This window comes from Sminthopsis crassicaudata, chromosome X, assembly GCF_048593235.1.
Source record: "Sminthopsis crassicaudata isolate SCR6 chromosome X, ASM4859323v1, whole genome shotgun sequence".
Lineage (NCBI taxonomy): Eukaryota > Metazoa > Chordata > Mammalia > Dasyuromorphia > Dasyuridae > Sminthopsis > Sminthopsis crassicaudata.
In genome coordinates, this window is record NC_133623.1 from 47223627 (window position 1) to 47773605 (window position 549979).

General features: G+C 42.2%; 3 protein-coding genes, 1 long non-coding RNA gene and 2 pseudogenes across 21 annotated transcripts; 3 read left to right on the forward strand and 3 right to left on the reverse strand.

The window, feature by feature from the left end:
* Positions 1–91879: 91879 nt before the first annotated feature.
* LOC141549117 (uncharacterized) lies at positions 91880–108904 on the reverse strand. The gene is made up of 4 exons (XR_012484227.1): positions 108497–108904; positions 107693–107790; positions 92394–92549; positions 91880–92024 (listed from the first exon to the last, which is right to left on the reverse strand). It is a non-coding gene; the product is annotated as an uncharacterized LOC141549117 (long non-coding RNA).
* A 59301-nt stretch (positions 108905–168205) lies between these two features.
* On the forward strand, positions 168206–441565 carry ENOX2 (ecto-NOX disulfide-thiol exchanger 2). 18 transcript variants are annotated; one of them, XM_074278306.1, is made up of 18 exons: positions 168351–168465; positions 249626–249725; positions 315343–315405; positions 337768–337914; positions 377740–377835; positions 385180–385314; positions 390292–390447; positions 400125–400331; positions 401476–401709; positions 406099–406311; positions 407155–407261; positions 418997–419111; positions 425380–425561; positions 427175–427282; positions 428979–429023; positions 429706–429811; positions 436846–436931; positions 439881–441565. In XM_074278306.1, exons 6-18 carry the CDS (start codon positions 385218–385220, stop codon positions 440010–440012), a joined length of 1788 nt encoding a protein of 595 aa, XP_074134407.1. In that variant the 5' UTR covers positions 168351–168465; positions 249626–249725; positions 315343–315405; positions 337768–337914; positions 377740–377835; positions 385180–385217; the 3' UTR covers positions 440013–441565. The 18 variants fall into 18 exon arrangements, with proteins under 18 accessions (XP_074134392.1, XP_074134396.1, XP_074134395.1 ...); XM_074278291.1 differs by lacking the exon at positions 249626–249725 and having other exon boundaries at positions 168206–168465; XM_074278297.1 differs by lacking the exons at positions 168351–168465; positions 249626–249725 and adding an exon at positions 304062–304246.
* Positions 236344–238518, forward strand: LOC141548753 (E3 ubiquitin-protein ligase Hakai pseudogene; annotated as a pseudogene).
* A 37850-nt stretch (positions 441566–479415) lies between the features above and the next one.
* On the forward strand, positions 479416–479817 carry LOC141549022 (dynein light chain Tctex-type 3 pseudogene; annotated as a pseudogene).
* Positions 479818–525048: 45231 nt separating this feature from the next.
* On the reverse strand, positions 525049–526278 carry LOC141548815 (DDB1- and CUL4-associated factor 10-like). The gene has a single exon (XM_074278020.1). The coding sequence runs from the start codon at positions 526276–526278 to the stop codon at positions 525049–525051; it is 1230 nt and encodes a 409-aa protein (XP_074134121.1).
* Positions 526279–530865: 4587 nt separating this feature from the next.
* On the reverse strand, positions 530866–533314 carry LOC141549023 (DDB1- and CUL4-associated factor 10-like). The gene is given in 3 exon segments (XM_074278381.1): positions 530866–532482; positions 532484–532646; positions 533211–533314. Coding segments are annotated over 3 exon segments (1884 nt in total).
* Positions 533315–549979: the final 16665 nt, after the last annotated feature.

Sequence of the window (549979 nt, forward strand, 5' to 3'; positions counted from 1 at the left end):
TCCTTTTAGCAAGGGAACAAAGTAAATATTGTTTATGGAGATTTTCAGAAAGGTATCGGAAAACCCTGTAAGTCATTCCCATGAAGAATATGGAGATATGTGGGCTAGATGATAATCCAATGTAGTTAGGAAGATGTGGAAGTGCTTGAATATTGGTGAAAAGTCCATAATGGGAAGCCATAGGGCTTTGGCCTTGACCCTGATCCAAGCAATCATTATCTGCCGATTTGCATGAAGCTGCAGCAAAGAGATTCTCACCAGTTTGGAAGACAACATGAAGTTGGAGGGATTAAGCTAGTGTGCTGAACGACAGAGTGGATCAAAATGGAAAAAAATCTCACTAGGCTGGGATAATGGACTTGGTCTAAGAAGGTGAAATCTAATGACGATGGAAAATAAGTTTTATATTCAGATAAAAATAAATCAATTGCTAGGGCACAGAGTGAGGAAAGCGAGGCTGGCTAGAATTCATGTTGAAAAGAAGCCAAATCCCAGGTTTTAGTGGACTGTAAGCTCAAAATACGTTGAAGATGGCACTCCCCAAAAGTAAACCAAGGCTTCATTATGACCCGAATTCAGAAGGCAGATAGCCCCGAGGTAGCCTGCGGGCTCATGAAGTACTTCTGGAGTCTTGTGCTCAGTTCTAAGCAATACTTCCTAGAAGGGCTGCCTTTAGATAGGAGTGAACAGAATGCTCAATGGAAGGGATTGGGGCTCTCTACCTTGGAGAAGAAAAGGCTAGGAGCTTGAAGAGGGATAGATTCCAGCCCAATGTAAGGAAAGACCCCTTGCTAATCTGAGCAATATCAAAATAAATTGGGCTGCTTTTGGATATGGTGAGTTCCCTGGCACTGGAAGTATTCAAGCAGAGTCTAAATGAGCTTTGTTGTTTTGGGGTTTTTTGGTTTGTTGGGTTTCTTGGTTTTTTTGGTTTTGGTGAGGCAATTGGGGTTAAGTGACTTGCCTAGGGTCACCTAGCTAGGAAGTGTTTGAGGTTAGATTTGGGCTCAGGTCCTCCTATCTCCAGGGCTGGTGCTCCATCCACTGCAGCACCACCTAGCGCTGCCCCACCAATGATGCTGAAGAAGGGATTCCTAGTCAGGTAGTGACTGAATCCCTTCCAATCCCAAGAATCTGTGGGTCTGTGTTAGCTACCATTTTCATTATTACTTACTCCTCGGTGTATGTGTGTGGGAAGAATAACCTCCCTTGGCGCTGGCTTGCCTAGAATCTCTGCCGGCCAGTGAAGCCAGAGAAAGGACCCTTGGGATCTGATCTGCAGACTCAGAACTCTGCCTGTCTGGGATCTGAGAGCTTGCTCGCTTTGCCCATTCTTCCCTCGAAAGCAGATAAGTCTTTTTTGTTGCTGTTGAGTCCTCCCCTAACAGAATCTGCTCTGGCCCTCAGATCTAGGCCAGACCCGAATGAGAATCTTCTCCACAACGTGGAGAAGTGGGCACCTGCCCTCAGCATGCAGCCTGACACAGTGGACAGAGGGTTGTAATTAGAATCAAGGGATCTGAGTGCGAATCTTGACTCTCCCACTTACTGCTATGTGTGACCTTTGGCAAGTCTGCCAACTTATCCCGCCCTCATTTTCCTCATCTGTAAAGCAAGAAGGGTGGCCCTAGGCTATCCAAGTCACTCCCTTTCAGCTCTGGACCTGGGAACAATGATCTTCCAAGTAGGGGAAAAAACCTCTTGGGTGCTTGGAGAAGAAAGAAAGGGGAACAGCCCCATTAAGGTTATGGAGGAACTAGAAGTCTCCACTGTGGATGGGGGAAGGAAGGGGGAGAAGTGAAGTGTTCCATATTTTCAGCTTCCCACATTACCAGGGCTGAAGAGGAAATGAGGCTAGAAGAGGGTGCAAGTCTCTATGGGGGTCTGGAAAGGCAGAAGCAAAGAAATCAGAATGGTGCTCCCTAATTTCCAGATCCACAAACTGCCAGGGGGTTAAAAAAAAGTCACTGATTGGCATTGATCAGTACTTACTGAGGGACCGACCTCAAGCATTGTGGGAATGTAGATGAAGAAGAATTTAGGCTTATGCTACCAGGGAGCTTCTGGTCTGCTGAGGAAAAAGCTCCATCTGTCCTTTGTGGATGGGCCTGGGCAGCTTAACAATCTACTGCCACTGCTGGCACGTGTCTTACCTGGAGAACTGTGGCAAATCATGGGTTGAGACAGCCTTTTGACTAATTACTCTGTGTGATCTTGGGCAAGTCACTTCACCCCAACTGCCTTACCAAAAAAGCCCAACAAGTGATTACAGAGGCTTTTCCTCTAGGAGAATTCAGTCTGTGATAGTCACCAAGGGCCAAACTAAGAGAAAAGTTAGAGAAAGACAACAGTCTTCAGGGGGACTGTAGGAGGGGGGGATGGAGCACCTTTTGTGGCTCTGGGGTGGTACTGCAGCTCTACCCTATGTTCTGCTTTGGAGGCAAGTCTAAAACAAAGGAAAGCTCTGGAAGGTCCTAGCCACTGGAAAGCCCTAAGACGGGTCTCCTTGTCATCCCAAAAGACCACGGATATTCTTATTAAAGTTCATCGTGGTAGATTCCCAAATTACTCTAGCCTGTGATCTGGAAGCGATCTAACAACAGGAGAGAAGTCTGTAGAGAAGGGCCCCGGGGTTTGATCTTGATCCCATGCCAGCCAATCATCATTTGGATGAAGCTGTCTAGAGGGTGTTCTCACCAGGTTTACGGATGATCTGAAGCTGGACGGAGGGGAGAACTCACACGCTGGCTGACAGAATCGGGACCTAAAAACCAGGTCTTAGCCTAGTTAAATCGGGAGGGGATCCACTAAACTGGGTGGGCCACAAGGGTGATGATGAAGGGTCTCAGTAACTCTCAAAAATGTCATCATCATCACCATAACTAACACTTATGTGGCACTTACTATGTACCAGGCAAGTGTGCTAAGCACTTTATAAATACAATCTCTTTTGAACTCACACTAATCTCTGGAAGAAAGTGCTATTTTTATCCCCATTTTACAGGTGAGGAAACTGAGGTAAACATCATTTGAGTGACTTGCCAAAGGTTAAACATCTAGTAAGTGTCTAAGGTCACATTTGAAGTCAGGGCTTCCTGACTTCACACTCTAGGAAAAGGGTGCAATCTACAGCTGTCAAGGAATGTTGCTCCCCTGTTCCCCTCACTACTGTGATTCCAGATTCTTGAAGTATAGTAGTAAATACCAGCTAGCACTGACTGGCAAGTGGGGTGCCCATTAGAATGTCCCAGCTAGGGGGACCTCAGAGCTAAAGAAGTCCAATTTCCTCCTTTTACAGAGGAAGAAACTGAGGTTAAGAGGAATGAAATGACTTGCCCAAAGTCATGCTGCCTTATCTCCTTTTCCTTCTCCACTGAATCACATCTCATGGAAGTACGGGTAAGGCTAGGGTAGGAAGATGGGGCAGGTATCTCCAAAGCACAATACCCATAGTAGGCTCCATGTTGGAGGCAATATAGCTTTTGTGGATAGGGCGCTGGACTCAGAGACAAAAAGACCTGAGTTCAAGTCTAGCCTCAGACACTTCCTAGCTATGTGGCACTGGGTAAATAACAATCTCCCTGTGCCTCCATTTCCTCATCTGTAAAATGTAGGAGATTGGATTCAATGACCTCTAAGGTCCCCTGTAGCTCTAAGCCTATGGTTCTGGGAGCCCTAGCCCCAAGGACTCTGGGTAGAAAATAAAGGTCACTTTGTCTTGGAGCAATCTCAATCAATTTATGAACTAACCCTTCTTCCTTGGTCAATGTCCTCTGCCATCCATTCCTGGGATACAGATGAGCTGCTGCTGTCAAATTTCTACCACTCTAAATCATCCCTCTGCCAAGCACTGACAACAACTTACCTGAGTCGGAAAATCACGACGAGGGGAGGGAATGTCAGATCCTACGGTGTGGGACCTGAACTGAAAAAGACCTGAATTCAAATCTGCCCTCAGATACTTCCCAGCTGTGTGACCCTCCTCAGGTCACTGAATTTTGGTCTGCTTCTGTTTTCTCCTCTGTTAAATGAGACAATAACACCTGCTTCCCAGAGTTATTGTGAGAATTAAATGAGATGATAACTGTCAAGCACTTAGCACAATATCTGGCACATAGTGTTATGTGACTGTTAGTTGGTAGTTTGCTTTGGAAGCCTTAAGGAGCTATAAAAATGCTATTAGGGCTGATAGTTGGTGCTGGAGTGGATAGAGCACTGGGCCTGCAGTCAGGAAAACTTGAGTTCAAATCCAACCTCAGATGACTGAGGCCAGTTCCAATGATCTTGTGATGAAGAGAGCATCTGCACCCAGAGAGAGGCCTGGGGGAACTGAGTGTGGTTCACAACATAGTATTTTCATTATTTTTGATGTTGTTCGCTTGCATTTTGTTTTCTTACTCATTTACTTTCCTTTCTGATCTGATTTTTCTTGTGCAGCAAGAGAATTGGATAAATGTTTCTACATATTGGATTTAACTTAGATTTTAACATGTAGAACATATATTGGATTGCTTGCCATCTAGGGGAGGGGGCGAGAAGGAGGAGAAAATCTGAAACACAAAGCTAGGCAAGGGTCAATGTTGAAAAATTATCTGTGCATGTTTTGAAAATAAAAAGCTTTAATAAAAAAAAATCCAGGCCTCAGACACTTGCTAGATGTGTAACCTTCAGCAAGTTATTTAACCTGTCTGCCTCAGTTTCCTCATCTGTAAAATGTGAATAATAATGGCACCTACCTCCTAGGGTTGTTGTGAGGTTCAAAAGAGAGGACACTTCTGCTATAGCCACTTCTCAGCCTCAGCTCTTGCCCATCTTTCAGGCAGAGCCAGCCTGTGAGGAAGCATGCTATCTTGTGGGGTTGGAAAATTGCAGAAGCTCCCTGCTGATCAAAAACTCTCCCCTACTAGCCTGTCCCCACTCTGGAGATTCCCACCATTAAAGTCACTTCTCAGGGGGAAAGATATTGAAGACTCCAATTAAAATGTTGGGCTGCATTATCTTAGAGACTTAGCTCCTGAATGCAGCAATGCTACTCCAGTTACCTAGCAGAGGCTAAGGCCTAGAAAAGATGGGAGCTGGGAAATTGCATCCTATGTATCTTCATCCGAAAGCTCCCCCCGCCTTAGGTAACCAAGGCCATCCTCCACTCCCTCTGCAACACCTCCCTCCAAATCTGCTCTCAGGAAAGGATTATAAAAACGTATATTCACATAGAAAAGCTAAAGACTGATAACGGCTTACTGTGGTGCCCATCAGAAACGAATCCATATTTTAACAGGGGATAAAGCCAAAAGCTGAAGGGATGAGTCACAGACTCTTAGAACTGGAAGATTGAAAGGGACCTTAGAAGACCTCGAGTCCAACCTTTCTCTCAATTCAGGGACCTCCCCCCCAATCCAACCCTCCTTCAGTGTCTCTGATAGACAATTACCCAGAATGACACAATTGCATAATTGGAAGGCATCCCAGAGGGCATCTGATCCAAACAGTCCCTAAACAGAATTCGAAAGCATCCGGGATGTGTTTATCCGGCCTCCTCTTGGAGACCTCCGTTGATGGGGAGCCCATGAGTAGCCCCCAATTTGGGGTCTTTTCCTAACACTGGCCTGATATCTGCCTTGATGGAACTTCCCCTTTTTGCTCTTCACGCTGCCATCTGGGGCCAAAGAGAGCGGGGATGACCCCTCCCGAATGACAGCCCTTCAGACAATCGGAGACTGCTACCATACTCTCCCGGCTTTTCTTCTCTAACCTCAATGTCACTAGTTCCTTCAACCCTCATGTAGCATGAACTGAACTTCCCCTTCCCCTCGCTGGCTGCCTCTTTCTGGATGCTCTCCAGCTTGGCTCAGCCTCTCTAAGATGTGGCAGCAAGAGCTGGATGTGCTGCTCCAGCTGTAGTCCAAGTGGGATAGAGGAAGAGGACGGGACTCCCAGAGCCCTAGTCCCGGCAACTGTATATCCAGCCTCCAACTTAGAGGCCTATGCTTCGAAATAGTCCAGTTGGCCATTCCCTGTCAGAATCCCTGCCCACAGCCACTCTTCTGGGGGCCATGGCAAAAACACTTACAGTTTTCAGTTTGAAGAAAATCTGGGGGTTCATAGGCACAGGAAGAGAAGGGGTTAGAAAAAACTGGTGAAAATCAAGCTTGGGGCAGACCCCAGTCAGGGAGCAATGGGTAATGGGACTAAGGAAATCGTAAATAACTCATAAATTCCTGAAATTCTCTGGGCAATGATGACAAAGACATTCCACTTGATTTCAGGAAAGGCTTCTCAACAATCAGAGCTGCCCCCAAAGCGGAATGTGCTGGAAGTGAGTGGCCCATCCCCTGACGCTATTCAATTTTCTAGGGATTCTTTAGAGGGGACTTCTCTTTAGGTTCTGTTTGGACTAGAGTGAACCTTTGTGTCCTGCTCCCCTTTTAGCAATCTGCTGCCAAAGCCTGGGCTCCTTCTCTCAGAGTAGTGTTTTTAAATAAAATGCATAGGGCTCCAAAAGAAACCAATTCTGTTTTTGTTTCTTTGTTTGTTTTTAAAGTTCTAAAATAATTTTTAAAACAAGCTCATTATCCTTCCGTTAAAAAGCACTGGACGAGATTCTCTCTGTATATGTAGTGACAGCAAATATCTTCCCCTACAGTGTCTGAAATTTCTCATTTCATGTTGTCATGCTGGTAACTTCGGGAGGGATTCTAGGGCTAGGTGGGCCTTGAATTTACTCTTCACTCAATAGATATACAGATGAAGTATAGATTTTATTGAAAGATCATTAGGACAACTTTAATGGTTTGTTTGCAAATCACTAGAAGTTTTGAAGTAGATAATTTAATCCTTCCAATTACATTTTAGATTTGATTTCTATATTCCTTTATCTAATCAATATTCATTGAGTACTTCCTAGAAGAGGCCTTGTATATTAAGGAGAGGGGTATAAAAGCAAATAAAACGAGGTAGAAGGGGCTTTGGGGTAAACCACCTGGGAACCACTCTGCCATATTTCTAAGTATTTCTATTTGAAAATATCTTCCTGCTCCCAGACACCGGGCCAGAATCCTAAGACACAGGCCATCGCAATAGCAGCCTTGGAACTGGAAATGGCCCTCAAGATAACCAAGTCCAAACCTCTCAGATTCCAGAGGAGGAAACTGAGATCCAGACAGAGGAGGGGGCTCCTCGAGTTAACAAACAGCCAGATCTTCTGCCTCCAAAGCCAGTGGGCAAAAAGCACTTTGCAAATGGTGAAGCAGTCTATCAACTGCAGGCTACCCAGACCGTAGCTTCAGATCGCATCAGCTTTGCCAGCGGCTCGCTCACAGAGCGGTATGCTCCCAGAAAGCTTAGTGATTCCAACAGCAACCTCTTAGGCATCAGCCAGTGGCCAGGGGCTGATTAGAGCTGGGGAGGTGAGGAGGGACGGGAGGCTTTAGTACCAGAACTTTTCTGATGCTTTTGAAATTGCATCCCGCCTATGCAAGTCTGGGGAAGGAGAGAACAGGGCCTTGGCTGGGTGGGGGGAGAAGAACTGAGGACAGTGCAGGAGCTTGGGGTACCTGGAAGAAGGGGAGCTCTGAAAGGAAGGAAGAAGCCTTCTAGGTTTTGCCAGCTCCCCATTTTTGCCAAGGGCCGGCCCTGTTCTCTCCACTCCGATGAATACCATCAAGTCTGAGAGGAGCAGGCTTTGGGGTACTGAGTGGGCAGGGTGATGAGATTTGGGGGGCATTTTAAGTCAGGAAGGCCAATTATTAAGGCATGAGCGGCTGTAATCTATGTTGGTGGAGTGTCCATCCACACTAGAGAAACCCCAACTCTTTTCAAGTATTCATAGTATTGGATAAATATGATCATTCGTCCTAATGATAACAAGCTACCATAGGGGGACAAAACTCCTGATCTACTGTCAGTGGGCCTTGGGATTCGAGTGAGTCCAAGACCAGAACTGGCTTGGTACTAAGCCAGTCATCCCTTCTCACCCTTGCCTTTGGAATCAAGGATATTTGGCTCAACTGGACAGTCTGGAGGGCCAGCCTGGGGTCAGGGTTAGCGCCCAGTCTGGGGCCTGGGGTGGGGGTCATTTTCATTGTTCTGAGTATAGACCCTGTAGGAATGGCAGTTGGGCTGTTGGGTCTGCACTACGAATAAGCTGTGCCCATCAAAAATAGCTACTTAGTTCCTACTGGGACGTGGCTTTGAGCTTTGGGCTGCTTTGGGCAGTGGGATTACATACTGTAATGTAATTATCTGCTTAAAGAATTTCCTTCTTAACAGCTATCTACCCTTCCTCCCCACTTCAACTCCTGTATGTATGACTGGGGGTGGGGGGGCTTACCCAGGGCCACAGGCTTAAATCACCAGCTATGATCTGTTTCTGGGAGATTGGGATTTCCTTGTGAAGTCCCATCTCATCTGTTCATAGTGTTACCATAGATAAACTGAGTTTATACCCTGACCTAAAGGTCCTGGGTAACAAAAATAGAAGGCTTCCCATCATTCTGTGGTCAAGGTCAAGAGATCACTTTGAAGCTAAAAGATCCTTGTGAAGAAATATTCCTTCCACTAAATTACTGCAAATTATATTGTAGACCCCCCAGTTTCATATCTATCTATCTATCTATCTATCTATCTATCTATCTATATATATCTATATATATATATATATATATAGATATATATAGATATAGATATAGATATAGATATATAAAGGTTATTGGATATAAAAGTGGGCTTCAGAAATGAGACTTTGGAAGCAGCTAGGTGGCAAAATGGATAGAGTGTCAACTCTGGAGTCTGTAGGACCTGAGTTCAAAGTTTTGAAGTAGTAGGTAACAGCCTCAGATACTTACTGTGACTCTGAACTTAACCCCTGATTAACTCTTTAAATTAAGAAAAGGAAATGAGACTTTGAGAGGTGACTCCATTTAATTAATGACTTCTCTGACATTCAGGGCAAGCTGGCAACCAGCTCTGAGAGAAGGGTTACAGAAGAAAGAGAGCTGTTGAAAGAGATTGGCAACAGAAAACATTGGTTTGAAGATGGAAGGTGTTCAGTGAAGACATAGAAATGAGTACATGAACTGAGTGGAAGGAGATGAACTCAAGACCTTGAGAGAATAGTTGGAGTGGACCTGGTGAAGATATGTTGAGAGGAAGAGAGAACTTTCAGATTAGAATTCAAGGGGATTAGTAGAGATCAGTTTGAACCTGACAAAGGGATTACAACTCAAGCCAAGCAAGAAAAGATGAAGGAAGCATGTTTTAGGGTTTGAGGGAGAAGGAGTTAGCAGTTAGTCAGCCTCAGGGAGAAATGGGGCGGGGGTGACTGTTAAATCAGAGCAGGCTGCATTAAAAAGATTACTGTATACCTTCTTATATACAGTTTACACATTGGTATCCCTTCAGCCTGGAGTTAGTTAATTTGAACATGAATAGACGGGAGGGGTTCCAGAAAGAAGGAAGAAGCAAACACCTTTTAACTCCTGCTATCCACAAAGCAATATGAAGAGAACTTACCTCTGTCACCAGCTGGGGTCACCGCCTCTTCCATCCATGTCTGGCCTGGGCAAGCTGACTGCTTTTTAGGTAAAGATACAGAAAGGAGATCCGGAGAGAATGGCCTTAGCTTTCCTCAGCTCCCTCCTCACTAGTCAGTTTTGTTTTCCTCCAGTACTTATTTTATGTGTAGCTCATGCTAAATGAATCTCCAGTGGCCTATCTCAGGTGGGCAGAAAGCCTTAATAGGGGTAAGATGCACACTCGTTTACACAAAAAAGCTAGCTGGAGGATGTGGTCAGACCCATCCTTGGAGGAGCCGGTCCAACAAAGAAATTCCATCTAGAAGATATGGCTGAGGCAGGGTCAGGGATTCCAGGTCAGCACCTCGAGAGGGAAAGAGTCAGGCTTTTAGTGCTTAGGAAAGTCGGGAAAAACCACTCTATACACTGAGGTCTTGGATCCTGGGCAGCTCCGAGCTTCTAGCCTGAACCAAACAAATTGAGGCCCAGAGAAAGGACGGGACTTGTCAAAGTCCATACCAGTAGCTAGTAACGGAACTGGGATTGGAACTCAGGTCTTCTGGCTCAAAAGCTATTTTTTTTTTTTAACCATATTGTGGGTCAGATAGATTCCTATGAAAAGGAAGTGACCAATTTTTCCTGAGATGGCTTTGTACAGCATCAGGCTGAGACTGGGTGGCTTCAAAATGTAAGGCAAGAGTATGGCTAGAGGGGGTCTCTCTTCTATCATATGTGTATGTGTGTGTATTTGCGTGTGTATGTGTATTCCAGTTTGGGGAGAGAAAATGAATCCATTTGTTGGATAAACTTGGGATGCTTTTGATAAGGCAAGGGTTAAACCAAGCAAAGTTCAGGCACTAATACAGCAGTTGCTGGTTGAACTGTCTGGCAGTCTGTAAATGTTCTAGGTTACAGTGATCAGCATAGATCAGCCTGAGTGCGGGGCCCCTGATGTCAGTGTTCCAGTGACGTCTTTAGAGTTAACTGTTGTTGTTTTTCTTAGATTCTGCAGCTGTTCATTCTTGGGGGGGGGGGGACAGGAAGTACAGGGGAGCGGGCCTCCCAGGTCAGTATCATATGCTACCTGATGACAATGCAGAAATTTCAATCGTGATGTCTAGCTTGAAGGGGTGCGGTCAGTGTACCTGAGGGCTGGGCCCCTGGTGCTTGAATGTCTTAAAGGCTTTTTGACGAAAGAATGGCCACTGAAAAAAAAGGGTACTACTAATAAGTTACAATAATATTAATATAGTAATAATAATATTATAGCAATATTATTCTTATTAATAAATTAATTGTATTGATGTTAATATTATAATAATATTAATATAAAAGTATTACAATAGATAATAATAAGTTATGTAAAGAAATAATATAGAGTACTGAAGGGTGAAAATGACAATCTCTGGGAAAATTCCAAAAATCCTTGAATGTCTGATTATTTGGATGGACTGAGGGGATGGGGCTAGCTCATGATGTGTGTGTGTGTGTGTGTGTGTGTGTGTGTGTGTGTGTGTGTTGGGGAGGAGGCCCAGTAGCAGAATACTTTAAGTTAGACCAATATTAGCAAGTCTAGTGGGCCCAGCAGTAGCCATGAAATGGAGGGTGGGGTAGTAGTAGTCAGGCTAGTTGTGTGTACAGGACACAGGATGAGGTTGATGGAGCCCATCGGTAACACAGAAGATTTTGGCAGTTCAGCTTACAGGACATCTCTGTCCGAGCTAGGATACTTTTAGGGGAGGGTACGAGTTGCACCATCTCCGTGCTCAGCTCTATAGACATTATTGTGACTCCCTCCTCCACCTGTTAATCTTAGTCCTGTCCTAGGGGCCCAAGCAGACAGGAGATGCCAATCCAAGGTGGCCCCAACTTATTGAAGGCCCATCTTCATTTCCTGTGGGAAAGGATGATAAGGGGTTAATCCAAGAATTCTGCATAGAATTTGCTAGCTTCACCAATAGTTAGAATTAAGTTCTCCCGGTGTTCCCAAAGGCACAGGCCAGATGTAGGCTTTCTTAAGAGTGAGATCTCAAGGGATGCTGTGGGGGTGGCAAATCGAGATATAGCCTAAGTTGGTAATGACATATCATTATAAGAGATCTCAGAAGACATCACTCATAAAAGGCTAAATTATTGAAGGGATGTTAGAGGCTGAAAGGCATAACAACTTTTTTAATGCCACAGAAACATTCGTTCAGTGACGGAATCACAAAATTGTTTAATTTGGAAAGCATCTACCCTATACATGAGTTCCTTACACACACACACACACACACACACACACACACACACACACACACATGGTCATCCTCCCTCTGTTTAAAAATATCTGTTAACTTTGAAAGTAGTGAAGAATCTGCCTTTAAAAGTCCCTTCCTTCTTTAAATTCTCTGAAACTCTTAGGGCAGCTCATTCTACTTCTAAATAGCTTTAATTGTTAGAAAGTATGGCTTTCCACCCATTATTCTGGTTTTGTCTTCTGGGGGTATGCAAAACAAGTCTCATCCTTCCACAGGACAGATTTTCTAATCTTGCCCCTAAGACATCTATACATTAGGCTAAATACCCTCAGTTCTTTAAACAGACCAGATCTCTTATGTTCACCCTCTTCTGGCTACTCTCTACTTTGTCAATGTCCATTCTAAAATGTTAGTCAGACCTAAACATTATCCTCCAGACAGAATCTGACTGAGACAAAGAAAAGGACACTGCCATCTCCCTGTAACAATTTAGCCTAAGATACCTTAGCTTTTTTTGGCCAACAAGTTACATTGTTGATGCCTGTTGACTTTGAATTCGCATCTTTCTTTAATTTGAACTATATTATAAACTATCCTTCTCCAAGGATACAATGTCTGGTTACCCAGAGTTGATCTAATAAATTGAGGATCTACAGAATGAAGTACTGGTTATAGAAAGTGGTTACATTAAAGGCAGCCAATGCTACTTTTGGATTTTCTTCACAAATATCGTGGGTTCATCAGAGGGAAGTTGGATGATTTGGTTAACCTCTACTTCAGGGCTCATAAGATCCTAACTCTAGAGCTGGATTGTGCCTCAGAGGCCATCTAGTCCAAACCTTTCATTTTTTAGGTGACTAAACTGAGGTTCAGGAAAGTAAAATGGCAACTAAGGCTTCACAGATAGTAATCATCAAAAGATTTGAATAGGGCTCTTCTGATTCCAGAGAAAGTGTTCTATTGTGCCATGCTGGTGTTTATCTATGAAATCATCCCAGAAGGACATCATTTATTTCAAGAGTCTATGCAGGGAGGCATGTTTGTAAAAAAAAAAAAAAGACCCTAATTATAATAACACTAATATCTCCTATTTCTATTTCACTTTAAAATGTACAAATCACTTTTCTCACAACTTAGGAGGTAGGAGATGCAAGTATTATCATCTCCATTTTACAGATGAAGAAACAGGCCCCCAAAGAGAAAGTGATTTGTTCACCATCACCCAGTTAGGAAGTATCAGAGCAGAGACTCAAATCTAGATCTCCTGACCCCCAGTCAAGACCACTTTCAGCTACCCAGCACACTTCAATTCCTAACAATCAAAGCTATGTAAGAATGTCTTGAGTAGTGGTGACTTCTCCATCATGGAGGTCTTCAAGGTGAAACCTGATGGCCACTTATTGGGAGGTGGCACAAAAGAGATTCCTGTTCTGGTGGGGGTTGAATTAGATGTTCTCTGAGGTCCCTTTCAAACCTCAGCTGCAATGATTCATGCTCCTCATATAGGGGAGGTGGGGGGTCCTAGAATTAGATCTAAAGTAAACTCACAAAATCAGTGGGGATAACATGGTGTCCACACATGTGCAACTAAAACCAGCTTGGCACAATTGCCGTACTTGAGGTTAAGGTTAGCCCCTAGGCACCATACATAGATCATGAAACTTGGAGTTCAAGGGGTCTGTAGAAAATATCTAGTCCAATGTTATCATTTTAGTAGATGAGGAAACCTTGGGTAAGTAATGTATAGCTTCAGAAATTTCCTCACTTAACAGCATCCTCAAATCCAACCTCAGGCAGCTGCCCTGAACCACCAAAAATAGTTTCAACTGCTTTTCCTGAGCCTTGGGGCCATGCCCAGTGCTTGTCCTGAAGACTGAGAATTAATTATCTGCTGTGTCAGTCCCTGGAAGCCAAAAGACCTATAGAAGAATCACTCTACCTTTGCTTAAAGAATTGTAAGACACTCAGCCAATGAATTCTAATCCTGTTATTATGTTTTCGGCCTTGGCCCAAACCCTGAGCCCAAGAGACTTGTAAACTGAGTTGTTTAATGATTATGTGGATGAGGCTCCCTGGGGCCAATAAGATAGACCCTTTGAGGACATAAGTGCCAGTGGAGGTCAAAAGATATAATCCTCTCATCTGATACACTGTGCCTTGCACATAGTAGGTGCTTGATGTTTGTTGAATTGAGCTGAAAGACTTTCAAGTCTTGTAGGGAGGAGTCCCTAGTTGCCAATTTAGGAACACACAAGTGAAGTCCCATTAATCCAAGTTCTACTTTGTCAAAAGAAAAACAGCTCCCGGGGAGCTCTCCATGGTCCTACCCTGTCTCCTGCAGCTCTTTTCTCAGTAAATGACCAGAACTGATTGTTTCGTTTTCCCATCTCTCTTGTTCTCTCTCCTCAATCCTTCTCTGTCTCTTCATCTACTTTGGCTTTTAAAAAGCCTCTTTCTTTACATATGCCTCCATCTTTTTTATATAAAATAAAGGAGTTGTCCTAGATGAACACTAAGGTTTCTTCCAGCAGTAATTCCTGCCTTAAAGCTCGCCTTTGAGCTATTCCTGATCTCAGCTACCTCTGCTCCCTGCCTCCTGACAGATAATTTCCAGTAAACTATGTGCCCTGATCTGGGTCTAACCTGATCTCCTCTACTTTCTTTCTCTACAATCTGCCTTAGCCATGCCCCCTGACCAGTCTAGTTCTGCAGGCTGATTCCTGACAGCTTTCTAAGGAAGCTAGAATGCTCTGAGTCCACCTCATCAAGTGGAGAAAAAAGAACATATCCCAGCCCAGGAACCTGCTTTCCCTGAAAGGCTGCCCGAAGGTAGCACTTGGTGATAAGAAATATGGAAATATTAGTTTGGATCTCATACTTGTAAAGTACCAAGAATTCAAATTCACTTTAGAATAGGTTAATGTAGAAATCAGGGCCTCTTGTGAACACTCTCCCCATGGAGCAACTATTGCTTCCTGAAGGGCAGCTCTAACACCGGACTTGATATCTGCAATACTGTGTTAAAGACACCAAGTCAAGCAAGGACAGGGCCAAACTGAAATGTATCCAGAAGAGTGACTAGAATAATGAGAGGCTGTGTTACATAAGGCTCAGTTGAAGGACCTGGGACTGGTTAGCCTGAAGAAGAGAAGACCGGGAGGGAACACAATAGCCATTTTCAGGTATTCAAGTGGCCATCACATGGGAAAAGAATTCAATTTGTTTTGTTCAGTTCCATTAGTCAGAAGTAGCAGCAGTTGGTAGAAGGGGCCCAGATTTTGGTTTGCTGCACAGAAAAGCTTCCTGATAATTAAAACTGTCCCAAAATGGAGTAGGAAGTCTTGGGCTACAGTGGGTTCTCCCTCACTGGCAATCTTCTACGTAGAAGGAATGTTGTAAGGCAGAGGTGTCAAACTTAAAGCCTGGACTGGGCAAAACTCTGCCAGATTAAGCCAGATTAAAATGTAATTGGGAAATGTATAGCAAAATAAAAATATAGTGCAATAAAGACAGTATTAATGTGTGATTTTTCTAAATTAATATATGGCCCACAGGGCCTCTGTTTGTATTGGGGCTTGACTCCACTTTGGTAAAAGAAATTCCTATTCAGTATTTCAGAGATTAGAGGGCCAAGAAGTCCCTTCCAATTCAGAGATTCTGGGATTTTGTAAAAAAAAAAAAAAATTGCAACAATCAGGCTCATTGAAGGTTTAGCATCACCCTAGAGAGTTAACAATTCAATCAACAGACATTTATTAAGCATTTAATAAGAACCAGTCACTGTGCTAAGCACAGTGCCCAGCTTCAAAGGGCTTACATTCCAATTCAACCAAGTAGCTATTTATTAAGCCCTTAGGCTCTAAACTGGGTGCTGAAGATTAAAAGACAAATTGGAAACTATCTATCCTCAAGCAGCTTCCATTCTACTGAAGAGCCAGCGCTCCCCACTCAATCCCACACTCTTCACTTGGCATAGTGTCTGGCCTATCCTAGGTGCTTAATAAATACTGATCGATTGCTCTTCCAACTGAGTTTCCAAAAGCATCTACAGCATCTCATAATTCAGGGGCTGGCTCAGCACTAATCCTGGCACCTCCTGTCCCATTTCCTGAACTGCCACCAGAGTCTTCTTTTCAGTCTATTTGGGATTTTCTTGGCAAAGATATTGGAGTGGTTCACCATTTCCTTTTCCAGCTCATTTTACAGATGAGGAAACTGAGGCAAACAGAGTTCAGTGACCTGAGGGTAGTAAGTGTCTGAGGCTGGATTTAAACTCAGGCTCATCGCTCTGTGCATTATGGAGCCACCTAGAGGAAGTTTCCACCCTGGGTAATTATCCATGCTGATAGAATCATAGATCTAGACCACCACCACAATATCCAAACCCCACTCTCATTCCCATGCCCGGGCAATACAAAACAAGTTAAAGAAAGTGCTTTGAGATAAAAATATTAGTAGCTGCCAAAAGTATGTTCAATTCTATAAACATGGTGATGGCCATATGAAGACCAGGTAAGGAACAGAGGATGGTTAGCCAAAAGAAGGAAAGAGTCAGGAATTGGGGCAGGCGGAGAATGATAGCTATCTTCCATTTCTACAAGAACTGTTGTGTGGAAGAGACATTTGACTTGTTCTGCTTGGCCCCAGAGGGCAGAACCAGCTCCAACCAAGGGAAGTTACTTGCAGGGAGACAGATTTCAGCTTGAAATAAGGAAAATGTGATCAAACGTAGAAGTAGGGCATGAATGAAACTTCCCCAGGAAGTCTAGGCATAGATGGCTTGAGATGCACATCATTAGAAGGAATAGCCTCATCAATGACATGCTGGGGTATCTATGCGGTGGGTCTTGGACAAATTAATTAACATCTCTGGACTTCAGTTTCCTCCTCCATAAATTGAGGGGGTGTTTGCATTAGATGGCCTCTGAAGTTGTTTCCAGTTCTGTGTATGAGCCTGAGTCTCTCAGTATTGGAGCTACAGGGCACAAGAAAGCTTCCCCCAAATTACAGTTGGAGTCTAATATCCCAAAGTGGAATGGACTGCCTCTCGGAGTACTGAGCTTTCTATCACCAAAAGTAGTTAGGTGAAGGCTGAGTGATTTCTTACCAATGAGAAAAGTATCAAAATAAGGATACTGTAGAAAGGCTCAATCCAGAATGGCCCATCGGGTCCTTCTCGGATCAGAGATTCTGTACCCTGTGGTGATGAGAAGGCAGACTGCATCTTGTCCCAGTCCCTATGTTCCCAAGCTCGATGCTAGGGGAGTAACTACTCCAGGGATTAAACTTGCATCTTATCGGCCCCTGGTTCTGTTAGTCTGACTGGTGCAGACAGTCCTTTATCTTTTAAAAGATTGAACCTGGCTGGCATAGTAACTGCCACCAGTCCCACAAATTGCTGTGAAGCAGATAACACTGCACCTCTCTCTTGTGAAGAGAGCCGAACAGGATACAGCAAATCCATCTTCACTAATAAATAGCCTGGTGAGAACAACACCACCACAAAATCCCCTGTGTTCTTTTGCATTAATAATAGGAAGTAATTCCAGCTCCAAATTTGTTCCAGGGCCCTTTCTAAGTCTCCTGCTAAGTCAAACTTTGCCTATTTCTGTGAATTGTTCTACCATTCTCCCTGTCCCCCAGGCTCAGAACATAGGGGCCCTCTTTCATCCTCCTCCTCCATTTCCCCCCTATTTGCAAAGAGTCACTGAATCCTACAGATTCTCTCTCTTCCTATCTAGATGCTTCCTTTGCCACTGTGATGGCCTTGGTTTAGCTCCCCCCTCCATCTCCTCTTGCCTAGATGACAGCAATAACCTCCTAACTGGTCTCCCCACCTTCAGTTGCTCCCCACACCAATCCATCTTAGACTGTCAGCATAATGTTTCCTAATGCATAACTCTGAGCACGTCATCCCCTTGCTCAAAATCCTTCAATGCTTCTGCATTGCCTATCAAATAAAGTTCATACTCTTTAGACTGGCATTTAAGGCCCTCCACAATCTGATTCCCACTGGTCTCTTCTCCCACTGCCCCCTCCCTCACATACCCTTTCCTCCAGCCAAAGTACTCTTCCCAGTTCCACGCATCTATATCTCTTCAGTGTCTACATGCTGAAATCCTCCCCATCCTCAAGGCTTAGTTCAAGTGCCACCTTCTCCAAGAAGCCTTTCTTGATTCCCTCACCTCTACCATCCTACTCAGCTTTGGTTAATAGTATTTTCTTCCTTTGGAAATAGTACCGGATTCTAGATTTGGGGACCTTAGAGAGCACAGATTCTGCCCCCCTCCTTATTTTAAAGATGAGGAGACTGACATCTGGAAAAGGGAAAATGCCTTCCCCCAAGTTACTTGTACCACTCAGTCCCCTTTCTAATAATATTCATATGTGGAAGCACATGTAGAGGAGGTGAATTTAGACCCGATGTGAGGGGAAAATGTTCTGATAGTTGTTTCAAAATGGAATTGGCCACTTGCATGCAGTGGCTTCCTCCAGTAACTTGGGGATATTGTGGAAGGTTCTTTTCCAGGTACAGATCTACATGATCCTTAGGGCCTTTCTAACATAGAACTTCTGGAATTTGGGGTTTTTTTTCTGTCACTGCTCCAGTCTCTGGGTGATAGTGATTGTTCTTGGTGAGAAGTTTGATGGTATATAGCTTATTCTGTCCAATGACTCTTATTAGTCAGTTTTGTATAACTCTTCTCAGAGAATTCACTTTGTGCATTTTTGGTGGAGATGGGTCAAAACAAAATTTGTTTGCAAAATTACTCATTTTGTTGATATTTGAAATTTAATGTTTCAGAAAGGGTGCTGGATTTAGAATAGAAGAGTCTGGGTTCAAATCCTAGCTCTGCCCACTTGCTCAGCTGAGTCTGTAATTAGAGTGATAAATGGGACTTTGTCCAGTGAGCAACATCTGGAGGGAGCTGCATAGAGACGACCAAGCTTAGCACCTAGCTAGCAATTAAAAAATTGAAATAGGAAACTTCTAGTTGGGGCTTTGCTTCCTCCCTTCTTCTTCCCAAGGCTGCACTCTAGATGAGCTCATTCCCCAGACTGCGGGGACACCCTTCCCAATAGGAAGGGAGGGTATGTTTCATATTGCTTTTCCTCGGGTGCAATAGTTAGACTCTGAACTTAGAATATCTCACTTTCCTCCTCAGTAAAATGAGAATGTTAGATTAGATAGACAACTCAAAATATAGTTATCTCTTTTTTAGTGTAATTTCTAATTGAATTACTTGATTGGGTGATATCTCACCTTTTTATTTATTCTTGGGATGTAAGCCGGCCAACCTTTGAGTCAGAAACATTGAGGAGTTCCTTCTTCAGTCAAGGCTGGGGAGAAAAGCAAAGTAGTCAGTCTAGTGCTGAAGTGTTGATGATGAGCTCTGTACTTTTTTGCAGTAAAATTGGTTGTGGGGGATAATTGAATAGGGTGAAGAGAGCGGAGGAGACCAACATGAAGACCGGAATGGAGAGACCAAAATGGCTCTTCAGCTATTCCCAAGTCAGGCCTTCCCTGGGCACCTCAAGTATTTCATTTGCAATGAATTCCCGTAATGAATTTCCATTATCTAGTCAAAAAGGAGCACGACCTCCTGGTCTAAATTATGGGATGAGAGGTGAGAGAACACTAGAAAGGGCCTCAAGGGCCATCAAATCCAACCTCCACATTTTATACACTTGAAAACTGAAACCCAGAGAAACAAAATGATTTGCCCCAAGTTATGTAAAAAGTAAACTTGGGGGGGATTTGAACCAACATCCTCTGCTTCAAAAGTCATTGATCTTTCTACTGTACCCAGTGATTATTGATGATTTCTAAATATTCTCTCATTTTGTGATGTGTTCATCACTGCCTTGCTGATTGAAGGTGAACTTGGTTAAGATGGCCCATCATTCCGGATGGCACATTAGAAAAAGCACTATTATAAAAATCCTATTTTTGAATCCTGGGTCCAAGCTTGGACAAAGGAAGCATCACCTGTGTGACCTTGGGCAAGGCAGGTTCCCATTCCGTGTCTTAGTTTCCCCTTCTGTAAATGAAGATAATGCCTTCCTCCCAGAGATGTCGTAAGGGTGAGGGCAGGGGACGCTTAACAAAACTTAAGATGTTATATAAATATGAGATATTTTAATTGTCATTACAACCAGGTTCAATTATGGAATAAAAACTTAAATAGTCTGGGGATTCTTAACTTGGGGTACATAGACCATCAAATGGTCTATGGATAGATTCCATGGAATTTGCAAAATTGGATGGGAAAAATACATTTTTATTGTCACTAATCTGTAACGGAAATTTATCATTCCCTTCCATTAAAAAACAGCAACATTATTATAAGAGGGTATCTACGGCCTTTACCAGACTGCCAAAGAGGGGCTGTGACACAAAATAAAGGTTAATAACATCTGAAATAATCAATTCTGTTTTTCAGAAAACACTTCGTTGGGGGCAGGGGATTTGTTCAGCAAAGGCACAACCGAATACAGCTGGAGTCTTTGCCTCATGGCCCAGCCCTCAGGGAATTAGCCTGGCCGGCTTGGGGAGACCCAAGGGGTCTTATTAAATGCTGATGAGTCATTTTCCAGACTTTTCAAGGAGGGGGGAATTAAGATGCATAATAAACTGCTCTGCCCATTCCCAGCTCTTTCAGTTGGCTCTGGTTGGCTTCCTTTACATTGAGATGCAAGACAGCAAAGGAAAACAGCTTTGCCCAGCACAGTCTGCAGTAAGAAAACAGGACTTGGAAAAAGGATGGGAAGATAGTGAACTGGAAAAGAATGTCGCCAGTGAAAGTAGATCATAACCTCAAATGCCTGAATTCAGGTATTTAGACAAGAAGGAAAGGAAATTCCTACTAAAATCTGAAGTCATTTAGAAGGAAACCTGGGCACCCCCCCCCAACACACACACAAAATTAAAGAGCCAATACAATATGGGAACCTGACCACTATATCTGGAAGAAGAGAACCTGAGTTCAAAGCTCAGTTATGGGACCTTGGGCAAATTACTTCCTTTTGCAGGAATCCGTTTCCTCCTTTCTAAAATGAATGGATTGGTAGGAAGCTTGTCACTTTAAAAGTTGAGTGAAAGCATCAACTTCCCTTGGTTGTAAAGGTGGGGGACTAAAGGGGCCAGTGTTTGTTCATTTTGTTAACCAGGTTTTTCCCTCTTTTTCACAGTGCCTGGGATATAGCAGATGCGTGATAATTGCTTGTTTATTAATTTATCAGTTGATTACAAGGGATGGTGTTCTGGGGAGAAATATTCAGAAATTAAGTTGATGCAGAAACAAGATATAGCAATAAACATTCTGAAAAATAAATCAAATGGGCAGGTTGTATTAGATTGGCCTGTGAACTTTTCAAAATATTTTGGTAACTACATTTCAATAGAATTGGTTTCCTTTGTAATCCTCTATAATTTATTTTATATATTTAAAAATGATTCTGAGAAGGGGCCCCTTGATCAGACTGCCAGAGAAGGGGGAAGATCCATGACCCAAAGAAGGCTGAGAACTCCTAGAATAAGATGATTTCTGAGGTCCTCTTAAATCCCAGGTCCATGATCCTGCTCTTCCCCTTCTAGAATGCCTTCCTCCCACATATAAAATCACAGGACTGCAGAGCTGGAAGGGCCCTCAGAAGCTTTTCTAATCCAATCGATACCTCACTGAAGATCACAATATTCCCCCAAAGTAGTCATTCACAGCCTTTGTTTGAAGAGCTCAGTGAAGAGAAACTGGCAAATACTAAGGCAACCCATTTCACATTTCCACAACTCTTGAGATTAGAAAGTTCCTCCTTATATTAAGTCAAAATCTGGTTTTGTCCATCCACTTCTAACTTGCTCTGCCCTTGTCAAGCAAAACAAACCTAATATTTCCTCCACATGACAACTGTCAAAATGACTGAAAACGCAGAACTTGTCCACCCTGAGTCTTCTCTTCTCTGGCTTAAGAATTCTCCATTCTTTCAGATGAACCTATTTCTAGGCCCCTCACTATCTTGGGGATATTCCCCTGTCCATGCTCCACATTATCAACACCCTTTCCAAACTAAATAAAATGGTCCAAATGAGTTTTGACCAGAGTATAGTACAATGAAACTATCACTTTCCTTGATCTGGACACTATGTTTCTCTTCTTTAATGGAGTAGGAGAATGTATTAGTTTTATTAGTTGCCACATTATGTTGATTTAGAATGAGGCTTCAATCCACTAAAAAATAAACAAACAAAAAGACCCAGTGTCTTGGGGCAGCTGGTGCAGTGGATAGAGCCTCCTTGAGGCCCTGAAGTCAGGGGAATCTGAGTTCAAATCTGGCCTTATATATGTTACACTTCCTAGCTGTGTGACCCTGGGCAAGTCACTTAACCCCAATTGCCTCAGCAAAACAAAAAACCAAAACAAAACAAAACAAAAAACCCATATCTTTTTTTAGAACTGCTCTTTAGCCAAGTCTCCTTTATTTTGTATTTATCAATGAACTTTTGTATTTCATCTTATTAGGCTAAATCCAAGGTTCTAGCCTGTGGATCTTAGCCAAATCTCCTCTGTTTTGTATGTATCAATTAATTTTCTAACCAAAATGTTTAACCAAATGTTCTATTTATACCTTTCTTATCAGACTATACCCAAGGTTCTAGCCAGTGGATCTTAGCCAAGTCTCCTTTGTTTTCTATTTGTCCATTAACTTTCTAACCAAAGTGTAAGACTTTATTTATACTTTTATATTTCATCTTATTAGGCTAAACCCAAGGTTCTAGCCTGTGGATCTTAGCCAAGCCTCCTCTATTTTCTAATTATTTATTAACTTTCTATAGACCAATCTATATTTCTAACCAAAATGTTAAGACTCTATTTATATCTTTCATATTTCATCTCATTAGGCCCAAGGTTCTAGCCTGAGGATCTTTTTTTTCTATCCAAGCCCTGCAATACAATGTTAACTATCCCTCCCAGCTTCCTGTTAACAGCAAACTTACTAATAAATATGCTATCTTTATCTATGTTACTGATAAAAATGTTAACAGCACACAGAGGAGTACAGATCCCTTCCACACTGTAGACTTCCTCCAAGTTGACATTAGTCCATAAATGATTATTTTATAGCTTTGGTCATTCAACTAGTTCCATGTCCACCTAGCTGCACTGTCATCTAACCTGTGTCTTTCCATTTGATCTATAAGGGAAAAATGCTTAGACAAAAATGCTTAGACAAAATCTAGGTAAACTATATCTATCGCATTCTCCTGATTTAGTACATCTGCCAAAAAAAAAAATAAAATGAAGCTAGTTTGGCATTATCTGGTCTTGATGAAGCCATGCTAGTTCTTTGTGATGACTCCTTCCTTTTCTAGGTGTTCATTAGTCACCTCTTTGATAATAAATTCTAGAATGCTTCTACTTCTGTTTCAGATTAAAATCCTTTTGATTAAATTTCAAGACCCCAGGAAAATGCCTTTGTACCAGCCCCTTTAAAGGCATGCTCCATCTCTGGCCAGGAGACTATCATTCCCCTATTTCGAGCCATGATGCACCCAAATCTCATTCTCAAACACCCTCTTAACTATCTATTCTTTTTCTTCTTCTGCTGCTGAAGTCCTCTTCTTCCTCTTTGAGTCCTTTCTCATTTCCTTCATATGCTTCTCCTTTCCCTCAAGGCTTCCCTGTTTTGCTCTTCCAAAGTCTTTGACCTTCCTGACAATTCCAAAACTCGCTCACACACACGCACGCTGTCTCTCTGTCTCTGTGTCTATCTCTGCCTCTCTCCCTCTCCTTCTCCCTCTCTGTCTGTCTCTGTCTCTCTCCTAGCTAGCTTTTTTAGTACTACTGATATGAATATAAAATATCCAAAATCATTGTAGACAGCAAAATTGATATCTCACAAATCACAAAATTTGAGTCTAAATCTCATTCTTCACAATTTTCTCTCTTCAGTTCAAGCCCAATTACAGCATCTACTTCCATTCAACCTTCTTTTGCCAAAGCCAGAGGCCCTCAGTTCTCCAAAGTTCTTGCTGGAAACCCTTGTAGTCAAAATGAACACCTGTGGCAAATTATTCCTCCCTGTCTACCTTCTCAAAGATATATGTCTTTCAAGATCCACATCAAGGCTTTCATCTATGAAGTCTTCCTTGACTTTTCCAGCCCCCAGTTCTCTTTGTGAAGCAGCTAGGAAAGTACAAAACAATCAAGGGATAAATGAAGACTTTTGAAGAGGAGGGAGATGTCAATGACAATAATAACGATCACTGAATCACTTATAATGATGGCTAAGTCATCACGTATTACAATGACAATGCTCTCACATGTAAAATGGAACTCTGGGGAATTGCTGAGCCATGAATCAAACTCTGTTTTACATGAGCAAACACGAAGTAAGTCTAGCATCTATTCACCAGAGAAGCAGAGTTAGAATTAGACACTGTGCTAATAACAGTTCCAATTTGGGAAACACTTTAGGGTTTTAAAAAACATCATTTTTGCAATGATCCACTGAGGGAAGCAATCATTGGGCCCCCCTTTATAAAACCCAGGAAACTAAGGTTCAGACGAGGCAGTAGCTTGCCCCTGACCACACAATTGAACCAATGGATTTAGAGTCAGAGGATGTGGGTTCAGATCGTAGCCCCATGGATTTTAACTCTGTGATGCTAACCAATTCACTTTGCTTTAGGCAGCCTCATCTTTCTTAGATATAAAATTTAAAAAGCTAATTCATGAAAAGAACAGTGGATTTTTGTTAAAATACCTGTAAAATAATAATACAGAATTGTTAAAAAACAACAACAACAACAACAACAACAATTTTGTTAAAATAAAATATTCCTGTTAAAATACCAGGAATTGAGTTCAAATCCTGACTACTACTTACTAGCTGTCTAATCTTGAACTGGTCACCTCTGTAGACATCAGATTTCTGGTCTATAAAATGAAGAGATTGGACTTGATGAATTGTGATAAAGGAGGAAGAGGAGGAAAAAGACCTAGATTGTGGGATTCTGTCAAGAAAGAGCAGGCCTTGTTAATATGTCAGGGTGCAAGTTTGGGGCCATAAGAAAATACTGGACACCCACTGGATACAGAGGGAGAAGTGGGTGGAAGGAGGGATAATGATGTACTTTGCCAATTTCCCAGTTTCCCAAGGGTCATTACCCTTCTGTATACAATCCCACACAGCTATAATTTTCTCCAACATTCAGCTGACATTTATCAAGCAATGACTATGTCCAATTGTTTTTGCATTTTCTTTTTCAGGTGTATGAGTCCTGAATTTCTGATGGACTGATGGCTCCCTCAGCTGCCTTATTACTTCTTTGCTTAACACTGCAGAACTCATCCTTTGGGGATGACCCTTCAACCCTGGAAAAATTGAACCTTATATCCAATTCTCACCCTGCTATTTCTCCTGGCAGTGCTAATGAGACCTGGGTGCAGGCTTAATCCACCACACAAAGAATTAGCAAATTTATTCCTGGCCCCAAATGGGGAAAGAGGGACTAGAAGGGGGGATGATTCATCCCCCTCCCCAGCTGATTCCACAGTGGAAACAGGACTCAGAATGTATCCTTCCCTTTCTCACCTCTCAGAAAGTAAACTGTACCCCACCCGAGCCTTCCACATCAATGTTCTCCCATTATCCACTAGAACAACTCTCTGCTGTCTACAGATATGGAAAGGAAAATAGGACCAATCACTTGAAATATGACAATATTAGCAAAAACTGGATCTTAATTAGATGGGTGGAGGGAGATACCTTAAAGATCATTTAGCCTCCAGTAGAGACAGAAGATCTGGTTTCAAATCTCTCAGAATGCTTGAGGATAAGGATTGTTTATTTTCATCTCTGTCTCCTAAATCCACTGCATAGTGTCTAGCAGCACACAGCAGGCACTCAATCGATGCCTATTGAACAGAACTGAATCTAGTCCAATCCTTTTATTTGATAGAGGAAATTGGGACCTAGAGAGTCACACAGGCAGTTAGAATTCAAACCTAGCTCTTCTGACTATCAATCCAGCACTCTTTGCTCTCTATAATTCTCTCTCCTAGACTCTAACTTTATCTTCCTAGGTTCTCCCCCCACCCCTTCAAGCACAATCCTCCCTCACATTCTACATATCAATTCCTAAGTGAAGCAAAGCTTGGAGCAGTCAGCACTGTTTAATAACTCCCACTTCACTACATATCAAGGTTTAACAATGATTTCCGCATAGCAACCCTGTGAAAGAAGTAATAAAAGATTATACTCATCTTATGTTCTAAATCATTACTGATGAGAGAAATGCAAATTAAAGTAACTATGGTATCACCTCATACCTAGTGAGTCGCTAACATGACAGAAAAGGAAAATGTCAAATGTGAAGAAATTGGGACATTAATGTGCTGTTGGTGGAGCTGTGAACTGATTCAACTATTCTGGAGAACAATTTGGAACTCCGCCCAAAGGGCTATCAAACTGTGCATATCCTTTTGACCCAGAAATACCACTACTAGATCTTTATCCAAAGAGGTCAAAGGAAAAGGACCTATCTGTACAAAAAATTTCATAGCTACTATTTCTGGTAACAAAAAAATGGAAACTGGGGAGATGTCCATCCTTTGGAGAATGGCTGAACAGGCTGTGATATATGATTGTGATGGAATTGTATTGTGCTTTAAGAATAATACGGGGTTTCACAGGCTAATTGTACACTATTTCAAAGTCCGATTCTTTTTGTACAGCAAAATAACTATTTGGACATGTATACATATATTATATTTAATTTATACTTTAATTTACGTAACATGTATTGGTCAACCTGCCATGTGGGGGAGAAGGGTGAGGGGAAGGAGGGGAAAAATTGGAACAAAAGGCTTGGCAATTGTTAGTGCTGTAAAATTACCTATGCATCTATATCTGGTAAATAAAAAGCTATAATAATAAAAAAAAAAGAATTTCCAAAAAAAAGAATAATAAGGGGCTTCTCATTACCACCATTACTATTCAATATTGTATTAAAAATGTTAGCTTTGGCAATAAAAGAAGAAAAAGAAAAAGAGAAGAAAAAGGAATTAGAGCAGATAATGAGGAAACCATCTTTGCAGATGATATGATGGTATTCTTACAGAGCCCTAGAGAATCAACTAAAAACCTACTAGAAACAATTCACAACTTTAGCAAAAAAAAAAATCCACATACTTCATCAGCATTTTTAATATATTACCAACAAAGTCCAACAGTGAGAGACACAAAGAGAAATTTCATTTAAAATAACTGTCAATACTAGGAAATATTTGGCAGTCTACCTGCCAAGGCAAAGTCAAGAACTACATGAGCACAACTACAAAACACATTCCACACAAATAAAGTCAGATCTAATCAATTGGAAAAATATCAAGTGCTCATGGGTAGACTGAGTGAATATGATAAAAAGACAATACTACCTAAATTAATCTACTTATTCAGTGCCATACCAATCAAACTCCCAATAAATTATTCTACAGAGCTAGAAAAAATAATAACAGAGTTCAACTGGAAGAACAAAAGATTAAGAATTTCAAGGGGATTAATGAAAAAATGCCAATGAAGATGGCCTAGTTGTGCCACACCTAAAATATATTGTAAAGCAGCGGTCATCAAAACCATTTGGTACTAGCTATGAAAGAGTAGTCAATCAGTGGAATAGGTTAGGTTCATAGAACACAATAGTCAATGATTTTAGTAATCTAGTGTTTGACAAACTCACTATTTGACAAAAACTGCTGGGAAAATTGGAAACTAGTATGGCAGAAACTAGGATTGACCCACAACTAATACTGTATACCAAGATAAGGTCCAAATGGGTTCATGATTTAGATATAAAGAGTGATATTAATAAGCAAATTAGAAGAACATAGAATAGTTTACCTCTCAGATCTGTGGAGGAGGCAGGAATTTGAGGCCAAAGAAGAACGGGAGTTCATTATTGAACACAAAATAGATAATTCTGATTATATTAAGTTAAAAAGTTTTCAAACAAACACAACTAATACAGACAAGATTAGAAGGGAAGCAACAAACTAGGAAAAAATTTGACATTCAAGGGTTCTGATAAAGACCTCATTTCTAAATATATAGAGAATTGACTCAAATTTATAAGAATTCAAGCTATTCTCCAATTAATAAATGGTCAAAGGATATGAACAGAACAATTTTCGGATGAAGAAATTAAAAATGTTTCTAGTCATATGAAAAGGTGCTCTAAAACAATATTGATCAGAGAAATGCAAATTAAGACAACTCTGAGGTACTACTATATACCTCTCAGATTGGCTAAATTGACAGGAAAAGATAATGATGAATACTGGAGGGCATGTGGGAAAACTGGGACACTAATACATTGTTGGTGGAGTTATGAACTGATCCAACCATTCTGGAGAGCAATCTGGAACTATGCTCAAAAAGCCATCAAACTATGCATACGCGTCAACTTAGCAGTGTTACTACTGGGCTTATACCACAAAGAGATCTTAAAGGAAGGAAAGGACCTACATGTGCAAAAATGTTTGTGGCAGCCCTTTTTGTAGTGTCAAGAAACTGGAAACTACTGGATGTCCGTCAGTTAGAGAATAGCTGAATAAGTTATATATGTATAAGAATGTTATAGAATATTATAGAATATTGTTGCTCTAGTTCTTAAATGAACAGCAGGAGGATTTTAAAGAGGCCTGGAGAGACTGACATGAACTAATGCTGAGTGAAATGAGCAGGACCAGGAGGTCATTGTACACGGCAACAAGAAGAATATATGATGATCAATTCTTTTTTTTTTCTTTTTTTTTCTTATAGCTTTTTATTTACCCGATATATGCATGGATAATTTTTCAGCATTGACAATTGCAAAACCTTTTGTTCCAATTTTCCCTTCCTTCCCCCACTCCCTCCCCTAGATGGCAGGTTGGCCAATATATGTTAAATATGTTAAAGTATAAGTTAAATACAATATATGTATACATGTCTATACAGTTATTTTGCTGTACAAAAAGAATCGGACTTTGAAACAATGTACAATTAGCCTGTGAAGGAAATCAAAAATGCAGGCGGACAAAAACAGAGGGATTGGGAATTCTACGTAGAGGTTCATAGTCATCTCCCAGAGTTCTTTCACTGGGTGTAGCTGGTTCAGTTCATTACTGCTCTATTGGAACTGATTTGGTTCATCTCATTATTAAAAAGAGCCACATCCATCAGAATTGATCATGTGGCTCTTTTTAACAATGATGTGATTCAGGCCAGTTCCAGTGATCTTTTTTTTCCCAGTGATCTTGTGATGAAGAGAGCTATCGACACCCAGAGAGAGGATTATGGGAACTGAATGTGGACCACAGCATAGCACTTTCACTTTTTTTGTTGTTGTTTGCTTGCATTTTATTTTTTTCCTCATTTTTCCAGGTTTGATTTGATTTTACTTGCGCAGCAAAATAATTGTTTAAATATGTGTGCACATATTGGATTTAACATATAGTTTACTATGTTTAACATATATTGTTAAATTCCCTTCTAGGGGAGGAATTACAGGGATGGAGGGAAAAAATGGAACACAAGGTTTTGCAAGGGTCAATGTAGAAAAATTATCCATGCATATGTTTTAAAAATAAAAAGCTTTGATAAAAAATAAATGAATAATAAGGGGAATAGTTTCAGAAAAACATGGAAAGATCTATATGAACTAATGCAAAATAAAGTGAGCAGAACCCAGGAGAACATTGTACACAGTTACAGCAATATTGTAATGATGATCAACTATGAATGGCTTAGCTTTTCTTTTTTTAATAGTAGTTTATTTTTTCAAATACATGCAAAGATAGTTTTCAACATTCATCTTTGCAAAACCTTATATCCTAAATTTTTCTCCCTCTTTCCTTCCCTCCCCTCCATATATCAAACAATCCAATATAGGTTAAACATGTGCAATTCTTTTAAACATATTTTCATATTCATCAAGCCGCACAAGAAAAATTAGATCAAAAGGGGGAAAATGAGAAAGAAAAAAAACAAACAAATAACAACAACCAAAAAAGGTAAAAAAAAATACTATTCTTTGATGCACATTCAGTCTTCATAGTTCTCTCTCTGGGTGTAGATGGTACTTTCCATCACAAGTTAATTGGAACTGCCTTGTTGAGAAGAGCCAAGTTTATCATAGTTGATCATCGCATAATCTTGTTACTGTGTACAATATTCACTTGGTTCTGCTCACTTTACTCAGCATCAGTTCATGTAAGACTTTTCAGGCTTTTCTGAAATCAGCCTGCTCATCACTGCTTATAGAATAAAAATATCCTATTATCTTCATATAGCATAACTTGTTCAGCCATTCCCCACCTGATGGGCATCCCCCCAGTTTCCAGTTCCTTGCCACTACAAAAAGGGTTTCATAAACATTTTGGCACGTGTGGGTCCTTTTCTCTTTTTTATGATCTCTTTGGGATACAGACTCAGTAGAGACATTGTTGAGTCAAAGGATATGCACAGCTTGACAGCCCTTTGGGCATAGTTCCAAATTGCTCTCCAGAATAGTTGGTTCATTTCACAACTCTACCACCAATACATCAGTGTCCCCATTTTCCCATATTCCCTCCGACAATTATCATTATCTTTTCCTGTCATCTTAACCAAGCTGAGAGATGGGAAGTGGTACCTCAGAGTTCTGACTTCGCTATTCTTAGCAATAATAATGATCCAAGACATCTCTGAAGGACTCACAATGAAAAATGCTATACCTATTCAAAGAAAGAATTGATAGAATCTGAATGCAGATCAAAGCACATTATTTTTCACTTTCTTTACTTTTTTCACCTTTTTTCTCTCTGGGTCTATGTCTTCCTTCCTAACATTACTAATACAGAAATATCTTTTGCATTACTGTACTATATCAAAGTTCTTCTCATCTCAGGGAGGGGGGAGGTGTGAGAGGAAGGGAGAAAATTTGGAACTCAAAATTTAAAAAGGGAATGTTAAAACTTGTCTTTACATATGATTGAGAAAAATAAAATGTTATTTCTAAAAAGGTCTTATGGATGAAGAAACTAAGACTCAAAGAAATAAAGTGATGGCCTTGTGTCTGGGCTGGGAGTCAAACCCAGTTTTTTCAACACCAAGTTCAGCACTTATCACTACACTATCCTCTCTCTAAACATTGGAAGCTTCGGGAAAAAAGTGGAAGAGATCTCAGAGGGGAAAAAGGGCAAAAACCACAGCAAAGCATAGAATGAAAGGCCATGGAATACATAATAGTCTGATGTCCCAAAAAGATTGGGGAGGGAGCTATTTCACATTAGCAATACCCCCTTTAGAGATCAGGGCCCTTACCGACCACTGCTCAATCAGCTCCCCTCTAGAAATAAAATGGAACACTAGCATAGCAGGATGACATAAGGGAGAGATCTTGGTACTCAGAGTCAAGATCAGGGTTTGAGCCTTAATTCAGACACTAATTTGCTTTGTGATTTGGGGAAGACTATTCCCTTATCATCCAGCTTTCAGATTCTGATTTTAGGTAAGAGATACTTCAAAAGCCTTCCATCAGCTTGGGAGGGATGCAGAGGCAGAAGTAAGGAAGCTGGAAGCCTGACCCCCCAAAACTGATGAAGGCATTGGACACTTTGGGCACCCACCTCCGGCCTCCATTTCCAGTGTCCATCCAGTTCACTAAGAATTAGTCATGCCTCATTTCCTTTTTTTGTTTGTTGGCTTGTTTTGAGAGGCCATTGGGATTGGGATTTGCCCAGGGTCACACAGCTAGAAGTGTTAAATGTCTGAGGCCACATTTGAACTCAGGTCTTCCTGACTCCAGGGCTGGGGCTTTCTATCCCCTGCATCATCTAGATGCCATGTTCCCTTTAAAAAAAAAGATTAGACTAATAGATTAGGGCAATACTGTAGATATGATCATTTGAATTTCTCCCAACGAATTTAACAAAAACTCTTGCCATTACCTTCTGTAGAAGATGGAGGAATATGGACTGGGCAAAAGCACAATTTATTAGATACAGCTGCCCCCAAGGTATTGGTTATATATTAATATCAGAGGTAAAGGTGGTGGAAAGAACAATGGATTATTCATCAAAGGACCTGGGTTGCATTCCCACACCTGCTATTTATTACTTTTGTAATCTCAAATAAATCATTTCCCTTTTCTGAGCCTCAGTTTCCTCATTTATAAAAATGAAGGAGCTGTCCTAAATGATCTTTAATGTCCCTTCCAGTTCTAGGAGACTATAACCTTGGAAGGAATCTCTAGTGGAGTGCCACCTGGCTCTGTCTTCAGCCCTGGCTTGTTCACCATTTTAATCATTGACTTGGATGAAGAGACCGAAACCATACTTATTAAAATTATGAACAACACAAAACTGAGAGGACAAAGCTAACGTGATAAATTATAGAAACAGGATTCAGAAAGATCTTGGCAGGCCGAACCTATGGGCCAGATCTAACAAGGTGACACTTAATGAGGACAAACGTAAAGTGTTTAAGTTCCAAAATCAAGCTCACAAGTACGGGAGAGGGGAGATTATGTAAGGGAAAACCTGGGACTCCAACTGTACAATAAGCCAAGACTATGACATGGCAGTACAAAAAACCCTAATTGGGATCTTAGCTGCATTGACTGAATATCAGTTTGTTCATCATAAAGTGAAGGTAACAATGCCTTTACTGCCTACCTCGTGAGATCACTTTGACAATCAAAGGAGGAAATGTATGTAAAGAACTTGGTACACCTTAAAGCACTTTATTGATGTTTTATATATATACACATCATCATTGCATTATTATTGTCAGAAGTAGAGTCTAGAACAAGAGATGCAATAGTCGCACCAAATTCTGTCCTGATCCAACCCCATCTAGAAAAGCTGAAGGGAAAGCACAGGGGGTGGGAGCTGTCTTCAACCTTGTTCGGCTTGGTCCCAGTAGGCAGCACCAGGAGCAACAGGGAAAGTTTCAGAAGGGTGAATTTGTGCTCAATATGGGGACAAACATTTCCCAAACTCAAGCTGTCAAGCAATAGAGGAGGCTGCCTCATGAAGTAGTGAACTCCCCATTACTAGAAGCATTCAAGCAAAGGCTAGGTGACCATCTGTCAGTGGTGTGGTGGCCGGCACTCCTATTTCAGCTGATAGTGGGATTAGACTGGCTGCTCTCCAAGGTCCTTTCCAGCATGAGACGTTCTGGTTTGGTCTCCTTTAGCCTACCTCAATACTCAGTACAGTGACATGGACTTATCTGGTACACCATAATCATTTGTAAAATAAAACAATTAAGTGACCTTTCATCCCAGCTGTTCCTGCCTCAAGCAACCAGAGCTCTCTGTCCCACAGTGGATCAAGAACTAGCCTGATAGTCATTTGCACTTTCTTGTTGATGAGTTTTAGAACAGCTGTTCCATCAATGGAGCCCTGATCCCCTAAGCTGCAGAGACCCAGAAAGGGCGAGTAGCTGAAATGTTAGAAGGCTTCTCTTCTACACATTTTGATTACAAATGTGCAGTATTTCTGGTGCCTGGAAGATTAACTAGTAATTGTGAAAGTCAGTGCAGTGTAATAGTAGAAAGGGCCCTGGACTCTTGGTTTTAAGTCACCATGGTGAAAAAACATAACCTTGGACAAACTCAAGGACAAGGCCTCCAGTCCTGGCTCAATTATTTACTACTTCTGTGATCTGGGGGGAGTTCCTTAGCTTCTTGGGGCCTCAGTTTCCTCAAGAGGATCAGACTAACTGACCTCAAACCCTTCCAACTCTAAAGCTAGGATTCTATGATCTTGATTCCGTAGTTTACCGTGTGTGAGATCTTTAAGTCTCTTTCTGCTCCCTGGCCCTCAATTTTTTCTGCTGGAAAAATGGGAGCAATAGTATGCACACTTCTAGGAGTCAGAAGATCTGAGTTTGAGAGGTAGCTAACTGGCAATGAGTCTGGAGTCAGAAGATCTGATTTTAAATCCAATTTCAGACACTTACCAGTTATGTGACCCTGGGTGAGTATTTAACTCTCTGCCTTAGTTTCCTCAACTTTAAAATGGGGGTCACAACAAGGTGCCTTCGCCATAATGGGTCCTTAATAAATACTTTTTCCCCTTCCTTCTAGTCCTAGAACTGCTACTTATTAACTGTAGGTTCCTTCCTTTCCTAGGGTTGTGTAAAAGGAGAGGGTTAGACTAGTTTCAGGAGTTTTAAACTAGGGGTCCATTTGTTTTTTAAATATTTTGATAATTCCATTTCAATAGAATTAGTTTCATTTATAATCTTATGTATTTTATTTTATGCATTTAAAAGCATGATCCCAAAAAGGGGGCCATGGCTTCATGACACTGTCCAAGGAGTGGGAGGGGTCCAGGGTACCAAAAAGGTTAAGAATCTTGGATTGCAGATGATCTCCCAACTCTGATGACCCCACACAGGGTCTGGGGAAGCCTATAGACCACTCCCATAATAATATTTTTAAATGCACAAAAGATTACAAAACAAGCAAATTATATTAAAATATTTTCAAAATATATATTTTTTTAAATTTCAAAAACTCTAGTGTAAGAAATCGGATCTAGTCAAATTCTCTCATTTTACTCAGGAGGAAACTCAATTGTAGGGATTGTGCAAGGTCCCTTGGGCAAGGTTATAAGCAGCAAAGCTGGAATTCCAGGTCCTCCAGTGATCAAATCCAGCGCTTGCCACTAAATATTAGCAAATGATAACGAAGTCTCCGAATTTCAGTACCCTGTTTGGGGGTAAGGGAATGTTGGAAATCTTAGAAACCTAGACCTAGAAAGGTCCTTAGAGACTCCCCTCCAGAATGCAAACTCCTTGAGAGGAAACCTTTTTTGCCTAAGTATCTTCAGTACCTGGGATAGTTCCTGGTACATAGTGGATATTTAATAATTGTTTATAAATGACAAATCAATGATGATGATGACATTAACTAATATTTATATAGTGATTTAAGGTTTAAAAATCACTTTACATATATCTCAGTTGATCCTCATAACAATCCTGTAACAGATGTGCTATTATTATCCCCGTATAACAGATGAGATAACCGAGGCAGAAAACTGAGAAGTGCCTCATCCAACCAATTCGGTTCCCAATTCCAAATCCAGGGTTCCTGCCACTTCATCAGGCCATCTCTTAAACTAGAGCTCTGAGGTGTTAAATGACTTGCCCAGGGTCATACAGCCTCTCTGTTACACACACTCTTCACTCTCTAATGTCACAGGTGGGAGTGGGAAGCCAGGCCAGATGAATAAAGAAGATGAAGGTGACAGGATCTGAGGGGAAGGGCACCTCCATGTTGGATTGGCATCTGTCTTGAGTATCTGTAGCAGAAATATATGTATGGAGAAACCTGAGCAAACATATCACCATCCCTAAGTCCATTCTCTGGTCATAGTTCACGATTAAGCTGGACCATTGGCTGGATTGCACAGGTTCAAGTTTTCATTCTGTCCCCAATTTTATTTCCTGAAGGCATGGACAAGGGAATCAGAAGACATGGAGCCAAATCCACATTTGATGCTAGTGTGACATTAGGTAAGTCACTTCCCTTGGACTACATGACCTCACATCTAGCTCTAGATCTAAGATCTGTTTCCACTTTAGTAAACTGAGATAGTTGAACTACGGTGGGTTCTGGGGTGCTATCCAACTCTCAAGAGATAAACCTATGGATTTCTCCAGGCCTTGATTTATTGACCATGTCTTCCACTAACTAGCTGTGGGACCTTGTTCTAAGTAATTGCCATTATTAGTAGCTGTTGGAAGAAAGAGTGATCCCCCTCTCTGAGGCTCAGCTCTCTAAGAGTCCATCGAGTTCTACCGATGAATGAAAACACAACCAATCTTTGTGAAGCGTCTGCCATATGAGCCGAGTGCTAGGGCAGAGAGAAAGACCAGGAAATATACAGTTCCTGCCTTCAAGAATCTTGCAGTCTAATGAGGGCACACACTGGACAAGGTTCTAATTTTCAGCACCTGTTTGACTTGAAGACTGTGATATAATGTGGAAAAAGTACTGATAGGATTTTTCATGTCCCTTTGCCAAGTAGAAGTTTTACAGAGTAAACAGAGAGATTTAGGCTCAAAAAATTTTCAAATGAGGAGAGTGATCTCTAAGTAGGACAGGCTGTCTTGGAAAGAAATGGGTTTTCCCTCACAAAAGTCTGAGCAAAAGCTGGATAACCACTTATCATAGATGTTGTAGAAAGGATCAGTGGTTATCTGAGGTCCTTCCAACTCTACTAGGCTGTAATTCCCTTCTCTTGGCCTCAGTTTCCCCATTAGTAAAATTTTGTTAGCTGGACTTTGCTCAACTCTGACCTTTTCAGTTGCATGCCCTAAGGCAGAAGTAGCAACACTCCCATGTGTGCCCTGAACCAATTAAGATGTAATTGGGAAATAGTGAACCAAAGAAAGAAAGGCCCAATAAAACCTAGACAACATTACATTTGGATCCTGAGCCAATATGCCACCATCCGGGATCCTTCCGTTCAGATTTAGCCACCAAAGTTCCTCTCTGAGTTTTCTGCCGCTGCTAAGAGGTCCCTCCCACTCTCTATTTTACATTTTCTGCTCTTCCTTCTTAGGACCTTCTGCTGAGGTCTCTGCCAATGCTGACACATTCTCTTCACTGTGGGGTCCCTACTGATGCTGATATATGCCATTTTCTGTCATGATATGCCCTTGCTAATTTTTCTATTCCCCTCTCTGGGCCTCAATTTCCCATTCTGAAAAATGAATCGATTGGCCTCTTTGGAATTCTAACATCCTCTTCCCTATGTTCTAAGGTCTCTCCAAGCTCAGCAGGCTGTGCTGCAGATTGATCTGCCCTGGCCCAGAAACTGCTTCATCCCGGCAGATCACTTGGGCCCTGGAACTCATACCTTGGAAGTCCCCTCTCTCCCTCCAAATAGTTGACTCTTAAAGTCAAGGTCACCTAGTCTAGTCATGTCTTCGTTTGTCTCCAGACTTATCGACCATACCCCTGCCTTAGATCCCTTCATCCCCTCCACATCACTTTTATGTATCACCTTCCCCCATTAGAATATAAGCTCCTTGCAAGAAGAGACTGTCTTTCTGCAGTATTCCCAGCAAAGTACAATGCCTGGCACACAGTAAGCACTTAATAAAAGCTTCTTGATTGACTGACTCTCACTTCTGACCTTTTTTCTTCTCTATCTAAGGTCCCTCTCAGTTCTAACGTTGTGTTCTATGGTCTAAGTTCCTCCCCAGCTCTGGTGTTCTACAATATGAGTCAATGACACATATCCCAACCCTTCTCTTTCTGGATGTCTTTGCTCAAGAACGTCCACTGTTGGCTGTTGACTCTGGAAGAAAGGAAAAGAGGAAAGAAAGGGAATGAGCATTTATATAGTGCCTACTAAATATCAGGCATGGTGCTAAGAGAGACATCCTTCTGATTTCCATTCTAGATGAATGCAGTTCAGGGCATGGTATAAATAGATTTTAATTGCCATTTATATGCCAATTAATTGGTATTTATATGCCAATTAGTAGGCATAGCTTTGAGACCAGACCCCTGTAAGCTAGAGTCTCCTTCCCAAACCAAGGAGCCTCAGCCACAATTCCTCACTCCTGCCCTTATTCATCAATCCTGCTGCCCAAAACGACTTCTAAAATCCTATAAAATAATTTTTATCCATTTCCCATAACAAGGAGGTGATTTGTAGGCTATACTCTCTGCTGTGGAGGTAACTGTCCAAGTCAGAGTGGAGGAGAGAGCAGAAAGACGGGGAGGGCCCAAAGACAGACACAGAATGACAGAAAGACAGACAGAGAGAGTTAGAGAGAGACACAGAGACAGGGAGTATTAGAGAGAGGAGAGGGAGAGAGAGAATGAGAGAGACAGAGACAGAGACAGAGAGACAGAAAAGCAGACAGAGAGAAAAGAGAGAGTTAGAGAGACAGAGAGAGGGTAACAGAAAGACAGAAAGAGAAAGAGAGAAAGAAGGAGAGGGAGAGAGACAGTTAAAAAGAGAAAAACAGAGAAGAATTAGAGAGAGAGAGAGAGACAGAGACAGAGACAGAGAGAGAGAGAGAGAGAAAGAGAGGAGAGGGAGAAAGAGAGAAGAAGAGACAGACAGAGAGACAGATATATATACAGAGAGAGAGAGAGAGGGAGAGGGGGGGAGAGGGAGGGAAGGAGGGAGGGAGGGAGGGACAGAGAGAGAGACAGAGACACTGACTGGGGGGAGGAGAGAGAATATGAATAAGAGAGATAAAAAGTGGGAAAAATGTGACAAGAGTAGATGCCTCCTCCCTGATGGCAGGCACAAAATGGCCAGTCTATTCCTAGTTCTTGATGAACAGTCTGCTTTGCCCAGAAAAATGCCCACATGGGGCTGCCTTGTTGTTGAGCTCCACCAAAGTGGGTGAGAGCCCCCAGGAAAGTGGGGTCAGTTCTTGCCATAGCAATTACTGGGCAGTTGCTTTTCTAGGTAATAAGAAGAATCCAAGGAGGCAGAGTCATAATTCTGATTGGAGAACCTGGAGTACCTGTCTAGGTGACCATTTGAGCCAAATAAGAGGAAATGTACTCCCCCAAAAATTATCCAGTGCTGGAAACTATCTTTGCATGTATTTTGAAAAATAAAAAAACTATTATTTAATATATATTTAAAATGAATAGCAAGTTGTACATAATAAATGTACAGTTTTATGTGCCAAAATAAACCACCCATGGGAGAAGGGAGTAGAATGTACTCTGACATCAGCTTGTAGAATGCCCTGAGAGGTCCCTGCCACCCCTGAGGTACCAAGGAGGCAAGGTGGGCCAGCCTGGGAGGGTGTGTCTTCCTGATAAGCTTCCGGAAGGAAAGAGACAAGAAGAGAGGGAGCCATATGACAGCTCCCTAGTTTCACCCATTCCTGTTAACTAGTTTCTACACTGCAGGAGGAGTGAAAATCCTATCAAAACATCAATAGAATGAGTCTTAACACCACCCAGTCTTCTAAAAGTATTAGTTAAAGATTTTCCCGCCCTGGAAATTCTAGAAGTCTCTCCTGGCTTGAATCCAGCTCCTTTCAAGGAGGGAAACTCTGAGGGTCCCAGGCAGCTCCCATGGTCTACTGGGGTCACAGTGCCTATCCCTCCAGAAAAGTCCTCATCTGATGGGAGAGATCTCCAAAGCAAAGACACAGGAGTTAAGCCCCAAGATACACAGCAAGGCTAACACAAGTGGGAGAAAAAAAGGAAATAAGAAACCTTTGATCCTAAGGGGGAAGGAAAATTGACCATGAGGAGGTGGGATGCTCAAGGAAGGGTTCCCAGATGAGGTACCTTTGCAGACAAAATCCTTGCTTTCCTCGGCTCTCTGGGGCTGTCTTTTCTTCCATGTGCAAATGGAACTCTCTGAGTGGGCTGGTGAGGAGGCATATATTAAGATGAAAAGCTTCTGCAGCTCGGAAGCCGGGCCCTAGTGAAGGAGAAGTTCCAATCACAGGGGCCTTCCAGGATTACATTTATGTTTACTCACCTAACGGGTGAGATTCGCATGAACGTGTAGGGATGACGAGGAACGTGCAAAATATACTAGAGTTTGCCAGGCGACTCGTAGCCAAAATGTAGCTTTAGTCATAGTTGAGAGGGCTGCCAGTCACTATGTTTGTTTTCGGAGAAGTGTGGGCTCTGCCTTTTGTACAGATTTCTGAACCATCACCAAAATTTCCCCGTCATTCTCAAGTTTCATTAGGAGCAAAGCGCTCAGCAGAGCCCCATGACTCGAACATTCTGTGAAGTCACAGAGAGTCATAGATGTCAGAAACTGAGGCCAACCTAGGTCAATCCAACTTAATTTTGGACCTCATGCAATCACAGATTCAGAAGCGGAAGGAATCACAGAAGTCACCTATGTCCAGCTTGTTCATTTTACAAAACAGGAAACTGAGGAAACTTAGCTCCTACAGGGGAAGTGACTTACCCAAAACCATACAAGTGAGATTTGAACCCAGGTCCTCTGACCCCACATCCAGTGCCCCTTACAGTCCCCAGTGCCTCCCTCACCTACTGTGTGATGCCAAAACCAAAAATATCCTATCCTCAATAATCTGATAATATCCTGGAACAGAGAGTGGTAGGCACATACCCAGATGGACTCAGGTCAAGAAGACCAGAATCCCAAATTCCTTTACCCCAAACTTGGAGTCAGAAAGTCTTGGGTTCAAACTTCCCTCGGATGCCAGGTACATGATCTCCAATGATTCAATCTAACCTCCCTGGTCTTGAGGTGCCTTATGTGTAAAATGGACTCAGTGAAGCCTAAGGCCCCCTCTAGCTCTGAACCGAGGTGCCTATGATCTCTAGTCACAGTTCCCTGCTATGGCCAAGTCAGTCTGCTCACCATCTTGCTCATTCACACCTTTTTTTATAACTTTTTATTGACAGTACATATGCCTGGGTAATTTTTTACAACATTATCGTTTGCACTCACTTCTGTTGCAACTTTTGCCTTCCCTCCCTCCACCTCCTTCCCTAGATGGCAGGCAATCTTATACATGTTAACTATATTATAGTATATCCTAGATACAATGTATGTATGCAGAACCAAACAGTTGTCTTGTTGCACAGGAAGAATTGGATTCAGAAGGTAAAAATAACCTGGGAAGAAAAACAAAAATGCCAACAGTTCACACTCATTCCCCAGTGTTCCTTCTCTGGGTATGGCTGATTCCAGCCCTCATTGATCAATTGGAACTGAATTAGATCTTGTCTTTGTTGAAAATATCCACGTCCATCAGAATTGGTCATCATACAGTATTGTTGTTGAAGTGTATAATGTTCTCTTGGTTCTACTCACTTCCCTCAGCATCAGTTCATGTAAGTCTCTCTGGGCTTCTCTGAAATCACCTGTTGGTCATTTCTTACAGAACAATAATATTCCCTAACATTCATATACCATAATTTACCCACCCATTCTCCAATTGATGGGTATCCATTCATTTTCCAGTTTCTAGTCACTACAAAAAGGGCTGCCACAAACATTTTGGCACATACAGCTCCCTTTCCCTTCTTTAGTATTTCTTTGGAATATAAGCCCAGTAGTAGCACTGCTGGATCAAAGGGTATGCACAGTTTGATAACCTTTTGGGCATAATTCCAGATTGCTCTCCAGAATGGCCGGATTCTTTCACAACTCCACCAACAATGCATCAGTGTCCCAGTTTTCCCACATCCCTGCCAACATTTGTCATTATTTTTTCCTGTCATCTTAGCCAATCTGACAGGTGTCATTCACACCTTCTGTGCTTCTCAGATCGTGCTCTCTTGCCAGCCTGGCCCTCTCTGCCCCTAACCCCCAAAGTTTTCTGTGTAGGAAATAGTAGCAGTGGATGCAGCTTCTATAGCTGTCTATACTTGCATCACTCTCTGACTCCTGTCTTTTAGCTGGCCTGGATTTCAGACTGTTTCCAGGATTTTCAGCTGGTCTCACATACTATTAGCATCAGAGCATGTAGACATCCAGGATGCAGGGATTACACACTCAAAGACTCTCAGCCTCTCTGAGTATGGGGGCCCCTAGAAAATAGATCTAGAGCATGGTTCAAATACTACCTGAGGACGAATGTCCTCGGCAACACCCCTAACCACTGATTGTTCAGCCAAGATTTTCAGTGAGGGGGAGCCCATTACTTCCCAAAGCAGCCTATTGTACCAAGGATAGTTCTAATTCTTAAGAATTGTGTCCTTAATTGTATATGTTTAAACTATATCAGATTGCTTGCCATCTTGAGGAGGACTTAAGTGGGGGAGGGAAGGACAAAACATTTGGAACAAAACATCTTACAGAAATTAATATTGAAAACTATCTTTACATGTATTTGGAAAAAATTAAACACTATCAAGAAGGAAAAAAATCACAATTTTGTCCTTAATGGAAAGCAGAAAACTCCTTTCATGTAACTTCTATCCAGCAACCTTATTTCTAACCTCTGGGGTCAAACAGAGGAAGTCTCATATAACTCCTGCTTCCACATGACAACTTTTTTAAGGAATTAAAGACAGCTGTCAGGGCCTTCCCCTTATTCCCCTAACTTGACACCCTGAGGCTTCTTTTCTCCAGGTAAGGAGTCACTAGTTTCCTCAACTGTTCTTTCTGGGCATCATTTCTTCAGTAAATTTCAACTTGGTAGAAATTTGTTATCAATGCCTTTATCCACGTGATGAAACTGTGTACCCTGCAAAGCATACTGGGAAGATCCCAAATTTGAGAGGCAGGAGAATTGTGTCCTAGTCCAAGTTCTGCTGCAAACTCATTGCAAGACCTTTGACAAATCCCTCCCCTCCTTGCGCCTCAATTTCCTCATCTGTAAAATACAGATCTTGGACAAGATTCATATTTCCCAAAACCATTCCAAGAATCTAAGTGCTATAGGTTGACTCCAATGACATGCTGGTAAATATTTAACAACAGGCTCCCCAGGGGAGGGGGGAAATGAGTGTATGACTTTTTTTAAGTTAAATTTGCATTATCAATATTTCCTCCATTACTTTCTTCAATCTAGACAATGAACAAATCAGTAAACAAGCTCATTTAATTCAACATTTGTTAAGTACTTACTATGTGTGTAGAACTCTGGGTCAGGCACTGCAGTAGAGGGAAAAAATTATGTGAGCTGGGCCTTATAGCATCTACCGATTTCCAAGGTTCACACTGAAAATTTGACAATCAGCTCTCCCAGTCCATTGGAATTATCTCCAGCACACCTGGTGGGAGTCCATGAGAAAATATCAATGCTGGCAATATTGTCCCTTTGAAATATCAAATAGGAAGTTATATCTAGATCAAAAATATTTCTTGAGTGTGATGGTTCTTTGGCATGAAAAATACTTTTTTTCTTCCATTTTGCTCAAAAACATCCCTGACTCTTTCACCCCAGCAAACTCAAGGAAATCAAGCTTATTTTTCAAACAAACATTTTTGTATTTGAGATTTTAGAGAAAATATCACTGTATCTACTTGTCCAAGGTCATGACACTGAGCCTGTGATCTCTCCCTCTTCTCCCCTTCCTGACTATGACAGCAGTAAGAAGAAAAATCATTTTTCCTCTACCTTCAGCTGAGACAAGGTTGCAATTTTTCAAAAGGACTGGCCAAAAGGAAGCACAACAGAAGAGAAATAAATGCATTCAATCCCATTTAATTCAACATTTGTTGGGCACTTACGGTGTGGGTAAATCCCTGGGCTGAGCACTGGCACCAGGAAGAATCATGTCATAAAAGCCTTATTTGCAAGAAACTTAGAACCTAGAAGTCAAGGGTTCTTGGCCTTTTTTTGTGTCCCGGACCCCTTTGGCTACCTGCTAGGGGAAGCCTGTGGGCTCCTTCTGATCTGTGTTGGCAAACACATACAATCAGTTCTGTCGGATGCCAAAGGCAACCCGGTTAAAATGAAATGCAGTTACCAAAATAATTTTAAAAACAAGTTTACAGATCTCTCAGTTTAAGAGCCTTCATTTAAACAAAACAGAGAGAAGTTAAAAAGGGAGGGCCAAGCCAAATGCTATGAGAAACTGAAAGGAGGAGGAGTTCATTTTCATTTGGGGAGGTAGGTAGGGCATGAAACAGGTAACATCTGAATTGGGCTTTGGAGGGGAAAAAGGAACTTCCCCAGATGAAATGGAGCAGGGAAGGAGACAAGAGTGGAAGTCATGCCAAGCCCAGAAGGATAATGTGAGCAAAAGGGTGGGAAAATGTTAAGTGCTGGGAAGACAGTGAACAGCTGAATTTAGATAGAGTGTTAACTGTTTAAAGAAAGTCAAGAAAATGGCTGTCATGTAGTAGAGAGTCTTGGATGCCAGGACCCATAGGTTATTCTTTATGCAGGAAGTAATAGGGAGCCATCACAGGCTTTTGAGTACAAGAAGTTTGTTAGGAAGGTTGCTTGTGCTGCATACCAGGAGAGAGTTTAAACAGGAATAATGCCCCATATTTGCAAAGAAAACAAATTACAGGGCCAAAAACCTAGTTTCTTGCCTAAATCCTACATGCTAAATGAGAAAATACTCAGATTTCAACTCCAAGATAGTTTTGAGTTGGTCCTAGTATAAAGATAATTGTGGGACAATTCTTAATTAATTCAGTATAATGAACATTTGCAAAGCACCTACTAAGTTCAAGATGCTGGAGCATGGGTAGGGGTAGAGTAAGGAGGCAGACAACAATAAATGCTATAGTCTCCTTGCCCTTTCATCACAGTAATAGAGAACAAATTAACCAGAAAAAGCATTGGTTAAGTAGAAAGAATACTCAATTTGGAGTTAGAAAACCTGAATTCAAGTTCTGACTGCCACTTATTAGCTATATGATCACAAGCAAGTCACTCTCTCCTCTCTGAGCCTCAACTTCCTGATCTGTAAACTGGGATTTCAGTTCAATGAAGTAAGTGATCAGTATCTACTATGTGGTAAGCCCTGTGTATAAAAAGCTGGAAAAAAAACCAAAAACTGTCCTGAAACAGTTTATATTCTATGGGGAGGAGATGGGGATAATATGTACCCAAAGAAATAATCAATAAGCATTTATTACATGCTTATTGGGTATTGTGTGCCAGGTGCTGTGCTAAGCACCGATACCATACAAAGAAGAGAAAATAAATACAAAATAAAGGGATTGAAAATTTTTCTTGTGCAACAAGAGAACTGTACAAATATGTACACATATATTGTATTCAAGGTATACTTTAACATGTTTAACATGTATGGGACTGCCTGCCATCTAGGGGAGGAGGTGGAGGGAAGGAAGGAAAAAGGTGGAACAGAAGTGTTTGCAAGGGTCAATGTTGAAAAATTACCCATGCATATGTTCTGTCAATAAAAAGCTATAATAAAAATGGCAAAACCCCCCAAAATTATTGCTAAATAGCGAATGAAATGTCATTACAGAATAAATAATAAAGAGTATGAAGAATTGCAATGAAAAAAAAGGGATTGAAAAATAGGAAGCAATGTGGGGGACAGACAGAAGTGACCACTGGGGAAGTCAGGAAAGGGGTCTTAAAGGAGACGTTACTTGAGCCCAGCCTTAAAAGGAGTTCCAAGGTGAGCAGATAGAACATTCTAGACATGGGGGATGGCCTACATGAAGTCACAGATTGCCCTCTATGGGGAAGATCAAATAAGCAGGCTTGCCTGGAACACAGAGTGTGTGAGGGGGAGTGACATGTAATCAGCCTGGAAAGATAAGTTGGAGACAGATTGCAAAGGATGTTAAATGTCAAATAGAAGAATTTGGTTTTGATCCTAGAGGCCATAGGGAGCCAATGACTCACCTTGAGCCTCTGAGTGCCATGGTCAGACCTGGGCTTTAGGAATATGAATTAGGTAGTCAAGAGAAGGATAGATTAGAGAAGGTGCTTCTGAAGAAAGTATCTTGTAAACTTTGAAGAACCTTCTAAACTGGGTGGTATTGCATTGGTAAACAAGTGATAGCGTATTGTTGGACAGATGCAAAATTATTTAGGACCAAACTGGAAAATCGGATCAAATCTAGTGGGAGTTGGGGGGAAGCTGTCAGAGAAATCTGCATGAGGAAAGTGGCAATTGAGCTGGGTTTGGAAGAATCTGAAAGATTTCAACTGGTGGAGAAGGGTGGGTAGACTGGATGAGGCGAGGGAGAGGAAGAAATATTGTTGTTCTTAAATGACACTGAAATCTGCTTTCCAGAAGCTAACTTCCCTCTATTCTAGGTTCAAAGAATGGAACAAAATCTTCTTCACCATGTGATGGTTTCCCAAAATACTCGGAAACATTGATCTGATGTCATAGGTACACACAGGTTTGGGGGCAAGATATTGAGCAGATCGGAGTGAGCCAAATAAGACAAGCTGTATCTGCAAAGTCTTTCTGGAATGGGTTTTTTGTGAGCTTTAACAGAAGTTAATAGGATTCCCCAATTGATATTTAGTCAAGGCATATGAAAAAAAAACAACGCTTTTCAGAGGAGAAATCCAATCTATCAATAAACATTTAAAAATTCTCTAGATCACCAATAATTAAAGAAATGCACATTAAAACAACATTGAGGTGCCACCTCCCACACTTCAGATCAGCAAAGCTGACAAAAAGAAAAAAGAAAATGGCATGTGATGGAGGGGCTATGGGAAAACAGGCACGTGGATACACTGGTGGTAGATCTAGGAACTACTCTGGCCATTCTGGAAAGCAATTTGGAATAATGCCCCAAAAGCCATTAAACTGAACATATCCTTTGACCCAGAAAACTAACCAAATTAACTTCATTTCCTCTTTTGACAGGATTATTAAACTAGTAGATAAGGGGAATGCTGTGGATGTAGTTTACCTAGGATTTAGCAAAGCTTTTGATAAGATATCTCATATTACTCTTGTGGAACCTGGTTGGATTCAGACCCAAAGAAGAAATGGTTCAAAGGCAATATGCTAGGCCTCTAGTGGAGTACTCCAAGGTATCTGTGCTTGGATATGTGCTGTTTTACATTTTTACTAATGACTTGGAATTCATTGTTCTTATTATTCAGTCATTGCGGTCATGTCTTATTCTTCATGACCCCATCTGGGGTTTTCTTGACAAAGATGCTGGGAATGGGTTGGCATTTCCTTCTCTGGCTCATTTTACAGATGAGGAAACTGAGGCAAACAGGGTGAAGTGATTTGCCCAGGATCACACAGCTAGTAAGTTTCTAAGACTGGATTTGAACTCAACAAGATGAGTTTTCCTGACTTCAGGCATGGCATTCTACCCACTGTACCATGCAGCTGCCTTAAGACTTGTCAAATTTATGGATGATGCAAAGCTGGAAGGGAGAACTAACACAGAGGATGACAGAATCAGGATTTAAGAAGATCTGACAGACTAGAGTATTGAGATGAATCTAAACATATGAAAGCTAATAAGTATCAATGGAAGCTCTTGCACTTAGGTATAAAAAATCAACTTCACACATAATGGAAAACATCTGGGGATTTTAGTGGACTGCTAGGTCAATATAAGTCAGTGGTATGGTGTGGGGGCTGAAAAAGCTCATATGACTTGGGCTGCATTATGAAAAACATGGCTTCCAGGAATAAGGAGGTGATAGTTCATTGTATTTTTCTTCCCTAATGAGGCTTACTCTGAAGTACTAGGTTCAGTTCTGGGCAGTGTTAAAAAATTTTAAAAAGACATTTGATAAACAGGAAGTGTCCAGAGGGAGGCAAACAAGACTGGTGAAGGGTCTTGAATCCACATTCTATGAGAATCAATTGAAGGACTAGTCATGTTTAACCTGAAGAAGACTTGAGAAGTGGAAATGAGAGCTGTCTTCAAATATTTGGAGGGTTGTCATCTGGGAGAAAGATGAAGTTTTGCTGCTCCCAAGCATAATGGGCCACACTTGACAGGTATTGGGAGTATTTTGGGGTTTCATGCAAGGGCTGGACAACCATTTGTCAGGCATCTTATAGGAGGGAATCCTTTCATGCATGAGTTGCCCTAGATGGCTGCCTCTCAAATTCTGTGTCCTAAGCAGGGGAAGGAAAGATTGTCTTGAAGAGCCTTCAGAAATGCATAAGATACATAAGGTACATAAGCATGAGATAATATCCCACTGGACAATGGAAATATCACCCCTTCATCTCAACAAGTCATCGACCCCATTTCCATCCCTAGGATAGTATAGGGGTTGGTTTCAGGGGGTCAATATTTTTTTTAAATATCAAAATCCTGACAATAATTCATCATCTGCTGGCATCTCCACTAATTGACTCCAGAATTGGCTAGAAGAAGGTTTTTTGTGGGGGTGGGTTTTTCCCTTTTTTTTTTTTACAGCAAAAGGAAAACTCACTGCAGTGACCTCATCTAAAACATGAAGCTACTGCTGTCTCACTTAATGTGGCATACATATCCCTGGAAGACGGGCTGTAAATTTAATAAACTTTAGTAGACTGCAAGCTCAATATGAATCAACACAGTGACATGGCAGCCCCCAAAACAAAACCTAGCAATCTTCAACTACATTAAGAGAGGCAAAGTGTCTGTCTGGGCCTGAAGAAGTGATGGATGGTCCCTCTGGACTCTGGCTGGTCTGATCACAGCTGAGGTATTGTGTTCAGGCCAGAGTCCCACATTTTAGGAAGAATATTGACAAGCTGGATTTTGTCTAGGAGAGTGACTGGAATGGTGATAGGGCCCAAGAACACGATAGTCATGGATCAGGTAAAGAATCTTAGAATGTTTAACCAGGAGAAGGAAGAGAAGAGTGGGGGGGTAGAGATGCAAAAAGAAAGACATTAAAGTATTTGAAAGGCTGTCAAATGTCAAAGGAAAGAGGGTCTGGCTCCAGAAAGAAACACCAAGTGTAAGTTAGAGAAAAGCAAATTTAGGCTTGATGTCAAGAAAAGCTTCCTAACCAGGAGAGCTGTCAAAAAGAGGAGTGGAATACTTGGGGAGGAGTGAATTCCTTGTTTACTGGAGGGTGTCAAGTGGATTCATTATAGGTGGTGAAGAGAGAAGGTTTGGGACTGGTTGAGTTAGATGGTCACTGAAGATATTCTGGGATTCCATGGGAACCTCACCTCATTCTAAATACAAAAAATGGAATTGGCTACTTTCAAAAATCAACACTGATGCCTTTCCTAAAATAATTTTGATTCATGTTTTGAGGTGCCTTTTATGTGCATTCTAGTTCTTACATATGGGTTTTGTTACATTTTTAAGTGGGAATCACATATATTGGGTATTTTAGGAGACCCTGGGCAGGGGTTCTTAACCTTTTAAATGCCCAAGACTTCTCTGGTAGTCTGGCAATGCTTATGGATTCCTCCTTTAAATGCATAAAATAAAATACACAGGGTTATAAAGGAAATCAATTCTCCTGAAGTAGTTATCAAAATGTGAAGGAAAAAATAACAGGTTAATGGGCCTCAGGTTAAGATCCCCTGACCTAGGACAGCTTTTGCACCATCATCTCCCTCCAGGAAGCCATGTCAGTTTCCAGGATTTTAAGCCAAAGTCTGGAGTTTCTGGGGTAAAGGAGGGGATTGTCCAAATTAATCACGTGTCACGGCAGCAAAAAACCACTGACACAATCTTAAGCTCCATTAAGAGATTTATATATAGCATCTGGTACTAAGAAGGTGATAGTTCTATTCTAATTTGCCTTTAAGGGAAGAAATATGGTGGACCAGAGAAAAGAATGTTAGTCAGGAATACCAGGGTTAGAAGTCAGTCCCTGCCACATATTCCCTGTGTGACTCTCAGCAACTCACTTAACCTGTCTTAGCTACTTGTTTCCTATACTCTATAAAATGGAGACAATAATACCCATAGAGCCAATGGAGCTCCAGCTGTTTTGTGAGGTTCAAATGAAAAGTATTTTGCAAACTTTAATGACCTATATAAATGACTATTATTGTTATACCATCATCATCATCATTTTTATTATCACTATAGTCCCCACCATCATCAGTACCGCTGTCATCACCACCATCATTATCACCATAATCATCACCACCACCACCATCATCACTACGACTATTATCAATACTATCATCACTATCACCATAATCACCACCATCACCATCATCATTATCACCATAATCACCACCATTATCATCACCATCATCACCACCATCATTATTGCCATAATCATTACCACCACCTTCCCTCATCATCATCACCATCCCTGTGAACATCATCATCATCATCAACATCATCATTCAGATTGGGTATGGGAGGGCACCCCCTTTAAGGAATTTTACCAACCTTCTATGTGCTGTACAGGAAGGACAAGGATGCCCAAAGGAGTTTCCTCCTTTCGATTAACAGGCACACATCAAGCATATATTCTGTGTCAGACTCTGTGCCAGGTGCTGAGAATATAAAGATGGAAATGAAACAGATCTTCTATATGAGGGCTTAGGGAAAAGAACCTTCTTTGTTATGGAATATTATTGCTCTATAAGAAACAACCAGCAGGATGATTTCAGAGAGGCCTGGAGAGACTTACAGGAACTGATACTAAGTGAAATGAGCAGAATCAGGAGATCATTATACATGCAACAACAAGATTATATGATGATCAATTTGATGGACATGGCTTTCTTCAGCAGTGAGATGATTCAAACCATTTCCAATGATCTTATGATGGAGAGAGCCATTTGTCCTCAGAGACAGAACTGTGGAGACTGAATGTGGATCATAACGTAGTATTTTTACTTTTTGGTTGTTGTTTGCTTGTTTATTGTTTTCTTTTTCATTTTTCCCTTTTTGATCTGATTTTTCTTGTGCAGCAAGATATGTATGTATATATATATATATTCTATACATATAAATATGTATAGAAGAACTGCACATGTTTAACATATATATTGAATTACTTGCCATCTAGGGGAGGGGTCGGGGTAGGAAGGGAAAGAATTTGGAACACATGGTTATACAGGGATCAATGTTGAAAAGTATCTATGCATATGTCTTGAAAATAAAAAGCCTTAATAAAAATTTTTTTTAAAAGAAAAGCACCTTCTTTTAGGAAGGGAGAGGGCCACCAATTCAAGAATTATAAGTGAGTGTGGCTCCTGTGTGCTGTGGAGCCAGAGCACTTAATGAAGAGTGGGGTCTAACTTTATTCTTATCCCAAGGAGTCCTCCAATAGCAGAGCTAGCTCAACTTCTCATTTTACAGAGAAGGGAACTCATTTGCCCTAGACCATATGAGGAAATTCATATCAGAATTTGGCCTAGAACCCACAGCTTTCCACTTCTTTCTGGCTGGTTGTCATCCTCTCAGAGCTGTCTGCAAAGATCCTTTAAGAGTGTGCTCGTCAGGACCAGGAAATTATTATCTACTTCAACAACAATACTATATGATGATCAATTCTGATGGATGTGGCCATTTTCAACAATGAGATGAACCAAATCAGTTCCAATTGAGCAGTAATGAACTGAACCAGCTACACCCAGTGAAAGGACTCTGGGAGATGACTATGAACCACTACATAGAATTCCCAATTGCTCTAATTTTGTCCGCCTGCATTTCTGATTTCCTTTACATGCTAATTGTACACTATTTCCAAGTCCGATTCTTTTTGTACAGCAAAACAACTGTTTGGACATGTATACATAGATTGTATTTAATTTATGCTTTAACATATTTAACATGTATTGGTAAACCTGCCATCTTGGGGGGAGAAGGAGGGGAAAAATTAGAACAAAAGGTTTGGCAATTGTCAATGTTATAAAATTACCCATGCATGTAACATATATCTGGTAAATAAAAACTATTAAAAAAAAAAAAAAAGAGTGTGCTTGTGCCCAGGCCCCAGGTAGGCTCAGGGCTCTCATTTGATCACCATGGTTTATCATTCATTGTCCAAACTCAATGTTCCGTTCCCCCCCCCCCACCCTGCACAGCATGGGCAGGTCTGTCTGGACTCCCACTGCTCAGCTCTCTACTTTCTGCAAGACTAATTCTCCCAAAGGATCTTAGAAGGGCTGCTAGCCCCTCCTCCCCCTCCTGTAGCATCCCTGGCAAGTGATCATTCTGCCTGTGCTTGGACACTTCCAGTGACAAGTCTCTTACCAAGGCAACCCATTCCATTTTTAGACAGCACTTTGACCCCTCTCTGATGAATTTCTCTAATGGTATATTTGATTGGAACGGGTGTTTTTTTTTTCTTTATTCCCTCCTAGCCCCCAGCACCCAGGGACTCGGGCTGGTGGAAAGCTCCAGGCTCCGTGACTGCTGAGAAAAATGCTCTTCACACAGTAGGCCCTTAATCAATTTTAGTTGAATGTTACTTAATGAGGAGAGAGGATTTGAAAGCTGGAAGAGACTTCAGAAATGAGGATAATAACAGCAGTTATACCTACCTCACAGGGCTATTGCCAGGCTCAAATGAGATAATGTATGTAAAGTGCTTTGCAAATCTTAAAGTACTCTTAAAGTACACTAGAAGTATAATTAATTAGTACCATCACCTTGTCCACCCCCTTCATTTCACAGAAGCAGAAACTGAGGCCTGGGGGGAGGGGCGGTGAATATCCAAGGCCCCAGAGTTGGCAGGAAGAGCAGGTAGAAAGGAAGGAGGAGAAAAGAGATCAGAAGAAATGGAGATGGGGAGAGACAGGAGAGGGATGGTCAGTGGGGACCTTAGAAAGCAGAGTCCATGTCCACCCTTGTTTAACAGGGAATGGAGCAGAGGCTCAGGATTTGCCCAGTGTCATAGAGTTCTCAGTTCTCTGAGGCAGGATTTCAAGCTGATCCCAGGGCCAGCACCCTCTCCAGCTCAAGTCTGTAGAGCATTCAAAGCATTTTGCACACATTCTATCATCCAGCCCTTCCAACAATCCTGCAAGGGAGGGGTTGTTATTATCCCCATGGGCAAATGGAGACTCAGAGACGTTAAGCGATTTTCTCAGATCACACAGCTGGTGAATGTCCTAGGTGAGATTCAAACCTTGATCTCCCGGAAGTTTTTAGCCACTGTGGTCTCAAAGGAAAGAGGAAGGGAAAGGGATCAATCAGATGATCAGAGTAGACAGGAGGGAAGGGAGGGGGGAAAGAGAAAAGGGAAGGGAGGGAGTCGGGGAATTGACTGCAGTAGAAAAGGCCTCCTCCCTCTGGGGTTTGCCTCCAGAGAGCTGGAAAAACACCTCCTCTCACCCCCACCATCAACTGGGGCCTCTACTCCCTCCTCACCTCAGGAGATTCCCTGCCCCCTCCCCATCCTCCAGGACAACTTCAGCAGCTGGACTCTGCCCAAGGCAGCCCCTCTCAGTTCTGAAAGATGTGGGAGGGAGGAGTTGGGCCTACTGTAACCCAGACAGGGCCCCTTGTTTAGGGCAGTGAGCTCCTGGAGATCTTTATGTTTAAAAGGGAGTCAGAAGAGAAGGGGGAAGGAGAGAAGCTAATTCAGAGCCTCTGTCCTGGAGTGGAGGCTGCTCAATGAGACAAGCTTGGGTCAGAGAATCATGATCTCTGAGCTAGAAGGGACCCCGGAGGCCATTTAATGTAAACCACATCCTGCAGTGGATCCTTCCCACAATGCCTCCCTAGAAGTGGACATCCAATCCCAGGAGAGGGGACGTTTGGAGGCAGAGTATCCAGGTTAAAACTTGAACAGCCATTTAGTTTCTTTGGGATCTTGAACAAGTCTTTTCCCCTCCTCTTCTTTAAAATAAGCAGGTCACCTAGGAGAGCAGAGATGAGACCCCCAATACCACAAAGCATTAACTGCAGCACTTTCAGTGATGGAGTACCGGGAATAGAGCGGGTGCCGGACAATAGAGGTGGGGGTGTTGACTGAATACATTGTGGAACATGGTTCAAATGGCCTAAGATCCGGGGAGGGGGGAATTCAGAGAAACATGGGAAGACTTTATGTAGTGATGTCCAATGAAATAAGCAGAACCGAAAGAACAATATGCACTCCGGAATGTAAATACACACCGAAAGAACAATATACACTTCCAGGATCGCTGAAAGGAAACCCGACTGAGTAATTGAAAAACCAATAATGCTCCCAGGGAGCAGATAATGAAATATGCTCTCAGCGGAGGGTGGTGGGGGCAGGGATGAACATGCTTCAGAAGGTGGTATACTTGGCAAATCTGGCTGCTTGGGCTTTGGGGCAAGGCAAGGTGCTGTTCTAGGGGGCAGTGGGGCAGGGAAATGGCTATGGTGGAAAAAAAACACAATGAGGCTTCTTTTTTAGAACAGAAAAGAAGAGAGGGGGAAATAAAAGGAGGGAGAATTAGAAGGAAGGAGGGAGAAAGGAAGAGAAGGAGTGAGAAAAAGGAGGGAAAGAGGAAGGAAAGGGAGAGACAGAAAAAGGAAGAAGGGGGGAGGAAAAGGAGGAAAGAGGGAGGAAAGGAGGAGGGAAGAAAGGGAAGGAAGAAAATTTGGGAGCTGAAGAGAGAAAAAATGTCTTTCAATTCTGATATTCTCTGCTCTTTAAGCCAATTGAAAATTATTTAGATCCCTGAGATTTATTATACTTTAAAATCCCAACAGGGGCTTACTCTCATTTCTCTTTACTCTGACTCAAGAAAGCTAGAAAAAGAACCCCACATTTTCCATGGAGCTGTCCATTCCGACTTTGAGCAAGTCCTCGCACTGGACATCTAGCCGGCAGTAACCCCCTCCCTTGGCTCAAAAATATGGACTTACCTCCTTGGAGCTCTGGAGGCGGGAGGATCTGCCTAGTGAGCCGCCCTGTCCTTCGATGCAAGGCCACAGACCTTCTGGAACTTTCAGGAGGTAACTCACTTAGCAAGAAGGTTCTTCAAGAACCAACAAAAAGACTTGGCCTGCAGCATTACTGAAGAACCTCTCTGAACTTCAGCAGGCGGGGCCTGGAATGCCGAGCACACAGTGTGTCAGCAGGCTCCTGCTCCAAGCCCTCCCTATTTGGCAGGCCCTGCCCAGCCACAGCCTTCCAGAGCCAGAGGGGTGGCCTTCTCGAGGCTGTGAATCATCAGAGGAGAAAATCTGAACATAATGACACCAATCATTGCTAGCCTTTTTTTTCTGGCTGCACAGATTTGCCTAATTCTTCCCGGCTTTCAATGGCAGGCCTTTACAGTTATTATTGCCAGTCATCTCTTCCCCTGCCCCCATGCCTTCACACACACCCAGAGCTTTGGTTCAGGTGAATAAAAGGAACAAATTCAGTGAAAAAGCCTCAAAGGTGGGGGTAAGTGGTCAGTTCAGTTGGTTCATTAGCATTTCTCTCTTTGAGCCTGAGATGTAAAATAAGAGCATTTCCAGACTCCAAGAGCTGAATATGCTGATTTTTAATTCTGTACAACAATCACAGAGAAATTATTAAAATAAGACATAATTCTTCTCAGAGATTATTATATTCTAATGGGTAAAGATACAGACCCAGGGGCCGTAGGAGATAGATTTCTGGAAGGGGAGAACATGACATCTGTATTTTTCCTAACCTTTAACTGAAATTTTAGCATTTCAATTTTCATAAAGACACTTTATCTTGAGAAAGGGTCCAAAGGCTTTACCCCTTCCTTGATGACCCCCACCAACAAAAAGTTAAGAACCACTAACACTTTCAATTTATAGATGAGGAAACCGGAGTGATTTGTCTAGAGCCACACACATAATCAGTGTCAGAGGCAGATTCTGAACCCAAATCTTCCTGGCTGCAAGTTCAGTACTTTAACCACTATACTACAATGTCTTCCAAAGCCTGCCCGCTTGGAATCAGGTAGTCCCCATTCCTCCAGTGCTAACTCTGTGTGACCTCAGCTAAATCACTTTATTTGGCCTTGATTTCCCCATCTGTAAAAATGAGGGGGTTCCCTAACGTGGCCCCTGAGGCCACTTTGGCTTTAGAATTTTATCAGTCTCTGGCCCTTCAAAGTGGTGTGGTGAAATGGAAAGTTAAGTCCTGTCACTGACTAATGCTGGCTCTTTGACTTAGACAAGTCACAGGGCAGCTAGGTGACGCTGCAGTGGAGCACTGGGCCTGGAATTAGGAAGACTAACCATCTTCATGAATTCAAATCCCATCTCAAACACTTCCTAGCTGTATGACTTAGGGCAAACCACTTCACCCCACTTGCCTCAGTTTCCTCATCTGTAAAATGAGCTGGAGAAAAATATGCCAAGAAAATTCCAAAAGGGATCAGGAATTGTCAGAAACAATTGAACAACAACAGCACATCATGGTGCCTCTAAGTGTGCCCAGGCATTTCTCTAATACTGTAAGTTAGAGATGAGGCAGCCATGTGTAAGGGCAGAAGCTCCATATACATAGCACTTCAGTGATTATTGAACTGAACTGACTAAAGCTTTGGGAACCCAGGGACCTGACCTGTGTAAAGAGTTGCTAACAAACCAGTCCTTTAAAGCCAAAGTTCTTAATCTGGGGTCTATGAATTTCTGTGTGTGTGTGTGTGTGTGTGTGTGTGTGTGTGTGTGTGTGTGTGTGTTTTTAATAATTCCATAACTGCTTCAATAGAATTAATTTCCTTTATAATCCTGTGTGTTTGATTTTATGCATTTAAAAACATGATTCTAAGAAAGGTTCCATAGGTTTCCTCAGACTGAGGGGTCCAGAACACAAAACAAATTCAAAGACCTGCTTTAAATGGAAAAGATAGGAAGGGGTTCAGCAAGAAAGTTGCCTTAACTATTGTCTATAGCAAATACGTATTAAGCATCTCCTGTGAACAGAATGCCCTCTAAAGTCCAGAAACCTAAAGCTGACAGGGACTTTGGCTGCAGTCTGGCCCGACCCCCTCTTTCTCCAGATGAGGAAGCAGAGATCTAGCAAAGTAAGCTAATTTGCCCAATGTCACCCAGCTAAAAAGCAACAAAGTTGGGATGAGAGCTCAGGTTCTGAGACTCTTTCCACCAAATCCTTCCCTCTATACCTCATTGTGGCACAGAGGTGAAGTTGGTTTCCCAAAAGCTACATCAGCAGAATGTAAACTCTGGCTGGTGCTAGCAAGTTGGAAAGGCCTTGAGGACAGCCTGGCAACGGATTCCATGTCTGTGTCCAAGGACCAGCCTAGCAAAGTCTCAGATGCTGGGTACTAGATTGGCCAAAGGGTAATGAATTTTTTGGCCACAGCAGCTTTTGAAGACCCACATAGTCAAAACTACAGGATAGTCCTCAGCATAGCAGTAAAAGTGCTGTGCTAGACACAGGAAGTCTTCCCCTCCCCAACAACCCCCACTCTCCACCATCCCATACTCTCAACATTTAGCCAGGGGCTTGCTCTTGAACCTTGACCTTAGCTCAGCTGCTCTCCTGAGTGCCCACTTGCTCCTCCCATCAGGGCTTTGGGGGGGCCTCTCCACTATGTTCGGCCCCCAGGTTACACTAGCCTCCTTTGGGTGTTGTGACTTCCTGCTTGCCCCCACTTCCTAGTTCTACTAGGTCTTTCCCCCTCCTTGACAATAAACAGCCTGTCAACCACCAAGGTCAGGCAATTCCATTCCGCCCCCTAGTCAAGGTTGACTGCTGAGCTTCCTGCTATCTACTAAGGGGGCCCACCATGGCCCCGTTTGGGTCTTTTTACCCAACAGCAACATTTTATAAAAGCTCTTTTTCCAGTGGGTTTTTAGTCTGTCAATTCAGAACTGGTTCTTAAGTATCTACTTTGTGCCAAGCAATGTGCTCCTGTCTGCTTTTCAATTTATAAATATGGAGATTGAGGTCTCACATATCTAGGGATATCAGAGGCAGAAATCAAAGGTTGCAAGGACCTTTTCATCTCACCACACTGCCTGAATGGCCAAAAGCTGATAAAATTCTAGAGCTAAAGTGGTCTCAGGACCACCTAGGCAACCCCCTCATTTTTACAGATGAGAAAACCAAGGCCAAATAAAATGATTTAGTGAGGTCACACCGAGAGTAAGCACCAGAGGAAATACTTGAACCCAAATTCTCCAGTCACTCTGATTCTGCGCTCTGTCCCCAATACTCTTTCCATCCCAGAAATCTCTTCTTCACTCAACCCACTCACTTGTACCTGGCTGCCAAATTCCTTCCTTAAAACACTTGATAAATGTTGGTTGAATTGAATTGATTTTCCATGAATGTGTATCTTTTCTATCCTGTCAAGATGAGAATCCCCAAAGAGAAGACCTTTATCTTCTTCTCAGACTCCCCCCCTGCCAGCATTAGATCATGTGGCAGTCATCTTCAGGCTGCTGATGGTGATTGAAATAGTATGTTTTCCCTTCTAGATAACAGATTCACATTTTAACAGAGGCCTTTAATGCTTCTCTCTAAAGAAGTTATGGATCTGAGTAGTAAAAAGTCAGTACTTAAGACAGTACCTGGCTCATGCTTAATACATATTTGTTGATTGACTGTCTGACTGAAATGAGCAATGGACTGACAGATGAGCAAGTGACCCAAGTTCTAATTATTGCTCTGCCACTGTCATGTAATTTTGCACAAGTCACTTCTCCTTTGAGCTTCAGCAATATGAACTATAAAATGAGGGAATTGAGTTTTCTATGGTGCCTTTTAGATCTAATAGTGGGCATTTCAGACCCCATGAAAGAAGAGAGGAAATAGTTGTGAGGCAGAGGGCCCTGGACACCCTTATAATCCATTATGTAAGAGATACCCTACTCTGTTTGCACAATGGGCCAGCAGTGCCTCTGGATCAATAGAAACTGCCTAACAATGACCCCCCAGCTGAGCAAGATTTCTTCTCTTGGCCAGTCAAGAGTGGGCCGGTGGAACCAAAGACACAAAAATCTCAAGCTAGAAGCCTGGAATTCTCGATTCTCAATTCTCATGACCCTTACAAAGCATCTCAGACTTTGCAATTACCGTGTGTGGTGGACACTCAGAGAAAGTTAAATTCAAATTCAACAAATATTTATTCACAAAGTTTAGATAAGACCATGTCCCTGCCTAAATGGAGGTATAAGGTATCATGGCATTGGATGCAAGGATAGTGATTCATTTAACACACTGTCTTAATCAGGGCCAAGGAAAGAGAATGCAGGGCAGAAGTTGGCTACAGTGGCAAGATTATTGGATTTGGTGGAATTGTGAATGCATCCAACCATCCTGGAGAGCAGTGTGCAACTATGCTCAAAAAGTTATCAAACTGTGCATACCCTTTGATCCAGCAGTGCTACTGCTGGGCTTATATCCCAAAGAGATCTTAAAGAAGGGAAAGGGGCCTGTATGTGCAAGAATATTTGTGGCAGCCCTCTTTGTGGTGGCCAGAAACTGGAAAATGAGTGGCTGCCCATCAGTTGGAGACTGGTTCGGTAAATTATGGGATATGAATGTTATGGAATATTATTGTTCTGTAAGAAATGACCAGCAGGATGATTTCAGAGAGGCCTGGAGAGACTTACACGAACTGATGCTGAGTGAAATGAGCAGGACCAGGAGATCATTATACACTTAAACAACAAGACTATATGATGATCAATTCTGATGGACGTGGCCCTCTTCAACAATGAGATGAACCAAATCAGTTCCAATAGAGCAGTAATGGACTGAACCAGCTACACCCAGTGAAAGAACTCTGGGAAATGAGTATGAACCACTACATAGCATTTCTACTCCCTCTGTTTTTGCCTGCTTGCATTTTTGATTTCCTTCTCAGGTTATTTTTACCTTATTTCTAAGTCTGATTTTTCTTGTGCAGCAAAATAAATGTATGAATATGTATACATATATTGTATTTAACATATACTTTAATATATCTAATATGTATTGGTCAACCTGCCATCTACCTGGGGGGAAGGAGGAGAAAAAGGGTCAATGCTGAAAAATTACCCATGCATATATCTTGTAAATAAAAAGCTATAATAAAAAATTTAAAATAAAGATTATTGGATTTGGAGCCAGGACACTGAGGTTCAAGTCCTGGTTTCCATTTTTCTAGTTATGTGACTTTGAACAAGTCACTTTTCTCTGAGCCTTAGCTTCCTCATCCGCAAGATGGGGATGATAATAATACCCTCGCACTACATACCTAGGAGATAATACTAATAAAAGTTCTTTGGCATATCATTTTGAGCCTAGGGCATAGAATTTCAAACCAGGACGAGCTCTTAGAGCATGCAACATAGAGTATCAGAGTAAAAAGGAACCTTGGAACAAAAAATTTTGCATATCAGAGCTTGGAGGGACCTTGTAACATAGAATGAACTATGTCAGAACCACAACAGGCCTTGGAACATGAAACGTAGAACATCACAGTAGAAAAGGACCTTGGGGCCGGCACCTTAGAGCACAGAACACTGTTAGCTATCAGGGGCCTTAATGATCATCCAATCCCCTCATTCTACAGATGAGTAAATGGCGTCCCACTGAGGCAAGGGAACCCATCAAAAGTCATAGAGTAAGTTTGTGATGGAGCTCAGTGACCTCTTCCCTACAGTCCACTGCTCTCCTTGGTGATTCCAAAGGACTCAGCCTGCCATGGAGACAGCTCTCTTTAGGCCAGCATGGCACGTTTAGGATTTGCATGTGTCAAACACCAAATTGTGGATGCTGGGAGGCAAGCTAGGTGCCTGGATATGACACCTGTCACATCTCTGTTGAGATGAATGACCTTCACTGCAAACGAGGAAGGCATTGTTGATCTTGGAGGGAGCAGATCTTGGAAGCAGAGCCCCAGAACTATGAAGAATGTCTGAGGTGGCTCGGATTTGTGTCAGACTCATTGGGTTCTAACGTGATTGATTGATTGTTTTCAGAGGGCAGCTGGCCCAGCCTATTGGTTTGCCTTTCATTAAGCACAGGGAAGCTCCCCCGGCTGTCTGCTTACAGAATTGGTTCCTGGGGCAGGTCAGCTAAATGTTCCTGAACCCGGTGGGATTAACGTTCTCTTTGACTGTAAATCATGAGAAATTAGATCAGCACTCGGGAGGGAGGAGATGGAGGAATTCTCTCACGCACCAACTGGCTGCAGCGGCACAGCAGTCTCTGCCTCAGGAGTAGCTGGCATTTTCCATGGCTGTCATTCTCTATTTTAATCACCCACTCTGTTAATTGCCCTTTATAAATGCAAATGAAGTCCTTCCCTATCATAACTCACTTCTGGGGTAGAGGAAGCCTAGAGATTTGGTTGGGACAAGAACTGACCAAGCTGTCTTTCCTCAGCATCCCTCCGGTGGGAGTGTGCTGCCTTTCTCTTCTCTATCTGTTTCAGGATGGAGAGGACCCTTATTCCCTTTCATCTGTTCTACTGATACTGATTAGTTCAGGTGAGTTGGGTCTCAAAAGAATTGTGAAGTGGGAGGAGTTTGCTGTCTTGCATCATTCCCCAGGCCCACTCCCTCACGTTGCCATGTCTTGGCTTTCACTGACTGGTCTAGTGCCATGTAGGGGCCTCTAATTCCCAGTGTACATCAGCCCATCCCCAACGCATGAATCATGAACTAAAACCGTCAAAGTTACAAGAGACTTTCAAGACCATCTCATCCAGTCTCTTCATTTTACAGAAAAGCTAACTGAGGCCTCATAAGGGGAAAGGGGTTTGTTCGAAGCCATTGGTATCCCCTTCTAAAAACTGTACCTTAACACATCAAAAACAGAATTCCTAAAATACCCCCTGCAAATCAATACCATTTCCGCACTTTCCCAGGTGCCAATGACACCATCAGTCTGGACTATTTCAATAACCTCCTCTCTGGTTCCTTTACCTGCAGTCTTTCCCCCTCCAACCCATTTTTCACATGCTGCTGGATTTCACTGTGCCATTCCCCCGCTCCAAAGCCTTCAGTGGCTTCTCACTGCCTACAGAAAAAAGTTCAAAGTCCTTCTCCTTCATGATTAAGCTCCCATTTATCCTTCATTATTGCCCTATAACAGGACTGCTTAACCTGATGATGGACCAGAAGTCTATGGATAAATTTCAGGGGATCTGTGAACTTGGAGGAGTGAAATGACATCTGAAGCTTGCACTAATTTCTAATTGATATGAGCATTTCCTTCAATTACTTAAACATCATTTTGTAAAAGGATGGGCCCAATGGCTTCATCAACTGCAAAATGGAGTCCAGGACACACAAAAAAGTTAATTCTAGTCTCATTCTCCCCTCAGATTAACCCTATAGATTCCCACCTTTAGGCTTTTGTACAATTCCCACCATTCTCAGCAGCACACACATGTGAGCAGTGTGCAAACACACACTCCACTTCTTCTTCTCACTACTTAGCCATATTCTATCCATCCCTCAAGCCCCAGCATGTCTAAGCCTCCCCTGATTACCCCAGATTAAAGAGATCTCCTAGAGCAGAAATGTTCAACTCAAATAGGAACAGAGCCAGTGAGCTGTACAGAAGGTTCCCTTAGAGACCACATATTGATTTCTTTTTAAAATGTCATGTTACCGATATTTTATTGTATTTTTAGTTATTTTCTTAAATATTTCTCAGTTACATTTTAATCTGATTAGGGCCACGCTCAGGAGTGTTGTTATAGCTGTGTATTTGATTCCTCTGTCCTAGCATACTTTATTTGCTCTGTTATTTTGTTAAGCATACATATGAACACACACACACACACACAGTGTGTGTGTGTGTGTGTGTGTGTATGTGTGCTAAAAGTCTTAGAGCAATTGTAAGCTTTCATAGCTTAAAACTATATCATTTGGAACTATAAAAAGAAAGAAAAATGTATATAATATGTATGTATACTATATTTATATATATACACACACATAGAGAAAGATATATATATATATATATACACACATATATACAGAAATATCTACACAAATGTATACATACATAATATATATACATATATACACACATACATATGGAAAATATATATGCATACATTCAGAAAGCTGTATATATATACATACATACTGATATATATATACACACACACACACACACACACACACACACACACATATATATATATATATACACACACACATAGGATGTGTATTTTAAGTAATTAAAGCTTTAAATTTCATTAAGAATTCTGGACTACTGTGTGTGTGTGTGTGTATGTATAACAAAATAACAGAAAAAACATGTACTCTGGGAAATTACTTTGGGCTAGGGTGATCAGGAGAAGCTTCACAGAGGAGGATGGACTAAATATATTTGACTCTCCATATATGGATCTACATATACATACATATACAATGATTGAAATCACACACACATATATGATTGTAATAACAGATCCAGACATATGTATGTATATATACATGAATATATAGATATATACACATAATATATATGTAAACTTGTACTGTATATGCATATATATGTGTATACATATATGTATATGTAATATATTATTTATATATATATATATAGTCTATATACTATATACACAACCCCCACACACATTTATACCTACACTATATTTCCTGGAGAGTTTACAGTGAGGAAATAGCCCCTTGGCAATTAGACTTGGCTACTTCTTTACAAGGGATAATCCCAGAAAGCTGAGTGGGGGCCTTGGAAAGTTAAACAATTCACCCAAAGTCACATGGTGTATCAGAGATGAATCTGAATCTGGATCCAACCTTCTTTTCCATCTAAACAGGCTGCCTCTGGGCATTTATAGTATGCTCTGAATTTCTATGTAGGTTTTCCTATCTTACACTTAATTGGGAACTTCCTGAGGGAGGGCCCTGAAAATCTCCTAGAAGAGAAGCCCTCTCTATTCCCCAGGTTATCAGAAAGAATGAAACCTGTTCCCTTGGTCCTCTCCCATTCCCCACTCCCACAGGATTTTGCATACTACCTTGTACCTAATGGATAGGAGATGAGGGACAATGGAAAGTAGATTGGGATTAGAGTAAAGATCTGACTTCAAGTTCCATCTTTGCCACTGGGCATAGTGGAAAGCACAATAGCCTTGGGGCCGGGACCTCTAGCTTTCTGGTCCATCAAAAAGCATTTATTAAGCTCCTACTATATGCCAGGCACTATACTGCGAGAGCCAGTCCATGCCCTGGTTGGGCCATTAAATGAGTAGGTAACCTCGGACTGGCAAGTTCCTTGCCCCCTTTAGCCTCCATTTCCCCATCTGTAAAATGACCTCACCCTATGTCCTCTGACTTGATGAATCTTTAAGTTCCTTCCCAATGGACCATTCCATATTTCTGTGGTAATGGTTGCCCATACATACTTGTTGCTCGATGATGGCAGCCTCTTGCCAACTGAGATGATAATGAAGTTCAGCTTCTGACAAAGCTCTCTCAGCTCCAAGGGATGTCGTTTATCTCTTTGTGCTTAAGAAATGAAATATTTTCTTTCCAAGGAATTGAAGTCATAAGAACCCAGATTTAATGTCAGAAATGGCATAGGTCATCTAGTTCACCCCCACCAAATCTCTATACTTTTATTTTAAAGGAAGGGAAACTGAGGCTCAGAAAAGAGAAAGGACTTGCTAAGTCATTCAGATTGCAAGTGGCAGAGCCAGGGTTTGAGGCCAAGCCTCTGTGACTCCATATAGAACTCCCCTTCCACTGCGCTAGCACCACTACCACCCTCAGGAAGCCCCCCACTTGCCTACCTCCAGGTAACGATCATTTTCCCAGGAAACTCCAGCCACTGAAATTTGGATTTCAGGGAGGAGGGGACTTCCTCTGACCTCATCTCCAGTTCTGGGAGTGGACAGGGTGGGGGTGGGGGGCTGTGGGGATATGTCTCACCATCAGCACCCAGGGACTGCACTCCATAGAGCTGATTACACGAATTAGCCCAGTCCTCTGTCACAAAAGGCGATGGCTTCCATTTTCCTCCCAAGCGACAGCTAGCTCCCCTTGGGGGAAGCTCTAAAGAAGATGGCCTCAGGAAAGGGAGGTGGCGGTGGCCCCGGAAAAATCTAGGGAGCTCTGCTAGCTGGAACCAGAGCATCTCAGTTGGCTGTGGCCAAGAGAGTAATGCATTTGCAGACTGCACCCTGGGTCCTCCCAATCAGACCACTGCTCCCACCGGCCCTTGGCAGCCAAGAATTGGTTGAGCAGGCGGAGCTCCCAGCCCAACAGAGAGCCTGACTTGCCCCTGTGCTCCACCTTCCCTCTGTCCCCAGCCTTTTCCCCTGGGGAGGAGGGGAGCTGCCTTTTAACAGGACAAAAACAAGCTAGCTTGTCTGGCCAGCCAGACAGTCAGCCAATATTGCTAAGCTTTGGGCAAAGCTGAAGAAGATGGGTGACTCGTGTCTCCAATATGCCCTCTCACCCCAGCTTCCAGGACAGGAGTTTGTTTACAGGTTGGGCTGTGGCAGATATCACCTGCAAGATAGAATTCGGGGTCGTCCCCTCCCCCAGACTGAGTCAATGAAGGATTCAAGTCCAAGACAAGCTTTTTTCTACTCTAATGGGACACAGCCTGGATGTCCCCAGGCCTGAAGAAGGGAGCTAAACTGGGAGGAGTGGGCTTAATTCTACCATTCCTACTGCTACTCTGCAAGCAGCTAGGGTGTTTAAGGAAGTCAAATGGAAGAAATAAAGTTGGGGCATCACTGATCAGACCAATCTGGATGTTGTCAATGATTAGAAAGAAGATTCAGGCAAGAAGTCCCAGCTAAGGCTAGAAAAAGTAATTAGTGATGACATCCCTAGGGTCATCATGAGTAGGGAAACAGTATGGCTCATGGCAAGAAGCACTGGATTTGAATTCAGCCACACACTAGTGGTTTAATCTTGGTCAAGTCACTCCATCTCACTGGGCCACAGTTTCCTCATCTGTAAAAGGAAGGAGCTGGACCACGTTGTCTTAAAAAAAGTAGAATTTACTAAATGAAAAAGGAAGTACAAAGTACAAAAGGAAGTACAAAATCTCTGAGAAGAAAAGTTTTTTAAAAAATTAAAGTGGGACAAATGGAAGCTAATTATTTTATGGGACCTCAAGAAAAAATAACAAATCAAAAGAATGAAAAAGTATAAGAAAATGTGAAATATCTCATTGGAAAAAAAACAACTAACTGACCTAGAAAATAGATCCAAGGGAAATAAGAATTATTGGACTACCTAAAAGTCATGATAAAAAAGAGTCTAGAATATTTCAAGAAATTATCAAGGAAAACTTCCCTGGTATTCTAGAACCAGATGATAAAATAGAAATTGAAAGAATCTATTCATCAATTCCTGAAAGAGATTCTGAAATGAAAACTCCAAATTCCAGACCTCCCAGATCAAGGAGAAAAATTAGCAAACAGCAAAAAAGAAACAATTCCATTATTGTGGAGTCATAGTCAGGATAACACAACTACTCTTGGAATATGATATTCCAGAAGGCAAAATAGCTAGAATTACAACCAAGAATCACCTACCCAGGAAAACTGAGTATAATCCTTCAGGAGAGAAATGGATTGAAGGATTCATGCATTCCTGATTTTAAAAAGACCACAGCTTTCAAATACAAGATGCAAAGGTACAAAAAGGTAATACAGCAGGGGTAGGGAACCTTTTTTTCTGCCAAGGGCCATTTGGATATTTATAGCATCATTTGAGGGCCATACAAAAATATCAACTTATAGAAGTCAAGCAGTGGGAGGTTGTTCTACCTGGCTTTTAGCTCATAATCATTTGGTAAAGCAAATGATTTCGCAGGCCTTATATGGCAATGGGCTGGAGGTTCCCCAACTCTGGTATATTGGAAAGAGAAATCATAAGGGATTCAATGAGGTTAATAGTTTATATTCCCAGATGGAAAATGATATTTATAATTCCTAAAAAAAATTCTCATTATTAGAACAGTTAGAAGGAGTGTATATAGATAGAAAGCAAAAGTGTGATTTTAATGTGATGGTATGATTATCTAAAACAATAAAATTAAGGCATATAAAAGAAGAATGCACTGGGAGAAGGGGAAAGAGAGATGGAATGGATAAATTTTGTGACATTAAGAGACCTGAAAGAGATTTTACCTTGAGGAGTGGGGGAAATGGGGGAAGCAGGGTAGGGAGTACTTAATCCTTAATTCTCATTAGAATTGACTCAAAGAGAGAATAACATACATATTCAATTGGGTATAGAAATTTATATTACCATGCATGAAAGTAGGAATGGAAGGGGATGAGAGAAATTGGGAGATGATAGAAAGGAGGACAGTTTGGGAGAGGTAAAAGTCAGAAGAAAATACTTTAAAATGGACAGGGTAAAAGGACAGAGAGAAAATAAATAGGGGAAATGGAATGGAGGGAAATAGATAGTTGGTGATCATTACTATGAAAAAAAATTTACAGTGAGTTTCTCTGATAAAAGCTTCATTTCTCAAACATATAAAAAACTGAGTCAAACTTGTAGAAATAAGAGCCATTCTTCAATTGATAAATGGTCAAAGGAAATGAACATGTCGTTTTCAGCAAAGGAATAAAAGTATTTATATATGAAAAAAATTCTCTAAATCAATATTGATGAGAAAAATATAACCTTTTTTGGTGAAGCAATCAGGGTTAAATGACTTGCCCAGAGTCACACAATTACTAAGTGTCTGAGGCTGGATTTGAATTCCTGACTCTAGGGTGATTGCTCTTCCTACTGTACAACCTAAATGCTTCAAGAGAAATGCAAATTAAAACAAATCTGAGCTAGTACCTCACACTTATTATATTGACTAATATGGACAGAAAAGGAAAATAACAAATGTTGGAGGAAGTTTGGGGAAAAGAAAATACTAATGTACTATTGGTGAAATTGTATAGTGATTCAATCATTTTGGAGTACAATTTGGAACTATGCTCAAAGGGCTATAAAACCTTTAACAAAGCAATACCATTATATCCCAGGGAGATAGATCTGTATCCCAAAGAAAATTTTAAAAAAGAAAGAAACATGACCCCTGTACAAAATGCTTTTAGTAATAGCAAAGAACTGGAAATCAAGGGGATGTCCATCAACTGGGGAATGACTGAACAGATTGTTGTATATGATTGTGATAAGCAAAACAACTGTTTGTACATGTATACATATATTGTATTTAATTTATACTCTAACATATTTAACATGTATTGGTCGACCTGCCATCTGGGGGGGGAAGGAGGGGAAAAATTGGAACAAAAGGTTTGTCAATTGTCAATGTTGTAAAATTACCCATGCAAATATCTGATAAATAGAATCTATTATAAAAAAAAGAAATGGTGAGCATCAGGGAAAAAATGGGAAAAAACCAAGGGAAAAAAACCAAGGGGAAAAAAAAAACCAAGGAAAAATATGGGGGAAAAAACAGGGGGGAAAAAACCAGGAAAAACAAAAGGAATAGTGAGCAGGATATTACTAGAAAAGTCTAGAAAGATTTACATAAACTGATGCAAAGTGAAATGAGCAGAACTAGAAAAACATTGTACATGGTAACAGTAATATTATATGATGATTCACTATGAATAACTTATTTATTCTCAGCAATAAAATGATCCAAGACATTTCCGATGGACTTATGATAAAAGTTGCTGTCCATGTCCAGAAAAAAAAACTGATAGAGCCTGAATACAGATAAAAGATAATTTTTCTTTATTTTCTTAGGTTTTTTGGTTTGTATTTTCTTTCACAGAATGACTTGCATGAAAATGTGTTTTGCATGACTGTACATGTACAACATGTCAATTTGCTTGCCTTCTGGGGGCAAGAAAGAGAATCTGGAATTGAAAATTTAGGGGAGAAAGGATGTTAAAATTCTTTTTACAAGTAATTGGGGGAAATCAAATATTAAGATTAAAAAAAGAAAATCATTTTGTCAAAGGCGATTTGCCCACTAGCAATGGACCAGCCTAGTGAGAGAGGCCAGATACAAGGAAACCACAATCCTCAGTAAAGAAAATCTCCCACCCTCGCTGATTATTTTGCGCACCAATGCCACCTGAGCAGTAGCCACCTTTAATCAGTACAGTTAATCTACTTTGTACCTCAGCAGGACGTGGACCAGACACAGCACCTGGCATTGATAAGCTGCTGTTAATCTCCTCTTTGGCAATGAACAAGCTCAAGTGTGCTTTAGGAGGCCTCCACTAGGTGAACGGGGGAACTTGTTTCATGACACTGGAGCAAATTAGCTAAATCTGCTGGCATAGGGAGGCAAAGCAAAGAACATCGAATATATTCTTCATGACCTTCAGATTTTCCCATAAGTCAATTTCTTTAGTAAAATATTTCCTAACAATGCTCACACAATTTTTAAAATTATTTTTATTTTTATAAAGCTTTTTATTTTCAAAACATATGCATGGATAATTTTTCAACATTGACCCTTGCCTAGTCTTGTGTTCCAGATTTTCTCCTCCTTCCCCTACCCCCTGCCCTAGATGGCAAGCAATCCAATATGTGTCCTACATGTTAAAATATGTATTAAATCCAATAACCTTTTTTTTTTTTTTTTTTTTTTTTTTTGCTAAGGCAATCGGGTTAAGTGACTTGCCCAGTGTCCCACAGCTAGGAAGTGCAATGACACATTTTTTAAAAAGACAAAGTTGAACAAGATTTGAAGGCATGGGAAATACTTAAGTGGGTGCCTGGCACCTCTTTCAGTTCTAAAAGTAACAGTGTCTTCATGTGGTAACCTAGTTACTCAGACTTTGCCCCCCACCTCAACTCTGCTCTCACCTGATTTCTGGGGTTTATCCTTCTCCTTCCCATTTAGCACAATTTCTCTTTCTTCTATCCCATTCCCTCAAGTCCCTATGCTATGCTAGGTAACTCCTAGCTAATCTAAGAAATGAATTCTTGCTAGGGTGTTAATGGGTGATAATAAACTAATTTTTATCTGCTACAGATATGATAGCATGAGTGGTGGGAATTTCAAGTTCCTTGGAAGAGGCTTCTTATTATTAATATTAATAGGAAGATATAATTTATCTTAATGTATTTATTTGTCTAAAACTTAAATAGTAATAAGAAAAAAAACACAACTACAGGGAGGAGAGTATGAGAGAATATTGGGGGCATCTCTGCCAATGGAGGAATATAGTTTTTGAAAGTTGGGTGCCCCACCAATGACAGTTGCCCCAGCAGTTCGCCAGGAGAAGCGGCTGTAAGAGCTATTAGCAAGAAGGACAGAGGACTGAGACTTCTGCTTAGAGAAAGAATAGGGAGCAAGGAGAGTTTTGCATAGGTCCACATAAAATATGCAAGCTGGTCTCTCCTCCAACCCACTGTCATTGGCTCAAAGTCTCCTTGGTGAAGAAAAAGCTTTCACTCTCTAGGTTATCTGGGAGAATGAAAGTGTTTTTAAACAAATAGAATAGCTCCTTTGTAATGTAGCCTTTGTAAATGGATACAAAGGGTAAGAAAATGTAAGACAGAGGAGAAAGGAAAGAATCATGGAATATTACTGAGGTAAAGTGATAGAGATTAGAGGCAGTCTATTTTTGCCTGTCTACATTTTTGATTTCCTTCACAAGCTAATGGTACACTGTTTCAAGTCTGATTTTTTTTTTTGTGCAGCAAAATAACTGTTTGGACATGTATACATATATTGTATTTAACTTATATTTTAACATATTTAACATGTATCTACCTGCCATCTGGGGGAAGAGGTGGGGGGAAGGAGGGGAAAAGTTCGAACAGAAGATTTTGCAATTGTCAATGCTGAAAAATTACATATGCATAAAATTTTTGTAAAAATTAAATTAATTAATTAAAATAATAAAAAAAGAGATTAGAGGCAGATGGTAGAAGCAGGTGGTTGCACAGTGGTTAGAGCACAGGGTCTGGAATCAAGAAGACCCGTGTTCAAATCTACCCTCAGACACTTTACTATTCTGCCTTAATTTCCTCAACTGTCAAATGGGAATAATACTAGCAACCTATTTCTCAGAGCTGTTGTGAGGATCAAAAGAAATAATATTTAGAAGTGTACTGAGAACACATCTAGTAGGCACAATTTAAATGCTTATTTTCTTCCCTTTTTTATACTTTCTTTCTAAGTCTACTAGGCTTCTTGATGCTCCTCACATACACTGCTCCATCTCCCAATTCAGTATCATTTCACTGACTGGACTCCCCACCTGGCATGCTCTCCCTCCTTGCTTCTACTTTATTTTGTTTATCTTAATGTATTTATTTAAAACTTAAATGCTAATAAGAAAAAAAAACCAAAATTTAAAGAAAAGACAGAAAAAAGAAAACACAATAAAAACCATTGCTATGTGCCCAGCAGAATATCAGGGAGGATTCAAAATACGTAACAATAAATTTCCCTTTCAAGAAAATGTATATAATAATAGAAGATATTGTATTCATAATCTGGCTTCTTTCAAGAATAAAATCAAATTCCACCTTCCCCAGTGCCTTTCCTCTGAGATTATCTCCAATTAGCCCTGATTATATCTTGTATATACATGATTTTTTACATGTTATCTTCCCCATTAAAATTTGAGCTCCTTATAGGAAGACCATAATTTTTCCTTTTTCTGTGTCTCTGTGCATTCCCAGAACTTGGCAAATGCTTAATAAATGTTTGTTGACAACACTGTACAAAGAACAACTCTGAGAGACTCAAGAACTCTGTTCAACACAATGATCAGCCATGATTCCAGAGGACAAATGATGAAAAATGCTGCCTACCCCTTGACAGAGAGGTAATGAACTAGCATGCAGAATGAGACATAAATTTTTAGATATGGCCAATGGAAGAATTTGTTTTGCTTGATTATACATATTTATTACAAGGTTTTTGTTTTTCTTTTATTCCTGGGGGAAGGGAGGGGGAAAATAAATGCTTAAAATGATAAATAAAATCCCATTTTTAAAAATGAAATATGGAAAAAGTGTTTGTTGGTAGACTGGCAGTTAGTGACTTCCCTTTGAAGGATACTGAGGCAGCTATTTGTCAGTCTGATGACAGAAATTGAGATTTCTACTGTCTTCCTAGGGTATAAATCTAGTATATAATGAAGAACTTCCAAGTCTTTTCAAATCTGATAACTACCATCCTCTTAAGGTGATTCATGTGGGCACAAATGATACTGCCAGAAAAAATCTAGAAAACATTGTCGAAGACTAATAAAGTATTGGGCTGAATTTGAATTTGAAGTACAGATGGTGTTTTCATCCCCACTCCTTACCTTTAAGTAGTCACCAAGGCTCTGTCCATGGTCCTCATAATTTTTACCTCTAATCTCATGATGATAGCATTAGTTTCCACAGGTTTCATTATCACCTCTATGAGATGACATATATACATTAATATTATATGTACATATACACATATATACACATATGTCCATAGGGTTTTCTTGGCTAAGACACTGAAGTGGTTTGACATTTCCTTCTCAAATGGATTCAAGTAAATAGGGGTTAAGCTGTCCAAGGTCATACAGTTAGTAAGTATCTGAGGCTGTATTTGATCGCGGGTCTTCCTGACTCCAGTCCCAGTGCTCTGTCCACTGCCCCATTTACATGTATATGTATATATATTATATGTATATATAATGTAAATATATATATATATATATATATATATATATATATATGTGTGTGTGTGTGTACATACTTATGTGTGTATCCCCATCTCTCCTCTGAGCTTCAGTTCCACATCACCAACTGGTTTTAGACATTTAATCAGGATGTCCTGTAAATGTTTTTTTAAATGGTTTTATTGATGTATTTTTTAATATCATCATAGTTTCTGCTAGCATCTCTCCCCCTCTCAGAGAGCTCTGCCATGTAACAAATAATACTTTTAAAAGACAAAAAAGGAAAAATTCAGCACAACTGACCAAGACATTAAAAAAAAGTCTGAAAATATCTGTGATGTGCAATATCTGTGATCCTCCCACCTGTCTAAAAGGGCAAGGCTCTAGTGAATTCTCATGTTTTGTTTTGGAGCCATCCCTCTTCTTTACATTGGTACTTGCTTTTTTTGGCACGTAGTTGTTCTTTCCATTATCTTAATCATTGTATAGATTGTTTATTTTACTCTGCTGACTTCACTCTGTATCTATTCATGTAGATCTTTCCATGCTACTCTGTATACATCATACTCATCATTTCTTACAGTCTGGAATATTTTGTTGCATTTATGAACTACAATGGTTTAATTCTTCCCTTAAGAGATAGAGATATACTTTGTTTCTAGTGCTTTGCTATCATAAAATGTGATGCCATAAATATTTTATTGTATTTGGGAACTATCTTCTTCTCAATGGCCTCCTTGGGCCATCTCTGGATCAAAAGGTAAGAGCAGTGTAGTTATTTGATTTGAATTATTCCAAATTACTTCCAGAGACATTTTAAACTTAATATGTCTAAAACTGAACTCATTATCTTTCCACTTAAATCCTCCCCTTTTCCAAACTACCCTGTTTCTTTTGAAGGGACTACCATCTTCCCAGGGTCCCAGATTCATAACCTCACTTTCCCTTACCCCACATTTCCAGTCAATTCTCAACTCTTTCCCTTCTACCTTTGTAATATCTTCACTCTCACAACTAGCTACAATCTTTGTTCTGGACTCATCACCTTCTTGCCTGAATTTCTGCAATAATTCCTTAAGGTCTCCCTAACTCATGTGGCAAGTCACTCTAGTCCAGGGTTTGTCAAACTATGGCCCGAGGGCTAGATGCGGCCTGCCAGGTCATGGCAAATGGGCTGAGGGGCGGAGACAGTGTGAGCTTTTGTTTTTACTATAGTCCGGCCCTCCAACAGTCTGAGGGACAGTGAATTGGCCTGCTATTGAAAAAGTTTGAGGACCACTGCTCTAGTCCATCCTACATACTGCTGCCAAAGTCATTTTTCTTAAGTGCAGATTTAACCATATGATGCCCTTACTTAATCAACACTAATGACTTCCTATTTCCTCTAAGATAAAATATTATCAGCCCTGTTTAGCTCTGAAAACTTTAAGCAACCTGGCCCCAACCTATCTTTCCAGAGCACTAAATATTACTCATCCTTTCAGCACTCCACCAAACTGGACTTCTCTTTGTTCCTCACTTCATGTTCTGTGCCTGCACCAGTGCATTGCCCATTCCACTTGGATGTTCTGGGATGTTCTCCCTCCTTGTCTCAGTCTCATAGAGCCTCACTCTTTCTTTAAAATACAGCTTAAGTAGCCTCCTCTTTCCCCACATTATTAGTAGCCTCCCACAAAACTACTTTTCATTGAACTCCTTCATATATATTTGTATTTATCCAATTCATATTTATTCTATAAATATTTATATATGTACCTTTTGTCTCTCCTATTAGAAAAAAATTCTAGTAAATATTGTTTCATTTTTTGCATTGTAGAGGGGCTTAATGAACACTTACCAATAGATTGGGTGATCATCTTCTTGTCTTGATGCTCTTTGGGTTTTTGTGGTTCTGCTCTCTCTTAGTTTCCCCCCTTATTCCTTTGACTACTCCTTCTCAGGCTTCATTGCCAGATCTTTTTGGTCACACCTATTGATTATGGGTAAATGCCCCTTAGTCCTCTTCTCTTTTCTATCCAAACTGTCTTATTTGATTATTTCGTTAGCTTTTGTAATGTCCAGACTAGCTCTCTGGAGGATCTCGGTATCAGCCAGAGTCCTTGATCTTAGGAGAAGAGTGAAGGGGAGGGCCCATGTAGCTGGTCAAACATGGAGTCTATTTATTTCAAATTCTCTCAGCCTTATATACCCTAATACACTTACACAACTGTAGCACACTGCACATGTGCTAACTATATATTGTGCATGTGGGACCACATAAACAACTTGCTATTGTGTGTAGATGACTCTTTGCCAATTGCTATAACTCTGCTTTAATTACAACACAGGTTGTCACGCCCCCTGACTTCTCAGGAAGGCTGAGAGCCCTTGTGGATGCTGAACCAGACACATCAACAGGGTTCCTTTTACTGAACTAAAAGGTCTTAGGCCTCACCCAGGGTTCCCCACTATCTGTGACCCTCTACAAGATTCTACAGATTATATTTCATGTCTATATACTGATTATCCAGATTTATGTCCTAGTCTCTCGTCTTAGCTGTAATCTTGTACACACTGGACTATAATAAGACATCTCAAAATCCTCCTATTCAAGATGGGATGAATTACTTTTCCTTAAATTCCTTTCCACCTTTCTCAGTTTTTCTTTTACAGTTGAGGGTATCATCATCTTCCTTGTTATCTAGGCTCATAACCTTGGTGTCATTCTCAATTCTTTGCCCCATATATTTGCTCAGTGGCCAAATCTTATTTTGTTTTCCCATCCTTTCCATTCACCTGGCCACCATCCTAGTTCAGACCCCTGTCATGGCTTACTTGACTATTGGAATAACCTCACTGGAAGAGGTCTCCTCACTCCAAACTACCCTCTTAACCAACAATGTCAAACATAGCCCATGGTCTACATAAAACCCATAACCCTTTCAAGTACAGCCTTCAGTGGATTAAAATTGCACTGAGAAATATTTAACAAAATACATAAAAATACAATAAAGCACAAACGATACTAATGTGTGATTTTTAAGTCAATATGTAACCTGCAGGGATCATTATGTATAGTTTAGTGGCCGCTGTTGCTATTTGAGGTTGACAACACTGCTCTACAAAAACTGCCAAAATGATTTTTCCAGGCTATAGGTCTGCCTGTGTCATCTCTCCCATTCAATAAATTGCAATGACCATCCCCTCATTACCTGCTAATGCCATCCCCTTTAAAGGTATCCTCCATCTCCTACTAATCTTATTTCTAACAATGCAAGTATTGTGTCCCTCATTCAAATGTAAGCTTCTTGAGGCGAAGGATAGTTTTTCCTCTTCTTAGCATCCCCAATGTTGACACAGTATTTGGGAGATTTAGCCTATCAAAGGCAAGGGTCTACAAAGAGCTTCTGTGAAGCAGATTGGGCTAGAAGTCAGGAAAACTTCCTAACAATTAGAGGTTGTGGTTGTTTGTTTCAGTATTCAGAGAGAACCAATGAAATCATAGGGTAATGTCTTGATTTACTCATGAATTGGATTTAATGAGGCAGAGTGGCACAAAGTCATCAGCCTCATTGTCTCTTCCAGAGCCATCAAAGTCAAGTAGCAGGACAGAGGTCAGGGTGACTAGTGATGACCCAGGATGCCATGGATGAACATGGCTCTTTGTTGTCTGACCAAGCTGTGAGAGCTCTACGATGCTTGCTTCAGTTGCCTTCATGATCACAAGAATAAATTATTCCACTCTGCCCATCCTACCAGAAGTCTTTGCATGCTTGTGGTAGACATTTCCCTACCTCACATACTGGTCTGAGGTCTGTCAGTTACCCCATCCAGTTTAATTTTATTTTATGCCTCTAAAAATCTTTTCCCTAGGAATTTATGACCAAAGAAGAACTAGAGAACATTATGAAATGCAAAATGAATAATTCTCTACTGAGTCTGTATCCCAAAGAGAGAAAAGGACTCATGTGTGCAAAAATGTTTGTAGCAGCCTTTTTTGTAATGGCAAGAAATTGGAAACTGAGTGGATGTCCATAAGTTGGGGAATATGAATGTAATGTAATATTATTATTTTATATGAAATGATGACCATACTGATTTCAGAAAAGCTTTATATAAAGTCATAAAAGCCATACAGAAAGACTTACATAAACTGATGCTAAGTGAAGTGAGAACCAAAACAACATTGTACACAGCAACAAGATTATGTGATGATCAACTGTAATGGACATAACTCTTTTCAACAATGAGGTGATTCAGACCAATTCCAATAAACTTATGATGGAGAGAGCCATATGTTTCCAGGGAGAAGACTGAGTATAGATCACAACATAGTATTTTCATCTTTTTGTTGTTGTTGTTTGTTTATTCTTTTCTTTCCCATGTTTTTTTCCCTTTTGATGTGATTTTTCTTGTGCTGAATGATGAATGTGGAAATATTTTTAAAAGAATTGCACATGTTTAACCTATATTGGATTACATGCTGTTTAGGGGGAGGGGAAAAGGGAAGGGAGGGAAAAATTTGAAACATAAGGTTTTCCAAGTGTAAATTTTGAAAACTATCTTTTCATGTATTTTGAAAAATAAAAAGCTATTATTATTATAAAAGAAAAATCTTTTCCAAGAAGGTATCCATAGATTTCACCAGATTGCACAGGGGTCCAGTAAATAAAAAAGGTCAAGAAACCCTGTTCTAGATCCTTCCTGCATTCTACTTTATTGTTATGGATATATTTTGTTTCTATATCACTTTTATTTCCCAAAATATCCCTCCCTCCCTCCTCTTCCAAATATAGAACCATCACTTATAGCAAATAATTTAAAAGAATGAGGGGAAAAACATTTCAGGAAAATTAACTTATACTTGGCATTTGGCAGTCTCACAGTATAAACACTATTACACACCCATAGATCCCCTACCTGCACAAAGAAAGGAGGGAATTGTCAGGAGCATTTTGCTGGAGAGTTTCTAGAGTCCTGATCCTTGACAACCTTGACCTCTGAAACATGGTAATTTTTTCCTACTTTGCTGACTTTCTGGATTTTGGGATGCCTTGGGCCATGGTAACTCAATGGCTCCTTACCAATCTTGGTCTCCTGGTTCCTCGTTTTGAGGCTCGAATGGTGACTGGACATATTTCCAACTTTTGTCAAACTTCTGCTTGATCAGGCAGGCCCTATTGCTTCCCAAGTCTTGATGAGACAGCTTCCTCTTAACAATTCCTATTAGCATTCATTGCCTTTCCTATTACAAACTTGAAAGCATAGGATAATCTTTCTTAGGTTGACACTTGGTACCTCCATCTCTCTTCACACTGTCTTCTAAACTCCCCATCATATAACCTTCAGGATTATTGTTCAACTGAAGCTATTCTCTTCAAACCAAGGGTCCCTAAATTGCCAAATGCAATAACTTTTTTCCATCCCTCATCCTTCTCAACATCATTGGTGCTTTTTACACTGTCAATCGCCCTCTTCTCCTTGATATTCTCTTTGTTCTAGGTATTTGTGGCACTGCTCTCTCCTCATTCTCCTTCTACCTAGCTGACTACTCCTTCTCAGTCTCCTTTGTAGATAATCATCAGCTTACATTCAGTGTCTTTGAATGTCTCCCACAGCTCTGTCCTGGGCCTTTATGTCTTTTTGCTCCATATTATCTCCCTTTGGTGTCCCTTCAGCTTCCATGAGTTCTACTCTCATCCTTTGCAGATGTTTCCTAATTTATAAAGCCTCCTGGACATCTTGACTTTAGATGGCCCAAAGGCATCTCAAACTCAACATGTCCAAAACAAAACTCACTCCTTCCCTTGACCTCAAACCTTCCCTTCCTTCCAACTTCTCTAATACTGTTAGAGGATATCATTGTCTTCCCAACCACTCAGGCTCACAATCCATGTCCTTTTAAACTCCTCACTGGAAGTCAACCCCCATATACAATCTTTTATTTTTATCTTCCCAATATTTTTCATATATATCTTTTCCCTATTCTCATAGCCATGAGCCATTTACACCACTCCTTATCTGGACTATTGCAATGGCTTTTTAATGGTCTCAAATCTATTTCCATTCCAACTCATCTGTCAGAATGATCTTCCTAAAGTATAGGTGTGACCATGTCATTCTCTACTCAATAAACTGCATTGGTTCCCTATTACCTCCAAGACCAAATAGAAAATCCCATTTGATACTTAAAGACCTTCACCACCTTCCTCCAAACTACCTTTCCAGCTTTCTTGTTTTACTTCATTCCATATAACACATGATATAGCAATAATGGCCAACTTATGTTCTTCCCACATAATATTTACCCTCCTGATTTCATGCTTTTTCATTGACTTCCTTCATGCCTGGAATACTCTCCTTCTTTAGCTTCACTTCTGGGATTTTCTGACTTCCTTCAGGACTCAGCTCAGATCTCATCTTCTGCAGGAGGCCTTTCATGATCCACTGTTAATGGCCTCTGAGAATCTGGATGGATAGAAAGATAACATATGTCTATATGGAAAGGTATATAGTATATATACGCAAGAGATAGAGAAATACATAGACAAATAGTATATATTTATATGGATATACATTATGTATATCATGCAAGAGCTAGATAAATATAAAAATAGTAAAAATAGATAGGTATATAATATCTATGCACAAGAGCTTGATAAATATAGAGACAAATAGCATAGATTGATAGATATACTGTATATATATGTATACACACATAAATAAGAGCTAGATCAATAGACAAAAGTATATGACTATATATAAAAGTATTTAGTATATATGCAGAAGAACTATATAAATATATAGACAAATAGCATAGATTGATTTTGAAAGGTATAAATTGATAGATAAACAGTATATATAAATATATAAATAAGAGCTTAAAATATATAGACAAATAGTGTTTTTCTATTCAGATAGGCATATGGGGTATACGAACAAGAGCTAAATATATATATATGTATATATAGACAAATGCAATAGAGCAATATACACACACAAGAGCTAGATAAATACATAAACAATTAGCATAGATTGATAGATAGATATACAGCATATATACATATACAAGAGCAAGATCAATATATAGGCAAATAGTTCATATCTATATAGATATATAATATATATGCAGAAGAGCTAGATAAATATATATAGACAGATAACATAGATTGATAGATATACAGTATATATAAACACACACACAAGAACTAGATGAGTATACATATTACATAGCTATATAAATAAATATTTAGCATATATATACAAGAGATCAAATGCCTTCGACAGGGACAAACATGGTACAAGGTCAACTACCACACTAATAGTAGATTCATCAAATGGAAAAAGGCTATAAGCCAAGACTAAAGTAGAGGGAGTGTTAGTGCTTAATTTTTTGTTTGCCAATGATTGTGTACTCAATGCAGCCTCTGAAGTTGAGAGGCAAAAAAGTAGGGATTGATTCTTTGCTGCTTGTGCTAATTTTGGCCTAATTTTTAACACCAAGAAAACACAGGTGCTTCAGCAGCAGCGCCATGCCATATTTGGAGGCATGGAGCTGTTTTGAATACTGTGGATAAGTTCACTGACCTTGGCAGTATACCTTCCAGGGATGTACACACTGGTAACGAAGGTGATGCACACATTGCCATAACTAGTTTTGCCGTTCCCCAATCGATGGGCAGCCCTTCAGTTTCTAATTCTTTGCCTTTACTCTATAGGCAAAAGCTACTATAAATATTTTTATATAAATGAGTCATTTTAGGAAGATTTTTGAGAGCATCTATTTGGAGGACATATCAGAGAGAGGAGAGATAAAAGGTGGGTGCCAATTATGGTGGTCTTGGTGAAAGGTGATGAGGGCCTGAACTGGGAAGATAGTTATATGAGTGAATAGAAAGAGAGAGTTATATGAGTGAATAGAAAAAGAAAGATAAGAAGTATTGTGGATGTAGAACTGATAATATCTGGCAACTGATAAGATGAAGGGAAGCAAAGAGTCAAGGTGTGAGCCTTGGTGATTATGATTCTCTCAACAGAAATAGGGAAGTCTGGAAGAAGGAAGATTTAGGGTTAAGACAATGAGCTTCATTTTGGACGTGTTGAATTTGAAATGACAATTAGGCATCTGGACAGTAGATAACTGGTGAAGGGGATAGAGCTCAAGAGAGACATGAGGGCTGGGGCTGGGAATCATCAGCAGAGAGATAGCAAACTATAGGCTATGATCAGATCACTAAGAGATCGTGTAGAAAAGGGAAATCAGAATTTTGGAGAAACCCCATTCTTAGGGTGCAGAACCTAGTGAAAGAGACTGAAAAAGAAGAATCAGATGAAGAGGAGCATAACCCAGAGACAGCAAGATCCCAGAAGCCAAGGGGAAAGAGAGGAGCTGGTGGAATGGCTGAATGCTGGCAGTGTTAAGAAAGACAGAGAAGGAGTGGAGAAGTCAAATGTGATACAGACTAATCATGGGTAAGCTTGGAGAAAGCAGTTTAAGTAGAGAGTTCAGGCTGGAAGTCTAACTGTAAGGAGTTTCAGAAGTGAATGGAGAAGGAGCATGGAGAATAAAAATCCTTCTTTGGAGCTTACCAGTTGAAATGAAAATGACTTCAGACAATAACCTAAGTCTACAGGTGTTATAAGTGGAGCTTTAAAAGGGCTGGGGGGGGGGGGGGCGGAGAATGGACCTGGGCAGTAAACAGCAGGGAAGGAGCCAATAGAAAAAAAAAAGAATAGAAGATAATAGAAGATGAGAGAGGGAATGATCAATATGGATAGAATCTCAAAGGAGCTTTCTACCTTCACTTATGACCTATGTAATGTGACCTTGGACAAGGCACTTTTCTTACTTTTCTTCCTCAGCTGCAAAATTAGTCTGCATGGCAGTCTGAGGTCCCTTCAAGCTCCAGATCTATGATCTTATGATCCTAAGCCACTTTTACATCCTGAGCCTCAGTTGCTTTATCTGTAAAATGAGAACATTGGACTAGGTGGTTTCTGAGGTCCCTTCTATTTCTATATTCATGGTTCTCAAATCCTCTAAGTGTCATCTACTGCATCCCAGGCCATCACCAGTGTTGACTGGGCTTTCAATGATTTAGAAGACAGAGTATGGCTGATGATTTTGCTCAATTCTGCCTCACTTAAATCAATTCATGAGCAAGTCAAGATATCACCATTCTGATGTCACTGGTCTTCTTTAAAAAGAAAAGACAAGTAACAAGATGGGAGGGGACAGGATTAAGGGCACAAACAGAGGGGAAGAGATACATCTTCTTCAAAACCTGGAGCAAAGAAGAGAGGATGGGTGAAAATAAAGAGAAATTTTGATGTGAGGAGCAAGAGAGAGGAGGGACCTTATGACAGATGGCCCCCATTTTCTCAGTAAAGTGTGACGCAAGATGTTGAAAGAGTGAGGGTGGGAAGAGCAGACTTGAGCATAAAAGGCTTTAACCAGTTGCTGGGCAGTGGGTCCATCCAAGAAAAAGAGAACAATTGTCTCATATTAATTTTCAGTGGATTCATTGGGGCCTGTTGTGTGGCTCACCAAAACTGCTTTCAGTCAGCAGCATAGGAGGCAGGTAGGGATGGGAATGGGAGGTAACCCAGGAGTGAGGATTAGTAGAACTCAAATGGTGGTAGAACAAGGTGACAAAGGATTCAAGTGTGGAAAGACAATGGATGGTTGAACTCTGAAAGAAGGAAAATGAGGTCAGAGCATGGGTGATGGACTGAGAGAACTAGAAAGGTTTGGTTAAATGAGTGGAGAGGAGCTGGAGATCATAATGAGGATGCAGAATGGGTTTAAGAGGAGGGAAACAGAGGGAGGGAGATTATGCTCTGAAAAGACTTTCAGAATTCAAGCTCTAAGTGATAGTGAAATCCTTGGGATGAACATCCCCCCAGTGGCTGAGATAGATGAACTGGGAAGCTGGGGTGCTAAAAGGGGCAGTGATGTGTCCCTACGATGGAAGTCCTTTATGAAGTCCCTTAAGTATGAGGGCAGGTATCAAAATGAAGAGGACTTTAATCAAGTATCGAACTTAACTCCTTGAAAGGAGCTCTGGAGGCCAATGGCCAAAATCAACAAGGTTCTAAATGATAGGATGTATTGAGTGAACTTTAAAGGAGGAAAGGATGCTAAGAGACAGAAGCTCATAGAAGGTTTAAAGGGATCCAATATCTTCTCCTTACCCAGTGCGGCAGATGATCCAAATCAAGAATGAAGAGACTTCCAGAGGTTTCCATGAGCACTAGAGAATAAAAGGGGTATAAGAGAAAGAGATCTAAAATAAAGGAGACTTTGTTAATGGTGAAGAATGGGGATGAGGTCTTAGAGGGCATTTTGGAAGAGAAGGATAGGAAGTGTAAATGGGGCCAAGCCAAAGTAGGTAGAGATGAAAGTCTGTGGAAAGGTGGCAGAAGGAAAGGATTTTCACCTTGGCAGATGGGACTTGGGATTACAAGGACAGGGAGAACAGGAAGCGGTAGTCGGCCTATCATGGGAGGAGGGTGAGGGAAGAGCAAACTGATTCAGGCCACCAACCTACAGGGTCTTATGATGACTGCATAATGCCTTGGTACGAGAATGACAGCATTAGTTTCCACGGCTTGAAACCCCACACACAATAAGAATCTGGGGTGAAGGTAGCAAAGAGCCCACAGGCCAGATTGAACTCACACAGTTCCAGTTCTGTAACCTTATCCCAAGATGGTAGGTGACCCATATATAGGAGATACCCTAAAGGTGGAGAATGAGCTTAACTCCTGCTCTCTGAAGCCTCTCTACTGTCTCTCCACCTATGGAAGGTCAAGATCTCTGATAGATCTGAGCCTCTGGTGCTTGTAGGTAACCATCATGGTAAATGGGCTCCTTTGGGTTGGGATGAGTTACAAACCAGATGGCCTCATCCTAGTGGGGTCTCTGAGCTCCTTGCCCCTGAGTCCTAGTAGTGCAGGTCCTCAACTACTCCTGATCCCCTGGAGCTTAGGTTTTTCGTATTCAAAATCTTTTACCTAGAACTCAAGGCCCTCTACAAGCTGGCACTTTGCCCAATTCCAGCATTCTTCCATGGATTTACTTATCATCATTGTTAAGAAGATTACCAAACTTATTTATCCCATTCTTGTATCACCAACTGCCAATGTCCAATATAGGTCATGTCAAACTGTATGTTCCAGAAGCATCTCCAATGCAAACATATCCAAAAGAGAACTGGCCCCCACCCTCCTCCTCTCCCCAGACTCCCCATTGCTAGCAAGGGTCCCACCAATCATCTAGGCTTGAACTCTCAATGTCATCTTCAATACTTCTCATATCCAATCTATTGTCGAACTTTATCATCTCTGCCTTTACCATATCTCTCCTACACATCCCTTTCTCGTTATTCACAAAGCGCCCAGTCTTGGACAGGCTCTCATCACTTCAACCGGAACTTCTCCTTGGACTCCCTTGCTCAGCTCTATTTCCATTCCAAACCATCCTCCACACAGGGATTCTCCTATTGCTTGTCTCGCCATATCATTCCCCAAACCAATAAACTCCAGTGCCTTCTTATCACCTCTGGCATCAAATATAAATTTATCTGTTTGGTACCGAAAGCTTTTCATAATTCAGCCTCCACCTGTGACTCTAGCTTTATTAAACATCAGGCCCCTTCACACTCAACCACAGTCCAACCAAATATATACATAGCACTGCACCTCTCGGCCTAGCCCCACTCCCATGCCTGGAACACACCCCTTCCTCACCTCAGCTCTCAGAAGGCCTAACTAGTTTCCTTCTAGACTTGTTAAGAATCATCTTCTATGATTCAGATCAGTTCCAATTGTTTAGTGATGAAAAGAGCCATCTACACCCAGAGAGAGGACTGTGGGAACTGAGTGAGGATCACAACATAGCATTCTCACTTTTTGTTGTTGTTTGCTTGCATTTTATTTTGTTTTTCATCTTGTTTCTGATTTGATTTCTCTTGTGTGGAAAGACAATTATATAAATATGTATGCATAAACTGGGGAGGAAAAGAATCATCTTCTACACGAAACCTTTCCTATTCCCCTGCCCTGGTGAGCAGCCTGCACCTTCTCCTCCAAAATTCACCTTTCATTTATCTTGCTTACATCTGCTTGCTTATAACTTTTCCCATAACTATTTCTAGGGGCCAGACGTGTATGCTTAACTCGCCCCTGTCCTGATCTCCTTCAAAGACAGTAGCCTAGCCAGTCACCCCCCAAAAAAGATAGCAGACTGTCCATCCACCGTCAGTTCTGAAATAATGAATCATGATCGTAGAGTGTGCAACCCACTTCTCTAACGGATCCCCATAATTTTCTGGACCAAAATATCCCTCCTGGGTCACCACTCTCTTATATGTGTTGTTTCTACCATATAGATATATCAATGTAGATATGTGTCTATATATGTACATATAGAGAATCTCTATATTCTCTATATATGATATTATATATGTATAAACTTAGAGAGTTCTCTATATTATATATATGTCCCAACTCACAAGAAACCATATCTATGTGTGTGATACAAGTATATGTATATTCATATATATCATATATGATTCTATATTCTATGTGTGTATATATGTTGTCTTGTACAATAGGATGTGAGTTGCTCACAGGTAGAGGCCGTTTGGTTTTTGTCTTCGAGCCCCGACCTACCTAACATAGGACCCCCTGCACAGCCATGTGAGACATGAGAAGGGAACTCCCATAGAGGAAAACGCCTTCCACAACTACAAATAAGTAAAGAATCTGCAGTGCTTTTGGCCACTGCACTTGGGGGATTCACTCAGGCAGAATCCCCCGCTACTCTGGCACAGGCTGGGATCTTCCTGATTCTAAGCCAAGCATCTAGGCACTGGGCCCTGCTATACATCACCTGGAACAGCTGAATAGAGGCCGGTCCTGGGATTTCAGTGGTGAAGGGAACACCCTCTCCCGGGACAGGCCAGCCCCTTTTCCACAATGGAGAGCCTTGGAGAGTTGCACAGAACATTGAGAAGTTAAGGCATTTGTCCAGGGCCACACAGCCCATTCAATGTCTGAGGTGGGACGTGATATCAGGCCTTTCTGGCTCTGAGAATGGCTCTGCATTCACTGGGACATACCATCTCTCCATCCATTCTCTCATATTACTTCCTCCATATACCTGCTATATCTACCCAACTACAATGCAAAAATAACAACAGTGATAATAAAGATAGAAAACAGACTTCTTGTGGTTTGGTTATGTCATTTCTGGTTCTTTGTGACCCCATTGAGGGTTTTCTTGGCTAAGATACTAAAGGGATTTTGCATTTCCTTCTCCAGCTCACTTTACAGATGAGGAAGGCTAGAAGAACAGTGTTAAGTGACTTGCCCAGGGCCACACATCTAATAAGTGTCTGAGCCTGGATTTGAACTCAAGTCTAGGCCAGCACTATCCACTGTACCACCATTATGCCACACTGTCTCCTATAACAGTTCACTTTTATATAGTGCTTTATGGTTTACAAAATGCTTTCAGTACATCATCTCATTTGAGCTTCAGCATGATGCTGTATGTGCTATTATCATCCCCATTTTACAGATGAGGAGACTGAGGCTGAGACACATTAAGTAATTCACCCAGGGTCCCATAGCTAGTGAGTTCCCGAGGACGCTTTGAACCCAAAGGCCACCACTCTATCTTCTATGACACATTGACTTAACCTCAGTGTCTCCTGTGCCCCCCAGCCCGTGGGCCACTATTCGTCATTTTCTGTATACCCATTCCTGTTCGTTGCCTATGAAATTCCTACCCAAGCTGCACAATTCCACTCAGATGCTAAGTGAAACTTTCCTTGACACCCTCCTCATCATACCCGTGACCTTCTCATTTGTCCTTCATAAAGAGCTTTGTTTAGCATGCCTCCGAAGCATCTATCATTATTATTGCTTATTACAGTCATCTCTGTTGATCTTCCCCTACCCACACCCCCAAACTAGATGGGAGCTCCACAGGGTCAGGAGCTCATCTCTTTGTACACGAAGCTTTTCTGGATCAGCGCCGAGCTGCTACCACCACCCTCCCAGCTCCATTACCTTGCATCCATCTGGGTACATAGCTCCCTAAAGGGCAGAGACCATTACTTTTGTCTCTGTATTCCCAGCACCAAGTACAGTGCCTGGCACATAACAGGAGCTTAACATATATTTGTTGATTTGGGGAATTATTAATTTTGTTGGATATTTCAAGATCTCCATAACCTGGTCCCTTCTTCAGTGCTCTTAAGCTTTTTTATTACTCGCCCCTACAACCTACACTTCCGCCACATATGCTTATTTACTCTTACATCTCCCACCTCCATGTCTTTGAACTAGTTGCCTTCAAAGCCTATAACATGTTCCCTTCTCATTCCTACTTCTTAGAATCCCTGAATTTGGGGGGGTGTTATACAATTCTTTTTTATGCTTTGTTAGAAGGCAGTGGAGTTAAGTGACTTGCCCAGAATCACACAGCTAGTAATATCTGAGGCTGGATTTGAACTTGACTCCAGAGCTGGTACGCTATCTGCTGCTTGTCCTGAATTTCTTTAAAATTTAGCACAAGACTCAGCAAGAGGTCCCTCCTGTCCCCCCTCCTCTCAGTTGCTTGTGCCCTTCCTCTCTAAGACTAGAGGAAGGGGTAAAGGGAAGAAGCATCTCTTAAGAAACTACTACATCAGACCCTGTGCTAAGCACTTTATAAAGAATATCCCATCTGATAATATAACAACAGCTCAAATGTATACAGCACTTACATGTGGCAGGCACTGGGCTGAGCGCTTTACAATTATTATGTCATTTGATCGTCATCCTAGGGAGGTGGATGCTATTACTATTTCCATTTTACAGATGAGGAAACTGAGGAAAACTGGCTTAAATGACTTGCCCAGGGTGTCTCAGCTAGTAAGTTTCTGAGGCAGGGTTTAAACTCAGACCTTCCTGACTCCACTCTGGGTATTTCATCCACTCCATGCAACATATATTGTCTCCCCCAGGAATCCCATGAGGGCAGGGATCTGCTTTTTCTTGGTAATCTCATAGCAAGCACAAAGCTGGGTGTACCAAACAAACATAACCCAAGCTTATTGATCAATGTCTCTGCCCAAGTGCCCAGCAAAGGGCTCTCTGCACACAGTAGGCACTTTGTGGGACCCGTGTCCTCTGGGGTAGCCATTGGGGAGAATTCTCAGTCCCCGGGACGGAAGGCTGCCAAGTGCTGCCTTGGTACAGAGGGAAGCCCTGAAAGCCCTCGGGGGAAGTTCTAGTAGGGCTGGGGACAAGAGGGTCCCCATGGCTAGAATCCCAGAGAGCTGAGTGCTCCTCCTCTAACAAATTGGGTGACGTTCAAGTCCCAGAAGCTGGCTGAGGCTCAGTGTCTTCATTTGTAAAATGGGGCTGATGATTTGTGGGGCTGTGGCGATCTCACAGAAGGGAAGTCATTCTCTTTCCAATTTATAAAAGTGAAAAACACTCTCTCCAAGTAACGTGATGGCTCTTATTAGCTCAGTCTCCTCCTCTTCCCCCTCCTCCTCCAGAGATCTAGTAATCAGTACCCAGGCCCAGCTTTCTCCGACATTCAATGCCCACCCCAGTTGTCTGGGCTGGTAGAGAGCAATCCTTTAGCCAGGAGGTGGCATTTTCAAAAATAAATAGTTAGCCTTGGTGTGGAAGCTGCTGAATCTCCCCTGCGCCTGGGGGGCCATTTCTCTGTCCAAGAGGAGTAGGGAATCTGATCCGTGTCCAGGATTGGCAATGGGAGGGCTGCAGATACCAAGGGGCAGGAAAGGGAAAGAGGAGGAGACAGAGAGAGAGGGAGGGAGGGAGAGACACAGAGACAGACAGAGAAACAGAGAAGGGGAGACAGAGGGAGGGAGGGAGAAAGGGGAGAGACACAGAGACAGACAGTGAGAGGGAGGGAGGGAGGGAGGGAGGGAGAGAGAGAGAGAGAGAGAGAGAGAGAGAGAGAGAGAGAGAGAGAGAGAGAGAGAGAGAGAGAGAGAGAGAGAGAGAGGGAGAGGGAGGAGAAAAAGAAGAAGAAGAAGAAGAAGAAGAAGGAGGAGGAGGAAGAGGAGGAGGAGGAGGAGGAGGAGGAGGAGGAGGAGGAGAAAGAAGTAGGGGAGAGGAAAAGGAAAGAGAAGAGAGAGGAAGGAGGTTTTCGGGGTAATTCAGCTAGGCAGGAAGGCCAAGCAGAAAATCAATTCCTTTCCTTTGTATTTATTAGGGGGTGGTCAGGTGTGCCCTTCAATCAATCAATCAAAAAGCATTGATTAAATGCCTACTATGTGCCAGGCGCTGTGGCTGTACAAAGCCGGAAAAGTCCCTAGATCGGTGGTGCTTTAACGTTTTCCAACACACACACACACACACACACACACACACACACACACACACACACATGGATTGGCCAAAGCTCTCGGAGGAGCAACAAGAGCCTGGGCCAGGCTTTCTCCCCAGGATGAATGTCTTTAGGACCAAGGAGGAAACGGGGGGAAGGGAGGGAGGGGGGAGGAGAGAGAGTGTGAGGCTGAGGGGAAGGGGGAGTGACAGTCTGAGTAGAGGCGATAATGTGCAAGAAAGACAGGAATGGAAAGAGGGGTCAGGATGAAGAGGAGCTGGGACGCTTGAGGAAGTTTGCAAAACAGCTCAAACCAACTGATTCTGAGCAGGTTTGACCCAGCAGAAGAAGGAGAAAGTGTGCTTCCCTCTTTTCTCTGTAAAGAGGGGGACTATGGGGGTGGAAGACTATATATACTAGCAGTTGATCTGTTGTTTAGAATTACTAATTTGCTTTTCCTCTCTTTTATTATTCTTTGTTTTTAAGGGAAAAACTCTCCGGTGAGGGGAGAGATAGGAGATAGATTTGGAAATAAAGGTTTTGTAGGAACAGTAAGGGGGCAGATGGTGCAGTGGCTACAGTGTCAGACTTTAAGTCAGGAAGATTCCTATTCCTGGGTTCAAATGTGGCCTCAGAACCTTACCAGCTGTGTGTGACCCTGGGCAAGTCACTTCACCCTGTCTGCCTCTGTTTCCTCATCTGTAAAACAAACTGGAGAATGAAATGGTAAATCTCTCCAGTATCTTTGCCAAGAAAACCTTGAATAGAGTCACAAATAGATAGACATGACTGAAAATAACTAGATAATCACAGAAACAAAAGATAGCAATAAAAATGTTTTTAAAAGAAAGAAGGGACAGCTAAATGACACAGTGGATACTGTACGGGACTTGAAATTAGGAGGACCTGAGTTTAAATTTGGCCTCAGACACTTAACAGTGATTAGCTGTATGACCCTGGGCAAGTCACTTAACCCCAACTGCCTCAAAAGAAAAAAAAGGAAGAGGTTTATTTCCTTGTTGTTTGAGGTAGAGTAGAACAGAAAGAACAATTGTCTTTACTTCAGATCTTCAGTTGAAGTCCCACTTCTGACAAGGGCAGTGAGATCGTGGCTTCAAATCTTATCTTAGAAATTTACTATCTTTGGGACCTAAGACAAGTCATGTTACTTCCCTGGGCTGCCTCAGTTTCCTTCTCGGTAAAACCAGGGGATTGGAGTTGGTGGTCGCTGAGGTTCTTTCCAGCTCTTGAGCTGGTTTGCTATGAATTGCCAAGTAGAATCTGTGCAAAATACTTTTCCTTCTCAGGGTTACTGTTTCCTCACATCCATAAAAAGTAAAGACCATTAAAATCCCTGAATTGAATTATCCACCTGAGAGTTGCAGCAGAGAAAGCATTTTTTAAAATCTCTGAAGCCTTCTTGAAATGGGAATTGTTGTTGTTATTGATGCTGTTATTATTACTGAATGAGTCTTTTCTCAGAAGCCAGCAAGTCTCAGACTGTCATCGCATAATTCCAGGGCCAGCCTGATAATTGGGCAGCCTCTGCTCAAGTTCCTCTCTGCTAGCCTCCCCAAACTTCTTTCTCCCATCCATCCCACATGGGAGACTCAAGTTTCACCTTTGGGTGCCTCTTGGGGAAAGAAAGACTCAATTGCCTTTATTAAATAGGGAATTATTTGGAAAGGGGGATGCAGAGATCTATGTATCAGGGAGCAGGGTCCCGAAGGGATGGGAACCAGGACAGAACAATTTTGATTGGGGGAGAGGGAAAGATTTGGATCCTGGGGTCTAGACACTGGCCACATACAGAGATAGGAACAGAGAGAGACAGCTAGAAACAAGTGGAAAGTACAGGAAAATAGGGACAAAATAGATCCAGGTTTCCAGGTAGATAGAGGGACAAGCAGACTGCCCCTGCAGTCAGGCTAACATAGAAATCATTTTGTTCCTGAGTGAAGAAGTAGTGAATTTCAAGCCTGGCCAAGGATCTTATCCAGCTTCTAATGAAGAATTTCTTTCTTTGCATAAGAAACTTAGGAGTTCTGCTCTCTGCTACATGACAGTAAGCAAAGGGGGCTTTAATCAGATAAACCAATGCCCTGGAATACAATTACTACCTAATATGCCCTGTCCTGGGTTAATATAATATGTGGTTAACTTAGCAACTTAGTGAAAAAGAACATGTCAGTGTTTTTAGCAGCCCTTTTCGTAATGGCAAGGAACTAGAAACTGAGTGGATGCCCGTCAGTTGGGTAATGGCTGAATAAGTTATGGTATATAGATGCAATGGAATATTATTGTTCTGTAAGAAACAATTAGCAGGAACCCCAGAGATTCTACTAAAAAGCTATTAGAAATAATTCACAACTTTAGCAAAGTTGCCGGATACAAAATAAATCCACAGAAATCATCAGCATTTTTACACATCACTAACAAAATACAGCAAGAGATACAAAGAGAAATTCTATTTAAAAGAACTGTCGATAGTATAAAATATTTGGGAACCTATCTGCCAAGGGAAAGTCAGGAACTATATGGGCAAAACTACAAAATACTTTCCACACAAATAAAGTCAGATATAAACAATTAGAAAAATATTAAGTGCTCCTGGATGGCTCGAGCACATATAATAAAGATGACAATACTACCTAAACTATTTATTTAGTGTTATACCAATCAAACTCCGAAGAAACTATTTTAATAGCCTAGAAAAAATAACAACAAAATTCATCTGGAAGAACAAAAGTTCAAGAATTTCAAGGGAACTCATGAAAAAAAAAATCAAATGAAGGTGGCCTAGCTGTATCTGCTCTAGAACTATATTATAAAGCAGCAGTCACCAAAACCATTTGGTATTGGCTAAGAAAGAGACTAGTTGATCAGTGGAATAGATTAGGTTCACAGGACAAAATAGTCAAGAACTATAACAACCTAAGATGTTTGACAAACCCAAAGACCTCAGTCTTTGGGATAAGAATTCATTATTTGACAAAAATTGCTGGGAAAATTGGAAATTAGTATGACAGAAACTAGGCATGGACCCACACTTAACACCATACATCAAGATAAGATCAAAATGGGTTCACGATCTAGGCATAAAGAATGAGATTATAAATAAATTAGAAGAACATAGGATCATTTGCCTCTCAGACCTGTGGTGGAGGAAGGAATTTGTGACCAAAGAAGAGCTAGAGGTCATTATTAATCACAAAATAGAAAATTTCAATTATATTAAGTTAAAAAAGCTTTTGTACAAATAAAACTAATGCAGACAGAATTAGAAGGGAAGCAATAAACTGGGAAAACATTTTTACAGCTAAGGTTCTGAGAAAGGTCTCATTTCCAAAATATAGAGAATTGACTCTAATTTATAAGAAGTCAAGCCATTCTCCAATTGATAAATGGTCAAAGGATATGAACAGACAATTTTCAGATTAAGAAATTAAAACTATTTCTAATCATATGAAAGAGTGTTCCAAATCATTGTTGATCAGAGAAATGCAAATTAAGACAACTTTGAAATACCACTACACAGCAGCCAAATTGGTTAAGATAACAGGAAAAGATAATGATGAATGTTGGAGGAGATGTGGGAGAACTGGGACACTGATGCATTGTTGGTGGAGTTGTGAACGGATCCAGCCATTCTGGAGAGCAATTTGGAACTACACTCAAAAAATTATCAAACTGTGCATACCCTTTGACCCAGCAGTGTTGCTACTGGGCTCATACCCCAAAGAGATCTTAAAGAAGGGAAAGGGACACACATGTGCAAGAATGTTTGTGGCAGCCCTTTTTGTAGTGGCCAGAAACTGGAAATTGAAGGGATGCTCACCAATTGGAAAATGGATGCGTAAATTATGGTATATGAATGTTATGGAGTATTATTGTTCTATAAGAAATGACCAGCAGCATGATTTCAGAGAGGCCTGGAGAGACTTACATGAATGATGCTGATGAAATGAGCAGAACCAGGAGATCATTATACACGGCAACAACAATACTACATGATGATCAACTCTGATGGACATGGCTTTCTTCAATAGTGAGAGGATCCAAATCAGTTCCAATTAATCTGTAATGAACATAACCAGCTACACCTAGAGAAAGAACACTGGGAAATGAGTATGGACCACAGTATAACATTTCTACTCTTTCTGTTACTGTTTGCTTACATTTTTGTTTTTTTTCTTCTCAGGTTATTTTTACCTTCTTTCTAAATCCAATCTTTCCTGTGCAACAAGATAACTATAAATATGTATACATATATTGTATGGGACTACCTGCCATCTAGGGGAGGAGGTGCGGGGAAGGAGGGGAAAAGTTGGAACAGAAGGTTTTACAAGGGTCAATGATGAAAAATTACCCATGCATATGTTTTGTATATAAAAAGCTATAATAAAAAAATAAAATTTAAAATTAAAAAACCAATTAGCAGGATAATTTCAGAGAGGCCTGGAGAAACTTACATGACCTGATGCTAAGTGGAATGAGTAGAACCAGGAGATCATTTAACACAGCAACAAGATTATGTAACGATCAATTCTGCTGGACGTGGCTCTTTTCAACAATGAAGTGGTCCAGGCCAATTCCAATGGACTTGTGATGGAGACAGCCATCTATACCTAGAAAGAGAACTATGGGAACTGAATGTAGATCACAACATAATACTTTCACCTATTTTGTTGTTTACTTGCTTTTTATTTTCTTTCTCATTTTTTTCCTTTTTGAGCTGACTCTTCTTAAGCAGAATGACAAATGTGGAAATATGTATAGAAGAATTAGACATGTTTAACATATATTGGATCACTTGCTGTCTAGGGGAGGAGGTAAGGGAAAGAAGGGAGAAAAAACGTGGAAAACAAGATTTTGTAAGGGTAAATGTTGAAAACTATCTTTGCATATATTTTTTTCTTTTTTATTATTATAGTTTTTCATTTATAAAACATATGCTTGGGTAATATTTCAACTTTGACCTTTACAAAACATTTTGTTCCAAATTTTCCCCTCCTTCCCCCCACCACCTCTCCTAGTTGGCAGGTAGACCAGTACATGTTAAATATGTTAAAATACATATTAAATCCAATATATGTATACATATTTATACAATTATCTTGCTGCACAAGAAAAATCAGATCTAAAAAGGAAAAAAAACCTGAGAAAGAAAACAAAAATGCAAGCAAACAATAACAGGAAGAGTGAAAACTTTGCATTTATTTTGAAAATAAAAAGCTATTTAAAAAAAAGAAAATGAACATGTTTTAAGCTGGCATATAAGGCATGTCTGATGGTGGAAAATTCAAGGCCATTGGGGAAGGAGTGGGGCCAGGAGAAATCTTATGGAAGAGTATGCCTCACACCATATAGATAATCATTCCACACCAAGTATTTAAAGACTTTTTATATGGGACACAAAGGGCAGCATGGCAGTAGAGCCAGCCTAGAAGTTTGGCAGGAAGACCTGGCTTCAAGTGCCACTTATGGCATACCATGGACCACTCCCTAAACTCCTCAGTATCTTGGGCAGCCCTCTGGAACTAGGTTAGGATATGGTGCTGACATACATCCGTGGAGGGAATTTCCACACAGAGAATTCTGCTCATTATTGAAATCACTGTAAAAGATGAAGGAGGAGGAGAAAAGGAGGGACCACAACAGGTACTGGGCCATCTTTGGAGCATAGGCCCTTTTTGCTACAGTAGAAAGACTATATACTTAGTCCTCTTGTCTTCACAGTCAAGAAGGGGACTAAACAGAATGGGGCTCTTTCCTTACATGTAGCTCAGCCCTCCAGCCCCCTTTGAATTTAATATAATCTATCACTCCCCCAAAGCTTTCCCACCTGCTCTCAACCACATAGGGGCATGCTGGAGCCAGCTTTTCTGAGCTCTAAGAAGCTAATAGTTCATTTTCACTGTAAGCATTTACACCTTGGAAATGGGTAAATACTCCAAATCCAGGGTTTACTTTATTGTTTTATTGATTATTTGGGTTAAAGAAAGTGATGGAGAAAATGTTAATCCAGATTAAATTTAGTCTTGCCCATTCCCCCACCTTGCTAAACATTTACCAGCAAATTTACAGTTTTTTTTCCCACTCTTCTCCCCCAACCCCAGCTCTCTTAGCTGCCAGGTAACTATGTGAATTTAGCCAAGTCATTCCCTTCTCTGGACCTCAGTTTCCTCATCTGGCAAATAATTCAACAAAATCAAAAGTAATCCTTTGGTTTTTTCTTTTGTTTTCTTTTTTTTCTTTTTCTCGTTTTTTTTTTTTTTTTTTTTTTTTTGCACTGCCTGTCCCCTTTGGCTTTCTGCAAAACTTCCCAAATCCCCTATTCAATATGAAATAAGGGATTTGAATCCCTTATTCAATATTCAAAGGAAATAAATTTTCAAATTCACTATGCATATGCATGGAGAAATAAAGAGATTCTAGGTTGAGAACTCTCAGATTATATGATCCCTAAGATTCCTTCAAGCCTGGAAATTCAATAAGCCTGGGCTAAATTCAAATCCCAGCTGTGCCTCTTAATACCTGTATAACCTCTGGCAAGCCTTGTCTCCTCCCTGGGCCTCAGTTTCCCCCTCTGTCAAAGGGGTGAGGATGGGGTCTAAATGCATTATAAAGCTCTTCTAGCCCCAACATGCAATGATACTATAATTTTATGACTTGGAACAAGCTCATTTAACATCCAAACCGCCGTTGTTGGGCAAATCTTGATTGAATTCCCTGAGCAAATCTAGCATCACGACCGCCCCAATAAATATTTATCCATTGCCCCATGTTATTGACTCTGCCGCATCAATATTTCATGGCCCAGCTTATGAATAATGGCTGTGAGCCCCATGAGGATGTGTAATATGCAACGTGGAAATTCCCTCCCGGGAAAGCTATGAGATGCTGTGCAAGTTGGCGTCAGTGCCCACGCAGACTGTTCCCCTAGAGCCCCGACCAACGACAGTAACACTGGTTTGAGCAAGATGACGAAGATGGGGGAAGGCATGCTTGGGGGAGGGGGGCAGGGGGACAGACTGCTAAGCAGGCATTAGCTTCAAAAGCGTTATAAAGTGAAATTCCCATGCCCAACTGCAAATGGGAGAAGCCAGGTTTGCAGCTCAGCTCTGGTCTTTACCAAGTGAGGGACTTGGGCTTAGTGGGCTAGGGTTCCAGCTGGGGCCAGGACTAGGATTACAGCTCAGTCTGTGGTTAAGGCTACAGATATAAATTCATCCAATTTGGCGTGATAATCTTCCTAATCTGAGCAAAAGCTTTGCCATCTCCTCCCTTTCATCTCGACATGGGGGTTTCTAGTCTGGTCTTTAAAACATTGGGTGACGTTGTACAAGTCATTTAACCTCCCTTCGGGCTTCATTTTTCTTCCCTATAAAATGAGGGGTCCAACTAGATGACCACTAAGATACTCTCCAGTTCTAAATCAATGAACTGTAGAACCTTCATTGATAGAGCTCATTCTCTTCCACCGACTGTTGATTGTGAGACAGCTCTATTTAATGGAATGTAATTATGATGCTCTGAGATAAAGAACAAATCTATTCTCTCTTTCACATGACAGCCCTGCAAATACAGGAAGACAGCTCTCCTATTCCACCCTCCCCCGCTCCCGCTCCCAAGCCTTCTCCTCTGCAGCCTGAACAGTTCCCCCCTTCCTTCTACCTCTTATGGCACAGACTCATCATCTTGGGCACCCCCATCTAGATGCCCTCTGGCTCTGACGGGGTCCTATCTAAAATATGGTCACACAAGACCAACTGTCTAGATAAGGTCTGGCCATGGAAGATGACCCTGGGCCATGGATTCAGAACTAGAAAGGAACTTGAAAGTCAGTGCAACCAAAAACCAGGTGAGGAACCCTAAGCCCAAAGACAGCCAGAACCTGAACTCAGCTCCACTGACTACTAATCCGATTCTCTCTCCATGACAACACTCTCCCTCTAGAATATAGCTTTAAACCTCCCTCCTTCCAGATGCTGTCTCAATGTTTCTTTGCCAGCCTCATTACACTAATTATTTGCCTTGAGATTGCAAACAACTAACAAGCTGGTATTATTTTCATATGGACCTCATGTTTATGGGAAAAGAACACAAATAGACTGCAACCAATTAGTGAAATTCTCTTCCTGACAGCAGACTTGCCTTCTCCTCCCCGACCTCTGAGCCATGTGGCCTGCTAGAGCCCAGACCACCCCATAGTGGTCCCCTCTCGAGGAGCTGCAGGGGCCTCCGATGGCTTTGAAACGTTTCAAGTTCCAGGGAGCCGAAATGATTTCTCAGATAATTAGACGCAGGAATCAATCCTTCTAACAACCCAACACTATATTGGGCACGACACCACGGGATGATGCAGAGCTTTCGACCTACATTATTTTGATTGTCTGCCAGTATTTAATATATGAATATTACATACCAATCTTCAACTTAATTTCTTGTGTAAACGGATCATGGCATAATCCTGGAGTCCTGAGCCCAGATCATAATTAAGTGGGGAAGACACTATCTTGACTTATCCCATTATTCAAAGCATTGGCTTTCCTTCAGGCCCTACCAGATGGGATAGGTGATAATATAGATGATATGCCAGCTCAACTTCATTCTCACACATCCACAGGATATATAGTCTCTTATCAAGAGAGCTGGAGAGTGGGAGATAGTGACAAGGGTGATAGAGTTGAATCCAGAAAGTCCTGGGTTCAAGTCCTGAATTCTGCCCTTAAATTCACCTTTTTTTGTTTTTCCAGAAAAGAGGGGCTTTTGCTCTCAGGAACTTATAATACTATAGAGCTAGCCCAGTAGTTAAAAAAAATCCAAAGAACTGTGCTGCTATCTGTGTGCTTTAGGCAAATACTTTTCAATCTCTAGGCCTCTGTTTTCTGACCTGTGATCTAGCTGCCAAATGATCTCTAAGGTTCCACCTTGCACTAAATCAAGTCTTATGAGGGCTTCTGAATCCTACTTTAGTCACAAATAAATGCACAAAAGCTGTTATTTACAAAAGGAAAAGGTTTAACTCAGAGAGTTGGCAAATACAAGATGTGGAGGAAGACAGCAGTTTGACTAGAGAATTAGAGTGTGTGGAAGGGAAACGAATCCCCTAAGTCTAAGCAACAGATTGTAGAAGGCCTTGAATGCCAAAAAAAAAAAAAGAGTAAAGTTACTTAGAAGGCAACAGGGAGTAATTTCAAAGTTTTGAGTCGGGGAATATAATGTTACCAGATCCAGGCATAAGGGAGGTTACTTTGGCTTGACTATAAATGATTAGAAGAACGAGGGAGTGTAGGCTGAGTTGCAATGGTCCAGATGGGTGGTAAAGGTAATAAGGTATTGGTGGTGTGAGGGGTGGGGAACTCATAGATACACATTAATCTGTTCTATCTTCCCAATTTTTTTTTGGTTTTTTTAGATCTTTATCCATGTCTTCCTATGAATCCTCAGGACAGAGGCCACCTAGGGCACCAGAAGCCTTTTTCTGGTTTTTGCACTTTACAGAGGCATCAAAGTTACGTCCAATCAGTTTACCTGTGGTCTGTCACTCTCACTGTAGGATTTGCCCTTCTCCCTTTTCTGGTCAGATGCAGTCTCTGCATGCTCTGTTTGTGATATTCTTGGTCAAGTCTCTCACTCCACTTTTTAAATGCAAGTCATCGTCGGTAATATCCTCCAGCCTGCTGACTCCCACCACGCATCTTTCTATTAGCCTTTAAGTTAGTTATAATTTTAATTCTCCTGAGTGCTTAGTGTTTCTGAATTTTCAGTGAACAACATTAAAATAAAATTAATTTGCCACATGGCAGTATACAGACTTTGCAGCCTAGAGAAATTGGAAAAGGGGGGAGATCCCTGGGGAGTTGAAGTAGTCAGAAAAACGTGCTTAAGCACGATGGTGCCTTGAGCTGGGTAGCAAAAGGAAAGGTAAGATTTGGCTAAGCAAAAGGCCTTCCAAGGAGGAGCAATGACTTGAGCAAAAGCAGAGAAGGAAGAAAGAGCAAACAGACTCCATTAACACATCATACTGTCATTATGCAATTCATTTCATAGGATGATAGACTAGCCCTTTAGTCCAACATCTTCATATTATACATAAAGGAACCCAGCCTGGGGAGAGTAAGTGACTTGCATTCAGTTCAAAAAGAATTCCTTAAAAACCTACTAGGTGCTGGGCACCAGAGATGCAAAGACAAAAATAAAAATAGCCTTTTCCCTCAAGGAGTTTGTAGTTTGCTGAGGAAAACCAACACATAAGTAGAGAATTAAATATAAAATACAGATAAATTCTTTTTTTTCTTCTTTAATTTGTTATTTGTATTTTCAGTATTATTTTAGGGGGTAAATGTTGTCATCCAAATTCTCTCCTTCCATCCAGCCACTCCCCCACCCAAGCAATACGATATGAATTATCATGTGAAATAATAAAAAATGTATATCAATATTAGCCATGTTGTTAAAAAGGCAAGAAAAATAAAGTGGAAAAATGTACTCTATTTTGCACTCAAGTGTCCATCAGTTATCTCTCAGGAGGTAGATTTCATTTTTCATCATGAGTCCTTTGGAACTGTCTTAAATCATTGTATTGATCAGAATAATTAAGTCTTTCATAGTTGGTCATCATTACAATATTGCTGTTTCTATATACAAAGATCTTCTGATTCTGCTCATTTCATTCTGCAATGATTCATACAGGTCATCCTATGTTTTTCTGAAAACCATCCCTCCATCACAAACATATTTCACAACTTGGTCAGCCATGCCCCAATTGACGGACATCTCCTTGATTTCTAATACTTTGCCACCATAAAAAGAGCTGCTATAAATAGTTTTGTCCATACAGGTCTTTTTCCTTTTGCTTTGCTCTCTTTGGAATGCAGACCTAGTTGTGGTATTACTAGATCAAAGAGTATTTAGTTTTATATACTATATAAATATTATACAAAAATACTGTATGCTATATATTAAAGAGTTTTATAGCCCTTTGGGGTATAATTCCAAATTGTTTTCAAGAATGGTTAGACCAGTTCACAACTCCACCAAAAGTGCCTTTTCCACATCCCTTCCAGCTTTGTCATGTTTCTTTTCTATCATGTTAGCCAAGGTGTGATATGGTACCTTAAAGTTAGTTTTAATTTGCATTTCTCTAACCAATAATTATTTAGAGTATTTTTTTCATATGACTATAGATAACTTTGCTTTCTTTGTTTGAAAAATGCATATCCTTTGATCATTGGAGAATGTCTTTTATTTTTATGATTTTTTTTATAAAATTGACTCAGTTTAGGAAGAAAATTTGAAACTCAAATTCTATATAAATGAATGCTAAAATTGTCTTTACATATAATTGGGAAAAATAAAATACTATTAAAGAAATATATTGTAGTGACCTCCTATTGGAGAATGGCTAAACAAATTGTGGTACATAAATGAAATGGAATATTATTATTTCAGAAAAAATTATTAATGGCTTCATGGAAACCAGAAAAACCTTTATAAAATGATGCAGATGAAAGCAAGCACAATTGGAAGAAAAGAAGCAGTTATTAAGCACCTGCAATGTGCTTAATAAAAGAGAAAAAGAGTAAAGTGCTAAATGCTTTACAGATATTATCTCATTTGATCCTCACAACAATCCTATGAAAGAAATGCTATTATGACACCTCCCCATTTTACAGTTGAGGAAACAGGCAGATGTGTCCAGGGTCACACAATTAGTAAGGATTTGAGGTCATATTTAAACCCAAGCCTTCCTGATTCCAGGATCTCCACACTACGCTAACCATTGGGACATCTAAAAGAACAATTTATATAATGATAACATTACAAAGGAAAACACTTTTGAAAGGTGTTATAACTCTGTTCAACAAAATGATGAACAATGAGTCTAAAAGAAGATATAACACATCATTTACCTCCTAGCAGAGGGGTGATGAACTTAAAATAAATTTTTGGAGATGGCCAATATCGGAACTTCTTTTGGCTGTTTACAGAACTACATATTGAGGGCTTTATTGCTTGTTTTTGATTTTTGAAATTTGCTTACTGGTGGGGAGAACAAGGAATGGGAAGAACAATTTAATTTATTTAAAAACAAGGGATTAATGTCTCTCTGTGTGGACATCTGCATTCATATGTGTGTACTTTAAGAAATGCATAGTGTTCAAGACCAGGCCACTGATAACCCAGAGACTGGGGAAGACCACTGGGATCTTGAAGTTAGTTCTGGATCCCACATTTCAGGGAGGGCATTCATAAGTCAGAAAAGGTACAGAGGAATTCAATCAGTGCAACAGGACATCAAAGATTGGATGTGTCTCTTCAAGAAGAGAGAAGGTGCATCAGCACTTGGATCTATGATTTTTCTTGAAGATACAAGAATGTATTGAATCTTGAAGGGATAAATGTTGTTTTTTCCTCTGAGCTGGAGGAGAAACATCATCTTAAGAAGATATATATGATCAAGGAAGCTCAGTACTTGATTTGGAAGAGGAGTAGAAGAAGACAATCTGACTGAGAAGTTGAGATGGGAGGCAGTCATTGTCTGAGTCACAGACAGGGCTCCATCCCTATTGGCTGCTGCTTTCCCCAAAGCCTGATGGAATAACTTGAGGGCTGGAGAGAACTAACAGTTGAGGACTTTTCCCTCCAGAGATCTGAAAAAGGATGTGCCCTGTCTCTCCTGTGCCAAATGTTTCCCCTCTATCTAAAGAGAGACAGGTATTTAAAGTTTTCCTATTCCTTAAAATTAATTTACAATTTCTGTTTAATTAGTTTTTAATTTAATCACTACATAAAGTGAGCAGTCATAGCTGTTCTGGCTCTATGGGCTTCATTATTTGTGAACAGGGAGTTGTACAAAGAGAAACCGTGAAATACATTAAGCACAGAGAGATACAGCAAGTTGTGAGGATCAAATGAGATAATATTTGTAAAGTGCTTAGTACAGTGCTTGAAATATAGTGGATGCTATATAAATATTTATTCCCTTCCTTTCCTCCTTCCCTCATCATACTAAAGCTGGGCATGGGAGGAATAGGCAACATCTTTTAAAAGAGATACACAGGGAAACTATATTTTGCTAACAATATTGTAAAAAATGAAATTAGTATCAATGTAAACATATTGTGTCAAATGGGATGGCATATAAATTAAAAAAAAAACTTAAACTAGCTACAGGGAAAAAATAGGCAGCAAAACTATAACAGTGGGGGACCTCAATCTAACCCTCCCAGACTTACATAAAGCTAACCAAAAACCAGACAAAAAGAAGCTAAGGATCTAAATAGAATTTTAGAAAAGTTAGGTGGGTCAGACCTTTATTGAACTAGAAAGGAATATCTCTATTTCTCAACTATGCATGTGGCACCTTCACAATAACTGATCTTTTATTAGAACCTAATAAACACATGTGGAACACAAACAAATTCAGAAATATTAAATGCATCTATTATCAATCATAAATATGATAAAATTACATTTAGTAAAGGGCTTTTGAGTCAAAGATTAAACATAAATTAGAAACTAAATAACTTAATCCTAAAGAATGGATGTATCAAATAACAACTCATAGAAATAATTGGTAATTACATTAAAGATGACAACGAGACAAAATGCCAAAATTTTTTAGATGGAGACAAATCAACATTTGGGACAAAATTTGTATCTCTAATGATTTTCATTAATAAAAGAGAGAAAGAATAAATCAATGGATTTGGCATGCAACTAAAAAACCCCAGAAAATCAACAATTAAACACCAAAATAATACTCCTGAAAATCAAAGGAGAACTTAAACTGAAAATCAAAACACTATTGAATTAATATATAAAACTATAGATAAGCCATTGACTAACTTGATTTCTAAAAGAAAAAAACAAATTACCAGTATCATCAAAAATAAAAAAAGATTAATTTACAACCAATAAATAAGAAATAAAAGAAATGATCAGGAAAATATTTTACCCAGTTATATGCCTATAGAACTGACCATCTAAATTACCTAGGTACAAATTGACAAAAATATAAATTGTACAGATAAACAAAACAGGAGATAAAGTACATAACCCTATCTTAGAAAAAGAAATTGAACAAGCCATAAATAATCTTGCAAAGAAAAAAATCATCAGAACCAGATGTATTTACAAGCAAATTCTACAAAACATCTAAAGAACACTGAATTTGAATACAGTATAAGCTTTTTTAAAAATAGAAAAAGAAAGGGCCCCACCAACTTCCTTCCATGACACAAATATGGCCTTGCTATCTAAACCAGGGAGAGTCAAAACAGAGAAAGAGATTTATAGACCATAATGTTAAACAAAATATTACCAAGAAGACTATAGCAACATATCAAAAAGATTATACACTATGGCCAAGCTAGAATTATATTCAGGAATGCAGTCATAAAATAATTAGCCATATTAGTAACAACAATATATGATTATACCAATAGACACATAAAAACCTTTTGATAAGATAAAATATTCAAATAATTGCAAAGCATAGGAATAAATGAAGTTTCCTTCAAAATGATTAAAGTATCTATCTAAAACCAAAACCCAACATTTCCTCTTATGTGGATAAGCTAGAGAGACTTTTACAATAAGATCAGGAGTAAAGTAAGGTTGTCCATTATCACCATTACTATTCAACAGTGCAAGAAATGGTAGCTATACCAAAAAGGCAAGAAAAAGACATTGAAGGAATAAGCTTAGGCAGAGAGGAAAAAAATTTCAACTTTTTGCAGCAGTGATTTACTTAGAACACTCTAGAAAGTCAACTAAAAATTAATTGGAACAATTAATAATTTTTGCAAAGTAGCAGGATATAAACTAAATTGTCAAAATTATTAGCATTTCTCTATATTAGCAACACAACCTAATAAGAAGAGATAGAAAGAGAAATTCTACTGAAAACCACTATAGATTATGTGAAACACGTGGATATCTCCTTTATGAGATACACAGGAACTAGATGAACACAATTACAAAACACTTTTTGTACAAATTAAGACAGAACTAAATAAGTGGAAAAATGTTTGCTCATGATAGGCTCAGGAGGTATAATAACAATGACAATATTACCTAAATTAATTCAATTATACAGTGCCATAACAATCATTTGATTTGTTGGTTGAACAGTTGAAACCATTATCAAAGGACCACTTTATAAAGCTAGAAAAAGTAATAACAAAATTTATCTAGAGGAACAAAAGTCAAGAATATCAAGGGAATAAATGAAAAAAGGGAGGGAAGGAAAAGGGACTAGCAGGATCTCAAACTATATACTACAAAGCAATTTGGTACTGGGGAAGAAAAATATGTTGATCAGTGGATGAGATTAGGAGAAGCAAATGAGCACAGTAGCTTAATGTTTGACAAGCCCAAGAATATTATGCAGTCCTAAACATAATTAGCCATATTAGTATATGATTATACCAATAGACACATAAAAACCTTTTGATAAGATAAAATATTCAAATAATTCCCCCCAAGATATTAGGGGGGGAAACTCATTATTTGACAAAGATTGTTAGGAAAACTGGAAAACAGTATACCAGAAACTATGAATCGACCAACATCTAGCAACATAGATCAAAAGTAGCTCCAAAACTAGTATGATTTAGATCTGAAGGGCAATAAACAATAAATGAGAGGAGCATGGAGGAAATCATCTGTCAGATCTATGGATAGGGAGAAAAGAATTCACAGCCAAACAGAAGATAAAGAGGTTCATAAGAAGCAAAATGGACAATTTTGGTTACATACAATTAAAAAGCTTTTACATAAAAAATCAATTCAGCTAACATGAGAAATAAGAAACTGAGGGAAAACTATTCATAGTAAATTCCTCTGAAAAAAATCTCATTTCTAAGACAGTTAGGGAGCCGACTCAAAGTCATAAGAGTAAGAGCCATTTACAATTGATAAATGGTCAAAGTCTTCAGAGGAAGAAATCCAAGCTATCAATAGCAAATGAAAAAAATGCTCTAAATCATGAATAATTAGAAAAATGCAAACTTAAACAATTCTGAGGTACCGCCTCACACTCATTAGATTGGCAAAGTTGTGGAGATAACCATCAGTTGAGAAATGGCTGAACAAATTATGGTACGTAAATGTGATGGGATGCTATTGTGCTATAAGAAATGATGAAAGAGTGGTTTCAGGGAAACCGAGCAAGTCTTGTGGGAATTGATAAAAAATGAAGTGATCAGAACCACAAGTTGTTGTCATTTATACAATAACAACAGTAGTGTAAAGACTTGTAAAGATTTTGAAGCCCCGCTGAGTAGATTCCCCATAATAATCCATGATGGTAAAGTTCTGAGGGTTACTTGTATCGTGTACAAATATAAGAAGTGTAAGCAGTTTAACCTTTTCTGAGTCCCTTATGATTTCTCCCTCATGTTTACTTTTTTTATGTCAATCTTGAGTCTTGTGTTCTGTGTACTAGCGAGAAATAACATACATACATACATACATATACACATACACACATATATATTTAGATATAGACATATATATGTATATGCAATCAATCAATCAATAAACATTTATTGCCAGGCACTGTGAGAAGTAATTGAGAATACAAAACCAGAAGTACCTGTCCCCAAGGAGATTACATTCCAATAGAGAGGGCATGAACAAATGGTACAAGTACATATGTGTCTCTGTATATATATCATATACATATCATATCATATATACAAAATGAATACAAGATAGTATTAGCTAGAGGATGGGCAGGAGTGGTAAATAATTGAAAAATGCTTCATGTAAGAGGTGGTACTTGAGTTAGATTGGAATGAAACTATGATTCTAAGAGGAGGAGGTGAGGAGAGAAGGTATTCCAGAGGTTTCTTCCCTACATGGCTTTACTCTTTCATAAAAAAACAAACAAACAACCAACCTGTGGGCTTCTGGGTTCCTGAAAGGCAGGGAACATGTTTAGGAGGCAGGAGGAAAATAAACCATCCAGTGAGATACATAAAAGGTATTCAGAAAAATTGGAGGTGATTGAAGAGGAAACAGTAACAGAAGCCAAGAAAGATAAGAATATTGAGGAGGAACTGATCAACAGTGTCAAAAAGGATCAGAGAAAATGATAAGTAAGAAAAAAGCAATCAAAATTAACCATTAAGAGACCCTTCAATTAAATGTAATGGTGCAGGAGGCAGATTAGAAGAAGTGGTGAGAAAATAGAAGACAATTTCCATAGCTGCCCCAGAAGGTATAGGAGGCAGAAAGGCAAATGGAAAGAGATGCCAAGGCCTTTTGTCAGGAGATACATCTCTCCCCCCCAAAAAAAAACCATGGAGAGGTGCTTTCCAAGTGGGGAAACGTGTTGCCTGGGTGCTGGGGAAAGGAGAAAAATGGGATGGATTCACCCTATGCTAGCCAGGAGTGGGAAACAGACACTTGGTTGGAGAAGAAAGAAACACTGGAAGCATGAGTAGTATGTGATGGAAAGAAGGTGTTTTGGGATAGGTGAGTGCTTACGTGGGTCTAGGGGTCTCCAAGACTCACCTGTCTTTTCCACTCCCGCCTCGCTGGCCATAGGTCTCTAGAAGCCAAGCGAGGTGCAGAGAAAGGACACCTATCCCCAAAGCACCCATCAGGGCTTTAAGTACATTCCATGACAAGAGACAGTTAATCAATGGGTTGCCTCCCACTGCCTGAACATGGCTGGCCATAGGAGCAAAGCAAGCCTTGTACTTTGCCTATAGACCTTAATGAGAAGCCAAAGCTGAGCAGGGAGAAGCGATCAATGACTCCAATCAATGGTCTATATTAATGTTTCTAATATGATAGTGCTGATTTGCAGCCGACCAGGTGCCAAATGGCATCTGGGAAGCATTACTCCATCCCCCAATTGACGTAATAATTAGATTGCATAAGTGGCTCCTCTCCGCTGGCTGTCTGCTCTAGAGACAAATGGTATTGGTCAGGCGATCAATCTCCCTGCCGTGAAGGCAAAAGTTGCAGCCCCAGTCAGCAATGACGCCTGGAGCCCCAAATTCAGCGCAATATGAGAAAATGAGCAGGGAGGAATGTCAAGGGGGAGATGATGCTGAACAGTGACCAATGAGGAGGGTCAAGCTGGCGAGACAGAGGACTCCCGGGCCTACGTGCCTGTGTCCACACTCAGGCTCCAGAGGAAAAAGCTGGGGCGGCTTCCAGTATCAGAGGGGGGAGCAGTGGTTAAAGTGCCACTTGGGGAAAACAGAGACCTCCATCCTAGGTTCGTGGAATTTAGAGTAGACAGAAGCCTCTGAGATAATCTAGTCTAGGGGTTCCTATACTGGGGTCCATGGAAGCCCCAAGGGATCTATGGATAGATTTTTAGGAGGACTGAGATCTTGGATGGGAAAAATTACCTCTTTATTTCAATATCATTGATTTCCTTCATAATCTTATGCATTTTATTTTATGTTTTTAAAACCATTATTCTCACAAGGGGTCCATAGGCTTGACACACAAAAGTTAAGGATTCCTGATCTGATCGAATTCCTTTATTATGGAAAAAGGCACCCAGAGAGGAAAAGGGACTTGTTGTTAATAAGTGGCAGAACCGGGATTTAAATGTAGGTCCAAATCTAGGCTTGCACATCTCCAAGTCTTTTTAGTGCCTTCCAATTAACCCCATAATTATTATTACTATCTCCACATAGTAAGCATTTAATAGATGCTTGTTGAATGAATGAAAACATTTTCCAGGTAAGGCAACTGGACCTTGAAATGATAGTTAAGACAATGCAGATATATCACCAAGGAGAGGTGCAATTAATCCACTGTCACACCTTATAGTGAATTAGTTTGTGGCAGACAACCTTGCTGTCACTTAGTTGAGCCCCGGGGACTGAGACCCGGTACAGGTAAGGTGATAGCGCAGGGAAGGTAACATGGCCCTGGGAACTGAATCAGAGCTAAAAGGGAGATTAGTGGCAGAAAATTGCTAATAAAGGACAGAGTGCACCTTGAGGGATTGAGACAAGGATTGGGAAAGCTTGGGGGGGGGGGGAAGGGGGAAAAGGAGGGAGATGAACAGCTGAAAAAAAACTGTATCAGCAGCAGTCAGAATTTTATAAGGCAATTCTCATCACAATATAAATCAGTCAACAAACATTTCTGTATTAAATGCCTGCTAGACATCAAGCGCTGTTCTAGGTGCTGACGGTGGGTGCAAGGACAAAAATAAATTAGGTACTGTCCTCGAGGCTCTTATATTCTATCCACCAACTACTATATGGAATTGTCCACAGACAGGCTCAAGATACTAAGCCCCTACTTAACATAAACCAGGAACTGTGCAAAGTGTGGGGATAGCAAGAAAAAAAAAAAAAAAAAAAAACAACCACCAGAAGAAAATCATCCCTGATCTCAAAAAGAATTATAAAAGCTTACAATGGTGTCTCTACCTCTCATCTCTCTCCTTTCCAATCCATTTTCTACACATCTGACAAATAAATAATCCTAAAACACAATTTGGACCATGTCACTGCCCCTTCTCTGGGCACACCCTGCCCCAAATTCTCAAGGCTCCCCCTTATCTCCAGGCTGATTGACACATCCCTGTTTGCCAGTGAAAGCCCTCCACAGATTGTCCCCTCCCACCACCTTTCTTGCTTTCTTTCTTTTGATTCCCTTTTTTTTTTTACACACACTCTCTCCCCCCAGCGCCCGTTTCCCCCATCTGACAATCTTTCTTTGGCCTCTGCCTTTACATAAACAGTCCCGCGTGTGTGGCAATGCACTCCATTCTCACCTGAGATTCAGAGCATCCCCAGCTTCCTTGAAAGCACAGCGGAGGTCCCATCTCTTGCGTGAAGTCTCCCTTGACAGCTTCAACTAGCAGCATTCTCCCTGTTGAGATCACCCCGCATTTATTTGCTTGGGCACCCGCTGTGTTTCTCTAGTCAAATATAAGTTGTGGAAGGGCAGAGCCTGTTAGCTTTTCGCCTGTGTCTCCCCAGAACCTCGCATGTTAACTTGCACAGTCAATGCCTAATAAAGGTTTCTTTAATTGGTTGACAGAGCTGACATTCTACTGAGGAGCACACAGAAAAGCAAATGCCAGGAACTGTGTTTTCTGCACACCTTCCTTGCTATCAGCTCCCTTCTCCCCATTCAGACAGCTCAAGGCCTCATCATCTCCCACCTGGACTACTGCAATAGCCTCCTGATTGAGCCTCCTGCCTCCAGTCTCTCCTCACTGCAGACCGTCCTTCACCCCGCTGCCAAACGGAACCCCGGACCTGACCGGGTCACTCTCCCGGTCAATAAACTCCAGTGGCTCCCCTACAAGGTCTGGCCCCTTCCGCCATCCCCTTCCAATCCGCCTTTCCAGCCTCATTACACCGTCCTCCCCTTCCAAACTCTGCAGTCTGGCCCATTTGGTTCTCTTACATTTCTGGGTCAATCTTGATGTCTTTGCACAAGCCGCTCCCCCTCCCAACACTGACCCTTCTCTTCCTCCTCGACCCCCTCTCCTCCCGTCACCAGCTTCTCTCCAAATCACCTTTAGGAGAGTTTTCTGACAGAGCAGCTGCTAACCCCCCCCTCCCATTACCTTGCACGTGTTTTGGAGAGTCTTATATGGACACTGTCTCCTCCTCCACAGAATGGAAGGTCCTTGAGGGGAGGGACTGCCTCCCTTTGGTCTTTGTCCCAGGGCTGGACACCCAGAGAGCAAGGAACACTTGATTGGAATGGAGGAGCCTGGGAAGGCCGCAGGAGGAGATGGGGGCTGACTTGGCCCTCAAAGGAAGGAAGTTTGCCGCATTTGGGGACTCAGTTTCCTTTTATGGAAAAAGAGGGGCTTGGAGCAGGTGGTTCGGATCCCTGGCAGCTGTGCTCTGGGCGAGTCCCCGTGCTCCCCGGGCTCTCCGGGGTCCTTCCCAGCTGTGGAGCCAAGGATTTGAGGGGCCCGGAGCCTCCCGGCGTCCCGCGGGCCGCGTCCCGCTGTCCGTCAGCGCCGGCATCCCGGCGGCTCAGACCTGTAGCCCGAGTTCCTCAGCTTCTAGAAAAGTCGCCTGGCCGCTCGGCGCTTCCGCCTTCTTCCGGCCGGGACCGCTAGATGGCAGGAGAGAGTCAATTCCCAAGTAGCTGGCGCGGCGGCGGCGGCGGCTGCGCTCGGGACGGCTGGCAGCACGCGGGTTGCTCTGGAAACCCCGGCCGGCGGCGGCTGCTCCAAGGCTTCCTCCCTCCCTCCGTCACGGGCTGGGCCCCACACCGGGGCCCAAACCTTTACCGCCCGTTCTTCAGGGCCTCGCGGCGCCCAGAAGCCTTTCCTCTCCCTACCCCTGAGGGGAGGGGCTACAACGTGTCTTCCCTTCCCGGGGAGGAAACTGAGGCACGGAGAGGAGTGATTTACCCAGGACCACACAGCTAGTGAGTGCCCCACACAGTGCCGGAGCCGGTTGGCTTCCGGGCTCCGAGGAAGTCCATCTGGAAGGGGCCTCAGGGCGCCTACTCCCCTCACTCCCCAGAGCTTTAGGGGAAGGGAAGGGATTTACCCAAAGGCTTCGAGCCGGGGAGCTTCCATGGTGGATTTATACTCTCTTTCCGCTTTGCAAAGCCACCTCCCCCCCCAAGACAAAGAGCAAGCGCAAGAGAAGGCAACTGAGTCTCAGAGAGGGGAAATGACCTGCTCAATGTCACACAGCTAAAAAGCAACGGTAGCAAAATTCAAATCCAAGTCTTGGCACTGGAAGTTCCACTCCTCCTAAACTTTCAGAGCAGCGTTCCCTCCGGACTGGCCCAGCAAACCCTGATCTGAGGGGCCAGCTCCCGCCTCCCTCAGTGCAAGGTAAGGGTTTCTATCCATGGCCCTGGGAGAGGATACAGGGGGGGGGAAAGAGATGAGGAAGCTCTAGTCTTCTGTGCTTTGGGGACTGGCAGTCGTGAACAAATTATACCACGAGACACAACAGAAATCAGCTACAATGAGATTAAAAAGTATTGTGATGTTTCACATGGAGAGCTCTCTTCTGGTAAGGAAAAATCAGGGAAGACTTCCTGGAGGAGGTAACATTGGAACTGGGCCTTTAAGGATAAGTGAGACTTAAACCATGAGAAGTGGTATGGAGACCATTCCCATTGAGCAAAGGGCCAGGGGCAGGAAAATGCTACCCCAGTACTGGAAGTGAGAATAATTTGGTTTGGCTGGAGCAGAGGATACTGGGAAGGGAACAGATAGAAAAAAGCCTGGCAGGGTAGATTAGGGCCAGACTGGGGAAGGAGCGCCAGCATGAAGATTTTAGTTTTGTTTCAGAAGTTCCTAAAGATTTTCAAGCAGAGGAGGGTTGTAAACCACATCTGGACCACTGTGTTCAGTTCGGCATGGCACATTTTAGGAAGGACACCGGGAAGCCAGCCAATGCCCAGGGAAGAGAAGCCAGGATAATGAAAGACCACTTAAAAGAGAAGATACATACACCTATATATGATTACACATATATGTTCATGTATGTTTGCTAAATATGTTTGCACATGTATATACATGTACTGGTATGTGTGCATGTATATCTATCTAAAGCTATATTTATCTTTATTTTTGTCTATATTTATGCCTATATCTATGCTGTCATCTATTTGAAGAGCTATCGTCCAGACCAAAGATTATCTTGGTTCTGCTTGGCCCCCAGAACTAGGATATAGGTGGATGTTGCTGAGAGTCAGATCATAAAATACTTTGGAATGAGCAAAGCTGTCCAAAAGTGAGCTGGGCTGCTTTGGGAGTACAAGGAGAAGCTTGATGACCCCTCATGCAATATGTTATAGAAGGGATTCATCCTCAAGTAAGGGCTAGATGAGATGCCACTGAGATCCTTTCTGACTTTCAGAGGTTCCACAATCCCTTGTGATTTCATAATCGACATTGGGCCCTCAGCCAAAAGGGGAAAGCATTTGAAATTTGTCTCTAGGGGCCTCCCAGCTCATGTTTGAGAAGAAGACCTTGGAGAGAAGTGGGGATTTATTGCTGATATACAGAATTTTTACCATGAACCTGACCATGGAGACATTAGTTAGGCTCGATAATAAAACTTGTCTCCTTGTTACAGACAAAGAAAAAAAAATCTGACTAAGAAAGTAATCTCTGACAAATAATGTCCTGCTCCCAGAAGACACTGGGGCAAATTGAGCTTCAAGGTAGACATTTATGAAGTCTCTTCCCTGAGAAATTCCCCTGTGAAGCTAGTTTAGTTCAGATTGCCTTTGTTCATTTGATGGAACTATTGTTGCTCAACCCAGAGAAGACCTGTGCTAGAGGGGAAGGCCTGTGCTAATCTATAATAAATGTTGTCTGGCTCACTATCACAGCTACGTCAGGAGGTGTCACTCTTTCTGGATTCCCAAGGTATCTTGAGAAGTTTGGAGGATTGCCTTTGCCTAATACCATTGTCTTGAGCCCCCACTGGTTGTCTTTCCTCCAAGTCCATTTGAACGATGAACATGATTTTTCTTTTAGAAAGGGATATTTACTCTGATGATACAACAAAAACAAAAGTTTAAAAATTCCTCCAGCACTTCAGAGGCACATTCTGTCCTCTATGCTCTGTCTCTGGATAGAGTAGGCTCATTTTTAACACAATTTCTCTATAATGGTATGTTTATTAAGGTAAATCCAAATGTAGCATGACTGTCAGGTGAGTCCTCCTGTCACTTACCATTGAAAATGGGTCCCAATGGCCACTGCCTTTGCCTTTCAGGTCATTCATGATGAACTGACTATAGAATCTGGAATTTGGGATGCTAGGATTGCAAAAGGTTTACTCTCTTGACCTTTTGAAACTCAAAAATCTCCATTCCATCCCCTAAAATGGAAAAGAACAAACAAAGAGACAAATTTCACAAATAACTGAGGTCTCTTTTATGTGGGGAGACCCAAGGCCTTTTAAAGCACTGTTTCTCACCAGATATTATCAGCAAAGGTATCAAACTAAGAGGCAGCAGGTGAATGGAGATAGCGGAGGCTAAGAGTTTGAAAGACACCCCCATTTCAGTTCCCCAACTACTCCAATTAAGACTGTCAACACATGCTCCAGGGCACTTCTATTAGACATGATCGCAACCATCCCGGAAGCAGGTTTCTTACTGTCTCTACCTGGAGAGATCCCATCACAAGTCCAAGTGTGAGGTGCCATTCCAAAAGTTTCTGAAGGTCTGACATGGAAGAAAGAGTTCTAGACCTAAAGGTAGAAGGGACCACTCCCTGATTTTATAAATGAGGAAGTGGGGCCAAAGCAGGGAAAACAATTTCTCAAAAGTCACATAAAGGGTCATAGATTTAGAGCTATCCAGCGCCTTCATCTTACAGATGAGGAAACTCAGGCACAGGAAAGAACAGGGTTCTTGCCCAGCCTTACACATGAAGTAAGCACCCAATGCAGGATTTGAACCCAAGTCACCAGACTCCAGAATTGATGTTTTTTTTTTTCAGTGTACCATTATGGAATCTCACTTGTTCTACTTGATCCTAGAACAATGGAGCAGTGAGTGGACTTTATAGAAAGGCAACATAGGTTCAAGATAAGGGGAATTTTGCTAAAGTTACAGCTGCCCTCAAAGGGAATAAGCTGCACTGGGAGGTGGTTTCTTGTCACTGGAGGTCAAGTGGAACTCTATTGACCACTTGTCAGAGATGTTATAGGAAAAATATCTATGCAGGTAGAGACTGGACAGGATGAACTCTAAATCCCTTCAAACTCCAAATTCTGTGCTCCTATGATCAACTGTGGCAGCCTGGTGCAGAGAATTTTGACTCAGAAATGCTGAATTTGAATTCTAGCTCTGCTCCTTCCCTTCTGTGTGCTGTTGGGTAAGTACCTTGATTTCTCTGGGTTTTGCCTATCTTTTTTTTCCTGAACATGAGGAGATCAAATGGGATTCGAATGGAGAGGATAAGCCTATGACCTCCAAAGTTCCTCCTAATTCTTTGAAAGTGGGATTCTTCTCACACTCCTCACCATCAGTCACTATGTCTATAGCTTCATTGATACAGAGATGGAAGATTCCATAGATAGTGACATCCCTTTCCCATGGTCATGTATGGGATCACAAATTGGGACTTGGGCAATTCCATTAGACTTGGGATGGAAAATGCCATCCGCATCTAGAGAGAGAGAGAACTATGGAGACTGAAGCATAGAACTTTCACCTTTTTATTTGTTTTTGTTTGCTTGCTTTTGCTTTCTCATTTTTTTCCTTTTTGGTCTGATTTTTCTTGTATAGCATGACAAATATGACAATATGCTTAAAAGAATAACACTATTTAACCTATATTAGATTGTTTGCTGTCTTGGGGAAAAATTTGGAACACAAAGTCTTACGAAAATGAATGTTGAAAACTTTTTGTGTGTATTTGGAAAAATAAAATACAAGTGAAAATTTTTTAAAAATTAGAAAAAACAAATTGGGATTTGGTAGGGGCCTCAAAGGCCAACATATTCAATTCCACCCTCAATTTTAGTTAGCTTTCTAGCATTTGTAAAGCATGTGTCAAGCATTGTGCTGAGTGCTTTGCAATTATTATATCATTTGATCCTCATAAGAGGTAGATGATATTATTATTCCCATTTTACAGTTGAGGAAACTGAAGCAAACAAAGATTTATGTGTATTTCGAAAGACCACACAGCTGGTAAGTATCTGAGGCCACATTTGAACTCAGGTCTTCCTGACTCTACAAGATCCCCTGCTCTATCCACTGAGCCATCTATCGACCTCATTCATTTTAATTAATTTTATAGAGAAGAAAACTATAGCTCATATTGGCAAAGTTAGTTGTCCAAAGTCATACATAGTGTCCTAGATCCAGAATTAAAATAGAGTTCAGAGGCCATTTAATTGGACCATTTAATATCCCTCTGTCCCCATTTTAAAGAAGAGGAAAATGGAACTCAGAGAAGCCCAAAGACTTACTTACCTAGAGTGTTTCAGGGTTTAAATGAAAGAGATAAAATTTGTACCTTGACCCTCTGACTCCAAATTCAGCCCTCTTTCTCCTATACCATTGCAACTGTCATAAATATAGGTGGCCCAGCAGAAAGAGAGCTGGGCCTGGAGTGGAGAAAATCTGAGTTCAAAATTGACCTCAGACTCTAGTTGTATGCCCCTGGGCTAGTCATTTAACCACTGTCTACCTCAGTTTCCTTATCTGTGAAATGGGGATATTATAATAGCATCTACTTCCAGGGTTGTGGAAATCAAATATTTGTGAAGCACTTAGTACAATGCCAAGCACATAGGGTTATATAAATGTTAAGGATTGTTATTATTCAGAGGAATGGGTTGTCCTCATTGGGGTAAAAGGGGATAGATGAGTAGAGAGGAGCTGTCCTCACGCACCCCACCTGAAGGCCAATTGCTTCAACTCTACAATCACTTCAGCTCTTTCAAAGAAAACGTGACTCTCTTCTAATGAGATGCGGGAAATCAAATGGGTCATTAATCAAAAATTAGTCTTCCCTAAAATAAAATCTTAGCTGTGTTGGGTAGTTAATTGCATTATCAGAATGAACAGCTCATCCTCTTTAACAAGAGTTTTAAACCCTGATCGCCTAATAAGTGTAGGAATTACCGTTAATCTCGCTCAAAATTTAATTACGGTGAGTCATACATCAAGAACTAGAACACAGGAATAAAAACTTAGTAGTGAAGTGAGGTCCCACTGACCCTCACCCCAGCCGTTACTTCCCTCTGAGTTAGGAGGATTGAGTGAATTTCCAGCTCTGGAGGAACTGACCCAGCCACATGAGCTCTTTCCCCATCCCACCCATTACATCTTACAGGAAAACTTGGATGTTGCAAGACTGGGAAATGATTCTTCATTCCCATGCTCCTCCCTCCCCACCTATCATCACCTTACCCAATAATCTGCATCAGTGGAAAGAGCCCTGGGATCCCATGCTCCCTTTGATGCTTACTGACTAGCTATGTGGATTTGGACAAGCCACTTAATCTCTGTGGGCCTTGTTTTTTTTTTTTTCTGTAAAATAAGGTGGTTAGACTATATGGCCTCTGATTTCCCTTCCAGCTCCAGGTCTGTGATCCTCTACAATGTTTTTTGGTTGGTGAGAATTGTGGGAGGAACTTTAGGGACATACTGCTGATGGAGAGAGCCTAACTCTTTATTGTTTAGATAACAATACTTAGCACTCCTATAGGATTTGAAGGTTCACAAAGCTTTATGTCAAACATATCCTCACAACACACCTATGAAGCAGGTTGTTGCAAGAATTCTTCCCTGGGGCAGCTAGGTGGCGCTGTAGTGGATAGAGCACAGGCCCTGGAGTCAGGAGAAGCTGAGTTCAAATCCGACTTCAGATACTTGATGCTTCCTAGCTCTGTGATCCTGGGCAAGCCACTTAATCCCAATTGCCTTGCAATAAATAAACAAAAAAAGAAAAAAAGCAAGAATTCTTCCCATTTAACAGATGAAGACGTGATCTTCCTCTGGCCACATAGCTAATTAGGATCAGAGGCCAGATTCAAAACTAGACCTCCTAACTCCAAGGCTAGCACTTGCCTTAGAATATAATGTTACTACTGTTTGGACATGTATACATATACTGCATTTAATTTATACTTTAACATATTTAACATGTATTAGCCAACCTGCCAAAGGAGGGGAAAAATTGGAACAAAAGGTTTAGCAATTGTCAATGCTGTAAAATTACCCATGCATATATCTGGTAAATAAAAACTATAATTAATAAAAAAAATTAGATGAAAAAAAAAAGAATATAATATTACAGGAGCAGGACTTGTCAGAGGAGGGACAGAGGAAGCAGGAGTCATGGGCCTTGTCTGCCAGGAAGCTCCTCTCAGATGACAGATTCCCCTTCTTTGATCTCAGGCATCTCACTCCCATTCCCACCTCATTGGGAAGACATTGACTGTGCCTTTCTGGAATTTTTGGACAGCTCTAACGATGAGGACATTTTTCCTGACTTCCCCAACTGCCTTTCTTCAACTCTATCCAACTACCCCACCTTGGTAATAGTTCTACAACTATAGAACAAGCAGAACACAGCTAATCCATCCCTCCCAGGACGGCTTGATGGGAATGAGACACAGTAGCCACTACCTTAGAAGGGCTCCACACCTCCTGAAGAAGGAATGGCACCCGTCTTCCAGGGAGTCCTTGGTCTTATGGGGAAGACAGGTTCCTTGATTCATGACCAGATGACGGAGACTCAGTCCCAAGCCTCCTAGACTCTCAGTGTAAGGAGAGCAGCTGATCCTAGACAGCACCCCCCATCCCAGTTCTAACAATACTTTTTAGATTGATAAGAAAGCCAGAGAATGTCTCTAGGCCAGGGCAGGGCCCCCAAGAGGTCAACTGCAAAGTGTTAGCCATTCCACTGTTAATGGTCTCATCTCAATTAAGCTCATGATTAGGCAATTCACTTGGGACCTTTACTGAAACAAGGAGCTTGCCGGCAAAAATGCCACCATTTATTTGAATATAATGCAATACTATTGTACAAATGATACAAAAGATATCATCAATACACATGAAAATAATGACAGCTAGGTGGTGCAGTGAATAGAGCACTGGCCTTGGAGTCAGGAGGAGCTGAGTTCAAATTTGACCTCAGACACTTCCTAGTTGTGTGATCCTAGGCAAGTCACTTAACCCTAACTGCCTCACCTAAAACAAGATATTAAGGAAATATTAACAATACAAGATATCAAGAAATGACGAGAAGGAAAGATTTGGAAAATCTGGAAAAACTTCAGAGACTTACATGAACTGATGCTGAGTGAAGTGAGCAGAACCAGGAGAACATTGTACACAGTAAAAGCAATATTATGTTAACTGTTTCAAGCTAGTTTAGACCACTTTAAGCTGTTCAGGCCAGTTTTGACCTCTTTAAACCAGTTCAGACACTGTTAGCTAAGCCAGTTCAGACTAGTTTAAATGAGTTAAAACATAATGAATTAGTTACTTCCCAGTCAGAATTGGTTTTAGCCCATTTGAACCAGTTTAAATTGGTTTAGACCTGTTTAGACAAGTAGAAAAAGGAAAAAACAGCTTCCTCTCATTCTCTCTGATCCTACTGATAGCCAAAGCTACAGTCCCATTCCCTGGTCTACACTGGCTGATTTGAAACAACATATGGCCATACTGTGACAACTGAGGAGGAGGAAGGGGGGATATGGAACACACACACACACACACACACACACACACGACCTTGGATTACTTATAAGGAAACTTTTAACTGATGAAGAGCTGTGGGAAGGATGCTGGGAGGTTATTACTACCGTGAATAATAATATTAATCTGGAGAGATGACATTTAGATAGTGCTCGATGGTTACAAAGTGCTTTTCATACATCAGTTGATCCTTGGGGACAGCTCTGTGGAAGAGGAAGGGGAGAAAGAGGGAAGGGGAAAAGAGAAGGAGAGAATAGGAGGGAGAAAGAAAGACACAGAAAGAGAGGGAAAAAAGGAAAGAGAAGGAGACGGAGACAGAAAGACACACAGAGAGAAATGAAGAGACAGACGAGAGACAGAGAGAGAAGGGGGTGCAAATATTATCATCAAATATTATCATATTTATCATTTGACAAAGGAGGAAACCAAGGCTCCAAAAGGGGGGCCACAGGGATTCAGAGGCAGAGCTAGACCTAGAATCTTGCCCCTCCAAGTCCAGTGGATTTTCCTATGGGACTTCTTGAGGTGTGTGTGGGGGAACTTTTGTCAGCCTGCCTTTTGTGGTTTTCCTTACAGCTCTCTGCAAGGAGGCTCTCTGATTGCCCCTCACCGCTACACTTCATTTGCCTCCTGTCACCCATTTCCAAGCCTTCAGGGCCCTTTAGGAGTCTTTCCAAGACCTCCACATTTTTAATTAACCAAGTGCTTTGGTGTCATCAGCCTCCTTCCGTTAATTTATTAGTCATTTCCTTCTTGGGCTCGTTAATGAGCATATTTCATAGCTTCCCTCCTGGCTCCCATCTCAGGAGTGCTCAGGCTGCCCCTCTCTGCCGGCCTGAAGCTTCTGGACACCCAGACTCTACCCCTTCCCTTCAGCACGTTTTGAATTCAGAGATTTGGGTTTACCCTCCAGAGTAAAGCCAGAGTGGGAGGCGGGAAGGAGCCATGGGTCCATATCTGTATGTGATTTTCCAGAAGAGGCTATTTCAGAGGCTTTTTGAAAACCCAAGCCAATTATTTCTGATATGTCTCCATTATCCCTTTGTCCACAATCCCCCACGCCCTAGCTCCCTCGCCCCCACAGAATGCACTTGATACCACTCCTGCTCATCCCCTTGGATGAATCATAGCTCAAGGTTCAAACAATGCCAGAGCTGGAAGGGGCCTTGGAATAGAAAACATAACAACATCAGAGTTAGGAAGGCCTTGGAACATACATTAAAGAAAACAAAAGTTGGAAGAGACTGTCTTAGATGATATCTAGCCCAAACTGCCTACACTCGCAGGGACCCAGAGAAGGGGGAAGGACTTTGCCACCCAAAGTTGCACAGCAAATTAACCACAAAGCCAGAGCTGGAACCAAGTTCTCTTAACTCCCACTGCAGTTACTATCACCTCTCAGTTCTGCTGAGCCAGAGTCTTCAAAGGTTAAGGAGTTTTCTGCCAGGATGTCCATAGCATTGGAGGAGAGATGGCAAGAACTATACCTATTTTAGACTGAAGAAGAGGAGACTCTGGGTCACATCACAGCAAGATTCAACTCTTTAAGCATCTGTCATATGCAAAAGGGATTAGATTTGATTTCCTTAGCCTTAAAAGGCAGAACTAGGAGCAGTGCGGGAGAAATCACAAAAAAGGTAAATTGAGTCTGGATGTCAGGAAGAACTTGATAGCAATGAGAGCTATCCAAAAGTGGAATGGGCTGCCATGAAAGCTGGGGGGTGCTTCCCAACTGGAAGTCTTCAGGCAAAGGCTGAATGCCTGGCAATTTGATGTGACAGCCTCTAGGGAATTTTGGACCAGCTGCAGGAGGGCCTTAGGCTGGGTGGCCCTTTCCAGCTCAGAATGTCAGTGATTCTGTAAATCTGTGGGTCTCTATGCTGTTTACTATGCCAAGTAGATTAGAAATCTGGTTGGGGTGCTGTGTGTTGGGGTGTCTAGAGCCCAAGATGTTGTAGAGCAAAGAAAGAAATTGGGAGTCTGCAATGAATCTAAAGAATTATATAATTTATATTATATTATATATGATATATATTATATATAATATATATTTTATATATTATAATATATTTATATTATATTCTTTATATTATATTATATTCTTCTTCCTTTTCTGTTCCTTTTGTTCTAGGTGGCACAGGAAACAGCCTCCTGTGAGTTGAATAATCACATCCCCTGAGAGATTTGTTGTAACTAGAGAGGTCATTAGAGAAAATGTTGATACTTTTCTCAATTTTGAACACATAGGAAATGTGCCCTTGGGTAGGGACCTCCCCCTGCCATAGTGTGGGAGAGAAAAGAGACTGAGTTTTGTAGTTAGTGTCTGGATTTGGCTTTGGTGACTTGGATTTTCTTGCTTGGATTCTGGGGCCTTGGAGGATATTGCGTCCAACTCTTCATTTTAGGGAAAAGAAAACTATTGAGTAGTATATACTATATACTATATATACTGTACTCTATACTATAGAATATATACATACTATATACTATAGAGTATAGAAAAGGCCTATAGAGTAGAAATGACTTGCCTACGATCACACAGGAAGTATGTGACAAAACTAGGATTCAAACTACAGAGGGGATTACAAACACCTTTGTTTGACTTTTAAAACCCTTCACAACTGGACTGAAGCCTAGCCTTCCAGGCCTTTTGCATATGATAGGCCTTGTATCCCTGTATATTCTGGATAAATTAACTTGCTTGCTGGAGCTGACCTTTCACCTCTTCCCTTTGCCTCTTTGCCCAAGCTGCCCTTGTGTTTGAAATGAATACCTTTCTCATCTCAGCTTGAGGGTCACCTCTTCTGCTCTCCCAACCTGGAGTCTGTGAACTTCATTTGTTTGGGTTTTTTAATATATATTTAGATCACTATAAGCCAATATAATTGTTTTCCTTTGGGGTGATCTTTATTTTATTTTATTTTAATCCAAGAATGGGTCCAGTGGTTCTTTTCAACAATGAGATAATTCAGACCAGTTCCAATGATCTTGTGATGAAGAGAGCCATCTGCACCCAGAGAGAGGACTTTGGGGACTGAGTGTGGATCATCACGAAGCATTTTCACTTTTTGTTATTGTTTGTTAGCATTTTATTTTCTTTCTCATTTTTTTTCCTTTTTGATCTGATTTTTCTTGTGCAGCATGGAAATGTGTCTAGAAGAATGGAACGTTTAACGTATATTGCATTACTTGCCATTTAGGGAAGGGGAAGGAGGGAAGGTGGGGAAAAATTGGAATATAAGATTTTGCAAGAGTAAATGTTGAAAAATTATCCCTGCATAAGTTTTGAAAATAAAAAGCTTTAATAAAAATAAATAAAAATAACCTGGAGAAGGAAATGAAAAAAAAAAAGAATGGGCCCATAGATTTCCCCAGAGATCTTTGGGGAAACAAAAACATTAAGAACCCCTTGCCTACACAAAATCTACTGTGAGCTCACCCCTTGAGAGACCCTAGTGTCCTTCCCTTGGAAATTCTGTTTATTTTGCATTAAAATTTCTATTTAAATGTGTTTTCTTTTTGTTTTGTCTTTGTGTGCCCAGAACTTAGAACAGTGCCTGGAACTGCTTTCAATTTTTAAGTTAGCTTAAATATTAATGTTTGTTCATTTTTTGCTGAATTGAATTGAACTGGATTAAATGTGGGTTTCTGCCAGGGAACTTGGGGAGGTATCATCTAGAAAGAACTGCATGCCTTTCCAGACTCAGAACTCTCTGGAGATAGTCCTGTTGGGCAGGCCACCTATTTAAGCAGCTCTACCTGAGAAGCTAGGATGGGGAACACAGCTTGGGGAAAACAGGGCAGTGTTCTGCAAAGTGGGCCATTTCAGGATGACCTAGGCTGGCTCTTCTACCTCCTACTTATGTGATCTTGGGCAAGTATTTTCATATTTTTAGTATGACTTCGCTCATCTGTAAAACAAGGGGGTTGGACTCTCATGTTGGTTGAAGTCCCTTCTAGCTCTAGTTATGAAACTAGAACTTCCTCCTAATTGTAACTGGAATTGACTGTGATTCTCTACCAAATTGGGGGTGAAAGCTTACTAGAAGGGGGTCTTATATGGAATCTGATAGGAGCTCTATTCAGATGGTTTTGGCCTAAGTAGGTAGTCATGTTGGAAAAAATTAACAGGACAGAATACAGAGCGCTGTGTGTCTATCTTTCCAGGTTTTCTGTGTAGGAATTAAGAGGATAATGAGTATGAAAATCCCCAAATGGATACTGAGCCATTTGTGTTACGAGAGCCTCTGAATTTCATATGTAACCGGCGTCTGGCATGTGCTTGGTTCATGCAAGAAAAGAATTTGGATATCATGTAAATAATATGTAAAGAGAGAATTGAGCATGTGTAGACATTCTGTAACTTGTTCCAGTTTCTTAACTATGTAGAAGAAAAGAGTCTTTTCCTATTGGCTTTATAGCCAGAAGTGGGGGCATTTTCACTGCATTTTGTGCATTTGTTGAGAAATTATGCTGAAAGAAGCGAGGCCTTGGGGGTTAATCTACTATAGGAAATGGAATCTGCTATTTCATTGGCAAAGAGAACTCTTAAGATTAGCACACGTTCTCTGAAACTTAGAGTGATGATGTCAAACTCAAATAGAAATGGGGGGCTCTTAAACCATACATAAGATCTTTGCACAGCATTTAAACTTAGAAAACTACATATTAACATTATCTATATTCTTGTGTGGTTGGGTTCAGTCATTAAAGTGTCTGACTCTTTGTGACCCCTTATGGGTTTCTTGTGATGTGCTTTGCCTTTCCTTCTCTAGCTCATTTTACAGGTGAGGAAATAGGCAAAAAGTAACTTGCCCAGGATCGCAGAGCTAATAAGGGAGGTCAGATTTGAGCACAAGTCTTCCTGATTCTAGGCCCAAAGCTCTAGCCATTGGGCCACCTAGCTACCCATATCTATATTCTACTGTATTGTTATTTATTTAAAAAAAAAGTTAAATTTAAAAAAGTATTTCCCAAACACTAATGCATTGTTGGTGGAGGTGTGAACTAATCCAACTGTTCTAGAGAGCAATTTAGAGCTATGCCCAAGGGCTATTACACTGTGCTTACTGCATACCCTTTGATCCAGCAGTCTCACTACTGGATCTGTATCCCAAAGAGATCATAAAAAAGGGAAAAGGACCCACATGTGCAAAACGTTTGCAGCAGTCCTTTTCGTAGAAGCAAGGAACTGGAAATTGAGTGGATGCCTATCTGTTGGGGAGTAGTTGAATAAGCTATGGTATATGAATGTAAGAGAATATTATTGCTCTGTAAGAAATGACCAGCAGGATGATTTCAGAAAGGCCTAGAGAGACTTACAGGAACTGATGCTGAGAGAAATGAGCAGGACCAGGAGATCATTATACACTTCAACAACAATACTATATGATGATCAATTCTGATTGACGTGGCTCTCTTCAACAGGTCAGTTCCAGTGATCTTGTGATGAAGAGAGCCATCTGCACCTAGAGAGAGAATTTGTGGGAACTGAGTGTGGATCACAACATAGCATTTTCATTTCTTTTGTTGTTGTTTGCTTGAATTTTATTTTCTTTCTCACTTTTTCCTTTTTGTTTGATTTTTCTTGTTCAGCAAGATAATTGTATAAATATGTATGCATATATTGAATTTAACAAATATTTTAAGATGTTTAACATATATTGGATTACTTGCCATCTAGGGAGAGGGTGGGAGGAAGGGGGAGGGAAATTGGAACTCGAGGTTTTGCAAGAGTCAGTGTTGAAAATTTATCCCTGCATATGTTTTAAAAATAAAAAGTTTTAATAAAAAATTTAAAAAGGATATCAAGGGGAATAGTTTCAGAAAAAATATGGGAAAATCTATATGAACTAATGAAAAATGAAGAGAGCAGGAGAACATTTGCAAAAAAAAAAGTTTTGACAACTAAAATAAAATATTTACTAATTGTATTTTCTGGTATTACTTGGGAGTGTTGCTGGAGCATGATTCTGTTGTGTAACACTTCTTGCCTAGTGAATTGGGGTTAATAAACTGCCCCAGGCCACACAGAGGTAGGATCTGAATGCAGGTCTTCCTGAATTCTCTACCAGCTCTCTTTCTATGATGCCATGCTTCCCTACAGTACTGCCCAAAAGAGATCAGACTAATCATCTACACAGGAAAAACAAAGTGACGGGAAAAGACACCTCTTACCCAGATAATCACGTTGTCCCCAGTAACTCTCTACACCAGGGATTCTTGACCTCCTTTATGTCCTAGACCTTTTGGACAGTCAGGTGGACTCCTCCTCAGGATCATGTTTTAAGTGTGCAAAATAAAATACATAATTAAAATTATTTCAAAGTACTACCACATACATATTAGTTTGGCAAATAGGACATAACAGGAAAATGACAAGGGGACATAGGAAAAATAAGACATTGATGCACTGTTGCTGGAGTTGTGAACTGATCCAACCATTCTGTAGAGCAATTTGGAACCCTGCTCAAAGGAGTATAAAATCATGCATACCCTTTGACCTAACAATACCATTACTAGATCTATATCCCCAAAGAGATTTTTTTTAAAAAGGGGGAAAGGACCTATAGGTATAAAAATATTTATAGCAGCTCCTTACCGGTAGCAAAGATTGGAAATAGTGGGGAGATACCCATCAATTGGTGAATGGATGAACAAATTGTAGTATGTGATTATGTTAGAATACTATTATGCGATAAGAAATGATGAGCAGGATGCTCTCAGAAAAACCTGGATTTACATGAGCTGCTACAAAGTTAAATTACTTTGCAGGGGATCCCCAGAACACTGTAATATTACCACTGGGGAGGCCACAGCCAAGGGAGAGAACAAGACAAGGACTGTCTTTTGCACTTTTTTGCATCCCCAGAAGCTAGCACAGTGCCTGACACATACTAGGTGCTTAATAAATGCATGTTTCCTTCCTTTCTCCTATATACAAAATAAATACACAATAATAGTAAATAAAATGAATAACAAATAACTAAATGCTTAATAAGTGTTTATTGCCTGACAGATGGGACAGGACTGAAGTAGAAAAGCTATTACCTGGAGCAGTGAGGTGGGAGAGGTGGGGAGAAGCTGCTGGTAACTTCCTAGGTCAATTAGGTGCTAATTGGGTTTCCAAGCTTAGTTGTTCCACCTATAAAGGAGTAAGAGTGCTGACAAGGCCCTCTAAATTTTAATGTCCTGGGGAAAAGGTCCAATTATTCTAGCCTAATTATGGCTTCATTTCCTACACAAAGTTCATTTTAAAAATAGAACTTATGTTGACTTTTGTATTAATACCACAGTCATTTTTCTCCATCACTGCCTCCCTCCTGAACTCTTTTCCATTAAATAGAAGCCAGTCCACATAGTAACCAACCCCTTCTGACAGTGTATACAGCAGGGGTTCTCAAACTACAGCCTGTGGGCCAGATGCGGTGGGCTGAGGACGTTTATGCGGCCCACCGGGCTATGGCAAATGGGCTGAGAGGCAGAGACAGAGTGTGAGGTTTTGTTTTTACTATAGTCCAGCCCTCCCATAGTCTGAGGGACAGTGAACTGGCCTCCTACTGAAAAAGTTTGAGGACCACTGGTATACAGCATTCCACCCGCTCTACAAGATAAGGAAGATAAGATTCTACCTCTCTACAAGAAAAGGAAAATATATTTCCTTATTAGTTTCTCAGGCCTGAGAGCATTCATTGTAATTCTCCTGCATTGCAGTTGTTTACATGATTGTGGGTCATTGGTTTTTGTGTTTTTCCTCTAGTGCTGTTTTCTTTGTACATCATTCATTCAGAACTTCCAAATTTGCTCCTAATTCTTCACATTCTTTACTTCTTACAAAAGACCATCTTTTGCACTCCCTTATTCTCCCCTTATATAGATTGGAGCCGAATGGGCAGAGTGCTGGGCTTGGAATCAGGAAGACCTGGGTTCAAATGTGGAGGTACCTAGGACAAAACGGCCCCACCCCAACAGGTACCTTCCAGCTCAGCCACAGAGTCTTAAATCTATGATTCCCCATATGGTCCTGATCAAGTCACCTAAAAACATGGCACAGATGGCTTGCAAGCTTTACCAGTAGAAAGAATTCTCTCACCCTAGGGGTTCCACATATGGGCAAATCCTAGATCCATCTTGTTTCTATGTTTTCTAGGACTAGCCTAACTCCTCCTCGGCCTGACCCCAGGGTGATGAGGTTTCCTACCATACTCCCCCCATCCCCACCAAAGCATATCTCCTAAGCGAGAGAGGGGCTGTGCACGGCATACTGCCTGTGTCAGTATGAAAGCTGGGCCCCACGCTGATGAAATTACAGAACTTTGTGGTAATGAAGTATGCTATATAGCTATGATTCATGCTCTCATAAGAAGCCCAATTGCAGAAGACCCAAAGGGCAATGAAAAAAAACCACATAAGGGGGGATAAGCAGGTGGCGGCAGCATATTACCAACAGAGACTTACTCACGAAAAGAGGCATAAAAATGCAATGCTGACGCACATGTGGTTATTAATATTGCTTGTAGAGGGGTGAGCTAGTCCGACCTCTTGGGAAAGCAATATGGAATTATACAAGGAGCTACCAAAAAAATGCAACCAAAGCCCTTTGAACCAGCAGTCTACCCTCCACACAAGCTACATCCCAAAGAGGTTATTAGATAGGGGAAAAAAGAACTACTTGTACAAAAAAATGCTCCTAACAAAAATTTTGCATAACAGCCAAAAACAACCCACCCAAACTAGGAAGAAGCTCCAGGTATATTGATTGGGGAATGGCTGAATAAATTAGGGGATATGATTTGGGGGGATCTAAGCTGTTTTTTTAATCCATTTAGGGAACTCCTGGTGAGAATACTCCCACTAACAATGCAGGTCAACATCTCCTCTTCCACCTGGGGCCACTGAAGAGTCAAATGACTTGCTCAGAGTGTGTATAAGAAACCTGATGGCCAACTTCCCCTTCACTACCTCAGTTTACCTTGGAGGCAGCTATGTGGCACAATGGGTGCTGAACCTAAAATCAAGAAGAACTGAATTCAAATCGGGCCTCAGACACTTACTAGTAGTGTCACTCTGGGCAAGTCACTTTACCTCTGTCTTCCTCAGTTTCCTCAACTGTAAAATGAGGATAGCACCTTCTTCACAGGGTTGGTGCAATCAAATGAGAGGATATCTGTCAAGTGCTCAGCACCCAGTTGATACTGGTCTTCCTTTCTTCCACAAACAAAAGAAATACACAATAATATCAGAATTGAGGAAAGGGGACGAACACTCACAATTAGTGGGATCAGAAAAGGGTCCTTGGGGGAGGCGGCAGCTGAGGTGCCTTTGAGGGAAGTCCAAGAGGCAAAGGTGAGGAAGGAGAATATTCGGAGAATGTTCTTTCAAGGGACCTGGAGGTGAGAGATGAAATATGGAACAAAAAGTCAGTCAGTCAACCTGGAATATGGAGCATAAGAGGGAGGCACATCTCTTTCAGTATATGTATATGATAGACTATGTGATATAACAACTGTAATAAATAATAATAATTAATAATAAAGAAATTGAATAAATAATAAGATGCCAAATAGAAAGACTTCAAAGATTATGCATGAGATGATGCAGTGAATTTAACAGAAGCCCAAGTTATAGCCTAATAACCAGTCATGTTGTTAAAGATAATAATAATAAGAGATGTCATACATAATACTTCCCACATAGGCTGGCCAAGAAACAGAGCTAGGGAAGGGAGCTGCAAAGAGGCAGATTTCAGCTTGACATTAGGGGAAAATGAGAGAGGTCTTCATAATGGTGTGGGCTGCCTTAGGAAATAAGTGAGCTCTCCTGTACAGGAGGTCTTTTGAGCAAGGGCTAAAAGAGCACTTGTCAGGTGTTGCAAACAGGATTTTGGCTCAAGGGTTAGCTGCTGAGGTCTCCTTCAGCTCTGAGATTTAGCAAAGAGAGCTCTGGGCTAGAAGTCAGAAAGGCCTCAGTTCAAACCAGTCTCAGATACTTACCAGCAGTGTGACCCTGGGCAAGCCACTTCCCCTGTTTGCCTCATCTGTAAAATGGGGATAATTATAGCACCTATCTCCCAGCGTTGTTGTGAGGATCAAACGAGATAATAATTGTAAAACACTTAGCACAGTGCCCAGCACCTACTAAGCACTACATAAATGGTGGTTATTTTTATTAAAGAAGGTTGATAAAGATGAGAAAAGCAAAGACAATGAACATACTATTTAGTCCCTAACTAGGAATTCTGGCATCTGGGCAAATTCAGTTGCAAATTGGGGAGGGGGGACATCCTGATGCCAATGTATCACCATTGATGCTGGTACTGCCTCAAATCCAAGGCATCTTGCTTGGCGCAGATCTCCAGGCCAGGTGCCACGTGGGCAGTGTGCCACTGCTGGGAAGAAGGGTGTGAGAGCAATGAGGCCTTCAGCAGGTGGCGGCTCCATCTGGCAGAGCTGGAGGTAGTGGGGCTTGTTTTCTTCCCAGAATCAAACAATAATAGAATTTCAGAGCTAGAAGTCATCTAGCAAATCTCCTGCTTGGTGCTTTACAATAACAAGGAACCCACTGTCTCCCAAAGCAGGCCAAATGGCTCTTCCCGTCAGGAGGGTTTTCCTGACATTGAGTCTAAATCCTTAAACTTTGTAACTCCCCCTGACTCTGGCCAATTACTTCTGGTTCTGGCCCCCTGGGGAAAAGCAGAACGAATTGGTGGCTTTTCCAAATCTTTTCTCCCTCTTCAAACCTTCCACCATCTCTGCTGAGAACTTTACCTCATGTTTCACTGGAAAAAAAATCGAGTCAGTCTCTGAGAGTTCCCTTTCCTCTCTCCTTTCCTCAGCTCACATCTGTCAGATGCCTTCCCTCACATCTCCTCCTTCCATCTTGTCTCCTCCCAAGAGGGCCCTTCTCCTTGCCAAGGCTCACTGCTGCAAAGTACAAATGATCCTGTTCCATGCCATCATCTCTAACTTATCAGCCCTTCTAACATCCCCATTTACTCAATAATCTTCCAACTCTCCCTTTCTATTGCCTGTTTTCCTACTTCCTACAAATATTCCCCAGTCTTTCCCATTCTCAAAAGGCCCTCACTTGGCCCAACCATCCCCACTAGCTCAAGTTCTCTGTCTCTTCTCCCCTTCTTGGCCAACATCCTTGGGAAGACCATCCACCATCTATACCTCCACTTCATTTCCCCACACTCTCTTAATTCTCTTCAGTCTGGATTTTCTTCCAAATCCTCCTTTCTTCCTAACATTTCTGTTACTGTCAAATCAACATTATCCTCCCAGTCACTCAAGTTCACAAGCTAGGTGTCATCTTCAACCTCACCCTGGAAATCATTTCATACAGCTAAATTGTTGCCAAGTTCTATCACTTCTACATTTGTTATATCTCTCAGACATCCTACCACCCTCTCTCTCCTCTAACCATTATCCTCATTGCCTCAAATCTGGGTTACTGTAAAAAACCTTTCCGCTTGATCTTTGGGTTTTAAATCTCTCCTTACTCCAATCCATTCTTCATATAGCTGCCAAAGGGATCCTCCTAAAGTGCAGGTTACTCATCTACTCAATAAACTCCAATGGCTCCCAGTTATTTCCACCATTAGTATGAAATGTTCAGTTTGGCTTTAAAAGCCTTTTGTGACTGGACCCCTCTTATCTTTCCAATCTTCTTACGCTTTATTCCATAACTGCTTCCCCAAACCATGAACTCATTGACCCTCACCCATAGAGGGCCACAGATAGTGGGGAACCCTGGGCGAGGTATAAGACCCTTTAGTCCAGTAAAAGGAACCCTGATGATGCGTCTGGTTCGGCTCCTCATCCTCCCTAGGGACGTCTCAGCCTTCCTGAGAAGTCAGGGGGTGTGACAACTTGTGTTATACTTGAAGCAGTTATACTAAAGTGGCAAGGAAACATCTGCACACAACAGCAAGTTATGTGGTTCCACATGTACATTATCCTATAGTTAGTGCATGCATAGTGCGCTATAGTAATGTAAGTGTATTAGGGTATATAAGGCTGAGAAAATTTGGAATAAATGCACTCCAGTTTGACCATCTTCATGAGTTCCACCCCTAAACTATTTAGCCATGATTAAGATTTGGACTGGTACCGAAATCCTCTAGTGAGCAGGTCCTGACACTCACCTCTTTGCTGTTTCTAACACAAGACACTCTAGTCTCCTGATGCCAGCCAGTTTTACTCTCTCCCCACTCTTGTCTCTTCCATCTTAACACTTGGAATGTAACGTTATCAAGAACTCATCCAGTCTGACCTCTGATTTCTACTCAGGCTCCAATCTCAATTTAGGTATTATCTGGGGAGCAGGGTTTCCCCTCGGACCTGCTAATTGTACCCAAGCTGATCCACCTGTAGTGATGGGACATCATTGCTTTGTAAATTTTGCCAACCACTGAACTAGGTAGTCTTCTCAAGAAAAAGGCAGTCACTTCAAGTTGCTGGAATGTGTTTGGCCTACTAATGATGTCCACGTAAGGCTGTTTTTTTTTTTCAGAGATGGAAGTTTTGATTTAAATATACACAAACACAACTACACCAGATAATGCCCAAGAGTCAGCAGAATTAGTCCAAATGCACAACAGAAGTTGCTTAGTAACCATAGGATACTACATGCCACCAGTGCCACTTGATAAATCCTTAGAAATGCTGCCAGAATTAATGGGAAACTTGTTGAAAGTTGGTCGACACCTTCTGAAAGGTGAAATCCTCTTCCATTCCCATTAAAGGTTGTTAGAGCCATTAGCAGAAATTGAAATAGAGAAATGTGACCTTTTTATACAATGGATTCAGAGGCCCTGAAGACAGACTGAGCAAAAATGTACTAGCGGTAACTAATCAGCATCTGAATGAGAAGAAATAACCAAAGATTGAAAATTGAAAAATGGGTCAGTTGGAGGAGACATAGATGGAGAAAGGAGGGAAACACGGGACTACAGGTAGACCTCAGGGTCCCAGAAGGGGATAGCATTGATGAACCCCCTCCCCAAGAAATGAAAATATAGTTCCATAAAGTCACCTCCCGGCGTTGTTCTACATTTGAATTGCATAAAAGATTTGAAAAGTCTGACTTTGTACATTTTTTCCCCTGTAAATCTGTTATTTCATCTGTGTAGGGAAGGATGAGAAAATTCATTCCACCATTACAGACCCACATCTTACCGACAGTTTTGAAGAACTATTGGGAGCTCTGAGAAATTAAGAAAGTTGCCCAGGGTCACAGAGTCAGGTCAAGGCTGAGGTGGGAAACCCAGGTGAGTCCTTCCTCACTCCTCCCTCCCTCATCTCTCTGGGTGAAAGTGATCTCCCCTCCTTCAGATTTTGCACACTTTTCTCTGGAACTCTCAGTTGTTTTTACCTCCCTCTTCCTGGTATCATAGCAATTTGGGTACTTGTCCTCCCCCAAAAGATTATAAACTGCTCGAGAACATATTCCATGTCACATTGTATCTTGGCACCTAACACAGTGCCTTACTCATTGTAAATACTTAGTAAATGTTTGTTGCACTGAATTGAATTCAACAAATGAATGAAAGGCTAAGTGAATGAATGAATGGATAACAAGTATAGATTAATATGACCAAAGAGTCCAGTAAGCAAGGGAGCAGGAGACAATCTAATCATATCATAGGGGTGGTATAAGCTATCAATCAATTATTGATTATATAAAAATAAATCCTACTGGCCCTTGGAATCACAGTGATTTTTTTTGCATGGGAAATATGTAATATAACTTCCCAATGGGGGAGAGGGGAAGTGGCCCTCAGGCCCTGAGCTAATGGTGAGGAACAGGAGGAGAAATAGACCTAAAAGCCTATTGATAGGGATGATTAGAAACCAATTCTGCCTTAAGTCTATATGGTGGAGAAGACTGTGTACCAATCCCTTGCCTTTTGGGGTAAAGAGAGAAACACTGTTCCATCAGTCCCTCCATTGGTCTCCTTCCCCAAGCTGCTTAAAGCCCTGAGAGGCCAAATCGGTAGCGATACTGACAATCTATCTAACCTCATTCCTCAATAATTAACAAATTCCCAATCAGATATATCCTCTCCAACCCAGGGATTTTGGACTTCCAAACCATATCCTATCTCCACTGTCTGATGACCTATTCCCATTTTCCTCAACCTAACCCCCCCATCACTACCACAGTGTCCCACTCTAAGGCTACTGCATCCTTCCACTATAGAATACCTGCTCCATAAGTGACAAATTTAATTGTATCTTAAATTTCTCAACTCTACGCTGTCCTCTGGAGTCCTTTGACCCTTTATTCTAGCTCACCCTGCTAGATCTCAGGCTAGGATTTTCTTTGCTCCTACTCATAGGCTGCTAAATAAAGCTAGACAAAACCATGAAATTGTGCTAACTGGGCTTACTATAAATTTATGTTATACAATCTCAACTGGGTTTTCATCGCAGCAAGGCAATATACATGAAATAGGCTCCTAGGTGAATAGAACACTAAGTATAGAGTCAGAAAGACCCCAGTTTAAATCTAACCTTAGGCACTTATTAAGTGTGTGATTCTGGGCAAATCACTTTTAGTATGCCCCAAATTTTTCATCTGTAAAATGGGGATAATAATAGTACCTACCTCCCAGGGTTATTGTGAGGAAAGAGATAATAATTGTTACGCACTTTGCACAGTGCCTGGCATATAGTAAGCAATAAGTGTTAGCTATTATTATTAATCATTTCCTTAATCAATTCACCATCTCATCACAGCAGTTTTTCCATATTTTTTCATCTTTCTTCAAACCTTCCCCTAACTCCACTCTCTCAGCTAGGAATTTTAGCACCTATTTCACTGAAAAAAAAATTGAAGCTATTCTCTGAGAGTTTCCTCTTCTCACATTATCTCATATCACTTAGATGTCTTTCCCCACTATCTGTTACTTCTCCTTTGTCTCACACGAATAGGTGGCTCTTCTTATCAGGGAAAACCTTTCTACATGCACAAATAATTTCATTTCTTCCTGTCATCTCTAGCAAATTGCCCCCCTTTATCATACCCACTCTCATTAATCTTCAATCTCTCCCTGTCTACTGGTTGTTTCTTTATTGCCAATAAAAATTCCCATGTATCCTCTATCCTCAAAAAATCCTCACTTGATCCCCACATATTTATAATCAATGCATCACTTCCTTTTCCTCTCTTTTTTTGGATGATTTTCATTTTCTCCAACATCTCTCTTCTTTTCCCTCACAGATTATCATCCCATACAACAATTTTTAAAGGAAAAAAAAAGAGGGGAAGTCAGTATGGCTGAAAATGTGTGCAATATTTGCAAACCTTCCACTTTTACAAAAGGATACATTGAGAATTTCTTCTCATGTCTTTTTGTTCAGGAGCTGCTTGTTCTTTATAATTTTACTGGACTCATTCTTGACTTTTATGGTTGATCTTTCCATTTGCATTATTATAGTTGTACATAGTTTCCTTGGCTTTGCTTGCTTTACTCTGCATCAGTTCATGTGGCTTTTTCCATGCTTCTCTCTATTTATAATATGCATTATTTCTTACAGCATCAGAATTTATTACATTACATTCATATATCATAATTTGTTTAACCATTCCCAAATTGATTGACATCTACTTAGTTTCTAATTCTTCACTATCACAAAAAGTGCTCCCATAAATTTTTTTTGTATATGGATTCTTTCTTCTTATCAGCAGCCCCCTTTGAACATAAGTCCAGTAATAGAATCTCTGGATCAAAGGGTATAGATATTTTTGTCATTTTATTTGCATAATTCCAAATTGATCTCCAAAATGGTTGTACCAAATCACAGCTCCACCAATAATGCAGCAGGGCACCTATTTTTCCACAACCTTTCCAACATTGACTATTCCCATCTTTTGTCATCTTTTCCAGTTTGCAGGGAATGAGGTAAAGCTTCAAGGTTGTCTCCACATTTTTCTCTTACTATCAATGATTTGGAGCATTAGGTGATTGTTGATAGTTTGCAATTCTTTTGATAACTGTTTGTTCATATACTTTGACCATTTATCTAATGGGAATACCTTTTTGTCTTCTATATATCTGTTAATTATTTTTATATCTTTGCTACAAAATCCTTATTATAGAAATTTGCTGCAAATATTTTTCCATTTAACCATTTCCCTTTTTATTTATCATAGTTGTGTTAATTTTGTCTATGTGGAAACTTATTAATTTTTATATAATCAAAGTTATCTACTTTATATTTTGCAATTGCTTCTCTCCCTCATTTGATTAAAATACATCTTCTACTTGTAGTTCTGAGAGATACATGACATGTTTTTCTTCTAATTTTTATAGTATGATCTTAAATATTAAGGTTACATATCCAGTCAGATTATATTATGGAATATGGTATAAAGTACTGGTCTAAGCCTAAATTCTGCCAGACTACTTTCTAGTTTTATCAATAGCTTTTATGAAATAGGTAGTTCTTTCTTAAGTAAATTATGTTTTCCAGTTTGTTTATTAAATTAGTATTTACTAAATACTTTATAAATAATTATTAATTATTTTTCCTGATTCTCCCTTGCCTAGTGACAACAGCAGCAACAATAATAATGTATTAATTCATTTTTTTCAGTCATGTCCAAATCTTGGTGACCTCATTTGGGATTTTATTAGCAAAGATACTGGAATGATTTGCCATTTCCTTTTCCAAGTCATTTTATAGATGAGAAAACTGAGGCAAACTGGGTTAAATGACTTGGCCAGGATCACATAATTAGTAAATATTTGAAACTTGAACTCAGGAAGATGAATCTTCCTGGCTCCTAGCACTCTATCCACTGCAGCACTATCTAGTCACCTAATGATGATGATGATGATGATGATGATGATGATGATGATGATGATGATAATAATAATAATAATAATAAATATTATATATATTTATATAGCACCTACTATGTACCAGGTACTGTGCTAAGCACTTTCCATGTATTATCTCATTTGATCCTCACAGCAGTCCTAAATGGTGGGTGATATTATTGTCACCATTTTACAGATGAGGAAACATATAATCAAAGGTGCCCAAGGTTACAAGCCTGATTTGGAAATTGAGTGAGCTTTTCATGAGCTCCTTAAGAGACAGAGATCCTTATTGAGATTATTGTTGTTAGATAGACAGTTGTCTGTCCTTCCTTGTCAAAGAGGACCAATGACATCGGCAGGTGATATCTTAACTTGCAAGCAAATTGGATATCAGTGAGGCAGGGCTGTGCAAAGTCACCAAGTTATCAAGTTCACTCTCTCCTCCAGAGTCATCAGAGCAAAGTGGAAAGACATAGGCCAAGACTACTGGAGAGGGCCCTGAATGAAGTGAGAGACTGTAGCCTTCTGAAGCTCTCAATTTGTCTGAGGCAACACCCATTCAGTGATTTAAGATTAGGTAAGAATTGAGGCAAAAGACAGTCTAATTGATGTTGAGATACTTGTGGGATAGAGATGGCAGAAGAAGGAAGCACCCATTCCAAAACCATTATATTGCGTTACTGGTGTATGAAGAGGCAATCAGATGCTTATGGCTGGGTCCAATTGGAGCAGTAATAAAGTGAGGTTCACTATGTATCACAAGCAGCAATATGATCCTTTATGACAGCCACAGGATGGCAGAGATAGCACTGCATTTGGAGAGTGAGAATCAGTTTAACTCATGGGTGTGAATGTGCTTTGTAGACAATAAAGTAAAACTTAGAGTAAACTTCTAAAGATGAAAAGCAAAAATGCAAGGATGGCTGGTATTCTCAGAGTCACCCAAAAGCACCCTGGCCCTACTGTAACACTTTACATATGGTCCTAAACTCAGGCTATGCTCCTACTTCCTGTCCTATCCCCTTTCCTGCTCTCCTTTATTCCCCAAACCTTTCAAAGCTTTTCTTTTCTGTTCCCAATTCAATTATAATAATAATCATTTATTAAGAACTTACTATATGCAAAATTGATGTCTATCGACTGGGAAGTAGTTGAATAAATAATGGTATATGACAATAATAGAATATGATTGTGCCATAAGAAATTACAAAAGGTTTGGTTTCAGAGAAGCCTGAGAAGATTTACATGAAGAGATCCAGAATGAAATAAGCAGAACCAGGGGAATAATTTATAAAATAATTACAACTGTGAAGAAAAACAACTTTGAAAGACAAGAACTAAGATCAAAATAATAACTAACCAAGACTCCAAAGGACCCTTGATGAAGCATGCTACCTATATCCTGATAGAAAAGTGACAAAGTCAAGGTGCAGAATGAGACAAACATTTTTGGAAATAGTCAATGCAAAAAAAAATTGTTTTGCATGACATGAGCAAATGTTATGAGGGTTCGGGTTTTCATTTTTACTTGGGGACTGGGAAGAGGAAGAAGAGGAGGCCTGAGCAGTCAAAAAGAAAAAAGAGAATTATTGGTGCATTTTAAAAAATAAGATGCACAGAAAAAAAAACATAAGGAAGGACAGAAGGAATCACAGACAAGCAGGAAACCCTTAAAAATAATATATTACATTTATTATATACTTTAAAAAAGAAAAGTCAGTTGTTTATGAGTGATTCACAGTTTCAGGTATGGTTGAAAATTCTTCTTTTAGTTAGTATTTATTAAGTTCAGAGATTTTTTAAATGGAGAAAAATTCTAAAAATCAAGACTGTTTAGATATGGATTTTTTCTTTTGGAAACAATTGGGGTTAATGACTTACCCAGAAGTCATATTTGAACTCAGGTCCTCCTGACTCCTGACTCCAGGGTCAGTGCTGTATCCATGTATGCCATGATATGAACAAAAAATAAAGCATCATAAGACAAAGAACATTTTTTACTTTGTCTTTTTACACTAACACATAGTTAGGCATAGTTTGGTATATAGTTTGAACTTAATAAAAGCTTTTTGTATTAAATTAATGTAATCCACCATCATTATTATTATTGCTATCATCTTCAACAGCATCATCATCTTTATCATAGTGTGCACTGAAAGGCAGTATGATATGATAGGAAAGAGCAAGGAATTTAGATTCGGGAAGACTCAGAAAACCAGGAATCAAATTCTGCCTTTGATACTAGTGGTGAGACCATGACTAAGTCAACTACTATCAAAGAATGTAGTTCTTAATTCTTAAGTCACCCCTCTGTAAAATAATGAAGACTCTTGGACTCCATGACCTCTGTGAGGTCCTTTCTAGCTCAAGATCTAGGAATCTGTGAATGACCTTGAGCAACTCACTTTTAATGGCTTTCAGTTTCCTTATCTTTAATTGAGAGGGTTGGTCTCCATCCCAGCTTCTTGAACTGTGGTTTATTTTATTTTGTTTTTCTATTTTATTTTATTTATTAAAGCCTTTTATTTTCAAAACATATGCCTGGATAATTTTTCAACACTGACTCTTGCCAAACCTTGTGTTCCAATTTTCCCTTCCTTCCTCCCACCCCTTCCCCTAGATGGAAAGTAATCCAATATATGTTAAACATGGTAAAATATATGTTAAAACTAATATATGCATACATATTTATATAATTATCATGCTGCACAAGAAAAGTCAGATCACGAGAAAGAAAATAAAATGCAAGCTAACAACAACAAAAAGAATGAAAATATTATGTTGTGGTCCACACTCAGTTCACACGGTCCTCTCTCTGGGTGCAGATGGCTCTCTTCATCACAAGATCACTGGAGCTGGCCTGAATCTTCTCATTGTTGAAAAGAGCCATGCACATCAGAATTGATCATCATATAATCTTGTCACTAGTGTGTATAATGATCTCCTGGTTCTGCTCACTTCACTCAGCATCAGTTCATGTAAGTCTCTCCAGGCCTCTCTGAAATCATCCTGCTGATCTAAACTGTGGTTTATAACCCCACATGGGGTCTCATAACTGAATATGGGGATCACAAAATTATGATCTGTTATCAATAAATGTTTGATTTGTATGCCTATTTTGTACACCTATATACCCAGGGCCACATAAAAATTTCTTGAGTGAAAAATAGTCGCAAGTAAAAAAAGTTAAGAAGCCCTGAACAGCCCCTAACCTCTAAATGATTGAGAAAATATTTATTAATCATTTATGAAGCACTAGGCATTGGGATGACCACTACAGATACAATGCAAGCTAACAAGACAGTCTCTTCTCTCAAAGAGGGCATCCCATTCTAATAGGGAAAGCTAAACATAAGGGGGAACAAAAAAGGTTGGGATGTTCATGACAACACGATTTGGAAATGACCAAGAAGTGATATTGGGGGGGGGGTCGAGTTTCAAGAAATATCTTCAGGGATGATGAGGTAAAAACTTATCTATCAGAACCCAATGACCCAGAGAAAAGTGTCCAGGTTTCAGTGGAAAGGGGAGGAAGAGGAAGAAGGCCAGAGTGTAGTAGAAATAGCATTTGAGATATTTTCCAGTTGATCTTTCGCAGCTCAGAATCGATGATTCTTTGATTTCTCACAGACTGGTTCCATCATCTTTCTTTTTTTTTTAAAGTGATATTTTATTTTTCCTATTATACATGAAGAAAATTTTAACATTCATTTAATTATTTATTAGTTTTATTTTTCCCAGTTATAAAGATAATTTTCAATATTCTTTTTTAAATTTTGAATTCCAAATTCTCTCCTTCTCTCATCACCCCTCTTCCTTGAGAAGGCAAGCAATTTGATATAGGTTATAAATGTATAGTCATGCAAAACATATTTCCATTTTAGTTGTGGTGTAAAAGAAAATGTAGATCAAAAAATCCAAGGAAAATAAAGTTTTTAAAAAAGTATGTTTCAATCTGTATTCAGACTCCATCTGGGGATGAATAGCATTTTTGAGCATAACTCTTTCAGAGCTGTCTTGAATCATTGTAGCGCTAAGAATAATTAAATCATTCCCAGTTGATCATGTCACAATATTACTGTTACTATGTACAGTATCTTCCTGGTTCTATTCCTTTCACTTTGCCTCAGTTCATATAAGTCTTCTCAGGTTTTTCTGAGAGCATCTTACTCATCATTTCTTATGGTCCAGTAGTATTTCATCACAATCATATACTACAACTCTAACATTTATTTTTTAAATTTTAAGTTTCAAATTTTCTCCCTCACTCACCTCCCCTCTCCCTAACATGTAATCTGCTATAGTTTATATATCATGCAAAACATATTCCTATATTAGTCATGTTGGAAAAGAAGAACAGACCAAAAGAGAAAAACCATGAAAAAATACAGAAAATGAAAAGTAGTATGCTTCGATCTGCATTCAGACTCCTTCAGTTCTTTCTTTGAGAATAGATAGCATTTTTCCATCATGAATCCTATAGAATTGTTTTGGATTAGTGCATTTCTGAGAATAGCTAAATGTTCTCCGGGTTCCACTCACTATCCTTTCCATCTGTTCATTCCGCCATCTTTCCAGAGAAGAGTAATTTCACATTATTCCTCTTCATTCATTCTACCTTCCAAATAAACTATGCTCTGAAGACAGGTCATAGATTTATAGAACTGAAGGGGACCTTTGAGGGGCAGCTAGGTGGCACAGTGGATAGAGGCTGCATCTGAAGTCACGAAAACCTGCTTTAAAATCCAGCCTCAGACACACTTTGTCGTTGTATGATTCTGGACAAGTCACTAACCTCTGTCTGCCTCAATTTCCTCAACCATAAAATTGAGATGATAATATAATAGCACCTATTTCCCAGGGTTGTTATGAGGATTAAATGAGATCATGTTTGTAAAATATTTAGCACAGTATCTGGCTTATACTATACATACATATACAAACACATACATGATACATACATACATGTCATATATGTGCGTATGTGTGTATATATATATGTGTGTGTGTGTGTGTGTGTGTGTGTGTGTGTGTGTATACACACACATACATATAATGTAGTCCAATCCCTTCATTTTAAAGATATGGAAACTGAGACTTAGAGAAGTGGACTGACTTGCCTAAGGTCCAACCAACAGTTAAGCATCTGAGCTAGAACTGGAAGCCTTTGAATCCATGGTGATACAGCCTGCAACTTCTGCTGTTTCCTATGCATTACATTTACATCTCTATGCATGGAAAGTTCCTTGAGGGCAGGGATTGCTTTGCTTTTTGTCTGTATATCTCTAGTGTCTTATACATAATAGACACTTTAATCATTTATTGAATCAAATAAATGTAAGTTGTTATTTATTAATCTCATAACCCTCCTCCTCATCATCACCATCATCAGGCCCATCACAATCTAACTCCAGCCTATGTTCCAGACTCCATTTTTCACCAAGAGAACTCCATTTCTCATCAGAGGAACTGATGCACTTCCCACTCCCTGCCTCTGTATGGGATGTTCCCTAAGATGAGGATACTTTCACCTCTGCCTTTTGAAATCTCTATAGGCCTTCAAGTCTAGGCTCAGAGATTTGAGTTCTAGTACCAGCTGAACCTGTCGTCTCCTATTCCCATGTTGTTCTTATAGGATAACAGTGCCAGTGGCTGGAGCCATGTGCCATTCCTACCCCTCCAGACATTCTGGAACGATCTCCTGGACTTAGGGCATGTAGGAAGGGCGAGTCTGCATCCGGACTTAGTCTTAATTCCTTGTGTCAAGATGATCAGGGATGGTACTCCATTCCACAGCTGTGTGCAGCCTCCCTCTGAGCCCTATGCTCTCCAGTTCCCTTCTCTCAAGAGGCCCAGCTAATGCAAACAATTCCTCTTCCTTCCCGGCAGGGGACAAGAGAGGTCAGGATCTGGGAAATCGGAACTCAGCCAGGTGTTTGGATCTACGCAATAACTGGGGGAAATGACCAGGCCAGGGGCTGGTGTACCAGAAGCTGCAGACCATTCAAACTGGGAGAGCCCATCTAGGCCAACTCTGTGCTAGATGTTGGGGAGAAAACATTTGGTAACCTTGGCAGCAACACGGACAGGGCATTCTTCTTTCTCTTTTTGCTTACTAGCTCCACTCTTCAGGCTTCATTGGATGGACACAAGCAGAGAGAGAAGAGACCTCAGACTGTTGATTTCTTAGCTTGGGAGTCTATTTCTGGAGGTAATTTAGGGAGCCCGAAACGAATTTCCCATCTGTTCCTGAATGTTGGGCGAGTGACCCAGTGGTGGGGGTGGTAGGGGAAAGAATCTAGGACTATATACACCAAGGGAAAGGAAGAGGAATTTGAGATTAGCACCCCATGCCTCCAAAGGGTTGAATTTCCAGTGCTTGGGCTCAGGGCCAATGGAAAAGTCCACAAACCCAGAGGCATGGCCTTCACAGCCCAAAGCTAGCCTCCAGATCGGGTGACAGAGACAAGGATCCCCCTATCCCATCCACCACCCCCACCTTCTCCATTCCTCCTAGGCTCCAGGAAACCTCCGTTGTCACCAGATCAGCTTACACCTTAGAAGTCATGGGGCAATACTCTCTTTACCGATGTGCCTTCTCTGCACTTTATAGTCTTAGACTACAGGGGGTCTTAACCTAGGGTTCACACACCCCTATGGGGTCCATGGATAGATTTCAGGGGATCTGTGGACATGGATGGGAAAACGATATCTTTGCTTTCACTCACCTTTAACTGAAATTTAGTATTTCCTTTAATTATTTCAGAACATGATTCTGAGGAATCCAAAAACTAACCAGACTACCAAAGGGGTCCAGGACACAAAAAAGTGAAGAATTCCCTCACAAATAACTTTGAAAGATTTACAATTTTTGGTCGATGCAATGGCCAATTATGAATCCAGAGGACCCATAAGGAAGCAAGCTAATTCATCTCTCAACAGAAAAGCGATGAACATAAGACATATGATCCAATGTGGGAATTTGTTTTGCTCAGCTAGGCATGTTTGCCACCAAAGTCTTGTGTTTATTTCTTTTTCAATGTAGTGGGGTGAAGAAGGAAGGAAGGAAGAGAAAGAAAATGCATTTTTGTTCATTAAAAATTATTTTTAAAAATTAATTCCTGTATTAGAAATTTGCCTGGGGCAATGAGAGAGAAAACAATTTTGGGGGGATCACACAGTTGATATATGGCAGAGGTAAGACTTGGCCCCAGGTTTTCCTGGCTCTGAGGATGGTTTCTGTCTTCTCACCATACCAGGTGGTCTCTTAAATACTCTCCTTAGCTTCCTCCTCCTCATTATTATTATTAACTTCCATTTATATATCACTGAAAAAGGAGGTGAGCCTTCCACAAAAGCCAGCAGATGGACAGGTAGCCCAAGAGCATTGGTGGTACCTCCCCAAAGTCAAAGAGGAAGGCCTCCAGCACCTTGGATGGATCTTCGATGGAAGACTTGGACAAGAATCACAAGAGATGAAAAGGGATGGAAGAGATATGTTCTGTCCCAATGGAGAGAGAGAGAGCACACTACTGAGGGCCTTGATCTGTGGAAGTTATGAGGCCATCGTCCGTTCAACATCTCCTTAAAGTTTACAAAATGCTTTCTGCACAAAGGCCTTATGAGGGAGGTCATCAAAGTCAGATGGTCTTTCTTTTGCAAATGAGGAGATTGAGACACAAAAGGACAAGAAATGACTTGCCCACATTCAACATCTAGTATGTGACAGAGCCAGGGTTCCAATCCATGACTCCCTAATTCCCAGGCCAGGACACGATGCTAATCTGGAAGGCTCCAGGTTAGTTCTAGGTGAAGTAGTTGAGATGTGGCCTTGAGATCCCTCTACCCTGCTCCCCAGCCTACCTGCCGCCTGTGTCTGCCCTTCTCTGGTACCTGTGGTCGTCCCGAAGCTCCAAGTTAGCTGAGACCTTGAGATCCCCTTGGTCTACCTGAGGCCTGCATGTTTGCCCTGCTCTGGTAGCTATAGGCTCCTTCCAAGTTCCAAATTAGCCCTCAGCAAAATAGCTGGGAGATCCCCCTACCCCATACCCCAGCCTACCTGCAGCCTATGTGTCACCCCTACTCTGGTACGTGGGGGTGGCCCCCACGCTCAGAGTCAAGCTACTCAGGTTCTAGCCAGTCTCAAGTCTGCCACAAATGAGTGTCCCTTGCCTTCCCTGGGCCTCAGTTCATTTCTATAATGAGGGGATTAGTTTGGCTGATCCCTGAGGTGCATTTTAGCTGGGTCAGTCTATGAGTCTATTATTCCAAGTGCTTATTTCATAAATTTTTCCCAGGCTAGCCTTCCCAGACCACCGAGTGGAGGGCCCTGCTAAGCTCTGTGTCTCACCCCCCCTTCCCCCTATGACAGCTGTTTTGGTGGTTGCCAGCAGTGAGCAGGTGGATGGTGGGGCTGGGGGTGGGGAGTGCATAGGGAGGACAGTGTGTATTTCCAAGGATTGCGCTCCGAGCTGTTTAAAAAGTTGTTTCTTCCAGGGACCAACAGCAATAAATCTCTCCTCTCCTTTCCTCCTATCCAGGAGCATGATTTCTTGGCTCTTCGCACCTGTTGCTGAGGGATTCTAGGGGACCCAGAAAAGTAGAACTGAGGAAGGCACAGCTCTCAAGAAGGACGAAAGCTACAACCGGAGAAGTGAATCTTCATACATTGGGCAGTCCAACCTGTGTAACCCTGGATATGTCATGTGACCTCTCTCAGTTTCAGGTTACTCATTTATAAAATGAAAGCGTTTAACTCAATGCCCTCTAAAATCCCTGATTCTTTCAGCCATAGTCCTGACAGGTGGCTCTGAAGTCACTGCTTGGCTACCCCCCATGACAAGGAGCACTCCATCTCATAAAGCAGTCCATTTTTATCATTGGAAATATTTTAAATAGAGCCCCAGAGAGATTAAATGACTTGCCCAGGTAGACACAGGTTGCAAGGAAACACAATCAAATAGTGGTTGGGGGCCAGTATTGGAGTCTTGAAGACTTGAGATCAAATACAGCCCCCATTTAATAGCCATAAGCCCTGGGGCAAAGTCAATTTTTCAGTCTCAGTTTCCTCATCTGTAAAATGAGAATAATACCTACTTTAGAGGATTGTTGTGAGGATAAAATGAGGTAACAGAAAATCCTCTTCAAAACCATAAGGGCTAGGGATATATTGGAGTGATGATGATGATGATGATGATGATGATGATGATAATGATGATATCACATACTCCCATCATCACAGGAATTGTTTGCTTTTTTAGAGCAGTTGTTTTGTCTTTCTCTGTCCTCTAGGAGCTCAAAGTCCTTATCTATGAAATGAGGCGATTAGATTAATTCACTTCCAAGGTCCCTTCCAGCTCTAAATCTGAGATCATATGTACAATTTAGCAAACTGAAAAGATTTTTTGGTCTGGATATCTCCTTTCATTGGAGTTATGAACTCCTAGAGTGAAAAGTCCCTTTTCTAATTCAGATTTGCCACTCCTCTGTAACTTCTGGTCTTAGAGAGTTGCCTAGGGCAATGGGAGGTTATCAATTAGTCTGTCAGTGAAAAGCATGTATTAAGTTCTTAATTATGTGCCAGACTTTGAGCCTTTAAACCCTGAGGAGACAAAGAAAGGCAAAACAGAGCTCCTGCTCTCAAGGAACTCCCATTCTAATAGGGGAGCCAACAACTGGCCACACACACACACAAGATCTATATGGTGCTAGGTAATAGCAGAAGGAAGGGATGGAGGGGGTGGAGTGTGATGGAAAGGCCTCCTGCAGGGGCTGGATTTTTGAGGTGAGTCTTAAAGGAAATCAGGGAAGCCAGCAGATAAAGATGAGGAGGAAGACCCTTCCAGGTATGAGAAACAAGCAAATAGTGTCCATCCATGGAGCTGGCAACTGAGTGTCCTGTATGAGGAGTCAACCGGTCAGTGTGACTGGATTGTGGAGCGTGTGGGAGGGAGGAGACAGTAAGAACATGCACAGGGCGAACCTCCATGGCCAATGGCCACACTGCCCCCTGTCCCTTGTGCCACCGTAGCTCCTGAAATGGAGACACGGGCCTGGATCCCCTTTCACTCTCACTTACTCTCCTGCTGCTTTACTTAAGGTTTAATTTTGAACCTTTTATTTGAGAGAAAACAAATGACAACAACATATATATTATGTGTATTCACATACACACATACACACACACACATATATATAACAACAAACTTAGAAATATATATTATGTGTATACACATACACACACACACACACACACACACACACACACACATATATATATATATACAAATTTTAAAAGAATAAAAATACTGAAAAAGTAGGAAGGGAGTAGTCTATAAAAAGGGCTTTAAATACCAATAGAGAATCTTATATTTGATTCTGGAAGTAATAGGGAACCATGGAAGTATATTGAGTAGGGGTTGGGAAGGGATATGATATGACCCACATTTTGGGGGTGGGGGTTGCCCACATGGATGAAAACCTAGTAAAGGGGCCTGAGAAGGAGCAGTGAGATGAAAAGCCCAAGAATCAGGAGAAAGCAGTAGTGTAATAGTCACCCAACGAGGAGAGAGTATCAAGGAAGGGGCAGCAGGGAGGTCAAGAAAGATGGAGATTTCGGAAAGGTTGACTGGTTGGATTTGACCATTGAGGGCCTACTGGTGACTTTGGAGGAGAAGACAGTTTCAGTGAACTGATGAGATCAGAAGGCAGATGACAGAATTGAGTAACTTGTCCATATTACTCAATTAGTGTAAATCACATAGGCAGGACTTAAATCAATCTCATGGTATTGGGAGCTCCTCCAGAACAAGGATTGTCTTTTGTCTCTTTTTGTATCCTCAGGGCTTAGCATAGTGCCTGGCACTTGCCAAATTTGCTTTCCAAATGATTATTGACTGACTGTCTCTACAAAATACAACAGCCTGCTTCTAAAATGAGATTCGGTAGATAAATATGAAGTTTTCTTTTAAAAAATCAATTTCATAAGTATAACATGGTTAGAAAGCAGTTCATAGGGGGAAAAGAAGATTCAGAGAGTTCCTAAGCCAGAAGCCAACCAGGGTGTCAACAGTGTAGAATTCCTGCCAAGAATATAGCGGTGGTGTTCTTATATCCCTCTGCAGAGCAATTGACAAAGCTCTGAAGTAATAGAGGAAGGGTATGGATCCCAAAGAGACATCCAGCCGTCTCAAATGACAAGAGAGAAGTGAGTGGTTCACAGTAAATGGAATTTGATGGTCAATTTAATGACAGACGCCAATAAAAAAAATTTAATCCTCCTTGACCTTAAAAAAAGAATATAGAGGTGTGCACATGAAGACTGATGGGAAATGTTGTCTCAGCAAGTTATTCCTCAAGTATGGCTTGGACGAAATGACCTCTAGGAGCCCTTTGAGATCTGAGATTTGGGTGATACTGTGAGGTCTGACCACCAATAGGTGTCCCCTTTTTGAAGTGGGGACTATTGCTCCCACGTGTGTGTATCCAACACCCCCATCTCCCCATGACGAGGCCATCAGGCTCTTCCTAGGTCTAGAGCTGAAAGCCACTCAGTCCAACCTCCTCATTTTTCAAAGAAGAAAACTGAGGCAGAAATGGGAGGAGACTTGCCCAGAGTCACACATAGAATCCTAGATCTAAGGCTACAACAAGGGACCTCAGAGACCATGTATTCCATTCACGTAATTTCACAGATGAGGAAACTGAGATTCACAGACAAGAATGTGCTGGAGTCAGCTTGATGGGGTTTAAGATCCCACTATTAAATTTTCATTGTCAAATGTTGCAAATCAGACCTTGATTAATTGTTTTCTTGATTTTTAGACTTTTCAAAGTGATGGAAAATGGTAATACAAATTAATTTTTAAAAATTTTTTTACAAATATATTTTTGGGGAATGAGAAATCGTTTGTTAAAGATTTACCAACACACCCCTGCCCCAGAGGTTATGACTCACATAAGCTCACACAGGCCAAAAAAAAAAAAAAATTGGCAGAAGTGGGAATTCAGTACAGCTTTTCCCTAGCCATCAGAGGCCATATTCTTTCCCCTATCCTATGCCCCCCTTGCATCATCAGGGAAGCTCTGGGAACAGGCAGCTGTGGCAAAAGATTGACCCCTCTCTGGCTGGCATGTGGGGGTGGCAGGGTGGGAGCTGCAACAGGTGCTGGGTGCTCCCCCCATCTCGGTCTGCCGGGAACCCTCAGATTCTGGAATGAGGCAGTTATAAGAGTTTTGGCCTCCCAGAAGATCTAAATTCAAATTGTTTCCTGGACCTTCTGAATGAGTAGTGTATAAGCTAAGCCAAGGGGTTTCCTCGCTGTGGGATCTTGGGCAAATGACTTTCCCTCTTGGAGTCTCAGTTTCCACATCTCTCATATGAGAGGGTAGGACTAAAATATTTCTCAGTTCCTTTATTTTAGTTCTACCGTCTTCTAATCTTCTGATCCTGAATATATGAACATATGTTGAAGCCCAGCCCTTGACCTTTGAAGTCCCAGCCTGTCCCTAACAGTGGCCTGCATATATTACCTCAAACACACGTGCCCCATGTTGCTAACTTTTGTCCTAGCTCTTTCCTTCCTCTCTCATTCCTTCCTTCCTTCCATTACTTCCTTCTTTCCTCCCTCCCTCCCTCCAATAGTTCCTCCCTCCCTCCTTTCCTTCCTTCCTCTTTTCCTTCCTTCCTTCCTTTTTTTCCTTCCTTCTTTCCTCCCTCCCTTCCTTCCTTCCTCCCTCCCTCCAATAGTTCCTCCCTCCCTTCTTTCCTTCCTTCCTCTTTTCCTTCCTTCCTTCCTTTTTTTCCTTCCTTCCTTCCTTCCTTCCTTCCTTCCTTCCTTCCTTCCTTCCTTCCTTCCTTCCTTCCTTCCTTCCTTCCTTCCTTCCTTCCTTCCTTCCTTCCTTCCTTCCTTCCTTCCTTCCTTCCTTCTTTCCTTCCTTCCTAATTCCTAATTTGAGTAGTGAATTTGGACAAAGGAAGAGCATTGTCAAGTCCTTAAACTTGGGACAGCTCATGGATGGCACAGTCAGGTTCTAGATTTGGGGCATCAAAGATCACAAGATTCCATAAAGAGATTTTCTCCCTGAAGGTATTTTGTAAATGTCTCACAAATCCTAGGGAGATTGAGGGGGACATGTGCGATTGCTTTCCCAATGAGGAAAGCTAAAGAGAGAGGCAGCAGCTTATCCTAGATCCCACAGGACATCAGGATAGATCCAGAATATAAAGGAGAGAATCAGAAAGAGTCAGGGAAAGGAGATGGATGGAGAGAGTCAGATGGCTGCAGGGTTGCTGGACCCAGAGCTAAACTAGGAAACCATCTAAAAGGGAGGCAGAGCTGGAAGGCCCCCCCAAAACCATAAATTTCTCCATCTTGTCTCTAGAAGGCTCCTAGAAAAATACAAATACCCCTATGAAGGGCAGAATTATACCCCATTAATGTTTTGGTTTGACTTAATTTGCAAAGCACTGCACAAATATTATTTCAATTGATCCTCATGACAACCTTGGGAGGTAGGTGCCATTATGATTCCCATTGTACAGATGAGTTACAGATGAGTAAAGTGAAACAGACAAAAACTAAGTGACTCACCCAAGGTCTCACTTCTAGTGTCTGAGGCCAGATTCAGACTCAGTTCTTCCTGATTTCAGCTCCAATGCTCTATCCACTATACCACCTCATTGGCTCTTAGCATTTTTTGTGACTTATTAAGTCCAGGTTATTTCTCCCCATTCTGTGCTGTTTGGTTATCAGGGATTATACATAGGGTCCAGGAAGCAACCCTCTTGCCTCAAGTGTTATGGTCTAGCCTCCACAGAAGGCACCCAAATTTCTTTTTCCAACAGGGCCATGATATTCTCTCCCTCCTTCCCTCTGTCTCTCTGTCTTGTCTCTCTCTCTCTATCTCTCTGTCTGTGTCCCCATCTATGTGTGTCTCTGTTTCTCTATATGTGGATGAGTCTCTGTCTGTTAAAGTCCGTGTGTCTGTTTGTGCATATCTGTGTCTCTGAGTGTGTCTCTCTGTCTCTGTGTGTATCTCTCTATTGCTGTTTCTGTGTCTCTTTCTATCTCTTTCTATCTTGTCTGTCTCCATCTGTGTGTGTCTTTGTATCTCTGTCTTGTCTCTGTGTGTGTTTCTTTCTCTGTCTGTCTCTCTCTCCTCTTCCTTTCCCACCTCTGTTCTCTCATTGCCTCAATCCATCCTGGTAAAGTCAAACTCCTTTGCTCCTTGGCAGTCAAGGCTTCTACAGTCTGCTACCGGTCTTTCCCCAAAACTTACCTTGTATTATCTCCCATCCACATTCCAGACAACCTGTGCAGTTTGTCATTTTGCAAAGGAGCATGGGAGAAAGAGCCCTGGGGTGGACTAAAATGGCTTGAGTTCAATGCCTTTGCTCTTTATTACCTGGGTGATGTTGACCTTTTCCTCTGTGCTCCTCAGTTTCCTCCTCTTTAAATGAAGGGGATTGGACCAAATGATTTCTAAAGGTTCTTCTAGCTCTAAACCCTATGATTTTGTGATCTACAACATGGTCTGATATTTGCCACATGTTCCCTGCTGTTTCCCATGCCTGATAGGCCTGCCCTTCCCTATTTTGCATTAAAATTCCCACCCAACCTTCAAAGTCCAATTCAAACACCTTGTAGGAAGCCTTTCCAGATCTCTATCTAGTAGGCAGTAACGATCTTTCCCCCTCAAACCTTACTTAATATGTGATTTGCACCCAGAATCAAAACTAGGAATATTGACACGTGGGGCCATCAGAGTTCATTAGGTTGTGGGATGGTGCCCTACACAACCAGTAAGTGACAAAGCCAGTATGCTGGTTATCTTCAGACTATTAGAAGGGCTGTCACATAAATAAGAGGTTAGACGTATTATAGAGGTTGACTCAGGGGGAAGCCCTAGAAACAATGGGTAGAAATTACAAGAGAGATTTGGCTTTGAAACAAGGAAACATTTCGTAGGAGTTCAAGTTCTCCCATAGGGGAATGGGCTGCCTTAACAGGTAGTGAGTTTCCCTTCACTGGAGGTCTTTGAACAAAATGGGGATGGAGCCCTTTGACCTGTGTCACAGAGGGGATTCTTGCTCATGGACAGGTTGCACTAGGGGGCCTCTTGTATCCCATTGAAACTGACCTGCTATGATCATCTTGACCCCATGATAAAGGTATGAGAGGAGATAGGGGAAAGCAGATAAGGACTTAACTCTGGAGGAGAGACAAGACAAAGGAGCCTGAGAAGAAGCAGCCCAGCTGGGGGCAGTTGGATCACAGGTGCAGTTGTCCCAGGAGGAGGCGCAGTCACACTCTCACCCCTGCAGGGGTTCTGGAAAAAGGGTGCCACAACAATGGTGCCTCGGCAGCCAGAGGGAAGAGGAACTGACTAGGGATAGTTGTTGTGCCATGTGGTGGCAAATCTCAGAAACAGACGTGACAACAGAGCTGGACAGCTCCTCCTCCCAGAGATGAACACTCTCATGTTGTCTCCCTGGGACAAAGCCCAGTAAACTCTTGCCTAGTTACCTTTTGAGTATATTTATCGTGAAAAAGTGTCTAGCCTTGTGATCTATGATGGTGACCGGTCCTTTGACTAAACTGGACCCTTCATGAGGGAAAGAGCTCCCTTTATATCTCCTCTTGCACAGCACCATGGTTCTCTGCACACAATAGACACCAACAAAGTTTTTGCTGAGTGAATGAATGATGCAGCTGCAGCTGCAGCTGCAACAGGTCCGTCCCCTTGCCTGCCTCCCTGGCTATCCCTAAGTTATGGACATTAAGAGAGTGCCATCTGGACCATGTCTCAGAGCCTGGCTCAGCCTTGCCATGTCTGCCTACAAAGTAACATGTTTAACATTTCCTTGAATACTCCATTCAAGGGGAGCATTAGTCTTGCCTGGAAAGCATGTCCTAATTGGGTTTCCCAAGTAATTCAATAGCCCTGGGGAAGAATTGTTCGAAAATCAGTCAGCAGACACAGCTGTCTATCCCATTGACGCAGAACCATGTGCCAATTGGCCAGGAAAACAGGAAAGGGACACACTGGGGCCTTCATGGGGAAGTCCAGCCTGCCACTGAGGGCATTGCCTGGGAGGGAGTGCCTCCCATAAGAGTACTCCACTCAGAGCGGTTTGTCTTCCCTAAGTTGGAGCAGAAATGGGCACATCTTCTCTCCCTACTCATTAGCGAGAGGACAAAGACAGCAAATTAAGCTCTCTTTAGCTAGCTAGCTGTAGGTCCAAGGAAGCCATGATGCTCAGGCCAGCAAAGCCAGTCCCAGCACTCCTCAGTACCTTCCTTCCATAGGTGAGTCCCTCCTAGAAGTTCCATTTTAAGAAAGGGCCCAGACCACCATTCTTCACTCTTCTAACTTCACTACCATGTTTCAGCTGCCTTCTTCCTCCACTTTCACAGTCTCCTTCTCCAACTAGCTGGTTCCTCCCCGAATCTACATTTTAAGGAAGGGCCCAGACTAGCTTTTGTACATTCTGTGGACTGCCATCCCATCTCACTCATTTTTATCTACCTTTTCTGGTATCTTTCTCCATCAGAGTATAAACAACTTGAGCAGGTATTTGCTGCTATTTGTATGCTCAGCACTTCGCATAGTGCCTGGCATATGCTTAATAAATGCTTATTGACTTACTAACTGAATCCCAATTGCCTAGCTCTTGCTCCCGGCATTTAAGCCCCTCTTGTGCCACACTCAATGTCCAATTTTATCCTAAACCTATGATTATATTCATTTAAAATGCTTTTCAAATGAATGAATGAATGAATGAATAAGCATTTATTAAGCTCTTACCATGTGGCAGCTACTATGCTAACCACTGGGTATACAAAGTACTTGCCTTCAAGAAGCTTATATTCTAATGGGGAAAAAAGATATATAAAATGAAGTTTGGAGGATTATAGGGGAAGAGTTTAGTGTAACTCAGTACACTCATGCTTAGGATCAGTGATGTCATTAATGGGTGGAGTTTTGTTTTTAGAAAAAACCCATATTCATAAGATAACAGATCATTAAGATCAACCATAAACTCCTTTGTGTAGCATTCAAAGCTCTTTAGGACAGATTCCTTCCTACCTTTCCATTCTATTTACACATTACTCACCTCCAGTTATTCTACAATCTGATCATACTTGCCAACTCACTGTTCCTCACACATATCCCTCCATCTCCCATTTTCAAGGCTTTGCAATGGTGTGTTTACCTGGAATGCTCTTCCTTCCTAATGTTTCCTCCTCCTCCCGGCTTCCTTCCAGGCGCAGCACCAACACCACTTTCTATAGGAGGCCCTTCACCCTCCCAGTTGCTAGTGATTTCCCCTCTAAGGTTACCAGGTAACTATCATGCATGTGTCTTATATACCTCTTGCTTTACATGCTGCTTTCCCCATTAGACCATTATGTTCCTAGAGAGCAGAGGCTGGATTTGTGTTTTTGGCGCATTGAGAGTACTTAGCATAGTATCTTAGACATACAGGCACACTTTGTTTTATTGTGCTTCATAGATAACTGCTTTTTACCTATAGAAAGTTTGGGGTAACCCTGCATTGAGCAAGTCATTTTTCCAACAGCATGTGCTCACATTGTGTCCCTGGGTCACATTCTGATAATTCTCACACTATTTCAAATTCTTCATTATTATAACTATTATAGCGATCTCTGATGTTACTTTTGTAATTACATTGGGGCTCCACAATCTTGTCCATATAAGACCATGATAAATGTTGCAAGTGTCCTGGCTGCTTCACCATCTGGTTTTCTATCTCTCTTCCTTTCCTCAGGTCTCCCTATTCTCCAAGACACAACAGTATTGAAATTAAGCCAACGAATGGCTTGAAGAGGACCAAAATGATGTCACTATGTTGGAGTAAAGCTACAGGGTGTCCGACTGTGGCTGATCACATCAATATGAGCTTAGAAGTCTCTATCATGGGTCAGGCACAAATGATCCACATGAACACTTGAAGTGAAGATGGCTCTGAATTTGTGTACCTCATACTTCTTTTGAGCTACTACAGTTTTTCTTTGTTCATCGAGCACAATGGCTTCATGGATATGGGCATGCCATGCCGGGAGGTCCTGTGTCAGTGCCTCCTATATCTCCAAAGTTCTTCAGAGAGACCTGTCGCTTCTTCTGACATCTGGTGAGTGCTTGCTTGCCTTCTATGATTTCTATATAAAATAGATTTTTAGACTAACCCGTCCATTTGGCTTTAGAACAATGTGACCAGCCCCTCAGGGTCGTACCTTCTGAAGTAGAGTTTGAATGATCGGCAGATCAGCTTGAGAGATGACATCAGTGTTCAATACCTTAAACTTCCAGGTGAACTTCAGAATCTTCCTAAGACAAATCAAAGGGAAGTGATGCAGTTTCCTGACATGGTGCTGGTACACTGTCCAGGTTTCCCAGACATACAACAATGAGATCAGCAAATGGCTGTGTAGACCTTCAGTTTGGTAGGCAGTCTAATAATCTCTTCTCTCTCACACTTTCCTTCACAGCCTCCCAAATGCTGAACTAGCTCTGGCAATACGTACGTCAACCTCATTATCTACGTGGACATCCCTGGAAAATACACTGCCAAGGTAAGTCACCTTATCCATAGCATTCAAAATTTCTCCGATCACTATAACTGAAGATTCCATGTATGGATGGTACAGTGTTGCCTAGTGAGGAATCTGATTTCTTGGTGTTGTCAGGCAAAGATTAGCACGAGCAGTAGAGAATCAATTCATACTTTACTACATCTCAGCCTCAGAAACTATGATGGATGCACAAACATCTGCAAACAAAAAGTCATGTACCAACTCTCCCTCCACTTTAGTTTTGGCTTGTAAACTTTTCAATAATTTATTTAAATAATTTAAAATAATTTAAATAATTTATTGTGAGTGTGGAAGCTGACCTTGATGCTGTTTTTGTCCTCAATGAAGGCATCGCTAACAGTGCTGAAAGCAACATACGTTAAAAAGCACGGGAGTAAGCATACAGCCCTGCTTTACTCCATGGGTGACTGGGAAAGCACAAGAGCATTGTCCATTATCCAGAACCATCATGCCATCATGAAAGTGACATACAATACTGATGAACTTTTCTGGGCGATCACATTTTGCCATGATCTTCCATAAGCTCACTATTGACAGTATCAAAGTTCTTTGTCAGGTCAAAAAAAGCTATGGCTTCTAAGTGTTCAAGTGAACGCTTCATTGTTGTCTTATTTTAATAAATTGCTACAGGAACTCCAACCTTCAGCAGTCACCACCCTGATCAGTCAGCACCCACAACACTGATGTAAGACCCTCCCCTCCACCAGCAAAAAGATTTTAACTCACTGATGATAATGGCCAACATATTTTTTTAGCAATAAAGTATTTTTAATTAAGGCATATAAATTATGTCCCTAGGGGTCTTTCCCTTTTCCTAGGGAAGTCCTGGGCCATCAGCGCTTGGCTTTAGAGGCAGTGGGGATGCCAAGCCGAGCAAGTGGGCAAGGCAGACAATTTTAGGCTGTGAGTGCAGGGCTTGTTTCTGTGCCTATCTTCATATCGCACATGTTCAGCCTCCTCTGCACAGATAATAGGCCTGGAGTCATTGCTTCCTGCCTGCTTTTTGATCACCTTCCCTCCCAGATCAATTTTCCCTTTGATAGCTTTGACTATACATAATACATATTGTAGTATGTATACATAATACAATTGCTCACTTAATAGACCACAGTATAATATAAACATAACTTTTATATGTACTGGGAAAACAAGAAAATCACATGACTTGTTTTATTGCAATATTTACTTTATTATCATGGCCTGGAACTGACCCCACAATATCTTCACAGTATATCTGTAGTAGGCACTTAATAGATGCTCTACTGATTGTTATTCTTTTTTTTTTCATATACCATCTCCTTCCCCATCTAAGGTTCTCCTGATCCTTTTATGATTTGATTATTCCAAGATTTTCTAATATAAGAAAGAGCCAACTTCCTTGTCCAGGATTTTGGAGGACTCTAGGGACAGTGTCTTTGAGCTGTACCCATGTCATAGATTATGAGAAATGAAACAGACCTAAAAAACAAACAAACAAACAAAAAAAACCCATCTATTTTAGAGATGGGAAAACTGAGGCCCAGAGACAGGAAGTGATTTGTCGAAAATCACTCAGCTAAGCAAAACAAATCTTCTAGTCTCCTCTGAAGAGCAATCACTCAACAAGACCCTCCTAGGAGCTACAGTAACTTCTGGGAGTAGAGGAAGGGCAAGAAAGGGCCCTGCTGGGAGAACTTGTCGGGGTGAAGGAGATTAAGGAGAATTAGAGAAAAGTTTTCAAAGCTAACAAAGGGAATATTGATCTGGGAGGGAAGGTGATCAAAAAGCAGGCAGGAAGGCATGACTCCAGGGCTATTATCTGTGCAGAGAAGGCTGAACATGTGCGATATGAAGATAGTCACAGAAACAAGCCCCGCACTCACAGCCTAAAACTGTCTGCTCTGATGACTTGCTCGGCTTGGCATCCCCACTGCCTCTAAAGCCAAGCGCTGATGGCCCAGGACTTCCCTAAGAAAAGGGAAAGACCTCTAGGGATCTTTAACCCATTGTGGTGTGTGTGTGTGTGTATGTATATTTCACACACACACACACACACACACACACACACACGAACTTCACTAACACATTAAAATCAGATAGAAACTACATTTTAATCTGGTTCCAGTAGCCCTTGCAAGTATTGTGAGGAGCATGATGTCCATAGGCCCAGGGTTTAACAATTTGGATGTCATAGAGAGAGCACTGAATTTGGAATCAGGAAGATCTGAATTCAAATTCCACTTCAGATGCCGCCTAGTAGTGTCAGCCTAGGCAACTCCATAAATCTCTCTGGATCTCAATTTCCTTATCTGTAAAGTGGATTGGACCTTGAACGTCCTTTCTAGCTCTAAATCTATGATCCTATGAAACCATGAAATTATCTGAATTAATCTGTCAAAAAAAAAAAAAAACAAACCTCATGACACATTTATACATCTTACCATCTTCAAAGGGTTCTGTATAGCAGCCACTTCACATACTCTCACAAAGAACTGAGGGCATGATAAATAATTTTTTTTTATTTAGAATTTTCTTTTTCCATAGTATATATGCATGAGTAATTTTTAAAATAATATTATCCCTTGTATTCATTTTTCCAAATTATCCCCCCCCCTCCACACCCTCCCCTGATGACAGGCAATCCCATACATTTTACATGTGTTACAATATAACCCAGATACAATATATGTGTGTAAATACCATTTTCTTGTTGCACGTTAAGTATTAGATTCCGAAGGTGTAAGTAACCTGGGTAGATAGACAGTAGAGCAGTTTACATTCGATTCCCAGTGTTCCTTCTCTGGGTGTAGTTGTTTCTGTCCATCATTGATCAACTGGAAGTGAGTTGGATCTTCTTTATGTTGAAGATATCCACTTCCATCAGAATACATCTTCATACAACATTGAAGTGTATAGTGATCTTCTGGTTCTATTCATTTCACTCAGCATCAGTTGATGTAAGTCTCCCCAGGCCTCTCTGTATTCCTCCTGCTGGTCATTTCTTACAGAGCAATAATATTCCATAACTTTCATATGCTATAATTTACCCAACCATTCTCCAATTGATGGGCATCCATTCATCTTCCAGTTTCTAGCCACTACGAAAAGAGCTGCCACAAACATTTTGGCACATACAGGCCCCTTTCCCCTCTTTAGTATTTCTTTGGGATATAAGCCCAGTAGTAGCGCTGCTGGGTCAAAGGGTATGCACAGTTTGATAACTTTTTGGGCATAGTTCCAAATTGCTCTCCAGAATGGTTGGATTCTTTCACAACTCCACCAACAATGTATCAGTGTCCCAGTTTTCCCACAGCCCCTCCAACATTCATCATTATTTGTTCCTGTCATCTTAGACAGTCTGACAGGTGTGTAGTGGTATCTCAGAGTTGTCTTAATTTGCATTTCTCTGATCAGTAGTGATTTGGAACACTCTTTCATATGAGTGGATATAGTTTCAATTTCATCATCTGAGAATTGTCTGTTCATATCCTTTGACCATTTATCAATTGGAGAATGGTTTGATTTCTTATAAATTAGGGTCGGTTCTCTATATATTTTGTCAGAACCTTTAACTTTAAAAATATTTTCCCAATTTGTTACTTCCCTTCTAATCTTGTTTGCATTAGTATTGTTTGTACAGAAACTTTTTAGTTTGATGTAATCAAAATCTTCTATTTTGTGATCAATAATGATCTCTAGTTCTCCTTTGGTCATAAATTCCTTCCTCCTCAACAGGTCTGAGAGGTAGACTATCCTCTGTTCCTCTAATCTATTTATGATCTCATTCTTTATGCCTAAATCATAGACCCATTTTGATCTTATCTTGGTATATGGTGTTAAGTGTGCATCCATATCTAATTTTGGGCATGATAAATAATTACCAGAAGGAGGTTGGGCAACTGACTTGTGGGGACAGGAAGACGACTTCGGCTAATACCCTTAGCAATAGTCCTAGTCCCCCTGCAATCTGCCACTTAGACTGAAAAAAAAAGTCAAACTTTCAAACTGGGGCAGATTAACTCTTATACTGCTACTTGGAGGTTATGTGTATGGACAGGAGCAAGAGAACCAACTTTGAAACAAAGCAGCTCTAGGGAGGCTGGTCACCTGGGTGGCTTTACCACTGTGCCTTTGTGTTTCTGCCTTTTGTGTTTCCTCTATAAAAAGGTTGTTAAAATCACAGACATTAAAGGGTCTGTCTTTATTTTGATTATGAGCACATAATATAGTATGATATATACACATACATATGTGTGTATATGTACATATATATGTATTATATATATATATATACACATAATATGTGTGTGTGTATGTAAAACCTTGTTTTATTTGCAACACTCATTGTTTCAGTACAAAGAATGGTAAACCAAGGCTGGTCCTGTTCCATGATTAGTTGACAGAGCTCTTGAAAGGCTGGCTGCAACAAAAAACCAAAACCCAAACAAGAATAAAAGAGAGAAATTAAAGGTACAAGCATCGACAGAGAGGAGACTAAATTATCCCTATTTTCAGATGACATGATGAGGTAATTAGAAGACCCCAGAGATTCGGTGAAGAAACTAGCCCAGATAACAGTGTCATTAAAACAAATCCAAGTGAAACATTAGCATTTCTATACAATACCAACAAAAACCAGGAAGAAATGACAGGAGGAGAAATTCTATTCAAAAATCACTATAAGACATATATATATAAACAACATGTATTCCCAGTACTTAGCTCGGTGCCTAATGACAAAAAGGCTAGAATATGGATTGGAGATAATATAAATTCAGGGGAAAGGCTGATAATAGACAGTGGAAGCCTTGAATGCCAGACAAAGGAGTCTGACTTTACATCGTTAGGACAAAGGACAAGGGATTCACTAGGAGAAGCCTTAACAGGTAAACAGGTTAATATAAAAGGTCAGAAAGTGAGCTTGGAGCAGAAGTCATATTCTGGCAATATACTAAGGGAGGGAGGGATTAGAGGGTGCAGCGGGGATAAGAAATCTGGGACTAGGAAAACATAAGAAAAAATGGAATGATTGGAGGTTATTATCTATAAAGGGATTTTGAAGTTTTTGCTCAATGACAAACAGCATGATGTAGTGCAATGGTGAATCTAAACTGTTCTTAAGGATCCCTGAAGTTCTCCTATTAATTTAGACAACTACATCTGTTTATATAAAAATGTGTGTATGTACATTTATATTATGTACATTTCATATATGTATGAACTACAGCAACACATTAAAATCAGATAGGAACTCCATTTTAGTCTGGTTCCAAGTGCAGTGGGCTGCATGATGCCTGAGGCCCAGCATTTGGCAACTTTGGTGTAGCAGATAAAGCACTGAATTTGGAGTCAGGAAGATCTGGATTCAAATCCTACTTCAGATGCCTCCTAGCAGTGTCAGCCTAGGCAAATCCATTAATCTCTCTGGGTCTCAATTTCCTTATCTGTAAAATGGAATTGGACCTCAAAGATCCTTTCCCATTCTAAATCTATGATCCTATAAAACTATGAAAATATCTGAGAATTAATCTGTCAAGATATACAGCTACAAAACACTATCATAATAAAGAGCAATGTAAATAATCGGAGCGATATTCATTGCTCATGGTTGGGCCATGCTAATACAATAAAAATGATGAGACTTAAATTCACTTACAGAATTATGCCAGTCAAGCTACTAGAGGTAGCTTTTCTACTACAGAAGTAGAAAAAACTACCAAAAAATTAATTAAGAGAAATGAAGGTTTAAAATCTCAAGGGAAATAATAAGGGAATAAAATTAGATGAAGGTAGATTAGCATTACCAGACTTAATCCTCAAAACTATTTTCCTTCTTGCCCTCAATTATAATAGGTCTTCTTGGCCTTTTTGTGAGATGTAAGTTCCCTTATTTTACCTCCTTTTTCCAGTACAAACTTAGCAAATTAACAAAGATGACAAAAGATGCAAGTAGTCAATATTGGAGGAGTTGTCAAAAGATAAGCACACCAATACCCTGTATTATTGGTCCAATTATTATGAAAAGCAATTTGAAATGATACTAAGAAAGTGACCAAAATGTCTATATCCCAAGCAGTTCAATGATAAAAAAAGTACTTACATCTCACAAAAAGGCCAAGAAGACCTATGTGTACTATTCTAGTGGGGGATCTCAACCTTGCTCTCTCAGAACTAGGCAAATCGAACCACAAAATAAACAAGGAAGAAGTTAAGGAGCTAACCAGCATGTTAGAAAAGTTAGATATGATACATCTTTGCAGAAAATTTAATGGGTAGAGAAAGGAATTTTTTTTTATCCGCAGTTCATGGAATACATAGAAAATTTGACCATGTATTAGGACATAAAAACCTCAAAGTCAAATGCAAAAAGGCAGAAATAGCAAATGTGTTTTTTTCAGATCATGATGCAATAAAAATCACATGCAATAAAAGGCCAGGAGAAAGTAGACCAAAAAATAGACCGAGAAAACTGTCAAATGGGAAAATTCTTATATAAAATGTCCCTGATAAGTTTCTCATATATATATCCAAGATAATTGTTGTTCATTTATGTCCAGCTCTCTGTGACCCCATTTGGAGTTTTCTTGGCAAAGATATTGGAGTGGTCTGCCATTTCCTTCTCCAGTCCATTTTACAGATGAGGAAACTGAGGCAAATAGGATAAAGTGACTCGCCCAGAGTCACATAGTTGATAAGAGTCTGAGGCAAAAAGTGAACTCAGGAAGGTGCCTCTTCCCAACTCCAGGCCTGATACTCTACTTACTATGCCATCTAGCTGTCCTAATATATCTAAGATATATTGATACTAATATAAATATTCAGTACTATTAACTAATAGATGATTGGTTAAAGGATATGAATAAGCAATTTTATTTTTTTTATTTAGAATTTTTTTCACAGTATATATGCATGAGTAATTTTTTTATAATATTATCCCTTGTATTCATTTTTCCAAATTATCCCCCCCTCCCTCCACTCCCTCCCCTTGATGACAGGCAATCCCATACATTTTACATGTGTTACAATATAAGCTAGATACACTATATGTGTGTAAATACCATTTTCTTATTGCACATTAAGTATTAGATTCCGAAGGTGTAAGTAACCTGGGTAGACAGACAGTAGTGCTAACAATTTACATTCACTTCCCAGTGTTGCTTCTCTGGGTGTAGTTATTTCTGTCCATCATTGATCAACTGGAAGTGAGTTGGATCTTCTTTATGTTGAAGATTTCCACTTCCATCAGAATACATCTTCATACAGCATTGAAGTGTACAGCGATCTTCTGGTTCTATTCATTTCACTCAGCATCAATTGATGTAAGTCTCTCCAAGCCTCTCTGTTGAATAAGCAATTTTCAAAAAAAAAAAAAAAAGAATCGTAAGCTATTAATGACCATATAAAAATAAATCAAATAACTAAAAAGAGACACACATTAAAACAACTACGAAGTTTTGCTTTATACCAGTGATTGATAAAGGTGACAAAAATCAGAAAACCACTTGTGGAGGTGGTATGGAAAGCCAGAACTACAAAAACCCTATTCATGGAGCTAGGAATGGGTCTATTTTTGTGGGAAACAATTTATAATCATAAAAAAGTGATTAAACTTTATACACTTTGATCTCATGCTCTTACTAGAGGCATAAGGAGAACAAAAACCAAAAAAGAGTACCATATACACCAAACCTTAGTGGCCTGTTTGTGGTATCAAAGACTTGGAAACCTACTGATTGAGGAATGGCTGAACAAACTGGGATATATGGATGTAATGGAATATTCCTGGACCAAAAGAAACAATTATAATTGCAATATGTAAAGATGAAAAGACTTGTATGAACTAATGCAGAGTGAAGGGAGCAGAACTTGGAGAACAACACACATAATTAATGTTGTCCTGTGTAGTAAGAAACCCAGAGAGACCTGAAATCAAGGGAGATGGGTTCAAATTTTAATAATAATGTTTAATAGTTGTTTGATCTTGAGTAGGTCATTTGATATTCAATTTTCTCTTTTAGAAAATAAAGGATAACTATATATAACACCTGACCCAATATCCCAGTCTCTGATATAATATGGATTAGGTTCAATTTGGTGGGAAACTATGAAAAGTATTTTTTCTTTGCCTTTTTTGGCCTTCATTCAGAAAGCATTCTGGGAAAATGCCAATTATGGCATGAGTTTTTATATAAGAAGGTGCTCTCCGTCTTCATAAAGCACCAAAAGTCCCAATGCATATCAGATACAGAATAGTATTTACTTCACTTTACAAAAAAATCAGGTCTTAGCCCTAGTTCCTTTGTGCTCCTCTGGCACTGAGGTCTGCATGTGTGATCCTTTTATCCTCACTAGAATGAGATTCTGGGATAGCGATACTTTTGTCTTTCCAAGAAACTGTTGCTGTCCAGCAAATCCATTTCTCTCTTTAGAAAAGAACCCTCAAATCTCCAAGGCTTGGGTTACCCAGGAGCTCTCCTTTTTTATGGCCAGGAAGCTGGGGTCTGAAACTCCCACTGCTTGGCCACATGATTCTCTTCTTCATAGCCGTTATCTCTTACACTGAGATTAAGCTACTACCTCAGCAAGGCTGAGACCAGAAACTTGGAGTCCAGGAACAATCCTGGGATACATAATTGAGAACACAGATAACTGTCATGTGCCTCTGTCCCAAGGTAGCTATCAGAGGCGGTAGAATGGATCTAGAGTGCACCAAATCTAGAGTCAGGAAGATTTGAATTCAGATCTATCCTTAGATACTTATTAGCTATGTAAACTTAGGCAACTCACCCCCTATTTGCCTTAGCTCCTCATCTGTAAAATGGAGACATACTGGAAAAGGAAATACCATTCCAGTATCTTTATCAAGAAAACTCCACAGACAAGTCCATGGGATCAAAAAGAGTCACACATGAGAGAATAACAGCAACAACAGTCACAGAATTTGTGCCCATGCACAATCTTTTCCTGACTTCCCGTTTCTCTTCTTGCTCCCACTGTTCTCTGTTCAGCCTTTAGAATAGGGGGAAAGGTTGACTCTACAACTGGTCCCTCCTCCTTTTTTATGGGCCCAGAACAAAGACGAGCCATGATCCACTACTGTCTTAGCTAACCAATTCATCTTACATCGTCTCCAAAGACAAATGGGCAAGTCTCTGCCCTCCATAGGGAGATGCAATCCAAGTCTCGAACAAAGGCTCACCTCCCCATAACCTCATCAAGTTAATCAGGGAACTAAACTGATTAACCCCTTCCAAATTCTTATATTGAAAATACTACAGGGCTTTTCTAAGGAGAGAGCTTTGTACGGCAACCTATATTATACTTCTTACGCCAAAAGGCTGGCCAGTGCTGGCTTAGTATCACAAAGTTAATTACAACTGTGACCCCAACAACATCTTATGAGGCCTTCCCTGTTCTCTCCCAGGTACTTGTGTCATGGGTCACACGATATTCAGAGACTGTGGGACCCTGACACAGGAAGAAGAAACCAAGGAGACAAGCTAGTGAGGATGTGGGAAATGGAACTGTCACCCGCTAGACAGCCAGGAAGACCTAGCTTTGAATTCTCTCTTATACATTTACTAGTTGAATAATAACATTGTTATCCAGGAGAGGGGAATCATAATCTCTAGAAGTATAATGCTTATTAAATTTAAAAAAAATGAATCGCCAACCCTTACGAGCTAGTGAAATCCTGGCAATGAGGACACTGGATTTACATGGGATAAAAACCATGCCATGAGAAGAAGATGATTTTTGGGACAATTAACAAATTGAATGATATGATAAAGCTCCAGCAAGGCAGTGATTTGAGCTTCTCAGGGTAGTAAGAGCAGAATTCAGTTGGTACTTTTACCTGGGTGTGATCATAATAGATTGTATGTATATGTATAAATACATGTTTGTATATATGGAGCATATATGTGTGTGTTTATGTGTATTTTGCATGCATATGTATTGTGTATTTGTATGTATATGCATGTGTGTATGTGTATATACATATTGCATATATATATGTGTGTATGTATGTATGTTTGTGTAGGTATGTTTTATATATTGCATATGTGTGTATGTATGTATATAGAGAGCACATATATGTATGTGTCTATATAACGTGTACAGGTATATATTGCACATACACACGTGGGTGTTAGCATGTACCTGCATGTGTATGTGTGCAAATATATTGTATATACTATTTGTATTGCATACATGCATGAATGTATATATTGCATATGTGTGTTTGTGTGTCTGTATATATATACATTGCATTGTCAGTGCATGTTCATCTATACATTGCAAACATATGTGTGTATATACACATATCACATAAATGTATTGTACAATGCATAATGCATACACATGTGTATGTGTCACACGTGTGTATGTATATATTGCATTGTATGTGGATACCCAGGTACATATTGTATACATGTTTGTATAGATGTAATTATAGCACAAGTGTATTATGTATAGACTGTATATACATATGTTTTGTAGTATACATCATATGTGTTTATACGGTATTGCATATGTGCACATAACACATGTATGTATGTGCATGTATGCATATACACACAGTAGCTGTGTGACATGGGTAAGTCATTTTCTTGTGTGGCCTCAGTTTTTTCCTCTGTAAGATATAGGGAAAGACCCAATACCCCTATTTTTGTCCGCCTGCATTTCTGATTTCCTTCACAGGCTAATTGTACACTATTTCAAAGTCTGATTCTTTTTGTACAGCAAAACAACTGTTTGGACATGTATACATATATTGCATTTAATTTATACTTTAACATATTTACATGTATTGGTCAACCTGCTATCTAGGGGAGGGGGTGGGGGGAAGGAGGGGAAAATTTGCAACAAAAGGCTTGGCAATTGTCAGTGCTGTAATTAAAAAAAAAAGATATAGGGAAGGAGGGCTGTCACCCCTCCTCCTTGATTGAATAGGGGAGCACTATGATTTGCCAGGCACTGTGCTAAGCACTTTTATAAATATTCTCTCATGTGAGGTAGGTGCTGTTATCACCTCCACTTTATAGTTGAAGAAACTGAGGTAGACAGAGGTTAAGTGACTCACTCAGAATCATACAGCTAGCAAGTATCAGAGGTGGCATTTGAACTTAGGTCTTCCTGACACGGGGCCTGACGCTCTATCCACTGCACCACCTGGCTAACTTAATGGAGAAAAAAGCAGTGATTAAGAAGCTGTGAATTTCTATGAAATACAGTTTGCTTTTCTAGTATTTAACATGTTACTTTCAAAGCTGTCTTGCTCTTCTCTGTGACTGATCCCTGTTCTGTTCTCTTCTATGCATTGATTAAAATGCTTCAATGACCTTCTTTTTCCATTTTTGGTAATCTCAACTCAAGCCTCTTTGCCTGAAATGAAAGAAAGAAAAAGAAAACCAAACAAAATCCCCAATTCCCCGGTTCCATTTTACAGATGATAAGGTTGAGACTCAGGGGAGCCCTGTCCTGAGTGGCTTAACTGAAGCCTTAATACAGTGTAAGCTTCTTCTCCTGTCTGCTAGGATCCCACGTGTCTTTGGTAGCAAAGACATTCTGCCTGTCCCAGGAGGCTATGCATGCTCATGAGGATGTTTCTAAGGTGGGAGGCTTTTTTCCTTTTCCTTTTCTTTTTTCTCTTCCAGAAGGAATGCTGGGAAGAAGATGAGAGGAGGGGAGAGATAATGGCCCCAGGGGGCCACTTCCCTTGTGCATATGGCTCATCTTGGCCCAGTTTATTGAAAGTAAGGGTTTCTCTCTCTCCTTCTGTAACACTGCATAATAGAGGGAACAGCTACCATTCAGGCATGAGTTCCGCCTGACTTGGGCCTGACTCCATGGCGCACTATTCTACTCTCTGGAGATTGTGTTCATCCACGAAGCAGCGGATTCCTGATCTCTCAGTGACCCATGAGACAAAAAGCTTGACGATCCACGCATTAAAATTCAGGGCTGTTTCTTGTAATCCAAGGGGCAAATTATTAATCTACCATGTCCTGCTCTCTGGGCCAAGGGGCCATTCTTACATTTTCCATCCCGGGAAGTAGGAGGGGGGGAGTTACTGGTTTGGTTTGGGCCATGCGCATTGAGAGTGTTTGCTGTTAATGCATTTTCCCAATCATACCCCACTTTTCTATTCTTGGCAAATTATCCCATTTTCACCACTACCAAAGTGATGTCACATAATTGGTAATAATTGACAGCAAAATGGCTTGTTCTTTTCAGAAAGAAATTTGGAGGGGAATGGGGGTTTATGAGCATAAATTTGGATAGATTAAACCCAAAACAGGCTTTAAAAGCTTGGAAGTACTTTGGGAGGGGGGGCTCATGTGTGTGTGTGTGTGTGTGTGTGTGTGTGTGTGTGTGTGTGTGTGTGTGTACGTACATGCACACACAAGCACATATACCCACGAGCTCAAAGAGGAGGACAAAGAGGATTGGGATCAACTTTGGATAAGCAGACCTTAGTCACCTTAGAAGAGCCCAATCATTCTGAAGAAGAATGGACCCAGAGATTGATCAAATTCCTTTGTTGCTTAGTGATCACACATAGATTCATCACTCCCTCTGGCTGATTTTTTTATCCCTGTGTTCCCTTTTTTCTCACAGGGGAAGGGCCCCATCTGATCAGATTGCCAGAACTCTTCATCACCTTAAATCTTTCCCTGCCCGCCACTGTACTCTAACCTGAGATGGTGTGATCCCTTTAACCTAGCCCCAGACAAAATTCTAACCAAGTCATCCACGGAAGCCTGACCACTGACCAAGATTTACGTGGACACCACAAAATGTGCCCCAATTTGGGAGAGCTGACTGTGGGGCAAAAATTCTTAACTTCATCTGTATTATGGAGCCTTCTGATGAAGCTTCTCCTCAATGGGCCCCTTCTCAGAGTTTTTAAATAATTAAAACTATTTCAAATGACTCCTTTTAAATATTTGAAAGAGATGCTAGATTCTAATTAGAGGCTAATGAAAATAAAGATGTGATATTTTCCCCTGTCTGGAGTCCTGTGGACTGTACATTGTCGTTGTGAGGGGTTGCATGAGGGAAAAGCTTAATATAACTCAGAACTTTTCAGGTTATAGATGAAAGGAGGGGTCATTAGCAGAAAGAGAGAAGCTCTGCTTCTGGAAAGGGAAAAGGGGACTATGAGAAAGTGATCCACATGTGGGGGAGGCCACCAGCAAAGAGGTAAGAGTTGAGCTGGGAATAAATTAGGAATATCTAAGAGAGTATAGAGAGAGAAGGACTAAGCAAAGAGGGGAGAGAGGGGGGGAAGGAGGGAGGGGGGAAGGGTGGGAGGGAGGGAGAGAGAAGGAGAGAGAGGGAGGGAAGGACAGAGAGAGAGAGAGAGAGAGAGAGAGAGAGAGAGAGAGAGAGAGAGAGAGAGAGAGAGAGAGAGAGAGAGAGAGAGAGAGAGAGAGAGAGAGAGAATGAAAACAAAATGGCTAGGTTTATGTTTAATCTACTCCGGCTAATTTTTAACACTAATACAATTTTTAAATTGTAATTAATTGTAAAAATAATCTTCCTTCCACACAGAGCTATTCTTTATAACAAATACTTTTTTTTTAAAAGAAAAAGAAGGATCAGTTAGGTGATACGGTAGTTAGAACATTAGCCCCAGAGTCAGGAGAACCTGAGTTCAAATTTCTCCTCAGAGAGTGGACACTTACTAGTCATTGACCTTGGACAAAGCACAGTGCTTGAGTTTCAGGCTTCTGTAATTATGCCTACCAATGAAATAGACCTTGGAGAAAGGTTCATGAGGGCTTTTTGAGTTTGCACCAGAAACATAGAAACAAGCTTACTTACAGTTCCTTTCTGTCCTGCCCCGAGTCCAGTTTAGGGCCTGCCACAGGGTGGTCATTTCTTGAACAAATACATGCATTTTGAAGTTGTCAGGTGAACGGCCTTCTTACCTTAAAAAAATGTCCTCATTCCTTCGTCCCTCTTCAAGCAAGTTATTTTGTTTACATCTACAATGTGCCGAGGTGTGTGTGATCTCTCCAGTATGGGCATTGTAGGTAATTCCTTCTCATTCTGGCCCCTCTATGTGGCTTCTAAAGTCCATGAATTAGGTTCAGATCTCAGTTCAGGTTCAAGTCCCCAATGGGACACATTTGTTCATTAACAAACCTTTATCATGTACTCAATCACGTGAATTTGGAAAACTCCCTTCACCTCTCTGGGCCTCAGTTTCCCCATTTGTAAAATGAGAGAGGTAAATGAGGTATGATCTCTGAGGCCCCTTCATGCTGTAAATCCTGTGGTGCTTCCATGGGTGGGTGGGAGGGAGGAATAGCGACTGGTGGGCATCAGGAAGGATTTTTATAAGAGGAAGCAAGGGAGTCTAAAAGGCAGAGGTGAATAGAGAGGAGTCTCCTGACATGGGGCAAAGGCATAATAGGGAGATGGAAGGTCTTTTATGAGCCAACATTGTGGAGGCCGCTTTGACTGGAAGGTGGAGAGAATGTATGCCACAAGTTCAGTAAGGAGAGGGGAAGGGGGGAAAACATGTCGAAGGGTTTCCAAAGGCTGTATTATCTCTACTAGAACTCATAACAAGATTAGAGTTAAGTTTCTGGGAGAGGAAGAAAGGGAAGAGGGGGGGGGGAAAGGCAGAAGAGCTTGTGGAAAGGCTGCAAGAAAGCAGGGTTGGGAAAGTTTTTTCATTGGCCTTCACGTTGGGAGAAAAGGAATGAAAATGGTTAAAACACACCTGGGCAGGCCTAGCACCTGCAGTTGAGGGGATTCGGGAGGGTCATTTGTTCTTCCTCAGGCAGAAGGTGTGGTTTGGATTCAGTCTTAAAGGAAGAGAAATGTGGGAAGAAAGAGCGACTTCATTCCAGGCTTGGTAGATGGCCAATCGAAAGGCAGAAGCGAGAAGCAGCATCCACCCGAGAGGTCAGTTTGCATGGATTCCAGAGTGCCCGGGAGGGATCATGGGAGTTTAACAGAGGAGTTCATATTTTGTCCTAGGGGCAACTGGAAGCCACAGAGTTGATTGGGTAAGAGAGTCACCTGGTCAGATTTCCCATTAAAGAAGATTATTTTGTATCTGATTAGAATGGACGGGTGTTGGGGGGAGACTATTTAAGCAGCTGCGGCAAAAGGCAGAGGTGATGAGGAGTGTAGTTCTATCCACTCCCCTAAACGGAGATGGAGTGTAGTAGAGGAATCCGAGCCAAGAGACCTGAACAAATAGATCAACCCACCCCCTTATTTGACATTTGAGGAAACTGAGGCTGAAAAGGGAAGCGGTTTGCCCAACAACATGCAGGTAATAGATGGCAGAGCTGGGATACGCACATTTGCCGTGAGGGGGAAGGAAGGAAGCCTCTGTGTTCTTCTTTGTCAAGTCACCTAATGGGAAATCACTTAAAGAAATATGAATTGTTATTCCCGCTCTTTTCAAGCAACCAGACACACGATCTCTGTTTAGTAGGAAATGAGAGCGAAAACTACAATACCCAGAACGTCTTGTGACCCTTTGGTCTCTCCGTAGGGAAGGGGACTAGGGACTGGATTCCCAAACGTGGGGCTGACTCCATCTCCCGAAATGCTCCCTGCTTAGTAGATGCTTCTCCGCCAATCTCCAGGCAGAAGTGCTCGGAAAGTTCTGCCTCTCGCGCCCAGAGAACTACACTTCCCAGGGGGCGGTAGCAAAGAGCCTCGGCTTCCCTAGTGACCAGCGGCCAATGGCAGACGCGGAAGCGGCTAGCGGGCCCGGGGAGGCGGCGGTAACGGCCGGGGCCGGGGCCGAACAACGGAGCCTAGAGTGGCTCGAACCGAGCCCAGGGCTTCGGGCGGCCGCCGGCGGGGTCAGAACGTCGGGGCCGCAGGCCGCCCACCAACTGTCGGGCCTACCGTTGTCGCCGCAGATGTTCAAGGGCTATCTCTTCGAAGGCCGGAGCGCTGGAGGTCAGTCCGGGGACTGAGGGAGGGACTCGGGACCTTTGGGGCAGGTGGGAGGGGCTTCCGGGCTTTGCCCCGCTCCTCTTGCCCCGCCCCCTTTTCGCGCCAAGGGACTTGAGGGGTGGGGACGTTGTTCTCCACTGCCCCTCCCTCCTTTGCCCACGTGCGCCTACGAGGAGGCGGGGGCAGCCTCTAGTACTTCCCTTCCGCTCCCCCCCACACACCATGTGTGAGAAGCCCAGAACTTCCCCGCCGGTAAGATTCTCCGAGAGCGTGGGGGCAACGGGCGCCCAGAGAAACCACCAGACTTGCCCAAAGTCACACAACTGGTTGATTTATCTCGGACCTGGAGCGTGAAGCTCCTGATTGTAGTGCCACAGCTCTCGTAACTTTTAACCTGTCGCCGCCCCCCTCTTCCACTGTGCTTCCTCAAGTTCTATCCATCCCCCAAACGCGCTTCTTCACCTTTGGTCTTTTCCTCTCTCACTTCTTTCCATCTTGTGCTCAGGGAAACCCAGCTGCCAGCATACAGTAGATATAAACTTTACTGTTTCTCTTTGTTTCTTTCCTGCCACTTCAAACTTGCCTTCGTTCTGTCCCTATCATTCTGCAATCTCTACTTCTGGAACAGGCTACAGGCTGCTTTTCCTCTTTTGTCTGTCTTCTATTCAGTATGTGCCTTGCTTTTCCTTCTCGCCTCAACTCCTCGCTCTCTTACTCTGCAAAGTCAATATTTGCATTCGTTTTCTCTCAGACACTTAACATGCCCGTATCTCGTGCCCTGCGTTCTCACTCCACTTCAGCCTTATAACCTTAGATCTCGCCATCATTCACCCCACAGCTCGATTCCTTCCATTATTCTGAATTCTGTTCAGTGCCCATACCCTTTGCTCCTCCTATTTGTCCCTCTGTCTCACTTCTCCCAGTCTTTGTATACATTGAGCCATCTGCTCCATTTATTCCTTCTTCCAGGGCATCCCCTTTGCCCTAGCCTCATTTGCTTCTGTTCAAAGCCCTGACCCTTGACTCTATGGTTGACTGGTCCAAATATATCCTAATGGGTTGCACTTAATGGCTACCAGAAACCCTTTCTGCTCCCAAATTCTGTGAATCCTTGTTCTGCTGCTCCCTGTTCATGCTTAATAATATTCATCTACCCTCTTTGCTCCTTACTTCCTATTATTCGCTTCTCATCCACTAGCAATCTGGCTCCGACCCTACAATTCAATTGAAAGTGCTCCCTCCATGGTTACCAACTATATCTTAACTGGGAAAGCCAATCTTTCTCAGTCTTTTTTTTTTTTCTGAACCATTATCTACCTTCCATCTAATAATTTGAGAAAATTGTCAAAGTATTGGTGTGGGCTTTCCTTGCATCTCTACATTCCCCCTTACTTGGTGTTTGCATAAGCTCCCGTGGGTTCAATTATTTCTGTGCAGATAACTCTTACAGCTTTATGTCCATTTCTTCCCTGAACCGCAGCCCTATATTGCCAAGAAACCCCACTGGCAACTCAAATTCGCCATGCTTAAAACAGAATTCATTATTTAGTTTCCCTCTTTCCTGTGTCCCCCCTCCTTCAGATTTCTATTGAGGACATAATCATGCTTGCTGGTGGACCCCTACCTTGGAATCACCTGGAAATCTGCCCTCACGCTCCATACTTTATCAATCACAACATTTTTCTTGGGGATTCTTCCTCTGCACATGTAACCCCCCACTTTCACTGCAACCCTTCCAGGATTGGCCTTTGTTACCTTCCATCACTATTACCCCAAATCTGTCCCCTCTCCAACCTATCTTTCTTATAGCTAATAACATCATCTTCCTGAGGCACATGTAGGATCAAGTTATCCCTTTCCCCCCATCAAAATCTTTGATTGGTTTCCTGTAGCTTCCGTAACAAAATTTAAATTCCTCAGGCCAGAATCTTAAGCTTTCATAGTACGGCCTGAGTCTGTCCCCTCAAAATTATTTTATATTACTTCCTTGACGCAGAGTTGCATCCCAAACCCTTCCCCTGCTCCAACTGTGTCCTCCATAGGTTGTCCTCTGTTCCCAGAATGCATGACTTGAGAATACCGTGTCCTTTTTTTAAGGTACTAGGATACTGTTAATAGCCATGTTTATATGTTATAATGTTAATGTTCTTTTTGACAACCCAAATGTGTTTTTTTTTCCTGAAACTACAGTAGCCTGTTACATCTGTGTATCATCGTAGTGCTCTTCTCATTTGTTCTGGGCGTCACGCTGTGGCAAAGAGAAGGGAGAGGGAGAATAAGAGGGAGAGGATCTCACTGGTACTGCTACTTGAATTGGGATGCAGCTATGTTAAAGACAAACTCATTTTGATCTAGAAAATCTGACATATTATATGGGCCATATCCCAGATGTTTTGAGTCCTTGGCTTTCCATACGGAAATCCTGTCCGTCTTTCAAGGCCCAACAGGTGCTGGATTCTCCATGCGTCCTTGCAGGGCAGAAAATCCTGCATCAAGTCTGGATCCTTCCCTTAGAACTTGTGTAACTTTGGGAAAATCACCTAATCTCCTTGAGCCTCAGTCTCTTCCATTGTAAAAAGAGAGGATTGGATTGAAAGGGACCTTAGAAGTATTCTAATTGGAAATCCATGATCCTTCATTGCGAGTGATTTTTCTTTGTTGGGACTTCTCCTATGCTCCATAATAAAAATCAAATCATGACTGGTGTATTAAGTATTCTCTCATTCTCAATAGACTATTATTTCCTTGAAAGCAGAACTCCCAGGAGGTTTGTGGCACAGGGAAGATCATTGTACTAGAAAGCAGGCGACATGAATTCAAGTCCCCACTGGGTTACCATGACCTCTCTGAGCCTCAGTTTCCTCCTCTGCAAAGTGAGATATCATTAGTGCCCCTGGTAGGGCAATCAAAAGACTGAAAGAAAATGGCACTTATGTACAAATGCGATGGAGACCAACAGTAAGGAGAGTTGTGTAGTCACCAAACTTGTGTGCCACTTAAGGAGCATTTATTAAGTGCTTACTGTGAGCCAGGCTCCCCCCCAAAAAAACACAGTTTTCAAACTTAGATTCTGTCTGTGTTGACAGCATGTCCACATAAAATTATTATTTTAAAATATTATTATTAATAATTATAATACAATAATTTATATTATTAATAATATAATATATTATTAAATATTTAATTTTTTTTCTTAATTCTTAATTGTCTAGATAATTTTTAGCATTCGTTTTTACAAGATTTTGAGGTTTTTTTTCCCTCCCTTCCCACTTCCTAAAATGGTATACAACTTTACATAGGTTCTACATGTGCTATCATATAAAACATTTTCATATTGGTCACAGTTGTGAAAAAAGAAACAAATCAAAAGAAAAAAAAACATGAAAAAGAATAAAATAAGTGGAAAAAAGTATGCTTTAATCTGCATTTAGAATCCATCAGTTTTTTATCTGGATGTGGATAGCTTTTTCTTTTGTGAGTGATTTCTTTGTGATACAGACTTAGTAGTGGTATTGCTGGGTCAAAGGGTATACACAGTTTTATAGCCCTTTGGGCATAGTTCCAGATTACCCTCCAGAATGGATGGATCATTTCATAACTCCACTAACGATGTGTTGATGTTCCTGTTTTCTCACATCCCTTCTAACATTTATCATTTTCTGTTTTTGTTATATTAACCAATCTGGGAGGTATGAATTAGTATCTCAAAATTGTTTTAATTTGTATTTCTCTAATCAAAAGTGATTTAGAACTCTTCTTCATATGCCTACAGATGACTGATTTCTTCACATAAAAAAATCCTGTTCATATCCTTTGACCATTTACCAGTTGGGGAATGGGTTATATTCTTATAAATTTGACTCGGTTCTCTATATATTTGAGAAATGAGATCTTTATCAGAGACACTTGTTATAATGATTGTTTCCCAGCTTTGTGCTTTCCTTATAATCTTGGTTGCATTGGTTTTGTTTGGTACACATTTAATTATATACAAAAGCAATCCAAGTGCCCATAAATTGCAGAATGACTGAATAAGTTGTGGTATATGAATGTAATGGAATATCATTGTACAGATGAGCAGACCGATTTCAGAAAAGCCTGGAAAGACTGACATGAATTGATGTTGAATGAAGTGAGTAGAACCAGGAGAACATTGTACATAATAATAGCAAGATTACATGATGATCAACTATGATAGATTTAGCTCTTCTTGGAAACGTAGTGATCCAAGACAATTCCAATAGACTTGGGATGGAAAATGTCAGTCACACTCAGAGAGAGAACTATGGAGATTGAATGTAGATTGAACTATAGTATTTTCACGTTCTTTTTACTTGTTTGCTTTTTCTTTCATGCGTTTTTTCCCTTTTAGTGTGATTCTTCTTGTACAATATGATAAATATGGAAATTTGTTTAAATAAATCAATCCAAGGTCACTTCAGGAGGGAGGCACTGGGGAGATTGGAATCTGGAAAAGCATTGTGTAAGCATTAGTAGCCTGTGCGGTGACATGGAAACAGAAGCCAGAATTTTTTTTGAGGAAGGCCACCTTTACTGAACCATAATAGACTTGAAGGGGACTTTTGTATATTTATATAATATATAATTTATATAATATATAATGTATTTATATATGATATATAATACATATATCTGTATGTATTATATATCATATATTATATGTATATTATATATATCATATATTAATATATATCTTATATATATATTATGTGTGTGTGTGTGTGTGTGTGTGTGTGTGTGGTGTGTTTTTACTAAGGCTGTAAAAGCTTGGGACCCCATGTTTGGAAAAGGGCTTTAAGTGTCAAAACATAAAAGTTTTGTCTTTCATCTTTGTAGTCCTTAGGGGAAACCATTATAGTTTACAGAGCTGTGGGACCTGAGATAGGCAGACCTGTGTTTTAGTAATATCACTTGCAGCGGGGGCCTTCATGAGTGGGGGAGCAGCAGGTAGATGTGAGAGGAAGGTGGGGCCATAGAATTGGCAAGACTTGGCATGTGATGGGGCTAGGTGTGGTAGGAGAGACCTAAAGGATGGAGAATGAAGGTGAGGTCTGGAACCTGCATGACTAGAAGGATAGTAGTGCCCTTACTAAAAATTGGAAAGTCAGGAAGATGGTTGTGTTTTGGAGGAAAGAGAATGAGCTCTGGATCTCTTGCCAGGAGGGCTTTCTGATCAGAGCCAGACCCCCTGGCACTCAAACACTTATTCCAGCTAAAATCTGGCCTAGATAACCTTAATAATAATTCTCATTTTAATTTTAAATATGATAAATGTCAGTGCATAAAGCTCACATAGAGAAAAGCTCTTTTTAAGAGTGAGAAAGGGGTAGTGAGATCCTTTTGCCTAGATAGAGAATTAGCTGCATAGAGTTACTTGAATCCATGGGAAGTCCAGAGATGATACTTGAACTCATGAGAATGAATGATTGATTATCTAGGGAGGTGGTAAAGATCAGGGATGGACAAACTTATCACTTTTAAGCCAAATCTGTCCCTCTGTTTGCTTTTGTAAGAGTGGTTTGTCACTGAGCTCTCAGGCTGTACAGAAAGAGGTAGTGGGTTACACTTTGATGACCTACCTTGGTATATAATGGGAGAAGAAGGCCTAGGACAGAGCTTTGGTCCCCCAAAGTAAAGTGAAGTAAAGCAAAAGGTCTCCATTTATTAAGAGTTGGACAAAGATCCAGCAAAGGAAACTGCCAAGGAGCAGTCAGACAGGTAGGGGATCGAGGATATACATAGAGGGATTGGCCATTTCAAGAAGTTGGGGATTTCTGTTGAGCCTTTGTTCCTGTTAAACCAACAAAAAACCCCTACCAAAATTAACTCTTCAAACAATGTAGGGTGTTATGTACCTAGCACTTCACGGATCAGAACTGGAACAGAGCTGTGTGCTGTTGTGTTTTTAAATTCTCCGGGAGGAGGATTTAGCTGAGAGCTACAGAAATCTGTGATAGAATTGAATGTATCTCTTGGGAACTAATGTTGTGGGCTACTTTATTTTTTAGTGTCACGTAGATATATTTTTTCTGCCAGTCTGTCCTTAGGGATAACCTTGGTTAAATTCAACTGGTAACCCTATTTATAGACTATAGAGTGAACCTATACTATATTTGTGGCATTATGATAACACACTATATACAGGATCACAACTGCAGAGGGTAGATTTCCCTCTATAAATGTACTCATGTACTTCATAAAATCAAAGAAATTTATTTGTTTTTGAAGAGGAAGCCCCTTGATAATGTCCACAGCAAGCTAACAGTTTTGACCTGAAAATCCACCACTTTTTGAGATCATTGTACTTGATGATCTCACCATCATCTGTATGCAGATGACTCGGGTATCTAGCCCTATTCTCTCTGCCAGTTGCCAAGGTTCAAATGCTAGGTGTCATCCTCAATTCCTCACTGACCCTCACACTCCATTTCCAATCAGTTCAGTTTAGTCATGTCTACCTCCATGACACAAGCTAGGAAGTGGTAAGTGTCTGAGGTCAGATTTGAACTCAGGTCCTCCTCACTTCAGGGCTGATGTTTCATCCACTGCGCCACCTAGCTGCCCCACATGATCCCTTCTTGGTCTCCTTCCATTGAAAACTTCCAAGTTACCAATGTCTTTCTTAAAATGTGGGTACTAGAACTGTGCACAGTACTCTCGATATCATTTGATCAGGGCTGAGAGTACATACAACTGGATCAGTTGTGTTAAGTGCCAGGGATACAAAGAAAGCCAAAGGACAATCCCTGCCCTCGAGGAGCTCATAGTTCAATGATCATTTCTCTCATTCAGAATCTTGAGGATCTCTGGATGGAATCTAACATTGTTTTAGCTTTTTGGGCTGCTATATCGTATGGTTGTAGGAGGTTCAGTGGATAGAGCAATGGGCCTGGAGTCAAACCCGGAGTTCAAATACAGCCTCAGAGTCTTCCTAGCTGTACACCACTGAGCAAATCATTTAATCTCTATTTTAAGGAAATAATAAACCACTCACCAAGAAAACCCCATGGACAGTGTGGTTCAAGGGATCCCAAAGAGTCAGGTACTACTGATGACTGAACAGTCAAATCACATGGTTGACTCATATTGAGTTCATAGTCAACTAAAATCCCTAGAGCTTTTTTTTTATGAACTTCTTTGAAGCTCTTCTACCTTTATTTTGTATTTCTAAAGTTGAGGTTTTGAACTCAAGTGTAAGACTTGACATTTATCTCTATTAAATTTCATCTTGAAAGGCAACAGTCGATAGAGAGTTGGCATCAGAGCCAGTAAGATCTTGGCCTGGGTCTTACCTCTGACATATATTGACTTCCTGGCACTGGGTAATTTGTTTAACCTCTTGGGCCCAGAGATCCTGGTGACTCTCTAGGACTAGGAGTTAGAATAGGTGCTGAGTTGCTTTCCTCACTGGGAATTCTTCATACCAATGAAATCACAGGTCTGGTCCAAGCTCCCCCAAATCCTCTTATTTGATTTAGAACAATGTGATTTCTAGCCTACTGAGATCTTTTTGGATCCTGACTCCATTATCAAGTGCACTGGCTGTCACTTCCCCAATGATGTCTTGGGAAAGGGGAGGAAACAATTATATATAGTCTGTGCTTCCACTTCCTTTCTACTCTCTTCTATAGGTACAATTCCTCTAAAATCTGACTTCTGACTTTATCAGTCAACTGCAACTGCTCTCCACTGGTACCGATGATCTCTTAATTGACCAATTGAATGGTCTTTTCTCAGTCCTTATGCTTCTTGACCCCTCTGTAGCATTTGACACTCATTTGACACACTTAATCATCTCATCCTGAATACTCTGCTCCTGTGTCACTTTTGGTTCTCTCTCTTCCTGATTGTTTTTTCAGTTGCCTTTGCTGAATTTTCATCCATGCCATATCCATCATCTGTGGCAATTCTCAAGGCTATTTCCTGAACCTTTAGCAGTACCTAGGTAGTGCAGTGGGTAGAGTGGTACATCTGGAGTCAGGAAGACCCGAGTTCAAATATGGCCTCAGAGACAAGTTGTGACACCCTGGGCATTTAACCTCTGTTTATCTCAATTTCCTCATCTGAGAAATAGAGATAATAGCAGTACCTACCTTAAAGGGTAGGTTGTGAAGACTGTCCAAATATTTTGGAGATACTCTGACTCCCAGAGCTAAGGCCCAGAAAACAGGCTGCACCCTGAGTTTCGCATAATAATCCTTTGCAGCTTGGAATGATCTCACCCTCTGGCAAAGGTTGACTAAAGAATTATTATTATTATCTTCCCTTATTTCCCAGGGTCATCCATCACATGTTCACAATCCCTGTTCCTTGTCACTGACAGGTATTTCACTCCTGTCCCCAGTTCTGGTTCTGTGCCCCACAGAGTAGCCACGACCTATAAGATTTGTGACAATGGCTGTTCCCACGGGAGCCAAGTACACCTGTGTTCCAAGAAATGCTAACCATGAGACTGTCTCTATGCAGATGATTCTCAGATCTTTCTATCCATGGCTAGTCTCCCTCCTTAGCTGCAATGCAACTTTACCACTAATGTCCAACACACATTTCCCATTGAATGACTTGCAGGCATTTCCAAATGGAGGTCATAGGGAGCCATTGGAGTTTATTGACTAAGGTTGAGGTTGGGGGGTGATATAATCAGGTTAATGCTTTAGGAAGATCCCTCTGTCATATAACTAGCAGACAGACTAATGTGGAAAGACTAATCTGCAGGCTATTGAAATAGTTAAAGCTTGAGGTGAGGAAAGACTATGTGAATGGGGAGAGAAGTCATCCAGGGGTGTGCTGGAGCCTGTTCCTTAGAAGTTCAGAGGGAACATTTACTACTCAGAACCCTGTGAAAGCTTCAGATCAGGATGTGATTGATTGTGTATTGCTAATTGTCTAGGCTTTAAAAAGTAGTGGATAAAATGTTTATAATGCAGATGAAACCTGGTCTTTCCCCCCCCTCAGAGAGCTGGCTGTTAAATATTTTGCTAGCATATTCCTGGATGTAGATAAGATGTTATGAAGGTAGTTAAGAGAAGATCTGGCAACAGATTGGATATGTGGAGTGAGTGATCACGAGGATTCTGGGATGACTCTCAGTTTCTGAGCCTGAGTGATTAGAAAGATGGTGCTGTCCTCAAAAGTAATAAGGAGCTTTGGGAGAAGGAAGGATTTTTGTTTGTTTTTGTTTTATTTTTAAAATATATGCAGAGGCAGTTTTCAACATTTGCCCTTGCAAAACCTTGTGTTCCAAATTTTTTTCTCCCTTCCTTCCTCCCATCTCCTCCCTTAGACAGCAAGTAAGCCAATATATGTTAAACATGTGCAATTCTTCTATACATACTTTCACAACTACCATGCTGTACAAGAAAAATCGGATCAAAAAGGAAGTGAGAAAAAAAACAAAGTGAGCAAACAATAACAAAAAAGTGAAAATGCTATGTTGTGATCTATGCTCAGTCTCCACAGTCCTCTCTGGGTGCAGGTGGTTCTCCCCATCACAAGATCATTGGAAGTTACCTGAGTCAACTCATTGTTGAAGAGAGCCACGTCCATCAGAATTGATTATGGTATAGTCTTCTTGTTGCCGTGTACACTGATCTCCTGGTTCTGCTCATTTCCCTCAGCATCAGTTCATGTAAGTCTCTCCAGGCTTCTCTGAAATCCTCCTGCTGGTCATTTTTTATAGAATAATAATATTCCATAATATTCATAGACCATAAGTTATTCAGCCATTCCCCAACTGATGGGCATCTACTCAGTTTGGAAACTGGAAACTCGGTTCCTTGCCACTACAAAAAGAGCTGCTACAAACATTTTTACACTTGTGGGTTCTTTTCCCTTTTTAATGATCTCTTTGGGATTCAGGCCCAGTAAAGACACTGTTGGATCAAACGGTATGTACAGTTTGATAGCTCTTTGGACATAGTGAGGGAAGGATTTTTTGGGGAAAGATGGTGATTTCTGTTTTGGACAAGACTTTAAGATGCCTTTGGGACCTCCAGTTCAAGATGTCCAATAGACAGTTGGTTCTATGGAACTGGAGCTCAGCAGACAAGTATGGGCTGGATCAGCAATTCTCAGAGTGAGACCTGAGCAACCCAGTAGTCCCCGAGATCCTTTGAGGGGGTCCTCAGGGTCAAAATTAACCTTAATAATTCTCATTTTAATTTTAAATATGATAAATGTCAGAGCATAAAGCTCACATAGAGAAAAGCTCTTTTTAAGAGTGAGAAGGGGGGTAGTGAGATCCTTTTGCCTAGACAGATTAGAGAATTAGCTGCATAGAGATACTTGAATCCACGGGAACTCCTCATTCTAATTCACCACACGGATGTAACACATTGCCAAATCTTGTCACTTTACAGTGGATGCTCCACCAAAGTCATGTTCTGACGCCTCCTGTTGGCATGGAGGTGACCCTGGGCTCTTTAAAAATTTGCCAGGTGAACAAACTCTGGAGGGTCCTTCCCATTTGGGATGACTTTGAGTAGGGGCCAGGTGATGGGACTATGTGTTGGCCATTGAGGCCTGCGCCAGACTAAAGTTTGGAGAATCTCATCACCAGGTTGTGTGTGGAGTGATCCAGTTTGCGACTGCTGTGTCACTATCTTATGCACAGTGCTAGAAGAATTAGGAGCTAGGTTAGGGGAGGAAGTATCCAGACTGCTGAGTCACATGTTCAAGATCAGAAAACAGGAGAAGTGCAAGGCAAGCCAGATAGTGCTGCCTACGTCCACGAAGGTGCCATCCCTACTACAAAAATCCCATCGTCCAGCCGGTGGAGGCCTCTTTGCAGCACCGGGCTGTCTGTTCCTGCCTTCTGAGACCAGGCAGCACATCTCATCCTCAGCCATGCCCAGGACCTTCTCATTTCCACCTGACAATAAGACAGAGAGAGAAATAGTTAAGGAAACACTGCAGAATCAGGAAGAGAGTTGGGATAGAAGGGAATGGGGATGATCTGAGAACTTTCTGAAATAGTGGGCCTGGGGAGGTCTTTGAGGCGAGAAGGCTGCTGCCGGTCTTGAGGTGGAAGATTCCAGAGAATTGAGAGCAGAGGTGGGAGAAGATTGAGCAAGCATGGCCCAGCTACAGTTTCGATGAGTGTGCCATTTATGCTTTTAAATCATTGATGAAAAGGCCAAAGTGCCCAAGGTCAGGTGCAGGTCTCTGGGGCCCCCCATTAGTGACCTCTGACCAAATAAACATTGAATCATTAGAGATCATTGAAGACCCCAGAAGTATTTATGTTTTACCAACTACTCTCCTTATAATACTCCAGAAGGTAGTGATAAATATGTCATTAATTTCTTTTTACAAATGAGGAAACTGAGGCTCAGAGACCCAAAATGAGTTTTTAGTCACAGATAGTTAAGCAGCAATCAGGATTCATGTGACTACAAAACCCAGGGCTTTCTGCTACACTGTGCTGCCTTCCTCCCCTACCACCTTCTGTCTCTCTGTCTGTCTCTCCTTTCTCTTGCTTCTGTCTCTTCCTCCCTCTGCTTTCTATCTGTCTCTCCATCTCTGTGTCTCTCTTTGCATTGCTCTGTCTCCGTTTCTCTCTCTAAATGTGAGAAGAGTTGTAGGGATATTATTATCTTTAACCCTTTCCCTGACCAGGGGGAAAACAACATGCAGCACTGCCACTCTGTCACAGACTACACCCTTAACAGACAGGCAAGTCCTATCTGGAGACTTTGGCCAACTGTAGAGTGCATGAAGTTTTCAGTGATTTGCCTGTATAGAGGCAGCAATGAGCCCCCAGCTTCTGAGTTTGGCAGGAAGTGGCTTATCTGTTACTGTTTCCCCACATTTTTGGAGCATGGGCCCTGCCTTGCCTGCCGCTGGGCCCTATTTGGGCCAGAGTTATGACAGTGTCAGCTTTTTCAGGGTTTCTGTCTGTCTCTTGCCGCAGAGATTTGGCAGAACCCTCAGCCCAATGTGATGGCTCTTAAATCTTCCTCCAGCTGGGCTGGGCTATTAGATTTATATGTATTAAAAAAAGAAATGAAGTGTTTACTGGTTGGGGCAGTTTAGAAGATCAAAACAGACTAGGCTGAACCCCCATCCCCCTCCAGCCCTCACCTCCACTTTGTCTCTCTCCATCAGGCCATTCTAAACATTAGCTGTGCAAGAGCAGCTGCTGATCAGATGTCTGGGAATTTCTATTCCCATTCTGGCTGCTGGTTTCCGAGTTTTTCTGTCAGAAATGGGAAGTTCTGCTCATTCCTTTATTTATTTATATGTGGTACAAATGGGTGATGGAGGTAGAGGTGTAGTGGTTAGGGGGAAAACCCCTTCATGGGGAACCATTGCATTGTGGTAAAAGGCAGAGGATCTGGTTCAAATTCTGCCTTTGTGTGATCTTGGAGAGTCACTCGTCTATAAATTGAGGTGCTCAGGACTCTTATTTCTGGGGAGCCTTCTCACCCTCAATCTTTGATCTGCAGTAGAAGCATGGTGACATATCGGGAGACCCATTGCTCACTGTCCTGTGCAGATCTAATGAAACGGCTTGGAAGTAATGAGGAAGAGTTGGAAAACTACATGGAGAGCTTAGAGGAAATAAGATTGCTGGGGAAGGTGAGGGGAACAGAAGGTCCCCCCGAGTGCTCTTTTGGTTCTTGCCACTTATTTCCTTTCTTTTGGGGCAGCCAGCAAGTTCCCCAAGAGCCTCTTTCTGCCTTGTGTGCAGATCCTTGTATAATAAGAGCCTTATGAGAGTGTAAGCTCCTTGAGAGTAGGAGCTGTTCCACCTTTGAATCCCCGGGCCTGGCACATGTGGGAGAAAGGGTTCTTGTTCAAGTCTAGGGCAGATTAGACGGCCTCCAAAAACCCTTTCAATGGGAGATTCTGGGAAATGTATAGATCATTAATAAATACTGAACCAAAACAGGGGGCCCCGTTTGATCTCCTGCTGTGTCTTTCTTTTGTTGGGCCCTTGGAGAGTGGAAATTAGAAGGCAGTCTGAAGACTGAATGCTGAAGGCTTCAGGTACCCAGGTCATCATGGGAGACAGCCTCAATATCCTTCAGCCAAAACCCTGCCTTCTAATGGAAGGTATCTTTGGGGAAGCTTCAAACTTCGTCTAAGGGGCAGAGTGATTAGCAGGGACCCCGGTCCAGCTTTTTCTCCGGTTCAGTTTTCTTCCTTTACTTGTGGGCCACAAAGAACAACTTTATCTCTTCTGAGCTACTTTGCACATTACACAGCCAAATGCTAGCTCCCAAACTCCAAGCAGGAGCCGTGCCTGGCAAGGTTCATGTTTCAACAGACAGGATAGGGAATATGCTTACTGCTCACCGTGTCAGCAGGGCTTCCCTGAAAGCCCAGTGTTGGTCAGCTCCCTTTGGGTGCTAGGAGCAGGGACTGAGGGAAAGGAAGCAGACCCTGAGCAGTTGTGATGGGTGCCATGTTTGGAGGCTGGATTCGGGACTGGAAATCCCCAAAGGAATCCACACAGGCTTATATATAAATAAGAAAATGCATAAATATATAGAATATAAAATATAAACTCTTTATAAATATAAATGTATAATAAATATCTATCTATATTATATAGAGATATAAAATATATAATAAAATATATTTTATTTTATTATATATTTTATATATTATATATATTTAGAAAATTTTTATAATATTTTATTTATATATAAATATAAAATATTTATAAAATATACATATAAGCATATGAAATAAATAAGAAAATATATAAATATATATTAAAATATAAAAGAAATGAGAATACATGCAGGCTGGTGAAATAAATAAGGGAATGTATGTCTTCTAGATGTGTATATCTTATATATATCATATATATGTATATATGTACACACATATATCCACTTACGCACACATATATGAAGAAAAATGAGACCCATGAAATCACTAAGAGAACTAGAGTAATTTGAAGGGTAGAGTTACTTATGCAAGTGTGTGGATCTTTCTAGGTTGTGTTGCCAAACATTTGCCTTAGCAAACATTTCCCAAGCACAGCCTTGGTGCTGAAGCTCCCTGGCTCTAGGCGCAGCCGCCCCACTGACCAGCTGGGACAAGTTATTCTCTCTCCCCGGGCTATAGTTTTCTCATTAGTAAAATGAGGGGGTTGAACCAGATGACTCCCAAGCTCTACCATTTTATGATTAAGCCTGTCACATTCTCTCTCAGAACCTTTGTAAGCCACAGTAATAACCCTTGTTACTCTTAGGACAGAGTCTAAACTCTTGAGCTTGGCGTTCAAGGACTTTTTAAATTCAGGCCCAATCTCTCTTTTCCCTGCACAACTCCTCTGCTTCCATTGTCATCAGTCATTTAGTCAACAGGCCTTTATTAAATCCTGCGTTAAGCATTGAGGGTACCAAAAAAAAGGCAGAAAAGGCTGGAGTTGAGGAGAGCTAGATTCAAATGATGGACCTAGATTCAGACTTTTGGTAAGCTTTGTGACCCTGGACAAGTCATTTCACCTCTGCCAGCTTCAGTTTTCTTATCTGTAAAGTGGGGATAATAATAGTACCTACCTTTGTAGGTTGTTGGTAAGGTCAAGTGAGATAAGATTTGTTAAGTGCTTTGCAAACCTAAAAGGGCCATATAAATGCTGGCTGTTGTTTGTTTAAAATCACCCCTGCTGTCCAGGAGCTTACCTCCAGAGGCGTGTAAATAGCCAGCTACTTATGTGCACATGTGACACCCTCCAAGCAGGGAAGACAGGGAGACAAGGTAAGGTGTGCCAAGGGTAAGATTTGACATGAGTCTTGAAGGAAGCCAGAGGAGCGAGTGGGCAGAGGTGAGGAAGGAGAATATTGCGGGTGTGGGTGGTGGCCTCCGGCACAAAGATATAGAACCGGGACGTGTGTTGGATCTGGAGAACTAGGGATAGGCCAGTGGAGCCGGATCCGAGGGAACCATGGGAGCCGTGAGAGGGGGCCAGACTGGAAACAAGCATAAGTGCCAAACAGAGGACTTGATCTTTGATCCCGTAGGCAGGCTTGGGTCGGGGCCAGGGCTGCACTTTAGACAAATCTCTTTGGCAACACAGTGGAGATTGCCTTGGAGTGGGGAGAGACTTGAGGCAGGGACGGCCATTAGAAGACTATTTCTGGAGTCCAGGTGAGAGGTAATAGGAGTCGGAACATATCCCTGAGATGTTGTGAAGGGGAAAATAGCAAGACTTGGCCATGGATAGGATGTGTGGGTTTGGGGGGAGGGAGAGTCCTGAAGATTGGGCACAGAATGTCAGGGGAGGACCAGGGAGAAGGTGGGTTTGGCTGGCTAGAGAGTATGTGAAGAGAAGGAGTATAAAGGCAGATCAGAGCCAGGTCGTGAAGGACTTGAAATGGTGGACAGTTTCCTTTTATCCCAGAGGTAAAAGGAAGCCACGGGAGTTTACCGACAAGGTGTTGACATAGGCGGGCCTGGGTTTTAAACAAATCACTTTGGCCTCTGTGTGGAGGATGCAGGGGAGCCCCACCGGGAGGCCCGTGCCCAGTGGTCCTGGGGAGGGGTGGGAGGACTTGGCTAGGAGTGGGGGCAAGGGAAATGATTTGCAGCTGATTGGATGGGCTGGGGGAGAGCGAGAAGTCAGGGATGATACCAGAATTTCGGAGCTGGGCAACTTGGAAAACAACGGTGGCCTTGGCAGAAAATGGGAAGGGGTTTAAGCGCAAGGTAATAAGTCTTATTTTGGCCATCTTGGGTTTGAGATGACTACAGGGATGTCTGGTGGGAAAAGCCTGGGAGCCCTTGGAGGTGCAGCCTGGAGCTGGGCTAAAGATGGGGTCAGGCTAAGGTGGTAAGCCACGGAGGGCAGGGCAGGGCTAGCAGGGAGCAGCCCTCTACTCTGTTGCATCTCTCTAGATCCCCTGGGGTACTCCTCCTTCTGCTTACTATTTCTCTGGTAGGAGGGGGACTTTTGCCCCCCCCTCAGTAACTCAGCTCTTTGCTGGAAATGGAGACCCAAAGGGTAGCCTGGGGGAGAGGGCACGCTGGTGTCTGTAAAGGGCAGGGGAGAATTGGGAAGGGAGGCCAGGCAGAAGATTTTGCTCTTTGAATTCAGGAGAATCATCCAATTTCTGTGTGTTTGCTCTGTGGTTAAGCCCCTGTTCTGTGTGTGTCTTGGATCTGTTTGGGCAGAGAACACGTGTGTCTTTGATTAACCTTTGGTTTGCTCCTCTGCTGCACAGAACCCAGTCTCCCCCCCCCCCCCACACCCAGCAGCTGAGCCCAGGCTGGGTGTAGCACAGGCCCCCGGGCTGTGGGAGGGAAGGCCTGAGGGGAGACTCCCTATCTGGCGCCCCCTCAGTTACCCCATCCTTGCAGCAGGCTGGGCTTTGGGCTGTCAGAGGTCGGGCTTCTTAGCTGAGCGCATGACAAGTCTTCTTGCTACTATCAGACACCAGCAATTAATATGTCCAGGCGGCAGCGGGTACCTTATGAATATGTTAATGTACCACATGACAGCTGTCTAATCTTGGGGGAGGACAGGGACAGGCCAGGGCCCCCAGAAACCCTTGCCAGACTAACTGATAAAGCAGTGAGACAGGGTGGAAGAGGCTTGGTGTGGGATTCAGGCAACGTGGCTTTGAGACCCAGCTTCAGTGCTTAGCTGTGTGACTGTGGGCAAGTCAGTGGCCCTCTCTGAACCCCATCATGGGCTGTTTCAATGAGGATAGCTATTTGGAACATTGCTTATTTTATGACTCTCTAAGCTTCTGGAAAGAGAGGCAGTGATGGTTGTTCCTGAAGATGTTCATGCTGAGCCTGAGGCTCCTTTCTCTTCCACACTAAGCTTGCCTACTTTTTCTCCGCCCATGGGCAGAAGGAAGCCAGATGGTGTTTTTAAAAGGCAACGGGGAGAGGAATTGAGATCGGGACTGGACTTAGAAGCTCATTGTTAAGGGAAGTCCCAGATGAGGGAACCCCTTCCAACAGTGGCCAGGATGCCATGCTGCCTACTTACGGTCGAGTCAAGGCTCCTTCCCAGCACGAGCTCTGTAGTCTGCAACTTATGCTGTATATGTGATGTTTGTACATAGATGTTTACATGTTTCTTCTCCTCTCCTATTAGACTGTAAGAACTTTGAGGACAAGGACTTTTTTTCTTTCTTTTTCTCTTCATCCCTCAGCATGGTGCCTGAGTACCTAGTAGGAGCTTAATAAATGCTTGTTGACTTGACTCCTACTTGGCACCCCAGAGGAGCTTAATAAATGCTTGTTGACTTGACTCCTACTTGGCACCCCAGAGGAGCTTAATAAATGCTCGTTGACTTGACTCCTACTTGGCACCCCAGAGGAGCTTAATAAATGCTCGTTGACTTGACTCCTACTTGGCACCCCAGAGGAGCTTAATAAATGCTCGTTGACTTGACTCCTACTTGGCACCCCAGAGGAGCTTAATAAATGCTCGTTGACTTGACTGCTACTTGGCACCCCAGAGGAGCTTAATAAATGCTCGTTGACTTGACTGCTACTTGGCACCCCAGAGGAGCTTAATAAATGCTCGTTGACTTGACTGCTACTTGGCACCCCAGAGGAGCTTAATAAATGCTCGTTGACTTGACTGCTACTTGGCACCCCAGAGGAGCTTAATAAATGCTCGTTGACTTGACTGCTACTTGGCACCCCAGAGGAGCTTAATAAATGCTCGTTGACTTGACTGCTACTTGGCACCCCAGAGGAGCTTAATAAATGCTTGTTGACTTGACTGCTACTTGGCACCCCAGAGGAGCTTAATAAATGCTCATTGACTTGACTGCTACTTGGCACCCCATAGGGACTCCTTGCATTTGCATTGGCTGCCCCATTCCTGAGCCTGTTATTTATGAAATGCTCCCATTCCTCACTCCAGCCTCTTTGCTTCCCCAGCTTCCTTTAAGACTCTCCTTCTCCAGAAGGCCTTTCCCAGGCCCCCAACTGCTAGTGCCTTCCCCTTTGAGATTGCCTTCCATCTCTTTATTCTCTGTTACACATACAGAGTTCTTTCTGTGCTGTGAGCTCTTTGTTGCCCCCTTCTCCCCCCCCCATACTTAGCCGGGCACATAGGAAATGCTCCTTGACTGTTGCCCGTCTGACTCTGTGGGCCTCTGGTTGATCAGGCCCAATGATTGGGCACAGAACAATTGTAATTGCCTTTGAATAGACATTAAAAACACTGACTTCTGGACAAAGGGGTTTGCCACCTAAGAGTTAATAATTGTTCTTTGTCCATACTCAGAAGTCTTTTGATTTCTTGGGTGTGGCCATTGCCTTGTACACACATTGAAGGTGGGGGGGCAGTGAAGAGAGGAAACTCTGGACTGGGAAGGAGGAAAGCCTGGGTTCAAAGCTTGTGTCTCTCACTAACCACGTGATCCCGGGTAAATCCCTTAATCTCTCTGGGCCTCAGTTTCCTATCTCTAAACTGGGACTACTACTGGTAGTGCTGGCCTCCCCTTCTCATTGAGGGGCTCCAAGGAGCCATTTGTGTGACGTTCCTTCTGCATATTGTGGGGCACTACTGAAATGTCAGTTACTAAAGATCTCCCCAAACAGTTGTACCAGCCAATGCTATGGGGCCAGCCTGGCTAGGACGGCTGTTCCTGGGCTTGTGCTCCCCTGGCATGGCCTGTGGGAATAAACCCCTCCGTGTCCCACTTGAGCACGAGAGAGAGGTCTGGGAACTATGGCTGATATTTCCATAATGCTTTGTAGTATAGGGACGGATTTCTCTCAAACAACCCCCATGAGATAGGAAGAGCAGCAGCCATTATTTCCTCAAATTTACAGTCAGGGAAACTGAGTCTTAGAGAGGAGATGGTCACATAGCTACAGAGAGGATTAGACCCAGATCACATGGCTAGTCCCTCCCAGAGATGGGTCTAGAGACTCCTTTCTTCTTGTCACACAGCCTCAGTCAGGGGCTCCCAGTTCAGTTCATATTGCTAGAGGCAGTAGGATAGATGCAGTGGCTAGAGCAATGCACTAAGAGTCAGAAGACCTGCCACTTACTATCTGGCTGACCTCAGGCGAGTCTCTTCCAGACTTCAGCCTCAGTTTCCTCATCTGTCAAATAAAGGAGTTAGACCAAATATCATAGCTAGATGGTCCTAGACAGCTTCCTTTCCTTCACTGGGCCTCATTTTCCATTTCTTTAGAAACAGGAGACGGGATAAATGATCTTAGAGGGCCCTAGAAGCTTAGGATTTCCAGCCCTCTGGGAATTTAGTCTCTTAGACTCAAAAGACTGGGGCCTGACCAAGGGAGATTCATTTGCATAGATCAGTCAGGTTGGATGATGGTTTCTGGGAAGGCACTGGCAAGCTCCGTGCTTGGGTTTGGCTGCCCGCAATCAGGATAATGGAGACATTGCAGCATTGTGTTTTTACCCAGGATGCTCAGATGCTTTTCTTTCAGCTCTTGCTAATCTGTCTAGAAGCTGCTGCTTCCATCTCCCACTACCTCATGGGACATAGTGGCAGTCATGTTTGCCATCTGAGCCTCTTCTTACTTTGGAAAGAAAAGAAGGCAACAACAAAGCCTTCGGTTTGGGTCCTTTTTTCTGTAGTTTGAATGGTCCTTCTGAGGAAACTTGGGAAAAATTGGAAGTTGGCCCTTGGATTTGTTCCTTTCCTGTCAATGGGAGTTTGTCTTCCCTGACTTTCCTCCTGTGCTCTGCTTCCCTGGGTTTATCCCTTGTCCATGGCAGAGAGAAGCAGTGAGGGCCTCTGGGCAAATGGCTCAATTCCTCCAGTGAGGACTATTAGTCTGTCTGCAAGCACCTACTGACCGTGGGCCCAGACTCTAGGGGCACAAAGGACAGGGTCTATTCTCTAGGAGTTTAGTTCTACTGGGAGGATGCAACATATTCACAGATAAGTCGAATATAGTGTATACCCAAAATAAAGCGCCAGCAGCGGGGGGCCGATGGAGGGAGCTCGGACAGTCTGGGCAAAAGCACAGAGGGAGGAAAGTGCAGTGTTGTATATGGGGCACAGTAAGTAGGCACATTTGGAATGTGGCACACTTGATAGGGCAGAATAAGAGCGTATATTTGTGTCGCAAGAACTCTAGGAGGTGGTTAGGAAAAGTGCTGCTTGCCCCATTTGGTAGATGAGGAGACTGAGTCTCAGAGGGGCTGTTACTTGCTCGGGGTCTCCCAGCTAGTGAAATAGGAGAACTGATCCTTGAATCCGGGTCTTCTGGCTCCAGTCTCAGTACAGGAAAATATTCTCTAAGACAAGCAGTAAGAGAGCCAGTTTAGTGTCCCTCCTTGGAATAGGACCTGGAAGAGTTGAAATAACAATGATGATATTAACAGCTAATATTTCTAGAGCACTTTTTGAGCTTTGCAAAATATCCCCCTTTTGCAGATGGGGAAACGGAGACAGGCAGTGGTACCACTCTAAGGCACGATCCCTAACTCAGAGCATCCTCGCTCTAGCACTGCACTGTGTCACTTAGCTGCCTTCCAAGCTCCTCTCTTATCCTAAAGGCAGTGGGGAGCCAATGAAACCTTTGGAGCAGAGAAGGGGCTTTCAAATGCTTTCAGGATTAGAAGTATCTGGGCTATGGCCCTTTTTACAGTTTGCTGAGTCACATGATGGGATTTCAGAGAAGAGAAAAGGACCCAAGCCCTTAAGGTTTCTTCTTCCTCTGCTTCTTTGATAATAAAAGAAAGAAGGCAGCCCAGCAGTGGGAAGAGGCCTGGGTCCTCAATTTGGATGCAGGCTCTTTGGCTAATTAAGCAAGGACCTTGAGCAGCCCACTTCCCTTCTCTGGGACTCAATTTTCAGATCTGTAAAATGAAAGGGTTGCATTAGAGGATTTCCAAGACACTCTCTGGGCAGCTAGTGGCACAGTGCATAGTGTGCCGAGCCTGGACTTGGGAAGAATCCTTTTCCCGAATTCAAATCTGACTTCAGACTTTGAATTGATCACACTGACTCTGGGAAAGTTCCTTCACCCTATTTGCCTCAGTTTCCTCATCTGTAAAATGAGCTGGTGAAGGATACTCCAGTTTTTCTGCCAAGAAAACCCCAAAAGGGGTCATGAAGAGTCAGAGACTGAAACTAAGGGGAGACCCTCTCTAGCTCCAAATCCTATAATTCTAGAAACCCCTGAAGGACTTGTAGTACAGAGGTACCCAACACTAGAATTCTGGCCATGGATTGATGAATTCACTGGCTGTGGCAGCCCCTAAAACTAAGAAAAACAGAAAAAGTCTGAGTCCTTTGCTCCCATCCTTGCCTTTCCATGGTGAAGGTGATGGCAGCCCCTGAATGCTTGTAAAGACAGCCCAATGGGTCAAGCCTCATACTACCTGCAGACCAGGAGACCTTTCAGACTTGGGGGCCCGTGGACACATTGCAAGGAGTCCCTGACCCCAAAGGAGAAAACAATGACAATGTGCTTTTTTTACTTACCCCAAATCAAAGGGTAACACTCCTGTCAATTCTTTCCAAATGGGATTCTGAGTAGGGCTCCCCGGGTTTTGCCAGGCTGCTAGAAGGGCCCAGGATCGGAACCTTTGCTCTTGGTTGTTCAGAACATCCACAGCTGTAGGAGTTTTCCACGGGAGCTCTTTGTCTATTGGCAGACACACTCTTCAATGAAGGGAAATCCATTCAATATTGCTGTTCTTGAGACAAATGAGACTAACAGACAAAGGGAAGTGGCTGCTAATGGCAACATGGCTCCCAGACCGTTCTTGGGGAGGCCGACCAAGGGGGTGGGGTGGGTCTGGCTTCATCATGAGCCCAAAGGTGCAAAGCTGCACGATCCCATCAGCTATAATGCGAGCAAGAATCGGAGGTCAGATTTCTCTGCTGGCTCAAGACGGCAGTGTTTACTTAGTTACTGAGTGCCTAGAGTGTGCTCCTTCCTCACCTCTTTCTCAGAAGTCCTCATCTCCTTCCAGACTGGTCTCCCCTCCCCTCTTTCCCCAGCTCCACCTCCTTGGGAAGCTTTTTTTTTTTTTTTTTTAGCTCTTTCTCCCCTCCCTGCCTATACGTCTACTCTGTATAGACATATTTATATGCGGTTTTTTTTCCCTATGGAATATAAGCGATTTCATCTTTTGTCTTGGTATTCTCAGGACTGAGCCTGGCACATCAAAGGGGCTTAATCTAGTGCTTGTTGATTTTGTTGATGAAGATGGAGGCGTAGAGGTTTAAAGACCTGTTCAAGATCATGTAGCTAATCACCGTCAGAAGCAGGATGCGAGACTCTCTCCCCGTCCCTGCTCCTTTACATTTACAAAGTACATTCGCTGCCATGTTCTCCTTTGGTTCTTCCCGGCAACAATGACAGATGGGCAGTTCAAGTGGTCTTATCTCCATTTAATAGATTAGGAAGCTGAGGGGCAGACAGGTAACTTCCCCAGAGTCACAAAGCTAGTAAATGTTGTTGAGTTGTACCCGACTCTTCGGGACCCTATTTGTGGTTTTCTTGGGAAAGAGACTGGAGTGCTTTGCCATTTCCTAGTCCAGCTCATTTTACAGATGAGAGAACTGAGGCAAGCAAGGTTAAGTGACATAGCCCTCCAATACCATCCTGGGCTTTTCTTGGCAAAGATACTAGAGTGGTTTGCCATTTTCTTCTCCGCGGCATTAAGGCAGAGATTTGCCCGGGGTCACATAGTAAGTGTCATAGGTCTCTGTTGAGCTTTGGCTCCTAGCCCTGTGTTCTACCTACATCTGGAATGGCTCCTGATGCCCCAGTATGCCAACCAAGCATGGGGCTTTTTCTTTTACGTCATAACCACCTACCCTCCTCTTCAAGGAGAAAGTGGGGGTGGAACAGTTGGAGAAAAGACCACAATAGCATGGAAGGACTTCAGCATATCTCTGTGGGAACAAATCAAGTACTATTCCTGTATATTTGGAATACTTTGGACCTCCAGTCTCTGTATATTTTTGAAAAGAAGGACCAGATTGCTGTCAGATTGTAATCCCTGAATTCTCTGGGATTTAGGTCCCCCCATCATGCCATTGTTTTTCCATAGATGTTCCTGGGACTTTTCAGGGGTAGCAGTGAGCCTCCTTAAATGCCACGGGGCGGTTGTCGTTCCTAGCCATAGGAAGGGGGCTGACTACTTGCTAGAGGCCACAGATGGCACTCTACAAGGCCAAGGGGATTTGACATGTGATCCTGCTCTCGGAGCCCCCACCATTGCTGTTGGCCACTTCCAAGTTGGCTTGTGGATCCAGATCCACACTTGGGTAACCACTGTGCAGATGGAAAGTGGGCGTGTGGGGCTTGGCCGGCACCAGTGGTCCTGAAGCACTGCCTGGATCACTTAGTGCCCCAGGTGTGCCCTCCCCAGGAGTTCATGTGCTAAAATTGTGTCCCGGCTCAGGCCAGCTGGTCACTGTATATATAGTATCAAGGCAGCCTGGGGCTGCACAAAACAAGGCTTTGACTTTTTTTTTTTTAAACTCCTGACTTGAGATCCAGCAAATCGGAGCCAGAGCAAAACACGATGGAGTACCTGGGCAAAGTTAATGTACCAGAGAGGGCCGAGCTTGGCCATAGATACAGTTTCTGGCGGGAGGGCTCACATTTATCACTTAGTCGGTGGAGGACCCAACATCTCCATAAGTAAATGATGAGGCTTTCTGGAAATGGTGCAAGTAGGTGATAACAGCGGTTTTGCTTACTCACCACTCCCTTTGACCTAGCTTGCTGTAGCATTCTGTCTCTTGAAGACTTGCAGCCACCGGCTGAAAGGGGTGACATAATATTGTCCCATTTTATGGAGGAGGAGAGTAAGTCCCAGGGAGACTCACTTAGGATTTCAGAGTCGGAATCCTGTACTTTTTCTGCTGTATTGTGGCCAGCCTGTGTGACCATATTTGTGAAATTGTGTATTCCCTTCCTTTCTCACCCACACCCCTTCTCCACTTGCCAATTCTGCCTTTGTTAAAGGGATCTTCGATGCTAGTTCACAGTCTGAGGAATAGACATAGTGATTTAAAGTATACAAAGAGCTTTCACATACATTTTCATGTTGTGGAGTACAATGGCAGAGCTGAAAAGGCATCTCGGGCTTTTTCTGGACAGCCCTCTGATTTTATACATGAGAAAACTGAGGACAGAGAGGGGAGAAAACTGACATATCCAAGACCACAGAGCTAATACCAACAAAAGAACTAAGACTCAAATCCAGGGCTCCGACCTCCTCATTCCTTGCCTTTTTTTTTTTTTTTTTTAACCATATCCTGTTGTTTCATGTTTGTATAGAACCCTAGATCTAGAGTTAGACTAGAACATCAGTGATGGTGGCTAGAAGCCATCAAGACTAACTCCTTTTTACAGATGAGGAAACTGAGGTAGAGAGAGGTTATTCCAGTTGCTTCTTTAGCATCTTCGTATCTGGTACTTTCTGTTTTGAAAAATCTCCCATGGTCGAAGTGGAACTGCCTATCACATCAGGAAGGCCAGATGCTTGGGGAACGGTCCTTTGGTCCCAGACTGTGCCAAGCGGAGAAGCTGGTAGGAAACATGCTATTATCTCTGGCTAGCAAATCAGGAAACGGAGTCACTGATTGCCAAGTGCCTTACTGAAGGTCCCCCGGAGAGCGAGGGAGTTAGGGGTAGGAGGGTGGGAGGATGGAGATGGCTGAGCTTTTCATCTTGAGTTTTAGGGCTTTGCTTTATGGGTGCTGAGGTTTGTCCTCTGCTTTTAAACATTAAGTGACCAGTGTGAGCTACTGACCGGAGGTATGAGAAGCGTACCCGGGGAACAGCTCTGGGGCTGAAGAGTTGGCCCACGATAATCAGCAGCTTACCTTTTTTATTGAGAGGTGCCAAGTCCAATCAACTTTAATATCTTTATAGCCCCCCTCCTTTTTTTTTTTGTTTTTGTTTTTGTTTTTGTTTTCAGCCTTTTAAGTAGAATTCTTCAGGGAAAATCAACCAATTTTCTTTCTGCATGTTGCTTTCTCAAGAACAAAGGTGGCCGGGGGACAGAAGGAAGAGGAGGGGTCACTTTGCCTCCTGCCCTGTGAGTGTGGGCAAGCCTGATTTTTGTTTGGGGCTGGGAGCTAAGATTTCTTCCAAGGCATGCAAATCGGGAAGTTCTGATTTGTCAACTGCAGCCTGTTTCTTTAGGCACTGATGTATGAAATCCCTTACGAATTCTCCGATGAACACACTGCTAATTGCATCTCCACCTGCTCTCCAGCCTCCTCCCCCCTTCTCCCCCCCCCTCCCGAGGCAGCCTATAAATGTCCGTCTTTTGGAGATGGATGGTGACACATGCAGGATCAGCGATTCATAAAAGCTCGTTCCAGCCCTTGTCTTCAAGGCTCCTGGATTTCCCCCTGACTGCTTTTGTGTAAGTGTAGTAGAAGTGGCGTCAGAATCCACCACCCTTCTTTCTCTTGCTCGAGCTCAGTAGCTCGGCTGGATCGAGGCTCCACAGAAGCGTCGGATCCGAGCTGAATTGTGGTGGTGGTAGGGGTGTGTATCGGTGTCTGGGTGTACCTTGGGGTGCGTGTGTACACACGTGTGCTCGTGCTAGGGGGTCAGGGTGCTGTCTAGCTCTTCTTTTGGTGGGGGGAGCAGGATAGCTGGCCAGAGAATCTGCTGTGGACTAGTTTCCCCGAAGATCGAGGCGATGTTCCTGGTTCAGTACACAGGTACAGTATGTGCTCTTGATTTTGCCAAAATATTTCCCTTTTTCCCCAGAGGGCATCCCTCCTTTCTTTGCTCCAGGTGACCTGGACAGAAGGCTAAACGCTAGGGTTATAACGATCTGGTCACAATTGCTGCGGAAAGCTCGCCTGTCCCCGGCCACGGCATCCGGAACAGATGCCTTGTTTAAATTCTGGGTTTCTGGTGGCACACCCCCCCCCCCCCCCCGTACCTTAATTGTGCACGCTTCTCTGCCGTAGCCTTGTATTGAATTTCTCCCGTCTTATAGCTGCAACTGGTAGTAGTAGGTGGTACCCTGAGAAGTTTGCACAAAAGCCTCGATGCTTCGGCATCCAAAGGTAATATCGAAGCACTTCTGGCTGTCAGGTTGGTTTTATTTCTTCTTGGGTTTTCTAACTCCTTGGGTTTGCTAATTGATTGCTATAAATGTGGAATACATTTTAGAGCAGATGAACTTGGAACCGGAACAACTCCGGAACACATCTGTAGCATAGATTTATTTCTCTCTCCTCGTGAAACATGAGAAGAAGAAAGGTTGGCTTTGGTGTTGTGATGGGGAGAAGGCTGGGCTTTGGGGCTGAAGACTCTGTTTATTATTGTGTGGGGGAATATCCATCTGGGCCTCAGTTTCCCCTGTGTGAAATGAGGTGCTTGGGCTGGTTGCTTCCTAAGTTTCCTTTCCAACTAAGTTCAAGGAGTCTTACGGTGAGAGCAGAAAGCGAATAGCCCCGAACTTTGTGTTTTGACATATGTGGTGGGTGTATCCCTACGGGGCTCTGGGTTTTTTTTTCCCAAGCTTCTAGGGACCAGGTGGTCTTTAGAAGTAGAGAAACCAAAGGTTCTTTGGAAGAACGTTTGGCACTTTAAAAGACTCAAAGGATTTGCGGGGTCCCTTTCTCCCCAAGGGAGTCCTAGCAAGTTTGGCTTTTCTTGATGTTCAGTCCTTATCTCCAGCTGTTCGGATAATGTTCAGTATCTTTTATTCTATAGAAACTGTTTACCCCCCCCTCTCCCACCACTACCACCTCTTCCTGTCTCATAGGGCTCAAATATTGCATTCATAGCTTAACAGCTCCCAGATCACTTTCTGTTTGGATGACTGACTTGATGGGTGATTTCCCTCCTCATTAATTGGACAGCATGCGGGTGATGTGGAGAGGAGTTTGACTGACAATATTTCAAGGTTACTCTTAAGAGCCTACAGTGAACCCCAGCGCCTGGACCAGCAGCTGCTGAGTGGAATTGTGTGCAATTAAAGTGACAGTGGGACTGTGTCGCCTCCGGCACAGTCAATTGGTTTGAATTTACAGCATTGGTTTGGTCGTTGGCCATCGGTCGCCTTGTTTTACCAAGCATTAGAGAATCTTGCTGGTTCCATGTTGGGGCCGGGGAGGGGTGTCGCCTTATTTTTCTCCACATTTAACTCTACAAAAGCCACCTGTACTTTTTAATGCGAGAGGCAAAAGAGGGTTTTCTGCTCTTTTTAAAGAAGTGTTTCCTTCTCAACCCTCCTCCCCCACCCCTCCCCCAAAATAAAGAGATAAAACCTAAATGAACACATTGTCCAGGACTACACGTTTATGGTTTTTATGTGGGTGTGTTCTTGGTCTGTGTTCTTAATGGCGAGATTGCTAATGTTGATAGTTTTACTTCTGCTGCTGGAAAAGGGAAAAGCAGTGCCATATAGTGCATAGAAGGCATGGAAAAAAGGGAGAGGAGTGGTTAACAGAATATGTGCATGTGTGTGTGTGAGAGAGACAGAGGGGCAGAGAGACAGAGAGGAGGGAGGAAGGGAGAGAACAGAGAGGAGGGAGGGAGAGAGCAAAGAGGGAGGGAGGGAGAGAGCAAAGAGGGAAGGAGGGAGAGAGCAAAGAGGGAAGGAGGGAGACAACAGAGAGGGAGGGAGTGAGAGAGCAAAGAGGGAGGGAGGGAGAGAGCAAAGAGGGAGGGAGGGAGAGAGCAAAGAGGGAAGGAGGGAGGAAGAGAGCAGAGAGGGAGGGAGGGAGAGAGAGAACAGAGGGAGGGAGGGAGACAACAGAGAGGGAGGGAGGGAGGGAGAGAGCAAAGAGGGAAGGAGGGAGGAAGAGAGCAGAGAGGGAGGGAGGGAGGGAGAGAGAGAAAACAGAGAGGTAGGGAGGGAGAGAATAGAGAGGGAGGGAAGGAGGGAGAGAGAGAACAGAGAGTTAGGGAGGGAGACAACGGGGAGGGAGACAACAGAGAGGGAGGGAAGAAGACAACAGAGAGGGAGGGAGGAAGGGAGAGAGGGAGAAGATATGGTCACAGGATCTGAGTTTGAATCCTATTGCATACATACTGCCTGAGACCTGGAGGGCTCCATCAGTTCATTTTTGGGAGCCTCCCTTCTTCATGTGTATCTCTGAGATACTTTCCAACTCTAAACCTATGTTCCCATGAAAATAAAAGTGGGACATGCTTTTAGGACCTCTTTAAAAGAAGCCCTTTACCTGTGTTCAGATCATGCTACTGATACAGACTGGCTACATGATCCCCAGCAAATCATGTCTGCCTCAATGCAAGTCTAAGAATAAGTAAAAGGAAATGCCTCAATCTGCATTGATAGAAAGGACTTCCACAGTGGGAATTCCTTATATGGATGAAATCACTGATTTGGGTAAAAAATAAACAGTAGGGATGTAGGGACTTGGTTCAGTACAGAAACCATCAAGCTACTAACGCAGAGAGTGGAATGGGCATAGGAGCTTGAGGGAGGTCTTGTTTGACAGCTGCTTTGCTCACTAACTGGGGAATCTTGGATGAGCCCCCCCATTTTGTTCCCTGGGTCTCATCTTTCTCTTCTCTCCTGTGAGAGGGTTGGAATGGATGCTACAGGTCCTTCCTTTCTGGTTCTAAAATTCTTCCAGGGATGTTAAGTAGATAGGCGTGGTTTTTCAATGGAAAATCCTTTGTGATTTTTATCTATCAGAAAACCAGTCTTGAAAAGCTGACATGTTGCTACCTCCTGGTTTGTTTATTGTGTGTGTGTGTGGGGGGGGGGTTTCCTGGCTGTATAATGGGATCTAGAGTTATTGTAACTTAATTTCAAACCAGAAATGATGAGCCACAATTTTGTTGACTTTATTCAAAAGCCAGGCCCTTGTTTTGGGACAGTAGATGTAGCGGCAGGCATTCTATACAGTGCCTCAAGGTCTCCAGCCGTCAGAACTGCTATGAGGACCGAGGTCTTACGGTCCAGGGGTTCTGGCCACTGTGCCACACTGCTTTCTAGAATCTTGCAGTATATATTACAAATTGAAGGAGGCAAAAAAGAAAATTCTCATTATTTCAGTGAGGTTAAGATAACTTCAAGTTTCAGGCTGTAAACACCGCCCCCCCACTCTTTGTTCATGGACCTGACAAATTTCCCTGATTTTTCTTCAATTTAAAATACCCTAATCCAAAGAAGGAAACCTGTTTTGTTTTGTTTTGGTTTTTTGTTGTTGTTTTTTTGTTGTTTTTTTTTTTTTTTTGGTTTTGTTTTGTTTTGTTTTTTGTTTTTTGTTTTTTGCTTTATACAAATAACTGCTGAATAGTCTCTGACCTCCACTGGAAAGTCCCTTTCCCAGTGCCTCATTGGGGCATGGAGGTCAATGACCCTGAGGCCATAAGAACTCTTAGCAGAACAATTCCAGCTTGGTCAGGGCCCTACTAGGACTTCATTTAGGGAAAGACTGTGCCTGCAGTCCAAAAGCCACTCTTGTTAGACTGCTCACCAGAAAGTGATCCCCAAGACACTCTGGGAGGCCTTAAAGGGTTTCCATCTGCAGTTAGAGAGGAGAGTGCATCTTTGCTGAGATTCACCCATCCTTAAAGTTTACCAGAGAACGTTGAGAAGTGAAACCTAGTGCTTCAAGTGTTTGTCACAGATTCACTGGCCTTTAAAGGTCTTTAAAACCTTCTCAGCAATGCACTTTTCTTTATCTTCTCTCCCATGGACTCCCATGGAGCACTTTGTTCATATCTCCCCTGTGTCCTTAGCATACTCTGGGTAGTCTATTTGTGCCTTTGTCTTGCTCTCACCACTAGACTTAGGGCTGGAATCACATTTTGTTCATTGTTGTATCCTCCTCAGTGCCTGGTCCAAAGACCCCCTGCGTAGTATCCAGGAGCCCTCTTAGTGAACAGAATAGTTTATGCACTTCTGAAATTTATTACAGACTGTGTTTCCAAGATACACGTAAGATGGCAGAGAGGATGGAGAAACAGAATGTAGACTAAAGGCATATTTACCCAAACGCCATTTGATATTGGTTCCCTTTTTTCTCCTATTAGCCATTTCAGAATTCATTGACATCATCCTTTCTTCTCTCCTCTTTTTCTCCAGTCTCTGTTGAAGATGGTATCATTCTCCTTTCCAAGGCCATCTTCCCTATTTGTGATCTCATACCCTCACAGTCCCCTCTGATAGACTGTCCTCACAATCATCCTTTGCCTCCTCTCCTCCTCTTTATTATGTCCATTTCCAGTGGCTCTTTCCTTTCTGCCTCTGGTCCATTAAAAAAAAAGCAATATCCCTTAGCCCCCCAATTCCCTCAAGCTTTTGTTTTTATATCTCTGCTATTTCATAACAAGACTTCTAGAAACAGCCTCCACTTCTATCCTCATTTACTTCTCAGCCCTTTGCCATTGATGTCTTTTGATTTTTACCACCTCATCATTTTCCCTAGTATTCTTCCCCCTTCCCAAGAACCATCCCATTTAACAAATTGTGGGGGGGGGGGGTTTAAAGACAAAAAAGAAGAGGGAAAAATGAGATCAGCACAATTGTTTAAAACACTGAAAACCAATGATCTCTCATTGGCCAAACCCAGTGGCTTTTATTAGTCCTCACACTTCTTGACTTCTCTGGGTTTTCATCCTCCTACCCCTCTTGTTGCTGCTTTTTTGTTTCCCTTGTTGGGTCATCATCTCTCTCCTATTGCCTTACTGTGATTTTACCCCCAGGCCCTGCCCTGTGTCTTGTCTTGTCTGGTCCTCTCCTCCCCCTCTCATTTGTCCCCATTATCTTCTCCATGTAGATAATACCAGATAGCCATTTTCAAGTCTTCAGAGATCTAGTTCCACATCTCCCTGTGGCTTCTGTAGGCAAAAAATCCAATGAAGAGCTCCTTTTTTTCTCCATAAAACTTTCCCTTTCCCTGGCTTCTGTATTTCTGTCTAGAGCCCTGCCATCTTTCAATCCAGGTTCACATCTTTGCAGCCATCTTTGACTTTTCCATCTCTCCCTTACCATATTCAGTCAGGTGCTTAGTCTTCTCAGTTCTACCCCTGTAACATCTCTTGTATCTGTCTCTTTCTTACACAGCCATTACCTCAGATCATACCCTTCTCATCTCTCCCCAGGACTGGTACGACAGCCTCTTAATTGGTCTCCCTTTCTCAAGTCTTTCCCCTCTCTAATCTATTCTCCACACAGCTGCCAAATTGATAGTTAAACCTGTCTTTGCTTTAGGAATATGTCAGTCCCTTTCTCAAAAAGCTCCAGTAGTTCTTTTTTGTATTCAGGAAAAAAAATGTGAACCCTTCTGTTTGGCATTTAAAGCCTTTCAGGATCTGGCTCCAACCTTTCTCGTCTTATTTCTTTTGCTTTACATATTCCACATTCCAGCCGGGTTAATCTACTTGCTGAGTTTTTCCCCTTATTTATTTTCTTTTTAAAATTAGTTCTTACTGGGTTTGGGTTTGGGTTTGGGTTTATTTATAAATGAAGATTATCTCTCTCCTTCTCCCTTTTCTCTCTGCCTCTATCCCCCTTAGAGAAAATCTAATCCCTTCTTGCAACTATATGTAAATAAAACAAAACAACTTCCCACATTGGCCATCTCAAAAAAAATGTGTCAAATTGTATTCAGAATCCATCACCTTTCTGAAGGTGGGCAGTGGGATTCACTTTGAGTCTTATGGAATTGTGGGTGGTTTGTGTATAGATCAGTTAGACTTTCAAAGTTGATTTTTTTTTTTTACAATTATTGTTTGTTATCTCATAAATTGTTTTCCTGGTTCTGACCTCTTCACTTGCATCAGTTAATACAAGTCTGCCCAGGTTCCTGTGAAACCATCCCCTTCTTCATTTCTTATAGCATCACATTCACATGCCATAACTCGTCCAGCCATTCCCGGGTGGATGGGTACCCATTCCAGTTTCCAATTCTCTGCTTCCACAAACAGAGTTACCAGAATATATTTGTGGATATGAATTCTTTTCCTTCTTCCTGGATCTTTTTAGAGTGTGGACTTAGTATTGCTGGGTCAAAGGATATGCACAGTTTCATCACTTTGGGAGCATCATCCCTACCCTGTGATCCTAGTTCTTCCATCTTTCTTCTCCATACCTTTGCATATGGGCCATTCTCATTCCTGGAATGCATCCTCTCCTTATCTCTGCCTCTTAGAGAGTGACATCCCCAACTATTTTGTATTTACTTTATATATATTTTCTATTTGCAGATCTATGTACATGTTTTTCCCCCCAGGATGAAAGCTCCCCAAAGGTTTCGATTTCTGTATTTCCACTAGCCTAGCACACAGTGAACACTTCATAAATGCTTGTTGAACGAATGAATGAATGAATGTAAAGTGTGAGCAGATTGCATTTTCCATGGTAAATCTCAGTTGGGAAAGACCTCAGAGGGCATCTGGTGGAATACATTTTGAACAGGAATCCCTTTTGCAAAGTCTCGGAACAAGTGATGATGCAGTCTCCTCTTGGAGATATCCAGGCCAAAGCTGGGTGACCACTTGCATGTTGTTAAGGAGACTCTGGTTTAGCTTTAGAATCATAGGATAATAGATTTAGAGTTGGAAGGAACCTTAGGGGCTTCCCAGTCCAACCACTCTGTCCCTTTACAGACGAGGGAACTGAGGTACAGCATAGTCGAGTGATTTGCTCAGGGTCATTTAAGTAACAAGTGTTTGATGCAAGGTTTGGGGATGCAGATCTTCCCAGCTTTCAAGTTCCGTGCTGCTCCTCATAGTCCCATGAGTTTGAATAGATGGCTGCTGAAATCTCTTCCAACTCTTAAGTTTCCATGCATGTGTCATTCTGAGTTAAGGGAACTTGGCTCTTAAGGTGGCCCATTCCACTGTGGGACTGTTCGAATGGTTAGTTTTCCCTTTATATCAAGCTCAACTTTCTGCAATTCCCTCCATCCCATCATTTCTACTTTAAAAAAAAAAAAAGTGTAGTCCTTGCTCACATAGCATTTTCCTTGTGCCCTGAGGCAGGGCCGATACACACGGGTAATTAGACAAATCCCCTTTCCCACTGGAATTGGACTGTACTCACCTGGGGGCCATCTGAGAAGATCTGAATTAGAAGGCGAGAAAAGGCAAACCCAGAAAGGTTGGCGGGGTTAATCAGAGAATATCTGCTGAGTGCTGGACTCCAAAGCACTAAGAGACGAGTAAAAAATAGAATTTACCAGATGAGGTAGCCACAGTCAGGGAGGAGGGACCCCTGATCTGACAAAGTCGCTCCACAAAAGTTTGGTTCGGTCCTGTAGGACAAAGATGCTTGCCTTCCTTCAACCTGCTTGGTGGGCTCTGTCAGGCTCCTCCCAACTCGGCCATTTCTGTCGTGGCCTGGATAACAAGCCATGACTTCAAATACTTCAAGATACCAGTGGCTTGTCTTTTCCCTCACCTCCAAAAGTCTTGGTCACCCTCCTTTAGACCCATTCTTATTTGTCAGTGTCTTCCCTAAAATGTGCCTCCAGAATAGAACTTAGTAGTCCAAATGTGGTCTAATTCAACAAGGCAACTCAGCAGGCATTTATGAAGGTTCTGCTTTGTGCAAGGTACTAGGTGAGGCAGAGGAAAAACAAGAGTGACCCCTGCCCTCAAAGTATTTACAGTCTGTTGGGACGTTGGCAGATGTAATGTAACCTGCAGATAAGTAAATTCTGAATATATGCCAAATAATACAAGGTAAGTTCAGGAGGGAGAGAGTCTAAGGAGATTAAGCTTGGTCTCCTGTAGAAGGTGGCACCCGAGTTGTATCTTGAAGGAATCTAAGGATTTCAAGATGCAATAGTGAAGGATGAGAGTATTTTAGGCATGGGCAGGAGGGGAAACTGAGACAGGAGCTGGAACAGGACAGTTTGACTGGACTAGAGCTTGGGAAGGGGAATTACGTGATAGAAAATTAATAAGGTAGGTGGGTACCAAACACTGAAGGGCCTTAAATCCCAGGCTGAGTTTGTGTCTTACACTAGAAGTACTAGAGAGTCATTGAAGATTTTTGAGGGCATGTGGTCAGATTTGTGTTTTCTTAAGTATTAATTTGCATTTGTACAAAGGATTAGAGAGTGGACAGACTGGAGGTGGGGCAGTATAACTCTTTCTTCTTTCATTCTAGATATTATGACTCTTAGTGTGGTTAAAGAACACATGTGGGTTGGTTTGGTGGTGGCGGTGGTTGTTGTTGCTGCCAAGTTACACTGTCATCTTGTTCTTGCAGGCTTAAAACTTAAAAGGGTTTTTATATATGAACAACTGTCAATTAGTCATTCCTCTCTTATCCTGAACTTGTCTAGCTGGGTTTCTATTTAACCCAATACAAGACTTTCCCTTTTCCCCTACTTAATGTATCTTATTTGATTCTAGATCTTTTGGGATCCCAGCTCTGCCATCCAAAATGTTCATGGTCCCATCCAACTTAATGCCACTGGAAACAATTTCATAGCTTTTGTCATCTGTGCCTGCAATCTCCTTTTTCTGGAAATAAGTGGGAAGTACTTTAAAAAGTCCAATTAGATCTTTTAAAAAAGCTTTTTAAAAAGTGGATGTATATTTTGTGTGTGTGTGTGTGAGAGAGAGAGAGAGACACACATGCAGAGAGACAGACAGACATATTAGTATCAGAAAGTGTGTTACTTAGAAAAAAATCATTTTTTTTTGTCCTATGGAGCCTGAGTCCTAGAGGAGATCCCAGTGAATTTCCAGTTGCTCTTGGTTTAAAGATGTCTTCTTTCCTCCAATGTGTCTTTTTAAAAATTATTTATTTATTTATTTTTTTAAATTTTAATAGTTTTTATTTACCAGATGTATGCATGGGTAATTTTACAACATGGACAATTGCCAAACCTTTTGTTCTAATTTTTCCCCTCCTTCCCCCCCCAAGATGGCAGGTTGACCAATATGTTAAAGTATAAATTAAATACACTATATGTGTACATGTCCAAACAGTTGTTTTGCTGTACAAAAAGAATCGGACTTTGAAACAGTGTATAATTAGTCTCCAATATGTCTTTGAACACATTTAAGAGAAATGCAGGTTCTTGGAAGGAATGAGGGAAAGGTTCAAGGAGAACCCAGATTAAGATTGGGGAAAATAGATCTTATTGCCTATACCTTCATGAAAAACATTTGACTCGGATCCTCATGAGTTACCTGAACCCTAGTTGTCTTAGTCTATTGTGTGTAGCCATCAAAGTTTGAGTGAATTTTCACCAGAATATTTCCTCATCCTTGACAAGGGGATAAGCTAGAAGGGCAGAATGGCACAAGGCCAGATTTTCCTACATTTTTGTCCTGAAATTGGATTCATCATTGAGCTATAAGGCATTTATCACTGGTGCTCGGAATACCACTGACTTTAAGAGTTGGAAGGGACCTCAGACATTATTTATGCACAGCTTCATCTTCTCCACAGTTGCCAAATTGCTATTTCTAAAACGCAGATCTGACCATATTAACCTCTTACTCATCCTGTTACCTCTAAGGGGAAAAAACCCCAGCAGTATCCTAAACCCAGGATTAAAAGCGCTCTGTAGTCTAACTCCCACCTACATTTCTCATTTTTCTTCCTATTTCTTCCCTGCCTTTGAACTTTTTTTGTTTGAAATTATTTCTCTCCTCACTTCCACCTCTTGAAATCCCTAATTTCCTTTAAGACCTGACTTAGGTATTACCCTGACCTCTCCCTGACATATTAAAACTCTTTCCCCTTTAAACTCCGGAGTATTCCTTTTTTATATGCTTGAGGTTTACTTGTATACATATTGGATCCATATAGCTATTTAGTTACTTAACTCTGAGGTACCAGAGTTCAGATTCAAACTCAGGCCATGCTTTGAGAAGAGTAGATTGGTGATTCCAGGCTAAGGGGAAAAGCAATTTATAAAATGTCATTCATGAAAATAGCCTTTTAAGGTTTAAGTTAGCTTGTATTGCTGTTATTAGAGTGCTTTTTTATAAAACAAAGAAAAGCAATCTGGATTCATGAAAGGTTAGAACCATGTGAGGTCTCCGAATGCGGAGCAGCCAAGAAGGGAAGCCCTTAGTTATGATTTCATCCAGTGTCCTCATTGTACAGTTGGAGAAGCAAGGGCTCTTTGAAAAAGATTCTCACTTGTTGGTGGAGAGCTGGGACTGGAACCTAAGTTCTCTTGCCTCTTGGGATAGTATCCTTTCCTCAGTCTGACACTGTGATATGGCTAATTTACATTTTAAATATGGTAAAATTTCAAGATGATCATGAAATGGAACAAAGATTAAAACTTGTATTATCCACTGTTTGAAACAATATATTCATATAAGCTTTTAGGAAAAGTTTTATAAATAGGTTGCAAAAGGCCATAAATTATATTAAAGATCAAATCACCTAAGAAAGATTGTGTCCCAAAGAGAGAGGTCCCTGGAGATTATTTAGAAAGCTCAAATAAAACATTTCTCTGGGAATTAGTGCACACTCAAGCTAGAGGGTGCCATTTAGAGTCAGAGATGCTAAATTTCAGTCCTTAGACTCTGGAATTTTTTATTTTCCAAGTGATAAAAATGTGACATCTTATTTATTTATTTATTTTTTTGCCTTATGATATCTGCAAGGCTGCAGATTCCCAGCAGATCCTTGCTGACTCTGGACACAGGATTCAGTATAAAGTTTTGAGAAGGCAAATGAATAGAAGATGGCGAGGAGATTGAATGGGTCTTGATCAAGGATGAAATTGAAGGAGTTTGGGAGAAGCATATGAAAAAAATAAAAGTTTGAGAAAAATCTCCCAGAAAGAATTAATCCAAGTCAAATTCTAGCTATCCAGAGACCAGACTTCTGGGACTGGGGATTAGGAGCTAGATAGTTTTTACAGTACCAAGATGCAGTCCTAAGATCCCAAAGAAAATACATCCATCCAGGAAGAAGAGTTGAAAGAGGTGCAAATGCACTCAAAGTGTCTAATTTGTTACATGTAAGGAAAGGAGCAATGGTTACAGGAAGTTTTCATTGAGGAAAACTGAGAAACTTAGAGCAACAGGAAACAGAAGTACAAGGAAGAAAATGGTAGTGATAAATCAATATCAGTGACTAGAAGGAATTGTGGGAATATCCAGGAACAGAGACAAGGAGTGTGGGAATAAGAACCTGCAGTGGAGATAAAAAATGGAAGCGTGTGTTTGTCTACTATGGCAGGCGTAACATAAACAACTACTTGTGAGCTCATTTCTGTGTCATACATAGACAGAGGGACAGCAAAAAATGCTCTTGGTTTGGAGTCAAAAGACTTGGATTCAAATTCTGCTTTTGTCCTTTATTAGCTCTGTGGCCTGAGACAAATGATGTAGCCTTATTTTTGAGCCTCTGATGCTAGAAGAAACACAAATTTTAAAAAAGATTGCTTAGATGGACTTGAAATACTTGTGGCCTTTTCTTGCTGTGTTGGGGGCAAACAGAGGAGCAAAGGATGAATGCAGTGAAAAAAATGTGATAAAAAAGCAGGCCTACTATTGTTTTCTTGGTTTATTTTGTTTTTTAAGAATGACCATCTTTGTGTTGGGAAAGTGAGAACAAAACTCAGGGAGTTGAAACTGATGTTAAATGATATCAAGGCTTCTTAATTCTGGATTCCATGACCTTAAAAAATATCTTGCTAGCAATATGTCAATCTAATTTGTTTTTTTTTGTGAACCTGCACATTTTTACAATGTATTTAAAAAACTTTATTGTGAGGAGTGTGAAGAGTTTACCAAAGTGCCAGAAGTGTTCCAACAAACCAAAAGGTTAAGAGCCTCAACCTCTATCCTTGGGAACTTAAAGACATGTTACACCCAATCGTCTAGCCAGTCACTGATGTCTACCGGAAGCCGGGGAACAGGTGAGGTGGTCCTATTGTTGTTGTTCATCCAGGACTGATGACGTCAAGAACGATATCTTGACGTGCACATGATTTAGATTTAAGTAAGGCAGAGTTGTGCAAAATCAATAACTCCCTCTTTCTTCCTAGCTGGAGAAAGGATAGAGAATGAAGTTTGTCAGCCATTGAGCTTTCTTTTGATTCCTGCAGAAACCCTAGAATGCATGATGGAGGGTGCTTCCCTTGGGGAAACTGGGGTCATTGAGAACTAGACAGGCTTCCTCCAAAATAGGCCATGCCTGACGAAGTTTATTTCGTTTTCTGAGGGGGCTATTAGACATCCATGGTATAACGGAGTGGGGGGGGGGAGAGGGGCTGCTATAGACATACTCTGTGTACCCACATCTCAGCATTGCTCATGCTCTCTGGGGACAGGATGGAGCTCTTGGACTGGGTAATAGAAGAGTTCATTAGATTTAACTGGGGATGAAAGACTGAACCCACAGCCATAGGTCATAGGTGAACTAACTCTGAGGAGGTCTCCCATAGAGCCTCCCAGGGGCATGGCCTCGGCCTTTTGTTATGCAATTTTTCTCCTTTAATTGGATGAAGCCAGAAAAGATACAGTTGTTGCCATTGGGGTTGCCACCCAGCCTGGGGCTGCTGGGTGAAGGAGCCTGGGGCAGAAAAGCTCCTCAGAGCCTGCAGGGGGCCCCCTGGGAGCGGAGCTGCTTGTTCCCGTGCCCCGCCAGAAGGGCGCGGTCCAAGCAGGGCCAAGGATGGCACAGGACTTGGCTTCGGGGTCCACGGTCTCCCTGAAGTCCCGCTCAGGAGCTCCGGAGGATGACGAAGACGATGGGGAAGAGCAGGAAGTCCTTCTCTTTGAGAGGCATGAGGTGAAGGTTGTGGGGGGCCGCAGTGGGTGGGGCGCAGTGGGGGGGGACGGTGCGGCAAAGGCGTACCACCCCTTGGGCTGGCTGGAGTCGGGAGCCGAGGGTCCTTCCAGGCTGTACTCGCTCTTCACTGCTGAGGGGAAGGGAAAGAAGGTCTGCAACAGCAGATGGCGCTGGGACGGTCTCGGGGCTCTCCCCGCCACGTAGCCGCAGTGGGAGCACCCATTGGGCGTTGGCCCGGGCCAGGCAGAAGTTGCCCCGAGGGAGCCCCTGGTGGTTAAATGGGCCCAGCTTGACTGGGCGGCCCGCGGCTGTGCACAGGACCGAGGCCTCCCCCTGGGCCCCCGCTTCTTGGTCCTGAAGGCAGATGTGCAGCTGCAGCTCGCGGGGGGCCAGACTGACCCGGTAGGTACTTGGACCTCAGTGTACATGGGGTGGGGGGGGGAGTCCCCCTCAGACTTTGAAGAGTAGACTGTCCTGGAGGCTAGCGCTGGGGGCCAAGTTGGGAGTGGGATGGTGGCCGACAGTAAGGCGACCAAAAGATCTGGATGGGTTACGGTGATATGCTCAGCTGAATGATGTGCTTAACCCCGCGTCCAAACAGCCAGCTTCACAAGTCATGGGCGGAATATATGGCTAGAAAACCACCGGTAAAATATGGCAGCTGAAGGTAACAAGAGAATCCTGAGCTGCTTTAAGAAGCACAAGATCCTGGCCTTTGGAATGTTCTACTGGCTGGGCTTTTCCTGGGCAGATCCCAGCTGGAGGCCTCTGTCCTGTCCTCAGCCCCCCCACCTTTTAAAAGGAGCTTAATAAACTCAAAGGAGGGTTCCCATAGGAGGGGAACCAGAATGAAGAGTCTAGGGATCATGTCATGTAACATAATAATAATAATAATAATAATAATAATAATAATAATAAATGATGATGATGATAAGAATAAGAATAGGAGGAGGAAGAAACATATTAGAACATTTTCAAAACCCTTTATGTATGTTAAATCAGGTGATTCTTAAAACACTCCCCTGTGAAGTAGGTAGCGAGTATTTTCCCCATTGTATAGATGAGGAAGCTGAGATTAAGTGACTTACCAGGGCTACAAAGCGCACATCTAGGAATTGTTTGAATCCATGTCTTCCCGCCTCTAAATCCAGAATTTTATCTGTGCTAATTTCATCTCAGGATTGTTTAAAAAAGCTGATGCTGTTCAGCCTGGAGTAGAGAAGACTGGGTGGGTGGGAGTAGAGGCAGGATAATAACGGTCCTGGAGTATTTGAAAGGCTATCACTTGGACAAAGCGACACATTTGTTCAATTTGGCATCGGAGGGCAGAGATTAGGAACCAAGTTAAGGGAAGCAGTAGTATAAAAAGTAGTATAAAAAATCTTGCTCACTGAGAGAACTGTCTCACAGTTAGGGGCTACCTTACAAAGTGGTGAGTTCTCCTTCCTTCTTTAGAAAGCTCCAAGGAGAGTGAATGGCCGTCTGTTGTAGAGATATAGTTTGTTCAGGTATGAGCCAGGCTAAGATGTGAGTCACTGAGGTGGAAGGGTACCAAGGGACACTTTCTGGAATTTTGACTTGGTCTTTGATGGATGGGGAATGGGGCAAGAATGAAGAATACGGAGCCTAACGGTGTGACCTTGGGCAAGTAATTGAAACATTCTTACCTTTCCTTGCTACAACTGTAAAATGGGGCTAATCCGGAAAGTGCCTAAGCTCACCTTGGGTAATGCCCATGAAGGGCTTTCCCAGTGAGAAAGACTGGCTTGTCATTTTCCCCTTTCCAGTGGATACCCCTTGAATTCTTGCCTTTTTGGTGGGCTCTGGAATCCTAGGCCTAGAGTTTGAAGGGACCTCTGAGGCCATTTTATCTGATATGGCGTCTTCATTTAACAGAGAGGGAAACTGAAGCTGAGGGAGTGCAGAGAGTACACTGTTGGCAGTGCATCTCTTGCAGGTCTATTTTTGGCTTATTACTTTAAATAAATATGATTTTATTATCTATAAAGTGTTACTAGTTTGGGATTGTGTATCAGAGTTATACTTCTGTCTCCAAGTAAAAGCAACTCTACTATATATGACTTTCTCCCCACCCCACCCCCCAAAAAATTCTGGACTCTTTCTCCCCTCATGTTTCTCTTTTTCTTTAAGTAGTTACCTTGTGATTTACAAACCAATTCTGGTTCAATTCTTGCCTCTCTTGGGGAGCAAGTTCTCTACATTAATTTCTCTTGGAGGCTTTGGAAGAAAAGCCAGTATCTGGATCTATAATATTAAAAAAAATCCAAGAATAATAATGTACTTGAATATTGCCTTCTGCCAAGACTATATGGTAAATAACTTATCTGCTTGACCTGCTGTTTTTGCCTAGACCTCAGTTCTTTCAGTTATGAAAATTTTTTTTAGTTCATCCTGAAATCCATTCTCTTCCTTCCCAGAGAGCCACTTGCTTTTGCTTTTTCCCTCCTGCCGTGGTCAAAAGCGTTCCCTTTTTTTCTGCTCCAAACAGACCTATTCCCAGCATTCCCTGTTGTATCGAGCGGAACCGATGGGAGTTGAACATGGGGATATTGTCAGGTGCCTCTTAGAGCTGGCCTGATGTTCTCTGCAGGTAGATTTCTTTTGACTTTTGAAGACTAGGGAGAAATGATTGCAGCCTTAAATTTAAAGAAATTAGGGAAATTAAATCTATCTGGAGCTCAATCAAATCCTTATTGCCCTTGCTTCTCCTTTCTTAGTCCTCTTCCCTAAATTGCATTTGGAAGCACATGTATAATTTAGCCAGGCATTTTGTCTTTGGCTATTATTTTTGGGAACATCCATTATATCACTTTGGGTGGAGGTGGTCCAAATATTCGGTTTGGTGACGTTCATTTGCCAAGAATTTATTATATAGTGATTTAAGGGTGGTAACAGGGGCACTGCCATCAGGGAAGGGTCAGGAAAGGCCTTGTATAAATTGAGTTTTGTGATGTGAAGTGTGTGTATAGGGAGGGACTGTCTCTGAGCCTGTGGAATATTTTTCTGAAAACACAAACCTAGAATAATGACACGTGCTTTTTTAGAAAGGACATTTGTAGTGACTATCTCATCTTTACGCATTCCACAAACACTATTGGTGGTGTAGATTGTAAATTAGTGCTTAGTTGAAATAGCATCTGGCCTCTCAGAGCCAGTTGGGACTTAAAGGATCTAGTCCAACCGTATCATTTTGCAGACTAGGAAACAAAGTATTAGGGATAATATACTAGTATGAAAGGAAGCAGGACATAGTGGTTAGAGAGCTTATCAGTGACTCCAGGAAAACCCAATTGAAGCCCCAGCTCTGACACATACTGGCTGTATGACCCCAGGCATATCACTTGTGAGTGCTCTAGGTAACTCTAACGCTATCAGTTGCAGAGAAGGTTCTTCTCCTGGGAATTCGAATCACAGATCTACATTCTCTTCCTATCCCACACAACCAGTTGGTGGTAAAGCCAGGATCAGCATCAAGCTCTCCCAACTCCCATTGCTGCATCCTATGATTAATGATCAATTTGCTGATTTTCCTTTGTAGTAACAGCTTGACTCTGGAGTCCAGAAAATTGGATTCATTTCCTGGCTCCCATTTCCATTTCACTTTTCTGAGATTGAGTTTCCTTTTCTGGAAAAGGTAGCTGCTCAAAATTATACAGCCTCCTTTATAAACTTGGGCTAATCCATAAAGGGTTAGTCAGAAGCAGCTGCTGTTATCATCATCCTTGTGGTAGTCATCATTTCACTTCTTGTTCTCAACATTTGTCCTACTCTGTTTAGAGTGCTTGGTCAATAGGAATCTGGAAGAATCCCCCTTATGTCAGTGATCTGCAATCAAGAAGGGAGGAATTTTCAACAAAGCGTTTGAAAAACTTGAAAGTGCATTAACTTTTTCAGTTAAAATGCCTAAATGGAGGCAGACCTCTTAGCTCCCATATATCTATTCTAGCATAAACCTGAAATTCACATTAGATTGAAAGATGATCCAGAAATACAAAGATAATCTCTAATTAGTGACTACTTTCAAATCAGTCATAAACACACAAACAGTAGGTCCCCAACAAAGCCAGTGCTAGTGTTGACAAGCCTGGAGCTTTTTAGCCCAACCAGAGATGACCATAAGAATTAGTAACTCTAGGATTATGTGTCTGGAGGCAGCAAAAATTGATGGCTTCTCTGGGAAATCCCCAATGTAGTCAGGAGCCCCAGGTTGGGAACCTTAGAAGTTGGCCTGACAGTGTTGGGCCTGATACTCCAGGCCCAGGGACTTAGAGGTCCTGAGATGATGCTCTGGGAGATCAATACAGGAACCCATGTGACTGAGAGCTGACTAACTCACTGAAAATCTCAGCAGTTATGGAACCTGGCGTAAAGCCTTAATTTAGGAATAAAAGCTGTAAAGATATAGTAAAACAAAGGATACCCTGATTGGTTTTATAATTATTATAAATCTAGAATTCTCCCCAAAGAAGGAGTAAGTCTTTAACAATGCAGGCAAAGATTCACAGGAAAAAATGAATTTTCCATGAAGACTACATAAAATGAAACAAATGTTATGAAAAACAAAATAAAAACTCTGAAGGAAACAATTGGAAAGAGAATAAATAACTTAGAAGGGAAAGTGGAGAGCCTTATCCAAGTCATGGACTCCCTGAAAATTAGTATAGACCAAACAAAAACCAATAACTCCATAAGGCAGCAAAACCGTTATAACAAAAGCAGAAGATTAAAAATATAGAAGAATATGTAATATATCTGATATAAAAACAATTGACTTGGAAAAGTGGTTAAGGATAATTAATTACTGATAGCTTCTCTAAAAACTTTGGTTTAAAAAAAAATAAAATAAAGCCTAGGTGCCGTATTTCAAAAAGTCATACACAAAAACTGAGTTGTTTTAGACAGAAATCACAATGAAGACAAAATCTATATAACCTTCTGAAAGATTTTTTAAAAAAAGCTTCCACATTTAAAACTTTCCAGGATAATAAAAATCCAGAGCTCCTATGTTAGAGAAAAAATCCTGCAAGCATCCAAAAATAAGCAATTCAAATACCAAAGAGTTCCAGTCAGGATCACACAAAACCTAGAAGCTTGTACAAGAGTAGATCTTAGAATATACTATTCCAAAAGGCAAAAGGGGGGGGAATAGGTTTACAACCAAGAATAGGTTCCCCTGAAAAGCTGAGTATCATTTTACAGAGGAAAAATGGATCTTTAATTGAAGAGGAGACTTTCAAGCATTCCCAATAAACAGGCAAGAGTTAAATAGGAAATTTGAAATGCAAACCCAAAAGTCTAGAGAAATCTATATGGGAGTGGGCATTGGTTTTGTTCTAAAGGTTTAAAGAGGGTAAAAGGAATACGCTAATATAGAAAGGGGGAAGCAGGGGATGGAACTTGCTAGTTCTCATAATTGAGGAATGTAAGAAGAAGAGTATATAGAAATATGAGGGAAGATGGGGGGACTGGGCATCAAATAAACTTTATTTGAAAGTGGACAAAGGAATCTTAACTCTTATTGGAAATCAAAATCAAATCTTATTTAAAATAGATAAAGGGAAGTTGAGTACATATTACATAGTGTAGATATATACCAAATTCAACAGGGAAACAAGGAAAGATGGATTAAAGGAGGATAATACTGAAGAGAGAATAGCTGGGAGCAAAATCAAATTCCTGGTCCTTTAGGGGAAACTAGAAGGGAGTGGGGTGGAAAAGCAAAGAATTAGTATCCAGAGAGGAGTCTTAAACAATTGGGGAAATGGTTGAACAAGTTGTGCTATGTAAATGTAATAGAATAGTATTCTGCTGTGATAAATGCTGAGAGTCTATTCTTAAAAGTCCTAGGTAGTGTGAACCAAGTAGCAGCAGTAGTAGTAGTAGTAGTAGCAGAACTAAGAGGGATGATGATTTATACAAGGATAACATTGTAAAGAGAAACAACTTGGAAGTATTTTTGAACTCCATCTAAAGACCAGTCCTGCCACCAAAGGACTCATGTAGAAATGTTGCCTACCTTCTGATGGACATACAGAAAGAGAGAGACCTTTATGACTATGGCTCTTGTGTAGATTTGTTTTGCTCTACTATGCTTATCTGTTGCCTTTATTTATATCATCAGCACTTAGCACAGTGCTTAGCACTTAATAAATATTTGTTGATTGATTTCTCTCAATTTTAATTAGAAGAGAGCAGATGGGGAGAAAAGAATGGAGATTAGCAATAGTAATGCCAGAAAAAGAGTACCATTATTTACAGAAGAATAGGGAAGTTCAAAAATCAGGAGGGGACTGTAATCTATATATTTTTTAATTTGAAAAGTAAGATTTATTGTAATGGAAGTAACTCCTAATATTCAAATTTACATTCTTTTTTTATATGTAGTTTTTATTTACCAGATATATTCATGGGTAATTTTACAGCATTGACAATTGCCAAACCTTTTGTTCTAGTTTTTCCCTTCCTCCCCCCCCCCCCAGATGGCAGGTTGACCAATACATGTTCAATATGTTTAAGTATAAACTAAATACAATATATGTATACATGTCCAAACAGTTACTCTGCTATACAAAAAGAATTGGACTTTGAAATAGTGTACAATTAGCCTGTGAAGGAAATCCAAAATGCAGGTGGACAAAATTAGAGGGATTGGGAATTCTATGTAGTGGCTCATAGTCATCTCCCAGAGTTCTTTCGCTGGGTGTAGCTGGTTCAGTTCATTACTGCTCTATTGAAATTGTGTAATCTATATTTTTAAAAATCTAGTAGTATGAAATGGAGATTCATGACTTTGTCTGGATTCTCTTTTTGTGGATTACTGTGTAGACAGAAATGTTCTTTTTGTTATTTAAAGTGCAGAATAAAAATAAAAATAATTTTAAAAAGTAATTAATAGCAAGAACATTTTCCCCACTCTCTGTACTTTTATCAGTGGGGCAAAATCAACTCTGGCTCACTACCCTGAGTAACCCTGCCAAGTGGCCTAACACCATGGGAGTTTGCCCAGTCTGTCCAGTAGAAGGAACCCAAGTCTGATTTCTGTTCTTAATAAGTACACATCTGTAATGCTTAATAAAAATGAAAGCAGTTATCCAACTAATTAGGATTGGGACTAAGCCTGCTGTTTCAGATATAGGAGATTGCTGGGTGAGTAGACTTCTCCCAGTGCAAATGAGCACCATTTCTGCAATTTAGCCTAGGGACTTGCTTGGTGAACACTGAGAGTTTGAATGATTTGCTCAGGGTCACTTAGCTATCGCATGTGTCAGAAGTGGGACTCAAATGTAGCTTCAAGACCAACTCTTTACTCATTTAGATTGTCTTTCCGCTCATAAATTATTGATTGTAAAAAAGAAATAAATAAAGAAACTATTGATTGTAAGCAAGGTTTTTTTTTGGGTAGTGGATTATATTTCAGATCATTGAAAGCAGATTTGATTCTTGTATTTGGTCATCTACAAGTGACAGTCATAAACACTATGAAGGGTGTCAATGTCGTGCGGCATTGAAAGAGCCAGTATGGTTTTGAGGTCACTGTTGACATGGATATGGTCCTCTGGCTTTTTTAGAGCAAGGTTATGTGGTTCCTCTTTTTAATTGATCCAGGTTTCTGTATTTAATTCAGACTATCCCAATTTTGGAAGAGAGCAACAGAAATGCTTAAGGGGTCTACAGAGAGCACATGAGAATGAAGCATGAAGTAAATACAAGAAAGACAGCTTAAGGAGTGTGTGCATATTGGCACTCCTGGCTACTTAAAGTACTGTGATTAATAAAAAAACAAGGTTAGACTGACACAAAGAGAAGGGGATGAAAGATGGATCTGGGCATAAATGTGACCACCATAGAAATGACTCCGGGCTACAGAAGAGCCCTTTCCCCTTGAATCAGATCAGCTAAGATTCATGAAGGGCTTCAGGGTTATTTAGGGCACCCCACTCTACTGCTGCCAGAAAAATCTCCCAAATGTATCATCAGGTTCACATTGCCCCTCTCCTCAAAAAACCTTCAGAAATTCCCCATTGCCTACCAAAGACAAAACAAACCCAGATCTTGGCATCTGGAGACTTCCACGGTCTGGTTACGGTTTAATTCTACAGCTTTGTCTCACATTCTGTGTATTATATTATAGGTACTGGCCAAATGGGGCTATGTTCCCATGATCAGCCAGCCGTCTCGATCTGTAGTACCCCAAAAGAACCCTTACCTCCCTCTTCTTTTACATGGCCCAACTTGATACAGTCAGTCAATAGAATTTAGCTGCTATTTCTCCATGAAGCATTTCCCAGCATCTTACTTGCCCCATGTCAAAGTAGTCTTTCCCTCTTCAACTCCCAGAATCTCAGTGTGATCTCATGACATTTTGCATGAGAGGTTCAGGCATTTGGATACATTAACCAACAAATCTTCAGTGCCTCCCGTCACCTCTAGCATAAAATATAAAATCTTCAGGCTGGAACTTAATATCCTCTACCATCTGGTTCTCACCTACCTACCTTTCCACTTGTTTCTATTTTTTTCCCTCCTGAACTTTCTTTCCCAGTCCAACTAGCTTGTTCCCAATTTCCCATATGTAGCATTCAGCCTCTTTCCTCTGTGTCTGGCCATATCAAAATGTCCTTCTTTAATTCTGGCCTGTAGAATCAATCCCTAGCTTCCTTTATGATCTAGTTCATAGGCCACCTCCTATGAGATCTTGTCGGAGTCCTTTGAGTTACTCTATCACTCTTGAAATGACTTTGTGATATTTTATTTTTATTTCTAAGTCTTCCTCAGTCAGAGGTCAGGTGCTCAAGATCAGGCACGGTTTCCATTTTTTTCTTTCCATTCTCAGTACCCAGAACAGTGCCTTACACAGTTGGCACTTAATAAATGCTTGTTGAATTGAATTACTAGGATGTTTGTGGAAGATTCAAAGTTTAGGAGAGACCTAAGCCTGTCCCTGCTCGGTGGACATGATATATACCCAGATAACTGACTGAGATGGAGTTGTCTGCTCCTTCCAGTAGTGCCAAGGGGCTCTAGACCAGTGGTGACAAACTCAAGGACCTCTGTGGGCTGCGTATGACTAAGAAAACAAAAAATGGCCATTCTGGTATATTGTATTTTTATGTATTTGTTACATATTTCCTAGTTATATTTTCATTTGGTCAGGCTGCACTGGGGAGTTTTGCAACCTGCTGACTTTGAAACCTCTGTTGTACACCTCCTCTAACATCCTGTGTGGCTTGTCTCAGGCCTCCTTGAAATTCTCCACAGGAGTTCTGCTCAGTATCCCAGGGATCTTCCTCTAGATTTCAGCACCTCTTGGATAGGTAGGAAATGAAGGCACTTAGGACGTCTTCAGGATGGACAGCAATTATCTCATCAAGATTTCATAGGTAGATAAGTTCTTTGCTATTACTATTTCCTCAGTTGTCTTTTGGGCCAAATGAAGTCCAGGATTTTTTCCAGGTGTGTGGTATCTTTCAGATATCTTGAGAAACAATATCTTTATGCCTTCAGGACTGTACCTAATCTAATGTTGGCATACAGTGTTGTGCTACATTGTGTTTTATAAACCTACAAAAGAAAGTTCTTTGTGCGGTCTGGAGTTGGCAGGGCGAGGAACTTGTTAATAAGTAAGAAGATCAGGCTAGTCTCCAAAAAAAAGATAGAATTTGAGTTCAGCTTTAAAGAGTGTGTAGGGGGCAGCTAGGTGGCGCAGTGGATAGAGCACCAGCTTTGACTTCAGGAGGACCAGAGTTCAAATCTGGTCTCAGACACTTAACACGTCCTAGCTGTGTGTGACCCTGGGCAAGTCACTTAACCCCAGCCTGGGGGGGGGGAAGAGTGTGTAGGAGGGCGTTTCAGGCAGAAGGAACAGCCTGGTGATAGGTCCAGAAGCAGGAGAGAGCAGAAATAGGCCATTTTGTTTAGAGCATAGAGTATGGGGAGGGGACTAAGAAATATAGCTAGGAAAACTATTTCCCATGGCTGGAATGCTCTCTTTTCTCACCTTTGGCTGTGGGTTCATTCAGCACTTAGCTCGGGTTCTCCCTTCTTCAGGAGTCCTTTCTCAGATCCACCACTCCCCAACTGTGAATGTCTTTACCTGCCATACTATGTATCTTGCATCTCCTTTGTATCTCTCGTGAATGCACGCACCTACCATATTTATTTAGCTGTGTTTCCTCCTGTAAGCTTACTGAGATCCAGGGCAGTTTTCTTTGTGTCTTTGCACTTAATAGATAATTTTTGATTGATTGGTGCCGGGTTGTGAAGGGCCTTGCAGTCCTGGCTGAAACCATACTTCAAGATCTCTCAACTGAAGAAGTGATATGATGTGACCAGATCATTGTATGAGAACAGTCGTTCTGCTAGTCCATTGCAGGTGGGAGTAGAATGAGTAGGAAGCCCAGAGTTGGGTAGCCCCTTCTGGGATGTTGCTTTGGAAGAACTCCAAGTTGAGTGGCTTCCTTTCCAGTTTCTGACTGGTCTTCATTTGGCCCTCCTTACACTCAGGAGTTGAAATCGGAAAGTGAGCTGAAGCCTCCTCCCCTTTGTCATTTCTGATTCAGATCAGCCCGGGAAACCACTAGCCAAATTGCTTCTACTTTAGGTTCCCGGGGTTAAGGATATTGACAGAGGAGAAAAAGCATCGTGGAACGGAGTGCCAAGTTCCTGATGTCGTTCGTGGAGTTAAGCCAAACAATTTAAACAATTTCAAATCGGCAGCCAAAAAAGCCATTCTTCGTTTGAAATCCAATAGGAGGATTTGGTGGTGGGGAGTCAGGGGGGAGGCTTGCAGAAAAGATGGAGTTTAGACCACTGTTCTTTGATTGCCGTTCTCAATTTAAGTTCTAATAAGGTTTAGTATAATGCAGAATGCCATCCTTCTTAATGTATAGGAAAGGGTTCTCTAAGAGCTCTCAATTGACAGCAGCATCTTTGAGGGGCTGTGCCAGGCCCCACATGGCTGGAGCTGAGGCCATAGCTTAAGTCGTGAAAGTGGCCTGAGCTAGCATGCTTATTGACCTCCCAGTACCTGGTCCTATAATTTCAGAGGGAAACATTCATCTCTGATGGGACTTGTGGTTTTATGACTTATTTTTCTCATTATTAATGTCATAAAATAAGATGATTAGTAATCCCTAGCACCGATGCCCTCCTTAAGAGTTCCCAAGTTATTATTGTCCCATGTGGCACTGTAAAACTGCTGCAATCGCTGTGTGTCTGAGCTGAACTGGAAGGAGCTTAAAGGATTATTGAATCAAACCCTTTCGTTTTACTGGTGGTGAAACTGAGGCCCAGAGAGGGAGGAGACTTGTCCTAAGGTCACACAACGGGGGAAAAACTGAAATTTGACCCCAACTCATCTAACATAATCAGATGATCCTATTCACCCTCTGCTTCCTTGAGAGAGTTCTCTGTGTGATGGAGATGGGGTGGAGGAGAGAGCAGAGGGAGACAGAGAGACACAGAGATTGAGATAGAGACACAGGGACAGAGTGACAGACAGAGAGACAGAGGACGGGAGAGAGTAGAAAGCAGAGGCTATTGCCTGTTGCTCTGCTTCTTTGGGACATGTCCCGCTCTAAGAACATGATGCTACCAGTAACTCTTTAAGGTCTAAGCTCTTTTTCTCTTAAATTTTCATTTTCCTGTTAGACCCATAGACATAATAAGACTGGATATAAAATTTTACAGTGATTGGCAGCACTTGCAGGTCTTTTTATTTTTACCAGCATAGAAACCAAGGGGCTTCACTCTTAGTTGGCTAGATAATATTGAATGCTCTCAGGTTGGGAAGATAGAGATGGGTAAAGAGCCTGTCCATGCCCTAGCACAGTGACTTCCCAGGTCACTGTCTTCCTTTGGAGGGCAGGTTTCATGCCTTTTGCCCTAGATGTTCCTTGCCATGCCTCTGGGTAGCACACACCTCCTTCCCCCTGCTCTGAGATGTCCATGGCCATATGCCCTGTCATTTTGTTCATATCCTAGGTTCTTACATACCCCAGGGGGCCCCTCATATTCTGGGGTCTGGTGCCTCAGCCATGCAGCCTGGACCCTTTGGGGAGACTGTGTGGCGAAGCTATAGACACTTTCTCAGAATCACATCTTTAAACACACAAAATAAAATGCAGAGGGATATGTGATTATGATGGATTACTGTTGAACTATAAGAAATGATGAGCAAGATGCTCTCAGAAAAACCTGGAAAGGCTTCCATGAGCTGATGCAAAGGGAAATGTGCTGTCTACAAAATAGCAGCAATATTGTAAGATGAGCAGCTGTGAATGTCTTGGCTATTCTTAGCAATACAATGATCCAACACAAGTCGGAGAGACTTATGATGAAAAATACTGTCCATAGCCAAAGAAAGAACTGATGGTTTCTGAATACAGACTGAAGCAAACTTTTTCTTTATTTTTCTGGAGGTTTGGGGTTTTATTATGGTCTATGTTTTCTTTCAGAACATGACTATCATGGAAGTGTTTTTGTATGACTACACATGTACAAGCGATGTGAAATTGCTTGTCTTCTCAGTGAGGGGGTGGGGAGGGAAAAAGGGAGAGAAGTTGCAACTCAAAGTTTTAAAAACAAATTTTAAAATTTGTTTTTACATGTAACTGGAGAAAAATAAGATATTAAAAAAATTTTTTTAAAAAAGAAGAAAAATATAGAGGATAACAAAGGAAACCAAATGTATTGAAGTTGGCAGAATTTTTATTTTTAGATTCAGATTAAGAAGCCCTGCTATAGATATATCACTTTCTTAGTTCTACAAGCCTATGTTCTCTCAGGCTCCCGACCTTCATGGAGGTCACAGAGAGCGTTTCAGATTTTTGTTGGCTGTGGCCAACTGGACCTTCATGCATCATCACCATGGTTATTCCAGCTGCCCTCTGTTTAAAATGTTGCTAACCAGCTGTTTATCTGAAGCTTGTTAACAATGCAGAATTGCTATTTTATTATGCAGATTTTCTGCCCACCATTTGTAATACGCTGGTCTGATACTTCTCAAAACTCATTAGTGCCTTCTAGTTATCCATAGAGTAGTACAGTTCAACCTTCTTAGCCTGACATTCTTGACCTCAACCTCATTGTCTCTTTTGGCTCCTATTCCCGGAGCTTCTATTTGTCTTTGCGTATGAGACAGTTATTTTTTTCTGATTCAGACAGGTAAGTCTGAATACTTCATTCTTCTTTTCTGTATCATCCATTTCTTGTCCCTTAAGGATGGATTCACTAGGCTCTTCTCTTTCAACACTTTCTCTTTGCCATCTCATTGACTCCCATGGGCTACCTCTAGGTAGATGCTCCTAAACATCTCCCATATCTCTTTCTTAATTTCTAATCCCTTTCTTAATTTCTAATATTGTATCATCAACTGCCTAGATGTTTAATAGACATCTCAAACTAAACATGTTCAAAATGGAGCTTGTTATCTTCCCATAAACCAGCCCCTTTCATCAAAAGCACCATCATCCTTCCAGACAAGCAGGCTCATAATCTGCTCTACTCTCCCCTTTTGTCCCCACTCCTATGCCCAGTCAAGTAATTCTTGTAGACTAAATGTTCTTTGGGTGGGGACAGATGCAGGAGGAGGTGTCCAGCAGCTGTAGAATAAGCAGAGTGGGAATAAATATCTAGTTAGCCCAAATTCATTTCTAATTGTTAAAGTAAGTGGGAAAAGATTTTAAAATACATTATTTGTTTAAAATGTAAAGGTTTCCTTAAAGGATTGACTCATTTAGTCAGATCAATGCCTAGCTAAGTTCTACAACAATTTCAATAATAAGCAAATGGAAAGAAGGAAGAGAGAAATGAAAGGAAAGAATGGTACTGGACATGCTCTTGCTCTTCCCAATTTTCTTCTAACTTTTTTATCATCAGAATGGTTCTATTTATCAGTATTGTAGGGAGAAAGGTACACTGGGTTATGGAGTGGGGAAGTGGGAAGAGAGCACATACATGGGGCTTTAGGACATCTACTGGGGAATGGTCTCCTGCAGTGACCAGGGGCTACAGGAAACAACTGGATTGCATGGGAGGCAGCTTTGACTGGGAATGACTGGATTCAAATTCTATATGACCTTGGAACAGGCATGCAAGTAAGCTATCTCAGGCTGTTTCTTCTTTGTGAATCAGGGATAATACCTGTAATACCTATCCCACAGGATTATTTTGAGACTCAAAAGAGAGACTGTAAAGGCCAGTTTTTATTATCTCTATTAAGTCGGAAAGGGAACCAGTGCATCCTATTGAGTTGAGTGTATGTGTGTGTGTGTAGGCTGAAAGAACAGGCGGAATTCCACTGGACACTATGATAGGGCCCCAATTCTACCCTTCTCCTGGGGCAGCTTCTTCCTTAGTTGCAAAGCTTGGAAATCCCTTTGTTTCTCATGATCATTTAGCCCCCCAAGCCCTGCCTAATTAGCTGCCAGGCAGACTTTCCAAGTGAGAAGTGTTACTGGCAATATTGTCCATAAGCACTTGGGTTACTGGAGCTACTGTGGATTTATGATAGTCAAAGGCTTTAATAGCCCACCTCCTACTCCTCAACATTGGCAGAAGTTTTGAACTTGTACTTATCTCAAACCAACTCCTGGAGTTCCTGTGCTTTGATCCAGTTTCTAACAGCTTGGATAATAAGTAGTACAAGTATTTCTCATCCCATTTCACAGAGGAGGCGTTTAAGGTTTAGAGAAATGAAATGATTTGGTCCATGTCAGCAAGCAATCGTCAAAGCTAAGACCCAAATCTGAGGCTCCTGGCTCCAAGGCCAAAGCCTTTGCCAAAATAAGTTTGCTGCCATGAGGAGAATAGTGACTTCATCCACTAACACAGGAGGATTGAAAAACATCTAACAGTTTATCTTTCCCATTCTAGTTTTCCAAGGACATGCACTCAACAGCTCTAATAAAGGTTTCATTGTCAAACTCTTGCTTGTGGAACATACAAGTCCATTTAGAGAAAATTCAATTTTGTTTCAGACATATATTCAGAAAACAAGAATAAACTATGGACAAGTAGGCTTTTCGGAAGGCCATGGCATCAGCGGGGGAGAGGGGGACTCTGGGTTCTCGTTAGCAATTCTTGTGGCAATAGCATATGGACAATAGCTATAGACAGTATTGAAAGGGAGTGGGAACCAGGTGGGGGGCAGAGGACTTTCTCTATTTCCTCATTTTTCTCTACTTCTTCACCCCTTGCCCACCTTGCCCACTCCACCCTCACATCAACTGTAAAGTTTAGCAGCACTAGCATCTGTGTCTCTGTCCCTTAGTTGAAGCTGAAAAATTATGAACTTTCGATAATGAAATGGTGATTTTGATTCTCTCCTGATGGTAAAAAGGGATTTGCTGATGTGCTAAATGAGACAAAGATAAATAACAAACAGATGTTCTCACAAAATGTTCATTAAATCCCTGCCTTGTAGAAGGTGTGGAATTAAATCTGTTCCCATATTAAATGTGTTCTGGAGGAAGGCGCTTTTATATCTTAATGCTCAATTTAGGGAAGACTAGCTTTCTCTATAAAAATCATTGTAATCAGTGACTTATAGGCCATTCACTTTGTTCAACGGGGTTTGTCATGACTGGTTTAAAACTTTTTCTTATTGCTTTTGACAGTTGTAATTATGCCTAAAATGCCTCTTCATCCCAGTGTGGAGGTGCCCTGAAGCTCCGAAGGCTGTGCTGGCAGAGCAGAAGCTCTGGCAGATGCCACCAGGTGGGAAAAGCTGTGAGTCCAGGTGCAGAGTAGAACTGTGTCTCTATAGCCCCAGGGCCCGTGGAACCAAATGGGGAGAGTCTGGCCCAGCACCAGAAGGTTGGCCAGCAGGTATAAGGGGGGGGGGATTCCAAGGAAATCCCAGAGCCTTTAAATAATCACTGCTTCCTTCCAAAAACATTTAAAAAGATGTTGATTGTTTTGTGGAGGGTGCTATGCTATAGGTTCCTAGCTATAAATCAAGAAGTTCTTAAATAGAAAATCAGAGAGACAGACACATACCACTTACTAATTGCCTATTATGTGCTAGACAGTATGCCGAGGAAGTGTTACCTAAGCCTCTGGTAGTAAGCATCCAAAAGCAAGTTCTTCTAAAGATGGGTGGGTGAAGCCAATTAAGGACCTTACGACACAAGACCATCTTATCTAACAGCCTGATCTTGTAAAGAGGGAAACTGAGGCTCTGGGAAGGAAAACCACTTGTTCAAGGTTAGATAATTCCTTAATGGTAAAATGGAAGCGTATTTGAACTCTGATCTCCTCCTGAATGTTCATAAGGCAGTGTGAACCATAGTGGATAAAGCCCTGGATTTGCAGTTAAGAGACTTGGATTCAAATTTTACTTTGAATACTCTGCGATCACAGCCAAATAGCTACTCTTCTTATTTGAAAAAATTGAATAATGCTCCAAAAATTCCCTATCTTCTGGGGACTGTTATTCCCCGAGGAGAAAGAGCGGAGAGGTGTCTGAAGTTTCACTTGGTCAAATATGTTGTAGATGGATTCTTGGTCAGGTACCAATTAGACCAGTCCAGTGATATAAAGTCAAGTAGAAAGGGATCACTTAGATCAGTATATTGTATTAGAAAACACCAATTCTCAGTGTTCAATGTTTTATTTATTTTATTAAACATTTCAGAATGACATTTTAATCTGGTTGGAGCCCCATAGGGGCTCCCTTTGACATGATGGCCTCCGAAATTCTTTGAGTTGTTCTGAGGGAGAAAATTTCAAGGTGGAAGGGTCATTGGTATCAAATTCCCCAGAGAAACGAAGAAGGAGGATTTCAATGGCCTAGGGCTCTGAGTGAAATGCCTCACATTTAACATTTTTAGGATCATAACTGGCTGAGATGGTAAAGGACCTTGAACATCCTCTGCTCTAAGCTCATTTTACAGGTGAGGAAAGGGAGGTCCAGAGAGGGAAGGGGCCTTGGTCTTATAAACGAGTTCCTGGCAGAGAGAGGTTTTGAGTTCTGTTCTTAGGACAACCAAGTTTTCTTTCTGTGGGGGTAGTGCTTGTTTCTAACAAGAAATAACTTACCGGCGCCAGAATTGGTTCAGATACAGGTTCTCTTCCTTTCCTTATCAAACTCTGTTATTGGAATCTGTCCTGTTGAAATGCACAACAGAGATGTGGGTGGATTGTTTGGCCATATTGACTCACAAAAGCAGAACTGATAGAGGGAGATACATGAAGTGTGTCTGCATGGCCAACCAAAACACAGCCCAGAGCCTTACCTTCCAGTCTCACTTGGGTGTGTTCCCCATCTGGGCAGGATACACACTTTCGCTGGTAGTGTCTGGTGTGAGCATCGTTCTGCAGTGAATTAATTTAACTGGGTTGGCATTTCAACAGTCACAATCGCATTCCTTAAATCTTATTTCGTTTCTGATGGCTTTTCAATAGCAATTTGTAAATTTTTGATGAAGACACCCCAGAGGATGGGCAGAGGTGTTAGTCATGTTGAAATGGCTGTACCTAAAGGGGAAATTAAGGCCCTAGATTTCATTTCTGGCATGAGTTGCCATCTTGGATAATAGATTAAATGGGTGATTCTCTTGGCAGAAGAGGTGCTGAAAATTTTGATGTCCACCGACTCTGCCAGTGTGGTAAGTTTTTGAGATAGATCTCACGGACATCATCCTTGACACATTTGACTGAAGCAAGTTGTAGTGGGATGGAAATGAGTGTTGTCACTACATCGGAGAGTGGGAGTTTGAGCATTTAGGGTGGAAGCTCATTATGTAGCACCAATGCCCTCTTGTCTGTGGAAGAGGCTTTTCTCTCAGGTGAACTCCAGAGTGGGCTTTGTAGGAGAAGACCTGCTTCTCTTACATCAACATTAACGAAATTTGGGCAGTTTTCAAGGATGGCCTAATGCTGTAGCTATGCTCTTAAAATTTATAGAAGATGAAAAGGAAGGTAGGAGACAGACAGAGATACAGAGAGACATATAGGGAGAGACAGAGAAAGAGGGGGAGAGATGGAGAGAGAAGGGGAACAGAGAGCAAAAGGGAGGGAGAAAGGGCAGGGCAAGGGAAGGAGACAGATAAGGAGAAGAAGAGAAGAGGGTACAGGAAGAGAAGGGAATAGAGGAAGAGAAAGAGGGACAGAGAGAAAAGGGGAAAGACAGAAATGGGGAACACAAAGAAAAGGGAGAGGAAAAGATAGGGAGAGAGAAAAGGGGAGAAGAGGAGGGAGGAAGGGGGAGAGAGACAGAGAGAGAGACAGAGAGAGAGAGAGAGAGAGAGAGAGAGAGAGAGAGAGAGAGAGAGAGAGAGAGAGAGAGAGAGAGAGAAAGAAGCTAGAAAACAAAGCCAGATCCGTTTTGATTTCTGGATGATTATTTCATTGTTGTCACATATAGTGCAAATGGTGATATTTAAATGCAGTCCTGTATGAGAGCATGTTTTGAAGACAAATTAAGAAAAAAATCCATGAGAGTGAGAAATTGAAATTTAAGAATAGGATTTTCTATAGTTCAGGTGAAGTGAGAATTATTCCTTCTTCCTGCCCTTTTTCTTTCCTTCTCTTATATTTTAGTTCAATAACTGAAATTACAAAAACGCCATTTTTTTTTAATAAAAATGGTACTTTAACAGGAAGCTGAAGAACCTTGCCTTGTATCGTTAGACCCTTAAATTCTCTCTCAACTAAATGAATTTCACAAGACCTAGGTCACTCGCTAAATCCAGAAATTATAAATATTTCTTTAGATCTTAGCTATTTCCTATTCATACCAAACAGAAGATATAACCCTGGCCTTGTCTACAGGGAGAAGGAAAGAGTGAAAGTCTAAGAAAGCAAGGCCGATTTACGGTAATAGCAGATGCCTCTTGAAGACCCACGAGGAGAAAGATGTCCAAAATGCCTCAGGCTCATAGCATCCCCTGCTTCAGCACTGGATTTGGAGCCAGAGGACCTGGCTTTGACTCTTTATGCACTACCTGATTGATTTTGGTTAAGTCCCTCCTTCTCTCTGAGCCTCAGATTCCTCCTCTGTCCAAGGAGAGAGTTAGACAAGATGATCTCTAAGGTTTCTTCCTGCTTCAGATTTTGTGTCCCTCTCCAGCCCCAGGTTAAAATGCTGGGTTCTGCTCTTCCTCCCTCTTGAACTCTTTCTCTCCATCATTATTACTAAAGAGTGGGGCGTTGGCCAAATAAGGGGATGAAAGGACCCAGAGAACTGAGAAATAAGCATAGCTCTGATCCTGAGAAATTGTCTGTTAACTGTATTCTATCATTTGTCTGCCCTCCTTCCAAGATGGCAGTTTTGGTTATTAGTAGAGGTGATGAAGGTCTAAATTATAGAGGGGTTTCTGTGGAGGTAAAAATAAGGGAACCCAAGGTCACTTGGCCTTTTGGAAAGGAAGAAAATGTCAACTCCAAGCTGTTGGGTTTGTTTTTAAGGCCTTCAATACTGCAATGGCTCCCAGATAAATGGATGAAATGGATTTCTGTCCCCTTCCCTTTTTGTCACTAATGGAATCCTATTTTATTGGTAATAACATAAGAATAGTCAAACTGGGTAAGTACTTAGGATCCCTGCTGCTCATCATGTGACTCAACTGTGATCCATATGAGGGAACATTGTAGTTCTCTCTGAAATTATTCTCAGAAGGATAGCTATGTCCTTAGAGACGGGGGTGGGGGGTGGGAGGAAAGAATTTAATTTTCTTGCAATAATCTGTAGTGAATCTATTACCCACGGATTTATCTAAACCTTGTAGGGATCCTGTTATTGTTCCTATCTCTACCACCTTTGGAAATCTTGAGTTCTACATATTTACTCCCTGTTGTGTAAAGTAGTATTTATTTTTGAAGGGATGAAAATGACCTCTTTTAAATTTCTGGTACTGGGAATTTGGTGAACAGCTCTTTGTCACCCACTATCACTCAAATTACAGTCTTACAGATTTCAGTCCTGGCCTTCATACTTCCAGAAAAATAAGTCCTATTTTCTTTAGCTTCATTTGAGGAGAAAAGCTGATCTTCATGTCCACCTTCATCATAGTTGCTTTTCTAAGCACTTTCTCTAGCTCCATGCCATTATTATATCTTTCTTGAATATGATGATGACACTTCCCAAAAGCCTCACAGGCTAGCTCTGGATAGAATTTGTTTTCTTTTTTTTCTTTTTTTTTTTTACTTTCTTTTTTATAATTATAGCTTTTTATTTACAAGATATATGCTTGGGTAATTTTTCAGCATTGACAATTGCAAAATCTTTTGTTCCAACTTCTCCCCTCTTCCCCCCCACCCTTTCCCCTGATGGCAGGTTGACCAATACATGTTAAATATGTTAAAGTATAAGTTAAATACAATGTATGTATACTTGTCCATACAGTTATTTTTGCTGTACAAAAAGAATCGGACTTGGAAATAGTATATAATTAGCCTGTGAAGGAAATAAAAAATGCAGGTGGACAAAATTAGAGGGAATGGGAATTCTACGTAGTGGTTCATAGTTATCTCCCAGAGTTCTTTTGCTGGGTGTAGCAGGTTCAGTCCATTACTGCTCTATTGGAACTGATTTAGTTCATCTCATTGTTGAAGAAGGCCACGTCCATCAGAATTGATCATCATATAGTATTGTTGTTGAAGTATATGATGATCTCCTGGTTCTGCTCATTTCACTCAGCATCAGTTCCTGTAAGTCTCTCCAAGCCTTTGTGAAATCATCCTGTTGGTCATTTCTTACAGAACAATAATATTCATATACCACAATTTAGAATTTGTTTTCTTAATGATCACCTGGATCTTTGCAACTAGGAGAGGAGGAAATCAAAGAAAAAATTCATTGAAATTTCCTTAAGGTAATGTTTGAACAACTAGCAAAGAAATCTTAGCCATTTAGCCCCACCAAGGGATTTCCAGTATAGTGGGTGAGCCCCTTCTATTTATTCAATAAACATTTCACAAGCACCAACAATGTTGGGCACTTGCGATAATCTCATGGGATAAGACAGACCACTAGAGGAAGTTAGAGAAAAGCTTGTTTAGGAGTTTAAAGATTTTTTTAGTCTTTATTTCTCAACCTCCCTTTCAAAGCCCTTCAGTTCAGAGGCTGTCCTTCCCGGGATAGGCATTCTGGGCCTCAGGCTTGACATAATGATTCTGTGATGGAAGGTTTTCAACTCAGAGAAGAGCCCCACACTCCATTTGTTTCTTTCTTTCTTTTTTTTTTTTTCTGTTGAGAACAGGTAACGGTTTGGCCATCTGCCTCATGGTGCATTAAGACTTATGTGGTTCCTCAAAATAACTGGATTACATCCAACTGTAGCTCGTCTAAATGAGATTCAAGACCTCCAATTGAATCCAGCTTCAACAAGGGAGCAGTTAAAGGGAGTAGAAGTGCAGAGGTCATTCTTCCTTTGCAAACTGGATACCAGGAGAATGCTGATTTTAAAAATATGGGTTTTTACAGCAGCAGGGAACATGGGATCATTGAAAGTGTGGTACAATTTCCCAAATGCCATTTAATCCAATCTCGATCAGTTTTTAATTAATAGGTATTCATTAAGTACTTACTATGTGCCAATATTTTGCATCTTCTCCTAGTGAATTCTGGACTAAACTCTTCCTTTATCTTCAGGGTTTGTGTAAGTTTCATATATAAATATATGTATACACATACACATATAGGTATGTAAACATGTTTGACTATACATATATATATATGTATAATAATTTTAAAAGAAAACAGTTCATGCAATAAAATGGAGGCCTTTAAAAAGGGCAAGGGAATTGTAGCTGGGGTGCTACCCAGCAAGTGCTATGGTATCCCTCCCCCCCAAACACATATATACCCCAGGAGGCCGGCGAACAGGGTTAAACCTGTATAAGGTACCAAGACCAAGAGAATGAGGGAATGGGAATGTCTAGCAGTCACTTGAAAGTGCTCTGGGGCAAAATAACTTTGGACATGTATACATATATAATATTTAACTTATACTTTAACATATTTGACAGGTATTGGTCAACTTGTCATCTGGGGGAAGGAGGGGAAAAGTTGAAACAAAAGGTTTTGCAATTGTCAATGCTGGAAAATTATCCATGCATAAAATTTTTGTAAAAATTAATTAAATTAATTAATTAATTTTAAAAAAAGAAAGAAAGTGCTCTGGGGAAAGGTTAAGAGTAGTCACGGAAATTTCCAAATCACATCCACAACATGGGATCACTAAGTTTAAGACTCTAAATTGAGAAAAGAATAAAACTTAAGGAACCTAGAAGGACCACCCACATCAAGAAGCTAAAAGACAAGGAGGCAGAAAAAGATAGAGAAGGAAGAATAGACCCAGAAGAGATCTATGTTGTAGAAGCCTTACCCAGGGTGCCATTTACTTTTAGTTAAAGCAAGGCAAGCAAGGGGCAAGATTTCCTCCTTCACTTAACATGTTTAGTTTGACAACTCAGGGTCAGATATCAGAGATGGAATCAACAAAACTGTTTTAAGCCCTCTTGGAGGATCTATTTTTTTTAAAGGATCTATTTCTAAAGGCATGTCCTGAATAAAAATATTGTTTAATATGCTAGTATAACCCTCATTCTAGTCATTCTCTTGGTCTTGGTACCTTATACAGGTTTAACCCTGTTTGCCGGCCTCCTGGGGTATATATGTGTTTGGGGGGGAGGGATACCATAGCACTTGCTGGGTAGCACCCCAGCTACAATTCCCTTGCCCTTTTTAAAGGCCTCCATTTTATTGCATGAACTGTTTTCTTTTAAAATTATTATACATATATACATATATATATACATATATATATATATATGTATAGTCAAACATGTTTACATACCTATCTATATGTGTATGTGTATACGTATATTTATATAACCTCCTTCTTTCTCTTGATGGTGTTTCCATCTTTCCAGTTATCCACGCTCACAGTATCCAACTGATGGCAAATCCTGTCCTTCTCTCTCAGAAATATGTCCCATTTAGGTCTTTCTCCTTTCCCAGCAATTATACTTATTCAGATCCATATCTCTCTTTTTAAGAACATTAACATCTTGGGACAGCTAGGTGGTGCAGTAAATAGAGGACCTCAATAGAAGAGAATAGAGGACTCAAGAGGACCTGATTTCAAATCCCGTTGCAGACACTTAACACTTCCTGGCTGTTTGACCCACCCTGGGCAAGTCACTTGTCACTTAACTAACCCCTATTGCCTCAGCAAAAAGAAGAAGAAGAAGAAGAAGAAGAAGAAGAAGAAGAAGAAGAAGAAGAAGAAGAAGAAGAAGAAGAAGAAGAAGAAGAAGAAGAAGAAGAAGAAGAAGAAGAAGAAGAAGAAGAAGAAGAAGAAGAAGAAGAAGAAGAAGAAGAAGAAGAAGGAGGAAAGAAAGAAAATTAACATTTTCTTGATGTCCTTTTATTTTTTGCATCATGAACCCCTACAGTCAGCTATCACTGGTAACAGAAAAACAGTTAAAGCTAACCAACCCAATGACTATATCTGACAGTACATGCAGAGTTCTGCACCTAGGAAAAAGTGGGAGTGTAACATGCTCTCCTGGCAGTTACAATTGCTAGTCTGTCCTAGACCCACCAGAGTACCTTTGACCACTGTCCTTTGCAGTGTGAATTCTACCCGGCTCGCTTCCTCTGGGGCCTTCAAAGGTCTCTGGCCACAATCTCTTGAATCTATAGCTTAATAACCGGTAGCGCACTGAAGAACAGCCACGTGTAATCTTAAAAGCCTTTATTATACCTACTCACATAATGCCCCAACTGATGCCCTGACTTGTTGGTTCCCAAGTGAACACCTGGTCAGAAGACCCACGTGTTCACTACCAAAACCCTTACCTCTTTTGGCTATCCATCTTGGCTTGGCCACCCAGGCTAGGGAGCCAGGGTGAAGAGTGCCAGGTTAAAAAGAGTGACTGCTGCCTGCAGTGGGCTTACATAGGGCCTGTGAGGTCACACACACAGCCAATCAGCCAGAGAGTCACCCATTACGAAGCTATCTCAAAATGGACAGGATCCCACCTACAAGGCAGTCCTAATATCCACAGAAATTACTTCCGGGCCTCAATGATGCGCTGTGGCGCAGCCCATTTAAAGGGCCCTTACATGGGAGGTATATTTCCCCATCTTTTCTAGGTTCAAAATTAATCATACCATGCATACAACTTGGCTTCATTTAACTGTTTTAAAATTTATATTGTTATAGTTATGCATACTGTTCTACTGGCTCTGCTTTCTTTATTTTGTGTCAGTTCATAAAAAGGCTTCCCATATTTCTCTGAATTCTTCCTATCCATTTTTTTTTGTGCTGTGGCAATTGGGATTGAGTGACTTGCCCCCCAGGATCAGACAGCTAGGAAGTGTCTGAGGTCACATTTGAACTCAGGTCTTCATTTTTTATGGGATAATTTTATCCATCCTCTTTCCCTTCCCCTCCCCTTTGTCAACTGAGGATCTTTCTAAATACTTTACTGAGAAAATTGAGGCAATTTTCTCTAAGTTTCCTCTCCTGCTTTTCTAAGTTTTATAATAACTTTCTTGACATATATCCCTGTCCTTTTCTTTTTTACTTCACTATGAGATAAAGGTGTGGCCCTTCTTGCCAAGGCCAGCTCCAAAACATGCGCTCTTAGACTTGTCCCCTTCACTTTTCCGTTCCCCAATAGATTACCTCAACAATGATTTCTCTCCCCTCCCCAGTCTTTAATCTCTCCCTTTTGGCTCTTTCCCTCTTAGCGACAGATATTTCCAGGTCTTCCCAGTTGTAAAAACCTTTACTAGATTCTGCCATTCCTACTAGCTATCATCCTGTTAGACACCTCCCTCACACAGACATGTGGCTATGAAAATCTGTTCATTCTTATTGCCTCTCCTTCCCCACTTTATACTCTCTTCTCCACCTCCTTGCAAGCCATGCAGATTCTCCATGCAGAACTGAAATTAATCTCTCCAGAGTTCCCAATGATCTCTTAATAACCAAGCTCTTCATGAGCCCATTCCTCATTCTTTTTGACCTCTCTATAGCCTGGGACACTGTCGTTCCCCCTCCCCTCTGGAATATTTTCTTCTTTCTGGATTTTTGTGGTTTGGAGGCCCTCTCCTCTTTTTTACCTCTTTACGCTCTCTTATCATGACCCTGACAATATGTGTCCCTTTCATTTGCCCCAGATAGCCAGTCAGTTGCCAAATTTTGTTATTTTTATCTTCTGTCCAACAAACAGCTGCCTCAGACCTAACCGTGTCACTCCCTTGCTCGGTAAGCTCTAAGGACTTTATTTTACATTTATTTCTTGTGTTGGATCAGAAGTAGTTCACATAATGGCACAGATTTTGTCATATGACTTTAAGAAAACCAGATTTCCTTTTTGTGGGAACTCTTTATCAGCTTAGTTCACAGTCATTCTGTCCTTAATTATGTAACTTTCCATGAATTTTCAGGGCCAAAAAATTAATCTTCTTGTAGCCACCTTTTTGTGATGACCTTCACTCAGACTAGTCTTTGTTCAACTGACAAAGTCGATCTCAGGGCCGCAACTTGAAGCCTGGCCAGCTTAGTAGGTCTGCTGCATTGGCATGATCAGAGTAGCCTTCAGGCAATCATGAGGCCTTGGAGAAGGACAGATGTCAGTGGAGGTTTGTTGATTTGTTAGAATAAGAAAAACAATCAACACGGGGTGTTTTGAGTGCAAGTAATAGGTGGCTTTGCTAGAGTACTGAAACAGTTGGGGTTTTTCTCTTACCATCCTGTGTTTGTGACTTGAAGAAATTGGGTAAAGGTTGGGGAAGAACAACCTGCTGATAGAACCTGCTCAGTTCTACATCCACCAATCTCAAAGTAGAATTGATCATTCAGGAGAGAATTGCCCTGAGCTGGCCCTTTGGAAAGTCCATGACAACCCTTCTTCCTCAACTCCAGACCCATCTTATTGTCTTCTCCCTGCCCCCCCACCCCCCTCCCCCGACAACAAACAAGACTAAGCTCCTTGGACAGGGACAATGTCTCTTGCTTTGTGTACTTCCCTCCCTCAGTGCTACCTGGTTAGGCACATAGCAGGCATTCACTATTCCTTTCACTTGAAATGGCTGTCTTCCTCCCAGCCAGGTGTGTCACTGAACAGGCCACTTAACCTCTTAGCTTCTGTTTCTTCATCTGTAAAGTTGTAATAAAAGTAGCAGCTACTTCACAGGGTGGTCATGAGACTCCAATAAGCTGATGTCTATAAAGTACTTCACTAATTTTAAAGGTCTATATAAACGTTAGCCCTCATGAATAGCAGATCATGGTGGTTGTTATTAGAATCAGAAGAAGAGGTTCATGTTCAGACTGTTTCACTTAGTACCTATGTAACCTCGGGTAGATGAGTTTATTTCTCTTAGTAACCCCTAAAATGAGGAAGCTGGACTATGTTTTCTGAAGTTCCATCCTGCCCTGACATCGTTTTAGGGTCCCTGGCAGGGTTGATTTCTTGGACAAAAAATTGGACTGCTGCCAACTGCAGATAAAGAATTCAAAAGAGAGAGGAAGATTTGGGAAGCGAACAGCTGATTAAGAAAATAGTAGCTGAGAATGGGATTTGGTTTCCTTGACCATAGCTTTACATACAGGAATGGTGGGTCTAGAGACGGCGATGCGATGGACCTAAAAAAGTTTGGCAAAAAATACTTGCCTATCCTATTGTAATAAGAATAGTAGTAGTAGTAGTAGTAATAATAATAATAATAATAATAATAATAATAAACTAATGTTTATACATCTTTTAGGTTTTTGAAGGGCTTTACAAATATTCTTATTTGATTCTCACAACCGAGAAGTACATGCTACTATTTTTTCGTGTAGAAGAATAAATATAAATTTGTCTTTAGACTAGTTTTGGTTTACTGTAAACCCCCTGGGAGTTGCCTATTGGCCCTTCTGTACCTTGCCTAATGCCGCCCCCTCAAGTTCCAGCTTCCCCCACCCCACCCACATCCCTAGCCCTTAAAGAGGGGTATGGTAGGTTGGAGAACTTGCCTCCTTAGCTGAGGAGATTTGGCAAATAAATTTCTCAGAAAGCTGATATACACCTAAGGACAACCTGGGCTATGAACAGGATTTGGTCCATGCAGAAAATCTAAAAAGCTGATTTCTAGGCTACTGGCTTTCAGTTAGGAGGAAGTAGTGCCTTGCTCCTAGGGCCTCCTGGCAGGATTACCAGTTCAGGTTCTTTCCAAATTAGGGTTGCTGCCCAGGAAGACTGAGGCCCTGAGGACCCCCTCCAAAAAAGGCTCCCAAGATTCACTTTGTGTACACAACTGTTGGCCGTTGCTTTCCCAGAAAGCATTGGAATAGATTATGGATTCACTCAGTTGGAGGGGGGGTGGCGAGAAGAGAGGTTGGGAGAGAGGCAAGAATGGGGAAACTCTGGAAGTGACACTGATAGGATGAGCAGGAGGATCATTAAACCAAGAAAAAAAAATATATATATAATAATAATTATAGCATCTATCTATATGTATCTATCTATATGTATATATATATATATATATATATATATAGATGCTATAATTATTATTCCCATTTTACAAATGAGAGAATTGGGGCACAGAGAACTTAAGTGATTTGTATAGGGTCACATAGCTCAAAATGGATTTGAATTCACGTCTTCTTGTCTCTAGGTACAGCACCCTAGCTGCTGTCACTTGGCTCAAATGATAAAAATGTTATGGATTTTTTTTTTGCAAACTTTAGAGTACTAGATCCTGAATAGGTGGAATAGATTATAGAAGAAGTTGGGTTTAGATAGTGGAACAGAGTAGCCTTGTATGTTAACAAGATAGATTTGTGAAAGAAGCCTAGGAACTATTTGGGAGAAGCAAGGTAGAGAGGCAAGATCTGGGTAAGAATCAGTTGGAGGCAGAAACAGGAATATGCCATTGGTCTGGACATGTCACTGACCCAGCTATTCTAAGAAAAGGGTATATCAACAGCTACATATTTACAAAGTCATAAAATTGGTATTCATGTTTATAAAAAAGAGTTTGCCTATAAATTTACAAATCTAATCAAAAGATATTTAAACTGAAAGGGAAAAAGGAGAAAGAAAACTGCTTCCATATATCCATCAAGCTAGATAACACAGAAAGTAACTATAATTTGAAAGAAAAATATTTGTTGAAAGAAAAATATTCGTAGAAACACCCACAACTTCATAGGAGACAAAATAAGAAAGTGCAATAGAATCTCTAGTTTCAGATAGTTAGTTAGAAATGCACTTAGTCTGGATCAAAGTGAACTAAACTTTTTTTTTTGTCATCCTTTATTTTAAAATTCATTTTTAAAAATTCTGAGTTCCAAATTTTCTTTCTCCTTCCAATTCTAACTTTCCCCCACCTGCTGAGAAGGCAAACAATATGATATCAATTATACATATAAAGTCATTCAAAACATATTTCCATATTAACTATGTGGGGGGGGGAAAGCAAGAAAAATAAAGTAAGTGAAAATGTATGCTTTCGTCTGCACTCAGAAATTGGCACGAACTAGAGATTTTCACACTAGGGAGACATAGAATAGGATGTACAAGTGTACAAAGAATGGAATAGAGTATGATCATAAACTAGATCATGAAATTGATGGAATAGATGATAGAATAGGTTGGAGTTTGTGGAACAGAGTAACTTTGTATATTAAGAAGATTGATTTGTGAAGGAAGCCTTGGAGAAGCAAGGTAGAGAGGCTGCCAGATCTGGGTAAGGATTAATCGGAGGCAGAAACAGTGTTACAGTTGCCGTTGGTGTTACACTGCTGATCACTTAGACAGAAAACAAATGTAGGAGGAGTTTGGAAACATGTATCAAGGCTGGCATATAAAGTGGCAGGATTGTCTAGTAATCAAGGACTGTCATTAGTGGTAGTAATCTTTGAAAAATCATAGAAAATGGGAAAGGTACTGCAAAAGTAGAGGCCAAATGTTGTGATTTTCAAAAGTGGAAGATTGTGCAATTTGACAAATGTAGGATAGTGAGTGTGACGTTGATTCCTGGTAAAATGTATTATTAAAGACGTGGTTAGCAGACATGTTGAAACCAAAATGGGGATCCTTGTAATGTCACTAAGAACAGGCCAGGAGCAGGGTTACTGCAGATATGACAGGATGATGATCCTGAGCTGGAAGGGCAACTCTATCATTTTGCTGATGAGAAGACTGACTTAAACAAGCATTTTATTATTGCTTTCCTGCTTTTTTCAGTGTTGTGTGTTTGTGTGTGTGTGTGTGTGTGTGTGTGTGTGTGTGTGTGTGTGTGTGTGTGTGTGTGTGACAGCTGGGATTAAGTGACTTGCTCAGGATCACACAACTAAGTGTCTCAGCCCAGATTTGAACTCCGGACCTGATAACAGGGCCGGATGATTTATCCACTGTGCCACCTCGCTGCCGCTTTCCCACTCTTCTCACTAATAAAATGGAGAGATGTGGACTAGGTGGATTTATAGGCTGAATTGGCTCTCTCCCACCATAGAGAGCGGGTTGTTCTGTCTCCATGGTCTTCCTGCACCCAAAGTGCGCTCTGTTGACCTTTTATTTCTTTGTGCTCTCAATTTTCTTCTCTCTCATTTCCTACTGGTTCCAAACTGCGCTGAACTGCCAAGAGGCCCCAGCAAAAACCATTAGGTTCTGCAGATTGAGCTCACTTAGAATCACGGCATAGTTGGGATTACGGCGCATGCGCTGTGCCTCCGGTGGCTTGGGCGTTGCCGCCTTCCGCTCCCACAATGCACTTCGAGCTGAAGCGCGCCCCATACCGGATGAGTTTCAACCGTCGCTCCTTCAGCTGTCTTGGTTTTCAAAGACCAATCCTGATGAAGCCGGTCTCCAGAAAGACAAACAAAGATGAACTTGCCCCTGAAGTAACAAGGACTATGAATATTATGCCTTCCGACCCACAGCCTGGTGATGTACATAGATGTGATTATGATGAAGAAGAAAGGTATGACCATGGCAGGGCCGAACTATGGAGAAATCGGCTAACGTTTCCCGGAGCCGATTTTTGGGACTTTAAGATAAACATTTTAGGTGTAAAAGATGATACTCCGATCCATTTCTGTGACATGTGTGAATTACCTATTAAAATTTATGGGCGCTTAATACCATGCAAGCATGTTTTTTGCTACGGCTGTGCGATTTTGCTTCAGCAAAAGGCAGATAGCCTATGCCCAAACTGTAACAATCCTATTCAAAGAATTGACCAGTATACACTGGGTACTCTTTTCATGTGTGGTGTTGTTCAAGAGTGCAAGAGAACGTACTTATCTCAAAGGGACTTAGAGGCTCACATCAACTTCCGTCATTTGAGAAGTCTACCACCTGCTACTCCTCGGATGGAAAATATTCCTACTCCTGTTGTTCTACCAACCCCTGAGATTCTGGATCGGGGTTTACGGGAACTGAAAATAAGCCAGGTTCAGCCAGAGCAGCACATCAGAATGCCATCATCTCCTTTACTGCTTGAGCCCCGTACTCTGCGGCTGGAGAATTTTCGAGATCCTTCCAGGGAGTTCCCAGTGCCTCCACCTCTACCTGTAAGTTGTTGGGGGGAGCAGCAGGATCCCTATCAATTTTCAACAAAAAAGAATAACGATATGATTTTTCCTATTCAGAATGACTCAAATTCCCATGTCAGAGAAACACCACTTCCAGTTCCAGCGCGTTATTCTGACTATCAGGATAAACTAATGATTTCTCAGCCTAATCCTATTTTACCTTCATGGCAACTTTATGGATTCCCCCCACAAATGCCACATGTTCCTTCTTTTCCTCCTCCTCCTCTACCTCTTCCTCTACCTCCACCTCAAGCAACAAGATATCCAATGCAACTTCCTTCCCAGGCAACTGGTATGTCTTCTATTGGTTATAGCCAAGCTCCTCTTCCATCAGCGACCTCTGGTCCCCCACAAATTGCTCCATCCTTTGATTACATCACTGCCCCGATGCTGCCTTATGTAGATCATCTTTCACCAGGACAACTTCCTCTACCTCAACCTGTTGATATGCCCGTAAATGTCCCTGGGCTTCAGCACTATTATTCTGACTCTTGGCTGCCGCCTCCTGAAGACGAAGAAACTCTTGGACAATCATACATACAGCCATGGGAAATGGATCCTGATTTAGAACCTGAACCAAAAGGATTACAGCCAACCGGACCTCCTGGAGTACCTCGGCGGCGGCGGCGGAGGCGGCGGCGAATGCAGGGGCAGGGTCTACCCGAATACCCACTTCCTGGACTGAGCCATGATAATCAGGCAAGATTTGAACCATATCGCCGCCAGTGATTTAACTGTGAAGATATACTGGGGGTTGGGAGCTCAATAAATTGAAGATATAATGGAGTTCAAGGCTGAGACTTAATTGTAGATAAAATAGGAATTGGGGTGGGCCTGAAAATAAAATGGAAGTTGAGGCAGGGCTGAATTCTAAATAAAATGGGGTTGGGGATGGGACTGATGGGACTGAACTGAAGGTATCATGAGGGTTGGAGTGGGAAGGACCTTTATCTTTTTGATGTATTTTGAAAGAGGAGAAACTTCATCCAGAGTTCACTATGAAATTCTTCTAGGGTCTTTATCTTAAAATGTTTTTATGTTTTGACCTTGAGTACTATTCCTAGTGTGGTAAATTGCCCCAGAGTTGATAATTTTGTAATATTATTTTTTTGGGGGCAATTTAATATTATGCCACTTCCAGAAGTATTGCTTTTATTAATCCTATATTTAGTTCTTATAGTACATTATGTTAACCTTTGTAAATAATTTCCATTTCATTGTTTGTTGGAAAAAAAGAAGAAAAAAAGAAAAAAGGGGGAAAAAAAGAAAAAAGAAAAAAAAAATTTAAAACTTTTTAAAAAAGAAAAAAAAAAGGAGGAAAAAAAGAACTACTGGCCACCTGATGCAAAGAGTAGTCAGTAATGGTTCAGTGTTCATTTGAAAAGAGCTCATCAGTGGAGCAAGCCAGGAATCTTTTCTTGGGGCTTTTTTTAGTTATTTTTAAAAACATTTTAAACAATGATTTGAATATTAGATGCAGACAAAATACTTACCTGGTTTGCAGATAGTGTTTTTTCCTCACAAAGCAAAGAGCAAAAGTAAAGAAATTAGAAGTTAGAAACATCTTGACTGGCTAGACTATTAGGATGAATTTAATAAAACAAATTCTTGTAGGGATTCATCCAACATTTTCACTTAGGTTCAAAAATCAGCATGACACGTAGGAGATGTAAGAGGTGAAAGTAGACGTGAGTACAAACATCTGAGTGTTTCAGTAGACCAAAATCACCACCAGTATGAATTATCAGGATGACCAAGGCACCCCATCCCCCCAAAAATCTCCTGTGATTTGAGACTGCATTAAGACAGGCATGATATATATGAAAAAACTTCTTAAACTTTGGGTCGTGATCCATATGAAGTTCCATAACTGAATGTGACGGTGGTGAAATTATGAGTTATTATCAGCAAATGTTTGGTTTGTTATACAGATTTTATATATCTGTGTACTCAGGGTCACATAAAAATTTCTTGGTTGAAAAGGAGTCACAGGTGGAAAAAGCTTAAGAAGTCTTGGTGTATAGAATTAAGAAGGTTATGAGCCAGCTATCTGCTCCCCTCTCCGACGGTGAGGGCCTCATGTGGCCCACTTTCTCATGGCCCTCGCCTTCCCTGTAATGTGACAAATCAAAATACTTTTCCTTGACTACCACTTTCCTATAGATGTCATTTTTCCCTATTAGAACATTAAGTAATGGGCAGGGACTATTTTCAATTGGTATATAGTAAGGATACTATAGTAAGTATAGTAAGATGCTTTTAATTGATTGATCAACAAAATCATTTCTATGTATCCTGTGTTGAATACCATCCAAATGCTTTCCACCATCCGTCCCCTTCTTCCCCTGGTTCATGTATTTCCTTCCATGGATATACTTTATCAATAAATAGTGCTGCCCTACTCAACCAATGTTTTCCTGTCTCGTTTCTTTATACTCATTCAGAGCCTTATTATTATATTCGTGAATTTCTCTCCCACCAAGCCTCCGTCATATTAAACCTTCCCCCTTGCATTGGTGCTATTAAGTCTTCTTGCTTCTTGCTGAAACTTTGGGAATCTGTATAAAGCCATTTTTTATGGCTCTGGCTCTCAAGAATAGCATTTTCCTTGGAAATTTTCTCTCCTGTGAATTTCATGTGAACTCAAACCCCATGGGAATGGAATTGTGAAAGAGAATTGGGACCCTGGCTAATACTTTTCTTTTCATAAGTGTCAATAACAACTTTATTAATTGGTCCAGATTATTTGACACATAATTCAGATCTGCTTTCTACTTTCTTGTCCAGATTTTGTTGCTTTGCTTTAGATATAATGTATAGCAGCCATATTCAACCTGTATTGGATTATTTGCTGTGTAAGCAGTGGGGGGGAGGGAATGGAGGAAGGGTGGGAGAAAATTTAGAATACAAGGTTTTGCAAGGGGGTAGGTTAAAAACTATCTTTGAATGTATTTTGAAAACTAAAAAGCTATTGTTAATTTTAAAAGATTTTAAATGTATAGCAAGGGGCACTCAAATGGCACAGTGGATAGCATCACACCTGAAGTTAGGAGGACTTGAATTCAAATACAGCCTCAGACACTTTAACCCTGACTAGCTATGTGATCCTGGGCAGGTTACTTAACCCCAATTGCCTTTCAAACCTCCCCTGCCCCCAAACTAATGTATAGCAAACAGTGAGGGATGACAAAAAGGATTACAGAAGCAAAAACATTTTAAAAATGTGTGACATTTGGACTGAAACATAAGGTTAAGGAGAAGAAATCATATATTTGAAATTGAATTAATTGCAGAAACAAGATCCTGAACCATTGTTCTCCATATCCAAAGAATACTCTTTTAGGAAGAAAGAATTTCTTGTTGATTGATACGTGGAATAATTTCCTGACTGCCACAAGCCTTGCTAATATTTTAATGACTTTTAGCTTACTGGTTCAATACTGTTGCATTTTGAGGGTTTTTTCAAAGTTAAGGATAAAAATTAAACATTTATTCATTCAGAAGCATTTCCTAAGTGCCTCTTCTGGATTTAGCCCTGAGTCAGATTCAGGGATAAACAAACAAAACATTAGTTACTGTGCTATATGGATTAAATCCTTTTTATTATTATTATTATTATTATTATTATTAACTTTTTTTTTTTTAGCTGGGCTCACCACTTGATGCAGCAATCCAATAATATCCTTCATAATTCATTAAATCCTTTTATTATTATTATTATTATTATTATTATTAACTTCTTTTTAGCTGGGCTCACCACTTGATGCAGCAATCCAATAATATCCTTCATAATTCAGATTGATTTTTTTAAACTAGAAAACTTTTTTGTTGTAGGTAGAGCGGGATAGTTGAACGTATTTCAGATGTTTACAATTTTGTTAGTAGCAACCAAAGTATCAGAGACTGGAGGAAATTGTCCATAGGCCTTCTCTCCATCAGCCTGGATCAGCGTGTTAATCTTTCCATCCATAATGCAGATGAGAAGGTGCTATTGTCCTCAGTTTAGTGATCAAGCTCGTTTTTCTTGGGGGCATTTTGCTGAGCACATTTGGTCAAAGTCTTAATGACTTGTCTTGCCAGAAGGTAAGGGATGTCCAGATCATTTTGTGGCTTCCATACCACCTTCTTGGCCTTTGAGGCCTTGCACTTGGCTTCTGTCTTGGAGAATGGGGGACAACCATCTCCTTCTTTGCCTTCAATACCATCTTGGGGGGAGAAAAGCCAGATTGCTTTTTAATGGGCGCTTTGACAACTTATTATGGAGGCCTTGCCGGCTGTATCCCAATCCCAGCTAAGTGCCTCTAGCTAGTTGGTATTCCATCAGATAGATGCTGTCTGTTGTCCCCTTTCCCTACCATTTGCAAGTAGGCATTTGTGTTCTCCTTCTTGGGGAGAGGGGCTTGAGGACAGCAGTTGCTGTTGCTGCTTCTAAACAGCTTGTCCAGAATGGTTCGAGCCCTGATGTTCCGTGGATGCAACTGCTCCAGGGCAGCTAGCAGCAGTGGTGAGGCTGTTTATGCCAGCAGGCCTAAAAGAATTGATTTTGTTTGTTTTTATGATTTATTCTGCCTCTGGGGCACTTTCTAAGCCCTTTAATTTAGGACCTTGGTCTTAGGAAAAGGTATTGTGGGAAGAATTTAGACTTGACAGCTTCAAGCTGCCAGCTCCCTCTTCCATTCCCTCTAGTCCTGATGGGTAAAGGGGGAGCCTCTTTTTTTTTAAGTAGCTGCCAAGTTGGAAGTCTGATTCCTAAACAACGTAGTTTGATCACTTTTCATTGACCTTTCTATGGGGTTCCCTTGGTATTGGGGACCCGAGCTGTCATTTGAAGTGCAAGGGAATCTCTCAGTGCATTAATTGAGTGTAGTAGACAAAGCATGGGCCTGGTAAGATATGGCTTCCAATCCTATTTCTCCTATTTACTGGCTGTGTGACGCTGGGCCATGCTTTAAGTCAGTGCAGTGGACATTTGTCAGAGCACTTTCCATGTACATAAGCCTTCCTCCATCTAAGTCTCAGCTTCCTCATCTAGAAAATATAGGAGCTGGATAAGATGCTACCTCTAGTCCCTGCCAACTGTGACATTCTATGTTCTGTGTCTAGTAAGAAGTGCTTAATTCAAGTTTGAGGTCTCCGTGTTAGATATTATTTCTCATGGTATAGTCCTGATTCATATGCATCTTCTACTCTGGAATCTTCACTAGCTCCCTTTTACTTATGCTGTAGCTCACACCCCTTTGCCTGGCATTCAAAGCTTTCCACAATGCCCTGGTACCACTCTCCTGTCCCAATCTTATCCCCATTTTGTCTCCTTTGCCTTCTCCTTTGGTACCTGCCAAGCTAAATGGCTTTCATTCTTGCCAACTCCCAGCACTGGTTCAGTTTCATGTCTTTGTTCTCTCTGCTCCTTTACTATGCCGGGCACATCTTCGTTCCTGTTGTTTGTTACCCATCTTTTCAATCTTACCTTCTCCAGGACTCCTGCTGTGCAACCCGCCAGCCCTATGGCAGTGGGGTGTCCCTTCAGCTTCTCATAGCACCCGATTGCCATCTACCCTTTTTCCTAGAATCTTAAATGCCATAGTAATCTGTGCTTAGGATGTCTTATCTGCTTCTTAGGTGGTAAGTTCCAAGAGGGGAGGTACCAAATTTTAGTTAAATTTTGTTTCTCCTAGCACTTTAATGTATATACTATGGACACTTTAGAAGAACAGGGCTATTTATAGTGATTTATTTATTCATGGATTCAAAGACTATCAGGCTAGTCCCTTTTAGGTGAGTGTATTTACACAATTGAATCTGATTCCGATTGAGACACCAGTTTTTATAATCAGTTTGTTCTTTTATTGTTATTATTGGAAAGCTATTGCTTTTATGACCAAGAAAAAGAGATCCAGAGGGAGAACAGGTACCATTGTGTGGTTTTTTTTTCCATTTCTAGTTAAGCAAAAAAAAAAATTAAGAGGGTGGGGTGAGAGCTTGGGATTTTTAGCCTACGAGACTGTAAGAGGCATCCACCTTTGGTTTTCTCAGCTCAAAAGCTGACTTTGAGTCATAACTCTAAAGCTGCAAGGGACTAAAAGGATCATCTAATCTGGGCTCTCTTATTTTATGAAGAAACTAAGTGCCAGAAAGGTAAAGTGATTTGCCCAACAGCACATATAGAATCATCAATCTAGAGTTGGAAGGGGCCTCTGAGCCCATCTAACCCAACTGCCTCATTTTACAGAGAGGGAAACTAAGGCCCAGGGAGGGGAAATGACCTGGACGTGTCACACAATCAGTATCAGAGGTAAGATCTGAACCGAGGTTCTCCGACTCCATATCCCTTACTTCCCAACCTTGAATTTTAACAACAACCTGAAATTAGAAATTTGAAATAACTCGGTCGAGTGATTTTTATCTTCTTGGCCATTTTTGTTTTGGCCATTATAATATAAGACTGTAGTTTGCACTTACATCGTCAATCAATAAACATTTATTGATTTATACGTTCACTCTTTGTAGCTAAAAGCCTGACAGCCTCTGATCTAGCTATAAGCGGTTCCTTATTTAGGATGTAAGCCTGTTGATGTAAAGTAGTAACTTCAGGAAGATGTGTGTCTGTACAGAGAGACCAGAAGAATAGACAACTTTGGGTTTTCCCCCCTCTGGGCTTTCTCTCTTCTGACCTTGCTTCGGGATCATCCAATAGCCATCACTGTGCTAATGCAGTAAATTGACAATTCAGCTCTGAATGTGAAGCACATCTGTCACAAATGGAATTACTGCCTTTGCAGGAGAATAATGCATTATTATAGGGGGAATTAAAAAAATACTCTATTATGGGTATAAGCTTCCAGTTCCACATACAACTCAGAATTGTGTGCTATACATTAATATACATAGAAGTTCAAGGACAAACTCAGGGGTTCTTTAGAAGAACAGGGCTATTTATAGTTATTTATTTATTCATGGATTCAAAGACTATCAGGCTGGTCCCTTTTAGGTGAGTGAGTGTGTGTGTGTGTGTGTGTGTGTGTGTGTGTGTGTGTGTGTGTGTTAGGGGAGAAATCTGATTCTGCCTCAAACTGTAGAATAAACTCCACCTCCCTTGGAGCATTCCCCCACAGATTCAGGCCCACAATAAAAGTATGTTTGATGTGACCTTGAAGAACAAACCAGAGAGATAGTGGGGTAGAGTGGTAAGAGCATTAAATTAAGAGTTTGAGGAGCTAGATATAAATCGCAGCTTGTGATACTAGCTATATGCCACTTCCCTTTCCTGTGCCTCAGTTTTCCCAGCTGCCCTAAAATGAGGATATTGAACTTGATGTGCTCCAAGTTTCTTCCCACCTTGAAACCTGTGGCCTGAAAGTACTGGGAAAAAGAGGGAGCTTTTGGAGGCTAAAGTGGTAAGGGTATGCCAGTTCCTTCTTTTTGGAAGCAAAAGCTTTTCTGCATTCACTGGGGAGCATAACAGCATATTTGATTTCCACCCGCTACTCCCTGCCAAAGATTCTACCTAAATAACCTTAATTAATTTTCTTCTTTCTTAACCTTTTCCTTAATGTTTTTGTCAGAATTTATATAGGGAAGAATGGATGGGAGGAAGGTCTTTGCTTCTCTCTCAATGCTCAGTGGAGTGGCTCCTGGACTCCCCTCCTCACGTGCAACATGGGGATGTACCGCTCCTCAGGGTCACTGAGATAGCTGTGGCCTTGTTTTAGGCACATAGATTATTCCGTGCCAGAGTTTCATATTGGGAACTTTCTCAGCAGAGGAAAAAAAGGGGCTGTCTTTGCTGAGAGAAGCTTTGTCTTCCTTATCAATCAAAGATGTTGGAAGCTGGGAATTGTTCTCTTAGACCATCTGCTTCCTTCCCCAGGGCCCAGTTCAGGGTCGGCCCTCCTACTAGGCTTTCCCCTGGGCTGTTTAGTTGGCGACGTTGCCTTTGAAGCTTCTGCAGCATTTCAGAAACTACTTCTTGCCTCTTCTTCTGGTCCAGGGACTGCCAGCTCGCTACCGGGAAGGTATTTATGAAATTTCCCTTGTCGAATTTCTGTCTTCTTTCAACCTAAAACTTCGAGGACGCTCTGATGTTACCTTTCTCTTCGTGATTGTTTAGTCACCTTCAGATAATGTGGAATAACTAGGGTCTAGCCTCACTAAGCTATACCAGTATGATCTTGGACTAAATAGCAAGGCTGCACTTGGGATCATGAAGAACTGGTTCTGACACCCATTCTAAGTAACTTATTTACCTGTCGGTGACCCTGAACAATCTTGTAACCTCTGTTGGCGAACAAGATTGCCTTCCACCCAGCGGTTGTGAGACTCAAACGAGATAATGCTGTGTAAAGCACTATACAGGCTGTTCCAGAAGTTGTAGTGAAGTTTAATGCTTTAATCGCTTGAAATTACACAATCTTTTGGATCACTCTGTATAGGTGTTAGCTATTTTTTATTACACTTATTGCTCTCTCTGGGCCTTAAGAAATTGCAATTGCCAAGTTTTCCCATTAAGTTTCCTCACTACAAGTCTGAGCTCTCACATTTCTGTACCTTTGCTCAGTTGTTTCCCATTACTATCCTACCTCCAACTCCTCAGCCCTCTCTTCACCCCCCTTCTCATGGAGTTCTTGTACTCATCCTTTAAATCCCAACTCAACTGTTTCTCTTCTTCTGTGATCTCTTCCCCTCATTTCCTCAGGCCTATGCCCTCCTATAAGAGAAGTAGTGCAAGTGCTTACTATCCTTGCTGTACAGATGGGGAAACTGAGGCTAAGGGAAGCAAAGTGATCTGCAAGGACTTGGTGCTCCTAGCTTCTAGCTATTCTGAGACAGTCTACCCTTTCAATGCTGTCAGTGATGATAGAATGGTGGTTTCCAAAGTTTGGTCTGGGTAATCCCCCAGGAGGCCCCAAGGCTTTTAGTGGATCCAAGAGTTCAAGTCTATTTTCATAATAGTACCAAGATATTTTAATTTCTGATCTGGTAAATATCTATCTATATCTCCCATGTTAACAAAAAAAAGTACTTAACAAATTTTCAGAGTGTGAAGGGATCCAAAAAGAAAGAAATTTTATTTAGAGGTCTCTTCTCCCCTCTGATACTCCAAGACTTTGCTCTCTTTAGTTTACTTCTGTTGTGTAGTCCCTAGAACTGTTTTTTTTTAACTCAGGACCCCCAAGAAATTGAATTGACTTAATGAAAATGCTTAGATATTCAGTCAGCTAATAAATGCTACTGACTGGCTGACTGGCTTCCTCTTTGTACATTGAATTTGGGGTTCTTTGTAGCCAGACTTTCGTGTCCTTCCACCCATCCAACCCATTTACCTAAGTAGGATCACCATGGCATGAATTGTTTGGATAGGCCCATTAAGGGATCTCTGAGATCATCTAGCCCAACTCCTTCGTTTTTAAGATTAGGAAACTAAAGCCCAACAAAGGGAGGTGATAGGTTCAATTCCTCATAGTGAGTTAGTGGCAGACCAGGACTTCTGATTGCTAGTCCAGTGTTGTTTGCACAATTCAATGCTGGAGGTTTCCATTATTAGGATCAGGGCCTCGGGCACGTGGTCTTAAGTCCACAGTGGAAGTGAGCCTATTCTTTGAATTTTATAGACCAAAGTATGGCAGTTGTATATGGCTGGAAGGATTAGTGTGACCTTCTAATCTGTTCTTACAGACTCAACAAGTCAACCTATCAGGTGAAAGCATATGATGATGAAAAAGACACTGTTCTTGTCTTCAGAGAACTTAGAAGGTAATTGTTGGGATACAGAATGTTGACAGTTACACATGATAAAGGTAGAATGTGATCAGTGTAGAGGAGAGTGCCAGACCAAGAGAAGGAAAAAAGGTAGAGCAGAGCAGCAGGGGCTGATGGGAAAGAGAGGCCAGAGAGACTTGGCTCTGGCAAGGCTGGGCCTGGCTCTCACCTCCTCCTAGCTGTGTGACTGTTGCCAAATCACTGCACTTCTCTCCACCTCAGTTTCCTCATCTGGAGCATGGGGACACTTTATTACCTAGCTTACAGAATTGGTGGGTGGAAAATGTTTGGTAAACTCTAAAGCTGCTGGAAGTGGGAGTTCTTGGGAGTTCTTTCTAACTTGGGCTGAAACCTTCCCTAGATGTTATTTTTCCTATTAAAGTCTGAACTCCTTGAGAATAGGGAGTATATTTCATGCTAGGAGATGAGCATGCAAAGACCCAAATATAGTAAGTTACTGCTTTCAAGGACTTAATATTCCAGTGCAGGGAGGGAGTAGAAATAGCATGGAGACAGATAAAGAAATGCACAATATATAAGAAGTCATTTTGAGGAGAGGTATTAGCAACTGTAGGGCTTTTAGTGGATCCAAGAGTTCAAGTCTATTTTCATAATAGTACCAAGATATTTTAATTTCTGATCTGGTAAATATCTCTCTATATCTCCCATGTTAACAAAAAAAAGTGCTTAACAAATTTTCAGAGTGTGAAGGGATCCAAAAAGAAAGAAATTTTATTCAGAGGTCTCTTCTCCCCTCTGGTACTCCAAGACTTTGCTCTCTTTAGTTTACTTCTGTTGTGTAGTCCCTAGAACTGTTTTTTTTTTAACTCAGGACCTCATAAAGAAGAGCTGAGCCTTGAGGAGGTAGGATTCTGAATAGTAGAGATGAGGAGAGAAGCCATTCCAGGCATAGGGTACAAGTAGTGCAAACGTCCAGGGGTCCAAGAGGCAGCATGTCATAGACTAAGAATAGCAGCTAGGCCATTTGATGAAAATGAGGGGTATGTGAAAAGGTTAAGTAGGAGCCAGGTCGTGAAGGTCTTTAAATGTCAAGGGTCAGTTAGGTGGTTCTGCAGCAGATAGAGCATCAGGCCTGGAATCGGGAAGGCCTAAGTTCAAATCCAATCTCAGATACTTATTAGCTGTATGATCCTGGACAAATCACTTTATATTGTTTGCCTCAGTTTCTTCATCTGTTAAATGAGCTGGAGAAGGAAACAGCAAACGACTCCAGAATCTTTGCCAAGAAAACCTCACCTGGAGTCACAAAAGAATCAGATATGAATGAATAATGCAAGAATAAAATGTCAAACATAGGGCATTTGTACTTTGTCTTAAAAGTAATAGGAAGTCTGTGGAGCTTTATTTTTCGGGGAATGACAAGGTCATCTGTGGGCTTAAAAATGTCAGTTTGGTAGGTATGGATTCAAGAGGCAAGAGACTGGATGTAGGGAGAAAAATTAGGAGGGACTGAAGTAATTTAGATAAGTGCTGAGGTGGGCCCGAACTAATGTGGTGGGCTTATGAGTGGAGACAAAGTGATGGATGGAGGGGATCTTGTGGAGGCAGAATGGATGAGACTTGGCAGCTGAATGGGTATAAATGGAGAGGGAGTGAGATAAAGACAATAGTGGAGATGGACTCTTAGGTGTGAGCTGGATGGTTGGAAGGGTGGTAGTTCTCTTGCCAGAGAAAGGTAACTTGGGAGGGGGTGAGGGGAGGTTTTGAGGGGAAGCTGAGTTCCATTTGGGATGTGTCACATTTGAGATTCTGCAGGACATCAGCGTCAAAATATCCAGCAGATAGCTGATGATGCAGGACTGGAAGCCAAGAGGGAGGCTTGATTGTTGATTATATAGATCTGAGAATCATCTGCAAAGAAGTAATCATTGAAACACAGTAGGAGCCGATGAGGGTACGGGGTGAAATGGATGACATGACACAATCTAGCACAAGAGATTGCGGAGTGGCCAGAAAGGTGGAAAGAGGACCAGGAGAGAATAGCATCTTAAAAAAGAAGGGAGAAACTGTCCAGAAGGAGGGGTCACTGTTGTCGAGTATTGCAAAAAGGTCGAGAAAGAAGACAACTGAGAAAATGCTGTTGGATTTGGCGATTAAGCGGTCACCGGGGACTTTGGGAGATGTTGGAAGCCAGTGGTCATTGAAACGATGGGTAGAGAAAGCTTTTTTTTTTCTCTAATCATAGGGTCATATCCTAGATCTTGAGCCCGGAAGCTTTCATAGGGAGCAGATTGACCAACCTCTTCACTTCCCAAAGGAGGACGCAGAACTTCAGGAGGACTTGAGTGAGTTACAGAAGTGGATTCTGAACCCAGATCTTCTGGCTCCAGAGCCACTATTTTCTCTTCTCTATCACTGTGTCTTTTAAGGGAAAGAGAAGATAAATATGAAATAATAATAGTTAAAATTTATAGTGTTTACTATTTACTTGGTACTATGCTAAATGTTTTAGTTATCTCTACTGATCTTACAACAGCCTGGGGAAATAGGTACTTTTATCATCCCCATTTTACAGATGAGGAGACTGAGGCAAAGACTGGTTAAATGACTTTCTCAGGGTTGCACAGCCAGGGAATGTCTGAGGCCAGGTTGGAACTCAGGTTTTCCTGATTCTAGGTCCAGTGCTCTATCCACTGAGCCACCTTGGTTATTGTTCAGTCTTTCAGTCATGTGCAACTCTCCATGATCCCATTTGGAGTTTTCTTGACAAAGAGACTGGAGTGGTTTGCCATTTCCTTTTCTAGTTCATTTTCCAGATGAGGAAATGGATACAAACAGGGTGAAGTGACTTGTTTAGGGTCACATACTTAGTGAGTGTCTAGGGCTGATTTGGATTGAGGAAGATGTCTACCTGACTCCACTCCACTGTGCCATTTAGTGTCTAAAATGATAACTTGAGACAGCGATAGGCTTTGTTGAAGGTTTTGGATGCATAGAAGATACGTTGCCTATAACTGTGGGGAATTCAGCAAACATTCAGGACTAACCGGATAGTGGCGCTTGATCAATATTTGTGGAATGAAGGGTATGGAGCAGTGTGGCAGGACCTTTGCACATTGCCACTGGAAATAAGACATTCACATCCTCCAAGATCTCCTCATCTAGAAAGGGGATATCCGTTACTCCATCGAAGGGTCGAGAAGGAAAGGAATCAGGAAAAGAAGACTGAGGTAAGGAGAGGAGCAAATGAAATATTTTTCATGCAAACACAGTCATCTTAACTCTGGATCTGCTCATTAAAAAACGGACCGGGGAGCAATTGGGCCTTGCCCAGATTGGCCATGGCTCCGGTCTGATATTGATCAGTAGGGCAGTATGGTTTCGAGTCCCTCTGTTCTGTGTCTTTCCCTTAAATAGGCTTCTGATGTCTATGTGCTAGGCCCCCAGATGCCTCCGGCAGTTTTCAATGAGCTCTGCGGGTCCACTTTAGCCTAGTCTGTCTGGGGAGGAGAGGAGAACCAAGGCTAACTCTAGCCCTTGATTGATTGAGGAGGCAGCTTTGGAATACCCAGCTTAGCAATTCTAAGGGCTTTGTGTCTGGACGTGTGAACCTTAGTTAAGCTTTGTCCTAGGTTTTTCCGAAGCAGCTGGGGCTTTGGGTCTAGGAAGACATTAATTTGTGTCTCCAGGGGCTGTACATAAATCGTGATGCTGAGAAAAGGATTTTTCTTTTTCCATTCAGAGCCCAGCAGGGAGGGGAGGGCAGGCAGGGAGCGGCTCTGTTTCTTTGTGTGCCTCCCAGCTCCCCATTACAGTTTAATTGACAAGAAGGAGAGCATTGTGTGGCCTATTACTGAATTTGAGATGCGCCATTTGTTTGCATGGCATGTTCTTGCGATCAGCTCCTTACTTCTTGAAGAAGCTTCTCATTTCTGTACCAGGATGATGCAGATACCACAGTTACGCTAGATACCACCATAAAGCTTAACATTTTAAAATTAATTTAGGGCTGCTTTCTCTTTTTCTTACATTAGTCACATTTGGGGCCAACTCTCCAGTCGGCTCAATGACAATATAGCAAACATATACTTTGTGCTTAGGACTGTGCTGCATCCTATAACATAATTTAAGTAAAGGAGTTCAGGTGAAACAATTCCTGCTTTCACGGAGCCAACACTGGCCTTAATTGGGTCTAGTTATGTAGCTTTCTAGAAATAGCACTATTTCTCTGCCCTTCAGCCTAGGAAAGAATGGATTAAGTAGTAAAGCAGATGACAAAGGGCCAGGCCCTATCCCTTCCCCTTACTAGTTTGGAAAAGTCCCATCCCTATTCTGTTCCTCAGTTTCCTCCTTTGTGAAATGGAGGAGGACCTTGGACCAAATGACTTCTAAGTCTATTAACATTCAGCCAAAGCTGGCGTATTGTCTACAGAAGTCAGATCCGCCATCCTATGTTAGTTCTTTTGTCAAAGAACTATTAAATTCCTACTTTATATGCTAGGCGTTTGGCGGAGGGGGGGGGTTAAATGAGTTAAACTCCCTCAAGGAGCTTGCACTCTGAGGCTATAGGGAAACTACCACAAAGACAGCAAAAGTAGAACCAACTGTTCTGGTCTGCTGAGAATTCTAGAATAACCGTAGCAGAACTGGAAGGGATCTTTGTGATCACTGAATCCAATCACCTCATTTTAGAGAGAAGGGAGGGGGTCCAATTAACAATGGCAAGTGAATCAGGACTTGCGATCTCCTGACCTTTTGCAATATCAGATGCCGTAGTGACCCAAGATTTCATAAGAGATTTAGAGCTGGAAGGGATCTTTAGAGGTCTCATTTTACAGGTGAGTCAAGTGAAACTTAGAGAAGGAGGAATGACTATTCTCTCCTGCCCCCATCTCTTTTGGTTGGGGAAGTTCTGCTCCAGGTGCACCGTGGCCCATGGGATCTGTGGATGTCCCCTCCCATAATGCTGATCATAGCCCAGTAATGCACACCAGATGTGGTGTGGCTCTTGTCACTCTCCTCCCCTCAGCTCTCCAATGGGAGGGAAGGAGGCTTCTGCCTATGTGCTGGTGGGGGAGGGAGAAGAGAAGGCTTCCTTACATTCTATTGAATTTTCTTGTACCAATACAGCAAACGTGGACTGTCCATCGATTGCCCCATACTCTCTACATGACGGCCCCATCATTTTTTCTGGCTGTACATTTCTCCGATGACAGGCTTTATAGTGCTTCTCCTGTGTAATGTAACACGTTGCAGCCTGCTAACGCCTATCACATAAAATCTGACCAAAGGGCACAGCAGTGTAAGGAAGGAGGATTTCTTTCAATTCCTTCGCTCTCTATCTGACAACTTTTCTCTTGGATGGGTGCATCTTCCCAAGGCCTTTCGAGTTCACTGAATTGGTTCCGTGTCAAACAGGGAAGGGATTGGCTTCCAAAATAAAACATTTGGGTGCATGTTTATTTTAAAATAGATATGTGTATGAGGGGAAAGGGCAATATGTATTTTTAATCTCCAAGAGGGATGTTCTATAGAGGAACTGCTCTATTTTGTCACAAGCCATTCTATGATGCCATTGCCAAGAAAATGTAGTAGGGCACATGAATAATGAATCCGACATTAGGTGCTCTCATTTAGGTTATGCATCACTTGAAATGCCACCTTCCCCATGAAGCCCTCCTTGACTTTCTCTGGTTTGCCTCTTCCCCCCTTTCCTCATTGGAAAGATCTTTGCTTCCTAGAAGCTCACCTGATCAGCTCAGTGACAGTGAGTGTGATTTCTTTTTCTCTTTGAGTCTCAACTTTCATATCTGTAGAAAGGGGCCAGTGCACAGACTCTTTATTTCTCAGGATTATTGTGAGCAAAGTGATAGAGAAGTGAGATTTGCTGCTGCTGTTGCTAGAGCTTCTGTTACTATGACCAGCTCCCCCATGCTTCTAGTAGTCTGTTTTGAAATAAGCTTCTTTTCCTCTTCCCCTTCTAACTAGATTGTAGTTTCCTTGAAAGTAGGAGTCAAGACATGACTTCATTGAATTTCCTCTCTGTACCTGGCTCTGTGTTCTATACACAGTAGGCTCTTTTTTTACTTTGTAAATCTTTTTAAAGTCTGAGGGTTTTTCAAATGTTATTTTTATTGTATACTTCCCCCAGGCATTATTCATTGATAGCTATTATAAATATGAAGTGTTTTTTAAATTTTATTTTTATTGCATACCTCCCCACCCACTGAGAAGGCATTATTCATTGATATCCATTATAAATATTAAGTCACGCAAAACATATTTTTACCCGTTCTAGGGTGGGGAAGCTAGAAAAATAGAAGGAGGGGAAAAATGTGTCAGTCTGCACTGTGAGTCCATCAGTTCTCCATCTGGAGGTAGTTAACATTTTATATCATGAGTCCTTTGGTTTTATGGGGGATCATTGTATTGATCAGAATTACTAAGTCTATTACAGTTGATTATCTTTACAGTATTGCCATTACCGTGCACATTATTTTCCTGGTTCTTCACACTTCATTCTGTATCAATTCATAAAGGTCTTTCCAGGTTTTTCTGAAACCGTCCCCTTCATCATTTCTTATAGTGCTATAGTATTCCATTACATTCATGTGCTGTAACTTGCTCAGTCATTCCTCAATTGATAGAAATCCCCTCAGTTTCTTTTTTTTTTCACTACAAAAATGGCTGTAATTTTCTACATATGGGTCTTTTTCCTTTTTTTAATCTCCTTGGGGTATATATCTAGTAACAATATTATTTGGTCAAAACACATACACAGTTTTATTAGTCCTCTGGGCTTAGTTCCAAATTGTTCTCCAGAATGGTCGGACTAGTTCACAGACATGGTAAATTCTTAATACTTTATTTTTATTTGAAGAGATAATCAGCCTTAATGAGCTTATCCAGGAAAATACTTCAGTATTTATCGTTTACTACTTTTATTCCCCTGAAAGTAAAAGGCTGGTGGGAGGATTTTTAATGTACAAACCATTGATGTCAGTGATGAATTATATCCTTTGGAGAATGTGAAGGAGTACCTCTCCCTTTTTCTTTGAGGTTCTTTTCTATTGACTACAAATCTCTATAGGTTCCCCTTGGTATTACTAATTTTTATATGGCTCGTTTTTTTCTGAATAGATTATAAGTTGAGCCTGAAGATTTCTGCTTTTCTCCTTGGCAGTGTCTACTGAATTTCATCAAAGTAAAGATGGTGTTAATAGGTCGCTTCCTGAGAGGGTGGCAAGCAAGCTTAGCCAGGATATCAGCCTGACAGCTGAAGTCCTGTTTCAGCAATAGACTTGTGCAATGGAAAAAGGGCCATCTTTAAGAATGTCAAAGTGTAAAAGGGAATCAGAGCACATAGATGTTAAGAGCAGGAAGGGACCTTAGAGGCCATTGTTATCCCTCTTTTTCTTACAGTTGAAGAAACTAAGACACAGGGAGGTTAAGTGTCAAGGTCACATGGCTAGAAAGGGTATGAGGTTGAAGCCTCCAAATCCAATGTCCTGTCCACCATACCATACTCCTTTAGGATACTCCCCCCAGAAGACTGATGGGACATGTTTACTTTCCATTGGTTGATCATCCCTTGAGCTCACTACATGTCTGGCCCACCTTTTTTTGTGATGATGCATTTCTTTAATATCATCCTTTACACCAGGAGTTTTGAACTTTTCTCTATAGACTTTCAGAATCATATTTACAAAATTATCCAATGAAATGCATTACTTCTAAAAATCTACCCACAGGTTAGTGAAAATAAAGATGTATTTTTTCCCATCCACGTTTATAGATCTACTGAAATCTATCCATGGACTACATTCCCCCCTTTAAGAACCCCTGCTTTACACCCTTTCTCTTGCATAATTCTTGTTTGTGATGTGATACTAGTAGCCTGCTCAATTCTTTGAGTCACCCCCCCCCCCCATGTGCTGCTGTCTGGATGCCTTCCCGTTGCTCTTTGGGTGAGCCTTCTCTTCCGTTCTTCAGAAGCTTGACTTCTTCCGGTGCTTTGTGACTCACAACCGTACAGCAATTCTGGAAGGATACCATCTATTATAAATTGCACGTCTCTTCTTAAAAATATAATAACGAGGCCACATGGTGTGGCAGATGGAGAGCTGGCCATGAACACACACCTACACATGCACGTGGCACACACATACAAACACACAGACAGACAGGCTGCCTATGAGTCTCTGAGCTAGTCACTTCACCTCTAAGTGCCCCCAGGCAGCAGTCTAAGACTAAGTAAGTTGTAGAGCAGATGCTAGCTGATCTGTTGTGGTAAAGGAACTTTCCTCACCAGGAATGGTAAGGGCCCTTGAAGCAACAAAATCACCAATTCTGGTTCCAAAAGAACAAGAGCATGAGGAGGGAGTAGTAGTGAAGCTCTGGACTCAGAGGCAAAGAATATGACTTCAAGTCTGGCTCTACCACTTAACAAAGTCACCCTTTCTAAACTTCAGTTTCCACATTTGTAAAATGAGGATATTATTTGCTCTGCTGCATAGGGTTGTGAGGAGAGCATTTTGTCTATCTCAAGACGTCTAAGAAAAATAGGATGGTATTGGTATTATTGTTTTGAGTCTATAAGCTCCTCCAGCCCCATTCCCACCTCTTTTGGGGGGAAATCACTCTGCCATCTACTCTGAAAGTTTCTTTTCCTCTAGGGCACACGGCCCAAGAGCTCAGGACTTATGGTGCCCAACCTCTATTTCTAATTTATGACAGCACTTATTGTTGGACCTTGAGCAAGGTTTTTAACCCCATAAGATAAGAACTTTACTTTGCAAATGAGGAAACCTAGTCTCAGGCAGAGGAAGTGACTTGTTTCTTCTTGCATGGTTAGTGTCAAGTCAGGTGTCCTATCTCCTAGTTCTGTGCTTTTTGCCCCCCTCTAGGTGGGAGCTTCCTATTTGGGATTTGAACACCAATCAGAACTCCATAAGTGGTGGTGCCATTTGTAGGAAACTCTTCACGAGAGCTCATATCCTACCGAGATTGAAAGTTTCCAAAGCTGCAGCCTTGCTCAACAGCCCCAGGATGTAAGATGGATGATTATTATTACCCCAAGTTTTACAGGCAACAAAATCGAGGCCCTGAGAGGTAGAACTGGAAGTGATAGCATCAGAGCTCCTATAGAGTCAGTGGGGCTCTCTTAATATCTGCAGGTATAAAAGTTTACTTTTTCCCATAAAGCTGTTTAAATTGAAAACAAAAATCCATTTCTATTTTTAAAATTCTGTGAAATGCTCTGGGGTTCCAGTAAGAGTGCTGTGGAAATCCACAGATGGCTTTTGTAATTGGCCAATATTGAAGAACACAAAGGTGCCTGAATTAATGGAAGAGTGACATCACCACAGGACTGGAAAGGGGGGAAACATATGGTGGCTTAATGTGAGCGCTTAATAAGATAAAATGAGAGGCAGAATCGGAAAGTGGGGATGAATTCATTTGGATTCAGAACTCCTGAAATTAGCCAGCAAAACATTAGTGCCTAATCAGCTCTTGCTAATGGATTTCACAGAGTCATGGATTATTAGATGTGGACAGAACCTTAGAGACTATCAAGCCGTTCCTCTTTTTCTATTGAGGGGGAGACTGAGGCACAGAGAGGGGATGGGGTTTCTTCAAGAACACATCAGGAGTGACCAGCTCACCTGTTCTCTTGACTCTTGGTCCCCTGTTCTTTCCATAGTCCCACTGGTAGAGTTCTTCAACTCAATGGTTCCTCCTTAGCTGGGAGGGCCCCGTGCTCTTTTTTTTTTAACCTTTTCTCCCTCTGACTGGGGCTTGAGAGGCTGTAGCTGGAGATGCAAACTCTCAGGTAACCCAGGGAGATGGCTTTCTGTGTACGGGAATGGTCCAGAAGAGCCTGTGGATTGGGTGACATCAGCCTCGGGGCCTTGTAGTTTTCAAAATTCCTGTGTGTGCATTTTCATCCCATTTGGACCTCATAGCTATCTGGTAAGGTAGACAGGAGAAAGAAATATCCCCATTTTATAAATAGGATACCACTGCTGGAAGATGGCAGAGTTGGGATACTGTGTCAGTGGACCAGGGAGAAAGCCAATATAGCAACTGCTCATCAACCTTAAGAGGCCAAAAGACCAGATCCTTCCATCCTAGTTAGCTTTAATCTGAATGAACACTGTCTTCTGAGAAATGGACCCAGCAGTGAAACCTACAGCAGCGGTCTTGGTCCTACCTCTAAACTACCTGTGTTGAAAGCAAGTCACTTAATATCTCTAGATTCAGTTTTCCCAGCTATAAAATAAGTTTTAAAAATGTTTAAATAATAGTTTTTTTATTTTCAAAATCCATGCAAAGATAGTTTTCAACATTCACCCTTGCAAAACCTTGGGTTCCAAATTTTTCTCCCTCCTTTCCCCCCATCCCCTCCCCTAGACTGCATATAATCCAGTATAACTTAAAAATGTGTAATTCTTTACATTTTTCATGATGTATAAGAAAAATCAGATCCAAAAGGAAAAAAAAAAACAAGCAAACAACAATAACAGAATTTTAATCAGGTTCTGGATGTGCCAGGGAAGTGTTGTGAGCTAAATACAGCATGCAGCTTCTGGCTTAAAGCACTTAGTGGTTAAGTGACTTATCCAGGCTCACACACCGTTACACATATGAACTTAGATCTTCTTGGCTCTGAGGTTGGCTCTCTATTTATTTCACCACAATGCTTCTAGCAGCCATTTTTATCAGGCACATAAAACAATAGCTCTCAATTTGTGTCGATTTTATAGTTTTCCCAAACACTTGCCTCTTGGCAGCCCTACGAAGTAGGAATTGCAAATATTATGATTCTCATTTTTTAGAGAAGGAAATGGAAACCCGTTAAGCCAGAAAAAAGGGAGGTGGCCAGATTTTCAGACAGGTCAGAGGCCTGGTTCAATCCTTGTTCCTAAGTTCTCTTCAGATTGGTTTTATCAATTGACTCAATTGATATGTCACAAAAATGTAAATTACTCATTGAATCAGTGAACCAGTTAATACTGCTTAACTCTGGGAGTTGTTACCTTCCTGGCACTTCCTCATATAAAGAGGATTCCTATTGGAAATGTGCAGCTTTGTTTCTACCCACACTCCATTTTGAGGTAGATGCTTTGGGAAGAGAACTTGATCAACAGGCAGCTTCTTTTTATTGGGACCATGAACCTCCCTGTGATGTTCTATTTCTTCCACTGCCTCCCTCAACCCCTACTGCTCAACTGAGGATGGCTTTTTTTAATGATCCTCTTTATTGCTTATTTATTTTTAATTTTTAAATTTTTTTCTACTTAATAGTATTTTATTTTTTCCAATTACTTTTAAAGACTCATTTTTGTAAGATGTTGAGTTCCAAATTTTTCTCTCTCCCTCCCTTTCCTCCCTCCAAGCAATCTCATGGGTTACAATCATTTTAAACGTATTTCCACTCTAAGTTTACTTTGTGAAAGACAAATCAGAACAAAAGCAAAAAAAAAAAACAATGAGAAAGAAAAAAAACCTAAAAAAAAAGTGAAAATAGGAGGCTTCAATCTGCATTCATTTGGAAGATTTTTCAAAACAACTATTTGTGATTTCATAAAAGACAGTCAAAATTGAGCAGCTTTAATTAATGCAGTTGCCCTATTCCATTATGAAGTATTTCAGCTCACCCTGTTGTTCTGTGCTGAGAAAGTTGCATCAAGTAAGAGAAGTTTGTAGCACACTAACTGTAGATGAGGAGGCTGAACAAAATTCGCTACAATAACATTTAGACTCCAAAGTCCTTCAGAGAGAGTCTAGGCTCATGCCTCCAGCCTCAAAGTGCCTATTATTGTATTCCCCAAACATTTCAAATTGATTTAAAAATATTTCTCTAGTGAGAAAAAGAGTAAGTAGTTCATTAACTAATTGCTGCTCTCTTGGGGCCATAACTGGGCAGCATGGAGCAGTGGAAGGGGGTGCCCCAGGACCACCAGCCCATCCTTACATATTTCTCATCAAAATGGGGGACTGGGCCAGCTTGTCTTCCAGACCCTCCCAGCTCAGGATTTGGGACCCAGAGGCAGCTCGCCTCTTCTTGGGACATTTCTGTTTTCTCCTGAGTAAAATGATGACAATAATCCACTGGCCACCTTAGGTTGGAGATGGTAAAGCACCCCAGACCGAAGGTGCAATTTATTCCTGCTCCCCTAAAAGGAGGGGGCTGGGGAGGTAGAAATGGAGAGGTACTTACTGGCTCTCAGCCAGAATACTCATTCCTTCCTCCTTTTTTTTTTTTTTGCTTTGTTAAAATAGACTCCTTTCCCTTATAACAACTCTGTGAAGTCAGAAGTGAAAGTAAAATCCCCAAACAATCAGTAAACATTTCTTAAGTACACACTAAGTGTCAGGGCCTCTGCTAAGTGCCAGGGGCTACAAAAGAACCAAAGTAAAGCCCTGGAGGAGCTTAAAGGGGGAACAATAGGCAACAAATGTTACAAACAAGCTGTATGTCAACAAATGGGGAAAGCATTAATAGAGAAGGCTATGGAAGGAAGAAGGGTTTGCAGAAGATGGTTTTTAGCTGGAACTTAGCCAACTCATTAATCTCCATCTTAGAAATGGGAAAACTGAGACTTTCTCAGCTGGTAAGTGATAGAGCTAGATGTGAACTCTAGACCTTTGCTCTAATTCCAAGGCATTCTCCTCCCTACCCCATTACCCTCCATGCTATTGTTCCTTTAGGACTAGAAGTGTGATTTCCTTGCTTTAGGGCGCTCCTGGTGAGGAAAGTCCCTTAAACCACAGCAGATCAGCACCTGCTCTAGAGCTTCCTAGTCTTGGACTGCTCCTGGGGGTCCTAGCTCAGAGATTCAGTGCATGTGCAGTGTGTGTATGTGTGCACATGTGTGTAGGAGACCAGCTCTCCCCACCTGCTGTAGCATGTGGCCTCCTGTTATTATCACTGTCATGTTAACAGGAAAGACAAAATACTTGAGAGAGGCTGGATTCTGATAGTGATTCTGGGTAACTTGGGAACCATGGAATACTGTCCTGTGGTCTTCCTAGCTAGAAGTGCAGTGGGCCCTCTCAGGCCCTGGCCCACTAAGCAGCTTCCTTCTGCTGGCCTGGCCCCCTGCTGGTGAGGGCTGGCTTTATCAATGCCATCTTTCATGTGGACCCCAATATTAGGCCTACTGCAGCTCAAGAGATCCATCGTCCTCATCTCTGAGGAGCAGGGATTCCTGGCCTGAGCTGTCGTTCCTGGACAAGCTTCTAATGGAGGGGGGCAGTGGGAAGGGGCGGGGCAGCCATGAGCAAGCAACATCCCATTACAAACAAGTGGTGGTAGAGGAGAAATGGTATGGAGAAAATCATAAAAGAAACCAGAGTGGGCTTGACCTGTAGTGAGAGCTGCTGAGCAGCTCCCGTTTTCACTGATAGTCTGGGGATGGCATTCTAGAAGACAGGGCCCTGGAATTAGGGTCATGAAGAAGTGAGTTCAAATCCCATGTTCGGCACTTACTTAGTGAGTCTTTAAGCTCTCTCTCTGCTTGATATCCCCCACTCTGTGGACTCCACAACCTCTAAAAACACACGTAACACTATTTTGGATCCCACAGCCCTGTCACAAGAGAATCTGAGGAAGGTCCCCACCACCTGAAGCAGGTCTGCGAAGCGAGTACCACTGACACTGCAGTCCCAGGTGGGTCGGGAGTGTGGGCCCACTGCTGTCTGCTGGGGAGTAGGAAGTCGCCATCTGCTCCTTCCCTTGCTTAGTGGCTCCAGAAGGCTTCCTGCGTTTATGTCTCACTGCCTGCCTGTCAGGTGAGGAGGTAAGCAGTGGTGCAGAACAAATCTGGGGGAAACCCCAACATGCAAACCTGTAACTTCTCTCCCACCTGATCCTCATGCTGGCACAGCCACCAGTTGAAAGCCAGTCAAGCTGTTTGGATGCTGTCTCTTGTTCAGGGAAATCACTGATCACTTTGGCATGGTGCTCTCCCCAAAGGAGCCCAAATCGAAGGCTGCCTTCTCCAAATTGTTTGAGTCCTGTCTGCCTTGTCGAAATGACATGAGGTCTTTATAAAACTCCTGGAACGATGGCACTCCTGGCCTTCAGGCTTTAGTGGGGAGGTTATGTAGCAGCCATATTCACTGAGCTGACAGGAAGTCCAAGGCACCATCCCTGGGAGAGAGGAGCCAAATTATTCTCCCCGTTTGATAGAAGGGAGACTGTATTCAACATAACCAACACTTGGGAAGGGCTTGGGATACAATGAAAGTCTTTGCTCTTAAGGAACTAGAATAGGGATTGTATAATGGAAATAATTCTAGATTTGGATTCAAATGATCTGGCCAAGGAACTATTTTAGCACCCATATTGTTCTCTTAAATGGATCTAATAATATAATAATCATGACAGGAGCTTTATAATAATCATGACAGGAGCTTCCATTTTCTTAGGGCTTTTCAGTTTACAAAGTGTTTTCCTCACAGCTGCCCTGTGAGAAGGTATGATGGATATTATTATCCATTTTTGACAACTGAGGAAATGGAGGCTCACGCTGCCCTGTGAGGAGGTAAGATGGATATTATTATCTACTTATGACAACTGAGGAAATAGAGGCTCCAAGAAATAACTTGCCCAAAGTCACAGAGCTAGAAAGTCACAGGACCAGGATGGGAAGCTAGGCCATATAGCTTCAAATACTAAAAGCAAAAAACAAAAATCTGGTACTTTTGCCAATATTCTCACTTGTTTAGGTGACTGCTGGGAAAATGAAACAAAGGGCTGTCGTGTGACTACTCGATATTCCTGTTTTATGAGAAAGAAAACCGAGGTTCAGAGAGGTGATCTGATCTAGTCACTGTCATCCAGCTAGAAAGAGGCAAAAGCATCCCAGTCCTTCAAGGCTCCTAATTCTAGATCCTGAGGCTTCTCCCACTACCTTCTTCTGTCAAGTGCAGCTTTGGACTCACTGAAGGCCTAGCCTGTGTCCCCAACAGCTAGGTGACAAGTTCTGCTGTAAGGATCCTGCCCCCTACCGCCTTCCCCCCCAAACAGCTAGGTGACAAGCTCCTATATAAAGATCCTGCCCCCCAACAGCTAGGTGCCAAGTTCTGCCGTAAGGATCTTGGCCTCCCCCCTAGAAGATCTGCTTAGAATGTTGTTCCTCCTTACCATCCCTTCTTGGAATCCCCTGCTCCCTTCAAGGTTAAGCTTAACCTGTCAACAAGCTGTTCTTGATCTTTTACTATGCACCACATATTGTGTGAAGTTCTAGAGGCACAAAGAAAAAGGAAAACCAGTTCTTGTCCTCAAAGAGCTTACAGCCTGATAGTACCACAAGAACAGCCACAGACAGGATAAGTACAGAGTAGCTGGGGGGTAATTCTTGAGGAAAAGGTGCTTCCTAGCTGGGGGGAGCATGAAGAGTCTACTGCTTATGGTGGGTCTGGAGCTGAGTCTTTAAGGAAGCCAGATATTCAAAGAGAGGGAGAGAGCCTCCCTGATTCCTCATGTCATAGCACCCCCACCTCCACCGTTGTGTGCTTATTTATACACAAGCATATTGCACCCTAGCTCTTCCACTGGGCTGGCCAATTCCTCAAGGCCAGGGCTGATTCACAGTACTATTTATACCTACAATACCCAAGGGAGTTCCTGGCACATAATAGGTGTTTCATAAATCTTTTGGCTGGACCCATAGTGCATTTCTGCTAGATTGTACTAACCCTATCAGCTGGTCAGACATGGCCTATTCTGCCCTCCATTAAGCCAGGCATTGGTGAAATGGGGGGGGGTAGAGACGTGCACAATAGACATAGAAGCCTCTATTTGTCCAACTCTCCCAAGACTTTTAAATCATCTGATCGGACCAACCTCCCTCCTTCCTCCCAAAAAGATATTTAAAGATAATATGGGCAATGACCCACCAAGAAGCACTAAAATGTAAGAATTCTTACACAAGCAACCAGTTGTAACTTTCCCCTCAGTAAGCAAGTTGGAAGAATTCTTTTGAGGGGAGGGTTTAATATGTGTTCCCTTGCTTTTGTAAAACTGATTAGTTTTTTTTTTTAATGATAGAACTTATGGTATATAAATGTAATGGAATATTATGGTTCTATAAGAAACAATCAGCAGGATGATTTCAGAAAGGCCTGGAGAGACTTACAGGATCTGATGCTGAGTGAAGTGAGTAAAACCGGAGAATATCATACACGGCAGTAACAAGATGATGCAATGATCAACTCTGTTGGTTGTGGTTTTTTTCCATCAATGAGGTGATTCAGGTCAATTCCAACAGACTTGGGATGGAGAGAGCCATCCACATCCAGAAAAGGAATAGGGGACTGAATGTGGATCAAAACACCTTTGTTGTTGTTTGCTTGGTTGTTGTTTTTTTTTTCTCATTTTTTTCCTTTTTGATCTGATTTTTCTTGTGCAGCAGGATAATTGTGGAAATATGTACAGAAGAATTGCATATGTTTAAGCTATCACTTGCTATGTAGGGGAGGGGAGAGGTGAGGAGGGAGGGAGAAAAATTTGGAGTGCAATGTTTATGCAAAGATAAATGTTGAAAACTATCTTTGCATGTATTTTGAAAAATAAAAAGTTGTTAAAACTTATCTAGAAACAAAATTTTAAAAGTGATAGAACTTGTACATTTTCCTCTTCTTGGGATGGATTTACACTTTTAGGAATTCATTGATTGTTCTCAAATATTAAGTTTTCAGAAAAGTTAATACATGTGTCTAGTTGTTTTTTAATCCCATCCCTTCCCCAATTTTTTTTGGATACTGGCTCTCCCTCTTGCACCCAGGCTGCAAGTGCAGTAATCCCCCATAAGGCCAATTCCCCTGTTGCTTGAAATTTCAACTTGTTCCTTTTGTAATCTGGGATGGTTCATTTCTCTTTAAGCATCCAGGAGACCTTCCCCTCCATACTGGGGGCTCATATTTGCATGAGGCTTTGTGAATCAGCACACCCTTTGGGTTCAATCCCTAGCAGCTCAAAGCTTCAGACCTTAGTCAGCCTCCTAGCTAGCAGAGATTACAGGTTTGTGGGCACAATTCCCAAGGAAGCCCACTTTTTTAAGAAATAGGGGCAGGGGGCAGTGGAAAGGCTCTGGGATTTAAGGCCTGAGTTTAGATTATTCCTCCGACTCACTATCTGTGACCTTGAATAAGTTATTTACCTTTCTGAACTTCCATTTTTGGAGGGTTTTTTCGTTTGTAAAACTCAGGGGTTGGATCAGATGCCTTTGAGGTTCCTGTCAGCTTTAGATTTGTGTTCCTAATTAAATACATCCAGTTACCTGAGCATGAAAAGCCAGATTATGAGAGAAAATTGTTCATGCTTGAGGAAGGTTTACGAAATCTTGCCTAGTACAGGTAGTCTTGTGTAGCCTGATAATGGCAGGTCTGAGCTCCACTGTGTTTGTGTAAGCAAGCTGGGGCTGGGGGGAGACTTCAGATTGGTCATTTTCTGTCAATTATTGGTACTTGAGTGTTAATCAGGCCACAGAGGGGTCTAGTGAGGCACAGAATTTGGTTTGTTTTTCAAGCCAATGGGCACCCATTCAAACAGTTTAATATTATTAATGTCTTATTGAATACCAGAGCTGCTAGTACAATTCCTTGATTTTAGACAGGAGCAGTTTGAAACCCAGTGAAGGAGTTGGTGGCAAGCCAGGGTTGGAGCCCCGCTTTCCTGAATCCCAGCCAAGTGCTCCTATTTTTTGGTACAAGGCATTTGGGTTAAGTGAGTTGCCCAAGGGGCAGCTAGGTGGCGCCGTGGATAGAGCACACCAGCCCTGAATTCAGGAGAACCCGAGTTCAAATATGGACTCAGACACTTAACACTTATTAGCTGTGTGACCCTTGGGCAAGTCACTTAACCCCAGCCTGGGGGGGGGGGAAGTGACCTGCCCAAGATCACACAGCTAATAAGTGTTTTGCACTCAGGTCCTCCTGACTCAAGCATAGATGCTGACTGTCCACTGTGCCAGCTAGCTGCCTCCAAGGTGCCCTTTCCCTTGTGTTTCTCTACTTAGTGAAAAAATCATAGAATCCTCGAATCAACATCAGGAAGCAACCTTAAAAGCCATATGGCCTAAGCCCCCCAGAAATGGAAGATCCTCTTCTGATTGAAGAGCCTTTACTTTAATGCTTTTCCTCCTTCTTCCCCACAAAAAGTAATGAGAATTTTCCTACTGGAAATTGTCTTCCCTTTCTTTTTGATTCATTGACAGACTTGTTGGAATGCAGCCCCATTCTCCTTGCCCACCTGAGTTACTGGATGAGTTTTCTTTAGAAGTTAATTGCAGCCTGATTTGGTTGTGTTCAATATCATCTCTATTACCACAAACAGGAAATTGCGTTTCCTGAATTTTGATTGGCAGGGATGGCTCTATAAACATTATTGAAAGATATTAGTACCAGTGTATGTATGGTGGAGGGAACCTTACTTCTCTTCTTCATAAAATCATCCTTTAGGCTGAAAGCATTTGAACTTGTTTTTTCATTGCCTGGGACGGGAGTGGAGGGTGTAGAAGGGAAGCTAGAAAAATCAGAGGTTGAAAGGAAAGCAGAGAAGTTTCTCACACCAGAGATGCCCCATTTTGAAATCCCTTGCTGCTCCGATATTTCTCCAATTTCTTGTAAATAATATTTTATTTTTTCCAACTGCATGAAAAAGATAATTTTCAGCATTCATTTCTTGTAAGATCTTGAGTTTTAATTTTTTTTCTCCCTCCCATCCCCTCTTCCCAAGACAATAAGCAATCTGATATAGATTATACATGCACAATCCTATTAAATATTTTTCCATATTAGTCATGTTATAAAAGAAATAGAAAAAACCCACAAAAATAAAGAACAGGCAAAAGTAAAACATAGTCTCCTATCTGCATTCAGACTCCATAGTTCTTTCCCTCAGTGTGGATAGCATTTTCCATCATAAATCTGTTGGAATTGTCTTAAATCATAGTATTGCTGAGAAGAGCTAAGTCTGTTAAAGTTGATCATCGCACAGTGTTGCTTTTACTGTGTCGGATGTTCTCCTGGTTTTGCTCACTTCACGCAACGTTAGTTCATGTATGTATGTCCTGATTTTTTTGAAATCTACCTGTTTTTTTTAATAGCACACAGAATGCGATATGGTGTGTGTTGGTATATGTTCATATACTATCACTTGTTCAGCCATTCCCCACCTGATGGGCATCCACTCAGTTTCCAGTTCCTTGCCAATATAAAAATGTCTACTACAAACATTTTTGCACATGTGGGTTCGTTTCCCTCTTTTATGATTTCTTTGGGATATAAAGCCAGTAGTAACACTGCTGGATCAAAGGGGATGCACAGTTTGATAGCCCCTTGGGCACAGTTCCAGATTGCTCTCCAGAATGTTTGGATCAGTTCACAACTCTACTAATAATGTATTAGTTAGGATCCCACACTTTCATTGAGATCTCTGGTTTGGGTCAGGTGAACTGCTAACCTACCCAGTGAACAATTAAAAGGATGATTTTAGGGCAATTATAAGTTCAGGAGAAATGGGAAGAATAACTCATTTCAGTAGCATTTGATGATCTACAAAGTGCTTTCTTCATAGCAACCTCTTGAGTCAAGTGATATATCTTATCATACCCATTTTATAGATTAGTAAAAGAAACTGTGCTAAAGGACCCCCACTGTTTCCCAGAGTCATATAGAAAGGGACAGGATTTCAGCCCAGCTCTTCTGCCTCCAAATTGATCCATCTTTTCCCTGCACCATTTTCTCCTCCTAAGTAATATAAAATATTAGTGTTTAGTGGGCTCTTAGATTATCTAGCCCAAGATTCTCATTTTACAGATGAAGAGACTGAAGGCCCAAGAAGGGATGGGATTTTCCTGAGATCCCCTGAATTTCAGGGGAGGCCTCTGCAGGGCAGCTCCCAGAAATCTGACCAATGGTAAAGAAGCTCAGGCTAGACCTGGGGAGAAGAAGAACCAGCTTCCATGGCTCTCCGGGCCTTCAGATGAGATAAGGGCCCTCCGAAATTTGTGCCCCACATTCCATCATTCTGAATGACTTCATTATTGATTTGACCCAAGAATGAGTGTATGTTGTACGTGAGTACAGTGGATGGAGTGGGAGAAGGGGAGGAATGGGCAAAAGGCTCCAGACCCCTCGGTGTGATTTTTAGGACAAATTCCCTCTCCCCCTTAGCTTTAGTGGCCTTGTGAAAAGGTAGCCAACATCTCTACTGTAGAAGGAAGGCTTAGGTTAGATGGCTTGTTCTTTAGCTAGGCTCCCCATTCTGAGCCTCAGTTTCCTCCTCAGTAAAATAAAAGGGTTGGAGTGCCCTATGAAATAGCCGAGTTTAGTCTGTAAGCTGAGAAAAGCAGCACAAGGAAAATACTCAGCTTTCTAAGCAGAGTCTGTTTGTTCCCAACATCATTCTTCCTGAATTCCCAGAGCATAGTGGGTTTTAAAAATGTTTTGTTGATGTTTTTCACATCACTTGCCTTTTCCCTTCATCACTGTCCCCCTCTTCTCACTTCTTCAGCCAATGGAGTCTTCCCTTGCAGTGACAGAAATAAAGTACAATGGAGAGCCTCAGATTTTGAGAGGTACTCAGCTAGGTCGGGATGACTCTTTTGCTTGGACACGTAGAGACGATATGGAGGGAATGGGCAAAGAGCCTCTTGTGGGAAGTTGAGGGAGGAAAATGAATGGAAATGAAAACTTTTTATATACCCAAGGTAGACTTTGGGCAAGATGCCTGGCACAAGGGCTGGCTCTATTCCAAATTGGAAGGCTAGAGATTTCATTAGCATGCCTCTACTGTTGCAGGTTGGCACCTTCTCTGCAACCTTGAACCATAAGAGATACTTAGAACCCAGTGGGAAGTGAAGTGACTTGCCCAGTATCACTTGCCCAGCTGCTATGTACTACAGGACTAGAATCCAGGTCTTCCTGGCTCATGATTTGAAACGTGCCTTCTGAAGTACTCTTAAGCCTGTACTGTTTTTGTCCCCGGGACGAAAGGTCTTTTGGTGAATCCTCTAGGTCTTTATATGTTATCATAGTTAGCAGCATATATCCCATTACTATAGTAATTTTGGGTCTCCAAAGTGCTTTCCACCCAGCATTGGGGTGAAGGAGGAGGGTAGTGTATTTTTATTCCCATTTTGCAGAAGAGAAAACTAAAGCTCAGGGTAATCATTGCAATTGGAACCCATGCCAAATGCCAGGTGTTTAATCTAGCATTAAGGAATCAAGAGATGCTGCCCAGTGCCCAGTGCAAAAAAAAAATGGCTCCAGAAGGGCTAGGTTCAAATCTTGGCTTTGCTTGCTTCCTTTGCGACATAAGGAAAGGAACTTCTTTCTTTGGGCCTCTATTTCCTCCTCCTTAAATCAAACAGGTTGTAGCAGAGGACATCCAGATTCTCTTTCAGCTTTAAATACTGTGACCTTTTGGGGGGCGGTTAGGGTAGGGTTGAGGGTGAATGTATAGTCCAAGCCCTTAGAACCTTGAATATCCCTACCCACCCCTTCTATGTTCTCAGATAGGAACCAAAAGAACCTTGGTGAAGGAGAAACAACATTGGCTCAGGCATCAACAGAGGTAGAGTCTAGTACAGCCTCTGTCACTCGCTCATTACTGGTATAGACTCAACATCTCTGGCCCTCAGTTCCCCCTTCTCAGGGTCTATGATTCTATGAACTTTTTATATCTGAAAAAATGAACAATGGTCTCGGCTTCAAGGGACTGCATTTCCAAACTCAGCTTTGCTATTGACAAGTTGTGGGATCTTCAACAAATCCATTCCATCTCTGGGCCTCAGTTTTCCCATCTATATGATGAGTGTGTCAGATTCGGTGAACTCAAAGGCCAAACTTTTCTGACACTGTAGAAATGGGTGGTTTTTTTAAAGACTTTCTTTTCATTTACTTTTTCATTGGCAGATTTTATTCAGACACAGTACTCACTTCCTTGTGGACTCCGTGTCCCTCATGGTTATCATCCTTTCAAAAAGTAGTTATAACTAACAGCACATACAGCTTCCCATTCTTCTAGTTGACAACTTTTCAACATTTTTTGTTGATATCTTTTATTTGCCTTCATTTCCTCAATATATCCCTCCCCCTTTGCTTCCCAGAGAACTATCTCTTACCATAAAGAATAAAAAAGAGAATAGAAAAGCAGTTCAACAACACATTAGTGAACACATCAAGCAAAATCTGACAGTCTATGTTGTGCTCCTCACCTCTATAAGTACAGGAGAGTGAGAGGTCTTATGTTCCTTTTTTGGAGCCAAGCTTGATCATTGTAATTTTCATTTTAGTCATTGTTGTTCTTTCCCTTCCCACAGTCATATGATGTATCTTAAGTATTGTGTATGTGGTTTTCCTGGTTCTCCCATTCGCCTTACTTTACTTTGTATCAGCTCATGTGTTCTGTGTGTTTCTCTGTAGTCTTCATGTTTATAATTCATTATGAAATGTAATATACCCTCGCACCACAATTTATTTAGTTGTCCCCTAATCAAGGGCATCTACTTTCTTTCCAGCTTTTCGCCTCTCCAAAAGGGGCTGCTATAAATATTTTGGTGTATCCAGGACTTTTATTCATGCCATTGATCAATCCTAGCAGTGGGCTCTCTGGGGTATGGACATATTAGTCTCTCTTTCTCTCTCTCTTTTTTAGTATAATTCCAAATTGCTTTCCACAATGGTTGAACCAAATCACAACTCCACCAAAAAGGTATTGATGTGCCTGTCTTTCACAGCCCTTCTATTTCCATCTATTGTCATCTTTGCCAGTTTGTTGGGTATAAATAAAGCTTAGTTTACTATTTTTTTTCAACAGAAAGTCAGTCTTTCTGTCTATCTCTCTGTCTCTCTTTATGCATTTATCTATTCTCAAACACTTACACTTGCAAAGGACCCCTGGAGTTCATCTAGCACAAGTCTTTCATTTTACAGATGAGGAAACTGAGTTTCATAGTGGAGAAGTAACTTGCTCGAGACACCACAGATTGCAAGTAACAGAATTTAGATTGGAACCCTGGATTTCTATTACTAGATCCAACATTATTTCCATTGCACCACTTTCCATTGTTTCTCTGTATGTTCCCATCAGGCAGTGGAAATCATTGGCCATTGGAGTTGATCTGAATTCTCTTGTGTACACTCTTCTCTTGGGTCTCCTTTCTTTCATCCAGATATAAATCTTCCCCCATATTTTTTCTGATGGATTAATGGCTTTCCAATTGGTTTATATCAATAATCCCCCAAGTCTTACACTTTATAAATGTTTGCTGAATGAATGAATAAATCAACATACTTATAGTCTTCTAGTTAGAAAGGGCCATCTAGGGGCAGCTAGGTGGTGCAGTGGATAGACCACCAGCCCTGAATTCAGGACGACCCGAGTTCAAATCTGGTCTCAGACACTTAACACTTCCTAGCTGTGTGACCCTGAGCAAGTCACTTAACCCCACCTTCCGGGGGGGGGGGGGGGAAAGAAAGGGCCATCTATTCCAGTTCATTCCTAGTGACCTTACCTGACAGTGAGATGGGAGATCAATAACTACTTGAAGTTGTCAAAGTCTATGGATTTTTTTCCCCCATAGAACCATCTTTCAGTGGCTTGTTCTCATCCACATGAATGTGTACAAAATCACCTTTCCCTCAGCCCATAAAAACATCTACTTTTAAGACTGAAAGGGATCTAAAGAGGCCACCTAAGCAAACTACCCATTTTACAGATGAAAACACCAAGGCTCTGAGAGGCAAAAAGATTTTCTAAAAGTCATATGAGAAGAGGAAATCAGGGTTCACTTTCAGGTGTCTTTATTGAGAGTATTGCCCTTCCTTGTTTTAAAAAATACTCAGCGATGTTTCAACAATTTTAGAAAATACATTTTTTACGGAAAAGTGCAAAACAGAATCACTTGCACTGACATGTTTTTGTTTGGGGGATTTTGGGGTGATGTTGAACAGACTGGAACACAAGACTAAGGATGTCTCTCTGTTAATATCTCTGTTTTGGTTCCAAGTCCATTTCCCACATGGACTTAATGGCAGAGACAAATTTGACCAAAAATGTTATCCTTCCATCAATTGCATTTCATAAAAAAAACCACGAGATTGAAATGTTCCCATCTGAAATTGTAGCCACTTTGACTGATTGTCCTTCTGCTAGTAAATGCAGAGTCTGGAGTGCACATAAAATTCTACCAAATCAAAATGGACAGAATGATTTTTTTATAGCTCAGACTCCCCATTGGGCTCCCTTCTCCTCCTGTGCCTGCTAAGTAACTTCAACCTGGAGGCTAAATGGGGCCAGCCTAGTATAAAGGAGGAGACTCTTGGGGGTAATCTTGGACTGTCTCTCTTTGCTTCCATTATCTGTTCCTCTGGTAAGAGTAAAATTGCTTTCTGTCTGATTTCTATTTTCCCTACCCACAAAATGGTCAGCCTTATGGCAGAGTTAGATGGCATTTCCCAGCCTTTTCCCATTCCTTAACCAAGCTGTGACCTTTCCAGATTACTAGTTCAGAGGCATTATGGTGCCATGGAAAGAGTACCAGATTTGGAATCAAAGGATGTGCATTGAAAACACTGATTAGCTATGTGACCCCGGGCCAAGGTCTTCCCTTCTCTGTGCCTCAGTGTACGCCTGTGTAAAATGAAGATCCAACTCCCTTTCCAGTTCTTGAACCAGGCCAATTGTATTCTCCATCACTAAATGATGATGCTCATTTTTATCTTTTTTTTTTTTTTTGGATGAGAGAAAAGGAGAATAAGTGAGACCAGGACTGGAAGCAGTTTGAACATTTTTGAAGAAGAATATTATAAATAAGCCTGAGCAGTTATCACTTCTTAAGTTCTACATAGGCAGGATTGGATTTGAATAGATTAGCCTTCTCCTATTTTTGTGCCCCCCCCCATTTCTACTATCAACTTTGGAGAGATGCAGAGAGAAAATTCTCAGGCTGTTGTCATTCCTGTTTAAATCTGCTCTTCTTGGTTTGTTTCTCAAGAGTCTATCAGCTTTTCTCTACAGTCATCTGCTTTAAGCCCTGGAACACATAGATGTTTGGAGAAACACTACCCACGTTTCTCCACCAAGAATCTGTTAACGAGACTGCACCGTCCCAAAACAGTCAATGGCCGGCATTCTAGGGATCTTTCTTGCAAAGGCCAGAAAGATGCTCATGAGGTCAAGCCCCTCCCCCAATAAACAAGCAGTTTGGGGATTAGCATATACACAGAGAGCAGCTAGGTGGCACAGTGGATAGTGCCAGGCCTGGAGTCAGAAAGATTCTTCCTGAGTTCATATCTCAGGTGACCCTGAGAAGTCATTTACCTCTATTTGCCTCAGTTTTCTCATCTGTAAAATGAGCTAGAGAAGGAAATGGCAAACCCTTCCAGTATCTTTGCCAAGACAACCCTAAATAAAATCACAAAGAGTCAAGCATAACTGAAAGAGCTCAACAACAAATACACCGACATATATGCACTTGTCATGGCAGCAGCAATTACATAACTTATTCAGAAAATTCTAGCTCAGCACAAATATTCAGTCAATCAATTAAGCATCTACTATGTGCCAAGTACTATAATAGGTGCCGGGAATACAAGGACAAAAGCAGAACAATTATTGCCTTTAAGGAGCTGACATTTGCATGAGAGATAACGGGTGTATACAAAATAGCCAGAAGGTGAGTTATTATAAACTTTAATTAATAAATGTACAGATACAAAAAAGAAAGAGTGAATAGCAGCAGATTCTTTTTCTTGAGTCCATTTGGGTCCATCTGGAAAAGAGGCCAAGTTAAATTTTGAATTCCTGGCTCATACAGAGAGAAGCTGACTGATTGATGCTTGTTCTTTGATCAGAAGATAGGGAGAACAAACTCCATCCCTCCTTCTTCCCAAAAGGAAGGCAGAGAACCGCGCTGTTCTCTGTGGTTCCATCCTCTAAGGGAAAACGAAGGTCAAGAAGGCACTACCTTTTGCTCTACTGCCAACTGAAGAGAAGAAAAGAAAAAGGTTTCTTCTCTTCTGCCCAACATAGAGAAAGAGCTGAGGTAGAGATCTTAGAAGACCTGTGTCCTTCATCCTTCACCCATATGACTAGGGTTTTACTCAAGCCTTCTCAACTCCACTTTGTTTGTTGTTGAAGGCAGCATCACGTGCTCTTTATTCCAAGCCAAAGGTCATTAGAAGAGTCCTTTTGCAAGGGAGAATGCGGTTTGGAGTCAGGGACATTCAGCCTCATTTATGAAAACGAGCCTCCACAATCCAGTTAACATGACTTGTTACAGCCCACTGCTATTCTGGCTGAGAACAAATGCAGAGAGACAAGGTAATAGATTCTCCCCTTATTCCAGGTTGCTAGAAGGTAATTTTGTGTTTGTTTCAATTATGGCATTGCCAAGAATGGCAAAAAGGCAAGCGAATGGCATAAGATGCAACCATCATATTAATGTACTTAAGATAGTCACTGGAGAAACTCTGTGTATGTTAATGTCTGTTATGTTGTGGTTCAGATTCAGAAAACCAACCCCCCTTGCAGATCAGTGTACCTCTACCAAAAGGTGAAGAAATACTGGCTCCAAGTTACATCCTCCATGTTCCTTCCCTGATTTCCACCCTTTCTGTCTTCAAGCCAACAAGGAAAGCTCCCTCATTTGACTGCATTGGATTTGGTTTCATTTCTCTAATGAATTTACCATCAAGTTGTATTATTGTCACTTCTCTATGTGTTGTGCCCCTAGACATCTCAAGCATAGAAACCTGTCTTTTATCCTATTTGTGTTTCCCCCAGGCCCTTGCATAGTGCATTCTGGGAAGGGTGACTAGTATGTGAAGGGCCTGGAAGTCTTGCTATATGAAGATTGCTTGAAAGAATTGAGGAAGTTTAAATATCTTGAAAAGACATAATAAGGAGATATTTTATTTAAAGGGCTGTCAGGTAGAGGAGGCAATAGACTAGGAGCATCAGGTATAAGTTGCAGAGAGACAGAACCGGACTTTGTTTCCCTTACAAATAACTACCATCCCCTAACAAGCAGACCTCTGCCAGGGGGCATTGGAGGTATGGAAGCAGAGGCTGGCTAATCACCTGTCAGGGATATCATCAGAGTATTTCTGCTAAAGTCTGAATGGAGCCAAATGCTCCCTTTCTGCTGTGAAAATGTGTGATTCTGCCCAGGCTGCTTAAAACTTGTTCCTAGAATGAATGAATAAATTAATTAATGAATGAATTAGTGAGTGAATGAATGAAACATTTAAGCCCACTCAAAGCCATTAGGCTCTGCTCCCAGGTTAGGAGGATAAATAGAGCCTTGCTAAAAAAAGTCTGATGTCTGAGAGCCAAATTTTCGAAGCCACATGTCTCATAAGCCCTCTTTAAATGGCTTTCATTCTCTGCTTACTCGACTTTGAAGTGAAGGTAATTTCCCACTTGCATGTGGCAGAGCTTATAAGATCCTAAAGCTAAAGCCAGAAGGTACCTCAGAGGCCACCTAATGCAAACCCTTCATTTTATAGAGGAAGGAACCAGAGATATACAATGACTTGGAAGTGCACACAGGTCCGAAGTGGAGAATGGCCTATGTTTCTCTGTATTTTGGCTTGGTTATTTGGTGCATTTCAAACTAGCTGTACCTGTCTGCAAATGGGCGGCTTTCCCCATACAGCTCAGTAATATGTGGGCAGAGTTTTCCAATATTATTGCAGACCCTTGTGACCTGGCATAGTGCCATTTTGCATGGTTCCTTGCAAACAGCATATTTGTCTGTTTTAGAAAGAAGAAAAAAATAAAGGCATATACTAAAATGAATTTCTACAAATCATATCTAACAATACTGTGGAAGTTGGAGGATTGAGCAGATTGAGGAGGAGGGGCAGGAAAGGGGCCCAGTGGGGGCTGTACCAGCACCCATGGGTTTGAAAACCTCGGACTTGTGTCGTATAGGTACTGTTGACTAATTTACATGAAAGAAAAGAAAGAGACTCTTGAGAAGTGATTCTACCTGTGATTCTCTGCTTTTTACATTGGGAAGGTGGACAAAAACTAATTACATTGTGATTTTAGGCCACAGTGGGGAGTTTCGCACTTGTCAAAATCTGGCAAAAATGATAGAGTTGGGGTCTGAGGCTCGGGTTATGAATCCTAGCTCTACGTCTTATTTACCTGTGTGATTTTCAACAGGGCAATGAATATGTCTGGACCTCAGCTTTCTCCTCATGTATCTGTATGCACAGCGGGGGGCTTTGACTAGAAAGTCTCTAAGTACTATGATTTGGGGGCGCAAGTACAGCCTCTATTTGGACACATGATAATTTAATGCAGTTCATTTGCATTAACCCTTTCCCAAGCTCTTTACCATTTAGCCAAAATCTGACTGTCAAAGAGCTGTCAGGTTTCTATGTTTGGGCAATCTCTTATTGCATTTTAAGACATTCTTCTTTAGCCACTGCCTCATGTTTTCCTCAACCTGAAGACAATCAATCCTTCAAATTAATGTCTGGACCCAGACTTCACCTAATAAGTTAAGCTTGAAAGAGTTGAGAATGATTAACAAAGGACCATCATGTCTCATCTTCTTGGCTTGTCTAGGGCACTAGAAGCCCCGGAGCTGTCTCTTTTAAAATGCTGAAATTGGGCCTGATAAAATGTGATCAAGTTACCCAATTGCGCATCTAGATGGTGCACACTTGTGATGGATAATTATGGAAGCTAATGTCCCCTGTTGTGCTTTAAAAATAATGAAGGAACTGGAAGGATGACTCTCTCCCACCTTGGAGGGTCTTAAGTTACAGACTAACAAGGCAGATCCTAGATTTAATGTAACACCTGCCTTATGGTTAACACGGCTTTAGGCCTTTAGTGTGACCATCCAGTTGTTGTTGTGTTTTTTTGTTTGTTTGTTTGTTTTTTTAAAGAAAATGCACTTCTATGTTCCTTAAATTCCCATCCATTCAGGAGGGAAAAGCATTCCACATGACCCAGATTTCTCATAAGATGCAAGTGAATTATCAAGAAAGATGGCCAGATGATCAAATTTGACTCCCCACTCTGCATACTGACTAGTTTGGGAATTACCAGGGGTCAGCTTTGCTAAAATTTCCCTCTAGTGTACCATGAAGCTGGCTAATAAATAAAGAATCCCAATAAATGTTTTTTTTCTTTCCAATCAAAAGTAGTCCAAGATGGGGAAAATAAAACATTAAGAAGGACTGGAAAATGCTCCATTGATTTGATGTTTTCATCAGGACAGGATTTTTCCAGTTTTCTCTAAAATGTCAATGGTTGCTTGAGTGCATGAAGAAGAATATGACATTTACTTCTTCAGCGTTATGGTCCATAAGCAATGCTAAGCAACACCACAGAAAGGCAGAGTACAGAGGAAAAAAAGAGGAGTATCTATAATTCAAAGACATTAGAACCCAAAGAACTGAAATAGGAATGCATGATGGGTGTTCTCAAGTTATAAGACAAGACCTCACAAGCACTTGTTTTGACAAGCATTATGGGAGTAGACTCTGGGTAACAAAGATGAAACAGTCCTTACCTTCAAGGAGCTTACCTTCTCAAACAGAGTGTTTTTAAATGCTTACTGTTCCAGGCATCATGTGAAGCACTAAAGACATCAATAGAAGACAAACATTTTAGCAAATACACAGCATCTGCCATGTAATTTCAAGAGTGAGAGAGTGATGGTATGTGGGGGATTCAAGAAAAGGTTCCTGAGGAAGGGGACTACCTGAGCTGGATTTAATCTTTTTTCTTTCTCATTATGAATATAAACAGCAACACATAAATTTCAGTATAGAATGAAGGGAGAATTGTATGTGAAATTGGACATTTCTATTACATTCACTTTTTTTTGGGGGGGGGAGCTGGGCAATTGGGGTTAAGTGACTTGCCCAGAGTCACACAGCCAGGAAATGTTAAGTGAGACCGGATTTGAACTCAGGTCCTCCTGACTCTAGGACTGCTGCTCTATCTACTGTCCCCCTACACCAACCATCTGCCCCTACATTCACTTTTAATGAGTGTAATTAAATGGAATACAAGAAAACTGCCCTTCTCTGAGCTTTAAAGGAAGCTAGGCACAGAGAAGGTAGTACAGTTCAGAGGCAGGGAATAAGATGTATATAGGCAACTAATAGCGGTTAGTAAGCAAATTCACTACTACTAGCTAATTAGAAAGGCCAGAGTGTCAAAGTGAATAATATGAAATAAAACCATACATAGGTACATACACAGGATCCAGATTATGTAGGGTTTTTAAATGCCAAACTGGAAGGGGTTTGTATTTTATCCTAGAGGTAGTAGGGAGCTATTGAAGATTTTTAAGCAAGTATGTGGGGTGGGGAGGGAAGTATTTTTAAGCTTCTCCACAGTCACCAACAATAGCCGTTTTATGCCACTAAGGACCATAGGTTACTAATCTAGTTATAAATCATTTGGAAAATTTGCTTTAGAAATTAGAAGAATTAGAAAAAGAGGCCTATTTGCTCCACATGTTGGACTGAGGTAGTTCTTTACATAGGGTCTGGTAGCTGTTCTTTTAGCCAAAATGAACACATGTGTCTATACATAGATGTTGGGCACACACACAGACACACTTTGTTGTGGTTATGATCTCATTCATCTAGGGAGTAGTAGGCCCTTCACTGGTGCAGATCCCTTTGCTGTGGGTATCCCCCCAATTTTTCTTTTGGATGCTCTTCCTTTCTCCATCCTTCCCATTTTGGTGATCTCATCTGCTCCTGTGACTTCAATTATGATCTTTTTTGTAGAGTCTTTCCACTTCTAGAAAACTAGACTTATTCTCCTTTATGTATTTGAACTTGATGTTTTGTTTACTTTCCTCTCTCCTCCTCCCAGCCCAACCCTCTTACTAATTTCACTATTCCTGTTAAAACCCATTCCTTTCAACAAGGTTTACAATCACTGAACTCATTTTCCATTCTTCTGTCTAATTCACCCTTATGTTCAGCTAGTTGCCAAGTCTTGTCTATTTTACTTCCCCAATATCCTCCCATTCATATACCTAGCATCCTACTTGAGGACCTCATCATCTCTCACTGGGGCTGTAGCACTAGCCTCTAATTGGTCTCCTTGGCTCATTTGTTCCCTCTCCATTCTACCCTCCACACAGCTACCTGTTCCTAAAGCTCAGAGCTGACCTCATCACTCACCTGCTCAAAAAAACTCTAGTGCCTCCCTGATGCCTCTAAAGTAAAAAACAACTCCTCTCTTTGGCATTCATTCACAATCTGACTCCAACCTTCTTTTCCAGGCTGATTATTTATTTCTCTTCTTTATGCATCCAGCCAAACTTGTCTGCTTGCTGTTTCCTGTATGTGATGTTCCATTTCTTTTCTCTGTGCCTTTGTCCCTTCCTCTTCCATTCTTGGAATGCCCTCACACCTCACCTCTACCTCTCAAAATCTCTTGCTGCCTTTGAAGCACGAGCTAATTGTCCCAGTTGTTTGTGCTTCCTTTAATGATCACCTTGTATATATTTTGTACGTATTATGCATATTTTATATTTCCCTGTGTATGTTTTATTTTCCCTGATAGCATGTGAGCTTTTTCAGAGCAAGGACTATATCATTTCTATTTTCAATGGCTAGCACAAGGAACTTCATAAATGCTTGTTGATCAATTGTTGATCAGTTGACTTGGTTCCTGATTGAATTTGAGTAAAGGGATTGAGGATACTACTAGTTTCTTAATTGTAGAGCCACATGAGGTACAGTCTGAGGGGTAAAAGAGCACCTATGGATTTGTTCAAAAACCAACAAACATTGACCTCGATTCCAAAATTGGCTTTACCTTCTGTACCTTATGAGATGCCAGTGCAGCAGTATCCAGGTATACTTTGCCAAACCAAACTTTCATTTTTGCTTTATGTTGGGTTTTGGAAACAACTGACAGTTAGTTACAGGCGTTATCTTCAGTGGGCACGGCAGCATCAACACTCGATAAAGCTACTGTGACTGGTTCATTGTGTTTTCAACAGCTCCACATAAATCAGCCCCCCCTCGTAATAAAACAGCTCATGCAGGGCCTACAAAGGGATAAAACAAATTGTGATTTCCTGATATCTATAGGTAACTGAAGCGGTGGGTCTCTGTTAATAAACCTAACAACACTTCTGAGAGCCTTGTCACCTGAGGCTTTCATCACTTGTAGCATCATTTCTTATTGGTTCTTGTGGAAAAAAGCAACTCCATTTCCAGTCTGGGATATTGAAGACACTATTAGCTAGCCATAACAAATTAACTCCTAAAAATGGGTTACCCTTCTCATCCCAAAGATGGAGGAAGATATATGGAAATTGTTCCAGCTGAAAAAAAGCCTCTGCGTGCATTCCTATAATAAATAACCATAATAATACTGGATTAAGAGTGAGGAGTCCTGGGGTTTTATCTTGGTTTTGTCACTAACCAGCCACATGGCTATGGCCAAATAATAGAATATAGGATTTTTAAATCATAAGAGTTGAAGATGCCTTAGAGATGATGTTGTATAGCTACTGAGGCCCAGGGAGGAGAAGGGTCTTGCCCAAGACAAACACAGCAAGTGGCCAGCTCCAAAAGATGAGGGCTTCAAAAAGGAATTAGATATAGACAGGCAGATTTCGACGTAAGGGAAGGCAAAACTTTCTAACAATTCCAGCTATCCCCAGATGGGATGGACATTGGAAAGTAATGGCCTCCCCCTCCCTGGAGGCGCTCATATGGATATCCACTTGTGGGGTGTTTTATTTAGGGGGTAGTTGGTTTAAATTGCTCTGAAGTTCCTCACCACCCTCTAAAGTCCTATTCTGTTCATGCTGTCTCTGAATTTCTAGCTTTACAAAGTAGACTGCCTCATGCAGATGTGCTTAATTAACAATTATCTAATTGAGTTGCTCTGTTCTTAACTAAACTACAGGGGGCATACCAGAGAAGCAACAGGGGCCTAGGACATCAGAGCCCTGTGAGTTCTATTAAGTGCTCATTCGATCCTGGGTGGCTCCTTTTATGCCCATTTCTGCTGTGCTTTTCCCCTTTAGCAAGCATCTCATTTGCAGTCTACCACTCTATTTTCTCTAACTTGGCCCTGTATAGAGGAAAGCCCCACCCCCTGCATTGAGCTCCTTATGTGTATCTCCCTAACTCAAGGGAATTATAGGGAATGCTATAGCCACAAATAAAAGTCAAGTCATTTCTGAGTATAGGACAGAGTGCATGTGGCAGGTTGAGCTAGTGAGCAAGAGTGCTGCACTTGGAGGCTAACCCCAGTTCTAAAGGCTAAGCCCAATTCTGACACACATTAGTTGTGGAACAAACTTGTCCCGAATTTCAGTTTTTCATCTATAAAATCGGGCTAGTAGTTTTATTATCTCTTGAAAGTTGTTGTGAGAGTCAGATAAGATAATCTACATCACTTCAGCTCTCTTGACAAACTTAGGGTGCTGTCTAATGTCTGTTGATGTTAATATTATTAATTTGCAGAAGGAGAAAAAAATCATTGGAGGGAAATGCATTTCCCCCTAAGATTTTAATAAAAGTAAAGGAACAGATTTTTTTTTTGCTTAGTTTTTTTGTTTTTTGTTTTTTGTTTTTTAATCAGTCACAAGTGATCCATATTTCCCCATTCTCCTGCCAGGGTATTTTTACCTCTGAGAAATTTTTCCTTGAGAGATGGTTCCCATTTGTTAGTGGTTCTCTGGCCTGGCTAGGCAGAGTCTGGGCCTTCTTACGGCATAATTCAAATCAAAGTGCTACCCTCCCCCTAAGCAATTTGCACACTCCTGATAAAGGCAGCAAAGCTCCTCCTCCGCTTGACTGGCTTTGGATGGGGTGAGGAGGATGATCCAAGATTCCTAATCTGCTGCTGCAGGGCCATGCAGCACCTGCCCCTGTTTCCATCCCCACTAGAGAGCATCCAGATGGGAAGGTATGCATTTGCCTGGTGGAGTGTAGAAATGGGGCTTGCAGTTGCTCAAAAAGTGACTCCCAAGCTTGCATATAATGCCAGAGCCAGAAGGTGCCATAGAGACGGGGCTAAATATCTCATTGCCCAAATAAAACTTAGAGGAGAAAAGGCTCTTGTCTGGAGTCACACAGTTAGCAGGTAGCAGAAGTGGAGCCTGGAGCCAGTGTTCTCAGACTGGAACATTTACTAGACTGGGAGACGGACACCCTCAGTTCTAGTCCTAATGTTGGCTAATTAGCTGTGTGGATCTTGGGCAAATCCTTTCATCTCTCTCATCCTCAGTTTCCTCCTCTGTAAAATGAAGCAATTGGACTAGATGAGCCCATAGGTCTCTTTCTGATTGGTTTGATTTAAAGATTGATTCCTGATTTAAAGAAAGTGAACTCTTTATCCAAACTAATCACAAATAATTACAGAATCCTCCATCACTTGATTCCTACAGCTTCCAGGAATTGAGAGGAAAGTTCCTAGATGAATGGAACATTAGAGAAGCCCCCTGCATGCATGGGACAGTGGGAAAGAGCTGGATGTAGAGCAAGGCCATAGAGCCTCACTTGAATACTTTCAGTATATTTCTTTATCGCCATGTATGTCATCTGGAAACTACACAGGACTATCCTTTGCATAGAATAAAGGACCAGAATAATGAGAACTCCTGTGACTAGAAATCTTTCTGATGTGGTATAGTGGATTGGGACCTAAAATGGGAATCAGGATGGCTTCTTTCAAATATTGTCTCTGACATTTTCTAGCTGTGTGATGGCGGGCAATTCCCTGAAATTCTTTGTGCCTCAGTTTCCTCATGAAAAATGAAGGGCTTGGCTTTGCTGATCTCTTCCAGCTTGAACTCTGACTTTGAGGACTTTCTCCAAATAAATAATTGGCTAAAAACCATAGATTCGGGGTTGGAAGATGCTTAAGAAACCATCTGGTCTGCTCCTACCAAAAGCACAACTCTTTTCTTTATAATACATCCCTGATAAAGGGCTTATCAGATAAGAAAACTGAAGCCTAGGAGGGGAATGATTAGCCAAAGATGACACAGGGAGTCATTCAGTAAGACACTTCATGAAGTGTCTGCTGTAGACTTCCATTGGCAGACAGCAAGCCCTTTACTTTATCAGGCAGCCTGTTCCAGTTGCGATTGGTGCTCATTGCAAAGACATTCTCTCTTAGAGCAAAAAGAAATTGTTTCTCCCTAAAACCTGCGCCCACGGTTGCTTGTTTCACCCTCCTGGGCCGAGCAGAGCAGGCCTAATTCTTCTTCCACAAGAGAGCCCTTCAGATATTTGATGTCGGCTAGCCTATCCCCCTTCAATCATCTCTTTTCTGGGCTGATGTCCCAAGTTCCCCCAAGTGATTCACTTATGATAAGGTTTACAGTAACCTAATCATCCTGCCATCTCCTCTGTACTCCATCTACTTTGTCAGTGTCCCTCCTCAAATCATCTTTAGGGCTTGTATGTCTTTCTGAAACTGACACCTCCTGAGGGTTCTTAGCAATATTTTAAGAAAATCTTAAGAATCCTGGAGCCTGAGCACCGGGAGGATCCCTACAGAATAATTAAACAAACCCTATTGCTTATCAGATAAGAAAACTGAAGTCCAGGATGGGAATGATTAGCCAAAGATTACACAGGGAATCATTCCGTAAGCATTTTTTAAGCTCTTACCGTGTGCCGGGCCCTGTGGGCTAAGTGTTGGGGATACAAAGAAAGGCGAAAACAGGTCCTTAGACCCGAGAAGTTTGGAGTCTGTGAGGGAGATAGCTAACTAACTCCATAAGTAAGGAAATCTATGCAGAGCAGATGGAAGTAACATGAAAGGGAAGGCACCAGCCCTTGTTGAGAGGGTTTGGGGTGGGGGAGTGGAATAGACCTGCAGAAGGTAGAATTTGAGTCAAGTTTTGAAGGATGCCAGGGGAGTCGAGGGATGAAGATGAAGGAACATGGCAGAGGGACTAGAAAGTGGGACAAAGCTACACAGATAGGAGATAAAGTGTTGCATGTGAGGAACATGATGGTTCCTAGATTATCTGGAGGAGACTTAGGTGTAAATGGGGGTGGAAAGTGGAGGGAAAGGACTGAAATGACAAAGAGAGGACTTGATATTTTGTACTGGAGGTAATAGGGAGCCACTGGAGCATACTGAGTAGACCTGTGTTTGAGAAAAATCTCCTTGGAAGCTCAGTGGGGGTTCCTAGGACCCATGTCTCCTGCCCATTAGTCCGGGGTTCTTCCCATCATACCGTGCTGCTTTTCTCTCTGAGAGATTTAATAACTCTTCCTTATAACCTTCTTAAGCTTTGAGTTCTGAAGTTAGGATAGGAAGAGTATACACAATATCATACTTCAGAGATTCTCCAAGTTGGAAGGGAACCCAGGGGCTATGTAATGTAGCAGTAGCCAATCAGGTACCCCCCATACACCAAAGCTGATAAGTAGACAATCACCCAAATAGTAGCAAGGGACCCCTGTGGCCAGGAGATTGACTTAGAAAACCACAAATTACTATTATTTAGGTTTGATTGTATTTTTAATTTTTTGGTGAAATAGTTTTCAATTAATTTTTAATCTGTTAAACACTGGAGGGTTTGAGGTCCCACATGCTTAGCACCTCTAAGCTTGAAGACTTAGTAGGGGGGAAACATCAATGATGAGACTCCTGAGACAATAGCCATTCTGTTTTAAAAAATATAGCTGTCATTATCAGCAAGCCTTTCGAGCCCCTGACCCTCAGTCTGTCTCACTGCCATTTCTGCTCATTGTTACCAATTCTGCCTTTTGAAGCCTAAACCACAAATCCCCCGGTTCCCTCTGATAATCCTGTGCCTCTCCTACCTCAGCTTTAGCTTGCATTAACTTTTAGGGGATCTTAGGCTCTGGATTCACCTGGCGCTTGCTGCCCACTAAAGTCACCAGATCTTTTTCAAATGAAAAGCTATCTTAGACTTGCCTTTTCTACCTTATTCTTGACAGGCAGATTTCTTCAAAATCCAAGTATGAGACTTTATATAAGTTTCAATCAAATATTGTATCTGATTCTTCCCAATCCCATTTGGGTTTCTTGGCAAAGATATCAGAGTGATTTTTGCTATTTCCTTCTCCAGCCCATTTTACAGATGAGAAAACTTAGGCAAACAGGGTAAAGTGAATTGTCCAGGGTCACACAGCTAGAAAGTGTCTGAGGCTGGATTTGAACTTCCTGACTCTGGGCCCAGCACTCTATCCACTGAACCAACTAGCTACCCCATGTAAAAAGGATATTCCCTTTTTTTAATTATTAATTTTATAGTTATCGTTTTTTGACAGTACATATGCATGGGTAATTTTTTTTACACTATTATCCCTTGTACTCACTTCTGTTCTGAATTTTCCCCTCCTTCCCTCCACCCTCTCCCATGGATGGCAGGCATTCCCATACATGTTACATGTGTTACAGTATATCCTAGATACAATATATGTGTGTAAAACTGAGTTAATTGTTGCATAGTATGAATTGGATTCAGAAGGTATAAATAACGGGTAGAAAGACAATAGTGCGAACAGTTTACACTCATTCCCCAGTGTTCCTTCTCTGGGTGTAGCTGATTCTGTCCATCATTGATCAATTGGAACTGAATTAGATCTTCTCTTTGTTGAAGATATCACGTCCATCAGAATACATCCTCATACAGTATCATTGTTGAAGTGTACAGCAATCTCCTGGTTCTGCTCATTTCACTCAGCATCAGTTGATGTAAGTCTCTCCAAGCCTCTCTGTATTCCTCCTGCTGGTCATTTCTTACAGAACAATAATATTCCATAACCTTCATATACCACAATTTACCCAACAATTCTCCAATTGATGGGCATCCGTTCATTTTCCAGTTTCTAGCCACTACGAAAAGGGCTGCCACAAACATTTTGGCACATACAGGTCCCTTTCCCCTCCTCAGTATTTCTTTTGGATATAAGCCCAATAGCAGCACTGCTGGGTCAAAGGGTATGCACAGTTTGATAACTTTTTGGGCATAATTCCAGATTGTTCTCCAGAATGGTTGAATTCTTTCACAACTCCACCAACAATGCATCAGTGTCCCAGTTTTCCCACATCCCCTCCAACATTCATTGTTATTTGTTCCTGTCATCTTAGCCAATCTGACAGGTGTGTAGTGGTATCTCAGAGTTGTCTCAATTTGCATTTCTCTGATCAGTAGTGATTTGGAACACTCTTTCATATGAGTGGATATAGTTTCAATTTCTTCATCTGAGAATTGTCTGTTCATATCCTTTGACCATTTATCAATTGGAGAATGGCTTGATTTCTTATAAATTAGAGTCAGTTCTCTATATATTTTAGAAATGAGGCCTTCATCAGAACCTTTAACTGTAAAAATATTTTCCCAATTTGTTACTTGCCTTCTAATCTTGTTTGCATTAGTTTTATTTGTACAAAAGCTTTTTCATTTGATGTAATCAAAAATGATCTCTAGTTCTCCTTTGATCACAAATTAAGGGATATTCCTTTATCCAAATAATTAACAAAAAATGTTTAATAACTCATGGCCGAGCACAGATCCACCAGGCACTTCAGTAGGGACCTCCTAAGTTGATGACCAATATTAATGACTATTTTTCTTTTTCTAGTGCTTTAAGGTTTCCTCACAATAACCCTTATAATTTAATAATTATAATGTAAATAATGTAATATTATTAATGTAAATATTATTATCCTTGTTTTGCAAATGAGGAAACTGCAGCCCTGGGAGGTAAAATGACTTGCCTATGGCCACATAGTTAGTAAATGTTAGCCTTGAAATTTGAGTCCAGCTCCTAGTTTTCTATCACATGTATCCTTGGGGTCACTTTGGGCAAGCTCCTTCTTCTCTCTGGGTTTAGATTCCTCCTCTGTAAAATTAAGTCCTTTCCAGATCTAGACCCCATGACAATGAGAACAATTGTTTTAAATCTTGAAGGAAGAACATGGCCTGGAGTACTTGGATTTGTGTTGAGGTAGCGCAAGAGGCAGCTGGATAGACATGCATTTTAAAGAAATGTTTAACTCAGCAAAGGTTTATTGAGTACTTTTTAATGACCTAAAGGGACAGAACAGCAGTAGGCTACCTTTAGGCAAAGGGAAAGAAGAAAAGTTTTAAAAGATTTAGGGGCACTTATGGGGAGAAGATGAAGGTTAGAAAAGTCCAGAGAGGTCGCTTGTTTGTAGACAAGTGAAGTCTAGTCTTATATATTGAGCAGTAAATTAGATTCCAAAAGCCTAAAAGAAAATTGAATCTTAATTCAGCTTTCCCTAAGGAGAAAGGCGGTCAGAAATGCTGACAGCTTGTATGACACTAGGAGCTCTTGTGAGGTCTAGCAGTGACTGTGGGTGTCCTCAGCAGGCCTGGGGGAGAGGAAGAGGATTGGGAAGAAAAACAGAAAGGAAGAAATACAAGAAACACAATGGATATGATGGAGAGTGCCGCTCCCAATGGCCTTGGCCATTCAAATACCTTTCAAATTCAAAATACCTTTCAAATGATGCTTCCCTCATACAAGATCTTGAAGATAATGTGCAGTCCTTTGAAGAGATTCCTGAGAAAAGTGATAAAAGGGAATTGGGGTTATTTTCACATTTTGATTCTTAAGTTGTCCAATTTGGGAGTTGTTCATCTCCTTGATCATCTTAGATGATAATGGGGGAAAATGCTTAGGACAAAACAGAATGACTTAGGGGGGGCATGGAAGCTGTTTTCAAGGCCTTGAGGATCTGTCATGAGGAAGATGGATTAGATTTGTCCTGCTAGACTGAAGAGGGTGGAATTAAGTGAAAGGGAAAGTAGCAAAGAGGTAGATTTCAGCTCCATGGAAGGAAAAACTTGCTTACAATGAGACCTAATTCAAGGCCAAGGTGCATGTCTTCCTCCTTCACTGGAAGTCTTGTACCAAGTTGGGCAACCACTTTAGCAAGGATGTTATGGGGGGGGGGGAAATCTTCCCAAATAGATTAGCTGAAGAGTAGCTGCACCTTCTGGGATCCCTCTTTTCTTCCTCCTGCTTGCCTGGAAATGACTTGCCTGTTTTGCCTTTATCAAAGGATAGGCTTGGATAGAAAAGAAGCTGACAATTTCATCAGCCAGTGATGCCACTCATTAGCACTCTGCTAAAAGAGACTCATGGGGAAGGAGGCCAAAACAGTGGGCAAAAATGAGAAGTTGGGCTTCTTTTGGTCCATTGACTTTTCCTGTGCTAGCTATCTTCTGTGAAAAGATGAGATAATTGTCCAGTGGGAAAGAAAATCTCCTGAAAGCAATGAAATAAACCCCATAAGGGGAAGGGTTGGGGCTGCAAGAGCTGAGTTTTTTCCCTGTTGATTTTGTTTCATGGAAGTGAATATTGAACTAAACAAGCTGTACAAAAAGTACACTCTAGTTCCATGGGGAACCTAATATTACTTGCAGAGTATTTTATCTCTATCTTTAAAAGATCTTTCTTTGATGATTTTTATTTTCTTAAGTAAATTTCCCATCATAGCCCTCTCTCCCCAACAGTCTTATAACAAAAGCAAAAAAAGGACTATTGGGCAAAACTAACATTTCCCCCAAAAATCTAATGTTATATGCTGTGTTCCATACCTATTGACCTTTGCAAAGAAGAGGGGAAGGTGCTTTCTCTACTGTCCTTCCTTTAAAAGCTGCATTTGGTCATTAGACTTTCCCAGTATTAAGTTTCAATCACTTCACTGTTTTTCACTATGGTAACAATTTTCTTGGTTCTTCTTACTTCACTTGGCAGCAGTTCATATAAGCCTTCCAGTGCTTCTTTATATTCATCATATTCATCATTTCACTTAGTGCGATAATAGTCCATTACGTTCTTGTAGCACGGTTTGTTTAGCTGTTTCCCAGTTAACGGCCACCTCCCTACTTTGTTTCCAGCACAAAAGTGCTTCTATAAATATATTAGCGCATCTGGTGCTTTTTTTTTTTTTTAATTAACTTCCTTGGGTATGCCCAGCAATGGTATCTCTGGGTCAGATGATATGAATGTTACAGTCCCTTTCTTAGTACCATTCCAAATTGATTTCTAGACTGGTTGGACCTACAATATTCACAGACCCACCCACAATGCATCACTGTACCCATCTTTCCATAGCCCTTCTAACGTGGACTATTCCCATCATTTGTCATCTTTGCCAATTTTATGAATACATGGTGATACCTCAGGATTGTTTGATTTGATTTTCTCCTATTTCACAACTGTTTATAAATAGTTCTATTAGAACTATTATAAGTATTAGAAGGTATGTCTGTAAACATTTATTAAGCATTTACTGTGTGCCAGTCTAAGTCCTTAGAAATACAAAAAAGACAAGATCATATTAATGGTTTCATGTACACAAAATTTAAATGGAAGGGATGTTGGAAGAAAGAAAGTAGCTGTGGGGGTGGGAGGAAGGAGAATATTTCAGGCATGGAGATGAAGGTTCTTTTTGTGGGACAACCAGGAGGATTTGTCACTGGATTTGAAGAGTACATGTGGGGAAATAAGGTGAAAGAATACTTAAAAGATAGGAGGGGCTGGGTTATGAAGGGCTTTGAATGCCAGACTCGGCATTTTGTATTTGTTTCTGGAAGTGATAAGCCACAGTAGTTTATCGAGTAAGAAAGTGCTGTCGATTGGTGCTTTAAGAAAATCACTTTAATAGCTGAATGGAAAATGGATTGAAGTGGGGGAGACTTGAGGCAAGCATACTCACCAGTGGCTGTTGCAGAACTCCAAGTATGAGGCGAGAAGGCCTGTACTAGAGCAGAGGCAATGTCATGGGAGAGAAGGGGGTGTCAAGGTAAAATCAACAGGACTTGGTGACACTTTGGATATGGGGAGGAGGAGAATGTGAGAATCCATAAGGACCTGGAGCCTGAGGGACTGGAAGGATGATGTTGCCCTCCATAGTAGCAGACAGGGTAGAAAGGGGAAAAGATCATCTTTTGGATATATTGAATTTAATATGTCTACTAGACATTCAGTTTGAAAAGTCTGAAAGGCAAATGAATATGTGAGATTAGAGATGAGTAGACAGATTGGAGGATAGGTAAATTTGAAGGTTGTTAGCACAGTGATGGAAATGAAACCCCTAGGCACTGATGAGATCATGAAGCAGTATATAGAGGGAGAAGAAAAGAGGGTCCAGGCCAGAGCCCTGAGAAACCCCTGATTAGATGGAAGAGAGTCCAGCAAAGGAGATAGAGAAGGTGCCAGTCAGGTAGGAGGAGAACCCGAAAAGAGATGAGAATGTCAGAGAGGAGAGACTAATCAACAGTGTCAAAAGTTGCAGTGAGGTCAGGAATGAGGATTGAGAACAGGCCGTAGGATTTGGCAACTAAGGGATAGTTAGAGTGACTCGGTCAAACCTGTGTTTGGGGAATATCCATTTGGGTAGTCTTTGGAGGACGTAGTGGAGAGGGGAGAACTTAGAGGATGAGAGACCACTTAGGAAACGACTACAGTAACCCCAGATAGAGCGTTGTAGTTTGTTATAATTAGAGATAGGGACTGGCCCTATGATTTCATTGGTGTAAGGAACTCCTCTACAGGTCAATGTGGGACAGCCCCTTCTCTGTTACTTGGAGTCGAGAGATTTGACTGAGGTACTGGGAGGCTAAGTGATCCATAGCTCACCCAGAGATCATAGAACTGGTACTGGTCAGGGGGGGGATTTGAATCCAGGTATTCTTGATTTCAAAGCTAGCTCTCTGTATGCTATAAGCCACTTCTCCATAGTAATAATATTAATAGCTAACATTTATATAGCACTTACCATGTACCAGGCAATGTGCTAAGTGCCTTATAAGTATTTTCTCATTTGATCCTCACAACAATCTTAGGAGATGAGTGCTATAATTATCTCTATTTTACAGGTGAGGCAGATAGAAATGAAGTGGCTTTCCCAGGGTCACACAGCTGGTAAATGTCCGAGACTGGATTTGAACTCGGGGTTTCCTGACTCTTGGCCTAATGCTTTATCCACTATACCACTAGCTGCCCCTCAGAGCATCATTAGAATTATTATGGATTACTGTCAATGATGCTAATTGTGTGATCATTATCATTATGACTCTAAGGAGTGCATTATTCATTAACATTATCACCCTTATTATTATTCATTATCACCCCTCATTAATCTTTCCCCTAGTTAACTGAGGGTCTTGCTCCTGGTTCCTGCCCTTTTGCTCACTGGGCTGATTCTACTTCATTGACATTCTGACTTTCAAACTGTGGGGTCATGACACACTTGTCATTCCCTGACTCCATCGTGCTCTTTGCCATTGGTTAAAAGATAAAAGAGGCTCACTTTTGAATGGCAGAGCTTTCCCGCTATGGGCAAACAAACTTTCCCCATAAAATGATTGTTTACCTCTGTCTTTGGCCAGTTGCAAAAGTGATGAACAATTGATATGTGTATATGTTTTCATATACACACGTGAATACACACAGACATATATATTATGGCTTATTTGGAATGGAGAAACATCAGTTAATAAATAATAATAATAATAATAATAATAAAAACCAAATAATAGCAAATAAATAATGAACAAATCCGTTAATAAAAACCCAGGTAATCTATGTAATCATGTTTTATAAAAACATTTTAATTGGGTTTTAGGTCAGTCTGTTTTACAGAAGCAAAAAAAATGAGCAATAGAAAAAATACTAGGTCATCACAAACATTTGAAATTGTGGGTGATATTAGGACAGAACAGGATGGGAGATAAGAGAGATGGCTGACAAAGCCAGGTAAGCTTGGGTTCTAGTTCTGACTGACATCCTGGTTCTGTGACTGTGGACAAGTCTGTCTGTCTGTGACCCAGGTACCTCTTCAATTCTTGAGATTGTAGAGAAAGTGTTAACTTGCATTGGTAGGGGTAGTTTCCTCACCTAGGAGTTTCCTATGCTGATGAAAACACAGATTCAGTCCCTATCTCTATTGCTGAGGTAAATGACTTATAAGGGTTCTATTTTTTCAGAGGAGAAGGTCCCAAATCTTGGAAATGTCCAGGAAGTTTCCTATCTCTCTGCTTCTGCATATGCCTTCCCTGCCACTGTAGTCACTCTGCCTTTTGAGATCCTTCTCCTCATTCAATAGGGGCCACCTCCTTCTGGAAGCCTTCTCTCATAATCCCCAGGAAAATTTCCAATTTCTTTTTCCTAGATCTCTTTGCCTCCCTCATACCCTGGCTCATATGATCCTGATAATGTGTTTGAAGCCTCCCAGTAGACTGTAAGCTCCTTAAGGTCAGGGACTGGGCTACTTTTCATTGTTCCATCCCCAGCATCCAGTACATAAGAGGAGCTTCTGATGATCTTGATCATTATTAATAACAGCTACTGTATCGTATCACGTTAAAGCTTTGAAATCGTTGAATGCACGTTAGATCATCTGAACCTCACAGAAGCCGTGTGTGTGTGTGTGTGTGTGTGTGTAGTATTATAGCTCTTATTATCCTCATTTCACACATAAATAAAGTGAGTCTCAGAGTTAAATAATTTGCCCATGGACACACCCATTAATGCTAAAGATGGGATATTAACCAAATGCTCTCCCGCCTTCAAGTCAAGTCTGCTTTCCATGACCTTATTCTGTTTAATGAATGTTTACTGAATTGAGTTGAATAAATAATGTCACTCATTACCCTTGACATTACCGATTTCAGAAAGTTCCAATCTGAGCCAGTTGAGTGTTCTCAGCTCTGCTGTTTAATAGCTTTGTGATCCTGATCTCATTATCTCCCCTTTGCAAGCCTCAGTTTCCCCTTCTGTGACACGAGGCAGTATAGATAATCCTGTATCTGCCACTTTAATAACTTTGTTACCATCTTCCTCAGTTTCCTTATGGGAGTAGTAATACCTTATACTTAACACACAGGTCTGTTATGAAGGTCAAATGTGTCTAAAATTGTTTTGCAAATCTTGAAATGCTACAGAGATGTCAGTAATTGGCTATTATTTATCCATTCTACTAAAATCCGAATCGTACTACTTGCATCACTGAGCCTAAACTCTGGGCTCTTGTTAGGAAAATACTTTGAAACCAAAAGAGAGCTGGAAAGATGGTAGCCTCCATTATAATAGATGTGAGGTCTTTTCCTAGATGGGGAGCAAGCTCTAATTGTTACTGCTAGATAAAGGAATCCCTTGACATGGCAATAAGATTCAGACTATCTACAGTGGATGCACTGATCCTGGCTTGAGGGCACTTTAACAAATAAAAAACAATTCAAGGGTAGGGTTAAGGTTGCATATATATCATTCAGAGACTGATTTTGAGGTAGATCATGGATCCAATCTGGCAATTTTACAGATAAGGAAACTGAGGTCCAGAGAGATGAAGTGACTGACCAAGGACGCTTGTAGGATCCTAGACCTAGAGTGAGAAGGGATTTCAGAGGCCACCAAGGCCAGTGATTTCAAATAGAAGTAGAAATACGAAGGGGCCATTGTAAAATGGTTTGACATTGTTGAATCATTTGGATTCAGAATTTGAAAGTAACCACAAAGTTTAGTATAGTCAACATTCTTTTATACCTCTTTAAAATTTTTGTTGATAAATGTTATTGATAAATTATACAACCTAAGGTAGTCCCGATTGAATTCCCCATAATTCCCCAGGAGATATGAGAAACTGCATGGTACAACAGAGAAGCACTGGCTTTGGAATCAGAGGACCTTTATTCAAGTCGTGGCTCTGCTACTTCCTACCTGCATGACACAGGGCAAATCACTTTACCTCTCTGGGCCTCAGTTTCTTCCTCTGTAAAATGAGGGGGTTGGAGTATATGACCTCTGGGATCCTTTCCAGTACTAGATCTCTTATCCTATGAATTAAATAAAAAAGAGCATATGACTTACTGTGTCTAACTCGCCTATCTCCTTCAGAGGCCCTTTCTTCATGGGTACCGTTCTCCCCTTCTCATCCTTTATAATTCTTGTCTAGTTCTTTCTTCGAGAAAGGTCTTTTTTCAAGTCTTTCATGAATCCCTCAAGGCCTTCCTCTGGTCCTATTAATCCAAGAGGTGAAGATCGCTCTGGTACTCAGGCAGCCCCCTGACAGAGTATCATTGTCACTAGGTAATTGGCCCACCTGCTTGTCGTGTAATGGGTATCATTACAGTGAGATCTTTTCCATCACTCCTTATATTCCTATAATTTTTAAGAAGTATAAAAGATTGTCAACTTTACCAAACTTTGTGGCTACTTTCAAATTCTGCATCCAAATGATTCAACAATGTCGAACCATTTTACAATGGGCCCCTTCGTATTTTTACTTCTATTTGAAATCACTGGCCTCGGTGGCCTCTGAAATCTCTTCCCACTCTGGGTCTATGACACTACAAGTGTCCTTGGTGAGTCACTTAATCTCTCTGAGCCTCAGTTTCCTAATCTGTAAAATGCAAAGAGTAGATCCATGATCTACCTCAAGATCAGGTCTCTCAGTGACATAGATGCAAGTCCTGTCATTGGAGAGCAACAAGCTACTTACTGTCTGCTTATATCCATCATGTACCTTCCTTTGGCTCTTTGGACCACCTATAATCAGAAAGCTTCAGAGATCACAGCCTTCTCTATTTGGAGACCATAGTGTTTAAGGGATCCCCCTCTCTTTGTTTGGAATCTCCCCCCACTCTTGACTCAGCTCCTTCCCCTTTCTCCAGTTCCTCTGCAAGTTATCTGTGTTGTCTGATTAAGCCAGTGAGTCACCTGTCATTCTGCTACATCCTTTCCCCTTTCCATCACAATATGACTTTGCCAAATCTGATTCCTTTTGGGTAAAAAGTGTTTCAGGGCAGGACTGGCTTCGTCCTCATAGAACTACAGTACAGTTGATCACATGTGAGTGTGTTGTTGATTTAAATCCTAACTTGGTTAGATTGTGGTCATAATTAATGCTCATTTTGAAAGAATTGCAATTAAGGCCGAGGCCTACTTGAAATAAGTTAGTTTGTTTTGAACGCCTGGCTTTCCCTGCCGAGTATTTCATTTTAAGTCTTCCCTCTCACAAATCATTTCTTAATCATTAAATCATTAAGCAGCATCATGAAGAAAAAATCAACAGAATTCTTCATCATAGACTTCAAAAGATGGGTTGCTTTGGTTAAATTGGAGCCTTAGTGTAGTTACAGGAGCCCCAAACTTACAGTGCCATATAAGTGATCCTGGAAGGAACCTTAATGATCATCTTGTCCAATGTCATTTTATGCAGAAGGAAACAGATTCGGGGAGGGACTGTCCAAAGGGATTCTACAAGTTAGCTACGGGGCCGGTAACTCTAATTACAACAGCCAAACCAACAACTGCCAGCTTATGTGATGCTTTATATGCCTGGGACATACCAGGCACATTCTAAATGCTGATTGATTGATTGATTAAAAACTAGGAATCTGGGCCCACAAATGGAGCCCAATGCAAGCAAAATAAAGTTTGCCCTCATTTGGGAACGGTTGGCATGGAGACCTAGCATAAGGCCACTGCCATGGAAGTCACGGTCCAGATTTGTGGGCAGAGTAGGGGAATAGCTCCCTGACCATCTACTAACCCCCCCTTGTTTAATCTGCTGAGCTCTGTGAGGACTGCAGGTTCTGCTAGCCCCCTCTGATTTTGGCCCCCTGTGAGAAACTTCCACTCGCTCCACCCTAGTTTCAGCCCTTCTGTGTACTAAATCCCCAGAGCAGGCCTGTGAGTCAAGCACATGTTTTCGGTGGCATTCATGTAGACCCTGACATTCAGAAGAAGCCATTTTTAAAACCGCAGCTGTGCTGGTTGCTCTCTGGGAAGGAACTGGAAACATCTTGTCATTTCGAACCAAATCATTCTGTTGGCCACAAGGCAGAACAGCAGTAGGCTCAGATGGGGAAAACTGAAGTCATTATCCAAAGGTCAGACTTGATAAGCAGTCTCTGTGCTGTCTCTCTCTCTTTCTCTCTCTCTCTCAGCCTCCCATGTGTATCTAGGGAGGGGAACAGAAAAAACAAATCCAGTCTCAGAAAAACCCTTTGTTAAATATCCATCTGCAAAGGACAGGCTGTGTGGCCAGTGAAAGTTGGGACCCAGGCTCCAGCTGCTCGTGTCATCCTGGGCAAGTCACTTATCCTTTCTGGGCCTCACTGTCCTGTATAAAATGGAGGCCTCCGACTGGCTTGTTATGATTTCTTCCAGCTGTGAGTATGGGATCGCATGATGCTGAAGCTGTTTTACATAGACATTTCAGAATGGGGGCAGTGGCTGGCTGGACTAAGTAGGGGCAACCTCAGTTTCGCCAAATTTAGGTAACTAGGTACTCATTATTAAAAATTATCATCATCGTTACAATAATGATGATGATAATGCTACATTTCTCCAGGACTTGGGGGAGGGAGGACTTGGACCTGCAGTTTCATTAGCTGTGGGAAACTCCAGGAAAGGAGCCAGTGGATTTGAGGGAACTTGATCATTAAATTTTCAGTGTGAGCATTGCCCTCTCAGAAATGCTACAAATCCCCCTAGGTTAAATCTGTTGACTATCTAAGCTTAAGAAAGTGATGGAAAAAATGTTTACGATTTAGATCAAATTTCAAAGGTGTGCAGTGGCGTGCATCCCTCACCCCCTCCCACTGCCACACTAACAATTCTTCAGCATTTCTCAGCACTTCCCGGCGTGGAATCTCTCTCCACAAAAGCCCAAGTGCAATTGTTTTAGAGAATTGTCTGGGCACACTGGGGGGTTAAACACATGCTCAGAGCCCACCAACCTCTTAGTAGTCGAGGCAGGACTGATCCCTGTGCTCAGTCCCCTTGGGGTCTCCATAGCACTTATTTCACTACAACTACTGCTTATGAGATGGGGGGGCATTTCACTGAGAAGAGGTAAAGTTCATGGATCTCTAGGTCTAAAGCAAGAAAGGATCTCAGAAAACATCTCATCCAAGCCCTTTATTTCATAGAGGAATCTGAGACCCAGATATGGCCTATTTAAGGTCCCATGGATAGAAAGCATCCAAGGTAAATTTGGAACCCAGATTCTCTGACTCAATAGACAGGGCTCTCTGTTTTATATCTTTCTACGTTCTCTTAATTCTCATTTTTATTTTACAAAGAAAGAAATTAAAGTTAAAGAAGTCAAACAGTTTATCACAGTGCATTGGGTTAGGGTTCAAGCCCAGCCTCAAGCCAGAGCTTTCTTACTCCTAGAATGATGTGGTGTCCTTCACACCCCATGACCTTTGAGATATATCAAGTAGAGAAGCGATCCTGTAAATATTCTCACATGGCTCTTGGATTCAAATATGACTTAAATAGCTCCTTGGGGTGGAGAAGTGGGCCCCAGAAGGTCATTCAGACTCTGGGTGCTTCCTGCTTCCATGGAACAATGGATCAGTGACCTCATTCCCGTTTTCTTCAAGGTCATTCTCCTCCTCTGTGCTTCTTGCCTATGCCATCCATGTTCTCTTGAATTAATTTAATAAGAGATGAAAGCAAGGTTGGGGATGAAAGATTGTATTAGGGCCGTTTTATCCAGCAGAGTCTATAGTCTTAGGAGGTGTTCATATTGTCTTCAAAGACTCATGTTGTAACCATATGAATCTTATCCAGTTAAACCTTATTGGTTTTCAAGTCAATTGAAAACCTTGGTGAGCAAAGTGCTCTGTTTAGTACTTTCAAGGCAGTGGTGATTACTACATAACATGTGCCTGCCCTCATGGAGCTTTGCCTAGTAGACATTTTAAAAAATAACTCCAATTTCTTTATCAAGAAAACAAAAAAATGGACCTTGAATTCTCCCAACTATTTCCTCTACACTGGCCTCCCGATAGGGGTCCCACATGGATTTCCAGACCCGAAATGAAAACCGATTTTGAACATGGACATTTAGGTAGATGGATCCAGTGGCCCAGAATCCAGTTTCCCTTCTACCATTCTATTTCAGCTTCTCTCATCCTCTCGGTGTATACCAGAATGCACTACTCTGGTTTGACTTAGCCAGTTATTCAATCAGTAAACATTTATCAAGTACCTACTATGTGTCAGGCACTGGGCTAATCCCTAGTCACATTGAAACGTCTGGTGATGGGCTCAGAGAACCTTTGGTAATAACTTTAATGGAATTGTCATGCCCGTGAAATTGTAAAATGACTGTTTCCATTCAGAAGGGATGATGGCTCTACCAGATCCCTATCCTAGAGAGGAGAGCAGCATGTAAGAGTACTGGGCAAGCAGCGGCAGTGGCTTTGGGCTGTTGTCGATGGTGGAATTCCAGTTTGGTTATCTGCTCAGCCCTAGCTCTGAGAGGGAAGACACCTGTTAGGAATGGGCTTGCAGAAACCCATTTTGTAGAGTTCTTTAAAAAGAAAAGTGTAAGCTGATTAGGCAAAGTTCCAGAGATTCATTAGTTTATTAAAATGGATTGAAATGAGTGTTAGAGAGATTTAAATAAATTAACCTTTAATGAGTACCCAGGGGCCCCTGGAAAAGAATGACAGAGGATTAGGGGTATTTTGTCTGATTATTGCATAATGCACACTGATTAGGTTTTTCTTTTTCTTTTTTTCCTCCAGAATGTGCATTGCTTGGTAACAATGCTAATAAATAAAAAAGATTAAATTTAAAATATCTCTAGATTGTAATTGTTGCCTCCTCACATGTGTATACAAATACCCCGCTTCAATTTCCTGCCAGGCTCGGTTGCATTTGGAGGAGAAAATCTGCAGAGGAAGATTCCTGTCCCTGAGTTGTCGCAGACATGGGAAAAGCTTGGGTCATTGAGGCTAATTTCCTTCTTAGCATGCTCATCTGCCTGGAGCAATAGATTTGGAACGAAGCAGAGCTCTATGTTCCATCCGCTTTAAGTGTTACTAATTGATAGCAAGTTATTTTGAAGATTTGTTGGGCTTTGGGTAGACCGCCACCCTGATGGGGGTAATGGGAGCAACACGGAAACACCCCAAATCAGTCATCCCAAACTCAAAGGATTTCAGAACTGCAAGGGACCAAAAAGGGCCCGTCAATCCAACCCATTTCGGAAAAGAGAATGCTTCTTGGCAAGTGGTCATTTAGCCTTTGCTTGCAGACTTCCAATTAGCAGGAATCCCCACCCTCCCGAGACAGCTTCTTCCATGGCTAGACAGACATCCCTCACTCTAACGTCCAGCCTGAATGGCTTCTCTGCAGTTTTTGCTCATCATTCCTAGTTTTATCCTCTGGAGTAGACCCAATTAAAGACCAAATTAAATCTCTTCTTCATACTAGCCCTTCAGATACCTAGTTAGGAAAAACCATCACAGAGAATTGGATCTTTAGAGATCATCAAGTTCATCCCTTTTATTTTACAGAATAGGAAGCTGAGGCCCAGAAAGGTTGAGTGATTTGCCCAAAGGCAGTAAGTAGGTGACAGAACCAAATTTAAACCTAGTTCCTCTAACTCCAAATCCCAGACCCTTTTGGACTGTGCCACACCACCCTGGCAAGTAAGAAGCGATGCAGTGGACAGAGCACTGGGCCTGGAGTCAGGAAAACCTGAGTTCAAATGTGACCTCAGACACTTATTGGCTGTGTGATCCTGGGCAAGGCACTTCACCCTGTTTGCTTCAGTTCCTCAACTGCAAAATGGGGATAATAATAGCACTTCCAGGGCTGTTGTGAGGATCAAATGAGATACTATTTGTAAAAGCAATTAGCATGGTGCCTGGCACACAGTAGGTGCTAAATAAATGCTTGTTCCTTTTCTCTTCCATTTCCTTCCCCTTGAAGGCAGCTCTAATATCCTCCATAATTTTTTTTCCTCCAGCTTAAACACCTCCAGTTCCTTAAACTTATCTTCCTGTAGCATGAACTGGAGGCAGTTCAGCATCCTGTCTGCAGTCCTCTTAATACTCTCTACTATCTCATCACTTTGGTCAAATGTCCTAGAATTATGCTGATTTACAGACCCTGTTCTCTTCCCTTTTTTGGAAATCAGGAGAAAACTCGCCCCTCTCCATCCTCTATGCATCCCTCACCCCCTGCTATCTTTCAGACATGCCCAATTGTAGGTCGCCAGTCACATCCACCAAGTTTGTCAGTGATAGCCAAGGGTGTAATTCATATGCACTGTGTGATTTGAGCCCATCTCTGACAGCTAGGTGCTCTTCTCCCATCATCTTACTGATTTTGTGTGTTAGATTCCTATTAGCCATTTGTGTTCTGTCCTTTCTGGTCCAGAGATGATACTTCTCATCAGAGAAAACAGAGGCGAGTATGTATTGATGAGCTCAGTCTCCTTTGGATTATTATTTGAGATTTCAAGTTTCCCCAAAGGCTTGTTTTGGCTACAACTCTAAAATTTGGGTATAATAACTTCTGGTTGTGATTTTCTTTAATGAAATTATCTGTGTTTCTATGGTTTGTTCTTTGACTCACCAGTTCTTTAGGACTGTTTAGTTTCAATTTAAGTTTGGATTCTTTCTTCAGAGGCCTTTTATTGATTATACTTTTTTATTGCACTGTGGTCAGTAAAGACATATTTCCTATTTCTGCATTTGGTTTTTTTACGCCCTAGAGAATTGTCAATTTTGGTAAAAGTGCCATGCACAGCTGAAAAATGTGTACATTCCCTTCTGGTCACATTTAGTAATCACCAGGGATTGATCACATCTACCTTTTCTATAATTCCATTCGGGTTCTAAAAACCTCGTTCTTAGCAAATACTCATGATTAGAAAATGGGAGACTGGCAAGTGGTCCATGATGTCATCATTGGCATCAGAGAGCCAGTTAGAGCAGAGGAATGTCACAAAAACTAGAGAAGGGAGACCCTTCTGGAGGAGGGAGGTGCTCAGTAGTGTTAAGTGCTCCTGAGTGCTCAAACAGCATGAGAACTGAGAATAAGAAAGAACAATCCTATCCAGAACAGAATTTAACTTGTGAGTTTCTTCTCATTTTGAGGGAGGGGAATTGTGCAGGACAGTCAAGATATTATTAGTTACTTCATCAGATGTCAGAAACCTTGACGTCCTCATCATTGTTATGCCATCTTTCTGTGTCAAGTTCAGCGTCTCCTCCCCAAACTCTTCATCTCTTTCTTCTTTCTGTCCAGGTGGTCCACACTGTACCCTGATGGCAATAGCAATCCCGTTCTGCCTCCATTGACCTCCAATGTTCTTTGCCATGCTTGCCCTCTCCGGTGCCAGGATTTCTTGATATGATATCTGGTGCTGCCCATCTCCACCTATCACCGTTCTGTTTTCTCTTGAATATAGGACCATATTCTGGCAGCTAGGAGGTCAAACTCGCCCCTTTATTCTCTCCTGTTAGCCATACTTAATGCTAGGCCACATTAAGAAAAGCTTCTGTGTGTGTGTTTAGACATCTGATTTCATAGGCATAGGATACTGCTGGCATAGAAATCCCCTTTGCTGACACAGATTGTTTGTAACTTAGACTTTAGAGAGTTACTTAGATCACTGTAGTGCAGGGGAAAGAGTGCTAGATCCAAAATCAGAGCATGTGGATTCAGATTCTGCCGTTGACATTGATCCTGGGCAAGTCACTTATCTCCTTTGGCCTCAATTTCTCCATCTTTACAGGGATAATAGGACTAGATGACCACTGAAATCTAGATGCCATAGTGGATGAGTGTTGGAGCTAGAGTCAGGCAAACCCGAGTTCAAATTCTGCCTCAGATTCACTCCAGCTGTGAGATCTCAAAAAAAGAATTTCACTTCTTCCTGCCTCAGTTTCTCCAACTATAAAATGAGAATTATAATGGTACCTCCCTCCCTGAGTTCTTGTAGGAATCGAATGAGATAATATTCATAAAGCACTTAGCACAGTGCCTGGCACGTAATAGGTATACTTATTTCCTTCCTTTTCCTGTTCCAGCTCTAAATCCATGTTTTAGGAAATTTTTTGAAACAGCTTACCCACACAGTTAACGTCTATGAGACAAGACTCTAACCACCTAGGCCTTGCTATCTCTAAGGTTTATACCTCACACTGTGCCATCCTGTCCAAAAGAAAGGAGGTGATAGGCCCGGTGACTGATGTGGTCAGATTAAATTTCGATAATTGTGTGCAATTCAGGTCTCCATATTTTATAGGAGAGCGGTCAAGTCAATGGGAAGATAAGAGACCGGACTATCTGCGTCAGCCGAAAGCGCCAGTGTAGATATTATGAAACAAATTAAAGGGGATAGTTAAAGGCCTCAAGTATCTAAAGTTCCATCGTGTGGGGAAAGGATTAGCTTTGTTCTACTTGGTACCAGTGGATCAATGGAGGGTACTTTATAGGGAGAGGTTTCAGCAGGAAAAATGCTTCCTAACAATTAGAGCTGGCCCTCAGAACGGACTGGGATGCCTGCCTTGGGAAGAAGGAATATTGGCCCTCACTGGAGGGCTTCAACTGGGACTAGATGGCCATTGTTGAAGCCGGACATGCAATTCTTGTACACAGTTGTAGAGCAGGACTTCTTTTTTGTGTGTAAAACATTTCCATAAAAGACATGTTGTGAAGGAAAACAAAGATCACCCCCCCAAAAAAAAAAAACCTCAAGAAAAATAAAGTAAAAAAGATATGCTTCAATCTATATCCAGTTCTGGGTATGCATAGCATTTTTCATCTTAAGTCCTTCAAAGTATTATTATTATATTGCTGAGAATAGCAAAATCGTTCACAGCGCATCATCCCACAACATTGCTCTTTGTACACAGTACATTTCACTTTGCATGAGCTTATGGAGAGGAATTTGTGGGTTTTTCTAAGAGCATCCTGCTAATCATTTCTTAGAGAATAGTATTCTATCATAACCATATACCACAATGTATTCAGCCATTTCTCAATTGATGGGCATCCCCTCAATTTCCAGTTCTTTCCTCTGAGAAAATAGCTGCTATAAATATTTTTGTACAAATAGCAAAAGAACTCTGGGAGATGACTATGAACCACTACATAGAATTCCCAATCCCTCTGTTTTTGTCCGCCTGCATTTCTGATTTCCTTCACAGGCTAATTATACACTATTTCAAAGTCTGATTCTTTTTGTTCAGCAAAACAACTGTTTGGTCATATATACATATATTGTATTTAATTTATACTCTAACATATGTAACATGTATTGGTCAACCTGCCATGTGGGGGGTGGAGAAGGAGGGGAAAAATTAGAACAAAAGGTTTGGCAATTGTCAGTGTTGTAAAATTACCCATGCATATATCTGGTAAATAAAAACTATTAAAACATAAAAAAAAAACAATGAGATGATTCATGCCAGTTCCAATGATCTTGTGATGGAGAGAGCTATTTACATCCAGAGAGAGGCCTATGGGAACTGAGTGTGGATCACAACATAGCATTTTCACTTTCTCTGTTGTTGTTCACTTGCATTTTGTTTTCTTACTCATTTTCTTTCCTTTTTGATCTGATTCTTCTTGTGCAGCAAGAGAATTGTATAAATATGTTTATACATATTGGATTTAATATATATTTTAACATATTTAACATATATTGGATTGCTTATCAGTGTGGGGGGGGTAGGGGGAAGTAGGAGAAAATATGAAACACAAGGCTATGCAAGGGTCATTGTTGAAAAAATTATCCGTGCATATGCTTTGAAAATAAAAAAAAGCTTTATAAAAATTAAAAAATCAAATCAAACATTCACTGATAATAAATCATAATTTTTGCGACCCCCCCAGACAGTTATGAGACCTCATGGGGTCACGAACCACAGTTTAAGAAGCTTTGGGTAAAGTAGATGGCCTCTACAGGCCCACCTTCTTAGGAGATCCTGTGATTTAAACTTCTCAAACCCATTTCTGGGTTGGCTATGCTTTTTCCTTAGAAAGAATCTCATCCAAGACCTTCACAGTGAGATCAACCAAGGCCCATCTAGGAGCCTCAATTTGATCAAGATCACAGGGTTCATGTGACTATGCTAATAAGAATCAGCATCTAATACTTTGGGGTTTGTGAATCACTACAAGTATTCTCTTTTTTTATTGAATCCTCACAATAACCCTGTGAAGTAGTATTATGGGTCACAGCAGGTGTTCCCCATTTTATAGCCTAAGAAACTAAGATTGTTATTTGTCTGGTCAAATATCTTGTAAATGGCAGAGGCAAGGTTTGAACTCGGGTCTTCTGATTCCAGGTTCAACACTGTAACCTCTACATTAGACGTGGCAAATGGGGTATCAAGATAGGGCCCGCAAAACTTTCAAGTGCCTGAGTGAAGCGGAATCTAATTAAAATGTAATTGGAAAGTGTTTAATAAAATGTACAATACACCATCAATGATGTGAATTTATGGTTTTTGAGTCAATATGTGAATAGCAGGGGTCCTTTCTGTTTGAGTTTGACACCACTTTATAGGCCTTTCAATGGGAAGGGAGATCAGGAAAACATTTCTAAATAGGGTTTGGGATCCCTTAACCATCTCTTACTGATATAAATCACTATGGTCATGGGCCTACAGACATGTCTTCCCTTCTCTCCCTTCCCCCATTGAGCCACATTAAAAATGGCCGAAGACATTTTGTCCATGGCAAGCTGCTTCTACCTCACAAAGGTCACCATCCTGCAGATTCCCTCTAAGCTTCCCCTACTTCACAAAGGTTGCCATCGTGAAGATTCTCTGTTTAGTCAACAAAGACCAGAATTCCCAGAGCCTTTAAGGTTCCGGATAAGGAGGATTTTCTTCAGTCTTGCGTCTTGATTGGAGGGTCAAGATGCAGGCAGACTGGTTCTCTTAAGAGGGTATGGGAGTACTTAATCTTTATTGAGTACTGAGTCATTTTTGTTGTAAACTCCTCCTTCTAATTGTACTTTAGAATACCTACAGGAAAATGGATGATCAAGTGTTTTTACTTTATCTAATGTCCCCTTTCATCCCAGCAATGGGTAAGTTGACTTTATTCTTCTTGGAAGTTTAGATTCTCGATTAAGAAGGTTAAGTGCTTTGCTACTGGTTGGAGGGGTCATACATTTGAAATGAAACCATAGTCTTCTGACCCCAAGTCCAATTCTCTATTTTATCCACGCCACGCCACCCCAGATTAGATCCTTTGCGGGGAGGTGGATTTTGATGTGTGTCAAAAGATGGGGGAGCTCAGATTTTTCTTGCGCGGCATGAATATTATGGAAAACTGTGGAACAATTGTACGTGTTTAATCTATATTGGATTACTTGCTGTCTGGAGGAGGGGATGGGGGAAAGGGAGGGAGGAAAACTTGGAATATGGGGTTTTGAAGGGGTGAATGTTGGATTGTTTTTATGTGCGTTTGAAAAGAAAAAGCTATTACTCAAATTTTAAAAACTGGTCACCCTAAAAGTAACCAAATGGGTGACCACTTAGACTGCTTAACTTCAGAGAACAAGAGGGCTAAAGGAGAAAGGGTCTTTCCTGGTTGTTGAGTGCAATGTCTTTGGCACGTGACCTGATTCTGTGGCCAGCTTTCCAACTGTTCTGCGAGGCAGCCTCTTTGCTTATTTATGGTGAACATTAGGAAGTGCTTTTATCTAGACGTTGTGACCCTTGTTTGTGACCCAGGGCAAAACTTGTCCAGAACAGACAATGTGGATTGGCATTGGCTTGTTGCTTTTGGTCAAAGAGAGTCTGTCTCTTAGAGGGAAAGCAACCTAAGCAGCGGAATGTCTTTAAACCTAAGTGTTCTGATGGCAAAAAGAATATTGGGTTTGGAATTCTAAAGGTGGCACAATGGAGTTCTGGGTCTAGAAGGGGGGAGGGCAGAGTACAGATGTGCCTTCAGACACTTGATAGCTATATGACCCTGGGCAAGTCCCTTCACTCTGCTTGCCTCAGTTTTCTCATCTGTATAATGGAGATAATAGCTCTCAAGATTGTTATGAAGATCAAGTGAAATAATTATAAAACTCTTCATACAGTGTTTGATACATAATAAATATTCTATAAATGTTAGTTTTTATTTATTTAGTTGTTGTTATCATTATCTACTGTTGAAATTCTTGTTCTATACCTTACTTTGAGAAAAAAATTTAACAAATATTTAGTGTATGTTCTATGCTAAGGATAGTTAAATCAGTTGCCCCTAATACATGTGTGAGTGGGAGTATCACCTGTCTGGGTGACAGCTGGGAAGGAGAGGCCTAGGCTAGGTGACTTCCTGGGTCAGTCTTTTCCAGCTGAAATCTCCAATATGGTAGATTCATTTTGTGACTTCAGATCTTCTAGGCAGTGCTCTTCTGTTATTGGCTGGTCATATTAGAGTATATTTTCACTAAATAGGGTTAAATTATAAGTTGCTTGGGTGAAGCATCTTCATATTTAACTAAAAACAATTGATGTTTGTCCATGGTAACTCTTGCTTCTTCCGAAGAATGTGTTGGGATTGAGGTTGAGTTTGGGCCATGCCGTCTCTGAGGTGATGGGAAAGCCATTTTAAAAGTGTTCACTTCCTTTTGTTCTGGGCTCCTGCGCTTTCCCAGCCATGGCAGCATGCTCACTTTTTGGAGGTTTAATTAGAGAAACTGGCTTGCAATTTGCGCTGCCTCTCTAGGGCCTGGAGTGTGTGTTTTGCCTTCAGGTGTCAGACATCCTGTGACAACATGTAATATGCCCATAGCTCCCAGCAGTGCTGTTTGATGGCAAACCCACTCACCCTTAACTCCAACATTTCCATGGAAGCGAATGCCAGCCTGGCATGGTCTCCAGTGTGGCCCACCATGCTCAATTTCCCAGGAACTCAGGTTTCTTGTATTCTGTTTGTCTTATAGCCTCCTCAGAAAGGAATTTTCCTTCAAGTTAAAGGTGATTAGAGTGTTTCTTCTCCAGAAGACAATTATGTTATTGTTTTCTTTGTGTGGAGAGAAAAAGAAGAGGGCATTAATTTTTTTCCCTGGCTTTCCGAGAGCATTGTTAAAAGGAGGATTGTAAGCTTGATTCATTGTACTCTAATAACTCAAAAGACAGTGGCTATTAAGATGCACGATTAATTTATGGGTAAGGGGATTTGAAGATTTATTGGGGAACCTATGTGTACTAATGTGTGTGCCTTTTCTTCAGCAGGCTCTTTATCAATGTAAGCTGGATTAAAATAGTCATTTTTGTAGATTATCTTACTGCTTCTAGTATAGGGCTGCATTTTTGCATCCTGAATGAGGTGATCCCCCATGACAAGCTTTGTTGAGAATACAACAAAAGGTCAAGTGCAAACCAATTAGTAGTGTATCTTAGTAGCTTTTGTGATAAGGGGTATGTGTGTATGTGGGATGTGTGTGTATATATGACACAGATATCTATGTATATCTCTATATAACTAAGTATATATGTGATATAAATAGCTATTTGCATGTAGATGTATATGTTATATATGTATATATATATATAAAATTAAGTACACCTATATAGATATCTATATCTATTTACATGTAGATGCATATGATATATATATATAATTAAGTTTACATATATGATATAGATATAGATAGACAGATATCATATAGATATAGATAGATAGATATAGAAATAGATAGATAGATGTAGATATATATCATATATAGATAGATAGAGATAGATAATTAAGTACACATATATATCTATTAACATTTAGATGTATATGGTATAGATAAATAGATAATTAAGTACACACATATATAGATATCTATATCTATTTACCTTTAGATGTATATGATATATATATATAATTAAGTACACATATATAGATATATATCTATTTACATGTAGATGCATATGATATATATATATAATTAAGTTTACATATATGATATAGATATAGATAGACAGATATCATATAGATATAGATAGATAGATATAGAAATAGATAGATAGATGTAGATATATATCATATATAGATAGATAGAGATAGATAATTAAGTACACATATATATCTATTAACATTTAGATGTATATGGTATAGATAAATAGATAATTAAGTACACACATATATAGATATCTATATCTATTTACCTTTAGATGTATATGATATATATATATAATTAAGTACACATATATAGATATATATCTATTTACATGTAGATGCATATGATATATATATATAATTAAGTTTACATATATGATATAGATATAGATAGACAGATATCATATAGATATAGATAGATAGATAGATATAGAAATAGATAGATAGATGTAGATATATATCATATATAGATAGATAGAGATAGATAATTAAGTACACATATATATCTTATTAACATTTAGATGTATATGGTATAGATAAATAGATAATTAAGTACACACATATATAGATATCTATATCTATTTACCTTTAGATGTATATGATATAGATATATATATATAGATATAGATATATATAATTAAGTACACATATATAGATATATATCTATTTACATTTAGATGTATATGATATAGATATAGATAGATAATTAAGTATACATATATATCTATTTACATGTAGATGTATATGATATAGATAGATAATTAAGTACACACATATAGATATCTATATTTAGATGTAAATGTATATATGTGTGTATATCTAGATAACTAACTATATAGCTAAATATTGATATCTATTTACGTGTAGATGTATATGATATAGATATAATTAAGTACACACATATAGATATCTATATCTATTTACATGTAGATCTATATGATATAGATATGTATATGTCTAGATAATTAAGCATATATAGATAGAAATGTATTGATATCTATATTTATATGTAGATGTATATGATAAAAATATATCGATAGATAATTAAGTACGCATATATAGATATATCTATTTATCTGTAGATGTATATGATAGAGATATGCATATATCTAGATAACTAAGTACATATATATAGATATAGATAACTATTTGCATGTAGATGTATATGATATATATATATATAATTAAGTATACCTATATAGATATCTATATCTATTTACATTAGATGTATATGATATAGGTAGATAGATACATAGATAGATAATTAAGTGCACATATATAGATATCTATACCTATTTACATGTGGATGTATATGATATAGATATGTATATATCTAGATAATTAAGTACACACACATAGATAGCTATGTCTATTTACGTATAGATATATGTGACATAGATGTCTATATATATGTATAGTTAATTATGTATTTTTATGATAGAGATATCTGTTTGCACATATGTATCTATATATGTGTGTGTGTGTTTATATGATATATACAAGCATATCTCTATGTAAGTTTATATATCTGTATATATAGATATCTATGAATATATCTATGATATGTATATGTATATGTATGTATGTATGCATGTGTTTATGTATATCTATCTGTGTGTATATACCTAGCTAGGTATATCTATGGGTATTTATGTATATAGGTATATGTTCATATTTATTTATGTCTTCACACACACTCCTTCCTTCTCTCTTCTCTCTCCTTCCTTCTATTTCTCTCCTTCCTGCTGCTTCCTTCCTCCTCTCCCCTTTCTCCTTCCTCTTCACTTCTCTCCTCCCTCCTCCCTTTTCTCTCTTCCCTCACTTCTTCCTCCCTCCTCTCTCCTCTATCTTTCCTTCTTCCTCCTTTCTCCTTTCTTCTCCCTCCCCCCTCTTTACTCTCTCCTCTCTCCGTCCTGTTCCCTCCTGCTGCTTTCTCACTCTTCACTTGTTTCCTCTTTACTTCTTCCTCCTCACCCCTAGTTTCCCTTCTTTCTCCTCCCTCCTTCTTCCTTCCTCCTCCCTCCTCTTTCCTTCTTCCTCCTCTCTTCTCCCTCCTCTCTCTTCTATCTTTCCTTCTTTCTTCCTCCTCTCTTCTCCATCCCCCCTCTTCACTCTCATGTCTCTCCTTCCTCTCTCTCTCCTGCTGCTTCCTCACTCTTCACGTCTTTACTCTTCACTCCTTCCTCCTCACCCCTGGCTTTCCCTCCTTTCTCCTCTCTCCTTCCTTCCTCCTACCTTTTCTTTTATCCCTTCTTATTCTTCACCCTTCACTCCTTCACTTCTCTCTTTACTCTTTCCTTTTCTCTCCTCCCTCCTTTCTTTTCCCTCCTTCTTCCTCTCTCCTCCCTCCTTCCTCCTCTCTTCTCCCTTCTTCCTCTTCACTCTCTCCTCTCTCCTTCCTCTCTCCGTCCTGTTCCCTCTTGCTGCTTCTTCACTCTTCACCTCTTTACTTTTCACTCCTTCCTCCTCACCCCTGGCTTTCCCTCCTCTCCTCTCTCCTTCCTTCCTCCTCCCTCGTCTCTTGTCCTTTCTTATTCTTCACTCCCTCACATCTCTCTTCACTTTTTCCTTCTCTCTCCTCCCTCCTGCTTTTCTCTCTTCCCTCCCTTCTTCTTCCATCCTTTCTCCTCTATCTTTTCTTCCTCCTCTCTTCTCCATCCCCCCTCTTCACTTTCTCGTCTCTCCTTCCTCTCTCTCTCCTGCTGCTTCCTCACTCTTCACTTCTTTACTCTTCACTCCTTTTTCCTCACCCCTGGCTTTCCCTCCTTTCTCCTCTCTCCTTCCTTCCTCCTCCCTCATCTCATCTCCCTCCTTATTCTTCACTCTTTCACTTCTCTCTTCACTCTTTCCTTCTCCCTCCTCCCTCCTTTCTTTTCCCTCCTTCTTCCTCTCTCCTCCCTCCTTCCTCCTCTCTTCTCCCTTCTTCCTCTTCACTCTCTCCTTTCTCCTTCCTCTCTCCGTCCTGTTCCCTCTTGCTGCTTCTTCACTCTTCACCTCTTTACTTTTCACTCCTTCCTCCTCACCCCTGGCTTTCCCTCCTCTCCTCTCTCCTTCTTCCTTCCTCCTCCCTCGTCTCTTGTCCTTTCTTATTCTTCACTCCCTCACATCTCTCTTCACTTTTTCCTTCTCTCTCCTCCCTCCTGCTTTTCTCTCTTCCCTCCCTTCTTCTTCCATCCTTTCTCCTCTATCTTTTCTTCCTCCTCTCTTCTCCATCCCCCCTCTTCACTCTCTCGTCTCTCCTTCCTCTCTCTCTCCTGCTGCTTCCTCACTCTTCACTTCTTTACTCTTCACTTCTTCCTCCTCACCCCTGGCTTTCCCTCCTCTCCTCTCTCCTTTTTCCTTCCTCCTCCCTCGTCTCTTGTCCTTTCTTATTCTTTACTCCCTCACATCTCTCTTCACTTTTTCCTTCTCTCTCCTCCCTCCTGCTTTTCTCTCTTCCCTCCCTTCTTCCTCCATCCTTTCTCCTCTATCTTTCCTTCCTCCTCTCTTCTCCATCCCCCCTCTTCACTCTCTTGTCTCTCCTTCCTCTCTCTCTCCTGCTGCTTCCTCACTCTTCACGTCTTTACTCTTCACTCCTTCCTCCTCACCCCTGGCTTTCCCTCCTTTCTCCTCTCTCCTTCCTTCCTCCTACCTTTTCTTTTATCCCTTCTTATTCTTCACCCTTCACTCCTTCACTTCTCTCTTCACTCTTTCCTTCTCCCTCCTCCCTCCTTTCTTTTCCCTCCTTCTTCCTCTCTCCTCCCTCCTTCCTCCTCTCTTCTCCCTTCTTCCTCTTCACTCTCTCCTCTCTCCTTCCTCTCTCCGTCCTGTTCCCTCCTGCTGCTTCCTCACTCTTCACTTCTTTACTCTTCACTCCTTCCTCCTCACCCCTGGCTTTCCCTCCTTTCTCCTCTCTCCTTCCTTCCTCCTCCCTCATCTCATCTCCCTCCTTATTCTTCACTCCTTCACTTCTCTCTTTACTCTTTCCTTTTCTCTCCTCCCTCCTTTCTTTTCTCTCCTTCTTCCTCTCTCCTCCCTCCTTCCTCCTCTCTTCTCCCTTCTTCATTTTTACTCTCTCCTCTCTCCATCCTCACTCCCTCTTGCTGCTTCTTCACTCTTCACCTCTTTACTTTTCACTCCTTCCTCCTCACCCCTGGCTTTCCCTCCTCTCCTCTCTCCTTCTTCCTTCCTCCTCCCTCGTCTCTTGTCCTTTCTTATTCTTCACTCCCTCACATCTCTCTTCACTTTTTCCTTCTCTCTCCTCCCTCCTGCTTTTCTCTCTTCCCTCCCTTCTTCTTCCATCCTTTCTCCTCTATCTTTTCTTCCTCCTCTCTTCTCCATCCCCCCTCTTCACTCTCTCTTCTCTCCTTCCTCGCTCCCTCCTGCTGCTTCCTCACTCTTCACTTCTTTACTCTTCACTTCTTCCTCCTCACCCCTGGCTTTCCCTCCTCTCCTCTCTCCTTTTTCCTTCCTCCTCCCTCGTCTCTTGTCCTTTCTTATTCTTTACTCCCTCACATCTCTCTTCACTTTTTCCTTCTCTCTCCTCCCTCCTGCTTTTCTCTCTTCCCTCCCTTCTTCCTCCATCCTTTCTCCTCTATCTTTCCTTCCTCCTCTCTTCTCCATCCCCCCTCTTCACTCTCTTGTCTCTCCTTCCTCTCTCTCTCCTGCTGCTTCCTCACTCTTCACTTCTTTACTCTTCACTTCTTCCTCCTCACCCCTGGCTTTCCCTCCTCTCCTCTCTCCTTTTTCCTTCCTCCTCCCTCGTCTCTTGTCCTTTCTTATTCTTTACTCCCTCACATCTCTCTTCACTTTTTCCTTCTCTCTCCTCCCTCCTGCTTTTCTCTCTTCCCTCCCTTCTTCCTCCATCCTTTCTCCTCTATCTTTCCTTCCTCCTCTCTTCTCCATCCCCCCTCTTCACTCTCTTGTCTCTCCTTCCTCACTCCCTCCTGCTGCTTCCTCACTCTTCACATCTTTACTCTTCACTCCTTCCTCCTCACCCCTGGCTTTCCCTCCTTTCTCCTCTCTCCTTCCTTCCTCCTACCTTTTCTTTTATCCCTTCTTATTCTTCACCCTTCACTCCTTCACTTCTCTCTTCACTCTTTCCTTCTCCCTCCTCCCTCCTTTCTTTTCCCTCCTTCTTCCTCTCTCCTCCCTCCTTCCTCCTCTCTTCTCCCTTCTTCATTTTTACTCTATCCTCTCTCCATCCTCACTCCCTCTTGCTGCTTCTTCACTCTTCACCTCTTTACTTTTCACTCCTTCCTCCTCACCCCTGGCTTTCCCTCCTCTCCTCTCTCCTTCTTCCTTCCTCCTCCCTCGTCTCTTGTCCTTTCTTATTCTTCACTCCCTCACATCTCTCTTCACTTTTTCCTTCTCTCTCCTCCCTCCTGCTTTTCTCTCTTCCCTCCCTTCTTCCTCCATCCTTTCTCCTCTATCTTTCCTTCCTCCTCTCTTCTCCATCCCCCCTCTTCACTCTCTCGTCTCTCCTTCCTCTCTCTCTCCTGCTGCTTCCTCACTCTTCACTTCTTTACTCTTCACTCCTTCCTCCTCACCCCTGGCTTTCCCTCCTCTCCTCTCTCCTTCTTCCTTCCTCCTCCCTCGTCTCTTGTCCTTTCTTATTCTTTACTCCCTCACATCTCTCTTCACTTTTTCCTTCTCTCTCCTCCCTCCTGCTTTTCTCTCTTCCCTCCCTTCTTACTCCATCCTTTCTCCTCTATCTTTCCTTCCTCCTCTCTTCTCCATCCCCCCTCTTCACTCTCTTGTCTCTCCTTCCTCTCTCTCTCCTGCTGCTTCCTCACTCTTCACGTCTTTACTCTTCACTCCTTCCTCCTCACCCCTGGCTTTCCCTCCTTTCTCCTCTCTCCTTCCTTCCTCCTACCTTTTCTTTTATCCCTTCTTATTCTTCACCCTTCACTCCTTCACTTCTCTCTTCACTCTTTCCTTCTCCCTCCTCCCTCCTTTCTTTTCCCTCCTTCTTCCTCTCTCCTCCCTCCTTCCTCCTCTCTTCTCCCTTCTTCCTCTTCACTCTCTCCTCTCTCCTTCCTCTCTCCGTCCTGTTCCCTCCTGCTGCTTCCTCACTCTTCACTTCTTTACTCTTCACTCCTTCCTCCTCACCCCTGGCTTTCCCTCCTCTCCTCTCTCCTTTTTCCTTCCTCCTCCCTCGTCTCTTGTCCTTTCTTATTCTTTACTCCCTCACATCTCTCTTCACTTTTTCCTTCTCTCTCCTCCCTCCTGCTTTTCTCTCTTCCCTCCCTTCTTACTCCATCCTTTCTCCTCTATCTTTCCTTCCTCCTCTCTTCTCCATCCCCCCTCTTCACTCTCTCCTCTCTCCTTCCTCTCTCTCTCCTGCTGCTTCCTCACTCTTCACGTCTTTACTCTTCACTCCTTCCTCCTCACCCCTGGCTTTCCCTCCTTTCTCCTCTCTCCTTCCTTCCTCCTCCCTCATCTCATCTCCCTCCTTATTCTTCACTCTTTCACTTCTCTCTTCACTCTTTCCTTCTCCCTCCTCCCTCCTTTCTTTTCTCTCCTTCTTCCTCTCTCCTCCCTCCTTCCTCCTCTCTTCTCCCTTCTTCATTTTTACTCTCTCCTCTCTCCATCCTCACTCCCTCTTGCTGCTTCTTCACTCTTCACCTCTTTACTTTTCACTCCTTCCTCCTCACCCCTGGCTTTCCCTCCTCTCCTCTCTCCTTCTTCCTTCCTCCTCCCTTGTCTCTTGTCCTTTCTTATTCTTCACTCCCTCACTTCTCTCTTCACTTTTTCCTTCTCTCTCCTCCCTCCTGCTTTTCTCTCTTCCCTCCCTTCTTCCTCCATCCTTTCTCCTCTATCTTTTCTTCCTCCTCTCTTCTCCATCCCCCCTCTTCACTCTCTCGTCTCTCCTTCCTCTCTCTCTCCTGCTGCTTCCTCACTCTTCACTTCTTTACTCTTCACTCCTTTTTCCTCACCCCTGGCTTTCCCTCCTTTCTCCTCTCTCCTTCCTTCCTCCTCCCTCATCTCATCTCCCTCCTTATTCTTCACTCTTTCACTTATCTCTTCACTCTTTCCTTCTCCCTCCCCCCTCCTTTCTTTTCCCTCCTTCTTTCTCTCTCCTCCCTCCTTCCTCCTCTCTTCTCCCTTGTTCCTCTTCACTTTGTCCTCTCTCCTTCCTCTCTCCGTCCTGTTCCCTCCTGCTGCTTCCTCATTCTTCACTTCTTTACTTTTCACTCCTTCCTCCTCACTATTGGCTTTCCTTCCTCTCTCCTTTCTCCTTCTTCCTTCCTCCCTCATCACTTCTCCCTTCACTTTTTGCTTCTCTCTCCTCCCTCCTCCTTTTTTCTCTTCCCTCCTCCCTCCTCTCTCCTCTATCTTTCCTTCTTCCTCCTCTCTTTTCCCTCCTCTCTTCTCTATCTTTCCTTTTCTTCTTTCTCCTATCTTTTCCCTCCCCCTTCTTCACTCTCCTCTCTCCTTCCTCGCTCTCTCCTTCTGCTTCTTCACTCTTTCCTTCTCTCTCTCCTCACTCCTTTCTTTTCTCTCCTTCTTCCCCTCTCTTCCCTCCTTCCTCCTTTCTTCTCTCTTCTTCATCTTCACTCTCTCTTCTCTTCTTCCTCGCTCCCTCCTGCTGCTTCCTCACTCTTCACTTCTTTACTCTTCACTCCTTCCTCCTCACCCCTGGCTTTCCCTCCTCTCTCCTTTCTCCTTCTTCCTTCCTCCCTTGTCACTTCTCCCTTCACTTTTTGTTTCTCTCTCCTCCCTCCTCCTTTTCTCTCTTCCCTCCCTCCTTCTTCTCTCCTCTGTTCTCTCTCCTTCTCGCTCTCTTCCCTCCTCCCCCATTGTTCTAACTCTATTCGTTCCTCCATACTTGACTCCATATATACTTAGAACATATACTGATTTGGGGCTGGCAGGGCCCCAAGATCACGGATCGAGAATCGTTTAGTTGGCAAATATTTCCAGGGCTCCCTGCTTCGCTGTACCAAGGCGGCATTGCCGCCATGCCATCTTTGACAGCCGTGGCACCTAGAACTGAAGGGTTCTCCCAGTGGGGGCTCACTGAACAGCGATATCCTGTGAGCTGCGTCTCTGTCAGCTCATCCCCTTTTTTTGGCAGCCCTCTCAGCAGGGAAGCTGTTGGAGATATGTTCTGCTAAAACTCTTTAAGTCTTCCGCAGACGTCTTGTAATGAAAGTATCTCATCAATGCCGTGTTTCCTCGCTCCCCCCGCCAGGTTTGGGGTCCCTTTCTCAAACCCCACCCTGACCATTCTTTTAGAAGGGATCTGACACCTACCTAGGTCTATTTATAGTTTCTCTGTAGATTCCAATCATATAATCTAACCTCATCTTACAGACGACGACGTTCTGGAGAGGGATGACGATTCAAAGGAAGATTTCGCTCAACAAATCCAGTCAAGTGAGTGCTAGTGCCAGGACGGCTTTTGACATGAAATTCAAACCTCTCTTTGTAAGAAACTTCACCTTGCCCGGCATCGGCATTTGCCAACATTTTCCCTGCCCCCCAAACCCTATTCGCCTTCACTGTATAGTCACCCCTCCCCTGCTGGGTCTCTTGTCCAAGCTTGAAGGTAAATCAGAGGCCTCGGTGGATGCCCTTTGCTCGTGAGGAAAGGGTTCTTTCTTGGCCGCTTCCTCAACCTGTTGCCCTCAGCCAGGTAGATCTTTTAAACAAACCTGGTCATACCATATTGAATGTCAACAATTACAGGTGGAACTCCCTTGTTAGCCTTCAAGTTCACCAAGCCTTCATCTTAAAGCCATTTGAGACCAGGCATATTCTATTTGAGAATGGTAGCTGGTGTCAGTCAGCAGCTTGAATGAACATTTATTAAGTGCTTACTACATGCAGACCACTCTAGGATACCGAGGGAGATGTAAAGTTGACTCAGCCCTTACCCTCATGGAGAGTAAAATATCAGTAACTAGAGAACCCACTAATCTGTTCAGTGTATTAGGGAGGTACGAAAAAGTGGTAGGTGAGTTCAGTGGTGGAAACGGGCAAGGTCATTATTGCCTCGAGAGCAGGGAGGACTTTCTCCACTGCTTGCTGACTTCTCCCTACATTTCTCAGAGATTAACAAACTCGGATCGGGTCCCACCCTCCCTCTCCCAATAATTCTAAGCCTGCAACTGTCATTTTCAAATTCCCCTTCTCCTCTGCCAACTCACTTATTCCTCCCCCCCTGGACCCATGACTCCCCAACCGCCCCCAACACCCTCCCCTAAAGCGACTGCTCCTTCCATGGTGCTCTCTGGAATGCCTGTTCCATAGATAACAAGCTTACTTTCACCCTCAATTTCTTTTGAATTCCCTACCCTGCCCCTTCCATCTAGTGGCTTTTACTGAGCCCCAGTCCCCCCCACCCCCCGTGAAGGGGAGCCAGCACCGCATGCATTTTATTCCTGCCTCAACTCAGTTCAACTCCAATCACTGAGAGGTGGTGGGTGGGATGCTCTTTGTTCTCCATTGCCCATTCTAAATTTCCCCCAATTGCTGTGTAACCTGGTCTCTTTTGAAGCTCATCCGTAAACACCAGTCAAAGTTCTGGTAGCCATTGTCCACTGACCTTCAAGGTCCTGCCCTTTTTTCCCCAATGAGTTCAGGACCCAATCCACAGCATGCTTTTCTCTTCTTCAACTCCTCTTTTCACCCTGGAAGATGTTAACATACATATTGATAAGCCCCCAAACCCTCTCCCCCCCACTTCCTTAATTTGCTCATTTCTCATGACTTCTTCCTCCACCCCTCCACCACCCCAGAGAGAATCATTTCCTTCACTTGGCCATCATCTCCACAAATCAGATATGTCCATGCTCATAACTCCCCAAATTCTCTTATCTGCTCACAATCTGTTCTCGTTTCATTTCTGCCTCTGTCCTGCTACCCCAAGCTCTGGGCTTTGTTCTTTTCAGGACCTCTGGTCCGTCAACTTCTTGGTTCTTTCCCTTCAGGTATTCATACCTGTCCTGCTTACGGTCTCCTCCCTTCCCCATCTTAACTCCTTGGTGATCACACTTCTTCTCCCGAGGCCTTTACTCCCCTTATCTCTTTGAAGAGCCGGCCCTCCCTAACCTCCACAGTGGGTTATTGATATTAATATTATTCATTGTAGTATTTTTTCAGTCCTTTAAGGTTTACAAAGCATTTTCAAATATCTCCTTGATTCTGATAACCATAGATGTTATTAGCGCTCCATTTTACAGATGAGGAAAATGAGACAGATAGATCAAGTCACCTGTCCAAGGTCCAATCATAAGAAATGGTAAGAATTTAAGGAAAAAGCCCTGGAGAGTTATTGCAAGGGTAAGTATAGGTTAATGAACACCGAGTTATACTAAATTCATTTCATGTCCCTTTTTCATTGTGTTACTTACTAAGGTGGATGATCAAAGGGCAACCATGGGCGTAAATTTTTTTATTTTTATTGCTGGACTCCGAATCTCAGAGAGGTATTTAATCAAGCTTTTCCTGAAATCTTGGTGGACAAGAGAAGACATCCCGGTGATATTCAGTAGGTAGACATGCAGCTGGTTGAAAAAGTCCCCAAAGAGGGTGGGTTAATAAGTTGACATCATCCTAGTCAGGGGTCTGGTCAGTGTTTTTTATTAGTGACTTGATGAAGACATTGCTGGCTAGCTTATTACATTTGCAGATGACACAAAGCTGGGAAAATCAGTTTCCCTGATGAGGGGCAGAAGCGAGATTCCAGATGATCGGGACAGGCTAGGAGGATAAAGAACTGGGACAAGGCAGAAGAAACCAAATAGGTGTAACTGGGGTAGTAGCATCTGGCACTTTGGCCAGATCTGTCCACTCTGCAAGGCTGAGTCGGGATAGAGGTAGAGACAGATAACCAAAAGATGGCGTGGCTTTAAAAAAAAAACCAGTTCACAGACTCCAGGTTAAGAATCTTGCCAGACAATGTCTGATCCTCCTTTCGCCTAAATACAATGCTTCTGTGGGTGCTTTCGACGCAGTCAGAAAACCAGTACGGTGTTGTGTTTTCTTGTACCTGTATGTTAAAAGTTTCCTCTAACTTTGGGCAGAAGGAATTCTTTGAATAGTAGAGATAGGGAGGGAATAAATGTAGTTTGTTTTTCTTTTAGCTATTTGGTCATGGGCAATTCCCTTAACAAACTCAGTCTCGGTTTTCTCCTCTGCAAAACAGGATAATGCCAGAGCAGCTGATAAGGTTACTGTGAAGAAGGTGCTTTAGCAAACCATCAAATTCTACACAAATAATGTTAGTCTCATTATTGTTAAAATGTTAGTAAGTTCCCGTGTGGCAATGTTTGTTAACTCAAACGTCAGTCAATATGAGGCAAAGCATATGGAGCCTACTGTAGGGACCCAAGGAAATCTATTGATTTCTTGATTTATTTCCTGTCTGTTGCTCTTGGGAGGTGCCCAAAGCACTTCGGTTAAATCTGTTTAGAAAGACTAGTGTCAAGAGAAGCCTTTTTTCTATGCTACACACGTGTGAGGCCTATGGATGTGATCCATTGGCTGTGTTAGGTTTGGGGTGTTAGAAAGATGAATTTCTTGGTTTTGTGTCAGCTGAGTCAGGCAGTCCAGCAATATTTCTGAAGTTTTTATCTTTAGCTTAGAATTCCGTGTCTCTGCTATAAATTAAATAGGAGACTGCATTGGGTCTCAGTTTTCTCTTCAGTAAAATAAGAAGGTTGGACAAGATGACCTTTTAAGGTCTCTTCTAGCTCTAAATCTTGAGAACTTGAAGTATTCTAGAAGATAGTTCCAGTGACATCTCTCCCCGGGAGGTGGATTTTTTTAAATCATATCTGGCCCCTAGCAATACAGATACATTCATCAATTCACTAACCATAGGTGCCTCCTGTAGTGCCTGTGTCAGAGGAGTCACTTATCAAGAAACAGAAAGGAGGCCCGGCCTCTACCTTTATGGAACTCACAATCTACCACTAGAAGTGAGGGAGGTGGGAGAGATAAGCAACCCATGACACAAATGGGCACTGCTCAGCCCTCTCCCCTACCTATACCCTCAGTGGTTCAGTCAGGCCGGTGATATATGTATGTTCCCCCAGCAGTAGAGAAGGCTATCCATCTCTGCCTCTGAATTGACCCTTTAGGATATAAGCTCCTTGAGGGTAAGGAGCATTTTTAGCTCTATATGCTTAGCATGTTGCCTGGTATGCAGGAAGCTCTCCAACACCGCTTGTTGATGGAGTTACTCCCAGGGGGTCCCCCAAGAGCTAGAGGCCTTCCTTGCCTTCTCCTGGCATCTCTGGGATACCAAGAGAATAGGTTGGCCATCTAGCCCTGTGGGTAGAAATGTACAGAGGCTCATGATTAATGCTAGATCACGACTACAATGGAGAATAAATTGTCAGTAGATAGTAGCAGGGAGTATAAGGTGCTGTGGCTAGGGAAGGAAAGCCCATTTCCAACTGGGAATTAGGGAAGACTTTTTGGAAGCAGGGACACTTCAGCTGAGTCTTGGAGCATAGGTAGGTTTTCAAGAGTTAGAGATAATAGGTGGTTAGGTTTATAGAGCATTTATTTGTAGATTAAAAATTTATTGTATTTATATTAGTTAATTAAATATTAATTTGCTATTTATATATTATTTATTTAATTTATAGAGCACCTAAGTTCAATTCCAGCCCCAGCCACTTAACTGTGTGGCTTTGGGCAAATCAGTTAACCTTGATTGCTCTCAAAAATAAAAGAGGTAGAAATGGAAGATTAGAAGACTCGGAAAAAAAGCCTGAAGAGAGGGAGAGCAGAGGGTGCATGTAGCAGGGCTGACAGGTGACCTAGTTTGCCCAGTGAATCTCACAAATGGAGGAGAATGGGATGGGAAAGGCAGGGAGGGAAGTGCTATTTTGTTGAGAGCCTTGAATGCTAATTCAGGGCTAACAAAACACGCTTTCACCTCCGTTCAGAGGTTTGAATGACTTTATTCCATGTGAATTGATCTGTGGAATGTATTTGAAACCTCAGGGAAGCTCTGGTGTGCCAGTGTGACAGGTAAAATACATATCAGACCATTGTTAATTTTCTAAAGGTCAGGGTGGTTGCAGGAACATCTCAATAAATTAGGGCCATCACTTAGTCAGGTGGCTTTTTTTTTTAATCCTGAACTCTCCTTTTAGGGGAAAAAAAAGTCAAATTTCAATCCTAGAAGCCCCAGGGAAGGAACAGCAATTCCCAGGGGATCCTCTGGGCTGAGAGTGTTAAGCCCATCTTCTGTTCCTTATAAATCACAGGCCTCCACAACACATAGCAAGAGGGAAAGATCAATTACCTGTCCAGGGGACACAGCTTCTGAAAAAACTAAAGTCACCTCAGCACGCAAGGGGGCCTGATGGCTCACCAATGGTCAGTTCCTTCCAGTAATCAGAGTCTGGAGGAACACCTAGATCCCAGGGGACTGAGATACAAATAAGAACTTGGGTGCGCAAGAGCCAAGGAGACCTGAATTGAAACCCAGTTCAATTCAGTAAACCTTTATTAAGCACCTACTCTGTGCCAAGTACTGTGCTAAGTGCTGTGTGACTCAGGACAAATTGCTTCAGCTCTGTCTGCCTCAGTTTCCTCATCTGGAAAATGAGTATAATAATAACATCTACTTCCCAGGATTATTTTAAGGGAACAAAATAATAATTATAAAGTACTCACAATGTTTGGCACATAGTAAACACTAAATATGAGCTCTTTATTATTATTAGTTGTTTTGACTGTTTTTTTTTTTTGGCTGGAGCAATTGGTGTTAAGTGACTTGCTCAGGGTCACACAGCAAGGAAGTATTAAGTGGCTGAAGCTGTATTTGAACTCGGGTCCACTGTACCATTGAGCTGCTCCCATATTATTATTAATTCTAACACTTGTCATATAGCACTCTGAGCTTTGGGGGGGGGCTTTACAAACAGTCTCTTATTTTATTCTGGGCCACCGGGATTATGATCCCTAGTTTATAGACACACTGAAGCTAAGGGACTCTTAATGTGGTCAAACAGCTTTTAAATGGTTGAGGAAGCATGTAAACTTATCAAATCCAACACTGTAGAGTTCTCTGAGTGGAAAGAAAATCAGGGAAGACCTTCCCAAAGAAGGGGGCTTGGGATTCTGTGCCAATAAAATTCACTGTGATCTAGAACCTCGCAGACATGTCACCCTTTTGTCCCCTTCCCCTCTCCCACTTCCCAGCCCCGGCCCCAATTTTGAAGAGGCAACATGCAGGCAAAGAGTTAAATTCTGTTCATTAGTGAATTCTTGTTCATCAGCCTGTTAACCATGGCAGAAATTATAATGCACTTAGGACAGTCCCTGGCATATTGATTATCATTTGGTTATTTTAATCATCTTCCACTCTAGGTGAGCCCATTTGGGGTTTTCTTGGCAAAGATACTGGAGTAGTATGTCATTTCCTTCTCCAGCCCGCACATAGTAGGAGCATAATAACTTTTATTACTTCCTGGTATATTTTGTCCCCTGGTCTATCAGTGCTTTAAAAAAAAAAAAAAGGCCAGCTTCCAAAAGTTCCGTGCTTAATATTCAGTAACTAGTGATTGGCCAAGGAGCTTACCCAGAATTCTTGGTATATGGAACATTCCAAGTCAAGAGAATGTTACATTATTGTATCCTTGTAGCCAAGCAGTGAGGAGGCAGCGCAGGTTGTCTTAAGACATATTGCTGTCCTTACTGTTTGAATTCTTCTTTATATATAACATGGAGTTAGAACCCCAAAGTAAAGAAATGGACGATGAGGAACTATGTTTTTTCTATGTACCGACAACTTATTGTCCAGTAATGGGTAAGTTTTGTTATGATTTTCTTGGGAAATGTATCCCTTACTTTCCCCTTAGATCAAAAGCTTCAGGAAAGAGACAAATTATGATTTTTGAGTCTTGTAAAAGATCAAGAAAGTGGAAAAAAAGGAGGGAGGTTCTGTAATTATTGGGGTTTGGGATTATGGAGAGCAAAGGGAATCTTCTTGTTAGGAATGGTGGTAATGGGAAGTAGGGAGCACATGTTTCACTGGTTTCTGTGAAGATGGCATGAGGCAGTGTGCAAAATGCCTGTAGTTGTATAGCTTGTAACAAATTGAAGGTGGAGTCAAAGCTTCCCTAGGCCTTTAACTAGAAACTCATGTAACAATTAATACCGTACTTAGGAGCTAAAGAAAATGGAGGGGAAAATTGGAAGCATGTTTCCAACCGAGGAAAGCCAGTAAGAAGGGAATTCAAATTCAGAGAACTGGGACTGGATGGGAAAATGTTCCCTGGTGGTGGGGTGGGGGACATTGAAATCAGTTTCAGTAGAAAATCTGCTTCTTAACTAGAGGGATTATTATTATTTTTGGTTGGTTGCTTGGTTGATGTTAACCTGGAGTGTGTAGACTTTGAATTCTCAGGAACTTGTACTCACTAAATGTTTTCCAAATGATAGGCCAGAACATGCGGCTTGTGACTTCACGGGCACCTCTGTAAGTCTCCATGGCTTACATTTATTGAACAAACTTTTACTTGGTGCCATCTAGAAGCAGCTGAATAAGGCCTAGTGGAGGGAGGAAACTCTAGGTTCAAGTTTTTAGCTCTGTGACTCTGGATAAGTCACATGCCTCTAGCTACTTTAGTTTCTTATTCTGTAACACTAAAGGAATAATAATAGCACCTTCCTCGCAGGGTTGAAAGGAAAATGAGAAATTAACAAAGCACTTAGTTCAGTGTATAGTATGTTGCAGGTACTTATTGATAAATGCTTTTTTCCTTTGCTTCTCTTATTAAGTGGCAAGCACAGTTCAAGAGGCTGGATTTATAAATCTTTATAAAGATTTATAAAGAAAGTCCCTACTTTCCAGGGGGGCCTGACCAAGCAAACATCTTCACTTTGCACTTAAAAACAAGGGATCCTATCTTGGTATTGAAATTTAGATACTGCTCTGATTTCCCTAATGCAAAGCACTGATGCAAAAAATTAGAACTTTTGGACACAGGTTAGTCATCTCAATATGAGAAAAATACTTCATTTGGGAGACTTTGTGACTCCAGTATCTGATGATTTTTCCTTTGTGTGTAGATAGCATCATTGGCGACCAGCTAGAGTTGGCCTTTTCACATTTACTTAGGAGACAAGTTTCATGGGAGATAAAACTATCTCTTTGAAGCTTTTTTCTGATTTGCACATGTACACACATACCCACAATACACCTATATTAATCAGAAAACTAGCATTTCTTAGTACCTATATGTGTCAGGAATGGTAATGAATCAGAAATGATCTCTCCCTCCTTCAATTTCTTAACCGTGTTTTTTTTCTTTTTTTAGTTAAAAGCACATTTAATTAGCTGCATTGGTTTACAATATTAGGTGGCTAATAAGTCAGTTAAAAAAAATCTCCAGAAGTGATTCAGCAGTTTTCCTGGTAAGATATTTCTGTATCTCAAAATGCTACTAATTGGGAACTTGTTTGCTATCATTTAGTTATGTGTTTGTTTTTAATTATTTCGCAGTTTAATTTTTTTCAAAATCTATACAAAGATAGCTGCTAACATTATCTTTCTAAAACATTGTGTTCCAAACTTTTGTCTTTCCTCCTTTCTTTCCCCCAACAGCCTTTTCTGGTTTGCCAACATACACACACTTTACATATATACATACATTTTCACACTCTAATCAGTCAGCTAGCATTTATTAACTGTGCACTATCTGCCAGGGAATAACTATAAATGATCTCTCCCTTCTTGAATTCTTTTTTCTTTTTCTTTTTTTACTAAACAAACCAAAAAATCTCTAGAAGTGATTTAGCAGTTTTCCTGGTAAGATATTTCTGGATTTCATTATCCTACTGATTGGGGAAATTATTTACTGTCATTTAGTTATTTGTTTTTAGTTTTTTTTTTAACAATTTGATTTTTCCAAATGCATGCAAAGATAGCTCCTAATAATTCACCTTTACTAAACTTTTATTGCACATTGCTTTCTCTCTGGCACCTTTTTCTGACTTGTACACTCACACGCACATACACACACATATGTACACAAACACTAATTAATGAACTAGCATTTATTAAGTCTCTAATATTTATTTGCCAGGTACAGTGATCAACCAAAATGATCTCTCCCTTATTGATTTTTTTTTTTTTGGTTACTAAACCAATTTAATTAGCTACGTTGTTATAAAATATTATATGGCTAATAAATCATTAAACAATCTCAAGAAGGGATTCAGTAGTTTTCCTGGTAAGATATTTCTGTATCTCAAAATGCTACTAATTGGGAAATTATTTCCTATCATTTAGTTATTTGTTTGTTTTTAGTTATTTAATAATTTTATTTTTCCAAATATATACAAAAATAGCTCCTAACATTCACCTGTGCAAAACTTTTGTCTTCCATTTTTTTCTCTCCCCTTTTCCCTCCCCCAAACAGCTTTTTCTGATTTGCCAACACACACACTCCCCCCCCCCCACATACACACATACATATATACATACATTTACACCCACACTGATCAGTCAACTAGCATTTATTAAGAATGTACTATGGGCCAGGGAGAGGGATCAACCATAAATGATCTCTCCCTTTTTGAATTTTTTTTTCCTTTTTTCTTTTTCTTTTTGCTACTATAAACACATTTAAAAAATCTCTACAAGTTATTCATTAGTTGTTCTGGTAAGATATTTCTGTATCTCAAAATTATACTGATTGGAAAATTATTTACTATCATTTAGTTTTGTTTGTTTTTGGTTTTTAAATAAGTTTATTTTTCTAAATATATGCAAAGATATCTCCTAACATTCACCTTTGTAGAACTTTTGTGTTCCTCTGCCAGGGAGAGTGAATAACTATAAATGATCTCTCCCTTCTTGAATTCCTTTTTTTTTTTTTTCTTTTTCTTTTTTTGTTACTAAACAAATTAAAAATCTCTAGAAGTGATTTAGCAGTTTTCCTGGTAAGATATTTCTGTATTTCAATATCCTATTGATGGGTGAAATTATTTACTGTCATTTAGTTGTTTGTTTTTAGTTTTTTACCAATTTGATTTTTCCAAATGCATGCAGAGGTAGCTCCTCATTATTCACCTTTACAAAACTTTCTATTGCACATTGCTTTCTCTCTAAGACACCTTTTTCTGATTTCTATGTGCACGCACACACACATACACAAACACTAATAAGTCAACTAGCATTTATTAAGTATCTACTACTTATTTGTCAGGTATGATCTCTCCCTTCTTGAATTTCTTTTTTTTTTTTTTTTTTTTTTTTGGTTACTAAACCAATTTAATTAGCTACATTGTTATACAATACTATGTAGCTAATAAATCACTAAACAATCTAAGAAGAGATTCAGTAGTTTTCCTGGTAAGATATTTCTGTATTTCAAAATGCTACTAATTGGGAAACTATTTCCTATCATTTATTTATTTGTTTGTTTTTAATTATTTAATAATTTTATTTTTCAAATATATACAAAAATAGCTCCTAACATTCACCTGTGCAAAACTTTTGGCTTCCATTTTTTCTCTCCCCTTTTCCCTCCCCCAAACAGATTTTTCTGATTTGCCAACACCCCCCTCCCACACACACACACATACACACATACGTATATACATACATTTACACACACACTGATCAGTCAACTAGCATTTAAGACTGCACTATGGGCCAGAGAGAGGGATCAACCATAAATGATCTCTCCCTTCTTGAATTTCTTTTCCTTTTTTCTTTTTCTTTTTTTGGTACTAAACAAATTTTAAAAATCTCTACAAGTGATTCATTAGTTGTTCTGGTAAGATATTTCTGTATCTCAAAATCCTACTGATTGGGAAATTATTTACTATCATTTAGTTTTGTTTGTTTTTGGTTTTTAAATAAGTTTATTTTTCTAAATATATGCAAAGGTATCTCCTAACATTCACCTTTGTAGAACTTTTGTGTTCCAAATTTTTCTTTCCCCTTTTCCTCCCCCAAATAGCTTTTTTCTGATTTACACACACACACACACACACACACACACACACACACACACACACACACACACACACTCACATCCATGTACACAAACTCTAATCAGTCAATTAACATGCATTAAGTGTGTACTGCCTGCCAGGGAGAGTGAATAACTATAAATGATCTCTCCCTTCTTGAATTCCTTTTTTTTTTCTTTTTCTTTTTTTGTTACTAAACAAATTAAAAATCTCTAGAAATGATTTAGCAGTTTTCCTGGTAAGATATTTCTGTATTTCAATATCCTACTGATGGGCGAAATTATTTACTGTCATTTAGTTGTTTGTTTTTAGTTTTTTACCAATTTGATTTTTCCAAATGCATGCAGAGGTAGCTCCTAATAATTCACCTTTACAAAACTTTCTATTGCACATTGCTTTCTCTCTAAGACACTTTTTTTCTGATTTCTATGCGCGCCTACACACACACACACGTATACACACGTACACAAACACTAATAAATCAACTAGCATTTATTAAGTATCTACTATTTATTTGTCAGATACAGTAATCAACCAGAAATGATCTCTATCTTCTTGAATTTCTTTCTTTTTCTTTTTTTTTTTTTTTTTGGTTACTACACCAATTTAATTAGCTATGTTATTATAAAATATTATGTGGCTAATAAATAATTAAACAGTCTCAAGAAGTGATTCAGTAATTTTCCTGGTAAGATATTTCTGTATCTCAAAATGCTACTGATTTGGAAATTCTTTCCTATCATTTAGTTATTTGTTTGTTTTTAATTATTTAATAATTTTATTTTTCCAAATATATACAAAAATAGCTCCTAACATTCACCTTTGCAAAACTTTTGGCTTCCAATTTTTTTCTCTTCTCTTTTCCCTCCCCAGAAAAGCCTTTTATGATTTTCCAACACACACCCCTTCACACACACATGTACATATATACATACATTTACACACACACTGATCAGTCAATTAGCATTTAAGACTGCACTATGGGCCAGGGATTAGGATCAACCATAAATGATCTCTCCCTTCTTGAATTTATTTTCCTTTTTTCTTTTTCTTTTTTTGGTACTAAACAAATTTTTAAAATCTCTACAAGTGATTCATTAGTTGTTCTGGTAAGATATTTCTGTATCTCAAAATTCTACTGATTGGGAAATTATTTGCTATCATTTAGTTTTTTTTGTTTTTAGTTTTTTAATAAGTTTATTTTTCTAAATATATACAAAGATATCTCCTAACATTCACCTTTGTAGAACTTTTGTGTTCCAATTTTTTTTCCCCTTTTCTTCCCCCAAATGACTTTTTTTCTGATTTTCACACACATACACACACACACACACACACACACACACACACATGTACGTATATACATACATTTACATACACTCTAATCAGTCATCTAGTATTTCTTAAGTGTATATTATGTGCCAGGGAGAGTGATCAACCATAAATGATCTAATGATCTCTCCCTTCTTTAATTCCTTTTTTTTTTGTTCCTAAACAAATTAAAAAATATCTAGAAATTTATTTAGCAGTTTTCCTGGTAAGATATTTCTGTATTTCAATATCCTACTGGTTGGGAAATTATTTACTGTCAGTTAGTTGTTTCTTTTAAATTTCTTAATAATTTTATTTCCCCAAATATATGGAAAGATGCCTTTGTATCTCAAAATGCTACTAATTGGAAAATTCTTTCCTATCATGTAGTTATTTGTTTGTTTTAAATTATTTAATAGTTTTATTTTTTCCAAATATTTACAAAGATAGTTCCTAACATTTATCTTTGCAAAACTTTTGTGTTCCAAATTTTTTCTTTCTCTTTTCCCTCCCCCAAATAGCTTTTTCTTATTTTCCAATACCCCCCCATACACACACATGTACGTATATGCATACATTTACATACACTAACATTTATTAAGTGTATACTATGTGCCAGGGAAGAGTAATCAACCATAAATGATCTCTCCCTTCTTGAATTTCTTTTTTTCTTTTTCTTTTTTTGTCACTAAACAAATTTAATTAGCTATATTGGTATAAATTATTAGGCGGCTAATAAATTAAAAAATCTCTAAAAGTGATTCATTAGTTTTCCTGATAAGACATTTTGTATCTCAAAATGCTACTGATTGGGAAATTATTTCCTGTCAGCTAGTTGTTTATTTGTTTTTAATTTCTTAATAATTTTATTTCCTCAAATATATGGAAAGATGCCTCCTGACATTTTCCTTTGCAAAACCTTGTAATGCAAACTTTTTTTCTCACCTCTTTCCCCTCTCCAAGCCAGCTTTTTCTTATTTACATATACACACAAAAACACTCACAGACATACATATACATGTGCACAAACACTAATCAATTAGCATTTATTAAGTATCTACTATTTATTTGCCATATACAGTGATCAACCAGAAATGATCTCTCCATTCTTGAATTTCTTTTTTTTTTCCTTTTTTTGTTACTAAACCAATTTAATTAGCTACATTGATATAAAATATAGGTGGCTAGTAAATCATTTAAAAATTTCTGTAAGTGATTGAGGAGTTTCTCTGGTAAGATATTTCTGTATCTCAAAATCTTCCTCCTTGGGAAATTCTTTCCTATCATTTAGCTGTTTGTTTTTTGTTGTTTAATAATTTTATTTTTTTCCAAATATATACAAAGATAACTCCTAACATTCACTTTTGCAAAACTTTTGTGTTCCAAATTTTTTTCTCTCCCCTTTTCTTTTCCCCAAACAGCCTTTTCTGATTTCCACACATATACACACACAAACACACACATGAATACATACATATACACACACTAATCAATCAGCTAACATATTAAGTACCTACTATGTGCTAGGGACAGTGATTAACCAGAAATTATCTCTCTCTTCTTGAATTTCTTTTTCTTAGTTACTAAACAAATTGAATTAGCTGTACTGGTATAAAATATTAGATGGCTAATCATTAAAAAATCTCTAGAAGTGATTTGGCAGTTTTCCTGCTTAAGGTATTTCTGTATCTCAAAATCTTCTTGCTTGAGAAATTATTTCCTATTATTTAGTTATTTGTTTTTATTTTTTTAATAATTTTATCTTTTCAAATATATGCAAATATAGCTCCTAGCTTTTTCTGATTTGCACGCACGCACACACACACACACACACACATATGCATAAACAGTAATCAATCAACTAGCATTTATTAAGTACCTACTATTTATTTGCCAGGCACAGAGATCAATCAGAAACACTCCCTCCTTCTTGAATTTCTTTTTCTTTTGTTTTAGTAAATAAATTTAATTAGCTGTATTGGTATATAATATTATATGGCTAATGAATCATTAGAAAATCTCAAGAAGCAATTCAGTAGTTTCCTGATAAGATATTTCTATATCTCAGAATCTTACTGCTTGGGAAATTTACTATCATTTAATTGTTTGTTTTTAATTTTGTTTTTCCAAATACATGCAAATGCAGCTCTAACATTCATCTTTGCAAAACTTTTGTGTTCCAAATTTTTTCTCCCCCTTTTCCGTGCTCCAAGAGAGATTTTTCTGATTTGCACACATACAGACATACATGTACAGAAAAACTAATCAGTCAGCTTGCAATTATTAAGTACCTACTATGTTCCAGGCACAGTTATCAACCAGAAATGATCTCTCCCTTCTTTATTTTTTTTCTTTAGTTACTAAACAAATTAAAATAGCTGTATTGTTATATAATATTGTATGGCTATTAAATGATTTTAAAATCTCTAGAAGTGATTCTGCAGTTTCCCTGGTAAGATATTTCTGTATCTCACCATTATCCCTGTTGGGAAATTCTTTTCCTATCATTTAGTTGTTTGTTTGCTTTGGGTTTTTTAATATTTTTTTTATTTTTCCAAATATATACAAAGATAGCTCCTAACATTTCCCTTTGCCAAACTTTTTCCAAATTTTTTTCTCCCTTTTCCCTCCCCAAGACAGCTTTTTTGATTGCCACACACACAAATACACACACACACACACACATGCACACACATGTATACACACTCTAATCAGTCAACTAGCATGTATTAAGTACCTACTATGTGCCAAAGACAGTGATTAATCAGAAATTCTCTCTCCCTTCATGGACTTCTTTTTCTTTTTTCTTTAGTTACTCAACAAATTTAATTAGCTGTACTGGTATAAAATATTAGGTGGCTAATAAATCATTTAAAAATCACTTCAAGTGGTTCAGCAGTTTTCTTGGGAAGGTATTTCTGTATCTCAGAATCTTCCTGATTGGGAAATTATTTACTATCATTTTGTTGTTTTTAATTTTTTAATAATTTGATTTTTCCAAATATATGCAAAGATAGCTCCTAACATTCACCTTTGCAAAACTTTTTATTACAAATTTTTTTCTCTCCCTTTCCCCCTGACCAAGGCAGCTTTTTCTGATTTCCACACACACATATGGATATACATATATGTGCACATACTCTAATGGGTCAACTAGTATATTTTAAGTGCCTATTATGTGCCACAGACAGTGATCAAAAAGAAATGATCTCTCCCTTGTTAATTTTTTTCTCCCCCCCTTTTTTTTTTTTAGTAACTTAACTAATTTAATTAGCTGTATTGATATATAAATGTTATGTGGTTAATAAATCATTTAAAAATCTCTAGAACTGATTCAGCAGTTTTCCTGGTATCTCAAAATCTTTCTGCTTGGGAAATTCTTTCCTGTCATTTAGTTATTTGTTTGTTTTTAATTATTTAATAGCTTTATTTTTCCAAATATATACAAAGATAGCTCCTAACATTCACTTTTGCTAAATTTTGTGTTCCAAATTTTTTTTCTTCTTTTTTCTCCCCAAAACAGCCTTTTTTGATTTGCCAACACATGTACGTATATACATACATGTACGCACCCCCCTAATCAGTCAACTAGAATGTATTAAGTGCCTACTATGTGCCAGGGAGAGTGATCAACCATAAATGATCTCTCCTTTCTTAAATTTCTTTTTCTTTTTTGTTACTAAACAAATTTAATTAGCTGCATTGGTATATAAGATTATGTGGCTAATAAATCATTTTAAAACTCTAGAAGTGATTTAGCAATTTTCCTGCTAAGATATTTCTGTATCTCAAAATGCTACTGATTGGGAAGTTATTTACTTTCATTTAGTTGTTTTTAGTTTTTTAATAATTGTATTTTTCCAAATATATGCAAAGATAACTCCTACCATTCACCTTTGCAAAACCTTGTATTGCAAAATATTTTCTCTTCTTTCCCTCTCCAAGACAGCTTTTCTTATTAGCACACATACACAGAGATACACAAACATACATATACACCAACACTAATCAATAAACTAGCATTTATTAAGTATGTACTATTTATTTGCCAGGCACAGTGATCAACCAGAAATGATCTTTCCCTTCTTGAATTTCTTTTTCTATTTTTGTTACTAGACATATTTAATTAGCTATATTGGTATAAAATATTAGATGGATAATAAATCATTAAAAAAATCTCTAGAAGTGGTTCAGCAGTTTTCCTGGTAAGATATTTTGTATCTCAAAATCTTTCCGCTTGGGAACTTCTTTCCTATCATTTAGTTATTTGTTTTTAATTATTTAATAGTTTTTTCCCAAATATATACAAAGATAGCTCCTAATAGTCACCTTTGCAAAATTTTGTGTTCCAAATTTTTTCTCCCCTTTTTTCTCCCCAAAATAGCTTTTTCTGATTTGCCAACACACACGTATACATACATGTCCACACCCCCCCTAATCAGTCAACTAGAATGTTTTAAGTGCCTACTATGTGCCAGGGAGAGTGATCAACCATAAATGATCTCTCCCTTCTTGAATTTCTTTTTCTTTTTCCTTTTTTTATTAGTAAGCAAATTTAATTAGCTGCATTGGTATAAAATATTAAGTGGCTAATGAATCATTTAAAAATCTATAGAAGTGATTTAGCAGTTTTACTGGTAAGATATTTCTGTTTTTTCAAAATGCTACTGATTGGGAAATTATTTACTATCATTTAGTTGTTTTTAGTTTTTTAAATAATTGTATTTTTCCAAATATATGCAAAGATGGCTCCTAACATTTACCTTTGCAAACCTTGTATTGCAAATTATTTTCTCCTTTTCCCTCTCCAAGACAGTTTTTCTTATTAGCACACACACACACACACACACACACACACACGCGCGCACACACACGCACACACATACACACAAATCAGCATCTTGCAGTTATTAAGTACCTACTATTTTCTAGGCAGAGTGATCATCTAGAAATGATTCTTTTCTTTCTTTTTAGTAATTAAACAAATTTAAATAGCTGCATTTTATATAATATTATGTGGCTAATAAATAATGAAAACATCTCCAGGAGTAATTAAGCAGTTTTCCTGGTAAGATATTTCTGCATCTCAAAATCTTCCTGCTTGGGAAATTCTTTCCTATCATTTGATTGTTGTTGTTTTTTAAATTTTTAATTATTTTATTTTTCAAAATATATGCAAAGATAGCTCCCAGAATTTACCTTTGCAAAGCTTTTTGTTCCAAATTTTTCTTTCCCCTTTCTCCTTCTCTAGACAGCTTTTCACATACATGTATACATACATATATATTATATACATTAATCAATCAAGTAGCCTTTATTAAGTGCCTACTGTGTGCCAGTGTTCAACCATGAATGATCTCTTACTTCTTGAATTTCTTTTCCTTTTTTTTAATTACTAACCAAAATTAATTAGCTATATTGGTATAAAATATCAGGTGACTAATAAATCATTTAAAAATCTCTAGCACTGATTCAGCAGTTTTCTTGGTAAGATATTTCTGTATCTCAGAATTTTCCTGATTGGGTAATTATTTATTATCATTTAGTTGTTTGGTTTTTTTTTTTAGTTTTTTTAATAATTTTATTTTTTCCAAATATATGCAAAGATACCTCCTAACATTCTCCTTCTCAAAACCTTGCATTGCAAATCTTTTTCTCTCTCTTTTGCCCATTCCAAGACAGCTTCTTTGATTTGCATACACACAAATATATATATATATAATACACACACACACACACACACAAAAAAAACTAATCAGTCACATATATATATATATATATATATATATATATATATATATATATATATATATATATATATATATATATATATATATATAATACACACACACACAAAAAAAAAAAAAAAACTAATCAGTCACCTAGCATTTATGTGCCAGGCTATTGAGCAATCAGAAATAATCTCTCCCTTCTTGAATTTCTTTTTCTGTTTTTTAAGTAATTAAACAAACTTAATTAGCTACATTGTTACACAATATTAGTGGCTAATAAATCATTAAAATATCTCCAGAAGTGATATTTCTATATCTCAAAATCTTCCTGCTTGAGCAATTTTGTTGTTTCTTTGTTTTTAATTTTTTAATTTTATTTTTCCAAATATATGCAAAGATAACTCCTAACATTTACCTTTGTAAAACTGTGTTTCAATTTTTTTCTCTCCCCTTTCCTGTCCCCTAGATAGCTTTTTCTGATCACACACACACATACATGTACATGTATACACATGGATACCCACTAATCAGTCAGTCAACTAGCATTTATTAAGTGCCTGCTATATGCCAGACATAGTGATCAACCATAAATGATCTCTTTCTCCCTGAATTTCTTTTTCTTTTTAGTGATTAAACAAATTTAATTAGCTATATTGGTATAAAATATTACATGGCTAATAAATAATTACACATCTCTAGAATTGATTCAGCAGTTTTCTTGGTAAGATGTTTCTGTATCTCAGAATCTTCCTGATTGGGAAATTATTTACTATCATTTAGTTGTTTGTTTATTTTTAGTTTTTTAATAATTTTATTTTTTTCAAATATATACAGATACCTCCTGTCATTCATCTTTATAAAACCTTGTATTCCAAATTTTTTCTTTCCCCTTTCTCCTCCCCAAAAGAGCTTTTTTTTCTGATTTGCACATATGTACATATAGATATATACACACATATGTATAGACATAAAAATACATACACACTAATCAGTCAACTAGCATTTTTAAGTGCCTACTCTATTCCACACACAGTGATCAACCACATATGATCTCTCCCTTTTTGAATTTCTTTTTTCTTTTTTTTTTAAGTTAGTAAACAAATTTAATTAGCCATATTAATATACAATATTAGGTGGCTAACAAATCATTTAAAAAATCTCTAGAAGTGATTCAGCAATTTTCCTAATTGGGAAATTCTTTCCTATCATTTAGTTATTTGTTTTTAATTTTTAAATAATTTTATTTTTCCAAATGTATACAAAGGTAACTCTAAATACTCACCTTTGCACAACCTTGTGTTCCAGATTTTTCTCTTCCCTTTTCCTTCCCCAGTACAATTATTTTCTGATTTGAAGACATATACACACACATCTATACATGTGTATATGCAAATGTATATACACATGGACACCCACTAATCAGTCAGTCAACTAGCATTTATTAAGTACCTACTATATGCCTTTATTAAGTGATCAACCATAAATGATTTCTTTTTCTTTTTAGTGACTAAACAGATTTAATTAGTTGTATTGGTACAAAATGTTACATGGCATATGTACATATATATACATATACATATATACATAAGTCAGCTAGTGTTTATTAAGTGCCTACAATGTGCCAGGGACAGTGATCCACCAGGAATGATTTCTCACTTTTTAAATTTCTTTTTTTTTTTTTTTTAGTAAATTTAATTAACTGTATTGGTATATAATATTATGTAGCTAAATATTAATCATTTTAAAAATCTCCAAAAATGATCCAGCAGTTTTCCTAGTAAGATATTTCTGTATCTCAAAATTTTCCTGCTTGGTTGGTTGTTTTTAATTTTGAAATAATTTTATTTTTCCAAACGTATACAAAGGTAGCTCTCAGCATTCACCTTTACAAAACCTTGTCTTCCATTTTTTCTCTTCTCTTTCCCCTGTCCAAGACAGCTTTTTCTGATTTGCGCACACACACACACACACACTTACACACATACACACACACATACACACACACATATACATGTACATATATGCACATGCACACATTAATCAATTAACTAGCATTTATTAAGTGCCCACTATGTACCAGTTCCTATGGTAAACCAGAAATGATCTCTCTCCTTGAATTTTTTAATGGCCTTTTGTTTACATTTTTCCTGTTCAGTAATTTAGGAGTCAGGAAACTTGGAATCAAATCTGGACTGCAACAGCACTTCCGTCTTTGCTTGTGTTAGCTCTTTTGAAGATTTGTAGTAAGTAAAGTGCTTATGGGCAGATAGGTGGTGTAGTGGATAGCTCTGAAGTCAGAAGTACCTGAATTCAAATGCAGTTTCAGATATTTATTAGCTATGTGACTTTGTGCAAATCATTTAGCCCTGATTGCCTCCCCTGCCAAAAAAGAAAGAAAAGAAGAAAAAAAAAAAGAAAGAAATATGCTTTATAAAGTAGGCAGCAGGTTTATCTGAGGCAGGTGGTCTGGGGGACAGTGCCCAGATGCAGGAAGATACTCTCAACCATATTGTTAATTGTGAGACTGGATAAGTCACTTAACTTCTCTCCAGACCACATGAAATGTATCATGGGACCAAAGACAGGAAGCTCTAGATCTAATCACACCTCTCATACTTAGTGATTTGGGGACCATTGGACAAGTCCCATAAGCCTTAGCTTCCTGAGCTGTAAAATGAGAATGGCTATGACCCTTGGCTCCCAGAATTGTGGGAATCCTTCGTCTGCCACCATCCCCAACCTTTGAAAATGTTTGTTGAATTCATTTGATAGGATTAAAATGCAATGACAGTTCACGTCCATCTGACATAGTGGCCAATTGCCATCTTTTACTTGGTACTTCAGATGGTACTAGGGGATAGTATTTGACAGATCTCAGGAGGCTTTTTTTTCATATGGCTTATTTCAAGCTGAATCCAAAGGCTGGAGAAATAGTCTATGTTCCCTGGACAGAGAGGATCAGCATGGGGGGATATGTTTTCATTAGAAGGAAAACTGCAAAGAAATTTTATTAGAAACTCAATATTTAGCCTCCGAGAACTCAGTTGATTTTTAGCTGCCCAAATCCTGAGGTTTGTTTTGGCTTTTTCCAACACGGCTTTAGAAAATAGGGATGAAGAAGGAAGCAGGGTGTGTGGACAGTTGGGGGTTAATAAATGAATGATTTGGGGCCAACTGATTTCTTTTCTGCTTGGATTAGCAAAGTAGGAGATAAAAGGCTTATAGGAGATGTACTGTTTTTGGATGGTAGCAGCATTTTATGAAGTTTTCATTGAAAAACTTAAAATTCCAGGTGATTCTTCTTGGTAGTAGGTGGTAGGGGTGGGGAGAAAAGATGGAGAAAAGAAGAAGGGACTTCTGGGATCTCAGGCGTCTGTCTCTAATGTATCTTTATGTTGCATTTTTTTAAGAGTTCATATTTATGCTGTATTATAGAGAGACAATGTGAGACATCCAAAGATGAAGGGATTTATGTTTCTGGTCTGAAAATCTGGAATTTTAAAATTTTTCAAACCTAGTCTGGATATCCTAGCATTCCAGCTCCCAATAAAGTCCCTTAGAGAGTAGAGATATTATTGCCATTCAACACAGAAGGAAACTGAGGCTAGGAAAAGGAAAAGGATTTGCTCAGGGCTGTATGGTGGGGTAAAGCACCTGAGAGCTGAAAAGGACCACAGGAATCATCTAAGCTACCTGGATAAGGGTACTTTCTACAGCACTGCTGATAAGTGGATATCTAACATCTACTTGAAGACCTCCATTGATGGAGAACTCACTACCTGCTTGGGCAACTCATTCCACTTAAGGGACAGCTTGCATTGTTAAGAGGTTCTTTCTTATATCAAACTAAAGTAGACTTCTGGGTAACTTTTATTTACCACTTCCGGTTCTGTGCTTTGGGGCCAATCAGAAGAAAGCTAATCCTTTCCTATGGGGCTTCTTAAAATCCTTCAAGCCATCTCTCATACATATTTGCCACCCCATCCTTCCACATCAATTGCCATTTCCAAAAAATTCTGTTTCCCTATCACTTAAATCTCTTCCCCTTTCTCCATTCCCATCACTGCCACCCTAGTTCCTTGCCATCAGCCCTTTGCCTAGACCACTGAAATAATGGCCTAATTGGTTCCTCTGTTTTTACTCTCGCCTTTTTTTAGTTCATCCTCTACACAGGTCTGACCATTCACTCCCTTACTCAAAAAGCTTATAGTGGCTTCCTATTATTTCTAAGGTAAAATAAAAACTGCCTGTGTTCTGCTTGAAATCCTCTCTAATCTGGATTTCAAACTCCCTTTCCATGGGTTTCCCCTTCCTTCCCTCCATGCAGTCTTCTTCTTCAGGTAAAACATTCTTAGTTCCTACAAGTAATTAATCCTTCCTTCCACGGCCTAATTTCCACTCCTCTTAAGAGCTAGAACTCAAGTCTGGGTTTCCTGACTTCCAGGCCAGGGTTCTTTTCCTTGTGCCCCATTACCTTTGTAAGGCAGCCAATGGCAGCCGATGATGACCAAGGTCAAAGATCAAGAAGACAGAAAACTAAGGATGTATTATTATTCCTTGTATACTGTCTGACTGAGGGGACCCACCCCAGTCTTGTAATATCACAGGCCAGCATGTCTTAGAGATCCTGAGCTTCCCTCTCTCAGGCTTGACCCCCACCTCCTCTAATAGTTCCTTGGTGGAGATGGAAGTCTCCCCCCTTAACATCATCTCTAGCAGGGCTTTGTTTTTCCCTCCTCTTTAGGACTGAACCAGCTGCCTTTTGATCCTTCAAGCATCAGCCAAGATCAACTGCAGTTTTGCAGCCCTGACAGTCCTTTGCTGTTAGAAGGTCAGGTTGAGAATGAAGAAGAGACGAGCAAGAAAAGAAAGCGAACAAATGACTGTACAGGTGAGTGAGGTAGAAGTACGCCCCCTTCCATGCCATCACTATCTTATGCCGCCCCTAACTAGCCACATTTTGTTTGTGCACGCTGAACATCTTATGGTCCAGCCTATGGCCCTGGGAGGGAGAGAGCGCCAATAACCGAGCCTTCACTCCCCATTTTCCAGGAATGAAGCAACCTAGAGTAGTAGAACAATGGCTTTCAGGTTCTTGGCTTTAAATTCTAGATTTGAATCCCCAATCCGCCACTTCCTGCCAAGGTGACCTTAGCACTCGGTCTCCTTGAGTTTCAATTCTTTTCTCTGTAAAATGAAGAGAATTGACTAGGTTGACCTTTAAGGCCCTACGTTCCAGAGCCACAACAAGAACCCAGGGCTCCTGCCCTGAGATCCATTCCACCAAACTCCCTGATGGGAGTGGCTTTGCTTATGATATTTCTTGCCCAAAGAACCAGAGGAGGGATCATAGGCTGGGGGGGGGAGGGGGGTGTCTTGTGAGTCACCCTGCCCAAGCCCTTCATTTTATGAAAGGAGGAAACAGAGGGTCAAAGCAGTGAAGTTATTTGACCAGTATTCTCGGAGGTTCCACTGAGTTGGGAATAAAACTGAGGGCCATTGGCTCGAAATTTGGTGGCACTCCATATAACTCCGTATAAAATGCGCTCGTCTTTTCTGTTATCGCAATCAGGGGGTCCCCATTACTGCTCTCATTAACCAAATTCTAACAAAGAAGATCCTGTCTTTTGAGGTGACCATCTTTTGCCCAATTGTGAAATCTTCCAACATGATTTATGTGAGTTTTCTATGCTTTTTTCATGCTGTCAAACCAGAGAAAGATCACTAATAGTTTTCAGTGCATGAAGTGTCTTGGGTAGAATCATGCTCATGCTTTGGCTGCGCTTTCCAGCAGTGGGTGCTTTTTTCTAGCCTTTCTCTCATTTGTGCCTCCCAATAGCTCATCAGGTAGAGGGTCCCGGTGGGTGTGGCCTCTTGCCATCCCCAGGACAGAGCCTAGAACCCTACTCTTTGGATCTCCATCTGGCGTTCTTTGCACTAGTACAGAGGATGGCATGCATCCCAGTTTGTTGCTTTTTCTCTGAGTCTCTTTGTGTGTTCTTGGTTGCGTTCTTTCAACTCAGCAAACAATCAACCTGGGGAACGTTTTCTGAGCATCCACTATGTGCAAGGTACTGTGGTAGGGAGTGGGGCTATAGAGAGACAGCAAGACCGTCACCACTGTCTAGGAATTCATGGCTTGGGTATTGTTGGGTTTTTTGGTGGGGAGTGGGAATTGCTATTGAGGTATGCTAGAGCTGCTCAGGCAGATGGATGTTTCTCTGTAATGCTTAGGGTCTCAAATCAAAGCCCTTCTCAATTCCAAGCTCGGAAAACCAAATTTAAGTCAAACTGTGCCTCCGCGGAACCCTTGGGGGAGAGTGAGTCATTCTGCAGAACCAGGTTTTTCATATGGATGAGTCTTTGCTGCTTTAAGCACCAAAACATTTTCTGTTTTTTTTTTTCATTTTGAATGTAAATTCTTCTAAAATATATTAGCTTCTTCCTAGTCTTCTTCAACAGAATTATGTTGAACATAGTTTAATGTTTTCTTGATGAGTTGGGGGTCATAATTATGAAATAAATCATGGTACTCCCTGTGCACGAAACCCTTGACCTGGTCCTCAGGGCCCAGAAAGGCAGGTCTAGCAGTTTCCTGGACGGGAAACAACCCTTGGTGGCCGGCCTTTTCTGAGCTCTCCATTGGTTGGCTCTTGCTGGTTTTAAGGTTCCACTTCCTTACTTCTTGCTGCCGCCAATGGGCCCATCAGTAGCCACCCCTCTATCCAACTTTCTCATTTTCTCCAAATTTAGAAGCTGAAAAATGAGCTTGTTTAATGTAAATAGTCTCATAGTGATGGCCGCAGGGTCCTTCCCACTAATAAAGTGACTGAGCATTTTGATAGCCATTTTTTGCTTGGTTTTCAGGGACTAATCCGTCAAGGTGCTGGGGGTCGGGGACGGGGGGAAGAAGTGGTGGGGCAGACAACTGAGTTCTAGGTAGAAAATCTGTAAAGTATCTGAAACTCCATGTCACAGAGCCAGAAAGGGCAGTCTGAATTGGTAAAGGGTCTGAATTATGGAGTAATTTTAATTTTGATTACTTACAGGGACATTGAGGGACTCCAGTTACTAAGTTACTAAGCGGATGAACTTGTAATTAATGGAATCTATTTGCATTCAGATAATGAATGGGCTAACTTCTTTTAAAACTTCTGCTAAAGACCCCTTACTGGGTCAATTAAGCCCCTCAGGAGTTTGTTCACATTATTAATTTGCACTTTCTTTGTTGAAAATTCAAAGGGAAAAGGTTGGTCTAGGCCAATTGATCTCCAACCCATAGGAAGCTCCAATGAGTAAGGTTTCATTCAATCATTTCTCTTCTAGTTTCTCCTGGGAAGTCTTGGGCCAATGGAAATGGGTAGGTTTTCTTCCCAACTAGACCTGGGAGAAACAAGAAGGGAAGGTTTTATGTGGGGAAAAGTAGGATCCAGTTGTTGCTCAACTCTGAAAAGGCAACTGAGTGGCACAGTGGTTCAAGGGCTGGGCCTGGGGTCAAGTCACTTTACCTCTGTCTTCCTCAGTTTCCTCAGCTGGGAAATGGAAATAACAGCACCTACTTTCCAGCATTGTTGTGAAGATCAATGCTGGAAGACCCAATAATCCTAGCAAGGGGGGGGATTTTTGTTGCCTTCTCTTTTTCTCTCTGGGCCTTGGAGTGGGATGTTCTTAGGTCACCAGTGGAATTTTTTTTATCTCAAAAAGGTAGAAAGGCTCATTGTTCTGCCTGAATTAAAATAGAAATAGCCTAATAGTCCAAGTTATAAGATTATATATTCTAAAAAAGAATATAAACTCTTGAGAACCAAAAGTATGCACCTTCCCTTTCTCTCCACCCCACTGCCACTAAAGCATGCTGGGCTTAAGGCCTTCTCTCCAGGATCAGCTGCAAACATGTTGAGCTTTTTCATCTTTAGAGGTGGTAGGGGTCCAGAGAAGCAGGGATCGGGGAGGAGTGTGTCAGTAGCCCCTTCCCAATCCCTGGGATCCCAATCCCTGCCCTACAGCATAACTGTAACAGCCAGATTAAAATGTAGTTGGGAAATAAGAAAATTAATAAAAATCCAACAGAACCTGGATACTGTTAATATGTGGTTTTTCAAGTCAGTTTGCCTCCAGGGATCCTTCTGTAAAACAGTTTAGTGGTCCATTTCTAGTTGAGTTTGACACACTAGGATCAGTCTCCTATGGAGCATATGGAGACTAGCCATAGAGTCCAGTGAGATTCTGAACAACAGCATCTAATCAGATGGTATTTACTAAGGTTAGAATGGCCCATCTTATACTCAGGTGGAAGCTATCACTGTCACCAGTACAAGATGGAGAAGTTGTGATCAGAGAGCATTTTGGCTGAAAAAAATCTGGTGGTCTTGGTGGGCTTTTGCTGTGTGTGTGTGTGGTGTGGCTGCCACAAAAGCTCAGGAGAGCCCCCATTGAGAGAGCTGGAATCCAAAACTAAAGACACATTGGTCCCTTAGTTCTCTGTACTGGTCAGATCGTATCTGGAATATTGTATTTCATTCTATTTTTTAGAAAGAACATTGTACAGCTGGAGTCTCATCTGCTGGCCCAACACATGAGAGCCCAGCATAGCTTCTGTATTATGGTGAGACATTGGAGGTGGTCTTTCCCATAGGAGGTGATGCGAACTCTGAATTCATTCAGGTCTCCATTATCAAGAATGAAGAAATGTGCCCATCATATCTTGTTCACATAAAATGGTGGGAAGCTGGAGCTTTCAATCATTCCGCCTCCGTTGTCTCAAAGAGCCGAAGCAGCTCATCCTCTCTCAGATGGTCTTGATTCACCTATTTTCAGACACTTCTAGAAGCTGATTGGCTTCTGCCTGGCTCCTCCTTGATCCCTCTCTGACCTCTCCCCAGCTCCTCCCTGGTTCCTGCCCTTCCTCCTTAGATCCCACCCCCTGAGATCTTAAAAATCGTGTTCCCCCAAAAGCAAATTGCTCCCTCGGTATGACTCTGCCTTGTTTAGTAAGTAGCAAATCTCAGTTACCTGTGGTGGATGTCTGACTTGATTTCTTCAGCTTGATTGAAATATTGTATTCTCTCAAATCTGTTTCATGTCGCCACTTCTCGTCGCCATACCACCACTTCTGTAGGTACACAGCAAACTTTCCTCGTGTTTAAAGTTCTCCAATAGCATCTTTCCACAGTGTAAGAGGTATCGTGTATTTAGTAAAAGGAAGGATTCCTCACAACAAGAGGGGACTGGAGGAAAGTCCTTGAAGGGAAGTAGCATTCAAACAGGGACTCAAAGGATGGCTAGGAATTGGCCAGAGGGTGTAGAGGAGGACCGAGGCTGTTCAGAGTGCTGAAAACAGTGTGGGCAAAGACACAGAGCCAGAAAATCGTGCAGCCCATCTGGAAAATAGCCAGGAATCCAGATGGGTCGGAGTAGGGGCTACGTGAAGTAGCATGTGTTCACTGGTGGGAGAACAGGGATGCTTAGATGTCTGGGTCGCTCCCCCATGTCTCCAGTCATGACCGTGGCACATTCTCACTGCCTTTCAGTAGATAACATTCCATTTCAATTTGTTTCAAACCCAGCCAGGGCCCGTTCTGTGTCATTCTGCACTTAGAGGGGAAGGAAAGGCAAACAATGGAGATGCTTCTTCAATCCCTCTCCCATGGTACAGAGGTACCAGCTTCAATGGATGCCATTGAGTTACATAATGAGAGTCATTTTGATGAATCTGAAGTGCTTTGTGACAGGATTTTTCAAGGGCCTCCTGCTAAGAACTGAAGTGACAGAGACACGGGGATTATAATGGGGTACGGGGACGTTTACTACTTTCCATCTCTGCACATAGCAGAGCTTTGGACGTGGATTTTACAGTTGGCTCTCCTCATATCACTTCCATGTCTCCAGTGATTCTCTTCATTGGAAGCTTTAGAGCTGCAGAGGAGCCATAGGTAGGTCAGCTCATTTTGAACAGGTGAGGAAACAGAACTTCACAGAAGGAGAAGGGTTTAGAAGGTTTTAGAGCACACAGAAAATAAGTGGGATTCAACCCCAAGTCATATAGAGCCTAGAGGTAGAGCGATATCTCAGTGTGGCTTACACAGGGGCCATAGCCAAACTCATGACAGCTAGAGAGATAATAGGACAGTCCTGAAGCCCATGATAGTGATCCAAGGAAGAAGAGGGCGTCTGGTAAAAGGGGGTGACCAACAGTGTCAACTGCTGAAAAGAGGTCAAGGCTGTTGGATTTGTTGATAAATATAGGCCACTGGAGAACAATGTTGTGAACTGGGGAGAACGCAAAATCAAAATTGACACTAAGATCCCCATCCTCATGAAAAAAAAAAAAAGAAAAAGAAAAAAAAAAACCTTTCTAGTAAGGATTGAAATGCAAACATAGATCACTAGGATATATAATATTGTATACAGGGCAAGTTCTATGTGGATGAAAGTTCTGGGGGACAAGTCCATTATCCAGAAAAGAGAAAAGAGACCACGGGCAACTTCCTAAAGGAAATGGGCAGCCATCTGGGTGGTCTTGAAAGGGTGGACAGGAAGTTAGCGGGTGAAAAATGGAACAGAGGGCACAGATAAAGGTATGGAGGTGAGAGAGTGTAGGGTATGTTTGAGGGGCACAGAAGAGTCCAATTGGTTTAGATCAGGCTGTTTTGTGGGTGTAATGTGAGCTCCAAACCAAGTAATAGATTGTTCAGAGCCTTAGACGCCAGGCGGAGGAATTGCCCCTTTTCTCCAGTCCCCTTTCCCCAGAATGTGGGAGCAGAACCCTTGAATTGAGTGCCTTTGGTCCCCTTGGAGAGAAATTATAAGGGTTTCCATTGCATCAGGAGAAGAGACCCAGGCAGCAATTCATCTCTCCAAGAATAAAATGCTGCCAGCTATTACTTTGAGCACCAAACTCCACAATAAGATCTAAAAGCCCCCCAGTTAGAGCGACTTTCTGTTTTCAGCTACTGCTGTCAACACCAGCTCCTATAAACACAGGGTCTTTGCAGAGGAGCAATTTTCTAATTTCGCCTTTCTTATTCCCTTCCCTAATTACACTGATCTAGGACACACAGAGGCTGAGCACCAGTGACTAATGCATGCCAGATGATGTGAGCAGCGGCTCCAGCCCAGATCGGGCTCCTCTCTGGGTGGGCCAGGGGCCAGGGCTCCCTCCGAAGTCTCTTCGGACAGTGTCAGGCCTGTGGAGACTTGCCTGGGGTTTGGGGGTTTCATTGTCCTTTATGGTTGGGTGTTGGGATTACTAGGTGAGAACTGAGGTTGTCTGGATGGTGACAAGGTGAGAATTCAGGTTTTCTGGACAATTACAAGGTGAGAACTCAGGTTGACTTGATAGAGGGGGCAAGCTCATTGGCTGGGGTGGTTCAACAATGGAATCACGGCTCCAATCTCAGAGGTTTCACAGTGATTTTGCCCTCCCCTTGATTTCTGAAAGCACTTTGGCACAATCTCTTTGCGCTACTCTTCCTCTCCTATATATCATACTTAATTGAGTAGACATCTTTCTCTGCATCCCCTTTTTGAGACCTATGTCTGCACCTGTCTCTAGCTGCCTCCAGGCCTTCTCTACCTTGAGATCTCTACCAGAGATGCCCCAAACCAGCCTCCTTCTATCTTTCTTCTTAACCCTACTGCTTTAAAATTCACTCTTTCTGTCAGCACCCTCATTTATTGGGTTCCCCGAGGTCTTAACATTGGAATTTCCTTTTGCGTCTCATTTTTAACCTTTTATTAGGTCCTGTTGATTCCACCTCCCCTATAGGACCTCTTTAGATTTTCTTCTCTCTGTCCTTAAAGCTATCACCCTAGTATAAGCCTCTTAGTTCCCACTGCCTATTCCTATTGAAGTGACTTCTTAGTAAGTTTTCCTGTCTCCCTTTCCTATACTAGCCTTTATATTAATCAGAATGAAAACTATTCTAGAAAAGTAGACTGGAGCTAGGTCATGGAAAGCCTTACTCACTGACTGAAGGGGCTAAATTTCACCCTAACATCTTAGAGTGTGTTTGTCCGATTCCTCATTTGTCAGATGAGGAAACTGGAGTCCAAAAGAAGCTAAGTGACCCCACAGCTAACAAGTAGGAGAGCCCACGATTCAAGCCCAGAACTTGCTATTCTTCGTTGAGTACTTTTTCTACCTCATTGTACTTTCAGAATATTGTTTCAGTAGTTCATTTTATAAAAGACGGAGTAGAGAGAAGACAAAACTCGAAGCAAAGGCATCAGTTAGAAACCCACTTGAACAGTTGGAGCAAGAGGTAATAAGGGCCTTGTGCTAAGATGATGGTTGAGTGGATGGGTAGGAGAAACATGGTGGAAGGAAAGGAAGAGCTTAACCATACAAACTTCTTCCATGTAGTACTAGTGACTGTCTAGTCCTACCTCCTGAGTTTATAAATGAGGAAACTTAAGCCTCTTCCAAAGGGAAGTGATATGACCTTCGAGAGAGGCAGAGTCAGGATCAGAACGTTGGTACTCAAATTCTAGGGAAGGAGACCCCTGCCTTGTCATCCTGTATGTTAGTCTCTTTTGGCCTCTTTTGACAAATTATTCTGACTGATAGATAGCCCTGGGACTCCATTCAATGGAAGAAGGCTTCAGGGAATGTGACCCTCAAGTAAGTCACTTCCTGTCTTTTCTATCAGATGGGACCATCTCTCAATTCCCCTGTGCCTCCAAACTGTATCATCCTAAATCAATCCCACTTTGCCTTTAGAATTTGAGAGCATCTCTTAGAATTCTTTTCAACATCTTCCCTGCTTGTATTGTGTTTGCAAGAGAAATTGTTGTTGACCTTTATGCAAAACTGACCTGTTTCCTTTCTCAAAGACTATAAAATCCCAGCAGTGAGGAGACCCTGTGGATATTGAGCTGGAAGAGTTTGGGGGCACAGAAGGTTTTGAGATCATGGCAATGAGAAGCTTCTTTATGTTGGGCTGGGGGGAGGACAGTGCCCTGCCCCTGACCTGCAGGAATGACGAATGTCCCTTTGCTGAGAAATGTTCCCAGGTGATAATTGGCTTCACGTTGTAGGCCAAACAGAGAGCAAGAAGTAAATGCTTTCCAAAATTATGAAGCAAGTAGGCTTTGGTATTGTAGCTTAAAAAAATTAATTCGGTAAACCCTGGCTTTGCTAATTAGACACCATCCAGCGGTACGCTTTTTCTTTTGCATGTGCAATTGTTTCCGAAGATTAGTACCATTTTTTAAAAAGTACCAACATCTGAATGGGTTTTTCTTTATTTCTCTTTTCCTTTTCTGGCAGCATGGTGGGGTTTAAGTTATGATGGGGGAAGGACTTGGGAAAACACCAGAGACTTGGCAGCCTACCTCCTTTCCATCTCTCAAAAGAGAGGAGCTGACCAGAGAGTCTGTGCTTCCTGGCCTTTGATCTCTGGATCCCAAGCCCTAACTTACCCTAGACAGTCACTCCCTCTTCCCCATGTACAAAAGGAGGGCAGGCACTGGACTAGATGCTCTCTCAAATCCCATTCGTCTCACAAACACTGAATATTTGCTTCCTTTTCTGGTCTCATAATCCTCTCCTAGCTTTCTTTCTGTTAGACCGTCAGTTCTCCTGTGATATGACCCCCCCTCCCCTTTCTTTCCCTCCCTCCCCCATCAGCTACCACAGAGCCCACCCAGCACCCAGTGCAAACGTGTTTAATATGCACCATTCCCTGCTCTTTCAGCTCTCCTGTGTGGCTAGTGGGAGAAGGTATTATCTTCCTGTCTGTCATTATCTTCCTAATGTGACTGGAAACTGGTGGGGAGAAAGGAACTAATTGGTCCAAGGTCACTTCCTTTGAGGGGAGCGACTGGGGTCAAAACACGGTAATCCTGCACTTTTCCATCTATTGTCAAGTTCATCCAACTAAGCCCATTTCGTGGAAATGTGGTAGGCAACATGCATCTCTCTGCTATTAACTTCTAGGATGTTACCAGAACCCAGAGAGCTTTTACCTCGGCGTATTCAGACTTGGCTGCTTTCATTTGTGATGTAGCATTAACTGAATAATAGCAGACACTACTAAGGGATTGGAGCTCGGCTTCTGCGCTAGGGAAGCACAATGATGAATGGGTGGTTAGAGAAGAAATTCAATTCCTTGCCTGGATTTTGTGAGTCTGTTAGCCATTATCACTTATTTGCCTGGCAACTGATCTTTCCTCCTCATTTAATCCTCTGGCCCCCTTCCTTACTCTCATTCCCCCTTAAAGCATCTCAGGGCATCTTTTTAGTCGAAAATTTAGCCACCTTCTTCCAGCAGGGTACAATAGAGAGAGCATTGCACTCGGGATCAGGAGACCTGGGTAACACTAAGTAGCTGTGCAATCTCAAATGAGTCACTTCATTTCTCTGGGCCTCCGTTTCCTCCTCTACAAAATGGGGAGAATAATATCCCACTCATTTCATCTTCTTGGAGTGGACATCTTTTGCAAATCTCCAATTGCTTTAGAAATCGGAGCTGGGTTTGTGGCAATTTGAGTGGGAAGGCTTGAGAATGAATGGATCGGGGCATACTGGGGAGTACTCCAAGTGAGAGTCCAGATCTAGAGAGCTCAAAGCGGCTTTAGAGATCAGCTAGCCAAATCCCCTCCTTTTAGAAGCTAAGGAAACAGGCCCATAGACATGATGTGACCTTTCCAAGATAACACAGGCTGGGACTTCATCCCAGGTCCTCTTACTGTGAGTCCCTTGATCTTCCCACTATTCTCCTCCTATAACTCAGCAGGTAACATTAGAAAGTTTTACAGCTGCAGAAGGGGCCAGGAGGAAGAAGGATTAGGGGAGTGCTGTAGATGACTATAGTTGCTCTGTCCTGTCTCCGTCTCATCCCAGCCGCGACAAAGATCAGCGCTACTGCCCACTTTGTGTCTGACTTTGTGTCTGCCTCATTGTCTCCCATCCCTGCCTCCATCAGTGTGTCCTGAGTCTGTGCTCAGTCAGAGTCACCTCCCTGGAAGGGAAAGCAGCCGATGATGAGAAAACTTATTCAGATACAGCATGATGCTTACCTATCTGTAAATTGGTTGATCTGAGGCTGTGCCCGTTATTATGCAGCAGAGACTATGACAGCTTGCCTCCAGAGGCAGAGACCAAGCTCACACATCCCCAGGTGCTGCTGGCCACGTTGGCCCAGCCTGTGTTGGGTCTCGGGTGCGCTGCTTTTTCTGAAAGATTTTTTGCACTTGTGCGACTTGGCTTACCACACTTGGCTCATCCATTGATGGGAGGCTGGGCTTGTAGATAAGTGGGTTTGATTGCCCATGGCGACTGTGATTTTTGGGGTACATAATCCATTGGCTCATTGCAAACCCAAAGGGAACTATGCTTCATTATTCCAAGAAGCAAAGTTGAGAAAGCTATGGGGCAGCTAGTTGGTGTAGTGATAGAGCACCATCCTGAAGTCAGGAAGACCTGAGTTCAAATCTGGTCTCAGACACAACACTTCCTAGCCGTGTGACCCCCACTAAGTCATTAACCCCAATGGCTTCAGGGAAAAAAAAAGTTGAGGAAGATAGAATTTTAAGCAATTAAGATTTGGTTGGGAAGGCTTTTGTTTTACAGCTGCAGAAGAGGCCAGCAAAAAGACGGATTAGGGGAGTGATGTAGATGACTATAGTTGCTCTGTCCTGCCTCGGTCTCATCCCAGCTGTGACAAAGCTACTGCCCACTTTGTGTCTGCATCATTGTCTCCCGTCCCTCCCTCCATCAGTGTGTCTCTGTGTCCTGAGTCTGTGCTCGGTCAGAGTCACCTCCCTGGAAGGGAAAGCAGCCGATGATGAGAAAACTTATTCAGATTAAGCATCATGCTGTATGCTTACCTATCTGTAAATTGGTTGATCTGAGGCTGTGCCTGTTATTATGCAGCAGAGACTACAACAGCTTGCCTTCAGAGGCAGAGACCAAGCTCACACATCCCCAGGTGCTGCTGGCCACATTGGCCCAGACCGTGCTGGATCTCAGGTGCACTGCTGTTTCTGAAGGATTTTTTGCACTTGTGCGACTTGGCTTACCACATTTGGCTCATCCATTGATGGGAGGCTGGGCTTGTAGATAAGTGGGTTTGATTGCCCATGGCGACCGTGATTTTTAGGGCACATAATCCACTGGCTCATTGCAAACCCAAAGGGAACCAAGAAGCCAGTCAAAGTCGAGGAAGCTACGGGGCAGCTAGATGGACAGTGGATAGAGCACCAGCCCTGAAGTCAGGAAAACCTGAGTTCAAATCTGGTCTCAGACACTTAGTGCTTCCTAGCTGTGTGACTCTGGGCAAGTCACTTAACCCCAATTGCCTCAACAACAAAAAAAAAAAGTTGAGGAAGATAGAATGTTAAGCAATTAAAATTTGGTTGGGAAGGCTTTTGTTTTAAAGCTTCAGAAGAGGCCAGGAGAAAGAAGGATTAGGGAAGTGATGTAAATGACTATAGTTGCTCTGTGCTGCCTCCGTCTCATATCAGCTGTGACAAAGATCAGCGCTACTGCCCACTTTGTGTCTGACTTTGTGTCTGCATCATTGTCTCCCATCCCTCCCTCCATCAGTGTGTCTCTGTGTCCTGAGTCTGTGCTCGGTCAGAGTCACCTCCCTGGAAGGGAAAGCAGCCGATGATGAGAAAACTTATTCAGATTAAGCATCATGCTGTATGCTTACCTATCTGTAAATTGGTTGATCTGAGGCTGTGCCTGTTATTATGCAGCAGAGACTACGACAGCTTGCCTCCAGAGGCAGAGACCAAGCTCGCACATCCCCAGGTGCTGCTGGCCACGTTGGCCCAGCCTGTGTTGGGTCTCGGGTGCGCTGCTTTTTCTGAAGGATTTTTTTGCATTTGTGCGACTTGGCTTACCACACTTGGCTCATCCATTGATGGGAGGCTGGGCTTGTAGATAAGTGGGTTTGATTGCCCATGGCGACTGTGATTTTTGGGGTACATAATCCATTGGCTCATTGCAAACCCAAAGGGAACCATGCTTCATTATTCCAAGAAGCCAGTCAAAGTTGAGGAAGTTCGAATTTTAAGCAATTAAGATTTGGTCAGGAAGGCTTCTGTAAGAACTTATGATAATTTTTGTGGGTCCATCCTAGGAACTCTTAAGAATACCTCTGTAGCAACCTGCCCCCAAAAGTGAAAATTCATTTACTGCAGTGCGGTATTCTTCGTACCAAGGCATCTGGAAGCACTTGCTTTGGACACATACCCAGTGCTTTGTGCTTCAGAGTTCATCTTATTCAAAACTAGCCACTCTCACTGATAAATCACGATTTCTTCCCAGCCCTGCCACTGATTTGCTGTGAGATATTGGGCAATCAATTCACTTAGCTCCCTGTGTCTGCCACCCCTTGTCCAGACTGCCTGTCTAGAAAGTGGATCCAAATCCATCGAGAAGCTTGATTAGTTGAACACAGCTGAGGGGAGGGGGTTGGTGAGTACACTCTTGGGAGCAGTACAAATGAAATTGCAGTGGTCAAGTTACAGCCCCCTGGTGGCTCAAACCATCTGATTGGTTCTCTCTCTCAGTCGCCGGGTGAAAGATGCGGCCTTGGAGAGCACCCCACTTCAGTTGAAATAGTGTTGTAGAATTCCTTTAGAATCTCTTGCTCCAAATAGCTAGTCGGACAGAGTACAAATGGCCCCTCTGAAATTATCACGCCCTCATTTATCAGACTTCCTTCCATGTTTCATTGCGGAAATACCAACCATCCAGACTCGAGAACCCCAGCCCAGCTGATGAATTACTCTACAGCATCTCTCAACAAGTGATGCCACTTGTGTTATTAGAGCGAGTCTTATTCTGATATTAAATTGTGGTGTCATGGAGTCTCGAGCGTATCTATTTCAGCAACGAAACAGAAAATTAAGATTGATTAACCAGAGCTCCATAGACTTCAGAGGAGCTGTTCGTGGGACTCAGAGCGTATCTGCTCTGGGCCAATCCACTTCTATCAATTCCTAGCCACATTAGGAAGATGATGAAAAAGAGAAAGCCAATGCTCTTTCTCCCACTAACCACCATGGGGGGGGCATATTAAGTCTTAGTCACTAGCTTACCTTCCCAGTACAAAAGCACCAAGGTGATGGCGGGCCCCTCCCCAGCAGGTCAGGCTTTCTCTTTTCCCACTCTCCTCCCATCCACTGGCCTGTCGTTGTGATGCCCCTGGAACATCTAAACCTCCCGGTTCCCAGATTTCATCATCTCTCGTGATCTTTATTTTCACTCTTCAGAAGAGGGCCATATCAGTTCCTAGGAGAAAATGTATATCTCTAGATGCTTACATGAATAAAATAGAGAAAGAGAAGGTCAGTGAATTGGGCGTGCAACTATAAAAGCTAGAAAAAGAGAAGATGGCCATTATCTCTGTGATGCTGAACTCTGCGATCCTCTTGGATTTTGTCATTCTGTCTTTCCCTCTGCCTCAGTCCTCCCAAATCTCTTCTTCATCCTCCACTGCAACTTCTGTTTGCTCTCAGATTCTTTGCTCTAGCCTTACTTTCCTCTCTTCATAGTTTTAAGTTTGAGTGGATGAGCTCTCCACTGCTCTTGAATATTCCTCTTTGCTGCATGTCTTAGCCCCTTGCCAGCCCTCAAACCTAGATTAGCTCCAACACCGATATTCTCCATCCCTGTTCTTGCACCTCTGAATGCCTCTGGAGGAAGTCAGCTATCTATGTCCACTGACTCCTCTGTCCATCTGATTCAGTTGGGCGGTCATTTTATTCCTTCCTGATTGCCCATCCCACTTCTGCCCTTTCAAGTAACTTAACCCCATCAGACATTGTTTCTGGTATTCTCTAAACCTTATATAAAACCAACTGGAGAAAAGCAGACCTCGAGTGGGATATCTGCCAGACAGAAAGCACACGACCTGCCTCATCTGCTGTTCTTGTACAATTGATTTTCTAAAAATTGAGACATAGATGGATACTTAAGGAATCTGCGATTTCATTGTTGTGGATACTTCTTTCATCCACGTAGCTTGTTAGCCTCCCTTCAGTTTGATAGCTGCCCTTTAAAGGTTGCTGTTGCTTAAAAATGCATCCCCCAATACAGTCTTAGAAATTTTGAAGACTTCCTCTCCCCCTTCAAGAAGTTCAAATACCACCTTCTACTTAGGGGGTCCTGACTGTTTAACTGCCTCCCTCTCAAACTACCTGATGGGTAACCATTTAGTATTTACTTTGGGTCTATTTTATGCACACATGGTTTCTCCTTGTTTAATTGTAAATTCCCTTAGAGGAGGCCTTTGTATCCTCAATGTCTCTAGCACATAGTAGGCAATACACAAATACTTCGTGATTATTTGGTTGATTAACTTTTCTCTTTCTCCAACCAAAAAAAAAAAAAAAAGGCATCCCTCTAGGGATAGTCTGGTAGTCACGCCTGGACTTGGACCTTGCGTTTATCAGTATTCCGTTTTATCTGTTTAAATGTGGCCCATCTCTCAAGCCTATTAAGATTCCTTTGCGTCTTGGTTCTGTCATTCGTTCTGTTAACTATCCATCTTAATTTTGTATCTTCTAGAAATTTGATAAGCATCTCATTTATACCTTTATCCAGATAATTGCTAAAAATGTCAAAAAGATGAGGACCAAGGAGAGAGTTCTGTAATACTCCATACGAGCCCTCCTTCCGCACACGTTATCCCGACACCTCTTTTTTGGATCTTGTTGTTCAGTTCTTAATTCGTCTAACATAATATCATCCAGTCTACATCTTTCTATCTTTTCTCTGAGGATATGAAAGATGTTGTCAAAAACCCCGCTGGTATCTAGGTCTCCTAAGTGTATGACGTCCTTCCAATCTTGCAGTCTAGCAGCCCTTTCAAAAAGGAAATGAGCTTTGTCTGGCATGACTTGTTCTTCATAAATCTGTGCTGGCTCAGAGCAATAACATTTTCCCTTTTTAGTGCTCACAAATTCTTGAAGAAGGTATTCTAGAATTTTCCAAAGTGCTAAAGTCAAACTCACTGGTTTATAATAGGAAAATGCCCCTTGTTCCCTTTCTCAAACTTGGAGCATTTTTAGGACCCCTCCTCATGCCATACCACCTTTCCCATGAGTACTAACAGTGCCTCAGTAATCCCATTTTCAAATGTTTAGGTTGTTTCTTTCCTTCCCCAATAACTGGAGACATATCTCATCCTGACCTGATAAATTGAACTCATTAAAGGCAACCAATGTTTCTCATAATTTGCTCATGTATCATAGGGGGGCAGTTTAATATGGTGAAAAGAAAACTGGGCTTGGGAGTCAAGAGATCAGGTACACGGCTAACCTCTATCTTTCTTAGCAGTGGGATCTTGAACAAATCATTTCTTTGTTAAAATCAGGGGATTGGACTATGTGATTCTAAGGGCCCTTTCTGCTCTAAATCCTTGATCTTATTGATTCTTTGTTAACATTTTGGTTCTCTTTCCGAGTCTTAACAATCATTTTTCATTGAGGAACAGAAAAGCAGTAAGTGTTATAGATGACTCTCAGTCTTCTAGAATCCTCCATCCAGAACAACAGTCTTAATTCTTCTTTGGTATCCCTCTTGCCTCCAAACATAGAAATCTCTCTTTGTCAAGAGTTAACACTTTACACCAGTTTCAGCTCATTCTGAGCTTTAGTCCTAATGCTATTGGGCAGCTCCGTGGCACTGTGGAACACTAGACCTGGAGTCAGGAAGACCTAAATTCAAATCTAGTCTCAGTTTAGGATCTGTGTGAAACTGGGCATGTCACTTAATATATGCCCCAAGTTCCTCAATTGTAAAATGGAAATTATAATAGCACTTATCTCCCAAGGTTATGGAGGATCAAATGAGATAATACATTTGCAAAATGCTTAGGAAAGTGCCTGGTGGATGGTAGACACTTAAAAAATCTTTCCTCTTCTCTCCTCTTCCTTTCCTCCCTTTGAATCATCTTCCTCCCCTCCTCCCTCCTCTCCTCTCCTTTCCTCTTCTCTTGTCTCTTCTTCTCTCCTTTCCTTTCCTCTTTTGTCTTGTCCTGTCTTCTTTGCCTCTCTTCTCTTCTTTTCTTTTTCCTCCCTCTCTCCCTCTCTCCCTCCCTTGAAAAACCTAACCTAGACCTTCCTTCCTTCCTTCCTTTCTTTCTTTGTTCCTTCCTTCCTTTTTTCATTCCTCTCTCCCTCCCTCCTTCCTTCCTTCCTTTCTTTCTTTGTTCCTTCCTTCCTTTCTTCCTTCCTCTCTCCCTCCCTCCTTCCTTCCCTCCCTCTCTTCTTTCCTTCCTTCTTTCCTTCCCTCCTCCCTCCCTTCCTTCCTCCCTTCATTGCACCTCCTTTTTAGTATCAAATGTTTCTCTTATTTCCATCTTTTATACTTATCTTAGTCACTGTGTCTCTTTAGACTTAGTTCCCCTACTAACTTTTTTTTTCTTATTCTAATCACTACATTTCCAATATATGGGACTTTAAGAAGTCTTAGACCAGGGCTTCCTAAACTATGGATCAGGGCCCTGTAATTGAATGTGAGGATCATGAAATTTGATTAATTTTTGATTTGTATACCTATTTCATATACTATTATACCCAAGGGTTGCATAAAAATTTCTCAGGCCGAAAAGAGTTGCAAGTGGAAAAAGTTTTAGAAGCCCTGGTCTAGACAACAGTTCCCTTGTTTAGTTTCTGTTTCAGGACCATAGACAGCACCTAGTTTCTGTCACTTTCACCTCATTGGAGAAGTTCAGTTTCTCTTTTCACCTGGAAGAAACCTAAGGGATCATGTAGTCCAATCCCTTCATATTTCAGAAGGGGAAATAGGCTCAGGTCAGGGGCAGAGCTCATGACAAACTTGGGGCTCCTGACTACGAGTCCAAGGCTTCACCCACTATTTCTGGACTTCCATAAATTTAGTTGAGATCCTGCCCTGTTGTAAGCATATCTTCTTGGGCTCTTTCACAGAGGAAAGAAGAAAAAGTTGTGATTGATCCATTTTTCTTCCATTTAAAAAATGTTTCTTGCCATACAGCCAGTTAGGCCTAGATGTATTTCTAAAAGCCATAAACTTCTGGCAAGATAAGGTCTGTATTTGTTCTCGGAGAAGCATGTGCTTGCCTCGAATCTTTTAATAAATATCAGTGCCACTTATCCCAGACTCTATATTGCTTTTTTTTTTAATGTGAAGCAATATCAGATAGAGTGAGTTGGGGCAAGATTGAAAAACCTAACCTAGACTTTTGGAAATATTTTTATCTAGAGAGGTAGGAGTGTAGCGAGTAGGGGTTTTATTCTTTATTATGTTTAGTTTCAAGCAAGAAAACACCGGTTAAAAGCAAAAGAAAACCTGGTGCTATTGGCACCAGAATAATGGGGGTTTGTTAGCAACTCTTGTTCTGGGACAGATGCAAAAATCGGACTAGAATAAGATAGCAAGACAGCAGATGATACTGGAAGGCCTCTAATTCGAATATCACCATTTGTATAAAATGAAATAACCCCCTGACCTCTGGGAACCCCAGCTTGGACTGTTACCAAGATCTGATATCTACTCTATCTACTATGCCATTGTTATGTCCATTTACCATGTATCAAGGAAGGAAGTGTTGCACAATGGACAGAGCTTTGAATCAGAGGCAGAATCTAGCGGGGGGGGGGGGGGGGGAATAGGGGGAAGGAGGGGAAAATTTGGAAGGGTCAGTGTTGAAAATTACCCATGCAGATATTTTGTAAATAAAAAGCTATAACAAAAAAAAAGAATCAGAGGCAAAAAAAACCTTTCTTTTTCTTCTGTTTCTGCCACTTAATGCTAACTAGCTGTGTGACTGAGCAAATTGCTTCCCTTCTCTGATCTTAGTTTCCTCGTTTGTACAGTGGAGGAGAGGGTGGTTAGACTATTTGATCTATCTTAAAGATCCCTTGTACCCAGATGCCCCATTTCAGCTCTTGTGGTATCTTACCATTCTCTGCTGCACTCATTAGTTTGGTTGGTTGTGTGTTTTATGATGCATCGACAAGAATGAGTATTTTCATTTAGAAAGAATGGGAAAAGAGGATTATTTTTATAAAATTGAATCTCTATTATGTATTAAACATATCATTATGTATTACATTTCATAGGCCTGTCACCATTCCCGTTGCTATCAGATTCTGCATTGCACAGAACTGTATATTTTTTACTTTGTTTACAATATCAGACCTCGTGTGTTTAAAGGTCTCCCATTTTGATATTAAATTGTGCTTGTATAGACTTGCATTTTTCAGTAGCCTATAGACAAGGCCAGTCTTTAGGAAGTTATGGTACCAGGATTTCTATGGTAGGAGGGCCCAAGATTCTGTCAGATAGCAGAACTCTGCCAGAGGGCCCTTCACACAAACCTGGAGAATAATAGAATTACTTCTGCCCTTTACCTCAAACCTATGCAAGTTTTTTTTTAATTGTAAAATTTGATGTATTTTGTTTTACCCCACACACTTCTCTCTATTCTCCCACAAACCCCCTCTCACCATAAAGACCCATCCTTTATAACAAAAAATAAAAAAGCTGTTTGGCCAAACTAACCGCATGTTGAAAAACTTTTGATGACATATGCAATAGTCCATTCCCATAGTTCCTCACCTCTGCCGAGGAAATAATGTTCTCCTATCTCTTCTTTGGGACCATGGTTGGTCATTGTAATTTTGGAGCATTTAGTTTCAGTTATTTTGTGATTGTTCTTTATATTTAGACAATTGTATTGATTATATTTCTTGTTCTCCTGATTTTCCTCCCTTTATTTCAGCTCATATAAGTCCTACGTTTCTTTGTGTTTATCATACTCATTGTTTCTTACAACACAGTCATATTTCAGATGCTAAAGTGTTTGTGGACATTTCCAAATCATGGGTACCCATTTTATTTCCAGTTTGTTGCTACCACACGAAGTACTTATGTGAATATTTTATGGTTAGGACATTTCATTCTGTTGACTTTCTTGAATTGTATTCCTAAAAGTGGGATCTTTGGATTAAAGGGTGTAGACAGGTTAATTATTTTTAAGCATAATTCCTAAATGCTTTTTAGAATGGTAGGACCCAATACCTGTGTATGGTGGTGTACCTCCACCAAGGTGATTGTCTTTCCATGGTACCCAACACTGACTAATCCCATCTTTTATAATCTTTGTCAATTTGCTGAATTCAAGGAAGGAAACTGAAGGTCCACAGGTGGGAAGAACATTACCCAAAGACACACAGTGAGTTTGAAGCAGAGCAAAGCTTTAGCCCCTAACCTGTTGGCTCTCAGGCCAGTATTCTTTCTAGTGTTCTACAGAAGCATCCCTCTATTCACAAGGTATGAGCCACTGGCTGGCCTTGTCAAGGATGTATTTTTTTGGAAGGCAAATACATGAAGCCTTTCAAAGACCCATTGTTTGCTGATTTCCCATCATGCTTCTTTCCTCCCTGGAGGAAACTGCTTTGCTTCTTTGATAAAGCAAACTTAACTCTTTTCTCTGTTACACTTTTCAACTGTATTTCTAGTTTTTGTACTTTGGGATTCGTGTAGCTCTCAGGCAAGTTTGTCTCAGACATCCCCATTTAATATTCAGCTACAGCTCCGAGGAGTTTAACATTATTCATTTTTTAAAAATCAAAATAATCTTAAGTCAACTTGTCTTCTTCCTGTGGACATTTCAACTTTAAAAAAACCTTTAAGTCACGGCCTGCTTGTCTTTAATTGCAACCAGCATCTGATATTTGCTACCCCTGCCTAGGTCTCTGTCTCTGCCCGTTTCTGAATACACACACACACACACACACACACACACACACACACACACACACATCCCTTCACTCCCTCTTTTTCTAAAGGCAGCTTTGCTATTGAATTTGACTCAAAGATGAAGGCACACAAGCAAACCCCCACCAGGCTTTCATGGAAAGCCAACACAGCTTAGTGGGAAATAGTGCCGGCTGGCTTGTCACCAATCCTGGTTTCAACCCCAGCTCCACCCTTATTAGGCATGTCACATCCCACTCCCTGTCTCCAGATTTCATTTTCCTTAACCCTTTTCCCACCTACCTTTTCTCACCACACCCCCAGATGTAATTCATGCCATATAGTTGTAGCTAGGAAGAAAGTACAAGTGAAGAAACAACTTCCCAAGAGTCAGTGACCCACCATGACCACAAAACTAGTGAGTGACAGTTACTGAGAACTCTGATTTCCTAACTTGAAGGGTCTTGAGCTGGAAGAGATTTGAGAAACTGTCTACTATAATTGGCTCTTTGTACAAAAGAAACCACAGGTGCAGAGGGAAAGAGGGAAAGTGATTTACCCAAGATCCCCCAGGTTATTAAGGAGCAGACCCGGGAAAGGTGACCCTACCCTCTGGCTCCACATTAAATGCCCTTCCTGCTGTGCAGCCCTTGTCTTTCTCTTGGCCCAAGCCTCCACTCCCTATGTTGTCCAATGAGCTTTGGACAAGAATGGGGGAGCTCTGAACCAGAAGCTCGGGGCTTGTTTTTCTAATGTCTCCATAAGTGGATTTCTAGATGATTGGTCTCTTAGCAATTCTGGATTTTATCTGATGCTTATATAAACTTGATTGTGAGAAGGGAGCCTTAGGATTTTCTAGATCAACCATCCTGGGACACAAACACAGTGAGGAACCCTTGGGCCAAATGATCCCTCTCTTCCACTGAGAATACATATGTACCGTTCTTATCCAAATGGACCATTTTGCGTTTCTGTAACTTCCCCCATCCCTTTTTCAGATGCAAAACTCAAGTCTTAAGAGTTTAAATGAATTACTTAAGATCACTCAGCATGCTAGTAGAGTCCAAGCCCTCCGACTTTATTATTGAGCATCCAGTTTAACCTGACAATATATTTATTCAGCAAGGCCTGATGCTGGGCACTGACCAAACAGGAAGGGGCATAGGGAGGGGAGCTCTTGAGTAGACCTTGCCAGGAAGAGAGGGTTCACTCTTCTAGGCATGGCTTGCTGTGATTAGATCCCATGCTTAATACTGAGTTGGTACTTATTAAATGCATGTTGAACTGACTGAGGGCAAGATGTTTTCTGGCAGAGGGGACAAGCGTCCTGCAGTGAGGGGCTAGAAAGATAAGATCCAGGAGTAGGGGACTAGTGTACCCATACCCACTGATGTTCTTGCAGGGTCCTTTCAGTGTTAGTTCAACCAGTAGACCTCACACCCGCCATGGTGGCTAGTAAACCTGCAGACCCTCTTCAATGGGGGTCATGTAGCCTTTGCTAGACTCACAGTATCATAGAATCTAGAGTCTAAAGGGATCTTTGAGATTATCCAGTCCAGGTCCCTTAATGACGGGGGTGGAAACTGAGGCCCAGTCTGAGCAAGGAACTTGAATGAGGTCACGTAGAGTAAGCAGCATGATCCCTCATGAGCAGCAAAGCTGGGATTCAGACCCACAGTTTTTTTAATTCCAAGTCCAGAGCTCTTCCCACCTTACCAGGCTTTGAAAATCACCTGGAGGCTGATGTGTTGAACAAGCACATCTGCCTCAGGACTGTGAATGCTAATCATGGACATCACAGCCCCTCTTCCAAGCTAGGGACTCGGTTGAAGTGAGTAATGCTGGCTGGAACAGGGTTCTGCAAATCCTCATTATCTATCAAAAGCCCTTCTATATATCCCCGGAAGAAAAATCAGTCTGCCCATTGAGCCTGAGGTTTGCAAAGAATTTGTTCGGTGGAGACTCCTTGAAAGTTCTGCTCCAGGGGCACAAGACCAACTGTCTGAGTAACTCGGTATCGGCCCTTGGAGCAGCCTTGTTTTTTGAAACTTTTCACCCGCCTCTGCTAGGCCTCCACCCCCAGTCAGTCGAGGAGCAGGGTTCAAGAGTCGCTTTGGGGAGTTGTCTAGGAATCAATAGTCTGCCATTTAGGGTTCTTTAATCTGTGCTGGTTATTAGAAAGTTGAACCAGTGGGATTAAAGTCTGAAAAGTAAGTGAAAACTCCTTGGTATCCGAAGTATCTTGAACTGAAAAAGTGATTCCAGTGTCTATAGGGGCTTTAGACTTTTTCCATCTGAAAGCACATTTCTGGAATATGTAGGATTTTTAAGAATTGATTTTCAATTAGGCAGTCTCCCCCAAGTTTTATTATGTTAGGTGTGATACAAAGAGCAATTGTAAATCTGCACCCCACCCTATAGTGGGATTTATGTAATATAGTCACAGGGTCTGTGCAAGATGCATGGAAATAAATTGCCCCTGCCCCCAAAACCTGTGGTTCATTTTCACCCCCCACACATTACATACACCTTAGTCTTTGCCATAGATTTTCTGTCTGTCATTCTAATCTAAAAGAGGGAGAGAAGGGGGGAACACAGTAGGGGAGAAGGAGTAAGGTGTGAATTTTAAAGCCTGAGACACCCCCTCTCTGCCATTCTGCAGTACGCTGCTTAGTGCTGCTCTCTTTCCCCCCAAAACCCACGTACTCAGAGTGTAGCCATAATACAAATGCCGGGTGTGTCAGACAGGAAGGAGTGAGCTGAGATTTTACTGAGAAGTGAGAAAAGTCAAGTGGAGGCAGGCTGGCCATGACTGTGCTGAAAATACCAAAGAATCCAGGGCCAAAAAGGCAACCATCCCCAAACTACTTTTGATCCATAGAAAATGGACACCATCTTACCCAAGTTGAGTCAGACAAGAGAAAGGGAAGATGAGCTGTGTGACCATCTAGGAAAGGGACTCTTTTGCTTAGAAGGGAAGGGGAAGCATGTTGCATAATCAGGTCAATCAAACGGCTGAGGAACGGGGAAGTTCCATCATTGCCACTGGTCTTGTCTTGAGTTAGAGGTCATAAGAGAGCAGACAGCTCAGGAAGAAGGTGGGAAGCTGGGAAGGACACTGGCCTCTCACTGACTTCTTGAGTAGGGTAGTCAGTGGTATGGCTCTGTGCTCTCTCCTACTCTCACTTTGGCCTTCTTAGCTAAGAAAACCAGGTTGGACATCTTGCTGTGGGGGATTCTGGTACTTGTCACTGAGGCTCAGCAAAAGCCCAACTAGCTTTTCTCCTTCAGAGTCATAGCACGTCAGAACTAGAAGGGATTTGGGAGACCCCCCTCATCATTTGACTAAGGAGGAAACCACGTGAGGAGGAGGTAGTACAAATATGATTATTTCCCCATTTTTCAGATGAAAGGGTGAATGATTAGGCCAAGACCATTGAGAAAAATCTCATTATCAAAAAACTCTTCCTTAAATAAAATCCCCACCTGGGCCGCCTCCAAGCTGTGTGACCATGGGTGTGACTCCCTCATCCTTAGAGTGGGACTGGGTAACAACACTTGTAGCCTCTACTTTACAGACTTGTCATTCAAATCAAATTAGATCACAGATGGAATGTTTGATAAACCTGGAAGCCTTATCACGTCAACCCTCTGTTATTAATCACAATTGAAACTGGCCTTCCCATGCCTTCTCTCCTCTGCTCTTAATTTGGCTCTCTTGGGCCACACGGAATCACTCTTTTCCCCTGGCAAATATTTGAAGGCGGTGATTGAGTCCTCCCTAAAGCTTCTCTTCTCTAAGGCAAAACCTCCCCGGCTTATAAACCATTCTCGGACGATTTGGTTTCTAGTCTTTTGTCACATTGCTTTCCCTCCTCTACACAAACTCTTCATCTGGACGGTGTTTGACTTTTAATGCAGTCTAAGCTTGATGACACCGCAGTGGATAAAGCGCCGGCCTGGAGTCAGGAAGACTCATCTTTTGGAGTTCAAATGCAGCTTTAGATACTTACTAGCTGTGTGTGTCACTTCACTCTGTCTGCCTCAGTTTCCTCCTCTGTCAAATGAGCTGGAGAAGGAAATGACAAACCACTTCAATGTGTCTGCCGAGAAAATCCCAAATGGGGTCACAACAACAAGCTCAGTGAGCCCACAAGCAGTACGGCAGAATAGCCAGAGGCCCTGCCTTAAAGTCAGTCTCATCCCTAACATACATGAGCAGGGCCCTGCAGCTCTCAACCCGGGCAACTCTCTCACTCTAAGTTCCAAAACAGTTGCCCACCTGCAGTGGAACAGGGTGCTCCCTCACTAGGAAGTTGTGTGGTTGCCAAACCCAACCCAACCTTTTGACTCCTACTGAGTTGTTGCTGTTGCTGATCAGTTTTTGGGACCCTGTAGGCCTCTGTCCATGGGGGTTTCTTGGCAAAGATAAAGAAAGGGCTTGCTGTTTCCTTCTCCAGTGGCAAACAGAGGTTAAATGAATTAAGGCCACATAGATAGGAAGTTTCTGAGATAGAATTTGATCTCAAATTTGAATCTTCCTTATTACAACTTAGGTTTTATCCCCTGCTCCACCTAGTTGCCCTTGGGCAGGTTTTTTTCATTCGTGTCTCCCCCATTCTATACTTTGGCACTGGGTTTTTGAACCCAATGCAGGATTTTACAGTTATTTTAAGTTTTATCTTGTTATCCTCTGGTCTCAGGTTCCCCTTATACTCTTAAAAAATGATCAGGGCTCCCTCTTCTGAAGGCCCCCTCCATCTCTAGACTTTGCTAATCAATCTGATAATGATCTTGCTCAAAAAAAATAATCACATTAGTTTGGCCTGATTTGCCCTTGGTTAATTTACTTGGCTCCTGTCAACCAATTAACAGTGTCTCCTTTGAAATGATCACAAAATGGTCAGTAATCTGTTCTTCAATTTCTCCGAGATCAGCACATAGCTCACTAGAATGCGCCTTTTCTCCCTTTCTTAAAAGGAGAACTGGAAAGGAAACTGAGAAGGTTGAATAAGGGAAAGGAGAGGGCAGGTGTTTAGTTACAGATTGTCTAGAGGGTATATTAAGTTAATTGACAAAAACATACTCTTGTCCAGGCTTCTTTTTTTTTTAAATCTCCAGGAGTGCTGAGAAATGTTTAACAACTGGCTCCATCACTTTAAATCTACACTAGTGCTGACAAACTCAGCTGGAAACCAAACCGTACACAAGGATCGCTGTCACTTAGAAAACCACATTTAATATTATCTGTTTTTATTTATTTTGTTCAATATTTCCCCACCACATTTTAATCTGGCTCAGGAAGCGCTCGGGAGTAGCATAGGCCCCAGTGATAACTCTGGTATAGACAGTGAACAAAATCAGTCAACCCCTGTTGTGTAGGTTGCTGATTTCCAGTTCCCAAGGCATAAATGGCTCACGCTGCAAAATGTCAGCACGCCAGCTGGTTGAAGACCCTTGGAGGTCTAAGACGTAGCCGAGCAGGTCAAAATTCACAGCAGAACCACACGCTGGCAAGAGTTGGAAGATATCTGAGACCTCTCTCGGGTCAGCGCTCGCATAAGGTCACAGAACGAGTTAGCAGAACCAGGACAAAGGACTGGGCTCTCGGTCTGGCGCTCTTTGTACCATGTCATGTTTCCTCTATTTGAAAGCAGCCAACTTGGAGTGGGTCCCCTAGGGTTGTCACTAAGCAGGGGAAAGCCAGCCATTTTCCCTATTAGAAGCTTAGCTGTTTTGACTCACATTCAAAGGTTGTGTGCTGTTCTTTCTCCTTAATTAGAACATCCATCTGTTTTCCTGGTCCCAAGGTAAAGCTCATTGGTCTGTAATTACCAAGATGTCCCTGGGCTCCTCTTTTGAAAATAGGGCCCAGGTTCAGCCATTGGTAGCAGATTCCAGGAATCTAGGTGTTTCCTTGTCTTTGGCTTGTCTGGGCCTTTCTGGATTTCCATCCATGTAACTCAAGACAGTGGTTTTCACTTCTGGGGGTTTCTTGAGCTCTCCTCTAGGATCTTTTGGGGCAAATTCTCCCCTTGGGAAACCATTCCCAACAGCACATTTAAAAACACCCCATGAAATGGAAATGCCACCATACTGTGGCATGAACCAAAAATGTCCCCCAGATCATCTTATATCCTTCATTTATTCAACAAATGGTTAAGTACCTGCTATTCACAATCTCCCCTCCAAAGTCTTCTTCATCGGATCACCCGGCCTGGATGGAAAACTTTTGAGGAATTGTGTCTCATCTAAGCTTGGAGGACCTTTGTATTTCGCTGGTGGTTAGCACAAGACTTGGCGCACAGTAGGACTTGAGAAATGTTTCTTAAATGCAGGCAGGCATAGGTTTGCTTTACCTCTAAGTAAAAGTTTGATCTGCATTGTTAATTTTTTCCCATTTCTTTCTCAAGTCTATGCACTCAACAAACAGTAAATCAAGTTCTGCTCTGAATTTCCAAGGAGCTAATACTCACACACTGCAAATTTAACAATCGACTCTGGTTTAGGCTGGCTCCAAAAGGACCCGGCATAGAGATTGAGCTATGAAGGAGGCACTACCCCAACCTTAAAGCAAGCATCAGTGGGCTTGGCCTGGATCCTGGACCCGATCAATGGAGGTACCCCCAAAAAAGCCTAGTTTCCCTCAGCGGGTGATCTGGCCTCTTTGACTCCACAATTGTGCAGCTAGGGACTTCTCTGAATTTAAAAAAGCTGGACTTGCAAGGAGCTTCCTTTTCCTTCCCTCCTCATCAAAGAGGAGTTTGATTCCCTGCTGTCTATAATTTGCAGAAAAATTAGTCTGGGAGAATGACAGGTTGCCCCTTCCAGGTAAATCACAGAGGAGCCATGTAAGGCAGCCAGCCCCTCCTTGGAAAAAGGCAGCTGCCAGCTTTATCCGAGGCAGCAGGGGAAATTAGCCCAGACCCATTCATTTGGATGTGTGGTAAGTTACAGCCAGTCTGTACATCGCCGCAGTGAAGTTTGACAGCTGTCTTGGTGCACATGTGCCAGAGAACCTTTAGGAACTTGTCTAGGGACTCCCGGGAGGCAGCATGGTTTGGAGACTTTGGAAGCCACAGGCTTTCACATGTCAGGACGAGCACTGACTTAGCCAAAGCTCAAGCTGGGTTGTTTAGTATATGTCTGTGTCAGTTTCCCCACCTGTGAAACGGGGAGGGAATCATGGACTTGGTTCGCGCCCCTCTTTCCTGTGTTTTCTTGCTTTCTCTGCCCTGTGTTCCATTGCCTTCCTTTTGGTGCCACCGAGGACACTTTATTCCAGGCACCTGGGAACAATGTGGCTGGACAGAGCCAGACTGGCTACGATGTGCCAACTGTATTGCTCTTTCCTTGCTCCCTTATCAAACGGTGAGGGGGTGCTTAGACTAGACTGGCCCCCGGGATATATATATACTAGGTAGGACTTTTTTATGTGTCTGTGACTGTAAAACGGACCCAGGTCAACACAGACCCTCCATGAGCACCCTCTTGTAACAGCACAAGAGCGAGATACTTTATATCTCCTCGAATCCTCTCCGTACTATCTGTACTCAGCAGCAGGTTGTCTGCCCACTCCTTCTGTGCCCTAGCCCATGGCCAATCTCTTCCTCCACCAAATCACACAGATACCAGCAGCCTTCCTGCTTCCTGGAAGTCATAAATCCCATGGTGGAAATGTCAGGACACTTAGGCAATCCCCTTGTCATTGGTGCCACGGTGGAGAAACCTGTGGAGAGGGTTGCAGCCCTGCCCTATGTGGGGATCCCCACCAACATCTGGGACAGGAAGTCAGCAGGGAGCCCGTTACTTCTCAAGGTGGTCCGTTCCATTTGGGGACAGTGGCTCTTGTGATGTCAGGCCTCAAGTCTAGCTCCCTCCTCTTAGTTCTGCTCTGTTGAGCCGGACATAACAGATCTTATCTCTCTTGGTCCTGGCAGGCCTTCAAGGACCTGGAAGCAGCAATTATGGCCCCTCTAAAGTTTCTCTTCCCGTTCATTTCCTCAGTCTCCCAGTCTCAGCCCTCTCACCAGTTCCTCAGTTGCAATTTGCTCAGAAAGTGTTGGGGTTGCAGCCAGAGGACCTGGATTTGAACCCCAGTTCTGTCACTAGCCATTCTGACCTTGGCAAGTCACCGAACTTCTCTGAATTCAGTTGCTTCATTTGTAAAATAAAGGGGATTGGACCAATGGCCCTGAAGGGCCCTTCTGGCTTCAGATATTTGGTCAGAAGTGTAAGAGGCAGGATTTGAATTTAGGTTTTCCTGGGTCCCAAGCCTACCTCCCTGGATGGAACAGTATCAGTTTCTTTCCTCCAGTGTGGTGTCTGGAACTGAACACAGAACTCCAGGCATCATGGGGCCAGAGTAGAAAAGAGCAGGACTCTTCCTTCCTTCCTAATGTGTCTCCAGATGCTGGAGTCAAACATTTGGATATGATGACAGAGGGCAAAGGAGAGGGGGAGCACGATTCGGGGGAAGAATAAGGAGCGAGTTTCAGCACGGACAAAGACAGGCCCCATAGTCAAGGATGTAGACATGCAGACTATCCTGGAGCTTTAGAGCTCCCCAGGGAAGTTCCAGCCTGAGAGTCTCACCAGATCATCCTCTCTTAGGATCATTTCAGAGGATCCCCCTCATTATACAGATGAAGAAACTGAGGCTAAGGGAACTGGAATGAGTTCCCAAGCTGCTGACGGTATGAAGTCTTCCTGACTCCTGGCCAGCTCTCTCCTTTGTTGTGTTACGGCACAGCCTCTGAGCAGGTTCTTTTCACCTGCCCCCCCCCCATGTCCAAGCCCAGACTCTTCCTCACTTTGGGATGCTCCTCAGCCCCCTTCAATGGCTTCTCTTTTTACTGGCTGTAGTTTTCCCATTCCATCTCCTTCTCCCTCCTGAACTCATCCACCTTTTGGGGTAGATGTGCCACAAGCTAGCTGCAAGCTTCTCCTGTAAGTCTCAGCTGCTGCATGTCAGGGTCCCGAAGATTAGGAACACAGGAGGTCTGGCTCCAACTTATTCCTTTACCCAGGTTCCAGAGCAGCTGACTCTGTTGCCACGGCCTTGGTGCCTAATATATTTGATTCTCCTCTGGGTAGCCAGAGTGACAATTTTGATTTGAGAGAATTTTAAATGCTAGGATTGAGAATGGGGGAACCTGAGTGCCAAATGTAATTGGGAAGCATTCCAAGACCAGGAGTATTTGAATAAACAAACAGAAAAAGAAGCAGAAAATCATCCGCCCTCCTTCAAAGATGAAGGAGAAGGTATAAAATAGTTCCAAGAGAGGACATTTCAAGAAGACAAGTTGTAAGAAACAGTCCTAATAATAAGATTAACACCCCCCTCTGTTTTCAGAAGAGGAAACGGGCCCAGAAAGTTGAAGGGATGTGTCAAAAGGCACACATAGGCTCCTAGACACCAGCTAGTTCAGTCCTCTTGGCTTACAAAGGAGGAAACTGAGGTTCCTGACCCCTGTGAGGGTCTACAGCCCAAGCAGTGTCAGGTGAAAGATGGGGAAAGGGAGAGATGAGCTATAGTTGGTGGAGGGACTTCTCCCACCAGGTGTTTCCTCTACTGATGAAATAATCCTTGTGTTCGGCTCATGATCTCATTTGATCCCCATTACAGGCTTTGGAGGTACAGACTGTAAGCATTACATCTGTATTAGACATAAAGAAAGGGCCTCACTTGGCCAAGATCACACAGTGAGTTAGCAACAGACCTGCTCCTCAAACCTTACACTTCTGACCCCAACTTGCTGCTTTTGCCATTCCCCCATGGTGATTACACCTTGGGCCAGGGCTTCAGATGGAGGGTGAGGGGAAGGAGAAGCAGTTAATGAGAAGTCTCTCCAAAGAAACTGCAAAACTCTTTTTTCAGTGTGCCATGTTCACTTGCTGTCTGCACATAAGCTGCGGGAAGTTTCTAGGGTACCGAGCCCACAGTGCTAATAGGTCACCTTCTCTAAGTGGTAGTTTGAATCATCACGCCTACCTGAGATCATGAAATAACAGCTTGGAAACTTAAAGTGCGTACATTTCAATAGATTTATGGAAAAGCTTCAAGTCACATTAAATATTAACAACTAACAGCCAAGCAGAGCTTCCAGAGAGCATAATGGCCCAAAATTAAACTGGAAGGCTCCATTTAAGAAAAACAAACAAACAGAAAGCTGACCTTGGAGAAGGAATTGCTTTCTGACTGCGCTGGAGAGGCAATTTAACAAAAAGATGCAGGTAGATTAGTGGGCAGGGACTGGTTCCCATGGAGAGAGTCACAGCATGATGGCTACCTTTGGAACTCTTGGGAGTTTCTCCCCCTGCCTCTAGGTTATCACAAAGTAGGCCTGGTGAGCAGAAAGGTCAGCCTGTTCCCAAGAGGCCAAAAACTAGTCTCCCTTTTTATAGCCATTGTCCACGTGCCCCATCACAGTAGCGATCCTTACTGCCCTGTGAGTCTCCAGTGGACAACCCCGACAGGGCCTACTAAGCACCCTTACTTGTTCCGGCCACCTCACAGAGATGCTGGATTGTGTCCCCAGGCCCCGAGATCCTAACTCACTTGAAGTCAGAAACCTCAGCTTTTCATTTGCTAAATCTCAATGACACCTTCTCACAGTCTGCATTTGATTTCAGTTCAGTCAACATGTTTAAAAAGGCTACTATGTGCTGAGCTCCAGGGATACAGACAGAATAGTTCCTGGATTCAAGAGGTTTCTGTTTCCTTGGGGGGGAGGGGGACAACATGTAAACAGGAGGTTGTTTTTTTTTTTTAATAAGGTAATTTGAGGAAGGAAAGAGTGTTAGCAACGGTGGGGGACAGGGCTGAGATCAAGGAAAGCTCAAGGGCTTGAAAGAAGGGGACGGGTTTTGCATTCTAAGCATAGAGGTCCATAGAATGGGGGCTGAGATGACAGTTGGAAGGCAGAGATCCACAAAGGGAATAATCCAAGGGGATTCTGGGAAGGCAAGGGGTAAGGAAACTGGCTTCTAGAAGGCTTTCAGGACCAAGGCTTGGTTGTTTGTGTTTTATTCTAAAGGCGCTGGGGGGAAATCAGAACTATTTTGGAAGAGTTGGAGTGACAAAGGAAACTGAATTTGGCAGTTATGTATGGGATGGATTGGGAAGGAGAGGGGTTGAAAGAGCCAGTCAGGGACTGTTACAGAAGGCCTGAACTAGGCTGTGGTGAGGTGAGGAGAGACAGAGACACAGGGAAAGACACACACACACAGACAACACATATACAGAGGCTGGAGAGAGAGAGAAGCAGAGTGAGATGGATACACATAGACACAGAGAGGTTAGAAGGAGAGAGAGAGAGCTAGAGAGACATTCACAGAGAGACACAAAAGAAATTCAGAGACAGAGACAGGGAGGCAAGAGAGAAACCAGACAGACAGGAAGAGAAACAAAGAGGTTAGAGAGAGATACAGAGACACCCCCACACACACACAGAGGCTAGAGAGAGGGACGATGACAAGCTCAGAGAGACATTCACAGAGAAACACAGAAAGAGAGAGCTACCGAGACAGAAGGAGGCAAGAGAAAGATGGAGAGAGAAACAGACACAGAGAAAGAGAGGTTAGAGGGAAAGACACACACACACACACACACACACACATACACAGAGATCAGTAGAAAGACAGAGACATACACAGGAAGAGACAGAGAAGATCTAGAGAGAGAGAGAGCTAGAGAGACAAACAGAGAGAGAGGCTAGATATGCTATGGCGGGGACCTCAATCAGACTCAGCAGCTGATTGTCTGGGGTGGGACACAGAAGGGGAAAGTTAAGGATGACTGAGTTTGCGCATCTGGATAGTCAGGAAGGCGAGGGTATCTTCAACAGAAACATGCTGGGCAGTCATAATAGGAGCTGTTCCCCAACCTTGCACACTCATCCAGCTTGTCTCCTGTCCCTGGAATGTACCGTCTTCTTCTCTACCCACCAAAATTCGTTTTTTCTTTCAGAGCCCAGTTTAGATGCTGTCTCCTCCATGAAACCTGCCCTGGTTCTCCCTCTCTCTATTCTAATTTGCCTTCTCTAAATATGTGTTCTAATGAGGATCCTAGATTATATCCTTCTTTTCTGCTGTTAGTCAATCAAAAGCATTCATTAAGCACTCACTCTTTGCCAAGAACCGTCCCACTCGCCATTGTCTATTTGTTGGTGTATTTCTCCCCATATTTTCCAGCAGAGCATAAGATTGTTGAGGGCAGACCCAACCTGTGTCATTTTCTCACCTTTCTTCTCCAGGCCTGAGTACGGTATCATGTACATAGTAGGTGTTTACTAATAGTTCTTGAATCTGATGCCTTTTTAAAAAATTCTCTCACCTCCTTATTTCCATCCTCCTGTGACTTGTCTATGTGGCGGCGCTCCCTGCTTCCACAGATCGTGATCCATCCATGCCTTCTCATCCTTTATGGTTCTCAGCTGTATCTTTACATAAATCCCTGGTTGAAGAGCTGCCCAATGTCCTGGAGCTCTTTCTCTGAGTCTTAATGTAAACTTGGAGGATTCCCAGTTGGTAAACAGGCAACTAGCACAGAGAGGGGCCTAAAGGCCGGAGTGTTCATTTCATCGGACAGTTTAATGACAGATCAGGGGGAAAGGGGGACGCCAAGAGTGAATATTGTCTGTGTGCGCGGTGTAAATTCTTTTCCCCTGCTATGAATGATTCGTTATCCAGATGGAAAGGGGAGCTGCTCTTTAATATTCTGCCCAGTGTCCTAAATATGAACAATTCCCTTTGAAAAATGAGAAGTCAACACTTTGTCTACCTTCACTAATACCTAAACCCTCGCTCTAGTCTTGGAGGCTTCAGCTTCCCCTTCCCCCAGGAGTTCTGCCCTATGGTCAGAAACAGCCTTTTCTTTGTCTTTGCACTCCCAGTGCCTGGGACACGTCTGGCCACACGGGTGCTTACAGAGATAAGGCCTTAGAGAAAGGAGGACTGCCAGCATTTCAGGGGAGGAGCTCCCCGATTCATAACTCTGTGGGCATCCTAGCCCATCGGTCCCTCTCGGCTGGGCCTTTTCTCTTATGACCCCAAGAGAACTCAAGGCCAGGTCAAACCCACAGTGTCAAGCTTAGCCTCCTGGGGGTCCTTATAGAGGGGGTGTCTTGAAGGGGGTTTGGTGGAAGGTGATGAGAAATTCTTTGAGCTCTTCACCTCATAGGATCATAGAGTTAGTACAAAAAGGAATCCCAGAGGCCAGCTGATGCAATTCTTCATTTGACTGTGGAGGAAACTGAAATTTGCTGAGAGGAAGTGACTTGTTGGGTCATATGGTTAGTAAGTGTCTGAGGGCGAATTTAACCCAATTCTTCTTGAATCCAAAGCCTATTGCCTTCCTCATCCATCTAACACTGCATATTTGTCCGTGATTCTGTGATCTCCTCGATGGGAGGCCTTTCCCCAGTGGTGTGCAATTGAACTCTTCCCTTTCATCTTGGGTGACTTTTGCCCATGACCTCCCATGAATCATCCTCCCAACTTGCCAGGGACCAGCTTTCTCGTTCTCTTGGCATTACGTGGCTCCCCACCTCACATTATTCTTAGCTCTTGATACATAATTGACCTAGCACCTTTTTTAATCCTACATCTCCTTGATGATACCTCTTCTACCACCTTTCCGGCATAATTCATCATGGGTAATGTGCTTCAGTCACTTTGTCCCCACCAAGTGTCTCTGCCTTGCCCTTTGGGTGACCCACAGTTCTGATTCCTTAGGGACTGTGGGATTCCATGATCTATAGTTATAGAGCCTATTGTAGGCCCTTAATCAACCTTCACTGAATTGCACCGAGTCCTTTGTGCTGCTGCCGGCACAGTCTTTTTAGCATAGTCTCTGGCCATGTCACTCTTGTACTTAAGTGGCCCCCGCTGGACACAGGACAAAGTCTGACCTCCTTACTTTGGTTGGTAAACACCAAAACCCAAATGATAACCCTCATTCCAGTCTCCCTCCCTCTGTGCCCACTCTTTAGCCTGTCAAGTTGAACAACTTGCCATGCCTCTCTTGCCATTGGGACTTGGCCAAAAGCACTTCCCCTATCTCCATCAGACGAACTCCCAACGTAACCGCCTGTTCAGATCCTTCCCTTCCTTCAAGGCCAAAGTAGAGGCTAGATGACCACTTGTGGGAACATCACAGAAGGGAGTCCTCTATGGGTAAGGTTTGTTTGGACTAGATCGCCTCCAAGTTCTTCCCCAACTTTAAGATAGTAGGATTCATTGGGTGGGTCAGGCTAAGTGAAAGCCACGCTTTTGGAGTAGGAGGAAGTAGCTAACATTTATTTAGCACCTGCTATGTGCCAAGCACTGTGCAAAGCACCTTACAATTACCGACTCATTTGATCCTCATAACTACCCTGGGAGATAGATGCTATCTTTATCCTGATTTTATAGGTGAGGAAACAGACAAGCAGGCAAGATGACTTGTTCAGGGTCACCCAGCTAATTAGTATCAGAGGCCATATTTGAACTGAAGTATGCCCTACCCTGGGATCAGTGTTCTCTCCACTGTGCCAGTCAACACTGGGAGCCAAAAGGCATTAGACCCAGCCCTTCTCTCCCTCCCAGGAATACCTTGCAGCTGCAGTCTTTTCCCACATAACCTTGCATGTGTCATGCTGGGTATGAAGCTCCACCCAGTTGTTCTTGTCAGAATAGAAGAGGCCCCCCACCGATGAGTTCCCAAGACTGTTTACTTAAGCCATGGAGAGCTGGTCATGCCCTTCTGAAAATCCATGTTCCGTCAATAAGTGCCACCTTCTGATACCTTTCTGTTGCTTTTATGATTTCCCTTTGTCTCAGTGATGTACCTCAGGCTCTCTCTCCAGCTGCCTTCTTCCAGCTCATCCTGTTGGCACTGCTTATATATGTGTCTAATAAGCTTCTCACGCATCTTCTGAATAGTGTTCGTGGTGGGCCTTGGCTCTGCAGAGAGCTAAAGGCTGACCCTGAGAGGGACAGAAGAGAGGTCACGCTGGCTCCATCTGGGATGAGGCCTTTGGGACTTGACAGCCCTATGGAGGGGATAGCCATCCAATCACAGACAGCATTTCATGGGACCCAGCCTCCAGGGAAGGAAGTGTAGCCAGTAGGCAAGCCCTTTATTCTAGATAATTGGAGTCAGAGAGGAAAACCAAATTCATTGGGCCTTGGGGTGGCTATTTTGTACTTTTTCCCCATTAACGTGAAGCTAACCAGTTCCCTGATTCCCCAAACTACAGCCCCAAGCTCCAGCCACCAGAACCTCTTGATAGTCTTATTCCTTTAATGGTCCATTTCCGGCAGGGAGTCACACATCATATCTTCCCACTGAACCTCACCATTGCCTTTCCGTCACCTCTTTAAAACACTTCAATGTGGACATAACTCTGGGCAGGTTTGAAGGATCCATACATGTCTGAGACCTCCACTTAGAGTGAGATGAAAGTGACCTTGGAGACCATCTAGACCAACCCCTTTATGTCACATCAGAAAATGGTTCCTAATATTTACCTAAGGCATGACAGAGTCGGAGACCTAGAGCTGGAAAACACCTCTGAGCTTGCTGTTTAGGGTGAAGACAAGGGATTTATTTGGAAATGATGGCAATGTGGAGAGAGAGAGAGAGAGACAGAGAGAGAGAGAGACAGAGACAGAGAGAGAGAGAGAGAGAGGGGGGGGGGGAAGGATAAGGGAGGGCAAGAGGAGAGAAACAGAGAGACAGACAGAAGAGAAGAAAAGGGAGGATGAGAGAAAAGAGAAGAGAAAGACAAAGAGGGATGCAGAAAAAGACAGAGAATGGAGAGAGAGGGAGAAAGACAGACAGGAGAGAGGGAAAGAAAGGAAGAGAGTATCTCAGCCACCTCCTTCATTTTACAAATGAGGATATTGACCTCCAGGGAGGTGATTTGCCCAAGATCAAACATGGAATCAGTGGCATTTATTTTACCCCTCCTCCTTCTCCATCCCCTAGCAATGGTGGGGGGCCGTATTTAGCCAAGTACCTCCTGAGTCTCATTATCTTCTTTGGTCAGGTTTGGCTCTCCCACTGGCTAAGGATGCTGTGGCTCCCACATCTTTCCCTGGATAAGGGAGATGAGTTTCCTTGCTTTATAAGACATGGCCCAGAGTGGGAAAGGAATCTGACCACACTGCTGAGATGTAGCCCAGCCAAGATCGCCTCTCGTGGCTTATGCCCCCAGCTTCTAGGCTGCTTCCGCACACCACAAGTAGCTTCCAAGTGTCACAGCTGAGGGGACCAGGGTGGAAGAGATGGGGCACAGCTGCCTGGCTTTGGGCTTGTTCCAATCCTCAGGTCTCAAGCTCAGAGTGTAGCTTTTCTATTTCCCTCTGTGTTTCTTAGTTTACAGATTCCTTATTCTCATAGGCTCCTAAGATTTAGAGCTCAAAGGGAGCTTAAAGATCATCTAATCATTATTTTACAGTTGAAGAAACTGAGGCCCAAAGACAGAGGTTCATAAAATCACAGATCCAAAGCTGGAAAGGAGCATTAAAGATCACCTAGTACAAACCCTTCATCTTACAAGTGGGGAAACTGAGGCTGAGGGAAGGAAAAGTTCTTTAAGATAATAGACTGAAAAAGTATATGATGATTCATTTAGAGCTAGGGTTCTTACCTTTTTTGAGGATCCCTTTGGCAGTTTGGGGAAGCCTATGGACCCCTTCCTAAGATCATGTTTTTAAATGTGTAAGATAAAATGATGTTAGATGACGGAGGAAACAAGTTATATTGAAATAGAATTATCAAAATAGCTAAAAAAACAGGTTCACAGACCCTAGATGAATAATTCCTTATTCAGAACCCTAAGGGACCCTAAAGATCACCGAGTCAAATCCCTTCATTTTGTAGAAGTAGAGAAACTGGAGGCCCACAGAGAAGTGACCTTCCCGAGGTCGCACAGGTAGTAAGTTAGAGTCAGTATTAGTATTCAAACCTAGGTTCTCTGACTCTAATCGGTGAGTGCTCCGTCCACCGCACCGTGCTCTGATGATTTCCCCGATTATCGTCATTAGTAATAATAATAGCTATAATCATCGTGATTATTTCCATATTCAGAGCATCCTTTTTGATTCTCTGGCTTTCATCTATACTTCTCATTTTCTTCTTTGACTAGTCCATTTTCTTCTTCTTGGCTGCCTGTTACAGCTTTTGAGCTATTGGGGGGGGGTCCCCTACCTTTAAACAAATTATTTGAAAAAACAACTTGGGCAAGGGGACTGCTTTGGAAAAGCTGTTTTCCTCTGTAAGTCCAATTTAAAAATAGGGAGGAATTCTGTCACCCTAGTTTATTAATGAGTCTCCTTCCCCTTCCATCTCTTTTCTTTTCTCTAATGCATTGGGGGGGGGGAAACCTTTTTCTTTCCCATTAACCCCTTGGGCGGGAGTTAACTCCCTTTTGCCTCTGTTGCCATAGTTGCAGATGCCTGTCTTCCAGCCCAGAGGAGCCCTACCAATTTATTCCTCCAGAACTGAGGCCAGTTTCCAAGCCTGCCTCTTCTTGTGATCTCCATTTTATTAAATGGGATCATGTGTGTAAATCACTTTTTAGACCTTAAAACACTAGCAGCCATTCCGACTACCTCCACTTCAGCTGATGCTTTCAGGTTTCTCAAAACATTTTCCTTAAAATGGGAAGGCAGATTGAACAAGTAGTAAGATTACAGATAAGGAAAATGAGGCTGAATGCTTCTGGCCCCTGGGGAGAGAGGTGATGGACTATGGGCACACAATGAGGCATGCATTATTTAGCGCTCTGATTTGCTTTGCTTGACTGTTTGTTACTAAGGGGGGTTATATCGAGGGGAGTGAAAGGCCAGGGGATTCAGTGGGAAGTGACAACATTTTTAAGCCCTGTAAAACCACAACCGAGTCAGATCTTTTGATTTTAAGTCCAGTGCTGGTTCAAGGACGACACATTGCGGAGGAAAGCCTCAAATGCTTATTCTGTGGCTCGGCCGCTAGCCATGGCAGTTTTGGTAAATCATTTGACGTCGCCGAATCTTGGTGTACGAGGGTCCAGAGGCAAGGAGGGCGGATTATATTTGGGCTCGAGCAGTAATGCTTTTTTCAGATGTTGAAGTTTTTGCCATTCTTTGAGGTCAAGTTCATGTGCCACTTTCTCCATGCCTTGGAAAGAGGGATGTTTTGGGAATCAGTCAATGGATATGAAGCTGGCTGGGACCCTGGACTGGCCATTAGTACTTTCCCAGCCTCTGTTTAAAATAAGGGCATTAGATTCAATGACCTTTTAAAGTAGCCCCATTCCAGCTCCTATCCAGATCCCAAGAGCCTTCTGGCAGCAGACAACCATGGCGATTTCTCCGTCCCCAGGTTGGGTGTCTTTCCCTGGGGGAATATTCCTTGGGCTGCTGATGACAGTCCCCTTTAGAAGGAAAACCAACCTGCTTCCATTCTCCAAAAATGAGCCTCATTTTTTCCCCTCTGGCTCTATGGAAAAAGTCCACCCTAAACATCCTAAACAGTCAGGAGAGTGTTGTCTGCCTACTGCTGCCCACCGAAATAACCACAAGCTGTTTGTAGAGCATCTCTTGTGCTTGTTTTGCGCATTCATAGATTTGAGTACATCCTTTTCAGAACAAAAATCGTGTCTTTCAGCCCCTTCTTCTCATTCTGGAAGATCTTCAAGGAGGTACCCTTTGAAAAATAAGATGGAAACAACATGTAAATCAGTATGTTAATCAGGCCTCTGCCAAAGGCAGGACACTTGGGAGGTTCCCCTAACACTTCCAGCAGGTGAACAGCCTGCCTTGCATATATATTGATATTTATATATGTCCTGGGAGAAACAATTAAGATCAGAAGCTATTCCTTGCCTGTCACGTGACTGCTTTCTGCCCCAGGGGCAACTGATAGATACAGCTTCTCACTACCAACCTCCCAGAGCTCCTCTTAAGAAAAAAGGATGCCTCCAAAAAAAAGTCTGCACAGAAGACTGTGTTTTGAATCTTACCTCTGTCATTACCTTGCTCTAATCCCTTCCCCAACCCTAGACCTAAGTGTCCTCCTCTGTCAAATGAGGAGAATGGACGGCGGGTCCTTCCAGCTCTAGCTTTCTGTGTTCTGTCACATTGTACTATCTTTGTGACTTTTGGCAATTGACTTCTGTCCTTGGGCTTCCATCTCCTCATCTTTCAAATTGGGGGGTTGCAATAGATGGTCTTTAAAGTCCCTTTCAGCACCCGATCCTGTGAACCTGTATCTAGACCTCCTATTGGGGATCTCTGCTGTCTGGCCTCTTGGCCTCCAATCAGAGGCAAGGAGAGCTGCGAATGGTTTTGGAAGCCGGCGTTAAATGCTCGAGCCGTAATCGCGGATCGATGGGTAGTTATCCAAAGACATGTTTTCTTTATGTCTCTCCTTGGTGCTACAAGGCCCAACGGGGAACGTAAGGAATGTACACCTTTGTATATTTGTTATAACCGTCTGCCGCCTTCCTAGGCAGCATGGATACACGGTAAGCTCTGGATGTCAGAATTGGAGTTTTTTCTTCCATCTGGAAATAAGTGGATAAGTATATACCCCCAGCTTGGCTCGGCCCCCTCCCCAGTGCATTATTTACAAGAAATTCACCCCATGGGCAGCATTTGCAAACCACAAACTGCACTGGAAATCCCTTTAGGATTTGCTCTGGAGCTCATTACCAACCAAAGGCTCTTTTTTTTTTTTTTTTTTTCCCAAACCGTTATTATTATTGACATTAACAGTAACAAGGATAAGCCTTAAAAACAGGCTGGATTAAGGTAAGGCGGCCAGTAGCTGTCAGTTTGCATCTGAAGTAAATGAAACTTAAAATGCAACTAAATGAACTGAAGGAAAGTCAACAATTCAGGCCCTTTTGACATTTGGACCCAGTTATTTCTGTGTTAAAATGCTTGGGAGGCCCATGAAATGAAATGCTATAGAATCCCCCACCCCCACCCCGGTTAATAATGATGGGCAAAGCAGGCGTTTTGTTTTTCTGTTGGTTGCAGTTGACTCTGAATCCCCTGAGAACCAGTGGAGCAGAGGCGCAGAGAGCATCCTATCCGGCAGGGCAAGCCAAGTCCTCCAGGAATTCGAGCATTCAGGTGAAGGGGTTAAACGGGCTCTTTTAAGATGATCTAGTTAAGTCTTTCATTTGGGAGCTGCCTCAGCTAAGGCTAGGAGATGGGAAAATGACTTGTCTAAGATCACACAGCAAGACTTGGAATCCAGGTCCTCCACCTCCAAATCTAGTTCACTAACCATGGCCCAGGGTCACCAAGGCAGGAAGTGGCAGAGTCCAAGCTGAACACTTTGAGGTGGAAGGATTATACCCCTCACCCAATACAAGTCTTTCCCTTCACTTTGCAAATGGGGAGAATGCTTCGAAGAAGGCAGTGTGACTAATCCAAGGTCACATGGAACTGAGATTTGAAGCTAGGGCTTCTGGGACTGAGTTCAGAGCTCCTCCCACTTCCTATCTCTGCAGTGGGAGAGAGGTCCAGGTGGGGGCGTAAGAGAGACAGCAGAGGAGTCGCCCTCAAGGCCAGCTCTGTACACAGGAATAATGGGTGAGTCTTAGGAGCTGAGGGGTACCCCAAAACCCCATCAGCACTTGTGAACGCTCCCTTATTCTGTTCTTTTACCTCACCTGAAGTTATACCCATCACTAAAGTCCCTTCTTGGAAGCAGATGGCAAAGGTGATGTCTTAAAAGCACAGCAAGTAGGGACTAGTACGATGACTGGAGCTTGAGTACAGGAGTAAATTTAGTTAGGCCCCGAGGTTGGGGAGAGGGCCCCCTCATCAGGCAGAGGAGCAGATCACAGGCAGAAGTGAACATGAATCTGACCAGTGGGATTGGTTTTTCAGGACGGTGAGCCAGAATAAAGGGCCCAAAGTGGTCAGAACCAGTTGATGAGGCAGCCTCGGCCGCCATTTTGACAGCCTCTGAGGAGTTTGGGTAGTTCTCATCCCTCCTGATACTTAAAGGGGCTCAGCCTGGACAGGTATGGGGATCACTTCTAGAAGACCCCTGGGGATAGAAGGTCCAGGAGGACCCGGGGTGGCTCCTAAACTTTCTCCCTTTTGCAGAGACTAGTTTTAGCTGAGGTTTTAGTTTGTCACACTAAAGGCGCATTCTTTCCATGTCCACCATTGAGGATGAAAAGGTATGGCCACCTTCCTGTGTGCCTACCTTCTGAATTGCCTAGACTTGATCTTTGACATGGCCTGGCTAATCCCCTTCAGGAAATCTAGCAATTTTTCCTTCCTCCCTTCCCCCTGAGCTTTTTCATCTCGTCACTTGTCAGTGTTCCCAACTCTAATGGCGTCATTACAGGTGATGCCTGCCACGGGGGTGGCGGCTCTGGGCCGCATGAGGCCTGCATGTGCGTGTGTTCAGGGGGCGGGAGGGGGCTAAAGAATCCCAACCTTTCGATGCATTGTTCACAAACAATGAGGGAGTATTAATTTTCAAGGAAAATGGAGAATGATTCAGAGCAACACCTGTGAAGCACCTACAGTGCTCCATGAGGAAAAAATACATGGGGGAAAGATTAAATCTTGAACATCAGGCTTAGTACAGACCCCAAACCAGGTAGATTCTGTTCCTTTGGCCTGAAGGAGGATTCTATTTAGTGCTCTAAGGCCCAGCTCCGCAAGTAGCCCATAATTATTTGGGATCATTGATTCATGCCACAGAGATTTAGAATCATAGATTATTAGAGCTAACAGCTGTTATGGAGACCATCTGTCCAGGGGTTCCAAGCCTGGGATCTGGGAACTTGGGGTTTTTAACTTTCTGATCACTGTATTTCAGTATAATTGGTTTCTTTTGTAACCCTCTGGGTCTTATTTTTGTGCCTTTAAAAACATGATTCAGGGGGCAGCTAGGGGGCGCCAGCCCTGAATTCAGGAGGACCCGAGTTCAAATGTAATCTCAGACACTTAACACTTCCTAGCTATGTGACCCTGGGCAAGTCACTTAACCCCAGCCTGGGGGGAGGGAGGGAAGAAACCCATGGTTCTGAGAAGGGGTCCCTGATCTTTACTAGGGGACCAGGTTTGTGAATCCCATCTCTGTTTACTTAACTTCTCATGTGACTCATTTCTCCCTGAGTCTCGTTTCCTCCTCTAAACTTAGGGGGTTAAAGTTCATGACCTCCAAGGTCCTTTCCAGCTCAGTTTTTTTATATTGAGTACAAGGTGTTGTTGGGAAATCCAGGTGATTGGAAAGGTGGGTCTGGAGGTCAGAAGACAACTATGGGAGGAATGGCCATTGATTGAATGCAGCACGGTTTGGTGAAAGGCCCACTTGGTACATTGGAAAGGAGTGGGGTCAAGGAGGACTGGAGCTACTTGGGTTTGGGTTCTAGCCTTGTTGCCAACTGTATTTACCGAGAGAGGTTAATACCTAAGGAGTCAGTAGCAGAAGGGCAGCAAGTGGATAGACCACTGCCCCTAGAGTCAGTAGGACCTGAGTTCAAATGCAGCCTCAGACAGTTATCTACTGTGTGACCCTGAGCTTAACCCCGAGTGCCTCCATAAAAATAAAACAACACAAAAACCAAAAAGAAGTGAGTTTTGACCTCTAGTACTCAGACCCTTAAGTTTGCTCCATTTTCCCCCATGCTGTGAGGTGGCTCTGAAGAGAGTTCCTGAATCAGTGAGATTAAAGATCCATTTAAGTATATTGATTGATAAAAATAGCTGAGAAGTATATAAAACAGCCTGTCCCCAAAATCTTGGTGCAGCACTAAGCCTTTCGGGACAGTCTGTACTTTAAAGTGCTTTGCTCACAATGGGCACATGAGGCAAGTAGGCTAGATGTTATTGTCCCCATTTTACAGCCAAAGAAACTGAGGCTCAGGGTGACTTACCTACCTCTAAATGATGGAGTAGGCACTTGAGCCCAAGCCCTTCCGCCTCTTAGGTCCAATGTGTTCCTACCATACCATGCGTCAAAGGAGTTTCCCATTCTTTGTTCTGTTGGTGCTGATGGGTACACAATCCTTAAATTTTTTGAAAAGGCACCACCGGGATTCCAGATTCCTTAGTGGAGAGCAAGTTAAATCCTGTGGTCAGTGATCCAGGCTGATCTTCATTGTTGGGAAGAACACCCTGGAGAAGCCATGAGTATAGTCCAGAGATACATCCTCAAAGGGGACTTGGCCCTCCTGAGCCATTCTGGGACTCAAATCCTCACTGGCTTTCCCATGCATCATCACCGTGACCCATCAGCTATGGCAAGCAATAGCACAGAACTGCCATGATGATGGACATTTGGGTGGGATGTATGGAGGCAGATGAAAGGAAGAGCAAGAGAGCCTGTTGACTGTGGTAAAGGGGTGGCCACTGTCCATGAGTTCTGTGGCAGCTTCAGTGACTTTCCCAAAGTGAGCCCAGGAAGGGCGTAGCTGCATTGTCAGATGATGGGTGTCTTCCCTGGTGTAGCTGTCCCTTCCCACCATGTCAAGCCTTGGGGTGGTGGCCATGGAAACTCCACGTGTGGATCCATGTTTCCCTTCCACGTGGTGCCTTGTAGACCATGGCTCTGCTTGAAACTCCAGCATTGACCAGGAACCAGCCTACTGGTGCACAACAAGCCTGGGATAACAAGCCCTTGCTCAGATCTTTCCCCCATTGATCTGGACCCCCCCAGTGCATGTCACATGGCCCCTCACTCATGGCATCAGCTGCCCGGGTGAAACACTGCCAGGTGGTCTTTTCTAGTTCCCAAAGGGCTACAGGCCAGATGCGGCTTTGACGTTCTTAACTTGTCTGCTGCCAGGTGACAAGTCTGAACAGATGTTTAGCTCAGCTGGGTTAGAGATCCTGATTGTTGTAGCGAAAGGAGCATCTGGACTTTCTCTTTAAAAGTGAAACTTCCCTAATTTTTCTCAAAGTGACTGGCTCTAGATGGGACAGCACTTGTTAATGAGGACAGAGCAGTTCTTGACCAAGATCTCTCCATTGTGGCAACTTGAGGCCAATTTTTCTCTTGTCCCCGTGCTCATTTACTCAGGAGGACAAAGTGTGCTAGAGGCAGTAGCACCTGTTGTAAGAACACTCATATTTCCCAAAGGATGTTCTTCAAAGGTGACCCTGTCCATGGAGACGTGCCCGTAGAAGCCGGATGACCATTTCTTGGGGATTTTAGGAAGGGCTGTTTCTGACATGTTCTGAACCGCTGCTTAGATTGTTTGCTGTCTTATAGAGGGGACAGTTAAGGGAAGGAGGAAGAAAAATTTGGAACACAAAGTCTTAAAAAAAATGAACTATTTTATATCTATTTGGAAAATAAAATACTATTGAAAATACATTTAAAATTTGAAGTTAAACATTTAAAAATCATTTCCATACAAAGCAGAATACAAAAAAGATTCATTATATGAAATCATAAATTTCCATTTTATGTCATTTTAAATATATGCATATGTACATGTACATATCCATATATAAGTACAATAAGTTGTACACATTATTTTTTTAGAAAGATGAGAAGTTGCAGAGAAGGTTCTGACATGTGTTGGTGGAGGGAGTTTCCTTCTCTGGGAGTTCCCCATACCAATGGAAGCACAAACCTGTTCCCCTCTCCCTGTAAATAGTGATTAGAAATTCTTTATTATAAGGAAATGGGATGGCCTTCCAGGATCAAAGAGGAAGGGAAATGTCGACCACAGCAAAACAAAAGATAGCCACAAAGATATTTTCAGAACAATGACTAGAAATAATACCGATCTAAGGAAGGTAACATCAGGAAGTGGAAATGTGAATTGAAGAGCTGAGAGTTTGAACTGAATTGCCTGTGAGCCTTGGCGTGGGCTCTGCCTCCTGCTGTGGCCTTGTCCTTGTCCCAGGGCCCTCTCTGCAGGTGGTACAAAGCTCCCTTATCTGTGAGATAGAGAGGCTGAACAAAATGTTCTCCCTTCCAGCTTTAACATTCTGTCCAGAGCCTGAGCGCTTTGCCAGAGGTGGGTTGGATTCAACAGTCTCTGAACTTTTTTACAATTCAAATATTACAGTGCATGGTGGGACTTGGTGCCATGTTGTTAGCAAGTGGTTTGGAGTGATTTCTGTTTCATAAAAGTTGTCCACATGCAGACACATACATGTATATAGATACGTATACACATAGGGCCCAATAATTAGTCTCAATCGGTGAGACTTGATTGTATTTGGTGCCCAAGGAGGGGACTGATCCTGGCAACTTGCCTCTCTTTAGTGACACAGGGAAGAGTTCTCCATCATAGGGAATTATGCTTCTCCTGCTACATTCTGTTTAGGTAACCTTGGACCTCCCTCTGAGTTTCACTTCCCTCCTTTGTAAAATAATGAAGGGGTCAGACTAGAGGAGCCCTGTGCTCCACAGATACTGGCCAAGGATTTGGGAACTCTGATGCTGCCATAGTATTATAGACCAAACTCAAAGGTACATGAAAGGTCACTTTTAGTTTTTCATCTTAGACTACTTTGTTTTCCAAAGGACTCAAAACAACGCAGAGGTGTTCAGAGTACATACTTTAGCATCCCGATTTATACATGAAGAACTTGAGACTTGTCAGAGACTTAAGAGACTTGCTCATAATCACAAAGCTCGTAGATGTCTGAGGTGGGACTTGAATTCAGGTGGCCAGACTCCTAAAACTCGTACTGTCGGGAGTGAGCAGGAAGGGTGTCCAGAAGTGCTCATTCATTCATTTACTCTTTCATTTGTAGGCCATATAACCCATAGTATTAGCACCTAACAAAATGTGGTAGGTTCACGCTAAGTGTTTATTATATTTGTTGAACTGAAAATGTGTGGCCAGCTCCCCAGGCCGGTGGGTTTACATCCCTGGCCGTACCACGTCACTAGGTAGTAGTGAAGTCCTTTTATTGGACTTGGACTAAGAGATGTTGGGCCAAAGCCTGTCTCTTAATACGGAGTAGCTGGATGATCTTGGGTAAGTAAATTCTTTCCTCTCTTGGAGCTTGTTTTTTTTCCTTTGTTAGAAGGAAGAAACATCATTTTTAATCCTATAATCAGTAAATTATAGCACAAGATTGTAATAGAATATTGCTATCTATCTGTAAGCTCTGGTGACTAAGCAGAATTCAGAGAAGAACAGGAAAATGATGGGTGGATAGATGTTTAGGGGGATGGACTGATGCAAAGTAGAATAAATAGAATCAGGGAAATAGTATACATGACTACAACAATGTAAATAGGAAGAACAAAACACAGCAAGGAAAAACAGAATACTGTGTGATTATAATGGCCAAAGTAGGCCCCAGGGAAGGGAATAATAAAGGTGGCTCCCTCTTTTCCCTTCAGAACCGAGGGCCTATGGGTATAAAACATTGCATATCCTGTCAAACGTGGTTGTTGTGTTAATTTTACTGAACTACCTTATTCATGCTTTCTTTTTTTATTCTTTATTACTGAAATGAAGGTGATATAAAGAGGCAATTAGTAAAAATGAGTTTTTAACAAATCCTTTGGTCAGCTTTGTGAGTCAGCTTTAGTTAGTGTTCCCTCCCTGTCAAGGCCTGTAAGCAGGAGCAAGGCCATTTGGCAGATGTGTTTGGAGAGCCACAGGGTCATCTCCTTAGGGGATGGCTTGGACTAGGCCGTCAGGGAGAAAGACTGTGATTCACCAGAGGTACAGGAAATCTCTCACCTGATGTTGGCTCCTGTTTACACATATGTGTAAAGCCTTGCACTGAAACCTAATCTTCAAAACCCCTTTGCCTGAAAGCTTCCTAATGGAAGCCCTCTCAGGCCCAAGCCTGATTCTGCCCTTCTCTTTCACTCAGGCTCACTGGGCCTTTTCTCTTGTGGCTAAAGCTGGTCTTAGGCCCCAGGACAGTGGCCATAGGGTGTGGAACAATAAAAAGAGAATCAAATTCAGGGTCAGGCCCTGGATTCAAATTGGTGAGAGCCCTGCCATACACTTAAAAGTCAAAGGCCTGGAAACAAGCTTTCTATATGTCCTCTCTGGGTCTCCACTCCTGTAAAACAGTCTCAATCACATATGAAGTACTTCCCTCATAGAGTGGGCCTAAGAGAAAGATGACAACTGAGTGATCTCAAGTAAGTCTCAGTTACCTTGTTTGTAAAATGTAATGATGACATACGGGACTGTTGGGAGGAAATGCTCAAGTGTCAGGGAAGTGGGAGTGACTATCACAATAATATCACTGAATGAGTGAGGAATCCGTGACCTCATTGGTGTTGGGTATGTTGCCGATGAACACAGCTAGAAACACTGGGCCTTCCTATCTTGTCCAGATCTCATCACATCCTCCCATGAGCTCGTCACAATGTGATGGAGGCCCTTTTTCAGGCCATGCCAAGGGACTCACCAGTTCTCCCTCAGTCTCACCATTGTTTTATGTGTCTTTTCTTCCAGTTCTTCATATTGCCTCTCTGACAGTAGACTCATCTTGCTTCTGTTTCCTTTGCAGCCGACGGTAGCAGAAGTCTGAGCGTGGATTCTACCTCCATGGCCCTCCCACTGTCAGACCCCAATGCATGGGCCACAGCAATGAACAATCTTCGAATGGCACCACTGGGAATTGCCGGACAACCCATGTTGCCAGGTATACCTCCTTCTGTCACTCTAGCACCCCCCCAAAGTCATATCTGTGTTGAGCACCCTGGAATACAGGATAGGGTACAGTGTAGGGCTCCATCCCATTTCTGCTCCTCACTAGCCATGAAGCTCTGAGCAAGCTACATCTCAACCTCAATTCCTTCATGAGTAAAATGGGGAGAACAATCCCTCTAGCACCTGCCTTAAATGAGACAACAGCCATCAGGCCTCTGTCCACCTTCAGCTTTCCTAGTCTCAAAGGACACTGGGAGTTAGGGGGATTGGCCCGTGCCAACATCACTCATCATCATCTTTGTCATCGTTTGACGATGATGACAAGTCCTTCTTTTCCTGTGAGATGATAACTTTTGCCAGCCTTTGACTAAGTAGATGATACGATTAGCGTAGATGGTGCCAGAGGGAACCCTGACAGAGGAGTTTTAAAGGGGAAGGGAGGGTGGGCCTGGGGCCGGCTGAGCCAAGTGGCCTCCTTCAGACACTTGGAAAAAGGCAAGTGGGGTCCTTTGTAATATCCGATAGCGGCCCACGTTCGTAATGCCCAAAGATCCCACTGTCTGGAGCAGAACTAAGGCAAGTCATATCAGCCAGACCAGATGCTGGGTGAAGCTTTGAAAGTGGGCAAAGTCTCTGGCCTCAAAGAACTTAGTGTAGAATGGGAGATTGCATGTAAATAAATAGGCACATACAAGGTACAGACAGAGCAGCTGCAAATTAACCATTGAGGGAAAGGCTTTAGCAGCTGGAAGTGTGCAAGGTCTCTCGTACAAGGTGGTGTTGGTTCAGAGCCTTCAAGTAAGCCCTGGATTTTAAGACGAAGAGGAGGAGTTGTACTTGATTCTAGAGGTAATAGGGCATTCCCTTCGGTGTCCAGACTAAGCTACCATTCTTAGTCACAGCCTAAGATCTCATCAGTATTTTCAGCTGCTAGTAGCATGCTCTGGACTCCTATTGAGCCTGTAGTCCATGAAAACCAAGCAAAGGCAAGAAAAAGGAAGCCCGTCCTCGAGGCTCTTCCAGTAGCACCCAACAAGTTGTGCGTCATAAGGCACCATTTGTAAAGTCACCGGCAGCCTGTAGGGTGTCCCCAAATCTTATTGTTTGGCCCCTTCAGGCATAGATTCAGAAGCCCTTACATCCTGGCTCCAGGCAATACCAGTAAACAGGAACTAGAATCCCTTTATCCCCATCTTCTACCCCTCGAGAATCAATCAGTCACAAAGCACTAGAGGTTAGAAGTTTGACCTTTAAGGCTAGAAGGACCACAGAGATCCACCAGGCCAGTCCCTCCATTTTAGAGATGAGGAGGAGACTTCCCAGAATCCTCCTGTGAAAGGGGAACTTCAAACCCAGGTGTTGTCTTGTTCAGAATTCTTTGCTGCCACCATGCTGTGGCTTTTCTAAGACAACTGCATCCCTCTGATATTTATCACAGCGAACACCCAACCAGGAGTTGTACTCTCTGGAGGGAACTTGCATGAGTCAGAGGGTGGTCTGATTGACAGTTCCCCATTCAGCTCTGCTTGGAGCTTCAGTTTTTGGACTCCCACGCTTAGATAATGCCTCATTTTTAAATCTCCATCAGCTAAGTGCATGTGTAAATCCCCCTCACATTGAGAGATCTGCAGAGTGTGGAATAGCGGACTGGGCCCTGGAGTTGGAGTCAGCTCCAATCTGTGCATGCTGGGGGATCTTGGGTAACTCAGAGAACCCCTCAGAGCCTGTCCTTCCTTGCCTGCCCAGTGAAGTTGGTAGTACTTGTAATAACCACATTGCTATCACAGGGCTGCTGGGAAAGGGCTTGGGGTAGGATAGAACTATCAACATTATTGTTATCACTGCTAGCTTCTATCTCAATATTATAAGACAATTTCCTGGCTTCTTCCTTTTCTCTTCTCTTTTCTTTCCTTTTTCTTCTCTCCTTTTCTCTTTTCTCTCCTTCCTCTTCTTTCCTTTCCTCTTCTTTCTCTTCTATTTTCTCTCCTTTCCTTTCCTCTTCTTTCTCTTCTATTTTCTCTCCTTTCCTTTTTCTTCTCTTCTCTCTCCTTTCTCTTTTCTTTTCTCTCCTTTCTTTCCTTTGCTTTTCTTTCTCTTCTATTTTCTCTCCTTTCTCTCCCCTCCTCTTTTTTCTCCTTTCTCCTTTTCTCTCCTCCTTCATTTCCCATGTCTTTTCCTCTTCTTTCCCTTCTTTCCTTCACTTTGTTCTCCCTCCGTGTCCTCACTAGACAACAGAGGACTTTTCAGTGCTAGAGAGTTAGGAAGAAAGCCTGGGGGTGGGGAGGGAAAGTAACAGAATCACCACCTAAGGAACCTCTCAAAGGGACTTCAGAGATGATCATCCTGAAGGGACTCATCCAAAGCCCCCTACCCATGCAGATTCTCTTCTGGAGAAGCAGGAAGTCTTCTGATCTCCAGTCTTCGCTTCTTTTCCCAATTTCACACTCATTCACCTTCGTCTTAGCTATTCCCTGGATGTTTCTGGCAATGCTAGCCAGGCACCCATTTCACAGACTCTCAGAGGTGCCATCTAGTCCACTCTACATAGGAACAAAAATCACCCTCTGCCACGCCTGATGGCGCTGGAGGGAATCCACTACCTCCCAAGGCAGCCTTGACTTTGGCTTTTGTTATAAGGAAATTCCTGTCATTGAGCCAATATCTGTGTCTGCAACTTCTACTTTTATATGGCAGCCCCTTAAAGTACTCGAAAGATGGCTTTCCCAGCCTCTGGGCCCTCTCTTCTCCACTTCCTTCACCTGGTCCTTGATACACTTTTGATAAACTAAGGGCTAAAAGGTTTTGACAGCTTTCCAGAGAATCACAGGACCAAGGTAGTCCCTTGAGGTGAGCCACAGAGCTCTCATTCTACTCCTTCAGCCCAACCGCAGCCCGTAGTCTTTGGTTTTCTTGCACAGACAGAAGGAATTGGTTTCCTGGATCCCCTCATACAAAAGTTTTCAGCCTTGAATGTTATTCTCCCATTCTCAAATGCCCAGATGTTCCATCTTTGCCCAGTGATCCTTGGTTCTGACAGTATCTTTGGGGCCTCAGAGTCATAAAATTTTGTCCATGGGCCCTGGAAGAGTTTTTACAGAAGGTGCAAATGGCTCAGCATCTCCGTCTAATTTTCCAGTGAGTTTATAACAGTTTCAAAGGAATGAAAATCCTTTTTCCAGGATTATGTGACCCATTTTAAATCTTAATCTTCTAGAGAATGCTTTAATTATGTATATATAATCACATAGTCTTTGGAAACACTTGTTGGGGAGCATTTGAGCAACTTCCTTGCGAGCACAGACCCAGCTCACCTGGCTGGAGGTATCTGGAGAGCTTGGGGGCTGATGCCACATCATGCCTTAGGCCTGCTGTGACCGGGTGGCCATCATGTGGTCATTTAAGGAACTTGCAGAACAACTTTTTGGGAAGGCAGAGAGGGAGGTCGCTAGCTGGCTCTTTAAAGAGGCCCTGATGATGCATTCCCATTCCCCCAAAGCTCTCCCATCACACGGCCTGCCCAGACAGTACCCTCCTCATCCTCCCCCCAGGAGTCATTTCCCTGGCAGAGAGAGCAAAGGCCCAAAATGGGACTCAGCAGTCTATTCTCTCAGCAGAGGGCCTGGCCTGGGAGCACAGAAGAGCTCGGTTACAGACTATGACAGGTAGGGGAGAGAGCCAGAATCAGGAGAGCCTGAGCGCACACTAGTTGTGCTACTGCTCCCTAGCCCTGCAATTTTAAAGAAGGAAAGCTCCGGGGCTAAAAGGGATGGTAGAAAGTTGTCTTGGCTAAGCTCCTCCTCCCAGTAATCTTTGAATGGCCACATCTAAAGGCCTCTTCTCCATCCTCCTTCTTCTCAGTTTGGTTGAGACCCACACTTGTGCGCACACACTGTACGTACAAACATACACATTTGTACACATTTCCCCACACCCCACCACACAGCCCCACCCATACTCCATCACCCTTACACACTTACAAACACAAAACAAACATACAGGATGCTGTATAGAGAGACGACACCCGCACATGCATGCTTCATGCTCTTCTTTCTTCCAGGCTAACCCTTCTCAGGTCCTGCAGGCGATCTGGATGGGGCCTGATCTGTAGCCCTCTCCCCATGTGGGCTGCATCAGGAGAGACCCCAGTTGTTGATGTGACCATGGGCAAAGCTTAATGGGAATCTGAGGGCTGCCCTGTCACACTCTCAGTTGCCAAGAGCCATCTGTCATGTAGTCTGTACCTTCCCAAGTTCCTAGTGTCAGTAAGGCTATAATGCTTCATTGCTTCCTAGACTCTGTCATCTCATTAGTTGGGTATTCCTTCCTCGGAAGCAGATGACAGCCCTTTGATGCCTTAATAGATGGTTTCACGAGTTAGCTGTGATCAAGAAGCATCATTACCTGGTACATGGCTTCCTAGTCATGAGCTTCTCTCTGCTGAGCTAGGTCTGTCAGTTTGGCACCAGGCCCATCCTGAAAGTCTTTCTATCCTGGGGTCACCCGTTCCCCCGGGACTTTGCTGGCATCGCCCGTGAGAGAACAGGATTATCTCCTTGTCACCCTGAGGCAGGAGGGGAGCATATCAGTGGAGGTAAACAGCATCATGATAGGCCCCCCGACGGGATGTCAGGCCAGAGGCTCTGGCTCTCCCCACCTGTGTCTATTGTGGACATAGTGGAAAGAGCATCAAAGTCAGGCCTTAATTCTGTCACTTACTGACGAGCTGTGTAACCTTGGTGATCCCTTTGAGCCTCAGTTTCTCTGGTTTGTGTAAAGTGCTTATAAACCATTTAGCGTCATGGCTATGTGAGGGAGGAAGAGGAGTATTACAGGTAACCTCCCAGTGTTACCTCCCTGTCCTCAGAGATCAGGGACAACAATACAGTGACCTCCTGCCCTTCCCCATCTCCCTATAGCCCCTACTGAGGAAGGGCTCCATAACGTGTTCTTTATCTCCCTCTTCTTTTAGATTTTGATCCAGCTCTTGGAATGATGACAGGGATCCCACCACTCACACCCATAATGCCAGGTTTGGGAATCGTTCCTCCTCCAATACCTCCTGATATGCCAGTGGTGAAAGAGATTATTCACTGCAAGAGCTGCACTCTTTTCCCACCAAATCCAAGTAAGGAACTTTCTACAAAATTACTCTCTCATGTGTCTGGGTACCTGGGAAATGTTGGGCTTTTCTAAAAGGAATCCCTACCCCAGACCTTCATAAGGTGCATAGGCTTACCCTTGCTAGGCAAGTGAGACGGGCAGAACGACGAATGGATAACCTTATTTTAGGCTTTCTGGATCCTAAGATGGGGGTAAGGATGCCTAGTACCTTTTTTAGGCTTTAACACGTGAAGCTGTCTTTGTGATTTTATATGGATGATAAGGAAAACCTTTTCTTTGGCTACAGAGGGCAAGTGAAACATTTCATTCGGTGTAATAACTCCTCCTGGTAGTCAGTAAGCATTGATTAAGCACCATCTGCATGCCTGGTGTTTTGCTAAGTGCTAGAGATGCAAAAATCCACAAAAAATAGTGTCTAATGTATACAATGTATACAACAGACAGTTCCTTGCGCTCAGGAGGCTCCCCGTCTAAGGCCGGCCCATGTGTCAGGACTGGACACATTTGGTCTTTATGCATTTAGCCAATGCATGTAAGAAAAGATACACGGTATTAAACCAATCAGTTTTCAGTTTTGCTGATATCAGAGTATAGCTAGCAAATTCAGGTGACAAAGGCTGAAAGCCATGTCAGTGCTAGAAAGCCAGTCTCAGTCAGGACCTGGCTTGTGACCTGTTGTTTGTGCAATCTGTGCCTCTGGTCATTCTCTTAAGTTACAGGAATGGTGCTGAGCTGCCAGAAAATCACAGGTGTAAACTAACCAACAAAAAGAGTTGGTCAGTTCCCGGGCCGTCTCCTACAATGGATGGCAAGAGCATTTAGGTAACGGGTGGACTTGTGTCTCCTGGCAAAAATACGATATGAGGTTAAACTGCTAATTCACTGGAATGAAGGGAAAAGGAGGCTGTATCACAATAGGGTCTCCTTGGGAGAAAATCAGAAGTTGGCCATTTTCCTCAAATGGGGGCTGAGGTCAATACAACAAGCATTTATTAAGTACCTACTATATGCCAAGCACCAGGTGCTGGGATGCAGAGACCAACTGAAACAGGCCGGGCCCTCCAGGAACTTGCTTTCTATGTTACATGGTATCAAATTGATTTTTCAGAATATCTATGGTTTCAAAAGATGGCTTTTTCCCTCCTAACTAAATCCCAAATCAGATGCATTATGGGCCCAGCCATGTGACTGACCAGCCCACCTCCTTGTGCAGTCACTCACTCTCTCAGGGATGGCTTTGCTGCCCCTTGTCAAGAGTGAGTCCTTTCTGGTGACATATGTCCACTCACTTAGGTCTAATTTGGGCTGCATGGAGATGGCCTCATGGCAATCCTGAGATTCACCTTCAATTTGCTTTCAGAGTTTGTTCAGATGTTTGGTCCTAGCCTGTGACTGCACTGGAGCAGTGACCTCCTGGAGTGACATGGGGGATAGCCAGTGCAAAGAGGGGAGCCTGGGAAGGGAAGCAGGAAGAGGTGGAGCCACGGGAAGGAAGAGGCAGGAAAAGGCAGGGCTAGGGGAGGGAAAAGGCAGGGCTAGGGGAGGGAGGAGGCAGGAAAAGGCAGGGCTAGGGGAGGAAGAAGGCAGGAAGAGGCAGAGCCAGGGAAAGGGAGGAAACAGGAAGAGAAACCCAGCTAACTTTTCCTTCTGCACACTTTGAATGAGGGTCAGTGTTCCTGGCATTTTAAGACATTGTATTTTGCTGTTATTTTGATAGTATTCTCTTTTTTCCTGGGTCAAGACAATTTTTAGCATTCGTTTTTATGAGATTTTACCAAATTTTTACCCTCCCCTCTCCCTAAAATGGCACACAATTTGATAAAGTTTTCAGGCGTTCCATCCTGTAAAACCTATTTCCATATTAGTCACAGTTGTGAGCAAAGAAACGGGTCAAAACAGGAAAATCTTAAAAAAAAAAAAAAAAAAAAGTAGGCTTTGCATTCTGGGCCATAGGATCTTGATCTGGTTCTGGAGAGTGTTTTCCTTTGTACTTGTCTTGGATCATTGTATTGATGAGAAGAACATATAGCTGACCATCTGCCGTGCTGTGGATACTGTGTACAATGTTCTCTTGGTTCTGTTTGTTTCACTTTGCATTGGAAAATCTCTAATCTCTATCTTGCCTCAGTTTCTCCGGCATTACAGCATCAGCTCACACGGGTCTTTCTGGGTTTTTAAGACAAATGTTGCTAAAGATGGTGGTGCCTCTGTAATACCCCCAGAGATAGGTTTAAGGGTGACAGTAATTATCCTGGCCACTTCCACAGATGAGCCGGATATCAGGTTCAGATATGAGCACGAGAGTGACAGTGAGGGGAAATAAACTTCCCAGAAGAGGCTGAACCAAGGTAGGGGGTCTTAGGGAATTGCCAGGGACACATGGTGGTTAAGTGACTTGCTCAGGATCATACTACCAGTATGTATCCAAAGTAGGATTTGAATCCATGCATCTCCTGACTGACACTAGCCATGCTTGAATGTCTTTGAAAGTTGTATGGCTGCTCAGCAAAGAGCTTAGAGAAAACTGGAGTTTTTTCCTCCCAGCCTTTGGGATCCGAGTCCTGCTGACAGGGAGCCTAGATGAACATTCTTAATTCCTGCCTATTTGTTTGCCTTTGTATCCCCGGGGCCTAACATGGTTCCTTGCACACAGTAGGTACCTGATAATGTCCATTTGCCACGGGGAAAACATTAGGAAGCAGGCTCTAGTTGCTGGCGAAATGCCCAGGAGCCCAGGATCTGGAGCAGAAAAGGTCCTTGAAATCATCCTGTCACCATTGTAGTACCAAGCCTTAGTGCTGACAAGGCCTTCTGAAGCACCCCACCTCCCCCCGGCATTTTAGAGAGGAGAAAATTGTTACACAACTTATCCAAAGTCACACAGCTAGCAAGTAGCCGAGCTGGGATTTGAACTCAGGACTTCTCCATATTAGCACCTTGTCTGAAGGTGAGAAGAACGAGTCCCCCAGGTAGAAAGTGACTGACTGTGATCAAGGGGGAGATGAACATAGAAAACAGGGAGAGACTTTAGGGATCTTTTTATTCGATCCCTTCATTTTACAGTTGGGGAAATTGAGGCCCAGAGAGTATTCCTCCTAAGTGTGTAGATCTGGAAGTTAGATACCTTGGAGGCCGCCTAGTCCAGTGAGGAAGTCGAGGCCCAGAGAACATGAATGCCTTGCTCCAGGTAACATAGGTAGTGAGCATGAGAGACAGGTTTCATACCCATAGAAGATACAGAGGAACACAGGCTGGGAACCCAGGTCCCCTGCCTTCCTCCAGCATTGTTTCCATCACCCCCTGCTGCCTTTCATTCTAGAGATCTGAGGGTGGCCACAGCGAGAGGGAGGCGTTTGGGATGTCTCCTGTGGCTCTGGACTCTCCAGGAGTTAGCCCAACTCCACCTGTCCGTGGCTATTGATTTGCTCAGAGAATAGACACTGGAAAGGCCAGTAGTGAGAAAGTGCCCAGGACCCAGCTAGCTGCTCCCCAGGGCTGGCCACTGTGTTCAGGGGCTCTAGGGTCTGAAGAACCTGCTTCAAATCCTGCCTTATGACCCAGGGCCTCAGTTTCCTCCTTTATAGAGCCAAAGGGTTGGCCCAGATGGTCTCAGAGGTCTCTAGTCTCTCTAGATCAAAAATCTCATGACCCTGATGCTCCTCTTGGCACTCGGTGTACTTATTTTTACAGAGGAGAGATCTGAGGCCCAGAAAAGTTCAATTATTTGCCCAGAGTATCACAGCAAGTAGTGTCAGGGCAGGATTCTAACCCAGGTCTTTTGGATCTCATGCAGTGTTCTCTCCACTATGCTGGCTATTGTAGACAGTTTCATAGGCTTTAGAGCCGAAAGAGACCCCAAAGGTCATCTTGTCCACGACATTTTTACAGATGAGGAAACTGAGACCAGGGGAGAGAAAAACACACAGTGCCCTTTCCCCTTTCTCCTCCCCTCCTGCCCGCCACTTTGGTTGTAAGTAAAGGGGTTGGGTCAGGTGACCATTAAAGTCCCCTGTGTCTCTAATATTGTCTAAATCTTAGGTTGACATTTTTCTTCTTTGGGCCTCAGTTTCCCCCTCTGCAAAATGAGGATAGGCTAGACGGTCTCCTATGTAGAATACAAGTTTCTTGAGCTTGGAAATCCTTACATTTTTCTGGCCCCAACACTCAGAGTAGTGCCCTGTGTGTTTAATATTTATTGAGTTCAGTTGAGTTGCCTGTAAGGGTCCTGCCAGTTCTAATTCTCTGTCATCCTAAAATTCCAGGCATTGTGACATTGCCTTTGTGGGGGGTGGTCATGTCTAGGAATATGGAGAAAGTCGTCTTCTTCCTCCTCTACCAGGCTGGCTCCATTAAAGAGAAAGGAAATGGGGTGTCCATAAAGATTCCCCAGTCTTTTTTCTCTGAATCTGAATTGGAGATCACATTAAGCCACATCTAATCTCCCATTGATTATCTAGATGGAGATCTTCTATCTTAGACTAGCTAGTGAAATCATCTGAAAGACTTCTCATGATGTAAGGGGGAGCCAGGCACTTCCCATAGTTCAAGGGCCGGCTTTTCTTCCTATCACTCACCGTAGTGGTCCCCACTCATCGCCTGAAGCAGGCTGCCAACATATGCCTAGAGTTTCTGGTAACAGCTCCTCCCTCCCCTGGCCTTACCAGAGATGACCGTTACCCATCATTAATACTGTGGACCTAACTTCAGAGCTGCCCCCCAGGGCACCAGGCCCCCATCCAAAGAGGGCTAGAGTTTGGAAAAGTCACTTTGCCTTTGAGATATTGTTACTTGTCAACCCACCCTAGAGGAATCACTTCCTCCCCGGGGCCTCAGTTTCCTTCTCTGTGGAATATCAGGGGATCTTAATCTATTTTTAGGCCCCAAGCCTGAACTTCACAGAAGAAAGTTACCCATTATACTGAAGTACTTATCCAAATAGCCAAAGTTCTCAGTTCAGTGACCCCTAGAAATCTAACCACACACTTCAGGTTAAGATCACTGGGCTAAACAGTCCCCAAGGTCCCTTTGACCAATTTAACTGGAATCACACACTTCCCCACCCCCACCCCCCTGTAATTCCATTCTTAAGTGATCTTATATTAGTGGCTCAACCCAAAAAGTTCTGGGCTTACCTCTTAACCTGGAACTGGAACCTCCTCTTCTCCAGTACTTAGCAGAGTGCCTGGCATATAGTAGGTACTTAATAAATGTTTACCCACTAATTGAGACGCAGTGAATTAAAAAAAACTACAAGAGTTCAGTTTAATTTAATGTAATTTAATAGATTGCTCCAGTAAGGAAGGCCCGAAAATACCCAGGAAAGAATGCTCATAAATGTAAACGTCTTGTCCTAGTCCCATCGTCCCCTCCACCATCTAATGCTCCCTGGAGGCCATTTATGAGGGCCTGAGACCACCTAGGAAAGGCCAATAAGTTGGGCATGCCTCTATGTCTTCCGTCTCCTCCACCAGCAAATGCTCCCCGTCTTCTGTTCGAAAAGGGCAGTGGTCCCCCGTGATGACGTGTTGGGGAAGGCACTGGTTCTGCTCTGTCGTCTTCTCCTCCGCCTGCAACTCTCAGGCCGTTCTCAGGAGGGGCTCGGAAACACCTTGGCCTGGCCGCTGGAACTGGTAGTGGTCTTGCTCTAGCATCACCTCTGCCATCAACACCATTAGCACCATTCCGAAGGGAGCGCTGGAGATGTAATATCCGAAGGCGGCCGTTGGGCCGGGGTGCCTCTGGGCCGTCTCCTGTACCTGCCCGCTCGGATGCTGACACCATCTCAGAAGTTCGAAGGCTGTTTGTGAAGGGTATGAGGTGAGGGCGATGCTGCTGCCCTTTTACCCAGTTCCCTGCCTGTAGTGCCTTCAGGGCAGTCAAGGTACTGCTTTGTTAGGGCCCACATTACTATGGTGACCCTGGGTCACCATAACAACTTTATATGGCACAAACAGGCAGATTATAATTCTGAGGTCAACAAACTCTCCCTGCCCTCTCATTGTCTGACTGTTGAGTAGCCCCTCCCCTTTGGCTAGCCAGGCCCCTCCCCCTGTCACGCTAAGTTGGTGGCCTAGTTTCCTAAATTATAATTTCAAAGCGTGAGAATTCAAATAACGTGCGACCACATGTGACCGGCATTGGTTATTTGTACTGACTCATCACGAGCCCCCTGTGTACCCTCTTATCCTCTCATCCCCTTCCCAGATCACTTCTATTCCTTCCCAGCCTGGCCCGGCGCTGTCCTATCCCACTTCAGTTTCCATTTCAACGCTGCTACTACCTGCTGGGCCTCGGTTTCCTCATCTGTAAAAGGAAGAGGTTAGTTTTGACCTCTAAGGTCCATTTCAGCTCAAAATCCATGATCTTATAATAAGAATAACATTTATATAAGGCCTGCTATGTGCCAGGGCCTGCTAGTGGTTCAGTAGGTAGAGCACCCAGTCTGGAGTCAGGAGTTTGAATCCAGCTTCAGACCTTTACCAGCTTTGTGGCCCTGGGTAAATCACTTCACCCTGTTTGTCTCAGTTTCCTGAGCTGGAGAAGGAAGTGGCACCCCATTAATATCTTATCCCTAATGGGGGTCACCAAGAGTTAGGCAAGACTGAAAAGTGACCACAACAATAATCTCCTATTCCTCTTCTTCATGTATCCCCCTGCTCTTCATCTCTTGTCTGTTGAAAATCTCCTCCTACAAGACCCAACTCCCATCCCATGTCCTAAAATCTCCTCCTTCAAGACCCAAGTCCCATCCCATCTCCTGTCTGAAATCTTCCCTGATCCCCTCTCCTGAAAGCAACCTTTCTTCCCCACCGGCTTTATTAGAGAACTTTTTCGGGCTCTCCCTTTTCCTCCCCACATATTCCAGCTCATCCTCCAAGTAGACTGTAAGCTCCCTTGGTAAGGTTCTAGAGTTTTCATCTTGGTGGGTCTCCTAGCTACCAGGCTCCTGAATCTCCTAAGAGATATTTAAATGTCTGATGGGTTGATTTGGGAAATACATGAGTCAGGACACTGCCTTCCTGCTGTCAGCCTCAGTTATCTCATCTGTAAAAGGAGGATAATAATACCAGCTACCTCTCGGCATTATTGATAAAATAAGAACATATTTGTAAATGTTAAAGTGCTCTATATGTGCTAGATGTTACTATTATTATTATCCCCATCCTCATCACCAGCATTATGGAAATAGGCCTCCATTTAGCTTCCAATGAGACCAAGAATGATACTTAGGAAGGTTCTGGTTTCAGGGTTTAGCTCTGCTGTTTACACCAACAACAAGACTGTGGGAAAATCACTTCCCCCTCCCCCCAACAGAGCTTCCTCACCTATCACATGAGGGTGGACGGACGGGTACAGTATCTGCTTAGGTGATATCTAAAATTATTTTCAGCTATAATGGGGTGACTTGGGGAAACGCCCCTATCGGCTGCCCTCGGCCTCCTCATTTACACAAGGGCCAAGGTTTCAGTGCTTCTTCATTTGAGACTGAAGCTCTTTAAAAACCTGTAGCTGAATGCTGGCAACAGCTAAATGAAAAGATAGGATTACGCAAAATCAATCCTTGCAGCTCTAAAAGCTACACCCAGAAAACCTAGTAACCCACACGCCTCTTCTTGATGAGCGACAATCAAGAATTTTGACTAGAAACACTCTGATACCTGTAAACAGTGGCAAGGGAATCAGCAGGCTTGACAGCCATTGAATACTGCCTGAGTGGGTAGAAAGTGCATTGTGAAGCAGAATTATCTCCTAAAGCAGATTCAGAGTGACTCAGTTCAGCAAACTTCTCTCACCAGTTAGCAATTTTCCCTAAAAAAGCTTGCTTTCTTCATTCATTCATTTTTAACAGCCATTAATTAAGCGCCTACTGTGTGCCAGGCTCATCCAAAATGTCTTCCAGTCCTTCTCTTCTTTCCAGATCCAGTTCAATTGCCACCTCTTCCCTGAAGCCTTCCCTGATCCCCTCACCCGATAGCAATCTCTCTTCCCCTCTTGTTTATTAGAGCGTTTTGGCTCTCCCTTTTTCTCCTCACCTGCCCCTGCAGGTAGAAGGACAGGTGGAATGCTGCAGGCAAGGCTAAGCCCAGTGGGGTGAGTGAAGGCCCAATACCCCCTACACAGTGTGTGTATTTGCCTTCATGGAGCTCACAGCTCAGCAGTGGGGTAAGACCCCCCCAACCCAAATGACTGCGAGACAGTGTGGTAGGAAGGGCCCAAGTGCTATGCGAGCTCAACTGTTCAGTAAACACCTAGGGTGGGGGACAAAGATAATCAAGACTCACTTTCTACCCCATTTTGGCCAGTCTGCCTCTTCTGGCTTATGATTGGGACCAGATGAGAGTCTCTACTCTGGCTTTTTAGGTGTTCTGACACACTACAATTTGCTTTGAGTCACTGCGTAAAGGCACTTGGAGCGTTTGTGGCAAGAGGTTGGGCAAGTTCCTGCCTTTCCTCTGCCATCTTGGCTCCACCTCCCTCCCATGAGATTGTCAATAGGCTGCTAACACATCACTAAAAAGAAGTTTCTTAAAATAATCAACAAGTATGATAAGTACCTACTATGTGCCGGGCGCAAAACTAGGGGCTGGGGATACAAGCAAGGGTGTTGCGGGGCTCCAAAGAGATGAGCACTGTAGAAATGCCAGTTGTTATTGTCGTTATTGGCTCTATCAGCCTGGCAACCGATAGAGCAGTGGACAGAGCATTGAACTTCAGAGTCTGCAAGTCAAAGTTCAAATCCGGTTTCAGATGCTTACTAGCTGTGTGACCCCAAGAAAGTCTAACCTCTCTGCTTCAGTTTGCTCCTCTGCAAGTTGGAGACAACAGCACCGACTTCCTAGGGTTGTTGACAGGATCAAATAAGATAATATTGATACAGGGCCTAGCACATTTCCCCTCCCACTTGATTTTCTGGAACTTTAACGCATACCAGCAGGAGTGGGAGGATGGGTAGAGGAAGAGGGCAAGGGCATTCTGGACCAGGGAGACTCACCAGCAAACATTGAGAAGTGGGAAAAGCACAGAGTGTTTACCACAGACAAAAGGTGAGAGTTTGCCTGGAGCACAGAGGACCCAGACAGGAGTAACAGGAAGGTAAGGCTGGCAAGGTAGGGATTGTGGAAGGACAGCCACTGATGGGGCATCCTTTCCCGTGCTTTAAGATTGGCAATAGGGCAAGGCTTGTGGGAAGAAAACAGGACTGGTTTTATGCTTTGATTGGTCTGGAAAATAAACTGGATAAAATCATGGCCAGAAGATTTAGAGTGAGAAGGGACGTGTTCTTAAGGGGAGAAAAAAAGCTAGGCCCGATTCACACACCTCTCACATAGCAGAAAGAGACCTGGAATCCATCTCCTGATTCATACTTGGCAGCTTTTTGATGCTCACAGAGTCGCCGAACTACAATGGAAGGGCTCCTGGAGACTATCTGGGCTGATCCTCTCCTTTTACAGGCCAAGGATTGAATCTGTTAAGGGGAAATGACTTGCTCAGAGTCACACAGGTAGGGAGAAATAACTGACTGATACCTCTTTGAGACTCCTTTTCATTCTGAGATTCTGCAAATCCACACCGCAGGTTCCAGTGGACACTGGGGTCCAGTCCTTGTGAACTCCTTGGTCCCCGGGGGGACCGTCCTGAGCATCCATTTTCATTCTTACCACTCTTTTCCTTTCTTTGTAGATCTTCCACCACCCGCAACCCGGGAAAGACCCCCAGGTTGCAAGACAGTTTTTGTAGGAGGTCTGCCAGAGAATGGGACGGAGCAGATCATCATGGAAGTATTTGAGCAATGTGGAGAAATCATTGCTATCCGAAAAAGCAAGAAAAATTTTTGCCACATTCGTTTTTCTGAGGAGTTTATGGTAGACAAGGCCCTCTATCTTTCTGGTAGGTATCTGCGGCCCATGATTGTGGCCACTGGTCACAGAGTGTGGGGGATGTAGTGGTCCCGGCTGCTGGGGGGATGGTTTATGGGAGGTTTTCCAATTCCTCCTCCGGGGTTCTTTCCAGCTCGTTGGCCTGACCAGTCACTCTCCCCCTGCTCGCATGTTCAATTCCATGCAGCACTCACTAACTCCTATTGACATCTGGGACCTTCACATTAGAGGCAACATAGTATACTAGAAGCCTGAGTTCATATCCCAGCTCTGCCACGTGCTACCTATGTGATCTTGGCTGAGTCCATTTCCCAGTTGGGTCTCAGTTTCTTAGAAAGAGGAGTTGTCACCTTTTAGGAAGGGTATCGGTAAGTTAGGGAGCATTTATAAGAGAGTGACAAGGCAGATAAAGAGCTTTGAGATCCTGCCGTCTAAAGATCCATTGAAAGGATTTGGGATGGGATGTTCGACCCAGCAAAGAGGACTCTGGGGATGTGTCAGCTGCCATCAAGTATTTGAAGCAGGGAGGGAAGGTGCCAGGAAACAAAAGGAAAAACTTCCTTCTGGGAAAAGCGTCCCCAAGTGTAATGTGCTGCCCTGGGGAACTGGGCTCCTCAGCAGAGGGCCCCAAGCACAGGCCTGGTATCCACTTCCTGTGGATGTGAGACTTTTGTGACCATTGCAGCCGTCCTGCCAAGAACCCGAGGTCCTTTTTGAACCCAGTAGCCCCAGAGGCCTATTGTCATCGGCCTTTAGAGGTGGAAGGAACCCTAGAGATCTGGCTGGATGTTGAGTGGGAGTTAGTAAAAGACACAGAGATGTAGTGAAGTGAAGGGAGGACTTTTAAGCAGGAGTCCCAGGTCTGAAGCCTGGCTCTGGTATCAGTTAGTCACGTGGCCTTGGAAGCAAGCCTCTTGAGGCTGAGTTTTCTCATCTTTAAAATGAGGATGATGCTGTTCATACTCCCTCCCTCCCTCCTAAAGGGCTTTACGCATTCCAGAGCACTGGAGAAACCAGTCGTTTTGTGCGTTTATGGTCATTCTTACTCTGAAACTCCCCAGATTCCGCAGATCCTTGTCAGTTGGTACCAGTTCTATGCTGAGCTACTTTCCTCCCCTCCCCCTCCTTCTTTCCTTCCTGGCTCTGACCATCAGGATACCGCATCCGCTTGGGCTCAAGCACTGACAAAAAGGATACCGGTCGTCTCCATGTGGATTTTGCCCAGGCTCGGGATGACTTATATGAATGGGAGTGTAAGCAGCGCATGATGGCCCGAGAGGAGCGCCACCGCCGCCGCATGGAGGAGGAACGCTTCCGTCCTCCATCTCCCCCACCTGTTGTTCATTATTCAGACCATGAATGCAGCGTGGTGGCTGAGAAACTAAAAGGTAAAGGCATTTCTTACGCTTGGACATCTTCCTTTTTAGTAAAAGTACATGGCGTATTAGAACCCTGAGTTCTAGTACCCAAGAACTTGAACCCACGTAAAGAACTTGATCTTAAGGATACCCAATCTCACTTGCTTTTTCCCCCCCAAATCACGCCACTCTTCGATTCAAAGTCTACAGTGGCTCCCTGTTGTTTTTTTTTTCCTGAGTTCTGTTCAGGCTCCTCTACCTAGCATTTAAGGCCCTCCACCACCTAGTAGCAGCCTGCCTTCCCATTTCAGTGTCCCTTTAGTGCTGTGGCCTGTATACTCCACCTGTGCTGGACAACACTCTTTTATTAATGTTACGAGTTAGTTAAAAGAAGTGACTTTGTTCACACTTTGCTGTTAATGATGGAGATGCTAATGATGGTGGATGTTTGTGGGCACTTTTTGGGCCCTCATTGTTCTTTCCCAATTACTGGAATGTCTTCCCTCTACTTTCTCACCCCTGATTTTACAGTAAGTTTGCCCTGAAGGGGTAGCCTGCGATAATGTATAGAAAGCTAGGCCCAAGTTCAAGTCTTGCCTCTGACATACTCTACTGGTGTGAACTTTGCAAGTCATTTAACTCCTGATCCAATGCCTTATACCTATACCTGGACCTGCACTTTAAAACCAAACTAGAAAAAGCCCTCCCTGAGCCCTTCAGGGTGGGTTTTTTTTTTTTTTTTTTTTAAGAGGGGTAGGGAATTGGACTTAAGTGACTTGCCCCAGATGACACAGCTAGCATTTGAGGCTGGACTTTAATTCAGGTCCTCCTGATTCTAGGGCTGGAGCTCTTTCCTATCCTTCCCAATGTTGAAAATGACCTTCCTCCTCCGGCCTGCTCCTCACTAGGTATGTGACATTGGACAAGTCACTTAAGTACTTTGACGCCCCAGTTTCCTCATCTGCAAGATGATGGGACTGGGCTAGGTGATACCGAAGGTTCCCTCCAGCTTTTTTACCTTTAATTGAGTTAGTCTGATGGCATGCCCTTGCTAATAAATCTATAGCTGATATTTATATAATCCCTCTTATGTGCCAGGCTGTACCAATAGGATTTCATGTGATGCTCACAACAATCCAGGCAGGTAAATGCTGTTATTATTCCCTAGCTTACAAATGAGGAAAGTGCAGCAGACTGAAGTAAGTGACTTGCCCAGGGTCATACAGCTGGCAAATGTCTGAGACCAGACTTGAACTTGGATCTTTCTGACTCATATATGTGTATACATACATACACACACATACACATACACACACATATACACATATACACACAAACACAAAAATACACATATATACACATATATACACACATATACACAAATACACACAAATATACATACAAGCATACACACACATCACACACCTACACACACCACACATATACACATACACAAAAATACACACATATACACATACAAAAATACACACATACACAAAAATACACACACATATACACAAAAATACACATACATATACATATACATACACACAAATACATACATAAAAATACACACATATACACACATACACAAAAATACACATATACACACATAAACAAATATACACATATGCACACACGCATATACACACATATAAACACATACACAAAAATACACACATTTAGACATACACAAAAATACAAATACACACATATACACACACATACACAAAAATACGCACATATACATAAAAACACAGACACATATACACAAATGCACACATATACATATACACAAAAATACACACATACACACAAATACACACATACACAAAATACATGCACATACACACATATACATACACATACACACAAATACACACATACACACAAATACACACACTACACACATACATACATATACACACAAAAAATACACAAATACACACATACATAAACAGATATACACACATGCACACACACATACACATACATACACACATATACACCACATACACAAAAATACATAGACATACACAAAAATACAGACACAAATACACAAATGCACACATATACATATACACAAAAATACACACATACACACAAATACACACATACACAAAATACATGCACATACACACATATACATACACATACACACAAATACACACATACACACAAATACACACACTACACACACATACATACATATACACACAAAAAATACACAAATACACACATACATAAACAGATATACACACATGCACACACACATACACATACATACACACATATACACCACATACACAAAAATACATAGACATACACAAAAATACAGACACAAATACACAAATGCACACATATACATATACACAAAAATACACACATACACACAAATACACACATACACAAAATACATGCACATACACACATATACATACACATACACACAAATACACACATACACACAAATACACACACTACACACACATACATACATATACACACAAAAAATACACAAATACACACATACATAAACAGATATACACACATGCACACACACATACACATACATACACACATATACACCACATACACAAAAATACATAGACATACACAAAAATACAGACACAAATACACACATATACACACATACACAAAAATACACACATATATACACACATGCACATGCCACACATACACATATGCACATACATACACACATATACATAATACACAAAAATACATACACACATACACAAAAATACACACATACACAAAAATACACACATACACACCTACATATACACACATACACAAAAATACACACATATATACACACACACACATACACAAAAATACACAATATACACACACATACACAAAAATACACAAATACACACAAACAAAAATACACACATACACAAAAATACACACATACATAAACACATATACACATATACACACAAAAATACACACATGCACAAGCCACACATACACATATATACACACATACATATATACACATACACAAAAATACACATAAACACATATACACACAAAAATACACATATGCACACGCCACACATATACACACAAATACACATACATACACAAAAATACACACACATACATAAACACAAATACACACATACACAAATACACATACACACACACACACACATATACACACTTCTCTTCCTGAATTCAAATCTGACCTTGAACACGTAGTAGTGGTGCAACCTTGGCCAAGTTACTTCACCCTTTCTGCCTCAATTTCCTCATCTGAAAAAATGAACTAGAGAAGGAAATAGCAAACCACTCCAGCATCTTGGCCAAGAAAACCCCAAATGGAGTCATGGACACCACTGGAAATGAATGCCTGAACAACAAAAATCTGTGTGCATCTTATTTGTCTAGTAAATTGTAATCTCCTTGGGCAGGGACTCTGGCTTGTCTAAGTTTTATTTTCTAAGTTTTATTTCTTCTCTAACACTGAGCCCACTGTGCTCTGTACACACTTGGCACCAACTGAATGTTTCTCAAATGCTTTTCTTACAGAAACAAGTAAGTTCCTTGCCCTCTTGCAACAGGGTTACAGACTTCTGGCTCTTTTGACCCCCAGTAGATTATAGTTTGTGAGAGAAGGAGAAACACTGGTGCAGGGGAAAGAGCAGCTCCCTCTCAAAGTGCTTATAAGGAAAGCACCGCTGCAACCTTAAAACATAAAGAAATAGGAGGTATTTCTTAGAGGCCTTCAGATAGAAGCAGAGAACTTGAGAATTTCAAATAGAAAGAAGATCAGAGAGCTGGTTTTCAAGCTGGGGGGCCCCAATCCAAGGCCCCTTACTGGGGCCATGTGAGCCTGTGCAAGTCACCTGACTTCATATTGCTCAAAGCCCATAAGTTGCCAACCTTCACCAGTAGAGAGAGTTTTCTCATCCAGGAGTAAGGTCCAGTCCCTAGTCTTATCCCTTACAAAGAATAAACACCCCCCCTCCCCAGCAGCACTTTGATAAACCCCTGTGAGGAAAAAGAGGAGCTGGCAGCCATGCTTTGAGAACCTCTTCTAAGTTACCCCTGGCCCTCGCCCTGGGGGGAGCCAGTGTTTTGGGGAAATAGATGGGTTGGGATCCAAGCAGCTGGGATTCAAGGGATTCTCCCTTTTCTTTTCTTTTTTTTTTTTTTAATTTAAAAAAAAATTTGCATGGGTAATTTTACAACATTGACAATTGCCAAAACTTTTTTTTTTCCAATTTTTCCCCTCTTCCCCTCAGATGGCAGGTCAACCAATACATGTTAAATATGTTAGAGTATAAATTAAATACAATATATGTATACATGATCAAACAGTTGTTTTCCTGAACAAAAAGAATCAGACTTTGAAATAGTGTACATTTGATTCTCCCTTTTCTTCAGATGATTCCAAATTTTCTGAGGCAGTGCAGACACTGCTGACCTGGATAGAGCGTGGTGAGGTGAACCGCCGAAGCGCCAATAACTTCTACTCTATGATTCAGTCGGCCAACAGCCACATCCGCCGTTTGGTCAATGAGAAGGCAGCTCACGAGAAGGGGATGGAGGAGGCCAAGGAGAAGTTCAAGCAGGCCCTAGCAGGCATCCTAGTCCAATGTGAGTCGTGCTCCGGGGGTGGACGGGGGAGGGAGCGGCACTCCATCACTCATCTCTTTGAATTGGCACAGAAACAATATGTGCCTTCAGAGATTGTGAGCCAGCTCACTTAATCTCTTCCTGGTTGACTCATTCCATTAGTTGCGCAAGCATTAGTTACTCAGATAATGGTATCAATTCCCCAAGTGTAAAAGCAAGATTGTCTCCTGAATGGAGTCTCTGTGGTGCATCCACCTCAGCTCCTTGGGGATACTGAGGGCCATGACAGTACCGTCCCTTGCCGTTTGCACTCTGATCAGTACTTGTGGTCAGTGTACAACCACTGCTGACCATGGAGGTGAGTTCCAAATTTGGTCACCAAGGAGAGGGCATCGGCCTTTGAGGGCATTATCTTCTAAGGGATCAAGGAGCCCTGACCAGACGGTCTTTCTGGCTCCCCCGTCCTAAACCCCTCCTCTGTTATCCCAGTGTTTCCTCCTCCTCAGGCTATCACAAATTCCACAACTTGGCTTTTCATTCAAGTTGTCTCCAAACTTTCCGGACTATCCAAATGAGGAAATTGAGGCTCACTGAGAGCAAGGGAGTCCTCCAGTGTCACACCACTCCCTCATCGGCACATATCCCACTGTCCCACAGTCACTTGTCGAGTTCCCTTCCCCCCAGCTGGCTATTGATGGGCAGCCCTCCTTTTCTAAGGTCCCCTTTGCTGAGCATGGCCACAGCCTAACCCAATAGAGGAGAGGAGGATAGCAGACGGGTCCAGCAAGCCCTCTAACTGATTCTTCTCTCTCCTTTGCTCCTTTCTGCTGCTCTCTCCTCGTGACCTCCGGCTTTCCGCTACAGTCGAACAAATAGTGGCCGTTTACCATTCTGCTTCCAAACAGAAAGCATGGGACCATTTCACCAAAGCCCAGCGCAAGAACATCAGCGTGTGGTGCAAACAAGCTGAGGTCGGTAACTTTTTCTTTTATTTAGCCCCCACCCCAGGGACAATCTCTTTCCTTAACAGCTTATTAGAGAATTTGTATAAAGAAGCAGCTTCTAATCCTTACAAATGCTGTCCAGCTTCCCCCCCAAAGAAACAGAAAACCCATGGCCTCCTTTTATTCACTCAACTCTGAGTCCATTTCATTGTTAATCTGATAACTACTCAAGATGCGTGTACTGATGGACTAACTCCATGGAGTATCTGGTGAACTGTATGACGTAGTCTGGACAATGGGTATTCTTTACACTTGTTTGTCTTGTGTAGATTGTTAGGCTAAACTCTCAAATGGTTGTAGATCTCATCAACTGTACATCATCTGTAGCGTTTGGGGATTTAATGTAATCAGAGTGCTACCCAAAAACTCATCAGAGGAGCATGGGAAATCTCTCTCCCATTTAGCCTGCCCAGGACACCCTCGGTGACAGCGGCCACACTTGGGTCAAACATACATTTCCCTGTTTTGAGCCTTGCTTGCTATTGATGATCAGATGCTCTTTTAACAGTATTCTTCTGGTGAAGCTACTGCATGGCTGCAAATCATGGACCTTGATGTTCTCCCAAGAATCAGAATTGTGGGTACCCCAAAGGGTCAGTAGAGAGAGACATAGTTGCCATAAACAGGTTTCAGTGTATTGCCTAGAATAACTTAAGTGCAAGAAGTAACTAAAAGCTACCAGGAAATGTACGATCCCCTACTTTGAACTTGGTGGATGTCTCTCTTGTGTTCCCTGATTTATTCATCAGACTTTCCTCAAAAAGGTCACAAGGCTAGGGTTTGGGAGCCCTCATTTGGCGCCTTGCTGTGGCTGTCTGCTGGCCAGTGCCATTTTAAGGGTGATGGGAGCAAACTCTTCTCTAATACCTGAAGGTTTGCAAAGCACTTTTGCTTACAACAACCCTCAGAGATCAACTACTCGAGTCTCTTTAGCCCCTTTTAAATAAAGGGGAAAGCTTTTAGGTTCAGAGATGGAAAGGGTTACTAAGATAGCTAGTAAGTATCTGGATCAAAAGTTGGACATTGAGCTCCTGACTCTACATCCAGCACTGTCTTCTATACCATGTTGCATTGTGATCCTACAAAAGCCTCAGTTTCCCATTCTGTAAAGTGGAGAGATTAATCCCTGTTCTTTTTATATCCTGTGCTTATTATGAAAAATCCAAGGAGACGATATACATGAAAGGCTTTTTTTAAAGTACATCATGCAGGTGCAAGGTTGGAGTATTAAGCATTTGCCCCCAGATTCCCAGGCTCCTCTCCCAGTAGCATGGATGACCTGCACATTCCCTCACACCCTAAAAAAGTGAAACCATTTCCTCCTGCCAGCTTCTCCAGCACAACATTCTGGTACAAGGCGGTGGCTAGTACATTTCTATCCCATGGGGCTCTAGTTTAAACTATTTTATAATTACATAAACTATAGCTGACCAAAAAGCCTGCCATCCAGATGTGGCATAAGTGGGGAATTTCCCAAGAGAGAGAATCAACCAGCAATTTTCTAAAGAAGAATTGCAAAATGTTAAATGGTCATATGAAAACATGCTCCAAATCACTAAAGCAAATTAGCCAACTCATAGTTTTACCTCACACCCTTCAAATAGACAAAGATGACTAAAAACCAGAAATGGTCAATGTTGGGGAGACTGTGGCAAGATGAGCGGTTCAGGCACTCTAATACACTGTTGATGGAACTATCAATTGGTCTAGCCATTCTGGAAACGATGTGGCATTAAGCAAGGAAAGTAACTGTCTATACCTTTTGGGCCATATAGCTTCAGTGAATCAAAGGCAGAAATGAAGATCCAGTATATCCCAAAATAGTGTTAGCAGGCCTCTTGGTGGGAGTGACGAACTAGAAATAGAGTGCCCATCGATTGGAAGTGACCAAAAACAAAATCTACCTGTGGTATGTAAATATGATGGAGTTTTATTGTACTGTGAGAAATGGCAAATAGGAAGAATTCAGAGAAATAAAGTAATATTAAAGGACAGAAAAATAAGCAGAACCAAAAGAATCTCCATTTGAGCACAGAAGTATAGATGGAAAACTAATTAACAGGGAGCTGAACACTACTTAAATAGAAAACTAGCAAAAATCTTCAAGAACAGACAATAAAACGTCTCTCTTTTTTCGGGTCATAAAGTGGGGAACTCCCAGGGCAGAATACTGAATATATTGTTAAACAGTCACGAAGATACCACTGAAGGAACATGGGATTTGTAGTTAAGGGCCCCGGGTTCATGCCTTGACCTTCTAGTAATGCCCATTGAGGATGGCACTTGCCCTCAGTCTATCATTATATAGTTATGAGAAAAAACCCCTCCTGTGACTCATTAAACCCCAGGAGTGAGAGCATTTGTTATTGCCATGCACAGGGCCAAAGTCAATGGACCACTTGAGTCCCAACTAATTGTTTCTTTGGGGCTCCAAACAGTTCCTCTACGGGATGCTAGGTCAAGGCTTGAGCTGGGTGCTTCCCAGAACCATTCGGCTTGGTAGGGGGCCTCCTTTGCAAAGTAGTAAGGAGGCTAAAGGAGAGTGGTCAGTTTGATTAGAGGGGGAAAACATGCTTCCTGTGGGGCTCCTGCAGGCCTTTAGGGCATGTTTCTTTAATGGGATAGCACAAGGAAATCCCTTTGTGGTCTTCTGTGATCAGAGGAAACAGTAAATGTCAAATTGGCTTTGCTGAGCTTCAAGCCTTGTGGGATAGATGTCAACTCTTATCCCAAGGGGAAAGGACCAGTGAACAGGGTGGGGGTTTGAGGATCATTCGAAGAGACTGAGGTTCTTTAGCCTGGAGAAGGGAGGACATGAACTCTGGAATTCCATTACTTAGGGTTGTCATGCTTGGCCTTAGGAGATAGAAACCAGGTGGGTGTTACAAAGAAACAGATTTTGGCTAATATGAAAAACATGGTGGTGTATTTTATGGTTATCCAAACTTTACCCGGAGACATTCTGTGACAGGACACTAGATACTTGCCAAGGTAACTCATTGAATTTTGGGAGTTTTGTCAAGTGGTTTTTCATTTCAGTTGCGAGGAGGAACCAGGAAAATCTTCCCAAAGGAGGTGGCATTTGAGCTAGGTCCTCAAGGCAAGGCTAATTTGTTTACTGCTCATCTGTACTATCACACTAACCCCCATGCTTCAAATCTCTTCCTACTTGAACCCATCCTCCCCACATCTACCTAAGTGTGAATTGGTCTAAGAGCAGAGGTCTGCCCATCATTCCTCTGCTCTCTGAACTTCATTGGCTACCTGTTGCCTCCAGGTTCAAGTGTAAACTCCTCAATCCACCTTTAAATCCCTTCTCAACCTGGATCTAGTCGCTATTTCCATTCCTGACTTCCATTGCCTCCTTTGAGCTCCAACTGCCTTATTTGCTGTTCCTCGCACCTGACGCCCCATTTCCCATCTCCCTACCTTTCACAAGTCTGGAATGTTCCATTTCCTTTTCTCTACCTTTTGGATTCTCTCAAAGGACTCCTATAACTGTACCTCCTACCAAATAGAAGGCTTTCATGGCTTGCCTCTCTAACATCACTCGCTATATTTGCATTGACTCACATTAAATTATATTTTATTATCTCCTGTTATCACATCATGTCATGTTGTACTTAATTCCACGCATAGTATATGGATGCCCTTCTTGTCTCCCCTATACCTCACACTACTGGCTTGGCTCCTGTACTCTCTGTTCACATTAAAAACGACTACTCTCCTTGCCCCATGCTCATCTCGCCCTCAACCCCCTCCATGTCTTTGCTCATGTTGCCTTCTACATCTGTAACAATCTATTTGCTGCCTTCCCCAGCTCCATATCTTTTTTTCCCCTGAGGCAATTGAGGTTAAGTGCACTCTCCCTCCAGTTTCTCCTCAGCCTCTGCCCAGACCTCTGTTATTGACCCACCGTCAGACATTTCTTCAGCATCTCCTACTGTATACATATACATATGTAAATATATATACCAGGCACTGTGCTAGCTAGGTCCTGGGGGTGCCGGGACAAAAATTGAGACAGAAGAGGCGACAAGTACAGATAGAGGTATATGCAGAATACATAAAAAAAAGACTAGCTACCCATTTGACTTTTTATCTTGTTTACTTCTGTACATCGTAAATGCCTAATAAATTTGCACCCACATTAAATTATAAGTTCCCCAAGGGCAAAGACAGTGTCATTTTTCACCTATGGATCCCCAGCCAAGGTCATGGCATGCAGTGAGTACAGAAACCTATTGGGGCAGGGAGATTGAAGGAGACGGGGGAATGGCCACTGCTCCCCTTGAGTCACTGACTTGAAGAAGATGCTAGCCGTGGTGCAATGTGTGGAAGAGACTGATGGATGTACGCCATGGGCATGTGAAGAAATGACCCCAAGTAGGAAGGAGAGAATACTATTTGCTATGCCTACTTCCTAATTGGGGTTTTTTCTTTGTATGTGCCGGCATCCCGACAAAGAAGAGATCCAGCCTGCTGGGGGGGCAGTGGCTCTTGGGAGGGTTGGATGGTTAGAGCATGAAGCGTCTATTCTCAGCTCCTCCTTCTACAGAAGCCCAAAGGAGGAAAGGGAGTTGTCCAAAATTACATAAGTAATAGAACCAGGATCCCCTTTGACTTTCAGTCCTGTTTCTCCATACTGCCTTGGTATATATGTGAAATTTCCTGAAAAGACTAGAAAGATTAGAGAGAGGTTGGGGGGAAGCTGGCATCCAATCCCTGCTCCTCTTGAAAGCCAAGCTGAACAAGCAAGTAGGCCTTTTTGCTCTTGGGTCATTTAAAACTTTACCCATTGGCCTGACTTGATAGACCTTTGTATTATATTCTTCCACTCAAAATTGCTTAGAAGCTGAATTTTTCTTGAGATGGAAAACCAGGAACAAGTCACTGGGCAGTCAGTTCCCCCAAGAAGGACCTTCCAAAAGTACGTTAAGGGGAGATAGTAAGCTCCCCAGTATCGGAAACATTTAAGGGGAGCTAAACCTTCCACGTGTCAGGGATATTTTAATGTGGATTTATGATTTAGTGGAGTTTGGTCTAGATTTTCCCTGAGGCCTCTCTGAGATTCTGATTGTGTCAGGTTTTGCTATACCTTGAAGCCGGCCCAACCAACCATCTATTGATCCCAGAGAAAAGGAGCTGATAAATCTCAGCATACTTCCAAAAGTAGCTCCCTATCGCTTTGAAGATAAAATGAAGTTTTCAGTTTATCATTTAAAGCCCTTCACAAGACCCTCTTCCCTGCCCTTTGCTGCAGAGGCGGAGGAACTGTGGATAGGGCATACTGCAAATAATGTCAGATTTTTTTCAGTGTGTTGATTACTTAAGCTAAACTTGTTTTTGTTCTTTTTTTGTGAGTATGTTGGGAAATGTAGGTGATATAAAAACAAAAGGCCCATAATTTTTTTAAGTACGATGCATAGTTTGGGTCCACCCCATCTTTCCAGACTTGTTTTATATTACTTTATCGATACAATCTACATCCTAGCCAAAATTGCCTTTCCATATCCCACCTGCTTGCTTTTACTCAGGCTTTCAACACCCTGGACCTGCAATGGTACCGCCTTCTCACCTTTAATTCTCAGAAAACTTAGCTTCCTTCAAGGCTCAGCTCAGGTGCCAATGGGAAGTTTTAACCAGTGCTCCCCAGTTCTCACTCTTCCCCTCCTCAAATTACAGGTAGAATGTAAGCTTCTACAGTGAAGGGGTTGTTTCATTTTTGCCTTTGTGTGCCCAGCACCTAACACAGAGCCTTGCTTATGATGGGCACTTAATAAATACTTGCTGAATGGAATTGAAATATCCCAATTGCTTTAAAAAAAAATCTAGATTTATAAGCTGACATTTCTAAACTTCAGATGATTCTTTTCAGCAGACATTAAAGTTGTCCTGAGAGCCCGATTGTCGGAAATCTTTGTTTGTCCCACCTCTTGGATTCCCACCATTGGGAAACCTACTGACCCCATTTGTATCAACATTTCTATAGGCTGCCAGGCTTTCTTTCCCCCAGAATGGGGCACAACAGGCAATGATTTATAACCAGAGTTTGTGGTTTGCCTTGTCCTAATAATGACATCTCAGGGCTCTAATTTCTGTAGAAGATTTTTAGAAAGGCTTTCCCTGGCCCCTACCCCTTCTCCTCCCTTTCTGACCCCCTCCTCTTGTTGCACTGCCAAGTTTCCTGTAAATGCGAAAAGTCTCAGTAAGTGAAATTGTGTTATGCATTTAGTAAAAGGTTAGCAGCTCAGAAAATCTTGTTCCTTCCTGTCGTAAAACACAAAGCAACACGAATTCACAGCTGTGTGTGTTTTGTACAGTTGTTGTCAGCCTAATTACTATGCAGTAATGTGATTTGTCTGTCTCATGATTAATCAGAAATGCCAAGTGGTACAAAGGTTCAACTCCTGACTCTGCCTCATGTTTACCTAGACCTCAGTTTCCTTTTCTGGCAAGGGAGAGTGTCACTCTTCAAGTTCTAGATCCTGCAATTGTATGGCAAGAGACAAGACACTATGAAGGGGGAATAATTTCCTCTGTCTCATATTTCAGTTCCATTCCTTATCAAAGAGTTTCATGCCTCAAATCGTGCTCATTATTGTTATGGAACTTGACATTCAAACCAAGGCAGCATCCAGAGCTATGTCACTAAGAACCAATTGCTTTTAATGAAATAGTTACAGACTTCCCCCTTCTCTCCCCACTTTAAACTCCATTTTGTGTGTTGTTGTCCCCCTCCCCATTAGAATGTAAGCTCTTTGGGGGGCAGGGACCTGTATTTCTTTATGCAACACTTAGATCCTCCCTTTTTCCCTTTCCTTCCTCTCTCCCTCTCTTCCTTCCTTTCCTCCCTTCCTTCTTTCTTTCCTTCTTCCCTTAGTTTTTCCTTCCTTCCTCCCCCCAATGTCTCCTGGTAGTATGTGTCAGTACATGCACACCATTTTCCAAAGCAATTCAACGCCATGGCCTATCTTGGGCAGCTTTTGTCCACAAAGTCATCCTCTAGTGTGGGACTTTTTAAACTTTTTGCACTCGTGACCCTTTCTTGCTCAAGAAATTTTTTCATGACAGCAAGTACATAGGTAATAAAAATTATCATTTACTGATAATAAATCATAAAGAAATCTATTTTATTTATTTTTGGTGAGGCAGTTGAGTTAACTATGTGACTGTAGGCAAGCCACTTAAGAAGTGTTAAGTTTCTGAGGCCAAATTTGAACTTGGGTCCTCCTGACTTCAGCCCTGATGCTCTATCCATTATAGTGCCATCTAGCTCCCCTCAAAAAAGGTTATTTTAAAACAATTCTTTGGTATACCTATAGTTTTACCATTTATCAATGATGGAAGCAAATTTGCATACTAATGATATAGATGTATTTATTTTTACATAAAGAATTAAATTGTGGTGGAATAACCTTTTACTCTTGCCAAAGTATTTGCGACCCCCACATTCAATTAAGTGACCCACAGTTTAAGAAGCTTTGCTCTAGTGTATCAGAAAGCCAGGGAGGGGAACCTGAGTTCTTAAAGTTTATGCTGAGAAGCATAAACTATTTCCAACTAAAGCCTTTGTCATGTAATCCTTTATCCCTGATACCCCATGAAAGAAAGTAAAAGATAAAACAGTTCTCAGAAAAGGGTTCAGAGGACGCTAAGTATCTTGAGGAAAAGGGTCCTCTGTGTAAATCTTTCATAGTAAGTCCGTCCAACATGCTAGAAGCCTTTCCTCATGATGGGGGGTTCATACATTTAGAGCTAGAAGGAACCTTACAGACCACTAAATTCAGAGCCCTTGATTTTACCTATGAGGAAACTGAGGACCAGAGAAAGCCAGCTTGTAAGTGTCCAAGACACGATCTAAAACAGGCCGGGTCTTCTCTACCTTAAATTCAGTGCCAAAAAAAATGTCTGGTATGGCAAGTCCTATGAAGCAGGATCGCACTTTTAGTACTAACAATAATAATAAGGGAGATAGAGTGCTTTCTGCTCTGTAAAAAGCTTTACTAGATTATATGATCTCAGCTGAGCCTTACAAACAACCATGAGAGGCAAGCCTTGTAGCTATTAGAAGCCCCATTTTCCAGATGAGGAAACTGAAGCTTAGGGAGGTGAACTGACTCGTTTCTGAACACGTGGCCAGTAAATATCAGAGGTCGGATCGGTGAGGTCGAACCCAGCCCGGCCAATTTTAGGCACAGATGAGTAAAGGAATATTGCTAGGAAGTATGGCTGCAATTTGCATAGGAAGAGAGGAGATGGTCTGGATTGGGGTCGGGAAACGCAGTGCATTTGAAGTACCTCAAGCTGAAACAAAGTCCCATTGTTTTACATCAGTATTCCGCTGGTGATGTTCTATGCCTTCAAATTATGAAATACCAGCATCTAGTTGCAGGTCACCCAAAGGACAATGGAGAGGCCCACGCTGGACATAAGTAGATAGCAGCACATTACCAATGAAGGTTGGCCCAGGAGAAGCGGCTTTAAGAGCCATCAGCAAAGAAATGCACGGCTGAAAAAGGAAGTGGGCTGGCTATACAGACAGATCCAGAGATAACCAAGGGTAGACTTGAAAGTTTGTGTAGTCTTTAGGTTGAGAGACACCATTTTGGAGTCTTGCTTTTTATGAGAAGCGGCACGGCACTGAGAACAGGCACTGAATTTAAAGTAGAGAAGACCCAGCCTGTTTTAGGTCTTGTCTCAGACACTTACAAGCTGGCTCTCTCTGAGCCTCAGTTTAAAGGCTCCTAGTGTGTTAGACAGACCTATTATGGAAGATTTACAAGAGGACATGGACAAGAATCACATGAGATGAAAGCATATGGATGGGCTGTGACCTTGTACTGTGGGTGGGACTTTCTACCTTTATAAGATCACCAGTCCATCCAAATAGAGAAGTATGGGCTTTTGAGACTCCACTGGCCATTTAGAGGGAAAGGACTGTAAACTTGGAGTCTGAAAACCTGGCAAGCTCTTTGCCCTCTCTGTATCTGTAAAATGGGGATAATTGCCCTTTTTCATAAGCTAGTTGTGAGGAAAGGGTTCCATCTCATAGAAGTGACCATAGATGAGTGCCACATTCACCCATTATGTCTACCACAGATGCCAAGATTCACAAAAGGATTTCTGGGTGAATTCAAATGTAGCCAGCTCCTCAGAGATCTCTTCTTACTTTTTCTGAGATCACAGCTGGCATTTAGACCAAATCAGAAGCCACTATTGAGACTTCTTCTTTGAAATAGTCCTGTAGAGACCTTTTGACCCTTTGGGAAACTTAAAGGCCTGCAATGTTCACTGGGTAAGCTGCTTAAGGAATGAAGAACATACTTGTACTCTTCAAGACAAGGCTCTCTGGGCTTGAGCTATGGGCTTCCGTGAATGGCCAGACTGCTTTCTTTAGCAAGATACCTTGAAGGCTATGGTGGCCTCTTACAGATGGCCCATAGTCTTGGCCTGGTCTTGGGTATTTAAGTAAAACAGATGAGGATTGAAAGTCACAGTCTTTTTATCACTAAAACTGTTGGACTGATGAAGAGACGGGGCCTGAGCTCTGCCCCATTTCCTGAAGGACTAGGGGAGCCAGCCACTTAATGCTCTGCCCCCATTTCTTTTTTTTTTTTTTTTTTTTTTTTTTTGGTAAGACAAATTATCACAATTTAATCAATTAATCTTTAGTCAATGAATATCTTACTATATCTGTTCATGCCCTTTCAACAATTAGGAGTACAGATATCAATCATGTTCTTTTCTTCTAATGTATGACTTCTTTCTTTTTATTTGTTCTTTCCATAAACCTCTAAATATGCTATATATTAATTAATTTTACAAATAAATTATATTCTACATGATTTCCTGACACCCTTATAGACCCCACTGGACTTCTTTATTGAATGTTTTTTCCAGTTGTACCTAAATTCTATATAGTTAGGGCCTAGCCTACACTTATCTGCCCCCATTTCTTTAGCAGCAAAGTGGAACCAACCTGTAATATTCATTTGGAGAGGACTTGGAAACATTAAGTGAGTGAAGTGTCCAAGTAGGAATGAGTTGCCCATCCAGCTAAGGATGATTTGTTGAGGTTTAGAGTTTGTCTGGTTTGGGTTTTTTTTTTTCTCTTTCTTCACTAATTGCCTAGTTCTATGGAAAAGGCCTCCAGGTAAGCCGCCTCTCCTGCTCCTAAGGAGATGATTCTTTCTCTGGCAGCTGGTAGCTGGATGCTGACTACCCACAGGGCATGTCTTTGTAGTGAAAGACTATCTGCCTGCCCAGGGAGGCTTCCCGAGGAGGACGGTGCTCCACTCATCTAAGGTGTTCTGTGCTTCAGTTGTCTGGAGAGTCTAGCTCTGCTTTCCGCAATAAATAGACAGTGCATTGAATTGCCTTAAAAGAGAGGTAGTATATCCATCACCTCGAGCAAGTCTTTTCAACATGGTGCCTGTAGCTAGGACATAAGTTAGGCAGCCATGACAACCACATATTTTTCTTGATGAATATTCCCCATTGGCCACCATCAGACCTCATTATAAATACCGGGCCACTAACAGAGCTTAGTTGATCCCGAAAAACCACCTCCTGAGATAAGACTGGATACTTAAAAAATGAGCCCTTCCCCAATAATTTTCCTCCGCAGCGGGTTTGAAGAAGATCTAGCAAATGCCTCTCTCAACACAATCCTTATAGAGTTCATTTTTTTCAAATAAGCTGTTTGGTTTTCATTACTGGACCATCCTACATCAGCTCCAATTTCCTTATTCTCAACTGTTAGTCATATTGTCGTTCAGTCATTTCAGTTGTGTCTAACTCTTTGTTTTTTGTTTGTTTTTTGTTTTTTTTATTAATTTTATAATTATACATTTTTGACAGTATATATGCATGAGTAATTTTTTTATAACATTATCCCTTGTATTTATTTTTCCAGATTTTCCCCTTCCTCCCTCGACTCCCTCCCCTAGATGACAGGCAATCTCATACATTTTACATGTGTTACAGTATAACCTAGATATAATGTATGTGTATAAATCCAATTTTCTTGTGTGTCCAACTCTTTGTGATCCCATGTGGGGTTTTTCTTGGCAGAGATACTGGAATGGTTCACTCCATCTCATTTTACAGATGTGGAAACTGAGTCAACAGGGTTAAATGATTTGCCCAGAATGATACAGCTAGAAAGTAGCTGAGATCAGATTGAACTCTGGAAGAGGAGTCTTCTGATTTCAGGACTGGTACTCTATCTACTTTTGTGCCAACTAGCTGTCCTATCATTCGTGATGCTCCAAAATAAAAGCTCATTTCCTCCTGTAACACTTAAGTCTGAAATAACTTGTACAGAAGTCCAGGCATCTGTGCTGAAAAGGTTTAATGTGGCAGGATGCCAGCCCAGAAACTCTTGGGCCTTGTGAACAACTGGGGCCTTGTGGCTGAGAGAAGAGGGGAGGGTCTAAGTGGGGAGGCTTGTGGACATGATCAGATCCCTGAATTCTAGCAGAAACCGTTTGCAGGCAACTTGAAGCAAGTTTGTTGCTGGCTTCCGGTTTGCCCCCTTGTGCCTGGTTCCATTGCCGTTTGCTGATTTAGGAGGTCTGTTTGGCCATCAGGTGACACATCAAGGCTTCTCCTATTGTGTGTTTGGTATCAGTTCTCTCTCCCCTGCTTGACATGTTCCAACATTTCAGCACCTTAAAAGTATGCCCTTTGAACTTTAGGAAATCCGCAACATTCATAACGATGAACTGATGGGAATCAGGAGAGAAGAGGAGATGGAAATGTCCGATGAGGAAATTGAAGATCCTAATGAAGCAAAAGAAAATGAAGATACAGGTAAACCCATTCTGCTCCTATCTTTGCAGCAAAGGTCGATTTTTCTGGATAAACTTCCCATGTGTTCCATTTGTTCCCATTTCCCATTATGATGAATAATTGAGAAGTAGCTATGTTTTCCCAGAATCTTGGGAAATTTGGTAAGCGTACTCTTTATCTTGGTTGAGTTTTCCAGATTCTGTCACCAGATACACCATTGAGAGAATATATCCAGAAGTTAGAATTGTTTAATCGCTATTCAAAATCCAGTAGAGGGTGAGGGAGTTTGAAGGAAGATGAGATGGGGGAGCTCATCTAGGTTGCACTTGATACACTCCACCCCTGTAAAATTCTTGTCTTTCTCTCTCCACAAACCCTCCATAATCTGCCTGGGTGTACTGAAACATCAAGAACATCACTGTAGCAGTCCCAATGTCCATCTGTTGGCCCTCCCTCTCACTGAGTGACCCTCCCACCTCCTTTTCCAACTCAACACATTATCCATTACATTTTTTACACCCTTCATTTGTGCATGCATTATTGCACTCAGCTCCTCACTGCACCTCGCATCAACTGTAATTGTGATTCTTCCAGTTTATGGTCTCCCATACTGCACAACCATATGGTATCACTAGGAACCATAATATCAGCAGACATTTGGTGAAGCAGCTTCCATACCATTAGGTAGAGTTACATTATTAGAGACTTTGTGACACCATGCTGATTGGGGACACATTGAGTGGGACATATCCCCCTCTGTTGGCATTGGAAGCTACACAATTACAGATGTGATGATAATGTCGTACAACCAGAAACTCTTAGGGAAGGAAAGCGAGCAGGTTACCCAGACTTCTTTCTGGGCAGCAGCTGGTAAGATTGACTCTTGGCTTTTGTTGTAATTCCAAGCCCTACTAGACCCCTGTAGACCTACTTTACCTAAGTAGAGCCCTTTGTCATCTTCAGGAACGTTAGCTTTCATTGAGCAGGTGAATAATTACTACAAATGCATGCAGTCAAGATAAACAGAGGACAGGGAATTTAATCATGAAGCCATTGGACTCATTTAACTGCCTGGCAGTGGCAGCTTAGAGCCTATTATTCCTGGCATGAAGGCTGGTCTCCTCCCCAGTATCTGCACTACGTAGAGAGCGTATATCTAGTGTTAACCATGATATAAATGTGCCTCGGTGTCCAGGCACCCACTTGATCGACTGCCAAGTTTGAGAAGTTACTGAAGAAAGAGAGGGATGTCTGCAGGATTCAGATTGAATACACTTACTGGGGTAGAGCATGACATTTCGCTTCTCTGTCTTTCTGGAGCTAAAAGCTGCATTGGCCCCTGCATAGGGCCTTATTTGTTTAGAGACTGGGAAGTCCCTGACAGATCATCTTCAAGCTATTTTCTTTCCCGCTCCACACATGAAGATGCTGCTTTGTCAAATAAAGCTATCTACAATAGACTTAATGGAGCTTACCAAATAGCTATTCTCTCAGAAGGTTTCAATTCATTTTAATTCAAAGACTTTTGTGTGTTTTTCTTCCCCCGGATCGGATCTAATTCTGTTGTCTCGTTTCTATTGTACGCAACTGTTGAAATCCCGTGCACCCTGAATTTGGTATGAGAGGGAGGCTTCCATTTATAGCCAAAGTCATTGCCTGTTACATAGAAGAACTCAGTTCTAAAAAGGGTTAATTAATCATTTAGGAAAGGGCTTCTTTTATTTCCATAAATCCCGGCTCAAAAGTCCAGAAATCTAGAGCATGACACTTCTCAGAGCTCTGGGTTGGCCCCATCGTGTTCCATATGGGATGTGAAGGATGCTCTCTGGAAGAGAAGGCTGCCCCATGCACAGTCAGCCTGCTGATTCATGTTCAGGTGTGGGTTAGACTCAATGGCCCCTGAGGTCCCTTCCAACACCGATATTCTGGGATTCTATGATTGAAGAGGGCCCGTGCATCAAAACCAATTGTATCGGGGCAAAACTCATTCTGGTTTCGGCAGTGATGGAAATTCCATAGACTCGGTGAATGTCAGCACAGCTTGGCACGCTATATCCTTCAGCAGTGATTTGCTGCCCTCCTTTCTCAGACCTGTGCTCCCACATGGCCAAAGCCAAATTCGTAACAGAATTGTAGATTCTCAGTGTTGGAAGGCACTTCAGAGGCTGTGCTCCTTCAGTGACCTCCTTTCACATACGGCCCCATTTTCTCTATTTGGGGCCCAGCCCAATCAATGAACTAAATTTCTGTTGCAAGTCCAGGGGGATAAAGAAAAGCCTTGGACTTGTTCGTGGGCATCTGTGAATCTCCCAACTAGAAGGGCCTTTAGAAGCCCTCTGGGCCTTCTCAGCCCCACTCCAGCTTCTCTGACAAATGGGCAGCCAGACTGTGTTTGACAACTTCCATGAGAGCAAACCCAGCCCATCTGGAGGCAGCCCAGGATCTTGTGATGGGAACTTTTTATTTGTCCCAAGCCCAGCTAGGCCTCCCCATGGCTCTCCCTCCTGGAGCTGAGTGGAACGAGTGCAATCTCTCTTCCACATGACAGACCTTCAGGTACTTACAGACTCCATGAGTTGCTAAGTCTTTTCTTCCCCAGATAAAATATGCCCAATTCTTCCAATCAATCCTATGGCAAGATCTCAAGGCCCTACACCACCGTGGATGCTCTCCAGCTTATGGAGCATCCTTTCTAAAATGTGCCACCCAAAACAGAATATACTACTCAGAATGTGATCTAATCGGGGTCCAATATACCTCCCTAGTCCTGAACACCATTGCTATCCTAACAAAGCCTAGCACTGCACTAGCTCTCTTGGATGCTATACAATATTATTGACTCATACTCCTAAAACCCCCCAGATGGTTTTTCAGACAAGCTCTTGTCTAGCCATGACTTACTCATCTTGTATTTGTGAAGTTGATTTTTTGAATCCCAGCTCAGCTATATGACCATGGGCTGGGCTGCAAAATATGAAAGCTCCTTGAAGGCAGGAACCGTTTTGATTTTTAAATTTGTGTCACCAGTGCTTAGCATCCAAGAGAGCTAGCAAGTCACTCCATCTCTCTGAGCCTCAGTGTCCCTGTTTGTCAAATAGAAGTGATAATGTTTGCATTCTCAGCCTTCCTGGTTGATTGGGAAGGAATTATTTTATAAACCCTAATAAATAAAAGATATATGTGTTTATCCACAGTGTGGAGAACATGAACATAACTGCCAACTAGAATACAAGAAGAGAAAAAAGGGAAGGATACAAGGCAGCATAGTTCAGAGGAAAGATTACTGAATATGGAGTTGGTCCGAAGCTCTTTAGCTTTCCTATTCCTATCATCAGTTTTCCTAGCTACCAAATTAGGTGATCTCTAAGGATCCTTTTATCCTAAAAACTACTCTGACCTACCAAAGGCCTGCCATGCCCATTCCATCACTGCACCCCCTTCTTCTCCACCCCCACCCCAAAAAGTGAACTCTGTCTCTCTATATGGTCTAACCAACTTTTGTTAGGCTAGCCTGACCAAGTTGTCGTTGCTGCTGCTGTCCTTGGTCCTGAACAGACAGATGGCCATTTCTGTTTAGCAAGTCGTCAGTTTCCTTTTCTCTGTGGAATGCCTAGCCAAAGGCTTCCCCTTCCCCCTTTTCCCCACCTGGTTTGGGCCACATGCTTGTTAAATCTCAGAAAGCCAGCTGATGAGCAGCGGCTCAAAGTTGGGAGAAATGACAAGGATGAATTGGACTCGGACGCTTATGGAGCTAAGACTTGCCGTATTAAAAGAGTTCTTGCTCACAGTCAGAAAATCTATGCGATTACAGCAACAATTAAAGTCAGTAATAAAACCAAACATCAAAATGAATGTGCGCCTTGCCAAAGGCCTTCTGAACTTGAAAAAACATACAAACCAACCGCTAAAATGGGAAGTTTAAAAGCACTTTTCACAGGGACTAATTATATGGCCATTTAGAGAGAGCAATACTGACATCATCTTTCCTGTAATCCTCAGTCTGTCTGACTGCCCCATTGACTTAGCCTGCCACAGACTATCCTCTGTGCCTAGAATCCTGTGAACACAGAGACACCATCTAATCTAATTCTTTAATTTGATCAAATTTGAAAACCAAAATCTAGCTAGGGGAAATACCTTTCCCAAGGGCATATGGCTAAAGTAGCAGAGTTGAGGTAGAAAACTTGGCTCTGTTCTTATCCCCTTTGCCTCCCCTGCATCCCATATACCTTCCAAAGACCAAAATATGTCACACACTTCTTGAGGGGGAGCCAATCAGGGTTAAGTGACTTGCTCAGAGTCACGTAGCTAGTAAATATCTGAACTCAGGCAGTCCTGATCCAGGACAGGTGGTTTATCCACTGTGCCACCTAGCTGTCCCCCAAATGTGTCATACTTTTGAACTGAAACCACTTTCTCTTTCACAGACAGATTTTCCTCTGACTCTAGAGCATTAAAGCTAGGGGAAAAAAACTCTTGGAGATAATCTAGATCCACCCCCTTATTTGACGTATAGGAAAACTGAGTCTTCAGAAGAGAAAGAGATTTGTGATATAATACAGTGATAGAGCTAGGACTTGAACCCAATTCTCCTGACTCTGCACCCAACACCCCCCTCGGTGTAGTTCCCCCCTCCCACTGCCTACCAGCAAAGCAAATCTGGCTCTAACTCAGTGTTTTGAGTTAATTAGACCAGAGAGTAGTATACAAGACCATATTGCTGATAGCTATTACCCAAGAATATAGCTTCTAGTGTTCACCTAGCTTAGGAAAAGATCATCCTGTGGGTAGGGAACCCAGCATGGGAGTCTGGTTTTGGGCACAGGTGAATTTTTCAGTATCTGAAAGCAAAAAACTCCATTTGAGAAGTTTCAATCCAAGGATCAGCCTGTTAAAGGTATTAAGGAGCATTGCTATGTCACTTGCCCTTATTGCCCATTCATCATATGAATGGAAACATATTTGTGATTGCATTCCTTTTTGGAATGTGAATAGGACACACGGCACAGAAATGAGATTGAATCCTAATGTACAGCAGAGAGGGGATTGGACCTGGGTCCCAGCTTCACCATTAATTTAATTCCATGCATTAAGAATCAGGCATGGGGATACAAAGCCATGTGACCTTTCTGAGTCTCATCTTCCTCCTATAGCAAATGAAAGGGTTGGATTCCATGATATCTATGGTCTCCTAACATTCTCCCACTATCCTCTTCCTTTCCAATGATTTTGGGTAGCGTGGCATGGTAGAATTTGGGGCAGGTTTTTATTCAAGTCCCATCTTTGCCACTCAGTAGCTTTGTGACCCCCAGGATGAGCCCCTTCTCTTCTCTGGGTTTATCCTCTGTAAGATGGAGAGGAGGCAGCCATCTCTGACCCTTACCATCCTTAAAAATCCCATGGTGGGATCAAACACAAAATGCAATGTAGCCATGTTAGCTTGGAAGTGCCACATTCAGTTTCTAATGAGAATGTGTTGAGCTTTTTCTGTCACAGCCCCATACCCTCTTCTGAAACAGATGGATGGATGGATGGATAATAGATAAATAGATGGATAGAGGATGGATGGATGATAGATGATAGATAAATAGACTGGTAGGTAGATAGATGTATAAGTGTAGGTAACATACATATACATGTGATATACATATATAATATTTCATTTGTCTGTGTTGTTGTTATTTAGTCATGTCTGACTGCACAAACCAGCCTTTTTATGGGGTTTTGTTGACAAAGATACTGGTTTGGTTTGCCATTTTCTTCTCCAGGGGCTTGAGGCAAGCAGGGATGAATGACTTGCCCAGTGACTGAGAACAGGAACTCATCTTCCTGACTCCAGGCCCAGTATTCATTCTGTCCCCTGAATCACACAGTTGCCTCCTCTGTTTCTCTATTACCTTAAAAATGAGCAAAACACCTTTTTCACCATTACCCTGTGAGAGAGGTAGTTCACTTGTTTAATTGGACTATAAGCTGCTTAAGGACAAAGATGGTTTATTTTAAGTCTTGCTATCCCCAGAACTTAGCACAGAGTAGGCACTTAAAAAAAAAACTTTCTAAAATTATTATTGCCTCCATTTTAACAGATGAGGAAACTGAGGCTCAGAGTGGTTAAAAACTACTTTTTTATGTAGAAGCCATGCTCATTGGCCATGTGTTCTCACGTTCATCTCTGACCCATGAGATTTCTTAAGTCCTGGTCCTACTTAGCAGAGCCAGGTTTCCGTGGTTCTGAATAGCAGAGCCCAGCTCGGCTGCCTCCTCTGAACTTGTCACCCATTTGTTTCAGCCTTAGTGTCTCAGGCTGAGGCACTGAAGGAAGAAAATGACAGTCTGCGTTGGCAGCTCGATGCCTACCGGAATGAAGTGGAATTGCTCAAACAGGAGCAAGGCAAAATGACCCGAGATGACGAGACAAGCAAGGAGCAGCAGATGAAACTGCTTCAACAGGCTCTGCAAGGGATGCAGCAGGTGAGCGGGTGAGGGGCGTCCTTGGTCCCAAGGGGGCTCGGCTTTTGGAAGGCTGGCACCGAGGTGCAGCCCCTGAAGTCACACTGCCTTTTCCCTCCCCGTCTGACATTGGAGCTCCCTTCCAGTGCTAAGTCCTACAGTCTGGCATGCTAGTAGCAAGGAAGGGCAAGTGTTGTTAGCCACATTTTCTCAATTGGGAAACTGAGGCACAGAGAGGGGAGGTGATTCATCAGCGTCACAGCTAGAATTAACACCCAAGGCTTCCTAGCCCAATGAGAGCTCTTTCCCTCCCACACCACTGCCTGAAATCAACTGGAAGAAGGCCTAGTTAATCCTCCTTGATGAAAGGCAGAGAGGATAGAGGGTCAGCATCAGATTCTGGAAGCCCTGGGTTTTAGCATGTACTGAGGCTTGTTACCTCAACTCCTCAGTGCCCTATGCAGGGACAAAGCCCAATGAAGTATCCAGAGCCCTGGACTTGGAGTCAGGGGACCTGAATTTGAATCTTGGCAAGTTACTTCTTTCTCCCTGTGCCTTAATGGAGCCACCAGGCAATGATTTGGGGGGAGTGTTGAAATTCATGAAGATCATCTCCGAAGTGCAATACTAGTGGAGGGAATAGCCCACTGAGGAAATTGCAGCTCTGAAATTTTCAAGGGAGAGAGGTGAGTCAAATACACTTGGTACATAAATTTGGCTGGGATTTTACAGTTTACAAAACGCTTTCATCCCAACTGCTCTGTGATATGCCATTTTACAGATGAGGAAACAGAAGGCCAAAGGAGGAAAAATGACTTGGTCACAGTAATAAGGTAGTAAGAAGCAGCGCCAGGGTTCCAATTCAGGTCTTCTGGCTCCAAGTCTTGTGTTCTTTGTTTCCATTGAGCCCCAGCCCTGAGGGAACTCGGTCTAGAACTTTGCTAGGAAAAGCTATTAGAAGCAGAATTCCTGCCCACCTGCAATTTAAGTGAGAAGCCAGAAGGTGTAGGCCTGTGAGCAGAGCAAATACAGACTCATGACCTCATGGCCTATTTCAGAAGTAAATTAATAGATCTCCCTTTAGAGCGAGAAGAGTTGGGTCTGAGGCCTGGCCTCCATGGTTCATGACCCCTAGGAGAGTTTTTTCCTCTCCTTAAGCCCTCATTTCTCCCCTCTATAACATGAGAGGCTTGGACTGGATGGCTTCTAAAGGCTCTTCTATGCTCCTGAGTTCCTCCTCTGGGAAATCAGACCTTCCAAGGTAGGTAGGTGAAAAAAGTGCTTTGTAAATTCTCCTGGAGCTTTTCACTCTTCATCCACAAAATGACGTCATTTTTTCCTTCCTATTGTTCAGGGTCTTTATGAGGAAAGGGGAGATTTAAACTTTAAACCTCTAGAGAGAGTGCAAGTGATTACTATTATTAAATGTGAACCACTTGAACAAAAAGGGATGAGGGACATGGGAAAGAGCTTGACATTACAAATATTGCCGTCCTGCCATCATTATATCTGCTGTAGATCAAGGAGGGCACAGAACAGGACCACATTATACATCTAAGCTTGGCCAGCAGGCCCACCCCTCCCGAGAACTTGGGACCTAGTTCCTCATCCCTTTTTATCTGTTCCTTCTTCAGCACCTTCTGAAACTTCAAGATGAATATAAGAGAAAGGAAACCGAATTTGACAAAGTGAAAGATGAAAAAATACAGCTGGAAAAATTACTGGACAGTTTCCAGGAACAGGTACAGTGGATAGCACCCGGCACCTGCCTCCCACAGCTTTGGCCACAAGAACAGAGGGGACGAGGGGGGATCCTGCCGGTCGGGGGCCCATCGAGTGGACATATAGCTCACCAGTCAGAAAGGCGTGCCCTCAGATTTGGGTCCCTTCAGCAGTCACTCCTTGTGGTTGATCAGTCAGTCAGTTATTTGATCAGAGAGGCAGCACGATGTGGTAGATTTTAAATCTGAGGCCCAAAGTTTTGTCCTGGTTTTGTGTTAACTGGAGTAAGTCACTCCCCCTCTTTCCCCCTGACCCCTTGTCTTTCTCAGTAAGGTTTGAGGGACTGACTCAGAACTCCTATTTCTCTAATGCTTAACAAGATTATATCCAAGATCCTATTCAGCTTTAAATCCAATAATCCCCTGATCTTGGGATTAGTCTGTCTGCACTCCCAACTGACAGGATGGTTTGGAAAGCTAAAAACGCCTTTGGACATCTGTGCAATTGATGGCATTTTAAATTACACATCTTATTAACGGAGAGACTGAAACCCAATTAGGTCTCGGCTGTTTCTTTGGTGACGCACCCTCTAGGGTAAATGGTGCTTAGCTGCAGAGAAGGAGCAGGGTGCTGTGTCGGAGCAGGAGAGTGGGAGTGTTTCAGAGGGCCCCGTCCTGTAGCGCTTACATTAGTCATGGATGCTTTTTTAATCCAAATCATATCATGCAGCTCTTTGTACACATGCACTGGGCTTTGCTTTGACATTTCTCTGTGGAGAGAAACCAAAGCGGAGATTGTAGATGGGGACCATCAACTGGAAACATGGGGTGTGAGGGGGAGGCCTGGAAAGGAAGACTTTTGACCATAGGGAGCGTGAAGAAGCCACCATTCCCCCGAGAGCAGCTGACAAGCAGCAGGTTGATTGAAGCCCCCTGGCCTCACATTGGGGGCCTTTCTATTAAGGGATGTCATGCCTGCTGATGAGCTTCATTTGGTTAGGCTCCTAGTTTTACCATTCTTCTCGAATACTCGACCAGAGCTAGCCGAGGGGCAAAAATGGAGCTCCGGGCCACTGTCTTCAGAGAGGAAAGAGGAGGGGGACAGACTTACTTCCACGCAGAAAATCAGTAGTCCCCAAGCTGTACCAGAGCCTTTGCTCTTCATCTACGTGCTCAGCCCAGGAAGGTACCACACGCTCAGGCCTCATCTTGAGTTAGCCGCACAGTGGCTTCCTCTGGAGTGCCATTAAGAGTTGGCAACTTCGGTGGAACCGAAGTCGATGATTGAAAGTGTTTGCTTCTGCAGGGTCATTTGTGATGCTTTTAATTCTTCCACTTCATAGCACCAACTCACTCCAGCTTTCCTGAAGCTGTTAAGGAAATGAGTCCAATCCCAGAGAAACTCATTCATCACATATTTAATTGAACAGTGCCAGGGCTGCCGTCTTATCAGATCTTAGTACAGTAGGAATTCCCGAAATGTCTGCAGGCTACCGGATAGTTCCACATTTCCTGCATTCAGCGGGGCACAGTGTGGGCACGGTACTCCCGAGCCCATGCACGGCTCCTCATGCTCATAGTTGGGTTCTAGACACAAGAATCCTCAGCGTTGGTAACCAGAGACTTTGTAAAGCCTTCAGGATCAGATCAGGCAGAGAAAGCTTGCCATTCTGTGCCCCCAGGTAAGCTTTTCCCATTCTTTAATTGAATTTAACAGGAAGAGACAGATGAAGGGGACAAAGACATTTTTTGTATCGCAAACGTAAGTCTCAGTGTGTTTCCTTCCATTCCTTTTCCACAAAGCTTAGGAGGCCCAACTATTTACCAGCAAAGGACATGGCACAGGAGGTCTGATTTGGGGCGTTCAGCTAAACACAAGTAGGCTAGAAAGCAAAACGCCATCTTGTTAAGCCTTCACCAATGACTATGACCTAAATGAGAAGCTGGGACTTTGGTTAGCAGGGACTACTCAGAGACGATTAGGGCCATTTTACTTCCAAGGGAGCAAGCTCCTTGGCCGTTCTGATACGTTGGCAATAACCAGTATCTGCCCTCCCAACCAGACTGGGTCATTTTCAAAATTATCCAACTAGATTACTAGTTTACAAGTATTACAACTAGATTACAAGTGAGGCCGGTGTTAAGCACTCAGAAGGCTCTCCAAATGTCAGACCACTTGCACCTCTTGTCATAAAGTATATGTCCACAGCCTAGAAAGCTGCTAGAGCTCTATTGTGAATTTCATCTTACAGATGGAGAAACTGAAACTCAGAGAGGTTAAGGGGAGTGCCCACGATCCCACAGCTAACAAATGACAGAACCAGAACTTGAAACCAGGCCCCATCTGACCCTAAAGCTAATGTTCCTTCACAGTGGACTGTGCCTTTTGTTCTATTGATCCAAACCAACTACTAAACCCAGATGGGCTTTATTCCTTTCCCCAGGAGTGCCGTGTTTCCAGGATCTGCGTATCCAACCAGGAGAATGACCCACTGGAAAGGACTTCAACCACCACTCCAGTTAAATCAGAGAGAGAGGCGCTCTTAGTGGGTAAGGAAAATGACACCTGTTCTTCTACACTGGGCAATAGGGAAAACACAACAAACACTAAGAATCAACAGGATGAGAAGGGGAACCATAGAGGGAACCATGGATAGAATATGGGACTTGGAGTCCAAACCTGGGTTCAAATCCTCTGGTTTTATTAGCTGTGTGGCTGAGGGCAGGTCACTTAACTCCTAAGCCTCTGTTTCCTTATCTGTAAAATGGGAACAATCATTTTCTAATGCCTCTCTGATTGGAAGGTGGGGAAGGACTCATTTGAATAGCCAGGCTCTGAGAAGTTTGGGTATGCTTTGCAAACTTCAAAGGCCTTCATACCATGCCCTGGTGTGGGGAGGATCTACAGCTGAGACAAATCCTACCTCCTGCCCTCTGGGAACTCGCAGGCTAGTTGGGGGCTAGGAGAGTGTGGGGTAAAGATCCCAACCCCCAAAGAGATAACTGTCCCGCCCAGCTTCACAAGATAAGTCCAGGAGAGGGCCACTTGAAACCTGAGGGAGATTCAGTAGTCGTCAAGAATGCTCAAGCCTTACTAGGGTTAGGGGATGAGGCAGGTCTGGACCTAAAGAAAGAAAGCATTCTTTACAAATGTGTGTGTATTACATTTTACATATATATGGAAATAGTTTATACTTTACCTATTTATTGTAATTTTATCTATTATTTTTATATATTTTATAGTATTTTATATATTACCTATTTATGGAAGATTTATAGAAATTATTTTACTTTGTGTATGTCAATACACTCATGTGTACACATACACATGCACACACAAGCATCTACATGTGCATTAGGCATAGACATACATACAATCCCCGCTTCATGAAAGCAGGATCTGTATCTTCTGTCAGCTGGGCCCATCCCGGGCCTCTCTCGGCACCCGGTGGGCACTTGACATTAGTATTTGTCAAACAAATGGCACATTGAAGGCTGCTGTTGGCACGCACAGATTGCCATGGTGGGAAAGAGGCGAGCAAGAGACATAAGAGAAATATGGAAGGAAGTTTAAGCCCCTAAATATTTTCAGCCATAAAAGGGACAGATCTGAGTCTTGCCTCCTCATGCCAGTACTCCCAGCCTTTAGACATAACACCAGCTCCTGCAGGGGCGTGGAGGAAAGGGAGTAAGCTTAGATTAAGCGCCTACTTTGTGCCAGATGCTGTGCATCTTTAGGGATAGTAGAACTTGCCCCCAATTCCTGCTGCCAGCACTCCCTGCCCATGTCCCCCGCTCACCTGCTTGGAGCCCTCAGTTGGGGAAACTGACCCTAAAGGCCCACTTGGCTTCTGGGCTCAGTCAGCCTTAGGGGAGCTAAGTTATTAGTCATTCCCACTTGCCTCCACTTCTTCATCCTCATCCACTTCAGCCCTAACCCTCCTTGGGCCTATTTGGGGACTTGGCAACTCATGTCCTAAGAAACTCTTGGGCCACGTGGCCAACGTCGGCTCCCTTGGCCCATGTCTCCACTCCACTTCAGCCACCCACCACTGTGTTGCCTTCGGGAGCCAGAACCCCGATTCCTCTCCTTGATGGTAGCCTACTATTCTTACCTTCCTCTTTACACCTCACTCCTTCCTCCTAAAGCTGTTCTTTGACCATAATGTGACTTCGGGTCCTTTCCCCATCCCTGTTCTTACTGTCCATCACCTTTCTTCTGGTCTCACTCTTCTCCCTTCATGGTTTTGCCCTCAGGGTTAAGTTTGTTCACCTGTGCACTACTCTGGAAGCCTTCACCCTCTGGTTTCTTTGCCAGACACGCTTTGGCAGATGCCGATCCTGGGTCACTCCACATCTTCTCTCTCTGGGCACATTCATGAGCTGCTGGAGACAGCCATGTAACCTTGTAGATAAGGTTCCCTGCAGATTCATTCTCAGATCTGGGCAAGGCCCTCTGCCTCAGGGAAGTCCTTTTATTCCTCCTCAGGTGGCAGCTCTGTGACGCTCTCCATGGTAGCTGTTCCAAACTTTCTCCTCAGTTTCCCCTAGACACTCCTCCCAAGAGGTGCCTGAGGTAGAGGCCCTTTCTCCTTGCCAACCTCTCTAGCTGTGCTGTGGATCCCCTCCCCTCCCACCTCCTCTCAGTGGGCAGTTGTGGGGGAAGGGCTTCCATTACTTTCTTTTTTCTCTCATTTTCACTCTTTCTTTCTGTAATAGCTCCTTATGTGTCACAGCCACATCTCACATTGCTGCATTACAACTTATCCATTACAAAAAGCCTTTAATTGGCCCCGAAATCCCCCCCTATCTCTTCTCTCTTTGACCTTGCAAAGGGCTGTGCTCATGTCTCCATTTTCTCACTTTCTGGCTTCCAGCCCCATTACTTAACTGAAATGGCTTTTTTTTCTCCAAGTTATCAACATTCCCTTAACTGCTAAAATGACTAATGGTTTCTGGGTCCTCATCCTACTTTTCCCCTATTTCAGCTTTCGGTACTGTTGACTCCCCCCTCCCATGTCTTCTTTGTGGGTGCTCTCCCTTTGTTCTCCACTCTTTCCGTTTTGTGTCATTATCCATCTCCCATACCCTAAGCACAGACATTTCCCAAAGTTCCACTCCTGTTTTCTTCTTTCACTACTTTCTATCAGCGATCATAGCAGCTCCCAGGCTCTCCATGACTTCTGATTCCTCGGAGCTCTCATTTTTCTCCCCTGAGATCTTTCTCACGCTTGCTTCGATATCCCACCAGCATTAGAAATTCTCCAAAGCTAACATAGGATTTTTTCTCAATCCCCCTCCATTTATCTCCCCTTATGTTCATGAAGAATACCACTGGCCTTTTAGTCACCCAGCTCTACGGCCTCAGTCGTCCTTGACATTTCCTTCTGCCTCCCTTCCCATTTGCCAAGTCTTGGTGGATTCAGTGCCATAACATGTCTCCCCTCCATCTCTTTCTAAACTTATTGTTAAGTCCTCTTTACTTCCCACTGGATTATGACAAGATCCTCTTACTTGGTCTCTCTGCCTCCAGCCTCTTTCTTCTCAAATCCATCTCACCCACAGCCACCAAATTGATATTCCTGCTCTGACTCAAAACTGTCCCTCATACCTTTGAATATAAAACACAAGCTATCCTTTAAAAGCCTTCCCAGTGCAGTCTTCCACCTGTCATTCTAGTCTTCCTGCTTATCACACTCCAGCATCTAGCTCTTCTCCAGCTGTGAAGTACCATTTCCCTTGTCCAAGCCTTTGCCTTTTCCTTGGTTGTCATCCCTGCCTGGTATGCACTCTTCCGTCAGACCATCAGCTTTCCTCGAGCCCCAATTCAGTTACTATTTCCCATGTGAAGTTTTTGGGGGGTTTTTTTGTTTTTGTTTTTGTTTTTTTATTCTCCACTACCCCCTTCCCACTCAGTTACTGGTGCTTCTTCTTAAAACAACTTTGTATTCATTTACCTCCATACAAGTTCCATCATCACCATGTTAGATCCCATTATATCACCCCCCCCCAATAGTATATAACTTCCTTGAAAACAAAACTATCTCATTCTCAACTTTGTACACAGTAGGGATCCAATAAATGTTGAATTGAATTAGCAGTGTCCTCCAAACAGACTAATTCCTGAACACCTGTGATACGGCGTGTACTCTACAATGTTAGTGCTACAAAAAACATTGAGAAAGTTGCTCCTGGGCTCTGTCCAAAAGTAAAAACTGGTTGGTCTCTGAGAATCCTTCAAGGTTTAGATACTCAGAACCTAAAGAGACTTGTGTTCAGGCATATTATCTCTGAGCCTCAGTTTCCCTTGCTTATAAAATGGGGATAATAACACTTATTATTATCTTAAGTTATTATATATTACATTATATATTTGTTATTACAAGGAAAGCACTTTATGTAGTTGTAAGGGGGCACAGAAAGGGATTCTCAGCCAGCTGGAAGGAATCCTAGATCATCTGCTTAGATCTGTCTCCTTATAGCTAAGGAAGTCAGGACCCAGAGCTGGGGGAGGGCTGATGAGTCCTGGCTCCCAGTCTTCTCCCCTCCCCAGTACAGATATATCATTTGTATCATTTGATTAAAGACCATTTCTCTCTGATGGTACTCAGGAAGAGCTAATTTAGAGGAAAACCTGGAAGGAGTCATTCTGGAAAGAATTCCCATAAGGCATTTGTTTAAACACAAGTCTCTGGCTGATAAAGGAAAAAGTAGCTGCCATTTGCTGGCTAGCCCCCAGGCTGGGAGCTCCCCAAAGGAAGACACATTTTCTCTCTATTTGGTCCTTTGCTGGCCACTAGAAGTATTCCCCATTTGAAATAGCCTTTCTTTTTTTCTAATTAGTATTTTTATTTTTTCCCAGTAAAGACAATTTTAACATTCATTTTTACAAAAAAATTTGAGCTCCAACTTCTTATTCCCCCTCCCCTCTTCTTACAACAGTAATTTGATATAGTTTCTATATGTGCAATCACGTAAAATGTGAACTAGCCTTTCTTTCTTGGCCGATAAAGCTGCCTTCTTTCATGCCCTCGCTAGTTCTCCTGCTACAAACAGGAAACGCTGGAAACTCCATTTGCCTGGCCCTTAAAAATGAATAATGACTGACTAACACACAGTGACTGTGCCCGGGAGGGATGGCACCACCTGGGAACAAGCTTATTCATGGTGGTAACTCTCCTGCCATCTCTGCTTACTCCTGATTTAGGACACCTTCACCCACAATGAGGCCAGCCTCAGGGTGACTTCCTGTGAACTTAAACTGTTGTCTGCAAGCTTCCTTAAGAGGTTGACACAGATGTTAGAGTTAGAAGGGACCAGCTAGTTCAACCTCTCTCCTTTCACAGCTGGGAATACCAAAGTTCAGAATCATACAGCCAGTAAGTGGCTGAGATTTGAACTCAAATCCCGTGACTCCAGAGCCCAGCCTTTCCATGCTGCCACTGTTAATCCTGTTTTATCAGCTAGATAGAGCTGGTCTTATCACTTGGTGCCAGGCATTGTGCTAAGGGCTACAAATACAGGCAAAAAGAAAGTCAGTCACTGCCTTCAACAAGCTTACGTCCTGTCGGGGGCGAGGGGGGGGGGGACATACAGAGGCGCTGGCTGGTGGGGGAGGTGCCCTTGGTAGAAAAGTAGAAAAGGAGCCTGTAGAGTTAAGGGCAGAGCCTTCTTTAAACGAAGCTCAGCCAGCAGTTCAGCTTCCTCAAGTGGAGGTTTCATAGAGGGACTCGCCAGTTGGAGAAAGTAACTGGAGGGCTGGAGCCCCCGCCGGTGTGAGGGCCATTGGGTCAGCAGAGGAAGAAAAGGAGGAGGAGAAGTGGTTGGAGGGATCCCTTAAAATAGGGACTAGACCTAGGATTTCATTGGTGTAGAGTAGTATAGGGGAGAAAGCCCCTCTACCAATTCAGAGACTGTTCTCTGGCCATGGAATCCAATGCAAAGGCCCTGGCACGTAGGGTGGGCTCCTAGATTTCGAGGAGGGTCTGGCTCAACCCCTTTCTACAGAGGGAAGCTGAAATGACTTGAGCACAGTCTCACAGGTCAGGTGCTAAGTGGCAGAGCTGGGATTCAAAGCCAGGTTTGTCTATCTCCAAGAGGTCAGAGTCAAAGGGCCCACAATGTGTCAAAAGCAGAGGCTGAACCAGGTCTTCCTGGTTCCCACGCCTCTTGTCCAGCCACATTAAGTACCCTTAATTATTTCCTGGGTATCCACTAAACCCAGCACACATCGAGAGTATAAGCCCCGAAATGTCAAGAATATCCCCCAATCAGCTTAAGTATCATAAATTCCTAGCTGTACACTTCTCAATGATGAAGTCATCACTAGGATCCAAAAAAAAGCTTACCAAGCAATATTTGGAGGGATGCTGGGCAGTTGTTGTTCAGTTCAATTCATCACATCATGATTAAGTACCTACTGTGTTCAGAGCACTGGGAGAGACAAAATTGAATTAAGGTCTTTTCCCAGCAGGATCCCTCAATGTTGAGTTCAAGGGATCTCGCTCACACACACACACCCCACTATAATAACGTGATTGCTCATTGTGAATATAGTGCTTTGTTCTGTTTGGGGAGGGTGGGGTATGTGTTAATTACCAAATGTTTGGGAATGGAAGAAAAGACTGGGATACTGAGCTACTTGTACCAGTTATCTGCCTGATGCACCATTGAGGGGGGCACGTGGAATAGCCATCATGGAGGTCGAAATAACCTGGATGATCATGTTCATGCTATGAGTGAGCTAATAAGGGATAGAGCCGAGTCACCCCAAAACTTCCTCTCACTGTTGGCGTTGGCAAAGAACACAGTCATTTTTGGTACGCTCGCGGTGTCCTCTCACAATCTCCCCCAGAGAAGAACGAGGCTAATTGGGTAGAGTACAGAATTTATGCCCCAAAGAGCTCTCGCTAACCATTTCGGTGCCTAAGGCAAGTCACGCCAAATATACCCTGAAATCAGCTTTCCATTTCCTGATACAAAAATAATGCAAGATAAATTCAATTGTGAGTGGGAGGAGGAATTAGTTACATTAGTCGCTCACAGATGGGTGTTATTAGTAATGCATACCATCTGCTAGCTTCCTATTTTCATCAATTATTCTTCATAACTAGGTGTTAAGCTCAGTTATTTCTATACTAAAGGAGTGCATTGCTGTCCACTTGTAAAAGTCACAGATCTCAATACGTACGGAATCTTTTTAAATCCTTAGCCTATGTTTTTGTTGTCTCTAAATTTTGGTGCCCTAGGGCGAAGCCCCAGTCACCCCACCTTGGTTTGGTCTCTCGCCCTGCACACACAGCCCTTGAGGATGGAGACCTAAGGAGCATGTAGATGAACTACAAAAATGATTCTTATGAACTCATGACAAAATCTTCACATTCCCTTCATTTTTCAGTGTGCTAAGTCATGGGGGGAGGCTCCTAAAATGTCAGCTTTCTGTTTGAATCATGTGATTGGTCTAGACCCAAGATTTTATCAGCATAGGGATTCCCAGTGTGGAAATGCCTTTCACAAGTACTGAGTCATAACTTGGAAATTTCCAAAGTATCTCCAGGTTAACTCTTATGGTGTTTTCTCCTTAGGCATAATATCCACCTTTCTTCACGTGCACCCATTTGGTGCGAGCATCGAATACATATGTTCCTACCTGCAACGTCTTGATACCAAGGTATTTATGAGGGGAGGAAGCCGGGATGGTGATAGGACACTGGGTTAGATTCTTTTTAAACACGTCAGCGAAAACTCCCTTTAACCTAACCTATGTTAAAGGTCCAAGCGATCCATTTTATCTGCTGGGATCCTCTCTATTCCTTACTTGGTCATGACTTCTGCTCTTCAAAGAGCCTGAAGCTAATTTCTTCCTTGCTCCTGTATTTTGTCTATGATGTTACTGATATCATCGACCTAACTGGAGTTTCTATTAGTATATGATGTCAGATGTTAATAATCTAAACCCAGTTTCTGCCACATGGGGTAGTGAGGTGCTGCTACAGTGAATAGCTCCCTGGGCCTGGAGTCCTGAATTCCAATCCAGCCTCAGATACTAGGTTGTGACCCTGAGCAAGCCATTTGACTCTGCCTCAGTTTCCTCATTTGTAAAATGAGTTGGAGAAAGAAATGGCAAACCATGCCAGGATCTTTTCCAAGAAAACCCCAAGAGGGGTCACAGAGATTTGGACATGACTGAAAAATGACTAGACAAGAGCAATTTATTTCTGTCAGATTGCTTTCTAATTTTCTCAACAGCTTTTATCGGTTATTTAGTCGTTGCCCCAGGAGTAGCTGGAGCCTTTGAATTTATTAAAAAAAACTAAACGAGTAGAACTGGGAAAACAATCTAGACAATAACAACATTGTAGAAAGAATAAATTTGAAAACTTTAAGAACTCTAATCAGTGCAATGATCAACTGTGATTCCAGAAAAACAGTAATCAGAAATGTCAGCCTGTCCTGCCAGAGACACGATGGCCTCAGGATGCATAATGAGGAGTGCATTTGGGGACACTCGTATTGCTGCTGCTTCTATTTTTCTATCCTGGGAGATAGGGGGTGGTGGAAGGCAGAGCAAACAAATGCTTTTTGAGTTGAATAACCAGCCGGGTGGGATGCTACAACTTGTGGCCGGGGGTATGGCCGAGAAGGGCTCTGTCCCTGCCTTTCTGACACAGTCATCATGGCCCGAGTCCCCTGCTGTTTTCCATTCCCAAGCTTAAGGCAGTGTGTAGCATGGTCTGAGACAGGAGACACCTGCAGCAATATATCTTGCACGAGGTTCCACAGACAAACGAGGCCCATAGTCAGCCAGACTCCCCAGACACACACTTGTCTGGGACTAGGAGATTGCACTCGAATCTCTTGTTCTGTTTGCTGTCAACACATAAATCTCTGTCACGGTGCTATTATAGACCAACCCCGATGCCATCTCGGGGACCTATGCATTCCCTGTTTTTCTCTGCTGCCCATCGGCAGCTTCAGAGTGGGAGCGAGGCTCCGGCCTTCATCGAAAGCATTAGTAACAATATGTATCTGGTCTCCTGGTCGCCTTGCCCTCCCTACTATTAGGGGGCCAGCCAGTCTCCTCTGGCATTGTAGAAATGACAACCGTGGAGATCAGTATCCAGAAGACTGGGCTTGGGATCAGGAAGTCAGAGTTCAAAATGTTGCCTCAGACAGTTGCCAGCTGTGTGACTCTGGGCAAGTCACCCAACTTCTTTCTGTCTGCCTCAATGCCCTCTCAATTTCCTTTTAGCTTTAAAGTTACGATTACATACATAAGCAATTCAGAACTGTTTGCTATGCCATTGATATTAGAGGTAACAAACTATGGGAGAATGAAAGTTAGCCTCTAAGTCACATGACCTGGCCCTGCCATCCATGTGAGGATGACCACACTTCCCCATTTGGTGCCTCGGTTTCCCCTTTGAGTAAATGGATCCCAGAAGCAGCAGTGGCAGAAGTGAGCCCCATAAGACTGGCCTCCCGCCACCATGTTCACTTTGATCCATTTCTGTCACTATTTACTGTAGGCTCCAGGTAGAACTAGGGTCTCTTTCTCCATTTCTTTTTTTTTCCTCCTTCCATCTTAAAAATACTTTTCTTTTTTATTATGAACTTAACAACATCAACCAAAACAAAGATCTCAGTATGCAAGGGGAAAAAAAGAAACCACGTACAAAACTGTAAATTCTTGTTATATACAGTTGGGGAGTTGTTAAGCACATGTTAACAAAACTGCCCTACTTGTCCCTTTCAGAATGTTCTTGTTCTCTTCTCTGTGTTTCCATTTTTTTGTTGCACCTACTCACCCTCCAAAAGACCTGCACTCTTAATAGTTTTATATTCAAGTAAAAAAAAATCCACACACTGGCCATTTCTGAAATCGAATGTTTCATTTTGCACCTTGGCTAAGAGGTGGGATCAGCATTAGCATTCTGAAGTTCTGATCTCTCCCTTTCCTCCTCGGTGTTTGGGGTACCCGGCGATGTCACCCCAATGGATGTGGGCCGATGTCCTGGGGGAGGGATTTTCAGTCTGTGCAGAAATCAATGGGCCTCACTGTGTTGCCGGTATACTTTTCCCCACCCTGGAGTTCTGTGAGTTCCATGTACAAAGAACAAAGCACCTCTGAAATGCCCCAGCCTGCCCACTCTGTATATTTTTTTATGCTTAGTAAAACCCTTTTTTCAGCTTCCCAAGTGCCAAGTTTATTCACAGTTTCCCCGTCTCCTTTTCTCTCCTTGCTACTCAAATCTTTTTTCAGATTCCATTCAAAGTCAGGTGTAAATGGCCAGTAATGGTTTCAAGTACTATGGGTATTTTAAGAAGGCCCAGAAATAAGAGCACTTTACATGGAGGGAAAAGCTTTACAATCATCAGACTTGTCTAAAAGGAGAATGGGCTCCCCTCACCATAGGGGATTCTTGGAGTCTGGTTACATTTTGATTGGGGATATTATTGGCAGAGTTTCTGGTCAGGCATGGTTCGAACTAGAGAGCGCCGATGGTCCCTTCCAGCCTGGAGACGGCTGGGATTCTGTAAGCCAGACAGTGACTTAGCTGAGCTTCGCTTACCAGGAGCGCCAAACTGCCTTCCAACAAAACTTTTTTCTCCCCTGCAGATCAGCACCAGCGAAGTGGAATCTCTGATGAGCCGCCTACAATGCACCTTTAAACAAGAGATGACTGGAGTCGGAGCCAGCCTTGAGAAAAGGTGGAAATTCTGTGGCTTCGATGGCCTCAAGATGACTTAAACACCTTCCTTATTACTAACCAAAATCCTGGGGGGGAAATGTTATCTAAGCCTGGGAAATATTCAAAAACTATGTCTTATTTTCCTTGTTTTTGTTTTTGTTTTTGTTTTTTTGTTTTTTTGTTTTTTGTTTTTTTGGGGTTTTTTTGTGATCGTTAAGTAGAAATCGCTTTAACCTTGTAGCTCCCTTATGGGAATCTATTATAACAACTTTGGATTATAGACAATACAGCACCTTCTGCTAAAGGCCATAGACAGACTGGCTCCAACCTTACATGGCCATTCTCTCACTCGGTGATTGGCTTAGTTGGCTTTTTTGAATGAAAACTTGCGGACACTCAAAAAATTTAATTTGGGGTGTCTACTACGTCTATATTACTGTTCTCAAACCTTGACATTTTATTCTTTTTTTAAAGCACACTGTTATTGGACATATTTTGACAGTTTGTATGTGATACATTTTTCCAAAAATCAATCATACTACAAACATTTCTTATCTTATAAGAAACCACTGGTAGAACTTCAATACCTGAATCATTTTTCCCTTATGTAATACTGCAGGAGGGCAAGCAGGCCAGCCTACACTTAGGTACTGGCAAGGGCACACACACACTCACACACACACTCACACACACGCACAAACACACTCTCACACACACACACACACACACACACACACACACACACACGAGTTTTGTAGAGCTGCTGAATCTTGCCCATCTTTTGAAGACAGACTCCAGTTCGTGAATTGCTGTGTTTTTATTTTAATAGAACAAACATGAGCCGGAAGTTGACACGGTTTTCCAAAGCAATTTTTCTCTATTAGATAACTTATTTCAGAATTTACAAGAGAAGTTAGATTTTAAAAGCATCATTGCTACTAAAAAAAAATCCAATATATTGGTATCAAGAGTGGCCTAATCTGGCTGACACGTTTACATACACTTCAACATGTTGTAAATAATCTGCTTCTAAAGGTGGGCATATTTTATTTTCTACAAACTACACAAAAAAATTATCAGTAACGGGATTTATTTTCATATTCTCTCTGCTCTAACCTTTCACAAAATCAGTAAGCTCTTTCCTCCTGCCATCAGTGTGCCAATCAAAACTCACCCATGGCTGTAAATATTACGTTTACTTCCTGTTGAATGTTTCCAAAGAGATGCTCTGAGTATCACTAGCTCATTGTACTTTCATAAAAGGACCAGGGTTTCCTGAGTACTGGGGGGCAGCTCTTGCCCCTGAGATAAGGCCCTCCAGGCTGACAGGACCTCCTGCAGTTTATATTTGAGGGTCTGGTTCACAAGTTCTGCTTAGTTGTTTAATGGAGACAGGTTGGGGCTGAACATTCAGAGACAAATTGGTCTGGCCTCTTTATGTGGTGCTTTTTTTTTTCCAAACCAAGCATCCCCACCGTTTAGTACTGGCTTAAAGTAAATAGTGTGCTTGTGTCTACAAAGAACATGAGTATTTCAGGAAAATACCTTGTAAACAAGATGTCAGTACTGTTTCCACTTGTATTTTTCAAATAATAAAGTTTTTACAGCATCATTCGGTGTCTTGTCTGAAGTCATTTGTGCCGTATAGATACATTTCTAGCTCATCACATGTGTTCTAGTCTCGTCAGATATCCCTCTTTGAAGACCAAAACTAGAGTTTCTCCCTCAGGTGTCCTTCTAGGTCACAAGGAGGAAGGGTTAGTAGCAGTGGCCAAAGAATTAATATCAGCATCCTGCTTCCAGAAGAGAGAGAGACCACAACCTTCCATTTTATCTTCCACTGGGCTATCTATCTCCAAACCAATCTCTAGCCTCCTTTGGAAAGAAGACGGATGCTTTCCACTTAGATTAACATACACCTGCTCATACCCAGGGATTCTGACCCCCTGTAGATCATTACTGAAAACCCATTCCCCATCACCACCACTTCCATGTTCAAGAACACTGAAATCCCCTTATTTGCCCATACTAAGCTATTGGTGTGCCACCTCTCCACTCTGCCTTTCCATTCCAGACCGTACTCTTTATCCATATCATTACCCCCAATCCCTCAACTCAGTTCTCTCCCAAGCCATCACCTCAGGACGAGATATTTTCTCCTCTTCCCCCCATCTTGATCCTCTGGTAAACCAGTTCATTTCTATATTATCTTCGTTTCTTTTTTTCTTAATTAAACCTTTTTATTTTCAAAATATATGCATGGATAATTTTCAACATTCACCCTTGCGAAACCTTGTATTCCAAATTTTCCTCTCTCCCATCCCGCTAGATGGCAAGTGATTCAATATATGTTAAATGTGCAATTCCTCTATGCATATTTCCATAAATATCATGCTGCACAAGAAAAATTAGATCAAAAATGGGGGAAATGACTTCCTTTCTTGAGTCTTTATATCACATCACTGATTGTGCCATCTTGGCTGCTGAATGAAGGTGGAAAAAATCAGCAACTGTTCTGACTGACCTCACAACAATGTAATTACACAACCTCAACTAGGATGGGGCAATCTTTCTATATCTCCCTTAACTCACTATCCTACTCTTCCCAGATGCTTTTCTAAAACTTTGCATCCCTCTTCAAACCTCCCATGGTTCCTCCTCCTACCCTCTCATATGACATCTTGGTCTTATATTTTCCATAAAAAATAGAAGCCATAGCTGTACCAGACCAAAAGCTATATTATAAAGCAGCAGTCACCAAAAGCATTTGGTACTGGCTAAAAAATAAGAGTAGTTGAAGGAATAGGTTAGGCTCACAAGACACATAGTCAATGACTATAGTCATCTAGTGTTTGACAAACCCAAAGACCCTAAGCTTCTGGGATAAGAACTCACTATTTGACAGAAAATTGGAAAATAGTATAGCGGATACTCTTTGATCCAGCAGCCTCATTACTGGGTCTGTATCCCAAGGAAATCATAAAGGAGGGAAAAGGACCCTGATGTGCAAAAATGTTCGAGCAGCTCTTTTTGTGGTAGCAAAGAATTGGAAAATGAGTAGATGCCCATCAGTTGGGAAATGGCTGAACCAGCTGTGGTACATGAAGGTAATGAAATATTATTGTTCTATTAAAATGATAAACAAGCTGATTTGAGAAAAGCCTGGAAAGATTTACAGGAACTGATGCTGCAAGAAACAAGCAGAACCAGGAATACACTGTACACAATAACAGTAAGAAAGTTGCAATGACCAACTCTATGAAAGACTTGGTTCTTCTCAGTGGGCCAGTGATCTGAGACATCCCAATAGACTTTGGATGGGAAATGCCATCTGCAGACAGAGAGAAAACTATGAAGAACAAATGTAAATCCACACTTGCTATGTCCACTTTTTTCTGTTTTTTTTTCTCTCTCCCATGGTTTTTCCCTTTTGTTCTGATTTTCTCTTCCAACATGATTCATAAAGCAATGTATATTAAAATAAATTTGCTAGAAAAAAATAGTACGGTAGAAACTAGGCATTCACCAACACCTAACACCCTATACCAAGGTAAGGTCAAAATGGGTTCAGGATTTAGACATAGAGTGATACTATAAGCAAATTAGAAGAACAAGGGATAGTCTACTCTCAGATCTGTGGAGAAAGAAGAAATTTATGGTCAAAGAACTAGAGTACATTATGAAATGCAAAATGGATAATTTTCATTAAGTTAGAAAGCTTTTATACCAACAAAACCAATGCAGACAAGATTAGAAGAGAAGCTGAAAACTAGGGAAAAAATTTTACATTTCTAAACTATATAGAGAACTAACTCAAAATTACAAGAATACAAGCCATTTTTCAATTGATAAATGGTCAAAGGATATGAACAATTTTCAGTGAAGAAATTAAAACCATTTCTAGTCACATGAAAAGGTGCTCTAAATCACTGTTGATCAGAGAAATGCAAATTAAGACAACTCTGAGATGCCACTACACACCTGTCAGATTGGCTAAGATGACAGGAACAAATAATGACCAATGGGAGAGTTCATCCCATTCACATTTACAATTAAATTACTAATTCTGTATTTCCTGCCATCATATCCCCAGATTATGCTTTTTTCCCTTGTCCTCCTGAACCCCTTCCTCAGTATTAAACTTATGAGCCCAACTTGCATCACACAGCCCTCCCTCTTTAGTATCCCTCCCTCCTCCCTTTAAATCTCTTTCCTTTCTTGTTCCCTTTCCTTATTGCTCTTTTCATCTTCCATTTTCCTCTCCCCCTTTTTAATGATGTGAGAGAATATGTCAATTATTTTCTCTTTGAGTCAATTCTGATGAGAGTAAGGTTCACACAATGTTCCTCCCCGTCTCTAACTTCCCTCAGATATGATAGGTTTTCTTTGCCTCTTTGTGGGATGTAGTTTCCCTCTTTTTATCTCCCCCTTTCCCTTTTTCTGACACTATCCCCTTTCCATTTCTACTTCCCCCCTTTTTTTTGTTATATCATTAAAACCAAATTATACATGTAGTCTTAATGTATATTCACAACAGAAATACAGTTCTGAAGAGTCCCTTTTACCTTTTTCTCCTTCTCTTGAGACCTACGATTAGAGATCAAATTTTTTGTTTAGATCTGGTTTTTTCCTTAGAAACAAATGAAATTCATCTGTTTCATTAAATGACTATCTTCTTCCATGGAAGAAAATGCTAAACTTAGCTGGGTAGTTTATTCTTGGCTGCATTCCAAGTTCTTTTGCCTTTCAGAATATCAGATTCCAGGCCCTTCAATCCTTTAATGTAGAGGCACCCAGATCTTGAGTGACCCTTATTGTGGCACCTTGGTATTTGAATTGTTTTTTGTTTTTTTTTTTTCTGGCTGCTTGTAATATTTTTTCCTTAGTCTGATAGTTCTGAAATTTGGCCACTATGTTCTGTGGAGTTTTTTTTTAAGGTCTTTCTCAGAAGGTGTTCAATGAATTCTTTCAATGCCTATTTTAGATATTCTGGTTCTATTACCTCCGGGCAGTTCTCTTTGATGATTTCCTATAAAATAGTATCTAGGCTCTTTTTTTCCTCATAATTTTCGGCAAGTCCAATAATCCTCAGATTGTCTCTCCTAGATCTATTTTCCAGGTCTCTGGTTTGGGCAAGTAGATAGTTGACATTTTTCTCCAGATTTTTATTTTTTTGGTTTTGCTTGACTGATTCTTGGTGTCTCAATGCATCATTCAATTCTATTTGTTCAGTTCTGATTTTTAATGAGTTCTTTTCTTCATTAGCTTTTTTTTTTACTTCTTTTTCTATGTGTCCAATTGAGTTTTCAAATGAGTTGTTTGCTCTATGGAATTTTTTTTCCATTTCACTAAATTTGTTTTTAGTGAGTTATTTTCTTTTTCCAATTCACAAATCCTACTTTCTTGGGAATTCTTTATCTTTTCCAAGTCACAGGTCCTACTTTCCTGTGATTTCTTTACCTTTTCCAATTCCCTAATTCTGTTTCCCTGCACTTCCTGTGAATTATTTACCTTTTCCAATTCACATTTCAGGAGGTTGTTTACCTTTTCTAATTCAAATTTCAGGACATTGTTATTCTCTTGCATAGTTTCTCTTTCCTTTCCCCATTTTTCTTCTAATTCTCTTTTTAGATTTTTAATAGTCTCTTCTGCTGTTAGTTTCCTCAGGGTTGGAAACCTGCTCTTTTTCTGCATAGAAGCTGTCAATCATTTTCTTAGTCTTTTTTTTTTAAAGCCTTCAGGGTCTGCCTTCAGTGCAAGGAGGTTACCAGCTTCTTCTGCAGAGCAAGGATGGGTATATGAACAATATCTGTCCTCTCAATGGGCTGCAAGGAACGGCTGAGCTGCAGGAGGGCTCTGGGAAGAGCTCCATGTGGAAGTGAGTATGGCTGGGTCTCGCGGGCTGGGCTGTGTAAGTGCCCTGCGAGGAGCCCCACTATGAGGATTAGTGACCGCCATGGGGCTAGAGGTTAAGGAGCAAAGGTATCACTGCCCCCCACAAACTCCTGCTTTGAGTATTAGCAGTCGTCCTATCCCTCACCGTCTGGGGAAATGTCTCTGCCTGGGGAGTGCAGTCAAGCTGGGGAAATTCCACTATCCCAGGCCAAACCCCCCACTGTGCAGATGAGAGGCTGCCCCGGGCTGTGCCCCTGCTGTGTGTGACTGCCCCCCAACACAAGCCCCTAGCTGCCGAATGCCATGAAGAGCTGTGTTATGGTCTGCGCTGAGTCACTTCCAGTCCTGGGTGGGTGCAGTCAGATCCTCTCAGGCTCTGGCGTCCCTCAATGTACCCTCTACCCTAGGCTCCAACTTCTCTGTTGGTCCACTACTCCACCACTGAAGCAAAGCAGTCAGGCTGTGGCAGAGAGTCTATGTAAACCTTCCAATGGCAGAGGCGGCCCTGTTCCCGTTTCTATTCCTGCTCTGCACTGGTCTACTCCTGCCATCTCAGGTCAAACCTTTTCTGGTGATATTCCAGATTCTCTTCCGCTGGTAAGTTGTACTTCCAGACTTCATGGGTTTTACCAGTCAAGCGCTGTTTTCGAGGCTGAATCAAATAGTTGGTAGAAAGGGAATTAGAGAGCTTAAAAAGTTCTATCCAGCTTCTCCACCATCTTAGCTCCACCTCCCCCCAACTTAGCTTTTTCTATGCCAATGGAAAATGTATACAGCATAAAACTTCTACATGTAATTATTAATTATATATATATATATATATATATATATATATGTATGTATATATATATATATATATATATATATATATATACACATTTGTGCTAATGGAATCAATTGTTTTAAAATGTGTTATTTTAAAAGAAATTACTTTTTTTTCAAATATTCTGTAAGATATATCAGAATTTAAAATTTAATGATTTGAAAAGTCCTGTAGTAAACGACTGCCAAGCATTTTACACATACTCCAAATATAGATGTTATGGAAGACAACGAGGGTGACACAGAAAAAAAAGCAAACATACAAGATACATCATAGTAAAAGGCAGTAGTACCCAGTGATTCTAACATAAAAATCAAAAGAAACCTAATAAAAATCAATATTTATGTTTTCCACTGTCTATAAACCAAATCAGTACCATTAAGTACTGATAACAAAGTAGAATGTAAACTTTAAGATAGGTAGCAGCAAGTTTATCAGTATTGCTGAGACATGTTAAGATTCAAAAATACCTTACACAAAAGATGATAGCTATGGGGATAAAAGAGATATTAAAGGTCATCTTCTAGGCCAATTTGTTAGATTTCCAAATAAGGAAACTAACTCAGAGTTTAAATGATTTTCCCCATCATATCTTAAAATACAAATTCTATACCTTTAACTCGAGTATTCTTTACACTGTGCCCTGCTACATAAATGCTAGGTTAATTGAATAAGACAACAGAATTATTTATTTTTAACTATTTTTTGCTGAAGCAATTGGAGTTAAGTGACTTGCCCAGAGTCACACACAGCAGGGAAGTGTTAAGTATCTGAGACCAAATTTGAACTCAGGTCCTCCTGACTTCACGGCTGGTACTCTATCCACTACACCACTTAGCTTCCCTTTTAACTATTTTTATTAGGAGAGATGTATATTAAAAAAATTATGGAAATCCTTAAATCATATTCAGGAAGGACAGATAATATAGGTATTAGGATAAAAGGAGACCAGAAAATGAATAATGGGAACCAGAGCCAAAATGGCCGAGTCAAGTCAGGGCTCTCCCAAATTCCCTTCTTGACAGCCTTAAAACAATGCTCAAAAATGAATTGTGGTGTGGCAGAACTAACAAAAGAAGCAATGTAGAATAATACACATTAATGTTATACTTTATGAAAGGAGTACTAGATTCAAGGACTTTGTTAAAAATTTAATCTCTTCCACTTACTACTTGGGTAATCATGAGTGAGTTACTTTCCTCCATAGGGCTTCGGATCCTCAACTATAAAATGAGGGTGATGGGTTAGCTAACCTTCTAACTCTCATTACATAAACTGTTATCATGAGCAAAATATTATACAAAGTAATTTGGGAATTAGTACGAAACACAAGTGAAAGAAATCTATACAAAATGATTCTGAAACATTAATGAAATTTTTCTTTTGGTTATGTATTGTAATTATTTTAAACCCTGCCGTAATAATCTACATGGTACACATCAAAATTTGGCATTAATAGCAAATTACATTTAGTGATTACTATTACATTTTTGTACCACATATAATCTTTAAAATCTCTCCTTTTTCCCCCCCTGAGGTAGTTGGGGTTAAGTGACTTGCCCAGGGTCACACAGCTAGGAAGTGTTAAGTGTCTGAGACCAGATTTGAACTCGGGTCCTCCTGAATTCAAGGCTGGTGCTCTATCGACTGCACCACCTAGCTGCCCCCTAAAATCTCAATAAAAGTAGAACACACATCTCAAAAGAAAGAAAAGAAAAATCGAGATCACTGGCCAAGAACTCTCTCTTCTCTACTCTTCCTTCTCATATCACTCAGATGTCTTCTGGGACCATTTCCTCCTTCACCCTTATCTCATACCAAGAGGTAGTCTTAGTTCAATTTAATATTTATTGAGTGCCTACTATGTTTCAGGCTTTGTGCTAAGCACTAAGTATACAAATAAGGAAAAGTTCGTTCACTGAGTACCTATTATGTGCCAAGTGCTGTGTTAAGTACTGGGGATATGAAAAGAGGCAAAAGACAGTCCCAAGGAACTTAGAAGCCAATGAGGAAGACGAAACACAAAAGGGAGGCTGAAAATGAGGGAGAGACAGAGGCACAGAGTACCCAGCGTGGAGACCTGCTGTTCTGTGCAGTCCAAACCATGCACAGCTCCACATGGAAAGTGTGGAGTTAACCTGAAAAGTTAAGATCTTGCCCTTCTATAAAGGAAGGGTTTAGAAAATAGTTCTCCATTAGGAAATGCAAAATGGATAATTTTGATTACATTAAATTAAACAGTTTTTGCACAAAGCCAATGTAAGGAAGATTATTAGAAGGAAAGCAGAATGCTGGGACACAATTTTTACAACTAGTATTTCTGATAAAGGTCTCATTTCTTGTTTTGAAAACAATAGCTTTTCACTGCCATCACTGGGAGTGTATCCCAAGGAAATCTCACAGGAGGGAAAAGGACCACATGCACAGAAATGTTGGCAGCAACTCTTTTTGTGATAGCAAAGAATTGGAAAAGGAGGGGGTGCCCATCCGTTGGGGAATGGCCGAACAAGTTGTGATACATGAAGGTAATGGAATATTATTGTTCTATAAAAATGATGAACAAGCTGATTTTAGAAAGGCCTGGAAAGATTTCCACGAACTGGTGCTGAGCGAAACAAGCAGAACCAGGAAACATTGTACATAGCAGCAGCAGGATTGTGTGATGATCAGCTGGGAAAGACTCAGTGCTTCTCAGTGGTTCGGTGATCCAAAGCAATCCCAATAGACTTTGGATGGGAAATGCCATTTGCATCCAGAAAGAGAATTGACTGAATATAAATCAACACGTGCTATGTTCCCTTCTTTTTTCTGTTTTTTTTTTCTCTCTCCCATGGTTTTCCCCTTTTGTTCTGATTTTTCTCTCCCAACATGATTCATAAAGCAATGTGTATTAAAGATAATTAAATTTAGTAGGAAAAAATTAAATAATAGCTTTTTATCTTCAAAACTTTTAAACTCAACTTGTCCCAAAGTGAATTCATTATCTTTTCCCCAAACCCTTCCCCATTCCAAACTTTCCTATTGCTGTCAAAGGCAAAATTGGGGTATCAGCACAAGTATCACCATCTTCCCAATCCCTCAGGCTTACAAGCTGCCCACGGTGCTGTCTCAGGCTCACAATTGGGGTCTGGACGCTGCATTCAAACCTCGTTCTTCCTGGTTCCAAGTCCAATCCCACAGCAAAAAGAGGAAAAAGCTCAGCACGTCTGCTGGGCCTGCCTCCTCTTTTTGTTAACTTATTTCAATGAAAATGGAAAAATAATTGGAAGAGATTTAAGAGCTATGGAATTATCATTTGGAATCCACAGAAACTTTCATTCTTTTTTCCATGAATCCACGAATTCTATCAATGTACCCGGCATAAAAGCTACCAAAAGTCAGCATCACCAGAGGAAGTGGGGAGGAGGGAAGTGTAAGACAGCTGGAAAGCTGAGAAAGGCCAGGCTGTGAAGGCTACTGGATACTAGAGGACTTCTGTCTGATCCCAGAGGCCAGGGGAAGTCACTGAAGTTGATCCAACAGAGAGTGACATGGTCAGAGCTACCGTTTGTGAAATCCTGACAGCTGGGGAGCACGAACTAGAGTGGGAAGAGAAGTAGCAGAAATTCCTAGAGCTCGCACACCAAAATTCTGGCCCGGATGCCCCCTAAAAAGACAGAACCTAAGCAGGAAGCTGGGAAGAAGAAAGGGCTTGGAGACTGCTGGGGTCCTCTCTGAAGATTACAAGCAAAGTACCCCAGAGTACTCCAACAGGATTCTGCAAAAAGCCAACAGTCCATTGTTGAAGCTGGCTTGCTGCCTTCTAAGCCAACTACCTGGGAGGTGGCACAATAAGCACTGGGCCTGGAATCAGGGACAATTGAGTTCAAACCCAGCCTTGTATACTTCCTAGCTGTGTGACCCTGAAGAAGACACTATATCTCTCTCTGCCTAAGTTTCCTCAACTGTAAAATGGGAATCATAATAGTACTTATCTCTCAACATTGTAAAGTTCAAATAAAAATGATATTTGTAAAGTGTTTAGCACAACGCCTGGCACTCCTTTCCTCCCTACTTCACTTCCTTCTTTCCTTCCTTCTTCTTCCCTCCCTCCCTTCCTTCTTTCCTTCTTTTTCGCTTCTTCCTTCCTTTTTTCTCCTTCCTTCCTATAAATCAATATTGTTTTTCACAGTTTTGAGGGAAGATGAAAACTACCAAAAATGTCTTCACCTTTGGGGGATTAACTCTGAGTTGGGGCTCCCAGCTGAGTTATCACGCCCCTTTCAAGCCCTTCCTGCTGAACTGAGAACAAAACGATATTCCTAATCTTCAGCAAAGACCATATTCTAGGTGAGTCTGTTCCTGGGGATGGGACCTGACAAATGAGCTTGTCCCGAGGGACTTGTGGAACATATTAATAGTCTGATTTCTACCTGTTACCGCTGTTACAAACCCACAGAAATGGGTTTTTTTTTCCCAAGATGCACTGTGACAGGCCTGACAAGAAAAGGGAACACTTTGAACAGCTCCTATTAGCAGTGAATGATTGCTGGAACAGAACACAGCTGCTTTAGCTGAGAAATGGAACCCATCAGGGCAAGTGGGAGGGATGAGACGAGGCAGCCAGCTACCTTGGGCTCTGGACTGCCCCCCAGTCCTATTTTCCCTTCCTTTGCCCCCATGATGTGACAGCTGTAGAAACCAATGACTCTTGGTTCTTTATTGGGTTCTTTAGTCAAAGATCTTTCATATATATACATATATATGTTATCACACAGACACATATATATACACACATCCATACACATATAGACACATTTCATATACACAGTCTACCTAGCATTACACACATGCATGTCGACATATATGTTGCCCATACATTTACACGCATATATTTACCCCTATTTCCTATATGTGCATATACACACATTTCATGTACATGCATATACACACGTATATGCACATATGTACTCATAGTCTATTTAGGCACAAATATATCTACACATATGATTCTGTAGCTATCTGTAGCTCATAAGAGCATCCCCAAATCTCCTGTCAAGGGCCTCAGAAGCCATCTGGTACAGCCCCTACTTGAACCAGAAAGCCCTCTAGAACATCCCCTCCAAGGATGAAGCTCTGCCTGGCTTCCGGGAGATGCCCCCGGGGAGGCCCACTTCCTTGCAGATAGCCCTGTCACGGTCAGGATGTTTTCCCTCCATGGAGCTGGAATCTGCCTCTCCTAAAATCAGCCTCTACTCATCGCTCCTGGTCCTACCCTTGAGGGCCAGGCAGAGCTGGGCTAATCCTTCTGCTGTGGGGCTTCTCCAGTGTTTCAATTCATCTGTGACTGGTAGGTTTTATCCACACCTTTTCAAAGTGAAGTAAAGAGAACCAGGAGAACAATCCACAGGGCTCAAATCATGTAAAGGAAAATGCCACTAAAAGGTGACTGAATTCTACTTCCAGCCTCTCAGGAGACAGGAAGAGGGCAACAGGTGAGAAATGGGGCATACACTATCAGAGGAAGACATTTTCTCAGCAGCTTTGATTTTCCTTTGTTAGAAGGGCCAGGCAAGTGGGGAATAGAAGAAATCATGGTGGGGAGGTGATGCAATACCCAGGGTATTAGACTTGGAGTCAGGAAAACCTGAGTTCAAATCCTGCCTCTGATACTTACTAGCTGCGTGATCCCTTGGACAAGTCATTTAATCTCTCACAGTCTCAGTTTCCTGAATTGTAAGCTAGAGATAATAATAATAACTCATCTCGCAGGGCTGTTGGATCAAAGGAGCTATTTCTGTGCCCACTCTACCCAGATGCCCATTATATTTAGTATTATAAAGTATAAAAAAGGTGTCAATAAAACTTCATCTGAAGTTATTTTAACAAATCGATTCCTCAGTGCCTTCCCAATTTGGATTTTCTTCTTCCATGTGTGCTTGGTTTCATCCTGATATTCTTCCTGAATATGGCTTCTTACAGGGTATTAGGATCTAGCTACGACATCGCCACCTCCCAATGGTGATGGTTGTTATCAAAACATTGACAAACTTGTCCTATTATTTAGCTATTTATTTTCCTTTTGCCAGTTTCATCTCTGAATACTCTTGGGAGACTGTGGCTCAGCTGTTTCCCACTACGATTTCTATAGATCTTATTTTCCTTTCCACTGCTTTCTGATGTTTTTTTTTTCAATATGCTAGGGCTATTGCCTTGAACTCGGTTGCAGTAGTTAGAGCTTCTCTTCACATCTTCTCTTACTATGCTTGTCTTCAAGTTCATCTCCCTGTTGAATATTTTGTTTTATCCTTTTCAGTCTCCACAATTTCATTCTTCAAAGTGCCCCCCCCTCGGTGGACCAACTCCCCTTATAGAATTTTAAACCATAGGAACCAACAATTCTTTCTGTGAACCTTTCAAAATCGGTTCATCCAAAGCTAGGGGGGTTCACCAGAGAATTCCCAGCCCTCCTCTTCTCTGTCATAAATGCTAAGACACAATGACCCATCATCTTAAGATTTTCACGATTTCTGTTTCAGCACCCAATTAGTTCTTTCTTGCTAGTCAAAATGAGGTCTAGGGTAGCATTTTGGACTCCCGCTAGCTTCCTCCACCTTTGAAGGATGAAATTATCATTCAGATAACTTTTTTAAAAGCCCTCTCTGATGCTTTGCCTTGGGCACAAAGAGTTTCAACAGATGTTCTGAGACTTGAAGTCCCTCATCACTCCTACATCGTGACTTGGTTTTAGGTTTCTGCTGTTTCCCAAATTCTGTATGTCATTCCTCCTCCTCCTCTCCTCTTCTGTCCGTTACTTGTGGTCACACTACGTTCTCGTCTGTCTCCCCCTTCTGATGATCTTCACTCCGATGTTCCCCACCATGCTTCCCCTCTGCCCCTACCCTGGGATCCCTCGCAAGAGTTTCTCTTATTAAATACACAATGTCATTTCCACTGCTTCCTTTTAGCTGTTAGTTCCTTTGGGTATGTTTCCAAAACCATATTCCAATCATTAGTCCCGGCCTAGCTAGCCTCAGTGAGACCTCAAAATGGAAGGACTTTGCATCTGCCTCCTTCCATTAAGACCCCAAAGCTCCCTAATACTCCCAGGGAATATTATAATTTCTCCTTGTGCTCCCTTGTTTCTGCTGGGGCTTCCACTCTTTACTCATTCTTCTGGGTAGACAACCTATGTTCTAAGAATCTTCCATTTCCCTTACCTGTCAATCTCACCTCACTAAACATCGCTCCCATCTGTCCCTTCTGTTTTCTTCCCCCTGCTACCAGTTAATATGGAGCTTCATTCCCACCAGCCTGAACCTTCTCATGCGTCGTCCCCCTTCTGCTCTCTACCTCCCACTGTCCTTATGTTGCTTCCAGGACAATCCACCTATAGGCATAAAATCTGATGACGTGTCAACTTAGAATCCTTCCTTGGCTCCCTGAAGCCTTCTTCGGTGCTTCCTGAACCACATTCACCCTCCTCCCTTACATGGCATTCAAGGCTCTCAACAATCGAATGTCAGCCTAATTTTCCAGCCTTCTCTCATATAACTCCCATGTACATACTCTGCCCTTCGGGCCAACTGGGTCACCATCTGTCTGTCCCCTGCTTCCCCCAGCACACCCTGCACTTTAAGTGTTTCACAACTTAGCCTATACTCGGAATCTCTTTCCTCCAACTCTTTTTGAAATCCTACACTTCCTTTTCGGGGCAGAGCATGGATCTGTGACTTTATTTTTATAAGAAAGTCTCAGATGAGGAAACTCCCTCTCCTAATGCAGATTTTGATCTTCTTTACCACAGTGTTGCAGGGGGTAGGAGCAGACTGAGGGGATGTTTGCCCAGAGGGGGTTACACAACCATCAACTGTCAGAGGGGGGACGGGAACCCAGGTCTACAAGACTCCGAAGCCATCTCTTACCTATTCCCTCCCCTTATCCTTAAAACCCCAACTGCGATGCTACCTCCTCCACAAAGTCTGCCCTGATCTCCCCTTTCTGACGGCACACAGCATTTTGTTTTGTCCCCACTCTAATGTGCGTCATGGAATGCTTTCCATTCCAGTGATCCATTTAGGTCACCAGTTCATAGACAACTCTGGAAGGGGTTTTAGGGTTATTGCTTCCAATAGGAAGGAAACCGAGGTGCAGAGAGATAAAGGGATTTACCAAAGTAACAGGAACCATGTTCATATAGTTCTTTTTAAAATTAATACATCAACACATTAAAATCTGAGTGAAACGCGCTGGTTTGGGCTGCTCTCAGGATTGTTAGAGGCTGTGTTTGACACCACTGATGTAGGGGAGATTACACTGCTGAGGCATTGGGGGAAATGTTTGTACATTTACTCTTGTCCTATCTGGAAAATAAATGTTGTTGTCTTGCATTTTTCAGCCACGTCCGACTCTTCATGACCCCAGTTGAGATTTTCTTGACAAAGATACTAGAGTGGTTTGCTATTTCCTTCTCTAGTTCATTTTACAGATGAGGAAACCGAGGCAAACAGAGTTAAGTTGCTAGCTCCAGGTCAGCTAGTAATTCGCTGACATCAGGCTGGAGCTTTATCCACTGCACCATCTCACTTCATAAAAGCCAAGTGAGAAGTGATTAAATGGAAGTAGGGTATTAGTAACCGATCCCTAACAAATACGAGAACACCACCAGTGAGGGGGATACCCCGCAAAATCCTTAGGCTCTCTGGCCTTCTGAGGAGACATATAGTGAGAGGGGTCCTGAGTGTGGGGTCAGAGCATATGCCTTCTCCCCTGATATTAGAGAGAAAAGTGCAGGTGGAAAACAGGACATTTATGAGGCAGTAAAAGTAGCACATGCCTTTGTATTTATTTCTTCTTTTAATGATAGATTTTATTGCTATATTTTGATTTAACATCACCTAGATTTCTCCTAGAACATCTCCCTGCCTCCCTCCTAGAGAATTATCCCTAATAACAAAGAAAAAGACAATTTAAAGTGGAAGAAAAGAATAACATCAGCCAAATTCATCAACAAATCAAAAAACGTTTGGCCTTAGGTCAATGTTCCACACTCACAGAGCACCACCTCCTCCGAGGAGTCCGGGGAATAGCCTCTCCCATCTCTTTTTCTATGGAAAGCTATGGATTATGTGGAATATGGATTACACTCAGTATTCTTTTGTAGCCTTCAATTTCAGTTGTTTTGTGGTAGCCGTTCTTTCCACTTAAGATCGCCATGGACTTTGTAAATATTGTTTGTGTGCCTCTGCTCCCTTCACTTTGCTTGGTGCTTCATTTCCTATGGCCAGGGCCAAAATCATGATGTAAATGACTCCCGTACTTGTTCTGGACCAGCAGGGAAGGGGGTAGAGAAAGAAAGTTGGCCTCTGGTCCTGGTTCTGTTCCCAACTAGTTGAGTGACTTTGGGCAAAGTATTTTCCCTCTCAGTTTCCATGCTGTAACAAGAGGGAATAAGCCTCAAGCAGGGGTTCTTAACCTGGATTCCACATAGTCTATGGGTAGATTTTGGGGATCTATGAACTTGGGGTGGGTGGGAAATGACATCTTAATTTTTACTAACTTCTTATTGCAATATGATATTTCCTTTGTGATTTATTCTGAGGAGCACTCGGGAATTCCTAGATCACCAAAGGGATTCAGGGCACAAAAAAAAGGTAAAGAACCCATTGGCTTAGAGAGTCTCCAAGGCATCACCCTGCTCTGACAGCCTATGGCTCTGATCATCTATGGTTCTATGATACCATGTTTTTTTTTATTGGTGGCCCAAGAAATGAAAGCTTTATTTCCTGACTCTCAGCTGGAGCATTCCCCTCACCCAAGCTGCCTGCCTATGAATGACACCTGTCCCCCAGTGTACAGTGCCATTTAGCAAGGCATCATTGATTATTCATCAACAGCTGTGTGACGGATGTGCCATTCGGCCCCCAACTTGAACTGATTTGATAACAGTAGGGGGGACGTGTTCATCGGCATACAAAAGAAAGGTCCTCGTGGGAGGACTGGGCATGTGCCAGTCGAGCCAGCTGTTGGGGCATCAGTGACTTAGAGGACCCCTCAGCGCTCAATCTTTTCTTTTGGGGGAATAAGAGTGGCACGCATTGATCATTTCCTTCCCACGTCTCTCCAGCTGCTCACATCAACCTTAGCCTCCCAGGGGGCAGACCAAGTAGCCATTGGCAATCCCAGACCAATTCACCAGAGTTAAACCAAAGTAGTGGAAGAAGGCAGTTGTTTACCCCTTCTGTGTAACTGTTGGTCTGTGTCCCTGGGAATAAGAAGACTCTGCCTGCAACCCTATTTTGACAAGCTTCTATCTATTAAAAAAAAAAGATCAAAATATTTATTGCATATCTGCCCCGAGGCCTTGAATGAAAGAGACAACTTTCAAGTTTCAATAAGCAAAATAATCCCGATCGGATTTCCCTGCTTTCTTTGTCAGCCTGGAATGGAAGGCTATAGATACACGGTATGTAATCTATCCAGGATCTATCTGGATTTCAGCAAAATCTGGAATTGATGCCCATATAATTTACCATAGAACTTGTGGGCAGACGCCCAGCTATCTAGGTCAGACGAGATCACTGGTGGAGAGATAATGCAGTGTAAGAGAAAGCATTCGATTACATGGCAAGACACTTTGGTACCGTTCTGGCTGGCCACTGATTAGCTGCATGAACTTGGGGAAGTCTCTAAAAAGCTAAGCCTCAGTTTTCAGATCTGTAAAATGAGAGTAATCATTTGATTCACCAAGGATGCAGTGCCTATTACGACCAAGGTCTTCACCATCTTCCTCCTCTAATACAGCCTCATGTCATGGAGGTAAACCTAGCCTCATAAGAAATTTCCCAAGGAAATTCAAGCAGGCAAGGTCTCATCTGTGGGCCTGGCAACAGACTGTGCCAACTGGGTACCAGTCTCAAGAAATTCAGAGAAACCTGCAACCAGGTTGTCTGCAATGGCATGGAGTGTTTTGGCCACAGTGACTCCCAGAAGCCCCCTTTTAAGGGGTGGTCTGAAGGGGTTAGGTTGTATGTGGTTGAAGAGAGTATCTACATCAATGATATCACAAACCCTCAAAGGACAGGAGTACACTGGGCCCCAAGCCCTGTCATCAACCTCACAGTTGCGTGCTAGGTTCAGCATCTGCCTGGGCCCCTCACTCCTTACTAGGGAGCAGATTGCAGGGAGAGGAAGTTGTCCTCTCCTCTGTCAATATCATTTCTATCATCATCACTTCCATCATCGTTACTCCATTAATGGCACTTTCCAGGTTCCAAAATAATTTCTTCATAATAGCCCTGAGTAGGAAGCAAGGATGCTATTGTTTCCCCATTTTACAGATGAAGAAACTGAGGCTCCGAGAGATGGGGTGATTTTCTCGGGTTCCCAGAGTTAGGGAGTTTTGGAACCAGAAAGCAAAGCCAACTAGATCCTCTAATTCCAAGACCAATGTTCTCTCTGCCATTTCCCACTGGCAGAAGAATATACAATTAGTTTAATGAAGTGTTAGCATAAATGAAAGATGATTATTCATCAAAGAGGGAAAACATGTTACATTTTTAAATCGAAGCTAATCCAAACATTCTTTTTCTGCCTATTTGAGGGGAGGAAGAGGGAAGAGGGGTTGGAGGAGCGCACTTAGCATCATTTCATTTTCCCGTGTGAGCATTTGAGGCGACGTGCTGCCTTTTGTACAACATCGGCGTGCTGAGCTTTAAGCCAGATGCTATGGAAATACAAGGCACCAGATATACTAGCCTTCGAGTCCCCTCAGTCAGCCATGCAGGATTTATGAGGAGACGAGAAAGGGGCAGAGGACGTGACTGCACTACTCTCCCAACAAGGAGAGCTTTCCATTCTGAAGATGCTCGTAGCCTCACCTTGCTTTTATTGCCTTGTTAGACAAAAATGATGGTATATAGTGCAGCGCCTCGGGAAGCCAGTAGGTCACATCTAGAACTGGTGACATGGGGTTAGTAGAGCCTCCTAGGGGTCTGCTTTACTGCCCCATTAAGAGGTTTGAGGCCCTGACCCAGATAGAAATGTACTTCCTCCAGTCACCCTGCTATATTTCCTCCTTGTCTTTTCCTCAACTCTCAGTGGGGGGCGCTAGAGGTGAAGCAGCTGCAGGGGGGAAGGGGGGAGCTGAGGAGCTTAGCTTCTGTACCATGACTGTAGTGTGATAATTTTTTTAAATTTTTTATAATTATAACTTTTTTTTGACAGTACATATGCCTAGGTAATTAAAAAAAAAAAAAAAAAAAAAAAAAAAAAAAAAAAAAAACCATTATCCCTTGTACTCCCTTCTGTTCCGAATTTTTCCCTTCCCTCCCTCCACCGCCCCCCCAGATGGCAGGCATTCCCATACATATTTAATATGTTATAGTATATCCTAGGTACGATATATATGTGCAGAACCGAATTTTGTTGTTGTTGTTGTTGCAAAGGAAGAATTGTATTTAGAAGGTAAAAATAATTTGGGAAGAAAAACAAAACAAAACAAAACAAAACAAAACAAAAAATGCTCACAGTTTACACCCATTTCCCAGTGTTCCTTCTCTGGGTGTAGCTGATTCTGTCCATCATTGATCAATTGGAAGTGCATTAGATCTTGTCTTTGTTGAAGATTTCCACTTCCATCAGCATACATCCTCATACAGTATTGTTGTTGAAGTGTACAGTGATCTTCTGGTTCTGCTCATTTCACTCAGCATCAGTTGATGTAAGTCTCTCCAAGCCTCTCTGTATTCCTCCTGCTGGTCATTTCTTACCGAGCAATAATATTCCATAACCTTCATATACCACAATTTACCCAACCATTCTCCAACTGATGGACATCCATTCATCTTCCAGTTTCTTACCACTATGAGAAGGGCTGCCACAAACATTTTGGCACATACAGGTCCCTTTCCCTTCTTTAGTATTTCCTTGGAATATAAGCCCAGTAGGAGCACTGCTGGATCAAAGGGTATGCACAGTTGGATAACTTGGTGAGATCATTTTAAGAAAGGGAAGGCGCCATGTCTTAGATACCAGTGACGTTAGAAAAATCTGTTTTCCTCTTCAGAGAAGAGGTAGTGAGAATATTAAACTACCATTCCTGGTGAAATCAAGGCCCCAAATGAGGAAAGAACCTGCTCTTCTCACCTAGGCAGTAAGAAACAGATGGAAGATTCGAACCCAGAAGCCAAAGCTAAATCCTGTGCTTCTTTCTTTCCTTCATCTCAATTTACTTCTAAACTCTAGTTCTCCTTCAGGGAATTGGGCCAGATGGCCTAAAGTTCCCTTCAGGGCTGACATTCCCAGAGGCAAAGTGAAGATGGGAGCCTCCAGATCCCAACTCGCTAATCTCAATTCCCTACACCCCTTCCTCTCTAGAGTGAAGGTGTTATGTTGCTCCAATTTGCCTTCTTTTCTGCCAGCTTCCAACAGCTCCTAATAGCAGAGTCTACATTTCACAGTCACAGAGCTGGCGTCTTAAACTTTTCATGAGTTATAGACTCCCTTGAGTAGCCTTGGAAATCTACATGGACCCCTTCTCAGAATGATGCATAAAATAAATTACATAAGATTAAAAGGAAATAAATTATAGTGAAATACAATTATCAACAACAAAAAAAATAAGTTCATGAACCCCAAGTCACAGAACATCAAATCTAGAAGGGAATTCAGGGACCAAATTGTCCATCTTTACATTCTTGCCCCAAGACTTTTTACTTAGAGGAAAATGTAGGCAGGACTGACTCACTGTGATGCTGAGTAAGTCATTTCCCAAAACTGTAAAACACATGGGATCTTGCCAACTAATTGTTAAAATAATATTTCTTTGCTTTTTCTCAAAGAATTTAAACTAAGAATATTTTGCACTCAGGACAAGTAACATAAACCACACCTGGAGCAAATAGAAGAATGGATTCTTTTGAAGATAGGATTTGGGGAAGGGATGTTAGTCCTTAATGGGGAGACAGAAACTATAGGACCCTGACCTGAGGACAGGAAGAAAAGAGCTCATTTCAGCTTCTACAACTGGTAATTTCCCATGTAACTAATTATTCCTACTAACTAAGTGCTAAGCTTTGTCATTTCTATTCTGTTAAAGGATAGCACCCTAAAACAAAGTTCTGATTGTTCTGTCCTGGTTACAACTGTGGGAAATTAGAACAAGGGCCACTTAATTGCCTTTATGCCTCCTTCAAAAGAGTTCTATGTTTTATACTCCCAAAGAGATCAGAGAAAGAGGGGGGGGGGAAGTCATATTGATTATTTTTTTATTTCCACATTAACCATGTTGCAAAAGAAAACAGACCAAAAAAAAAAAACCCAAGAAAAATAAAGTTAAAAAGTATGCTTTGAATCCATCGGTTCTTTCTCTGAAGGTGGATCATTATATCAATGTATTACTAAGTAGAGCTAAGTCATTCACAATTGATCATCGTACAGTATTACTGTCACTATGTACAATGTTCTGATTCTGTTCATTTCACTTTGTTCATATAAGTCTTCTCAGGTTTTTCTGAAACCATCCTGCTCATCATTTCTTTTTTTTTAGCTTTTTATCTTTCAAAATATATGCAAAGAGAGTTTTCAACATTTACCTTTGCAAAATTTTGTGTTCCATGTTTTCCTCTCTCCGTTCCCCCTCTCTCCTCCCCTAGACAGCAAGTAATCCAATATAGGTTAAATATGTGCAATTCTTCTAAACATATTTCCATATTTATCATGCTGCACAAGATGAAAACTCAGATCAAAAAGGGGGGAAAAGCTCATTGTATCTTATAGCACAATAGTATTCCATCCATTCATAGACTACAACTTGTTTGGTTGTTACCCAATCAGTGGTTATTACCTTAGTTTCCAGTTCTTTGCCATCACAAAAAATGCTGCTATACATATTTATGTACACAGTTACCCTTTTCCCTTTTCTTTGCTCTCTTTGGGAAACAGACTTTTTCTGGGTCAAATGGTATTCATAGTCTTTGGGCATAGTTACAAATCGAAAAGGCTCATATTTACAAAAATACTTATCGTCATTCTTTTTGTGATGACAAAGAATCGGAAACTGAGGCTGTGCCTATTAAATGAGGAATGGCTGAACAAGTTGTGGTATATGAATGGATGGAACATTCTTGGGCTATAAGAAATGATGATGAAGATGGTTGCAGAGAAATCTGGGAAGACTTTTATGAATTGATGCAAAGTAAAGTGAGCAGAACCAGAAACATACATACACACACAACACATATATATGTATATATACATATATGTATGTTTGTGTGCATATATGATGATATTATTTAAAACAAACAACTTTGAAAGATTTAGGAACACAATTCCAGGCCATTCAACATTCTACCCACTTCTAGGTGATGGACTCAGGGTGAAGAACGTGACTTTTTTTTTTTTAATGTGGCCAATGTGGGAGTTTGTTTTGCTCAACTATACATGCTTTTATCAGGAATTTTTCTTTCTTTTTCAATAGGAGGAGAGATAGGGAAGAAGGAAAGAATTTAAATCTAAAAATAAAATTGAATTTAAATAAAAAGAAAAGAACTCTAATAAGGCATCTGATGTCATTTCTAGAAATTTCATTTTTTTCCTGCCCAGAATGACTTGCCATCAGTGAAACTTCTTGTCCCTCCAGGATTCTTCCTGGTATAAGACTAGAGGCCAACATTTTCAACAATGAGATGAACCAAATCAGTTCCAATAGAGCAGTAATGAACTGAACCAGCTACACCCAGTGAAAGAACTCTGGGAGATGAGTGTGAACCACTACATAGAATTCCCAATCCCTCTAATTTTGTCCGCCTGCATTTCTGATTTCCTTCACAGGCTAATTGTACACTATTTCAAAGTCTGATTATTTTTTGTACAGCAAAACAACTGTTTGTTCATGTATACTATATTGTATTTAATTTATACTCTAGCATATTTAACATATATTGGTCAACCTGCCATGGGGGGGAGGGGAAAATTAAAACAAAAGGTTTGACAATTGTCAATGTTGTAAAATTACCCAATGCATATATATATGGTAAATAAAAACTATTAAAAAAAAAAACAAGATTAGAGGCCAACACGGATCTGGCTTTGGGAGGGTGGATTTTGGATACTTTGAATCCATAAGGATACAGAGGGATTTGTAGGGGACAGATACTTCTATTTGAAGGAGAATTTTCATTTCTTGGGGAAAAAAGTCCTAGAGTTTTTCTTGCTCACTTGAAAGGACAAGGAACTGTAGGGTGAAGAACCTGGGAGTGGAGCCAATGGTTTTCCTGAAAGCACTGACAGCCCTCAGCGTAGAAAAGAAAAAAAATTGGGGGGTAGGAGGGAGATGAGAGCTGGATTCAAGGATGTGAAAGAACATCCGGGCGAAAAGAGATGAGCTTTTTTTGTTTGGCCCCAAGGAGTGGAACTAGAAGCAATAGGGAGAGACTGCCCAGTCCAGTTTAGGCTTTATGTCAGGAAAACTCTGAACAGATGAGAGCTAGCCCAGAGTGCATTGCGCACCTGCAAATAGAGGTTGGATGAGCACTTGGAAGAGATATAGAGATAGGATTCCTCTATGTATGTGTATACTGGCACAAAAATATCTACTTACCTACCTGTCTACATACATGTGTGTGTTCCCCATGAAAATATATATTCCTATTTGTGTATATAAATATACATGTGTGGTTTGTATATGTACATATGTATATAATACTTATGTATACATGTATATAAACAGCAACCATTTTCCACACACATATATAGGTTGGGAAAATGCCCACTGAGCTCACACACGTATACAGAGCTATACATACATGTGTATATCTACATATTGACCAATATGTATTCGTATGCACATGTATATATAACTAGAGGTATGGGTGCTCATATACATATGTACACATTCTTATATATAACATATCTGTATTGGAAAAATGATCACTGGACTTCTGAGATGAAGAGGTGGAGGAAAAGAAAGGAGGAAGGATGAAAACTTCAGTTGGAAGAATTAACTTCTAACCAGCTTGGAAATCTCAGTGTTGTGAAGAGCTCCCCTGTGAGGTCCAGTTCACACTAGTTTATGGCACTTCAAGGTCCAAGAAGGATAATAAGCCAGTGAAGTTGGCCATTCACAGCCAGGCGGGCAGCTTTTCCACTACAGACATAAAGGCCCTTGGTAATGCCCCACTGATTGTCTTGGCTGCTCTTGTCACCTTGGGGAAGTGGTCTAGGCCATTTTCTTGGGAAGCAAACATGAAAACCAAGCTCAAGGTAGACCTGTTACTTAAAGGGGAAAAACACTTAATTTTTAGAGGCTGATCTGACACAAAAACTTGGGGGAAAAAAAGGAGTTCAGCTGTATCTTTCTCAAGATTCCCATCCCATTGATGCCTGGAGATGTGATCCGGTTGGCCCAAGACAATATAGAAACTTTGTTGAACTTAGCCTGAATCCACTCTTCCTGGAAATCATGGCGGTGTGGGGGAAATTATGAGGTGTTGGTGGAAAATGTTTTTACTTTTTATTGCTATATCTTTGAAGTAAATATCCCTCCATAAAATTTTAAAAAAAATTAAGGGACATCAGAACTGAAAATGAGGCTTCAGCTCCCTTGAAGGAAAACATAAGTGACCTTAATTGAATTAAATTATTTATATATGCAACATATGTTGTTCTCTAATAGGATGCAAGAACTTTGAGGGGGAAAAACTCATTTTTGTACCTGCATCCCAGAACCTGGAACACAGTAGGTACTCAATTAAATGCTTATTGATTTATTTGGGAAAGAAAAGAAATAGAGCACGGGGAATATTGTGGGAACTGAAACTGACGTAATTTGGCCATAGCATGGAGTTCATGGAGAAAACTAGTACAAATAATCATTGGAAGGGAAGAGGAACACCAGAATGCAGACAGCCATCAATGCCCCATCTTTATCAGGCCTCTCACTCATCGGATTTGTCCCAATCTTTGTTCCTGTCCCAACCCCTTTTTCCTGTCTCCCAAATATTCCAGCTCATTTAAGCTTCCCAATCTCTGTCTGTTGTCCCTCTTGACTTATTAACTCTCCCTCTCCAATTCTGCATTTGGCCCCCCATTTGGTACTGGGGCCATTACTATTTTGCGTCTTTCTGTTCAAGGCTGCCAGTCACAAACCCATGCCCGGCTGATGTCGATTTCCAAATACAGTGAAATACTCAAGCACAGTTAATACTAAGACCATAAGAAACATAATTTTTCTTTGAGAACTCAGAGGACACATTGGGATATTGGAGTGCCTCTAAGTCAGCCGCACGAATATCAATCCTTAGACGCAGACTAATGTTTGTGGTGGGAAGATCGGCTGGGTCTGTACTGACTGTGTACAATAGCCTAGAGCTGGCTTTGAAAATGAATCCCTGTCTGCACTTCATTTGTCTCTTTCTCATTAAGAGAAGGCTAAACAGAAGCCTAGATGTTCCAGTTACCTGATCATTGGATCTTAGATAAATGGAAATTAACTACAGATGGTTTTCTTTTAATAAAAAATGAGAAGTGATGAGCAGAACAATTAAGTCACAAAGGAGAGTGCTGGGTATGGCCACAGCTAAATATATGCATCTCTACCGGTTTACTTAAACAATTACAAAATGGTCATCCATCTTCCGCCTCCTCCTATAAATTCTTAGACGTGACCTTGTCTCCTACATAAATATATATTTGCTTAATGTATCCCTAGCACTCTGTGTTGGTCTAGATAGTAATGATGCATGTTCCTAACCAATTTAGTATAATTCTTTTCAAAGAAGTCTTCACGTGCTCATCTAACCTATGTCCCTAGGCCTCAGACTTTGAGCTTACACGGACTGGCTTTAATCTTGGGCCAGCACCCCAAAATCTTTCTCTGGCTCATTTGGCTCCTACTCAGAGTCACCTAAGAATGGAGCTTAAACACAACTCCTCTTCTTCCTCCTCTTCCTCCTCTTCCTCCTCCTCCTCCTCCTCCTCCTCCTCCTCCTCCTCCTCCTCCTCCTCCTCCTCCTCCTCCTCCTCCTCCAGCTGAGTCTCCAAAAATATGGGTAGAATACCCATATATCATGGGAAGAACAACCTTTATTTCATCCCACAGAAAATTCAGAAAGAATATGCAACAGTTCATGGGGCCGATCCCATTTCCCCTCCCTCCCTAGCAAACCCTACTTGTTTTCAGGGCCTATGTAGACCGACAGCCTGTGAGGTCTAAATTCCCCCTAAAAGGAAAACAAATTGGGGTTACAAAGGCGACCTGCCAACAATATGATGCATTTCTCTTTCACCACAAAGACTAGGCCAGCACTGAATCTTAAGCTATTCCCCAAGGGCAAGCCTTCTTCTGGAAGAAAAAGGAACTTGGGGCTGCAAGGGTGGCGGCCCCCTACCCATATATTCTACACTACAGAACTTCTTCAACCACCTCTGGCCCTGAAATCCCCTAATAATTCCATGTTTCTCTCTGAGATTGGTATACAAAGCCTTGGTCTGGAGTGCTGGCTTGGCTTAGGAATTATTATTGTGACCCCAAATCCTCAGCCCACTGTATCATAGTGTTTCCCTCAAAAGACTGCTCCAGCAGTGACTGAAGCTCTTTGGGGATCTGATTCAAAGAAGAACTTAACTTTGTATATTGTTCTTAGAGTAATTCCATACCCATACTCTCATAAATCACATATTGTGGATGAGAAATAGGGTCTGGGGGGAATCAGAGGCCTTGGGTTCAGACCCCAGCTTTTGAATTTCCTACCCAAGGGGTCCTGGGCAAGTCAATCTACAGTTTCTATATCTGTAAAATGAGGATATAAACCTAACAATAGGATTATTGGGAGGCTCAAGAGAAATCATGGATGTAAAGCACTTTGCATACCTTAAAGCATTATACAAATGTGAATTGCTATTGTTATTATTTGTCTCTGTTTATGTAATAACTCACCTCAGTTTCTTCACCTGAAAAAATAAGGATAGTAATAGCCCCTACCTCCTAGGGGTTGTCATGAAGATCAAATGAGACAATATTTGTAAAGTCCAGTACCTGGAACATCAAGTTACTGAACGTTTCAAAGACTCCAGTCAGTTCTCAAAAACCTTAAATTGCAGAGGTGTTTACCCGTGCAACACGAGAGAGAATTTTCTCACACAAATCCAGTCCCGCTCCCTATTCCCCTACTTACCTCATAGGGCTGTTGTTAATTCTCCACTCCAGTGAGATCTTGGATCCTTGGAGTATTTGTGTAGCTGATAATGAAAAGGAAATATAAATGGGTGAGAAAGCCTATTTAAGACTGGTCTGGGGACAAAATCCTCCCCTTCAAGTATGCGCCAGCATGTACCATACTAATGTATGTGCACAGCTTCTCCGATATAACCCAATATTTATTTATGGTCTCTAAAGTCCCTTCCAGCTCTAAGATTCGATGATCCTGTGATTTAGGATTTCCACCCCACCTACTTCCAAAAGGATTGAAGGCAGCTTACAAGATTAAACATGATACAAACAAACCGAAGCCGAACAGAAGGGAGCCAAGGGAGGCATATGTTATACCAGAAACCTTAGCATCCCGATATAAAAATAGCTCGGTTCAGAAAAGTAAACAACTTTTAAAGTATTTCAAAGACAATGTCACCATTTCACTATGTGCTGGCCCCAGCAGAGAAGGTGCTGACCTCCACTGATAAAGGGACTTTCCTTACCTGGGAACTCCTTATACCAAAAAAAAAAAAAAATCACAGTTTCAGCCCCAAGGGAGTATGGGTTAGGGGAAAGGATGCTCTATTTGAAGGCAGGAAACCTAAGTTCCTTCTCCTTGCTATCTGTGTGACCTCAGTTAAGTCCTTTAAACTGGATCTTAGTTTCCTCATCTGCAGAATGAGGACCTGATGGCCTCAAATGTCCTTTCTAGTTCTCAATTGACAATCCCACAAAGTCTCACCTTTTCAGAATAGGATCAAGTCCTTTTCCCTAGATTTCCCTACTTTGCAGGATAGACATAAGATCTGCAAGGAAATTCATTGATGTGAAGGTCAAGAATGATTAAGAAATGCATGTCCCTTTTTCCTTCAAAAAGAGGAGGACTATTAATAGAGAAGAATGCATACCCTGTGAGATATGGCCAGTCAGTGGTCTTGTTGGTGGACTTGGCTTTTAACTGCTTTCCTTTATCACATGAGAAGGATCAGTGGTGGGGGCCAGAAGCACAGGGATATATGGAGAAAAACTATGATATTTAAGTACAAGTCATCCCCCTAAAACTTTAAAAAATAAACATTTTTTAAAGAACAATGGATTTATAGATGTCAGATGATTTTGCTGTCCAGTAATTTTCAGTCATGTCTGACTCTTCACGGCCTCATTTGGGGTTTTCTTGGCAAAAGAAATGGTTTCCATTTCCTTCTCCAGCTCATTTTGCAGATGAGGAAATTAAAGCAAACAGGACAAAGTGATTTGCCTAGGGTTACCCAGCTAGTAAATTTCTGCGACCAGATTTGAACTCGGGTCTTCCTGACTCCAGGCCTGGTGCTCTCTCCACTGCAGCACCACCCAGATGACTAATTGGGATTAAACAAAACCTGAATCTCAATTCTAAAACCTGGTGATTCTGAAAATTGTTAGAATCTCCAGTTAGGAGGAGAAGAAAAATCGGAAAGAGAAATAAATTGAGCACCAAGCAACCCAATGGACTAGTTTGAAAGTTGCTCGCTATTCTGTTTTCTGTCAAGTGAGGCACATCCTCTTCATGTCACTGAAGATCTCTTTGAGATTGCTCAAGTTGACCATGAGCAAGAAAAGTTTAGGGGAATCAATAGGAAACAATGTGTATGCTTCGACTAATGCAGGATTCAGGACATTTTGGATGATCAGTAATGCCCTTCCCCTTCAGAATTCACAGTGTACTTAGTCCTGCCCCAATACACTGCACTTATCAGTATTAAAGGATATTGAAATGATCTAAGTTCCTATCTTCTGCTCATATTGGACTTGAGATCCAAGAGAGAAGTAAGCCGCGTCTCTTAGCTAAAGTTCCTATCTCCTCCACTTGATCTGAATCCATTTTACTAAGCCATTGTGTAGGACATAATTTTCTATCTTGTCTACAAACATGGTGGAAAGAACGTCTATAAAACTGCTGAAACTTAAATCTACTGTAGAATTGTATATTTAACTGAAAGTTACTGGACTTTTAGTCAGAAAACTTGAGTTCAAATGGGTGCTGGGTGGCACTGGCCGATTCTCAAAGAAGCCACGTTTTTTATGATCTCCCCTTCTCTTCTAAATGGGTTCCAACCATACTTTTACTGTTACAGTCTAGAATTTTGCTATGCAGCTAAGCCTGATTTATATACAGGAAGAGGAGGAAGAGGAGGAAGAGGAGGAAGAAGAGGAGTTGTGTTTAAGCTCCATTCTTAGGTGACTCTGAGTAGGAGCCAAATGAGCCAGAGAAAGATTTTGGGGGTGCTGGCCCAAGATTAAAGCCAGTCCGTGTAAGCTCAAAGTCTGAGGCCTAGGGACATAGGTTAGATGAGCACGTGAAGACTTCTTTGAAAAGAATTATACTAAATTGGTTAGGAACATGCATCATTACTATCTAGACCAACACAGAGTGCTAGGGATACATTAAGCAAATATATATTTATGTAGGAGACAAGGTCATGTATATATATATATATATACATAGTTTACAGACCATACCCTCTTCCCTTTTTGGAAAATTAGGAAATTGGCTTTTTCTCTGATCTCTCAAAGATTAGGGCCAATGGCTCCCCCTTCTCTTGGTTCCCTGGGGGTACAGTTGATTGACCTCATGTAAGGCAGTTAAGTGCTTTCTTTTGAGTCTCTTCCTTATCAGTTTTGACCCTATGAACCATTTTTGTTCTTTTCCCCCCCAGTTCAAAACTTAATCTCGTTAAGAGAGAAAACAGAAGCCAAATAACTCTGGAGTAGTTCTGCCTTCTAGCACCCATTACAGTGCTTCCATCCCCTCCTAACAGAAGTCCTGTTCCTTCTTAGACCTTCTTCTTGCCCCAATGCAGATCTCTTGGAAAGCCCTTAGTGTCCACTTACTCTGCGCTCTGACACTCAACATTATTCTGATAAGACTTCAGTGCTTTCAAGCTCTCCTTGATTCTGTCTCCTAAAGTGTGTTGAACACCTCCCTCAATGTCTTCAGGCAGCTACCCCTTTTCTCTTCTTTAAAATTGTGTTTTTATCTTCAAAACCATATCCTTATGAGTTTTCCATTAATCTTGGCCCAACTGCCCCTGGAGATTTTTTAGTAAGCAGATTAACTCTATGGGAAAGGGAAGGGGGAGTGTGTCTTTGTTTTATTTTTTCAATTAACAAGCATTTGTTCTCTCTTCCCTGTAGGATTTCAAGTTGATAGATCCTACCTAACCTTCCTTGAACTCTGTTCTCCCAAACTCCAGGGGTGCATCAGAAGACATTTAGTTTGCTTTTCCTTCTCCATCACAGCTTTGCTAATGGGGTAATCGCTTTTCCCCAAGTTCCCATCATTTCTACTTCAGTAACAACTTCCTCCCTGTTGATCAGAGTTGGGTCCATAATAGCTATTTCACTTGTCACTTCCTCTCCCTTTTGAAGAATGATATCATTAAAACAAGTCAAGAATTTATCAACTGTTCTGCTTTTGACAAGAAAGAGAAAGTGCCAGCAAATGTCCAGATAATTAAAGTCCCCCATCTCTACTACATCACGACACTGTGGCAGGTCTGTGATTTGTTTCCCTAATGTCTTGTCCAAATCCTCTTTTTCTCTAGGTGGTCTCTAGTCTACGTCCATGAAAATATTGCTTCTGGTTTTCCATCCATTCATCTTCATCTAATGCTCTCCACCCTGCTTCGACCTTTGGGCTCCTGGACTTGTACGCGTGAGTAACTCCTTAAAACCCCATGCCTTTTATCTTGCCTGTTCTTTTTGAATAATGTTATGCCTTTCTGGGCCACTTTCTAGTGGCAAATCGTATCCCAGTGAGACAGAGAAAGCAGTGCAATACAATGAGGAAAGTTGTGGCTTGGGAGGCTGAGGAACTGTGTCTGATTCAGGTTCTACCATTTACTACCTGTGTGATCCTGGGCAAGCTACTTTAGTTCTTTGGTTTTTGGTTTCCTTATCTATGAAATGAAGAAATTCTGCTCTGGATCTAGAGTCCTATAAATCCTTGTCTCCTTGCATCATGTCACTATTTATTTATTTATTTGTTTGTTTGTTTGTTTGTTTATTTATTCATTCATTTGTTTGTTTATTCATTCATTCATTCATTTATTTGTTTGTTTGTTTATTTATTTATTTATTCATTTATTATGATTCTGTTATTGATGATGATGATGATGATGATGATGATGATGATGATGATGATGATGATGATGATGATGTGTTCTGGTATACAGACAACTAAGGCTGGCTTTCTTTTCCAAAAGTTATCTCCTAGGAGTTACCAGTCCATACTATTGCTATATGTTATACCTGCTACTCTATAAACTTCGACTTGGTGAGTTATATTTGAGCACCTTTTCCCCTCTCCTTCCCCTCTCCAGAACTTTAAAACCTTCTCAATCAAATTTACAAGATTACAGGAAGATATTATTGGTCTGTACTAAATGGACTCCTCATCACTGGCCAAGAGCCCGTAATTTTTATATTCTGAAACAAGGTTTTAAGATCCATATCATGTACTCAGACACTATCTTCTTAGACAGTTATTCATTTCCCAAATCTGCTTTTGTCTTCTAAAGCCCCCTCCCACCTCTTCACTTGGCAGCAATGATGAAAATATTACCTCTGCCCCTAAGATATTCAATTTCTTGCCCAGAACTTCATAATCCCTCGCCTTCCTAGGTTCCTTCTGGCAGTCTCATTTGTCCCTACCTGAATCACTGCTATTGAATAGTGTTCTTCAGCCTTGAAAAGGCTCAGGGGACTCTTGGTCACATCCTGGGAAGGGAATAGACCATTGTCTCTGTCAGATCGACAAATAGCTGCCTTGGAACCTCTCAGAACAGAGGCACCAATCACCACGACTTAAGCTTTTCTTCCTTTGACAACTCCTTTCTCTTGATAGGCCTGGTGGATACAGTAAGCAGGCAAGCAGACAGGAAGGAAGGAAGGAAAGTAAGAGGAGAAGAGAGAGGAAAGAGACAAGGGGAGAAAGAGAAGAAGAGAAAGAATAAAGGGAGGGAGGAAAGATTGCAAGACAGAGGAATAAAAGAATGGAGGATGAGAGAGAGGAAAGGGGGACAGGACAGGAAAGGACAAGGCAGGACTGGATAGAACAAGGCAGGTCTGGACAGGACAGGAAAGAATAAGACAGGACAAGGCAGGACTGGATAGGACAAGGCAGGACTAGACAGGACAGGAAAGAATAGGACAGGACAAGGCAGGACTGGATAGGACAAGACAGGACAGGAAAGGACAAGGCAGGACTAGACAGGACAGGACAGGACTAGATAGAACAGGAAAGAATAGGACAGGACAAGGCAGGACAGGACAGGACAAGGCAGGACTAGACAGGACAGGACAGGAAAGAATAGGACAGGACTGGATAGGACAAGACAGGACAGGACAGGACAAGGCAGGACTGGATAGAACAAGGCAGGTCTGGACAGGACAGGAAAGAATAAGACAGGACAAGGCAGGACAGGACAGGACAAGGCAGGACTAGACAGGACAGGAAAGAATAGGACAGGACAAGGCAGGACTGGATAGGACAAGACAGGACAGGAAAGGACAAGGCAGGACTAGACAGGACAGGACAGGACTAGATAGAACAGGAAAGAATAGGACAGGACAAGGCAGGACAGGGCAGGACTGGATAGGACAAGGCAGGTCTGGACAGGACAGGAAAGAATAAGACAGGACAAGGCAGGACAGGACAGGACAAGGCAGGACTAGACAGGACAGGAAAGAATAGGACAGGACAAGGCAGGACTGGATAGGACAAGACAGGACAGGAAAGGACAAGGCAGGACTAGACAGGACAGGACAGGACTAGATAGAACAGGAAAGAATAGGACAGGACAAGGCAGGACAGGACAGGACAAGGCAGGACTAGATAGGACAGGACAGGAAAGAATAGGACAGGACAAGGCAGGACTGGATAGGACAAGACAGGACAGGACAGGACAAGGCAGGACTGGATAGGACAAGACAGTACAGGACAAGGCAGGACAAGGCAGGACTGGATAGGACAAGGCAGGACTAGACAGGACAGGACAGGACTAGATAGAACAGGAAAGAATAGGACAGGACAAGACAGGACAGGACAGGACAGGACAGGACTAGATAGAACAGGAAAGAATAGGACAGGACAAGGCAGGACAGGACAGGACAAGGCAGGACTAGACAGGACAGGACAGGAAAGAATAGGACAGGACTGGATAGGACAAGACAGGACAGGACAGGACAAGGCAGGACTGGATAGAACAAGGCAGGTCTGGACAGGACAGGAAAGAATAAGACAGGACAAGGCAGGACAGGACAGGACAAGGCAGGACTAGACAGGACAGGAAAGAATAGGACAGGACAAGGCAGGACTGGATAGGACAAGACAGGACAGGAAAGGACAAGGCAGGACTAGACAGGACAGGACAGGACTAGATAGAACAGGAAAGAATAGGACAGGACAAGGCAGGACAGGACAGGACAAGGCAGGACTAGACAGGACAGGACAGGAAAGAATAGGACAGGACAAGGCAGGACTGGATAGGACAAGACAGGACAGGACAGGACAGGACAGGACTAGATAGAACAGGAAAGAATAGGACAGGACAAGGCAGGACAGGACAGGACAAGGCAGGACTAGATAGGACAGGACAGGAAAGAATAGGACAGGACAAGGCAGGACAGGACAGGACAAGGCAGGACTGGATAGAACAAGGCAGGTCTGGACAGGACAGGAAAGAATAGGACAGGACAAGGCAGGACTGGATAGGACAAGACAGGACAGGAAAGGACAAGGCAGGACTAGACAGGACAGGACAGGACTAGATAGAACAGGAAAGAATAGGACAGGACAAGGCAGGACAGGACAGGACAAGGCAGGACTAGATAGGACAGGACAGGAAAGAATAGGACAGGACAAGGCAGGACTGGATAGGACAAGACAGGACAGGACAGGACAAGGCAGGACTGGATAGGACAAGACAGTACAGGACAAGGCAGGACAAGGCAGGACTGGATAGGACAAGGCAGGACTAGACAGGACAGGACAGGACTAGATAGAACAGGAAAGAATAGGACAGGACAAGACAGGACAGGACAGGACAGGACAGGACTAGATAGAACAGGAAAGAATAGGACAGGACAAGGCAGGACAGGACAGGACAAGGCAGGACTAGATAGGACAGGACAGGAAAGAATAGGACAGGACTGGATAGGACAAGACAGGACAGGACAGGACAAGGCAGGACTGGATAGGACAAGACAGTACAGGACAAGGCAGGACAAGGCAGGACTGGATAGGACAAGGCAGGACTAGACAGGACAGGACAGGACTAGATAGAACAGGAAAGAATAGGACAGGACAAGGCAGGACAGGACAGGACAAGGCAGGACAGGACAGGACAAGACAGGACAGGACAAGGCAGGACAAGGCAGGACTGGATAGGACAAGGCAGGACTAGATAGAACAGGAAAGAATAGGACAGGACAAGGCAGGACAGGACAGGACAAGGCAGGACAAGGCAGGACTAGACAGGACAGGAAAGAATAGGACAGGACAAGGCAGGACAGGACAGGACAAGGCAGGACTGGATAGAACAAGGCAGGTCTGGACAGGACAGGAAAGAATAGGACAGGACAAGGCAGGACTGGATAGGACAAGACAGGACAGGAAAGGACAAGGCAGGACTAGACAGGACAGGACAGGACTAGATAGAACAGGAAAGAATAGGACAGGACAAGGCAGGACAGGGCAGGACTGGATAGGACAAGGCAGGTCTGGACAGGACAGGAAAGAATAAGACAGGACAAGGCAGGACAGGACAGGACAAGGCAGGACTAGACAGGACAGGAAAGAATAGGACAGGACAAGGCAGGACTGGATAGGACAAGACAGGACAGGAAAGGACAAGGCAGGACTAGACAGGACAGGACAGGACTAGATAGAACAGGAAAGAATAGGACAGGACAAGGCAGGACAGGACAGGACAAGGCAGGACTAGATAGGACAGGACAGGAAAGAATAGGACAGGACAAGGCAGGACTGGATAGGACAAGACAGGACAGGACAGGACAAGGCAGGACTGGATAGGACAAGACAGTACAGGACAAGGCAGGACAAGGCAGGACTGGATAGGACAAGGCAGGACTAGACAGGACAGGACAGGACTAGATAGAACAGGAAAGAATAGGACAGGACAAGACAGGACAGGACAGGACAGGACAGGACTAGATAGAACAGGAAAGAATAGGACAGGACAAGGCAGGACAGGACAGGACAAGGCAGGACTAGACAGGACAGGACAGGAAAGAATAGGACAGGACTGGATAGGACAAGACAGGACAGGACAGGACAAGGCAGGACTGGATAGAACAAGGCAGGTCTGGACAGGACAGGAAAGAATAAGACAGGACAAGGCAGGACAGGACAGGACAAGGCAGGACTAGACAGGACAGGAAAGAATAGGACAGGACAAGGCAGGACTGGATAGGACAAGACAGGACAGGAAAGGACAAGGCAGGACTAGACAGGACAGGACAGGACTAGATAGAACAGGAAAGAATAGGACAGGACAAGGCAGGACAGGACAGGACAAGGCAGGACTAGATAGGACAGGACAGGAAAGAATAGGACAGGACAAGGCAGGACTGGATAGGACAAGACAGGACAGGACAGGACAAGGCAGGACTGGATAGGACAAGACAGTACAGGACAAGGCAGGACAAGGCAGGACTGGATAGGACAAGGCAGGACTAGACAGGACAGGACAGGACTAGATAGAACAGGAAAGAATAGGACAGGACAAGACAGGACAGGACAGGACAGGACAGGACTAGATAGAACAGGAAAGAATAGGACAGGACAAGCGCAGGACAGGACAGGACAAGGCAGGACTAGACAGGACAGGACAGGAAAGAATAGGACAGGACTGGATAGGACAAGACAGGACAGGACAGGACAAGGCAGGACTGGATAGAACAAGGCAGGTCTGGACAGGACAGGAAAGAATAAGACAGGACAAGGCAGGACAGGACAGGACAAGGCAGGACTAGACAGGACAGGAAAGAATAGGACAGGACAAGGCAGGACTGGAATAGGACAAGACAGGACAGGAAAGGACAAGGCAGGACTAGACAGGACAGGACAGGACTAGATAGAACAGGAAAGAATAGGACAGGACAAGGCAGGACAGGACAGGACAAGGCAGGACTAGATAGGACAGGACAGGAAAGAATAGGACAGGACAAGGCAGGACTGGATAGGACAAGACAGGACAGGACAGGACAAGGCAGGACTGGATAGGACAAGACAGTACAGGACAAGGCAGGACAAGGCAGGACTGGATAGGACAAGGCAGGACTAGACAGGACAGGACAGGACTAGATAGAACAGGAAAGAATAGGACAGGACAAGGCAGGACAGGACAGGACAAGGCAGGACAGGACAGGACAAGACAGGACAGGACAAGGCAGGACAAGGCAGGACTGGATAGGACAAGGCAGGACTAGATAGAACAGGAAAGAATAGGACAGGACAAGGCAGGACAGGACAGGACAAGGCAGGACAAGGCAGGACTAGACAGGACAGGAAAGAATAGGACAGGACAAGGCAGGACAGGACAGGACAAGGCAGGACAGGACAGGACAAGGCAGGACAGGACAGGACAAGGCAGGACTGGATAGGACAAGGCAGGACAGGACAGGACAAGGCAGGACAGGACAGGACAAGGCAGGACAGGACAGGACAAGGCAGGACTGGATAGGACAAGGCAGGACTGGATAGGACAAGACAGGACAGGAAAGGACAGGAAAGGACTGAATAGGACAGAGATAGGACAGGGGAAAGGGAAGGGGAAGAGGAAGGCAAGGGAACAGAAGGAAAGGAACTAAACCAAACTGTACTGATGAAAACCTGAAGTCAAAATCCAAAAATCCTAGGTTCTGCTTTATGGTCAATACCAATGCAACAATATATTCTCTCAGGATGTTATGCTCCAGTCCAATCTTGGGGCATTAAGAGAGAATCTGGTATCCATCATCAGAAGTAATCCATGTTGACAGTCAAAAGCAAAACCATCACTAAGAAAACATGGGCAAAACTGAAGTCAGTAAATAGCTCCCAAGTTCTGCTGCAAGCAATTTGTCCCGAAGCTTATACAGATCCCAAAGTTTAGAAGCTGGGGTTATTCTAGGACTGAAGGCTCAGAACATGACTGGATGTTTGATGAATTGTTAGAAGCAACAGACTTTACCATGCCCTTGGGGCCAGAGAATTGGACCCGGCTTAAGAGTACAAGAGAAAAGTGTTGCCAGAATTGATTTCACAAAGCAAAGTTCAAGAATCCTATATGAGGACAAAGTTGGCTCTCCCTTCATTCCCTCAACATTTAGTATGTACCTGCTGTATATAAGGCGCTGTCCCGAGTCCCGGAGGGATGAGACCAGGATACACAATGCAAATCCCCGTCCTCAGGGAAATTACAATCTAGTTAACTATTTGTGCAGACGAGACATCTATGCAAATGGCTAGAATACTTTTAGACTCATCTTCATCTTGAAAGATTGGTGGGGAGAACAGAAGAGAACGGTTGTTGCCAGTAACTGGTGGTTCTTCTCCAGGTTATAGAATATCTCTTGACGCCGGTGACCTTTCTGTTTGGTGGGTGGACTGACGGAGTCAAGGGTTAAAGGGAGCAAGTGAATCTTAACAGTGTGACAGAGTGCGTATGAGTGAGGAAGCTTATGTGGAGAACCCTGCCAGTTTGGGGTAAAAGAGAATGAAAGGTGTCCAAATGGAGAACTCTGGGCTCCATCCAGTGACTTGTGAGAGAGACTAGATTTTTGGGAGGGGAGCTGGAGTCGGAATTCCTCCAAGATAGAGGCTGAAACTCCTTTCCCGTGCTTTGAGATCAGAGACTGTATGCAGAGAATGTGGGGAGCAGTAAGGAAAGATTTGATATCTGGATGGCATAGTTCTAACTACACTCTTCCCCCCCCTCCCCAAGGCCGCTTGAGAAAGGAGAGTGCCTTGGAGTGGGGCCCAGAGTACGGGGTAAAGCAGGTGCAAGTCAACCAAGAGACTGACGAGAGTTTAGATCAGTGAAAGCCACGCTTTCCACAAAATGCTACGTACAATACAGAAGTGAGGTATAGATTGTATTAGAAATAGAGATTTCTCATTTTTCTTTTCTTTTATAAAAAATGCTATATTAAAAGAGATGGCTTTCTGGGATGGGCAAGGAGGATATAGGGAGAAATCTAATATCTGTTAAGCAAAAGATTTCAATAAAAATTTACTAAAAACAAAGAAAATAAAGAGAAATGTTGGGGGAACTGGAAGCTCTTACTGAGGAGTAGGCGTTTGAGCTGAGCCTTGAAGAGTGCTTCAAGATCTCAGATTCCTCCTTTATTAAAAAGAAATGAGGACATTGGAATCAGGAATTCTTCCATTTTTTGTGTCCTAGGTCCCTCTGACAGTGTAGTAAAGCCCACAGGGTCCCTTCTCCAAAAAAATCTTTTTTTAAAGCATAAAATAAAATATATAGGATTACAAAAGAAGCCAATTATATTGAAATAGGGTTCTCAAAATATGTTTTTAAAAACCAGCTCATCCCTCTGAAGCCTCACCATGGATCCCTGTTATGGATCCTAGGTTCTGAATCCTTGGATTAGGTGAATCAAAGTTCATGCTAGCTCCAAATCCTGGATTTCAGGATCCCATTTCAATTAGCAAAGATGTTGTAGGAGGGCATCCTAAACATAGGAGCCGACCAGGGAAAGCTACAGAGACCGTCAAGCTTTATGAGTCTGGGGAAAGGGAGAGTAAGATCAGTTTGGCCAGAGTACAGTGCATGTGAAGAGAACTCTGGAAAGGTAGATTGGGCCTGCTGCTTTATAAGGCTGACCATAGGCCATCTCTAAATCTAAGCCCCCCTGCAGATATTAGGTTCCTTCCTAGGTGGTAAGTCGGTACTTAACAATTCTCTGGCTCAGAATTCACACCTTTAATTCACACCTTTAAAGGAGTTTACACCTTTAAGGAGTTAACTCATTGGCCCCTTGAGGAGTTCCCACAAGCCCTGGGAGTACCCACAAGCCCATTCTCTGGGAGGATTTAAGGAGCTAGGATTCAGGAAGAAGGGGATTCGAGATTCTACTGTGGTGCTGACTGGGGGCACTTGGACAAGAGCAGATTCACAAGTCTAAAGGAAAAGCCTGCTCATGGAGATTCACAACTAGGATTGACTTCCGGGAAACCCACAATCCCACACTCTTGGAGGCAGAGTCTTATTCATTCCCACTTCTACCTTTGCTCTGACTGGAGTCTCCAGAAGCCTCCCAAGAAACCTGCTCCCAGAGAAAAGGATTTACAGAAAAGAAACCTCCTTCCAGAGAAGGATTATAATTGAGAGACAACAGAACATTGCAAGTAGTGACCCTTTAGACCACAGGGCCAACAGTCTACTTTTGCTCTTCTTCTGGCTCCCTTTCCCTTTTCCCTTATCTCTTAGCTTTTATTTGTTGGACCATTTCTCTTTTTCCTGGTTACTTTCAGTGTAGAAATAAATCTTTGGTCCTTGGGGGGAAAAGAATGGTTCTGGCTACCACTATAGAGGAATATCGGCCCCACCACAATGAGATTAGCTTCAGTGCTTATGAAGCACACCATATATTGTCAAAGAGCATATAAATACTGTATTGGGTGGTGTGGATTGTAATCAGAATAATGTCAAACAATGGAGGGCAGCTGTGGTGAAACGATCCTTACACATTTGATAAAGTTAGGGAAGATGTCTAAATATATTGTTACTTGTGCAGTGATGCAGAAGAATAGATCTAGTTTACAGCAACCAGCTCGTATTTTGGGGATACCACAACTGATGTAACCTGTACCATTAGGTGGAAGAATCAAACTCTAAATTATATCATCAATGTTTTTGCCATTGCTATTGTCCTGCAACTAAATGGAAATATATCAGCACCTTTAACATAACAAAGCATCAGAATGTTCTTTAATAAAATTATCCTTAGTATTATTTTATTATTGCACTAGAAGTAAAAGCGTATGTTTGGTTTCAGAACAGTAAAAACTGAACATTGCAACTAATATGAGAGTTCAAAGCATACTTTAATTAAATATTTGCATAGTTAGAAAAATATCAAATCCAGAAAAATCAGATATTAAAATGTCTAGGTGCTGCTTTTATATTTGCTCTAACCTTCTATTAACACTATGTATTCAGGGAGAAGTAGGAATTAAATTTGGGGTAATAAAATTCTCTTGGAGTTGGAAAAATAGAATTCTACCTGCATAAGTCTATATAAATTAACCCAAGTTCATCAATTATTATCAGTGCCTCATTTGGTTATACATGCAAGATACTATAAATATTGTATATTTTTCTTTTTATCAAGTACTATTCTATAGTAACTAGAATTAACTGTTTCAAAGTACTTATTCAATTGTTGCCTTTTATTTCAAAATTCCAAGTTAAAAATTGAACAATATTGGTGGATTGATTTCTGTTGTGCAATAAAGTTCACCATAGATCAATAACAGATATACAAATTCAATAATAAATGTCTTTCAAATCATTCATTCTATGTTCAACAAATATTTGTTGATCACCCACTATGTAAATAATCCTGTTTAATTGCCACATTGCTGGTACATTCCTCCCAGTTTGGAAACTGTAGCACTTATAATTTAGGTTGTGGACATGGGAATAAAAGCACTTTGTCTGCAATTTAGAGTACATGAGACAATGGTAGTAAATTAATTTTAAGAGAAAAATAAAATGAGCAGAAGCCATGCAGAAGTTAGCTAAATCAAGTTCTTACTATAAGTACATTTTATTTACCATTGTAGACATGACTTAAAAATTATTTAAAGAGAATTGGGATAAATATGCAAATTTAATTTGGGTTTTAAAACCAGTAAGTTGCATTTATTGTTTTGATTATTAAATGCCATTTGTAAATCACCTATATGACGTTTAAAATAGGGAGTAAGTTATAAATCTAAAGTGTACATTCATTAGCAGGTTATATAATAACTCAGGGCTTATGAAATGTAGAAAAATATTCTGAGAAGTAAAGACTTTAAATTGGTATACACAGCTTGGCTACCAAATATGAAGTCACTCTGCCGTCTAAGCAAGAAAAGAAAGTTAAAAATGAAATAGTCTTTTAAAGACTGATTAAATGTTTAGAATGAAAATGAATACATTGGATTTCTGAAGAACAACTGAGTGATAATATAGCAAATATTAATGAGGCATAATGTGGCGATATTTGCATTTGTATTTTAGCTATATAACAAGGACATAAGTTCAGTTCAAATGCATCTTTTTCTGATTTTCATCTTAAGTTCTTAACTGTCCTTGTTATATTTGCTATATTATCACTCAGTTGTTCTTCAGAAATCCAATCAAAAGTTATCTCATAACTATTACTTTGATGCTATTTTTCTTACACTTGAAGATTGTACTCAAGCGATCAAAGTATTAGTGTAATTGAGAGATGTTATTGAATCTCGGTTTCTTAAATAATCACAGAAACATATGCCTTGTTGAAATCATGTTTTAAGGGATTTGCTTGATATTGTTTTATAGCTAAAAGATAATAAAGATTGTCTGCCTTACCTTAAAAAAAGAATAGTTCTTTGGGGTCAAGTGCCAACCTTAAAAAATAACATTTGTCTCCATTTATTCATATATAAAGTCTTTAGGGAAGTTGTGAGAACGATTTCTATTAATAATGGAAAATGCTACTAAGGTAAACCCTTTACAAAAAATATAAAATAATCCATTTGTACATGACATCCTTCTTTCACTCCTTATACCTTAGTCTATTTAACATGAATGGTCCCTTTTTTCATTCTTCCACTATATTTGGAGGGGGGGCAATTAAAGTTAAGCATCTTGCTCAGGGTTACAGAGCTAGTAAGTGTCTGATTCTGAGCCAGTGTTTTATCTACTATGCTACCAAGCTGCCTCTTACATTATCTTTTATGAAAAGAGCTCTGTACCAGGAATCAGGTTCCCTGGGTTTACCTCTATCATGAACTTGCCTTACTTACCATATGACCTTGGCCAAGACTCTTCCCCTCTCTAGGACTAGAATTTCTTCTTCTGTAAAATAAGAGTTGCACTAGATGGCCTCCAAGATCTTTTCTTGAACCAGCATTTTATGTCTCATGATTCTATGATGATAGCCATTAGGGATTTTTAAAAAGTCTTTCAATTGAAATCTGGCTGCAAAATATTGTCCAGAAAAGGCAATGAGCCAGGCAGGATGAAAGATGGTTGATTCAAGATGGAAGTGTCTTTTGCTATTTAGGAAATAGTCAAAAGAATCTGAACATTTTGCTTGTTTTTTGTTTTTGTTTTTGTTTTTTGTTTTTTGGTCTTTCTCATTTTTTTTCTTTTTGCTATGATTTTTCTTGTACAGAATGATAAACATGGAATATGTTTAGAAGAATCACACATGTTTAACCTATATGCTACCTAGGGGAAGAGAGGGAAAAAAAATTGCAACATAAGGTTTTACAAGGGTGAATGTTAAAAACTATCGTGTGTATTTTGAAAATAAAAAACTATTTTTATTTAAAAAGAAAAGCTAAAAAGCTATTATTATTTAAAAGGGGGAAAAAAAGAATTTGAGCATTGAATTGGGTCTATCCAAATATATGGGAGATTATGGAAAGACAAGAGCCACATAGGCAGACTGGCAATCAGATCAGAGTCATATTGTTGCTATTGTTTACTCATTATTTTCGAAGAGGAACGATGATATTATAGGATGATGTGTAATGGCCTAAATTGGATTTAAGTGAGGCAGAATTAGACACAATCCAGCTTTATTCTCTTCCATATAAATATGGAATAACCACATAGAAAAGGAGTTTTAGTCACTGTAGGACAATTGTTCTTTATTACCCTTAGCCTTGAGGCAATCTTGATCTTGTCTCTGATAGCCTTGCAAATTTCAAAGATCCAGAATAGGGAAAACGCCATCAAGATGGTGAAAAGAGAAGAGCCCATGAATATAGTTTTAATGTCCAAAATCCAAACTCTAGAATATCTTGTCTGGTCTGGATATTTCCTAGCATATTGGCAAGTGTCGGGAACTAGCGCCTCTGGAAACATTGGTAAAGAAGTAGTTATTGACATAAGTCTCTTGGCTTTTGTCCTGGGCAAAACATAACCCTGTGTCCCATCACTTCCCTGAAAGATTGATGTGATGGCTTCATCTCCAAGGTGTTAATATAAAGGCTAATGGTGCTAGCCTGAGAGGCAAAAATATAAAAGTCTATTTGGGGACTTACAGTAATCAAATACAGTTATAGTCATCAAATACAATAACCCAGCTAAATCCAAGATGGACAGTCCTGCTAGACTAACATATTTGGCTAAAGGATCTCAAGGTCATGCCAAAAACATAGTATGAACTTAAAATTTCAACATGTATACTAATTAGGTCAGCCCACATACAGCTCCCAGCCAAGATACTTCCTCACAAGATCCTCTAGGTCTCAGCCAAAATGTGCTAACAAGCAACAGCCACCGAAAATGAGCTTTCACAGTCTCTGTAGAGCACAGGAGCTCACAGGTACAAAACTGATCTGAGAAGTATCCATTTTAGTCCTCAAGAATAGGCCATATTGATCCAAATATGGATTGGATTTTTTTTTCAAATTCTAGCTCGTATGAAATCCAAGTGCTGCCCATAATTGTGCTCTTAGCGCTGTAGGTAGGGAAGAGACAAAAAAAAAAAAAACATGAAGAGAGCAGTAATAATTCATAGTTCCTAGGACTCAACTCTTGGAAGGGGCCTTAGATTTCACCTAGCCTCAGGATTTTTAACCTTTTCTACATCCTGGACTCCTTGGGCAGTCTGGGAAAGCCTCAAGACGCTTTTCAGAATCATATTTTCAAATGCATAAAATAAAATACATAGGATTATACATTGAAATACAATGATCCAAACATTAAGACAAAAGCAAGTTCACAGTTTCCAATAACCTCTTCATTTTACAGTGAAGGAAACTGAGACCCAAAGATGTCAAGAGAATATAATTGTGATGTAGCCAGAAGATTATTGTATTTGCAAGAGGACTAGAGGTAAACTCCAGGTCTGCTGTTGACTATCTGTGTGATCTTAGGTAAGTCACATCTTTTCTCTGGGCAGGACTACATGGCCTTTAAGGTTCCTTCCAGCTCTAAATCCTGGTATTGTAGGTAACTTCTCCACAATCATACCATAAATATCAGAGCCAAAATGTGAACCCAGCTCTTCTAACTCAAAAGCTAATACTGTTTGCACTTTAATAAACACTGCCTCTCAGGGTAAGAATAAAATAAAACATTATTACTTAAATTGGAAAAAAGGATTTTAAAAACGTTTCCACAATCATTTTTGTATATTTAATTATTTTTCAGAAATAATTACATATATGTATATGTATGTACAAACATGCATATTTATGTTTATATCTTTACATGGATCCTTTCAATAAAATCTCATTTATCATCTAACCAATATTCAGATTTGGAAGATAAATATAATATAACCTAATCTGACAACCTATATGTGTCTGATTACTTGTCCAAGGCTGACCACTCACATCAGTTGCAAAGAATATAGGAAACTCATCTTCTTTCATGCCCTCCATATAGGCAATGAATGAAGATACCAGAGGACTCTTTTATTGATAAAAAAAAAGAGGGTATGGGAAAGAAGTGAACGATACAAAGAACTGAGAACAATTTGGGAAGACTTGTATGTGCTAAAGCTGAATGAAGTGACGGAACCAGGGAACGGTTTACGTGGTGACCACAATAATGTCATCACCATAGAAAAACATTGAAAGACTTAAAAATCTTTATCAATGCTGTGACCATTCATGATTTTAGAGGGCTAGAAGTGAAATGGACCTCCTACCACTCCATGCTGATAGACTATATATAGGGGCAGAAGGAAGCCTACATTTCCAGACATGACCTATGTGTCCAGTTATTTTACTTGACTCTACTTATCTGTTACAAGAAAAAATCTGTTAGAGGAAGGGATCCATTGGAAAAGGAGAATATGAAAGAAGGGAAGGAAGGAAAAAAGAAAGAGAGAAAAAGAGAGAAAGAAAGGAAAGAGAGAAGAAAGAAAGAGAGAGAAGGAGAGAGGGAGAGAGGAAAGAAGAAGGAAGGGAGGGAGAAAAGAGCATCCACAAAATTGTTATTTTAAGGAAACCTGAACTAGGAAAGAAGTATGATGTAGTAGCCAAAAACCCACTATGTTCTTGAGCTGCATTAAAGACTGATGATAAAGGGTCTCTAATCAATTCCACAAAAGTGACAGTTGAAGGAACTGAGAATGCTTAGGCCTGGAGAACAAGAGGCTTGGGACGGACATGAAAACTGTGTCTTTTTTCCTCATTTAGTATTTTCTTTTTCCCCAGCTACAATTTTTAACATTGTTTTTTTTTAAACTTCGAGTTCCAGATTCTCTCCTTTCCTCCCTCATTGAGGATGCAAGCATTTTGATACAGGTTGTACATGTGTAGTCATATAAAACATTTCCATAAGTCATGTTGTAAGAGAAAACAGACCCCCCCAAAAAATTCAAGAAAACTAAAGTTAAAAAAAAAGTACGCTTCAATCTGTATTCAGACATCATCAGTTCTTTCTTTGAGTATGGACAGCATTTTTCATCCTAAGTCCTTAGAGCTGTCTTAGATCATTGTATTGCTGAGAATTGCCAAGTCATCCACAGCTGCTCAACTTACAATATTGCTGTTACTTTATAAACAATACATTTCCCTTTGCATGGGCTCATGGAAATCTTTCCAGGTTTTTCTGAGAGCATCCTGCTCATCATTTCTTATAACACAATAGTATTCCATTATAATAATCGCTTGTCAGGTAGAAGAGGGGATTCATTTGTTCTCTTTAGCCCCAGAGAACAGAACCAGAAACAATGGGCAGAACTTGCAAAGGGGTAAATTAAGCTTGATGTCAGGATATTTTTTTTAACTGATGAGAATTGTGCCAGAGTAAGCTGGGCAGAGGTGCTAGGGTCCTCTTGTTTGGAGATCTCCAGGCAGTCTAGAGGACCATTTATCTGGTCTATTGTAGTGGGGCTTCCTTTTTGGGAAGGTTTGGATAGCTGAGTTCCCTTCTAACTGAGATTTTTGTACACAGTGAGTGATTAATAAATGCTCATGGAATGCAAAACACTAAATTGAATCAATGAGAAGGATAAGTAAAGTAATTGGTAACTAGTGATCTAACTGGAGAGCTCATGAAGGCACATGGTAGCATGAATCACCAGACCTGAGTTTATATCAGTCCTAACTTTGCTCATAACTAGCAGGAGGGACTGTCTGAGCAAGCTCCTTGAGGGTAGAGGCTGTTTGGCTTTTGTATTACTATCCCTGGAACACAGTTCTTGGCACATAGTAAGAGCTTAATAAATGCTTTTTCATTCATTCCTGCATGTATTCATTCATTCAGTCTGGCTATATCCCAGACAAGCTGGTTTTCATCAAAGAAATAGGTCAAATATCCTGACCTGAATAGAGGTATCCATTCACTCAAACATTTATCAGGCACCTACTATCAGCAAAGCTGCATGGAATGATCTTTGGATGAAAATTTAGGAAATGTGGGTTCCAAACTTTGCCTCTATCTAGCTAACATTGAACAAGTCCATTTGCCCTCTCACCTTCCTCTTCTGGGAGGTGAGAGGCCTGGACGAGCTAGGTGATTGTAGCTTTCCTATTGAAATCTCTTCCTAATACACTACAGTTTCATCTTTCTGTTTGTAGCTTTCCTCCAATCCTCTCCACATATTTACCCTTTTTTAAAAACGCCTGTGATATCTCATGAGTAGATGTGCTAGTAAATGATCATGAGTTTTAGCCTGGTGATACATGGGTAAAACAATATACTTGATTCCATGTTGCCAAGGTCCACAAATCTCATCCCCTAATTCCTTCAAGTTCTCTTTCCATTAGAAGTGGCCTAGGTTTGAATCCTGATTCAGCCACCTAGGTTTTTATCTTCTGAGATTCCTCTGTCAAGTGAGAGTATTGGGCTAGTAGACCAGTGCTAAACCTCATATTCCAAAGGGCATAGAGTCCCACAAAAACAACCTAACTTCTTGAAATCCTACACATCAGGAGATGAGAAAGTACGTGATATCCTTAGAGACCACATTCCCCCCTCCAGAGCTCCAATCCATTGGTATCTGGTGAATTTGCATAACTTGGCACATTCACCTGGACTGCCCACTTCAGCTTGTCTACTGGGCCATTTCCCAGTTCACTTAAGTGGAACCAACTAAATTAGTTTCTGGAAGAAGTATTTATGAGAGCGCTGTAGCCTGTCAGGGAGAGAACACAGACTTTGGCTTGCCATGTCCAAAGACGAGAAATCACACCGAGTAACACCCAGCAAAGACTGATAGTGAAGAACTGTGTGTGACAGAGCAGAAAGCTATGACTTTCCACTGCTTAAAGGGCTGCTGAAGCACCTTTCTCACCAGAGAATTAAAGGACAGGACATCTTATCTCAGTGAGCTAGGTCTTCTGGGACCTTGAAAGACTAGTCATGACTTTTAGAGCAAACAGGAGCATCAGCTTTTCCATAATAGTCTTGATGACTTCAATCTTCACTAGTGTGGATTTCCATGATGGTTAAATGGATTCGTGCTTTGTGTGAGAAGAGGGATATAGGCCATCCAAGGCTGCAAAATGAAACCTGGCTGGAGAGAAGTCACTTAGGCTCTATAAGCTTTGGTTTCCTCATCAACACCAATACAAATTGCAGACCCTCTACAGAAGCAGAAGCAGAAAGGGGGCAGCAAAGCCAACCCCCTTCATTTTACAGATGAGGAAACTAAGGCACAGTGGTCAAGTGACTTGACAAGGACCATACAGCGTCAGTAGCTGAAGTGGGATCTGAACCCACTTATTCTAAAACCAGCGCCCTATTCGCTACTCCACACTGCTTCTTATGGTTATTAGATGGCCTTTGGGAGTTGCCCTGACCGATGGATTCATTCATTCCTAGCCAGGTGCTAAGCTCCACCACATTTAATTGGGCAGGTCCTAGGATAACAGAAGCATAGCCCATCCCTGGGTTTGTATTTGAGGTCTTTCAAGAAAGGAAAATAGAATTTGGGTTCCACCTTCCTAGTCTTGGGGATCCCAGAGTCTCCTCCATGACATGATACAGCAACAGTAGTAGAATCTAAGCTCCCTGAAGGCAAGGACTTTAACCTTTGGCCTCAGCATCTCCTATCCAGTGCCTGGCACATAGCAAATGTCTCATGAATGCTTATTGATAGGGGGGACGTTAGTGGAGGAACTCTTATTGTTCCCTTAAAATTTTTAGGATTCTAATGTGCATCATATAAGTGACTTAAGGGGCTGCTAGACAGTGCTTTGGCCCTGGAATGAGGAGGATCTCAAACACTTAACATGGGCAAGTCACTTGAACCCAATTGCCTCTCAAAAAAAAAAGAGCAAAAACAAAAACAAAAACAAAACAATAAGTGACTCAAAATGTTTATATATATATTACTATGAATGTCCCTGGAATCCTATTAGACAATGAGGAAACTGATTGAGAGACTTCCCAGCTCTACCTGGAACCTCTTTGCTGAATTGTCTGTTTCCCTGAGGTTTTTGCACTGGTGTGCTGATAAATGTTTAACAACTGGCTCTCTGAAAACACATGGCACACTTTGGAGAACAATCTGCATTATTCATACTTTCTCAAGTCTGGCAAGCAACAAAACAACAAACTAATCCCTGATTTGTCACATTTGGCTATTTCTGAAGTTTGGATGCTCATATTGGACATTTAACCTCTTATTTAGAGGTGGGTCCAGCACGCCCTTGGGCCTATGCCATGGGTAAATGTCAAGTTCTGTTTTTCTCTAAATTGTAATTGTTCTCTTGGGGGCAGGTTTCTTGAGGTTGCTTCTGGAGCCATCCTTAGTTTCAGTCTCTAGCTCCCCTGAATCCAAAGCCTTCAGCCAGAACAAAGGTGGACTTGGGAATGAATCAGACTCTGCCTCCAAGTGTGGGATTGTGGGTTTCCCAGAATTCAATCCTAGATGTGAATCTCCTGCAAGTCCATGAGCAGGCTTTCCTTTAGATTTGTGAATCTGCTGGACTTGTGAATCCACAGGAAGTCTTCTCCTTGACCCAATCCAGACTGCCTTCTTCCAAACTGCCTCTCCCCACTGAGTCTTGGCTCCTTTTATCCTCCCAGAGAATGGGCTTGTGGGTACTCCATGGGCTTACAACCAAAGAGCTAGCTCTTTTAAAGGTGTTAACTCCTTTAAAGGTGTAAACTCCTTTCAGAAGTCTAAAGGTGTAAACTCCTTTTTTTTCCCCCCTGAGGCTGGGGTTAAGTGACTTGCCCAGGGTCACACAGCTAGGAAGTGTTAAGTGTCTGAGATCACATTTGAACTCAGGTCCTCTTGAATTCAAGGCTGGTACTCTATCCACTTCACCACCTAGCTGCCCCCTGTAAACTTCTTTTAAAGGTGTGAACTAAAGGTGTGAATTCTGAGCTAGAGAATTGTTAAGTACCGACTTACCACCTAGTAGGGAACCTAACATCTCCCTCTTTCTTTGGATTTAGAACATAGGGTGGTCATGACCTTAAAAAATCCATCAATATGGGAGATACTACACATAATTACATAACTACACAATAACATAACATTCTAGAAGTGATGTAACAAGTAACATGATCAAATAATCATAAATTGAGAATTTAGACATGAACATAAGTCCTAGACATAGTCCAAACGGAATCCATTGTCACTGTTTTTTTGCTCTTCATTTTAGAAGAGGACCAATGACATGAGTAGAGTCATGTCTTGATTTGCAAGTGAATTGGATTTAAGTGAGTCAAGGCTGTTTAAAGGAACCAGCCTCATTCTTCAGTCACCAAGGGCAAGACATAGTTCAGGACAAGGCTCCAGATGCAATGGGAAACCTTGGCTATTGGAATCTATGGTCTTTCTCAAGTCTCAGTTTGTCTGAGACAGCCTCCATTTGGTGTTTAAGGCTAGGTAAGAATCGAGGCAAAAGATGGCCTCATTTGAATCAAAAGAAGCAATCTGGAAGACCCTCAGGATTTCTGGCCAAAACAGAAACATTTGCTATTTACACTCATTCTGAGACATCTGAACCCAAAACTATGAGCAAGTAAAGTTTAGGTTGAAACCTATTATTGGCCAAAGAGTGAGAGCCAGGTGATTTGGGTTTTCATGGGGTATTTAAGCTCCCAGTCCTAAGATTGCTGCCAGCTAGAAGAGCTCTCCACAGAGAGAAAAGTTCAGGCTTCAAGGAAGTCTAAAAACTTGCTAATATGAAATGAGTCCCTTCAAGAGGAGAAGATTCCCTTCCAGAAGTGCTCTTCAAGCAGGGGGTGGATGATGATTTCTCACAAATGTAGAGATAAAGAATCCTTGCTGTATACTCGGCTACCCTCAGGTGAGTAACACAGAGGCTCTGTTATGCTTACAGCATATTCTCTGAAACTGTGAATCTGGTATGAATGTGTTACTTTTTCCTATCCCGGAGTCATCAGAGGCTATTTCACTTCTTCCTTCATCCTTCATCAAACAAAGATATTTAGGTTTGAGTCCTAGAAAATGATACATGGAGATCCAGCTGAGAAGGGATTGCCTTTATAGACATCAAGGAAAGTCTATATGATGGTGTCTGGTTTGGGGGGTGGAGTGTGTTGAGTTAAGGTAATGGCAAGTATATCAGTTTGGTGCAGATGAAGAAAACGTGATGGAAAAATGTCTGGAATGATGGAGAGGAACTAGATGGTAGTGGGTTTTAAATATCAACATGAGGAATTTAAAAAAAAATACTTGTATCCCATCCAGTCATGCTGGAGAGTAGTTTGGAATTATGCTCAAAAAGTTATCAAACTGTGCATACCCTTTGACCTAGCAGTGCTACTACTGGGCTTATATCCCAAGGAAATACTGAGGGGGGGAAAGGGCCCTGTATGTGCCAAAATGTCTGTGGCAGCTCTTTTTGTAGTGGCTAGAAACTGGAAACTGAGTGGATGTCCATCAATTGGAGAATGGTTGGTATGTGAATGTTATGGAATATTATTGTTCTGTAATAAACGACCAGCAGGAGGAATGCAGAGAGGCTTAGAGAGTTTTACATGAATTGATGCTGAGTGAAATGAGCAGGGTCATTGTATTTCAACAACAATACTATATGAGGATCAATTCTGATGGACGTGGCTCTCTCCAACAATGAGATGAACCAAATCAGTTCCAATAGAGCAGGAATGAACTGAACCAGCTACACCCAGCGAAAGGACTCTGGGAGATGATTATGAACCACTACATAGAATTCCCAATAACCCTAATTTTGTCCGCCTGCATTTTGGATTTCCTTCACAGGCTAATTGTACACTATTTCAAAGTCTGATTCTTTTTACAATTGTTTGGACATGTATGCATATATTGTATTTAATTTATACTCTAACATATTTAACATGTATGGGTCAACCTGCCATCTGGGGGGGGGGGAGGAGGGGAAAAATTGGAACAAAAGGTTTGGCAGTTGTCAATGTTGTAAAATTACCCATGCATATATCTGGTAAATAAAACATATACTTAATTTTTCTTTAAAAAAGAAGGAAAAAATACTTGTATCCTAGAGCTACAATAGGGAGAATTTGAAGATTTTAGAGAAGGATTGTAAGATGGTCAGCCCTATGCTTGGGAAATAGGGTAAAGCATTATAGAAGGCTTTTATTATTTCTCAATCGCCATTTGCACTTTTAAAGAGGTAACAGGTCTAAAAGAATTATCAAGAAGTTAAACATCTAGCAGCCTTGCTTGTTCCCTCACAGACATTTTGACCACTGGCAATATTAATGAAACATTTCTTACCCACCCATTATGAGCCAGGCCCTTTTTTTAGCTGGAAGGATACAAACAAAGGTGGCATTAGTCCCTGTCTTTCAGGGACTCCCAGTCTAAGTGGGTAGGAGAGACAATATTGATGTAAATTAGTACACAGATTGTGCATATAGTCAGTGGGGGCTGCCTTGAAGATGAAGGATCAAGCAGTTGGGGATTTGGGGAAAAACTCCCTACTAAAAGGGGATCTGAATTGAGTCTGAAAGGAAGCAGGTACTGTAAGTGAAAGTGTGTGTGAGTATGTGAGTGTGTGAGGAACATTTCCACTTAGAGGAATTGTCTGTACAAAGACTTGGGAGAGGGAGGCTTTGCTGGAACGCTGGCTAGGATGACTGAATTGGCCAATAATAGGTTTCAGCCTAAGCTTTACTTGCTCATAGTTTTGGGTTCAGATGACTCAGAATGAGTGTAAATAGCAAATGTTTCTGTTTTGGCCAGAAATCCTGAGGGTCTTCCAGATTGCTTCTTTTGATTCAAATGAGGCCATCTTTTGCCTCGATTCTTACCTGGCCTTAAACACCAAATGGAGGCTGTCTCAGACAGAGACTTGAGAAAGACCATAGATTCCAATAGCCAAGGTTTCCCATTGCATCTGGACTCAATTCGTGAAGGGAGCAAAGTATAAGAAAACTGGAAATGTAAGGAAGGATAAGGTTATGAAAAGCTTTAAACACCAAAGATAGGACTTTGGCATTGAAGGTAATGGAACAAGTGGCGCTAGAGTTTGACCAGAGCAAGAGATGATGTGTTCAGATGAGTTTTAGCAAAATCACTTTGGCAGCTGAGTTGAGGATGATCTGGAGTGAGCAGACTACCCAGAGGGGAAGTGTAATAGTGTAGATATGAGGTGATAAGTGTCTGAACTAGAATGGTGTCAATATAAATCTAGAGCTGGGGAATATGAGAGAGATGGTGAGAGAAAGGGCAAGATTTACCAACAGAATGAGGAATTTCTGTAAAAGACAATACTGAGGCTGGAAAACTGGGTGACAACGATTATGATGTTTTTAATTGCAAGAGAAATCTGGAAAGGAGGAGGGTTTATAAAGAAAGAATAAGTTCCCTTTTGGACATATTGCTTCTGAGATGTCTACAGGATATCCAATTCCAGACATATCACATATTTGGTGACGAGACTATGGCTATGGAGAGATTGAGTTGTAAATGAAGATCTGGGAAGCAACTGCCTAGAAATTACTGAAGCCTTAGAGCCAATAAAAATACTAAGGAAGATAGAATAGGGAGCAAAGAGAGAGACAGAGCCTAGGAGTCTAACTACAATTAGTAGGAAGACCCTGCAGAGGAGACTGAGAAGGATAAGACAGGAAAGTGAGAGGAAAACTAGAGAGAGGGAGTATCAAGAAGAATGTCATCAACAATGTTGAATACCCAGAGTAGTCCAAAGGGAGACGTTTGGGGAAAAGGCTGATGGGGAAGTTATGGTCCAATCATCAGTTACACGCAGATGATCTGATAGCCTGAATTTATAAATAATTATCTATGAGAAAAAGGACAATATGAATTAGTCTTCTTTAAAAAAACCAGATATATGCACATGCATAAATTTCTCTTTGGAAAAAAAAAAGTAGAAATAACAATTCTGATTTTGAAATGGCAGTCTCATGCTCAGGTGTTCATGGCTTCAGAGGAAGGAGAAGAGTTCTGGCTGGGAGGCATCTGGTCTGGTCTTTTGGAAGAGAAAACATTTTAGATGAACACAGGATGAGAACTCCTGACAGAAGACAAGCGTTTGCCCTTTTCTAGGCACTCCCTTTCTCGGGGGAAGCTAAATTCCTGGACTTACAGGACTTCAAAATGCTAGGGATACCACTTATGGCCCATGACCCCAATATTTAAGGGATTTTACCTAGCAAAAGAATAGTGGCCGACAATCTGAGACCACTTATTTCCTCATGTCTAGGACCATGGTAATTCAAAGGGCACTGTATCTAGAGCAAGTCACAAATTCAAATCCCAACTTTGAAAACAATTAGCTAGGTGATTATAGAAAAAAAAACTCACTAAGAAATAACAAATTTCTCATCTATATGATCATGGCTCTGTGTAATGTTTGGGATAGTCCCTGAAGGGCTCAGAATCAGCCAGAGTCAGGATAAGCAAAAGTCCTTGCCCCACGTTGGGCGCCAAAATGTAAAGTTCTTTTTCTCTCTAAATTGTAATCGTTCTCTTGGGGGGCAGGTTTCTTGAGGGAGCTTCTGGAGCCAACCTTAGTTTCAGTCTCTAGCTCCCTCTGAATCCAAAGCCTCAGGCCAGAGCGAAGGTAGACATGGGAATGAATCAGACTCTGCCTCCAAGTGTGGGATAGTGGGTTTCTCAGAATTCAATCCTAGATGTGAATCTCCCAGAAGTACATGAGCAGGCTTTTCCTTTAGATTTGTGAATCTGCTGGACTTGCGAATCCATGGAAAGTCTTCTCCTTGACCCAATCCAGACTGACTCCTTCCAGACTGCCTTCTTCCAGACTGCCCCTCCCCATTGAGTCTTAGCTCCTTTTATCCTCCCAGAGAATGGGCTTGTGGGTACTCCATGGGCTTACAACTAATGAGCTAGCTCTTTTAAAGGTGTTAACTCCTTTAAAGGTGTAAACTCCCTTTAAAGATGTGACCTAAAGGTGTGAATTCTGAGCTAGAGAATTGTTAAGTACCGACTTACCACCTAGTAAGGAACCTCACAGGTAAAGAGGAGATCTGTCCAAAAAGCCGAGCATGATGTGCCAAAAAAAAAATAGTGAGTCAGATTTCAGGTCCTTGCTTAGATATGTATTAGCTGTATGATCAGAAGCAATCACATTGCCAAATCATGATTTTTTTGGTAATCTACATTCTAATCAACCCCTCTGCATCTTTTGACAGAATTGCCAGAGCCCTCTTCCTAGATTCTGTCTCTTCCAGATATCTTCCATGTCTCTACTCTCCTATTTCCCCTGCCATTTTTCTCCTTCACTGAATCGTCCAGTACACTTTGGGAGTGTAGGCAGTCCCCAAAGGCCCTTCCCTTCTCTCTATGTACTGTCTCATTTAGGGATCTTGTCAGCTTCCATGGAGTCAATTAGCATCTCCATGCAGATGACCCCTAGATCTATCCCTAGTCTCTCGAACTGCAAGTTCACCTCAGTCACTGCCTGACAGATATCTCCATCTGGCTATTCTGTGGGCATCTTAAACTCAACATGTCCAAAATAGAGTTCATTCAGCAGAGATGTATTATGGGATACAGCTCTGGTGAAATTGGCAGAGTGTGTGTAACAAGAGAAAAAATTTGGGGTTCTTGTCCTGCTGCTTCCTAAGCTGTGTGATTAGGGGCAATTGCATTAATAAACCTTATGGCATTTCTCCCAGGCTCAATCTTCTGGACTTTATTGAAGATTTTGACATATTGACAACACAATCTTCCTGAATACTGTGTCTTCCCATCAGCTTCCATGATTTTACTCTGGTTTCTCCACCTACTTGTTACTGAATCATCACCCATTCTCATACTGTCTAAGTGTAGGCGGTCCCTAGAGGTCTTTATCTTCTCTCTCTAAACATTCTCTCCCTTGGTGATCTCATCAACTCCCATGATTTCAATTATCATGTCTCTGAAGATAACTGCTAGCTAGCTCTCTATAACCAGCTTTGGTGTCTCACCTGAACTCTGTTCTCACCTGGACCACTCCCTACTGGCCATGTCTGCCTGCATGTCCCATAAGTATCTCAAATTCCCCATGTTCAAAATAGAATTCACGATTCCTCTCTAATCTACCCCTCTTCCAAACTCCTCAATTGAGGGCAGTACTAGCCTCCTAAATCACCCAAATTTGAAACTTCCATCACCCCCAAATGTTTGCTCACATACAGTCAGTTGCCAAGTCTTATTACTTCTACCTATACAACTTCTCTCCCATTTATTCTCTTCTTTCCTCATGCTTCAACTAGCCACTAATTTGGTTTCAGTTCTCATCACTTCTCACCTGGACTATTTTAATAACCTACTAATTAATCATTCTGCTTCTGGACTCTCCTCCCCTCTATCCTATCCTGTACATAGCTGCCAAAATAATATTCCTTCCTGATTTTTCCTGCTCAACATTATCATTTACTTTAGGAGAAAATACAAACTCCTCAGCTTGGTTCTTAAAACCCTCCACTATCTTGAGCGAATATAATAAAAATGACAATAACTATCTAAACTAATCTATTTATTTAGTGCTATACCAATCCAACTCCCAAGAAACTATTTTACTGACTTAGAAATAATAACAACAAAATTAATCTGGAAGAACAAAAGGTCAAGAATTTCAAGGGAATTAATGAAAAAAATGCAAATGAAGGTGGCCTACTGTGCCAGATTTAAAATTATATTACTAAGCCTAGATCAACAAAACCATTTGGTACTGGTTAAGAAATAGAGTAGTCAATCAGTAGAAGAGGTGAGGTTCACAGGGCAAGATAGTGAATAAAAATAGCAATCTAGTGTTTGACAAACCCAAAGACCCCAGCTTTTGGAATAAGAAATCACTATTTGTCTAAAACTTCTGGGAAAATTGGAAAGCAGTATGGCAGAAACTAGGCATTGACCCACACTTAACACCCTATACCAAGATAAGGTCAAAATGGGTTCATGATTTAGAAATAAAGAATGAGATTATAAATAAATTAGAAGAACATGGGATAGTTTACCTCACAGATCTGTGGAGGAAGAAGGAATTTGTGACCAAAGAAGAACTAAAGATCATTATTGATCACAAAATAGATAATTTTGATTATATTAAGTTAAAAAGGTTTTGTACAAACAAAATTAATGCAGACAAGATTAGAAGGGAAACAATAAACTGGGAAAACATTTTTACATTCAAAAGTTCTGATAAAGGCCTCATTTCTAAAATATATAGGGAACTGACTCAAATTTATAAGAATACAAGACATTCTCCAATTGATAAATGGTCAAAGGAGATGAACAATTTTTAGATGAAGAAATTGAAACTATTTCTAGTCATATGAAAAGGTGTTCCAAATCATTACTGATCAGAGAAATGCAAACTAAGACAACTCTGAGATACCACTACACACCTCTCAGATTGGCTAAGATGACAGAAAAAGATAATGATGAATGTTGGAGGGGATGTGGGAAAACTGGGATACTGATACATTGTTGGTGGAACTGTGAACAGATCCAACCATTCTGAAGAGCAATATGGAACTGTGCTCAAAATGTTATCAAATTGTGCATACCCTTTGACCCAGCAGTGTTACTATTGGGCTTATATCCTAAAGAGATCTTAAAGGAGGGAAAGGGACCCACACGTGCAAAAATGTTTGTGGCAGCCCTCTTTGTAGTGGCTAGAAACTGGAAACTGAGTCAATGTCCATAAATTGGAGAATGGCTGAATAAATTATGATATACAAATGTTATGGAATATTATTGTTCTGTAAGAAACTATCAGAAGGATGAACACAGAGAGGCTTGGAGAGGCTTACATGAACTGATGCTAAATGAAATGAGCAGAACCAGGAGCTCATCATACAAGACATCAACAAGACTATACAATAGTCAATTCTGATAGACATGGCTCTCTTCAAAAATGAGATGATTCAAACCAGTTCCAATTGTTCGGTGATGAAGAGATCTACACCAGATCTACACCAGAGAGAGGACTTTGGAAACTGAATGTGTAACACAACATAGCATTCTCACTCTCTCTCTATTGTTGTTTGCCTGCATTTTGCTTTCTTTCTCAGTTTTTTTTCTTCCTTCTTGATGCTATTTTTCTTGTGCAGCAAGATAACTATAAATATGTATCCATATATTGGATTTAACATGTATTTTAACATATTTAAGATATATGGGACTACCTGCCATCTAGGGGAGAGAGTGGGAAGAAGCAAGGAAAATTTGGAACAGACGAAATTAAATTTAAAAAACCCTCCATTATCCGGATCTCAGTTACCCTTCCAAACTTATTTCATATCCCTCTCTCTCACTCATTCTACCATCCAGAAAAAGTGATCTAGCTCTTCCTCAAGCTCAGCATCCCATCTCCCACTTCCTGTGCATGTATAAATAGGTTGTTCCTCATACCTGGAATGTAGTCTCTCCTCATCACCACCTTTTAGAATCTGGAGCTTTATTTGCTGAGGCAATTGGGGTTAAGTGATTTGCTCAGGGTCACCCAGCTAGGAAGTGCTCACTGTCTGAGGTCACATTTAAACTCAGGTCCTCCTGACTTCAAGGCTGGTACTCTATCCGCTGTGCCATCTAACTGCCCCTGGAGCTTTCTTTAAGACTGCTCAGGCTGTCTCCTACATAAAGGCTGTCTCCTTCTTCTCCTAAGGTACCTGCCATTTCCAATGTTCTGGGAAGAGTTGGAAGAGCTGAAATTAGTCAAACAATGTTTAACATGGCTTATTCATTGGGTGGAAGAAATAATAAGAGAAAACAAGACTCCTGTAGTTTTCAATTTTATGCAAGTTAGAAAGCAATTTGATTTAGAAAATTATAGGGTATGTAGTTGTTTCTTAGCTGTGCTTGGGAATTATTGAAAACAGAGTTTGAAAAGCTCAAAAACATTCAAAAGAGGATTGATGACGATATATTGTAGAGTGGATTTTTGCTACAAGGAAAGATTCTACTAAGAAGATAAGAAATCTTAAGGTTTCTTCTATCTCAGAACTCCTAGGATTTTGATTCCATGTCACCAACCCCTCCTGGGATTTCTAGAGGCTGCTTTGCATCATGTGATTCTTTTTAATGCCAATGAAAAGGGAAAATGCCAGCATCATTATCCTCATTTTCATACCCCCTGCCAGCTGCCATAGCATTCAACTTCACCCTTGTGCTTACTACATACATGAATGGACTCCATGTCTATAATATCAGTTTATTCCCCAAGTGATTGACCCTGAAAGCAGAAGGAAGCTATCAATAACAGCATATGGGAACAGAGGAACTTTGTTTTCTCAGTAGAAGGGAGCTCCAACCTTGGAACTACCAGCTAGTTGTCTCCTTAACAGCTTTAGGAATCGCAGCAGGGCCCCTCAAGTTAGTGTCTATAATGCTTTCACACCTTTAAGTTAGTATCAAGGTGTTTTTTTTCCATTTCATTCTCAATACAATGATCAATTCTGACCCCAAAGGAGAGATTGTATAATTCCCTTCTTTTGTTGGGAAGTGGTGGCCTATGGGTATGGAATGTTGCATATGCAGTCAGGTGTAGTTTTGTGTCAGTTGGCTTTGTTTAATTATTTACTTTTCCTTTGCTACAAGAGAAGGCTTACTAGGTAGAGGAGAAGAATATAACCAGAAATAAATGTGAAATGAAAAGAAAAAGCATTACTAAAGCTTAAAAACTTCAGAAACTATATAAATATTTGAGCTGGTGAAAATGAAAAATCCCTATCCTTGAAGAGCTTACTGCTTATGAGATGGGACCAGCTCCACTCAGGAAAAAAAGTACACTAAGAAATTAAGTTTGAGGAAGGAAAAGTTACATTTACCTATATAATAGATAATTCAGGGAAGGGGTCACTGACGGTGGTCACATTTGAATCAAGTCTTAAAGGAAAATGGAAGGACTGCAGCAGATTGGGAAAAGGAAAGTTGATTCCATACATGGGGGTCAGCATGAGCAATGATAAAGAAATGGAAGAGCAAAGTTGAGGGGGGGGTTGGAGAGTAGATCAGTTTATCTGGCTACAAGAAAGAAAAGTACAGATATATTATCGGGTGGATTTGTGCTACAAGGAGAGATTCTTCCAACTCAGAACTCCTAGGATTCTGATTTAATTGTTTACTTTTCCTTTGCTATAAGGGAAGGCTTACTAGGTAGAAGACAGGAATATACATGGGAGGACTATATAGAAGAAAGGAGAGATTGGAGCTAGATTTCCAAGACTAAGAGTTTCAACTTTATGTGGTAGACAATGGTTAGCCACAGTGGGGATTTGAAAAGAGAAGTTAGGAATTTAGGGAATTTACCCAGGCAGCAGAGGGGAAAAGAGATTGGAGAGAGAAGTGGCAGACAACTGATAAAAAACGTTTTTATAAGCGTCTAAACAAGAAGAGATGAAGGCTCCGGTGGGAGCATCGAGAAATTGTTAGGGTTCTCTCACTCCTCAGGTATTCTTAGGACATGTTTTCCAATGTCTTCTTTGGTCCCTTTATTCCCCACCTTGTACTATATTTAGTTATTCACATATTAGATCGATTTGACAAGCTCCTTGAGGGCAGGGACTCTTTCATTTTTGTCTTTGTATCTCTGGCACATAGTAGGCACTTAATGAATGCTTGTTGAACGGAGGAGCTAAAAGAGCCATCGCAACATAAAAGTATAGAATATTAAACTGGAAGAGATTATAGGGATTGTAGCACCCCCTATGGACTCACTCTCCTAATTTGTATTTACAGTGGTACATTGAGTCCCCAGAAGAGAGATTATTCCTTTGGCTTCCAGGGTAACATTATGGATCACTATTTCACATATTATTTATCTCATGAGAACCCTTACTGCTATGATTCCTACTGAAAATCAGCTTATAGATTCAATCAACTCTTAGACAATTACTTAGAAGGCATAGGAAGCACATTTGTTACAAGGCATTTCCCCCCAAAACCTGGGATACATATTCTCACAAGAACACAGAGAGTCTGTAGGAAAGGAAAAGAGGGCACAAAATCAATGTACAATGGCCGTGAAGCACATATGTAGGGAACCCATGTGGTCGAGGAAACTCAACGCTCTTGGAACAGCAGGGCTTCCATGTCCTCTCTCTCACTAGAGCGCCCTCACAAAGTTCACTGTACTAATTAATATCGGTTAGAGATTTGTAAAAATAAGGCAAAAACTTTTCGGTTCCCAAGCATTTAAAGAATGAAGATAGGCCTTGATATTGAAAGGAGGATGAAGGTATTAACCTTCCCCGTCTCTTTGCTACCTCCCTAAATGTTTCAAGAAGCACTTAAAAAGTCATGGTTTCTTATCACTCAATAGTATAAATTACAACTTATTCGCCTAATTAGGTTTTAAATAGTACAATATAATTTGTTTTTCTAGAGTGGATCAAAATTAGTGTTAACTTAGGGAAAGAAAATCTAATTTTTGGAAAACTGAAAATGGGGTCCTGACAAGGAAGAAGTGGCTGCAACTTGGAAGCAAAAAAGTCCAGGAGTGGAAAGTGAGGCTAGAGAGATAAAGCTTAATGGGGAAGGCAATGTATGGCTGAGCAAATGAAATCCAGATAGAATGGTAATGGACAGGGTCAGTAAAATATCCTTTGCTCGGTATTGGTCATTGGTTTTCCCTAAGTGTCATCTCTGGGTTTCTGACAATTTGGAATTAACCTACCAAGTGACTTTTTTTTTAAAATCAGGTAGTCAGTTTGATTTTGGAAGCTCCCGATTCTGTTTAAATGGCTATTCTGAAAAAGAAAATTCTATGGTGGCTTAACTTTTTTAGTTAGTTTTGTTTTACTGATTAGACAACAATGTCCTAGAATCAGGGACTTTAGTGCTAGGATAGCTTCGACTGAGAAACAGCAGGTAGTCTATTTTCTACTTATTATAGAACTCATTGAAAGATTAAAGATTTGAGAAAAATATAAAACATTCAAAATTTGAGAATATATTTATTTATCTACCTGTTAAGATCATGTCTTAAATGGCTTCACTTAGTCTCTCTGTTATTGGTTACTATTGTTTACACAACAAAAGTTTAAAGTGACAGTTGAATGTCCTAAAGTTGAATTTTTTGTTGAAGGGGGAGCTTTCCAAATTTCATAAGAGAAATTTTTCTCCAATTGGCATTTGTACTTGGTGGAATGTATGTCTATTTGAAAACTAGGGTCAAACCATTAAGATATTTTAAGGTCAATCAAATGAAAGCCTATTAGCCCTAAAAAAAAAATAGATGAATTGTTCCACAAGTTATGGTGAGACCCCTGGTTCATTTCTGAACCGGGAAGACTTGCGGAACAAGAGAGCCTGTACTTTTCCCACCTCCTGTTGAGAGTTGACAAACCTGGGAGCTGAATCCCTAAAACAGTTGAACCAGAGACTTCTAATCCAGAACTAAGAGCCCAGTGGCCTTCCTGCTGAAACCTCAGTAAGGCAACTGGCAGGTAGAGACCAAACTCTTTCATTTTATAGCTGGGAGGTCACACAGCTAGGAATAGAACCAGACGTGAACTCAGGTTCTCCAATATGCACCTACTTTACCCAACCCTTTCTCACTTAAATCCAATTCATGTGATGGTATCGCCTCCCTGATGTCATGGTACTCTTTGAGAATGAAGGACCAATAACCATAACTACTCTTCCTCCTAATCTATTATTATTATTATTAGTTCTGTTTCTTCTTCTTTTTCTTCTTTTTCCTTCTTCTTCTTCTCTCTTCTTTCTTCTTCTTCATCCTCCTCCTTCTTCAACTACTACTACTACTATGACTAAGACTACAACTACTACTACAACCACTATTACTACTACTACTACCACACTATTAGTTCTATTACTACAACTACTATTATCACTACTACTATTACTACTACCACCACTATTGGTAATTCTATTACTATTATTACTACTACTACCACTACTACTTCTACTCCTATTACTACTACCATCACCACCACTACTACTACTATTACTACCACTAGCACCACTACTACTACCACTAGTATTATGACTATTACTACCACTACTACTATGACTAAGACTACTACTACTGCTACTACTACTATTACTGCTGCTACTACCACTACTATTACTACTACTAGTACTATTATTACTACCACTACCACCACTATTATTACCACTAGTATTATGACTATTACTACCACTACTACTATGACTAAGATTACTACTACTGCTACTATTATTATTCCTACTGCTGCTGCTATGGCTGTTGCTGCTACTACTATTACTACTACTACTACCACCACCACCACTACTACTACTATTACTACCAGTAGCACTATTACTACCACTAGTATTATGACTTACTACCACTACTACTATGACTAAGACTACTACTACTGCTACTACTACTATTACTGCTGCTGCTGCTGCTACTACTACTACTACTACTACTACTACTACCACCACCACCACCACCACTACTACTACTACTACTACTACTACTACTACTACTACTACTACATACTTAGTTCTAATCCATTTTAACTCCTGAAACTCAGAATCTTGCCTTCCCTCCTTTTCAGTCTCTCTTTATGTGTTTTAGAATATAAGTTCCTTGAAGTTCCCAGTTGTTGTTCCTCCATCAGAATGGAAGTAAGACAGGCTTCCTTTTTCTGGTATGTGTAGCCCCAGCACCTGGCACCTAGTAAGGAAGGATTTAACACATGCTTGCCATCTGCCTGCCCAGAGGTATGGACCACACTCCAAGGGGATGAGGAAGTAGCTTCTCCACAGAACCTGGAGCTCTTGTAACCCCCTCAGTTAATCGACCAACTCCCATCCTAAGCAGAGCCCAGGTTCTGAAGTTAATGACTTGACTCACAGTTCTCTCAGCTGTAAAATGGACAGTGGGAGAGTGGGATTAGGTGGTCTGGGAGGTCCCTTCCAGCTCTCACCCTGACAAAATAAATAGAGGGTCTTGCAGCTGGAGGAGAGCTCGCCAGAGATTACCTAGTCCAAGCCTCTGCCCCAGTCAGAGATCCTGCCTGTGGTATCTCAGACAAGTGATGGCCTGGCCTCCATCTCCACCACTCCAGGGCCAGAGAGCTCACTACTTCCCTAAGGCAGCCCCTTTTTAATATTGAACAGCCCTAATGTTCCCAAGCGTCTTCTTTATGGTGAGCTGAAACGTATCCTCCAGCAGGAGTGATTGACCCTAGAGAGGGAGAATCTTCCCCTTGGCACCAGCCCTGCCTGTCCACCTCCCCTTCAAATAAATGCCGAGGACTAGGCCTATGAAAATAACCAGGGGCTGCCTAGAGCCAAGCAGGGAGGGGCGGGCAGATGGAGAAGCAAAGATGGGGCCTTCCTGCCTCCCAGCAGTAAGCTGGGGGTTTGGGGGCAAGATGCAGACAAGCTCTGAGCTAATGGAGAAGTTGTCAGCATCGCAGCATGTCAGAGCTGGGGGGGTCCTCAGACACGGGTTTGCCCCGCACTCTCTGTCTATCCTGGAGGAAACTGAGACCTTGAGAAGTGACAGTTGAGAGAAATGTGTCTGAGGTGTGATGGCTTCCTCATTCTGACCCCTGGAAGGCAAGGTAATAGAGTAGAGGGCCAATAAGAGGAAGTGGGATACAGACATCAGGGAATGGATGCAGGAGTCTGTATATCCAGAGATTTCTAGGCCTGTCCCCTGATGATACCCAAAAGACCTAAGGGGTGCCCTGCTACCAACCTTCCGGCTCACAAGGCTCTCTGTAGGTCCTTGCTGATCACTCCCCCCATTCCCCACAAGACATCCCCCATGCTTCTTCCACCTAATGACTCTTCACGTTGGCTTTCCTGGCAAGGGTCTCTGGGTTACCTTCATGCTCCATCATGAGGTCCCGAAGACCCCCCAAGTCTCTCCCCAAGACCCTTATGTCTCTCCCAAAGACCCTCTAGGTTTCTCTACAAGACCCCCCGTGTCTTTACCCAAGACCCCCCCATGTTCCCCCCAAGACCCTCCCATGTCCCTCCCCAAGACACCCCACGTCTCTCCTGAAGACAAGTCTCTCCGCAAGCCCCCCCCACATCCCTCCCCAAGACCCCCCCCACGTCTCTCCTGAAGACACCCCCGTGTTTCTACCCAAGACCCCCCCATGTCTCTCACAAAGACCCCCCACGTCTCTCCCCAAGACCCCCCACGTCTCTCGCCAAGACCCCCCCAATGTCTCTCCCCAAGACCCCCCATGTCTCTCCCCAAGACCCTCTACGTTTCTCTACAAGACGCCCCCAAGTCTTTACCCAAGACCCCCCCATGTCTCTCCCAAAGACCCCCGCATGTCTCTCCTGAAGACCCCCCCGTGTTTCTCCCCAAGACCCCCTCACGTCTCTCCCGAAGACCCCCCTGTGTTTCTACCCAAGACCCCCCCACGTCTCTCCCCGAGACCCCCCCACGTCTCTCCCGAAGACCCCCCTGTGTTTCTACCCAAGACCCCCAATGTCTTTCCTCAAGACTCGCCCACGTCTCTCCCCAAGACCCCCCCACGTCTCTCCCGAAGACCCCCCTGTGTTTCTACCCAAGACCCAAGTCTCGCCCACGTCTCTCCCCAAGACCTTCAACGTCTCTCCCCAAGGACCCCCCCAATGTCTCTCCCCAAGACCCCCCATGTCTCTCCCCAAGACCCTCTAGGTTTCTCTACAAGACCCCCCCACGTCTCTCCCCAAGACCCCCCCAGTGTTTCTACCCAAGAGCCCCAATGTCTTCCCCAAAGACCCCCCCATGTCTCTCCCCAACACCTCCCCCACGTCTCTCCTGAAGACCCCCCCTGTGTTTCTACCCAAGACCCCCCATGTCTCTCCCCAAGACCCCCCCCCCACGTCTCTCCCCAAGAACCCCCCACGTCTCTCCTGAAGACCCCCCTGTGTTTCTACCCAAGACCCCCAATGTCTTTCCAAAAGACCCCCCCACGTCTCTCCCCAAGACCCTCCCCACGTCTCTCCCCAAGACCCCCGTGTGTTTCTACCCAAGAGCCCCCCATGTCTTTCCCCAAAGCCCCCCCACGTCTCTCCCGAAGACCCCCCCCTGTGTTTCTACCCAAGACCCCCCCACATCTCTCCCCAACACCCCCCTCTCCTGAAGACCCCCCACGTCTCTCCCCAAGACCCCCCCCACGTCTCTCCTGAAGACCCCCCTGTGTTTCTACCCTAGACGCCCCACGTCTCTCCCCAAGACCCCCCACGTCTCTCCCCAAGACCCTCAACGTCTCTCCCCAAGACCCCCCCACGTCTCTCCCCAAGACCCCCCCCCTGTGTTTCTACCCAAGACCCCCCACGTCTCTCCTCAAGACCCCCCACGTCTCTCCTGAAGACCCCCCTGTGTTTCTACCCAAGACCCCCCATGTGTTTCCTCAAGACTCTCCCACGTCTCTCCCCAAGACACCCCCACGTCTCTCCCCAAGACCCCCCCCCTGTGTTTCTACCCAAGACCCCCCACGTCTCTCCTCAAGACCCCCCTGTGTTTCTACCCAAGAGCCCCAATGTCTTCCCCAAAGACCCCCCCATGTCTCTCCTGAAGACCCCCCCGTGTTTCTACCCAAGAGCCCCAATGTCTTCCCCAAAGACCCCCCCATGTCTCTCCTGAAGACCCCCCTGTGTTTCTACCCAAGACCCCCCCACGTCTCTCCCCAAGACCCTCAACGTCTCTCCCCAAGACCCCCCCACTTCTCTCCCCAAGACCCCCCATGTCTCTCCCCAAGACCCTCTACGTTTCTCTACAAGACGCCCCCAAGTCTTTACCCAAGACCCCCCCACGTCTCTCCCCAAGACCCCCCCATGTCTCTCCTGAAGACCCCCCCGTGTTTCTCCCCAGACCCCCCCACGTCTCTCCCGAAGACCCCCCTGTGTTTCTACCCAAGACCCCCCCACGTCTCTCCCCAAGACCCTCAACGTCTCTCCCCAAGACCCCCCCACGTCTCTCCCCAAGACCCCCCCACGTCTCTCCCCAAGACCCCCCACGTCTCTCCCCAAGACCCTCAACGTCTCTCCCCAAGACCCCCCCACTTCTCTCCCCAAGACCCCCCATGTCTCTCCCCAAGACCCTCTACGTTTCTCTACAAGACGCCCCCAAGTCTTTACCCAAGACCCCCCCATGTCTCTCCTGAAGACCCCCCCGTGTTTCTCCCCAGACCCCCCCACGTCTCTCCCGAAGACCCCCCTGTGTTTCTACCCAAGACCCCCCCACGTCTCTCCCCAAGACCCCCCCACGTCTCTCCCGAAGACCCCCCTGTGTTTCTACCCAAGACCCCCAATGTCTTTCCTCAAGACTCGCCCACGTCTCTCCCCAAGACCCCCCCCACGTCTCTCCCGAAGACCCCCCTGTGTTTCTACCCAAGACCCAAGTCTCGCCCACGTCTCTCCCCAAGACCTTCAACGTCTCTCCCCAAGGACCCCCCCAATGTCTCTCCCCAAGACCCCCCATGTCTCTCCCCAAGACCCTCTAGGTTTCTCTACAAGACCCCCCCACGTCTCTCCCCAAGACCCCCCCGTGTTTCTCCCCAGACCCCCCCACGTCTCTCCCGAAGACCCCCCTGTGTTTCTACCCAAGACCCAAGTCTCGCCCACGTCTCTCCCCAAGACCTTCAACGTCTCTCCCCAAGGACCCCCCCAATGTCTCTCCCCAAGACCCCCCATGTCTCTCCCCAAGACCCTCTAGGTTTCTCTACAAGACCCCCCCATGTCTCTCCTGAAGACCCCCCCGTGTTTCTCCCCAGACCCCCCCACGTCTCTCCCGAAGACCCCCCTGTGTTTCTACCCAAGACCCCCCCACGTCTCTCCTGAAGACCCCCCCTGTGTTTCTACCCAAGACCCCCCCATTTCTCTCCCCAAGACCCCCCCACGTCTCTCCCCAAGACCCCCCACGTCTCTCCCCAAGACCCCCCCCTGTGTTTCTACCCAAGACCCCCAATGCTTTCCAAAACACCCCCCCACGTCTCTCCCAAAGACCCCCCCTGTGTTTCTACCCTAGACCCCCCCACATCTCTCCCCAACACCCCCCTCTCCTGAAGACCCCCCACGTCTCTCCCCAAGACCCCCCCACGTCTCTCCTGAAGACCCCCCACGTCTCTCCCCAACACCCCCCTCTCACGTCTCTGCCCAAGACCCCCCCCACGTCTCTCCCAAGGACCCCCCCACGTCCCTCCCCAAGACCCCCCCCACGTCTCTCCTGAAGACCCCCCTGTGTTTCTACCCTAGACCCCCAATGTCTTTCCCAAAGACCCCCCCATGTCTCTCCCCAAGACCCCCCCACGTGTCTCCCCAAGACCCCCCCGTCTCTCCTGAAGACCCCCCTGTGTTTCTACCCTAGACCCCCAATGTCTTTCCCAAAGACCCCCCCATGTCTCTCCCCAAGACCCCCCACGTCTCTCCCCAAGACGCCCCCCACGTCTCTCCCCAACACCTCCCCCACGTCTCTCCCGAAGACCCCCCCTGTGTTTCTACTCAAGACCCCCCCACATCTCTCCCCAACACCCCCCTCTCCTGAAGACCCCCCACGTCTCTCCCAAAGACCCCCCCCACGTCTCTCCTGAAGACCCCCCTGTGTTTCTACCCAAGACCCCCAATGCTTTCCAAAACACCCCCCCACGACTCTCCCAAAGACCCCCCTGTGTTTCTACCCAAGACCCAAGTCTCGCCCACGTCTCTCCCCAAGACCTTCAACGTCTCTCCCCAAGGACCCCCCCAATGTCTCTCCCCAAGACCCCCCATGTCTCTCCCCAAGACCCTCTAGGTTTCTCTACAAGACCCCCCCACGTCTCTCCCCAAGACCCCCCCGTGTTTCTCCCCAGACCCCCCCACGTCTCTCCCGAAGACCCCCCTGTGTTTCTACCCAAGACCCCCCCACGTCTCTCCTGAAGACCCCCCCTGTGTTTCTACCCAAGACCCCCCCATTTCTCTCCCCAAGACCCCCCCACGTCTCTCGCCAAGACCCCCCACGTCTCTCCCCAAGACCCCCCCCGTGTTTCTCCCCAAGACCCCCCCACATCTCTCCCCAAGACCCCCCCCACGTCTCTCCTGAAGACCCCCCTGTGTTTCTACCCAAGACCCCCAATGCTTTCCAAAACACCCCCCCACGTCTCTCCCAAAGACCCCCCCTGTGTTTCTACCCTAGACCCCCCCACATCTCTCCCCAACACCCCCCTCTCCTGAAGACCCCCCACGTCTCTCCCCAAGACCCCCCCACGTCTCTCCTGAAGACCCCCCACGTCTCTCCCCAACACCCCCCTCTCACGTCTCTGCCCAAGACCCCCCCCACGTCTCTCCCAAGGACCCCCCCACGTCCCTCCCCAAGACCCCCCCCACGTCTCTCCTGAAGACCCCCCTGTGTTTCTACCCTAGACCCCCAATGTCTTTCCCAAAGACCCCCCCATGTCTCTCCCCAAGACCCCCCCACGTGTCTCCCCAAGACCCCCCCGTCTCTCCTGAAGATCCCCCTGTGTTTCTGCCCTAGACCCCCAATGTCTTTCCCAAAGACCCCCCCATGTCTCTCCCCAAGACCCCCCACGTCTCTCCCCAAGACGCCCCCCACGTCTCTCCCCAACACCTCCCCCACGTCTCTCCCGAAGACCCCCCCTGTGTTTCTACTCAAGACCCCCCCACATCTCTCCCCAACACCCCCCTCTCCTGAAGACCCCCCACGTCTCTCCCAAAGACCCCCCCCACGTCTCTCCTGAAGACCCCCCTGTGTTTCTACCCAAGACCCCCAATGCTTTCCAAAACACCCCCCCACGACTCTCCCAAAGACCCCCCTGTGTTTCTACCCAAGAGCCAAAGACCCCCCCACGTCTCTCCCAAAGACCCCTCACATCTCTCCCCAACACCTCCACCAGGTCTCTCCCGAAGACCCCCCCCGTGTTTCTACCCAAGACCCCCCCACGTCTCTCCCCAAGACCCCCCCCACGTCTCTCCTGAAGACCCCCCTGTGTTTCTACCCTAGACCCCCAATGTCTTTCCCAAAGACCCCCCCATGTCTCTCCCCAAGACCCCCCATGTCTCTCCCCAAGACCCCCCCACATCTCTCCCCAACACCCCCCTCTCCTGAAGACCCCCCACGTCTCTCCCAAAGACCCCCCCCACGTCTCTCCTGAAGACCCCCCTGTGTTTCTACCCAAGACCCCCATGTCTCTCCCCAACACCTCCCCAACGTCTCTCCTGAAGACCCCCCTGTGTTTCTACCCTAGACCCCCCACGTCTCTCCCCAAGACCCCCCACGTCTCTCCCCAAGACCCCCCCCCTGTGTTTCTACCCAAGACCCCCCACGTCTCTCCTCAAGACCCCCCACGTCTCTCCTGAAGACCCCCCCTGTGTTTCTACCCAAGACCCCCCACTTCTCTCCCCAAGACCCCCCACGTCTCTCCCCAAGACCCCCCATGTCTCTCCTGAAGACCCCCCCGTGTTTCTCCCCAGACCCCCCCACGTCTCTCCCGAAGACCCCCCTGTGTTTCTACCCAAGACCCCCCACGTCTCTCCCCAAGACCCCCCACGTCTCTCCCCAAGACCCTCAACGTCTCTCCCCAAGACCCCCCCACGTCTCTCCCCAAGACCCCCCCCCTGTGTTTCTACCCAAGACCCCCCACGTCTCTCCCCAAGACCCCCCCCTGTGTTTCTACCCAAGAGCCCCAATGTCTTCCCCAAAGACCCCCCCATGTCTCTCCTGAAGACCCCCCCGTGTTTCTACCCAAGACCCCCCCGTGTTTCTACCCAAGACCCCCCCATGTCTTTCACCAAGACCCCCCACGTCTCTCCCCAAGACCCCCCCACGTCTCTCCCCAAGACCCCCCACGTCTCTCCCCAAGACCCCCCATGTCTCTCCTGAAGACCCCCCCGTGTTTCTCCCAAGACCCCCCCACGTCTCTCCCGAAGACCCCCCTGTGTTTCTACCCAAGACCCCCCCACGTCTCTCCTGAAGACCCCCCCTGTGTTTCTACCCAAGACCCCCCCATTTCTCTCCCCAAGACCCCCCCACGTCTCTCCCCAAGACCCCCCCCGTGTTTCTCCCCAAGACCCCCCCACATCTCTCCCCAAGACCCCCCCCACGTCTCTCCCCAAGACCCCCCCTGTGTTTCTACCCTAGACCCCCCCACATCTCTCCCCAACACCCCCCTCTCACGTCCCTCCCCAAGACCCCCCCCACGTCTCTCCTGAAGACCCCCCTGTGTTTCTACCCTAGACCCCCAATGTCTTTCCCAAAGACCCCCCCATGTCTCTCCCCAAGACCCCCCATGTCTCTCCCCAACACCTCCCCCACGTCTCTCCTGAAGACCCCCCTGTGTTTCTGCCCTAGACCCCCAATGTCTTTCCCAAAGACCCCCCCATGTCTCTCCCCAAGACGCCCCCCACGTCTCTCCCCAACACCTCCCCCACGTCTCTCCCGAAGACCCCCCCTGTGTTTCTACTCAAGACCCCCCCACATCTCTCCCCAACACCCCCCTCTCCTGAAGACCCCCCACGTCTCTCCCAAAGACCCCCCCCACGTCTCTCCTGAAGACCCCCCTGTGTTTCTACTCAAGACCCCCCCACATCTCTCCCCAACACCCCCCTCTCCTGAAGACCCCCCACGTCTCTCCCAAAGACCCCCCCCACGTCTCTCCTGAAGACCCCCCTGTGTTTCTACCCAAGACCCCCCATGTCTCTCCCCAACACCTCCCCAACGTCTCTCCTGAAGACCCCCCTGTGTTTCTACCCTAGACCCCCCACGTCTCTCCCCAAGACCCCCCCCCTGTGTTTCTACCCAAGACCCCCCACGTCTCTCCTCAAGACCCCCCACGTCTCTCCTGAAGACCCCCCCTGTGTTTCTACCCAAGACCCCCCACGTCTCTCCCCAAGACCCCCCCCCTGTGTTTCTACCCAAGAGCCCCAATGTCTTCCCCAAAGACCCCCCCATGTCTCTCCTGAAGACCCCCCCGTGTTTCTACCCAAGACCCCCCCGTGTTTCTACCCAAGACCCCCCCATGTCTTTCACCAAGACCCCCCACGTCTCTCCCCAAGACCCTCAACGTCTCTCCCCAAGACCCCCCCACGTCTCTCCCCAAGACCCCCCACGTCTCTCCCCAAGACCCCCCATGTCTCTCCTGAAGACCCCCCCGTGTTTCTCCCCAGACCCCCCCACGTCTCTCCCGAAGACCCCCCTGTGTTTCTACCCAAGACCCCCCCACGTCTCTCCTGAAGACCCCCCCTGTGTTTCTACCCAAGACCCCCCCATTTCTCTCCCCAAGACCCCCCCACGTCTCTCCCCAAGACCCCCCCCGTGTTTCTCCCCAAGACCCCCCCACATCTCTCCCCAAGACCCCCCCCACGTCTCTCCCCAAGACCCCCCCTGTGTTTCTACCCTAGACCCCCCCACATCTCTCCCCAACACCCCCCTCTCACGTCCCTCCCCAAGACCCCCCCCACGTCTCTCCTGAAGACCCCCCTGTGTTTCTACCCTAGACCCCCAATGTCTTTCCCAAAGACCCCCCCATGTCTCTCCCCAAGACCCCCCATGTCTCTCCCCAACACCTCCCCCACGTCTCTCCTGAAGACCCCCCTGTGTTTCTGCCCTAGACCCCCAATGTCTTTCCCAAAGACCCCCCCATGTCTCTCCCCAAGACGCCCCCCACGTCTCTCCCCAACACCTCCCCCACGTCTCTCCCGAAGACCCCCCCTGTGTTTCTACTCAAGACCCCCCCACATCTCTCCCCAACACCCCCCTCTCCTGAAGACCCCCCACGTCTCTCCCAAAGACCCCCCCCACGTCTCTCCTGAAGACCCCCCTGTGTTTCTACTCAAGACCCCCCCACATCTCTCCCCAACACCCCCCTCTCCTGAAGACCCCCCACGTCTCTCCCAAAGACCCCCCCCACGTCTCTCCTGAAGACCCCCCTGTGTTTCTACCCAAGACCCCCCATGTCTCTCCCCAACACCTCCCCAACGTCTCTCCTGAAGACCCCCCTGTGTTTCTACCCTAGACCCCCCACGTCTCTCCCCAAGACCCCCCCCCTGTGTTTCTACCCAAGACCCCCCACGTCTCTCCTCAAGACCCCCCACGTCTCTCCTGAAGACCCCCCCTGTGTTTCTACCCAAGACCCCCCACGTCTCTCCCCAAGACCCCCCCCCTGTGTTTCTACCCAAGAGCCCCAATGTCTTCCCCAAAGACCCCCCCATGTCTCTCCTGAAGACCCCCCCGTTTTTCTACCCAAGACCCCCCCATGTCTCTCACCAAGACCCCCCACGTCTCTCCCCAAGACCCTCAACGTCTCTCCCCAAGACCCCCCCACGTCTCTCCCCAAGACCCCCCACGTCTCTCCCCAAGACCCCCCATGTCTCTCCTGAAGACCCCCCCGTGTTTCTCCCCAGACCCCCCCACGTCTCTCCCGAAGACCCCCCTGTGTTTCTACCCAAGACCCCCCCACGTCTCTCCCCAAGACCCCCCCCGTGTTTCTCCCCAAGACCCCCCCACATCTCTCCCCAAGACCCCCCCCACGTCTCTCCTGAAGACCCCCCTGTGTTTCTACCCAAGACCCCCAATGTCTTTCCAAAAGACCCCCCCACGTCTCTCCCCAAGACCCCCCACGTCTCTCCCCAAGACCCCCGTGTGTTTCTACCCAAGACCCCCCATGTCTTTCCTCAAGACTCTCCCACGTCTCTCCCCAAGACCCCCCTGTGTTTCTACCCAAGACCCCCCACGTCTCTCCTGAAGACCCCCCCCACGTGTCTCCCCAAGACCCCCCACGTCTCTCCCAAAGACCCCCCCCACGTGTCTCCCCAAGACCCCCCACGTCTCTCCCCAAGACCCCCCTGTGTTTCTACCCAAGACCCCCCCACATCTCTCCCCAACACCCCCCTCTCACGTCTCTGCCCAAGACCCCCCCCACGTCTCTCCCAAAGACCCCCCCACGTCCCTCCCCAAGACCCCCCCCACGTCTCTCCTGAAGACCCCCCTGTGTTTCTACCCTAGACCCCCAATGTCTTTCCCAAAGACCCCCCCATGTCTCTCCCCAAGACCCCCCCACGTCTCTCCCCAAGACCCCCCACGTCTCTCCCCAAGACCCCCCATGTCTCTCCCCAACACCTCCCCCACGTCTCTCCTGAAGACCCCCCCCTGTGTTTCTACCCAAGACCCCCCCATTTCTCTCCCCAAGACCCCCCCACGTCTCTCCCCAAGACCCCCCACGTCTCTCCCCAAGACCCCCCCGTGTTTCTCCCCAAGACCCCCCCACGTCTCTCCCCAAGACCCCCCCCACGTCTCTCCTGAAGACCCCCCTGTGTTTCTACCCAAGAGCCCCCCAATGTCTTTCCCAAAGACCCCCCCACGTCTCTGCCCAAGACCCCCCCCACGTCTCTCCCCAAGACCCCCCCACGTCTCTCCCCAAGACCCCCCCCACGTCTCTCCTGAAGACCCCCCTTTGTTTCTACCCTAGACCCCCAATGTCTTTCCCAAAGACCCCCCCCACGTCTCTCCCCAAGACCCCCCCACGTCTCTCCCCAAGACCCCCCCCACGTCTCTCCTGAAGACCCCCCATGTCTCTCCCCAACACCTCCCCAACGTCTCTCCTGAAGACCCCCCTGTGTTTCTACCCTAGACCCCCCCATGTCTCTCCCAAAGACCCCCCCCACGTGTCTCCCCAAGACCCCCCACGTCTCTCCCAAAGACCCCCCCACGTGTCTCCCCAAGACCCCCCTGTGTTTCTACCCAAGACCCCCCCACATCTCTCCCCAACACCCCCCTCTCCTGAAGACCCCCCACGTCTCTGCCCAAGACCCCCCCCATGTCTCTCCCCAACACCTCCCCCACGTCTCTCCTGAAGACCCCCCCCTACGTGTCTCCCCAAGACCCCCCACGTCTCTCCCAAAGACCCCCCTGTGTTTCTACCCAAGAGCCAAAGACCCCCCCACGTCTCTCCCAAAGACCCCTCACATCTCTCCCCAACACCTCCACCAGGTCTCTCCCGAAGACCCCCCCCGTGTTTCTACCCAAGACCCCCCCCACGTCTCTCCTGAAGATCCCCCTGTGTTTCTACCCAAGACCCCCCCACGTCTCTCCCCAAGACCCCCCCCACGTCTCTCCTGAAGACCCCCCTGTGTTTCTACCCAAGACCCCCCCACATGTCTCCCCAACAACCCTTTCTCCTGAAGACCCCCCACGTCTCTCCCCAAAACCCCCCCACGTCTCTCCTGAAGACCCCCCTGTGTTTCTACCCAAGACCCCCCATGTCTCTCCCCAACGCCCTCTAGGTTTCTCTACAAGAACCCCCCACGTCTCTCCCCAAGACCCCCCCACGTCTCTCCTGAAGACCCCCCTGTGTTTCTACCCAAGACCCCCAATGTCTTTCCAAAAGACCCCCCCCATGTCTCTCCCCAAGACCCCCCACGTCTCTCCCCAAGACCCCCGTGTGTTTCTACCCAAGAGCCCCCCATGTCTTTCCTCAAGACTCGCCCACGTCTCTCCCCAAGACCCCCCTGTGTTTCTACCCAAGACCCCCCATGTCTTTCCTCAAGACTCGCCCACGTCTCTCCTGAAGACCCCCCCTATGTTTCTACCCAAGACCCCCCATGTCTCTCCCCAACACCTCCCCAACGTCTCTCCTGAAGACCCCCCTGTGTTTCTACCCAAGACCCCCCACGTCTCTCCTGAAGACCCCCCCCACGTGTCTCCCCAAGACCCCCCACGTCTCTCCCCAAGACCCCCCTGTGTTTCTACCCAAGACCCCCCATGTCTTTCCTCAAGACTCGCCCACGTCTCTCCTGAAGACCCCCCCTGTGTTTCTACCCAAGACCCCCCATGTCTCTCCCCAACACCTCCCCAACGTCTCTCCTGAAGACCCCCCTGTGTTTCTACCCAAGACCCCCCATGTCTCTCCCCAACGCCCTCTAGGTTTCTCTACAAGAACCCCCCACGTCTCTCCCCAAGACCCCCCCACGTCTCTCCTGAAGACCCCCCTGTGTTTCTACCCAAAACCCCCCATGTCTCTCCCCAAGACCCCCAATGTCTTCCCCAAAGACCCCCCCACGTCTCTCCCCAACACCTCCCCCACGTCTCTCCTGAAGACTCCCCCCGTGTTTCTCCCCAAGACCCCCCCACGTCTCTCCCCAAGATCCCCCCACATCTCTCCCCCACACCCCCCCACGTCTCTCCTGATGACCCCCCCCATGTCTCTCCCCGACTCCCCCACGACTCTCCCCAAGACCCCCCCCACGTCTCTCCCGAAGACCCCCCCACGTCTCTCCCCAAGACCCCCCCACGTATCTCCTGAAGACCGCCCTTGTTTCTCCCCAAGACCCTCTATGTCTCTGTATAAGACCCCCTACGTCTCTCCCCAAGACCTCCCATGTCTCTCCCCAAGACCCTCTAGGTCTCTTTCCAAGACCTCCCATGTCTTTCCTCAAGACCCCCCTAGGTTTCTCCCTAAGACCCCCCACGTCTCTTCTCAGCAGCGCCTCAAGGTTTCCAGGCTCCCCCAGCTGACTACCAATGAGCTGGCACATTCTCGAGATGGTCTCTGTCTCCCCCTTGAGGCTTCCTTGAGCTCTTCCCAGCTGCATTCTGGGGACTGTGTGCCCCTGTGCTGATGCTGGGCCTCAGCCAGCCTTCTCTGAGACACGCAGTACCCCCCCCACCCCACCCCCCGCCACAGGGTGTGTAATGTCCCCTCTGCCATTCTGAGCCCCCACACAGCAATTCTTCCTCTCTAGCGTCTCCAGCCCTTCCTAACACCCCAAGAATGTCATAGCGTCCACTCCCATAGATCTTTGCGTTCCCTGACACCTCCCACTTACTCTGAGTCTATCAAAGCTCTCTGGAGTTTCCTCTCATTCCCTCCTCCAAGACGTCCCCACAGATCTAGGGGCTGTCTCTCCATTCTAACTCCCCGGATTCTCTCAGGGTCCCCTCAAGGCTCTCTGTCCCCCAACCGATTCCTCAAGCCCTCGACCACCTTCTTATCCTTGGCATCTGCTGTGTCGCCCTCTGCTGACTTCCCCCCAAAAAAACCAACCCAGAATCTCTCCTGCCTGAGACTCCATATGGACCCTGGACTGCACAGGGGTCTCTGGGTCTTACCCAAGTGGATTCCCCCAAACCCCACCCACTTCCCCCCCCCACAGGATCCTCCAGAAGTTTCTCTGTTTCTCTACTTGAATCCCCAGGACCCCCCCCCAGTCTGCCCCTCCCCAGGGTTCTCTCTGCTTCCCCCGCTAACCCCCAAATTCCCCACGGCTCCCCCCACGGGATCCCTGGACCCACTCCCAGATGATTCCTCAAACTCCCCCCAGCTTCTGCTGCTGACTCCTCAAGATCCCCAAGGCTCTCCCTCAAGCTTTCTGGGTCAACCCTCTGTTGACTTCATAGGATTTCTAGAGGATCCCTTTGTCTAGTTTTTGGCTCTCCCTCAGACTCCCCCCCAGATTCTCTGTGCCCACCCTATGCTGAGCTCCTATCCTCCTCCTGTCCCCTTATTGATCTCCCAGCACCTCTTTAAGTGCAAGTCTTTCTCCTCACTCCCCAAACCTTCACAACTTTCCCTTGGCCCCTACCTCTCCAGAGCCCCCAGGTCTCTGCACTGGACACCTATTCTCTCTTAACTCCCCAAGAACCCTACACCTTTCCCCTGCCTCCCTCCTGCTCCCCTTATGTAGCTAGAGTTTGGAGTTAGGAAGACCCGAGTTCGAAATCCTGCCTAGACACTAGTTGTAGGACCTGAAACAAGTTATTTAACTCAGTTTACTCATCTGTAAGAAAATGAGGACACTAATAGCACTTACCTCTCAGGGTGATTGTGAGAATCAAATGAGATAACATATGTAAAATGCTTAGCACAGTGCTTGGCACATAGGAAGTGCTTAATAAATGCTTGCTCCCCCTTTCCATGGATGCGTTTGTCTTTCTGTTGACTCTCTGAGACCCCACACTTTCCTCCAGTCATCTCTTTATGTCCTTTCTACTAATTTCCTGCTACTTGAACAAACCCTGCTGAGAAGCTATTCAATTTGTGTTCATGTGTCTCATTAATACCCCCTCCAGACTCCCCAAGAACCTCCTAATCTCTCCACGAGGATTCGCTGTATCTACCCCCTGCTAAGCACCTTTGACCCCCAAATCCTTCCTTTGTTGAGGGGTCTCTATAAATTCTCCCTCCTGATTCACCAAGATATCTACCTCCAGCAGTCTAAATATGTGCTCCCTACTGAATTCCTATGAAGCCCCCCCAATTCTCTTCCCATTCTCCAGTTGATAAATGGTCAAAGGATATGAACAGACAATTCTCAGATGATGAAATTGAAACTATATCCACTCACATGAAAGAGTCTTCCAAATCACTACTGATCAGAGAAATGCAAATGAAGACAACTCTGTCAGATTGGCTAAGATGACAGGAACAAATAATGATGAATATTGGAGGGGCTGTGGGAAAACTGGGACACTGATGCATTGTTGGTGGAGTTGTGAAAGAATCCAACCATTCTGGAGAACAATCTGGAATTATGCCCAAAAAGTTATCAAACTGTGCATACCCTTTGACCCAGCAGTGCTACTACTGGGCGTTATGTCCCAAGGAAATACTAAAGAGGGGAAAGGGACCTGTATGGGCCAAAATGTTTGTGGCAGCCCTTTTTGTAGTGGCTAGAAGCTGGAAGATGAATGGATGCCCATCAATTGGAGAATGGGTGGGTAAATTATGGTATATGAAGGTTATGGAATATTATTGCTCTGTAAGAAATGACCAGCAGGAGGAATACAGAGAGGCCTGGAGAGACTTAAATCAACTGATGCTGAGTGAAATGAGCAGAACCAGGGGATCATTATACACTTCAACAATGATACTGTACGAGGATGTATGCTGATGGAAGTGGATTTCTTCAACATAGAGAAGAGCTAATCCAATTCCAATTGATCAATGATGGACAGAATCAGCTACATCCAGAAAAGGAACTCTGGGAAATGAGTATAAACTGTTACCACTATTGTCTTTCTACCCAGGTTACTTATACCTTCAGAATCCAATTCTTACTGTGCAACAAGAAATTTGGTTTTACACACATATATTGTATCTAGGATATACAGTAACACATTTAACATGTATGGGATTGCCTGTCATCTAGGGGAGGGAGTAGAGGGAGGGAGGGGAAAATTTGGAAAAAGTCAATACAAGGGATAATGTTGTAAACAATTATACATGCATATGTACTGTCAAAAAATATATATAAATTATAAAATTAATTTAAAAACTAAAATGAAGTTTACAAACCATTTCTTGGGTGGAGGAAGAGGAAAATGTATGAAAAACACATTATTGAGCTTAATATAAATCTCATCACTTTTTAAAGTCTATATATTCAACAAAAGAACTAATCAAGTTCCAATTTGTGTTGTTTCTTCGATATAAGGAGTAAATGCTTACACTTAATTTTTTTTTTACAATCTTGTTTCTAGAAACAGTATATGCTAGAGTCAATATAATCCTAAGTGAGAATTTTCTTGATACTTATATATAAGTATATATATGTATATAATATATATAATATAAGTATATATATAATTATATATAATATTGTTTGTTTTTCACAATATCTTGTCTTGACTTAGCCTTTCCTTACTCTAATTCATGCTCATCTGTATGGGGCAACCAAGGAAGGAATCTCATTTTAACCTATTGAATCAGAATTCTGAATGAGTTTAGATAATTCATGTTATAGATTTGGAAAGAGCTTGAAGCATTACAGATATTATTGGTTAATATAAGTTGATATTTTAAACTTTGTATAACATTATTGTATCCTGTGTAGTAAACATTAGATTTTTCTATTTAACACATAATATGTTGTCTGGCATTTAGGAAATACTTATTAAATGTTTATTGAATGATAAAAAACAAATTCTCTTGCCATCAAAGGGTTTCTGCAGTTCTTTCCCCCTTACCCAAGATGCCCAGACACTTCCATTGAGGAGTCTCTGTATTTACCCCCTGCTGAGAACCTACCATCTCCCAGGTTGTCCTGCTATTCAGGGGTCAAGATCTTCAAGATACCCCAAACCTCCCTCAAAGAGCCTCTGTATCTACTCCCTGCTGAGGGCCTACAACCCCCTACTATGCCCCGCCCCATTCATTGGTCACTAATGTCCCACTCCTAACTGCCCAAGAAGCCCACGAACTTTCCCCAGAGCCCCTGCTGAACACCTATGCCCCAACTCTCCTCCCGATGTTCAGAGGTCACACTCACTCCCCGGTCTCGATTGCCCGAGATCTCCACATCCTCCAACAAAAGAATCTCTCTCTAACCCATGCAGAGCAGCCATGAGCCCATATCCTCTCTCTTCAGGGGTCTCTATAACTCCCTCCAGACTCTATATTTACCTTTCTGCTGAGCCTCCCCCAAATCTCCCTCCATGAATTTCTTCTATGGACATATACATGGTACTTCTCCCTATGACTAACCCAAAACTCCACAATCTCCCTCAGAGAATCTCTTTGTCTAAACCCTGCTGACTCCCATATGGTCTCTCCTTTCCGTGTATCTTTGTAACCCTCCCCTTTTGATTTCCCAACAACCCCACAACCTCTCCCTAGAGTCTGCTATCTACTCCTCACTGAGTACCTATGACCCCAATATCCTCCCCAAGTTCATAGGTTAGGTGGCTTCCCCCTTTGAACTCCACAAGAATCCTGCAATTCCATCTATACAAACACGTGCGCGCGCACTCACTCACACACACACACACACACACACACACACACACACACACACACACACACACACCTACCTCCCGTATTCATCTATTGTTCAGCACCTAAATATTCTATACTTGTTAGGGATCTCTGTAACTCCCCACTCCTAATTCCCCAAGATCTCCAAATATATCCCTCCAGGTATCTCTTTATCCCTTCCTGAATGTCTGTCATCTCCATACTCCCTCCCCTGTTCAGGGGTCTATCTTTTTCCTCTCTGGCTCTCCCCAAAACTACACCTCCTCAAGGAGTCTCTTGTATATACAGTACTGCCTGGTGAACACCTCTGATGTGCCCTCAGAAAGTTTCTCCATGTAGGAATCTTTGGAATTGTCCCCTTGTGACTCGCACAGAACCCCATAACTTCCCCCTAGTCTCTGTTGCTACCCCTGCTGAGCACCTATAACTTCCCAGCAGTCTTTGTAACTTTGTGACTGCCCCCAAACCCCACTACCTCTCCTCAAGGAGTCTGTATTTACACCCTGCTGAGCACCTTGGAATCCCCCTCACAAGCTTTCTCCATGAAGAGGCCTCTGAAAATGTCCTTCCTCACTTCCTAACAGCCCCACAACCACGTGCTGAGGAGCCTCTTTATTTACACTTTGGCCCATCCACTGAGCACCTGCTATCCACTCTCTGGGGTCTTGTGACTCCTCAAGAACTTCACAACCGCCCCAAAGAACTTTCAGAATTGAATCTGGGCTACCCCTCCAATATGCTTCCCCAGTTTAGCAGTCTCCGAAGCCCCACTCTGGACATCCCCAAACCCCAAAGCCTCTCCCTAAGGAGTCTGTATCCATCCCCTACTGAGCAACTATGACCTCTATGTCATCCCTCTCTTCAAGGGTCTCTGAAAGCTTCCCCTACTGACTCCCTAAGACTCTCTAAAACAGGAAGTCAGGAAATTCCGGAATAATCGCCTGTTGAGTTCCTATGAGCACCTATCTCTTTCCCCTACTCAGTGCTTTCTACTCCAATTCTGAATGAATTGGGGAATACCCCACTCCCACCCCCAAAGGAATGTCAGTGTTTAGCCCCAAATCTTTTCTAGTTCAGGAGTTCCGGCATTTTCCCCTGACTAGCTCCCCAAGTCCCTTCAGGACTCTCATAAGCCTCTACTTCCTGCTCGACTATGAAGTCCATATGTTGTCTATGGACAGAGGCCTTTGGAACTCCCCTCCATTAAATCCCCAAGACTCTGAAAAATCTTCCCCCAGGAGGCTCTGTAGCTACCCCCTGCAGAGACACTATGGTCCCTTGTTTATGGGTCACTATTACTCCCCACGACTAACAAAGAAACCCAACAGCACCACGAGTCCCTTTGTCTACCCTCAAGCGAGACCCTATGGTGCCCTGTTCATGGGTTGCCATTATTTCCCCATGCCTAACCGAGAACCCCACAAACCCAGGGGTATCTTCCTTTACCCCTTAATGAGAACTTAGAGTTTCTAAGATTTTCTTCTTTTTGATTCACTATTACTTCCCCATGACCCCTGGAGAACCCCCCACCAGAGTCTCTATCTATCCATTGATGAGGCCCTATGATTGTTCATGTTTTCTTCATGTTCCTCGGGTCCCATTACTTTCAGATGACTCCCAGTGAACCCCACAGACACAGGAGTCTCTTTAGCCCTTGATGAGACACTATGATCTCTCATGTTTTCTCCTTGTTCTTGGGTCACCATTACTTTCCCATGATGCCTAGAAAACCCCAGAACCCTGAGGTATCTCTATCTACCCCTTAATGAGGCCCAATCTGCTTAATACTTCACTCTCACACTCACTCTATAGCTTTCTGTCTCTCCCTTTCTCTGTCTCTGCATTTCTCTGTGTCCTCTGCCTGCTGTTGCATCTCTCACATACTCACTCTCACATTCATACTCGCTCTCAGTCACACGCACTCATATATTCATACACTCACTAATACGCTCATTTATTCATACATTCACACTCACACTCACTCTTACTCTCAAACTTGCTCTCATACTATCCCTCTCTTCCCACTAGCCCTCCCCTTGTCTCTGTGTCTCTCTCTGCCTCTTTGTCTGTTCTCTGCCTGCTGCTGTCTCTCTCTCTCACACACTCACTCTCTCATACTCCCTCTTACAATCACACTCACTTTTACTCTCACTCTCACACTCTCCTTCTCTGTCTCTTGTTCCCTTCCCCTCTACCTCTCCTGCCTCTCCCAATTCTCTTCACCCTTACTCTCAAACTCACATGCTCACTTTCACACTCTGTCTCACCCTCTTTGACACACAGTCTCTCTCTCTCTCTCTCTCTCTCTCTCTCTCTCTCTCTCTCTCTCTCTCTCTCTCTCTCTCTCTCTCTCTCTCTCTCTCTCTCTCTTTCTCTCTCTCCTTCTCTCCTTCTCTCTCTGTCTCTCTTCTCTTCTCTTCTTTTCCTGCCTCTCACTGTGTCCTCTGCCTGACACTCTTCACAGTTATGGATGACCAATAACTACCAATGAAAAACAGAGAAGCCCATATGCCCAGAAATATACTTATCTACCCCTTCATGAGACCCAATGGTCCTTCATGCTTTCTCCTTGTTCTTTGGTCACCATTACTAACCCATGATTAACTGAAAACCCCATGACTCTAAGGGGCTCTTTATCTACCCCCTGCGGAGAACCTGCGGTCCCTAATTCTTTGATGAATATTATTTCCCTATGACAAACTGAGAACCCCACAACACCATGAGTGCAGTTAACCACCTTAATGAGACCCTATAACCCTGAAAGCTTTCTTCTGGTTCTTGGATCACCAATACTACCCCATATCTAACAGAGAACCCCAAAATCCAATGACCCTCTAACTATCTAACTATCCCTCTAACTAACTAACTATCCCTTGATGAGACCCTATGATCCTTCATGTTTTCATCTTATTCTTGAGTCACCATTCAACACCTCCTGCTGAGACCCTACAGTGCTTTGTTCAATGATCAACATTACTACCCCAGGACTACCTGGGAACCCTAACCCCCATGCGTGTCTTTATCTACCACTTGATGAGAACCTATGATCGTTCATGTTTGCACCTTCTTCTTCTTTTTTTTTTTTTTTTTTTTTTTGCATGCACAAAAGTGGGTTATATTTTGTCTTCTGGCAACATTTTTCTACAGAAAAGCATCTCCCAGTTACATAAAAATCAGTAAGAAATGATTGAGTTGATAGAAATTTCCCCAAAATATGGGGACTGTATCTTCTGGCTTAAATAAGACACATTTGTACACTTGAATAATTCCCAAGGTTTATTAAGAAATGTCATATATGTTCATTACTGAAAGACCAAAATAACAAAACATTCCCTTTTCTCTTTATGAATGAATAACTTAGAATCCAATTGGTTCAACAGGTTTTCTAAATGTCTTCATTTGGTATAATTATATCCATATTTTTGTAACTCTAAATTTACTGCCAAAGCTGGGAGATGTGTTCTCTGGTCCCACAGCTAGGCCGCAGCTACTACTTCTATTTTTAATCTAACTCTTCACAAATATTCTACAGATAGAGATCTACTAAAGTAATATTTTAAAACATACAAATATCAATTCTACTTCGCTATAACACAGGGTGGTACATTGGCATGGCAACCTGTGAATAATTGTCATTTCTTGAGGATGGCCCCAATTGTTGCACCTAGGCCAATGATTTTCAGGCCCATGATAAAAAAACAAAAACAAACAAACAAACAAACAAAAAAACAACCAAACAAACAAACAAAGAAGAAAAGGAAGGAAGGAAGCAAAAGAAAAGGGGAAAAATGACTTCCAGCCCTGGTTTAAATATGGAACCTAGTAACTATATGCTCTTATGCTACATTTCCTTCAATACACTCAAAGTATAAATAATATCATAACCAGACAATTAGCCTGGAAACAGTGCTGGAGTTCTCAACTAACCAATATAACACTGATGAAACAAATTAAGTGTTCTCAAAAATCTCAGTATTCTTACACACATTTTCCCCCATGGGAATAAGGGAAGAAAGCAGAGTAAGAGGGGGCATTTTTACTCAATGATCTGCCCCAGGTAGTATAACAATTTCTACTCCACTACACAGATTGCAGCAAAGAAGATGCCAAAAGTCTGTAAATGATGCTTTTCCCACCAGTCAATAATAAATGTTTTCTGATAAGGCAGCAGAATCTTTTCTTTGCACCACAGGAAAAAGTCTCTTTCTTCACTTCTCAGATCTGTCAATAAAAACAAGTAAATACAGCAAGGAAAGTAGCAGTTTAAGTTCACACAAAGGAAACTAATTACACAAACATGACAATATTTGGCTAGTATTTTACAATAAACAAAATCCCTCATGTTGTGAAAATTAGCAATTTCAATAAACTTCAAAGGTCATTATGATAAAATCTAATCTAATACTTATGAGAACCTTTTCATTATCTAGTCTTTACCATGAAATAATGGCCATGTACAAGGGCCAAATGACTGGGCAAGATAAAATTTCCCTTGTAACAACCAATATGCCAACATCAGTCTTCTAGGTTTTAATCAGGAGTAGCGCCACTTTCCATCTTCCCCAACCAAAACTCCTGCCCAGTGCCTACCAAGAGTCACACCCAGAGAAAAGTCCTTCAAGGGCTACTGTGCAACATGACCAGAGGAACAGTGCCACAGCGCAGCAGGAGCAGAGGAATGCTGAGGAGGAAAGGCAATGCCCAGTCTGTCTTAGAGATGTGGTATCAAGCATCCAGTGTTAGACTGAGTGCCCCTATGTCGTTGTTGGGATGTTCATGGACCCTGGGAATGAGGATCTTCAACAACTTACAAAATGTGTAAGGAAAGTATTTCACCTAAATGGAAGTAATTTAGAAGTTGAACACCAAAAGAGTTCCTTTTATGATGAGACTTTTGCCTAAAACTTTGGCTGATAGAAAGACACCAGTCCACTAAGGCATCCTGAGGCAATCTGACAATGTGTGGGGGAGAACTTGGTTGTCAGAACCACATCGTTGTGAGAGTAGAAAGAATGAATTTCACTCAAAGGACTCATTTTCTGGGGTAAGCAGTCAAAAAGTTCATTGCACTGGGTGTCAAATCCCAATAAGCGGAATCCAGAGCCATGTGGGGAAGAAATCAGTCGACCATCAGGGCTGAAACAAACTTCTTTGATGTACCCACTGCGAACATTAGCTTCCTCAATATAATGAGTCAGTCTTAGAGAATAACGAGGTAAGACAGGTCGTATTGGAGGACCATCTAGGAATTCATAGACACAGGTCCACTCCTGATCGTCTGTATTAGTGGAACACCGTAAAAGGGCAGCCCGCCATTTAGGATGTACTTGTAAAGATGTAATGCAGTTACCTCGACGCCTTCCAACAGGAACTTCTGGTATTAAAATTTCAAGACTGTTAGGTGACACATTTTGCTCAGATAATGAACCAGAATCCCCATCACGTGAAGATGAAGCAGCAGCTCTAGGTGCCCGTGAACTTGCAGGAGCAGATGAACTTGCAGAAGTAGCCTCATTTGAAGTGGATGAGGTGCTTGCTGGCCTGATAACTGGATACTTTCCAGAGTCTAAAGGTTTTGCAAAGTCAAGATCATGTACAATCAGGAGATAGCCAGAAGAGGTTGAAAGCAGCATTTTGGAACAGTCCGGAGCTAACCTCATCCGCATAAGAAAACGGGTATGAAAGAATGTCTTGTGTGGGCACCCGTCTTCTGTGCACAGGTTCGTGTCCCAAATGATGACGTTGCCATCGAATCCTGACGTAACTAAGAGTCTTGTACTAACGTCATATTCAATGTTCTTCACCCAGCTAGTATGACCATGTAAAGTGCACACTTTAGAGTTTAATTTTCTCAGATCCCAAAGGGCTACTGTAGAGTCATCAGAGCATGTTGCAAACAGTTTATCATCCAGAAACCTGATATTATTTACACAGTCATTATGAGCATCAGAAAGTGTTCTTATATGTTTTGAAGATATGGGGTCAAACAGAAGGACTTCATTCAGTTCAGAAGCAGCTGTCAACACTGAGCCACTGGGGGAGTACTCCAGGTTAAAGATGGCGCCGTGGGTGCGGGTGTTGAGGTACAGCGAGTCTGCAGGTTGAATGGTTTTGTACAAACTGGTCATCATGCGGAAGTTGTCTCGGGCCGGGTCTATGTAGTTCCCCCGGCCCAGGCTGCGGCTCTCCAGCAAACGGAAAAGCGGAGCGCCCAGTGGGCGCTTGGTCATCTCCACCCTCCTGGATTTTGCGGGGCGCGAGCTGGAAGCCGCGGCAGGGAAACTTCTGGAAAAGGAAATGGCGGGTGGGCAGGTTGTCATGGCGGCGGCTGTGGACTCACCCCTGGCCTGGGTCGCAGAGCTCGACGTCACTCCCGAGGCCTCCGCCATCACCGGGTCTGTGGCTTCTGTCAGAAAAGGTCTGCGGGAATCTTGGGAGTCACGCGGCGGCTCTCGGGGGTCGCAGTAAGAGCTGGAGGAGAGGTCACTGGGCTGCAGTGAAGAAGGGGAAGAGGCCGACCCAGCCTCGGCCTCTCCGCTCCCCTCAGGCGACCGCACCTCGCTTCGGCTTATGAATCCCAGGTCTTCCTCGGCTGGTTCTTCCTCCACCCCGGCGGGGTTGCTGGGCCTGACGGGGAACATGGCTGATGGCGATGCCGACAACCAGTCCGAGCCTTAGTTCCCGCGCGCCCCTTCAGCCCCCGCCACAGCCTCACCACACCGCGAGACACTTCCGCCCGAGCCTCCGCGCTCCACCGCTGCAAGACACTTCCGCCAGTGCTGCAGCCTAAGCGCCCCGTGGGGAAACTGAAGAGAACATCGAGCCGGAGGGGACCGGAACACCGTGGCGCCACCAAGCTGTCATGTTTTCTCCTTGATCTTCAGACCCCATTACTTCCTCATGATTAACCGAGAGCCCCAGGCCCCTCGGAGTCCCTTTAAGTACCCCCTGCTGAGACCCTGTGGTCCCTTGTTCATTAGTAAACATTATTTCCCCATGACAACACAGAACCCCACAGCCCAAGAGCTCTGCTGATCTACCCCTCGATGATACCCTATGATCTTTCATAGTTTCTCCTTGTTCTTTGTTCACCATTACTTTGCCCGGACAACTCGAGAACCATCCCGGGAGCCACTATCTCCTCCTTGATGGGACCCAAGTATCCTTCATGTTTTACCTATTTTCTTCTGTCACCCCTACTTCATTATGAATGCAAGTGAATTCCAGATGACAGGAGTCCTTTCATCTATCCTTTGAGGGGACACTATGCTGTCAAATGTTTTTGTCTTGTTCTTGGGGCACTATTACTTCCCCATGACACATTGAAACCCCAACCTATTATTGAAACCCCTACATGAGTCATTTTGGTCCCTCATGTTTTCTCTCTATTCTTCATTTCCCTGTGATTCCTAGTAAACCCCATAACTACAGGTGCCTCTATAACTACCCCGTAATGAGACCCTATGGTCCAGCGTTCATGGGTCAACATTATTTGTACATGACTAACAGAAACCCATAACGCCATGAGTCTCTTTATCTACCCCCTCTTGAGGAGTGATAGTCTCTATTTCATGGATCACAATTATTTCCTTAAGATTAACCAAGAACACAACAACTGCAGAAATCTCTCTATCTACCTCTTAATGAAACTTTATCATTTCTAAGTTTTCTTCCTGTTCTTGGCTCACCATTTCTTCTCCATGACTCTTCGTGAAACCCAGAACCCCAGGAGTCTCTTTGCCTAGCCCCTGATGAGACCCTATCTTCTCCCATGTTTAATGGCGCTCTCTCAATCTCACATTAACTCTTATACTCCCTCACACTCACTTTCAGAAACTCTCACACACTCTCTCTGCCTATCCTTCTTTGCTCTGCCTATGGATTATTCTTTGTCACCCATTCACTGTCACATTCATACTTACACTCTCACACTCACTGTCACACAACTCATTCTCCTCTCTCCTTCCCTCCCTGACTCTTTATTTCTGTTTTCCTCCCTGACTCAATCTTTCTTCCTCTTTCTCTCTCTGTCTCTCTGTCAGTGTATCTCTGATTATGTCTCTGCCTCTCTCTTGTGTCTCTCTGTATGTCTCTTTCTCTGTCCCTCTGTGTCTCTGTCTCTCACACAAACTACAAAACACATTCTCCCTCTCTTCCATGTCCCCTCCCTCTCTCCCCTCCTTTCTCTGTTTGTTCCTGTCTCTCTTTGTTTCACTCTCCCTTACTCCCTCACTGCTTCCTTTATTTTTCCCTCCTCTCCCTTTCTTTCACTCAGCTCTTCTTCTTTCTCCCTCCTTTCTCTCTCTCGCTGCCTCTCTTACACACTCTCCTTGTTCTTGAATCACCATTACTTTGCAATGACTAATCCATCACTCTACCACCCTAGGAGTTTTTTAAACTAACCCCTGAAGAAATCTAACAGTCTCTTGTTCATGGATGACCAATAATTATAAATGACAAACCAAGAACGCCACATCATTAGGAATATCTTACTTACCCACGATGAGACCCTATGATCCTTCATGTTTTCTCCTTCTTCTTGGTCACCATTACTTCATGAGCAACCAAGAACCCCATGACCCTAGGACTTGTTTTACATACTCCTTGCTGAGACACTGTAGTCCATTGTTCACCAGTGACCATTACTGACCCATAACAAATTGAGAAACCCACAATCCCATGAGACTCCTTAACTATCCCTTGATGAGACCGTATGACCGTGCATGTTTTCTTCTTATTCTGGGCTCACAATTACTTCCCCATGATTTCCCGAGAGCACCACAACCCTGGGATTCTCTTTATCTACCTCCTGCTGAGAACCTATGGTCCCTCATTCATTGCTCAACATTACTGCCCAAGGACTACCCAAGAACCCCACAACCACACAACACAAAAGTTTCTTTATCTAGCCCTTGATAAGACCATATTTGCTCCTTTTTCTTTTTTTTTTTCATGCGCAAAAGTGGTTTTTATTTTGTCTTCTGGCAATATTTTTCTACAGAAAAGCATCTCCCAATTACATAACCAAATCAATGAGAAATGATTGAATTGACAGAAATTTCCCCAAAATATGAGGAATGTATCTACTGGCTTAAATAAGGCGCATTTGTACATCTGAATGATTCATTACAAAGGCTTATTAAGAAACATCACATATGTTCATTACTGAAATACTAAGTTACAAAAAAATACCCTTTTCTCTTTATGAATGAATTACTTAGAATCCAATTGGTTCAACAGGTTTTCCAATTGCCTTCATTTGGTATAATTATATCCATATTTTTGTAACTCTGAAATTTATTCCCAAAGCTGGGAGATGTGTTCTCTGGGCCCACAGCTAGGCCAGAGCTATTACTTCTATTTTTAATCAAACTCTACACAAATATTTTACAAATAAAGATCTACTAAAGTAATATTTTAAAACATACAAGTATCAAAGCTAGTTACTTGGCTATAACACACATGTACATTGGCATGGCAACCTGTGAATAACTGTCATTTCTTGAGGATGGCCCCAATTGTTGCTCGTAGGCCAATGATTTTCAGGCCCATGATAAAAAAAACAAAGAAGAAAAGGAAGGAAGGAAGCAAAAGAAAAGGGGAAAAATGACTTTCAGCCCTGGTTTAAATATGGAACCTAGTAACTATATGCTCTTATGTTACATTCCATTCAATATACTCAAAGTATAAATAATATCATAACTAGACAATTAGCCTGGAAACAGTGCTGGAGTTCTCAACTAACCAATATAATACTGATGAAACAAATTAATTGTTCTCAAAAATCTCAGTATTCTTACACACATTTTCCCCATGGGAATAAGGGAAGAAAGCAGAGTAAGAGGGGGCATTTTTACTCAATGATCTGCCCCAGGTAGTATAACAATTTCTACTCCACTACACAGATTGCAGCAAAGAAGATGCCAAAAGTCTGTAAATGATGCTTTTCCCATCAGTCACTAATAAATGTTTTCTGATAAGGCAGCAGAACCTTTTCTTTCCACCACAGGAAAAAGTCTCTTTCTTCACTTCTCAGATCTGTCAATAAAAACAAGTATACACAGCAAGGAAAGTAGCAGTTTAAGTTCACACAAAGGAAACTAATTACACAAGCATGACAACATTTGGCTAGTATTTTACAATAAACAAAATCCCTCATGTTGTGAAAATTAGCAATTTCAATAAACTTCAAAGGTCATTATGATAAAATCTAATCTAATACTTATGAGAACCTTTTCATTATCTAGTCTTTACAGTGAAATAATGGCCATGTACAAGGGCCAAATGACTGGGCAAGATAAAATTTCCCTTGTAACAACCAATATGCCAACATCAGTCTTCTAGGTTTTAATCAGGAGTAGCGCCACTTTCCATCTTCCCCAACCAAAACTCCTGCCCAGTGCCTACCAAGAGTCACACCCAGAGAAAAGTCCTTCAAGGGCTACTGTGCAACATGACCAGAGGAACAGTGCCACAGCGCAGCAGGAGCAGAGGAATGCTGAGGAGGAAAGGCAATGCCCAGTCTGTCTTAGAGATGTGGTATCAAGCATCCAGTGTTAGACTGAGTGCCCCTATGTCATTGTTGGGATGTTCATGGACCCTGGGAATGAGGATCTTCAACAACTTACAAAATGTGTAAGGAAAGTATTTCACCTAAATGGAAGTAATTTAGAAGTTGAACACCAAAAGAGTTCCTTTTATGATGAGACTTTTGCCTAAAACTTTGGCTGATAGAAAGACACCAGTCCACTAAGGCATCCTGAGGCAATCTGACAATGTGTGGGGGAGAACTTGGTTGTCAGAACCACATCGTTGTGAGAGTAGAAAGAATGAATTTCACTCAAAGGACTCAGTTTGTGGAGTAAGCAGTCAAAAAGTTCATTGCACTGGGTGTCAAGTCCGAATAAGCGGATCCCATAGCCATGTGGGGAAGAAATCAGTCGACCATCAGGGCTGAAACAAACTTCTTTGATGTACCCACTGCTTACATTAGTTTCCTCAATATAATGAGCCAGTCTTAGAGAATAATGAGGTGAGAAAGGTCGTATTGGAGGATTCTCTAGGAATTCATAGACACAGGTCCACTCCTGATCGTCTGTATTAGTGGAACACCGTAAAAGGGCAGCCTGACCTTGAGGATGTACTTGTAAAGATGTAATGCAGTTACCTCGATGCCTCCTGACAGGAACTTCTGGTATCAAAATTTCAAGACAATTAGGAGGTGACACATTTTGCTCAGATAATGAACCAGAATCCCCATCACGTGAAGATGAAGCAGCAGCTCTAGGTGCCCGTGAACTTGCAGAAGTAGCCGCATTTGAACGCAATGCGGTTCTTCCTGCCCTAATAATTGGATACCTTCCAACTTCTAAAGATTTTGCCAAGTCAAGATCATGTACAATCAGAAGATAGCCGGTAGAGGTTGAAATCAGCATTTTGGAAGAGTCCGGAGCTAACCTCATCCGCATAAGAAAACGGGTATGAAAGAATGTCTTGTGTGGGCACCCGTCTTCTGTGCACAGGTTCGTGTCCCAAATGATGACGTTGCCATCGAATCCTGACGTAACTAAGAGTCTTGTATTAACGTCATATTCAATGTTCTTCACCCAGCTAGTATGACCTTGTAAAGTGCACACTTTAGAGTTTAATTTTCTCAGATCCCAAAGGGCTACTGTAGAGTCATCAGAGCATGTTGCAAACAGTCTATCATCCAGAAACTTGATATTATTTACACAGTCATTATGAGCTTCAGAAAGTGTTCTTATATGCTTTGAAGATATGGGGTCAAACAGAAGGACTTCATTCAGTTCACAAGCAGCTGTCAACACTGAGCCATTGGGGGAGTACTCCAGGTTAAAGATGGCGCCGTGGGTGCGGGTGTTGAGGTACAGCGAGTCCTCGGGGTGGATGGTTTTGTACAAACTGGTCACCATGCGGAAGTTGTCTCGGGCCGGGTCTATGTAGTTCCCCCGGCCCAGGCTGCGGCTCTCCAGCAAACGGAAGAGCGGAGCGCCCAGTGGGCGCCTGGTCATTTCCATCCTCCTGGGCTTTGGGGGGCGTGAGCTGGAGGCCGCGGCAGGGACACTTCTGGAGAAGGAAAAGGCAGGTGGGCAAGCCGCCATGGCGGTGGCCATGGATCGGGCCGTGGGGGAGTCTTGAGGGGAGGGGACGCTGGGGTCCTGGGGGGACCCGGAGCTCGACTCACCCCTGGCCTGGGTCACGAGCTCCCCAGAGGTCGATGTCACTCCCGAGGCCTCCGCCATCACCGGGCTTGAGGCCTCCGTCAGAAAAGGTCTGCGAGAGTCTTGGGAGTCACGCGGCGGCTCTCGGGGGGTCGCAGTAAGGGCTGGAGGAGAGGTCACTGGGCTGCAGTGAAGAAGGGGAGGAGGCCGACCCAGCCTTGGCCTCTCCACTCCCCTCAGGAGACCGCACCTCCCTTCGGCTTATGAGGTCTTCCTCAGCTAGTTCTTCCTCCACCTCGGCGGGGTTGCTGGGCCTGACAGAGAACGTCACTAATGGCAATGCCAACAACCAGTCCGACCCTTAGCTCCTGGGCACTCCTTTAGTCCCCGCCACAGCCTCCACCACACTGCAAGACACTTCCGCCCGAGCCTCCCTGCTCCCCGCTGCAAGACACTTCCGCCCGTGCTGCAGCCTAAGCGCCCCGTGGGGAAACTGAAGAGAACGTCGAGCCGGAGGGGACCGGAACACCGTGGCGCCACCAAGCTGTCATGTTTTCTCCTTGATCTTCGGACCCCATTACTTCCCCATGATTAACCGAGAGCCCCACGCCCTCGCAGTCCCTTTAGCTACCCCCTGCCGAGACCCTGTGGTCCTTTGTCCATCAGTGACCATTACTTCCCCATGTGTAACAGAAAACCCCACAGCCCTAGAAATCCCCATCACTTAAGGAAACCTTCTGCTTTCTCGGGTCTCTTCTTCTTGGGTCTTCCTTCTCCATGTCTCCTAGGGAAACCCAGCACCCCAGCAGTCTCTGTCTACTCCTTGATGAGACCTGATGCTTTCTCAGGTTCCCTTCTTGTTCTTGGGTCACCATTACTTCCCAATGACACCTCGAGAATCCCAGCACCCAGCAGTCTCTACCTTCCTCCTGCTGAGGCCTGTGGTCCCTTCTGATGCTGTTCGGTCAGGATTGTTTCCCATGACTCCCAGTGAACCTTAGAGATGTCTGCTTATCTAGCGCTTGATGAGACTGACCTTGTCCGTCACTCTCCCTCTCCCCCTCTCTCTCTGCCTCTCCCTCTCTTTGTCGCTCTCTGCCCGCCTTCTGCTTCTCTGTCTGGCTGCCTTCCAATCATTCACTCCCACATTCCTCTAACTCTACATCTGTCTGTCTGTCTCCCCCCCCAACTTCTCTCTCCTCTCTCCACGTGGTCTGTTGTTCATGCATGAATATCACTTCCCCATGACCACCAACAACTCCAAAACCGGCAGTCTCTCTATCTTCCCCTTTATGAGATACAGTACTCCCTCATGTTTCATGTTTCTTCCTGGGTCTCCAATCCTTCCTCATCATTAACTGAGAACCCCCAAAATCAGGCGCCACTTTAACTGCCCCATGCTGAGAAGCTAGGGTCTCTCATTCCTTGGTCAAAATTATTTTGTCATCATGCCTCGAGAACCCCACAAACTGCAGCTACAAGTGGGTCACCATTACTTATACATGACTAATGGAGAAACCCCAAACCCCAGGAGTCTCCTTAACTACCCCCCGCTGAGACCTGAGAGTCTCACATTCATTGATAACAATTATTTCCCCATGATTTACCAAGAACCCCTCAACCTCCTCCCTCTCTTTATCTACCTCTTGATGAGACCTTATGGTCATTCATTTTTCCCTTTCTTCTTGGATCACCATTACTTCCCCATGATGCCTAGAAAATTCCACAAGCCAAGTTGTGTCTACCTATCCTTTGATGACACTCAGTGGTTGCTCCTGTTTAATCCTTGTTCTTTGGTCACCATCACTTCCCCAAGCCTAACCAAGGACCACAAACCCCAGGAGTCTCTTTATCCATCTCTTGTTTAGAAAACAGAGTTGCTCGTACCTTGGTCAACACTGCATCCCAATGACAATGATGTCCATTGATGAGACCCCATGGTCCATCATGTTTGCTCCTTGTTCTTGAGTCACCATTACTTCCCCATGACTAAACCATCACCCCACAACCCCAGAAATGTCTCTCACTTAAGGAAAACCTATGGTTACTGAGGTTTCCTTCTTGTTCTTGGGTCACATGACTTCTCCATGCTTCACAGGAAAACCCAGAATCCCAGGATTCTGTCTATCCCTTGATGAGAACCTATGGTCCCTCGTTCTTGGGACACCATTACTTCCTCATGACTTATCCAGAAATCTCAACCCCCAGAAGTCTCTTTTTTTTTTTTTTTTAGGTATTTATTAAATGTTTTATTGTGCTGAGCTAGGGCTCATACAAGGTACAATTAGCAAGTACAGTCTTTCTTCTTTAGGTGCATATTACCCATTACTGAATCCTACCCAACATAGCAATCCAACCAACTTACAATGGAAAAATACTAATTACTGACATATATGATACTTGGAAGTTAACAAACAGCTTCTTCCAATTTAGACCAAAAAATGGTCTAAAACATTGATTGATCTGTGAAGTCTTCTGCACAGGAGTTGCAAACTAGGGAAATGAGCATTCTTTTTCATGGTCTAGTATTTTTTGTACTTTCATCAGAACCAAATGAGAGTAACCATGTCCTTTAATTACTAATAGTTAACACAATAACAATTAATACATATCATTGGTATTATTTCAGTTTCCAATAAAAACAATAATCATGGCAATGGTTTAATAGTAATAGTATATCTTCAGGGGGGAAAAGTGAGGAAAAGAAACAAAATTGTTTGCTTCATGTGGCAAATGTAACGATTGCATAATTTTCTTAAGCTACTGTTCACATAACTGGAAATGACACTGAGTTTAGGTATTTCTTTCTCACTTCTATTCTATTCACTCTCTCCTATTGTATTTATCTTATGTGTTCAGAAATCACTATCAGGAAGATAGATCCTTCTGAATGGTCCATTTCTTTTTTTTTTTTAAATTTTTTTTATTATATATATATATATATATATTTTATAATATTATCCCTTGTATTCATTTTTCCAAATCACCCCCCCTCCCTTATTCCCTCCCCCCGACGACAGGCAATACCATACATTTTACATGTGTTACAATATAGTCTAAGTACAATACATGTGTGTGAATACCATTTTCTTGTTGCACAATAAACATTAGAATCCGAAGGTACATGCAACCTGGGCAGACAGATATTAGTGCTAACAATTTACATTCCCCTCCCAGTGTTTCTTCTCTGGGTGTATCTACCTCTGTCCATCATTGATCAACTGGAAGTGAGTTGGTTTTTCTTTATGTTGAAGATTTCCACTTCCATCAGAATACATCCTCATACAGTATTGTTGTTGAAGTGTACAGTGATCTTCTGGTTCTGCTCATTTCACTCAGCATCAGTTGATTTAAGTCTCTCCAACCCTCTCTGTATTCCTCCTGCTGGTCATTTCTTACTGAGCAATAATATTCCATAACTTTCATATACCACAATTTACCCAACCATTCTCCAACTGATGGACATCCATTCATCTTCCAGTTTCTAGCTACAACAAAAAGAGCTGCCACAAACATTTTGGCACATATATGTCTCTTTCCGCTCTTTAGTATTTCTTTGGGATATAATCCCAGTAGTAGCGCTGCTGGGTCAAAGGGTATGCACAGTTTGATAACTTTTTGGGCATAATTCCAGATTGCTCTCCAGAATGGCTGGATTCTTTCACAACTCCACCAGCAATGTATTAGTGTCCCAATTTCCCCACATCCCCTCCAACATTTGTCATTATTTGTTCCTGTCATCTTAGCCAATCTGACAGGTGTGTAGTGGTATCTCAGAGTGGTCTTAATTTGCATTTCTCTGATCAGTAGTGATTTGGAACACTCTTTCATGTGAGTGGATATAGTTTCAATTTCTTCCTCTGAGAATTGTCTGTTCATATCCTTTGACCATTTATCAATTGGAGAATGGTTTGGTTTCTTATGAATTATGGTCAGTTCTCTATATATTTTGGAAATGAGACCTTTGTCAGAACCTTTGTTTTTAAAAATATTTTCCCAATTTGTTACTTCCCTTCTAATCTTGTTTGCATTAGTATTATTTGTACAGAAACTTTTTAGTTTGATGTAATCAAAATCTTCTATTTTGTGATCAATAATGATCTCTAGTTCTCCTTTGGTCATAAATTCCTTCCTCCTCCACAAGTCTGAGAGGTAGATTATCCTCTGTTCCTCTAATCTATTTATTATCTCCCTCTTTATGCCTAAATCATGGACCCATTTTGATCTTATCTTGGTATATGGTGATAAGTGTGGATCCATATCTAATTTCTGCCATACTAATTTCCAGTTTTCCCAACAGTTTTTTCCGAATAATGAATTTTTATCCCTAATGTTGGAATCTTTGGGTTTGTCAAAGATTAGATTGCTATAGATGTACCCTTTTTTGTCCCCCAGAAGTCTCTTTATGTACCCTCTGCTGAGATCCTGTGGCCTGTTGTACATGTGTGACCATTGTTTCCCCATGACAACTGAGAACCCCACATCCCAGAAGTCTCTTTTCCTTTCCCCTGCTGATAATATATGATCCCTTTTTCAGAGGTCACCATTGCTTCCTCATATCCACTCAAAAATCCCACCAACCCAGGAGTCTCTATATAGTGAGTCCCTATGGTCCCTCATGTTTTCTCCATGTCCTTGGGTCACCATTACTTCCCCATGCCTCCCAATGAACCCAAAAGACAGAGGTGTCTCTTTATCTATCACTTTATGACACACTATTGTCTTTCATGTTTATTCTTGGTTCTTCAGGCACTATTACCTCCCCATGATTAACCAAGAACCCCACAACTCCAGGAGATACTTTATGGCTCCTCATTCACTGGTCAACATTCCTTCCCCATGACAACAAAGAACTACACAACCCCAGGGCTCTGTTGATCTGAGCCTATTGATGAGACCCTATGATCTTTCATGGTTTCTCCTTTTTCTTGGTTCACCATTACTTCCACCACCCCCAGTCACTACCTAACCCTTGATGTGGTCCTAGGGTCCATCATATTTTATCCATGTTTTCCAGTTCCCTTTACTTCCTCATGAATTCCACTGAACCTCAGGGGACATATGTCCCTTCATCTATCCTTTGATGAGACACTACGATTCCTCACATTTTTATCTTGTGCTTGGGTTACCCATAACCCCCCACATCTTTTTAACTACCTCTTCATGAGACCCTATAGTCATTCCTTTTATTCTCTTTATCTTAAGTAACTGTTACTTCTCTATGACTACCTAAGAATCTCATGACCACAGAAGTCTCTTAATTGACCCCCTGCTGATATCCCCTGGTCCCTTGTTTAATGGGTGGCCAATAATTACAAATGACAAACCAAGACCCCACAGGATCCTAGGATCATTCAAGGTTTCTCCTTGTTCTTTGTTTACCTTTATTTCCCAAGACACCTCAAAACACTCTACATCCCAAGAATATCTATCTACCCTTTGGTGAGGCCCTATAGTCCCTCATGTTTTCTCTATATTCTTCAGTCATCATTACTTCCCCAGGACTTCTAGTCAAACTCATAGTTACAAAAGTCTCTATAAGCGCCCCTTGATGCAGTTTCCAATTTCGGGCCACCACAAAGAGGGTTGCCACAAATATTCTTGCACATATAGATCCCTTTCCCTTCTTTGGGGGAAGATCTCTTTGGGATACAAACCCAATAGCAACACTGCTGGGTCAAAGGGTATGTTTAATAACTTTTTGGACATAGTTCCAAATTGCTCCAAATTGAGTGGCTGAATGTATTTACAACAATGTATCAGTCTCCATGTTTTCCCACATCCCCTCCAACATTCTGCATTACCTTTTCCTGTCATTTTAGCCAATCTGACAGGGGTGTAGTGGTATCTCAGAGTTGTCTTAATTTGCATTTCTCTGATTAATAATGACTTGGAGCATCTTTCCATATGACTAGAAATAGTTTCAATTTCTTCATCTGAGAATTGTCTGTTCATACCCTTTGACCATTCATCAATTGGAGATTGCCTTGATTTCTTATAAATTAGAGTCAATTCTCTATATATTTTGGAAATGAGGCATTTATCTGAATCTTTGACTGTAAAAATGTTTTCCCAGTTTATTGTTTCCCTTCTAATCTTATCTGCATTAGTTTTGTTTGTACAAAAACTTCAATTTGAGATAATCAAAGTTTTCTACTTTGTGATCAATAATGATCTCTAGTTCTTCTTTGGATATAAATTCATTCCTCTTCCACAGGTCTGAGAGGTAAACTATTCTACGTTCCTCTAATTTATTTATATTCTCATTCTTTATTCCTAGGTCATGAACCCATTTTAACCTGACCTTGGTGTATGGTGGTAAGTGTGGATCAATGCCTAGTTTCTGCCATATTAATTTCCAATTTTGCCAGCAAATTTTGTCAAACATTGAGTTCTTATCTTAAAGGCTGGGGTCCTTGGGTTTGTCAAACACTAGGTTATTATAGAGTTATTGATTATTTTGTCCTTTGGACCTAACCTATTCCACTGATCAACTAGTCTATTTCTTAGCTAATACCAAATGGTTTTTGGTAACCACTGCTTTTTAATATAATTTTAAGTCTGGTATAGCTAGGCCACCTTCATTTGATTTTTTTTTCACTAATTCCCTTGAAATTCTTGACCTTTTGTTTTTCCATATAAACTTTGGTGTTATTTTTTCTAGGTCATTAAAAAAGTTTTTTGGGAGTCTGATTGGTATAGCACTAAATAGATTAGTTTAGATAGTGTTGCCATCTTTATTATATTTGTTCCTCCTCTCCAAGAGCATTTAATATTTTTCCAATTAGTTAGATCAGACTTAATTTGTGTGGAAAGTGTTTTGTAGTATTGCTCATATAGTTTCTGATTTTCCCTTGGCAGATAGATTCCTAAATATTTTATACTATCGGTAGTTACTTTAAATGAAATTTTTCTCCGTAACTCTAACTCTTGGATTTTGTTAGTGACATATAAGAATGCTGAGGGTTTATTTTGCATACTGCAACTTTGCTAAAAGTATGGATTATTTCTAATAGCTTTTTAGTTTAATCTTGTGGTTCTCTATGTATACCATCATATCATAGCAAAGAGTGATAATTGGTTTCCTCATTACCTACTCTAATTCTTTTAATCTCACTCTTATTGCCAAAGTTAAATTTTTCTAATACAATATTATATAGTAATGATGATAGTGGACAACCTTGTTTCACTCCTGATCTTACTGGGAATGGTTGCAATCTTTCCCAATTACATATGATGCTTATTGATGGTTTTAAATAGATGCTATTGATTATTTTAAGGAAAAGTCCATTTATTCCTATATTCTCAAATGTTTTTAATAGAAATGGATGTTAGATTTTATCAAATGCTTTTTCTGCATCTATTGAGATGATCATATGATTTTTGTTAATTTGGTTATTAATGTGGCCAATTATACTGACAGTTTTCCTGATATTGAACCAGTCCTGTATTCCTGGTATAAATCCTACTTGATCATGGTGTATTATCCTGGGAATGATTTTCTGTAGTCTTTTTGCTAATATCTTATTTAAGATTTTAGCATCAATATTCATTAAGGAGATTGGTCTATAGTTTTCTTTCTCCATTTTCAACCTACATTGTTTGGGTATCAGTACCATGTCTGTGTAATCAAAGGAATTTGGTAGGACTCCTTCATTCCCTATTTTTTCAAATAGTTTATATAACATTGGAGCTAATTGTTCTTTCAATGTTTGGTAGAGTTCACCTGTGAATCCATCTGGTCCCGGAGATTTTTCTTAGGGAGTTGATTAATAGCTTGTTCTATTTCTTTTTCTGAAATGGGACTATTTAAGCAATTTACTTCCTCTGTTAAAGTGGGAAGTGTATATTTTTGGAGGTAGTCATCCATTTCACTTAGGTTATCAAATTTATTGGCATAAAGGTGGTGAAAGTAACTGCTCATTATTGCTCAAATTTCCTCCTCATTGGTGGACAGTTGCCTCTTTTCATTTTTAAGACTAACAATTTGATTTTCCTCTTTCCTTTTTCTAATCTGATTTACCAAAGGTTTATCTATTTTATTGGTTTTCTCATAAAACCAACTCTTAGTTTTCTTTATTAGGTCAATGGTATTTTTACTTTCAATATTATTAATTTCTCCTTTTAATTTTTAAATTTCAAGTTTAGTATTTGGTTGGGGGTTTTTAATTTGGTCTTTTTCTAGCTTTTTAAGTTGCAAGCCCAATTCATTGATCATTGTCTATTTTATTCAAGTAAGCCTGTAAAGATATAAAATTTCCCCTCATTACTGCTTTAGTTGCATCCCATAAATTTTGGTATGATGTCTCATCGTTGTCATTATCTTGGGTGAAATTATTGATTCTTTCTACAATTTGCTGTTTTACCCAATCATTCTTTAAGATGAGATTATTTAGTTTCCAATTACTTTTTGGTCTATTTCCCCCTAACTTCTGGTTGAATGTAGGTTTTATTGCATCGTGATCTGAGAAGAAAGCATTTACTATTTCTGCCTTCCTACATTTAATTTTGAGATCTTTATGTCCTAATATATGGTCAATTTTTGTAACTGCTGAGAAGAAAGTATAGTCCTTTCTGTCACCATTCAGTTTTTTCCAAAGATCTATCTTACCTAATTTTTCTAATATTCTATTTATCTCTTTAATTTCTTTCTTATTTGTTTTGTGGTTTGATTTATCTAATTTTGAGAGTGCAAGGTTGAGATCTCCCACTATTATAGTTTTGCTGTCTATTTCTTTTTGCAATTCTCTTAACTTCTCCTTTAGGAAGATAGATGCCATACCACTTGGTGCATATATGTTTAGTATAGATATGGCTTCATTGTCTATGCTACCCTTTAGCAAGATATAGTTTCCTTCCTTATCTCTTTTAATTAGATCAATTTTTGCTTTTGCTTGATCTGAGATAAGGATGGCTACACCTGCTTTTTTGACTTCACTTGAAGCATAATAGATTCTGCTCTAGCCTTTTTACCATTCCTCTGTATGTATCTCCCTGCTTTAAATGTTTTTCCTGTAAACAAGACATTGTAGGGTTCTGACATTTGTTCCAGTCTGCTATCCACTTCTGCTTAATGTGAAAGTTCATCCCATTCACATTTACAGTTAAAATTACTAATTCTATATTTCCTGCCATCATATTATCCCCAGATTATGCTTTTTTCCCCTTGTCCCCCCTCAACCCCTTCCCCAGCATTAAATTTATGGACCCCACTTGTGTCACACAACCCTCCCTTTTTAGTATCCCTCCCCCCTCCTTTTAAATCCCTTCCTCTTTCCTGTACCCTTCCCTTATTACTCCTTTCCTTTTCCCTTTTCCTCTTCCCCTTTTAATAAGGGGAGAGAGAATTCTCTGAAAAACAAATATGTCAATTATTTACTCTTTGAGCCAACTCTGATGAGAGTAAGATTCGCACATTGTTCCTCTCCCTCTCTAAATTCCCTCAGATATGATCAATTTCCTTTGCCTCTTCCTGGGATGTAGTTTCCCTCTTTTTATCTCCCCTTTTCCCATTTTCTGACAGTATCCCCTTTCCATTTCTACTTCCCTTCTTTATGTTTTATCAGTAAGATCAGATTATACATGTGGGCTTTCTGTATATCCACAACAGAAATACAGTTCTCAAGAGTTCCTTTTACATTTTTCTGCTTCTCTTGAGTCGTGATTGGAGATCAATTTTTTTAGATCTGGTTTTTTTCTTAGAAACACATGGAATTCATCTGTTTCATTAAATGTCCATCTTCTTCCATGAAAGAAAATGCTAACTTAGCTGGGTAGTTTATTCTTGGCTGCATTCCAAGTTCTTTTGCCTTTCAGAATATCAGATTCTAGGCCCTTTGATACTTTAATGTGGATGCAGCCAGATCTTGAGTAACCTTTATTGCGGCACCTTGATATTTGAATTGTTTTTTCTTTGTTGATTGCAATATTTTTTTCTTAGTCTGATAGTTCTGTAGCTTGTTTTTTAGGGTCTTTTTCAGAATGTGTTTGAGATATTCTTTCAATGCCTATTTTAACTTCTGTTTCTATTACCTCTGGACAGTTCTCTTTGATGATTTCCTGTCAAATAGAATCTTGGCCCTTTTTTTCATCATAACTTTCGGGAACTCTAATGATCCTCAGATTATCTAGATCTATTTTCCAGGTATGTAGATTTTCCTAGTAAATATTTGACATTATTCCCCAGCTTTTCATTTTTTTGGTTTTGTTTGATTGATTCTTGGTGTCTCAATGAATCATTCATTTCTATTTTTTCAGTCCTGATTTTTAGTGAGTTATTTTCTTCATTCGCTTTTTTATTTCTTTTTGTATATGTCCAATTGAGTTGTTAAATGAGTTATTTTGCTCTATGGAATTTTTTTCCATTTCACTATTTTTTTAAATTTTTTTTTTAGTGAGGTATTAACTTTTTCCAGTTCACAAATCCTACTTTCTTGGGAATTCTTTATCTTTTCCAATTCTCAGATCCTACTTTCATGTGACTTTTTTAACCTTTTCCAATTCACAAATTTTGTTTCCCTGCACTTCCTGTGAATTCTTTATGTTTTCCAATTCAAATTTCAGGATGTTGTTACTCTCTCACATAGCTTCTCTTTCCTTTGCCCATTTATCTTCTAACTCTCTTTTTATGTCTTTAATAGTTGTGTGTATAGGAGAGAGTTGTGTGATGGAGGCCAGGTAACATTCCTCTTCAGGGTATTATCTGGAGACTGTCTGCTGTTAGCCTCATCAAGGTTGGAAGCCCTTTCTTTTTCTGTATAGAAGCTGTCAAGCATTCTCTTCAATTTTTTACTCATTTAAAAAAACCTATGGGGTCTGTCTTCAGGGTATGGAAATTACCTGCTTCATCCGCAGAACAGAGATAGTTTGGATGGCAGCTGTCTTGTGTACAGGCTGCAAAAATATGAGATTGCTCTGGGAGAGAGTCCCTCCCCCCCCCCCCAATTTATTCAGAGCTGATTAGCATGGCTGGGCTGCGGGAGTGCTCAGTGAAGAACCCCTGCTGGGTGGCCTAGTGACTGCCCTGAGCCTAGAGGCTGAACAGTGCAAGTGTCACAACCCCAGGCCAAAACCCCAGTCAGCCATGGATATTAGCAGCTGACCAGTGAATAGCCCCGGCACACAGACCAGAAGTGTCTCTGCCCCTGGGAAGTACAGTTGCTGATGCAGAAGTTTTGCTACTGTGGAAGTTCCACTGCCTCAGGCTGAGCCTGAGATTAGAAGCTGCCCCAGGCTGTGTCCCCACACTGCCTTGCAGGTTCTTAACAGCCCCAAGGGAAAGCCCCGGACAGCAGAAGGTTGCTGCACAGCTGTGCTGCTATAGGTGTTGAGTCACTTCCGGTTTGGGGTAGTTATAGGTTCTGGCATTTTTTTTTTGTTTTGTTTCTTTGTTTGTTTTTTAAAGTGGCTTGGATTTCTCTGCTTATCTGCTGTTTTGCAAGCAGAATAGAGCTATCAGCCTATGCCAGAGTCCTCGGACTTGATAGCTTTTCTAACCCCAGAGGCCTTCCCAGTCTGATCAGCACAATATGCTACCCTTTTAGTCTATCACTGTCTGTTGCTGGTCTTTTTCTCCACCCGTCAGTACTGACCTTTTCTGATGAAATTCCAGATTCTCTTTGGCTGGGCAAGTTGTGTTTCTAATCTTCATGGTTTTTACCAGTCCACCGTTATTTTTGAGGTTGAATTAAATAGTTGGTATTGAGGGTAAGAGAGAGCTTAGAAATTCGCGTGTATCTTCTCTGCCATCTTGGCTCTGCCCCCCAACTCAAGAGATTTCTAAAAAGGTAAAAAGAAATCTTGAGAAATATATTTCTGCCATAAAGATATATAAAGAACACATGAATAATTTCTTCTAGAAACTAGAGGTGGAAAGGAAATTATATCATAAAAAAGGGTAAAGTGGTGGTACTACATCTCACAAAGAGGCAAAGGTAACCTATTATATCTGAGAGAAAGAAAGAAGGGGGATGAATATAGTGTGTATCATATTCTCAGTAGAATTGGCTTAAAGAGAAAAATGCAGACATATTCGATTTATGGTGAAACTCCTTCCACTTTTTTGGAAAGTGGGAGGGGAAAAGTGAAAAGGGAAGGAGTAAGCTAAGGGGGAGGGAATACAGAAATTGTGAGGAAAAGGGGTAAAATAGGGGAGGAACTTTAAGGTGGGAGAGGGATACTAAAAAAAGAGGGCTGTGGAAAGCAAGTGGTGCTCACAAGTTTAATACTGAGGAGGGGGGTAAGGGGAAAGGAAAAGAGAAAAGCATAAGCAGGGGTTAACAGGATGACAAGCAATATAGAATTAGTCATTTTAACCATAAATGTGAATGGGATAAACTCCCCCATAAAGAGGAAGCAGTTAACAGACTGGATTAAAATCCAGAATCCTACAGTATGTTGTTTACAGGAAACACACCTAAAACAGGGTGACACATACAAAATAAAGGTAAAAGGCTGGAGCAGAATCTACTATGCTTCAGGTGAAGCCAAAAAAGCAGGGGTAGCCATCCTCATCTCAGATCAAGTAAAAGCAAAAATTGATCTAATCAAAAGAGATAAGGAAGGGCACTATATCTTGCTAAAGGGTAGCATAGATAATGAAGCAGTATCAATATTAAATATATATGCACCAAGTGCATATATATTTAATTCTTAATTCTTAAAAGAGAAATTAAGAGAGCTGCAAGAAGAAATAGACAGCAAAACTATAATAGTGGGAGATCTCAACTTTGTACTCTCAGAATTAGATAAATCAAACCACAAAATAAATAAGAAGTCAAAGAGGTAAATAGAATACTAGAAAAGTTTGATATGATAGATCTTTGGAGAAAGCTAGATGGAAACAGAAAGGAGTACACTTTCTTCTTAGCAGTTCATGGAACCTATACAAAAATTGACCATATATTAGGACATAAAAACCTCAACATCAAATGCAGTAAGGCAGAAATAGTGAATGCATCCTTTTCAGACCATGATGCAATGAAAATTACATTCAATAAAAAGCCAGAGGAAAATAGACCAAAAAAAATTGGAAACTAAATAATCTCATACTAAAGAATGATTAGGTAAAACAGCAAATCATAGACATAATTAATAACTTCACCCAAGAAAATAACAATAATGAGACATCATTCCAAAATGTGTGGGATACAGCCAAAACAGTAATAAGAGGAAATTTTATATCTCTAGAGGCCTACTTACATAAAATAGAGAAAAAGAAGATCAATTAATTGGGCTTACAACTAAAAATGCTAGAAAAGGAACAAATTTTAAAACCCCAGACAAACATGAAACTTGAAATTCTAAAAATGAAAGGAGAGATTAATAAAATTGAAAGTAAAAATGCTATTGAATTAATTAATGAAAGTAAGAGTTGGTTCTATGAAAAAACCAACAAAATAGACAAACCCTTAGTAAATCTGATTAAAAAAAGGAAAGACAAAAAGCAAATTGTTAGTCTTAAAAATGAAAAGGGAGAACGCTATTAATGAAGAGGAAATTAGAACAATAATTAGGAGTTACTTTGCCCAACTTTGTGCCAATAAATTCGATAATTTAAATGAGATGGAAAAATACCTTCAAAAATATAGCTTACCCAGATTAACAGAGGAAGAAGTATATAGTCTAAATAGTCCCATTTCACAAAAAGAAATAGAACAAGGTATTAACCAAATCCCTAAGAAAAAAATCCCCAGGACCAGATGGATTTATATGTGAATGCTACCAAACACTTAAAGAACAATTAACTCCAATACTATATAAACTATTTGAAAAAAAAAGGGATCGAAGGAGTCCTACTAAATTCCTTTTATGACAGACATGGTACTGATACCTAAACCAGATAGGTTGAAAACAGAGAAAGAAAATTATAGACCATTCTCCCTAATGAATATTGATGCTAAAATCTTAAATAAAATATTAGCAAAAAGACTACAGAAAATCATCCCCAGGATAATATAGTATGACCAAGTGGGATTTATACCAGGAACGCAGGGCTGGTTCAATATTAGGAAAACTATTAGCATAATCGACTATATCAATAACCAAATTAACAAAAACCATATAATCATCTCAATAGATGCAGAAAAAGCATTTGACAAAATCCAACATCCATTCCTACTAAAAACACTTGAGAGTATAGGAATAAATGGACTATACCTTAAAATAATCAGGGGCATATATTTAAAACTGTCAGTATACATCATATGTAATGGTGGTAAACTGGAATCTTTCCCAGTAAGATCAGGAGTGAAACAAGGTTGCCCACTATCAGCATTACTATTCAATATTGTGTTAGAAACACTGGCCTCAGCAATAAGAGTCGAGAAAGAGATTAAAGGAATTAGAGTAGGTAATGAGGAATCCAAACTATCACTCTTTGGAGATGATATAATGGTATAGTTAGAAAACCCCAAAGATTCTGCTAAAAAGCTATTAGAAATAATTCACAACTTTAGCAAAGTTGCAGGATACAAAATAAACTCACGTAAATCCTCAGCATTTTTATACATTACCAACAAAATCCAACAGCAAGAGATACAAAGAGAAATTCCATTCAAAATAACAGTCGATAGTATAAAATATTTGGGAATATATCTACCAAAGAAAAGTCAGGAATTATATGAGCAAAATTACAAAGCATTTGCCACAAAAATAAAGTCAGATTTAAATAATTGGAAAGACATTCAGTGCTCTTGGATAGGCCGAGCGAATATAATAAAGATGACAATACTCCCTAAACTAATCTATTTATTAAGTGCTATACCAATCATACTCCCAAGAAACTATTTTAATGACCTAGGAAAAATAACAACAAAATCCATATGGACGAACAAAAGGTCGAGAATTTCAAGGGAATTAATGACAAAAAAAAATCAAATGAAGGTGGTCTAGCTTTACCTGATTTAAAACTATATTATAAAGCAGCAGTCACCATTCTACCAAACATTAAAGAACAATTGCTATATAAACTATTTGAAAAAATAGGGGATGAAGGAGTCCTACCAAACTCCTTTTATGACACAGACATGGTACTGATACCTAAACCAGGTCGATCGAAAACTGAGAAAGAAAATTATAGACCAATTTCCTTAATGAATATTGATGCTAAAATCTTAAATAAGATATTAGAAAAAAAACTTCAGAAAATCATCCCCAGGATAATACACTATGATCAAGTAGGATTTATTCCAGGAATGCAGGGCTGGTTTAATATTAGGAAAACTATTAGTATAATTGACCATATTAATAATCAAATTAATAAGAACCATATGATCATCTCAATAGATGCAGAAAAAGCATTTGACAAAATCTAACATCCATTCCTACTAAAAACTCTTGAGAGTATAGGAATAAATGGATTATTCCTTAGAATAATCAGGAGCATATATTTAAGACTGTCAGTATGCATAATATGCAATCGAAATAAACTGCAACCTTTCCCAGTAAGATCAGGAGTGCAACAAGGTTGCCCACTATCACCATTACTATTCAATATAGTACTAGAAACGCTAGCCTCAGCAATAAGAGCCGAGAAAGAGATTCAAGGAATTAGAGTAGGAAATGAGGAAATCAAACTATCACTCTTTGCAGATGACATGATGGTATACTTAGAGAACCCCAAAGACTCTGCTAAAAAGCTATTAGAAATATTTCAGAATTTTAGCAAAGTTGCAGGATACAAAATAAATCCACATAAATCCTCAGCATTTTTATACATTACCAACACAATCCAACAGCAAGAGATACAAAGAGAAATTCCATTCAAAATAACAGTCGATAGTATAAAATATTTGGGAATATATCTACCAAAGAAAAGTCAGGAATTATATGAGCAAAATTAGAAAACACTTGCCACAAAAATAAAGTCAGATTTAAATAATTGGAAAGACATTCAGTGCTCTTGGATAGGCCGAGCGAATATAATAAAGATGACAACACTCCCCAAACTAATCTATTTATTTAGTGCTATACCAATCAGACTCCCAAGAAACTATTTTAATGACCTAGAAAAAATAACAACAAAATTCATATGGAAGAATAAAAGGTCGAGAATTGCAAGGGAACTAATGAAAAAAAAGTCAGAGGAAGGTGGTCTAAGTGTACCTGATCTAAAGCTATATTATATAGCAGCAGTCACCAAAACCATTTGGTACTGGCTAAGAAATAGAACGGTAGATCAGTGGAACAGATTAGATACAAAGGACAAAAAAGGGTACATCTATAGCAATCTAATCTTTGACAAACCCAAAGATACCAACATTAGGGACAAAAATTCATTATTCGGAAAAAAACTGTTGGGGAAACTGGAAAATAGTATGGCAGAAATTAGATATGGATCCACACTTAACACCATATACCAAGATAAGATCAAAATGGGTCCATTATTTAGGCATAAAGAATGTGATAATAAAGAGATTAGAGGAACAGAGAATAGTCTACCTCTCAGACTTGTGGAAGAGGTAGGAATTTGTGACCAAAGGAGAACTAGAGATCATTATTGATCACAAAATAGAAAATTTTGATTACATCAAATTAAAAAACTTTTATACAAACAAAACTAATGCAAACAAGATTAGAATGGATGTAACAAATTGCGAAAATATTTTTACAGTTAAAGATTCTGATAAAGGCCTCATTTCCAAAATATATAGAGAACTGACTCTATAAGAAATCAAGCCATTCTCCAATTGATAAATGATCAGAGGATTTGAACAGACAATTTTCAGATGATGAAATTGAAACTATTTCCACTCATATGAAAGAGTGTTCCAAATCACTATTGATCAGAGAAATTTGAATTAAGACAACTCTGAGATACCACTACACACCTGTCAGATTGGCTAAGATGACAGGAACAAATAATGATGAATGTTGGAGGGGCTGTGGGAAAACTGGGACACTGATGCATTGTTGGTGGAGTTGTGAAAGAATCCAACCATTCTGGAGAACAATCTGGAATTTTGCCCAAAAAGTTATCAAACTGTGCATACCCTTTGATCCAGCAGTGCTCCTACTGCACTTATATCCCAAAGAAATACTAAAGAGGGGAAAGGGACCTATATGTGCCACAATGTTTGTGGCAGCCCTTTTTTGTAGTGGCTAGAAACTGGAAAATGAATGGATGCCCATCAATTGGAGAATGGTTGGGTAAATTATGGTATATGAAGATTATGGAATATTATTCCTCTGTAAGAAATGACCAGCAGGAGGAATACAGAGAGGCTTGGGGAGACTTACATCAACTGATGCTGAGTGAAATGAGCAGAACTGGGAGATAATTATACACTTCAACAACGATACTATATGAGGATGTATTCTGATGGAAGTGGATATCTTCAACAAAGAGAAGATCTAACTCAGATCCAATTGATCAATGATGGACAGAATACCTACACCCAGAGAAGGAACACTGGGAAATGAGTGTAAACTGTTTGCATTTTTGTTTTTCTTCACAGGTTATTTTTACCTTCTGAATCTATGTCTTCCTTATCAACAAACAACAACAACAAAAAATTCGCTTCTGTATAGTCTATCTATCTCTATATAGATATATATTCTATATTCTATAGATAGAATATCTAGGATATACTATAACACATTTAATATGTATGGAAATGCATGCCATCTAGGGGAGGGGGTGGAGGGA

Coding starts and splice junctions, on each gene's coding strand:
- ENOX2 (XM_074278291.1), top strand. CDS start 168,243: ATGGCAGACGCGGAAGCGGCTAGCGGGCCCGGGGAGGCGGCGGTAACG. Junction 425,562..427,174: donor CTCTGCAAGGGATGCAGCAG/GTGAGCGGGTGA, acceptor TTCCTTCTTCAG/CACCTTCTGAAACTTCAAGA. Junction 429,812..436,845: donor GAGAGAGGCGCTCTTAGTGG/GTAAGGAAAATG, acceptor TTTTCTCCTTAG/GCATAATATCCACCTTTCTT.
- LOC141548815 (XM_074278020.1), bottom strand. CDS start 526,278: ATGACCAGTTTGTACAAAACCATTCAACCTGCAGACTCGCTGTACCTC.